This window comes from Thermobia domestica, chromosome 5 (genome assembly GCF_964235325.1).
Source record: "Thermobia domestica chromosome 5, izTheDome1.hap1.1, whole genome shotgun sequence".
Classification (NCBI taxonomy): domain Eukaryota; kingdom Metazoa; phylum Arthropoda; class Insecta; order Zygentoma; family Lepismatidae; genus Thermobia; species Thermobia domestica.
The window spans coordinates 175,034,626-175,520,376 of NC_137458.1; the positions used below are offsets into that span (position 1 = coordinate 175,034,626).

Consider the following 485,751-nt stretch of genomic DNA (forward strand, 5'->3'; position numbering starts at 1 on the left):
ACATTTTTTGCACAACTACTGTAGTAACCATAATATATCTAGTTACATCAATAAACAGTGCCGTTTTTAAGATTTTGTTTCTGGGAGGTGCCATGCACAACACGTGAATTAGCACTTACGTTTTTCTTTTGGGTACCGACAAATTTTAATGAAATTGTGTATATACGCAATTATTTCGAGGGACCTGAGCCGGATAACCACCCCGTAATAACACCACCGTCAATATATTTACTGATACAACTGATTTGAACATTTTTATTGTTGTATGCATTATAAACATATGCTGAATAAATATTTTACTTGTAGTTACAAATGGCTACTTTATTATTTACAACAAGAAAAATGACTAGAGCGAGACGTTTTGCGCGTAAGTTATAGACATTCCTCACTCTGCCTCTTGCTAACTCAACGCGTTCTATCATTTATGCGGAGAGTCAGAAACTTTAAGACGGTTTTTTGGCTATTGCAGTTTGTAATATTGACACTTTAAATGTGCACCCTACCTCACGAAACGTTGCGCGGAAGTTCATTTAGCAAAGTCTGCTTTTCCCTTGTCAAAAACTTTTGTTCCTACTCGGTTATACACGTCCTACAGTTATTTCCAGTAACCTTGAACAACAGGTGATACTATTTTATCTGATCATAAAACATAAATCTGTCGGTGAAATAATATGAGGTAATATGTGGTATTCTATTTTTATACCGAGTTTCTTCGTGGCTAAGTGGTTAGCGTACACACCTTTGACGTAAGAGAATCGGTTCGATTTCCGTTGTGAGCTCATGTGATTCGGATTCCACGCTAATCAGTAGGTAAAGGTTTCATATAGCCTCGCTCCTGAAAAGAACGTTAAACTGAACGTTAGTTTTACACCATCAATAGAAGCAAGGGGTAGACGATACTATCCTGCTAAAACCATGCATTTATTTCTTTTGCACGTATTACAAAGCATCGGACTATTTGCGATATTAATTATAAAAGTTTTAAGAAAAATAAGTTTTATGAACATTAAGTCGCTTCAAGCGTTCAAATCGCTTTATAAAAATCCAGATTATGAATTACAAAAACTTTTTATATTGTAAGTAAAAATACAAACATATATTGTTCTTATTTCTCTCACATACTCAATCTCTCTCTCTTCCCCCTGTCTCTCAAACATACAGAGTATCTCTCTTTCTCTACATATACACTTGTATATTGCAGTAGGTATAAGGAACATAAATAATTTTCATTTTGTACGTATGGTTTAAGGTTGGTATTTAAATCAGAAATCTGTACCCATTAAAACAATTTTTACGTTCCTCATTTTAGCGTCTTCGTATATAAATGATGGACATTGTGAATAAATGTGACTGAGGTTTGAAATGTGATGAAACGAGTTGATTTTATTATTTCGAGTACTTCAAAACAGAACTTTATATTTAAGGAAATGTTTCCATATATTGAAAAAAAAACCTTCCCGCACCGCCGTGGTCGAGCGCCTTGACCACTGAACCCCGATTACTATGCGTTAATTGATTCGTTTTTAGTCTGTTTACGTGTATAATATACGCGCAGTATTTGATTCAAAATAAAGGAATTTTGTATTTTGTTTTTTTAAAAATCTGCAATGTTGATAATTTAGTGAATACAATGATATAATGCCCTGGTAGTTCTCAATTACATATTCCTGTGTTTTACCAATCTATTTGAGTATAAACAAGCTACTCTTTTGAGCGACAAGAAAGGGCTCTTGATTTAGGAGAGCCAGAGTAAGTAACGCTTTAGGTGGATGGTTAGAGTGGAGATTTCCTAATTTTCCATTCGGGGTTCGATTCGCGCCCTCTTCCTTTACACTTTTTCCTATGTTTCATTTACAAGGCTGAGCTTCAGTTGGATGCTACTAAACGAAGATAATGTCCAGTGGAGAAATTCAGTGATGATGTAATTCTGAAAACAAAGGAAATAATGAATGGAGAAAACGAGGTACAGAGTTAATTCTGTTAATGGTTCTATATTTGATTTCATCCGTTAATTTCGTGCATTTTTAAATTGTTGTTAATTGACACTATATTCTCCCCTTTTCTCCTTGTTTCTCAATGTGTAAATTTTCACAAATACTATACAAACCAGGAATCATCAGTTATATTTGCAACCTAATCGGAAATACGGTTAGTACGGATAAGTTCTCTAAATCATTTGAGTGTTATCGAATTTTGCATTTTTAATATTTACAAATAAATTACTGCATACGAATATTGAGCATTCTCAAAAGTCATTTAACGAATAATGATATCGGATAAGTTCTTCTTTCGAAGTAGTATTACGTATCAATCAGTGGTGCCGGAACAGAGGAACTTAGGCCCTGTTAGACCCTCGAAATTTTCATTGGAGGCTGGGCTCGTCTCCCGATTGATCATTTCATATTTTAATTGATTTGCAGGTAGGACTACTGTTAATAGTTTCAAAACTCAGCGCAAGGCGCTTATTAAAAAAAAATGACCTACTACATATATCGCATAATCTATCCGTATATTATTTGATACGCATATATGTATAGCCATTTGAAGTAAGTTAACTTGTTTATAATCCCTCATTTGAGTTTATTAAATCCTCTGACTGGTATCTTCTCATCGGCGCTCCTGGTGCCTGTATATTTTTTTCTGATATTGGGCTGTTTACTGTGAGTACAAGTATCCAAAGACTCCCTTTTGTCATTTCGTCAGCCAGTGTTTCTCCTCACTCCTGCACAAAAACACTCTTTACGCTTTGTTCTTTTAACAGGTGGGGCATACTTTATGTTGCTGTTCTAGCTACTCTACTAGGCATAATAATCTTGGAGCGTGCGCCAGTTGGGTTGCCTAACTCACGGACTTTTACATCAAGAATTTCTGAGGCCCACTGTACTTGCTAGAGCTTAAATTACAAGATACCTACATAATTACTGCATTACAATAGAATCATTAATCACTGTGATGGATAGAGAAGAGTATCTTCAAGTTCACAATATTTTCGCTTCATTTTATTCCTGTAACGTATATTTACGAAACTCAAAACAGTGGCTGGAAGTTTAGTTTTACATCTATAACATGTCACGTATATGAATGACGATAACGTGTGATTAGTTTCGCTCTGTAATTTATCGTTTCTATTATTTCTTTCGCATGTCAACGAAGAGCTAGTCGTACTCTAGGATTTAGTAAAGCTTCAGTATATGGAATTTTGACAGAAAGACGCTGGAAGCTTCGCTGAACCAATAGCTCTATGATAATGATTTTGGAAGAAAACTTGCTTTCTGCAGAAGAGTTATACATATTCGAGACGAGAATTTTTACTTCATCCAATAATATTCTGTGGATTAATGAGAGTTATTTTGGTAATGATTCCAACTTTAACACCCACAAAATGAATTATTGGGAAAATACACAGCACCAACGGGGTGTAAATGTTTGGTGTGGTATACTTGGAGACGAGCTCATTGGGATTGTTTTTCTCAAACCTAGACTTACAGGACAATTATATGTAAATTTGATTCAAAACGAGTTGAACCTGTAGAATCTGTTCCCGTCATCAGTCATTGGTTTCAACACGATGGCACAGTTTCTTATCAAATTCTCGCAATGCGACAATATCTTGAAGCAGTGTATCTTGAATAATAGATTGATTGTGGGGGCCCTATCGCGTGGATCTTTTTCTTGTCTGGCTACATTAAGGAGAAAGGGTTTAAAGCAGAACCTGAAAACTGTGACGTTTTACAACAAAGAATTATTCACGCATGTGTTTCTGACACCAGTGATGCTTCCGCGATGCTTAGCGAATGAGCCACAACGAATAAAACATCTGCTTTCCGTTGAGGTGTGTGTCTGGGTTAATGTCTAGGCATACAATTTTGGTGCGTGTATGTATAATTCTATAATACCAAATTATGTGCATTTTTATGTAATTTAGCTTAACTCATTGTCTTCCTACGTTGTGTTGAAACAATTCGTTTAAGCTCCTATATCGTGTGCACATACAAGTATAATTAATATTCGCAAATGGGATGAACATAAATGTTCAACATAGTATACTATAGGTTATTTAAAATTCGACCTATGAAACAACGTACAATTTTAGACTCTTATGTGTTATATTTCGACAGCTGTCTATCACAACACTGATTAAAATCAAGTTGTTGTTCGTGGTATAAACTACACACGGAATTTGCAGTAAGGAATGGAAATGAACATCAACGAATACTTTCCAAATGTTCTATGCTAGTATTCTCTATAATTTGCTTCGATGTGCATGCTACTTTATTACATTCAGCAAATTACGATCGTGTAATCGTATTTTTAAATAGATAAGTTGGTTTCTATATGACTTAATTGTATTCCTAATGTTCATACTGATATGTTTGATGCTATTATCTGTCATATGTGTATTAAGTCAGTTAAATGAATCAAGGGTTTTCATGATTAAGTTGGAATCGAAAATTTAGGTATGTAGAAAGAGGTTATTTATTTTAGATGGAAGATATCTTATTAAATGATGATTTTGATGGTAACTCGCTGTCGTTTGCTAATTGGAAATTATAGGTGTAGTTTATATTGTCTAAAATAATATTTTTGTGTAATTAATAAAGAAATTAGATAAGTGCGTTGATTTCTAATTGTCCGGCTAGACTTGCTTATGAACAATAACGCATGATTGATACAACAGATCTTTCGTCATGGAGTAATTGTTGAAATACGTAATCCGTCTTATAGCAATTTTCTTGACTCGGACGTTTGGGTTATTATCCTTTTTTTCTTTCTTTCTTTCATTTACTTCATTTACCGTAAATTTAGAATGTTGTTAAATGTATGTTTCTTGGAGCAGTAATAATTTCTAAACCTCCACGTCTCATATGCTATATGAATATAGTCTTTTACCTTTAGTATCGCCGAAAGGGGCTCGCATTATATTTCCAATATAATTCTTAAATGTGTAGCGTTCAGTTTTTTTCCCTACAATTTTTTGAATATTCTGTTTATGTTTTTGTCTGTTTTCACTTGTTTATGTAAATTTGATTATGGTTCACTCTTTTGGTTTAGTGTTTGTAATTGTTTAACTAGTGTGTTTTAAAATTATCAAAGTTAGTCTTTATAATTTGTATGCTGTGCTTTTGGAAAGAATTTCCGTAGAGAAAGAGAGTAAGTTGAATTGTTCACCGTCCGGAATTGCGCGGCATAAAAAGTAGAGAATATTGGAGTGTCGTTGCTTATATCACAAGAATTATAGAAATTAACAAATTAATGAGCAGGATAAGTATATCTTTCAAAGAAATGGAATATTTACAGTACAACATTCCTTTGTATATTTTATTCTTCAAAATTATGAACGAAAACTAAGTGCAAATGCAAAGTGGAAAAATAGTAAAAATGTCATGGTTGTACTTTGAAAGCACACGGATATTGATATAATTATAGTGCTAGAATGTTGTATTTGTAGTTATAAGTAATAGTATTATGCAAAAAATCGGAAAATACTAAAGTGACTTACCTACATTTTAAAGTATTATAGCACAGCTGCAAAGTATTACGTGTATTGCTAACTACGGTAAGATTTTCGGCATACAGTTTTACCTGTACAGTAAGTGTTAAATAAATTGAATATTTTATTGTCCTTCAGGAATGACTGTTATATATGTATTTTCTTTTTACAATGACTATGGTTCAAATTTAATATAAGGTGTCATGTGGCAATAAAATTGTAATAGCACAAATCTTGAAACAACGAACCTGAACACATGAATGATTGTAGGAAGATTAGTTCTTTGGATAGTTTTTCTTTTTATAAGAAGTGGCGACCCATGCTAAAAGTATGTTATGTTTTACGTCTTGGCTAGTACGTTTATAAATAATAAGAGAAGGCAACGCAAAAGAGAATATTCCCAAGTGTTTCCCAAAATACAATTTCCTTTGCATTACATAATAAATTGCGACCCAGCCTTAAAATATTTGTTTCTAGACGTTGACTGCTGGGTTTTGTTGCAAAGAAGCCAAGATAGAAAGTAGTTTTAATAGTATGGTTATGAACAATTTGTATTTACTGAATTTTTAAGTGAGCTTCTGACGAAAATTTAATAGTAAATATCAAAATGTCGAGCGATAGCAGTAGTGGAGAAAACTCTTACGACGAAAGTGTTGGACATAGTTGTAATCGGAAATATAGGTACAGTGTAGCTTGTAGTACCTGTAAACGCTGGTGTCATTTAAGGTGTCAAGGGATACCAAATACGGAATATGAAATAGTAAAAATGAAAAGTGTAAAATGGAGCTGCTCAGAGTGTATGTTAAAGAACGGTAGTGATAGAGAAAAGGATTTAGATCGCCATAGGGCCGAAATCACAGATAATGATAACGTTGTAGGGAACAGTGTGGAGGAAATTCAAGTTACCGGTAAGGAAATTAAGATAGATGGTGCTTTAAACGTTACCTCACAATATGTAGACAGTGACGTAGTAAATGAAACGGAAGATCTTGTTAATGCTAGTCATCAAACCAATTCAAACGTCGAGTTTATAATGCTATTAGAGAAATTAAACGAAATGTCGATAAAACAGAATAATCAGTCAAAACTGTTAACTGAAAGATTAGACTGTCAGGCAAGGGAATTTATTGAAAGCTTAGAAAACCAGGTCAAAGCAATAAGTGATAATTTTGATAGAAAGATAATTGAGTTATAGGGTGAATTAAAGGCTTTTCAATTAGAAACTTGCGTTGAAATTTGTAGGGACTTAGAACTTGTACAGGACGATGTTGAAACTTTGAACAACAAGTGTGAAGAAGTAGGTTCACAAGTAGAAGAACTGAATGACCGTTTAGTGACTTTAGAAAATGGTACGAAGAGACATGAATCTAGTATTTGTCAGTTAAATGCACGTGTAAATTCATTTGAAGAAGATAGTGTTAACAATAACGAAATAGAGCAAGGCATTGAAAGAAATATCCATTTGTGTAGTCAAAGAAGTCAACATCTAGACCAACGTTTGATCGAATTAGAAAAGAAAGTGGAAAGCTTTAGTTTAGGTGAAAATAAAGATACTTTAGAAAGTAATTGCATTGATAATCGAAAACCACGCCAATATAGTGTAGGTTCTAGAAATTCTGAAGTTGAGGTACGAGAAATTCCAATCCCAAGTAGTTACAGGGATTGTACTACTACAAGTATTGTTACTACAATAGCTAGTACTACTCCGTGCAATGAACGAATTAATATTACATAGCCTTTTAGTTTGCCTCTTAAACCACTTAGAGTAAATACAGTATATAGTCCTGAAGCGACTAACATTCATAGTAATGCTAATAGTTTTTATCCTTTTAACACTACTAAGAGCCAGCTAGGTTGTTCAACTGCTGTTGCATGGTCTGGTTTAAGGTCTTTTCAACCAAATACAAATACTTTTAGTGGTAATAGTGTTAACAATCCTTTCTACATTCGACCAATGAATCAAAGCGATACTGGTTTGAGTCGAAGTATGTTCCCACATTCAACTCAAGAGTAGTAAACGAGAAAATAGTAACAACACAAGCTTTTCCTTAAGAGATTTAAACGCGTTTACAAAATATGATGGTAATCCTACGCAAGGTGCCGCTCGAAACATTTTAAGAGAATTAGTTCAGTGCATGGAATTGTATAATATGTCAGAAAGGGAGAAATTGTTAGTAATTCAGAGATTGTTGACACTTCGTCGTCAGCGTGGCTAAAGTCAGTTTCAGGAGAAATAAAATCATTCAATGATTTTGTCTATCTGTTTAGAAAGCAGTATTTTCCGCGTACCTGGAACGTGGACAGAAAGACAATTGCAAGCTCTTTGTTACGATAAAGTGAAGTTCCTACGAATGGTAGATTTTGTATGGTATATTGTAAATCAGCATTACAATATTTGCGATACGGTAAATGAAACAGAGGTAGTTGATCTAATACTTGAGTGTTTGCCAGAAGGAGAGTCAAAATTGTTAAGACTGGTAGGTTGTCAGGACACGGAATCCCTAATTGCTCATTTGATGGAATTAGAAGCACAGACGGACGTTGCAGTGTCAATCCTCTAGTGTAAAGCAAACAAAAAGAGCTTTTGTTAGAAATGTTAATGTTCAAGAGAGTAAAAAGACGAAAATAGATTCTTCGGTGCAAACAGAGCAGTTTTTTGGTAATAGAAACAGTGAAACTTCTGATCGTGAAGGTTGTCATTATTCTTACAAGCCCTACCGTTACCAACGGAATAATAAGTTCAGGAGAAATGGCTGTGGTAGGAAAAGGATGTATAATAATGATAATAATAGGAATTATAACTTAAATTGGAGACGAAACGACACCGAGTTAAATTCGTATCCTAATGAGTCGCCAAGAGTACATTATTCATCCGAGAATGACGAAGGCGAAAGGAATATAAATTATCGTATGGGAGCTGATTCCACTCAGAGAAATCCTAACAGAAATACCGTAATGACAGATGCTGTTGTTCATCACTCGTGCGAGGAAAACTTCCCGTTCAGTCGACATTAGAAGGGGCGATTTCGACTGCAATTTCGGTCCCCTACAGTACTCAAATTTCGAAAATACTTCTGGTAACGGATGTTTCAATTTAACGAGCAATTTGCATGGTGATAAATATAATTTTAGTGTTAACAATATTCAAGAAGAGGGTGAAGAACAAGTTCGAGTTAATGAGATTTCAGTGGATAGCTATTGTGCGTCAAGTAAAACCAGAATCATCCTCAGAATTAGCTTTCAATCCTTGGCAGGATGATGATCTACTAGTACCGCGAACTCAAAGCGTGCCATTGAAAATACGTTTTGTTATCGATGAAGAGAGTGAAGTAAGTAATTCTAGGATGGATATTACGAAGTGTCATCCTCCTACTGTGGATTGCGAAGTAGCTGGACTTCCTATAAAGTGCATAATCGAGTGTGGCTCAGAATTAAATTTACTGAATTTATCTGTTTGGAATAAAATAAAGAATAAATATCCTTCTGCCAAATTACGCCCAGATCCTAATAGTGTTCTGGTGCTTTCGCTGTAAACGAGAAATACTTAGCGAAAGGTTATCAACTTTTAAATCTAGATATCCAGGGTAAGATATTCGAGACACCAGAGTATGTGGTGAAAAACCTGAAGACTGATATGATATTAAGTGTTCCATTCATTAAAAGGTATAATGCTGTGCTAGATTGGAAGAACAAAATCGTCCTTCGAGGATTCTAATGAAACAAAAGTTAGTGTAAACTTAGGTGAATATAATATCTTTTTGGCAAAGTTAGAAGTGCATGATCCGATCCAAAAAGAAGAGGGTGTAATATCCCAAGAAGAAATCGAGAATTATGTTCGTGAAAGAAATAACTTGGATAACGAGAGATGAAGTCAAAATTATTATTATTGTTGCTGAAATATCGTACGTTGTTTTGTGAGTATCCGAGAGAAATTATATATAATTCCAGTTATTCAGTTATCCAGTTATATTGCAGTATAAAATTCAGTTAAAGGGTAATGAGCCAGTGGTAGGTAAATCTTACCCAATTTCTCAACACATGCAGGGAGAATTTGAAAAAAACCTTGAGTAAATGGATACGTATTGGTGCAGTGAAAGAATGTGTTAGTCCTTATAAAAATCCAATACATCGCGTACGCATGTCCTCAGGAAGTGTGAGACCTGTATTAGATTTGAGACAATTGAATACTAGTCATATCACCAAGGGTACAGGTGGAACCAATAACAGACATTTTAAATCGTATGTCAGGGTCTACCATTTTTCTTTATGGGATTCTACGGATTCATATTATGGTATTGCTCTTCATCCAGTCATCTCTGTGTACTAGTTTTCTTTATTTAAGAAGACAGTTCATCTTTTAACGAATGCCAATGGGACTAAAATATTCAGGATCAGTTTTTCAAAGTGTTAGGATCATTATTTTGATATTAGTACTAAGGATTTTGTCGTATATTATTTAGATGATGTGATGTGCTTCTCACCTTCGTACGAAAATAATTGTTTTCACTTGGAAAGAGTATCACAAATTTTTCGAAGAGGAAACTTTTCATTAAACTTTAAGAAATTCAATTTTTGAAATCCGAAATTTTGTTCTTAGGCCAAGTGATAAGTGGAAGTTCCATACAGGTGAATCCTAAACATAACGAGGCAATTCGAAATTTTCCAATTCCCCAAAACAAGAAGCACTTGAAGGAATTTTTAGGGCTTGTTGGATAGAGAAGTTTTGTCAGTAACTTATCTGAGTTAACATCACCTTTGTCCGACCTATTAAAGAAAGTGAATAAATTTGAATGGGCACCTGAAGCTTTAGAATTTTTCGACAAATTGAGAGTAATCTTGAGTTCATCTCCTGCGTTATCTCAGCCAGATTTTAATCTAATATTCCATATCTATTTTTCCTGATGCCACTGCCCAAAATCTCGCTGGTTATATAGCACAACATCCTGAAGAACAAGAAGAAATGAATGTAATTGGTTACGCTAGCAGACGTGTTAAAGCCCATGAAATGTCATTATCAATATTTCAGTTAGAACTACTGGCGGTGTTATTTTTGTGCGAGCAGTTTTCATTTTATCTATTAGGAAGAAAAGCTATCATACATTGTGAGAACGCCGGAGTAAAACATGCGTTGACTCCAAAGAACTGGGATCCGCGCACGACCCGCATGATTCTAAAACTGCAGAGGTTTGACTTGGAGTTCGTACATTTGCCAGGAGTAGAAAACATTCGCGGACATTTTGAGCAGGTGTCCATCTGATGTCAAAGAAAAGGGATCTCAAATATACCGAGTAAATTTCCTGTCTCAAGAAGACGACTTATTTATAAGATTTGATGAAATAAAAGAAAGTAAAGCTTCAAATGATTATTGCGTAAAGCTAAGATCTCTGGCAGCAGATTTACAGTTTCAGGATAAAGTTAAAATTTTGAATGGCGTAATTTATCAAAGAAATCTGAAAACTCAAAATTGATTGTTAGTGATCCCCAGTAAGATGATTTCGGATTTGGCCCAAAAATACATGTTAATGGATATTTGGGATTAAGAAAATGCATAGCTTTTGCTAAATCAGTGTTTTATTGTAAAGGTATGAGGTCTGCATTCGCGAAATGCATAGAGGACTGCCTTGATTGTGCTATGTCTAAGGACGTTTGGGTTATTTTCCTTTTTCTTTCTTTCATTCATTTACTTCATTTACCGTAAATGTAGATTGTTGTTAAATGTATATGTTTCTTGGAGCAGTAATATTTTCTAAACAATTTCCACGTCTCGTATCCTATACGAATATAGCTTGTTAGCTTTAGTATGGGCGAAAGCGACTCGCATGATACCTCCCATATAATTCTTAAATGTGTAGCGTTCAGTTTTTTCCCTACAATTTTTTGAATATTCTGTTTATAATGTTTTTGTCTGTTTTCATTTGTTTATGTAAATTTGATTATGGTTCACTCTTTTGGTTTAGTGTTTGTGATTGTTTAACTAGTGTGTTTTACAAGGGATCAGAATAGCAAGTAAAAAAAATGAGACTTCTTAACAAGGCTAAAACACAAGGAAATCTATCACCATATACAGAGACATATTACAAAAGATACAAGAACATATATAAAGGAGTTCTGAAAGCAGCAAAACAGTTACACAATGACAAAATCATTAAAAAATCCAATAATAAGTCGAAGGCGTTGTGGAAACTAGTGCAAAGCGAATTAAGTGTAAACACTCGTAATGATGACGGTAATTTAGAGGTAATTAAAAATGGCAACATAATTAAAGATCCTCGTACAATAGCTGACCTATTTAATAATTATTACAGCAACTTATCAAAAACGTACAATAGTGAGCCAGCATTGCCCATGATAATATTCTCAAAAACTTGCAACAATACAATGTATCTGCATCCAGCTACTAATGCAAAAATAATAAAGGTGGTAAAGAAAATGAAAAGTAAATGGTCAGCTGGCGTAGATGTTATACCGCCAAGTATTGTAAAGAAAAGCATTAAATATATTGTTGATTCCCTGTGTTTCCTCATAAATATGACGTTCTTAAGTGGAGAATTCCCTAGTATATTAAAAATTGCAAAAGTAAAACCAATATATAAAAAGGCGACAAATCAGAGCATGAAAATTATAGGCCTATTTCACTTCTCTCAACTTTCTGAAAAATTTTAGAAACAACAATGAGTATCCGGTTATCATCCTTTTTACTTAAACATGATCTAATAACACACCAGCAACATGGCTTCCTAAAAGGGAAATCAACGGAAACAGCAATATATAATTTTGTAGAAATTGTACATAAAAGTTTCGATAGTAAGGAAAAATGTATAGGTATTTTCCTTGATCTTTCCAAAACATTTGACTTAGTGTCGCATAGAAATCTTCTTTCAAAGATCCAAGATTATGGAATATGAGGCATTGCGTCCAAATGGTTTAAATCGTATCTGGAAAATCGGCAGCAAGTAGTAGAAATTACATACAGTAACAAAGATACAAACCAAACTGCATACTACACATCGGGAAAACAAGAAATATCATGTGGAGTGCCACAGGGATCCGTATTAGGGCCATTATTATTTTTGATATACATTAACGATCTACCATGTAATATTGCTCCAGCAGAACTATCCCTTTATGCAGATGACGCTAATATCATAGTAAAAGGGAACACAAATGAAATCCTTCATAATCTATCTCAGTGGATTAAAGAAAATAAGCTTAAATTAAACATTGAAAAGACACAAGCAATCAATTTTCATCATATGCGCAACAAACATACGCAGCCTGTTAGTATTTTAATTGAAAATAACGGAATAGACTATGTGAACTCAACTAAGTTCTTAGTAATCAGGATAGATAAAAATCTCTCCTGGGATGTACAAATAACTAAGCTTGGTAAAAAATTAAATCAAATTTATTTCGCAATTAAAGTACTTAAAAATGTTTTAAAAGAGTCTACTTTAAAAACGATTTACTTTGAATTGTTCCAGTCAAATTTAACATATGGCATTATATTTTGGGGAAATACACACAAAGCCAAGGTAATTTTTACAATACAGAAACGAATAATAAGAATGATGGCGGCCGCTAAACCAAAAGATCACTGCAAACCAATATTTAAAAAAAAATCATATACTCCCAGTACCTTGTTTGTACTTTTTAAATTTACTGATATTTGTAAAGAGACACCTAGAGGGTGTCCTTACGCGGGTAGAAGAAAAACATGATCATGATACAAGAAACAAACAAAACTTTTCTATTGTAGAACACAGAACCGTATTTTATGAAAAAGGGTGTAAATACGCGGGTATCATGCTATACAATAAACTTCCCAAAGATATATAGACTCAGGAATCTGTTGCTAAATTTAGAAAAGAACTACAGAAATATTTATTAAAACACTGCTTTTACTCGATAGAGGAATACATGAATTGCTAACAGAAACAACAACAACAACAAAAACTACATTATCTACAGTAACCAGTGTCGTTGCTTGTTTTTAACATTTGATATATGTTCAAGGATTTCTACATACACTGCAAGTAATAATTACTCTTACTTTATTTTTAATAATATCATGCAAAATGTAATGGATAAGATGTAAGGTGTAATGTTTAATTATTAACCTGGTGTGTAATATTTTCATTATTATTGTTCTTTTTACTTTTGTGTTTATATATATAAATGACGTGTCCACTCCATATGCATTGCAACACAGTGCTAAATGTATGAAAAAAGGACGAAATAAATACAATATAATACAATACAATTATCAAAGTTAGTCTTTATAATTTGTATGCTGTGCTTTTGAAAAGAATTTCCGTTAGAGAAAGAGAGTAAGTTGAACTGTTCACCGTCCGGAATTGCGCGGCAGAAAAAGTAGAGAATATTGGAGTGTCGTTGCTTATATCACAAGAATTATAGAAATTAACAAATTAATGAGCAGGATAAGTATATCTTTCAAAGAAATGGAATATTTACAGTACAACATTCCTTTGTATATTTTATTCTTCAAAATTATGAACGAAAACTAAGTGCAAATGCAAAGTGGAAAAATAGTAAAAATGTCATGGTTGTACTTTGAAAGCACACGGATATTGATATAATTATAGTGCTAGAATGTTGTATTTGTAGTTATAAGTAATAGTATTATGCAAAAAATCGGAAAATACTAAAGTGACTTACCTACATTTTAAAGTATTATAGCACAGCTGCAAAGTATTACGTGTATTGCTAACTACGGTAAGATTTTCGGCATACAGTTTTACCTGTACAGTAAGTGTTAAATAAATTGAATATTTTATTATTCTTCAGGAATTACTGCTATATATGTATTTTCTTTATACAATGACTATGGTTCAAATTTAATATAAGGTGTCATGTGGCAACGAAATTATAATAGCACTCTTGAAGCAACGAACCTGAACACGTGAATGATTGAAGGAAGATTAGTTCTTTGGATAGTTTTTCTTTTTATAAGAAGTGGCGACCCATGCTAAAGGTATGTTATGTTTTACGTCTTGGCTAGTACGTTTATAAATAATAAGAGAAGGCAACGCAAAAGAGAATATTCCCAAGTGTTTCCCAAAATACAATTTCCGTTGCATTACAAATGTATGATATATATATTTTATACGAAAACAAAGTACTTCTGTAAGCAGGTTACCCTCGGATTTAGGCAACCCAGCTTACTTCATTGTATGGTTGTTTGTCCAATTTCACTATTGTACGGTGCAAATGGACCACCTGATATATATATATATATATATATATATGACATTTTGCTTTGTACTATTTTGTACATTTTGCTTTGCACTATTGTTAATTTGGGATAACAACAAATAATTGCGTACAGATTGGTAATATGTTCGCAAACTGAAGTACTTTGGAAATGATTACATGGTATTCATGGTATTCTATTATAATATATGTAATTATCATAAAATTCTCAAGTAGTATTTCAGGAGTTATTTCTTATGGTAGGAGTTGTTTTCATGCGTGCAGATTAAATTTTATAAGAGCTTTCCTTTAAGGTATAAGTGCGCATCCAGTCCTATGTCACATATACGAAAGAAAAGAAACTAAAATCGAGAATGCTATTTAACAGTGTTAGAGCAGGAGCATAGAAGGGGGCCTACGCGAGAGTACGTCCGTAGGGAGAAGGCGCGTCATTGATGGAGGCTATGGTGCATTAAACACGAATAAGAATAATGCATAAATAAGAATAGTGCAACGAACCCTAGACATCGTATTCACTCATTTGAACTCAACTATAGCCTATCTAATGATTTGATACTGGTAACATTAAATTTCTAAACATAAAATAGTGTTTCCTATATTATACGGGCATGTTCCGACAGTTTAAATTATCATCCCAGACAATCCTCTTTCTTACGCACTCACATATCTTAACAGTAAAATTAGTATTTGTTTAACGGGTTATTCTTAACCAGTACCAAATGTGGGATAGGTTTGTGAAGAAAGTCTGATGCAAAAATGGACTGTAAGTCCAGTAGCTGAAAAAAAATATTGTCATTGCTTCGTTTGATTTCTTGTGTTTGCAGCCTTTTCTTTAATCATTCTTCGATGCCATAGCATAAATAACATCAAAAGGCAGTTATTGCCTCGTAATACACACAACTTTGGGAAACAGTTCGATTTTGTTTCTTTTTGAATGCGATTCTGTCATTAGAATGCCATTTGAAGAATAACTTTTTTTAAAGCTTAGTACAGGGAACGATTTTATACCCAAGCAGCACTTTACTTTTTATCATAAGCTAACCTAATCCTCATTTAATGTAGCAGGGATAACATACATAGTGAAAATTCGAAAGCGTTGCTACAAAATCAATTGACCTGTTTTCTAAATGATTTAATATAATCTAATAAATTCCAAATGCCTGCAGAAAGTTGGGAAATATATGCTAATGTTATAGCTGTTCATGCGCAGGTATAAACTAAATCAGTACACAGTTTCGCTTTCATTTGTTTTCATAGTTTTAGTCACTTGTTTTGAACTGCCACCTATCAAGAAGTATATAAAACATGATTCAATACCTCTATTATCGTGTAAAAGATGTTTAAAGTTCATTCGAGACTCTTGTTCAAGTGTCTTGAACAATACTCCTTTGATCGTGTAAATTTGAGGTATTGAGTGTTCTTTGTTCAAGTTTTCTTTGACGGTGTACAAACAACATTACAGAAGGTAATATCGGTATACGGTTCTCCTCCAAACTTTCCATTATTTTGTGCAAGAAAGATATAAATCTTCGGTGACTGATGGTCTATCTTATCGAAATATATAAAGATATAATAGATATATTGATATAGATATCTTCTTTGTTTATAACACAAAGGTGAAATGAAGGTATCATAAAAGGACTGCGTCACATAAATGCACAGACAATGGCCTCTACCGTATTTGACTGTATCTCGTGGACACCTTACTCTGTGGGCTTCCTTCCGTATCACCCTTCGCAAAATTTGCTGTGCGCAACGCAACGCAACGCAAAAATGCAAACAATCAATTGTATCTGCTACACTAATGAGACTAATTATTACACACTAAAACACAAACGTTGCGTTATGTTGACACAGACGTTTGACAATGAAACTGCGTGTTCGAATCTCTTTCTGATAACGACACTAAGAGATGTTTATCTCTATTGATGGATGCAACAGTTCATTAGTCCCATTTACTGTTATAACATGTAGACACAAAGCCATGTAAACTTTAATCAGTATGTGAATTGAGAATTTCCCGCTGATAAAAATAAAACTAAAGAAGTATTTTTATTTGGATTAAAACAATTTGTGAAACATTTCGCTCCTCAGTCTTTTCGTAATCGTTAGAATCACATTCTTTCGATTTTTTTTAAAAAAATATTAACTTATTCTTGCAAAAAATACATTATTTTGCCAGGAGCAAGCGAAAGAGAAAGGAAGGAGGGGAAAAGGTCACCATGTGTTAGGTATGGGATTCCAGGAGAAACAGCCTTGCATTCTGTACATGTGTGTTACTAAATTTTTTTAAAAAAATGCTCTTAATAAGGACAGAAATTTGTAAGTAGTTTCTTTTATTTAAAATCAATAACTACATACTTGCCTGTTTATTACAGAAAGGATGAAACAGCTTTGAAACATACATTATATTATATATTAAAACATTTCAAACTTAAGCGAATTAAACATAAAGGAAAGAAGATATAACTGCGCTAACATCTTCACAAACGTTCATGGTAATGTAGTTGCCTGGAAAAATGATAGATTACTATTAGTAGCCAATAAAATATACAAAAAATTATAATTTATTTTTCAATGTTATTAGTGGAAATAAATATTATCAACAGTGCCACATGTCAAAGGACTAGATGTCTGGTAAGAGTGCATTTTTCGCTATTGTTTTGAGCTTTTGCTCCTTGGAAATCCAATACTGAAATCTCCTTTTAGAACTGTAGTGTTCAATATACATATAGAGTAGAGGGGGCAAGAGTACGTGAGGGGCAAGGATACGATTCCCTAAAATCAGGTGAATATATTCGTGTATGGCAATAATGCGTCACGTGGAGTTTGATGTTACTGGCGTCTAGAACCTAAACAAGTTTGTGTGCGCTGCGGAAAACTGCTATCTAGGTAAGTATGTTTTTCTAATAGTTTGACACAATATTGGGACATAAGTAGTTAATGAATAACTTACACATTTTTTAACGATTTGAAAGTACTATAAAGTGTTAATTTCTAACATATCCATTGTTTGACAGGATGGAATAAATTGACTTTCTTCCAACAGTTGCCTGTACAACATAACGGGAAAGTCAATTGTGTAGCGAGGGGGCAAGGGTACGCAGGTACCGACGGGGCAAGGGTGCCCGTGCGTACTTTTGTCCCTTCTGTTCTATGAAAAAAAGAATACATTTGATTTAGATATATCAATCAAAAAAGAATGTAGATTCCTTTGGAATAGATAGTGACGGCAAACTTGACGAATACTGGTTCCCATATGTGCTTCTAACGTTAAGAAGTCTGAAGAATCCTGATATTTTCTTACGTACGAGAGGTAAATTATTATTCTAAATAACACTCCTTACATAACAGTATCTAAGGTGTTGTTTGAGTTTTCGAAAAGATAAACGTGTGAGGTAGTTAAACCTGCAGTTATTGAATAACATTACGCTTGCTTATTTTATTCAGGTTTCAGAAATGCTAAACTTTGTCCTCTTTTATCTTAAATGTCAGTAGTCTTCACTAATAAATTTCAATGGGTCTTATGCAGAATCGTTCTGACGCGTGATTAGTGCCATACTAAGAAGTTCGACTACCATATCTTTCCTGTAGTACTCAGTCCTTTAGTGTGGCGCTAATCATACGTCAAAACGACTCTGCATAAGGCGGTATCAGTTCAATTATTGGTATGGAATCCTATAAAGATATATGAAGCTAACCTAACATTTGACAATATGTAGCTTTATCAAGCATAGGTCGAGAAGATTTCAAGTTACCCTCGTAGGTGACAAATATTCTGTAACTGATGGAATAAGCTAAAATTGGAAATATATTTTTATAAAGGGTCTAAACATTATCTGATTTTTTTTTGTATCCTATGCATTCCCATTACTGATATGAGGAGAATTAAGGATTTTTCTTTTCTTTTTTGAATGAGAATCTGCAACGTCTTAAGGCACAATAAAGCCAGTAGGCCTGTTTACCGAAGAAATGGAGAACGAATTAGTGGAATATATCACATTACTTGATCAATTCTTCTATGGCTTAACTTTAAAAGATCTAATAAGAATGACATACAATTTTGCTGAACGTAACTAGTTGCCCCATATCCTTTAGCCATGTGAATCGAATGGCAGGAAGAGATTGGACAGAGTCTTTTCGTCGTAGACATATAACTATTCCTTTGCGGCAGCCTTCAAAGACTGGCCTGGCGAGAGCTCGTGGTTTTAATAAGACACAAGTTGAAAGCTTTTTTAATTGTCTAAAAGATCTTGTAAGAGACGTCGGCTTTCCTCCACGGGATATCTACAACATGTACGAAACTGGCATAAATACTGTTCCTCATAAAGTTCCAAAAGTCGATTAAAAATCAGTTGTGAATAAAACTGTATCTAGTGATTTTGGAGTTAACACAACAGCTGCTCCCTGGTGAGTGCATCTGGTTCCTTTATTTCCTAGAAAACGAATGAAACAAGAATTACTCTATGGCTCACCGCCGAGTTCTGTGGGAATGATATCTGATTCTAGTTCATCAACTCACAACTTCCCGTAGAATGGTTTTATTATTTACACCAACATGTGGGATGAAATTTGGTTACGAAAAAGGTATTGTTACTTGTTGACAATCAGACCTCTCACATTTCAGTCGAGGTTATTGATTTTTGGAGGCAAAATGGGATAGTGATGTTGAGTTTACCACCCATACCAGCCATAATTTGAAACCATTAGATCACTCCTTTTTTGACCCGCTGAAATTCAACAGTGTGATAAATGGATGAGGAATAATGCATCCCGCCCAATTCCAAGTTGCGAGTTTGTTTACTGAGGCTTACTACAAAGCTGCAACCATTGGTATCCAGCCTTCAAGAATCTGGGGTTGTCCCACTAAACCCAGATGTGTTCAGTGAAGATTTTCTTCCTTCTACTATGGATGTGCTAGACTTAAATGTAGAAACCAGCTTTGAAGATGAAAGAATTCCTGAAGCAACAAATCAAGCAACAGACCTGAATAGAGCCCAAAATCGTTCATCGGATGATTCACTGCAAGTAAAAAGGAACCCATACGGCGCATCCAGATCAAACACTCCTTTGCCAGTTGTTCGTCCTCCTCCATCTGTTACCAAACCTTCAAACAGTAACGCTAGATCTTCACTAGAAGCAAGCAAGTGCTCATGCGGACTGTCCACTTCAAACACTCTTCTGCCGGTTGCTCGTTCTCATTCATCTGTTACCAAATCTTCAACCAGTAACGCTACATCCTCACTAGAAGCAAGCAAGAGCTCATGCGTACTGTCCACTTCAAACACTCTTCTGCCGTTTGCTCGTTCTCATCCACCTGTTACCAAACCTTCAACTTGTAACGCTAGATCCTCACTAGAAGCATGCAAGAGCTCATGCGGATTGGCACATCAAACACTCCTCTGCCGGCTGCTCTTTCATCGGTTACCAAACCTTCAACCAGTAAAGCTGGGTCTTCACTGGAGATAAGCATGTGGACCGTCCACATCATGCACTCCTTTGGTGGTTGTCAGTCCTCCTCCGACTGCCACCAAGTCCTCAACCAAAAAATCTTGATCTTCTCGAGGTCAATCAGAGATTCTGACATCTTCTCCTTTCAAGCAGAACTTACTTCTCAAACGGCGCTCTCCAAAGAACAAAGGCAAACATCAACTTTCACCAAGAATGCTACAACCAAAGGCAACTCCTCAGGTCAGTGAGGAAGTAGTGTACGAGTGTCCATTATGCAATATCATCTACAGTGATCCACCAATAGAAGACTGGATCAAGTGCGCAAGAGTCCATGAGTGGTGGCATGAACAATACACATATTAAGGAGTAGGCACCTGCATCTGCGATAATTGTTAATGCTCTTTTGGGTGCGTACTCTTGCTCCTTTGATTTCGTACTCTTGCTCCTTTGATATCGTATTCTTGCCCCAAATATAGGGGCAAGAGTACGAATTTGAATGTTTTTATTTTACGAATTATAGTTCCTCCAAGGACAGAGGTATATAAAAGTTGAGTTCACATTTCGTAAAGGAGAGTTCAAGTTTTGTGTTCCATGTAAAAGTTTTCCGTTGTAACTATTTTTTTAGCAAAATATATAAGTTTAATTGAAATTTGCGTACTCTTGCCCCCTTTCCTCTCTCTCTCTCTCTCTCTCTCTCTCTCTCTCTCTCTATATATATATATATATATATATATATATATATATATATATATATATATATACAAGGGCAAGGTGGGGCGCTCGCTCCCCTTTAGAAGAAATCGTACTTCGGAAGATCGAAAACCCAACAGATTTTTTAGAATAGTTACCGCAAAATTTGAGACTAAATTTGAAATGTCGTTTATACTTGCCCCCCTTCGAAACCACATAGGCGCCCTTGAATATATATACACCACTTTAAGGAATAAGACAAGAGATGAAAGCGATTCTTGGGATGTTAAATCGTTTGAAAGAAGGAAATAAATTATATAGTTTTAATTATGGTTTTGCTCTGTGGGGATCAATATTGAAACCAGAAGTAAAAACAGAGTTCTATAATTTCCAGTTTTTAACAGATATTAGAAAGGAGGTGGTAACTTATTGGTATGCTATTGAAAGAAATCTCTCTCATTCTAGAACTTGAGTATCTCATTCATTAAGTACGAATATCTTATAAGTATTTTGAAAACTTTCTTCAAATAGATAGAGAATAGATTTAACTATTGTTACATATTTATTTTTACAAGACTGCAGTTGTTAAAGTAAGGCGATAAATTCCGAAATATTTATAGTACTATATTCCCATTTACAAGAAGCTCCTCTAGAATAAACTTACATACTAACCGTATTTTTTCTCCTTTGTTCAAGCTAAAAACATAAAAAATATTTTATACATATGAGCGTAGCCCACTTGACCTGTAGAGGCAGTTGTTTGAAAAACACCATTATGCTCGAAAGTAAAGCTTAAGTTTGAAGACGCTACGTTGTTTAGGATTTGTTTGGCAGGCACCAATAGTGAATGCTGTCAGTGAATTTGTAAACATGGAAAACATTGGTCATGGTTATGTGATACAATACTTTTATCAAAAGGTCTCAGTCCAACTAATATCAAAGCCGAGCTAGATTCTACTCTGAGAGAGTCTGTTCCTTCGTTTGCAACACTAAAATATTGGGTGTCCATACGAGCTGTAAAGACGAACATCGTAGTGGTCGATCAAATGAGGCGTCCACGGCAAACAGTGGCGCCCGGTGGATTGTGGTTTCTGGTGTTGCAGTACGAACGATAAGAGACAGAAGACATAAAGTTGACTCATTGACTAATCAGCATAACTTTAGGTGCAAATGCTATGTGACATGTTAAATTAAATAAAATTCTGGTTTTAAAAAGTAAAAAAATGCAGAACATTTTATCCGATTAATCATCTTAATTAATTAGTAAGTTCATTCTCCTCTCTTTGATTGGAGCAAATCTGTCTAATACATGCTGGTTGAACTCTGGTATTCTTATTGTCAGGTCTTTTTCGATGGAAAGCATAACCAATGGTGATAACCTTTCTTGGGACATTCAATTCCTTGAAAGTGTCAATTCTTCCTCGTGGAAAAAAAAACTTTTCGTCTTTTGCTGACGCCATAGGTACAGTTAATATTAATTTCAGAAGCTTTGTAGATTCACTAAATATTTTTTCTAGATTATTGCGAACGATACATTCTAGCAAACTCAGTCCCTGACAGTGATCCGAATTCCTCCTCAGCGTTGACTGAAGAGAGTTCGTAGCAGAGATTAGTGTTATAAAAAATGTACATTGAACACACTTTATTCACAGTTTATCCAGGAAAATTTAAAATAAATTGAGGAAATGTATCTGGTGCAAACAACACTACTGCCATAAGATATCCTGTAAATTTAAACTGGATTTTTTTTTCGAACACTCTCCTGAATTGCCCTTTGCTTGTTTTGTCTAAGCCTTAATTGCAAATTTTTCCTCAGTTCAAAGCTGGTCAATGTTTTTTGTAAGTTATTTACAGAAGTCATGGTATACAATTCATTCAGAATTTGTAGGTTATTTACAGAATTAAAGCACACACAATAAAATTAAACCTAATAATTAAAAACCAAAAAAGCTGATACAATGATATGTGAATTCTGAATGTCAGATATTCATACATCAACACACACAAACATGTGCGTAAAAGAAAAAACTACATTCCAAATCATCCGTCTTGGTTGTTACGCAATGCACGATGAACACAATATACTTCCACATGAGGCGAAACAATGCTTACCAATGTGATATGTTCTAGAAAGGAAACCTCGAAACCCGCCAGATGAAGGATCAGCATGTAACAGAAGCCAAAAATCAAAGAACATCAAAACAAACAGCACTGCCAGTTCTACACCCAGAAATGTTAACTGGGAGGGGTCCAAAGTATTTGAGGGAGGTCCAATACGTCTACATAATGTGGAACCTGTCTTATAGTGCACCCGAAAAGACGATAAGTAATTCTTACTTACTGTCATCTATATTTTTAGAAAAAATAATAGAACGATTATTTTTATAAGAAAAGAAGAGTACATGATGAGGCATAAAATAAATTATAAATAAAATAAAATAAAATATAAATAAAATAAAATATATAAGCTAAGAATTGACTTGTAAATGCGGGTCTACTTTCATTTGTTTTCTCCTCTACTAGATATTCTCTTTCTTATTTTGTAATTCTGCAATCACTTTTTTTAAATTGTCATTATATTGATTTGCTTCAGTATGGTCCCGTAATTTAAAAATATGAATGCATAAAAACAAATTCCATTTGTTAATTGCTAGTGAAATAAAATTCAGAAATCTTATTTAGCGCGAAAAACCTTCTCGTTCACTGGAAACCGCGCTGTGTTGCAGAAGCACTGCAACGACCAGTCCCTTTAACTTCTGAGATAGAGGAAAGGAGACTTAACATTTGCTCCAATTGCCGCGTTGAAGGAATCTGGTCGTTGTATGCTCGCTGCAACACAATATAAATTAGAGACTCTGTGACGGATTATTTTTCGCTTTTTAAAACGGTTTAACGAAACGGACAGTTACATGAGTAAAAAATATGTTATTTAAAGTGTATATATGCAAGTATTAAAAGTATTTTTTCTGTTCTTTACTACTATTGATAATAATATTTTTTTCTTGAAACACTTTGGTCATTACGCAACGCTGCAACACTAACATTAGCCGCCACTGACGGCAAATATGGTGAAGAAAATTCACAAAACGGTATTGCTACGCGAACTTGCAGACATGGTAGGCTGTACATCGCATATTGACTGAAAATTTTAACACGACAAAGCTGTGAGTGAGGTATGTGCAGAGTTTGCTCACAATGGAACAAATGCAGCATCGTGAGGATGTTTCAATCGAGTGTGTTTGTTGATGTCCACAGCAATAAAGCCGAGTTTTTTGGTCGATTTATAACCTTGGATAAAATATGGGTCTATTACTTCAGATCTCAGACGTAGGAAGTCAAAACAATGGACTGAAAGGTGAGAACCGGCTACAAAGAAGGTATATACATATTAGATCTTTGTTGCACCTGCTGGCAAGCTCATGGTGTCAGTTCTTTGGGATGCGCGTGGAATAATTTTCATTGATAATCTTCGAAAAGGTGGAATTAACGGCTAGTATTATGTAAACTTATTGCAGTGTTTGAGTGATGAAATCAAGAAAAAGGCAGTACTTGTCGAAAACGAAAGTGTTGTTTCATAAAGACAATGCAGCAGTTCTCACATTCGTTATCGCAATGGCCAAAACCAATGGTTTAGTGTTAAAATTACTTTCCTATGCACCCTATTTGTCAGATTTAACACCCTCAGAATATTTTCTTTTGCAAATTAAAAAAAAAAGTCTTGGTGGTAAAATATTTGCCAACAATGAAGACGTGCAGTCTGTGATTAATGACTATTTTGAGAAGCTTGACGGTTCACACTATAAACAGGGTATCAAAGCTATTGAACATCGCTGGGAAACTATGTCCATCTAAAAGGAGACTATGTTAAGAAATAAAGATACTTTTCCCCCAAATCTTCTGTGTTTTCTTTGTTAGGTCGGGTACCTTTGGGCTACCCTTATAACTGGTCTCTCGTTTGGTTCTTAACTATTTTGTGGAATTGTCTGGGCCTGTGATTTCGACGACAAATAGCTTTAGGAAATTTAAAAGTATAACTCTGATTTTAATAATAACATAGCTATCTCTGCATTCAAATACTACAAAAGAATTGAGGAGTTTTATGTAATAAGGGCCCATAACGGGAAACCATGTTTTGAGAAAATTATGTTTAAGCATTTCAAACATAGACATATCTTTTATTTAACGTTTGTACATATGCACCCTACAACAGAAACAGATTTATTCTTTTCTTCTACAATATACAAAGAAACTAACAGTTCGTTTCAATATAACATAAATATGAATGTTTTTGAAAAGGCTTTTATAGGCCCTTATTAGGAAGAACGAAAATGAAAAAATGAAATCTTTGAGTTTTACGTCCCACAGTTATGCTGGTTAGGCTAAAGGAGACGGTGATGATGAGTAATGAATGAAACGGTGGAATGAAGAAAGTGGGAGGAGACGGGAGAATCCCGAGAAGATCCACGCACACGGTGTTTGTCCACCACAAAGTTTACTTGGGGGAGACTGGCATCGAACCCGGGACCCCAAACACCAGAGGTGAACGTTCTACCACTGAGCCACCGTGGCTCTGAGGGAGAACGACTTTATATGATTCTCGTGTATATGCATCGCAGCAGTCGTATGATACACTTTGTGAAAATGAATAAAGAAACGTAATTACAAAGTAAGGAACACAGATAAAGTATACATAACAATATGCGAGTAACAATAACACATTAAAGTATTATGTTGAAACTGGTCATGTAACAATCCTGGGCACCGGAAACAGTCTATGCATTATGTACAGCTGGTAAAATCTACTCATGAAGATCATCCTCTGCATCCCCGATGTTTGGCTTGACGGAAGACCTTCTCGTATCAAGCAACAACATCTGGATCCAGAAAAGGACAAACTCCGTGCGTCTCGTTCTTTAGCTGGGTTCGGCTGCAGTAGTTGACTTCCAAACATTGTATCTACAAAATTTACGTCACAATCCGATCGAGTAAAGTACTTAATCGGCATTTACGCAGCATTATATGCATCACCAGCTAGAATACCGCCTGATGGTTTGAAACAAAGTCGTACACAGGACTAAATCTTGAAAGGATGTCAAGTTGCTGATGGTTTACTTTTCATTATAGTTGTGAATCCACCCTTCCACTATTTGATAACGGGTGCCTCATGTTTTTCCCATGAAAGGATAGAGGTGTTTTCGAATTGCTTTCAGCACTTTTATGTACTTGTCAAGAGTAAGCATATTTTCATCCTTGGCCACTTTCAGGCGGTACAAAGCAACATTCCTATCACACTAGTTGAAAGAATGATCTCTGACAAGAAATATATGTTTCACTGTAACACTAAATTTTATGGTAATCCAGGAGCAAAATGTTACCAAGAGCATATTTGACTTCTCTTCTGCTTCTTGGAATCATACTCGAATTAGTGCTAGTACACAAGCCCTACATGTACAACGCTGTTCAAACAACTACCTCATCAACATAACTGAAGCAGATACTCACTTTCGTCTTACGACGATCTATATTCCTTCACTATAGCAACATCAAGACACGATATCGGAATGAAATTTTGCAGGTTTATAGAATAAGTACCAAAGAATTTAAAAATGAAATCTCCCTAAAACGGGCCTATGCCGGTACGGGCCCCTATTACATAGAACTTCTCAATTAGGGATAACAACATGTACGTACCACACAAGTATTATCTCAGTCTAATTTTCACAGGAATATCGTAAAAAGATTCTCTTTCTGCATGTGAACAAATTGCAATCCAAATAGCAATCTGAATGTGAATACGAACAAAACTTATAGTTGAATGTATATTCTTCTTGGCTGGCGTATCAGAAATAACGACTGATTACAGTAAGTAATCCACAATATGCATCCATGTTTTATTGCTCTCTCCACATACATAAAAGAATAATCTTCGGAATATCGCTCAGTGATTCAGTAGATCAGTTAGTTTGAAGTTAAACTTCCTATTTATCACAGATTTACAAGGGAATCAATTATACATTCAAGAGATTTGAACTATATGAGCTCACATTTAAAACAGAAGGGTTTCTGGTACAGAAAAGCTAAGAGTAATTCGTCAGAATTATTAATATTATCTGATCTACAGAGGAAAGCTTAGATAAGAGAAATCTTGTGAAAGAATTCCCTTAAGTTAGCATTGTACCAACATTATTTCAATATGATCTCGTAAATTTATTGATATCGAATACACACCTGTTATAAAGGCAATACATCATTTGGAAACTCTTCTGAAACTGGATCATACACATTCACAGCTACTTCGACGTTAAATCTAATACCAACATGAGAAATTTGTTTTCGTGGCAGTTTATAGGCCCCTTGCAATTCCCGCTTACTTTGTGATTTAACTTCATTGTCTTGTCTGGATAGAACCCACGGTACAAATTCAATCATGGAATCGCTGTTTCTGTAATTCTAAGCAAAATTAAATAACATAAAACAATATGAGTCATTACAGATATTTTAAGTTAAAAATTAATAATACTTGTAGAAATGATTATATCGAATTGCCAATACTTATCATAAAATTCCATGTATATAATTTATTACTGTTGGATTACTGAATCTTATTAATTAAGAAATTACTAAAGTAGATATAGTAAAATAACAGAAAATTCCTTAATACATATTTCAAAACAACTCATTCAATCTAACTACAGGTTTTAGATTATGATTTTATAGATGAAATCTTACTAAAGCAAGATAATTCATGTAGATAATCTTCACAGAAATTGATTTTTAATCGGCGGGCTATCCTAGGTAAATAGCTATCAATGCACCCAATTGGAGACATCTTCTAAACTTGTACCGCGACGTTAGAATGTAAAATAGGTGGTGAAGTTAGGTTAACTTGCAGTGGAAAGTAAGATGTTACTTTCAAACTTTATAAATCATTTGAATATGTATATTTATTGATGTGCCTGATTTATTTATTTAACAAACTTCCAGACACAGTAAAAGGTCAAATTTGTACTGAAATTTAGCAATAAAGAAGAAGAACAAGAACGAAAGTGAGAGAGGGTCTCAATTTAAAAGTATCATCCTGGTATTCGCATGATGACACTGACGAAAACATGAAAGATCCTGGGTACGAAGCTAGGAGCTTTTAATTGCGAAGGAACAAGGTAATCGTTAACTTATGCTCACAAATATATATATATATATATATATATATATATATATATATATATATATATATATATATATATATATATATATATATATATATATATATATATATATATGTGTGTGTGTGTGTGTGTGTGTGTGTGTTAGTTTTAGATATTTTATATAAATTCTCAATGCTGATTGATTGGTTCATTGGTGTAGTGAGCATGTTCCACTTAGAGATTGTTTATGTCCGTCACAATAAAAGCCAATTGCTTAGATTTTCTAACAAAAGTCTGAAATAGAAATATAGAAATAGATAAAATATAACGAAAGATAAATTAAACCATTATGTCATGGGGAAGAAAAAGTTAAATAATCATAGGTAATACTAAATAGAAAAATAATGATAAGAAAAAAGTTACAAACTAAAAAAGACTTAAAGAAGGTCGAGGAAGACTATGGTACAAGTAAAAGCTTGAGTAAAGTCAATAAAAGTAGGGCAACAGCAAAACATCGCCAGGCAATCCAAAAAATTCTTGTAAGTCTCAGTATTTAAGATATTTTAGGAGAATGTGTCTAATACTTAGGGAGAACATAATCTTCAAAATACAGATACTCAACGCCACACACGAAAGAGGGATGGATCGAATGAAAGTGTGTGATACGCAAATGCGGCCGTACTACAACTTCATTTTTGCGACCTGCGCCCAGGAAGCCTAGTGCAGGAAACATCGGCAGCCGGCCGAATGCCCAGATAATTGAATAACAAATTATGCGATATCCGTTTTTAATGAACTTGGCATTATCCAGATAACGGATAATATGATATAAGGATAACATATATCTAGATGACAAATAATATCCAAATACCAAATGTCCGGATGACGAATAATGAGAAATATCTGGATAAACGGCAACCGGATCACGGATAATCGAGTAACGGATAATATCCGGATAACTGATGATATCCATACGGCGGATTGCAATCTAATACTTCCAACTAATGTAAAAGGTCGTATTAGAAGAATTAAACTACTGTGAGAAGTGTTATAAATATTCTGAATAGAGAAAGATTATATAATCAATATAATCAATCCGAAATTAGAACGGCCAAGTGCTCTGTGAAAATCTCAGCTTACTTGAAATTTGGTAGGTAAGATCACAGCTGTATTATGGTTTACTGTTACATTGCCTAGATGCATGGCAAGAATGGGAAGAAAGACTTACTATCCAAACATAATTCTGAGCCAGTTACTTAAATATTTTATATGCATACTTTTGTGTGATATTCGTAAAATTAATTTCAATAATCGAACCGACTTAGCATAATTTTAAATACAGCAACTACAACAACAATAATAAGCCGCGGGAGACCCGGGTTCGATTCTCGGCGGGAACTTAAGTGGTACGGAGTCCACGTTAATCAGTAGGTCCACGTCTCATATAGCCTCACTGCTGAACGGAACCTTAAACTCAAAATCAACTCAACTCAACAACAACAACAGCTACTACTACTACTACTACATTATTACTTCTAGTAGTAGTAGCATATTATACTAGTATTACAATATTATTTAAAGAAGGAAAATAAAGTAGTATAACTTCTAAAATACAGACTTAATATATATACGAGGTCGGATCGAGGATTTTCTGAGGGGGGTTCACCAATACCTACCAAAATAACCAATCACACTGAAACTCTACAAAGTGGCACGCAACAATATTCTTTACCCCTGACAACGCTGATACATAGGACGGGGGTAGTATTTTAAAGAGAGTCGCAAGTGATATGCAGGACAACTGTTCTCTCCTCCTGGCTTACGTTTTCTTCCTTATTTGAAAAATGTATTGTTTCGCTTGGTGAATCCTTTTGCTTCAACCTTCAAAAAATCGACTTAAACTACTGCTTTTGCAAAGCTCTGCTTGCTCTTAAGCCCCACACGAAAAACATAATAGCAGAAACTTCCGGGAAGTGTTGCTATTTTTACTGCCAGTTTCTCATTTTAGGTAGTGTATATTTACAACGAAGGGGGTGCACGCGCACCGGTTTACCCTCTAAATCCGGCACTGAATATATACACAGGGTGTTCCAGAGCTACCCAGATACTACCTTTTTCTCGAGAACGGTACATGCTATCAAGTTGAAATAAAAAATTGCATAACAAACGTGGGTCCAAAGAATCTGTAGCAATTATTCACAAAATCCCGAAAGCCTCCCTTCGTGGTGTAATGGGGGGCACATATCCAGTTCTTGCAATTTTCAAATGGGAACGATATGTTTCGAATGCACATTCGAAAAGATGGGGGAAAATTAAGATTGCCCTAAGAAATATTTGTCCGTACTACCCACTGTTTTCCGTGTACCAATTGTTTTTTCAAAAAATGAAGGTACGCGAAATAGAGTATACGGAGTTTACTAATTAAGATAATGTAAGCACCGTCACAGTTTCGGGAAGTGCAAGACACATGCTTTCCAATGATATGCTACATGGTCTAAAAAAAAGAAGAAATTGCGTGACCCAAAAAAGAGGGTCCAAAGTAAGATCAGAACTCGAAAATTTCAAATGGAAAGGGGGGTCGAGTAATACCTCGTTGCAAAGGTCTGTGCAAATGTTAAAAGAATTCGAACACGATTTTGGAATCAACTAACCACTTTCAACATGGCGACCATAACAAAATAGAAACCCTGTATTTCAGGCAAGTTGCTCGCTATTCTGGAGTCAGTGCAACTACGGTGTCAAGGATTTTGAAGGCTAACACATTTCATCCATACCATATTTCCTTGCATCAAGAGCTACATGGCACTGATTTTCAAACAGACTCGACATTTGCATGTGGTCTCAAGCTCAAATGCATGCAAATGCTCTATTCTTTGATGAAATAGTATTGTGGTCTGATGAGGCTACATTTAAAGGTGACAGTCAGGTAAATCGTCACAACATGCATTATTGGACCCCCGTAAACCCACACTGGATAAAAGAGGTTGATCATCAACGGAGATGGTCTATGAATGTGTGGTGTGGAATCATCGGTGGAAGAATAATTGGACCTCATTTTTTGAAGCGAGTCTTACGGGTGATGTTTACCGAATACTTCTGCAAGAATAATTGCCCATTCTTGTTGAAGACGTCCCCTTACACATCAGGACACACATGTGGCTACAACAAGATAGTTGCCCAGCACATTTTGAACTGACAGCGAGGAATCAGGTGAATGCAGTGTTTCGTGGTCGCTGGGTAGGTAGGGGTGGACCTGTGCCCTGGCCCCCTAGATCACAAGACTTAAACATGTTTAGATTATTATCTATGGGGACGACTTAAATAAATCGATTATCAAGATCGCCACAACAAGGGACAACATGATGGAGCGCATAGTAGCTGCATGCAGGCAGATTAGTGAGGAGGGAATTGTTGCGGCACAGAATCATTTCAGTTACCGTGTGCAGAAATGCATTGAGGCACAGGGCAGGCATTTTGAACATCAACTGTAAGTTGGTAAATCTGCATCGAAGTCAGTGCTTTACCTATTCTTTTCGTTTTCGTTCATCATTTGTTTCTCATTGTGTTTCGTTTTTCTTTTTATTTCACTTAAGATTAATGTACTATCTTTTGTCAAGCAACGTTGTGGCAATCATTTTCTGTACAATGAAGGATTTTTTCAGTTGACAAAGCAACCGTTAAACACGAACGAATTCCTTATTGTGAGTGGAAATCGTTGCCAGTCCTAAGCCTGGAAAAGTGTGAAGGGCGGTCCAAGTTACATTATTTCTTCATGACGAACCAGAAATTCAGGGTTTCGATATTATTATGGTCGCCATGTTGAAAGTGGTTAGTTGATTCCAAAATTGTGTTCGAATTCTTTTAACATTTGCACAGACCTTTGCAACGAGGTATTACTCGACTCTCCTTTCCATTTGAAATTTTCGAGTTCTGATCTTACTTTGGACCCTCTTTTTTTGGGTCACCTAATTTCTTCTTTTTTTAGACCCTGAGTCACCATGTGGCATATCATTGGAAAGCGTGTGTCTTGCACTTCCCGAAACTGTGACGGTGCTTACATTATCTTAATTAGTAAACTCCGTATACTCTATTTCGCGCACTTTCATTTTTTTGAAAAAACAATTGGTACACGGAAAACAGTGGGTAGTACGGACAAATATTTCGTAGGGCAATTTTATTTTTTCCCCATCTTTCCGAATGTGCATTCGAAACATATCATTCCCTTTGAAATTTGCAAGAACGGGATATGTGCCCCCCATTGCACCACGAAGGGAGGCTTCCGGGATTTTGTGAATAATTTCTACGGATCCTTTGGACCCAAACTTGTGATGCAATTTTTTATTTCAACTTGATAGCATGTACTGTTCTCGAGAAAAAGATAGTGTCTGGGTCACTCTGGAACACCCTGCATATATATATATATATATATATATATATATATATATATATATATATATATATATATATATTAGGGATGGCCAAAATTTTCCGGAATCCGAAAAATTTGTTTTCCGGAATAGAAAATTTTACTTTTCGGATTTCTGAAAAATCCGGAATTCGGAAAAATTCCGGATTTTTTCGAATTCTGGATATTTTCCCAATTCCAGAATTTTTCGATTTAACTTTCCGGATTCCGGAAAGTGAAAATTTTGGAAATTGAGATCCTTAGAGTAGCTGTTTAAAAAAACAATATATACTGCAACTTGTATTAGTTTTTTGTAGTTAGATCTGTCTTATCACTTAAGCAGAGAAGTGCTATTGCAGTTATTTGCTTCTTTATGAGGGGTGGGGTGCTGATTGCCACGGGTGCTGACTGCCACAGCAAATTATTGGTGCTGATTGCCACGACTAGCGCTGATTGCCAATATCAAGGTGCTGATTGCCACGATGATGTGCTGACTGCCACGAGTCTGGGAAAAAGTTGCTAGACATAACATTACCGGACGCCAAGAAGCATGAAGAAAACGTGATGAACCTTAGTATCGTGTTGTTCAGACGAATTCCTACCAAGCGCAAACAGGTCTTTATATGTACTTTCAGTTTTGTCAGGGAGTGGTGGCATCCAGCCGGTTTGGAAGTCCGGATGTGTCGAACGAGTGTGCACGGAAATAGGTGGTGGGAAATCGCGTAAACTTCAAAACAATACAAAAATAGCATATATATACATACATATATATATATATATATATATATATATATATATATATATATATATATATATATATATATATATATATATATATATATATATATATATCATATATACATAACATACACTAAAGATCCTATGCACAACGAAAAATAGAAAAGCCAATAACTCGGTAAATGTTATACAGCGTCCACCTCGAAACTTGTTCACGTAGATACAGGAGAAACTGAGATACAGAAGATCTACATACAGGAGAAACTGACTCAATGAAGATAATGATCATAAAAAAACTAGGTGGAAAATCTATCATACAGGTGAAACCTAGACCCAATGAAGAAGATGATAAACATACAAGAAAGGCTAAGTATGATAAAAGCAACGAGGATGAAATAACTGAAGACTAGAGTAAGCTAAATTTAAGTCGAGAATAAAATAGAATAGGAAAGTTAGAAGATGAATTAATATTAGGCAGTTAGGAGTTTATAAAATAACTTTTTTCTTTCTTTTCTTTTTGTTGATTTTGTGTTAAATGTTATCTTTTGTTTCTCAGTGTTGTGGTTTCGTCCAATTTTCCTATCCCTCGTCCCTGTCCATCTTTGTCCAAATGGAGAAACAAATAAATGCTAAAAAATAATAAAGCAAAGAAGATTGCAATGATGATAGCCCTGTTTCGGTTAAACTTTCAGGTGCCGAAACTGAAAAACGCAATCTGGGCAAAAAGAAAAAATAAAAAAAAAACTAGGATTTAATATCTATTTTTGCCTTTGTAGGTAGTGAATAGTATAAAGCAGTGATGAGTAATTTATAACGGACTACTTTTCAGAACAAAGTAAGAAACATATTGATGCCATATTCCATTTTTCTTATCCTTGATTCAACGTTCCTAATTTTACGTTCCATACAGTGGATGTGTGCCATATATTTTCTAGTTTGTTGTTCGATTCTGTGTAATTTGCATTTTGTGTGATGTATTTTGTCAAATTAGAGCGTGTGTTACGGACATTCGTAAAAAGTAAATGGAATCTGCATTGGCCCGGTACCAAGTTTTACCGTGCATTCGCTTTAGGCTATAAAATATATTTATGAACATCAGGCAAATACTTGAAATACTTCTTTTATGTATATTCCACGTACTTAGTGTACCAAAATCGTTAATTTTACATCTGAAACACTATATGCTACATAATTTGAAATATAATTTGAAATAATAGCTCGAAATATATAATGAATTGCTATCGTAATTGGCGTATTTTTATCAACATGAGTAAAATCGTACCAGCTATAGAGAAAAGCTAAACCTGTGGCGGTATTTTTGTTACTACACACTCATGCATTCCGCTACTTTACTATTAAACTGTAGGCGGGTGGATGAGTGATAATACAGTGCTTTTATTCCGGTACTTGTTTTGACTTTAGTGGTTAGGAACATTACCGTCATAACAGCCTTGCACTATTGTTTACCTTGCCTGTCCCCCCAGCGACACCCCGTCCGGATCAACCATGCAATAGTACCGTCTTTATTGCATACCGGACCCGCGCAGAGATACACTTAGTGGCACCCACAAAGTTAACCTGTCACAACCATCACTTCCAACCTACTAAACCCAGAATTCGGAGACCAGAATGTGCTTGTGTAACCCAGTGTAAGGGCACAATATTAAGCTGTATTTACAACGTTAACACTACGTATTTAATTACACGTATGAATGGAACTTGGAGTTACTTGCTTACTTAAAACCAGTGATGTGCCGTAAACTATAATTTTACGTCTACGCGATTGTCTACTGTAATCTATACGTAATCTACATTACACATCTTTTCCCGTGTAGACAATGTAGACAACCACTATCAAATGTAAGGAAGAATTTCGTTTTCTCGTTTGTTTATATTTCCTCATTCAGTTGTTTTGCTTCGGTGCAGCGAAAGATTAGGGAAACGACTAACATATAAAAAGTAGAGGGAATTATCTAATCTGTATGTTTACTCTGCTCTGCATATACAACTTCCTTAGATTGTCCACTTCGAGCACTGCTTTTATAATGAAACGTACAAAACTAATTCTCACCTGTGGGCTTTCAGTCTTGAAGCTGCTGTATTTGCCAATTTTTTCTTGTATATTTTACAAAATGCATAATATTTTTCATTTTCCTTCATGAAGATGAAACTAAGTATTCGAAAGTTACTATTCGCTGGTCTAGGCATTTTATTTTGTACGCAATTTCGTAAGGTAACGACATAAGAAAGCTCCTTTATTGTCCACGACGCCATATTAAATTACGTGTTGTTGACATATTCTACATAGTCTACGTTGTTTACATTGTCTACGCATAGTTGACACGTAAACGTAAACTATCGTTGTTTACGCGTAGATGCACATCTCTGCTTAAAACGCTTCGTTTTCATGCATACAGGAAATCAAAGAAACACAAAGATATCATGCATAACTAGAAATGTATATATATGTTTCAATTAGACATCACTAAACATTTATGGCAATTACTTGTATTTTAATCGTACGATTTTATATTTAATTGAGGCCCTTCAGAACGACTCGCGATTCGCGTAAATTTCTTCTTAGAGGGAAAAACCCTTTCAACATTGACTTATCTGTATGAGAAAGTTTATTCCATCCTCTTCTCACCAAGTTGCATTGTTCCAATGTTTTCCTCTTCTTTAAGACATTTGTCTTTTGTTAGGATTTACTTACTTAAATTTATCAATACTTTTCTTACAAGTTATATAAATCGAAGCACTTCTCTCTGTAACTTATGTCTTTGGCGTCTTCTTGTCGAATGAATGCACTGTTGCCAGTGCCTTCTCACAAAGGTACTCCCAGCCACCAACACAACACAATGCATAACGTAATCGTTAAAAATAGCCATGAAGCACTGTGGTTAAGAATGCAGAGGGAGTAAATTTTATAACCATATTTGTAGAAGCGAAAGGATTTTCTGCGTCGCAAAGAGGCACACATACATATACACTTTTGTCTGTCTGCGAAGAGAAATTTCTGAGAGCTGCCTTTGTACGAGGTTTACTTAGAAAGTTAAATTTTTTTTAAACTAATAATAAATGAGTTATCCTTTAATGCTATAAACCTACATCAATGTATCTTTTCGCTGACTCTAAGATTGATTAGATTGTGTTAAGTGTAGCTTATCTGTCGTTTTAAGTTATGAATCTGTAAGAACTGAATTATCTACGCAATTAATAGTAGTGCCAGTATAATAGGGATTATAGGTAGGTATGTCGCATGTAACGTAGCAAAATGTTTAAAATGTAACACACTTTGAGCCAATTTTTAATTTTTCAATTCCATATTTAAATCAGAGTTGCAAGTCAAAATGATAAATTAAGCTGGATTGTAAAACAAAATTAAAGCAATGTCTACATTTTCATTTTCAATATTAGGGGAGACTAGGGTACTATTTCCAATGTAAGCAACTCTTGTGTTTGCAGAGATAAAATGAAGTATTTCGTCTATAGAAAAAAAGGAATTGCTTTAAACCAAAACTATCAATATTCAAAAAATATATCTTTGTTTGACATTGCCCCGATAGTCAGGGTAATCCCGAGCATATTGTTAAGTCCAGCCCCTGTTTTCAAAAGACAAGAAATTACATGAAAATACAGCATGGTAAGGAACATGAATGAAGTTATCTTTTGACCTATTTGAATGGATAACTGTTCATAGACTAAACGAGAGCTACTCTGGAGAAGCAGATAAAGAAATATGGATTTAACAACATTGTAATAAAAATAACACGCAGAAATCACAAATGTATGTATTAGTCTTTCGTTTCTAATAGCTTTCCAACTCTTACATTCAGCATTCGACTCCGGAGTAATGAGGAACTTCGTTAAGTTCCTTACTACTTGTTAGTTCATTACAGTTAGTGCTATTACACATAATTAATGCTGAAATAAAGCATAAATTACGTAGTGTGATAGGTAACGATCTAGAAATAATAGAAATAAGCATGCCGTAGCAAGAATGTACACCCAAAGTTATAAAACAATCAGGAAAAAGAACAAAATATGTGATTGTCACCAATTCGCTCAACGAATGTCACGGAACTGTGAACCACAGATTACCAAATCTCTCTAATTAGAACCATCAGCTGATTTTAAAAGAACATCCTTCGACCGACACTGGACTATTCGGTATTACCCCGGTATTTGGCAATACTCCTGTCTCTTTTAATATTTTTTTCACTTTAATTATAAAAATACTATGATTTTGACACAAAAATTAAAAAAAAAGATTCCTATTGTATTCAGAAGACAATAAAATATTATCAACAAAAGAAGGTACTGAATTCTGTGTTAGTATTGATAACAAACAAAAATAGCATTCTCATGATTGTGTATTAACGATCGTGTTAGGTTAAGTATCAACGCATAAAGTCATTGATTCATATCAAGACAGAAAACCATTGATACTCCAATCACCTTATTAATAATTTATTGATCTAAGGTGGCTACACTAATGTACTAATTCCTCTTAACCTTCTGTATTTTCAAAAAAAAAAAAAAGTTTGTTTTTCCTAATATCAAATGAATCGATTTCCCAATCCTGGTGAGGAAATTTGTACTTAATTTCATATGAATTTTCATTAAGCTTATACAAAATTTCTACTGCATGCTGAATTTATGTCCAAAACAAACGATAATTCCTGGTTTCAGATTCACTAGTTGGATTAAAACTTTTGTTCAAGTTGATATTGACTGTTCGTGAATTTTTTTCGTTAAAAATGTTCTTGTGTTCGAAATCTTCTATAGGTTGAGTTGAGATATGCTAATTGTCGTGCATTCAGAACACTTTTAATATGACCCTCATTGCTAATGTAATAACACTATATGTCTAATTTATGACCAAGTGGTGTTCTAGCATTCTAGTCAAAAAGTAAGTAGTGGAGTGTATATTTTGTTCCTTAATATATGTAAATAATCATTGAAAATATCATATTTTGTAGTTCTATGGCACATGATATAATTTTACAATCAACATAGTGTCCTAGACAATTCTTTTTATTTATAATTTTACAACCAACATAGTATCCTAGACAATTCCTTTTATTTCCATTAGTTTCTTATACTAATCCAATTGTGTAATTACTAGCTGTATGAGCAAAGTTTAAATTAATGTCTAATGTATTCGCAAATCTAAAATAATTTTTCGTGGTACTATTGAAGTGCTATTTACACTGTACTTGCACTATTGATCATTAACGCATTCGGAATGCTGTATGCTATGACGTATCTTGCTCATGAATTAATAGCTGCTTGTGTCAATATATAGATGACAAAGACACTGAACCGAATTTGTGTAAGAACATCGTCTTTATTGGTGCGTATGAAAGAAATGTTTGTGCAATGGAGTCTGCTCGTTCACTTGACTAGATACACTGCTAACATTTTTGCTGAATAAACTGCTTAAGGGCTAGGCTCACAAACGTTGCAAACTGCAGCTTAGTATTTTAAGAACAATATAAATCTCCTAAATTAGTATTAAACTAGTCTAAAACATAGTTTCTCAAAGAGAATAGTATGAACAAAAGATACCTACAACTAGGGTTGCCATTCGTCCCGAAAAATCCGGAACCGTCACAGAATCGAGATCTGCGTCCCGGCGTCCCGAAAATATTTGTCGGGACGCTTAAATGTCCTGAATATTATAGTTTGTTTTTTCACAGGATTAGGTATATAATTCTGTCTTTGCTGCGTAAAAGGTGTTACCGTAAGTCCAAAATGTTCTAAACGTTTGAACTTGAAAGCCTTTTTATAATACTTTCTGGGGAACAATTTATGCTGAGATTTAAAGCACGCTACACTTCGGCAGCAGTGTAAAGCGCTCAATAAACTTTTTTTTTTTTTTTTTAAAGAGTTTACACAAGCAGAAATTTTTAATCCCAGTCTTTGTCAAATGACTACGATTTACGATTTTTGGACTTAAGAGGCCTCATCCCGGCGAAAATAAAATACCGCTAATTTTACAGTAATTATGTGATATCTTCAAATAGATAAAAGATAATCGAAATGTGAAACAAGAGCGCCCTAGACAATATCATTTTACATGAGCTACCGTTATCACGATTCACTTATCTGCTTTCGATTTCGAGTCATTTTGAAAATCGACATTTATTTTCGCGTTTCTAAACAGCAGAAAACGGAAAGCCACTACGTAACTTGTGATAACGGTACCTTACGCAAAATAATATTGTCTAGGGCGCTTTTGTTCCACATTTCAATTATCTTTTATCTATTTGAAGATATCACATGATTACTGTAAAATTAGCGGTATTTTAATTTCGCCGGGATAAGGCCTCTTAACACCTTTTTACGCAGCAAACACAGAATTATTCTCTTAGTAGAAATAAAGTAAAAATTCAACGAAAGAAGTTCTTTGAAGATAATAAACGCAACGCTACTAGAACATATTTCCAATGCATTAACCGTTCTAAAAAAAAAAAAAAAAAAAAAAAAAAAAAAAATGTGTGAAAGGGAACATCATACCTTGAATGAGCTAAAACAGACTCTGAAAGAAACGAAACATAAGATAATTAAAATTCCTGAGAAATTAAAAGAAATTGCTTATCCGGGGGAGGGTTTAATCATCTGCTTAAGTTTGCTTAACTACGGAGAAGAAGTACGTAATACTTGAACAACTCTATCTAATAGAAGAAAGTAAATTAGTATATAACATTTCATTTTAAGCATTTCAAAGATTCTCGTAATTTAGAAATGTCCCGGATTTTCATTTTTGAAATATGGCAACCCTACCTGTAACCTCCCTGATAATCTTCTTTTCGAAATAATTTCCCATTTCTAATTTCGTTATAAAATGACTGAGCATATAAAGTGCGGGACAAGAATAAACGACCAAAAATACCATTAAAACTAATGGTGTTTTTGGTTGTTTATTCTTGTCCCGTACTTTAATCTGGTAGTTTTCCTTCGAATGTGACTATAATGGGACCAAAAGACCTGTCTTTTTTCTTTAAAAAAATTGAAATGATTATTCTATCTTTAAATGTAGTGAACATACCGAGTCATCAATTCCAACATCGTCTGAAGTTAATGTATTATTAGTGTAACTCTATAAACAATCTGGCATATTCTTTTCACTTTTTACGTGGATTGGAATATACGAAAATTATTCTATCTGTAACGATCAACGTGCTAATTTTGATGTAAATTGGGTGTATTCTTAAAATGAGATCCCTTTATTGTCTGTGAAGAGAAATAACTCTGTACCAATCAGAAATACTTTGATCACTTTCAAAACTTTTAAGGAATAAATATCCAAATTTTTCTCTGAACAGTAATTTTACTATAATAACTAATTGGATCATTTAATCATCCCTTCTCACATTGCACCAAAATCGTTGAGAGCAATCAACACGATGCATTCTATAGAAAGAACTAGTAGTTTCTTCGCAAGATAATAATTAAGTTTAGCTCTTTCGTGACTTCTTCCAGTTTTTGAAACCTAGCCTCCTGTTGCTCTGTTCACTCATAGTTGTCATTTTTACGCATTAATCGCTGTAAAGATTTCGCAATTTCTAAATAGTCCTTTACATATTCCTTAGTATGATTCAATAAACCTAAAGAAAAAAAAACCTTTAGTTTCTAGTAGTATTGGATCACTCATAAGTTTTGATCTTGTCTTCTTCAGTTCTGTCTGACCTTGTCTCAGTTCAGAATCTTGTCAAAAATCTTATGTCCAAATCGGACAAATTGTTGCCTAGTGCAATAATTTCTTTGCAAAGAAATATTCAGTTCTCAACATATAACTAAAGTCTAATGATTCTTCACCTTCTATTTTTTCCAGAATTTCTAACACCTCTTCTGTAGTATTCGAACTACAGAGGTCGTCATCTATAAAATGCATGACATTTTCTGGGAAATCATTCGCAAGTGTCATTGTCGTAATTTCCTTGTACACTAAGGCACTACTAAAATAGTAGGGTCTACAGAAGACAATGGGATTGTGAAGATGTGGCAATCAATATTATTGAAATTTGGTAGTAATTAGATGGGACAAAAAATAATTGATTTTAATATTGTTACGTTTGTTTGGTTTTATAAGTTGAGAATACCTAGGTAGTTCCAAGTATCGTTATTGTTATTAGTTTATATTTAGTTATTAATGTTTTTTGAATTACATTAATTGATTATAGAATTACATTGCATTAAGTATTTTATTAGTAGCCTTGGATTTTGATTGTGAGCACAGTAAGAATAAAATGGTCACCTCATAATGATCCTATTGAAGTTAGAAATAATACATGGTTAGTCATAAGTTATTTAGTACGCGAAATCATTAACTTCAATAATTTGCTATATGGTGTAGGTTCAATTTCAACGTTCCTCCCACTTCTAAATAATATGTGATTAGTACACGAGATAACAAGTATCAGTGAGATATTGAATGAAGCGGCAATCCAAAATTTCTCTGCAATGAACATGGCGTGGAACGCTTTTTCACGTCTAAAATTGAGCAATAAAATATGTTCCCAATTATAGACAAAATATAATCTGAAATAATGACACGCTGTTAAGCATTACATGTTTGTTTAAAAGTCTTGACTCCAAACAAATACATCTTTATTCTTTTCTTTAAGAAATAAAACCGAATAATGATATAGAGATTCTGTGGATTCTGTTATACCTTGCTTCAACACATTAATTTGTTCTCGTACTTTAAGTTGTAACGCAGCTGGAACAGGATATGTACTTCATTAAAAGGCGCACGTGTGTCGTTAAGTCTATGTGATGTTTTCAGGTTATTAACTACTTTCTTTAAACAATTTTCAGTTCAATCAAAAGCATCAGAGTAGTGGTAACACAAATCTAAAAGCTTTCTTCAATTTTTGGCATTAAAGTTATCCTTATATCGATTTTGAATTATCAAATAGTTTTTGTTGTCTGTGACTAATGTACTTTTACAAATCCACTGCAAAACCTACATTATTTTTCTGAAATGTAATATTATACACAACTGAGTTAATAAGAAGAACAAAACATATTCTTTCGGTAAAATCTCTAGGAATCCAAATTCCTGATTTCTTTTCGAATTACCCATTTGGTACTAAGAAATATTCGTTACGAGTTCTAGAATTTATTTATTTATTTATTTATTTTTAGCTTAACTTCAAGTACGATTTGATTCTGATGGGAATGAAGAGACTGTGCGTTAACACAAACATGAAATATAAGCATTGTCCTTACAGAGAACTTTCTTTTGAAGATACCTCATGAACTTCATTTACTTTCCATGTCATTCTAGATGGTCTACTAAATATACGCAAAGTTAAAATATTCTTGTGTGAAGTAGCTGTGTATTAGATGTAAAGTGATCATGTGATAATTGTGTAAACTCTTAACTTAATTCGCTAAATTCAATTATTTTATTACATTACATTTATCAACGACAGAACTATGAACTCTTTAAAATCTATCGGAACAAAACTTTTATTAATGTTGTAGATTGCCAGATAGTTTGAATAAGCATGTATTTGTTAATTGTCAGTTTTGAAATTGTCAATAAACAGGACTAGGTTTTTTCTTCATTTTCCGCATACCTTACGCACAGCCTGATACTTCCCCATTCATTGAACTCCAGACTCATCATTTTACAGCCAGACAAAACCACGGAGGACACATGGACAAGGGGTATTCGACACACGGTTAGGATAGGTGCAGGATCGACGAGAGAAGCGGATCACACTATTGGAGCACAACCAGCTCCATAACTCAAGAATACCATTCTGTTGGTTTATCACCGCAGATACATCGAGCTTAAGTTGAAACTAGTGAAATGAAGGTGTAGGAGAACATCATCGTAAAGACGCATTGTCAAGAGAGAACTCGACGCCCCTTGCAGATCAACAGGATAGGGATCCAGATGTTGACTGACTCCAGTTTATCCAGGCTCCTCCAGAGAAGGACATACATCGTTCCAGATGACCAGGACGACGCCAGCCTCGTTGGAACTATCAGGCTAGTGCTCATTCCTTTATCTTAGTCAAAACCTTTCTCTCTCTCACACACACACACACACACACCTATTTCCCCAACTAGACATTTTTCCAAATTAAAACATTTGAATTTCATTTAAATTCAACCATAATTTTACAGTTAAGTACCGTGTTGTGCATCAGTTTCACCCTCATTTTGTTGCGTTCATTTAATAAGTATTCTGAGCTACAACTGATGCCACAGCACCGGCACATTTGATATCAATTTGAGACTTACGTGGCAATCAAAGATTATTTCCAATCAGTAATTATAGTGGGATATTCTGTATTATTTTTAACATATGAGGAAAATTTTTGTTTCTGGAATGATGTGTGGTCAGAACATCGACTCCTCTCGCAGTTAATACTGGGTTTCTACACCGAATTCACTATCCCTTTCTTACAAATAGTTTCTAATTATCATTATGACGCAGGGTAGATGCCGGAAGGCCAGCACCATCTAGTGAGTATCAAAAGTCACTCATTCTCTAATCAGACCCAACACTGCTTTACTTCGCTGATCTTACAAGAAGCGGCAAAACGTTGGCCTTCTATCCCTTATCCGCATCTTAATTAATGCTAATTTATTAATAACAAAATAATTTTGCGATATGCCGCTAGTCTTTGTATCTGTGTTAGTTGTTTCCTGGAATTTTAGGAACCATACCTTCTCAAACTACTTTAATCTGATAAGCAGAGACCGATATAGCTTTAAGTAGTTTGTTTTGTATTGATACTTGGCAATAGAACAAAATCTTGGTCATTAAGTATAATGAAGATTTTACTATTATTCTTTTGACACACTCTTTGTGTCTGTGAAGATATCTTTATATTTTGCAGGTTTTACATGTTTCAATAATGTTCGTTTAATGAAGAAATGTCCTCAGAATAATAGAAGTGACCAGACAAGAGTTGCTTTACTCTGAGATGCATAACTTTGTGACATGGTATTCTAGAGTTGAAGATAAAAATTACAATTTCCTAAGGTCGAATTCTTGTGTGAAGAATTGTAGGATTATAGTTGTTTCCTTGACAGCTCTTTTCTTTTTCTTCTTCTTCTTCTTCTTCTTCTTCTTCTTCTTATTATTATTATTATTATTATTATTATTATTATTATTATTATTATTATTATTATTATTATTATTATTATTATTATTATTACCATAATGCTTTCTATTGTATTTTGAGCACTTAAATTTCCTTACTTCTGGCGAGCTTGTTAGTGTTTACAAAAGCTTTACTCCGTTATTACTTGTTTTCTTAACCCCTAAGCAGACGCGTCAATTTGCATAACATTAGCAGGCGCGTGGGGTATATCATACCCCAAGTGTTTATTTTCGTCTATTTTAGAACCATTTGCACAAAATTACATATAAACTACTAATACAGTCATAGTTTATCATACACGGACAACGGTAATGAAAATTATTCCCAGGGTTGCCAACTACATATAATTGTTCTACCTTTCTATATCATTTGGAATTTTCTTGCAACAGTTGTATTTTAATATTGTTACGATGCAAATTAGTATTATAGTAGAAATCACATTAATTAAATCTTACTATCTAATGTTATTAACAACCTCAGGGTTGCCAACTACATTGAATTTATTGTAACCTTTAAAATACCAAATTTTTTAGCGATAGCAATATATTTACATCAATATTTATTGGTCACTTTTGATACTAATTTCACAATACTTTTTATTTATATTCAAATCATTAGTGATGTTTACATGTTCTTTTAGTAAAGAGTACTATGAAAGTAATGAATTGAAACGGAGCATTTGTGTTTTCCACTAATTCGTTAATCATATCAGAATCAACAGTACAATGGCAGGCTGATGTTTTATCTGACATATTTTTGAAAATGTTTTGTACCATGGAATATTTTTACAATTTTTTTTTGCTTTGTTTTTCCTGTTGTACTAAAACAAGTTTTCTTCCATTTACGTACATTACTTCTTTCAATAACATAGTCATTAGAGCCAGGCCCGTAACCAGCCCCAAAATGTAGGGGGGCCCAATCCAACATATTATAGTTTATCACCATATTATAGTTCATTTGCAAGCCTACCGTGAAAATTTTAGTGGGGCAGCAAAAATTTAGAGGGCCGGCCCCCTAGCCCCAGTGGATACGGGCCTGATTAGAACCAGAACTTACACACCTTCCCTCTTTATCTGAAACACAATCTTGACCAGAGTCAGTATCATGATTACATTCTTCTATCTTATCATTTTTCTTATCGGATTCTCCACTGTCCACGACTTCTTCCAATACTTCATCTAGCAATTTTATATTTCTTTAGTTTATATTTTCATAAATAAACAACACAACGTAATGAAAAACACTCCATGTCGACAAAATGCAATTCTGTTCTTCGGAACCAAAAAGATTTTTTTTTTTACGTTAGCAGGCGCGCGGGGTACAATGTTTTCCATTCGCATTCACTTGCAATTAACCAATAACTGTAGCCAATCCAACTCTTTTGAAACAAACTGAACTGCATCAGCTCAACTGTCAGACAATAATGGACAAATACCTCGAACAGTTCAAAACCTACACAAACAGTGTTGCCGCATTGTAAAAACCGAAAGTGGGGTATTTTATACCCCAACGCGCCTGCTTATGGGTTAACTTGTACTACATTTAACGACAACATTTCTACTTATTTACCCTACCAATCAAACTTATTTGTGTGATCAGTGTTTTCAATGTACTGACTAATTTTTTTGTGTCGGTCGCTAGTTTATTTTTGATGACATGTTTTTTCTTGCTGATGCATGATTTTCCTGTGTCCACAATCAGTTAGAAATCTGAAATATCAAAGTTTGCTTCTTTCTCAACCTTGAAATTACTTACTTTGAAGATTGTAAATTATTTGGTCCTCTTTGATCGCACCTACACTTAGTTTCTTTTTAAATTTTTACCAAGCAGAAAGTACGTAGTTTATCAACTGTGTTAAACGTGGCTTCTCGTTCAAGAAAATACGATTGTAAGGCAGAAACTATGAGAGCAGTACCCTTCTGCTAAAGTATTATCAAGACGTTAAATTAATAATAGCATGTCATACACAAAGCCAGTTAGACTCATCCGGCCTTTAAATTTGTTCTCTTAAATGTTCTTCTATATCTAAATGAAGAGTAGATATTCCAAATTCTTTAATGATACAAGCTCTTAATGATACAAGTCTTTACGCTCAAAAATCATTTTCAAACTTTTTCCCAAACTTTCCCTAAAAGCTAAAAGTAACATCTTTATTCTTATTACCATCCCAACAACTAATATCATATTACAAATATCATCATATCCATTCATAAAATTTATAATGTCATTCCCTGTTTTCACATCATAGCGAGAAAGTGCATACGTATCTTTATTAGGTCTTTATATATGAATGTTTCTGGCCATGTCAGAACTTTTTTGTTCATTAATTATCTGACTAAATGCACACCAGGCACGTACCCAAGGGGGGGGGGGTCCGGAGCACCCGCTTCGAGACCAGAAATGAAAAAAATAAGGAAGGATGAAACAAAATGAAATGAGAAAAAGAAGGATCAGCGTTAAAAATAAAAAAAAAACTACATGAAGCTTTTGGTTACTCTTTCTTATGAGGAGATTTGTATTACTTGCAATACATGGTGGCGAGGTGAGCAAGATATACTGGAAGAGTCAGGGAATTTGAAATTTCTAGAAAAGTTACATAATTTTCAGAATTTCTGCTACTAGTCAGGGAGATTTTAAGCTTCCGAATGCATAGTGCTGTTGAGTAACAGCGTGGACATCTTTTAATCATAATTTTTCCTCATCGCATCCTTGCAGTATCAAACATGTTATTTCAAAAACAATTTTCTACTGCTCCTTTAACCTGTCATTTCGAACCGACATACGGAATAATAAAGACAAAAAATTATGTGGGAAGAAAGTTCTATTAGCATTTGATTCGACAGAGAAAGAAACGCACATGTAAAATATTTTACAAGACATTATTGAAATACTATTTACATTATTGAAGTATTTTTTATAATAGTGAATATGTACTTTTTATAATAGTTGTGGTCATAATGAAAGGAAAATTGTTATATTTGAATACACAGAGGGAGGACGTAAATACTGTAAAATCTTTTTCAATGCGTTTTATTTTATTATTTTACAAGAGATTTCTTCATAGTTTGTTATTAAAATACTTACCAAGATATTCTAATTTTATTGTCCTAGAAGCCAATATATGTTGATAGTAAAGTAGTTTAGATTGATTAACCTCCTGGGCCTTCAGAATTTCATGTCACGCCTCGGCCCCCCTCCCCCCATTACGAAATCCTGGCTAAACGAACCAATATATGTTCCAGTAAAATAGTTTAGAGTGATCGAGCTCCTGGTGTGATGACCATAGTATTTCATGTCACGGACCCCCCTTCACGAAATCCTGGCTACGTGCCTGTAAAGACGCAGAGTTTGATTGTGTCATGATTGTGTTCCGACGAGTGTCGTACTGATGTGAAATATGAGTTTGTGTAAGAGCGTGTTTCTTCTTACGTTCCTTTGGCTTTAAAAATTCTTCTTTAATGTCAACTAATAGTCACCTAATTCATTTACATAGAGCAAAATTATTTCAAGAAATTTTTAAATATTAACCTTAGAAAAGAATCGCATTATATATTTTCTTATCTTCTTTACATAACTTAATGCAATGATTATCAAGCATTCAATGACAAGAAAAATTAAAAAAAAACTCATAAGAGAAAACATAAAATTAAAGAAAATGAAGTGTAGCTAATTATCCATTAATGATATAGAATATATAGATTCCCGTCCGTAACATGTCTTTTAAATATTTTTCAGTGATACTTCTGTTCTTCCATTTTTTATATATCGTGTGAATATAGAAGTCATCTTACCTGTTCATTTAGTCCTATAAAATATTTTGGCATTAATTTTAGTGGGTTATCAATATAGTGTATCTGTGTAATACTGACATCCTGAGATATTGTAAGATGTGCCACTGACTCAAATGGAACTCTGTGCTTAAAATTTCCAAAATATTTTCCATTAATGAATATCTAAACAGGAAAAAGAAAGAGAGAAAAAGGAAAATGAGAAAGAAATTCAAATATAAATACTAACAATAGAATGAACTAGTAATATATTTGTCCTTCACAGATGGAGGAAAAAGATAATTGAATAATGTATATATCATGATCCGTTCTTAATAAATGTGCTTCACTATACGATACGTACATACTTCATTATACGGTAGGTTAATGATGATACTTGAAAATGAGAACTGATTCAAAATTAATCTTTAACAACAATACTATTTATTAGATATTTCAGAAAATGTTGATTTAAGTAACGTAGCAAACATATAGATCTTATAGCTGGAACGCGTACAATCACGAAAGAAAGTTTCTTCAGTTGACAAAATTTCTTTCTCTAATAGCTCAATAATAAATTAACCTATTGGAGTATCGATTTTGGCAAGTTATCAAATTATAACTATTCTAAAGATAACAATAAAAAGATCCATATTAATTAATTTTTCCCGAGTTATTGGCAAAATAAAATATGTCAACTGTCAAATACTTTCTTTTCGGTGTGTACCTTTGGTACACAGAGTTCCTGGTTTGATTTATGCAGGAAAACCACTAAAACTACTCCAGTAGTTCGGATTCACATTAAATTGTAAGAGGGATCCGAATCACTGGAATGCGTTCAAATTTTTCACGGACTTCCGAAAGAAAATCGAACCTGCGATCTCGTATATCAAAGGCGCACACACTAGCTACTAAAGCAGCAGGCAATATAGCTTACTGCTTATGCTATATGGTCAAGTGTATCGTTTCCATGACAATCCTACTACAGTAATATATCCTCCTCTAACGAGACATAATACGAGTATGCGGAAAATAATATTTCCAAACTGTGAAAGGTTATTCCTTACACGGTGTATATTAAACGAAGGAAAAACATATTGGTCGAGAAGTGTCTCCTTTCAGAGTTATAATCCGCTGAAAATCGAAAAATCAGGTTCTCTTACCCTTCTAGCGTGAAACTATGAGACCTATCGCGAGCGGTTCAAGAAATTACACAGGAACTAATATGCACTTTTTCTAAATATCCAAGTGCCGGAATCCTTTGGTATCACCGCTGATAATTATATAGAGGAAATTGGGTTACGGATATACTCTTTTAAGTACTGATTAAGCTTTAATGACAATATTCAGGCAGATTATATTTAAAAAATATTTCATTTTTCAGTTACTAATTGAAAATGACTGATATTACCTTTCTCCTTCACGTAACACTAAGTATTTTTTTTTTCGGGAATGGGAGTTGTAGACGAGTTAACCTATGACGAGCCGCAATTCTTGGTCTTAGAATCCGAACATTACTCACGTTCATTAAGGGTCTTAACTACATGTAATAATGACAAGATTGACATTGTTAGCAAAAAGCATCCGTACGTTGGATTGCTCATTCAGTCGATTCAGTCGATTTACGTTACATTTGTGCCGAATTTCTTTTCAAGCCGTCTGGTCGCCCATCACCTGAATATCATGTAACCGAAGGAAGACAACAACGCACGAAGAGAGACATCGTTGGAAAATCGCCAAAAGCATCAGGAAAGCACTCTGTAGATCTTTACCCATCTTAAATTCATCCTTTGCTCTTCAACCCCTTTTTCACCCTCTCACATCATAATCTGTTTCCAATTGAAAGGTATTTGATTTCATTTATAAAGCAACCCTGGTGCCGAACACAATACATTCTGCTCTACAAATTTTTGTTTACAAAACCCTGGGATAGTTTGTCGGTTCTAAGTCCCCAATCTTAATTTTACCTTCGTTTATTTGAGCTACAAGAACTGGTGAGACTAAATTGCACAATATACATATACCTCATAAAAGTCTGTTTCGCATAAAATGCTAAGCTCAAAAGCATCGCCTGCTGTTAAGGGAAATCCTCCTTCTCGTTCTTCACTTCCCCAATTTCCATCATTGGTTCTTGAGTTTCTCACAATTTCGTCTTCATCGAAACGTGGATTGATATGAAGCATTATATTCGTCTCACCTTTCACAGTATCTGCTACAGTTCCGGAACGGAGGTCAACAGCGAACCTGTCACAATTGCAGAAGACAGTAAATGAGCAATTGTAATAAGTGCTGTATATATTAATTCCTTAATAATATCAAAATAAAGGAACAAGTTTATAAATATTTTATTAATGACTTGATACTATCTATTGTATCACATAACATTATAAATAGCATAATAGCCATGCCTAGAATGTGGGACTACTTTTTGTTGTAGTGAAGTTGATAATGTCTAAGGTATCAATATAATAAATGTCACATTACGTTAAGTAAAAGGATAAAGAATAATACATTTCCTAATCAGTCACGTATATGAATAATATGCTCCTCTGAATACATAAATAATTATGAACTTTTTTTTTACATTTTACAGTTACGCTATTATCTAATTTCTTTGGCTTTAATTACAAATCGAGTATGGGTGATGTTAGAAGTGCTTTGAGTCTATCTAGAACCACAAGCATTCTAATTTATAACAGTGTCTCACATCTATGAAAACTGAAGAGACTGTCAAGTCACAAATTTAGGTGATTGGAGAGATTGGATGCTTTAGATTTTTCTCACTATACATATAACTATCCGCCCCCACCCTCGCCAGAAATTTTTGTTGGCCGCTCCAATATTACCTGTCACCAGTAGCGGTCTTACCTTGACGCGATTGACTGCGACTCACTACAATTTTGAAAAGTAAAATAGCTATTCTGTGCTCATCAAATACTCGTTACATAAAATCAATCATTCCCGTGTTAAAATCTTAACCGCTAACGTCACTGATTCTCCTACACTGTGATTCCCAATACTGATTAGGATGTCTTACCCCCTAACACAACGTTTCCCTTTACCCGTAGACATTGCGTAGATTTGGGGATTGAAAAGCTCGAGCGTCACTAGCATGATGCTACGTAGAAGTGCTTCTCAAGTTTTTAGCTCTTGGCATTCTACAGTTTTAATAGTGTCACAAAAGCTTCTATACACGCTGTAACCAGTGCATTCTAGCCATTACCGGATAACAGTTGCTGGTGAGATTGTTTAAGTCATGAACCATAAATTTAGCTATTTTTTTGTTTTGTGAATGAATACAAGTATACATCGGATTATCTTAAATATAGATCATATCGAATTTAAAACTCTTCGCACATATATATAGGTTAACACTCCTGGAAGAATGTTAAAAAATGTTGTTGAATTAGTTACGTACGTATCATAAGTGAAATTGTATATGAGTGGACAGACAAGTCTGTGTAATTTTAAAGTTGATTTACAATTTCTTAATAGACCCATATTACTTTACTGAGAGAATTTTTGGTGGGTAAAGAAATATTTGTATAAGACTAAAGTGGTAAACTAAGGTTAACAATTTCTGATGGGTAAAGAACGATTTTTTAAAAATATCGGATGAAGCTTTGAGTAAGTCATGTCACTCTTCACTATGCAACTGGTTTTAGATCCAATTGAAAGTAGCATACTTTTAGTATTAAGACACGATAATTAAGTAGGCAAAGACATTCGGCGAAACGGAAATAGGCGAAACAGGAAAATACAAATGTTGCAAAAAATGTAATTTCCAATTAGTGGTCGCAAATTCTATAGTATCTGGCTGTGGAACAGAAAACCACTACACAAAATAAACTTAAAGTAGCGTACACAATAGTCCAAAAGTTTGATGAATAATTTGTTAATCGTGTGTTCAAGACATGGAGAAAGTCATATTTGATTTTTTAATTTTCTTTCTAACTTACCCGGAGACTGAGAGCATTTTTTAAAAGTAATTCTTTATTCAAGTGTTTTCGTTTCAAATTTGATTAGGAAACCATATTATAAGAACTGTAAATGTAAAATGCCATAGCTGAAAACAGGATAGTAAATATCTTCATTGTTTCAATGGTATTACTGTAATTTCTTACGCGAGGCACCAGATTTCGATTATAGGTAGAAGCATATGCGGTGCGGGTCCCACGTTGAGTTGTGTTTCCATATCTCAAGTAGGCCCGCTGCTGAAAGGGACGCTAAACTCTAATTGAGTTGACTTTGAGTTTAACACCCCTTTCAGCAGCGAGGCTATATGAGACATGGACCTACTGATTAGCGTGGAGTAATAACCCTGGCTAAACTCTAATTAATCAACTATTGCTTTCTGATTTGTAACATAAAATCATTCCTCAATGCTTTCTTGATAAATAGAATAATTCACTGGTTTCTTGCTATACATCTCGAAATGGCAGAATTATAACTTTTGTAGATAGAACAAAGAAATATTTAGATTATTCTATTACAATTGCCATGTATAATATCGATTTCAGCGGAAGGAAGGTGCTTAACTCGCTCATGTAAAAATAGTATCGAAAAGAAACGTTAAATCTCAATTAATTTATTAATCACAGTATGAAATGAATTTATTAATTTATTCGAACACAGTATGAAATATGTCGCAATGGGGTGGGGTGGAATCCACTCCATCGTTCTTGATTGATTTTAAATCTAACAAAGGACACCACTCAATTGTCCGGCTCTGATTTCAATGATTTTTTTCTGTTAAAGGATATGTATGCACTATTTGTGATGATAGAAATATTTGCCGTGGTGCATGTTTCTATTTTTTATATTTTTTAAGAGTTGTGATGTGGTTATTAGAGATTACTGCAGAATTTCCTTACTACCCTTTGTAAATGGAGCATTAATGAAAAAACAATAATGTGTATATATATATATATATATATATATATATATATATATATATATATATATATATATATATATATATATATATATATATATATATATAGCTTAGGGGGAAGTCGTATGGTAGGTATGACTTTGACGGCATCCATCTTCAAATCCGCCATTTTGAATTAAGGCCAAGTTTTTAAAATAGGAATAGGTAATACGATACATAATTTCGGGCTATAATTTAATTAGGAAGACAAGGGTGAAGTTAGTTTTAAGATATGCCAATTTGGGTAAAAGTTACAGGCATATTAATTGTTTACTAGATGAACCTCCGCTCTCTACACAGCGCATCATTCCATATGAGCATAAATCTCCTTCTCATTCCTCACAACATCTGTACATGTCCCTTTACAGACACAAGTGAAAGACGTATTGATTAAAAAAAAGCCAAGGGGTATCATAAATGGGAAACTATTTTCGACTATTTTTTCTCAATATCTCTCACCGTTTCAAGATTTGAGCCTACTTCCGGTTGGAGTTTCTAATTCATGTATGACCAGTGCTTTCTTTCTTCTTGCATGCAGTATGTAATAAGACAATACATTACATACACAATTAATTATAATGTCAGTTATAAATGGTGTTCATTGAGCCAAACACCCCAAAAATAAAGGTTCATCTTAAACTGGAGAAATGGTTATCCTTGCCTTTCTATTATTATTTGGTCATTAAACAAACCCCTGAGACATATACAACCCCTATATACAACTATGTGGTGTTGGAATGTATAATGCGTAGGATGTGATGCCTTAGTTTTTTTTAAATTTCAACCCTTCCAATGTACCCGTAAAAATGTAATAAAGAAATAGTGTCCATGTTTTTTAAATATTCAATTAGAACTGGACAATCTACATGAAATTTCCAATCGATCAGTGAAAACGTCATCTTTCTAGAGCCTGCAGTTTCCGAGATCTCATTGTCGAAAGGATTGACCACAAACAGATAACCGTCCACAACATCTATCTATTAAAATGCTACAATAGCAATTAAAAGCGTTTTTTTTTGAAGTGCTCGCCATAGGCTAGCTCCCTTTTTGAGGGCTACACCCTCTCTTAGGTGGAAGAAGTGAAGGTATTATGGTAAAGAAGTAAGGAATGGGTGGGCTAAGAGTAATTTATTTATTTATTTATTTATTTATTACTAGAACTAGGACAGTATGATCTTTTCGATCATAATCATACTTGAATGGTGGGTGTAGTTTTAATAACATAAGAGCAGTAACATAATAACGAGTATAATTGAATACAACATAAATATAAATATGGTAATTATAGAAATATATATATATATATATATATATATATATATATATATAAGTGAGGAAACAAAGCAAAACATGAGAACAATAGAAGTGCGAAACGTAAGATGAGATAGATTATATAAATAGATGAAAAGAAACGTTACTTTACATATATATGATTGTTATTAATAAGAAAATAAATAAGAAAATAATCAGACAGTATATTATAAGCAAAGAACATTAATGATCATAACGAAGGATTAGGTATAGTATGCACGATACGTATGATATAGTAATGGGCGTGAATGATATGGCGAGGTGCATACATAGGACAACACATGGGTGATATTAGTTAGACAAATGAGTTTATCTTCAGCTCCTCCATTCAATGATGAAAACGGATGAGGCCCATGTTAGTAAATAATGGTAATCACTGTGCTGGAAATGATGGGTGAATGAAAGGAAGATGTTCATGAATGACGTAATCGGCGATGATAAGTAAAGCGGTATCTAACGGTGGTAGAGTATAGTGATATAAGGTGAAGAGAAGCGAAAGTGGAGAATGATAGTAACGGTGAGGTGTTGGGTGAAGTGCTAAATAACGCATTGTATCCTGAAGTAAAGGATGTCGGGTTTCGAAACGTCTGGTGATATATGTTAGCCGCAGCTTTTCAAGAAAGTATTGTAAGGTCGGAAAGGTAATTTGGCGGAGTGTGCAATTAAAACAGTTATCGTGGGATATGAAAAGAACACGAGAAGCTGACTTCCAATACGAGGCCGAAACGTGTAAGTAGCCAGTAATGAAATTTAATGCATAAATGATAGATTTACTCTTAAAACAGTTCTATGCGATATAACCCAAGGCTTATCCTATGCCTGGCGTATTATTTCAAATCATTTTGCTAATATTATAATCTTTGTAAGTCAAACAAAATATATATTATTTTAAACTCTGTTAAACTAACTTTTGTGACACACAGAGTTTGACCCTGGTTTAGCAGATACGCAGTAGTGACCAACAGATTCCCTTTTGTTGTATGTATACCTTATGTAAATAAACAATCATCATCATTATATATTTTCTCTCTTATTCCATTTTGCAATTGTTAAATAAGATTAACAAAAGGTTGTAAGAACTAATAGCGTTATATTAACAAAGATTCACCAAGTAGTTTATAAAATAATTTCGTCCTTATTTGTAATGGAATTGCAGGGGCTTATCGCCTAGCCTTGTTAGGAAGAAGAAGAAGCATATACAGTTTATTGCATTGCAAATAGCATACCCTACAGGGAAATTAAATCATAGGTCACATTCTATCACTGTACTACCAAACCAAACAAGTAATATTCCAAGACAAGAACCATTGTCTTGTTCTACAAATAACACTAGACTAGTAAGTGATAACACAATACGTGTACAGAAACCAATACATAGTCATTCAGGGTGTAGCCAGCAAGTTATTCTAGAGGGCCTTGATTTTTACAAACTAAAAACAAATCAAAAGTTTCTTTCAAGATTATGAAAGAATTAATAACACATAGATACATAGTATTTCAGAAGTGCATATTATTATTATTATTACTATTATTATTATTATTATTATTATTATTATTATTATTATTATTATTATTATTATTATTATTAGTAGTAGTAGTAGTAGTAGTAGTAGTAGTAGTATAGTAGTAGAAGTAGTAGTAGTATATTTCATATATGCTACATTTCTGAGACTTGAGTCTTGATAGTACGTGAAGTTAAAATCAAAGGTTATGTTACGGACGGCAAATGATGGCTTAACACCAAAAACACATTCCTGGCCGGGACCGGGGGTTAGTCTGTTTTATGTTTATTAAACTTGTTAACTTATTAAACTTATTAAACTGCTTAATAATTACAGCAAATGAAAGATGTTTGTAATAGAATGTGAAAGAATACAGTTTTAAAAGAATTAAACTACGTCAACATGTTAAAATAATTAAAAGAACCTAATTAATCAGCCACTTTGTACTCTCGTTTGCTTAACTGGATGAACCGAGGCCTAAAGGAAAAGAGTTTTCTGCCCAAATCTCATAAGCAGCGGGATATTTTAATATTATAGAAATTGACCCTCCTTTCCCTTAGAAGTGTAATTTTCAAGACGCTGAAACATATAGTATTTTATTACTTTTAGTTAAAAGTTCAAATACCGAGTTTCACGCATCTAGCTTAAACAAATCCTTCCTTAATTTATTTACATATTTTCTGAGTAAGTAATGGGGAATTCGAACATAAAAAAGTGCTTTCTTTGCTCTTTCCCTTTTATGTGTTCAATTTTCAGTTTTTCTTTTTTAACAGGAAAGTTTATATGCCAAGTTTCATTTTACTAGCTTTAGAAACTTGCGAGATACACTACCCTTTTAAAAAATCTTGCCCCACCTTGTTTGCGATACTTATTTCCAAAAATTCTTTCTTATGTCCTGCTTTCATAAGAAAATTATATTTTATAATTAAAATTTAACGACTCTACTTGTAGTAGTATGCCCAAAAATCACTCATCTTTACTCTTTTATATAAGAGTACAGAAGATAAATACAGTCAAACAAATGGACTTCCATGAACAGTTTCCGATTTCTTATAACTAACTTATTCGTACATTTCCCACAAGCTGTGGTTTTAAATTTACGCTCTGTCAAGGTCCAGGTTTCAAAAAGGAACTAACTGGAAATATAATAATATTATGTATTTGTGTACATGTGTAATATGAATAAATTTATTGTCTTATTGAAGTTTTCGTAATCTGGAAATAAACTTTTGATTAGTTTTAATATATAAAAATCATGCTCCCCTAGAAAAATTTGCAGGCTACACCCCTAAATGACTATGTAGTAATTTCTGCAGAAATGGCACAGGACCTAAAATTTAGGTTTAGTGCCTATATTTTTAGGACTTGTGCCGTTTAAGACTTATGAATGTCACCCACTGTATTGCATAATAAATGTTCTTTGTTCAGTTTTAAATTTACTGCGTTCTTTATGTATACAGTTGGTATTTAATGTTCACTCGTAAAATGTCTAGAGATCTTTTGTCTTAATTAAGTAAACTTCGGTGGATTTTTGTCCTACTCTTCATAAAATACCCTCCGCACAGTATATATTGCAATTCTGAATGTTTACTTGGTTTCAGAAGTCTGGTAAAATATGCTTTTTAAACATTTTTTTATTATTTATTTATTTAATTTTGTTTTAGGAATTTGTCTTGGGATTCTCGTATCTCCATTCGAAAGAAACGAATTTCTTAACTAATTATGTAATTAATTCTTAGAATTAATTCTCTTATGTTGTATTATGTAATTCGTGTATAAGTGCAGAACAGATAGTGATAACAATAATCTTAGTAGTACAAATATAGCTGTTATTGTTGGAATTAGCTACGTTCGTAACATTATTGCCAACTAGTTGCTGCATCGTCGCAATTTCGTGTCGTGGTGGCAAATTTCAGAACTAAAGCAAGTGAATGAAAAAGGCACAAGACCTAAACGGCACAAGTCCTAAAAGGCAGAAGTCCTAAACGCCAGAAGTCCATAAAATCATATCGCGGCACAAGTCCTAAATGACAGAAGTTCAAACGGCAGAAGTCCTAAAATTTAAGTCTAGTGCCTATATTTTTAGAAGTTCTACCGTTTAGGACTTCTGGATGACACCCGGCACATCATGCTGCCTCAGTGATGGTTTGGTGGGGAGTGAGCTACTCAAGCACAACCCAGCTGTATTTTTGCGAACAAGGTGTTAAAACATCTGCCAAGGTATACCAGGACACAGTGCTAACACTTGTAGTGTAACCACTGTCTGCTACCATGTTCCCTGGAGAAAGGTGGACCTTCCAACAGGATTCCGCTCCAGGCCACACAGCGAAAAAAAAACTTAGGACTGGCTGGCACGGAACGTCCCTCTCTTCATTTCTACCACTGATTGGCCTTCTAGCAGCCCGGACCTTAACCCGTTGGATTACAAACTTTGGGCAGTCGTTCAGGCAAAGGTCTGCCATAAACGGCATCCATCTGTCGACAGTCAGAAACAATCCTTGGCCCGAGCAGTGAACAATTTTCCCATGGACAGCGTTGGGTAAGTTACATGTAAAAATGTAACGCGTTACTTGCCCCCAAAAAGTAACTGTTACTTTACTTAGAAAGTAACGCGTTACTTTTAGGTCCGAAACCTAGAATATGTGAAAAAATGTTATCACTTCAATTTTCCGTACTACTATTACTATCGCTTTTATTATTATTATTATTATTATTATTATTATTATTATTATTATTATTATTATTATTATTATTATTATTATTATTATTATTATTATTATTATTATTATTATTATTATTATTGCACGTTCTGAATCGCTTTATGTAAATGCAAGGACAAATTTTTACTTGACAGCTATAAGTTATGAATATTTTCATATAATGTAACATTGGCTAAAATGCCATACTGCGTTTCTCGTAGGGATGGGCTAGGGTAACCAGACGTACTGATTTTCGCAGTACAGTACTGTTTTTCAAAGAGCTGTCCTGCGTGTTGCGAAGATGCCTAGGAAATCGAGAAATATCCTTCTTCTTTAAAATGTCCTGCGAAATGTCCAGAGTTAATTTATTTGCAATATCTTAATGTTTCATTCTTTATTCACAATATTTTGAATCAAACACACACTTTTACTGAATGATGAACCGCTGTGTTTTTTAACACTCCTCAAAGGACTAGGGATGGAGAACAATCAACAAACATGTTTTACAATACATCGCTTTTACTGAGAAGGGCTTGTTGAGATATCGGTAAAGTAGGAAAGGTTTCTTTTTGAACTTATGACAGTGATGCTAACCAAGTTAAATAGAAGTTCCCTTGTGCCGGTCTATATTTTCTCTCATTTCTTAAAATAATACCACGCTTCGAAATTTATTATTTTTTTTTTAGCTAACACGAACTTTGACTGTACGTTCATAAAATAAACCAATATGTTATTCATCAAAGCATCTGGAGTTGTGTTTAATTCCTTTAATACTTTTGTTCAGTGCTTCTTTTTAACAAAAATGTTTATTAACTGAAGGTTAACATTATATGAAATAATGATATGCGTATTGCCGACGCAGTAAGATATCATATACTATTATACTTGTGTCCTACTTTTCGATTGTTAGAATGTGGTCATCCTACGATGGGCACGAGCGAATATTCTTTGAAACTCGATTCGACTAAAAACAGACATCTTTGAACTCGATTCAAAAAATTTCCTCCAACTCGACTCGAATTCGGGTCGAGTCGAGCCAAATCTGGTATGTAGTTTCGAGTATTCTCTTCAAGTATCTTGCATAGACAATATAGGTTATCAATGATACTAGTACTATTGCTAGTACAACTTTTATTATTATTAATAATAATAATAATAATAATAAATAATAATAATTATTATAATTATAACAAAACTGTGTTTAAACATGAAAGATACTCGGTCTGTATTTGAATACTAAAAAACTAGTTGATTGCCAACCTCGATAGTCGTGAAGTCTAGGAGTCAAGGATATTGTTCACGAGCTTCTGAATTTGGGTTGAGGGTTTAGGTTGAGTATTCGGGCTCGAGCCAAACATTGTTAAAAGTTATAGGGCACTGGCCAAATATCTTCAAAACTGTTCGGCCCGGGTTTACAATTGTCAACAACTTGAGTAGCTCGGCTCACAGCTCACTTACTATCGACCCGAACCGAGAAATAAGCTGAGCCAACAGCTCATCGAACAGAGTCAGCTAGAGCCTTCGGCCCAGATGAGCCGAACCGAGCAGATGGCTCATCCCAACCAAGCCAGCTCGAGCCGATGGTTCACCCCAAGCGAGCCGGCTCGAGCCATCGGCTCAGTTATTACTTCCCAACTGAGCTTCTTATTAAAAAATCTCTTGTGGTCTCGATATCGAGACGAGAAGACATGCGAGCAGGGTTTCCTCTCGTGAGCAACATTAAAAGTATTCCATATTACTACTTAGCTTACATTTCTCATGGCTTTCGTTTCGTTTTCCAGTGTAATCAGGCCATGATTTCAAAACGAGTTAAAACGTAATAATAATAATAATAATAATAATAATAATAATAATAATAATAATAATAATAATAATAATAATAATAATAATAATAATAATAATAATAATAGTAATAATAATAAATATAAGTATTCCATACATATAGAAATGCTTTTGACCAAGCACACAAGAAATTACATTTTGTCCATTTAGCACTATCATTCTTTTGTCACTCACAATTATTAATATTCATATAGTAAATATCTTATAATTCTTATATTTTAAAATCAATTGACAGGGCTCTGATTGCTTTTATAAGAAATAATCTTTGGTTTTATAGATCCTACGCAGTGGCGATGATCGTGTGTCGTTTCGGTCCTATGCCGTTTCGGTCCTGCGCCGTGTCGATCCTGTGCCGTTTCGGTCCTATGCCGTGTCGATCCTGTGCCGTTTCGGTCCTATGCCGTGTCGGCTCTATGCAGTTTCGATCGTACGTATTCTATGCATATAACTTGCATAGGCATAGAATCGACAGGAGTTTATAATTTGTAAGAGCAAAGATTAAACAGATAATAAAAATATTTTGTTTTTGCACATGATTAAAAGTTAAATTATTTCAGAGCAGCGGCGAGTAGTTAGGGGTGGTTACTTCTGGCGCATTTTCCTCCTCTCAATATTTTTAACTAGCGCAGAAGGACCCAAGAAACCGCCACTGTGCACTTTAACACAGAGGGATACCCCAAAGTGAGATTGAATATGCTTTTATGACATATAAAATCATAAAAACTTACATCTAAAAACTTACAATCTAAAATCTTACATCTAAAACTACAACTCTTCTAACTTATAATGACCCCATGGTAGGGTATTGATTCCATCCTTTAAAACACATCTCTTATCATCTACACAACTTAAAGCTAACTTATTTACTTCTATACTGTACAAATCGTGCTTATAACTTCTAATCAAGTTCATCTTCTTATAATATTCTTTTTGGCTAATCAAACAGTCCTTATATTCGTTAAATGAAAGTTCTTAATACACAACACTCTTCTTAACACCTTTAGCCTTCTTACAACACTTTTCTTTATCGAACTTACCTTTAAAGTCATTATCTGTTAAATCTATTTGAGGTGCTTTTATACTGTACATCTTACTTCTTAAACCTACAAACTCTTCTATGATTGTACCTTTTATCTCATTATTCATCTTACCAAGTATTTTCTTATTGATTTGTGGTATCTTATATTTGTTATCTTTAGGGTAATCACTCGTATCGAAGTAATCAATGTAGTTTTTCATGTCCTCGTACACATCTTCTGTTTGAATATGGTATATATAGCTATCAGTATCTGTATAACATACTTCTATTTTGTCTTGGTATTTTGGCTTCATCACATTATAATGGAAGTCGTACATTAAATATTTTGACAAATCTAGAATTGACATACCAACATAAATCGGTTTGTTAAATTGCACTTTAACCTTGTTCATGTGAACTGCTACTAAATTTTCCGTAAAAACTGTGGTACTCTTATAATTCGGTTTTGCTACAAGCTTCTCGTATTTTTTCTCATCACTTACAAGTTTGATATTAACTCTCTTTCTAATATTTTCCATAGTCTTTCCAAAAACTGAATTGTTCATGAGCTTATAGAAGTCTTTCTCAAAGTCATTTGTTGCTCTAGTTCTCATCTGTGTGTTTAAATCAATATATTTCTTTAACCAATCTGATTGTTCGAACTCTATTACTCGATGTATCGTGTTAAGTTTTAATCCAAGTGAAAGACATTGTTTTAGGTTTCGATAGTGAATTACATATTTTTCTTTGTCATATAGGGTTGTTAAGAGTTTTGATTGTTTTGAACCAGGTGGATATATGTTTTGAGGTGCTAATGGGTAGTCTTTGTGATAGTCATGCAATTCTTTAGGATATCCAAGATCAACTTCTAATATGTAACCAGTATCAGAATCATCAGGTATATTTGCGAAATCTATTTCTTCAATCTCATCTTCACTTAACCATCTAAATCCCTTATACGGTAGATATTGACTCATTGCCCACCCATACAAGTTATTGGCATCTAGATACATTAAGTAAGAATCTTCTTTATCCTTATCGTAATCTTCCATATACTTATTGTTTGCTTTCACATATCTTTTTGAACATTGACTAATCCCACCTCTTATACCTTTCTCTACCATTAATACCATATCATAATCCCATAACAGCTCTAATTTTATATTTGTCATCTTTAACATAGCATCCCAAGCTAAACCTGGTGCTGTCATATACCAAGCTGGATCAAGATCATAAGCTTTAAGACATGTTTCTCTAAAGTTCTCAAACACATCTGCTAACAATAATACATCTGTTTTCAAATATAAATCATGGTATTGTCCGAGATTTTTAATGTCAAATGTTTCCCACACTTTCTTTGCATGCTTATAATCCTCATCGCTTATATGTGTGTTGTTAAGCTTGTTGTAGAATGCTTCCTTTGGTGGTAATTTTCTTTCTCTAAACCTATCCCAATTGTTAACATAATCATATGGGTAAACACCTTTTATTATCACAAGTTGAAACTGTTCTTGATTAGGATAAAAGTGTTGGGTATGTATCATTTGCTCAGGTTTCAAGTTCGATGACAATTTGTCTAAACTGCAAGCCATAAATCTAAATGAATCTACAAATTTCAATTTAATAGCTCCAACCTTTTTACTGAATGATATGTATCTTTCCTCGTTATTGGGTATTAGATCTATTTCTTCTTTATTACATCCAAGCTCTTTTATAAACAGGTGAGAGTCATATCCTGTCAAGTTATGTATGATCACTGGTACAAACTTTGGTACTTTAACTTTTAAATTGCAGTTATTACATAGAGGTGCTACAAACTCTCCTGTTATATGATCGTGATGTGTAACTTTGTGGTTTTCTGGTGTATATTTTACTTTACAGTAAGAACAGGATTCGGATTGGTTGAACTCTTTTCTCTGACTTTTTGTTAATGGTAATTCGTTATTTTGTTTGTATATGTTCGATATGTGTTTGGCTTCTTTTGTTAACAGTCTTATGAACTTCTTAGCTGCATCTTTACCTCTATACACAACAGGATTGGTTTTACTTCCATCACTCTTTACTACATAATAACAAAATCCAGATGGTTTGTGTCGTTGATATTTTTTGGTATATGGCTCGTTATCTGGATAACATTCTTCACAACCCATAACTTTATGTAACAAACATTCAAAATCAGCATAAATCACAAATGGCATTTTCATTATGTATTGGTAGTTTTTAAATTCAACGCATTTACCTTCTTCAGGCATTATTATTTTTACTGGCTCATTTAACGAACAATCTTGCTCATGTTTATTTAAAGCGTTTTGAGAGTAAAAGTATAACAAACATCTGTCACATAAATATTTTCGAGCTCTCTTTTTAGTTAATTGTGTACATACTAGTCTGCTTAAATCCTTAATCCAACAATAGTGTGTTTTAACTTGGTCTTCATTTTGTTCTTTTACATATAATAAATTGACATGATTTTCTTCCTTGTTTTGTGTGTGATGTAGTATATAGATTGAATAGTCTTTATCATATGCATAAACATTTATAGAAATATTAAGTAATTTTTCAGCTCTTGGAATGTCGCATAGTTTTACAAGAAAATGAATATTTTTTATTTTTTCTTGTAAGTATTTGACAGCTTGCTTGTACTTGGAAGGTCGTTGTGGATCTTTATTAACTGGGTATAGTGCAGAACAAATTGAATATAAGAAACATTTTTCATCTTCATTCTTTACATTAATTACTGCCTTTTTGTTTTGAATTTGTTTAGGTAATTCTATGTATGTTGATCCTCTATATGGTGTATATTTGACGATTGCTAGTTGTAAAAAGTTAATGTTTATAAGAGCCCAGCCAGAACCTCTAGCTTGGAGCTCATCCATTCTTGTTCTTAACCTTTGTTTCATCTTAGTTATTTCTTCTTTCAAATTACTTGATCGATATATTTCTTGGTTTTCAGTGTTAAAATAGAAGTTTTGAGTTTCTTCACCTTTCTTATATGTACAACTTATATAAAGATTAGCTTTCAATGAACTATGTTTACTTAAGCTAATTTGTAATCTGTTTGATATAGCTTTAGATGTTGCAGTAATATATTGTTCAAGTGGATCTTGTGGTTTGTAATCTGTTGTAAATCTCCATGTTTCTAATCTTGATTTTAATGCAATGTTCTGCCGTTTTACATCGATTGGTTGTGATTCAACTTTGATTCTTGGTTCTTCAATTACTTCTTGTTTAAAGGGGAATATATCTCTAATCTGCCTTCTGCTTTGTTCATCGTCATGTTGTTTAAGAAGGTCTATCAGTTCTGCTTTTCTTAATCGGGAATATCTTCTGATTCCCCGCTCTTTACATTGTCGCCTTAACTCTACTACAGTAAATTTATTATAATTATTCATCCTATTTATTATATAGAAAATCTTCGTTAGTACTCTTCACCGGGTTATTTCAGTTCATTTTCATTTGTCCTAGTACAACGCTTAACATTGTACACCCCTGCTATTGTCTACATATTAAGCGTTGTATTAGAACACGGCTTTTATGGGATTAACCCATCAAAGTCACATATACACATTTAAAACTGAATCATTTTTGTAAACTTACTCATCATCATCATCATAATCATCACTACCATATTTGTATTCATCATCACTACTCAAATCAGATGTTTTTTGTTGCATTACTAATAACTCTTTTTCCTTTAACAGTATTTGCTTCTCTAGTAGTGTTGCTAAGAGTTTAAGATCATGATGAATTAGTTCAAGTCTATCATGTAATAAATCAAAATTTTTCTCCATATTTGTTATATAGAAAACCAACAAAAAATGAAATACATTTAAAAATCTAAGAATAAAAACAAACATGACTAGTGCTAAGGAAATATTATCTTACAAACCTGTATTTGATTGTGTATGTAAATATTTAGATATTGGTGGTTATAATGATAAAGACAAAATAAATTTTAGCGTGTCCATAGGTATGTTAGATCATTTGTTCAAGAAGGCCACTAAAGAAAACAACTCATTTCTTACGCAAAACATTCTCTATGCGAACGTTATGAACTTGTCTGATGAGATATTAGATTCACTGACTGATGAACAATGGCTATCTATAGGCTATGATGATTATGAGGGGGAATACAACTATGATCACATTACAGAAGACTTCATACGTAAATATCTGCAGAAAGTTAATTTGATTGAAATATGTTTATGGAAAAATTTATCGTAAGAGTTTATAAGAGAATTAGCTGATAAAGTTGATTGGGAGATTATTTCAGGAAGCCAAGACTTATCAGAAGACTTTATAAGAGAATTTGCAGATAAAGTTGATTGGAAAGAAGTATCGTATCACCAAAAGCTATCTGAAGAATTTATTAATGAGTTTATAGATAAAGTTGATTTTGATGCTATATCTTACAAAAACGAACTCTCTGAAGCCTTTATACGAGAACATGCAGATAGAGTTAATTGGTGGTACATATCTGGAACTAAACAATTATCAGAAAACCTTATAAGAGATTACGCTGACAAAGTAGATTGGGAAATGATTTCAATGTCTCAAAATTTAACAGAAGAATTTATTGCAGAGTTTGAAGGTAGAGTTCATTGGCGTAACATTTCAACTTATCAAGACCTATCTATAGACTTTATATATTCGTTTAGACATTACGTAGATTGGAGAGCTATAATAAGAAAATATCATAATAATCCCAATTTAGGTGATATGTTGAATGTAGCATTCGCTGTTGCAGCAGAGGGTTAATGCATAACACTTAAATTGTACTTTGATGGGTTAACCCATAAAAGCAATGGTATATTTAGTTTCTCGTACTTAAATGTCTCTTAACTGAATAAACCTGTCAACAAGATCTATATCACTTAAATCTGTGTTCATATGCGAACCGTGCCAAGTTATTCTATCATCATATCTTTCTTTAGCTCTGTTGTATAAGTTGACAGAGTTTGGATCGTCGACGTTAAGCAGAATACTCATACTTGGATACTTAAGTTTGAGTTGTTTAATCCTACTTTCGTAATTGCATGTTTGTACTCTTCCGACCCAATACTTGTATCGTTCTATTCTTTCTTTTTGATCTCGTTCTTCTTCGTCATAGTAAAAGAGTATATTCTCAAGTTGTTCTTTAGTAAGGTTTTTCTTGATAATGAATAGCTTATGTATCTTTCCTGGATCTTCTGTATATGGTGCTGCAACTGTTTTAAGATAATCAACCTCATTTTCTAGTTCTTGATTATGCAAACGTAATTCATCCATTTGTTGTTGTATTTTTTGCATTTCTGTTTGGAGTAATTCGTTGTTGTCACGATATTGTTGAAAGTCTTGAAGGAAGTAACTTTCGATAATGTCATAGCACTTGTCGTAAAAATCATCTGATAACCAATTGGCGATGTCTAGTATTATCTTTTTGTAAACGTATGTGCCTGATATGGTGTTATTGATCTTGTTACCTGCTAATTTGACTTCATATGATGCTTGTTTGAAACCCTCGGAATTCCGATGATTAATTTTCTGCTCATAGTACCTCATTCGTCTTTTGGAACGTATATTTTCAAGCCAATGTTCGAGTTTTTTGCCTCCAGTCTTACACAACTTAGTAGCATTGAAATATCCTGTACTCTTATCTATAATCAACTTGAAATCACCAAAGATACCATACCAATAGTTATCTTTGATCTGTTCATAGCAAATATCGTTTAAACTAGGAGAATTATCCATAGTACCCATATTTATTATATAGAAAATCTTTATTTTTAACTTCATTTTCGTTACCAGCTAGTTTTTACTGTCTAAGATGAGTTTCTGAAGTTCCCAGCTTCGGGGGAATTTTGAAGTGGTCTATATCTAGGCCGCTTATCTTCTGATGTTTTGTTTTGTGTCATGATGGTGTATTTTGCAACCGGAAAATCTTCCGTTCGGGGGTTTGTACCTTTAGATATGAGAAAAATACTTAACAGATAGGGAGCTCTGATCGGTGCTACCAAAAATAACTAATTATCTTTTATGGCTATTATACCATAAAAGTTGTATGTTTGAAAGGGGTCCAGTGCTGGTGGACCTCCAGTTGTAACCAAATCTTCTTCTTATAAAAACGTCCGAAACTCATTACCTTTTACCTTTTTTACACCTATTCATCTTTTAACTCCAATCCTTTTAATTTTTCGATTACTTCATCATCTTGAATTTCTTCTATAACTTCTTTGATTGTGTTGAGTTCACACTTGAAAAATTCACCTATATATTTAAATTCATCTAATTGTTTATGCACAAGTGACTCTAACCTTTTGGCATCATTTGCCTTATACGTTTCTTCGTAATGAAATAGCTCGAAGTCAAGTCTAAACTCATTAAACTGACCTAGGCGTTGTTCAAGGTTTCTTGTATAACCCACTTTATATATATTCTTCTCTTGGTGCTGTTTGGTAGTTGCTATATAAACAAAACCTGACTTATCATTATCTTTTTTCAATTGAGACCATCTTTTTATTTCTTGGAACAAGTCTGGATGAAAATATGTACCCCTGATTATAGTTATTCTTCCTCCACTAACTGCGTAATATATTTTTTGAGATTGATGCTCTTCTTCTAATCTTTTTATTATGGTTGTAGATTCTTTGTTTTCTAGCCAATGTTTAAATCTTCTACCTCCGCTCTGACACAACTTAGTAGCATTGAAATATCCTGTACTCTTATCTATAATCAACTTGAAGTCAACATACAGACCATACCAATACTGATCCTTGATCTGCTCGTAACAAATATCATTTAAACTAAGAGAACTATTCATAGTACCCATATTTATTATATAGAAAATCATTATTTTTAACTTCATTTTCGTTACCAGCTAGTTTTACTGTGTAAGATGGGTTTCTGAAGTCCCTAGAATGCTAGGAAATTCGAAGTTTGTATAGCTGTATAAATATTGGCATTGTCAGAAAGTCGACCGAGGAAAAATTTACCAAATACCTTAATCATTCTCTTACTTCGTTTAATTTCTCACCATATCTGCTCCACTTAATTTTATGTAGAGCAACAGAGCAAAAGTGCTCCATTGCTCCCCTGAATTAGTTTTGCTAGCTTTGATGTAGGCTAGCTAATTGTTATCATAATATTCAAGTATTTTCTTACTTCTTACTAATCTTAAAGTCATCCCCACGAATTCGTTGTGATGACTTTATATTCGTTTGTATGTAACTTTGTTTTGGAGCAATCCCTCATATATGAGGAGTCGCTTTTTTCTGATAATTTCCACAGCTGGAATTAATTCGAGCGCTGGAAATATATGTTATGGGGGTATCGTTTCGTTACCCCCTTATCTCGTTCAAACTATCCTTTTATGGCATAATAACCATAAAAGACAAACATTTATATTTACACTACAACATTACTCTTATCTATCCAACTATTGTGCGAATCATCAAACCCTAGCCATTTAACATATACTTTGTCACCTTTCTTTCTCAACACCTTTTCCACCAAGTATTCATCTTTATGCCTCGTCTTTAATAGTTCTGGTTCGTAAAATCTACCTTGCACATCCTCTTCTTCTAAATCTTTAATTCTATATGTAGGCGGATTAGATGGAATAACTTCACTAATAACAAATACTTCTGTTGACCAATTAGGTGTATATCCTTTCTCAAATAACCCTTTCGACTTACTTATACGAACATGATCACCTAACTTGTATTTGGGCTTAACACGCTTATATTCTTTTTGATACACTTTCTCCAATATTGTTTGCTCATTCTTATTATTAACCTCTATAGGTTTTAAGCCAATTGTTCTATGAATTTGATGATTATACTCTTTAACTAGTGTTGGTAATATCTCTATCCATTTGTAGTTCCCTTGTGTCGTGAACCTTTTCCACATGTTCTGTTTAAGTGTTCGATTAAATCTCTCAACTACAGAAGCTTTCTTACCACTATAGGTTGAGTAGTGATTAATCTTATTTTCATCCATCAACTTTTTAAACTCTTTATTGTAAAACTCTTTACCTTGATCTGTTTGTAAGTTACTAGGTTTTCTCGTTCTTAATATGGATTCGAATGCTTCTGTAACATTCTTCCCACTCTTATCTTTAACAGGAACAGCAAACGCATATTTTGAGAACACATCTATAATCGTTAGCAAATACTTATAACCTTTATTGATTTTGGAAACGCCTTTTAATACCCCACTATCCATTTCTACAAGATCAGCCTGCCAAAGATCATCGATACCTTTTATAACTACACTTAATCTGTCAAAGTTTTTTCTAGATGGTTTGTGGATTTCTTCTATAATGTCTTCTCTAACACCTTTACCTTCTTCTAGTCAATCAGGCTTCTTAACGAATTGAGTTTTAGTAACGCCACATACAGAACAAATACCTTTCTTTAGATATCTTCCATTCTTTGTTTGTTCAATTCTAATGGTATCTTTCTTCGTATCTGTCGATTTCTTGCACTTAACACAATACATCCTGTTTATTATATAGAAAATCAATAACTACCGTTGTTTAATATTATGCTATCAACATTCTCACCATCATCACTATCTTCGTCTTCTCTTTCTACATGCATAAGAAGCAATAGTAATTTACCATGTTTCAGACCAGAATCTTTAGATGGTCTAATTGCCAAATTATCATTTGTATTAAAGTGCAATGGAAAAGTTTCAACTAGAGAATCATTTAAATATAGATCTATATAATACGTATTGTAAGATGACTCTATATGCATTAACCTACCTTTATAAAGAAATTTGTATGTGATAGAGAGATTATGTATTAAAAAGAACGGAGTTTCAACATTTTCTGATATCAATCGACTATGAAGCTCTAAAACATAACTCCGTTTGATGAAGTTAAGCTCTTCTTTCAACATAGCAATATCTTTTCTCACAACTGTATTATCTAACTCTGATGTCATTTTAACATTACCAAAGATATCCATATTTATTATATAGCAAACGTCTTTAGGAAAGCTCTCTCTCTATGTACATTAAAACAAACAGTAATTGTCCTTCTTCCATAGCAGAATTTTTATTTGGTTTAATCGTAATTATATCGTTCTTCTTAAAGTCAAAAGGTATATTTTTAATCAAAGTATCACCCAAATATATATCTAGAAAGTATTTATCCAAACTTAAGTCCATGTGCATTATTTTCCCATTATAGAGAAATTTGTAACCATTAGAGAGATTAAATATTCTAAAGATTGGCTCCTTAACGTATTTAACTTTTAATCGATATAGTAGAGGCATGGTTTCTTTCTGCATAACCAGTTTAGTAGTATCCATCCTAATCTTTTGAAAATCTTCTTTCTTTATGTATGTGTCTTGTAACGTTTCTAATGCATCTTCAAATCGTTTTCTATCGTTCTCTAATTGGGCTTCTATTGATCTAAGTTGACTTATGCTAACAACATCATTTAAATTCTCCAACAATTTTAATTTTTCTTCACTAATATCAACATCACCTTTTCTATCTTTAACATTACCAAATATATCCATACTCATTTATTATACAGAAAATGCCCATCCTAGTTTTTCAAAACATTTCTTTAACATCTCTATTTGTCTAGGTGAGCGTTTAAAATCAATATCAACATGAACATCATGCTTTCTCAACAGATAGTGAAATACACATTTCAAGTTAATAAACAATGCTCTTTCCGGATACAGCTCCCTAAAGACCTCGTGTAAGTTTTCGAAGTCGTTTATAAGTGTTTCCTCCATATGTTGTAATTTTAATGGTTTTTGATCGGTAAGGTGATAGTGTATTAAATAGACATCATCATAATATTTTGTGTATTTGTTTTTCTTTAGTACTTCTAGAACATCTTTTGTTGATATTAAATCTCTTGGTATATCTCCAAGTTCGTCATTTAACACCTTGAGCACCTCTTCCGGAATAATTCTATCCTGTAAAGCTTGCAAACGAGATAACTGTAACTTAAATCTTTTTATAGTATCATACCATGGTTTTCGTACGCAAGCAGCTTTCGTTTCTTCACAAGTACTGTAAACCCAACCACTCTCTACAGAACAATCATCACAAATGTAACTACTCATACCTTTTGTTAATGACTTACTACCACAATAACTGCATTGTAATGGTCTAGAGCTATAATTCGACAACAAGTCTTTTAAGGTAATTATTGGACGTAACTTTACCAAATCTTCTTCCGTGTACAAAAATTTCGGTATTAACCTTTTCCATAGATCAATAGCATTGTATACGTTGTTTTTATCTTTTAAGTCTATCTCGCTAACATCCTGAAAATACTGATAAAAATTATATCTATCTAGTGCATCTAGTTCATCCTCATGCTTCTCAAAATAATCTAAAAATCTATTGTGTATAGCTTCCATATTTATCTTAAAGCAAAACTTTTATGGATACAAACCATAAAAGCACTTAATCATTTTTAATCATATACATAACGTCGCTAAAAGAATGTCCTTGATTTAGAAGATTTAAAACCTTAACACAAAGATGACCACATATAACTGAGTTAAAGTCTTGTATTCGTTCGTCATTGTAAAGTAAGTTTTCGGTACCAAGATATTGTACCAGTTGTTTAGGAGGAACACCACCATAAGAATCGAACACGTACTTTATGTTGTTATCTTTCCAATAGCATATCCAATGAGTACCAATGTTTTCTGATTTATCAAGGTTAACTACACCACACTCATTTACATAAGGTTTTTGTGGAAGTTCATCACTCATAAATACACCTCTAAATCGTTTTATCTTTAATTCTTTAGCCAACCTCTCTATATCGAAGTTGGTCAATGGTTTTAGTTTTTTGACTTCTTTGGTTTACCTGCTCCCTGCTTTTCTTCCATAGCCATATTGTGTCTTTTTTGTTCTTGAAGTTCTTGTTTATTCTTCTTAGCATCCAGTACAGTTTTAGTAATCGCTGCTGCACCACCTGCTAATGAGCCAACTGCTCCTAAAGCTGCTAGAATGGCTGGAATTGTAAAGATAAAACCGCCAATATGCTCTTTCTTAATCTTTTTCATTTGTGCAGTAGTTAAAGTTAAATCCATTCCTTCACCTTCTTTAATTTTCTTGGCTTTATCGTTAAGTTGTTTCTTTGTTAATACATGATCGATATTTAAATCCTTTAGTTCACTGTAAGGAACACTAAACATACAACCTTTAATAGAACACATCTTCCTACTTATCTAAGAGAAAATCTTGGTTTGCAAAAGTACAGTTGTTGTTGCTCCACCAAAATTAATTAAGGAATCATTCTCATCTGTTATCCTTATCTCAAAATTGTCAACCTTGTCTTTGGATATAGGGAAAAATAATGGATGAGTAGGCTCGTAAATAATACTATGTTTGAACTCAGCATCCGTTTTGAATGATGCTATAATTCCTGTTTCTCTATGTGTGTATTCTGTATCTTTAACAAACATGCCATCTGCTATATTACAGTGAACATTTATAGTATCAAACGGATGAAACTTTGGCAACTTACTTCCAATATGTGTTTTGTTCTTTTCTAAAACTTCAAAAGCATTAAACCCGAGGACAGTGCCTATACTTCCAATTGTAACATCATTACTATCAGTTTCAATTTTAACTCTATTTCTTAAATGATCTTCTGATAATGTTATGTTGATGGATTGAGATTTTAAATATTCATTAAGACTGTTTAAGCTGTATTGTCCTTCTGGTATAAAAACTTGTCTATCACCATATGAGAAACTGTTTTTTTGTGTTGTTATGTTTGGTGTCAGATATGTACTGTAAAACCCAACTAGTCCTATACTTAAATAGTTGCTCTTGTTGTCTAATTCGTAATGGAGCTTCTTCTTTAAAACAGAAGTATCACTCGTTAGCTTAAATACCTTAGCCATTTATTATATAATAAATGAATGAGTTTGATTTACCGAGAGATATTCCAAGAGAGAAAGTAATCAAGTTAATAGAAGATGTCATTCGAAAGTTAGAATGCAGTTTAAAGAAGAAAAAGAGAAAACTACGAATTGTTAAATATGCATACTACACTTTGATCACGTTGTCGGTTATTCTTTCTGCAACAACTGGGTTTATTAATATTTTTATACCTGTAACAATTTACTCAATATTAACAACATCTCTTGCAACTGGAAGTGCTATAATAACAGGTTTGTCTTCGAAGTTAAACATAAGCAAAAGAAAAGACGAATATAAAACCATTGTCACTTGTATTAACTCATTTAAAGAACAGTTAGAGATGATAATAACATTGAATGGTGAAATGGATGGTGAATATATAAAAGATACGTTGCTTAAGATTAGAGAACAACTTAAAGATATAAGATCATAAGATTTGCCCCGCTGTATTCGGATGTCCAAAATGTTCTTAAAGGGTGAGCAAAACGCTCACCCTACAGTTCATCCTGAAACTGTTTGAAAGGGGGCCAGTGCTGGTGGCCCCCTGATTTTCTCTATAATAAATGAGTAAGAAAACTATTAATTGGGATGTAAAAGAGATGATAAAAGAAACAACAGCTAAGAAAAGAAATGGAGAGCTTATACCTGATGATGTTCGTTGTCTTATCGTAGGTTCGTCGGGGTCTGGTAAAACGTTTTTGCTCTTTAACTTCTTATTACAGCCAGGTTGGTTAAACAATAATTACTTCTACATATATTCTAAAAGCATGAATCAGCCAAAGTATGAGCAGTTAAAAGATCGATTTGAAAAGGCAGAACTAAAGTTTAAGAAGCAAATAGCAACGTTCTTAAGCGGTAATGACTCTATTGTACCTATTGATGAATGTGAAGAATACTCTGTTGTTGTGTTCGATTATTACATTTTGGAGAATCAAGATACTGTTAGAAATTACTTTACAAGAGGTAGGCATAGACATTTAGACTGTTTCTATCTTGCACAAACATATTCAAAAGTACCTAAACAGCTTATAAGAGATAACGTCAACTTCCTATGCATATTCAGACAAGATGATACTAATCTTAAACATGTGTATAATGAGTTTGTTGGGGGAGATATGTCTTATGATAAGTTTAAAGAGATGTGTTCAAAATGTTGGCAAGAAGATTATGGTTTCATAGTAATTGATATGACAAGGAAGGTAAACAGTGGTAAGTATAGGAACAAGATAAAACACTTCTTGAACGTTTGATGTTTATTGACGTTTTACGTTTTAACGTTTGACGTCCTTTGACGTTCTTTAACGTTTATTGACGCTCTTTGACATTCATTGACGTTCTTTGACGTTCGTTCGTTTGCTATACAATAAATGGATGAGAAAGAAATTGATAAGAATATTAAATTGAAGGAGTTCTTGATAAAGGGCTTCAAATCTTGGAAGAAAGAAAGAGCAGGTATATACGATAAATTTAAGACACAAGAGCAACCTGTAATTGATGCTATTCAAAACTTGGGAAGTGAGATCAAAGAAGTAGCAGAACAAAATAAAAATCTAATAACTGAACTTGTTCCAGTTGCACATAAGACGGCTTCAATAGATCCCAGTCTACTAGAAACACCTAAAAAGATACCTTATGATAGTTCTCCAAGTAGTAGTGATACGCCTATAACGGGAGAAATAAAACAAATGAGAAAACAAATTAAAGACAAAGTGGAAGGAGTAGAACCTTTAACAACAGCACAGTCATTTGGTAAGATTGCAACGAAATATTATAGTAAAAGAAATGATACTGTGTTTGGAATAAGAACTGTAGAAGAAGATGGAAAAATAATAAACAAGATAGAAAATTTGGAAGTTAAAGTGAATGGTGATGATTTGATAATTAATGGTAAAACTTATAAAGGAACAGAAGGTCTATGGGAATTGTTAACGACGAATACTAGTAAAACCATTGAAGATTATGATGATGATGATTTTGAACAGTACAAGGAAATAATAATAGACTCAGATGCTGCCTTCCAAAAATATAATCGAGATAAAAAGGTAGCGTCTAGTAGAGGATCAAAGTACATTAATATTATCAAGCCTATTTGGGATAATTATATTAAACCAACTTTACCCCCAACTCCTAAAAAGAACACGACACCTAAAAGGACTGGTGAGGGAATTAAACAATATACAGAGATACCTAAAGAATATATATGGATGGATGATGTGAGAAAGTTAATTGATCGGTTAATAGTTATAGATGGAGAAGAAAGGGCTGGTAATCATAACTTTTACAATGAAAAAGTAGGTATAATGAGTATGATTAACAATAAGCTTTCGCAATTTATTCCTAATGATCCAAAAGGCATAGGTTATTTGATTAAGATCTTAAATACGTTACCACCACGATTCTGGAATGATGAGAAGCTTGGAAAAGGATTAGTAAATGATTTGATTAATAAACTCCCATTTGAATTACATATTCCAGGTTTTAGATTTTGCGGGCCTGGGACTAAGCTTCAAGAAAGGTTAGAGAGAGGTGATGAAGGTATTAACCCATTAGATGAGGCTTGTAAAGAACACGATATATACTACAGAGACAATAAAGATACAGAGTCGAGACATATTGCAGATAAGGAACTGGAAACTAAAGCATGGAAAAGAGCATTTAGTAGTGATGCGCCAATTGGTGAACGATTAGCTGCTTTTGGGGTTGGTACTGCTATGAATGCTAAGGTTAAGTTGGGATGGGGATTATAAGTTTTTGATTGTTATTAGGCCCTTCACATGTGAAGGACCAATGAGCCTTTTATGGACATATCCCATAAAAGCATTGTTTCAAGATTTTCTTTATAATAAATGGATAGTGTTGAAAGTTATGAGTTACAGAGTTTTAAAGCTAACACAAGAACATTTAATAATTTGAATGAAGCTAACAAAGATATTGAGTTCGATTTCGACGTGGGTGATGGGTTCGTACATCCACACAAAGCAGATTGTCATATGACTTTTGAAGTTGTTGGTGCATCAGTTGGAGGAACATTTGGTGCAAACGATACTATAAAACTTGTAGATAACTTCTTCCCATTCTTCTTTTCTCAAATTGAGGTTAGAAAACATGGAGTTGTTGTAGATAATATTGAGCTACCTGGAATTACATCTACAGCTGTCGGAACATTAAAGATTTCCAAGCCAGAAGTTGAATATTTAAAACAAGCAGGATTTGAAACAGATGATAAACTTGGTCTAAGAAAGGACTTTAGCATTTTGTATCCATTAAGATTAATTCCAGGCTTCTTAAGTGATTATAAAGAGGTTATGTGGAAAGGTGGATTAAGAATAACATTTACAAAAGCTAACAGCAATAACGATGTTTTGTACAAATGGACTGGATCGGGAGCAGCTCCTCATGATGGAAAAATAACAATAAAAAGTATGGAGATAAGAATGCCTATTGTTGAATACGAGTCTAATTACGAAAACAAGTTAAAGTTGAATATTCTTAAAGAACCAAAAATCATGTTTTCATTCCATACTTATCAATGTGTTCAGAAGGCTGTTGTAGGTTCTTTCTTGGAGTTTGATGTTACTACTCAATTTAATTCTAGACAATTTGATATGCCTGATTTCGTAGTTGTAATGTTCCAAACTGATAGAAGTGGCAAACAAACTGTAGATACAAGTAAGTTTGATCATTGTAAGGTAAAGAATATCTATCTTAAGAATGGGAGGAATGAGGTATTTCCAAAAGAATCAAGAAACTTAGATATTGCTAACAAGGATTATTTCAAGATGTATGAAGATTATACTGCGTTTAAGAGAATAACATGTGGCAACACCGAAATGTACTATGACCCTAAAGAGTTTATAGATAACAGACCAATGTATGTGATTAATTGCAGTAAGAGGAAGAATGTATCGGTAAATGAAAGAACAAACATAAAGATCGTGGTAGACTTTGCAGAAGTTGTGGCTGCTGATACTATATGTTATGCGATTTTAATTGGGCGAAAGAACTTTACATATGATCCCAAGAATGAAAAAGTAGTAGAAGAGTTTTAGTTAGTTAGCAAAATATCAACGGACATATAGAGATTTTAAGAGTGAGCGTTTTGCTCACCCCTTACGGTTCAAGAATCTAAGAGTCAGTATCACTGGCCCTTTATCAGTTAACCATAAGCGACTTTAAAGGGTATCGAGAAGATACCCTCAAACTGTTTTCATTAACGATTGTTTTATGGAAGTTTTTCCATCAAACGAAATTGACGAAAATGATTAAATATTTTTTGGTGAAGATAAAAATTGAAAAGTGTTCATTGATTTTCTATATAATAAACACGATGGCAAAACACGTTGATTTTTTAAACAACCTTGGAAGTCTTGAACAAAAAAAGGTTATTGGATTAAGAGAATTAGAATTAAATACGGAATATAAGATTGTGAAAATGGAAAAGATTAAAACTAAGTTTGGGAAGAGAATTTTAGTTGAATGTGAAGAGTTTAAGATATTTCTTCCACCTAGATTTACAAAACACTTAACAGATAAAATGATTGATGAGATCGTTAAAGATGGAATAAAAATCAAATACACTGGTCTAAAAGAAAACTATCCAACTGTTGAGTTCTGTATGTAAATCCAAAAGTGAATGAAAATGAACAAAAATAAGTTGTCAGAACCAAAAAATGTAGTGTTTAGAAATGGACCCTCAAAAGAAGTTCATCCTTACTAATAACTTCAATGTAATTGTGAAAAATGTGCAAACCGAAATTCAAGTAGTTTTTGATATTAACGGTTGTCTATTCAGCTTGAATTACGATCAGTGGACAGAGTTTAAGAAGTCATTGTTTCCTATAGAGAACGAGGTTAACAGAAGATTCCATTATCAGTATCCGAACTTGTAATTTTAAGTATGTTCTAAGTGTTTTATGGTGATAAAGCCATAAAACTGAGATCTTTGGATATACACAATGCATAAGGAGAAGCAGTACTTTTGAATGTCATTCGAATTTTAAAGATACATGTATAAATAAGAGATTTATTTGAGTTTTTGTAATTATATCCTTAGAGTTATGCAATTTATAAGACATTCGATAGATAGGAAATTTATTTGTCTATTGATTGCCGTTTGAATTTTGAAAATCGGTTAATAAACAACGAAGATATAACAAATTTGGAATAGTATCCTTAGAGGTATGCAACCCACAATACATTCAAAAGATGACAAATTTATTTCTCTGTCGAACGTCGTTTGAATTTTTGAAATCGGTTAATATTCGGTGAAGTTACAGAGAATTTTAGAAAAAAATCAAAATTTCGGGAATTTTTTACGGGTTTAGTTTTGAGTTTTCGGAAAAATGTTATTCTTTAAAAAGTCTTAGAATTTTGTGAAGATTATGCTAGTATTTTTTATTTTTCAAATTTATGAATTTTATTTTTTGCAGTGTATACCAACTCATAATTTTTTTTCAGAAATTTGCCAACTTTTTTATTTGATGAGTTAGCACATTATAACTATGGGGACGTAAGACTACCCTATCAAAAATATTTTGGGTAAACACTATAATATTGGGCAAGTGAGTTGGCAACACTGCCATTTTTTCTTTTTTTTGAACATTGATGTTTTAGCTATATTTGCTAGCTAGGTGGACATTCTAAGAAGTTACCCAGTTACTCAATAGATAGTGCTGTATATCATGTAGTTTATCACTTTGCTAATAGATGGCGTTGCTTGTAGAAGTATTTGTTCATATATAAGGACCGATTTTCACTCATATATACAGCGTTAATCCGTAGCTCAGTTGGTTAGCGCGCAGTTCCATAAAGCTTGTGGTTCAAAGCTGATAACGTAAGTTCGAACCCTCTGTTACTTGGGACAGCAAAAGGGGGGAAGGAAGGGGAACCTGGCGCCAGGGATGGGATTGGATGGATGCAATAAGATTGTGAGCTGTGTGTGTGAATGTTGTGACTCGTATTCAGATAGGTAGCTATACTGAGGCTGGGTGGAAAGCCACAAGTTCACTTACAGACCTCAAAGGAAGGAAGGAAAGAAAGAAGAAAGGCACATAGAAATTGAACAAAAAATCCTAGGATCTATCTGGGAGGAAAACAACAACAACAACATCAGCGCTGACCTCTCAGATGGATCCTAGGATTTCTGCGACGGCAGTTTTGCTCAAATAAACTCTGATTTTTTTAAACATATTTATTTAACCTACTTCTTATGATCTCGTGTTGTGATGTTCCAATGTTAGTACTGGAATCGTTCAAAATGAATCAGTGACAGATCACCTGTTCCGAAGCTATATGTATTCCTTCTTATTGAGTTTTTAAAGCTAATTATTAACGGATTTTCATGATTCAAGTGTCAAATGAAAGCTTATAAACTGGAGATTAAGATGCAATAAATATATTTTGTGTAGGATTCCATTGTAATATTTTAGATGTCATAAAAGCATATTCAATCTCACTTTGGGGTATCCCTCTGTGTTAAAGTGCACAGTGGCGGTTTCATAGTTTTTGTTAGTTAGGGGTAGAGGGGGAAATGCGCCAGAAGTAACCATCCTTAACTACTGCGGCGTAAGAGCAAAACGGCACAGGACCGAAACGGCATAGGATCGACACGGCATAGGACCGAAACGGCACAGGATCGACACGGCACAGGACCAAAACAGGTTTCTGAGCTGAATTGTCGGTCGTATGCCGTGTCGATCCCGTGAAGTGTCGGTCCTGTGCCGCATCCCCATTGAATTTAGGTAAATATTGTGGAGATTGTATATTTTTTTTCAATTGAGATATTCCTCCCTTACCTCTTGCCGCACCTCAACGATGGCCGATAAAGTTATAAACTTACATAGCTTATGAGACCCACTTGGTATAGCAGGGATGCAAATACTCGTAAGCAACACAATTTTACTCTCCCAAGAAAAAAGGTAGTAGCCCATATCCCACAATAGAAATGATTTACTTACCTTCGGTATGATATCAAATACTCGCCCGCACCGATGAACCACTCGCCCCGGGCGAGTGCTTACTTGCATTCGAGTTTCCGAAAATTTCTTTGTTGTGCAATAAAAAAAGTGGAAAATAATGGAGCAAAAGTATTTGTTTTGACACAGTGGACTTGACAACACTGTAAATGTCGATCAAGATCAGACCTGTTTTAGCAGAAAGACATTCGTGTTTTAGCAGAAAGACCGTGTAGTGAGCCTCGCATGTTTTCTTTCTGTGTAAGGAGTGTTGCCACAGTCCTAGCTCTGGAGTGGACTGAAAAATAGTACCAAATTGAAACAAAAGGGACTGAATTCATTATTTTATACCAATGTAATACATGGCTCTATAACACGAAACTAAAAGAGGTAAAGTTCTAGAACACTCCCCAGTGCCGTGCCGTTGCCGGGCGGATCGAGCGGGGCTTCAGGCCCGGGCGCCAAAGTAAGGGGGCGAAAAATTCGGAAGGAAAAATGACAAGAAAAAAGGAAAGAAAAAGAGCGAAGAAAAAATAAAGGGAGCGCCGTCGTATACTCTCACCACGGGCGCTGATTTTCCACGGCACGTCACTGACACTTCCTCCTCTTCCAACAGTGCTCAAGAAAGTGCTCTTTTTAAAAATTATTCTTTAACAACATCCAAATAGGATATCCGGCGAAAAATTAATCATCTTTGGTATGTATTGTAAGGAAACCAAACGCGCTTCTATTTCAAAGTGATCAATAAGCGAAAACAGTTTTATGGCCAAATTATGAAAAATATATAAAACGAGGAACAAATTAATCATCTTCGAGTTCGTGTGTATACAGTACGCTATAATAAAATATTAAAATATAAATTATTGCGCCTTATTCTTGCTTATTTCACAACCGAAGGCGAATAATAGACTGTAAGAAGAATATAAGGTAAATAAACTGACATGCGGAGCAACGTCACAAAATGAATGTTTAACAGCATTTTTTACGAGTTCAACACACAGTATGAATAACATGAGATGCAGGAAAAGTCTTACCGACACTTTTGAAAATGTGACAAGTATTTGTCAAATGGTGCTGAATTGGGTAGAATTGTACCAAATTTTTCACAAAAGGGGCTGAAAATGCCAGCGTGGTACCAACGGGACGATGAGTAACAAAATGGGCTGAATTTGGTACAATTGTACCAAGTGTGGCAACGCTGTGTGTAAGTGAAGTGTTCTTTGTTTCATTTCTTGTGTTGCTAAAAAGAACTTGCATAATGCCAAGAAAGTGTTTGAATCATCCGGACAATTTCTGCCACATTTGTGGTGAATTCACGTTTAAATCTCAGAGGCGAAATTTTACGCCAATTGTAAAGAAATGTTACGAGCTTTACTTTGGCTGCAAAGCGGGTGATTTTGATAAACCATGGGTTCCGAATATATGTTGTGTGACATGTCTGTGGCTTCTCACAGGATGGAAAAAGGTACACATCATATGTCTTTTGCAATTCCCATGATCTGGAGGGAACAAAAAGACCATTCCAGTGACTGCTACTTTTGTTTAACAAACACAAAAGGAATTACAAAAATTAAAACTAAACATACCGTTACATATCCAAATTTGCCATCTGCCATGAGGCCTGTATTACATAGTGACGAGTATCCGGTGCCGAAGTGTCCATATTTTGTGACCTAAGTGAAGACTGACTCCGAGGCAGTGCATACTGAGGAAGAAACTCTTTATAGAGGTGATCCTACATTCGAGGCTTCTACATCAGCCACCTACTAACTCAAGCAGACCTCAACGATCTCATTCGGCATTTACAGTTCTCGAAATAACAAGCCGAATTTCTAGCGTCGATGCTCGAAGGTTGGAATCTATTACACAAAGGAACAAGGATATGCGTGTATGTTAGTGCAGTTATGGAGGCTCTTGGACATGAACAACAGCTACATGAATGGCGATTGTTCATAGACTCCCCGAAAACTAGCTTGAAGGCGGTGCTTCTGCATAATAGAAATGAATTACCATCAATACTTGTGGCCCATGCAGTTGACATGAAAGAGACATATCAGAATATGAAATTGTTGTTAGATAAACTCCAATACACAAAATATAACTGGAATATCTCTAATGATTTAAAGGTCATAGCTTTACTTCTTGGCTTGCAAGTGGGATACTAAAAATTTTGATGTTTCTTGTGTGGATGGGACAAGGGACAGCAGAGATAAGAAGTCGCACTACATTAAGAAGCAATGGTCTAAACGTGACACTCTTACTCATGGGAGCAAAATGTGTCTCACACCCAATTGGTGAATCCCAAACGAGTGTACTTACTAACATTACATATCAAATTGGGCCTTATGAAGAATTTTGTAAAAGCACTTGACAAAAATTCCCCTGCATTCATGTATTTGCAATCTAAATTTCCGGAAGTCAGAAACGCAAAACTGAAAGAAGGAATATTTGTTGGGCAGCAAATCACATCATTACTGGATGACAAGTTTGCAGAGCTGTTGAATTCCCTAGAAGACAAAGCTTGGAAAGCCTTCGTAGATATGTGTCGTGGTTTCCTTGGAAAACAAAGCAGAAAACTTTCGTGAAATAGTGAATGATCTTGTGTATTCGTATCAAGCTATGGGATGCAATATGTCTTTAAAGATTCACTTCTTAGACTCTCCTATAGATTTTTCCCGCAAAATATTGGTTCAATAAGTGTTGAACATGGCGAGCGATTCCACCAGTAAATTTCTACAATAGAGAAGAGGTATTAGGGCAAATGGAGTCCCAGAATGCTAGCTGCTGGACTGCTGGACATTGAAAAGAGACATCCCGGAAGCTAAATACAGCCGAAAATCATCATTCAGGCCTAGAACTTCTTGGTAAGTACAAGTGATATTAATACTGTAGTCTTCTGTGTTTTCTTTAATGTACAAGGACGAAAACGGTGAAATAAGATGTTCCCTTTGCTTTGCCAACCCATTGCTATAATGAGCAATGGATATGTACAATTTCCACATTTTACAGAATTTAATGACACCCTTCCCCCTTGGTATGGAATCGATGATAAACTCCATATATGATATGACCTTTGTCCTTCCATATGTTAATAAATAGCTGACCTATGCCACTTCAAACACAAGGATGTTTTAAGAAAATATGGTCCATTTCGCGTGCAAACGCGAAAAGAAAGAAAAACAAATGACTGTCACAAGAAAACAGTGCTGATGGGGAAACTTTGATTTCATTTTTAAATTTAAGAGGACAACTACATTTAGACTTAGTAACACTTGTTCTTGTGAAAGAAAAAAATGAAGACCAGTGTAATTAACAAAGAAAAATATCCTGTAATAATTGATACAGGGAGCTCGTTGAGTCTGTAGCCGAACTCGATGATTCCTCCAAATACACAATTAATTCCTTTTAACACCAACCTTCGAGGAATTGAGAATTCCATCGTAAATTTGCGTTACATAGCTCTAATCAAATTCAAAATGGGCTCAACAACATTTTCTCATTACTTCCGAATTTTAGAACACGGAGAATTCTTGCCTTTATTCGGAGAAGATATTCTAAATCGTTTGAAAGCCAAAATTGACTTACAAAGTAATACATTGTCTGTATACAGGAAGCCACGGCCACCGCCGTATCCAATTGAAGTTAATGCTGAGGAAGAATTATCAGCAAGTGCGATTCATTCAATAAAACAACATAAGTTGGCTGATGTATTCACCACTTGCGAAGTTACCATCCCAGCTAGTACACATTTCTTTTTACGCATTAATATCAAGAATCGGAAAATGAATATGGAGTATTTCATTGTATCTCCATTAGAGAATTTATTGGATAAATATGGATTGCAGACTTTACCTACTAAAGTACCTAGAAATAATATCACGCTCCTAATATCTAATCCGACTAACAGGCCAGTAACGTTAGTGAAAAATACACCGATCGCATATGTTGAGGAGTACTTGCAAGAAGTCGATACACAGGGAGATAAGCAATTAGACGAACAAAAGACGAAACATTTTATAGATCTGAACAGGTAATTCAGAATTGACTGGACAAAAGTAAATCACTTTTTGATATTAAACTATTTGACGTAATCCCAGACCTATCAGATGACCAGAAAAAGGTTGTACATAACTTGCTTTTTAAATACAGGGATGTTTTTTCATATTCACCAACAGACATAGGATACTTTCGTGGATATGTTCATAAAATAAGGATAGATAAAGGAGCTTCTTTTCATCAGATGTCACCTCCTATTTCTTTGGCGGTGAGAACGCAAATTGATCTACAAATTAAACAGCTATTAGAAGCTAATATCATTAAAGAGACCAGTGACAGTTCGTTTTCGTCGCTACTTCTCATAGTGCGTAAACCAAACACCTTAGAATTTCGCTTAGTTTTGAATTTACAGACATGCAATAAATTTACGAAATAACTTAACATACCATTCCAGTCCACAGAAGACATTTTACATGTACTTAGAGGCAAATCTTGCATTTCAACCATTGACATAAAATCAGCTATTTTCAGCTATTATTACACCCTAAAAGCTAAAAATACGTTACTTTTGAACTTAATCATACGAGAAAATCGTATCAATTTAACGCTGTTTATGGGACACTCCATTTCAGCAGGAGGGCTGACTATAGCACTACGCATGCTTTTAGAGCAGCGTTTCCCAACCGGTGTGCCGTGAATGGGTCGCCGGTGTGCCGCGATGAAATCGAAACAAATTAAGAAACCAACTTCTAAGTGAGCTTTAAAGGGTTTTCTTGGACTCTGCTCTTATTTGAGAGCCCGCATCAAAAAATTTTACGGAGAAAGTGGAACCGTTTCAAGTTATTTTGGAAAAGAATTCAAAATTTAAATGGACAACTCAACATGACGAGTTATTTGAGAAACTTAAAACTGATATCATTCACGCCCCAACCTTGTTTCACTTCAATCCATCTTAAGAAATTCGTGTGTACTCTGATGCATCATCAGTTTCAGCAGGTGGAATTTTGGCATGTTATAACACTAAAACTAACCAGGAACGTGTTGTTTCCTATTGTAGTCGTCGCTTTACCAAGAGCGAGAGAAGATCCTCAACATGGCAAAAAGAAGTATATGCCTTAACATAGGTAGGTCCTTAGGAAATTTCAATATTTTCTACTAAATAGAAAATTCAAATTATTCATTGATGCTAATGCCTGGCTTCATTGAACACAGCCCGATAAAGTAGAAAAATTCACTCGTTACAAGATATTCTTAGCAGACTATAATTTTGAAATTCACCATATTAAAAGTCTACAGCATCTTGAATATATTTTTAGCCGTTTAGAAGAAAAACAAGACATACAACGGGACGAAGAACACGAAACTGATAACTTCTCGGACACGGAGGACGCTAAAGATTTTGCTTTTCACTCATTGGAACAGACTTTTCAAATTGACCAACCCGTAACACTAGCCAATTTGGCTGAAAAGCAAAGGAGGGACCCTTCATTTTCCGATATCATCACTGTTTTAGAAAATAAGGAAACTAGTAAATTGTCAACATTCCGTGCCGCGAAATATTTTGGTCTTAAAAATGGACCGCTATATAGGACACACAAACATCCTCAATTAGGACTGCTATATTTACTCTGTATACCAAAATCTTTACTAAACTAATGCTAATCATAACAACTCATTGGAACCACACTATGGATGTACTATGACTACCAATCGGCACTGGAAAAGTATTATTTTTCTAATATAAAAGCATATATAGCAAACAAGATAAGGACATGCACTCTGTCAAAAACTCAAGAAGGTACCAACTAAGCTATCTGGCCAATTACTCCATAAACTCAAGAAGGTACCAACTAAGCTATCTGGCCAATTACTCCATCATCCTCCTTCACCTATTACTACTGTGTGGCAATACGACTCAATTGGGAAGGTGCCGGTCAGACAAGGAAATTTCGAACACATGCTGGTAGCAATTGAGATGTCCACCCGTTTCTGTGTGGCAAAGGTTGCAGACAATATTACAGCCGAAGAAATGGAACAATTTCTTATATATGAAATAATTCTTAAATATGGAGCTTTTTCGTACCTGTATTTGGATAGACGCCCTGTACATAACGCAAAGAGACTGCAGAACCTAGCAAAGTTCTACAACTTTGAATTTAAATTTTGTCCACCATATGATCACAAAACTTTAGGTGTAGTGGAAACATTCCACAGAATTATACAGAATGCTCTTAATTTTTTGTGCAGGAAAATCGAAACCAATGACCGAAGCTTATTCCATATATAACCTTTGCGATTAACACATTCATCCAGGCTGGAACAAATTATTCAAGTTTTTTCTTAATGCACGACTACGAACCTAATACCATTTACGATATAGCACTTGCATCAACTCCAACATTATACAGTAGGTCGACAGGGAACACTTGAATAGAATACGGGGAATTGTGAAGGACTATTTAGCTGCAAGTTCTAAGAAGCAGAAGAAATATTATGACTCAAAGCATAAGCAAATTAGCTTTGACAAGGGTCAGAAAGTATTTATATTCCATCCGAACAGCCAGATTGGAGTACCAGAAGTTTTCTCTTCTAAATTTGTAGGTCCAGTCACGATACTCGGAAGAATCAATCCTAACCTTTATAGGATCAAGTTTCCTGATTCATATCGTCATCCCATACAGGAAATTTCTGTAGACAGAATTAAGCCGTATTATAAAGACAAACACGATAATCAGCAAGAGCATAATTAGCTGCTTCTTTCTATACGAGCGAAGACATTTAACGATGCCAGAACGCAAAACGCAAGATAGGATCTGACATTTACAGCTCATCTTTTAAATATTTCTCTTCTGTCAACTGGCAGCACGAAAAGAAAAGAACAGGATAGAAAATAAACTCATATAAATTATTTAACAATTGGCTAGGAACATTGTATAGCATAAAACATTTTAATCATTATCACTATTTAATTTTAGAAAGACAGTACTCACCATTCGCAAGAAGAAACACGAAGACAAGCATTCAATTGGATAAACAACTTTTCCTAGTGATACAAACGCTTCCTATTCTCTGTTTCTACAAAAAGCTGATTCATTATTCTTCGCTGAATGAAAAAATGCTGAGATTGCGCTTCCGTAATTAAAAGGGAAATGATCTATACAAAGACGAATAACCTATAATTCTTCATTTCCTCGATTATTATTTGTTTTACACTGTGGAGTACATATTGTCACCGACATTATGCAACATAAATATTATACAAGATGCTCCAAAAATCATGATCAGGAATTCAAGTTCATCATTATTTTCATTATTGAAATTTAAAAATTGGATATTTTAATTTAAATACATATGTTTAGTGCAAATATTTTACAAACTTTTCACCTTATACAGGGTGACCAAGAAATCACGACGTTCGCATCACGAACTTTCCAATATAAATAATCTTTATGTTCCTGTTATAATTACAACCTTTTTAGTAGTCACAACTCTTATTATCTTATACATACTATATCGCCGTCTTCGCTCGGTACCAAAAACATCCAAAAGACCTCGTCTAGATATATCTCCACCAAATCCAATGGACACGTTTACTAACATTCATGCAACTAATGAACAAACGATTTCACAAACTTCAACACTCCTCACCATTAGTGAGCTAATATATGTATATTAACTATCTAACGCAAAAGCTTAAAACAGCTCTTCCTCGAGGGAAATGAAGTGACATGTAATATGCACCGATCCTGCCTGTGTTTAGGGAATAACTGTATAGTGCTTTCTTCCACTTCCTTAATAGTGTTTCGAAAAGTGATTTTTTTCAATGTTATCAATGCTTTTATTGATAACTTTTATTTTTTAAACAAGCCAGGGAGTGTAATGTCCCACTGGTGTTGTATACAAACAACTTCACGCTTATGTTTGCAAACACCACCACATGGTTTTACAAGAGTATTCTACACACCAGATGGATCCATTATCACCTGCGGACGACGGACTTCTGCCTCCACCCACGAAGCAGACAACGACAATGGAGGAGCAGTGCCACCGCCGTCCGAAGACCCCTATAAATTTGATGGCCGATAGCGGACCTGTATCAGTTCTCTGGTGTCCCTCCTACTGTTTGCAGTGGAACATTAGGAGTAACCTAACCCCAGGCCTCTAGTCTGCAACGGGAATCTTGGCTTTTCCTCTCTACTGGCCTGGCCTGCTACGGGGTTCTGTCGGGAATCCAAACTTCAGCCGTATAACCTGCTACGGGGCTCTGTGGTCATCTAACCAACCCTCTGCTTGCCACGGAGCATTGGGATCCCTAACACCACTCTGCTTAGCCTCCTACGAGGCTCTGTGGAGATCCTGTCTGCGACCTTGCAGTGAAAGACTACTTATATCTAACCTTGCAAACTTAAAGAAATATCTTTATAGTATTTTTGTAAAATACTGTTTATAGTGGAATTTTATAATAAAAGCCGGTAGTGGGAGTCGATTCCGGACACTCTTTTTATTAACGCTCTACCTAGAATCTATATGGGACAGAGTTTTACAATATATATATAAAGTCTTATTGCTAAAAGTACACCACTTTCCATTGGATCTAAAACTATTTCTATCATAAGCCTGTCAGTCATTTACTGTATTTTCTGGCATAAACATATTTTATCATTTTGGTCTATATTCTAAAGAGTATTCTTATACTTCTGAAGTTCCGGCCGAGTTTAGGCTGGACGAGATTAGGAAATCGTGATAGATGTTGAATTGTGAGTTGTTGTAGAATCGGTGCAGGATTTTATTTCAATCGCAAGCTCAAACTTACATAATTTGCCTAAAGCTGAACTGAATTAATCGAAATAGATGCACCCATTTATCACTACATTTCGATCTATTGCTTCAATGTACATTTCAATTCAATCAACAACTTAGACGAATGTGTTGATCCAATCCCTCTACTAAGTGAGGGAAAATAAATGTTACCACTATGTTCCACCAGCCTCTGATTAAGGTACATCACATCAAGACATTTAAGTTTTGATATCCTCGACTGAATGAAATGGCATATACAAACCCTATTGACATTCGAAATTCAGACAACCAACACTTCCTTGTGTATACTCTAGTAACTTCACACCCAGTGCCTTGGGGATTATTATCCTGTTTTTTCATCAAATTATGCATTATAGCATGATGAAATGTACTCTACGTTTTAAGGAATTTCGCTCAACGTATCAGCTTCCAGATTGAAATAAATTCAGGATGCAATTCTTGAAAATTCGTGTTAACAAGTCAGATGCTAAGAATATGTTGTGAGTATGTAGACGTTGCCAATTCTTCCAAAAAGTTAAAACTTTCTTACGACAGATTTGCACTCAACACTCCCCATGCTCTCTATTCAGTGTTGTTTTTATTCATAAAGAGTCAATGTTTTCTCTTTCTATGAAATAAATCACAAGGAATTAAATGTGAAAAATTTCCATATAGAAAACAACTCTTCTAAAAATTGTACACGCAAAAAAATCATAATTTTTTTAATAAGATACAAATGTAATATTCATTTTTTTAAAATATAATCACGCAACTTCGTCAGAAAGAGACCGAAAGAATAATAACTTGACAGCCATCTCTAATAGCAGTCTCCCTACTCCAGACGAGGATGTTTGGCACTTTGGGATGTAAGTACTTCTTCATTAGAATCTTCTTGTTTCTGTGCATTAAATTTCCACCCACATCCTCTTCATCTTCCACGTCCCTCTTGTTGCAGCCATACCTTACGCAAGACGCTCGTAGGCTTGAGCATTTTAAAGTGATTTCCGACACCTACAACGTCTTGGACAGTTATCTGTTCAACAACGAGGGACAAGATCCACAGGTCTACTGGGTCAATGATCTTCGAAGATAGTATAGAGCGCCTTTCACTATTGCCGCAGATAACCGTTCACTATCTTTCAGTCCCAGAATAGGATATCAATTTTAATGCTACACTATTGGTGATCTGGGCCCATTGCTTTTTCCCCGCATACTCTCGAAAGGGCTTTACTCTTCCCCGGAGCTAGAAAAATTAAATTGCAATTACATGTCAATCTTGTGCAGAGCACGTCCTTTAGGAAATAGTATTTGTTTAGAGCAAAATCTAAACAAACCTTTACGTTTAGATTTTGCTCTCCCGCAATATATTTCTTTGTGAGATTTATAGTCTGCTATTTTGCATAAAATGTTTGTTTTCTTCATCTTTCGGTTTTAGAAAATAACAAGTGTTTTACTTTGTATAGACTCATAAATTTCTTTCTCGCTTTATGACTTTGATGAGCTTGCTGCTTGCGCGTCTGCTTATTTTGGGAGAAAGTTACCATATCTGCCTCAGTAGTGCTGAACGATTCTCTTCTTTGTGCTTCAAGTCTTTCTTTTGTTATAGGATGATTTTCTTTCAGTTCGTCATTTTCTTTCATTAGTTGCATGTTCTCTTCCTCATGTTCGAGTACACGCTAATTTCGTTTGATGTATTATATTATATTAGCCACCGAATGACATTGGTCGTAATTGCTTCTATTTTTGTTGGTGCAGTTTCCGTTTGTTTCAAAATATTTTCAAAAAATTTTAGAACTTCTTCAAACATCTGTGAAATTTCTTGATTTTCCACTTCTCTGGAAAACGTATTATCCTTATCTATTTTTCTATTTCGTCTTGTTAGTTCGTCGTAGGAGAAATGGGTTAAGTTCATTTTAACTTGTGGTTACCAGGGAAAAGTGAATCAGGCCCGTATCCACGGGGGATGGACCACTAAATTTCTACTGGCCCCCTAAAATTTTCATGGTAGGCTTGCAAATGAATTATAATATGGTTGGATCGTTCCCCCTTAACTTCTACCGGCCTCCCTACAATTTTTTTTTTTTTTTTTTTTTTTTTTTTTTTTTTTTTTTGGCTGGCTACAAGCCTGAAGTGATTCGAAAACCATGTTTGGTTATTAAGGGACATTTCCTCTTCAATTGTTCTCGTACCCGCTATTCTTCTAATTAGTATCCGAAATGCTGTGCATATCGTGGTTTGAACCTCCCATTACTGACTCTTCTGTCCGTTTAAATCACTACTAGATTTCCTAAGATGAAGACAACCAGCAAGATACTGTAGCTGCACAGATAGCCTAGTTAGCGAGTCTTAGTACGACCTATTCTACATAGCACAGAAAAACAACAGAACAGATATTTCTAATGATTATATATATATTTCAAATGTCTATTAAATATGTTCAGTGAGCAGTTCAGGGTTTTTCTACTTTGTCATCTCATCGAAACGGGTTTGTGCAATGTGTAGTCCACTGACAAAAAAGAACTAGTATTTCAATTACTGATTTAAATGAACACTAAAATACATTTTTATTAATAAAACTTACTGATACATTTCCGTTTTTTTTTTTTTTTTTTTTTTTTTTGCAAAATATAAATTACAAGAATAGTAGGCCTAAATATCGGGGAGTAACCCGAATTGCATTTAAAAAATCAGTGCAGCTATGTCGAAATAATGCCAGTGGGAACTGTTCGAATCCCGGTGGGAGATCCTTGAAATTTGAAAGCATTACATTGGTTCTGATTATCCTCTGTGCTGAAAACGGTCTATAAATTCTAACGAATGAGTCGAATTGAGAACCTTATCCTATTCCATGAAGTCGGTTAAAGAACAATATACTGTGTCCTCTTTCCTTTTATAATTCCCCATTCAATAATTTTAGTTTATGAGTGTAAAGTACTTATGATGCGCAACTCAACTAAATTATTAGATGATGAAATATGATTTTGAATACTGATTTTTCTCAATTTTAGAGATGATTTATAATTTCTCTATCTTCCTGAAGATTATACAGTGTGATACTTTAATTATGATAAGCGAGCTGTAAAACTCAATGATTTGGAGGGAATTCTTATCGAACACATTTTTGAATTACGTCTAATGTATTAAAGAGTGTGAATAATGCTAAATCGTAAGACTACGTCTCATTGTACCATATGGGTAACAACAAAGGCTGGTAAAAATAAATTTAATGGATACTACAACAACAATACTGAAAAAAATCAAAACACACACAACCATTCATCTGAACAAAGGAAATTGCTCCCGAGTACCCACGAACCCAAGATAACAAGATGTCGCCTAGCCTACGATCTTCACTAAATACCAATTAAATAATAACAGCAAAGAAATATTAACAAATATTAGCAAATATCAATATTATATGTTGAGTGTGAAACACAATGAGTTGATATCTCTGAATATGCAATGAGTACTAAAAGTATAAAGTAAAATGAAAATGAAAATATTCTTTGACGAGTAACATTTTCTCTCTTTCTTTTGTATTTATGAAGTACTAGTATTCTGACATATACTGACATGTTTCATAGTTACAGTAAAAGTGAATTATAATGTTAGAATTCTTTGGCGTGTGGTCAAGGAGATTTAAATAAATAAATAAATAAAGTTTCCCCACGAGAGCCAGAGAAACTTCAACCTATGTCGTGATAGTCTTAGTACCGACTAAACGTTATAAATTATGACTTAAGACACACTCAACATTGAATCTGGACATAAATCCATAATACCACACGGAACCCATAATACCACCTTGTCAATAATGTATAACAAGCTAAAAGTGGCCAAAAAAGTGACTTGAGCCCTTTTGACCATATACCAAAGAATTATATTATAAAATATATCTTTATAATATATAGGGTACTAGTACAAATATGGCTGGTAAACGGCAGAATTTTGTGGGAAATCATACACAGGTGCGTGTTGAATCATTTATCACAATTATGAAAGCTGGTAATGCACGAGGTGTGGCAATTAAATAACGAGACTGCCCACCTCCTTTCACGCAGGATCGTGGGGGGGGGGGGAGGTAGCTAATGATGTGTTGTTGATTTTGAACCTTCATGAGCAGCCACTGTTTGTTTCATGATTCCGAAAGTTTTTCTTTTCTTTGCAGGCTTGCATGAAGAGGACAGTATTCTGAAGTCGTGCCAGAATCATGGTGAACAGTAAAGTTGAGCAGCGCATTAACATCAAATTTCTGGTGAAATAAAAAAAAACACCGACGGAATGCTGTGCAATGTTAAAAGAGGTGTATGGTGATAATACTATGTCACGTGCGGGAGTTTTCGAATGATACAAACAATTTTCAGAAGGTAGGGAGGAGGTTGAAGATTATGAACGACCCGGCCGTCCTTTGAGTTCAAGAACGGACGAAAATGTTCAAAAAAATTAATGAACTTGTGCGAAAGACAGATTCGTCTGGACATTCGGATGATCGCAGACTTGACGAACATAAACAAAGAGACAGTAAGACAAATTTTGCATGACACTTTAAACATGACAAAAGATTGTACAAAAATTGTCCCGAAAAACCTCTCTCAGGAACAAAAAGACTTTCGAAAGACCATTTTCTGTGACATCATGGAACGACTCAAATCAGAACCACATTTGCTAACACGTGTCATCACATGTGATGAAACATGGATTTTCCAGTATGACCCCAGGACTAAGCGTCAATCCAGCACTGGAAGACTCCCACATCGCCAAGAATGAAAAAAGCACGAATGAGCAAGTCGAAAGTGAAGGCAATGCTCATAGTTTTTTCCAGGTATCATCATGACTGAATGGGTGCCTCAGGATCAAACGGGGAATCAGACCTACTACAAAGAAGTCCTAATCAAGCTGAGGAAAAGAATAAGGAAAATTGGCTGGATTTGTGGAAGAACGATGCATGGATCCTCCATGAAGACAATGCGCTTGCCCATAATGCCCTTTCTGTGAAGCAGTTTTTAGCAGACAAGCACATTTATGTGCTCGACTATCCTCCGTATTTCCCAGACCTGGCTCCCTATGACTTTAATCTATTCCCAAAAGTGAAAAGTGCATTGAAGGGAACACATTTTCAGTCTGTGAAAGGGATGAAACGAAAAACGGCAGAGTTGTTGAACAGGGTGACATCTGATGACCTACAGCATTGCTTTGAACAATGGAAGGCACGTATGCAGCGGTGTATAGATAGGGGAGGGGAGTATATTGAAGGGGATAACAGTCAATTGTAACTTTCTTTGCAATACATCACATTTATGAGACCAGTCTCGTTATTTAATTGCCACACCTCGTATTTCCAAAATACTGTATTAAAGTCAACCAATGACTTTATGCATTCAAGAATATTGGAATTATGGCTACAGAATTTATTAAGAATAATTATTTAAATTGAAGGTAACTTCTGTATAATAGACCTAGAAAGGAATAAGTAAGAATATAAATATTTAGATACCCTTTAGCAGTTGGTGGAGTCGCGCCCTGGATTCTTATCATTCTTCCCGAATACATTTTATTTACAACAGCTGCAACTAATGGAACATTTTTGGCCTGGAAACAGAACAAGATTCAAAATACAATATGTACGTTCAAGATAATAATAAGCTGTTTAATTTTTAATAAATTGTGGCGTTGACTTACAAAACGGACAGTCAGGGCATAAACGACTGAAGAATGAATTGGATGCAATTTATTTGTTGGTCTTGTACTGTAGCACTTTTTTTGGTATGTATAGAAACTCAATAATGAAACAGTTGCTGTGTAGAGACACTGTTTTGTATTACCTTTTCTTTTTTCTCCTAATTTCTTTAAAATAACTTAGTAGTCCTGGGCCCAGCCTATACCCCCGTAAAAATTTTTAGGTCCGGAGAGTTTGATTGCTGGAATGAGTTATACAGTGACCAAATATAATTAAAATTTTAGGTAGACATTTGGTATCCTGTTCATTCTCTCTGGGTAGCCATTTTCCAAAATGGCCGCCACTCATATGTAAATGTCTATATATCTCGTGAACCAAGGTACTTAGAAAGGTGATTTTGGTGTCAAAGTATATGTTTTCGAGGTCGCTGAATCCAAATATGGCATCATCGGTAATGTCACTTAGAAACCTTACTAGCTGGCAACATTGTTGTCTTTAACGGCCAACTGTAAAAAGCTAGTAATGCATATTGCACAAGGATGTAGCGTGTCCGTTCCAGGACTACAGAATACCAATTTTTGCTGGTAGTTGACATCACAGAAAACAGATTTTAGAAATTAATATAAAAAAGTGGCTTTAAATTCAACATGGCGGTCAATATGGCAGCTGGTGACCAGGCCGCCAAGTAATGGAGTTATTCAAATGCCAATAATTCACTTATTGGCCTAAAGAGTTCAAACAAGAAGCAGGATGTACAGGAAAGGACAGACGTTCCAAGCGTTTACGGTTTAGGTCCAGGGAACAAAGCGTATTCTCAGGGGGGCGACAGAATTAAAAAATGCACACATTTTCAATGAAAAACAAAGCTTTGACCCATTGTTTCCAGACAACTATACCTACAAGGATGTAGCTACAAAATGTCCTTCAAAATGTACGTTGGAAATGTCCCGTAAGATTCCATTTGTAGTATGTCCGTACTGTGCATAACGACGTGAGGACAAGGGAGCAAACCCCTGTTTCTTGTTAATTCTTTCGTTTCCGGCGCTATAACCCCGTATGGGCCAGATAAAATTAAAATTTACTATAACTATAAAATTGTTTTGGCGCGGAGAGTTTGATTGCTGGAATGAGTTATTCAGTGACCAAATAAAATAAAATCCTAGGTAGACATCTAATATCCCGTTGATTCTATCTTGGCAACCATTTTCAATATGGCGGTTGGTATAACACCCACCAGATTATCATTGGAGCCACTTACACTTGATAAATGATTTTTAAAACAATCCTGTGTTTTTGGATTTGTTCAATCATATGAAATTATTTTCAAACTAATTTTAAATGTAGTACACTGTTTTTTGGAAATTAATATTACCAAGACATTATACCGTAAGGGCGAATACGAATCAAATATTTTAGTTTATGTAGGTAAAGAGCGAATGATAATACTGGATGTAAAATTTTATAATTTATAAGAAATAGTAAAAATCGTATGTACAAAATATTTCGCTGGATACAAATATATTTCTAACATATAATTATGATAGTTTTATTCATTATCAATCTTCTTTGTATAACGTAGTTTTTATGTTATCTCTGTCATGAAGCAGTTTGTTTGCTTATCAAAATTTTCTTGCTTATCAAAATTTTCACTTTGGACTTATTATTTGTTATTACATTGTGCACTATTACGCTTGCAGTAAGTCGTACACTTGTAAAATACACTTCTACAAGGACATCGATAATTATTACACAACTTGCATCCACATTTTCCAATCACATCATTTGGCAACGGGTTCATGAATTTTATTGGTCGCAAAACACCATTCAATTCAGTCCATCCAAAAGTATAGGGATCCAGTTCCGGAAACGATGTTTCTAATATGGTAAGGTCTTTTCTAATTGAATAATAGGCACGGAGAATGTGACCTTAGATTGACTTTGAAGTTGGGGTTAATTTTGCAAGCGGAGCATTTCTTATATATTCTTCATATCTTAGTTCGTTAAAAGTTGAACAGTTTGTGCTAGGTTTCCAAACGCGCAGTAGGTATTTCTCACCAACAGAGACTCCGATTGTGTTGTCCTCTGTCTCTACAAACTTCTGTAAATGCATTGTAGGTTCCGCACGCATAGCACCTTTCTTGGTTCCAATTTTGCTAACTTGGACCATCATTGCCTGTGAGTATACGAGCTTTTATAAGATTGTTGCAGAAAAGTGAACCAAATTTGGAGAATAGCGTGCGAAGAGGTAAAAAACGTAGTTTTTCGCCACTTCCATAGCTTACCCAAAGTTCTTGCAAACCTAAGAGCAAAAATTTCTCGACAAAGCGAAGAAGGAATGCAACAACATCGGCGTCATTTGAAAGAACAACAACTCTCTTCTTTCCTTGAAGTATTGCCGAGTATGTGTGAAGTACAATACGCAGGTCCGCTTCTTCCACGTTACTGTTAAGATCTTGTACAATTGAGGTTTCGGGATTAGAGGTTTGGGTTGCTTGTAGCTCATCACCATCATTAAGTATTTTACCAATAATTACAATAGGACCCTTAACCATCAGTGATGAGTCTTGTAACATGAAATCTCGCACACAAACATTTGCAGTTTTATCTTATTTTCTGTTGACGCCCAGAATTTATCTAATTAAATAGGAATGAGGGTTGAAGAGTCGATATATACTATTTCGATTGTTGAACAATCCGATGATCTCTTTATCCGCTCCGATTGTTTCACTGATAAGGGAAAATAGTTGTCGAAAACAATATGCAACTCTTGGGCATCACAAGTAGACATCACTGTCTGCAGAAAGCGGTGCATCACCTCACCGGAGTATTTCAGTGATGACATTTTAATGGTTCGCAACTGAGCCATGAAGTCGGCGATCAAAATTGTTGGAAGATGGGATGTTTTGGTAATTGTTTTTCTGGGTCGATTGCAATTGGCTTTCTAGCTCCGACACCAAAACGTATTTTTGTGGTTTCGTTGGTGCGTCTCCTTTGAAAAGTGCGTTTCTCTCCTCTTCAGTTGGTTCTCCTTCTGCCAAAACATTTAACAAGCGACGTGCAATTTCTTCGTCCACGCACTGTCTAGTTAGAAGGTTATGCAGCTTTACTGGATGCTCCTGGTAATCAATGGATTGCCTTGCTGAATCACAAAATCTAGCAAACGCTTAACTTGCACACCAAACTTTTCGCCTCTTATCCCGATCAGGTCACGATGAAGTACAGTTTCTTGGTGATTCATTAAACGAGAATTTGTCAGTTCTCTAAATATGTTGGTTATTTTCAGAATGTTATTATACACCAACTGCCATTTAGCAACGTATTCCACTTTTCTTGTTTGCCTAACAATCCCTTTCGAGCTTTTTTGGGATCTTTGGATACTCTGCTCAAGTTTCATATCCGGAGGGACTGCATTGAAGGAACCGTTCTTGTCTTTCACAAAGAAGTGTCCATCTTTAAACTTGCTGTAAAGATATGGCAATTTCATTTCTAGGTTTCTGGCCATTTCCAGGTACCACGAAGCATATCGCAGATAATTCGTGCAATCGAACTCGTGAAACACTGGCATCAGTTGTTTAACAGTGATGGGCCTGAGTATGATCTCTTTCTCATAAGGCATCTTGACACGATTTTGCTAGCTCTATCTGAGTTTGGAAAACTTTTTTGTCGTGCTTTGCCCAGAAGGCTTGCCATTGAAAAGTTCGTATAACTTGTGAAACAATATGGATACCTTGAAGAGAATGAACATAATGTGTTCCATGAAGCACAGTCTGTATTGTTTTATTTCCAAAAATTTCACATTCAATCATAGCCTCTTCCATTCCACTTCCAATAAATTACCGGCAAATTTAATGCGATTTTTTCCATATGGAAAGTGCCCATCATGGGATATAAATCCTGAAACTTCAGAAAACAAATGAGTATTATGTCCACCACAGTCCGAAAAACTGTTTCATCACAAGATACCGGAAGAACAGATTGATCTTGAAGCTGTCCACGAATATGTTGCCTACAGGTCGGCTGCAAACATTTTTTCCTCACTTTCCAGGTCAGCAACTCGACAATATACTTCGTCTTGGAAATGACTAGCTGCAGCTAGAAAGGAGTTTGCACGTGCTGACTCACAAATTCTAAAATATACAATAGAATACAATAAAGATGAGTTTCTTCCTTATCTCAGACAACTATAGACAGTTTGGACAAAATAGGAATTGAATCTTATGACATTTTTCAGGGAGCATTTAGTGCTTTACTGTGCGTTATATGCATAATTTTCTAGAGCAAATCAATATTTTTCATAAAAATGCCTGCCCCCCCCCCCGCAGCCCAGCTTTCCCCCTGAGAATACGCTTCGTTCTCTGGACCTAAACCGTAAACGCTTGGAACGTCTGTCGTTTCCTGTACATCCTGCTTCTTGTTTGAACTCTTTAGGCCAATAAGTGAATTATTGGCATTTGAATAACTCCATTACTTGGCGGCCTGGTCACTAGCTGCCATATTGGCCGCCATGTTGAATTTAAAGCCACTTTTTGCTTATATTAATTTCTAAAATCTGTTTTTCTGTGATGTCAACTACCAGCAAAAATTGGTATTCTGTAGTCCTGGAACGGACACGCTACATCCTTGTGCAATATGCATTACTAGCTTTTTATAGTTGGCCGTTAAAGACAACAATGTTGCCAGCTAGTAAGGTTTCTAAGTGACATTACCGATGATGCCATATTTGGATTCAGCGACCTCGAAAACATATACTTTGACACCAAAATCACCTTTCTAAGTACCTTGGTTCACGAGATATATAGACATTTACATATGAGTGGCGGCCATTTTGGAAAATGGCTGCCGAGAGAGAATGAACAGGATACCAGATGTCTACCTAAAATTTTAATTATATTTGGTCACTGTATAATTCATTCCAGCAATCAAATTCTCCGGACCTAAAAATTTTTACGGGGGTATAGGCTGGGCCCTGGACTATAGGTCTTTCTCTTGTTCAACGCCTCAGTTTCGTGCAACAAGAAATGGAAAATAACCTAGATAGAAACAGAACTTATTGGTTTTTATAGGAATTGCTGGTATAATTTTACTTCTTCCGATACTTTCAAATAAAACCATTACTTTATAAATAAATGTTGTCATTTGCTCTGTTTTCTGTGACACATTACAAATTATACAAATATTAATTCATGATTCTACCATAAGAGATAAGGATATAGAACCAGAAGTAACTGATGTCACAACACAGAATAAAAGGAATTAACGAAATTGGTCGAGATGTGTGTTGCAAAAACAGGATTCAAAAATTCTCTAACATCTGTGGGATATGAGCTATAGATAGCCACCGGTAAAATCGTTGTCATCCGTTAATACTCTAACGAATTTGCTCCATTAACGAGCTCAGCCAAGATAATTACTCTGGTAGCAGAATTCAAAAATTAGCTTATATGCATGGAATAACCTGCTGTGGATTCAAATGAGACACATGTTTGAATTGCCGTATTTTGTTTACTTGCACATGAGAAGTCACAGTTTTTGTATTGATGACACAATAGACATTCTAAAATCATATGAAATCAGTTAATGACAGAAAGAACACCCTGATTAGCAGCTGTTCTGACGTTTGGACCCACATTCCCCATCAGCTGTTCGAAGTAGTTTGCAATGAATTGACGTATTAATTTTCGAGCTCGTTTTCCCAAACATGACGTATTTTTCGTTTATATGGTGGCTGGAATATTTTTGCTTTTAAATGAGCCCAAAATTTCTCAATGGGACGGATTTGTGCCACATTTAGTAGGTTGCGCTCTTTGCGCAAAAACTTCACTTCCTCCCGGTCCAGCAGCTGCTGCGTCCGTATTGTATAGTAAGAAACTAAATCACGCAAAGAGGTGTAATCATTATCAGGATAGCTTTCTTTGATAGATAGTTTCTTTAGAATGCATTCATTTTGATATATATTTTGATTAATTGCACCCATTAATTGCTTATGAAAATATGGCCGAGAATGACCTTTTCTACTTATTGCCATCGAGATGAGTAGTTTCTGTGGAAATTTAGTTTTGAATTTAAATTTTACGGATTCAGGAACATGAATGTGACCAGATTCAAAGTACGACATATCTCCACTAAAATCATGCCCATTCATATCAATAAATGTTTCACCATTCATTATTACGTCACTACCATCATTAGAGGCACGAAACTCATCCCTGGCAATTTTGTTCACAACGACTTTTTGTTTCACACCTGCATATGGAGCATCCTTTTTTGTCTTCCTTTTGATCTCCAGTTCCAGTAGACACTTCCTCACAACATCACAACTCACTTTTAATTCAAGTGCAGGACTTAAAATGGTATATTCGTCACTAGCGTCCATCAGTGACTCAGTGTTCTCTTTGATTTGTTTTCGTCATAGTCATTTTTTCCTTCCTTCCCCTTCTCTTTTTTCATTGAAATCTTATCTTTGATCCTTTTTAATGTTCTGTACACAGCTGCACGAGTCAATCTTTCTTTTTGAAAGTGCTTCACAACTTCAACGTCAGAGAGTCCCGCATTCCTCAGCACGAAATCTCGAACATGAATCCGATTGACTTCCGCTTTCGATGGTTGCATATTTCCCGCTGACTGTCTCCTCAGCTGACACTGCCTATAATCGCATGACAGAGGGCGTAATGTATGAAACAGTGCAAACAGCAGTCTGCTCGGATGTGTGTGTCGTGAATAATACGTGTTCAAAATAGTGTCTCATTTGAATCCACAGCAGGTTATAGGCTATAGATAGGATAGCCATCATTAAAGTCCCCGTTATCCGCTAATATGTTAACGGATTCATTCAATTAACGAACTCGGCTGAGATAATCACTCTGGCTATCTGTTAAAAAAAAACTTGAATTAAAATATTTACTTACAGGTATGAAACAATGGCTATAGATAACTATCTTAACGTCTCCGTTACCAATTATGATGTTAACAGGTTAAGTATATTAAGGAACTCAGTAGAAATAATTACAACAGTAATCAAAGATTCGCTTGCAATAATGCAGTTATCTGTTAATCCGTTAACGGATTTGTTCCATTAACGAACTCGGTCGAGATAATTGCTCTGCTTATCTATTTCAAAAAGAAAATTTGAAAATTCAAATCCGTTCAAGAGTTATCGTTCAGAGTAAAGGGCAGATGGGTGACGTACTAACAATACAACATTTTAAGTCTCATACCATGATCCTATAAAGGTAACCAAGAAAGTTCTGCATCTTCCATCGCATCTTCGAAGATCGATATGTCACCTAAGACGTACCTGGAAGATCATCCAGCTTCGACGACCTTTTGCCAACGTTCTGGAAGGCCATGGATTACGTCGCAGTAGAACTTGGTGGGCCGTGAAGCGAAGAAGGTATCAAGTGCATTTTGCACCTCTACACTGAGAAAAAAAAAATGTAGGTGGCGTACTTAAAAAGATAGGTTACATGTGTAATTCCTGTAGTTTTTGGACTTAACGTACAGCAGACGTATAACTGAAAACGCATGTTTTATAATACTTGCTGTATAAGTGTTCCATCTATAAGTACTTTCCGTATAAAAAAATACAGGCGGTCAGGATCTCTCTCATAACGTATGCTCCGTACTGATTTCTATAGTAAGCAAGAGGATACCGTATATTTGTACAATATACCGATGTCCGGATAACGGATTTTTCTCTGTGAAGTAAGGATTTGAACTAGCGTCCTCTAAGATGATTTTCCAAGGAATGGAACAGGTGATAGGACGGAGCAATGTCCGGGAGTATGGCGGGTGCAATAGTGTTTCCCATCCAAGACATAGAATGGTGTCCCGGATCATCCTAGTCACTTGGGGCTTAGCGTTGTTCTATAACAAGAGGGCCCCTTAGTGATTCAGAAGTGCTGGCTCCAGAGGTTTGCGTTTTTCCTGAACACGGCTCACTGCTGACACCAGCTGGTAGCAGTTCCCGATGCACGATGCCGCGGGCAGTCCACCAAATAAATAGGAGGGCCGTCTTCTGGTTCAGTGCTGGTTTCGGCTATTTTGGAACCGGTTCATGGGATGCTAACCAATGATGACGGAGCCGTGGAGCTTCGTATAGGACCCACTTCTCATCACATGTCAACATCCTGTCCAGAAATGGCTCCTTACTCAGACGAGAAGCAAAGAAACACAGGTGTCTGCTCCCATTGCCTTGTCTCCCTGAGTCAAATCAGGTAGGAACCATCGGCCCAAATTGTAGTTTCCCAAGTTGATGAAAGTGCTGCCGAATGGTTTCTTCACTCACACTGAATTGTAGTCCCAATTCCTCACATATCTGGCCACTGTTCGCCTGAATTGCTGTCTGAAGATCTTCATTTTGTAGATGTGTTAATCTTCCGGCACGTGGTGCGTCTTCGAGTGTTTCGTCACCGTCCTTAAACTTATTAAACCACCGCTACACAGTCCACGTAGTCACGACACCCTCACTAAAGACATAGCATATGTTCCGCCCCGTTGCAGTGGCGTTTGACCCCAGTTTGAACTCGTATAGCATACATGCCCTTATGATGCTCTGTGGAGCTCCCATGTTCACTCTGTCCTTACTCAAGTTCACGGTGTAACTGAAATGCCACAGCCAGATAGTATGTTGGATATACCCACACCAACAACTGACCTTCGCCTTATCTCCATTCGCATTCAACTCATGGTGTGAGGGCCAATTGAGCACAGACCTCCACAAAAAGCGACAGAACTTTCTTGATTATCTTTATAAAAATAAAATAAAAAAACAATCAAATTGAACTTGCGTTTAGTTTCGATCGATTATATGTATTATACTAACCTGTTCAGATGACATTGATGATATTTCTACATTTTCTATGCTATCATAGAATAAACTATCATATTGCATTGAATTGCTTTCAACTGTGTTTCCGGATTCATCTTCACCATTATTTTCTCGCTGCAAATTAATTTTAGAGATAATAAATTTCTCATTCTCTTGAATATATATTACATCTATTCATATGTATACATTTTTCTAATTTTTATGGATATGTGTACTTTAGTAAATTTATATTGAACACTCCATACTTATTAATCATTAGTGTACTGAAGCGAGTTCTATTTCAACTAAGATTCTCGTACATCAAGAATTCAGAACAATAAATAGAGTTTATACTATCTTACGCTAAGAAACGACTTTTCCAGTTACAGTTTAGAATTACTCACGTTCTGATTTATCTTTCTTCTTCATCTATTTAATTTCTTCGAAGTACCATTTTGTTTAAATCTTAATATAGGTAGATGGTAAGGGAAAACTAGATGTAGGCATAAAGATATGATGTTAAACAGAAGAAATCGAAATGCACTTTTCTTTGTGAGGTCTCATATTCTTGTATTCTCTTTTGCTAGCAGTTAACATCACAATAGCCTATTACTCAAGAGTAAAATTGGATCTGTAAAGGTAGGGGGACGCATGACGTCACGCCGTCCCTCGTACCTATTGTAAATTTTTAGAAAGTGGGGGAACGCCAGAAATATTTTCAGGAAGTGGGGTAACGACGTACCCCGAGTTCCTCCTCACTTTTACCCCTGGTACTACTACTGACAAATTGTGTGAGGAAATACTCTGAAATTAAAGAAAAGGAGAAACTTAAATGAACCAAAAATAAGGGGTTTATTTTTTAGAATTAGGAAAAAACAAGTTTGGTTTCTTTCATAGTGTGACACTGCCACAAACTATCAAATTTTGCGAATTCAATACTAAAACTTGAATTAGTGCATCTATGACTACAGGTTGCAATAAAGGAAGGAATAAGACATGTTCTTCGGGTACTCAATCCATATCAAAGTGCCATTACTCTCTCTCTCTCTCTCTTTCTTTTAGTGTCTTTACTCTATGGAAACTAACATTAAAATTGAAAGTGTTAATTAGTAATTAGTCTCTCTCACTTTCGGTTGCAATAAAAATAATAAAATTAAGGTGAAACATTCTTGGCACAGCCATATCAAAAAACTGCTTGTTGCTAACTATTTTTTTTAAATTCACTATGCGACCAATGTTGTTACCAAAAAATAATAGATAGATTTTCATTACTTCCAGTTTCAAAAGATAGATAAAAATTGAGACAAAATTCATTTTGAGACGCTGAATCTGTATCAAAAGTAGTTTCTTATGGGCCCATCACCGTTCTTGCTCTATGGAAATCAATATTGAAACTAAAGTACTAATAAATTCCAATCATTTCCAGTTTTATTCGAATGTTGTGGGTGGTGACGATATATTCTCTTGAAACACTGAATCGAAAGGTGAAAGCCGCTTGTCGCTATTTATTACAGTTCTTGTTCCATAGCGATCATTTTTAAAACCGGAAACAGTTTATTTCTACCAGTTTTGTCTTGAATAGAAGGCTAAGGGAGGATATAGTACTTATTCTTGATACGCTCAATTTATTACAAAATACCATTACCGGTTTTGCTCTATGGAAATCGATATTAAAGTAGGAGATACTAATAAATTTCAACCACTTCCGGTTTTGATAGAATGTTGCAGGTGGTGATGGTATGTTCTCTTAAAATGCGGAACCGATTGCAAAAAAAGAAAAAAAATCTGCTTGTCGCAATCTTAAAATTTTTGTTCAATGGTGATAAAGTAGAAATCGGAAATGGTTGATTTCTACGTTGATATCGGAAATGACTATGATCAACTGCATAAGATGAAATCAACCACATAGGTTTAAATAACCTATTCATGGGACTCTGAGTCGATTGCAAAAGGACTCACTCGGAGAAGGGGAAGTAATGCTCCAGGAAGTTTGGCGTTATCTATTTCTTGGCACGTAACTTGGGTTGAACGATGTGCTCGACGAGAAACAGATATGAAAGGTAAATAGTGCGGAGGCAATTTTGGTTTATGTAATTGTATTTCTGTTGTTGGAATGGAACGGTATGCTGCATCTTGAATAGATTCAGTAAGCGCAGCTATTGTGTTATCAAGATCATATTGTGTAGTAGGCATAAGTAGGGTTTTAGTAGCATTGTCCAAATCGGTGCGATATTGTTCCCAATTAGCTCGCTTGTAACAGAATACTTTCTGAGGAGGTAGCTTAGGTTGAGAGTGAGGAGAGCAGTAAAGTTCAAGTTTGATAGGTACGTGATCGCTACCAATGGAATCAAGCACAAGCATTTGTATACTCTGAGAGAGAGATGTTGATGTGATTACAACATCAGGAGTTGTATTGCTGACGGGGCGTGTAGGCTTCGGTAACACATGGAACTCGGCAACTGTTTCAGTGTGAAGAAAGTTTAGAAAGTTAGTTTTGTCCCGCTGTGACCGACTATGAATGTTTAGATCCGCCAAGATAATGTAGTGCCGAAAGTTAGAATCGATGTATCGAAAGAAGTCGTAGTTGATTGTTTTGCCTGGACGAAAATATATGGTGACGAATGTGACAGTGCGGCCTCGAAAATAAATAGTCGTGACATTATGCTCAGGAAGGTGGAGTGTGAGCGGAAGTGGAACCGTGACTGCTCTATAAGGAAGGCGTTGACTAACACCTATAGCTGTACCTCCGTAGACTCTTGGACCGGATGGAGCATCATGTCGGAGTAAGTGATATTTCGGAAAGTAACAGTTCAGATGTGGTGCGAGGTACGTTTTGTTAAGTGCAAAGACTGCAATTTGTTTTTCTTGAAGAAGTTGTGTAAAGAGCACCTGATGTGTTAAGACTGATCGAATGTTAAGAAAAACTAAGCTATAAGCAATAATGATACGTATTATACTAGCGTATGTAGAAGTACCCATATTAAACGCAGACTTCGAGTGGTTGAATTTGAAAGTGAACTGTAGATCCGGAATATGTAGCATGAAGTTGTAAGTTAAACAGTAATTTGGCTGCATACATGATCTGATTTAGAATATAATTGCGATCAAAAGGATGGATATTTTGTAGAGAAATAGTGAGGAAGCGTAATAGGTCTTCAACCGTTATTGGATGGCGCAGTGAATTTGATGGCGGTGTTGAGTGTCAACAGAGGGTATGGGTACAACAAGTTCTGGCTTAGCTGGATCGGGTTTAGGTTTAGCTTTACACTTGTAGCTATAGGTAATGTGTCCCTCAGAACATCGAACGCAATGTGGTGGTTCCTTAATATTAGGGCAGCTTTTTGTAGGATGTTCAAGTGAACAGTAGCCACATTTGATGGTGTTCGGACACTCAGATGTCGGATGGGAATTGTATTGTTGGCATTTCTCGCATCTAACAGGCAGAGGTGCTGGTGTGCGAGATGGTTCCACCTTGTAACGACGCCGGTATATATATGCACCGTGGAGAAGAAGTTGGTCGATTAGTTTTGTTGATAAGTAAGAACGCGGACTAAGTATGTTGGACCCTGGTTATTCTTTATACGTATACAACGCTTGACAGGTAGTCCTTCTTGATGCAATTCGGAGTAAATTTCCTCGTCAGTGAATTCAGGTTCCACGCCACGTATGAGACTGATAACACTGGAGTACGCCGTGGTGAATGTGGAGTTTTTCGTCTGCTTGAACTTAAAGTTGATATTTTTGCTTTCAACCCAAAAATTTCAAAAGTAGCATTGTTGCGGACATGTGTGGGGAAGTTCGGATTTGTCGATTTCAGGATGATACCCCGGCGCGTCTTGATGATTTCTCGTATTTCTGGACGAGGAACATACTTTACTAGTTGTTGAAAGACAGCGCGCACTGTGTCGTATTTTGGATCGTAATCAGTTAATAGGAAGTTATAAAATGCTTCTTGGTGTAATATTGATTGATTTCCAGTGGAAGTGGATGCCCAATCCATATTGGTGCTGACATTAGCAGTAGTAGGATCTGCTGTTGGTGCAAGTCGTTGTTTCTTCGGATCTAATGTTTGTTCGCCGTCAGAAAGATATCTGGATCGAATTCGTTGTCCGGTAGTTACACAGTTTGCATAAGTGGTAGGAACAGTGGTGGTAGTTTGTACTAGCCGTGTAGTGCCGGTAACAATACGCGGTTGCGTTTTTTGGCGACCAGGTGGGCCAATGTTCAATGGAGTCGCTTGAACAAGATTCGATGGTCCGGAAGCATTGCCAGAGTCCGCCATAGTGATGAGAAGTCCTAGGGCCAAAGCCCAAACGAATATGAGAGAAAATGAAAAGATGATGAGTTTAATGAAATTGAAGCCCAGATGTAGATGAAGAAAATAAAAAAGATGTTAGATGAAGTTCAAAAAACAAGACACCCTCCGAAAGTGAAAACTTTCGTCAGACCCCTGAGCGTTCTATTTGTGCTATGCTCGCAAGTACGTATGCTATACTTGGTCCTCGCTGGCACAGTAACTGACACAAGAGAGGTTAGATTTCTTGGTAAGGTATGACCAAAGATATCGCCTTCCGAGCGTATCAGAAATAACTACTTACTGGCTGTGAATATTTGCATTGCTCACAGCCAATAAGTAGTTATTTCAAAGCTTTTCGCAGTATATTTGTCATTTATACCAAGTAACAATTAACGTTCTGTGTTTTCTGTAATTGGCCACAATAATAGTTTTTTATACTTGTGAATAGTCTGACTACTGTTACACGAGTAACAGTTGCGCCACCTGTTGTTCTTATGTGTTAGGACTAAAGAATAACATAAGAAAGAAAGATTACAGCAATGCTACTCATGCATTGTGGCTTCTATGCGATGTTTCTTTTTCGGCGCTATTTTTTTTCGTCTGTATCCCTCCGCTTGGGCCGGAGCTAACGTTGCTATAGTAATCGTGCTCTATCAAGATGTAACTGTATATTTTCGACTAAATAGACAGTAAATAACAAACATGTGTTTTAATTTTTGTAGTACTAAATTGTCCACGTAAATAAGCTTCCTTTAGACTAAGTTTCACGCATCATGACACTTTTCGTTAATGAGGTATGACCCAAGTGTAGGTTCAAAATATTCTACAGTAACATATAGTCATCTTGTTGATCCAACGGTTAATGCAGTTGGGTTGCAAGTGTCCACCCATCGTTCCCAAACAACCCAATTTGGTTTCAAAATTGTTAACCACACCGCGTGGTCACATTTCTACCCAATCATTTTCCTTAGTGTATGTTCCTTAAAAAAAAAAAAACATAGTGCAGGAATTCAGTAAATTACATTCCTGCAACCTATTACCAACCACTCAGCATCATGCTGAGTGAGATTCAGGTCTCTCACTAGAAAAATTGATTAGGAAACAACTCTTTTCAGATTCTGAGCTACAGTTTGGGTTAAACGGCTTGGATGTTTCGAGTGATTAATTTACTTACTGCGCTAGAGATAATTGTAACTTTAAAATTGGACTAAAGATAGGGTTCAGATCCACAATATGGGTTTTATAGCGTATAGAACATTAGAGTTCTCAACATTAGATTTTTTCTTTTCAAATAGCCCTTCAACATCCGCTAAATAGAAAAAAAAATCATCTTTATTGCGAAGAAACCTAAGTTCGATTTTCAGGCACCTGAAACTACTTGTCGGAAAGAAAATCAACTCCTTCATAAAATGCTCTCTTGGCTAATTCCCTTAGGCTAAGTACATAAAACAATAAACTGATAAAATTCGCTAATGTAGTACTCCTTAGTATGTTTTATACAGGGTGCTTCAAAACGACATCGACCACTTTTGGGAGGTGATTCCTTACACCAAGATAATACAGAAAGTGTAGGCCAACCTGGGTGCACAAATGCTTCCTTTCGTAGTTATAGGCTGCCGAAAACATGAAAAAATGTAACTTTATATGTCCATAGCTGCAATACTATAGGACCTATTGTAGTCGGATCAGGGCTTCACTGAGGAACTAGTATGTGGCCTATCCAAATATTCAAGTTTCAGAATTCTGTGGTACCTCCGCAACAATTTTTTTGGAGGTAGTTGGTGAGTACTTCAGATTATATGCCTGTAGCTAAACTCCCTCTAGAAAAAATTGTTCCGCGAGTACCTTAGGATTCTGAAACATGTATTTTTGAATAACGCACATATTAGTTACTCAGTGAAGTCTTGACCCGACTACGGTAGGTCCCATAGTTTTGGAGTTATGAACTTTAAAGTTCATATTTTCATGTTTTCGGCAGCCTATAACTCCGAAAGGAAGCATTTGTGCATCCAGGTTGGTCTATACTTTTTGTCTTATATTGGTGTCGAGAACCACGTTCCAAACATTGTCGATGTTGTTTTGAAACACTCTGTATATAGCTATACATTAACAGAACACATTTTTACTTAATTTTCTACAATCAACTGTTATGAGGAAGAGAATAAAGAAAATGTCACTATTGCTCTTTTCGAAATAGCTTCTTGAGGTAGGGGCTGATGTATTTGCTGAGACTGTGTGCTTAGTTATAAATGAAGATATGTTACAAACAATCCAAGAGGAGTAACAAATTCGGTGCGTTTCTGTAAGGCATTTATGTCTTTAAAATACTTAGCCATTCACCTTTGTCACATTCATATGGATCAGAAAGCAGTTTTTACACCCGGGATATTGTATTTCAATACGGAAATTGTTACCTTTCTTTTTGAGTGTAGATATATTTTCTTCTGAAACTACTAAATTTGATTTTAGGAAACTTCCCAGAGTGTTTGGTGATAGAGTATTTTTGGAAGAAAATATAAAACCCATGGATACTTCTCTTTTGTAGCGTCAGGAATCAAAATTATAAAGAAGGAAATTTTTGCTGGGAAATTTCATTTTTTTTTCTCAGTTTCAGCTAAACTTGCCGTCTTAATTAACAGCACTCTTTATAGGGGCGGATTTCCCAATAGGCCCGGTAGGCCCGGGCCTATGGGCGCAAGCTCCCAGGGGGCACACAAACGAGAGAAAAAAATTTAAAAAATATCTAGAAATAAAAATAAATAGCCATAACTTAACATATTTTTTGAATTCATTAAAAATATCAGGCTAATAAAGCATTCTGATTTTGAAGTTCATTGGAACAAATAATTGTTGGTAAAGTTAAACTATTTTTCAACATTAAGCATCAACTTCGTTCCAGCATTGATCTCAAAAACGGGAGAACTGGCTGTAGGAATGTCGTTGAGCGGTACGCATCGTATTGCCACAGTGGAGTAGTGTTTAAGTAATTAACATATAGGCCTGATATAATTTTTTAAGAAAGGTTTTTAGGAAAGTAACTTTAAAAAGACTAGGGGACGGAAAAAATTATTGGGCCTAGGGGCGCCAAAATGCTAAATCCGGCCCTGACTCTTTAACCAATTAAAATGAATAAAGTAAGTTATAATCTATTACAGTCGTTAATTATAGCAACAGGAACTGGCAATTTTGTTAATATATCTGCTTTTTATAAGAATAATATCCCACTATGAGTTGAATTTTGATGATTTTTGTAAAATGAAGACTGATGGAACATTTCAATGGCCATATTTGACAATAGCACATAAAATTAATATATTTCCGCCTACAGTATATTCAACCATATGACAAAAACCTTGTTCACTATTGCTATTATCTATCAAGTTTCAAGTCTTAAATTTAGAAGTTTTACTTTAAAGACATAAAATAGATATGTGAATATAGTGTCAAAACATATGAACAAGATTACAACTTACAGCCTAGCTGCTGAAGTCCCCATTCAATGTTACTCCATCCATGAATCAGATTACTAAATGTAGAAAAACCTTGTTTCATAGTTCAAGTAATATGCGAATGTAAAGTACCTTTCTGTTAAGCAATGATTCAATATGTGCTTACGTATTACCAAGTATATATGCAACACAAGAAAAATCTTATAAGACTTCATCTAAGATCAGGAAAAGTACATCGTGATTTCATGTTTACTAAGTATGGTTCATAAGTTTAAAGAAATACCTTGAAATATCTATACGCTTACGCATTTTTAAAGCAATTTTTTAATCCATAAAAGGGTAGAGATGAATCAACCACATTTACAAAGGTATATTTTTTAAACACCGAAGGACGCAACTGCTGCGTCAGGGCTTTAAACTTTAATACCTCAGCCGCTAATTAAGCTAAGAAGATAAATTTTGGTACCAATGTGTTCCGAAGGATGAAGCTTGCCACCGATATGCATTTTATGTATGTGGAGAGTACCACGATGAAGAGGAGGAAGGGTAAAGTAATTCTTTTTCATCAGGTTTTCTTTTGGGGAGCAATTGGTGGTACAGTAATAAAAATGGGTATAGAAGCAATAAAGTAGTGCACTACACGCTAATACTCTGTAAAAGTATTTGTTGCATTTATCGGGGAGTAGGGGAGGGACAAAGTTGGCCAATTTTTTGAGTCTGAGTTTCTTGACGTAAATTGTACATTTATTTTCTGGATGGTTTCACAGAAGACTAGATATCTTTTTACTGAATTGGTCTCCTCAAATGTTGCCTCGTTGAAATCTCTTGTCCTAAACAATATAATCACATATCATGATAACGCATGATCAAAGAGGATAAAATAGGCCAAAACCTCTGAAATTTGAATTTTGATAATTTTTTAGGCATAAAAGGGAACGACTTGAACAATCAAAGCTACAGAGTTGCATACATCGGTCCTATACTACCATAGCAAATTTTTAATTTTACAAATTTCCAACGACGTATGAATCATAACTCTGTGATAATTATGAAAGTCACCAGGGCTGACAACTTGAAGGTCTGCAACAGCCCTTCGAAAATGATATATAGGGCGTTTCTATAGGAATTTTGTTCTGGATTTTTATCTCGTTTTATATTGTACCAATGGCTACCATTTTTTAGTTTTCTCACAATTATATTGCCTATACAATAGCTTCATTTTGTCAGCGTAGGATAACTGTAAGGGTTGCCAGAGCCCCCCAAATTCTATTTTTTCATATTTTTAAAAGGATTTTTGTTTCTTCTTCTACGAATAAAGTGGAAATTGTACAAGTGTTACCTCATTGAGATCAGTGTTCTTTAAGCTTCCCAACGAGGTATCAATCATTACCCTATGATGATTAGGGCGTCACCAGGGTTCTCAACGTAAGAGTCTACGATTTCGTTTAAATCCCTGTTCGGTGTATAAAGGATATATTTGTGTCCTAGAGAACAATTACCAATTTTATTAACAATTCCCTAATTTAATGAGTGTTCCTATGTACTCTTCCATATATTAAAATATTTACACCATGATACCAGGGTCCTATTCAAGGGAATGAAACCTTGCTCATGCATATAGCCATATTACGCAATAAAGCCTCATCGAAAATGATAAATAACCTAACGTTTGATAATACACATTGATTGCATATACTTTTGGCATTATTTTTACCCTTAGAAAGAGACAAGCAGGACCAACTAAATTTAAAATATATTCAAGATCTAGAGAACATTCATTAATATTTATTTTGTGGAAGTTTCATGTGCCCTTCCCAAACTTTTTAAGAGATAGCATCAATGTACCCGTGTCTTATAAAAGAAATTAAACACCTTGTTCTAAACAATATAACCACATAGCATGATAACGCATGATCAAAGGGGATAAAATAGGTCAAAACTTCTGAATTTGAGTTTGATAATTTTTAGTCATGAAAGGGAGCGACGTGAACAATCAAAGTTACAAAGTTTCATACCTCGGTCCTATACTACGATACCAAATTTTTAATTTTACCAATTTTCAAATTTAAGGAGTAGGACACTAAAATTTAAAGAGTGTATCATGGTACCCATGCACTATTCAAGCAAAGAAACCAATATATTCATACATATGGTCATATGATGCAATAATGCCTTATCTTAGTGGACTTTGGGCCAATACATTTAAAATTCCGCCTCATGGTAATTCAAATTTTCCATTAACATTCAAATTCTCGCCAAATTATTAAACGTTGCTCTCATATATTTTAAACAATGCTTGTCTGTAGAAAGATACTAGATGAACCATATATTTGCGTCCTAGACAACAGCCACCAAATATAGGAGTATATCTATGTACCTCTCCAAAATTGCAAAGGGGTATCTTTCACATGGTACCTTTTTCATGTGAAAGATAATGGATTGTTGTACTCGATTATATAACCATGAAGACGATAAAAACACAAAAAAGAGGGTAAAAGAGGTAAAGAAAAGTTCAAAATTTGATTTTTTGACATTTTTTACCTATAAAAAAGAACAAGATAGACCACCAACCAAACTTAGCATTCATACAAAAGTTTTATACTACCATACCAAACTTTTAAATTTGGCAAATTAGTGTCACCAAACAACTATTTTCTTTCTTCCAGAATTTTTGTTGACAAATTTCCTTGTGTCTTCTCTCCCTCCCTGCTCTCAGCTTCAGTTGCTTACTGATGACTGGCGATCATTGTTGTAAATTTATTTATTTCCTATATTATAAGGAGTACTTCTCCTTCAGAAAGATTGTTTATTATTTCTTATTTTGTCTTTTTAGTTCTCAGTACTCGTGTCAATACCAATCAACTCTACATCTAACACTTCCTTTATTTCGATTTACAATAACTGAGGTCCCTAGCATTACATACGAGATAAAAATTGAGGTTGTAACATCTCGGAAAATACCAAGAAAGTGACGTCTCGTCTCGGAAAGTGTATATCTTTCTGTTGGAAGAGCTCTCTCTCGTTTCGTATTTCGTGAAGAAAATTTTGTGTCGTCTCCTTTCTAGATTTCCCCCTCCCCTCTCAACGTTTTTTTCACATTGGTGCTTGTGTCTGTGGGGTGATATCAAGGTTAAAGTTTATGCAGCACATGTAGACTACTCGATCTGGACACATGGATGAAAAGAATGACGGATGTTATTTCTAGTACAACCCAAAACATTTTCTAGAAAATATATTGCAAAATGTTACTTAGATATACTGCAGGCGGCAAAAGAGGCACGTGTGGAATGTTGACATCGCAGGATTGCATTGTAAGATTTTCTTCTTGCTAGGAACTTTTGTAAATGTAACAGAATTTTCATACTAAGATTTTGTATTCTTGGAAAAACTTATGGACATCTTATAGTTTTAAAGTGACAATTTCAGTTTTTAAATTACTTATAACTTATATATAGAAGTTATCTACTCACCTGTTCATTTAGTCCTGATGAGTATTTTGGCATCAATTTCAGTAGCTCATCATCATACTGTATCTGTGTAATACTGACATCTTGAGCTGCTGTAATATGTGTAACTGAGTCGAATGGAAGTCTGTGCTTATAATCAGCAAAATGTTTTCCGTTGATGGAAATCTAAAAAGGAAATAAAACAATTGTGTTATGAGCAAATAATACATGTCACTTATTACGAGCCATATATTATATCACACATGGAAGCAAAAAACAATTCAACAATTTATGTCATGAGTTTTTCTTCATATAAATGCCTCGTTTAAAGAAAGTTTCATTATGTTGGTAGATAGATGTGATCCAATGCATTGAAAATGCAAATTAATGCAAGGTTGATACTTAACAAATGATCCACATATATGTTCATCAGTTGTATGTTTAAGTAAATGTTCAACTTGGGAGACGCAAGAAATCTATAAGGTATATCGAAATCTACCTGATTTATGTGTCCTACTTTAACGCTCATCGAATGTATACTATGGCCTCTATGAAAGTTTAGTATGCAGGATAACCATTAAAAAGAATATAATAGGAAATAAACTTTTGACTTTGGATAGGAAGCAAGCAAAAATGAACCAAAAGATTGGGATTTAAAACTAATTTTGTGGTGAAAACAGAGTCGTGCACTGTAATATAGACTTCTGTCGTATATTCAGTAAGGCGCCTATCTCAATTTGAGACTAAAGGCATCAATGTAATCAATACAAAATAACGTGATCATAGGATTACTTCATATAAAATAATAATGGAGATGGTATAATGAAGAGCAGTGAATCCTAACCTTTTTAAATTAATAACACATTTTACAGAACTCTCAAGATAAACCCCTGAAATAGAGTGTTACCCTTGCATTCTTGACAAATGGTGCAAAGGTGATGCTACAGAGGTGCGAGACTTTTCAACTTTATCTCCATGATCAGTGCTGGAGTTACGTATAAGCTAAATATGCTATAGCTTAGGGCACCCTGTCTTGGGGGTAGAGATGCAAAAAAGCCGGCTTTTTTGAATCGATGGTTTTTTTCACATAAAAAGCCGGCTTTTTTGGGGAAAAAAACGAGAATTTTGGAAATTTTGGCTTTTTTCATTTTCATGATTTTTCTATCTAAATAGCTTTCTTATAGTATATTCTATACTTAGATAAGAATTCCATGACCTAAATGCCATATTTCGATCTAAAATTCACCATCAAGATGGATGGAGCACATGTTTTACGAATTAAAGCTAACATGAAGAATGTAGTATTTGAGGGCAATTTTAGAGGCTATTTAACTTTATTTTAACTTTTGAGCTATCGATTTTTTTCTTCTCGATATCATTTCAGTTTGTCGTCTGTTTCATTTCTAAGAGCTTAGTACTCTAGCTTCTAACGCAGAAGTTAAACTTAAGTTTTTCTATATATCCGTCAAAGCGTACGTTTTTCAATATATCCGTTTAACCGTACTTCCACATTTCTGTTATACTGTAGCTGTGCAACGATTTAGCAATAATTTTCCGGATACAACCTTGAATACTAATTTATACAAATAATCAGTAGCGGATTTAGAAACGTACTTTGGGACGGGTTTCTCTGATTGTTTCATTTTCTAAAATCTCCTAATTTTATTTGGGAGGAGCTTGAAGTTTATGAGTACAGGCATAACTAATACTGTATTTCGTTTCGTTTATATCTTTAGCGATAATCTTCCGGATACAACCTTGAAGATCATTTTATACTGAGAATCAGTGGCGGATTTAGAAAAGTATTTTGGGAGGGTTTATTTCTTACTAATGTTTAGTTTTTCTAAACATTCGTAATTTTTATTTGACGGCAGCTTAAAGTTTATGAGTAAAGGCATAACTAATAGATATTTCGTTTGTTTTAGACATTCCGTAATTTTGGGGAACAGGCTTCAGTCCGAAAGACCGCCCCCCCTAACCCTCGCAAAACCGTCACTGCTGGTAATTAGCAATAATAACGATTTAAAAACAATAAGAAATGAAGTCAGCCAACTCACAGTACACGCACTAATTCTACTTCATAGATGGAATGAAGAAAAGTTTTGTCAGAATGGTCGAATGCTGAGTTGAATTCCGGACTTCTCGATAGAAGCGCAAAAGCTCCAGTCAATCATGTTTGTTGTGCAGTTGTATTTATCTTAACTTAAATATATTCCGTAGTCCTTTTTTTGTGTGTGTGTTGGTGGGGTGGGGAGAGTTCCATAATGATATGAAGGGTGTGAGCCAAGAACATGGTAACTAACAAATTTTCAATTGCTGAGTTACGCAGCATCAGATAGGCAGCAACGCATACCGCTTAGTTTAATCCCTCATGTATAGACTTATGTGAAAAATCAGCTTTCCGACTTTCAAAATGGATTGTGCAGCAGAAAATTTCTAATTTCTTAAAATAGTAAAATTATGGGTTACCATGTTCTTATCTCACACCCTTCATGTTCAATCCCTCTTGTTAAAAATACAAAAAACTTGAGGACTGAATAAACCGTGATGGTGCTTAGATAAAACTGTAGAATTTCAAAAATATACAAAACCAAAAGCTCTAGGTGTGCAGCCTTTAAGTGTATCATATAAATCTAAGTATTTTTCTTATGTTTTATTTTAATTTTATTTTGTTTCAAAAAGAGGGTATGGAATATTTTGAAGTAAAAATACTACATAGAATTTTGCTACTTATTTCAGTATTTTTTTAAAAGAAGTATTTACTTTTAGGGTTGGCTGGTTTACACCAGCTGTTTTTCTTCATTTCTTTAAATAAACAACTGGTTTAAACCGGAAAAAAAAATAAAAGGTACGAAAAATGCGAATCGTGTGAACTTCATGGTGACGTTTCCATACATCAAACCATCTGCATTAGTTTTATTTCCTTTTCACCTTTTAATCAAGGTGTCCCATGTTCAATTCTCGGTCGAACCACAACCCTTCTTTCATGCGTAAACAAAGTAGCGGTTCGGATGTCACTTTAAGCGAAAGTCTTCTCCTTGATAACCTCGGTATTACGTAAGGATGTTAAGCCTGAACATGCGAAACGAAACTAAATTGTATATTTCTGCATGCCTGAATGCCTGTTGTTTTATAAAGAAGCCAAGGTTGCTTAAATATACTGATATAAATTGACAAAATTTATCGATTGCTTACGTAGCTTCCAACATTAGCTTGGATTGTACTTTCAATGATATGTACGCACTAAATTTGTAATTTAATACCTCAGTTTTAGCGTACTGATTATGATACGTTGACCTTTAAATTTTACATGCAAAGCAATAACAGGATTTTTTCCGTTATTGTTTTACATTTAGAGTAATGACGGGATTTTCCCGATGGCTAGGGCGGGAGTTTCTCAATTTAAGAAATTTACTGACCGGACTTCTTTAAGCTTATGTGACCTCTTCCAGCATAACCCCGTTGTTGCATAATAACACCAAGGCGAAACAAACTTATTTCTGTCAATATGTAATATAAATACATAAAGCAAAATATCTAAACCCCAAAAAATCTGGTTTAAACCAAAAAAGCCTAGTTTAAACTCCCCCCAAAAAACGGGTTTTTGGCATTTTCAAAAACAACCATGGCTCTTGCCAACCCTGCTTACTTTTGTATGTAGGAGGTTAAAAAAAATCTTATTATATACATTGGTTAATCCTTTGGAATTCATAATGTAAATATGTTGAGAAGTAAAACTGTTTGAAATATCTTTTCGAAATTCATGGTTTATTTTCGAGGTTTTATATTATTATTGGCATCAACCACTAATTAAATGACTTTTTGTGTTGTAGAGAAGCGAAACAAAATCTGGTTTATCAATTTAAAGCAGAATTTTCAAAAAAGCCCAAAATTTCCCAAGCAAAAAAGCGAAGCAGAAAAAACCGAGTTTTTTTCCAAAAAAGCCGTTTTTTTTCGAGCCCTTGCATCTCTACTTGGGGGCACTAAAAACTTAAAGGAAAAGAGAACTTAATGTACAAATTCCAAAATGTATTGTAAGATAAAAAAATATAAAAATAAAATAAAACTTACATGTAACAACAGTAGTTTGTGTTGTGTAAGCTTCTATGATGTAAATAATGCTAACATGCTCCCTAAAATATCAATAGTTTACTCATTTCTGTGTAGAGCAGGGGTTTTCAAATTTTTCGCAGTTGAAGCTCCCCTCAACCACCAAAATCTGAACACGCCTCCCCTGCCACCAACATAAATACATGTGTCCATAAGAAAAAGACTATTACTATGATGAACTATGTTTCATTTATTAATCACTTTTCATTTTCTTTTCTGTGAAAAACTAATTTTTATAAGGTTGGAATTTACCACTAAAGTTCATCATCCAGTCGTTTACTTAAAACAAGGGGACAATTTACAAAACGGATGCAAAGTCTAACAATATCTAAAACTTGGATTGTTTGAAGACAATGTGAACATGCTTTAAATTAATGAGTTGTTTTATTTGAAATATACGTAGCATAAAATTACTAGAACATTTCGCAATCGTAGGATTGAAACAACTCTGAAAAAAATATGTTCGTGTGTAATAATGTGAAACTAAGATGATTATCTCCATACATATAAATAATTGTTTGCGTATATCACTTCTAACATTAATATCATCGGTTAGCATTTTAGAATTCATGTATCATACGCTGGCGTTATATGTTTACCTGATAAAAATCCGTTTCGCACAAAATGATAAGCTCAAAAGGGTCGCCTGCTGTTAAGGGAAATCCTCCTTCTCTTTCTTCAGGTCCCCAACGTCCATTAGTTTTTGTATTTCTCACAATTACCCCTTCATCGAAACGTGGATTGATATGAAGAACTTTATTCGTGTTATCTTTCACACCATCTGCTACAGATCCAGAACGGAGGTCGACAGCTAACCTGTTATAATTATACAAATGGTATTAAGGAAGCAATTGTGGTGTATGAATTATTTAATATCACAAAATAAAATAACATAATTTTAAAACTATCTTGCTACACTAGCATTATAACATGATAAGTACAGAATATAAATACAAATACACGATAAATGCATACAAATACTAACATAACAATTTCTATACTAATTACTGTTGAAACTGTAAGCTAAATGTACAGTAGTGTAACTATCACTATAGCATTTAATCATTAAACATAGTAATCACATTTGTTTCCATTAGAACTACATTGTACTGCTATTTTTTGGTAGTAACAACTAGATTATTAGTAAAATTTTTAATATGTGTGCACTGAGACTAGCATTTATTTTTTGCGTTAATGACGTCTGCCAGTTTCGTGAAGAACTAGTCATAATTCAGACACATCGTCCACAGATAAAATACAGTTAATTATCACCTCTCACACATCTTTCATGAAACCAGGTCTTACACACAGTAGGGCCTACAGGACACCCATGAACGGTATTTGCTTGATGATGGTGCATAATAATTCTTCCCACAAAATCCACAATTGTTTCCATTCATACCTTCGATTGTGTTTGAGGAGACAGTTTGAAACAAACTGCAATTCGTGACACTTAATCTTTTAGCAACACCTGACCTTTGGGATGTGGATTTGGAAAAACCAACAGCAGGAAAAGATATGAACTTTTAACTGAGGACTCTAAAGGCAATTGAGACGTGTTTGAGGATGAGTCTGTTGACACAGAAGAGGAATTGTTTCCAGCTACTGGCGAATCATATTCTTGCATATTCCCTTTTGTGGGTTAAAAAAAAAAAAGCTAAATATTAGTATTGCCACGTGGTGGGTCATTGACCTACTTTATCTCTTTCCTTAAAGATTTATTATAACATATTGCTGTTGTTGACTACAGGAGTGTATTCTCTTGCTTAGGACATTGATACATTGATGCTCTCCTCTTAATTTTGGGAGGAGTAAATTGACTCATTGAATTTGGAAATTGCGAGAAGAACAAATTTAACAAATATTCTCTAGGATTCACATATATGGAGGTTCTACCACTTCTGAATCCTTTCAAAACTTCGTAACCTTTTAAATTATACTTGTGCTTTATCTGTATCAGAGGTAGTGTTGTGAAAGCCTGAAAAAATCGGTAAAATTTGGGTAAAACAACAAAACTTTACTACATTATGCGTTTAAAATTAAAACTATTTTATATTTACTAGTTTACAGTTAAGTTCACTCAGTACTTATATTTCTTGTATTAGAATAGAGAAAATTTGTGGCAACAAATATATGTGCACCACTCCTTTAAAGTTAGTACCATCATAGAATGGAGTTATGGCTACAAGATACTAAAATAAAATTAATTAAGATAGACGCATTTAAATTATCTTAAGCAATCTTATGAAGTTCCTTCTTTATAGCAGGGAAGTGTTAAAATAACGAGGCCAGAAACATGTTAGTTAATATCGGTATGTTAAAATCATATATATATATATATTAGTGCTCTCAACGGGTCGGGTTCAAGACCGACCCGACCCGTGACCCGAATTGACTGACCCGACCCGACCCGACTACCCCGAACCGTGATCCGACCTGATTGACCTGACCCGACAACCCGACCCAAGCTGACCCGGTTGACCCGACCCGACCCGGTTGAGGTTTGGTTATTTCTTTTTATAACTGATACCAATGTCCGACGTGGGAGAAATTTATTTTTTTTCTTGCTTTAGTTCTATGTGACGAAATTTTTATTCAAGATCAGTGTTCTCACCTGCTTGGACGGCAGGGGGTCTTCTCGGAAGGCAGTAGCAAGAGTCTCTTGGTGGAGACAAAAGGAAATCGTTTAACTACAATGATAAGGGTTGAGGAAACAGGAGAACACCTGTGATTTTTTCCAACCCTTCAACTTTCATTCCAAAATAGGTTCTTATGATTCCGGGACCCGTGCCACTTTGATTTTTCTTTCTCGGTAATTAAAACGTATTTTATAGTATATATAGTTGCACGTAAGAAGATACATAATATGAATTTTGCAATTTAAAATTTAAAAATACAGTATGATATTTAATAATAAAGTACTAATTTTATTTCATCACTTTCAGCCCAACAAATGAAATTCAAACAATTCGCTCCTTGGGACTTGGTCATCAATACTGCGTCTTATTCTTTGTCTTGCAGTCAAGTCTTGGTCCTGCATTTCGTAGTCGTTGTGGTCTTTCATGCTATACAAGAGCCAAGAATGCTCGTCTCATCGGTACAAATGAAGACCAAGTGTGATTTTGATTATGGTCTTTCATACTATACGGAAAGCAAGAAAATATGCTCATCGCTACTTGGTGATCACCAAAACAAGCCCAAGAGCAATATTACTATGCAATTCGTCTTGCATATCCAATCTTTATCTTGTTCTTGTATCAATGTCATGGGGCTTGGTTAAATAAAATGAAATATTCAGTTTAAGGTCCCTCGATTCTGCACCGAGGCTAAGGGATACGGTGACCATGAGAAATGAATGAAATGGTGGAATGAAGAAAGTGGGAGGAAACAGGAGAACCCCGAGAAAACCCACTACACGGCGTTTCTCCACCACAAAGCCTACTTAGCACAAGCTGGGATCGAACTATGGACACCATGCACCAGAGATGAATTCTCTACCACTGAGCCACCGCAGCCCTGCTTGGTCTTGGTCGTCCATATCCAATCTTTCTTTTGGCCTTGCTTAAACAACTTCTAGTTTTGTTCTAAATCCAGACTCCATATTGGCGTAGATATTAATATTACAGTCGATTGGTAAAAACAAATACAAATACAAATACAAATACATTTACAAATTAAAGTACACACAAGTACAAAAATAAGCATTTACCATAAAAACACTAGATGCAAATGTTCAAAATAGATTTATGGCTTCTATAAAATCAATTGAAAATTGTTATTTTTAATTAGGCAGCTAGTGAAAAACAGCAGCTTTCGACTCTAGCCGAGTATAAGCTCAACCTAAACTCAGTTGACCAAAGTGAACTGACCCGACTGACCCGACCCGATAACCCGACCCGACAACCCGACCCGAGCTGACCCGATTGAGCCGACCCGACAACCCGACCGAGCTGACCCGATTGACCCGACCCGACAACCCGACCCGAGCTGACCCGACTGACCCGACCCGACAACCCGACCCGAGCTGACCCGACTGACCCGACCCGACAACCCGACCCGTTTGAGAGCACTAATATATATACATATATACATACATACATAATATATATATATATATATATATATATATATATATATATATATATATATATATATATATATATATATACTAGCAGCGTTCACCCCGCTTCGCTGCGGTCACCCCGGAACGCAATAAACTTTGTTACTTAGATAATTTTTACTTTTTCGCTTTCAAATTGCATTAAATGTTAACATTATAGCGCCTGTCATTTATGTTAACCCGCCGAGTGATAGCAGCGTTCACCCCGCTTCGCTGCGGTCACCCCGGAACGCAATAAACTTTGTTACTTAGATAATTTTTACTTTTTCGCTTTCAAATTGCAGTAAATGTTAACATTATAGCGCCTGTCATTTATGTTAACCCGCCGAGTGACACGGTCATGCGGGTTGCATATAAATACGTTTATTTTTACCTATGATGAACTAATAACAAAGGATTTGTACGTATGGACACTTGAATGGTCAATTATCTCAAGACACTGGTAATTAAAAATTAAAGTGATATGATAAAAACCATCTAGGGTCCAAATCCTAATAACCCCCCAAAAATAAAAGAAATTGGTTCAGCCGTATTAGCGTGATGAGCTAACAAAGGATTTGTGCGTTCTCTTTTATAATATACTAGCAGCGTTCACCCCGCTTCGCTGCGGTCACCCCGGAACGCAATAAACTTTGTTACTTAGATAATTTTTACTTTTTCGCTTTCAAGTGATATGATAAAAACCATAGAAGATTGCAGTAAATGTTAACATTATATCGCCTGTCATTTATGTTAACCCGCCGAGTTACACGGTCATGCGGGTTGCATATAAATACGTTTATTTTTACCTATGATGAATAACTAACAAAGGATTTGTACGTTATGGACACTTGAATGGTCAATTATCTCAAGACACTGGTAATTGAAAATTAAAGTGATATGATAAAAACCATCTAGGGTCCAAATCCTAATAACCCCCCAAAAATGAAATAAATTGGTTCAGCCGTATTAGAGTGATGAGGTAACAAAGGATTTGTGCGTTCTCTTTTATATATATATATATATATATATATATATATATATATATATATATATATATATATATATATATATATATATATATATATATATATATTCAACTCGTTATCCTTGCAGAACCCTTATGTTTGAAATTACATTTAATGCGGCATTCACCCTTTTATGACGACCGTATACGGTCGTCGTATCATTTTCCATGCTTTTTCTATTCTGCATACTTCAGACTGCAGCCATCGCTTGTCTACAGTAAACTTATACGGTCGTCAATTTAAATTCTGTTCCTCATGCTCCTCATGTGCTAAATTGTCAAAAAAAAACTTGAAAAAATAACTGGTAACCATAAAACATACGAAATATGAAAAACGTATAAATTTTTAGTTCGCGTACATTCCGCGTGTAGCGTTTCGATCGGAAAATGTATACGTATATTGCAGATAGCGATCCATAGTAGCGGCATTGTTGCAACCGACGCGACTGTTGCTACTCTTGCCTGTCTGCTTGAAATTGCTTTTAATTATTTCATAGGAGGGAATAGTGAGAGCCAATTAAAAGCCTGCCCAGGCACACGCAATCTATGATTCTCTCTCTCACACTGTCTCATCTGCCTTAGCCCGTGTGTGTGATTTGATTCCACAGCAAGTAGTTGGTTGATAAGTGTTAAACATGACGTCATGCCATGAAGAATAGGGGCTGACGGAAGACACACGCCTCCGTGCCTCCTCGATCCCGTCAACAAGTCACAAGATCAAGTTACAAGATCAAGTTACGTTAGTGCTAAAATTCTACAAACTGTGAACTCGAGTGTTTAATTTTTATATCACGAGTTCTCGGCATCTACTCGGCCGGTCCTAAAAACTTTTTCACTACTAGGAAGATCATTTAATGTAGATTACGATATATTATTGTTTATCGCGAAAAATAGACCCTTAGGCGTTGGGGCATCACTTTTCCATAGTAGTAAGGGGTGACCTGATCTCACTTTGGACTTTGACCCCGACGTTTGTGACGTCATAGGTCAAACGTCAATGACCTTGGCCCGGGGTCAATGACCTAGGGTACGTAGGACCACCCCCTCTAAATTTTGGCAGGGGCAACTTGGCCCATCCCCTAAATTACGGCAGGGGTACATACGACCACAACCCTTATATTAAGGAAATTGCCAAATCTAAAAATTTAGTGTGGTAGCCTAGGACCATAGTATGTACCTCTAGTAGTATTGGGGGTCTATTTCCTTCCCTTCCATGGGTAAAAAATTGCCAAAAATTTAAATTTCGGAGGATTTTGATCTAATTTATCATCTTTAATGAGGTTATTACCTTATATAGTTATATGGGCGTATACAGGGGTCCATTAGCTTTTATAAGACATCGATATATCAATGCACCCCTTGAAAACTTTGGGAGGGGTACCTTGGCCAACCACTTAAATTTTGGAAATTGCCCAATTTAAACATTTGGTATAATAGTACAGAATCATAGCATGTATCACTATAAATATGGGCGGTCCACCTCGTTCCCTTTCATGGGTACAAAATTGCGAAATTTTAGTACTACCACGTGTTTGGTTTTTGGATCATTTTATCCCCTTGGATGAGGTCCTATTACCTTATATAGTTATATGGGTGTATACAGGTGTCCATTTCCTATCGTAAGACATAGGTACATTTGTGCACCCCTTTAAAAAATTGGGAGGGGTACCTTGGCCCACCCCTTAAATTTTGGAAATCGCCAATTTTATACATTTGGTATAATAGTATAGGACCCTAATATAGATCACTATAAATTTGGGTGGTCTACCTCGTTCCCTTTTAGGAGTACAAAATTGGAAAAATATAAATTTAAGCAATACGTTGTACCACGTGTTTGGTTTTTGACCTAATTTATTCCCTTGGATGAGGTCCTATTACCTTATATGTTTATATAGTCATGTACAGGGGTCCATTCTCTATCATAGGACATGGGTATATTGATGCACCCCTTTAAATTTTTGGGAGGGGTACCTTGGACCACAGCTTTAATTGTGGAAATTGCCCAATTTAAAGATTTGGTATTATAGTATAGAACCCTAATATAGATCACTATAAATTTCGGTGGTCCACCTCGTTCCCTTCAGGGATACAAAATTGCCAAATTTTAGTACAACTACGTGTTTGGTTTTGCCCCAATTTATCCCCTTAGATGAGGTCCTATTACCTTATATGGTTATATCATCATGTATAGGAGTCCATTCCATACCATAAACGATAGGTACATTGATGCACCCCTTTAAATTTTTGGGAGGAGTACCATAACCAATCCATTAAAGTTTGGAAATTTTCCAATTTAAGCATTCCGTATTATAGTATCATGACCTCAACAATAATCATGATAAATTTGGGTGGTCCACCTTGTTCCCTTTCATGGGTAAAAAATTGCCAAAATATAAACATAAGTAATATGTTGTACCATGTGTTTGGTTTTTGGCCCAATTTATACCGTTTGATGGGGTCTTATTACCTTATATGGTTATATGGTCATGTATATAGGTTCATTTCCTATCATAAGACATGGGTACATTGGTGCACCCTTTAAAAATTTGGGAGGGGTATCTTGGCTTATCCACTCAGTTTTAGAAATGGTTTAATATAAGCATTTGGTATCATATTGCAGGTTTTCAATATGTACCACTATAAATTTGGATGGTCCACATCGTTCCCTTTCATGGGTAAAGAACTACCAAAAATCAAATTTCGGAGGTTATTGACCCCTTTGATAAGAATTTAGCACGTTATGTGAGTATGTACAGAGGTTTATTACCTTTATATGTTTATGTTCCCTTTTAAATTTGGGAATTATCAAATAACAAAATTCGGTAAACATTTTCTAGGACCCATTGTAAATGTTGGTATTCCTCTTATGGCCAAATATTCAAATTTTAAAGTTTATTGACCTATTTTATTTTTTGATACGGTTATATAATTGAATGAGTACAGGATTTATTACTTATCCATAAGACACAGGTGTATTTATGTACCAATCTTAAATTTTGGGAGGGGTACATTTCTTATTGTTAAATTAATAATTGGTAAGTGTTCTTAGAATTGGGTGGTATCTTTTTCTTTGGGTAAATCATTGTCAAATATGAGTATGGTCACATGATCTGTTATTGACCTATGATGCTATTAGGTGTCCAGGACATTGGTACATTTAAACTTTGTAGGATAATTTGAGAATTGTCAAAATGAAATTACGTCATTGGTTTTGATTATTACCGGCTAAGGGCCAAATATAAACCTAAGCAACACGATGTACCATGTGATTGACCTTGATGAGGTAGTGTAGAGGGATTCATTTCCTTTTCAAAATTCGTGGAAGTTATCAAATAACACGTTTCTAGACAACAGTTGCTTCTGCTAAGATAAACAATTGACCTAATTGAGATCTAACTACAACATGTAATTATATGATTAATTCTAAGACTTAGGTATATCGAGAGAAGTATTCTTTAAATTTTGGGAATTGTGATAAACAAAATTTTAGTATGAGGCGCGAAATTTGAAACAATACTTTGAACTTTAGTTAAGCTCATAGTCTAAGATCATTGGTGGTGGTTGAATTAACCTTGAGTTTTCAGAAATCTGATAGGTAGCTTATTGAATCTTATGACTTATAGACGAAAGGCAATACATGCTAACACTTTGAAATTTAATCACAAGGTGATGTAATCTGACACTGGCAAAGTTATTGTTGATGCAATTTGATTGGCTGATCACTACTTTTCATGCAATCTGATTGGTTGATCACAATCTGTCATGCAATATGATTGGCTGATGATTTTCAAATCTTTGCTGCATTCAGTTTTAAGTTTTGTTTATAATTTAAAAATCTTGGTTTGAACAATTTTTTTCAACATTTTGTACTCACTGATAAATATGATCAAAACCGTTTATTTGTTAATCGAATAGTTAAAACCGGATAATGTATGGCGCTTAACCGTCAAACGTGAAATTATTTTAGTTGAAATTTTTGGTTTGAAAATCCTTTCGTTTGAAAGTTTTTGTTGGAAAATTTTTGTTTCAAACTTTTGTTTGAATGTTTTGTTTCAGAATTTTGTTTGAAATTTTTTTCAAAATTTTGTTTGAAATTTTTTTGTAAATTTTTGTTTAAAAATTTTTGTTTGAAATTTTTGCTTGTAAATTTTCTTGTTCCAAAATTTTTGATTGACATTTTTCTCAAAATTTTGTTTGGAATTTTTTTCTGAAATTAATAAATTTTTTTTTCGTTTCAAAACAAAATTTTTGTTTCAAATATTAGTTAAAAATTTTTGAATGTTTTTGTTTAAAAATTTTTGTTTGAACATTCTTGTTTCGAAATTTTTGTTTGGAAAATTTTGGTTTCACATTTTTAACTTTGTACACTCATTAGTAAAGAACCAGAACTGTTTAGAACAAAAACCTCTGGCAACATTGTTTATCATGGTGCAATAATATACGTCAGAACATGGTAATGCAACGTGATCAGTTTTGCATCATCATTCGAGATAGTATTCATGATAACGTCGTCATGGCTACTTGTCTACAGTTTCTAAACACACGTGATGTGATGAAATCATTTACCGATTTACAACAAAATGTACCTTATAGAATCTTAGCTAGCCAAATGATCCCTACAAAGTTTGGATTAAGAATCGTAGTGAAGCTTGAAAATTATAAGAATATAATTTACCAGCAAAATATTTACCCATGAAGCATCAAAACAAGAAGAACGGTTTCTTAAATACTGTATCTGTATCTTTATGTTACAAAGGATTCTTGTGTCGAAATCATCAATTTGAATTTAGTACACACGCGGATCAGTGAATTTGGTTTCGTCAGCAATTGTGATGAAATCATAAATTCAAACGTCAGCACATTCCTTTCCAATGACGTCGGCAATAGCTTTATGAAATCAGCAAAAACCCTGTCAGCCCATGAAATCATTGGAGCAAGTGCGTTTCAGGAGGAACGATAAAGAAATCCTCTTCGCAAGCTATTATCCAATAAATATATTCCAAACAAAACATGTGATGATTGGTATCGGTGCTATAACATTTGAAGCTGTGATTTGATTCGGCAAAGCAGAACAATTTGGTGTACAACTGACCTGTGAGAAATGGAAAATATTGTGTTCACGAATCGACCAAATGAATGATTATTTTCATGATGAGCTAAATGTGACCATAGTCAAATCATTAGGCTCAAATCATGAGGTGGTGCTACGTACAGTCCTCGAGAAGAATATGGTGCTGTTACATAAAAAGAGTACATTGCATGTCCCTCGCAACATGGTGTAACTAACGCAAACGGAATGGAACAAATTCATCAACGTATTCCAGTGTGTTAAACATGCAGTGAAAGTGTGCAACAAAACAAGTATATTCCTGAAAAAGTACTATTTTGAGAAATGTCTCATGCATATTGTACAACATGTATCTAGATGTTGTGATGGTTGTCAACATCGTTCGTGGGTGCATACCTGTATTGATGAACAGTTTATTTGTGATCAAATGGACATTGAGTTTCCACCTATTGACATCTTAGTTCATTTGGAAAATATATTTGCGTAAATATCTCAGCAGGCAATTCTGAACAAATGAAAAACGCATTCTGTACTGTCCCAGCTCGTCCGACACTGGACAATATAGGGCGATATTCATCCCCACCTGCGTCTGTCGCCCTATTTGGGTCCCATGTGGAGTTCCCATTTTCTTTTCACCTGTTCCTCGACTTTATACACAACAAAATGAACATGAAATTTTGTATCTAGTTATATCGCTAGTTTGGCGTCTTTTTTTTAAAAAAAAAACTTGCACTATATTTTCGTTGATATGTCGGAATTCTATCTTGGACCCATAACTAACCAATGGGAGTTTAAATGGACGCAGCTTCATGCCACATTTCCCACATGAGGCGTTGTGCTACCCAAGCTTGGGGATCATTGTAATTTATTTTACATTTTAAAAGGTTACTGAAATATCTCAATGTCACGTATCCACTTAACATCAATTCGTTTTATGCAATCAAGAAAAGAAAGAATGAATGCTTTCTTCAATTTCTACCTTTAAGGCTACTTTCATGGCTAAACGGAAAAATTGGGATATTACTTTTTCTACTTTATTTTGATATATAAATAACTAACAAAATCCTTGTTAATATCAGGTGTCGACTCCAGACTATCTAATTGTGTGTAATAAAAGTTTTGTAGTTTCACTAATTGTCAGAAATATTTGTATATAACTAAAGTCCAGAAATTCCGCTTTCTTTGAAAAGAGTGTCAGTCTGGGGCAGTTATCTTCCCTTGTGTCGAAACTGCTTTCCTTGAACTGACGTCCTTTTGAAACGAAAACAATTAATTAAACGATTTGGAGTAGATATTGCATATAAACAAACATACCACTAATTAATTATATATTAAAAGCATTAGGAATGCAATTTCTCCATATTTCCTCTTAAGACTTTGAAATTAAAGTTAGGTAAGGATAAGGTTTGGGTTGAGTGCCTCAACTACAAAATTATTTCTTTATCTTCAACACAAGATTAAGGGGTAAAATTGCAGCTGGTATCCGCATTTCTTTTTCTGTTTGAATACGGTTACTTGGTTTCGAGTGGATATATGACATTAAGAATGTCAGTATCTATTTAACTATTTCAGTATCTATTTATATATTAACATTAATTAAAATTGTAATCCCGGTTATTCCAAGTTTAACTTTGAAAATAACCTTAAGGGTCGAAATTGAATTGGTGTTCATCCTTACTTTTATTGTTTGTATACAATTAGCTGATCACGGATACTCACCCGATATTAACAAAATTTCAATAATTTCCTCAGTAGCCCACCGATTTGCCATGCTTCTGTCCCACAAGGCTCCACGTGGGAAATGTGGGATGGAGCTCTGCGTATTGAATTGATGAATTTGTTCCATTCCGTTTGCGTTAGTTACACCATGTTGCGAGGGACATGCAATGTACTCTTTTTATGTAACAGCACCATCTTCTTCTCGAGGACTGTACGTAGCACCACCTCATGATTTGAGCCTAATGATTTGACTATGGTCACATTTAGCTCATCATGAAAATAATCATTCATTTGGTCGATTCGTGAACACAATATTTTCCATTTCTCACAGGTCAGTTGTACACCAAATTGTTCTGCTTTGCCGAATCAAATCACAGCTTCAAATGTTATAGCACCGATACCAATCATCACATGTTTTGTTTGGAATATATTTATTGGATAATAGCTTGCGAAGAGGATTTCTTTATCGTTCCTCCTGAAACGCACTTGCTCCAATGATTTCATGGGCTGACAGGGTTTTTGCTGATTTCATAAAGCTATTGCCGACGTCATTGGAAAGGAATGTGCTGACGTTTGAATTTATGATTTCATCACAATTGCTGACGAAACCAAATTCACTGATCCGCGTGTGTACTAAATTCAAATTGATGATTTCGACACAAGAATCCTTTGTAACATAAAGATACAGATACAGTATTTAAGAAACCGTTCTTCTTGTTTTGATGCTTCATGGGTAAATATTTTGCTGGTAAATTATATTCTTATAATTTTCAAGCTTCACTACGATTCTTAATCCAAACTTTGTAGGGATCATTTGGCTAGCTAAGATTCTATAAGGTACATTTTGTTGTAAATCGGTAAATGATTTCATCACATCACGTGTGTTTAGAAACTGTAGACAAGTAGCCATGATGACGTTATCATGAATACTATCTCGAATGATGATGCAAAACTGATCACGTTGCATTACCATGTTCTGACGTATATTATTGCACCATGATAAACAATGTTGCCAGAGGTTTTTGTTCTAAACAGTTCTGGTTCTTTACTAATGAGTGTACAAAGTTAAAAATGTGAAACCAAAATTTTCCAAACAAAAATTTCGAAACAAGAATGTTCAAACAAAAATTTTTACACAAAAACATTCAAAAATTTTTAACTAAAATTTGAAACAAAAAATTTTGTTTTGAAACGAAAAAAATTTTTAAATTTCAGAAAAAAATTCCAAACAAAATTTTGAGAAAAATGTCAATCAAAAATTTTGGAACAAGAAAATTTACAAGCAAAAATTTCAAACAAAAATTTTTAAACAAAAATTTACAAAAAAATTTCAAACAAAATTTTGAAAAAAATTTCAAACAAAATTCTGAAACAAAACATTCAAACAAAAATTTGAAACAAAAATTTTCCAACAAAAACTTTCAAACGAAAGGATTTTCAAACCAAAAATTTCAACTAAAATAATTTCACGTTTGACGGTTAAGCGCCATACATTATCCGGTTTTAACTATTCGATTAACAAATAAACGGTTTTGATCATATTTATCAGTGAGTACAAAATGTTGAAAAAAATTGTTCAAACCAAGATTTTTAAATTATAAACAAAACTTAAAACTGAATGCAGCAAAGATTTGAAAATCATCAGCCAATCATATTGCATGACAGATTGTGATCAACCAATCAGATTGCATGAAAAATAGTGATCAGCCAATCAAATTGCATCAACAATAACTTTGCCAGTGTCAGATTACATCACCTTGTGATTAAATTTCAAAGTGTTAGCATGTATTGCCTTTCGTCTATAAGTCATAAGATTCAATAAGCTACCTATCAGATTTCTGAAAACTCAAGGTTAATTCAACCACCACCAATGATCTTAGACTATGAGCTTAACTAAAGTTCAAAGTATTGTTTCAAATTTCGCGCCTCATACTAAAATTTTGTTTATCACAATTCCCAAAATTTAAAGAATACTTCTCTCGATATACCTAAGTCTTAGAATTAATCATATAATTACATGTTGTAGTTAGATCTCAATTAGGTCAATTGTTTATCTTAGCAGAAGCAACTGTTGTCTAGAAACGTGTTATTTGATAACTTCCACGAATTTTGAAAAGGAAATGAATCCCTCTACACTACCTCATCAAGGTCAATCACATGGTACATCGTGTTGCTTAGGTTTATATTTGGCCCTTAGCCGGTAATAATCAAAACCAATGACGTAATTTCATTTTGACAATTCTCAAATTATCCTACAAAGTTTAAATGTACCAATGTCCTGGACACCTAATAGCATCATAGGTCAATAACAGATCATGTGACCATACTCATATTTGACAATGATTTACCCAAAGAAAAAGATACCACCCAATTCTAAGAACACTTACCAATTATTAATTTAACAATAAGAAATGTACCCCTCCCAAAATTTAAGATTGGTACATAAATACACCTGTGTCTTATGGATAAGTAATAAATCCTGTACTCATTCAATTATATAACCGTATCAAAAATAAAATAGGTCAATAAACTTTAAAATTTGAATATTTGGCCATAAGAGGAATACCAACATTTACAATGGGTCCTAGAAAATGTTTACCGAATTTTGTTATTTGATAATTCCCAAATTTAAAAGGGAACATAAACATATAAAGGTAATAAACCTCTGTACATACTCACATAACGTGCTAAATTCTTATCAAAGGGGTCAATAACCTCCGAAATTTGATTTTTGGTAGTTCTTTACCCATGAAAGGGAACGATGTGGACCATCCAAATTTATAGTGGTACATATTGAAAACCTGCAATATGATACCAAATGCTTATATTAAACCATTTCTAAAACTGAGTGGATAAGCCAAGATACCCCTCCCAAATTTTTAAAGGGTGCACCAATGTACCCATGTCTTATGATAGGAAATGAACCTATATACATGACCATATAACCATATAAGGTAATAAGACCCCATCAAACGGTATAAATTGGGCCAAAAACCAAACACATGGTACAACATATTACTTATGTTTATATTTTGGCAATTTTTTACCCATGAAAGGGAACAAGGTGGACCACCCAAATTTATCATGATTATTGTTGAGGTCATGATACTATAATACGGAATGCTTAAATTGAAAAATTTCCAAACTTTAATGGATTGGTTATGGTACCCCTCCCAAAAATTTAAAGGGGTGCATCAATGTACCTATCGTTTATGGTATGGAATGGACTCCTATACATGATGATATAACCATATAAGGTAATAGGACCTCATCTAAGGGGATAAATTGGGGCAAAACCAAACACGTAGTTGTACTAAAATTTGGCAATTTTGTATCCCTGAAGGGAACGAGGTGGACCACCGAAATTTATAGTGATCTATATTAGGGTTCTATACTATAATACCAAATCTTTAAATTGGGCAATTTCCACAATTAAAGCTGTGGTCCAAGGTACCCCTCCCAAAAATTTAAAGGGGTGCATCAATATACCCATGTCCTATGATAGAGAATGGACCCCTGTACATGACTATATAAACATATAAGGTAATAGGACCTCATCCAAGGGAATAAATTAGGTCAAAAACCAAACACGTGGTACAACGTATTGCTTAAATTTATATTTTTCCAATTTTGTACTCCTAAAAGGGAACGAGGTAGACCACCCAAATTTATAGTGATCTATATTAGGGTCCTATACTATTATACCAAATGTATAAAATTGGCGATTTCCAAAATTTAAGGGGTGGGCCAAGGTACCCCTCCCAATTTTTTAAAGGGGTGCACAAATGTACCTATGTCTTACGATAGGAAATGGACACCTGTATACACCCATATAACTATATAAGGTAATAGGACCTCATCCAAGGGGATAAAATGATCCAAAAACCAAACACGTGGTAGTACTAAAATTTCGCAATTTTGTACCCATGAAAGGGAACGAGGTGGACCGCCCATATTTATAGTGATACATGCTATGATTCTCTGCTATTATACCAACTTTTACTATTATACCAACTATATACTTTTAATTTTCATTTCTCTATATACTTTTGACCTTGTCTATCAACCGACCAGATTTTTAGGTTTCCTCAATTTTTTATCATTTCATTTTCTGTCTCAAATAATTAAACCCAAGGAAAGAAGTTTCTTTCATAGCTAACTACGGAATTGGAAGCTTCTCACTATTTTTACCTGTTCTATAAGCATACAGTTTCCAGTTTTCACTTTTATTTTTCACAAATAATGCTTTTTGAGAAGTTTGTCCGAAGTCAATCTTGAGTTATATAACAAGCGCTTCAAATTCTTAATCAATTTATACGATAAAGAAAAATTCTCTATGTGGACAGAATTGATTTTAACACAAAAATAAGCTATAACGAATAAGCACAAACGTCAGGAATAAGCTGGCAATTTTCATTTACGTTGCATTTTCATTTTTTTAAAAAATAAATAACTCTCAAAGAACACTGTTAGAAATTATGTTTGAAGAAACTTGTAGGCATTGCCTTTCATATATATATATATATATATATATATATATATATATATATATATATATATATATATGTTTTTTTTTGCCTGAGGTTATACGCTAAGTATACTAAACTGTTTTCTCCTCTCGTTTGACATGAGTTATGAAAGTGGATATTTCAATTAGATCCTGAAACTGCACTGTTTTCAATAGACTGTTGATAGATTCTGAAACAGAAAATGCAAAGCTACAAATCCCTTAGTACAGATGGTTTATTCCATATTGAACTATCTATATATACTAGGTAATTTGTAGCTTTGCATTAGTTGAGGTTTAATTCTTCAGAGACTCGGCTTTTATTGATGTGAAGCAACGCGTCCTCAGGCACCAGGAGCTCGTCTCTTTGTGTACTACGTAATTGTTTTGTTGCCAGTGGCCAAAGGCGGCGGTAACTCAGGGCGTAGGCCTATCGTTAATTTACCGTGATAGTGGGAGCTGGTGATGCACTTGTGACACACTGTAGTAAAATGATCGATTGAGATTATCTTTTATCTATTCAGGAATATTGAAATTGTGGACGCAGAATCTATTAAAACCAATCGTCCCAATAAAGAAGACAATTTGCATAATACATTTACGAAGTTGCAAATAAAGGTGTGGAAATTTGAATACCTTTCAGCCGTTGCTGGAATTGTTCCCTTGATTCTTATCATTCTTCCTGGATAAACCTTATTGACAACAGTCGCAACTATGGCTAATGGCTGATTCTTGTCCTGGAAACAAAACATGATTCAATACACAAGATAGCAGTACCAACAAGCTATTTAGTAGTTAATAAAGTGAGACCTTGAACAACAGTTGGAACAAAATCATTAAAGAATGAATTATGCTACTTTTCATTTAGAGCATTTTCTGGTATGTATAAGTATCGCTAAATTGATATGAAAACTCAGCATTGAAAGAGTTATCCTGTACAGATATTGTTTTGCATTAGTTCTGTTTAATGTTTTATGTTAATTTCTTGGAAATGGCCCGGTCTTTTCTCTAATTCAATGCCTCAGCGCTATGTAAGAATGAAATTTTGAATGACTGTATCTTATAAGATTTAGGAAATAACTATCACTACACTTTTTCAGCAATTTAATTTAAAATCATTATTATAAATATGTCAATCGAAGTTAAACTATTGTTATTTGTTTTGTTTTCTGTCCTATTAGAAATTATAGGAAAAATATTAATTAATGTTACCATAACAGATGGAGATATAAAATCAGATATAAATAATATTCCACCACACAATAAAAGGGATACAGTTTATACAAATAGTGCCCTTTCGATAGTTACTTGTTATTCAGCTTACACTAATAGATTAAAATAGAAAGAAAACATATATATAATATCAAAATAATATAATACTAATAGTACTGTAACAATAAACATAGTACTGTAACAGAGAATATCTTATGATTTACGAATTTCGGGAAATAGCTACGTGAGCAAAGATAATGAGTGAGCTTTTTTCTAGACATTTTTGAATAACGTTATATACTTAGAGATGCAAAAAAGCCGGCTTTTTTGAATCGATGGTTTTTTGCACATAAAAAGCCGGCTTTTTTGGGAAAAAAAACGAGAATTTTGGAAATTTTGGCTTTTTTCATTTTCATGATTTTTCTATCTAAATAGCTTTTGTTATAGTATATTCTATAGTTAGATAAGATTCCATGACCTGAATGCCATATTTCGCTCTGGAATTCACCATCATGATGGATGGAGCACATGGTTTATGAATTAAACATAAAGTACGAAGTATTTGAGGGCAATTTTAGAAGCTATTTAACTTGATTTTAACTTCTGAATTATCGACATTTTTTTCTTCTCTAGATCATTTCTTTTTAGTCATCCGTGTTTCACTCCTTAAAGCTTAGTACTCTAGCTTCTAGCACATAATTAAACTTGTGTTTTTCAGTATATCTGTAGAGCGTACTTCCACATTTCCGTTATACTGTAGCTGTGCAATAATTTAACAATAATCTTCCGGACACAACCTTGAATATCATTTGATCGAAATAATCAGTATCTGATTTAGAAAAATATTTGGGAGGGCTTTTTTTTTCTGAATAATGTTTGCTTTTTCTAAAAATTTCTAACTTTTATTTAAGAGGAGCTTAAGTTTATGAGTACAGGCATAACAAATATTTCGTTTCGTTTGTGCATTCAGATATAATCTTCCAGATACAACCTTGAAGACCATTTTATACTGTGGCGGATTTAGAAAAGTATTGTGGGAGGGGCTTTTCTTATTAATGCTTAGTTTTTCTAAAAATTCCTAATTTTTTACTTGAGGACAGCTTGAAGTTTATGAGTAAAGGCAAAACAAATATTTATTTTGTTTTAGAAATTCCGTAATTTCGGGGTAGAGGCTTCAATCCGAAAGACATCCCCACCCTAACCCTTTTCGCAAGTCCATCACTGCTGGTAATTAATAATAACAAAGATTTAAGATTTTAAGATTAGAAAGTAAGTCGGCCAGGACTCACAGTACACGCACTATCTCTACATTCGCAGATGGAATTAAGAAAATCTTTTGTCAAAATGGTCGAATGCGGGGTTGAATCCCGGACTTCACGATAGAAGCGCGAAAGCTAACCACTCACTCATGTTTGTTGTGTAGTTGTGCTTAACTTAAATGTATTCTCTCTCTCTCTTTCTCTATGGACACAAAAGCTCTCCATTGACTTCTGTCCTTATCGAATTCAATCCAGTTTCTACTCTGTATTCCTATTTCTGCTAGATCCATCTTAATATTGTTCTCCTAGATTTTCCTAATGGATGTTTTCCGATTGGGTTTCCAGTTAAAACTTTGAAAGCGTTCCTACTTTCTTCAATTCTGGCTATATGACCTGCTCACCTGGGCCTCCTAGACTTGATGACTCTAACGATGTTTGGTAAACCGTATAAATTATGTAGTTCCTCCTTATGAAGTTTCCGCCATTCCCCATTCCCGTTCCTCTTGGGTCCAAATATTCGTCTCAGAATTTTATTCTCAAATAATTTCAGTCTGCGTTCTTCCCTCAGCGTAAGCGACCATGTTTCACAACCATAAAGCATAACAGGCATGATTATCATTTTATATATTTTAAGCTTTAAATTCCTTGACAGAATTCGCGACGACAAAATATTTTGAACTGAATAATAACAAGAATTTCCTGATTTTAGTCGACATTTAATTTCTCTGTGGGTGTGATTTTGGTCTGGTAATACTGAACCAAGATATTTGAAAGTATCCACTGTGTCGAAAGTATTAATTGACATTTTAACGCATTCATAATTTGCCGTATTACGATCCTTGTGAACTTCCTTGTATCTAGATTTCTCTGCATTTTTGTCTCATGTCCCTGCAAGCGTTTAATAAGGCCTCTGCATTTCTTTCGATTGTTCTCCTATCAGAATTACATCATCAGCGTACACCATAACCTGGTGAATACCATTCAACTCTAGGCCCTGGTTCCTATCTTTGATTTTTCTTATAGCGTACTCCGGAAAAAAGTTGAATAACAACGGCGATAACGCATATCCTTGTTTCAGGCCAATCTCGACGTGGAAGCTCGCATTTTTCTACTCGGACTTTACTCTGGAATTCATTTAAACCTGAATAAATCTAGCTCTTTCGGTATTCCAAATTCTGTTAGAATGTTGCACAATGTTTCCCTCCTTACCGAGTTGTAAGCCTTTCTAATATCAATAAACAGTTGATGTACTTGGTAATATATGCCCATTTCTTTTCGAGTATTTGTCGAATGGTAAATATTTGGTCGATTTCGACTAAATTCACACTGATAATCTCCAATAATTTAATCTGCGTACGGGGTCAATCTTATTAATAGAATGTTATGAGAAATGCCTCGATAATTATTACAATCAATTTTGTCGTCTTTCTTGTGAATTGGAACAGTGATTGGTTCTTCCACTCTTTTTAAATGTATTCCATAGTTTTTCCTTTTAGAAAAAAAGTTTCGTAACTATATGTTAAATTTTCTTGTTAAAAATTTAGAAACCTTCAGCATTGGGTAAACCGTGATGGTGGTTATACATTCTACAGCCTAGGAAACCATACACTCAGATGAACCGTCTATTACGTATATGATCCATGAACAGAAAATTCGATACTTTCCTGATTCTGAATAACTTAAGGAACAGTCAGTGCATTACAGAATTTGGAGCTTTACCGATTTTGCAGATCCGAAGCACTTGATAGGTGGTAACAGATTATTACGTATGTAATCAGTCAGTGAAAAATTTGTTCGAAATATTCATACAATGTATATGAAAGTTAAAACTCAACTGAAAACTTTCAAGAATGTACAGAACCACCCGAAACGAAGCTCTTGATGTGCAGATCTCTTTCATGTTTTCTTTCTTTTGCTTCAAAAAGAGGGTGTGTGATATTTTGAAGTAAAAATACTACATACAATTTTCCTAGTTATTTGTGTATCATTTTTAAAGTACTTATTATATATAAGAGGTTAAAATATTATTACATATATTAGTTAATCCCTTGGAATTCATAATGTAAATATGTTAAGAGTTTTAAAAAATCTTTTTGAAATTCATGGTTTATTTTCGAGGTTTCATATTATTATCTGCATCAGCCACTATTTAAATGAGTTTTTTGATGTAGAGAAGCGAAACAAATCCTGTTTTATCAGTTTAAAGCAAAATTTTCAAAAAAGCCCAAAATTTCCCAAGCAAAAAAGCGAAGCAGAAAAAACCGAGTTTTTTCCCAAAAAAGCCGTTTTTTTTTCGAGCCCTTGCATCTCTATATATACTGTTAAAAATGTATATTTCAATAAAACAAATAACTCATTAAACTTATGGCGATGGAATTTGTGGAAAAATTGACGTGTTTTGAATAACCTATATTCTCAGATAAGCTATAGTTAGGGTTTAACCTACTTTTACCATGCATGGACTAATAACAAAAGATATCCAATCGTCATAATGTAAGGCTGGACTGGAAGTGGAGTGAGGACTTACATAAGCGCAATGTGCAGTGTTTTCTGTCAAACTCTCAAAGGGGAACTGGGAAATTACAAACTGCTTGGACTGAAAAATGGGAATTTTCTTTGATGGGATAGGTATTTGGCCGAAACTTGCCATTCAACTAAAGAAACACCTGTGCAAACGATTTTTAAAATCAGACTGTATCTTCATGATCCGCCTTTGAAGTTTCGCAATTTTGGTGATTTTTAAAAATAAAACTTCGTGTGTCTTTGCATCGATCGTATTTCCGAATAACTAGCAACGCCGAAAGGAATTGTTCTAATGACGACCGACAACAGCACTGCTGAGCTAGCTTTGCATGCTGGCTGCCATCATTCAGGCATGTCTTGTATACCCCCACCCCCACCCCCACTTCACTCCAGGCATTGCCTTAGGCATTTATGCATTAGGAACTGTAGGGACAAAGGGGAAAACTTTCGAAAGTCCAGGACGATTGACCATGTCAGTTTTTTATGAGCGAAAAATTTGAGCGATTTTGGATACGGAGGACACACATTTTTCGCCCATAAAGCAAAATTGACACGGTCAGTCGTCCTGGGGTTTCCAAATTTGATTCTGCGTAACAAAATATATCGAATCCACACACCCTGGGGGGGGGGGGGAAAGTTGCTCCAGAACTTTTATTTGTGTGTGTGTGGCTGTGTAATCGATTAATTTTTCCAACATCTGTAATTTTATCCTTTAAATTATACGTTAACTTTCATAAATTATGACAATTCACATTGCATAATAGTGAAAATTATCATTTTTAATTTTAATTTTAATCGATTAATTTTGAAACTAATTTTAATTTTACTCTACTTTTTCTTATTATAATTTTTAATTTATTTTTCAGTCTGATTTTTAATTTTCAATTTTAATTAATTAAATTTTCCTACTATGTTCTTATCATTATTACATTGGAAAAATATAGAATTTCCTCCGGAATCTGAAAACCTCAGAATTTGAACAACCTGGAACGAAAAATTCAGAACATTTTCCCCCGAAGCCGAATACTGTTTTGGAACCCTAGTGCGTTGTTCACGTGTATTTGGGCGTACGTTGTTCACGTGTATTTGGGCGTGCGTTTCTCCAGTGCTCGTACCAAATTTCACAGAAGTAAATCCCCACGCTAAGCGGGTCTCCATATCCAGGCTCCTAACTATGAAAATATTTACGATCACTCCAACTCCAATCATTTTACAAATTCAACCTGTTGTATATAAGTTATTAGGACGTAAAATTGAATGTAATTTATACGAAAAACTCTTTTATGCATTGCAAGACCTGTAACGTCCAAATATTCACCACAAACTTATAGTCGTATCGACATAAAAAAAAAAAAAAAAAAAAGTGTGGGGCAGGAAACCACTTGACACAAAAGTCAAAAGAGGGCCATTGAAGACATACGAACTGGTCGAGCGGTTTGGGTCACTAGTCTATCAATCAGAAGTTTATGTCTTCAAACCATGGGCGTCATTTAGGGGGGGAAGGAGGGGGCAATTGCCCCCAAGAGTTTGAGGAACACATATACTTTAATCAATTGTATACTAATATACTAGTACAAAACATGAAAGTTTTGTGTCGGTGGTGCTCTTGCCCCCCCCCCCCCAAGCGAAGTCTGAAATGACGCCCCTAGTGGCGTTTGACCCCAGTTTCAATTCGTACAGCGTACACGCCCTTATGAGGTTCTGTGGAGGTCCCATGTTCACTCCGTTTTTATGCAAGTTCACGGTGTAACTGAACTGGTACAACAAGGTAGTATGTTGGATATACCCACACCAACAACTGGTCTTCGCCTTCTCTGCATTCGCACTCAACTCACGGTGTGAGGGCCAATTGAACACAGACCTCCATAAAAACGACAGAACTTTCTTGATTACCTTTATATCTCAAAAAAGATAAACAAATTTGTGGTGTCTTTAATACATCATTCAGTCTTCGTCATCACTTTGTTCATTGACTGAATTTTATACTCGCTCGGATAACTACACATTGGAGTGCACAAGAAACCGTGATTCTTACATTTTCATTTCGAACTTTCAAAACTGGTCTCAGAATTTGGTCCTCCAAGTACCATCCGGAGTCTTCTGTCTTGGTAGATAGATCTCACACTTATCAGTTTCCCCCCAAATTGCTGTTTGGTAATGGAATATCTTTACATGTTTTTTCAGAGCTTCACTAGTTGGAGGTAATCTCTCCGGGTTGCATTTTCCTAAAAGTAGGAGCCTAGCTTTCACATTAACCTTGAAGAGTTTTTTGAGGAACAATTCTACAGATTCAAGAGCGCTTGCCGATAAAGAAATCTGTCCTAAGAAAAATAAAAGGTCACAGTTTTCTGACATGAGTAAGTAGATAGTTTTTGATCTTCGATGATACAACTGGATATGTCGTTATGTCACATCCAAGTGGAGCGTGATAAGCCATTACCTCTTTCCTCATTCTCAGATAACTGGTGGCAAAGGTGGTAAACTGAAATAAACCTTCTTGTCTTTGAAATCCCGCCATCATGTACAATTCTTTACAAGAAATTCCGTCATAATGGTGTATCAACAGCAGGAATACATCGGTGTCTCTACTCATCACAACCAGGGCCGGCCTTAGGTTCAATGCTGGCTTAGTGGTTATACCCAGTTCGTATATAACATTTTTACGTATATACGTTATTTCGTATATAACGTTTATAACATTTTTCCATCTGCAAAATGTTTTGGTGAGAACGCTCATCCTATTCATTGCTTATAGCAGCTAATTTTTCATAGAAATAACTCAAATGGAAATGCAGGCAGTGAATGAATTTTAAAATACATATTTCACCTTGTGTCTCGCAATTTTTCAAGAAGGTTCTGTACCAGTATTTCATAGTTTTATTCTCTTACAAGTAACCTATCAATGTCGAAATCTAGTTTCTTTAGCAAACTTGACAGAGAAGTATGGAATATCAAGAAACAAGCGTAAGCAAAATTTAAAGTGCTTCCGTCAGTAAAGACAGCCATAGTGGCCAAAAACCTGATTGATCAGAATAAGCCAGTGGTTCTCAAACTTTCCGATAACGTGGACCCCCTGTTCAATCAGAAAATGATCTGCGGACCCCTTTGCAATGCTATCCGAAATTTCACAAGGTATTAAAAATTATACTAATTAAAATTACCATTGACAAGAAAAAGATCAAGAAAAATAATGTAATAAGTAATTTATTCCAAAGGTACATGATTGTTTCCTAATGAACGAAACTTCAGTTGAAAATACAGTAACTTTCAAGACTGAAAATCTTTCTTCCTTTCTTTCTTTTTCTTTTCTTTTCTTTTTCTTTCTTTCTTTTCTTTTTCTTTTTTTTTTTGTTAAAGGAAATCAAATCCACTTAATAAACTATGTTCTCAAATGTGGGGACACTAATGTGAGGAATGAAATTCTTTGTGTCTTTCCATAATTTCATTGAAATCTGGAGTAAATTCTGTCACTATCAATCTTAGGTCCGATTCCACATTAAGACGATTTCGCTTTAAGGTTTTAATACTGCAAAATGCAGAAAAGGTCTGCTCACAGAAGTGGTAGGGGAAAGGTATCAAATGTTGCAATGGCTTTTTAGACAACTCTTCATACTCACAAAACACATGCAACCAAAAGCTACAAAGTTAATTTTCTTTGAAAACTTTTTCCCATGAAGTATCGCAGATAGTTCCAATAGCTGTTTTTGTTCTGTGTTAGAGAGATTCATACCTTGTATGTAATTGATTTCTATATTAGTGAAAGAATTTTTAATCCTACCATTACCAGGTTGTGGGACACGGAAATATTCTCGAAAGTTTGTAGGTAACGCTCTCAAAGTGCCCTATAAGTCTTTTGTGTCTTTCAGCAGAGAGTTTTTCGCCTGAAGAATCAATGCAATCCTTGGAAATGATGAATAGTTATTGTTTTGTACTCGTACTGCGCACAGTTAAAGTTTCTTAATCTTAAAAATACTTCTTGCATAACAGCTGTGAATTCCATTTTATTACAACACATATTAATTTTTAGGAGTCGCGGACCCCTTGGCTAGGTCCTGAGGACCCCACTTTGAGAATCACTGGCCATAACAATGTGTTTCAAGTTTGAATAATTTTATTTGCAAAACGAGTAAAGGGATGAAAAACAAAAACACATTAACCGACACTGGGAGAAAGTAGATATCTATTAGAGGGTATTCTTATCGTGGCAGCCATTTTGTGTCTCGCTCGATTCTTTTAAATAGTAAGGGGGTCATGTGATACATCAAAATGAGATAGAATTTTACGAGAAATACAGTGGTGAAGTCTATGTTTCCATAAGTTTATATTTGTAAGACAATGAAATGCGCATTGATATGAATTCATTGGTTCAAAGATTTCTTAACACTGTATCGTTTTGAAAGAATTCAAATCAGGAAAACCTAATGTACACTAGTGAGAACTTTGAAAGGTATAATCAGCTTGAAATCGTTATCGACTGCAGACAAAATGAAATGGTGATGAGACGATCACAATCCTTAAGGAACTGATGAAAAATAGATAACATATTTTCCATTATTATTCTAGTTAGAAGACAAACCTTCGTAAGCATCCACCCATTCAGTACGCACTAGTACATATTCGGTTTTCCTGACTTGATTTTTAAAAATACATCCACGGTATTTTTCGCAGGAGAGGGCAAAGTTTGTCTTATGGTTTTGTATTTTTAATATAGCTATAAAACAGAAAAGATGTGCAAAGAAGTCACAGTGAGGCCGATTAATTTTGTACCATTTCGATATTCACGGTAGTATCACATGACAGAATCAGTAAGAACGCCAGGCTATATGAGACGGGACTTACTAATTAACGTGGAATTCGACCCACATTAGCTCCACCGGGAATCGAACCCGAGTCTCCCACGCCAAAGGCGCGTACCCAGCCAAAAAGGAGCTCGTTTACTTAGTGGGGTGTTCAAAATAAAAGTGGGTATGCATCCAGAATAATGACACACATTTTTACGCAAAGTCAAAGAAAACAATATTTTTACGCCTAGGGGTGTGTGTAAGGAAAATTTGGGGGAGTGTTAGGAGTTGGGAGTGTGCAGAATACTCCCTGAACATATCTATTTTTACAACGTAAGTTGTAAACGTAAAAAAAAATAAAGAAATAAACTACTGCAGCATTTAATTCAGAAAAAAAATTATGTCTGGAAATTTAATACAAACTATTCATATATTTGCTAGGGAAAGGCCACACCCTCCGTTGTGGAGTCAATGGATGTACCTGTATTGCAACATGTTGTGTGTGCTTGAGAACCGAGAGTAGCAGAACCATCTTAATGGTACCATAGCCACTTGGCCGGGGACCCAGTAGGCATTGGGGACCCCGCGAGCAGAATGGTATGTATTAATTACATGTATTAGGAGTAAAATTCAGTCATAAGTACCACAACACACTTATTTGTTCTTGGTCTTAATATGCTTTTAAAACGGCACTGGAGAGTAGATTAGACTGGACAGTAGAGTAGACGGCACTAGCGCAGGGCCCCCTTAGGTGCGGGGCCCGATTGGGAGCAATCGGTTCAATCGGCTTAAGGCCGGCCCTGATCACAACAATTCTTTCTGCATTGTGATTCACAGCATGAAGTATCATTCTAGAATCTGCTTCTTCATGCTTCCCTTCAAGATTTTGAACATCGATCTCGAAGTTTGACTTAACAGTTTTCTGATCTTTAAAACTACCGGAAACAGCAACAAAAAGTTCTGAAGGTGATAATTCCAGCAATGCATTATCTATTTATGGTCTTCTTACTCAGAAAACTGTGACATTTTCTTTTCCCTACGACAGATTCCTCTTATCAGCAAGCGCTCCTGAATCTGCAGAACTGTTTTTAACAAAACTCCCCAAGGTTAATGTGAAGATATGTGATAGAGCTAGGCTCCTACTTTTAGGAAAATGCAACTGGAGAGATTACCTCCAACTAGTGATGCTCTGAATAAACATATAAAGATATTCCATTACAAAACAGCAATTTGGGAAAAACTGATAAGTGTGAGATATATCTACCAAGGCCAGAAGACTCCGGATGGTACTTGGAGGACCAAATTCTGAGATCAGTTTTGAAAACATTCGAAGATATTTCCAAGGCTTCTTTAGAGATTACCGTGTGTAGCTGTCAGAAACTTGAGTGTGTAAGTTTGAAATGCAAATGTAAGAATCACGGTTTCTTGTGCACTCCAATGTATAGTTGTCCGAGCGAGTATAAAAATTCAGTCAATGAACAGTGATGAAGAAGACTGAATGATGCATTAAAGACATCACAAATTTCTTTAACTTTTTAGGATATAGGAGTGGCGTAACATCATTGAGAACTAATTCTAGAAATCAAATAATTTGTTCCCTTGTGTAGTGATATCTTAAGCATGTGGTTTCCTTCTAATACGTTTCTTATTATAGATTTATTGTATTATAGCATCTGTACACAATCTTAATAATAGACAAGTTCTTCTTCTGTAAATAAGATTTAACAGTTTAAATGTTAAAAAACGTGTATGCAAATTCTTGATGATTCTCTCTTGAAAGCAATATTGAAATCTGGTTTCTGCTCTATTTCGCTCAGTACCATTGTAGTACATAAATCGAAAGACTTGTAGCAAAAACAGCCCTTCTCGAAACAAGATTTTCTTTCTTTCAGAAGAATGAATAGAAAGCTGCATGCTTGTGCATGTTTTAGAAGGTATCAGAGACACATATAAAGAAATAGATATGCAGAGTTTCTCATATTGTGTACTAGAGAATGTTCTCTTTTAATTCTTCAGAGAAATTTTGTGTTTTGGCAAGGTTATTTTCCGAAAAGCCCCTCAACTGATATTAAAATGGATATTTTTAATTAGATTATAGAGAGACTTAATCATTAGGATTATATACTTGCAGACAGATGTATTAATCATCATAAGCTGCTAATATCTACCATTTGTGGGAAAGTACGGTAACTTTTGGGCCGCGCCATGAAAGTAAAGTCGCTTATAACTCAGGCACTATTAGTCCTACACTAATACAAGTACACATTTTTTGAAAGAGCATAAAATGGCGAAAAACATTTAGGGGAAAGATTTTTCCGAATTTCATCTTGTAAAGAATCTTTGGCAAGAAAACTGGCGTCACACGCAACCAAAACTGAGTAAAAATGAAAATAACAAGAAAACCTTTATATTTAGCTCAAAAATGCACTAGAATTAAATTATGGAAGACAATTAGACAAACGAAATGAAAAAAGTTTGGATGCTCTAGCTTGTTATGAGCAAGCTTAACAGAGATATTTTATTTATTTGTTTTTATTATTCATAAAATTTGCATATGCAATCTAAATTTTATATTCAGATTTTATATATATATATATATTTAATTACTTTAGTTATTTTATATACATTAGATTTCAAGCTAATCATTCTGATATTACTTTATTTTATTTTAAATTTCATTAAGTTAAGTGGCATAACAGAAAACTGTTTTTTTAATATATATTTGTGGAAAGTTCTGTATGAATTTTTGAAACTTCAGGGAGATAGAGGTTAGTGACCTTTAGAGTATCAAAGATTGCCAACCTATAGTAACTAGAAAATACTATAAACAAGATTCTTTCAATGTGTTATAACTATTATAGAAATATATTGTAAGAAAAGGAAAGAAATTCTAAGGATGGAAAAAACAAAATTAGCGACTGAAAGTCGATGAGAAATCTTTTGTTAAACTATACACACCTAGATACGAAATTTCGAATACAATACGTGAGAAATTGTTTCACTGACCGCGATTTTCACACTTTTAATGGAACCGCTACCTCTCCGGTGGGGGTGGTTCAACGGATCTGGGTGCCTAGTCAGCGAACCTTCATCAATTCAATTTTCATATTGTTCCAAGGTTACCAGAAGGTACTGAAATATATTTTTGAATATAAATTCCAACCTATAACAATTCTTGGACAGATCCGATATAGTTATATTAGTATATAGAATCGCGATCCTTACCGTATTTTCTTTATAGAATAGCTATTTTGGCAGTTTGCTATTCTTTGCTTAATTTTTAACTCAGTATGTTGATTCTGGCACTCCCGGCATGCCTTGGAGTGTGATGGAGGGTAGCAGAAGACAATTGTCAACCACCAACAAGTTATTTTGTAATTTTTTCTGCTTTTTAACAATGACAACTCCATCCAAGTGTATAAATGTAAAATAGGATATTTAAATATTGGTTTTCAACTTTTGTTACATGCCAATTGTAATTCGTTAATCGGTAATATCATTAATTATAAATGTAAACAGAAAAGGATATCGGTCACTGAGAGAGGTTGTTTACATTCGAAAAAGACACAGTAACCGCTAGAGGGATACACGCGTCAGGCCTCTCGCAAGCAACCCTTTGTGAAAGAAAGTCCCGCTATCCTCTGACAATGAAGAAAGAAAATAAAAACTTTTGAAAGCCGCGAAGGAGGCGAGTTTTGGTAAAAGATAGCGTTTGTGTGTATAACAAAAGGAAATGAGAAAAAAACATTGGGTTAGTTGAATATCCACTGTCGCCAAATTCAGATTTTTTTTTTTTTTTTTTTTTTAGAAACTGAGAGTTGAAGTCATATCTTCATACATGCATAACTTCAGCAGTAATAATAAAGCTAATTGTTATTTGGATATCTGTTATATAAAGATAATTATTCTGAAGAACTAAATTTTATTTGGTGCTAAAGTGAATAATCTTTATTGACATAAATTTACAGCTGAACATGTCTGACAAGTAAACGAATATCAGTTTAGCATACCAAAAGTGAAACACTATGTTTGCATTGTTGAACTTCATTTTGACATCAGTGAATTGTTATTTTATTAAACACAAGGTATAAGACTGAGTTAAAGATGCCAGTGTGTTTTATCAGCAGTTTCTCTGAAACTAAAACTTTATTCTCAATAGAAGACAAGATCTAAAGACAGTGACTCCCAAGGAAGAAGGATAATAGGACCTCTCCAGGATAATCATCTGTAGTGAAGTGTGATTACAGTGACGAGAAATGATATATCTTATTAAAACGGTTTAGTGACAGTGAACATTTGAATTTGAGAGAGATCTCTATTAGTATTTTTTTTATAAAAAAGAAACTCATTTAAGCAGTTATCAAGTTGATAAAAAAATATATCTATTGAATATCTAGTGTGTATATATCTATATATTGCGTGTGGTGTTATTGTGTGTTCATTAGTGAAATTAAAAATAAATATGTGTGCATTTTCTAGAAAGTGTGTGGAGTTTTTAATTGAATATTTAGCCGCAGGGTGAGTACAAAATAACTTGTAATTTTTTTGAAAATTTTATTTACTTTTCAGGCATTCCAGGATTTGTTGTGTCTGCCAGAGTTAGCTAATGCAATTTGATGATAAATTCACATTATCTTAATAGTAAGATAATATCTGACCTAAAGTCAGAACTTCAAGCAGCATTACTGTCCCTAACGGGGCAATGGGACGTTAAAATAGAACTCATGTTTACAGGAATGTAGATTCTAAATTTTATTATATTTTGGCTCTACCGACACTAAATTATATTTTTATTCTTTTAATATTTATTTTGGCTAATCTAAATTTTTATTAATTATTTACAACATTTACATATCATTTGCATATGTCGTACATTCCTGTGGTGAGAGGGTGAGATGGGTATTGAAAGCACCTCCCACCTATCTCATGCTCTTCACAACAATTTGGCGCCCAGCATGGGGCTTGATCACGTTGGTCATTGTGTTACATAAAACCTCTCCAGCGTGTTGCTAGACTAAATGTTGCATCTGTCATTTATTGCAAATGAGAATTTATCATCACAAGTCAAAATTAACTGTTCGCGAATATATTTTCCCATATCTGGTCCAAGAATTGTTACATAATTAAGTATGAAGCTCATTAATACAAAAGTTATGTCTTAGATGTAAACAATAAAGGGGGAGATAATTTTTTTTAGGATTTTAAAAATCGAATTTTAGAGATAATTTTGAGATTTTTTTAGAGAAAGTTAATGGTATTGACTCGGTCACAAAAGAGAAAGATGGATGAAAATCTGGTATTCTTAGATTATGCACAAAGGTTGAGTTCTTCAGAGGAAGACATAATAAATGTCCAAGAAATAGGTGAAGTATCAACAGGTGATAGGAGAGAAACATTAGAAGTTAGGCAATCAGAAGGTGATAAAGTAGAACGTAGTCAAGAAGAGACAGGAGATAAAGAGAAAGCTAGGCCAAGTAATCCTGTAGTACCACCATTAGGAGTAAATAGTAAGGAAATGAGAAATCTAATGGAATTTATAAAATTAACGATAGTTGCTTCACAGAAGGAAATAGAATAGAAAATTGATAGTACAAATCATGTTAGATCAAACGAACGCTTGCCAAAAAGAAATAGAAAGTAAACTTTTGCAGGTTGAAGAAAAATTAGAGAATACAAATACAGAAATTAGAAATGCGCGTAGGGATTTTGAAAATGCTCACAAGGATTTAGAAGAAAGACTATCTAAAGCTCTCGAAAATACAAAGCAACAGTTACATAATGATCTTGAGAAAACAGTAAATCAAGTAGATGGTGCATTAGGAAAGGTAAACGATAGGATTGAGGCCACTGAAAATTCAATTGTAAGTGTTAGGACAGAAATAAGTTCAAAACTAGGTCATTAGAAGAAAAAGAAAATTGTGTCACTTGTGCAAAGATAATAGAAAAGAAATACTTTGATCAAAGTAGTGACATAGAAAATAACTCAGTTAAGTTACCGTAATATTAAAAGATGGTAAAAGTGTGTTAATTAGTAAACCCGTATTTGAACAACCAAACGGAATATTTGATGATTTGCTTGATATTCGAGACGAGCCTGTGACTCGAAACAATATTATACATTTACCGGAAATTAATGTAATGATTTATGCGCAGTCAATCAATGCATTGCTGGACAGTGGATCATCTATCTCAGCATTGAGTGAAAATCTTTGGAATACAGTTAAGGACAGTAATCCCGCACCACCTTTTTTGAAAAGTAATAATATGAAAGTTACTTCTGCGTTTGGTAGAAAGGTAGCTGTCATATTGGGGCAAACTCTATTAGCATTGTACATTAATGGGAAACTATTTCACACAGTAGGGATCATAGTGAAAAACCTTAATCGTGATTTAATCCTTGGATCTCAGTTCTTTGTAGAAGCATATGCTGTGTTAGATTATTCTAGAGGATTATTAGTATTACATAAGCCACACACTGTAGAAATAAATTTTCGAGACGTGGAAGTAGATAACCAAGATTTAGTATTGAGGTATGTAGAGGAGACAATTAACTGTGATGCTGATAATGCAATTACGGTAGAGAATTTTAGTGAATTAGAGAGACATGATGAATTGCAGCAAATGGTTTATGCCAATTCAAGGGAGCAGCTAAATGAGACTGACCCCAAGCCACAGTTGAAGCTTAGAAAGTTTCCAACAATCAAGGAACTACAAGAAAGAGTATTGTCACCCTCAGAATGGTTACAGGTGGATACGAAAACCACTGTAGAAGAAATCCACGAACATGTAAACGCTTATGTAGAACTTAATAATGATCAAAAGGCCATGTTAGCTTCTTTGTTAATTAAACATCGTGATATTTTTGACGAGAGACCTGGCACAATCAAAGGATATGAACATTGTATTGAAATAACTGATCCCACACCCACTAGGTCAAAAATGTACAATTTTCCCATGAAATTTCAGAATCCAATTCGAAATGAAATTCACAGATGGCTCGCATGGAAAATTATAAAAAAATCACCTAGTAGCTATAGTCATCCACTTGTTGTTATAGAGAAACCAAATGGGCAGATTCGTCTATGTGTGGATGGGAGGAGGCTTTCGCAAGTTATAAAAGGACAGACCGACAAACCATTAGTCCCTCTTGACATCTTACAATCACTTAGTAATAAGAATTATTTCAGTAAACTCGATATAGTTGAATTCTTTGTAAACGTAAAAGTCAGGGAAAAAGACCAACAATTTTTAGGTTTCGTATATGAAGGTATATCATAGTGTTTCATGAAACTACCATTTGGAACAAAAACCAGCCTGTCATCGTGCATCAGAGCACTTGATCAAATTCTTGGAAATGATGTCAAATCATTCTGTAATACTTATGTTGATGATACGATTATAGCATCTACTAGCTTCGAAGAGCACCTGTCTCATTTGGACCAGGTGTTGACCTTATTGAAGGAAGGAGGAGTTACACTCCGGCTAAAAAAATGTGATTCCGCGCAACCAAAAATTAAGATACTCGGTTTTGAATTGTCTCAAGAAGGAATTGGCAAGGATGAGAATAAAATTAAGAAAGTAATTGATTTTAGACCACCTAAGAATGTAAAGGAGTTACGTAAGCTGTTAGGTTATTTAGGATTTTACAGATGTTTCAGTGCGAAATATTCGGATGTCTTGTATCCTCTGTATGAGTTGCTAAAGAAAAATGTTAAGTTTAAATGGAGTTCACAGCATCAGGAAGCTCTAAATAAAATTAAAGAAGTATTTCAAGAGAAAGTAGTGCTTAAAAAGCCACTACCTAACAAAGAATTTATTTTAGAAGTAGATGCCTCCGATCGAGCGAGTTCCAATTTGTTGTATCAAATAGACGATGATGGAGAGAAAAGAGTGATAGGAATGTCCTCGAGAATATTTTCTGGCCCTCAAAAACACTACACGACGACGGAGAAGGATCTTTTGGCACTGGTTGATGGGGTAGCAAAATTTAAACACTATTTGATAGGAAATAAATTCATAATACGTTCAGACCACGAGGCCTTAAGGTTTATTTTACTATGTAGACTCACCAATCAGAGAATTTTAAGATGGGCACTCTCATTAGCGAATTTAGACTTCAGTTTTCAGCATGTAAGGTCCCAAGATAATATGGCTGATTATCATTCAAGATATCCACCACATAGTAATGTTTAATTTGACATTGAAGCCAAACCAGTTTTGAAAGAATCATTAATGGGTATCTTAGAAGAGATTCCATGTGAAATGAGAAGTTTAATTAGCATGTTACCTGAACTACAAACTTCAGATTCATTTCAAGGTCCCATTAAAAGACAAGTAGAAAATGGAGAAAAGAATGGTAAAGTTTGTGGGAAAAGCCACCGATATGAAATATTGAATGGCAGGCTATGTAAGAGAGATAACATGGGCATACGCATATGTATCCCGGAAGTCTTAGTCAAACCTTTATTAAATTATTATCACGAACAAAGTGGACATCTTTCAGCTAGCAAACTTGTGCCTCAGTTGACAGGGAGTTTCTTTTGGCCAAAGATGCACACTGTAATTAGGAAATATTGTGGCTCATGCTCCATATGCCAGAAGGCAAACCCTCTTACTTGTTATTATAGAGGTCCTATTCATTCAGTTATAGCAGAGAAGCCAGGCGTCTTTCTGAGTGCTGATTTCTGCGGTCCAATCACTAAAGGATATGGTGGTTATCAATACATATTAGTATTTTTAGATGTGTTTTCAAAATTAGTAGGTCTTTATGCTTGTAAGAGAGCAACTACATCCATTGCATTACAAAAATTGAGAGATTTTCTCAAACTATGCCCAAATGCAGAAATGCTAATCACGGATAAAGGGACCCAGTTCCAGTCCACACAGTGGAAAAATGCAATGAAAGAATTAGGAATTACGCATGTTATGAGTAGTGCGTACTTTCCTCAGGGAGAAATTGCGGAAACAGCTGTAAAGTCTACATTCCGTATATTACGTAAATATTGCTCTCATAACCAAAAAGAGTGGCCACGATTACTTACTAAAGTGGAAAGGTGCTTAAATACAGCAAAACATTTAAGTACGGGATTTTCTCCCTAGGAGCTACATCTAAACATCTCACAAACAAGTGATATAGCTCGTCTGTTTGAGGTACCGGAAGTGGACAGATCTGCTGATACCAAGTATTACGTAGAAATTGCGCAGAAAAACTTGAAGAAAAAGGCGGAAGCAAGAAAAGCATACTTTGACAAGCATCATCGGCTTGTAGAGTATAATATTGGAGACCTTGTACTCGTTCGTCTCTTTCCAAAATCAGATGCCTTGGCAGGGGTGTCCAAAAAGTTAATGGTTTTATATAGTGGCCCCTGGAAAGTAGTCCACAAGACAGACACCAATATCTATACACTTGCAGACCTCAACACTGGCAAGGGGATAATTAAGAGAAATGCTTTTCTATTAAAAAAATATAACATGCAAGAAAATACACCTGGAAAGGAGAATGTAGAAACATAAAATTCTCAAGATGGAACTCCAACAAATCATTGGATACTTAGATATAAATTAATTAGTATTTATATTATTATATTCACACTTATAATCACATTAGGGTAAAGCATATTTCTATATATATATAGTATTGTTAGTATTATAGTTTTTCATAGAAGTCTGTAGATAGATAGGTAGACAAATATGCATAAATTTTCTAGAATAGTTGTATTTTATTAATTTTAATCAAAGTGTCATATATAGTATTCACTCTAGGTAACTATTCATGTTTAATTAGCATAAGTGAGAACGTTGTGATATCTTTTCACAAGTATATCATAACCTTCTCAAAAGGGGGATTTGTTATGAGCAAGCTTATCAGAGATATTTTATTTATTTGTTTTTATTATTCATAAAATTTGCATATGCAATCTAAATTTTATATTCAGATTTTATATATATATATATTTAATTACTTTAGTTATTTTATATACATTAGATTTCAAGCAAATCATTCTGATATTATTTTATTTTATTTTAAATTTCAGTAAGTTAAGTGGCATAACAGAAAACTGTTTTTTTAATATATATTTGTGGAAAGTTCTGTATGAATTTTTGAAACTTCAGGGAGATAGAGGTTAGTGACCTTTAGAGTATCAAAGATTGCCAACCTATAGTAACTAGAAAATACTATAAACAAGATTCTTTCAATGTGTTATAACTATTATAGAAATATATTGTAAGAAAAGGAAAGAAATTCTAAGGATGGAAAAAACAAAATTAGCGACTGAAAGTCGATGAGAAATCTTTTGTTAAACTATACACACCTAGATACGAAATTTCGAATACAATACGTGAGAAATTGTTTCACTGACCGCGATTTTCACACTTTTAATGGAACCGCTACCTCTCCGGTGGGGGTGGTTCAACGGATCTGGGTGCCTAGTCAGCGAACCTTCATCAATTCAATTTTCATATTGTTCCAAGGTTACCAGAAGGTACTGAAATATATTTTTGAATATAAATTCCAACCTATAACAATTCTTGGACAGATCCGATATAGTTATATTAGTATATAGAATCGCGATCCTTACCGTATTTTCTTTATAGAATAGCTATTTTGGCAGTTTGCTATTCTTTGCTTAATTTTTAACTCAGTATGTTGATTCTGGCACTCCCGGCATGCCTTGGAGTGTGATGGAGGGTAGCAGAAGACAATTGTCAACCACCAACAAGTTATTTTGTAATTTTTTCTGCTTTTTAACAATGACAACTCCATCCAAGTGTATAAATGTAAAATAGGATATTTAAATATTGGTTTTCAACTTTTGTTACATGCCAATTGTAATTCGTTAATCGGTAATATCATTAATTATAAATGTAAACAGAAAAGGATATCGGTCACTGAGAGAGGTTGTTTACATTCGAAAAAGACACAGTAACCGCTAGAGGGATACACGCGTCAGGCCTCTCGCAAGCAACCCTTTGTGAAAGAAAGTCCCGCTATCCTCTGACAATGAAGAAAGAAAATAAAAACTTTTGAAAGCCGCGAAGGAGGCGAGTTTTGGTAAAAGATAGCGTTTGTGTGTATAACAAAAGGAAATGAGAAAAAAACATTGGGTTAGTTGAATATCCACTGTCGCCAAATTCAGATTTTTTTTTTTAGAAACTGAGAGTTGAAGTCATATCTTCATACATGCATAACTTCAGCAGTAATAATAAAGCTAATTGTTATTTGGATATCTGTTATATAAAGATAATTATTCTGAAGAACTAAATTTTATTTGGTGCTAAAGTGAATAATCTTTATTGACATAAATTTACAGCTGAACATGTCTGACAAGTAAACGAATATCAGTTTAGCATACCAAAAGTGAAACACTATGTTTGCATTGTTGAACTTCATTTTGACATCAGTGAATTGTTATTTTATTAAACACAAGGTATAAGACTGAGTTAAAAATGCCAGTGTGTTTTATCAGCAGTTTCTCTAAAACTAAAACTTTATTCTCAATAGAAGACAAGATCTAAAGACAGTGACTCCCAAGGAAGAAGGATAATAGGATCTCTCCAGGATAATCATCTGTAGTGAAGTGTGATTACAGTGACGAGAAATGATATATCTTATTAAAACGGTTTAGTGACAGTGAAAATTTGAATTTGAGAGAGATCTCTATTAGTATTTTTTTTATAAAAAAGAAACTCATTTAAGCAGTTATCAAGTTGATAAAAAATATATCTATTGAATATCTAGTGTGTATATATCTATATATTGCGTGTGGTGTTATTGTGTGTTCATTAGTGAAATTAAAAATAAATATGTGTGCATTTTCTAGAAAGTGTGTGGAGTTTTTAATTGAATATTTAGCCGCAGGGTGAGTACAAAATAACTTGTAATTTTTTTGAAAATTTTATTTACCTTTCAGGCATTCCAGGATTTGTTGTGTCTGCCAGAGTTAACTAATGCAATTTGATGATAAATTCACATTATCTTAATAGTAAGATAATATCTGACCTAAAGTCAGAACTTCAAGCAGCATTACTGTCCCTAACGGGGCAATGGGACGTTAAAATAAAACTCATGTTTACAGGAATGTAGATTCTAAATTTTATTATATTTTGGCTCTATCGACACTAAATTATATTTTTATTTTTTTAATATTTATTTTGGCTAATCTAAATTTTTATTAATTATTTACAACATTTACATATCATTTGCATATGTCGTACATTCCTGTGGTGAGAGGGTGAGATGGGTATTGAAAGCACCTCCCACCTATCTCATGCTCTTCACAAGCTCCAATGGTTACGGAATTATAGTGAATAATATAAACGGCTTAAATTTCGGTTTTCTCCCCCTCCCTTCCCCTCCCCTCCCGTGAGGTATTTTTTCTGGCATCCGGCATTTTTGTGATCCGTGATGGTTATATATTCAAAAAATATCGGATGCCAAATGGTTACATGATTTGCTTTTAAACTCGAAAAGGAGAGCACTTTTGTCAAGTTGATGCCTAGATTATATTTTTGAGGCTGGAAGGTGAGGTATGTTTCAACATTTTACTTATTTCTTTTGTTTCAGTATCAAATATATTCACCTATCATTCACTCAAAAGCACTAATATGCTTACAAAAACATCCTTGCCTTTGTGATAGGGTCCAAAATGCTTTGTACACGTTGTACATATTGCTTTTTTTTCTTTCTTTAAGTGTCAACAATCGAGCAACTCATCCTACTGTCGATTGCCTCATACACAGAATGCTATATACGGATACATTACTAATGTTCACCTTGAAGTACTAGCTGCTAAACCTTTGTCACTACGATCATCCATGGTCTTACTATGCCAGAAGATGGAGAGTCTTCACGATAGACAGTTGCCATCTCTTCATGAATCATTTATGACAATATACCTTGAAGATGAGGATCCTACAAATAATCACAACTCTTATTCGATATCGGGGGTGTGCGTGGGTTTTCTCGGGGCTCTCCCGTTTCCTCTCATCTTCTTCATTCCACCATTTCATTCATTTCTCATCATCACCGTCTCCTTTAGCGTACATGGCATAACCGTGGGACGTAAAACTCAAATATACAATTTCATTTTGTATTGTTCAATATTCTTAGCCGAGACTTAGTTTTCTCAATTCAATGAACCATCTAAAGTTAGTTTGTACATCATTGATTTAGCACTGGGAGATAACCTGGGTTCGACACCCAGCTATCATCCTGATTGAGAATTTTCCATGTTTTTCAGATAAAAGTAACAGTGTCCCACTATATATAGTCAATTTTTTTCTTGAAATGTGAAATCTGAAACGATTGTTGCCGTACTTCATTCAAACAAAGTGAAAACAGTTTCCAATAGAAAAGAAAAATGAAATGAAATCTTTAAGTTTAACGTCCCACGGTTATGGCGGTTAGGCTAAAGGAGACGGTGATAATGAGAAATGAGTGAAATGAAGAAAGTGGGAGGAAACGGGAGAACCCCGAGAAAACCCACGAGCACGATGTTTGTCCACCACAAAGTCCACACGGCGCGAGCTGGGATCGAACCAGGGACCCCAAGCACCGGAGGTGAACGCTCTACCACTGAGCCACCGCTGTCAGATATTATCAAACAAGACATCAATGAGAATTCTAATATAAATACATAGGCTCAAACAAATTTCAGGCAGAGGCCGACCGCTCAACCCCCAGTTCTACAAGTAGTCCAGCCTTCGACTGCGATACTTTATCGCAAGTTAACTGAGAAGCATTTAAAGAATACAGCAAATGTTAAAAACAAGGGGGAAAACAAGAGATAAAGTAAATTGTAGATCACCATATTGACCTGATGTAGCGACGAGAAATCAAAACATTCACATGGGAAGAAAATAGTCTTCTGAATGGGGAGCACTTTTGACAATTTTCTTTCTCTGACAGATTTTTTTTTTACAAAAATAAAATAAAATAAAAATAAACGTATGTTTAAAACAAGTCTTAAAAATACACGTGTTTAAAACAAAATGTTTAAAACGTATACAAAATTTGTTTTGAACAAGTTTTAATCATTTGTTTTAAACATTTTGTTTTGAAGAAAACAACCCTGACTAGGGGTAAACTCTCTGCCACTAAACTACCCTGCCCCTGGGTGCTAATATTGATCTCGTTACTATGTTATTTGAGGATACAAGATTCTGAAATTTTGTAGTTATGAGATTAAGGAATTCTACAATTGCAAACTCCAAAATACCTTAATTCCGCATTTTCGATGGCCAAGATTCCGCAATATCAACGCTTCGAGATTCCTATATGCCAGACTAATATACTGTCTTTGGGCATTTGGAAATTCCAAGATTCGGAAATGTCGGATGGAAGTCTCCATATTCCGAAATTCCGAAATTTTGAACTGCAATTCCAAGATTCCGAATTTCAGGCTGATCCAGACCGGAATTCCGATCTTTCTAAATTCCGAGGTTCTTAAGAGCCTCGTGATTCCGAAGTTCCGTAATTCCAGAATGAGTAAATTTTAAATTAATATTGACGATTATTTTTATTTCGAAGTATTCCGGAATTCTGGAATCCGGAACACCCCTAATGTATATAGAAAATTCATGGATTTGAAATCACGGATCAATCTGTGAAAGAATATGAGATAGTGTACTTGTACATCACTGGTTAGGGTAAAAGCTAAGAGCCCTCGAGAGCTCCAACTAGTGCTGTAAAAAAACGTTTTTTTTTTCAATAAAAAACATCGTTCTTTTTCATGTTTTTTTCAAATGTCTGTTTTTTTTCTGGCTACAATTATTTATTGATTTATGTTGCAGATTATTGTAATAATCAACAGAACTTGAGTCGAAGCCCTCGTAACTTACAAATCGTTTGTTTCTTTGTAACTATACGAGCAAAATTGTGTGATTATTCCATTCGGACCCAGGTCATTTTTGGCGTTTTCCTACATTCTCAGTTAGTGACTTATTGCTCAAAAACCATTCATTCGATTGATATAGTTAAGGCCTTACTTTTTAGAAAATAGATGTGGCTATTTTTTGGTGTAAGTTGCATTGCAGTATTGCCAATGGGTGGGAAATTATTGAGGGAAATGTAGGGGTGAAAATTTATAAAAAGATCCCTAACCGAATTTCAAAATTTTTTGTATCTAGCACCACTGCTACTATATGGGTTCAAGTCACCTAAAAACATTCTTTGGTGTGTTGACAATGTACGGTGAAATACTGAAGTCGCTGGCTTAAATACAGAGAGAAAGAAAAAATCTCTGTCATCATACAGATGAAATTTTGATACTTTTAAGCCTCAGAAGCAAAAATCAACAGATAGGCCGGGGCTACAGCTTCCCTAATTATCCTATTGAAACTCTTTATGGTGTATTATGTAGGCCAAAGAGGAGTTCTCAGATAGAGGAAAAGGGTTAAATATGGGCTAGGGTTTAAAAATGGGCTACCAGCAATATCTGCGCTCCACAGTGCTACACTCAGGCGGAAACTGTAAGAGCTCCATACTTGTATACACAAAAGACGAGGCACCAGTTGGTGGCGAGATCGGAGCATGTGTACTTGTGTTTGTTGATTGTTCAGCAGGGCGGGGCGAACTTCAAGAAATGTAAACAGAAGCTTTTGTCTCTAGTTCTAAAAGTTGATACAGGTAAAGAAAATTTCGTATGTAAAATTTCAGGTTTTTATCTTTTGATTTAAGGGTCTCAACTTTGAGTTAACAATGAAGCTATTATTAGCATATGATAAAAAGTAGTTTTTTTTTCTGTTCAGTAGGTTTATTGTTCTAAAACATGCATTAATTTTTTAAAAGAAGTATTACTTAATTATCTGCTTTCAGAAACGCATGCTTAGTATCCAAATTTCCAAATTTCCTTTTTGATTCCTCGGATGAAGCAATCATTCCATGTCTGGCTTTATGACCAAAAACTTTTGTGGAAACTTCTTTTACGACTCGTTCAACTGCTTGTGAATGACATTGAATTCCTGTAAATTCCAGTGGCCCTATTTCAATCTTTGCCAGCAATTCTTCATCTGACATTGAGTTTACAAGTGGGGGTGGCGTTGTGACGGAAGCATCCCAATCAATCATCTTGTAGTAGTTTTCTACTTCGAGATGAATCATAATACTTGATTTACAAAATTTTCCCACTCCAGCTTGATTGGTCGTTCTTGCAACAACAATCTTGTTTACTGCATCTTTCCTTACTTCAATGTCTGGATCTGCAAGAGGAATATTTTCACTGTGGGCAAAATAACAATTTAACTTTAGAGATCTTATTGCAGCTTCCTTCATCTCACTATCGGGTAAATTTCTAACTTTCTCTAAAATAAAATAGAAGTTACGTGATCCATCAGTGCAGTTGGAATGTTTTTTTTTTTTTTTTTTTATCTCGAACCAACTTGGAGCATACACTCTAACGATGTAAGTTACAAGCTGCAATAGGTTTTTGGATGGATTGCTTGTGCTCATGAACAAACGAAGGATTCGATTGGCGAGCATCAACCACCTGGCGTGATTAAGGGCACCTGGAGAAGCAGTTTGTAAAAATTTTATAACAGCAGCATCAGCGTTGTCCTTTCCCTTTTGTACTGCGATGCAAGCCTTCAGCAAATACTTTTGATCAGCGCTAAAATCTTTTGTGATATTCACATAAAATTGCTTGACATTTCCAGTGACGGGCTGGAAATCAACTATTGGAACATCCCGTGGATCAAAACTTAGCATCTTTCCGATATGCCCCGAAAATCCCTGTGGACCGGTTGTTTTGCCATCAATATTTTTAAAAAATTCTTAGTGGAAGCTCATTCAGATGCAATATACAAATGAGCCACTGTAAAGGTCGATTTAAAACTGTTTCCAGTCGACGTATAATTCCAGAATGTTCGCCGGTGTTTTTATTTGTTCCATCACATACTACAGCACGCAAAGTAGCTGTCGAATCCGTGTCACGTATAACAGAGAGTATTTCATTTGAAATATCTTCTGCTTTGCCACTTTGTGGAGCAATATGATCCACGTATTGCTCACTAGGATATATAATAATAACGTAGTGATCCTCCTTCTTTGTTAGTTGTCCTCCATCTGGTCCAAATAGTCTGGTTTCATCTATGCTCCCATGAAAACCAACACAAATTAGCCTGCGCAAGTCAAACGAACGAGATTCTGCTCCCTTGTCTCTCCAATAAATTCGCTGTCTCCGCAACTTTGTTGGTTCTAGTATATTTTCCGGTTTATCCAGTTTCAGGTTTTTCAGGCATGCATTAATTAATTTGCAAGCATCTTGGTTACTAACGCCAGTTCTTTCCATCATTTGGCTTAAGTTTGGGTACTGATGCCTATTTTGCGCTGGCCGTTTTTCGGAATCTGTTTCTTCAGAGTCGGATGTTTGCTTCATAAGGTGATTCATCTTCTAAGGCCATACCACTTGCTTCATTTTCTTCTATAAAGTTCAACTGACAGGCAGTAGTTTTAGTCGTAGTTAGGCTTTGCAAATGCTTTTTCCTAAACCGCTCTTCCTGGTTCTTCCTCTCTGCTTTTTCCTGAAGTGAACTCGAAACAATCTTGTAAATCGAACCCATTACCACTTTCCCACACGAAGTCTGATCTACCCAGAAATTCCACTCAAATTGTGGTACTTTTATGGCGCATTTACACAACTGTCTGTCCATTATTTTGTTTCTAACACACTTGCAAGTACAGATATCAAATGCTTGTTTGAAATTACTGAAGTCCGCTTTGAATATAAGTGATATGCGCTTTGCTGGTGGATACTTTTGGAGCTGCTGGGCAAGTCGTATGAGCTTTGAAAGTTTGCCCAAAACGCTGGAATATCCCATGACTGGAATGCTAGCTTTGTTCCAGATACTGACAAGATCATTCGCCACATATTTTAAAATATCTCTCGTAGAAGGTGTTTCTTTCCCCTCTTCAGGTAGCATTTTTCTGCAGAACAGGTAGCATTTAACTACTTCCTTCGTCTTGAGTTGTCTTCCAGAAAATACTTCAGGCTGACCAAATAAAGAATGGTGAGACTCTGATCGAGTCAGTGGTCCTCTCGAAGATGAAGCCATACTCACTGTTAGTTTGCTATATTGAAATACATACAATTTCACAAAATCGTCGTACTCGGTATGGAAAATTTAAAACTAAATATGAATGTAATAGATGCATGTGTCCTCAAGTCGAATGTATAAAGCTAGCTATGACTCCCCTGTGCTCTCAATAAGAGAAAAGCACGGTGATGTCGATCTTACGATACTTCATAGTGTAAGCTCCTTCAAAAATATAGATTTCCTTGTGGCTCCCCTGTGGTCTCAGACGAGAAACACCGTGATGTCGACCAGAGACTGATCCTCCACAACGTGAAATTTTCTTCTCATATTTTATTTTAGTGCTGGCCAAAGGCTAGCTTCCTTTTAGAGGGCTACACCCTCTCTTAGGTGACAGAAGTGAAGGAATGGTTATCTATATAGGAGTAAGGCATAGGTGGGCTAAGTGTTTTTTATTAATTCATTTATTTTATTGTTATTTCAGAACAAGGACATTATGAACTTTTCGATCATAATCATATGTGAATGGTAGGGATATTTGAAAAACATAAGAACATAACAACAGTAACATAATATAAATATAAGTGTACACAAAATAAAATAAGGAAATGATAAATCAAAATATAAGCACAAGATTTACAAGGAGATTGATGGTATAAATAGATAAAGAATGAAGTTACAATGCATATATATGGTTATTGACTAAGTGATCTTGGAATGGTAGACTGCCAACGAGATTCAATTTACAATGAGAGTGAGAGATGGGGCGATGTGCGATACACGAGACAGCACAGGGTACATTAATAAAACAAATGCGTGTTATCTTCTGCCTAGGGGCTGCTCTAGGCTGATGAAGACATGGGGAGCCCTGTTAGAAACAAAAGGTGTTACTGTGCAGTGAAGGATGGAAAGATGTGAGGTAGATGAGCATGAAGTTGGTAGTCTTCGAGCAGAAACAAATCCGGATGGTCAGGTGGCAGAGTATAGCAGTATAAGGTGAAAAGCAGACATAGTGGGGAATAAGCGTAGCGAGGGCGGACAGGATGGAGTTCATGATAGCGCATAGTATCCATGAGTAAAGGATGTTGAGTACTATATCGCGCTGTGATGAATTTCTGCCTAAGAGATTCGATATGGTGGGTAATGCTTGGAAAGGTGATAAGGTCATTGAGTGCTCGGGTCGGACTGGGGAGTTGTATGCGGTGAGCGATTCGGAATGCATGTCGTTCTAGTATGCGAAGTTTTTCATAAAAAGTGGGCGGAGCGGAAAGCCAGGCAGGGAAACCGTACGTAAGGACGGGGCGCATAAATGCCTTGTACGTATTAAGAACTGTAGCTGGTTTGAGGCCCCAGGTAGTGCCAGTAAGACGCTTGAGAAGGTTTAAGCGTTGGTAAGCTTTGCCAGCGACTTTCTGGAGATATGGTTTCCATGTGAGATGCTGGTCATAGATGATGCCAAGATAAGTAACGGTGCGAGTAGGAACTATGGGAGTATCGTGGATGTGAAGGGAGAGCAACGATGGGTTTCGGTGGACTTTGGAGCGTTTGCGTGGCTGAATGAAAGTGATGGCTTATGTTTTGGTTGGATTTATAGAGAGACTCCACTTAGTGCACCAGCGAGTAAAACGATTTATAGCTTCTTGCAGGTCCTGATTAATCTGGCGAATAGTCTTTCCTAAGGCCAGCAAAGCAGTATCATCAGCGTATTGAAAAGATATATGTCAGGAGGAAGCGGAGGAAAATCTGCTACAAAAAGGATGTACAAAAGCAGTGAGAGAGCTGAACCCTGAGGTACTCCCGACAAAAGGAAAATGGGATGAGACAACTGACCGTTAATGTAGACGTAAGAGAGGCGACCAACCAGAAAGTGATAGATGAAACGGATATAGGCAACGGGAAATTTGAGCTGAATGAGCTTGTGGAGAAGTGCCAGGTCCCAAACTTTGTCAAAAGCTTTTTCGAGGTCAAATAACAAAAGGCAAGAGGGTTTGACTGAATTATAATGTGAGGTGATGAGACTGGTGAGGCGAAGAAGCTGATCGTTAATTGAATATGAAGGGCGGAATCCTGCTTGGCGAATGGGAAGAAGATGTTTAGTTTCGAGATATGGATGTAATCTTTTAACGAGGATCCGCTCCAGGATTTTACTAAAAGTGGATGTCAACTGAATAGGGCGGTAGGATGAGGTAGCAGTAGGAGGCTTGTTAGGCTTCAGAAACATGAGTGTTTTGGAAGTTTTCCAATCTGTCGGAAAAAAGCCGGTTCGAAGGATGAATGTGTAGATGAGTGCAAGCAGATTGAAAAACAACAATGGACCTTCTTTAATGTGGCGATATGTAATATTATCAAAGCCTGGGGCGGAATTTCGTTTGCGATTTACAACAGTCATGATTTCATCGGTAGTAACAGATATGGTAAGAGGATGATGAGGAAGTGAATGAGTGACGTCGGGCTGTAAGTGAGGAGATGCGAGATTCAGGCGATCTGTTGGATGTGGAGTGGAGGGTGCTGCAGGTGTAAAGATATCTTGCAAGTAGTCTGCAAAGGCGTTAGCTTTCTCCAGATCTGTTTGGAGTGGTACATTATTATGAAGAAGAGGGTAAGAAGGCTTAGAGTATTTGCCACAGAGAGCATGGAATCGTTTCCAGTATTTGGTTGGGTGGCTGGTTTCGTTGAGGTCATTGCAGGCTTAACCCAATTCCGCAGTTTGTACGCTTTGATGTAATTGCGAACAGTGCGCTGTAGTTGAGTGTGATGATGGAGGGTTTCAGGGTTCCTAGTACGGAGGTAATCACGGTATAGCTGACGGGAGCGACGGATCATGGATAAATATTGAGGTGGAAGATGTGGTTTATAGAGAGTAGAGTAGGTAGTTGGAATATACAGTTCAGAGGCATAGCTAAGAGTCGAGTTTATGGTAGAGAGGCTGTCGTATAATTGCTCTTCGGTAGCAGGTGGTGTGTGATGATGTTAAGACTGAGAAATGTAGTCACGGTATTTTTGCCAATCAGCTTTATCGCATCGAAGTGTTGGCCGTGGAGGTGGTAGATTAGCAGATTTAGTGGCCTGGGTATGACGATACGTCAGCTTAATAGATGCGTGATCGCTGCTAAGTAGTGCTAGAACGTCAACAGTGCAATTGGAAGCAAGAGTATTGGAAGTGATGACTATATCGGGAGTTGTCTGAGAAATAGGACGAGATGGGTATGGTAAAGCGTGGATGATGCCTGTTGTATTTGAAGCAACAAATTGCGTGAACATGGTACGTTCGTTGTCTGTACGACTATGAAGATTGATATCTGCCATGATGATGTAATGCTTGTATGTATTGGATATATCTTGTAGAAAATGAAGTGGAATCGGATGACCCGGTCTGACGTAAATGGTAATGAGTGTGATGGCTATATTCGGGAAATATAATGTAGTTATTACATACTCAGGGAGATTAAGAATTGCGCTAGAATGACATCTACATGAAAGGTTGTGGTAAAAGCCAATTGCTGCCCCACCGTTTCCTCGCTGAGCTGGAAGAGTGTTGTCACAACGGAGGATGTTATAGCGTGCTATATGGCTAGTATCAGATCGTTTGAAAAAGGTCTCATTGAGTAGAAATGCATTTACTTTTTCCTCGAGTAGAAGCGCTTCGAAGAGAAGTTTGTTTTTAAAAAAAGGATCGGATATTAAGAAATAGAAACACTAAAGCCATGACGATATGCTGTAAGAGTTGGCTGTTAAGAATAAGACGGAAGGTGTGACGTATGAAAATGAGCATCGGTATTAGAGTATGTTGCGTTGAAAGAGACGTGAAAAATGATACGGGCTGCGTGAATGATTTGTTGAAGGATGTGAGGACGGATAAAGGGGTGGATGTTTTGCAAGGCAAGTGTATTAAAAGCGAGAGGTTTATCTATAGTAACAGGAAAAAAATGAAATCTGTGAGTTTTACGTCCCACGGTTATGCCGGTTAGGCTAAAGGAGACGGTGATGATGAGTAATGAATGAAATGGTGGAATGAAGAAAGTGGGAGGAAACGGGAGAACCCCGAGAAAACCCACGCACACGGTGTTTGTCCACCACAAAGTTCACGTGGCGGGGGCTGGGATCGAACCCGGGACCCCAAGCACCAGACTATAGTAACAGGAGTGGAGTCAATGGGGAAATCAGTGTTGGTAGAAGAATCATGAGTGCGAAGTGGGGCAACTAATTCAGGTCGAGTACTTTCAGGTTGAGGCTTTCCTTTGCACTTGTAACTGTATGTGGGATGTTGTTCGTTACAGGTAGCACAACGGGGTGGAAGTTCTAAATTCGGACAAGTACGGGTAGGGTGGGTGCCTGTGCAGTAGCCACAGATGGCAGTGTTGCGACAGTTGGCAGTGGTGTGCTGATTGTATGCTTGGCACCTTTCGCAACGAATTGGAAGTGGCGGGGATGATCGGGAGGGTTCTACACGATGAAGTTTTATATAGATCATGGCGCCATGTGCGAGCATGGTGTCAGTTGTTTCTTGCGATGTTGTTAAGACTCGCATCATGTAAGTGGGTCCCTGATCGTTCCGGATGAGGACTACTTTGGTGATGGTGAAGCCTTCCAGTTTCAGCTCTTCAACTTCCTCATCCGTGTATGTGGGATCAACGCCCCTGATAACAACGGAGAGAAGAGGAGGCTTTTTTTGGAGGTGGTGGTTGTTTTCGGCGAGAGGAACTGAGGGTGTCAATTTTGGCTGTGTTCCCAAAGATTTCGAAAGAAGCCTTGTTTCGTACAGTAGTAGCGAAATGTGGGTCCGTAGATTTCAAGATTATCCCATTGCGGGATTTGACAACTTGAGTGAGATTGATACTTGGGAGATATTTACGAACTTGAAGAACTACGTATTTGACGTTATCGAATTTTGGATCAAAATTTTGAAGGAGAAAGCAATGAAGCTCTGGTTTTGATACTGATGGAATGACTTGCTTTTGACGTGGAGATGAAGAGTGAGCGATTTCGGCGTCCGTGTCTACGGAAGTTGATGTTCGACTTAAATGTTGTTTCTTTGCTGGCGGTGAGTTGACTAAACGCTCAGCATAGCTCTCTGAATGAATTGGCGATCGCGATCGACTGGAGGCATTCGAGACGGTGGTGGCAGTGGAGCGTTCAGAAGCTCTGCGATGTCGGGTGCCATCCTTTCGCTTTTCCACCTTTGTGGCATGAGCCGGTGGGGCGAGGAATACTGGAGATAGTCCGCCAGCCGACCATCCATTGAAGCCCCAGTGATCTGATGTGGATCCGCTATGAAGAGCAGGAATCGGGCCGAAGCCCCTAGAGTAAATAACGAACGAGATGCAGTGTGTGATGATTATAAAGTAAATGTAGGTAAAGTGACCCGTTTGGATAGCCACCAAGGTTGGAACAGTTCTCTGGACAAACCCGTAACACTACACACCCTTGGCTTGATTAGTCTGGAGAGTAGCGTTCAAAGGGATGACACAGAAAAAAGCCCGGGATGAACAAAAGGAAGGATTTCTCAAAAATAGCTATAGCCAAGCTATTGCGGTTATCGCTAACAAAACCGCTAGCGACCAAAAGTATGATCATAAAAAATATTTTTTTGCTAGCCGCGCACGACTAGCCCCGCCCAAAGGGTCATGCCCTTTATTAGGGGATGAGGAATAAAGGAAATCTCGGGAGAGGAGAAAGATAGATGGGACAAGTGAGGTTTAATTTATTTATTAAATCTTTATTTTATTTCAAAATCATAACAACATTAGGGGGAAGCATCAATTTTCGGCTCTGGTATTGACTGGAGGAGCTGCAGGACATCATGGCCGTTAACCATGATCATACTGTTAGATGATGATGAGATGAGGATGAAGTGCAGAAGACGTCACAACACAAGGGATTTGGTTAGTTCGACAAATGCTGATTATCTTCCGATCCAGGGCTACTCTGGATCGTGATGAAGACAGTGGGAGGCCTGGGAGACAGTAGGACTACTGTGCAGTAGATGGGAAAATGTAAGGTGAATCGAGAGGAGTGATGAAATCGGCAACGAGAGGAAGATCAATGCTGTCAGGTGGCAATGAGTAATGATACAGTGAGAAAAGCAGAGACAACGGTGTATGACGAAGGAGTTCTCGTTTCGGAAAAGTGGCGTCGGCGTGCATGGTGTCAAAAAGTAAGGGGTGGCGGTTCTGGAAGCGTTGAGAAATAAAGCGTAGGCGGAGTGTTTCAAGGTGGTATAGAATATGTGGAAACGGAGTACGGTCATACAGATCTCGAGTAGGGCTGGGAAGACGGATACGAAAGGCAAGTCGGAGTGCGTGGCGTTCTAGAATTTGAAGGCGTTTATGGAAAGAAGAGGGAGCATCGATCCAAGCTGTAAAGCCGTATGTAAAGACTGGTCGGAGGAAGGATTTGTACGTATTAAGAAGAGTGACAGCAGAAAGACCCCAAGTAGTGCCTGTAAGGCGGCGAAGAAGGTTAAGGCGTGAGTAAGCCTTGGTACAGATGACTTGAGGTATGGAGTCCATTTAAGATGTTGGTCGAAAGTAATGCCTAAATAAGTGACTGTTTTGCTGATGGTGACAGGAGTATGGGATATACGGGGATGGAGATTGGTAGGATTGCGATGGACACGGGAGCGCTTTCCAGGTGGTAAGAAGATAATCGCTTGCGTTTTAGCGGCGTTGATGGTAAGACGCCACTTCTGACACCAAGAAAGAAAGGAATCTATGGCAGGTTGGAGAGAAGAATTAATGCTTTGATTCGTATTTCCTGTGGCTAAAAAGGCTGTGTCGTCGGCATATTGAAAGAGGGTAACGTTCGGGGGAAGTGTGGGAAAGTCTGCGACATATAGAAGGTAGAGCAGAGGGGATAGGGCTGATCCTTGGGGGACTCCGGAATGAAGGAAGATAGGATAGGAAAGGTGATTATTAATTGATATATAACTAAGTCTGCAGGAGAGAAATTGATAGATGAGGCGAATGTAACGGTGGGGCAGGTGAAAGGAGAAAAGTTTGTAGAGGAGGCCAAGATGCCAGACTTTATCAAAAGCTTTCTCGAGGTCAAATAAGATGAGGCAGGAAGGTTTGGATGTGTTAAACTGATTAGTGATGAAAGTAGTAAGGCGGAGGAGTTGATCGGAGATGCTAAAGGAAGGACGAAAACCTGCTTGATGGAGAGGGAGTAAATTATATGCTGAAAGATGGGTGTGCAGGCGAGTGACGAGCATACGTTCCAGAATCTTGTTAAACACAAGGGTGAGTTGGATAGGACGGTATGAAGAGACAGATTGTGGGGGTTTGCCAGGTTTTAGAAACATTAAGGTAGTAGAAGTTTTCCAAGGTAGAGGATAGAAGCCAGTGCGAAGAATGAAAGTAAAAATGGTAGAGAGAAGGTAAGCAAGACATAGGAACCTTCCTTGATGTGGCGGTAGGTGATTTTGTCTATGCCAGGAGCAGTGTTTTTCTTTCGGGAGATAGTATGCTGATATCAGAAACAGTGAAAGGAGCTGTAAGTGGATTGTGGAGAGATAATGGATGATCGGGGTGAGGTTGAAGGTCGGGTGACGAAAGATCTAAAGTGTCAGTGGGATGTCGGCGAAATACTGGTGCAGAAGGAGTGAATATATCCTGGAGGTAGGTGGGAAAAGCATTGGCTTTAGCAGTATCGTCGGGAAGTGGTAGTGCATCATCTAGAAGTGGATAGGTAGTACGTGTGGATTTGCCGGTAAGTTGATGAAAACGCTTCCAGAATTTGGTGGGGTGAGAGTTATCAGAGAGAGAATTGCAAGTTTTGATCCAATTTCGGCGTTTGTAAGCTACTAGGTAATTATGGACAGTACGTTGGTATTGACGATGGAGCCTAAGGGATTCAGGATTGCCGGTACGGGTGAAATCACGATAGAGTTGTCTAGAACGCCTGATTAAAGGAAGGTATTGAGGCGGGAAGGGCGGTTTGTATGGATGAATGGTAGACTGAGGTATGTATTTCGTAGATGCAAGATGAATGGTGTTGGTGATAGTGTCAAGAGTTTTATAAAGTTCAGTTTCGGTTGTCGGGGGCGGAACAGGTTCAAGAGCTGTATCAATGTGGGAGCGGTAACTAACCCAATCGGCCTTGTCGAAACGAGGGGTGGTGCGAGCGGGAAGAGATTGATAATTGACAGGAGAGAGTTGCAGGAGCAGTGACAGTTTAATGGGAACATGATCGCTTCCAAGGGGATCTAAGACCGAGATCGTGCAACGGTGAGAGAGATTGGATGATGTGATCACCACGTCAGGTGTGGTATTACTGACAGGGCGAGTTGGTTTCGGAAGAGTATGAATAAACCCAGTAGTATGAGTGGTAATATAAGTTCGAAAATCCTGCTGTTGTTGGGCTGAGCGGCTATGAAAGTTGATATCGGCCATAATGATGAAAGAGCGGAAATTTACAGAGATGAAGTGAAAAAAGTCGTGCGGAATGGGATGGCCAGGGCGAACATAGAGAGTAGCGACAGTGACAGATATATGTCTAAAATAGAGAGTGAGAATGAGATGCTCAGGGAGATTGGGAACAGCAGGGATATGTTGTCGGAAAGGAATGCTGGGATGAAAGCCAATGGCAACCCCACCATTTGCACGGCGTGCCGGGAGTGCATTATCATGGCGAACTATCTGATAGCCAGAGATGCGAGGATGGAGACGTGGAGTCAGATAAGTTTCGTTGAGGAGAAACGTAGTAACATGTTCTTCTCTGAGCAGTTGTTCAAAGAGAGGTTGGTGTTGGCACAAGGAACGAATATTCAAAAATAGAAAGTTCAATTCCATGATGAAGGCAATGAAAGATTTGAGTTTCTGGTGGGGATACCTTAAATGGTTACACTGCTGTCTGGAGCACATCAGAGTGAAAATATACAGTTGGGCCGGAATAGGTTGCTTGGAAGTCGACGTTAAGGATGGCTTTAGCTGTTTGTTGAACCTGTTGTAAGATGTGATGTCGAAGGAAGGGGTGGATATTCTGAAGAGTAACAGTAATGAAAGACAGGAATTGATTGATAGTGATCGGTTGGTATACAGATGATGGCGGAGGAACAGTAGTATCTTGAGTCCCGTGAGGACGCAGAGGGACAACGAGTTCTGGCTTGAAAGGTTCGGCTGTGGGTCTGGCTTTGCATTTGTAGCTGTATGTGGGATGTTCGTGAGAACCACAGGTAGTACAGAGCGGAGGTTGCTGAAGATTCGTGCAGGTTTTGGTAGTATGAGGTCCGGAGCAGAAACCGCACTTGGGTGTGTTCGGGCATTGAGAAGTATGGTGCGAGTTGTACGTTTGACAGGTTTCGCATCTGACAGGGAGTGGTGCCGGAGATTTAGATGGTTCAACCCTGTGTCGTTTTCGATAAATATAGGCTCCGTGCGAAAGAAGATTGTCGATAGTTGTTGAGGAGTTAGTAAGCACACGGACCATGTAGGTGTTTCCAGAAACGTTTTTGATGCGGATGCATTTAAGAATAGAGTGCCCGTCGAGTTTGAGTTCCTCTGCAATCTCGTCATCTGTGTAGTCAGGTGGAACTCCTCTAATAAAAACAGAGAGTGCTGGTAAACGTCGAGGTGGTGGTGGTGGTTTGGTGCGAGAGGGAGCCAACTTAGAAAGATTTGCGTTTCTGCCGAAGACCTCATATGAGTGGGTGTTAAGAAGTGAAGAAACCAGATTGGAATCAGGAGACTCGCTCACCAAGTATGTGATGATACCCTTACGGGTCGAGACGATTTGGGTGATCTGTGAGCGAGGAACATACTTGGTGAGACGAAGGTAAAGCTGCTTGAGATCTTGATATTTTGGATCGTAATTTGTGAGTAAGAATGAAGTAGTTGCTGGAGCCTGTAAATTAGTGACTGGAGGTCGATTTTGCGAAATAGGTAGTGATGGAAAGTCTGTATCCATGTTGAAGTGACCAGAAGTAGTTGATGAAGATGATTCACTGAGTGTGTGATAACGTTTAGCTCGTGGTGAATGCGACTGGGGGTCCTCTTTAGAATGAGGCGATAGTAAACGATCAGGACTTGGTTTAGAACGACGTTCCTTTCTTTTATCCACCTTAGTGGATACAACAGAAATGTCTGCATCAACAGAGGTTCGTCCTGTAGTAGACATAGCGAGTGCTAGTGCAAACACAAAGATGATACAACGAATATTGGTATCAGGTTGTAGGTTGAAGACCACCCATTCGGATAGAGGTCTAGGTAAGGAAATGCCCCAGTCTATACGTGTCGCAACAAGCTACCCTTGGCTGAGATAAGTCTGATAGCTGTTGCTCAGCGAATATCTGACGAGCGTACAGATATAAATGCAAGATTTGGTAAAAACTTGTTGCAAGTTTAAGGATAAAAGAGCGTTAATTGCATCGAACAAACATTTATTTTAAGCAAAACAAGAGAAAAATGAAAATATGTATAAACTATAATTAAAATATATGGTGAGCTCCTTCGTGGCTAAGCGGTTAGCGTACGCGCCTTTGGCGTGGGAGACCCGGGTTCAATTCCCGGCGAGAGCTCATGTGGTTCGGATTCCACGTTAATCAGTAGGTCCACGTCTCATATAGCCTCGCTGCTGAAAGGGACGCTAAACTAAAATCAACTCAACTCAAAATATATGGTAAGGAAATTCTGCAACTACACGCAAAACCTTTTGTTTACAAAAATACACTGACATTTGTGGTGCCATCTAGCGAGAAATTGGAAAATTACAAAATAACAAAATTACTGAATCAAATTCCAGTTGCGACCAGTAGAAGTGTGATTTTTTTAGAAATCATACTGAAAGTGTGCTTAGCACATGCAAGAGCAGCGATCTTCATTAAATTTGCATCAATTAATTTTTTTGCCCCGCCCTACTGTTCAGTGCGCAGAAGACAATTTTGTCGTGCTAAAAGTTTTGTAGGTATGTATATACTTTACGTTTCTTGTTTTCACACTTGCTTTAAACCAATTGCCTCATATGAATTGTATTCCTACTACATAGCGTTTATAATTTGCATGTTTAAATCGTAAGTATTTATAAGGATACATCATAAAAACATTTCAAAACAAATTGGCTTCATTCTTTAAATATGGGTTACAATGACTGGTCTAAATATGGGCTAGTAGTCCATTTTTAAACAACATATTTCCATCTCTGGTACTGGGGGCTAATATAAGTTTATGTACATTTTCAGGATGCCACGATCGAGACCAAGCTATCAAGCATCAGGAAGACGCAAGAACTGGAACAGAGAAAGGAATAACAGGAGTTAGAGCAAAGAAAATGGGAACCAAGAAAGCATCAATGATATTCAATGTTTCTCAAACAACGATTCAGAGGCTTTCTAAGCAAGATTCAAGAACACCTTTGCAAGCAGAAACTAAATTAGGACGCAAAACTATTCTGGGAGACGAACTTGAGAAGATGCTAATTCCTTACTTACTTTTTACTGAGGAAAGACTTTTTGGTTTCACAATTGCTGATTTAAGAAGAATGGCCTATCAGTTGGCTGTAAAGAATAACTTACCACACCCATTTGTAACCACTGAAGCGGGCAGAACTTGGGCAAACCTCTTTCTCCACCGTCATAAGGATGTATTATCCTTACGCGAGCCGTGCGGCACGTCATTTTCTCGTGCACAAGGGTTCAACAAAGAAAGTGTCGGAAGACTTTTCCAACTCTTTGAAGAAGCGTTTGAGAGGAACAATTACCCACCCGACAGGATATTCAACGTAGATGAAATGGGACTCACCATTGTGCAAAGTAAAATTCCGTACGTCTTAGCAAGAAAAGGGAAAAGACAAATTGCCGCTTTGACGTCGCGAAAAGGGGATCTACAATGAACATTATTGCATGCATGAGTGCCAGCGGATATTTCGTGCCACCAGCTGTGATATTTCCAAGAAAGAATATGTCTGAACAGCTAATGCGAAGTTGTCCTCCAGGATCTATTGGTTTTGCTTCTCCATCTGGATGGGTTCAAGCAAACATCTTCACAAAATGGCTCCTCCATTTCGTAGAGAAGGTTGTCCCAACAGGAAGCTCATCAGTTTTACTTATTTTGGATGGACATTACAGCCATGTTCGGAACATGGAGGTCATTGATATAGCAAGAGATAATCACGTGACCACAATTTCGCTACCTCCTTACTCCATTCATAAGCTTCAACCCCTGGACAAAACTTTCATGAGACCTCTGAAGGCCTACTATAGTGAGGAGCTTAGAATGTGGATCCGTCAGCATCAAAGGCCAATCACTCCGTATGACATGATGGAATCTTTTGGTAGAGCGTATTTGAAGGTACAATCAGGTGAGATAACAGTGAACAGCTTCAAGATAACTGGGATTTATCCTCTAAACAAAAATATCTTTACAGACGTTGACTTCATTGCAGCCAAAGAATGTCAAGGAATGCCACAGACTGAGGCAATTGCAGAAATCTCAACTGGAATAGAATCTGTTGAATTACCTAGGCCAAGTAACCAGCAAGTTGAACCATCATCTTCGAATTCTTTCTCTGGATTGAAGAAACCTACCTTTGGATCGAAGACACAGCTACCTTCTGTCACTTCGCACCGTAAGTGACAAAACATGCTCTGGCACGTCGTCCGTAGGTCTTGTGACAACTTTCGACATTTCAACACTTCCTGCAATTAAGAAGAAGGTTAGTAATCGAGGTCCGAAGGCTGCAGACGCCTCCTGTATAACAGGTTCTCCATATAAAGGTGCTTTGTCCGCCTCGATAGCAAAATCAACAACGAAAGGAAAACAAGTAAAAAGGCATTTGGATTTTGAAAACTCTAAGGAAAACATAGAAAAGGGCAGTGAAAATTTGAGAAAGCAAAGTTGTTCCAGGAAAGCAGACGGGGGAAACGAAGAAGAGTAGAAAAAATTCAGAAGTGCGAAAGAAGAAAGATAAAAACCAGGAGTGTAGTGATTCAGAAGATGAAGATTGTTTTGCTGTCAAATTAATTGCCAGCGGGAAAAGTGATATTGAACTCCCGATAGGACAGAATTCCAGAAGAGAACGATGCAAACTGCATGTTTTGTGATACAAAATTTTCAGAGAACCGTCCTAACGAATTGTGGGTTATGTGCCAAATGTGTTTGATATGGGCACACACTGAATGTGTGGGTGCCAATGCTGACATATACATATGTGATTTTTGCAAGTAGGATGTTCATTTGCATTTGGATTAATCTTACTGTTTGATTTGTATTCTTTTAAGGTCTATGTATTTATTTTCGATTTTTTAAAACTGGGGCCCATATTTAGACCAGTTTTTAAAAACAAATTTTGGAGCTCCTAAAAAAAAATTCAGTTTTTTGCAAAGAAATATGTACTTTTTATTTACTTTATAATATTTGTAGAAAAGAGTAATCTTTGAAATATATTATTGAACATTGAAACTTTCAGTTATATAAATTGTTTGAAAATGAGAACGAAAATAAAAGTGGTAGCCCATATTTAAACCTTTTCCTCTAGTGGTGCGTTTGTTCCAATGTAGCCAGCAAGAGGGAAATAATAGAGGGGAAAAGGGTAATTTTCTTAATTTTTCACCTAAAATCGGGAATTAATTTTTTGGCTGGAAATGCTGCCACCAAACACTCAAACTATCTGAAAATAAACCTTGGTACCACACTACTATATCCTACAAGTATCATGGTGATATCTAACGAAGTAAGCATGAACTAAAAAAATACCTCCACCTCAGAAATTCACCATTTTCTTACCATTTACAGAACATGGTTTATTAAATCTCAATTGTACTTCTCCTAATTATTATTCTACTGAAACTTTTTATAGTGTGCTGTGTGGGCTAAGGACGAGGCTTTCAGACAATGGTACGTTTGTTCGAATGTAACCAACAAGAGGGAAATAATAGATACAAAAAGGGAATTTTTCAAAAAATTTCCCCTAAAGTCGGGAATTAAAAATTTCTGTAGCTGGCAACACTGCTACCAGACACAAAAGCTATCTTAAAATAAACTTTGGTACCCTCCTAATATATCCTACAAGTATCGTGACGATATTTAATAAAGTAAGCATGTCATTAAAAATGTCTCATTCTTTCTTTTGAAAAAAGTCACAGTTATCTTCCCACTTAGAGAACAAGATCTACTGTAAACCCAACTGTACTTCCCTCAATTATCCTATTGAAACTTCCTATAGTGTGTTGTGTAGGGCAAAGACGAAACCTTCAGACACTTGTATGTTTGCCCCGATGTAGACAACAGGAGGGAAATAATGGAGACAAAACGGATTTTTTCCAAAATTTCTTCTAAAATCGGGAATTAAAATTTTCTGCAGCTGGCAACACTGCTACCAGACACAAAAGCTATCTTAAAATAAACATTGGTACACCACTAATATATTCTACAAGTATCACGGCGATATTTAAGAAACAAAGCTTCTAATTACAAAAAATAGATTACGGTAAACAGAAAAGTAGGGAAAAACTAGAAAATCAAGGGTTAGAACCTAAATACGAATTTTTTGTGCACCCCCTAATTATTGTCCGTTCACTGTAGCTTGGCGCTGTGTTTTGACACAAAACCTGGCCAGCGAATCTTAGCAGTCCTTCCCCTACTTTCCCCTTATAGCAGTTGTAACAGTGGAACTAACTCATCAATTTTAGCACTAGTATGGTTTGGTATTTGCAAGTTGCGTAAATTTCGAAAGAGTTTACTTCTTCTCTAATCAGGACCGTAACTTGTGTGGGACAGGGGAGGGGCAACTTCCCCCCAGGGAGGTTCCCCGCCGTTCGAAGGGGCCCATTTGGAGACGAAATTTTCTTAATCCATATACAATACGAACATGAAATTATGAATGAAGCATTAAACAGTTTCACTACATTACTTAAAGCAGCGCACAAAAGGTAAATAAAACAAAAGTGAGCCTTGTGCCCACTTCAGTAAAAAACGTCTATTATTAGTGGCCCTAGAAATAACATTTATTCGTATGGCTTTGAGATTTGTCAATGTTGTCCCCTTAATTAATTTGTCATGTATGGAATGGGCCCAAGGGCGTAAGTAACGGCCCCGCAGACCTTGCCGTGAGGGAGGGCCGACAGGCTCCGGGTGGCATAAATAGTAAGAAAAAGTTAGAAAGAGGGGGGGGGGCCAAGAATGAGAAAAACAACTTTTTCTAGGAGGCCCAGATACACATATTAATGCTTGCCCCCCAGAAAAAAAAAATATAAGTTACGGCGCTGTCTCTAATGTGAATTTATTGGTACATTTCTGCTAATAGTTAACTATATCAGGTTGGTCTCTTTAAACCTTGGGCCGTGGAGAGAAACAATATTACAGAAGGATAGTATTCATATTTTAAGAAGGTGGGGAAAGGAGAGCAAGGATGAGAAAGATGAGAAGAAAGAAAGAAAGAGAATGAAAGAAACACTTCTACATTTACTTCATAATGAATTTAAACACACATAAACGAAAAAGGGATGTCGGAACCCACCACCATAATATTTGTGGAAGTATTGACAACATAATATTCTGAAGGAATATATTTCCCGCCAATTCTGGGGCCTCGGTGTTTGGCCCAATTCTGGCCTTGCAGCAGTGGCGGATCCAGGGGGGCGATCATGGCGATTGCCCCCAGGAAAGGAACCTTTCTCATTTTATATATTTAAATAAAACCCAATCCCAGAGTTTGGAGCTCTTAAAAATAGCTCTAAGTAGCAGTATTAAAACCCACCGCCCTCAAGAAGTCCGTCCTGGATCCGCCCCTGCCTTACAGAAGCTACTATCTAGTCATTCACCTCGTGGGACTGAGGAAAACCTTAATAAGGAATACCGGCCAGAGCCGCGTTCATGCCCACGCTCGATCTACCTATTTTAATGCCTTTTTTCGTGTTGCACAGTGTCTGGTAAGGGCACCCAAACAGGGCAAATGTGTACAGCTTTAAAATGTTTAAATGTTAAAATTCGCTTTATACTGTACTTTGAACACTTAATTCAATGTGTATTATATTCTTCTTACAGCAGCATGGTTTATTTCCTAATACTTTAAGTCTATGGTTGTTAGTATTTATAATTATTGCATCATACTAATCCTTCTCAAAGCTCGTTCAATTAGTATGAAATTCTACACTTAGCAGTTTGCAACATTGCAAACCTTCACCAACAGGCAATATGTGGGGAGAATATTTCCACCTATACTCGCATCGAAATTCCCAGCCCTTGTTTACAATCAGTACATGTTTCTGTCGCCTTATCATGAAAACAACGCTGTCCAGCGAACCTAACGGTCTTCGCTACCTCTGTTTATTGTTTACAACACAAACTGCCATCTTCCAATATTGCCAGGCGTACAAGGTTTTCGCACACTTTCGAACAAGAACACTTGTACAAAATTGAGTGTGCATTATATGTAAGATTGTATTACATAATAACTAACTCAATTTTTCATAACGTTAATATCTCAGTCATCTCAAAAGCAGCAATTTATGTAGTAATAGCACTTGGTCCATGACTGTGCAGAAGTAGGTACATTCGGTTCGGAGATTCATGTGCCTGGCAACCATGAATTAACCATGTAGGGGTGAGAAGCAAGGTTTTGACGCTCGCACTACAATTGTTGTTTGTAAACAATCTTCCATCCTAGAGTGAACAGACAATACCCCATAGTGATGATCGGTACCCACTATTGTTCAGTAAGGACCAATGTTCGACTGGCTTAAGTTGACTTGTGCTCGGACGTATAAGTACGGATTTATAAACAAAAATTTCAAATTTTTTGCCCAAATTTAGGGAAACTTTAATTTCCTCCAGTTGTTATCACTGCCCGCAGGCCCGCCCAATTGATGTCAACAATTAGGAATTCATCCGAAGTATCTACCTGACAAATCTTAAGGAGATCTCTGTACAATTAAGGAAGCTACAGGGAAAATATTAAAAAAAGACAATTCGAAATTCAATTGAGGACAATACTTTCACGAAAAAACAAGTTTTTATTTATACTTCTATTTCTTGGTTGATATTGGTGAAATACTGCTGAAACCCGGATTATTAGTAGGTATGCTACTCATATATATAGTGAAATATTTGTACCGTATCAGTATTTAGCGTTTAATTTATGTTGCCTTTTACGCTGATTACACCCACATAAAAATACTTCAAACTTAAATAGACGTTAGATACATTACAAATGACTATTTGAAAAAAAAAATTAGAAAAAAAACGAGAGGCAAAGTTTTTTCTAAAAAACGTACATTTCTGGTAAAAAAAAAATACGAACGTTTTTATTGTATTTACAACAGTAAGTCAAACAAGCTGCTTACCAGCAGATCATGACTGAGGTCAGATAGCATCCCTACATCCAGAGAAAGAGGATCGAGGTCCATAAAGCATGGAAACTTTCAAATTTATACGTAATAACCTATCAGTGATGGCAGAAAATTATGATGATGAATTATACAGGTATGGTTGAGATAGAACTCAAGTAGTTCTCAAACATCCGACTATTTTTGAAGTGTATTTATTTAGGTTTTCAAGCATTTTATATTCTTGTTGTCCCCATTAATTTCAATGCCCAAGACACCCATACTAATATCTCATCTCAAAAACATTTAAAAAGCGAGTAATTTTCGCTACAATTTATATATTTAACTCTTAGGAAAATATTTCTACTGGGTAACTGGAAATTTGATCCACTGAGGCAGGCTTTCTTTTATACGAGTCAGCACTAAAACTATATATAATTTTTCGGATGTCTCAAAAACCTATTTCAGTAGCGATTATTCATTCGTATTAGGTATTCTTCTGTCAGTGAATTTGTCTGTATGTTTGTTGAAATTTATCTTTGCTCTCAGCACCAAGATAGGATATATGAGACGAGGACCTATAGTTTAAGGTGGAATTCGAACCACCGTAATGCTTCAATGCTCCCTCACCGGGAAAAATATCCGGTACACCGTACACGAGAGACACCGCGCTAGCCACTAAACCAGCAAGGAGGGATCACGAAGGGATTTGTTTCCTAACGCACCAGAAAATAATAGTCCGAGGGAACAAAGGTATGAAATTGCACAGAAGGTTAGGGAGCCGATAGCATGAAGTCAAAAATGCAGTATATTAGATACTACAACTAACAGAATTCTTTTATTCTTCATTCTGAAGTAAATCACATATTTCTAAATAACATGCTTTATGTACGTATTATTGCAACTTAGAATAAGCATTACTCTTGTGTAAACTATATTGAGCTTAAAGGAAATATTGCTGCCTAGAAAATACTGATTATGACTATGACTATGACTATCTATTTCATTGTAGTAAAGCATTCGTTCTGTAAATAATATTAATAAAAACACTCACAAAATAACAAAGTTCCAGCATTACAGTATAATCAGGTTGAGGACAAATTTTTAGAAGAAATAAAAAATAGACCAATACCTACATTTGCACTATATGTAGCAAACAACAAAAACAAACAGAATCCTGTTTCAATGATAAAATTCATAGTTGCCTTTCTGCTAACGCTTTCGTCTACCAAACTCTAATAATATTCAACCTAAGATTTTAAAAGCCTTATCGTAAATCTTTTTATTTTTTTTTTGGTTCTAAGTGATATTTAAATTTTCCTCTTGTTTTTCTAGGAAAAGAGGAATTATGATTATTGTTAAAGTTAATTTCATAGATTAAAGAAAAGTTTAACACAGATAACTTGGAGGTCTTGACATTAGATGATAATATGTGTGTATATGAACTTGATATTTTTGATTGGCATACTCATAGAACGAACTTTAATTATACTGTAATACTTTATTTAATTAAATAAAAACAATTTACAAAATATACTTCTCAGAAGTTGCTATATTAATTTTGATACAAGTTCTACAGAATGACTACGATTTACAATATATTGAATTAGTGTTCTGCGTAATATTCAACATTTTAAGAGCCATAACATCACAACCTAGATATATATACTATTTTCTATAAATAACATTTTAATTTTTATCCATATCTTTCCGAGAATTTGTATCCACAGAGCACAATGAAGTTACTGACGATCTTGTACTCTTATCAATGTCTTGTAGTCAGTGCCGGATTTACGTATAAACTAAACAAACTATAACTTATGGCCCCACTCACTTGAAAAGATTAAAGAAAAAACTGGCGTAAAGTAATTTCAAAATAATTTTAAAAAAGCAAATACGATAAAACGTACATACAATGGTGTTTTGTATTATGTACTAGTTTGTTATGAATGGAGCCCCTGTTTTCAGTTTGCCTTGTAATTGAAGGCTGTTCCTCAGCCCTGCTTGTGATGTAATGGGACCCTGGTAAAACAGCCCCGCGTGTAATCGAGTCGTTTCCCAGCTCCACTTGTAATGGGGCACTGTTAAACCAACTCCGCATGTAATGGAGCACTGTTATACCAACCCCTCTTGTATTAGGGGCCCTGTTATCCAGCCCTGCTTATAATGGGACTCTCCACTTTACAAGGAGGGTTGTATTGTATTTATTTTCACCCTTTTTCATACAAATTGTTCACAACGTGAACGTATGTGTTGGACACGTCATAAGAACACTGAATATGTACATATGTATACATTTAAATCTACATGCAATATTAAAATAGTGTGAATTTATGTAAAAAAAAAAAAAAAAAAAAAAAGTACAATTTTTCATTATTCTAATTTACATACAACGATATAAAACAACATAACAGTTAATAAAACCTTATATTATAGATATACAAAATATATATACTTTAAACCTTATTTACTACAGACCAGATATTCTTCTACAGAATAGAAGCAGTGCTCGAGTAGGTAGTACTTGACTGCTTTATTGAAACCGGATGTTTTGTTTTTTAAAGTGGAAGGAAGCTTGTTATAAATATTCACTGCCATAGGAAATGACGTGCCTGAGGTTGCCCCCCCCAGGCCGGTAGCCAGCCCATAAATGTAGGGGGGCCCGGCTGAAGTTAGGGGGGGGCCGATCCAACCATACTATAGTTCATTTGCAAACCTACCGTGAAAATTTTAGGATGGGCCAGCGAAAATTTAGGAGGGGCCCGGCCCCTCTATACCACCCTGGATACGGGCCTGCCCCCCACCTCTCCCAAATTACACCAAACGTTGCACATCGTTAGTGCACGTTAGTGTACTCAAAACTAACGTTAGTGCTATCAGCGTTTACGAGATATTGAAGATTTTTGGTGGGGGGAAAACTTCATATGAAGTTAGTCCCCACCCATCTTTATGCAGACAGATTTTAACAAAACTTAGTGCATCGTTAGTGCACTTAAACGCACTAAGCACTACCGTTAGTGCTACCATATTTTGGGATTTATTCAAGATTTTCGGTGGGGGGCCAACTTCAGAAATATCAAATTCTATACAAATAGAGGTAGAAACATAGTGTTAACGGCAATCGTTAGTGCATCGTTAGTGCACTTAAACGCACTAAGGACTAATGTCAGTTCTACAATATTTTGGTATTTATTCAAGATTTTTGGTTAGGAGTCAACGTCAGAAATATCAAATTTCATACAAAGTGTTAGTATTTTCAGAAGCACTAACAATGCACTAACGAAATGCGCTAAGTTTTTAGTTAGTGCCTAAAGCATTCACTTCTCATAATAACAGTCTGTTTTAGCCTAACCGGCATAAGCGTGGGACGTAAAATTCAAAGAGTTCATTTTATATTTTTTCTTTTACATATTTTTCAGAACTATTCGAATATATAGAGGATGCTTTAAACATTCGTTATGTCCCTTTCATAATGCATAGCATACTCAATTTCAAGTAGAACTGTAGATCTCCGAGACACATCTAGGATAATGTCAAAAGTTTAACACACATGCTTTGTTTCCGCGTGGTTCGATTGCAAATTCGGTAATGTTCCTTGGATGTACTGTTCCAAAATACATTCTAATAAACCCAGTAGATAGCGTTGATCATATCCTCCATTTCAGACTACTAATGCAAACTGAACAAAAAAGCAAGAAAAAACGAAAAGAAGAGAAAAGAGAAAGAAAGAAAGAGAAAATAGAAGAGTTCTATTTTACTGCTAAATTTCTATCAGAAATACCCTATATTAAAAGTCAAAAGTGTATCGTAATGAAAAGTTACAAATGTTGGAAAGGAAAAGTTTATGTTCCCCATAGATGTAGCATGTTTCAAATTTCAACGTGAAAAAAAAAAAAACATTGAGCTATAGGATGGGAACAAATTTTGTGTCCAACTAGTATAAATAAAATTTTGTTTTCAAATAATCAAAGGGATTACCATTTTCTAGCCTTTTCCGAAGATTTATCTATTCCGAACATCCAGCATTGATTTCATCTCTACCGGATATAACGTAATTTGCACAGATAAAATGAACACGGTAAGAGCTCATACGGACCATCGTATCAGTCGGATGATATTGGTTAGGTTATAGACCACCACTGGGTCGAGGATTCAAATCCGTAGTGACCCGGTAATTCGACTGAGACTCGGTAACGCAGAGGATAAAAATATATTTTACTTATTTCCTTACGTTTAAACAGTATTTCTGTCAGAGATGACCAGGACTGGAGATGTTATCCCCGGAGCACGAAAAACACGACGCCGAAGTTAACAGTTAATTAGATTCTCCAGAACAGGTATATCGGGCTCTTGTTCCATTTCAATTTTCGAACATGAAGTGCGTGTGTGTGAGAGAGGGAGAGAGGGGGAGATGTAAAAGATGCAAAGACAGGATAGGGAAACGTCAATAGAGAGAGAAAGGGGGACGAATATCAATATGAAATATACTTATCATTACAGTGTATGGTGTATAACGCACACACTGTTTACTCGAACTATCGCCAGTGATGACTTGTAAGTTCTCCATCAGAAGAAAAATCTCTGCAGCCATTATTTTATACGAAAAAATCATACTACTTGATGGAGAATCGAAACAGATTTTCCATTTGTAAGTCTGACACATTACCACTACACCACCGTTTGCTTTAGCCAAACTTTGTTTAACTAAACAACTTTGGTGTAGTGTTTCTTTCTAAGAACGATAACACGAAAAGTGTATACTGCAGATCAATGATGTCTTTGGAGTGCTCTGGTAATTCCCCTGCCCTTTCCCAACCAACATTCGTAAATCTTCTCTATCATGATACAGGTGTTTGCTTCCAGATTCTTAAGTACTGCTTGTCCAGTATTAGTCGATTCTTTAAATCCTTTTGTAATAAAATTGACTTTGGCGTGAACAGGATTTGAACCTACGTTCGATAGCTGTATTATTCATAAGGCCTTTACGTTACCCCTACACTATCATGCCACCTGAAATTGCAAGCCAAATATTACTTACTTTAGCTCTGCTCTTTGGAACGAACCAAAATACACAACGAAATTTACTTATTCGATGGCCTAGAGATAAATTAGTGCCCACTAATAAAGGAAAAACATAAGGTCCAGGAAAAATTACAGAAATAAAACTTATTTTACAGTAATTTCGTCGTGCAGGTTCAAAAGTACGTGAACAATAATAATAATAATAATAATAATAATAATAATAATAATAATAATAATATGTTCCCGTTCACAGTACAGTAGTCTATTATTATTATTATTATTATTATTATTATTATTATTATTATTATTATTATTATTATTTACATCAATTACCCATTTCGTTGGGTTAAATTGAAAAAAAATAGTAATATGTTCCGTTACTCAGTTACTGTTCAGAATTACTAAAGCACTCCTTGATATCGGTCATTTTCGATGTGTTTTATATATCCCTCCTCACCCTATGTTGTGTGGCACGGCACCTGCAGTGTCATTGTTGATCTCAGCGAGCCGGTAAACTATAAATTCGACACTGATATTGGTTATTTCGATCATTTTTATGTCTTCTCTCTTCCAACTTGAGGGGCTGAATTTGGATTTAAACAACATCAGATGTGTCACTGTTAATCTAACCGACTCCAAAAATTATAAATTTGTCACTTACACCAGTATTTTTTTTAATGTCGCTCCCCCTCCCCATCTCTTAAGTTACACGGTCAAAGTGATATGACAGAAACCATCTCAGGTTCGAACTTCATTCTAGATTGAAAATTTGATCAAGATTATTTTGGTGGTTCAAGAGTCATTAAGTTTTATTTAGTTTTATATATATATATATATATCCGGACCGTAATACGGCAAATTGTGGAGGCGTCAAAATATTAAATAATACTTTTGATAAAGTGGATACTTTCAAATATTTAGGATCAATATTAACAGACGAAAATCATATTCACGAAGAAATTAAATGTCGACTAAAAGCAGGGAATTCGTGTTACTATTCGGTTCAAAATCTCTTGTCGTCGCGAATTCTGTCGAGGAATTTGAAGCTTAAAATATATAAAACGATAATCATGCCTGTTGTTCTGTATGGTTGCGAAACATGGTCGCTTACTCTGAGGGAAGAACATAGACTGAAAGTATTTGAGAACAGGATCCTGAGAAGAATATTCGGACCCAAGAGGAACGAGAATGGGGAATGGCGAAAGCTTCATAACGAGGAACTACATAGTTTATACGGTTTACCCAACATTGTTAGGGTCGTCAAGTCTAGGAGGCTTAGGTGGGCAGGTCATGTAGCTAGAACGGAAGAAAGTAGAAACGCTTTCAAACTCTTGACTGGTAGACCCATCGGAAAACGACCATTAGGAAGACCTAGGCGCAGATGGGAGGATAATATTAAGATGGATCTCGCAGAGATAGGAATACAAAGTAGAAACTGGATCCAATTAGCTAAGGATAGAAGTCAGTGGAGAGCTTTTGGGAACGCAGCACTGAACCTCCGGGTTCCATAGGCCATAGAGTTAGTTAGTTAGTTTATATATATCTCCCTCTTCCATTCCCCTCCCCAAGTTCTCCCGTGAAAGTGAAAGGATAAAAAATCATCTCGGGCCCGAACCTCACCTATGTTAAAAATTTGATCGTGACTGATCTTTTGTTTCACGAGTTAAGTTTTATTTATTGTTAATAACCGCTCCCTCCCCTCAACCCTAAGTTATATCGTCAAAATAGATAAATACCATCTTAGGCCCGAAATTCATCCATGTTGAGAATTTAATCGAGGTCGGTCAGGTGGTTCAAGAGTGATGAAGTTAGAAAGACAGTAACTTCTAATTTTTTTTACATATATCTTCCTCTCTCCGGCCCCTACGTTGCACCGTCAAATTGAAATGATAAAAGTCGTCCCAGATCCGAACCTTATCTATGTTGAAAGTTTGATAGATATCGGTCTTAAGAGTTATTACGTTTTATACATTTTTATATATCAACCCTCCTCCCCTCCTTTTCCCCTAGGTTTTACCGTTAAAATGAAATGATAAAAAGCTTCCCAGACCCGAATCTTATCAATGTTGAAAATTTGATTGAGATCGGTCGGCTGGTTCAAGAGATTAGGAGTCATACACATAGTTACTTTCAATATTATAATATAGATTATTATTATTATTTGTGTACTTTTGAACTTGCATGGCGAAATTACTGTAAAATATATTTTATTTCTCTATCTTTTCCTCAATTGTATGTTTTTCCTTTATCAGCGGACGCTAATTCATCTCTAGGCCGTCGAATAAATCAATTTCGTTGTGCACTTTGGTGCAAATAACGTTACAGGAAGAAGCCGGTTCGTTCCAAAGATCAGGGCTAGAGTAAGTAATATTTGGCTCGTAATTTTAGATGGCATGATAGTGTAGAGGTAACGTAAAGGCCTTATGAATAATACAGCTATCGAACGTAGGTTCAAATCCTGTTCACGCCAAAGTCAATTTTATTACAAAAGGATTGTAAAGAATCGACTAATACTGGACAAGCAGTACTTAAGAATCTGGAAGCAAATACCTGTATCATGATAGAGACGATTTACGAATGCTGGTTGGGAAAGAGCAAGGGAATTACCAGAACATTCCAAAGACATCATTGATCTGCAGTATACACTTTTCGTGTTACCGTTCTTAGAAAGAAACACTACACCAAAGTTGTTTAGTTAAACAAAGTTTGGCTAAAGCAAACGGTGGTGTAGTGGTAACGTGTCAGACTTACAAATGGAAAATCTGTTTCGATTCCCCATCAAGTAGTATGATTTTTTTCGTATAAAATAATGGCTGCAGAGATTTATCTTCTGATGGAGAACTTACAAGTCATCACTGGCGATAGTTCGAGTAAACAGTGTGTGCGTTATACACCATACACTGTAATGATAAGTATATTTCATATTGATATTCGTCCCCCTTTCTCTCTTTCTTGACGTTTCCCTATCTTTGCATCTTTCACTCCTCTCCCTCTCTCTTCCTCTCTCACACACGCACTTCATGTTCTAAGTTTAAACGGAACAAGAGCCCGATATAACTGGTCTGAAGAATCTAATTAACTGTTAACTTCGGCGTCGTGTTTTTCGTGCTCTGCGGATAACATCTCCAGTCCTGGTCATCTCTGACAGAAATACTGTTTAAACGTAAGGAAATAAGTAAAATATATTTTTATCCTCTGGGTTACCGAGTCTCAGTCGAATTACCGGGTCACTACGGATTTGAATCCTCGACCCAGTGGTGGTCTATAACCTAACCAATATCATCCGACTGACACGATGATCCGTTTGAGCTCTTAGCGTGTTAATTTCATCTGTGCAAATTATCCGGAACAGATAAAATCAATACTGGAGGTTCGGAACAGATAAATCTTCGGAAAAGACTAGAAAATGGTAACCTCTTTGGTTATTTGAGAACAAAATTTTATTTATACTAGTTGGACACAAAATTTGTTCTCATCCTATAATTCTATGTTTTTTACGTTGAAATTTGAAACATGCTACATCTATGGGGAACATAAACTTTTTCTTTCCAACATTTGTAACTTTTCATTACGATACACTTTTGACTTTTAATATAGGGTATTTCTGATAGAAATTTAGCAGTAAAATAGAACTCTTCTATTTTCTCTTTCTTTCTTTCTCTTTTCTCTTCTTTTCGTTTTTTCTTGCTTTTTTGTTCAGTTTGCATTAGTAATCTGAAATGGAGGATATGATCAACGCTATCTATTGGGTTTATTAGAATGTATTTTGGAATAGCACATATAATGAACACTACCAAATTTGCAATCGAACCACGCGGAAACAAAGCATGTGTGTTAAACTTTTGACATTATCGTAGATATATCTCGGAGATCTACAGTTCTACTTGAAATTGAGTATACTATCCATTATGAAAGGGACATAATGAATGTTTAAAGCATCTCCCATATATTCGAATAGTTCTGAAAAAATATGTAAAAACAAACGTTATTTCTATATTACTATTGGATTTCTGAAAACGGAACTTTATAATGTTACGTTCTTTTCTTACTACGTTTAAATTCCACAGTTTTATCTGTTCTCCCTTACAAGTCGTCGACTTCAAAGCCACACATATATTTTAATATGCTGAAAGAGGTGGCCTACTAAATGCGTGGCCTAATAGGCCTCTCCAAGTGCAACAGCAAGTCTGTGTCCAGGATAGGATTTTCACAAAGTCAATAGTTTTATGAAATTCCTACCACCCACTGTGTTCGGCCAAGCCCTTGGTGATCCCGAGTATACCCGAAGACTGGTGTGGTTTCTTAATTTAGAAATTTCTATTACAATAAAAAATATCCGACCCGTCAGAAACTGAGGAGAGTTGGATTAAGTATGGAGAAAATAGCGTAGAAGTCAATAAGAAAAAATCCTAAACGGGGGTAGCCAAATATACAAGAAAAGTAAATAAAAATAATTTTGTACTGGCAAGTTAATATAAGCCAAATTTCGCCAGTCGCTCAAAGTCAGCAAGACTCGCGAGGTCTTGAGGCGCCAATTAATTTCAAATATTATATCTTTAGAAGTAGGGGAAATGAAGATTCATGCACATAGGACTGCGTGGCGCTTTGGTACGGATAAAATAAACATTTACTGTAGTAAACCTACTATACTATTCGTTCTTATTTATCCCGCCACCTCTATGAACGGTGACGAACTCAATTTAGTAAAGTAATATTGAAGAGGAAAGAAAAAAACTCAAACAACAACCAGGTACTATCGCGAGTCGGAGGTTGAGGACGAGTATACATAAACTGCACCATAATTCGCGAATCAGTTATACCATTCTGTAGTTGCTTTTAAACTGCACGAAAATATTTACTGCACAAATACCACTCACGTCGTCAGACTAAATATATCGTTAATGTACATAAACATTCACAAATCCGGTTTACTTGAGTGATTAATATATGTAGACAGGGAAGATTTTCTATAAAGATTACGAAATATTAATCGTTTCTAACATTACGATTCCTTTAAAACACTTCTTCGACTCAATCTAAATAATTGCGGTTAACCAATAGGTTACACAGTTCAAACGTAGTCCGTCAATTTCACACAACATTATTTCATACAAATTTTGATGTGGAGGCTACTGCTCAAACATTCATAATCATACATAAACAGCAGTGGCGGCTCGTGCTTTGAATTTTAGGTGGTGCACAATACATGACCTCTCCTTTGTCATCATTATTATTATAAATAATAATAGTTTAATAATAATATTATTATTATTATTATTATTATTATTATTATTATTATTAATAATAGCAGTGGTGTATTCACGATTTTGTTTCGGGGGGCTTTGCTAACTCTCGGGGGACTTTGCCTGAAAATGTGAAAATTCTGCAAGTTATTTCATATACTTTACTCTAGAAAGTAAGATTCCGGGGGGGCTTAAGCCCGGAAGCCCCCTAAATACGCCCCTGATAGTTATAAATAATAATAGCGATTTCTTCATGGCATGCTAAAAGCATGCAACGGAGAAGCTCATTTTGTATGATTTTTGACGTACTCTTGAAAATTATTGCGCTTTCTAAATGACTCTTGAGAGCGCTGTCAAGTTCTGCACTGAAATTAATTAATCTACGAAAAACGCCTCGATTTGAAGACGAGTTATGTTTTTCATCATGTCCTCTTAAAGTCAATTCGAAGATGCCACGAAACCAAATGCAATTGGTTATATTGAGCATGTACCTGTTTTGCGTCACTTTTTGATTGTGATTCTCAATGGACGGTCTATAACCAGCATTTAGTTGAGCAGCAATATTCACGTTTCCCAACACAGTGAGATCAGAACGTCTCTTATATGACCGGATGATTTTTTTGTCGTGCAGATGCTGGATATCCGCACCTTTTTTACCATGCATCTTCCTCCGCCCCGAACAACAAACAGGGAAAACAAAACAAAGCATTTTTAATTTCACATTCACATAACCACTTATGCTGTTCGTACAAGTTCAGATTAACCTGATAGAGCCTGAATTTTTTTGTGTGCAGTTTTTTGTTAATTTATACCTGAATATGTTAATTGGGCTTCATACATCACAAAAATTCCATTCCATCTGAGAAAATAATTTTTGGTGTTCATATATATGGTGTGTCCATATGGTCACGCTAGGCCTTCGTGATATATAAATGCAATGAATAACACTACAGTAGGGTTCAAAAACTATATTTTCCTTAACTTTCTTTCATACAAACTCATTCCCATTGTCTTGAGAAAATGACAACAATAGTGTGTTTAATACTTCTTAGTATGGAAATTGAAAAAAAAAAAGAAACACGAAGGCCAACATCACATTTTACACATGCTGTACGCCCCACTGTTAAACAATTTTCTCCAGCACATCTTCTTCGTTTGTTGCCAGGAACAGGAATAACTAAATGGCCAATATCATGAAATCTCACTGAATCGGATATTCTGTTTCCAGAGAAACTCAGTCTGGATACAACTGGACGTCCAGCACCTCTTGGAGACGAACCAAATGCAAGTAAATAGTATTGAGCAATTTCTCTTCTAAATTCTAGTTGACTAAAAGTTGAACCAGTATTGAGTGATATCTGCCATACTTTGTGATGATACATCCAACAGCCAAGTGAAGATTGACCATCGCCATTTCTTTCCCCTAATATTTAAATACTAATTCTGTAGTCTTTTATGTTCCTATCCATTCGATCTGTGCCCCCCACATAAACGTATTGTATTCTCCGATCAAACGTGGCCGAGTTACTGTGATCTCTTTCTTGGCTGACCTGGAATATCTTTTTACGTTTCCTAGTGGGAAAACACCATGAACAGTGGATGCGCCTGTGACTACTGAATTGTCATGCCATCTTGAAATGACTACATAATCTTCACTGCCTCTATGTTTATAGTAACCTCATTTCTGCTTCTTGAATTTAGATGACATTGGGAAATTGCATTCTTTGGGAACCGTGTTTTCACGTATAGTACCATTACAGCAAATTCATTAAGGACTTTAGGTGTAACAGAAGTGGTATGCTTGTGAAAATATTGTTGAAATAGAAACTGAGTGGTAATTTTTAACGTCACTTGGAAATTCATCTATTATATATAACAGAGAAGCGTCTGCTTTTCCAAATTTTTGTTCATATTCTGCTATGCATTGCAGATTTTTGGCTTGGTACACATCAAAGTTGATTAGGTATCCATTTGGGCTATTGAGACACCAAACCTTGTACCCGAAACGCACAGGTTTTACTTTTATAAATATTTTACAACTATGTCTGCCATAGTATGCTATCATTGCTTCGTCAAAATTTATTGCCTGCGCCTGAACAAAATGTTTGATGCAATTACTTTTCAATTTATTCATTAGTGAGCGTAGTTTCCAAAGTTTATCTGATTCACTCACCTTGTTGTTTTCCGCAAAATGCAAAAACCTCATTATCTGAATAAACCTACCTCTTCTAATTGTATTGTGTACCATTAAATTTCTAATATCAGTTCCAGAATTTCAATAGTATCTCTTGCCTGGAAGTGTATTATACCGTGACACAAACAAAACACCCAAACATAATTTCAAATCTTCTTGAGAGGCATAATCGAATATATCTTCATCAAAGAAAAATTCAAAGAGTTCAACAGATTTGAAATCAGTATATTTTGAATAATCTCACTCGGGGAATACAGGCAGCGAATTGCTGATATCGTTTTGTGTCCACTTTCCCCTGCTATCACACTGATTCCGCTTCCGTTTCTTTGAAATATTACTTTCCTCCTTCTCTATGTTTTCACTCCCTTGTTCCAGATTCTCTCCCTCCTTCTCCCCATAAATCCCTCCCAAACGCATGCCATTGGAAAATACTATTTCTGCCAAAGCGTTGAGTTGTCTCCTACTTAGGTTGTCTATCAAACCGCCAACATCTTCATCTGCCGAATCCTCATCAGATAAAACATTTGATTCTGGAGGCTCAATAAATATACACTCAATTTCTCCATGGCCTATTCCATCCGGTTTCTGAAATTCTTCCAATACTTCATACACTGTTAAGTACCTGGAAATGCGAAGGAACAGTTTTTCTTAGGACGGAAAAATTATGATTTGCCAAGCCTTATTGCTACTACGAAAGCCTAGCGTGACCATGTGGTAACATGAACGGTACATAGCTCTGCACGACGTTCATGTATGTTTCTTAACACAATACATTATTTACCTCAACGCCGGATTTCTTTCTGAATCAAAACACACAATAATTGGAAATATGTTAACAACAATGCAATGATAAAATGAATTCTCACCTTTTATTCTGTGCCATTGTTGCAACTCTAGAAGTAGCAAGATTTTCAGATGCACGTAACTTCACACTAAACAAGGGAATCTCAAGATTGATACTGAAATCGTGTCAAACACATCATTAGCTGAGAGTTGACAGCGATACATGTGAGTATATGTGAAACTAACCAGAGGAAAACAATTTGAAGGTCATTGTGCGCAATGTGACCGTATGGTAACGCAAGGTCATACCAGGTTAAACTTCCTTGTAAATGTTCGTTTCTGACTTCTAATTACTTGCGTTATATTAAGAGTCAGAATCGGTCTTCCGATGTCTTTCACAAGTAGGTTTGCTTCTGAAGTTCTTTTCGAAAACGGCTAATTCAACAGAGACGTTACAGAATTCTAAAACCGTATTTTCGCGGAAAATAAAACAACGTATTCCTTATTTTTTTGCGTATTGTCCATACAAAAAGTTTCGTTACAATGGCTCATGTCCTTTACATACATCTTACATACTATAGCATTTTTGATATTTCGTGATCAAAGTTTTGGAAGGGTCCGTGCCCCCTAACCGTTCTTCTCAGGAAAATATGAAACCCTGCTACTGCATTGCTAGTTCACGTATATCAGGGACAGACACGTAATTATGCAATTACAGCAACAATATTCCAAAGAACAACAAAGACCGACACACACACACACAAACATACAACACAACAAAGTCCGCTACCCGCTTTAAAATCTCACCCCTTCCCCAATTAACGCCCTTTTTCTAAAAACTGCCCTCCAATTTTCTCATTCACCCATGCACACATGAAAAGGAAAACAATGTATCTATGCTGCCAAATTTCTACTTATTCAGATACGAGTCTATTAAATATCGACACCCTCAATTTGTCTTCACTCTTCACGGGGTCATCTTTACTGTCTTCATAGCTGTCTTGACATTACTTGGTTGACAGAACCAATATTTATGACCACTTGGCAATCTCGCTTTTAGGCAAGGCGCAAGGTTTTTTTCCGTAGCGACTTGGTTACAGTACGCAACATAGTCACAAAGGAACAGACTATTCCCCTTCAGGCGAGAACCGTGTCAACCAATACTACAGGGGGAGAGAAGGTGGAGAAGTTCCAGTTCCAAAGCGTTATGTTTTGGAAAAGCTGTTTTTGTTTGGTAGATTTGTTTGCAAAAGATCTGCCACTATTGAAAATTGCGCTTCACTTTTGGTCCACTATTGAAAATTGCGCTTCTTTAGATGTCCAAGTTCAACACACCTTTCTCAAATGGATCAACTTTTTTGCTATGTTATTCGATTGAGGGAAGGTGTATGGCAACGTTTGACATCACGGCGCCTTAGATCGATTACATAATTGGGGCCTCCATTGTTATAGAGCTAAATTCCTAGTGCATTTTCTGAATGAGCGTTATTTTAGAGTGCGTGTGGATTCTCGTCTTAGGGACGCTCTCCCCAAGAAAATAGTGATCTAGAAGGCAGAATTCTTGATGTCTCGCTGTTTGCTGTTACCATCAACAATGTTCTGTCTCAGATCCAGGTTTACTTGTGTGGTCTGTTTTACGTTGACAAACGTATATACTATAACACATCACTGTTATAGGAAAAGAAAATAAAACTGCATGTGCAGTGATTTCAGTAAACTGTACTCTTTTACGATTCCAATGTGATAATGATGAAACTTTCTGATTTCAGTCATGATAAAATAGTAGTGTTATGCAGAAAGAATAGTCCAGAGAATTCCACTTTAAATTGGAAAAACAAAAAGACATACAAAGGCAAGCAAACTCTTCTCCCCAGAAAGAAAAAAGATGTTGGAAAGAGAACAATTGGAGAAGTTCTGTCAATGGAGGCAATGATTTATCAACTTATTTCCAGCAATTATTTTAGATTCGATATTTTCATCTACTTTCAAGCATTTTCTGATTCATGCGTGACCCATGTTTTTATTTTCTGGCTCGTGACACTTTCACGGCATTCCAGGACAACTTCAACTGACTCGCAACTCTCTTGTTTGCTGGTTGAACGATACTAGGTTTTGATTTTCAGCCCAGAAATCTAAATGTAGACATTTCTGCATTGTTAACCTTGACTTGTATCTCGATGACACTAATCTCTCTTTCGTTGATACGATTTGCTTTCTGATTCAGACCTTTGACGGTCAGTTGACATGGGCACCGCATATGCATAATCTTAAGTACTTTTGATCTCATCCTTTGGATTTAATTCGTCCGCACTTGGAGTGCTGATCGTATTGTTCTATTACGTTTATATTGTAGTCTAATAGGTCCAAGTTATACTAAGATTGTATTTGTTATTTGTCTTTTCGCTTAAGCTTTCCAAAGCAACTCGACAGTCTATCAACTGGGTATTTGACTGCATTACTAGTCCCGTTATTAGCTTTCTATCTATGCACATGAACCACAGTTAACCTATCGTAATGCGAGGCTTCTCAATCGTACTATCCATGTGCATCATATTCTTGAACCCGTGCAGTATTTATCTCCGTGTTGGGAATCTTTACAAGCACTATGCTGAACATCCTTGCACTGCACGCTTGTGGTACATTTGTGCGTGTCAGATTTTTTTCCACGACAACTTTGTTAGGTTCTCTCTTTCTCGTTGCTTTACACTTGTGCTGTTCCACCCTGGCTGTTAACTACACATTATTCGATATTTGGTTGGTTTCACACGCTAAACAGCACACCAGTCTCTAGGCACCAAAAAGTGCTCAGAGTGTTGCTAGACCAGTACTCGATTTTAATGTTTACGGATGAGAATTCTATTAAGTGTGCATATGTCGCAGACGAGGACAGCTCAAAATTTAGTCGGCATCGCCTTGTCCAGTCTTCACTGCTGAATTTACTTCAATTATGCTTGTCCTCGACTATGCGCTCAAGATTTAGTTACGCTATTGTTTGGTTTGCACATGCCCTGAGCTTCAGATTGTTTGCAATAAGCACACTTTTGTTAAAACATCCTTGTGAGATGCCATCAGCTACAGTAGCAGGGTTTGTATCGTTGTCTGTTGTGTGCCGGACCATGTCGGTATTCGGGAAAGCGAACATGATGATGTAGCTGACAAACACACCTAATTGGCCAGCGTTGCGTTGGAACATTCTCTTCATGGCTCCGACGTTTGTAGCTATTTTAAGATTGATGTACTCTCAGTGGTAAGTAGATCGTAATCAGACGCATGATAATAAATTTCCACTCTAAACACCATCTTGAAATTTGGCTGACACTGTATATTAGCCGTCAAGATGAATGTTCCTGGCGCATTTAAGCACCGACTAATCTAGTGGTATCCATTTGTGTTAATTGCGAGTTGGAGGCTGTCCATATTGCGAGGAGTATATTGTCCGTCTAAATATTCGGAATGTTCTGAATACTCAAATTTCAGAAAATGGCAGAGACTGCCTCCTAGACTGGACTATGCAGTAGGAGATAATCTTTCACGTGTCTCGAGTTCTTTACATCCTTCGATCTTCAGGCGTCCATTTAAACCGGCCACGTATCTACTCAGAAAACACGACGATTTCTAAGAGAAATATGCCCCTCCCACTACCTTCAAATCATAATTGAATATTATATCCATACTATTAAAATAAGATTTTTACATGGCATTAGAAGGAAAAATACCGATATTTGGTAAAGAATTGTAAAAACACATTTCACACAATATCTATGCAATATTTGATTCACATCGGATCATCTCTTCTTACCTTTCGGGCGTCAAACTTTCAAAAGTTTGTTGTGGGTTCTTTTGCCCCCTAAAACTGTTTCTAAGCAGAAAATTAAAACAAATCGTATTCCTTTATTTTTTGCGTATTGTTCACACAAAAAGTTTCGTTGGAATTCTTCATGTCCTTTACACACATCTGACATACTGTTACTAGCACTTCTGATATTTCGTGATCAAAGGTTTGGAGGGGTCCGTGCCCCCTAACCGTTTTCCCCCGGAAAATTCTAAACCCGTATTCCCTCATTTTAAACCTACAATATATGTGCAATATTTGATTCACTTCGGTTAATCTCTTCTTACCTTTCGGGCGTGAACTTTCAAAAGTTTATGGTGGGTTCTTTTGCCCCCTAAAACTTTCTCCGCGAAAAATTAAAAAAAAAAAACGTATTCCTTTATCTTTTGCGTATTGTCCATACAAAAAGTTTCGTTGGAATTCTTCGTGGCCTTTACACACACCTGACATACTGTTGCTAGCACTTTTGATTTTTCGTGATGAAATGTTTGGAGGGGTCCGTGACCCACCCAACCGTCTTTTCCAGGAAAATACGAAGCCTGTATTCCCTCATTTTACGTTTGCAATATCTGTGCACAATTTTATTCACTTCGGTTTACTTGTTTTTGCCTTTCGGGTGTCAACTTTCAAAATTTTGGGTGGGGCTTTTATATATTAAATCTTTATGTAACTTTTTCGTTTTTATGAAATTCTTTTTCTTGGAGGGGGGGGGGGAAGGAGAGAAATGCTTTTTTCTGGTATTTGTCTCTTGTCATTCATCTTTTTTGAACTGCTTAAGTAAGATCATTTTGTAGCTTTTGATGTCATCCAACTCCGTCACGATAATAAAATTGTCATTCTTAACAATTTGTTTTATTTTCTTATTTGCAGTTTGCCACACTGATATATTTGTTACAAAATTGAGGTTTCGTCCAACGCCTTTCGAATTCGCAACCAACCCAATCGCCGAGCTTTTTGGGTTGCCTGCTCTTGCAGGAAAACGAGAATTGTAGGTGGTAATGCACTTTTGGAGTCGTGTATATATTGTCATAGAACAAAAACGGTAACGAATAGTAATAGGTGCTGTGATCGAATCAGTGTATCAAAAGAACATATCATCACCACACGCAGCACTCTACCAAAACCGCAAGTGGTTGAAGTTTACTAATGCTTTGGTTTCAGTACTCATTTCTATGGAGCAAAGACGGTAAGATATCGAAAACGTTTTTCCTCAATCGATTCAGGTCCGAAGAATAGGTTCCATCTCCCCACACTGAACCGGATGTGGTAGAAATCAACCATTTTCGGTTTCAACGTTGATCGTCATATAAGAGAAAGAGTAATAGTGACAAATAATAAGCTTTTGCAATCGACTCAGCTTCCCAACGAAGTTGCCATTACTACCCACAAGATTCTAAGGAAACCAGAAGTAGCTGAAATTTACTGGTATTTCCGAATTGAATACTTATTTCAGTAGAGTTAAAAAAAAAAAAAAAAAACATAACGAATATCGAAAAGCGGTTTCTTCAAACAGATTCGGCGTTCCAAGAATGAGTTTCATCTTCACTTTTAACTCTCTCTTCAATTTGGAAGGGGAGAAAATCTAAAACCTTTCTGTTACGTCACTGATGGCATACTGGATAAGTCCCAATGATGTTTGAGCGTTCTTAAAAACCGTGTCCTAGGGGGAAGAGAGGGGGTTTTAACGCACACACCAGAAATTTAGTATCTGACAATCCCTCGTGTTATGAACACTCGGTATATAAACTTTTCATGATAAATACAGGGGCAAATGCTCCAGCATTTGAACTTTTCCACTTTTAGGACTATTTCTTATAATTTCTGCCTCATTGAAAGCGATGTTGTCTGTTGCTTCTGATTGAATCATGCCGAAAGACTGAAAATAAATGAATTTTGGAAAATAATTAGTACTTACCTACAACTATGTTACTATCACATTACTTTGATTAAAGGGCGTATCCTAAGGGGTTCAGAATTAATGAGGAAAATATATTATCTCATGAGCTCATTAAGTTAGGAAAATGAAACTCCATATATAATTTTTTCATTGAAAAAAAAAGTACATGTGATTCCGCATTTTACAAAATTCCATTGTAAAAACGATTACTATATTTTTCATTACATTGGAATCGACGATGTCTCTTCTTTGTGATCGCATTACGCAAAACGGCTTACCCGTTTGATATGAGTTTTGGAACTGTAATTTTCTCAAAGGTTTTCATCACGTCACGTTGATTAACATGCGTATCCTAAGCGAGTATGGCAGTCCAAAACGGTATTTCATAGTAAGATGCTGAAATCGGCCCTTGATCCAAATTAGGTTGTTATTGACCCAAAATGTTACTTTTGATCAAAAACCACTCAAAAAAAAAAAAAAAAAAAAAAACCTTACCAAATTATCATATTATACATGCTCAAAATTAAATATTTTTAAATTTCAGTACGTTTGGTCGAAATATTTTGGAAGTTTCACAGATTGTAAATACTATGTAGGTGGAAATATGAATTTTTTTCAAAAACATCGATGCGTTAAAAAAAAAAAAAAAAAAAAAAAAACAGAATAGCACAAGATTACGAATCGCTGTCCTATGGACCCAGATATGTAGTGCTATAGACTTTAATATATAATGTAGCCTACTAACTGAAATGTCCGTTCTTCGCAGGAGGAGAATACAGTTGTTAAAAAAAAATGTTTGAACCTCCATATCTACCGTTCTGAGCATATGCATTTCAATAAAAAGAGCTCCTCGGTGGCTAAGCGGTTAGCGTACGCGCCTTTGGCGCGGGGGACCCGGGTTCGATTCCCGGCGGGAGTTCATGTGGTTCGAATTCCACGTTAATCAGTAGGTCCACGTCTCATATACCCTCGCTGCTGAACGGGACGTAAAACTCAAAATCAATCAATCAAATCAATTTCAATAAAAGTGTAATTAAAAATCCATCAGATGTTTTGTACTTACATGTTAGCATAAATTTCAACCCTACCCCATCCCACTTCCTTCCTGTAATACTCTGCAATCAAAATGACATCATAAAAATCCTTTTTGAAGTAGGTGAAAGCTATATTCCAAAATTGATATCGACCGATTCAGCTAGTTTCTGGTTTTCAGTGATTTGATCACTAATTTTCACCAAGATTAGTAGAAGACACGGTGTCTCTTATCCATGCTGCATGGTCTTGGGCTGTTCCGGTATAACAGCACCCATAGACCCGTGGAGAGAGCAGAAAACTTTATCGTCTGGTCTTTCCTACTTAAAAGATAAGAACAGGTCCTTTAGCCGAGATTTTACAGCGAATTAGGATTACAAAGTAAAATACAATTTTGTTACTTGTATGCAGAATCAAGCCGTACTAAATATATCGTTCTGTATCTTGCAATAGGTCGTATGTTGAAAATCACAACTTTACGGGAGAGCGAAAAAACTTTCAGTTTTGAATTCGGATGAGAGATACATTTTTTTTTTTTTTTTTTTTGTACTCTTTTAAATAACTCTGCTATTATTAGCCGGATACATACGATACTTTGCCAGGTGATGAAACAAGTGCCACCAGATCCAATACTGGTGTTAACTGAAAATACCCAAATTTTAACATACGACGTATTGCAAGATACAGAATATGTAACTTCTACATAAAATAATGATCTATACAGTAGTGTTGTTGTAACTTTTCCATTCTCTCTGATTTCTTTTCTTTTCCATGTAGTCTTCAGATGGATTTTGTTTTTTATGAATCTTTAACGAACTCCAATTATCTGAAAGTGCGGCATTTCTTTTTAGCTTCATAATGAGAGGAAGTTCTAACAATTCGTTTTTAGATCTCTTTTGAAGTCTCTGAAAATAAAAAACCTTCAAACTTACTTTACACGAATCTGCACCCCATCACCCCTAGCGCTGAATAGACTGTCTTCGTAGTTCCGCACCCTCGGGGAATTTGAAGAACTTCAAATATATATATTTAAGATCATCTTTTTCCGTTTTCACCAAATTATTGTTGCATATTGCATCGTACAACGTGTGACCGGCAAATTCACATTTAAAATTTATTTCAAGTTCTGCAGAATCAAACTAAATCTAAAACAAGTACGTTTCACATTCGATACTCGAGATTCCATATGTGAACATAAAAGATGCATTCCGGGAAAAACAATAATATTAATAAGTAAAATATTACACACAACAGACAAAATCACTACACTACACTACACCAGGGGCGTCATTTCAGACTTTGCTTGGGGCGGGGCAAGAGCACTGCCGAGATAAGGCGTTCACGTTTTGTACTACTATATTAATAAACAATCGACTAAACTATATGTATTCCTCAAACTCTTGGGGGGGGGGGGATTGCCCCCTCCTGCCCTCCCTAAATGACACACCTGCACTACACTACACAAAATCACTACATTACCGTAGTTTTGTTTCACAGTACGAAACTACGGTAGACATCCAATCTATGTGTATATTAAAACCGGAAGTGAATTTATAATTTCCGTGGTCACTTTATGATCGAGTATTTCGAGTTCCGAAATTCGGAGTGTCAAAATTCCTTCAGATTCGTGTTCCTCGTGGTCTAGTTTACAAAATATATAAAAACCAGGTGGGGTCCAGTTTGCTTCCGTGGTTACTTTATGTTCGAATATCTCGAGTTTCGAAATTCGGAATGTCAAAATTCCTTCAGATTCGTGTTCCTCGTGGTCTAATTTACAAAATATATAAAAATAAGGTGGGGTCCAGTTTGCTTCCTTGGTCACTTTATGTTCGAATATCTCGAGTTCCGAAATTCGGAATGTCAAAATTCCTTCAGATTTGTGTTCCTCGTGGAACACAGACCTCCGAATTCTGAAGATACCTTTCTGTCATGATCTGTACATTTTCACTTCCCTTTTCGTCACTTTCTGTCTTACTGGCAGCGCAATAATCAACACCTTCCCCCCGATTTCACCACTTTTCTGTTTTGAGCGCTGTTGGAAACAATAACTGCGAGTGGTACCGTGGATCCAATAAACCACTTAGTTCGTGGTATATTCTCTCGTATACATTGCTCCCCGAAGCTGCAGTGGGAAATTTCCATTTGCACATTCCAATCGACCATTCAGAGGGTACGCTAAACGTAACCAGGTCATTTTATGTTTGTACGTATTATTCATTTTCACGTTCGCTAGTGCATCTCATTTGGAGAATCCATTTCTCCCTTTAAGGAGTCTCCTTATGCAGTTCGTTTTGCTCCTTACCGTTTGCGCCATAATTTTGGTGAGGACTTTCTTTACATTCTTTTTGATCTGACGTCAATATCTCTATTTATTCGGCAGATATTTCACTTAGAAGAAGAGGACGACGAAACGTCGCAGGGCTGCTGCTTGAAAACGCCGCCGCGTTGGATCTATGTTTATTGGAACTTTTTTTCTTGTTTTTAGTTGTAGAATCAACTTCCGAAGTTTTTCGGTCTTGTTCACTTCCACCCTATACATATATATGTGTGTGTTGTGTCTGTGTGTGTAAATAAATGTAGTTAAGGAGGTGTGATTGGATGCACGTACTTAGGTTTTCCTATTGCACATTCTTATTTATTTATTTATTTTTCCAGCCTGCAGAAATAGTCAGTGATGAGAGAGGAAGTGCAAGTGAGCAGCGTTGGAATTTCGTTTTTGGGAGGAAAAAAATTGCAAGAATTGAACAACGCTACAGTAAGATTATTAAATTTTGTGTCAGACTTGGAGAATTTCAACTCAAAACGATACGCAAGATCCGACAGGCCTTCAGGGAGAAAGCAATTGGCACTAAAGGAGTGGTACAACCATTCATTATTTACATCTATTGCTCAAACATAGCACATCTGTGCTTTATCAGGCTTGCTACTCTCCGGATATAGCTCCATGTAATTTCTGGCTTCTCCCAAAACTGAAAATGCCCCTAAAAGGAGTCAGATTTCAGTCCAGATATCATGGAAAACGCGACCAACCACCTGTGCGCAATCTTCAGAGGCGTTCCACCGCTGCTTCCAACAGTGGAAGAAGGTTGGAAGAAGTGTGTGGCAGCCCGACTACTTCGAAGCATATTAATGTAAGATTATGGTATCTGAATTTTTTTTTTTTTTTTTTTTTCATGAACAATAGTAGGATACTTTTTGAACAGATCTCACATGTTCCTGTATTTGCTTCATGAAAGGGATTGAGAGACCAACGAAAACTTTCTGTTACAATAACTGGTACCGAAAAAAAGCAGATTTCGAAGATTTATTTTTTCTTATAATTCCCTGTATAATTTCCTGCATTGTTTAGTAGTTTGTATGGCTCTTTTTGTAGTACGTTGTATGTAGCTCTATGACTTTTTTTGATTAACGCAAACTAGGCAAATTGTTTCTTGTTTATAAAAGTGAAAATAATCCTTCTCTGTTTTAATTTTTATACTCGATTCTGATTTACTGCTATAACGTTCACTGTATCGACTTCAATATTTTTTCTAGTTGTATGTTGTTCTAAGTATACATAAAGTTTAAAACAGTATGATGTACTGACCTATACATGGCTTATTCATTTATGTGATGTGCTGATGGAAAGTTCACATTGACTATTTCGATTACCAAAACTTAATGCATATCCATACGTCAAAATCTTAGCAAATATAGTTTTGACAAGACATTTGAAGCTGAAGAAACAAAAGAACACAAATAACCGATAGCAAAAAATGGAAATGACAATTTAATATTATAATATTGATCATTTCCATTCTTTGCTTTTCCAGCTCCAAAAATCATTCCCCAAAATTATCTTCTCGGATTTATCCTTTCTCCTTTGATCTTTGATCCTTTGATATTTTAAAAACAAGTTTCACAGTTCTTAATGCTTAGTTTTATATACATTTCAGTTAGTTTTCGTACATATAAATTTACCTTCTAGTCATTATATAACATCACATAAGAAGGAATATGAAAGTTCTAAAACACATTATTTCTCAATAGTGTCACTCTTTTATTCGACAAAATTACCCCTCTTCCCCATTCATTGTATATATAAAAGAAACAAATAACATTAACTAATTTAAAATCTTAACAGTAGTAACAATTAACAGTAGTACATACTCGCAAGAACCCTGAAATATCGTTACCTATTCCATGAATTTTCACGTAATGATTTATGTTGCAGGTTTATTACAGTTATTTTCCTTTACCTTTTCATTTTCCAATAAATCCGAAAATGTACACGTATCTGCAGATGAAAGCTTGATAGTGTAAAGCATTACAGGAACTTTCATACACAATAAAGTATATCTTCACAGGTAAGTCACTTACAACGAATCGTGCTTTAACAACAACAGCACTCCTGTAATATGTACTTATACTATTACGCTGATAGCACTAACTTCTTCATATATTTAACCAGTTCTATATCACAACCTTGCACACCTAGCTCGCGTAACAGATCAGTTTGCTGTTTCGAAATATCTTTCTCCGAGAGAGATTGACTACCGAAAGTTTCATATTTCTCACATTCAATGAAGAGAAATGTTTTTTGTTCAATTTCCATTAAAATATTCTGAAGAAAAATAAGAATACATTCACCACTTGAAAAATGCTCCTGACATCCTTTCTCGAATGGGAGGAGAAACTGACCGGCGTATGCAGGTCCAAATAGTTGTTTGCTGTTAACATCCAAGATTGTCACGTTGTTCTGGAAGAAAACAGATATAATTGACAGTTCAATAAATTTAATACCTCCAGTAGATAGCATTAAAGGAATGACAGAAGATAAATATTACAGCAAAATAAACACAACGGTGAATTCATGTATTAAAGTTGTATTAACACATACTTGTTTAAAAAATATCCACTGAATTATCTCAATTGTGACAACAAAATGATTGAGGGGGGAAAATAAGACTATATTACTAAGAACACAAAGTTTTCGCGGCAACGACTACAGCAAACAAAACTGTTTTTGTTTTTTTATTTGGGAAACCGAATATGTATTTACATGAGAATCAAGTGATTTCTGATCTCTAGAAACAATTCTGGAACATAAAATAAGTAGGCACATGTGTCTGCGTTTGTACCATTACAACTTTTAGTAACTATTTTTCAACTTTATTTAAAACTAAAGCGTATTCTCTTTGGAGTTCCACAATCATTTCATTGCCTGGAGGTGAAATCTGTCGAGGATAAAGTGAATTCAACTTCTATTGAAAGTTCGAGCACAGAAGTTGGGTCATTTCAAAACTTAGCTGATTCTTGGAAACCCCAATATCTATTAAGCACTAGTGCCATAACAGACATACATACATGGGCAGTAAGTACGTTTTTCGTGTAGAGGGGTGTATGGTTCGTGTAGATGAAAATTGCGACAATATGAATGGTAGTTTGAAAATTGCGAGTAATGTATCGAGTGACAAACATATAAGCCATTGTATGCTCTATGTATTCCGTAAAGGAAAATGGCAAAGATTGCACCAGACATTAACGAACTGCACCTGTCAGCGGTAAGTGTAATGACATTTTTAAAACAGGAATAGTTCTAAAATAAATTCGAAGTGGTGGATTTCTCTATTTACAGAAGGTTCTAAAAGTCTAGACGACCTTTCCATTTTGATCATCACTATAGTTTTCCGCATTTGTGTACAACAGAAAAGGCAAATAGGTCTAGGAAATGGGTGTTGCATACTTTGACAGAGGACTAGAAAATACAACGCATTAAGATTTATGCGTCTCTTTGGCCCCGGCACTAAAAGAACCCTTAGGATCATTACAAGTGATGAAAAGTGGGTCGTTGACATATCGAACACAGACGCAAAGTTTGATCTACATAGGAACAAATTGTTACTGTGCATTTGGTGGGATGACAGGCTATAACTGTATATGGGATTCTTAACTTCGAGAGATAGTAACTTCTGAAGTCTATTGTGCTAAACTTACGTATTTAAGAGAAAATATCTATTAGGTAACTTGCAGTCACCAACAGAAAAAGGGCCGTATTGCTGTACGATAAGGCATGCTTGCATGCCTCACAATGCACATAATAAAAAACATGAACTTAGATTGAACTTAGAAACGCTCAACCCACCCACTTTATAGCCTAGACACAGCACCTCTGATTACGTTTTTTCTTTAGCTCTATAACAATTCTTATCTGCGAAACACTTACAAACACACGAGGCTTTTATACAAGATATAAATCAGTATTTAGCCTACAAATAGTCCTCCTTTTTTTTTCTTTTCTTTTTTTATTCCCACAAGATCAACAACCTGATTTTCATATGGGAAAAGATAACAGACAAGATCTGGAAGATTGAGCAACTATCAGTGTTCTACGTGTGATATGACTTCGGTGCGCTTCTGAAAACGGAAGAACTTTTACAATTACATAAAAGTAATTTAAAACATAAATTACATAAAAGTAATGTAAACTCGTTCATGTTTTGTGAGCTTTATCATGACCTAACTCACTTTGAAAAAAAGTGAGCGTGAATTGAGTTTTAACTCGAAATATAGGTGAGGTTGAAGGTAAAACCACGCTGAAATCCGATTATAGCTACTTTTATATCAAATAATGATTTTAAAGTTCGTTAATTTTGGATCTCTGGCAAGAAGCAGATAAACATATTTTAACAGTAACAATAACAAGTGAAGTGTAATTATGGTGGTTAAAGCTTCATGCGACAGGGAATTTCACGTTTGATCTCGGTGAGGCTACTCGTCCACTTTTTGACTGTCGTGTTTGCTGGACATGGTTCGAAACGCTAAGGTATAGGACAGATCTTAAATTGTTCACGTTTATACCTATACTTAAACCAAAATAGATTCAAGTTTAGGAAAAAATAAAAAATTTACGTAAACAGTTTTTCGAAGAGGGCAGAGCAGCATCTCTCTTTTTAAGAAGAAACAAATCCAAATACAGGAAATGCTATACGCAAGAAATGCAGTCCAAAACTGTCTAAAAACATTATTCCTGTTCTCAATTAACTGCAAAATTCGACCTATCGCTATTTCCTATCATTTTCTATGTTTCTTTTTCACTAGAAGTACAGTAATATTTTTACTTAACACATCTACATCATATGTATGCTGCCACTAGTGGCAGGTGCTTGTCGTAATTGAGACGCTTCTATGCCCTACGGTCTTCAGTTATACTCTTCGTCTTGATATAGGAATTTTCTGTTTTAATACCTCCATCACCTGCAGCCTCTCGCTCTTCCCTCTTTTTCCTTCCACCGCCTTCTAGCACGTTTCTCAGGATACAATTCTTTCTCGGTCAACGTTCCAACCACTTTTTCTTCCTCTTTCTAATTACATCTAAAATTGTTCTTTCCCTCCCTCTAATTCTAACACCTTCTAATTGGTTTTTCGCAGGATCCAGCTAATTTTTTTCCATTCTTTTCCACACCCACAATTCGTAACGTGCAGTCTCCTTTTATCGCTTTGTGTAATGTCTATATTTCTGCTTTACATAGCACAGTATTCCACACGAAACATTTTATGAGTCTTTTACTTAACATTTTGTTCAAGGACTCACAAGACTTGTCTTTCTCTTGAATGCTTCTTTCGCAATTTCTATTACTGATTTCATTTTACATTTGCACTTAATACCCTCATTAATAATATTACCCAGTTATCGAAAACTAATCACCTGCTTTTTTTTGTGTGTTTTTTTTTCTCTGTCTTTTATACTTGGCACCGACCGCTTCATTCCAATCACCGTATCTTGTCTTTTTAACGTTTATTTTTATTCCATATTCTTCGCATCCTTTCCTCAAGTTTTCCATCTTATTAATTTTCTTTTCAGATATTTCAATAAGTGTCACATAATCTGCAAACCGGTTATAGCTAAATCGTGATATGAATATACACCTTTCCATTCTACTTCCCACGTTCATGATGGAAGTCCTCCTTCACAATCTCTTCTACAAAGACATTAAATAATGTCAGCGGGAGACAATATCCATGTCAAACTTCCCTTTCAATTGCACTCTCTTCTGTCATTTCTTCTCCTATTCTAAATTTTACTTGTTGGTTCATGGATTATAAATGCATAGATGCACATGGCAAATTATTAAGAAATAATTAGTGTAATGTAGACCATAGAAATAAAGAGAGAAACCCAGAGAAAACTCACGTACAGGTTGTCGCCAATCAATACAGAAGATCCAGATTCGATTTCTGATGAGAAACATATGTAAGTCGAATCTTACATTGGACTGAGATCGAACCAGGAGTAATTTGTACTGAACCACTGTATCTTTCTTCTTACAATCAAGTCATGTAGCACAAACTGAAGTAGAATTAATGAACGATGATTACACAATGATGAAATGATAAAGTGAGAGAAAATGGCAGTACCTCATCACAAATAAAATAAAGCACTAGGATCAATCACAATACCCTGAAAACAGGAGGAAAATATTCTATTAATGAGCCGCAGTGCGTGGTGATTTGTCAACATTACTTCAATCATACCATACACATTCAATTACGATTTTTCCCCCCAGGAAATTATGATAATTTCAATGAGCATGTGCAATTTGGAAAGAAAAAGAGAAGAAAGAAAAAATGCATGAGACAATGTGCAAAAAATGGCTAGGTATATAAATAAATGTGGTGCTTGGTTGCATATCACCCGAAAAGAATATTCCTCATAAACTAAGAGCGCTGCTGTATCTCAAACCCAAATCAAAACTTCTGAGCATTATTTGCTATATAAACGTCAATTGTATTGTTTTGATCAAATTCTTTCCCTTGCACACATATCAAATATTTCTAAAACTGGATACTAAGTAAAGTCCATATAGTATGTTCTGTATAATTTTTTGAACTGCCTTTTCAAGGTAGTTTTCCACAGTGAACGCTTCAAAAACTTTCTCAGACTTTTGCCAGCTTATAGGTTTATACAGGGAAGATCTTTCGATGTTTATTCGACATAGCCAAGGAAAATTAAAAGAAAAAAATAAATAAATATTCGAAAAAAATCCCAACAAGCAGAATTTTTCTGGAGATCTTCATTTGGATGTTCTTAGTATATTCTAAAAAGTACATTTGATTTCAGTCCTTTTTAAAGGAGGAATTTTAGTTTCTGTAATTATCTCGAAAATTACCAATTTTTAGAAGAAAATAGTTATGAGGAAAACTAGTTTATAACATTCTACAGAAAGAAGGTTCTTACTTAAAAAGCCAACCGTTTCCAAGATATAGACTGAATTATGTCTAAAGAGAAAGAGGCTAAGATGTTTAGCCTGAGACTGAAACATATCTGGAAAGACAATCATCGGACGAAAAAAAAAAAAATGTTCGAAATAAAAAGAATATACTGAAGGAAAAATTCGCCTGCTTCCTTCCTCCCCCCTGGGAGTACACATGGGGAACTTCGAAAGCTCAAATGGTGACCGACATTGTTTTATTGCAGATTCGGATTCTTATGAGAAAAATAAAAACTATTATTCAAAACATTTTTCTCGATTCGAGATAATGATCCTGCAATCAGTGAAAATATTTCTAATACAATCCAAGGTTCCCACAAAAAAGTGAAGATCGATTTCCCTGACATTCCCTGACACAAATCTTTGTTTTCCCTGACATAAATTCTTGAATATAAATGGGAAAATATGGAGTCAGTTCTGTCACACACTTTTTTAGCAGCCTCTTTCATCCCAATAGCTGTTCAACACACACCTTTAATTACTACTTACGTATTTGTTATGTTCAATATGAGTAATTGTTATTTACACAAAAATTAATATGTAAGTATATAATAATATACGTATGATACAGTAACATATAGGCCTACCCTGACATCACAAATTAAGTGGTTTTTTGCTTGGAAAAAAAAAAAAAAAAAAAAAAAGCAGTCAAGAATATATTGCTAATTCTCCCTAAGCCTAATACTATCAGTTCTAGTATTACCAACTCTGAGACATGTTAATACTTACATTTACATTTTTAAAACAGAATTTTGTTTTGCTTTCAGTTCTTTAATTTGTTCTACAAGAGCGTCTTCTTGTTTGTATCATAATACAGGGTGATTCTTTATAGGGTTTACAACTTCAATCAGTTATAATTCTTTATTGGAATCACATACAGACTTGGTTTATATGTATGTCATTATACTGCAAAACACTTGAAGTTTTTGTGACAAATTTATTATGGCTCAATGTGTGCACCTGTGGTAATCCTGGACATATCCCAACGAAAGTCGATTTCCTGCCAAACAGTAGCCAGCATTTCAGGGATAACGTCCGCGATGGCTGTTGTGATGCCATGTTTCAGTTCATTAACATTATCAGGCAGGGAAGAGAGGTACACCTTACCTTCTACAAATCCCCACAGAAAGAAGTCAAGTGGCGTGTAATCTGGAGACCGTGGCGGCCAGGCAATTGGTCCACCAAGACCTATCTACTTATCTGGGAAACGCTAATCAAGAAATTCCCTTACATCTATGAGGTAGTGCGGCGGGGCGCCATCTTGTTGCCATCATAAGCGGCCATCATGGTCATTTTCATCTAACTGTGGAACAAGGAAGTTCTGGAGCATATCAAGATAGGCGATGCCCGTGATGGTACTCTAAGTAAAGAAGAATGGTCCATACCTTTTCTATGGAAACAGCGCACAACATGTTCACTTTGGAGCTGTCACGAACCAGCTCCACTTGCGCATGTGGATTTTCCGTGCTCCAAATACGACAATTGTGTGTGTTGACTCGGTGACTCGGCCGGAAAGATGAAAAGTTGATTCGTCACTGAATACTACATTGTTCAAGAATGACTCATTACCACTAATGCGATCCAACACGATAACTCAGAATTCATGTCGGATATGTTTATCCGTTTCACTCAGTGCTTGAACCAAGGACAGTCTGTGTGGCTTCATGGACAAACGTCTATGCAATACACGCCAAATAGTGGTCTAAGGGATACCGTTTCTTGTGATCCATGTGGAGCTGTTCGTGGCTGTAGATTTTCGAGGATTGCAGACAAAACTCTCCCTAACTGCTTCCACCACATCGTCAGTCACGGGTGAGCGCTCTGGAGCTTTTGTGTGTTGCACAGAACAACCTGTTTCAATAAATGTTTGGCGCCATTTGTGAACTGTTGGTCTGCTGGGTGGTTCCTTGCCGTATTGTGTGCGAAACTTACGCTGTACACTCGTTGCTGAACGCACTTAGCTCTTTCTGCACCAGTGAAAATCTCCATATTCAACGACTGACCGGTGGCACCGCGTTTGGTCAACTCCGCAACTACTCACTACGTGAGTCAAACTTGAAGTGTTTTGCAGTATAATGACATATAAACCAAGTCTGAATGTGGTTCCAATAAAGAATTATGACTGATTGAAGGTGTAAACCCTATAAAGAATTACCCTGTATAATTCCATTTTTCTCCCTTCATCCAATTTCTTAACTTCCGCACTTAGTTTTCTTACTTCACCTTTGATTTTACTTTCCTCTGCACTTTGGATTGGTTTCTGTTTAAGGTAGCGTCTCTGAGCTAAACGAACTGAGAGAAGCATTCCTCGATCAACATGAATAGATTCTACAATTCCATTGCACATAACTGCATCATGCACCCGCCTCTGTGCTACCAAAGAATCTTCAATTTGGTTTACTACCATAACTGTCTTATTGACTCCGCCCTCCACTGAGACATTGCCGTGGGGTAAAATTAAACATATTTTCACATGTTACAAATCGGAATATTCTTGTTTCATGGACATTACCTTTGCAAAGAAATCATCTAACTTGACGCTGCCTATTTTCTATTCGTATTTTCTGAAGTCAACTGCAAGTAACCAGTACAGAAAGACATAAATTGACATTTTGCTTTCTCAGGTACAGAATCAGATATTCTGTTATGCTCATGCAGAGTTTGTACGATGCGTTTCATCCTAGTCTGAGCAAGTTCTGGATTGTTCTTTTGTAACCTGGGGTCCAAAGCTGACAGAGCACATACTAGTTTGTACTTTATAGGGCTCCTTTCTACAATCTTCTTGATTGTGCCCAGCAAAAAAATTTGACAGTCATGCCTGAAAGCTAGTTTATCTTTATCTGATGGTTTCAGTTTTTTCAGTAGTTCTTCTGTCTTAAACCCAATTACTACCTTTCTTATTTCTAGTAAATTTTCATTTGCAGTCAAATCCAAAGCAAGAAGCTTCACTGCACTGTCAGCAAGTTTCACAATGCTTTGTTTGACACAACTCATTAGATTCCTTAAGAGAGAAGAAGGTCTGAGTACAGGAAACAAACAAATGTCTCAAGACTCTGGAATTTCCTTTGAAATGGTTCACACATGACAGTTTTGAAGAAACAAAATTTACACTTCATGAATTATCTTGCACATCGTTCCCTGACTTTCTATGACATATTACGCAAAATGCATGATTTCCCTGACATGTTTTCATCTCCCTGATATTCCCTGACTTTCTCTGATTTTCCAGAATGTGGGAACCCTGCAATCTTTATAAACTTAAAAATCATATATAATAAATACTAGCGGAAGCACCCAACTTGGCACGGGAAGAATAATGTTTTAGCAAAATATTTCCCAGGCAAGCTGATACACATATTCTTTGCTAAATTCGGGCTTAAATAATACCGGAACTGCCCCTACTCAGCTTAGCTATACCCAATACTATGATTTGATTTAATCTCGATCATTTTGCTCATTTAATTTTTTTAACCCATTTTCCTGCCCTATGCAAATGGGGGTTGAACTCGGACTTACACGGCATTGGGAATGCCACTGTTCACCTCAGTGACCCTGAAAAGTATGGACTCGACATTATTGTCGATTCTTGTCAATTATTTTTATGTTATGCCCTTCCCACTCCCTTCGGTGCTAGAGGTGTCTTATCGATCATTTTTGTTTTTGAAGATTGTAAGTCTGATCAATATAAAAGTGATTTTACAAACAAAGTTTAATCTTCTTAACATGAGGAACTCATGATATATTCTATTTTCTGCATAAATCTCTTCTCCTCCCCCTTCATAAAAAATGTTACGTGGCCTGCAGTCTCTCTTCGAAGCAGTTACTTAGAAATATATCAAGCAAAGGTGTGGAATTGTCCCGAACAAACAAACATTAATGTTTATATATAAGGCAAGAAACCATCTCTTTCTCTTTGAATTCCTTCATTCCTTTTAGGACACACTTCAACAAATTTTAAATAGTTTACAGTCTCTTCCGGGCTATGACAGTCTCTTTGTTAAAGTTACTTAGAAATATACAAAGCAAACGGCTTGGATTTCTATATTGGATGAACATTCATTTTTATATGTAAGGTTATAGTGGTGTGCGCTGTTTTTGTTCAGGCATAATTGAGTCTATATCTTGGAAACAATTCATTCTACGAAAACAAAAGTTTAAGAACCTTTTCTGCGTAGAATTTTATAAATTACGATTTTTCTCATAGCTATTTTTCTGAAAACGTTGATAATTTTCGAGATAATTGCAAAAAATTAGAATTCCCCCCAAAACAAGAAACCCACAGCTCAAATTAAGGTACTTTAAGGATACGCTAGGACATCAAAATAGAAGTCTCCATAAAAATCCAGCTTGTTTGGAATTTTTATGAAGTTAGTGTAATTTTACTAGACTAACACTTATCTTTTGATACAAAGTGTTATATTCCGAAGTTTAATGGTACTTTTTATCCATAGAAGAATTAGTCCGATAAGCGGGAAAATGCTCAGTGCAGTACGATCCGAAGATGTAATTGTATTGGTAACAGAAAAGGAAGCAGATTTAGATTATACCCTAATTTGTAATATGAAAATAAATGGGAGAGACAAATATCCTCAGCTGCATAATGAACGAACAAAAGGAAGCAAAAATATTTCTCTTGAACAAATGAAGATACTGAACTATTTATTACAGCACGATGACTTCAGATAAAAGGGAAAAAAGTGGGAACAAAGATTTTAAAAAATCAAAAAATGCGGACATTAAACAAAGAAAGGACTAGTGATATCGAAGATGTATCGACAGACGTATGAAGTATGTAAAAAAAGTATTAGAATATAGCTCCTTATGGATCAGAAACTTGGAAACGTCTAAACGTAGAAAATTTGAGGCATTCGAGATCTTTTTGCAGACGAATGATGCTCGTACAAATGAACAGGAAAAAAGCAATCACAGAATCGTTTTAAAAGAAGTAAACGAAATAACTTTTGCTTTGTTATAATTAAATATAAACTAATTATTTGCTTATACAGTTATCCTGTATCACATAGTGTCTGATGAAGCCAAAGAGTTAGCTGGCGAAACTGTAACACGTGTTGAATTTTAATGAAAAAATATGTAATTAGTTTATATTTAGAAATAACCTTGCATTTTGACAACAAAAAATAGAAGAGAAGACAGCATATTTATTTAATTTGTCATTTAGAATATACTAAGATACTCACAGACTCGAATGAAAATTTAAAGGAGAGCCTACTACGGTAATTAATTCGATATTGAGCGTCAAGCAGAGCGTAGCTCAAGAGAAAAGCAAGATGGAGGTGAGCGTGTTCATGTTAAAATTCTAGAAGTTTGAAAGTAAGCTTAGCTCGTTTTCTTTCTCTCTCTCTCTCTCTCTCTCTCTCTCTCTCTTTTTTTTTTTTTTTTTTTTTTTATTATTACTTGAACTAAACTCAGTTTAATTTAAGTTAAACTTGTTTCTAAAGTGAGCTTTTCCTTAGTTTCCCATAACTTTCGTAAAGTTTACCAGATTTTGATGAAACATAGAATGGCCTGTTACTTGGAGATGAAATCTGTCGCAAGAAAATGGAGGAAAAAAATTCTCTTGCTTCTCTGCTGCAAAGCGCTACTAATTACAACCGAAAACTTAAAAAAAAAGAGGACAACATATAATTAATTACCTTGTCAGTTGGACTAAGCATATCATGAACTGATAATCTTTCCGGAACACACAGACCAATTATTTTAAAACTGTTAATATGTGTAGAGATTAGGATGCCTTTGTGCCACCTGAAAGAAGTAAGGAAGATAGTTTTTAAGCTTGCATACAACATACACATCAGAAAATTATTTTAAACAATTAATACCCATCCTGTAATAATGATTAAGTAACACTAAAAATATTCAAAATACGCGTACTATACAATTATTTATTTATTTAAAAAAAAAAAAAAAAAAAAAAAAAAACCTGCAGAATTTTAGAAGTATAATATTAAACAGAGCTTAGTTTTACATAATTAATTGTCTTTACACACATTTAAACATATATACAAAGTTTACTTTGATTACATGCGAAAGACATTAATTCATTAATTACATAGAAACGATTAAATATATTTACAACTATCTATCTACTGCATCTATATAGTGTATATGTATACTGGTGTATGAACCTTAAGGACGAGATAGATAAAAATAACAAAATATCGCATAGTCAATGGGAATAAATGAATGCCCGGCAGCATATTACCAGAGGACTCCCACACGTGCACAGGGAGCAAGATGTTGCATAGAATGAAGTCAGCGTGCCGATAATGACGAATGGGTCTGCTTTCCCCACACGAAGCAGTAGAATGAGAGACGAAACAGTGTACGTTAGTCAGAGAGCTAGCTGTTAAGTTGTATTGTGGTAGCACTCCCGGAGACGTTTGAGTGACTTCACACCAGGGTTTGCCCAAGTGGGCCCAGCTCGGGTTGGACCCGCCTGAAAAGACCCACTTTAAAACCCACCTGGGTTTTTAACCTTTTTGTTAGTATATGATTGGTACAACTAAGGTGATTACATTTGAAGTTATTTTTTATCAGAATTTGAACTTTCTTTGGGCAAATTATATGCTTTCACGTTAAGGTAGACAACATTCAACATAAGACCTTTATAAAGTTCTGAATGCACTGAATGAATGAATAAAAAAAATTCACCTTAGCTTGAGATAATTTTAAAACAAATTAATGTGTGGATTATGCGCCTATTTGAAGTAAAATAAGCAATTTTATATTTTAGAAAATACTTTCCCTGAATAGTGTGCTTCCTGACTCGGCGCCACCGAAGGACGTTATCCCTCATACGTTGATGGGTTTAAGGTCATAGGTACCGGTACTAACAGTAAATATGTACATTCATTAGTAAAACTATTAGTATTATTTCTTACCTTTGATGGTAACAAAAGTATTCAGTAAACTTTGGTTTTCTAACAACAGTTCAGTTCAGTCATTTGTTGCTACCCTTCAAATAAGCATTCTGTAGAATCAACACCAGCAATTAAGAAGCTTTATGCTCGGAGCTTCCAAGACTAAGTAACGCTTACTATTTTAAGTGTTAAATTCAAACTTCAGTATTAATGGAAGTTTTGATGTACAGTAAAGCAAGTTGCATTTTCAGGGAAAATCCGTCGTGAAAGAAGTGTTCGGGAAATTCTCGCAACTGAACCCACAAGGCATCGGAGTGAATACTTCAACAATAGAACTATTTATTTCACGCTGGAAGATATTTAATTTCATTTATGACATTTTGAAACATTTACTTTATAAAATATGAATTATAGGCCTATCTTTGTTAATTGTTTTAAATTAATTTTCAGAAAAGAACAGTCTTGCAACAAGTGCTCGGGAAATCCCCGTAATTGAACGCACACGCATCGAAAGTGAACTTCAACAATAAAACCATTTATTTTACGTTGATAAATATTTATTTCATATACGACATTTTAATGAATTATGTCTTTGTTTTAAATTAATATAGTTATTTGGTATTCATATTTGGCGAACGTCACTAAGGCTCCTGGGATGACTCGATCTACATTTGTTCGCCTGTACTACACATCGTTTGTCCGCCTGTACTACACAGTGTTTAACTTTCGGTCTTAAGTTTTCAGGATACAAGCTGGAGACACACTAAATTTTCTGTATAGATTTTAGCGGCATACCAACGTAAAATTACATTTTTTTTAAAAAAAATAGCGGATATCCACGCTACAAAGGGCAGTTTTCGGTCTTTCAAGTTGAAATTTTCAGAGTAGAAGCACGAGAGACTAAATTAGCTGTATATATTTTGGAGGCATAAAATTTCAAAATGGCGGCCATTATTCAAAATAGCGGGTATCCATGCTACAGGGTGCAATTTTCGGACTTTTTAGGTTGAAATTTTGAGGGTAGAAGCACAAGACATTTTAAATTTGCTGTATAGATTTTTTCGGCTATCCAATATAAAGTTTCAAAATGGCGGCCATTTTTTTAAAACAGCAGTGAATAGAAAATTGTTGCAAGTTGTGACAATGATAATCTTGAAATGTAAATCACATTTTAACATTTTTACCCCAAAGACATTAAAATATTTCGAAAAAAGCCAATTAAACCCGAAAAACCCAATTAAACCCGAAAATACCCCCCAAAAAAATCCCACATGGGCCCAGGTGGGTTGGTTTTTTTAAAAATACCCGAGTCTTTTCAAACCCTGCTTCACACGGGGAAGATTCGTCGTGAAACTGGAAGAAGAACGAAATGCGACGAGCATGGCCAGTGTAACTACCCCAAATTAACTACTTCTAGTTTCTTCATTTCGATCGGTTACTTGACTTTGGTCTCATATAGCCCAGTAAGTCTTTGGCACTACTGTTATTACTATCGGCTGTCACAGTAATCATATTTACTATCACTACTGCTACTATTTATACTCGAGCTTGATGATAACAAGGACGACAATAATGATGCTCTCTTTCTCCATCTCCCTTTGTTACTTTATACTCGATTTGGATCAATGGTATGAATGTAATGTGGTCATTATTACTTATCCATACACTGAGCTAAGCCGGTATTCAATATCTTCAGTGGATTTGAAGAACGAGCTCAAAAGATGTGGCTTCGAAACTTGATCAAATCTCTTTTAACTCTGTCAGAGAGAGCTCACCGCTTGGGTGCGTAGACATTACATCTACTTCTCGTTTAACCGAGGGGCAGGATCAGGATTCACGAACCGAAGAGGAGGACACCTCTCCTTAAGTTAAGCGTCTGCTTCGGAAAAAAACATTTTTGCCAATCTTTTCTGAAGCCAAAAGTTGAAAAAAAAAAGTATTTAATATTATACGTTCTTAATTTCAAAGTCAAATTAGAAACTAATCAGAAGAATGTTCCAGAGACCGTGATTACTCATGAGCGAACGCGACACCGCAGAATAACTCATTTTCTGTTTTCATTCTAGCTCTATACTTATAGACTACTACTAACTGTAATATAAGAACAGTTGCTTATATTACGGTCAAGTAAACTCAAAATTTTGCTGACTATTTATTGAAAAATCGATATATTTGTAATACATTTACGTACAACGCATCAGTAATACTTTTTAATAACTCACTGTTTTACACTACTTTTGACTGGTGAGAATCATGTTACGTTCGTATAATTTCGTGTATCTTATGCTACAATAATTTGCAATACCTTCTTAAAACTCTACAGATGCACAAAACATCGAAACAGGGGCTTCACTAATCGGCAATACATCATATTTCCGGTGTGGAATTCAATATTCAATACACGTCTTACTTACTTATACAGCACTGCATATCGCACGTTTCAAGTTTTACTAAACTACACCACTCATTACATAATTTTATTTAATAAGATCACACTATTCGAATCTCGTCCACATCACTTTCATAACAATATGAAAGTATATACGCAACAGAGGAGAAAAACAAAAACTAATTTACTCACTAGAACTCTTTTTCAATCACTGATATCATGTGCTTACTTACAATTAAATCTGATTAATTATAATTTCTTGGAATTACAAATATTTAAACAAATAAGACCAGCAAGATATCTATATTTAAACCAGATATGCAACCTTATAAGTAACATTGGTAATTCGGAATTCACTTAGCTTTAATAGCAGGAATTTTATCTTTAGATTATAATGCCTATATAAAATAATTAATTTAAAACAAAACACGATTGATGCTTGAAGGAGCGGAACTTGTGATTTACCGAGCAAGATTTTACTTCGATCGATTGTGTTTACATTTTAAAAGTGCAATTACGACTTAAGGCGTCAAGATATGAAATGAAAGTATTCCTTCCTCTTTCATCCTCTCAAGGTTCATATCGGAACTATTATCGTAAAATTATTTGGAATATGGTAACTTGAAGGGAATTTCCTTTTATAGAAACACATTGAAAATAAAAATTACATCACACAATAAAATTTTGAATGCATCACTCTTGGTTGCGATCGAAATGTAAATTAAAACTGATACTTTCGATGTTTGAAATAGCCGAATGTTCTACAAACTACTTTATTCTTATTAATTTAAGTCTTACTTGTAGACCCTAAAGCAATGGAAGGATCTCACCAGAAACTCCTATCCTAATAAAGGAAATAGGATTCCATTCCCGACTTCAAATTGTAACACCAGCAACCCACTAATGAAAACGAATATTCCTCTTCTTAACATACGGAATAATAGTCCAGCATAATTTTTTTTTTTTTTTTGTATTAATATACTCAGTTTTGTTCTATTAATTTAACCAGGCTGTTAACAGAGCCTTCGGTTGCGGTGGTAATAATAATAATAATAATACGACGAAGCCTTAAAATTTAAGGTAACATGAGTGCCTAACATTATTCTACAGACAACGACCAAAACAACTGCTATCCAAAATGGCTTAACTGTCATCTGCTTTGGCTTTCCTTGACGCGACAATACTGTAAATACGTCGGAATTATTTCTACAAATTCAGGCTTTCCTTTTCTGCACTACAAAGATAATAATTTGGATACTTTACTGTTTTGTCTTGAGATGAAAATAACAGCTTCCTCCTTTATAGAGACACACCGCCAACACTATTAAAGCAACTATTATACACTCTTATTGTATATAATTTATTATGTATAATTATATATAATATTAAATCGCTCTTTGTTTTTATTATTGTTAATAGTAATCTCTGATAGACACGTATCCAATATATTTACCGAGACAAACATATTTGATACAACCGAACTAGAATGTATCGCACTTCTGGTACGTAACACCAGGAGTTTGGTATTGCCCACAGCATTGCTTCATGTGCATAAGGAGCATTCCGAACCAGACAATCCTGTGCGAAGAAGAGGTGGTGATCACCCACAGTTAACTACAGCAGAGGACGACTGTTACATTCTAAAACAGGCAACAAGAACCGACGTCAAACACCGGATGCAATTGCTAACACATCTACGAGGAATGCAAGGCACCCAATCTCAATCTACAGTGGCAAGACGACTGCATAGGAGTGATCTCTTTGCTGGAGTAGCATTCTCTTCTTCGAGGTTTTAATATATCCACCTTATAACCTGGATGTAGCAGCGTTCGGCTATAATTTATTTCAGTCTCTGCAGAAATCCCTGATCGATGTGAAGCTAGTTTCAAAAAAGGACTGTGGAAACCACGTGTCACAATTTTTTGAACAGAAACCACGGAAGTTCTGCACGGACTTATGGAATTGCTGGAAAAATGTCAGAATTTATCGAACAAAATGGTGCATACGTGGTTTCATAATGTTATTTTTAGATCATAATTAATATATTCTCAATGTTAACCTCTAAAAGCTCAATACCTTTTAGACACCTGATATAGTTCTCTTCACAGCACTTCCTTATTCTGTTAGCCACGTATGCTGTCATTATTTGATATATGATGTTTAGACACGTTATTGGTCCATAGTTGTGGGGTAAGATGTCAATTTGTTTCTTATGAGCTAGTTGCGCTTTTGTACAAATAATTACAGATTTTATCATTTCCTGGTGCTGTTCGGTTGTGTCTTTTTCTAGTTACTTCTTTAACTTCTTGATCTGTTATTTCGTAGTTTTCCTTTGGTTTCTTTGTTCTCAGTTTTCTACTCTTTTTTATCTATTTTGCTTCAGTTTGTGTATGTTCTGCTTCCCATAGCTCTTGTCATTCTCTTACTTTTTTATGGTTATTTTGCATTACTATTAATTTCTTTTCTCCTGTATGAATTGTTTATTTATTTATTTATTTATTTTTTGTTAAGCTTTTCTCATACATTTTCCGTCTACTGTTGTAAATTTTAGTTTTGTTCAATGTATCCTTGTATACCATTATATGTTTGTTGTTTCTTCGTGTCCGGTATGTATTTTCGATTTGCTGAAAATATTCTTTTTCGATTTGCTGAAAATATTCTGTATATGTTTCATTGTTTCTTCTATATTGTCTTCCTTTTATATTCATTTATTCCACTTAGGTATCTTCTTATTTCCTCTATTTTTCTGTCAAGCTTTTCCTCCAATGGCTACTTGCTTTAGGTTGTGTTTATTTCTTCCTTCGGTTCTTTGTTCTTGTTTCTCCTTTCCGTTTTACATCTGTTACTGTTAAGGCTGCGCAGTACACTGTCATGTGGATTTCGTTCAAAATCACTCTGCTCACTTCTTCTGACAGTATTTTATTCATTTAATCTATTACTTGCCTTAGTTTTTCCAATAGTCTCGGTTTCGGTATTGTTAGTCCCTTGTTTGAATCTGTGAATCAAATTTCTACTATTGCTTATTGCTTTCTCAAATTCTATTTAAGTTCGTTTTACTCTTGTTATTATCTATTCCTTTCTCATTAGTTATGTTTCTAATTTTCTTTGGTTTTAGGTTGTGCTGTTATTTAAGTCTTCTGTGCTTCTCAACTTCTTACCTTTATCTTATTTTATAATTTTGTTATATACTACAAGCGCATTAGTTCTTGATTCATTTCATTTGAGCATCTCCTGCACCTTCTATTCTTCGTCTTTATTATTATTATTATTATTATTATTATTATTATTATTATTATTATTATTATTATTATTATTATTATTAAGAAGAAGAAGAAGAAGAAGAAGAAGAAGTCTTCAAAGACGATGAACGAAATTCAGACGAATATTATAACTTAAGTTCTACTGCGTAGGTAATAGTATCTTTCAGATTAGTTTCAATAGAATTTGGGGGCGTTCAATATCTCCTTGAATTTAACGTATTCAAATGATATCCGGTATAAAATACGAAACTAGGACACAACACCTCGTTGCTATGATGTGCTTTACATCCCTGTGAACATCACGATTATGAAGAATGGGACCCACTGAACTATTAGTCAAGTGGTATCCATAAGGTTGTAATTTTAGCAGTACATTGACGCTACATGATGGATAAAACTGAACAGTACAAACTTGCTTGACTATGGAAGAACTATTGTAACTGATTAAACAAATATAAGACATAATAAATTAGTTCTTTTAAGCATGCTGTTTTTAATTCTTAATTTGATGTTATTTATAAGCATTAAGTTTTGTATCTTTCCTTATCTATATTTTTAGTTTTTATTATGTACAATATTCGAAAAAAAAAAAAAGTTTTCATAACGAAACTCAGTATGTGTTTAAAGATTTGATTGCGTCCATAGATAAATGTTTGCCTACATTAACTCAGAACCATTTGTTTATATACATTTAAACTAAATGATAAAAATTTATTTCATTAAATCATTATTATAGTATATTCATGTTTAAGGAAATAAAGAAATAAGTAAAGTAATATAAGGGTACTTTTTCATCTCCTGTTTGAAGTTACAACTCACCAGAGTAGTTTCAAAGATTCCTCTTGATCTATTGGAATGACTGGAATAAGCGCTGAAATGATCCTGGACACTTTACGTTGGGAAGTTTCTGGTCCGCATAATACCACTGTTCTGCCCGTTAACAATGAATAAATAATATGCTGTGCGGCACTCGAGAAAGTCTTCAAAAACCATAATAACTTATTTCCTATTGGAAAAAATAATTTCATATATATTAAGTATTATTCATAAGTTCTATTCACTACATCCTATATTTCCATGTATTGTTGAACATTGCTTACAACTCTTCTGAATAGTTAATATAATAATTGAACATTGCTTCTGAATAGTTAATAATAGAGAGAGAGAGAAAATTTAAGAATAAAAAATACACTCATACGATGCTGAAAATTGAAATTAATAAAGTTACTGGTGTGCTTTCTTTAATACCTTTCTTTGCAAAAAAAAATCCGATTGGAGATGAACAAACTAATCACTATTTATTGTAAAATTATCCTTGCACTGATCACAACAAACTACGTTTTGAACCTGCATGAGGTTCGTATTCAGGTTTTCGAATGAATAAAAGACGGAAAATGAATATTAAAATTAAAATTTGCATGAATTCATCCAACGTGTAGGTAATTTCATAAAAGTAAATTCTCATGAAGACTTCGTCTTCCTATTTCCACTATTATACTGCCACGATACCTAGCTTCAGATTTGCCAGACTAGCAATCATACCCAGAATTATCGTCTAGCCATGGTCGTGCTGTTCCTCGTTTAGATTAAATCCTGAGTATTCTTTTGAATAAAACGTGAATATATAGATAATCTCGGTATTATTGGAATTTCACTTTCCTCTTCTCTGATAATATTTTGACACGTGATAGCCAAAGTCGTCATTCTAGGCACTAAATAAAATTTTTGTTTCATTAGTAACACATGACATAGTATTTCAAAAGTAATAATACTCTAGAATTGGATGTTCTTCTGTTTTGGGGTTCCACATGTTCATTTCTTTTTGTGGTCCTCATGTATGTTTCCTTACAAAGGCACGGAACCTGTAAGTCCAACTAGTTTGTAAACTGTGCATCAAATAACTTTTACATTCCTTTAACGGTTTCCTTAAACTTTTGATTGTTTTTATAGCTGTATTTACACCAAATCTACCGAATATTATACTTAACTTACTGTTTACACACTGAAAGTTGGGCAAACCGACAAATTTTTCTTTTCTTTTTTTTTTTTTTTTTTTTTGATCATTATTTTTTTGGGATTTGCTGCCCGATGTTTTCCCTAACAATTTCTTGGTTGGCTGGTTGGTTTGGAATTTAACGCCCCCTTCAGCACTGAGGCTACCCAGACGTGGACCTACAACTTAATGTGGGATCCGAACCATATTAGCTCGCACTGGCAATCGCATCCGGGTTTCCCGTACCATAGGCGCATACGTTAATTACGAAGACACGAGGAAGTTCACTACATTTCTTGTACAGGTTCTTCGAAAGAATTTTTTTCTAAATATTTGCTCATTTGCAAGGGGTGTGCCAACTGAAATTTATAACCATACACTATCAGTGAAATATAGTTTTGCATGAATTTTGGTGTGGAATGATTATCTTTCTGTTTATTAGTAGATCTCAGAAGCTATACGTGTTCTTTTCTACTTTCTATATTGTAATCTTAACTTTATGATGAATGCTATTAAGAAGTTCCTCGGAAGATGAGTCCAGTTTCATTTTTGCAAATAAAGAGAACAAGAGTGATAATCCTATAATACCCAATAAATCTCAAAATGCTATTCTCCAAAAATCCCGATTCAAACTGATAAAGGAAATACTGGATTCAAACTGATAAAGGAATACAAAACGCGGACAGAGGATTACCCACGGCCAAACTACTCTGCTGGAAGTGTATATATATATATATAGCGTTTTGTTTCTAAAAATAAAGGTAACGGTACGCAGGACCTCACATTTATAATGGTTAAAAAAAAATTCCATATCTTTTAGGGTATAATAATAATAATAATAATAATAATAATAATAATAATAATAATAATGATGATGATGATGATGATGATGATGATGATGATGATGATGATGATGATGATGATGATGATGATGATGATGATGATGATGATGATGATGATGATGATGATGATGATGATGATGATGATGATGATGATGATGATGATGATGATGATGATGATGATGATGATGATGATGATGATGATGATGATGATGATGATGATGATGATGATGATGATGATGATGATGATGATGATGATGATGATGATGATGATGATGATGATGATGATGATGATGATGATGATGATGATGATGATGATGATGATGATGATGATGATGATGATGATGATGATGATGTTGTTGTTGTTGTTGTTGTTGTTGTTGTTGTTGTTGTTGTTGTTGTTGTTGTTGTTGTTGTTGTTGTTGTTGTTGTTGTTGTTGTTGTTGTTGTTGTCGTCGTCGTCGTCGTCGTCCAGTGGCATATCACTGGTGTCTTGTAACTAAAAACTCTTACGTACATATGTATAAAGATGATTTTAAAATGTCTGATTCTTAGATCTTAATTTTATAATACAATAAACGTAATGATAATCAATATTTCTTACTGATTTGTTTTTTCTCTTTCTGTAAAGGGCGAAAAGAAGCTGCTATTGTTTGTTTTCAAAAGGCATCAAGAATTCCACAAATACTGAATTTCAATAACAACACACAAACAATACACTGTTCACATATGTTCTTCAGAGTACTAGTCATGTTACCAAAATGTTCTACAAACCTCTACTAAATTAATGGAAAATTCTAGGGGATGTTTTCAGTTAATCCTCTTCCTAATAATAATAATAATAATAATAATAAACTACTAGACATATTAAAATGGGAACTAAGTAAAGGCTTTTCTGCGGAGCAAGTTCCTATGAATGTTCTGCACAATGTGCATTCTTACCTCGGTTACATACAATTCTTTCTTTTAGGGGACACCTAGCACAGGTTGGTTTGCTTTATGGTAGTCATTAAAATAGTCCTTCTAAAGTGAATCTGTACCCCGGAATGTATCTCCTCTCATACGAAATGTTTTAGGGTACTTAGAGTACATTTTCTGAAGAAAGAATATATTACAGAGGTGGAGTTCCAACAGAATTTTTGTACATACTTTCGGTTTAGTCGATTAGAAACTGTAGAACCAGTGTTCGTATTTTCATATTAATATTAAGCTTAAAATGTCCTCAAAGATAAGTGCAATTGAGAGAGCTTGATTCAAAATTAAATGAATTTTCGATTCCTATTGCAATCAGAAATAATTGGAGGGTCCGGATTAACTTTGAAAATTTTAATTTCTACGCAAATTTGTGCATAATATTTGACGTATTTTTCCAATTTTATATATTGTATTTTTCATACTGAATTTGGAACCTCTTGGAGAGAAGTATCTGGAGACGTGTCTGCTTGCAACGATTTAATGTATACATCTTGACAAGAAGGGAAAGTGTTTGGAGTATTAATATAGTAGAAGACAAATGTAAATGAGAATAAACTATTTTCTCTTCTAAACTTAAAACACTTTCAAATTATAAGAAAATTCTATAATTCGCAGTACAGTTTTGCTACTAATTAGATTTTGACAGAGAAAGAGAGATGATTGAGACGTTCTCATTAAAAAGATGTCGGTGCGTCGTACCGTTGTGTACCGCCTGAATATAAAATAGTTACATCTTATAGAAACCTCTAGAAGTATAATAATTCCCTCTATTTCAAATACAGACAATTTTGTGAAACAATGACCTGACAAATTTAAGGAAACAGGAGAGTATATGTCCACAATGTCTAGTTCCGCAATTTATTGATTACAATTCCTAAAGGACATGACTGATTACATCCATCTAGCTTAAAATTATCACCATCATAATCGTTATCATCGTACAAAACTGGGTCATTCTACATCAAGCACTCCTGGAATACACGAAGTGAACGGAAAGTTTTTTTTTTTTTTTTTTTTTTTTGGTTGGTTGGAAATTATGAGGAGAACAAGGCCTCAGACCCTTGATACATTGAACACAATTAGGAAACCCCCCACTGCAGAGAAGTTTGGCCATTCGACATGGAATTTCGAGTTTGCAGCATAATTTAGAAGAACCTCGCATTAAAAGTGCGTAATAAATCATGCACACACCACCTTACAGAGCGCTACATCCAGGATATTTTCACAAACGGTAGAAAACTGTATGAAACATACCTCGTAGGGGACAAATGGAAATGGGTATGTATTCTGGAAGAGGAGTGACTACACATAGATAAGATCACCAGAGTTCGATCTTTTTTCTAATATCAAACAGACCACAAGAGCCATTCTGTCTTTCTGCTGCAGTGTAAGGAAAAGTTTCTGATTTTTTTCTGGTGATGGCGACATATTGCAGTTGGAGAAGGCTGCCACTCGTCGAAGTGCCTTTCACCACCAAAGTAAACGCACTTATTTCCGAGAGAACGTTAAGGATCCTCTGTATGACACACACATCTCCTACCTATATGGTGACGAGATTACAAATTGATCCATATGAACAAGACCTACACCCATACCGCTCGTTGATCATCCCAGATGTTCTACGCAAGGATGGCATAAGAAAGAAGAAATTGGGTGATTTCGTTTAAGTCCATCCCTGTGAAATTTCCGGACGTCTCATTAATAGGTCTGGACTCCCCAAACAGGCACTTGCACGACGCCATCCCCGTACCTTTCAGGCTCTTCGCCAAAGCTGTATTGCAAGCATTCCCCTTCCCATTCTACGCAGTAGTTTGCTAGAGTAGAAACTACGTTACCAAGCGATTGTTCGTGCCCGTGACCATCACACTGAACACAATTGTTTGTGGAGAAAGGGGATTAAATAGCCAGGTAAGTGGTTCAAAGATGACTAGTTCAATGGAGAAACCTTCTGTATACAGAATGAATGTAGAAGAAACTTTTGAAACAAGTAAATAAATAAATAAATAAATACATCTTAATTTAAAGTAACACGAGAAATATATATAGGTTAAGTCAAATTCTTACCTACATGTTTTCGTTTCTCAGGAACTTTCCACAAACATGTTTTCCATGAATTGAATTTATATTCATTTGTTTCCAGGTCTTTCACTGAAATGTCATCCCCTTCAAAGCTTGAACTGTCTCCGAAAGAGGTATCATCCTCCTCGGGAGCTTGAATTTCCAAGTAACTGTCACTAGAGCTTGTAGAAAGGAAAGAGTTTTTTCGATAGTTTCCAACATCATCCACTTCCAAATTGTCCAATGTAACTTGAGATGTATTTTCTGTCATAAGATCACTAGTATTTCCCTGAGCTGAATACCAACTATCTCCTTCAGTTTCGCTAAAAGTCTATTACAAAAAGTGTATAGTTCAATTAAAAAACAACATAAAAGTATTAGTATAAGCAAAGTTTTAAATGGCTTAAGGTTAGAATTAAAAACATTTGAGACTAATGCTATTTTACATCGAGACGTCTAAGATGGGTGACGTGTCACTCAAATAGAAAACATGTTCCATAGATGCACAAAATTATATTTCGCAAATTGGAGGAGGAGGAGGAGGAGTAGGGGTAGTAGTAGTAGTAGTAGTAGTAGTAGTAGTAGTAGTAGTAGTAGTAGTAGTAGTAGTAGTAGTAGTACTAGTACTAGTAGTAGTAGTAGTAGTAGTAGTAGTAGTAGTAGTAGTAGTAGTCGTCGTCGTCGTCGTCGTCGTCGTTGTTGTTGTCATCGTCGTCGTCGTCAAGGTTCGTAGACCCTACTGTTCCTTCCCTCTTTTAAGGTCGCGTCATAACTACCCTTCTTTGGAAACCGAAGATGTAGTAAAATCGTGACGTTACCGCGGGAGCAGAAACAGCTTTCACCCAAGGTCCTTCTCATTCACCCATGCTTGTTAGTTTGATTTTTGCAGGAAAGCGAATGATTCTTGTTTTCCTGTATTGAGAAAAATTGATTAATGTAGTGTTCGTGTTAGCTTATAAGCATGTCGAATTGTACGATAAGTACTTGTCGCAATCATAGTACAAATATTAAGGGTTCCGAAGTTATTTATCAGGTGTTTCCCTCGGATTCTCTGTGGAAAGTTTGGCAAGAGTAATGCTGTCGGAAAGACACCTTTATAGTTAAAAACGCCAGCGTCTATTCGGATCATTTTGTTCCCGAAGCTTATAAACGTGATTTAAAACGTGAATTTCTACTCAAGAATAAGTTTAAACCGATGTTGTGCTTTCACTGAACTTATCAGTGTCATACGGAACCGTGTTCCTGTAAACAATGAAAGAAATAAGTGTACGAAAGCTAGGTGTTTAGAGTAAAAACAAATCAGGCATTTGGGTATAGTCAGATGAAATAACTATTATGACCGGAACAAAAAATAACTCTTTATGTTCCGTTTGTTCTGTAGAGAGTGAGGGGCATGAACTAAAGGAAGAGCGTGAAGAGAACGAGAAACCAAAATTAAATCTTTAAGTTTTACGTCGCATGGTTATGCCGGCTGGTCTAAAGGATACGGTGATGATGAGAAATGAATGAAATAGTGGAATAAAGTGGGAGGAAACAGGAGAACCTCGAGAAAACCCACGCACACAGTGTTTGTCCACCACAAAGTTCACTTGGCGCGCAGGGATCGAACCAAGGACGCATGCACCAGAGGTGAACGCTCTACCATTAAGCCACCGTGGCCCAACGAAAAACTAAACTCTGTCAGTATGTACAAAGCCAAAATAATAGTCTATATTTACAAACAAAGTTAAAAGAAATGGAAAGCAAATATAATAAATAATTAATTTCAAAGACAGGTTCTAAAATATAATATTGTGATCGTTTCAATAGAGTGGTTAATAACCGGTGGTGGATATATTACGAAAAAGTTTTATACAGAGTCAAGTAAATATGCTAATAAATGGCAAGAAAAAACTAAGATGAACTGATTAAGATATTATTCGTGCATTAACACAACGCGCCACAGTGATAAATTATACAATCATCTGCGGTTACATGTTCTAATCCGCGTACCCAATGTGTCAACACTTCGACATTGCATGCAAAAATAACCATTTTCTCGTGGTGTTCTTACACCAGTTTTGAAAATTTTGACGGAGCAAGGGCGCTACTTAAGGAGTGTGAAGAAATTTTCAGTGCTTACATTTGATGAAATGAATGTTAATAGGCGCGTGTCCTATGACGAACAGGCTTACTTAATTTTGGAATGACACAGAAATGTCCAGGTGGCAATGATTCGAGGCTTGATAGATGTGTGGAAACAGTCCATGTATGAAGATTCCGATAAGACTATGAGTAAAAACTTAAACTTCGAAATCATATTGAAAGTTGAAGTCTTAGGATTAAGCATAGTTGCAATTCTTTCCAAGTTAGATGGTGGCAATGTGAGGCTATGTTGTGGTCTCATTTTACCTTCTTCCCGGTGGATGGAAGCAACAAAAAATAAGATGTATTTTGAAAAAAACACCGAAAACAAAAGGAATGTGATTGGCCGACCATTTGATGTCCTAAGAAAGACACTTCTATGTTGAAACTATTCGACAAGGCTAGGACATTCTTCAGAGTTCGGTTTTTGAATAGAAAAACACGGGAACTTCGGAAGAAGGATGCTTTTAAGATAGTGGATGCAAAGCTATTTATCAAGTGTTGCACAATCCTAAAGTAAGTACGTATTGTATCTGTATGTAGTCTATTTTTATCGCATTTTAAAATTTGTTTTCCTTTGCAAATCGCTATGGCGGAACATTGGCTTAGCCTACGATATTTGTCCCTGCTTCACCGCGGTGACGTCACACTACAGCTGGAGAAAGTGGCTACGCAGAAACAGCTAGTTATGAAGGGACCTGTAAAAGCGCGGAACAGTAGGGTCGACGGACCTTGAGTAGTAGTAGTAGTAAAAGAAGAATTGTATAGCAAAATATCACACAACAATACAACACAAAATATACATATTAACAAAAAACGAACGCCAATTACATGAAACACCTGTTCGTTCTCTGCTTCCCGCTCAAGTAACGCTGGCTAGTGAAGACGCTCACGTGATAGCTGTGCTACAGCGCATCGAGCCATCACATATTATAATCGTGGCGGATATTATAATCTCCTAGCTTAATAAGCCAAGGTAAGTTTTATTTTAAAATAAGTGCAGTAATCTATATATAGAAAATCACTATGTTTGTGACTCTAAATCTCCAGAACCGCCTGTCCCATCTCGATCAAATTTGAAACATGGATGAGGTTCGAGACTGGGCTGGTTTTAGGCTATTCACTTTGATGGTAGGACTGAGGGGCAGGGGAGGGGGAGGGGATATAGAAAAATAAATAAAACTTAATAAGTCGTGAACCACTCGACCGATCTTGATCAAATTTTCAACACAGATGAGGTTCAGGCCTGGGATTGTTTTTGTGATTTAAGTTTGACGGAGCAACGTAGAGGAGGAGAAGAAGGGGGAGATATATAAAAATCAATTTATATAAGACTGAAAGTGACTATTTTTGTAACTTAATAACTCTTGAACTACACCACCGATTTCAATCAAATTTTCAAGATACATGAGGTTCGGATTTGGAAACATTCTTGTAATTTCATTTTAACGGTAGATCCTAGGGGAGGGGGACGTATAAATAAAAACTAATAAAACCTAATAACTTTTGAACCACAAAAACAATTTTGATCAAATTTTCAGCATATATGAGGGTTGGGCCTTGGGTGTTTTTTATAGTTTCAGTTTGACGAGCCACCCTAAAGGAGGGGGAAGGGAGAGATATATGTAAAAAAATTAAAATTAAAATGACTGCCTTTGTGACTTCATCACTCTTGAACCATCCGACTGATCTCAATCAAATTTTCAACATACATGAGTTTAGAGGCAGGGATTACTTTAGGCTATTCACTTTGACGAAGCAACGTAGGGGAGGAGGAGGAGGAGAGAGAGAAATTTAAAAATGATCAAAAATGGCCAATATTAGTGTTGAATCCATAGTTTTCGGAGTCGATGAGAGAAACAGTGACACCTCTGATGCTGTTTCAATCCAAGTTCAGTCTGATAGTTGGTGAGGGGGAGAGTATAACGTAGGGAAGGGGGATAAACATCTAAAAATGATCGAAAATGACTAATTTTAGGGTCGAATCCATAGTTTTAGGAGTAGCTGAGATTATCAGTGACAATTCTGATGCCGTGTGCCGCAGCTCGGAGGAAAGGGAGGGGGAGCTATATATAATAATAATCAAAAATGACCAATATTAGTGTCTAATCCAAAGTTTTCCGGATCATTCAGATGAACAGTGACATTTCCGATCCGGTTTAAATCCAAAATCAGCTCCGCCTATTGGGGGAGGGAAGAAAGAGATATATATAAAAATGATCGAAAATGGCCACTATCAGTGTCGAATTTATAGTTTTCTGGGTCGCTTAGATGAACAGTGATACTTTTGATCCCGTTTAAATTCAAATTCAACCCTGCAACTTGGAGGAGAGGGAAATATATATATATATATATATATATATATATATATATATATATATATATATATATATATATATATATATAATGATCGAAAATGACCAATATTAGTGTCGAATCCATGGTTTTCAGGGTCGCCGAGATGATCAATGATCTTTCCGATACTGGTTAAATCGATGCCACACATGAGATACGGAGTTGTGCATTTAAATTTTCATTTCAACCCAGCGAAGCGGGTAATATATGCTAGTTAGTAATAAGTAAGAATATAAAGCAACTAAAACATGAAAATAAACTGATTTCCATGTTAATTACGATACATGCTGCTAGTTATGTTTCAGTAGATTAATTGGGAGCAAAGCTCCTCTTTACTCGAGTTAGGAGTTAGCTTATCCCGGTACTCTTCCGAGACGTGTGAACCGACATGGCGATTTGAAGGCGCGCGCTGAATGAAGGGTGGCATGTCCCGATCGGACATACGATTGAGGAACAATCAGCGAAAAACTGGATCACCGAGATGCCTGAACCGTTCTTCACCAAATTTGAGATTGTGGCCGTGTCCAAAAGATACAAGTGCGCATTCGAAGTACGCTTATTTCCGGAACTGACGTCACCTAGTGTGCGTCAAAAGGTCCAAGTTCACAAGTTTGAGAGTGTGTAGTGTGCGAGGATGTATACTACGTTAGTACACTTGTGTGCTTAAGATGGCGATTCGTCGTAGTAGGAACAAAGATATTGTCAAAAACCTAATACAATTTTGACATATTTTTTATTTTATTTTTTTAAGGTGAATATTTTTGTGAGCTGATCTTGTAATAATTTACTTGATGAATATACAATTTAGTGATTTTATAAGTGGAATATAAAAATGTTACACAAATAACAAATGTATTTGTTATGTTTTCTGAGTATGCAATGGAACTTAAAATAGTGTAGGGAATCCAACTAAATAATTTCTTTAATAATGGTATAAAGATATTTTTGCTTAAAATATTTCATGGTATATGTAGCTTAATTGTGACAATTAGACTATCGGTAATGCTGCTATTTGCATGTAAATTACGAACTTTAATGGCACATGAATTAAAAACTTAAGCTTTAGCATACCTAAATTATTCATTTCTCTATTCCTACAGGCTACAGCTACAAGTGTTAATTCGTAGGTAAATAGACATTTTTTCTAGTTTTGATTCAACACAAAACAAATATCTTTCAAAGTCATTATATTTCCTTGCCCTTGGTCTGTGTGAGGAACCGTAATACGCCAATTACCAACATTTTACATTTTTGACAGCTAACCAAAAGTGAAATACAGGTAGAAAAACTTTCACTCTCCTTTTAATTCATATAATCCTACTACTGTACTTACTATGAAATGATTATGAACAAGTAATTCCTTCCGTGCAGTTGAACAAGGAGAGCCACTACATATCATACATACTGTTTTTTTTCCTCCTTTTTTCTTAATTTCCACAAAATTTTTATTATATTTGTTTTTTTTTGGGGGGGGGGGGGGGGTTATACTTGGACGAGGAAATTTGTTTCGTAACTGAGTAGCCATTTTCGCAGTGGAAAGCATGGAAGAAAGAGTGAGTGTATAACAAGCGAAATGTAGGGCTCGAAAGCATAGTGAAGTGCATGCAAGTGTTAGAGTGTATACAACGTATAGTACTGCATTTAAGCGAGCTTATAAGACAAAAAATCTTAATTTTTCTTTTTTTATTTTTACCATATTACTTTAATTAGGACTATCCACCTTGAGTATATGTGATCCTTATGCACTGGTATTTCATACTGACATAATAGCTTTTTCCCGTAAATTTTGGTCCCCATGTTATTCTACTGCACCACTTCTTTTAATGTCATCTTGTAAATAAAACTTTTCGTGCAGATTAAGAATGTGAAGACACAATTTCGTAGATTTAGGGGTAAAATTTATAGATTCACAAAGAAAGAGTAACATCCAAGGAACTTAATAATTAGTGCCATATAGTAGAAATAGTCCAGTCAGTCAGTCAGTATGCCTGTAACTGAACCAATACGGTAGAACTACCACAACTAGTGTCATTGTTGTGTAAAATGAAATGAAATTTTTGAGTTTTACGTCCCAAGGTTATGTCGTGTGGGCTAAATGAGACGGTAATGATAACAAATTAATTAAATGGTGGAGTGAAGAAGTGCGAGAAAACAGGACCCCGAACAAGGTCCTGGATATGGTCCTTGATGATGAACACACCGTTCGGATAAAAAGGTACATTAAACTTGAAACAAATAAAGAAAAAGGTAAGATTAAAGAAATACAAAAGTTCAAGGATTCCGAATTTGTAAAATACAATCTATATATTAATAGCGGTGTCTGTGAACAAAAAACTTCAAATCCAAAATGAAAGTGACTATATTTGTGACTCTTAATTTTTTGAACCATCCGACCGATCTCGATCAAATTTTCAACATATATGACGTTCGAGCCTGGAAAGTTTTTTTTTTTTCAATATTTTCACGTTGACGGTAGAACCCAGGGGAGGGGAGGGGAGATTAATATATAAAAATAAATATAACTTAACTCTTGAACCACCCAACCAATCTCGATTAAATTTTCAACATACATGACATTCGGGCCTAGATAATTTTTATCATGCTGTGTTTCGCAACATGGAGAGGGGAGAGGAATATATAAAAATAACCGAAAATGACCAATATCAAAGAGCGCTTTAGTAATAGTAAAAAGGAACATATTACTATTTTTCCTTAATTTAACCCAGCGAAATCGGGGTGCGTCTTAGATTCGAGTAATTATAGAGAAATTTTTAATTAAAGATACTATTAACGTGTTGTTAAAACTACTTTGCTAGCCATAAATATTTTTAATTTTGTATCATATTCAATAAATCAGACAATATTGTCCTGCGCTTGCGCAGGTCGTGCGGGTTTGCTAATACTTCATTAAAACATAACCATTACAATTGATATATATTGATAGTTGAAGAGAAATTTAACACAAGTGAAAAGAAATTAAATAATAACCTACTGTAATATTGGGGATATTATTAAGATTGTATTTAAAGATGTACTTACCAGATTCAAGTCAATATTTTGCAATTTGCTTGGCAATAAATCGATCTCTTCTTTCACTTTTTCATCTTCGAAACAGACACGATTAATATCTTCTAGAATCTGGAGATAAATTGGACAAGAAATAGCCCAGTTTGCTTCCTCCACATCTTCTAGCGAGTCTTCTTTCGCATCTCTTACATACGTGTCATATACTTGATCAGTTTCCCATATCGAAGTATTGTAAATACCACAACATAAACTGTTTTCGTATTTTCCCAAACACATATTACCCATTCGAATTTCAAGCCTACAAACATTTCGATTTCTATGCAACCTACACAAATACCACACTCCAATCATAATCCCCCAGGCACTCAGCAAGAATATGGGCCGCAAGCATGATGGTTCTCTCTTTAAAGTACTAGCATTTGTGCACACTAAGCTTGTTACATCATTACAAGCATTTAGTACACGCATAACACAAGTCACAATGGCGTCATCTTTAGAACTGCTTAAAATGTTTTTCCATACATCAATAGTCCGTTCATAAACAGTATTATTCTGAAAAGCAAATAAATTATGCTCAAATGTGTGAAATTTGGATATAGGTATAATTGTACTGCATTAATAAGTAACCAACGAACGAAAAACACACAAACATAAATATATTACATGTGAAAACATATATATATAGTCCATGAACCATTATCAAATCTCAGCATAGTGCATTCGACTTTGCTGCCTTTGCGATGTCGGAGCGCGCACTAGTAATGCATAGCTAAAGGCGTCAGGAATTAGTTATTATAAAAGTTCCGTGTGACAGATATATGTCAATATTTATCCGTTTTCGGCGGAGATCAGATCATGGTGTCCCTCTAGTACCTGATGGTTACATTAATGGAGTGGTTGAGATCGGCCGTAGTGAAAGTGTATCAATATTGGTGCCAAAAGGAGCACATGACGAACAGACAAGAAAACTGCAAAAATATGCAAAAGATTGTTGGGGCAAGAGTTGCATTCAGCAATTCGTACGAGCTCATGGTGGAAGAACCGACTATCTAATACAAAAGAGTGATCATAGATCTCGGCACTGAAAACCAGTGGGGATAGCTGCTGTACGAATAGCAAAAAGATGACCATGGTTGTAATTCAATAGTCTGTCGGTATAACAATTACCAGAAAATAATTAAAACAATACAACATTTAAAGAAAGAAAAAAAAAACACACTATAAATACTTTCGCTCAATGCTTATCATATCGGCAGAGAAAGGACTAGGAAATAAAGAAAAATTAAAGAACAAAATAGTATCTGATGCACACCATCTTGCTAAACAGTCCTTGAAAGTTTAAATTTATAAGTAGAGGAGAAGGAAGTGATACAAGAATTTTCATTAGAGATTCGATTTCGCTGAAATGGAGCTAAGTATAAGTTATGTGGATTTGTAGAGTAAAGATTTCAAGCTAAACGGCATTGAGTCACCACAAAAAATAGCAGGACTAGCAGTCGGAGAAAAACAGAAAAATCAAATCGTAGAATTTAGATCTTTGCAAGTCAGTCCCACACTTAAAGAGTAATGTAAAGTAAATAAGAACGAGATCGCGATTAAATTTAACAATGCTTGAATGGAAATGAAAAAAAACACAATTCTACTGCAGTGTGCAAAGGTGTTTACAAGGGTAGGGTGAATTAGTAGTAAAGTACAATTTCTAAATCATTTATGAATATCTCAAATAGATTAAGAGTTCTTGTACTCTCTCACTAAACAAAAAAACAAACAAATAATGCACAATAAGTAGTTTCGCATTTATTCGATGGACAGAAGGAAGAGGAAGAAAATGATGGAAAATTAATTAACAAAGAAGTGGATGCAAAGCACCCGACTGTATTTTAAGATTGTAAATCTGGATGTTTTGTAACTACTTTTTCTGTTCGTTTACACGTAATAAAATGAAAAATACTCGGCAGAAAGGCTTACTTTCTTACCCTTAAAATAATAAATGATGTAATACGAAAAATGTCAGGTACATTATTATTATTATTATTATTAACTTAAGAGTAAAACTAGCTTTTATTATGCCTGTATATTTATACAGTTGAATTATTTGACGAACTCTTTTGTTCCCATCACCGTGACCGAAGAAGGAAACACATTGAGCTCTTCGATAGATATATAATTTCACTGCATACGTGAAAAAGAAAGAAAGAAAAAAAATGAAGCCTGGTATGATGACAATCTATTGCAAGAACTCACACACCCAATTAGTCAATATTAAAAGTACATAAATTATAACATCTTTACAAGAAAATAGAGAATAATTCCTGTCCAGAAAGCACTCTCGTAACTGATTTGACCAAAGAAAAGAAACACAAAAAATTATAACATAACTGAAAAACAAACAACGATGCGCTCACAGAACACAAATGTTCATCAATCTTCATTCCTTCAGTTATAATATTGTAATTTATTCTGCTGATGATATTACAATGAAAATATTCTTTGTCTCTTTTCTTCTGAAAATATTATAATTTCTGTGTATTTAATAGAATGTGGATTTTTGGCGTTAGTTTTTCCATCATACATCTTGACCGGTGAAGAAAAGAGGAGATTTTGTGAAATAATATCACGGATAAGTATACAGATATAATATGATCAGTTTTCCTATTAACTTACTTACAAGAAGACTGTTTTTTCGGAATTTAACATCCGTTTTCAGAACCGAAGCTATCGGAAGTGAATCTACAGTTTAACGTGACATCCGACCACGAACTTCACTTACTACTTAGCGGAAATCGAAATACTTTCTCCCGTGCTGAAGATACGTATTCTAATCAGACAGCCACGGGAGGGCTCTATCTGAAGTAATCGAATCCTTACCAAATGTTTGTCTGTCATGTGATACATATTTTCAAATTCAGCATACTGATGAACCAGTTGATTCATATCCATTTCAGAAAGCTTCTGAACACCACTCCCTGAGGCATCTGTAGCGTTTTCGTCATCCTGCTAAAATACAAAACAAACATAATGAGATCTTTTGAACAGATTACTTGGAGGACAAATTCAAGCCATATACATATACACATACACAAGACGTTCTAAGAAAACCAACCTCAGTATTTAAAAAAATAATAAAAAATACAAAACTGTCCTGTCTTAATTTTTTTTTTTAAGTGGCAAACTACTTTCATAATGTCGTCACTTACAATTTCTAAATCATTTACAAATATCTCAAATGCATGAAGGGCTCTTGTACTTTCCCATATGTTCCCTAACTCCAGTGTGTGTGCACTGCGTTTAAATATGCCTCATACACAGCAATCTAGGAACTAACATACACTAGCCAATAGATCAGCGAAGAAACCTTCATACAATGAAACATTTTTCTCCAATAGGAAATGGGTAGACTGCTATTTATTATACACCTTTATCAGTTTATTTGCATACATAATTAAAAGTGTTTCGATTCAAAATATTGTTAAAAGTTTTCCAAAGTGACGTAGCCTTCGCTTCTCTTTGGAAGACTTCTAGCAATATAGTGAAACAAAATTCTGTTAACTACAGGTGCAAGAAAACTTCACATAGAGAAAAGGAGGATGAGTGTAGGAGGGAATTTTAAAGAATTTTTTAACATGACTGTACATTGTCCAGATTAAAAAAAAAGAAAGAAAAAAAGGTGAAGGTACAAGCACCACTGCAAAGTCAGGGTCCGTTCATAAATAAAGTTACCCTAAGTAGCCCTTTCGCCCGCGTTTCTTCCAGAAGATCGTCTTGGATCCGCCCTGCTAGAAAGTCCTTATCTGCTATAACTCTTTTTCAATGTCCTAATGGCATGACCATTAGTTTATTACAAATATTCCACTTTTCCTTTAAGTTGACTTTATTGGAAATAACACAGGAGTCCACAAAAAGAAAATTTTCCAAACAATAAATTGGTCGTCTGTAAATGCGTAGACAAAATGAAAGTCTATAACAAAAGTAGCTACCATCCTTCAAAATTTTATATATTTATTTATTATTTTTTGTCAGTAATTTAACATGGATCCAGCTACTTAAGTCATATTTCACTATTTTAAAAATAACAAAGCACCCAGTATTTATATCGGTCTCTCACTCCGATGCGTTTGAGAACAAATATATAGGAGTATCCAATTTTTCTACCCACTGTACTCATAGTAGTTTATTTCTCGCAACAGTGGACCTCAAGTATTAAAGTGGTGGTTGTTTCCTGTTTTTCTCATTATATTACGATAAATTGAATTAAACTGATGGTATAAAAATAACAACTCCAGTTCACTATTTCTTTTACATGGAACCAAGTACATCAGAAACAGGCGTATTTCACTTCAGTGTCTTTTCATATATTGAGGAGAATGCCCTGCTCTATTGAACAGTACAGTTTAGTGAAAATTTTCTTTACATATATATCTCTCCATTATCAGTTTTTGATGATGTAACTTTTCGAGGCATATTTTTTCTCTTCTGCCATTGTTGATGAGAACTGCTATTTGCTCGACATATACTAGTTTGATCACGAGGTATTTGGAAAGATAGAAAAGTAGGACTTTTTAATTTATTTTGTTTTCAGTTTACTCCCCTATCCTGAAATCCTTTATTATACACACGAGAAAGCTTTTCTTATCAGCTTTTGACAATATAATAATTTGTTGATGATAATTTGATGCCAGATTTTGATTATCGTCATTACATGTAAATTTTATATTTGCTTTCGTAATTATTATAATCACTGATTATTACCTATTTTTCCTAGTTATTTTATTATAAGTTTTATTATAAGTTTTATATTTTCAATAGTTATATTTAGTATTGTACCTATATTACGTCTAATATAGATAATAGAAGCAGTAATCGTAATTCGTTTGTTTTAAAAGATTCGTTCTTTTAATTTATAACAGAACTTAAATTATTTTATTTTCGTTCGGACACTTCATTCCTCTGTATATAGTCTATTTATAAAGTTTCCATGGGACTTTTCTTCTTCTTCGTAGTATTAGTTGTAATTACTATTATTATTATTATTATTATTATTATTATTATTATTATTATTATTATTATTATTATTATTATTATTATTATTATTATTATTATTTGCGAACCTTAAAATATATAAAACAATAATTACGTCTGTTGTGCTGTATGGTTGCGGAATATGATCGCTTACTTTGAGAGAGGAATGTAGACTGAAAGTATTGACGTGAATATTCGGGTTCAAGACGGACGAGAATGGGAATGGCAGAAACTTCAAAACGAGGAATTGGGTGATTTACAGGGTTGTAAGTGCTCACTTTTGAAACCAGCTTAGCTCACCTAAAACTCAGAGTACAACGTGAGTTAAATCACGCTCAAATTCAGGCTTTTAAAATGAAGAGCGCTCAACTCACGCTCAATTCAACATAAGGAAAACACGCTCTGATGATTTAATAACTAAAATATTTACAATGATGCAGACTGAGAATGGTCCGGACTACAATTGGAAATATTGGGGTGAAATACATTACTTTACAACGAAAGAATAATGTCCAAGGAACTCATTTATACAACTGACAAATCTGTAATAAGGTAGAACGCAACCTCTCCATATGTGCCTCCATAAGAGAAACATTCCATATATTTTATATACCCTACATACCATAAGCACTTTTTTGAAGTATTCTAAATCTGTGTGACTTTCAATAGTGCCCGCCCCTGTTCATTCGGTGCTTTTACATTATGCCACTCGCATGCCTTTGCTACCTCAAACCCTACCTCTCTCTGTGTTATGATGAAACAAACATCCTTGCTCTGCATGTTTAGCGAATTGATATTTAAAGCATCAAGGGATTGTTTGGCCAAAAATAAACACTATTTTGCAACTCTACTTTGCGTGCTGGGCAATTATTAATCTGTACGACAAGATGAAATCCGTCTACATTATGCAAGGTTTCAAGTATCAGAATAAATTATTAAAAATGGGTCAATCCATATTGAAGTTGCTTGGCATCAATGAGGGTTGCTTCACTATTTTTAATTTTTACAGACTTTATATCTATCATCATTTATACTGGCAGCACAAAAATGCTCTTCTTTCAGAAAAATTAATTCCAGCCAGTTGTGAATGACGGTAATTTTCGTTGAGCACTCCGTGCCAATAAGTTGACTTGGCACAAGTTAGCGTAGACTTCCATATCTTAGGACTGAGTTATTCAGAAACATTACAACAAATATTTTCTTTATCATTTTCTCTTCTTTAATTTTGTCTCTTAGCATGAGAAGTTCTAATTGAGGCCTAATAGCTGAAAATTTTTTATTATAATTTCATATACTATAGTTACCATGGCTAGAGTAACAACAGTAACACAATTTTTCCTAAACTTTTCATGATATATTAAAATTAGAATGATGTATAATATCTCAGGTAGAATATGGAATAACAGATAATAAGAGAAAACTACAGCAGAAATTTCAACTTTGATATTTAACTGTGACCGAAGTTGTGAATTTTGAAAAATTGCACGCAAAATGCATGTTTATGCTCCTCTCAACCATTTGTTCCTGAACTAAATACTCAACCAAGTTGAAGCATCACAAAACACATTGTTTTAATTTATAATTTATTTAATGTTGAATGATTTACACATTAGAATAAGCTTACACTTTTCAAATAAAAAGTTAAATTTGAAAATTAAATAAAATTGATTACCAGAACCAATAAAAATAAAACAAAGCATTAAAAGAAGTAAGAAAGTAAGAAATTAATAGAGTATTAGAAAACACGAAACTGATTATTATAATTGAATTAGGAATAAGTACAATAAGTAGGACGAAGTCTCAGAATGCTCATTATTTCCTGTTCGTATGGAAGTGGCAGACAATATAAGAACTTAAAAAAAATAAATAAAAAAAATAAAATTAAATTAAATTAAAAAATAAATAAATTCGAGGCTCCAAAACAGATTTTGGACTAGAAACTTTTTTTTTCTTCTTGGCATGGGAAGATGGTCTGTGATGGGGTAGGAGACACAACAAAGCGTGAAGTAAGTAAAACCAGCTTACAAAGAATAACAGAAGATCAAATCCTCAGTGTAGAAAAAATGCTCAATATCCGCAGATAAAACATTAAACGTATTACATATTTTCTCATCCCACAAGAATAAATTGTAACTTACATCATATTGCTCCTAAGATCATAAAGTAAGGATATAATTACCCAATGAGTGTTGATTTACACAAATTAAAGTTTAGAATTTAAGGAATCTTATCATTTAAGGAAATGAACACTTTAATAATCTATAAGCGTCGTCTTGTAGAACGACCAGTAAGCAAATATACGAAAAAGCAGAAAAAGCTTCAATAGTAAAAGGCAGAGTGCTAGAAAATTTTCTCGCTCAATTTTTTAAGCGAAACCAGCTAAATTATGCTGCAGTTATTACTGAGACCTTTATTTATGAACACGAACAAAATTATACGACGTTCTCGGAAAGTTTCGTCCGAAGAAAATTCACTCCAAAAGTAATCTACTTACCCGTTCCAATTTTTCAAGATATTATTTATGCCATTTATTACGGATATTAATGAAATATTTGTTTATAGATTATTGTTATCACTTATTCCTTATAGATTTTTCAGAAAAAAATTAGTTATGCCATATTGTTAGGTTATTAGTGAAACATTTACAAGTAATATGTGCGTAAAGAGTATGTGTATCATTGTTAGGAAAAGACAATAATATGCTAATTAACACTGTATTTTGCTATATACACACAGCACGCAAATACTTCTATATAACTATTTCTTTTAGTAAAATAAAAGCTTTTAATTATCACTAGAAACGAATGATATCCTTTAGTACTACAAAATTTATTTTTACTCTTTTTTTGTTCTGAAAGCTATACATTAAAATTTATATTGATTGATATATTTGGACATTTCCTTTTCCTTAAACTCTAACACTATTGTAGAATTCATGAAATATGAACAAAATCATTTCTTATTTATTTTTGAGAAAATTGTGCCAGAAAAACTCACCTCCCAACAATAAACTGCACGTTCTGGATTTTTAAAGGCCAAACGAGTTAGTTCCTTCTGTTAGTTCCCCATGTTCCTAGTTAAATATTTATTTATGAAATATGAAAAAATCGCCTGAGTCGTTTTTGAAAAAGTCGTCTGGAAAAACTCATCCTAAGTTTAAGCTATTCCTTATGGATCATTTTCAGAACAAACGAGTTGTCATATTGTCAAAATATTACTTTATATTTATACTAAATATTTATTAATGAAATTAGTCGTGTTTGACAAAATAATCTGAAAATAACACACCCCTAAGAGTAACTACTACTTCTGGGTCTTTCCCAGTAAAATAGCTTATACCATTGTATAGGGTTGTTAATGAAGTATTCATGTATACAATATAAATAGAATCATTAGAGCAGTTTTTCAGAAAATAACAAATCTTTGTTTATATGTTCAGTAAACTACCATTATTTTTGGAGGTAGGAAGAAAATTCGAAAAACCCTACTGGGATATCTTGTAAAGAGCTTACGTTTCAAATTTGGTGCAGATATGTTGAACAAAATGGCATCTAGGCAAATATACATACATCGGAAAGAGCGAACTGATAGATATACATTCTAAAAGCAATTTTTCGGAATATAGGGACTATAAAACGTGTAAATCTGTTAAAATTTTTGAATTTGATTTTTCCACGATCGCTATACTTTTTTCTCTCCTATCATTGCTGGAAAGTAGACAACGAAATCAGATTGTATAATTTATTTCTCTCTCTCTCTCTCTATAAAAAAAAATAAAATAAAATAAAAAATAAAAAAAAAATAAATAAATAAAAGGAAAAAACAGAAGACGCCAAAAGCTTCAAGTTTACAACGAAGGAAAAAATGTCAGACTTCCAGGTTACAACAACCTCTTGTTCTGTGATTTCTTTAAAATAAAATAACCTACCTATCATACGTACGGCAAGACATTTTTTTCTGTTTTTGGTTCGTCTGTAACTACCATGTTACAATTTTTTACCAACTTTAAAAAAAATATGATAAATCTCGCCAATTAAATAAATATCACGTGAAACAGACGTACTTCCAGTCGCCTCGAGCTATTTCTAACGCTAGCCTCCCTAATCTGCACCATTCGTTTAATGACAAATTATTATTTAAATTCTTTTCTTAGAGACCGGACAACAACAAACTTACAAATGAACAAATACATTATTTTGTGAAAATAATAATATCCAGTGTTGAGCGTCAAATTGAGCATGTTTCTATTCTAAAACTCACCTATTATTTCAAGTGAATCTCAACTCACGCTTTCAAAATGATTTAGCTATGATAAAACTCACGAAAAAGGAGCGCGCTCAAGTGAGCTAGCTCAAATGAGTGCACTCACTTACAACCCTAGTAAGTTATACCATTCACTTAACATTGCCAGTGCTATTACGTGTAGCAGACTCAAGTGGACAGAGCATGCAGCCATAATGGAAGAAAGTTTGAATACTTTCGAAATTTTAACTGGAAACCCAATCGAAAAAAAAAAAAAAAAAAAACATTAGAAAGACCTAGGCATAAATAGGAGAAAAATATTAAGAAAGATCTCACAGACATACGAATACAAAGTAGAAGCTGGGTCTAGTTGGCTACGGATAGAAGTCAGTGAAGGTTTTTTGTAAATGCGGCATTGAATCTTCGGAATTCCACAAACCACAGAGTTAGTTTTTGTTTGCTTGCTTTGAGGTTTCCTAAACGAAAGAAAAATTAATTTGACGATTGTCTATCCTGAAAAGTGTGGAATTTATCGAAAGCAGGTCAAGAAATTACACAGAACTAACATAAGGTCTGTCTACATATCATTGTTTCAGAGTAATATGGTTCCTACATAATGAATCTTACAAGCAAGTTAGGATATTAGAATTCAGGTTCACGAATATACTAATCATTACAGAGAAATGGCTGAATCGTTTGAAGTGAATTTTTGAACATAGTTGGTACCTATCTTTAACTGGATTTTTATCGTTTCTTTAATTAAAATGCGCATCGTAAAGAGGGAAAGGGGTTCAAAATTTATGCCAAAATAGATTATTTCAGAAGCTTATCAAACTAGGGGTAGTGAAACTCAGTATACAGACTCCTTACTAAAGTAAGTGGACACGTGCCCCTGAGTTTTCGAGAATTCAGCATCTAGGAGCAGGACGGGAGGAGGATAAGTTTTATTATGTTTTTCTCAACATATAAAAATGGCATCAATGTTGTCTGCTTCATCATAGGAAAACGGTTGAACCGTTTAAAATGTATTTTAGAACAAAGTTCGCATTTGGCTCAGTCAGGCATGTGTTATGCTATTTTCATTATAATGTATATCCTATTTTCATCACAATGTATATCCTGAGGAGGAAGGGGGTTCAACATTTATTCCGGAAACATAGTACTTACGAGTTCCTCGTGTTACGGAGATGTAACTTGGTATATAAAGTCCTCATTAGAAATAATTACGAAAGTATAAAAACAATGCGACACATGTCACAGTGTTTTCAAAAATTCTGCTTCTAAGTGGAAAAGGAAGGTGAAACAATTTCTACAGTATTTTAAATTCACATGGCGAAAGTGAGGAAACTGTTAAATCGTTTAAAATGAATTTTGGAACATAGTAACAGCTGCGTTGGGCTGGATTTTAATCATTACATTTTGACTGAAATATGTATCCTAAAAGGGGAAGAGAATTTAAATTTTTCACAAAGAATAACGGCTGCAGTGTTTGAAATGAAGTACTGAATATAGCACTTGAGTCGAGCTAGGCTTTTACAAATTCATTTTTAGTCAAATATGCATCTTACGAGGAGAAAGCGGTAGGGGGACGGTTCAAATATTTTCTATAAACCTATTCTTCCCGTGTGAAAAACGGGCATTTTAGCTAGTTGTTCCACCAGTATTTTTAAAAAGCATGGTTATAACCCTGAAATTGTAAGTTTTTAGTGTAGTATTATTTGGGAATTATACAAAACTTTCCACTTTCTTCTCAAGAGTATTGAAAGTATCTGGGTTTTAGGAAATATCGCTTAACAAAATGAAGCAAACAAGATAGAACTGAAGTCAAGACGAACAAAAAAGAATTTGGAATGAAAGAAAGAAAAATATAAAGGTAACTATATAAATATGATTAACGCACCGCATGGTATGCCGGAAACTCAGGTTCGATACGGTCTAGTTATGCAACTTTTCAGTCTTTGTATACAACTGAATTCGCACTCATAGACGATAAGATATAAATTCGGTTATTACCTCCACTTATATATAAATATATTGATAGCACTTATTGCTTTATCGTAACTAATGGTTCCCCCAAGCTTTCGGCTCGCTGTACGCTATACGTTAAAATATAGCTTAACTCAAAGGTCGTTAAGCAATATGTTACATTTAACTTTCTCTGTTATTGTTCCTGTGTTTGCTTGTCCATCAATTAACTTACGGTTACACAAATATTGCATTACACAGGTAAACAGTAATAACTGTCTGTAGTTTATATACTTTGTTCATGTTCCTGAATTACTACATTACATTTTGCTTGAAATATCTGTGCACTATATACAAGTTAATGCAACCTTATTTCGTTTAATACGGCTGTTTTAATAAACATTTTCAAAAGATTAAACTGCAACAATATAATATCAGTTGCAACTAAATTGTTATAATATATTATTGTACAAATACACAAATATGAGTACTTAAATCTAAAACGTGGCTATGACCCTTGTTCTATTTTGAATTAATTAACGCTAAGGCTCTCTTCTTCAGTGCGAGCGGTCTCGGGTATGATTCCGGTGGGGGCACTCGGTCGAAAAAGGGTAAACAGGTTTTTCAGACCAGCCATCCTGAATGAGGGTTTCCTGGGTTTTCCTCATTCACACCAGGCAAAAGCTGGGGTGGTACCTAACTTATAGGTCTCAGGCTGCTTCCTTCCTTCCCTCTCCCTGGATACTGTGCTTGCCGAGGGACGTCATCCCTCATACGTGACGGGCTAAATGGCCCTAAATGCCAGAAGCCCACAAAATCTAAATCCTACCTTCTAACTCACTTGAAGTAATTAAATTGGAACAATGCAGGTCTTAAGTTGTAATTGAATCGTTACCATAGTTTTAAATCTGCAAACTGCACGTTAGTATCATCTATTGGTGTCACGCAGACAGGCAACGCAAGCAGTGGAGCGGCGTCTGTTAACTATTAGAAATTAGTCACAGATCGAGACATTTCCCTTTTATTTATTTATTTATTTATTGAACAATTTCCCAGATACAGCATAACTTTGCCATTTTACACAGGGACATGCTAACAAAAGAAAGAAAAAAAAACAAGACAACAATAACAACAACATAGAAAAAAAAGAGTGTAAAAGTAAGACTATTCCGTCAAAGCTCGTTTAATTGCTCTTTCAAACACTGGGTAGCTCGAAAAAAATGTCCACATCAGTTGTTACTTGATTATAACTGTTTGGTATTCTATAAAAAAGAGACCTCTGTATAACAGCCAACCTAGGACGGGCAAGATGGAATAGGTGGGTATTCCGAGTGATGCGGGAAAGGACACGTAAGGATAGTTCCTGAAGTAATATTTCCGATCTTAAGGTTCCATTAACTATTTTATGTAGATATTTCAGGTCAGAGATATTTCTGCGTACTTCAGGAGTCTGAATATTAAGATGTCGCAAGAGCTCCTTCTTAGATAATATTCGAAGTGCAGGAACACGAAATCGGACTATAGCAATGAAGAAATTGAGAACAGAATCAAGTCTGGAGAGATATGTAGGTGCTGCCATGGCCCATATGGAAGAGCAGTATTCGATCTTGGGCGCTATTAAAGTCTTATAAAAAGTTGCTAATGAAGAAACAGTGCATAGTTCGGTGAATCGATAAAGAAGTCCCAACATGCGCATCGAATTCTTTAGTATTGAGGAGATGTGGTCAGAGAAGGTGAGTTTTGAATCAAAGATGACACCAAGATCGTTATGACTAGCAGAATGTGTGATAGGGGAATCGTTGATATGGTATGTGGAGGGAACAGGAGACTTTTTCAAAGTAATAGTAATACTGTCACATTTCTTACTGTTGAGTTTCAAGTGCCACATTTCACACCAGCCTGTAAGGTAATTTATGTCTTCCTGTAGAGCAATTGTGTCATGGAGACACGATATTTCTCTGCATAACTTACAATCGTCAGCAAAAAGCAGAAGGCCACTAGGTTGAGCTGATAAGTGCGTGTAGAGATCATCCATATACAGGACAAACAGTAGAGGCCCAAGTACACTCCCCTGAGGCACCCCTGAGATCACGGGTTGGGGGTTAGAAGTCGCCCCTGAAAGAACAACTCTCTGTTTACGGTCCTTCAAGTAGCTTGTGATTAGAGAGAGAAATTTGCCATGTACATTAAATCTATTGGAAAGTTTATGAAGAAGATGAATGTGACTGACAGAATCAAAGGCCTTCGAGAGATCAAAGTAGATAACATCTAATTGAGTATTGTTATTCATACATTTGACTGCACAGGAAATTAGAGTACTTAAGTTTGAGAGACTTGAGCTTTTCGGTAGAAAGCCGTGCTGAGAACTATGGATGTAAGGTGAGGTGAATTTAAGTAGCCTGTCTTTAATTATTTTTTCGCAGATAATTGATATTACAGAAAGAAGAGATATTGGCCTATAGGAGGATACATGATCTTTAAGTCCTGATTTATATATTGGGGTCACGTGAGCCAGTTTCCAACTGGTGGGATAATACCCTTCCTTGAAGCATCTATTGAATAAGATAGATAGAGGAACCGCAATAACTGAAGCAGTTTTGTTGAGAAAGAGAGGACTAATTTTATCAGGTCCAAGTGATCTATGTGGAGATAACGATAGCAAGAGAGCCAGAACTTCGCCCGGGGTGGTAGAGAGAATGGATAAGGTGTCCGAACAGATGGGGTGGAGAGGGGGGAGATGGGTAAAAAGGATCTGTTATATCACAATTTCTTGCACGCAAAAATCTGAATGTCAATACGAAAGAAATCACTTAACAAATTAGAAAAGAGGAAAGATTGAACTGATCGAACTTGAAAGAAACCGTTTTCACGCTTAACCTCAAACTAATAGCACTTGCACAACTTTATCAACACTTATGTATACTGTCGAATTATTACGTTGCTTATTAAGTTATACATGCACAGTACTTTTTATATTAACTTTCCCTCTAACATTGTCGTCACTAATTTAGTTATTACATAAGAAAAGATAACTATGACAGTATTTAAATATACTTACCATTTTATGGAAATATTTCGACTGTACTTCTTTTACAGCTGTAAGAATTTCATGTATCTCTTTGCAAAATAACTGCCTGTTGTTGTATTTCATTATTTTAGTGACCTGGTGGCGAAAGTACATAAAGAATTTAATTTTTAGTTAACTTCTACTATTTTCAATGATTCTACATTTTCACTCTTTTTCTTTTATTTTAGTATAACAATTTCTCAACACATTTTCTTTCGGTTAATTTTTCTTAAATAAGCTTCCTTTTAAGAAAATTTCTCTATTTTTCTGATAGTATGTACGTAGGATCGAAGAAGGCGTAGAAAAGACACTTAAACTGTAAAAATGCACAGAATTTGTAAATAGTCACATAATAAAATAACAGTCAGATATACTTGGAGTATGACGCTTTGTTCATGGTTTTATTAGACGTTACCACACACATCAAAACTGTAAGCCGTATACATTTCTCAGAATCTCACATTGATATCTTCCTCTCAGTCTGGTCAGGATTCAAGTGTAGAGTTATCTTTGCAGTTAACAATCATGTCTTTCTGCAAGCAACTTCTACGCTACGAACTACACAGTGTTAATCTTCTGGTTTTTGAAAGTATAAAGGGGAACAAGGAACTAAAATTAGTATTAACACTAAAAGGAAATCCTACATGAATCAGTTCCATGTCTATTCAATTTCAAACAACTAATTTCAGATTAATCGATCTACACCATTTCCCCAGTCGTTCAATATCCTAGATTTTTAAAAATACAATATAACCTTATTTTCTTATTGAAAATACTTGTTATGGGTCAAACTTCTGGTATTCGAAACCCAGTGAATCACTAGTAGCAAACAATAATTATATGCTAACGATATCTTTAATATCTCATCATTTTGAAGACACTCACAAACATAAATAAGTATACAAATATCATAATTTGGCCTATTTCTTTGGTTATTTACAACCAACAAACTTTTTCCTTCTTTTCTAACATTTCAGTTTTGATGTAATTTGTTCTTATTTCAAAGTTTAAGTTTTAACACTCTCCGGCGCTCGTCATGATTCTTTATTTCTAAAGATAATTTTCTTACTTCAGCCTTTTTATTTATTTATTTTTTAATTCGCCTTGATAGCTTAAGGTGTTTCTCGTACTTTTTATGGACAGCTCTAATGTTTGTTAACATTTCTTGAATAGGTACTTCTGAATACTTTCGCGAAATCTGATTGCATTTTCTACTGTCCTCAGAAACATTTGTCGACTATGTAAATACATTTCCGGAGAATGTTGAACACAACAATTATTACCAACTATGTGGAACACATTGCCAAAGGACGGAAGTTTTGCATTGCGTTCAGTGTTTGAAGAATTGTTACCACTTTTAGACGTGTACCACTTTGACGAAAAATGAAATGAAATCTTTGAGTTTTACGTCCCACGGTTATGCCGGTTAGGCTAAAGGAGACGGTGATTATGAGAAATGAATGAAATGGTGGAATGAAGAAAGTGGGAGGAAACGGGAGAACCCCGAGAAAACCCACGCACACGGTGTTTGTCCACCACAAAGTTCACTTGGCGGGAGCAGGGTTTGAACCCGGAACCCCATGCACCAGAGGTGAACGCTCTACCACTGAGCCACCGCGGCCCCCCCACTTTGACGAGAATGTTCTTTGGCACCTTAGATGTGCACCACTTTGACGATGGTTTTTCATTGCCGAAATGAGACGACTTGGGTTAAGGGACATTCTGCAGGTCTAAGAGAATGCAGCAGGATGGTGACACCAGTCATACAGCTGTAATTCAATGACAACCCTTTAACGACACTTCCCAGTACGCCTATCTCCAGATTCGGTAATATCCATTGGCCACCCATATCCCCCGATCTAATTCCACCGACTATTTCCTATGGGTTATCTAAAGAAGCAAGTGTACACCACAAAGTCCATTATCATCAATGAACTGAAGGACAGCATCCGAAGGAAGATAGCAACCATCCCTGCCGAAACCTGCGCCAAACTATGCTGAACATGATTGTTACGGGCAAACAATGTTCTCGTCAAGGTGGTGCACATCTAAGGGATGTAATCTTTAAACACTGAACACAGTGCAAAACTCCCATTTTTTGGCAATGTGTTCCACGTGTTCAACATGCTCCGTAAACGTATTTTAAATGTGCTTCACAAATACGCCTTTTACAAAAAAACTCTTCTGTAAAATATAGATTTCTTTTAAGCATTCCCCTAATTTATTTTCATTTCCCTGGCTTTTCAGCTTAAGATGAACGATAAGAAACGATTGAGGTAAGTTTGTTTTCATATTTCATTAATAACTCTATGATGATGCATAAATTAATTTTTACTAAATATTTATCAGAAGTAGTTTACTCTTCGGAATGAGTATCTTTCCAGACTATTTTCTTGAAAACGACTCGAGAGATTTTGTCTATATTTCATACATTAACATTTCATTAATAACTCTGTACTGCCGCAAAAATCTCTTCTATGAAAATATTCACACACGGGAGTTTACTCTTGAGGATTTCTCAAATATGATTCGAAAACGCTTGATAATTTTATTCGTATTTCACAAGGAAATGTTTCACTAATAACTGCAGCATACCATTATTTAGTTTAGGGAATTGACGCAAGAAAGTTTAGTGCAGTGGCCGGCATCTTTTATTACCACCAAAAATCCGAAGATAAACTGTGTGTAGTCTTGAAACGTGGCTGTTGCTTGCAGAAACACACGAACAGTAAGTGCAAAGATGATCTACATTTGATCAGCACCACCATTCATAATACTGTAATAAACTGCCAGGATTCCTTAGGTTGCTGAGTACCTGGAATATCTTTGTTTCTTAACTCATTGGTTTATATGGAGAAACACTATTCTTTCAAACGATTCAAACAGATTCGAAGAAGAAATCAGTAATATTAATATTCCACCCATTTCGAAGACAACAAAACTTCCCCATATATATATATATATATATATATATATATAAATGAAATGAAACCTTTCAGTTTATCGCCCACGATTATACCCTTTAGGCGAAGGGAGATAATGATTAAAGCAAGTGAATGACGATGGAAGAATTGGTGGAATCAGAAAGTGGGAGAACCCCGAGAAAACCTACGGACATGACGTTGTTCACCACAAATTAACTTGGCCGGGGCCCATATAAATATTCTTCTCTTCTTCTTGTTCACCTCAACCATAAGTTGGTGGGCAACATGGAAATTTTAAAACTTTTCTATCGCGTGGGAGATCTGTTGAGCTATTAAATGAGGATGGTGCAGATTTTAAAATTCTTATTTATAAAATCTTTAGTGTTATAATTATCTTCCAACTGAAATACAGAAACCGTAATTAAATGATACGACTAATCTTACAGTGCCAATATATTTATCCCAGCGAAGTCATTTCAAGAGCCGCGCTACTCTCATTCTCGGTCGCTTCAAGTACCAAAATCGATTAATTCACTGAATTTACATATTTATTAGACCATAATTGTATCAATAAACCGAAAACATATCACAAAACTACATAAACGAAACATACACGTGAAATGAAATTAAAACGTTGTAAGTTTTACGTCCCATGCTTATCCCGGTTAGGCCAAAGGAGACGGTGATGATGAGAAATGAATGAAATGGTAGAATAAAGAAAGTGGGAGGAAACGGGAGAACCCTGAGAAAACCCACGCTCACGGTGTTTGTCCACCACAAAGCTCACTTGGCTAGAGCTGGGATTGAACCAAGGAGCCTCTTTTCCTCCGTAAGATAACACAAGTCTGCAACCAAAAAGCTGTTTGCATACGTTTAGCTGATTTTCACGCTTTTGGGTGCACCGAAGTTGAAAATGACCCCCGTTTCTTCCTGGGATGTCAGGGTTTTGCACAATCGAAATGTAACGTGGTCAAACAGGTAGCTGAAATCGCTAAATTGCAAATGCATCACACGAATATAAAAATGAACATGGAAGATTAAATGTATTTGTGCTCCCCGAAACATGAAAATACGTGTATATTGGTCCGGATGGAGATCACTGACACATATCACATTCATGTGTCATGAATGAGAGTACGAGATTACAAAGAAAAACCAAAAACAATAAATCTGTTCATAGAACGAATTTAGTAAGATTACACCTTAGATTTGTAAAACGTTGGTAAGTAGTTCTGGCTACACTGTTTGTTGCTCAAATACTACGAGTACGCGAGTACGCGGGCTTTTGTTGGCCCTGATATTAGAAAAATCATATCTGACAAAGACTTCATCAGTTCAATGACTCCAACTCAAAAAGAGGCTTGGGTTGCCTTTACTGTGGTCATCAAAACGTTTTTGGGAAACCGAAAGGACCTACAGTACAAGGAAATGGTAGAAAAAATGTTGCAGGCGTTCCGAAAGCTTGGTTGCTCCATGACCTTAAAAATCCATTTTCTCAACTCCCACCATGACTACTTTCTTGACAATGTGGGAGCAGTGAGTGAAGAGGAGGGGGGGAGCGTTTCCATCAAAGAAATTAACGACAGTATCAGGGGAACTGGTGTTACGATGATGGCACACTACTGCTGGATGTTGTTTAGGGATCTTCCGGCAGCCATTTACAAAAGAACAAGCTCCAAACGAAGTTTGACCTTTAAAACAAGACGATTTCACAAGCAATCTGATTGATGGTGGTATTACTTTTTCTGTCTTCAAGTGTGTGCGTGTTTCTGTACATTTATTGGTGCTACGCTGTTAATGGTGTTTCTGTGAATCGCATATTTGTGTTCATATTTTTGTTCAACAATGACCACCCGTTTGTTCGAAACCCAGATGTCCCAGGACAAAACGGCTGTCATTCCTGGATTCAGCGCACCCCAACACATACAAATCAGTTAACTAAACCGAAACAGCTTAGCATTGTTTTATTTTTGCAGACCTGTGTAATTCTTGAACGAAAGCAATTTTTAATATTTTTTAATAGATAGCTAGAGCGATTATTTCGGCCGAGTTCGTTAATGGAGTCAATCCGTTAACATCTTCACGGTGACTATAAATATCTCATCTCCCACAATTGGATAATGTAAGTTTCACGTCATTCACTTTACTTTTTTTTTTTTTTTTTTTTTTTTTTTTTTTTTTTACCGTCACTTTACACAATAAAACTCATAGGTTTTACTATCTATAGCTCTACGACTAATTGCTCTCCATCACCCTTCTGTGCTTACAGTAAGGTGAATTAGAAAGTAAGTTTAAACTTGGTGAGATTTACATTTTTGAATGAAATCATTGATAATGCAATCCCACTTCTTGTTAAAATTACCTTCATCCAAATGTTCAAGTTCACTAAATCAATCGATTTTCGTATTTGGAGCGACCAAAGATGAGATAAGGAGCGGTTTTTGCAAGGATTTTTTTCTCGGATAAACACATTGGCATTGTAAGATTATTCATATCGTTTAGTTACGTTACAACTGCTTTCGAATTCTTTGTTCTGATTATCCGTCTCACATAAAAATATAATCTTGCTTTAAAAATTATGGAATTTACCTTTGTAAATTTCTTACATAGAACGTTAAATAATTTTTCCATCTTTATTTTATCCTTGGTGACATACGACAAACACAAGGGCCTCACAAATCCACGAGCGTGCACATCATTCAAAGTAAAATAATGGACATAAGCATGGATTCCTTTAATAATATCCGTCTGCAGAAGTTGGGCATCATCACAGATCGTAAACTGGCCACTGAAAGATAGAGCACAGAACAAAAATATCTCGTGTTTTCATCTGATTTTATCTTGAAATTCACTGAAAGTGGTATCTGATAAATTTAACTAGTCTTTTATCACTTATTATATGGATTTTATTGTTTAAATACGTACACTCAGAAATAAAAGAAACAAACTTAAACAACGTTAATTGAAAAGCACACTACTCAATATATCCGCTTCTTCTGTTTTTTTTTTTGAACCTACATCATAATCTATTCTTCCGGGTAGGTTACTAGAGTACGTTACCCTACTGAACAGTAACTCAACCAAAAACAACAGATGTTAACTTTAATTAACAGTTTGGTTACTTCAACACTCTCCCATGTTAATTAAGAGTTTTAATTAAAGACACACACATATATATAAAGACATTCAGACAGAAGAAATCTAGCAGTTTTTTTTTTTTTTTTTTATACTAATCCCATTTTACTAATCAAAATTTGCAACCGAATCTTTGTTAGTGGTTTCGTCATAATGTCCGCTACCTGTTCCTGTGTACCAATTTGCTGTACTGCTAGTTTCCCTTCAACAACCTTTTCTCTAATGAAAAAGTTCTTAACATCTATATGCTTCGTTCTTCGATGGAATTCCGGGTTTTCTGCCAATTTTACAGCTGCACTATTGTCCACCTGAACAATTGGAATATGTTGTAATTTAGTAATTCCTCGAATGAGCCTGCTTAACCAAATAGCCTCCTTAGCTGCTTCACTAGCCGCTATAATTTCTGCCTCTGTGGTGGAAGTAGCAACCACTCCTTGCCTCTGACTAAGCCATGAAATGGCACCTCCTGCATGAGTCACCACCACACCTGAAGTTGACCTTCCCGTTTTGCTGCATCCACCAAAATCTGCGTCGCTGAAGCATTCCAAAACTCCTTTGTTCGCATTTGGAGAGTAAAGAATACCGAGCGTAATGGTTCCAGCCAAATAACGGAAAACCCTTTTCACTTTCAAAACATCATCTTGAGATGGATTTTCTAATGATCTCGACAGCACTCCTACACTGAACGCCAAATCTGGTCTTGTACCAACCATTAGGTACATCAGAGCTCCTACTGCTTGTCGATAAGGAAATTTATTTTCTTGAACATCTTGTGCCTCTTGTTTTGGCAAATCAGATGTCTTGAGCATTGGTGTTGAGACTGCTTTACACTCTTCGAACCTAAATCTTTTAAGGATTTTCCTTGCAAACGCCTGCTGACATACTTTGATAGAACCATCACTCCAGCGTTCTATTTCAAGTCCAAGGAAGTAAGATGCTGATTTCACAGAAACTTTGAATTCAGATTTTAGTTTCTCAATAAAACTATCTGAATCGCTCTTGTCTGTTGCCACGACAAGTCCATCATCAACATAGAGTGCAACTATAAGCTTCTTACCATTACTGTTTCTAATATATAAGCACGGATCTGCTTCACTCACTACAAACCCTAGACTTAACAAAAACCCACCGAATCTTTTATTCCAAGACCTTGGAGCTTGTTTCAGTCCGTATAGGCTCCGCTTGAGCTTGCACACACGATTGCTACCATCATTATAACCTTTCGGCTGTTGCATGTACACTTCTTCCTCAAGTTTTCCGTAAAGAAAAGCAGTCGACACATCGAACTGTGTCAAAAACATGTTTTCGCTTGCAGCAACACTTAACAATGTTCGTATTGTAGCTAACCTTGCAACCGGACTAAAGGTTTGATTGTAATCAACACCCTGACGTTGGTTAAAACCTTTTGCTACTAGCCTTGCCTTGTATTTTTCAATAGTACCGTCCGAATTTGTTTTTATCCGATACACCCACTTACAAGGGATAGCCTTAGTATTTTCAGGCAATTCAGTTAATTTCCACGTCTCGTTCTCTTTTAACGAAGCGATTTCACTTTGCATTGCCTTTTTCCATTCTGCACTCTGTTTGCTACTTACTGCTTCCTCATATGTTTCTGGCGTATTTATTTCACTGACAAAATCTTCTGCTTGCATGACAAAATCATCAAAGCGTTCTGGTCGTTTTAGCTTGGAACGGTCTCTAAGGCGTGGGCCATTAACAAATTCTCCTTCTTGTTCTGCATCTGTCTCTTCTTCATCCTGGAAGTCTTCATTGCGCTCTGTATTATACTCCTGATTCTCTCCCTCTTCCTTTGATCCTTCGGAATTCTTTCCCTGGTTGTTGTGATGACTTGTTTTCTCAGACTTTTCATCTAGAAGCGGGACTTGCACGTATTCTTCACATCCACTTGGTTTCTCTTGAAATGTTACATCTCTGGATATAATCAGTCTGTTTTCTTCCTTGACCCAAATTCTATAACTTTCATCACCATTGAATCCGACGAGATACCCTTTGATTGCTTTTCTGTCCATTTTCCTTCGCTTTTCCTTTGGAACATGGGCATAACATACTGAACCTACAATGCGTAAGTGCTTTATTCTTGGCTTTTTACCCATCCATACTTCATAAGGACTTACACCTTCTACCGAAGATTTCCCGGTTCGATTCAGGACATGAATAGCTGTACTAACTAATTCCGCCCAAATTGCTGCAGGAAAATTTGCTTCTGGGTTTGAATACTTAAATGTTCTGCCCATTTCCACTACTGTACGCATTTCCCTTTCGCTTTCACCATTTTGTTCAGGCGTATAAGGGGCTGTCAATCTTTGAACAATTCCACTTGCTCTAAGAATTGCTCGAACTTCTTCGTTGTCAAATTCACCACCATTATCACTCAGTAATTCCTGAACAGTGTGCCCTAGTGTTTTTACATGTGCTAACATGTCTTTCAAAACATTCTTTACCTCCGACTTCTGCTTAACAACATAACCATAACGAAACTTCGTGTAGCTATCCTTAAACAACACTAAGTACCGTTTCTTTTGAAATGATTCATCAAATGGTCCACAAACATCGGCTGAAATTAACTCACCAGGTTTTGATGCTGGCTTTCTATTACCAAACGGCAACCGATGAGCTTTACCGTAAATACAAGGCTCACAGAGTTCTTTACCTGACTGAACAGTAATACCTAACCTATCTTTCATCATTACTTTGATATGACGTTTGTCCTGATGACCCCACCTTTCATGATAGAGCTGAAGCAATGAACTGTCTGCGACAGCAATGTTTGTATCACTTGTTGGTTTAACTGGTTTAATACATGCTTTGTATAATGTACCTCTAACTTCACGAAAGCCTTGAATCACCATTTCATTATTAATTACAAGAGAGCACTCTGTAGCGGATGACCTAAATTCGCTTTTGGTATTTCTGTCCTGAGCAGCTAACACTGAGAACAAGTTTGTTCGTATATTGGGAACGTACCACACATCTTTTAATGTTATTTCCTTACTCTTCCCATTTACAGTTGACAAAACTTGAATAGACCCTTTTCCCACTGCCATCAATGTTTCCTTACCTGCTGCCTTAATACTACACTGATTACCGGTATCAAACATTTCAAAGTCGGTAAAGAAACAGGGACTATTTGTAACATGCCTAGTAGCGCCGTTGTCTACCCACCACGATGTTGAATCCGTTTGAGTTACGTAGGCCTCTTCATACACTGACATTAGTGCTGTATTCACTTCACTAGAACTTCCTTGCACTTCACTTCCAGTCATACTCTTGTTTTTGGCCGGTCTTCCATTTGCGATCCACTTTTTGCATGATTTTACCCAATGGCCTTTTTGTTTACAAAAATTACACACATCACTTTTCTTCGGTTTTCTTGGTTCTTTCTTACCACTCTGTTCATTTGATTTAAATAATAGCGCCTGTTGAGTTCCCTTTGCACTGTCTAAATTCTTTGTAAAATTTCTCTCGAACATACACAACTGCACTGTTAATTCATCAAATGTTTTTTGAACATCTTTAGTGAGAAGCATCCAACTGGACTGAAATGTTTCAAATGTACCGGGTAGTATATGCAAAGTTTTACATACCAATAAAAGTTCCGGTAACGTATGTTCACCTTTCAACTTAAGTCCACTGTTCAATTCATTCCACAAACTTTTCAATTTCGCTACATGTGTAGACACATCTTCACCGTGAGTCCAATGGAACGCAAAAAAGTCTGTGCAGATCTTGAATAACTGGTCCTTTGAAGTTGCTTCAAACTGTTGCTTTAATGCTTCCCATGCATCATGGGCCGTCTCCTTGTCCATGATTTTCTGATACACCGAATCAGTAATCGTGCTTGTAATAACTGTTTTCGCGTAACTATTTGCTTTACGGTATAACTCATATTGTTCCTTGTACTTCTTTATCTCAGACTCTAAGGCACTTTCTCCGAGAGGTTCTGGTTTCACTAACTTTCCATCAATGGCATCCAGCGTTCCTTCGTGGTAGTCTAGAAGATCTCGAATTTTTCTCTTCCACGTGGGCCAGTCTTCTACACCAGACAGGGGTTTGATGTTTCTAGTTAAGTCCATCTTGCGTACTGTTTGCAGCCTTTGCTATGTTAGCCACCAAACAGATACCTCTATGCACTTACTAATCTAACGTGTGCTTTTCAGACTTCGTTTAACTTCTAGTTCTTAATAAACTACTGAAGTATTACGCTTCTGAGTTGCTCTTTGTACGTACAAACAAAACTGCTACCACATGCGCTTTTTAACACGTGGCTGGGTTCCATAACCTGATAAATTTAACTAGTCTTTTATCACTTATTATATGGATTTTATTGTTTAAATACGTACACTCAGAAATAAAAGAAACAAACTTAAACAACGTTAATTGAAAAGCACACTACTCAATATATCCGCTTCTTCTGTTTTTTTTTTGAACCTACATCATAATCTATTCTTCCGGGTAGGTTACTAGAGTACGTTACCCTACTGAACAGTAACTCAACCAAAAACAACAGATGTTAACTTTAATTAACAGTTTGGTTACTTCAACAGTATCAAATCGTCTTTTATAAAATAACACAAAACAAAAATACAAACACCATATACAAACAAGTCTTACCTTCATGGTTTTCCTAACTAGAGTTCTCGCCTTTGGTGCAGGCGACGGGTTGAATTAAATTCCAAATCAAAATATGCAGATGTTTTTTTTTAAAAAATACTCCAAACACAGAAAATGTCGTTTACTCAACAAAAATGGAATGGAAATATCCTTAGCCTTCAGAACAGTTTTAGGGGCCGCGGTGGCTCAGTGGTAGAGCGTTCACCTCTGGTGCTAGGGGTCTCGGGTTCAAACCCTGCTCCCGCCAAGTGAACTTTGTGGTGGACAAACACCGTGTGCGTGGGTTTTCTCAGGGTTCTCCCGTTTCCTCCCACTTTCTTCATTCCACCATTTCATTTATTACTCATTATCACCGTCTCCTTTAGCCTCATCGGCATAACCGTGGGACGTAAAACTCAAAATTTCATTTCATTTTCTTTCATTCAGAACAGTTTGGATTCTTCGCGGAATGAAGACATATAAGTGACGAATGATTTCCAGCGAAGTATTTTACCGTTCCTACTACTATGTAGGAATCAGCTCCCTCAGTAAGGATGGAGACCATCTACTCCGAATCTCAGCTCCAGAATGACCACAATGTTCAATAATGTTGAGGTGTGGGGATTGGGCGAGCCAGGAGAGGCGGTGTAGTTAATCTCAGTGTTCATAAAGTCATGTCTCAACAGATCTAGTAGAGTTAACTGGCGCACTGTCATCTTAAAGTATAGCATCACTAGCCGAAAATAACATCTAGATCATAGAATGCAACTGTCAACAAAAGTCCACAATGCAGCTGACAGAATCAGAGCCGTCGTCATATTTCACGGAAGGGAAGAGACAGTTCAGAGCACTGTTTCTTTCAGAAAAATCTTTCTGGAGGAAGATTTTTCTTTCTTTCTTTTCTTTTTTTCGGATACGTGAGGGAGTGATCAGTATAGAGATTGAGATTTTCCTCACCAGAAGAAAAAAGTTACACTTCTTGCATTTTATATCTTGTATATAAGTTATACTAAAGCCAGGTTTTTGCTAACTTGACTTTAGCTCCATCTCGGAAACAAAATCCTAAATACGCCACTAATGTTATTCATTTAAAATAATGAAGCTGACAGGGAAGTTTTGTTCTAGGCTGTAGTGTAAGCAAAATTTCGCTCTTAATTTTTATTCCCCTCCATCTCTCTTGTGACATTTAAGCATAGCTACTGAAAGTTACTTGTCAACTTCAATACTAATTACGAACTATATAACAGGATAAGACAAAACAAGTACGTTAGTATAGCATCATTAAACATGGAGTAATAATATTTTTGTTCTTTTATTAATCTTCTAACTTTGCATTTTTACAAGCATCAGGGAAATAGAAACAGAATTTTGTTTCTCTTCATGAAACCATCCTCTGGCACCCCTTGACTTCACTCTCTCACCTCCCGTTAACCGCAAATTTGCCCACATAAACAATAGCTTGACGTTTTAAAAAAGAACTATGAAAGAAATAATCTCTCTTTTCCCTTTACCAAAGAAGAAACAAATAGTACCATCAATATTCTTAAGAATATAAAGAGGTTATAGTTCAACTTAATTATTAAATTTTCATAATAGTGGTATAATTTGTCAGAGTATTCCTCTGTAATTCATTAAAGCAGTGCTATTGGATAAAATTTATTATTTTATTTCTTACATACAGAGTATGATCGGTCTTTATAGAGTATGATCGGTCGATCTGACATTTATTGTATTGTATTATTTCAGGCCACCCTCTCAACCGTTACACTGTGTCTAAATCCTTTTTTTTTTTTTTTTTTTTTTTAATATATAAAATTTTATAAACTAAGGCGTAGTCACAAGAACCATCCAAACATTACTAAGCCTTGCGCACAAGGTTATTTTTGGTTCGGACGTAATCAACGTTACTTCATAATTACTTTAAGCAATGCCTATTACACACACGTTTTAGTAGTTCCGTGTGTAAAAGGTAAGGTCCCGTTAAAACCCCACGGATTTGTTTGTAGCTTGGGGAAACATTTCTTATAAACGTGACGCTGACTCCACGTCGCTTCGCAGCTCCAACCCAACACTCTCCAGTGCTCTTCAACGCTTATTCAGTGCTTGGAAAACATTACTCCTCCTTATGCGACGATAAGTTCAAATCTGTCGACTTAGTGATACTCCATATCCTCTTTGGGAAGATGTTGGACTCTGATATTATTTTAATTCTCACGTTGTGACTTACACTCAGTCGGGTAGACAGTATTTGTCAAGTTACGCTAGCACTAACGTGTGTCGCATTGTTATTGTAGACTAGGTAAAATGTCCATTGTTTGCACGGGGAGAATAGGTTTATGAGGAATATTTGAATTCCCTTCCTCCTTACAATATTTATTTCAAAGAAAGTGTAATGACAAAAATACATAAGATATTCTACTTTTGGCATAAATATTGGAACACCTTACTCCCCATAGAATTGATATGAATAAAAGAAATAAGTTTGAAGTGAGTACCATCTTCCAAAAGTCATTTCAAACGGGTCAGACGTTTTCCCCCACCCTGAAAACTATGAATTCGACACAAATCTCAGTCATTTTTGACATTTTAATATTTTTGATCTACCACAGCCCACCCTCTGCAGATGAGAATGAACGTGGACTTAAACAGCATTGACAGCATCGCTATCCATTTAAGCGAACTAATGATTTGACACTAATATCGGTCGATTCTTATCATTTTTATGTTTACTCCTCCCACTCTCCCTAGGGGTGCTACGGAGGTCTTGCCCCCAGTGGAAGCTGCACTTCGACCTAAATGGCATCAGGATTGCCACCGATTACCTTAGCGACACTGAAAACTAATGATTTGACACCAATATCGGTCGTTTTCGATATTTTTACATGTCCTCACTTCAACCCCACTACCCCCGGGTGTTAATGAGGTCTTAAATCGGAATTAAACGTCATCGAAAGTTTCACTATTTATCTAAGCGACTCTGAAAACTATGGATTCGACATTAATATCGGTCGATTTCGACCATTTTTATGTCTTCCCTTTTCCTCCCCCTAGGAGTGTTATGGGGGTCTTGCCCCAACTGGGAGATGACCTTGGACTTAAAGACACCAAAACTGTTACCAATTAATTCAGAAATCCCGCAAACTACGGATTCGCCACTAATATCGGTCATTTTCAATTACTTTTACATGCTACAGTTCCACGTGCCTAAGAAAGACAGAAAATTCAGAGGAAAGTAAACCGAACTTTTCAACGAGAATCGTATTTAGAATTACCAAATTATGAAGCTCGAAAGCATTCATTTCTTTAATAATACAAGAAAAGACCAGCTTTATTATTTTATATCATTTGTTAGCTAGATATATTTTCTCGTATTAGCATACTTTATAACCATTTGATGATGAATAATATAATGTGGTAAATCCAACACAATCATGAAAAACAAACAACATTTTCGCCAATACAGCCAGGAGCAGAGAGGAAGGAATACAAGGGCAAGACACAGCTTATTTTATAGCTTACAAGGCAAATGCATAAAGCCATAACCAAAGCAATACGCAACACCTATTTCGCAGTATCTTGTAAAGCTCTTACATTTGAACGAGTGCAATGTTGCCAAATGTACTCTCTGATGGAAAATATCTCTTTCTTCGCCTGTACATATTGAAATCTATGTGCGAATCTTAAAAGTAATAGTGAAATTTGTAACATTAAAAAAAAAATTATGTCGAAAGTGCTATAATACGAGGACTACTTTTTTTTTCAACTTCCGTAAAAGCCACTAGAGGAGAACTACGTGAGATGATGAAACGGGTAAAGACATTCATGTCTTATCCCCGTTTTGCAATTTCACGTGATTCTCCTCTGGTGGGTTAACAAAAGTTGAATATATAGATATCCCTAGTTTTAAAATGAAATCCGAATTATTGTAACTCAGGTTTGCTTCTGATTCGTATTCCATGTTCGGTTTGAAACAAGGTTGACAAAAATCAGTTTTTAAAAAAAGTTTTCAGGTTTTGTGGTTTAAATAAATTTGCTTTATTTACTCGTATTTACATTATATATGGACAGAAGTAAGCTTGTTTGAACTTAACATTCTTGTGCACCAGCGGGAATGTGAAAGACAGGATCTCACTTTAAAGTAGGATCCGAAACTCGATTCGGTTTCCACCCAAGATAAACTGTCCTCTACCTGGACTCGAATCCAGAATCCCTTGATTACAAAGGCGATGAGTCTACCGACTCACCCACGGAGGATACCTGATAGAAATACGTTGTACTGATCTTCCATACTTATGAATATTTTAAGAATCACTTTAGAAAGGCAAAATGAAACACAACTGCACAAGCGAAATCAGTGTACAGAGTTATTAAAATAAATGAACAATTTCAGAACTACAGAGTACAGAAGCCCTAGCTTAGTTCTCTGAGTCAGAAATACAGTGATTTAATTTAAATTGTATATCAACAAAAGAAGTGAATAAAGAAATGAATCATTTGACTTCACTTTGGCTCTAAGCCATTTCTACATTGCATATGCAGGTACTACTGAATTCAATAAATCACTTAAATTCACGTTCCCGGTATTTGTAATGAATGAGAAAGGTCTTAATTTGAACTAATTTAAAAATTTAGTATGTAAATGTCACTCAAGGAAATTAAAACTAGAAATATATTAAGGCTTTCATTTTGATTTACGCAATGTATATCATATAAAAAATATATTTTTTACATACCTTGCGATTACTTATTTAATTTCCCCGTATGTTTCGTTTCTTATGCTGAAAACATCTTCTGAGGGAGAATTCATTGAAGAAAATTGAGTTATTGAATCACATATTTGCCCATTTTATCATCATTTATATATATGATGCATAATCTTTTTCGTATGTGCTGCAAAATCCTTACACACTTAATTACAAACTGTTATAAAATATAACACAAAGGGTGAGAGAGTGAATGACGACAGACTCAAATCCGGAATAACCGGCATCCCATGCCGATATGTTACCCACTACGTCACCCAGTCCACTTCCCAGAACAGCCTTACACTTTCTTGCTCATGAAGTCGGTGCTTTCCACTCAGACCAACATGTGGACACTCGAGTCCCGATTCAGTCGTTCACTTTTTTACTCTTTGTGTTATTGAATTCGCATTAACAGAGGATCTGGTGTGTAAACATAAGTTTAAATCCACAAATTAAATACAACTTTCTTACAAGGCTGTCTATAATCTTTATTATAAATTAACTAGAAATAAAAGGAGAAAGATATAGAAAAAGAGAGGATCAGAATGATAAATATGAAGGAAGATAAAAGGAGAAAAATATAGAAAGACTATGGGAACAGCTGAAAGAGAATAGTTATAGTGAAATGGGCAAGAAAAAGAGCAGGAAGAGAAGGAAGAAAAGTGAGAAAGAAGAAGACAAGAAAAAAAGATGGCATGGTATTGAAAGTGCAGGGGTAATATCAGAGAACATAGAAGAATTTTAAGAGAGAAGGTATTAAGATGTACAGGAAAGGAGGAATGAAGATAATAGATATCATAAAGAAAAAGAAGATGAGAACGTCAGCGGAATTATGTAGAAAAGGAGTGATAAATGAAGTACCGTGTGGGAGGTGTGATAAGGTATATGTAAGGAAAACCAAGAAGAGAATGCAAGAACGTTTAAAACAACATAAAGATGATGTAAGATTGAAGAGAGACACTAATGCCATTTACAAGCACGTCGATGAAACAGGCCACGAAGTAAACTGGGAAGGAGCGAAAATATTGGAATATGAAGGGAGACAACTGGTTAGAAAGTGGAAAGAAGCAAAGAGGATAAAAGAAGTTTACGATAAAGCTATGAACTAGAATAGTGGTTTGAATATTAATGAAGAGTGGGAGTACATTTTGAAAAGAGAAGAAAGGTAGAAAATAAGGACAATATAGGGTTAAATTTATTTATGTCTTTTCAATATCCAGGTAGTTAATTAGTATTCAATATTCAGGTAGACAATTTCAATATTTAGGTAGTTAATTAGTATTTATTTTAGTTAATGTATGTTAAAAGAAATATAAAGATTTGTTAACAATGTATTATGTCTGTTAAGAATTTAAAATTGTCACAACAATGGACATATATATTGAATTTTAATGAAAAGTGATTCCTGATTGGTAGAGATAACAAATGATGTAATGTTATTTATGATTTCAGTTGGAATAGTAGTCTGAAGAAGGAAGTGATATACTTCCGAAACTGCAACATTTCTAGTTAATTTATAATAAAGATTATAGACAGCCTTGTAAGAAAGTTGTATTTAGTTTGTGTTTAAGATGGACACAAGGCCTTTTTATCATAATATCCAAGTTTAAATCTGCTGTTTCCTCATTTCATTAATATATATGTTATAAAATATATTTACTTATTTACAAGCCTATACACAAAAATATAGTAATTGTCACTAACTGAAATATAGTGATTCTTCCTTTACGCCACTATGAGTCGTAGTAGCCATTCAGTTAGTGACAAGGCCTAAAAATAATAAGTAAATATATTTTATAACAATTTGTAATAAATGTGTAAGAATATTGCTACGCATACGTAGAAGAAGATCCATTACATATACGGATGAAGATAAATCAGGCAAGCATGTGATTCAATTACTCGATTTTCTTCAATAGATTCTTCCTCAAAAGATATTACAGAATACAAAACGAAATATATATACGGCGAAATTAAAAAGTAAACGCAAGTATGAACAAACAATCAAATAAACTGACAAACAAAAAACCCTTTTATTTTCTATGACAAAACTAAAAAGTCCAACTGATATGATATGGAGGCATTCGATACATTTTGTCAACTTTTATCACAAGGTATATTTTATCAATATATTTTTGGCTTCTCTATGAAACAACAGGCATCCGGGTAAGCATAGACGAGATACAATTTGGTTTCTTTACGCTCAACGCTCTTATGTAACATCGAAGTTATAAAAGATGGGACTTACAGCCTAAAGTGGCATCCAAACCTCTACTAGGTTTGCACTTGAAATTTTGTGACCCCATCAAAAATCGAACCTGGAACCCCTTGATTACAAGGAGAAAATTAGATACAAGATACAATTAACGCTGATGGTTTAAGATACGGAAAACGTCACCTTGAAGTTCACACGATTTGCTTTTAAATTTAGTTTCTTGGTTTAAACTAGCCAACCCTGGTTTGAAACACAAACGTGTGCATCGAAAGCGTGAGCACTGTGATCGTAAGAGTATTTTATACGACGAATTAAACACTGGCACAAAGTGATAATTAATAACCTGAACTTAGAAAACTAGAAAAAGTTGCAAAGTAGTTACCATACATTTTATTTTCACTACTCAATGTAAGAAACTGTAAAATGTTTGAAACTACTTACCTTGGATTTGCCTGATAATCAACAGACATAATTTTCATAATAAATGCATTGATATCTGTGTCTCCCACAGTTCGTGCGTTTGGAGGTATTGTAAAAATAGGCACTGGGCCTTTCACTTCCGAAAACTCGGCAAAAATTATGTAATCACTTTCTTCACATGGGCAAGGTTCCTATAAAAAAATAACAGAAAGTGAGTAATTTGTTGTATTTCTAATAATATTGAAGCAAGCTCTATCTTTTTCAAAAACTATGATTAAATTTGAAAGCAGGGGCGGCTCTATAATGTAATCACAAAGTAAGGTGCTTTCCTAATTAAAACTAATAAAAATATAAGACCCATTTATGGATATTTAATCCTGTACACAAATGAGGAACGACCGATAGGTCGTACCTGATTTATCACCATGGATTTTCTTCTTCATGGAGCTATTTAAAGGATATGGTCTGTCACAATATAAAAGAATCGCGATTATTTTTTTAAGATCATTTGCAACAATCCACTTCGTTTCTTTATTATATGCATTTCAATCGAAGTGAAATGATATAAACCCAGGTTGATTCAAGTGTTCAAAAATTAATATTAAACGATTCAACTCTAGCCTCAGGTTGTGTAGCGCTCTTTACAGCCGTTAGTCAAACAGTCGGAATTTAACTTCCAAAAAATGCAGAAGGAAAACAAAATCCCGTCGTTGAAAATCCGGTATTGCAGGGCGCAATTAGTAAAAATGCCTTGAAGATCATACAATTAAACTGAGCAAATAGTCTTATTCTAATCCACTAATTCTAAATTCCAGAAAACGATTTTCAGTATTTTAAAATTAAAAAAAAGCTAATAATTTCTATTAGAATACAATTTATTTAACAATTTTATAGCAATGAATATTTCTCAAATACAATATTGATACTATGACGTTAACAACAACAATAATTAATGCAAACACGAATGGTAAAATTACTTGAAAAGTTCTAATAACCAAGGTTAAATAAATCCAACATTCAGCTTACTTCAAAGTTTCATCAAATTTATCATACACCAATCGTCTTTATCAAAGTAAATCAAGATTTTACTCAAGACTTAATTTAATTTAATACTTTTAAATAGAGTACTGATCTTTCTGCTCTCAGTACGCAACCAATATTCTTTCCGATCAAATATACCGTAAATTACACAATTAACAATTCTCCCGAGCAAAGTTTCATTATTCTAATAATTAATTAGTTGGTCGGATCCGTTACCCACAGAATCTAATGGTCCTACTCGAGATGGCTTCGATTTTGAAGATTTAAGTTTGCCAAAATATATTTTAATAGCAAAGCGAGAATTAACCAGCAAAATTCTGAAGAAAAAATGATTAATAAAACCAACTAAAAAATTCTCGACAACCTACGTCAAATCCTATGGACAAATTCACTAACAAATTGAATTAGAAATCAAATCCAAACGAAACCAACAAACCAAAAAGAAAAAACAGGTACTCACCAAAGAAATTCACAGCTGGGCTAAATTAACAGCAACCCCTGCTCCACTCATCCAACCTCGGCTTAAACGGCATCAACCCAGATTTCAACCACAAATGTAAATTTCCAGGAAAAATCCTTCAAAAGGCAGAGTAATTTCAATCCAACTCCTATAATCGCCTTGAAATACTCCTGACTCGGTGGAAAAATGAACGAGTGAAAATAATATTTGAAAATAATACGCTTAAACCGGCCGTTGACAACGAAATTTCAGTACTCCATTACCCATTTCTTCAATTAGATCTTTACTGTATCAATCCAATGCTTCAACTCGAGGAAGCAACCGCTAGCCGACAGCCACGAAAACAACAGGCACTACATAATACGTCACGCGGCCCGTGGCTGCGAACTCAGAGCAGAAGACCTTGACTTTTTCGCTCGTTGCTTTTAGAACGCAAAAGTAGAAAAAAAAAAAAAAACAGGTATCCAATACAATACAACAGGTATTTTTTAAAATACAGGTATCCAATACAATACAATAAGCCAAACATTTTTCATTCTTTTCTTTTCTTGTTACTTTTCTTTCTTTTTAATAATGTCCCTTTTTTTTCTCAACACGCTTTTTCATAAATTTTCTTTTTATTAGTTTCTTTTCAAATTTTTGTTGTTCTTCACAAACCACTTGTCCTCTGGAAAATAACAGCATACACTGCTGGAAGAGAATTTCAGTGGCGATTCGGAAATTAATGTCACCTTCGCCACAGTTGGCCATATTATGAATACAAAATCGGAATTTGAAATATTATTAAAAACATACCCACTTCCCCTTTTAGGTGCGGATTTTTTCGAAACCGCTGCGACATGTGTCGACTTATTTTTAATAAAGAATTTATGAACAGAGTTACAACTTCCAAACCTGAGGGGCTACAGAGACATTCTATTTTTTCCGTACATTTCGAAGACAAATTCTCCTTCAGAATATTGTTTAATAAATGTGATATGATAAAAAAAAAAAAGTCGGCTCAAGAACTGTGCTAAGTTCAAAAATTAATTTAAAGTAGTTTAGCCGTTTGTCCGTGATAATGATAAAGATAGTCTGGATCTGAATGTGAAGGAAAAAGTTACACAAATTACCCCTTCACTTCTTAAATGCAAAATTTTCAGAAGGACTGGAATAAGGCTTCGCTTGTTTTTAATGGTAAACTTACACATCGATTTACATTTACCTGATTTCAGGGGCTTCCATGATTCTATTAATGTAACACCCCCATCCACAAGACTAACGAAACCGGAGTGGTTTAAATTTACTAGTACTGAAGGTTTCAATACTGATTTCCATATAGCAAAAACAGTAAACGATATTGAAAAGTGGTTATTTGCAATATATTCAGGTGTCCCAATAACAGGTTCCATATCCTCCACTAACCCTCTATTCAGAACGCAAATGGCAGAAATCAACTATGTCCGGTTTCAACATTCATCGTTATAAAACAAATACGCCAATAGCGAAAAGCGTTTTCTTAGCAATCTATTTTAGCGTCTTAAAAAAAAATATCATCAACACGCAAACACTATGGATACAGAAAATTAAAATTTACTAGTACTTTTGGTTAAAATAGTGATTTCCAGAAAGCAAAAACAGAAAATAATATTGAGAAGCTATTTTTTATTGGGGAATATATTCAGCGCCCAATAAATACGTTCATATCCTCCATTAACCTTCTATTCAAACCAGAGGTGGTAGAAATCAACCATTTCGGGTTTCAACGTTCACTGCGATAGAACAGAAACGGTAATAGCGAAAAGCTTTTCTTTTGTAATCGATTTAGCGTCTTAAGGTAACATACTATCACCATGCGAATACTACGAAAACCGAAAGCGGTTGAAATTTATTAGTACTTTCGGTTCCAATATTTATTTCCATAGAGCAAAAACGGCATATATTTAGAAAATATTTTAAACGTTGATCACTATAGAACAAGTGAGCTGCGTTTCACAGTGTAAAACTAAGACTTCCAAACTATGAAAATTCAATACTCAAACTTGAAGTTGTACATCATTACATCATTACCATACTTGTTCTATTGCAATAAGTGTTGAAATCGGAAATGGCTAATCTGAATCACTTTCGGTTTGAATAGAGGGTTAATGAGGAAAATGGAACCTATTTTTGGGACAATGAACCGATTGCAAAAAAGGCATCTATATATCTCTTACCGATTTTGCTCTGATAGATGTCGACAGACGGATGTACGGACAAAGTCGTTGTATACACGCATGCATAGCATAGTTTCGAAGTCTAAAAGTGGTAATAGATAGCGACAAGTGTTTTTTAGCAATTGATTCAGCTTCTCAAAAAGCATACCACCGCTACATGCAAAACTCTATCAAAACTGGAACTGGTTGGCATTTATTAATACTTTCGAGTTTCATATTTATTTACATAGACCACGGCAAGAGATACCTAAATGCAGTATTTTTGACAGTTTCAGCGTTTTAAAAATGAGGTTTGTCTCTACTTTTATCTGTCTGTTGAAACCACAAGTGTTGAAAATCCATTATTTTTTGGTTACAGCATTGATCACATAATGAATAAAACGGTAACAATTAGCGACAAGAAGTTCTTGATATGTACTTAATACCAAAAATATTTCATCTCTGATTTATTCCTTTACTGCAACTAGAAATAACATCCATTACTATCACTTCCGGTTTTAATGTTAATCGCCATAGAATATTGAGTATTGAATTTCCGTTGCTTGAAAGTCTATCGCAGTTTCACACTGTGAAATGAAACACGCTTGAAAATTGCACCCTAGAACATATTTCAGTAATTATTTATAGGACTATTTATACTGCTCAAATTCTTGTGAACGAAATAGTTACGTACAATCTGTTCCTTCCCTGAAACATCTGGTACCTCAGATATCGGTATCGATTGTGTAACTTTTTGTACGTCTGTATCATATGCATCGTAGGAGCATCCAAGAGCAACTGTATCCACATAAGCCGCAGACATCCTGATCAACACCTAGAATATGAAATAAAAATGTATATTAAAAATAAACAAATAATAATAATAATAATAATAATAATAATAATAATAATAATAATAATAATAATAATAATAATAATAATAATATTTAATTGCATATTTAAAGTGCTAAGAAAAGCCTTACCCAAGTATAGCAGTATATGGTAGTAACTAAATATATGTGGTAAATGAATGCATTTGTATCAAATATCAGTATGAAGTATAAAATTAAGTATTGCATATCGTACTAAGTACAATATCGTAGCATAAAAGCAGTCAAATACAGTAAAAAAAAAAAAAAAGCATTAAAATAGCTCTAACTGTCAGGTTTAGACGCATCTAATGCTAAAATATACGAGTAAATATAAATTATGTATAAAACAGAAGTGTGTACAAACTATTTGTTTAAGACGCTAGAACATAATACATAATTCATCACAGTGCTTATCTCTTTGATTGTTTTCATCTACTATTAAAAGTACTAAGTAAATTACTTATAAGTGAGTGCTTTGCACTATTTGTACACAACAGATTTGTTTTACTTATTCCGTAAATTGATACTCTGAATGAGATGTTCTTAGCTATGTACTGATTGTATAATTTGTTTTCAAGCACTGAGTCTGCAAATTATGTTCAAATATAAATAAATAAATTAATGATAATAGTAATAAAAATAATCTTTCCATACAATTATAATTCATGTAAATGCTAAATTCATACTTTGTTTTGTTCACTAGGTAGGCCACAATAAACACAGAAAACATGAAAGAAAACAAAATGTCATCGGTAATAGTTTATTTATGTGCCTTATTATTTGAGAGGTTATTGAAATTTCCATCTTGATTTTTCTTTTCTTACTTAATCTGACAGTAATTGCATGGTAATTATAAATGGTCAACTTCCATTCGCACGTAAAAGTCAACTTCCACAGACTGTTTACAATTTTTATAGATATCTTTAGGAAAGATGAGTCAGGAACAATTACAGCGGAAGTCAACAAAGTTAAGCAGAAGTCAGTTTGACAACCCAAATGTCTTTACACTGTTTCAGGTTGCATAATTGACAGGCACTTTCCTAGTTAGATATACGTAAGGGCATAAACCGCGCAAGGACAAAAATAGCTCATGCAAATACAACGTGAATAAAAATCATAGATGAACATTTTGCACTAAGCTCGCTTGCGCTGCAGCACACTTCTTTCAACTGGGCTCGAGATCACTTACCTCAATTGGGCTCCCACTCACTCGAGCTTGCACACACTTCCCTCAACCGGGCTCGAGCTTGCGATACTTCTGTGAACTGGGCTCGCGATAACTTCCCAAAACTGGACTCGCTCACATACGGGCTCGCACTCAATACTCTCGAGTGGGCTTGCGGCCACTAATCCTAAGTGAGCTCGCGTTCACTCTCGGACTCACGCTCACTAATCCTAAGTGGGCTCGCGTTCACTCGAACTCGCGCTCACTTCTCTCAACTGAGCTCGTACTCTCTTGGGCTCGCGCTCACTTCTGTCAGCCGGGCTCGAGGTCGCGATCATTTCCCCAAAGTGGGTATGCGATCACACGGGCTCGCACTCAATTCCCTCGAATGGGTCGCGTTCACTCGAACTCGCTTTCACTTCTCTCGACTGAGCTCGCGCTAGTGATCACTTCTCCTAACTGGACTCGCGCTCGCAATCACTTTCCCAAACTGGGCTCGCGATCGCACTTACTTCTCTTGATTGGCCTCACTCTCACTCGGACTCGCGCTCACTTATATAAATGAGGCTCGGGCTGTCGCTCAATTATTGAGCCCGAGCCCAGCTGAGCACGAGTGGGCTCACGAGCCCGAGCTCGTGAGTTTGGACACCTATGACAAAAATAGCGCATGTATGGCGCGCAATGCACATCCTTTCCCAAAGCAGACGTTGTACAATTCTCGATATCTCAATAAATAGTATTGCGTTTATACTTTTTTAAATTGTGTTCTCTTTATAGATCAAGTCATCGGTTCGGTTTTGTATATACATAGGGTATTGGTATACAACCTTTCGCTTCATATCTATTCCGTCCATCAAAACGAAACTTGGTACACTCATTTTTAACATGCGCTGTTTTTGTCCTTATATCTAGTTAACTAGGAAGATTGCCTGTCAGTTACGCAACCTGAAACACAGTAAAGACATTTGAGTTGTCTTACTTAAGGGACTTTTTTTGTAATTGTTTCTCGCTCATCTTTAGATGTCTATAAATATTTTAAACAGTCTGTGGCAATGGTTTTCAACCTAATTCATATCTTGACCCGTTCGTGTTAGTGCAAGCCCGAGTGACTACGAGCACAGTTAGGAGAGGTGAGTGCGCGCCCAAGTGACCGCGAGCGCGAGTGATTGTGAGAAATAGTCGGAAACGCGAGCCCAATTGAAAGAAGTAAGCTCGAGCGCTAGCGGGCCTAGTGCAAAATGTTCATCTATGGTTTTTGTCCATGCGCTGTTTTTGTCCACGCGGTATTTACATGCGCTATTTTTGTCCTTGCGCGGTTTTTGTTCATGCGTTATTTTTGTCCACGCGGTATTTGCATGCGCTGTTTTTGTCCTTGCGCGGTTTTTGTCCACGCGATATTTCTATGCGCTGTTTTTGTTCTTGCACGGATTTTTTATGCGCTGTTTTTGTCCACGCGGTATTTGCATGTGTAGTTTTTGTCCTTGCGCAGTTTTTGTCCATGCGCTGTTTCTGTACACGCTGTATTTGCATGCGCTGTTTTTGTTCATGCTCTCTTATTGTTCACGTGGTATTTGCATGCGCTGGTTTTGTCCTTGCGCGATTTTTTCCATGTGCTGTTTTTGTCCACGTTTTATTTACAAACGCGGTTTTCGCCCATGGCTGTTATTGTTTGCGCTGTTTTGACCTAGAACCCTTAGAACACCAGATCTATGTTTAGATGTGTAGCTTTATCGCTGTCAAACCACTGCAAGTACTACAGGAACTCGTATCACTGTAAAACCCACATAAGGTACTTGTAAACTCAATATATGAGCATTTATCTAATCTTAGGAAGCCTCTCACTCCTGTTTCCTCCTGTTTATTCATTTAGCCTTCTCATTCATTCAAGTTATCACCATCTTTTTAGCTTACACGACATATTCTTGCGACGTAAAACTGAAGAAAACATTTTAACCTAAAATAACCTCATCTACCTTATACCATATTACTCTACTTTATTTTCTACCTTATCGTAGAAGACGTTCGAACCTATTTTACTAATCTAATCTTGTCTAACCTAACCCTACTCTACTCTACTCTAGCCTAGCAGACGTTGGTGCGTTCATTGCATGAGAAATAGTATTCATGGTACATTAGTTAGCACGCATATTATCAATTTATATGCAATTATTTGAGCATGTGCGAGGAAAATAACAATGGCCTATGTTTAACAGAAGGGGTCCAGCTCTTTTCTGTAAAAAATGTTACAATTTTGGTAATTTCTGTTCACATTCGGTTGGTTTAGTTTATGCTATATTAGTGTAGGGGTCCTGCATAATTTTTCAAAAATGATACAATTTCACAAGTTTCTATTAATATTAGGTTAGTGCAGGTTAACTTGGGTTAGTTTATGTTAGATTTGGTTACGTTATGTTACGTCTAAGTACTTGAATAATTCATTTCTCCTGTAATTTTTTGGGGGGGATTAATTTAGTTTCCGGGGATGGGGGTCCGTTTTTTACGTGCTTCTGAACCCCTTGTACTAAACATACTCCGTGCAAAATGTCTTAAAAGTACGAAAAATGAAGCAAACTTTTTTCTCTATTTTCATGACACATTGTAAATTCAATTTTTATCTTTTATTTTCGCGTCACCTGTGGAGCCTTAGCCTAATAAACCACATCTTTCTTTGCGAAATTACATATTTTAAACGTAAATTACCAAAATGAATCCGTATTCTTAATCTGCACATTTGTATATTCACTTAATTTACCTTGCACTTAAATCTGCTCTCAACAATTCCGGCTAATCATGGAGTGTACTTTCAAATAAATGCGATAAGCAACGCATTTCAATAAGGTAAGCGAAATATCAAATAACTGCTTTATCTAAATTTAAAACCGCCAATTTCTTAATTTACGCTAAAATTTTATTTATGAAAACCAGTAAGGAAGTTCACGAAGTAAGTTTTCCTTTTGTTTACATCTTTGTTGTTATGATTCCGAACTTAACTTCTACGCAGTTCTCATTTAATAATCCAAAAGAAGGATGAACAATTCACAAAACTAAATTTATCCAGTCATTTTACAATTACGAGCATCAGAATTATGATACGCTAATACAAAAACAAATATCAGCTGTTCTTTCTTATCTTGTCTTGTCGTAGACCATTACCGGTGACATAGGTAGGGGTACCAGCTCGCTAGGCGTGTGTGCTACGAATGCAAAATATTCAAATGTGTACCTCTTACGGAGGATTTAGGATTCAGGAACAAAATTGAATAAAATACAGGACACAATTGGGAAGAAAGGACACAATCGGGAAAGAAGTTCAGACAGTGAAAGAGAGCTGCAAGCCAAGTTCAACAGGACAAAACGTTAGAGGAAAGTAGGAAGTATAAAATGAAAAAGAAAGAGTATAAAAAGGACGGGGATGTATGTACGTGTAAGTGTAATAGAAAGTGTAATGTGTAAGGTAGTGTAGGTATTTAGGAATTCCCACTTAACTCTCTTTCTCACACAGTATCGCCACACAGGAAGTACTCGCCGTAACGGCCACTGTCGTACTCCAAAATTCAGCTTTTGATCAAACTACATGCGTAATTCGCTTCGTAATTGCTTACCATGAGAAATATTGCTAGTTACTTTACAAAATATTGTTATTATGCATCATAATCTACAAAATTGATCTTTTTCTTAGAAATATAGGGCCTTATGCAAAGTCGTTCTGACGAGTCATTAGTGACATACTAAAGAGTTCGACTAACACGTTTCCTGTATAATCAGGCACTTAGGCCGCGCCTCCATTGCATCCGAATGCGATTGCGAATGCGAATGCGAATTTCCCAGCACGTGTAAATGAATTGGAGTGCCTCAACTAGTTCCGACCTGCGAATTGCGAAAATCGACGAAAAGATGCGAATGCGAACGATCCCAACATGCTGGGATTGTTCGTCCGAATTGATGCGAATGGAGCGTCGTCTGCAGAGAAATTGAGCGCTACGTGAGAGAAGAAAGTTCTTTTTGCGTGAAAGTAGTCGACGGTGCGAGGTGCGGAGATAAAAATGAAAATAATAATGGAAATAGATGTTGATGTTTTAATAAATTTTGTTTTTTATAAAGTTCCATTGTGGATCCAAAGTCATCCAGATTACCACAAACGACACGTCGTGAACAAATTATGGGCAGATGTAAGTAAAGAACTTGGAGTGGAAGATATTTATAATTTTATTTGTTTTCTCTTTAAAATATGAAGATCTAATTAATACACAAAGCGCAACTTTTTATTCAATTTATATTTCCTCTTTGTTCCTCAAATAATGATTTTACGAATACATATAATTATTGACTAATACGTTTGAAATAGCAAAAACGGGTTTTTTACTCATGGAGAAAATTTTCTTAGAAAGTTGGTTGATTTTGCAATCTCTAATTTTATTTAGTTTATTTATTTTAAAGTGAACATAGCGGTTACCACAGAAGCATAATAATAACAGGAGCGACATTTGCGACATTCACTCTATTTTGCACACAAAGGAAATTAACACAGTATTATTATTATTATTATTATTATTATTATTATTATTATTATTATTATTATTATTATTATTATTATTATTATTATTATTATTATTATTATTATTATTATTGCTCTGAAAACTTTAAGATATGAATTTTCAATCAAAAATATTTCACATTGAAGGTTTGAAAGAGATATTACAACTTGATTCGCATTCACAAAACTTCGGATGTAGTAGAGGCACATGAATTCGCAGTTCGCATTCGCATTCGCGTTCGCAGTCGCATTCGGATGCAATGGAGGCGCGGCCTTAATATGACGCAAATAGTATGTCAAAATGACTCTGCATTAGGAGGATAATATAATCAGGCTTACCAACTACACGATAATTTATCCTAATACAGTGAAACCTCTCAATAGCGGACACCAATGGGACATGAAGTTTTGTCCGTTACTGAGAGGTGTCCGTTATAGAGAGGTCACAGAAATTTGATTTCTCATAAGGGGAATTGTATGCAGTAATTACAGTAAATACATTATGTATGGGTACAGTATATACATTACAGTAAATATATTATGTATGCAGTAATTACAGTAAATACATTATGTAAATACGTACAATTCAATATGAAAATAGTCTTATTTAGTACACATTTGACTTACTGGGAGGGATGAAGGAGACATTCATTTCTATTAAATCATAGCCTATTATTGCTGTTCAATGTTTAACGAAAAAAGCATGCTTTTTCCTCTTCAACGGTAATAAAACTCATTAGCAAGTGTCCTCTAAAAATCCTCAGTACGATTGCAGAAGAAACATGTGTGTGTGTTTGTGTACTGGCGCGGCATCTTCGTTGACAGAATGGATGAAAAGGCAAGCTATTGGGGATGCATATGTTTATTGACCCAGGCCCAATCACAAAGAATATCCTTTTAGAGAAAATGAAAAAGGAAGACGGGAAAACTCCAACTCCGACGTGTTCCAGTATCATGAGTAAAAGAAAAATGTTTCTTTTCCAAAAAAGTAAGAGAGGTAACATTGCTCGTTGAAAATGTTATTGTAAAACAAACAATGTTTGTTTTGTTATCTATGAAATCATCCGTAAAGATGCAAGGTCCAGACGAAAAGGATTAAATTTGTTAGGGAAGGGAAGATCTTTCGCATAGAATTCCTGACCTTACGACTAACCCTGCATGAGTGTTATTGCTTGTTGAAAATTTTCTAGGATTTCCGCCAGAAAGCAGTTTACTGCGGAAAAAATTTCAAGTTCAGCTGTTCTGTTTAATGGTTCACCAGGTCTGGACTCATAAGAGATACACTTATGGGGAAAAAATTTTTCTGTATACTGTAATATATCGCAGAACCGAGAACAATTCCTGTCCGTTATGAAGAGCTTTTTCAAACGTTTGGGGGAGAAAGGACTGTCCGCGTCCATAACTGAGAGTGTCCGTAAAAGGGAGGGTTTTTTTCCGTAAGAGAACATATATTTTTGCCGGGCCAAAAAAATCTGTCCGTATTATAGAGGTGTCCGTTAAGGGAGGTTTCACTGTATACGATAATTTAAGCCTTAATGCTATATAGAATAATGCCCTTACGATAAAAGGCGAGTATATGATAATTCTGGAACGCAGCTATTTTGCAAATAAATTATAAATTTGTATTAAATAATTATATGGTACAGATTAATTGTTGGGATCCAGGGACGTAGCTAGAGTTCTGAGTTTGGGGGAGCCATATTTGCAAATATATATATATATATATATATATATATATATATATATATATATATATATATATATATATATATATATATATATATTTGGTCTAGGAATTAATTCGTGCGGTTGGTACGCACACATTGAAGCTGTAGTACAAACACAAAATACATAAATACCTTAAGAAAAATATTGTCCATCGCTAGCCACCACTTTCGCCCATCTGTCAGGCAATGTACGGATTCCGTGGCGAAAGAAGTCCTCATCCTTGGAAGTGATCCAGTCAGAGACCCATGTTTCGATATCTTCTGAAGAAGTAAACCGCTGTCCAATCAAATCGTTGTTCATGCAATCGAACAACTAGTAGTCCGAAGGAGCAACGTCTGGTGAATACGGCGGGTGGGGTAAAACTTCCCATCCGACACTTTCTAAATAGGTTTTGACCGGTTTTGCGACATGTGGGCGAGCGTTATCATGTTGAACAATAAGTTTATCATGTCTGTTCTCCCATTCTGGTCGTGTTCTGGCCAGAGCTTGCTTCAAACGCATTAATTGTCGTCGATAACGTTCTCCATTCATAGTTTCACCCGGTTGCAGCAGCTCATAATACACCACACCTTTCATATCCCACCATATTCACAGCATAACCTTTGCACAGTGAATATCTCGTTTTGGTTGTGATGGACCTGGTTCACCTGGTTTCACCCAGGCCTTTTTTCGTTTAGGGTTCTCGTAATGGATCCACTTCTCATCACCCGTAATAATTCGATGCAGAAACCCCTTTCTGCTCTGTCATTGAAGCAGCAATTCGCAAATGGTTTTTCGTCTTTCAACGTCTCTGTCTTTCAATTCATGTGGAACCCAATGTGACATCTTTTGAATCATTCCCATGGCTTTCAAGCGTTTGGAGACTGTTGTTTGATCAACGCCTAATGCTGCTGCAAGTTGTTCCTGCGTTTGACACGAATCCTGCTCGAGCAATGCTGTCAATTCTTCGTCTTGAAATTTTTTTGGCTGTCCAGCTCGCTCTTGGTCTGCCAAGCCGAAATCACCACTTCTAAACCGTGCAAACCACTTCTGACACGTTCGCTCAGCTAGAGCATGGTCACCATACACTTCTACCAAAATACGATGACTTTCAGTCGCACTTTTCTGCATGTTAAAGTAATGCAGCAGGACACCCCGCAAAAACACTTTATCAGGCACAAATTGCGCCATGTTCACTTAACTACAAACTGGTGTTGTTGACGCTTTAATCCACTGCCCTATACTACGAACGATACGCGATGACAGGGGTTTGCAACACATGTGTGGATACACGGAACTGTGGGACGCTCCGTTCGTTGCGCCATCTCTTGTCCACCCGCACGAATTAATTCCTAGACCAAATATATATATATATATATATAGATAGATAGATAGATAGATAGATAGATAGATAGATAGATAGATACATAGATAGATAGATATGTATATATAGATAGGTAGATAGTGTGTTTCAAAGCAACACCGACAACGTTTGGGAGGTAATTCCTGACGCCAAGATAGGACAAAAAGTATAGACCAACCTGGGTGCGCAAATGCTTCCTTTATAGGCACCCGAAAACAATATTAAAAAAAAAAAAAAACTGTAAAGGTCCATAGCTTCGAAACTATGAGACCTACCATAGTCGGGTCAAGACTTCACTTAGAAACTAATATGTGCCCTATCCAAGTTTCACAATCCTCCGGTACTTCCACAACAATTTTTGATGAGGTAGTTGGTGAGTACTTCAAGTTATATGTAAGTTGCCAAACTCCCTCTATGTAAGTTGTTACGTGAGTATCTGAGGATTCTGAAACATGTACTTTTGGATAGTGAAATACTACCCGATGGTGTATCTCTTCGGAATACTAACGGAAACCAAAAAACCTTTCATAATACTATTATCTCGCTTTTCTCTGCTCTTTGGTTGATTAAAACATTCTACATCATTTTGTGTGTCATACTCCAATGCTTCAGTGTAGAGACCCAATGAATTTTCTTCTCTTCTAAGTTCTTTTATGGCTCCAACAACCGAACAAATAGGTAGCTGGGCTTCTGCTAGGATAATATCTTCTCCTTGTAGAAAATTATTCAGGCCACTAATAATTCCCATAATCTTGCTAAAAACAATCAAGCATGAAACAGTTGCGAATGATTTTAGTTTGTTCGCAATACAATCAGCTTCAGTAGTCTTCTTAGCATCCTTACCCTCTAATGCAGAGATTATAGCTCCATAATTCTTTTTCACAGCGTTCAGTGAACAAATACCAGTATGTGAAGACCAACGAATGTCTGAAGTAGTAATCGCATGACTTGGCCGAACTTTTTGGCCCCTGGGTCCCTGCCCCAGGACCCATGGTCCCTGGCCGGGGTCAATGACCTAGGGGTACCTAGGACCACCCCCTCTAAATTTTGGCAGGGGTACCTTGGCCCACCCCCTAAATTTTGGCAGGGGTACATAGGACCACCCCCCTTAAATTTTGGAAATTGCCAAATCTAAAAATTTGGTATAGTAGCCTAGGACCACAGTATGTACCTCTATCAGTATTGGGTGTCTATGTCGTTCCCTTTCATGAGTAAAAAATTGCCAAAAATTCAAATTTCGGAGGTTTTTGACCTAATTTATCCCCTTGGATGAGGTATTATTACCCTATATAGTTATATGGGCGTATACAGGGGTTCATTACCTTTCATAAGACATGCGTATATTAATGCACCCCTTGAAAAATTTGGGAGGGGTACCTTGGCCCACCCCTTCAATTTTGGAAATTGCCCAATTTCAACATTGGGTATTATAGTATAGGACCCTAATATGTACTATGATAAATTTGGGTGGTCCACCTCATTCCCTTTTAGGGGTACATAGGACCACCCCCCTTAAATTTTGGAAATTGCCCAATTTCAACATTGGGTATAATAGTATAGGACCCTAATATGTATTATGATAAATTTGGGTGGTCCACCTCATTCCCTTTTAGGGGTAAAAAATTGCCAAAAATTCAAATTTCAGGGGTTTTTGACCTAATTTATCCCCTTGGATGAGGTGTTATTACCCTATATAGTTATATGGGCGTATACAGGGGTCCATTACCTTTCATAAGACATGGGTATATTAATGCACCCCTTGAAAAATTTGGGAGGGGTACCATGGCCCACCCCTTAAATTTTGGAAATTGACCAATTTAAACATTTGGTATTATAGCACAGGACCCTAACATGTATCGTGATAAATTTGGGCGGTCCACCTCGTTTCCTTCTAGGGGTACAAAATTGCCAAAATATAAACGTAAGCAATACGTTGTACCACGTGTTTGGTCTTTTGGCCCAATTTAACCTCTTGGATGAGGTTCTATTACCTTATATGGTTATATGGTTATGTATAGGGGTCTATTCCCTATCATAAGACATAGGTACATTTGTGCACTCCTTTAAAAATTTGGGAGGGGTACTTTGGCCCACCCCTTAAATTTTGGAAATTGCTCATTTTATATATTTGGTATTATAGTACCGGACCTTAACATGTATTATTATGATAAATTTGGGTGTTCCACCTCGTTCCCTTTTAGGGGTACGAAATTGCCAAATTTTAGTACAACCACGTGTTTGGTCTTTTGGCCCAATTTGTCCTCTTGGATGAGGTCCTATTACCTTATATGGTTATATGGTCATGTATAGGGGTCCATTACCTATTATAAGACATAGGTACATTTGTGCACTCTTTAAATTTTTTTGGGAGGGGTACTTTGGCCCACCCCTTAAATTTTGGAAATTGCTCATTTTATATATTTGGTATTATAGTACTGGACCCTAACATGTATTATGATAAATTTGGGTAGTTCACCTTGTTCCCTTTCATGCGTAAAAAAATTGCCAAATTTTACTACAACCACGTGTTTGGTATTTTGGTTCACCCCTTGGATGAGGTCCTATTACCTTATATGATTATATGGTTATGTATATTGGTCCATTCCCTATTATAAGACATGGGTATATTGATGCACCCTTTAAAAAATTTGGGAGGGGTATCTTGACTCATCCACTCAGTTTTAGAAATTGATTAATATAAGCATTTGGTATCTTCGTACAGGTCTTCAATATGTACCACTATAAATTTGGATGGTCCACATCGTTCCCTTTCATGGGTAAAGAACTACCAAAAATCAAATTTCGGATGTTATTGACCCCTATTTAATACGTTATATGGTTTATTACCTCTATATGTTTATGTTCTCTTTTAAATTTGGGAATTATCAAATAACAAAATTCGGTAAACGTTTTCTAGGACCCATTGGTATTCCTCTTATGGCCAAATATTCAAAATTTAAAGGTTATTGACCGGCTTTATTATTGAATAAGTACAGGATTTATTACTTTTTTCATAAGACACAGGTGTATTTGTGTACCAATCTTAAATTTTGGGAGGGGTACATTTCTTATTGTCATATCAATAATTGGTAATTGTTCTTTGGGTAAATCATTGTCAAATATGAGTATGATCACGTGATCAGTTATTAACCTATGATGGGACATTGGTACATTTAAACTTTGTAGGATAATTTGAGAATGCGTCATTGATATTGATTATTACAGCCAAATATAAACGTAATCAATACGATGTACCACGTGATTGACCTTGATGAGGTAGTGTACAGGGATTCATTTCCTTTGTTGTGGTACTTCTTAAGTTTGAGTACACACACTTCTAGAAAACAGTTGGTTCTACTCAGGTAAACAATTGACGGACATTATTGACCTTATTGAACATATAATAATATGATTAACTCTAAGACTTAGGTATATCAGGAGAAGTATTCTTTAAATTTGGGAATGGTGATAAACAGAATTTTAACATAAGGCGCGAAATTAGAAACAATACATTGAACTTTAGTCACAGCTCATAGTCTAAGATCATTGGTGGTGATTGATTTGAAATCTGATAGCTATCCTTATTGAATCTTATGACTCATAGACGAAAGGCAATACATGCTACAACACTGGCAAAGTTATTGTTAATGCAATTTGATTGGTTGATCACTATCTTTCCTGCAATCTGATTGGTTGATCACTATCTTTCGTGCAATCTGATTGGCTGATGATTTTCAAATCTTTGCTGTATTCAGTTTTAAGTTTTTGTTTAACATTTAAAAAATCTTGGTTTCGTTCAACATTTTGCACTCACTGATAAATATGATCAAAACCAAATTTTTTGTTTCAAAATTTTGTTTGAGATTTTTTCGTTTGAAATTTTTGTTTGAAAATTTTTTCGTTTGAAATTTTTTGTTTGAAAATTTTTGTTCGAAATTTTTGTTTAAAATTTTTCGTTTCCAAATTTTTTGTTTGAAATTTTTTGTTTCAAAATTTTGTTTGAAATTTTTTTCGCTTCAAATTTTTGTTTGAATTTTTTTTGGTTTGAAATTTTTTGTTTGAATTTTTTTTTTCGTTTCAAAATTTTGTTTCAAAGATTTTTGTTTGAAATTTTTGTTTCAAAGTTTGAGTTGACATTTTTAAAAGTTTGTGCACCTATTAGTAAAGAACCGGAACTGTTTAGAACAAAAACCTTTGACAACATTGTGGTGCAATAGTACACGTCAGAACCTGGGGTTGTACTTGAAATGAAAAAACACAATTCATTGAAATGGATCATTTTATTACACTCCACATACATCCATACCAGATAGTGGTTCTGGATATTGTCGATACAATGTATTTTGAACTTCTTGCACTAGTTTGTCTTTAGCATATAATTTTAATTCCAGTTGAAGTCTTTTAAGGTCTAATGCAATATCAATTGGTGGAAACTCAATGTCCATTTGATCACAAATAAACTGTTTATCAATACAGGTATGCACCCACGATCGATGTTGACAACCATCACAATATCTAGATACATGTTGTACAATATGCATAACACATTTTTCAAAATAGTACTTTTTCAGGAATATACTAGTTTTGTTGCACACTTCCACTGCATGTTTCACACACTGAAATACGCTGATGAATTTGTTCCATTCAGTTTGTGTTAGATACACCATGTTACGAGGGACATGGAATGTACTCTTTTTACGTAACAGCACCATCTTCTCTTCGAGGACTGTACGCAGCACCACTTCATGATTTGAGCCTAATGATTTGACTATGGTCACATTTAGCTCATCATGAAAATAATCGTTCATTTGGTCGATTCGTGAACATAATATTTGCCATTCTTCACAGGTCAGTTGTACACCAAATTGTTCTGCTTTGCCCAATCGAATCACAGGTTCAAATGTTCTAGCACTGATACCAATCATCACATGTTTTGTTTGAAATATATTTATTGGATAATAGCTTGCGAAGATGAACTCTTTATCGTTAGAAGTACACATCTTTCCTCCTGAAAAGCACTTGCTCAAATGATTTCATGAGCTGACACTGTATTGGTTGATTTATAGAACTACGGCTGACGTCATTGGAAAGGAATGTGCTGACGTTTGAATTTATAATTTCATCACAGTTGCTGACGTCATGCCGACCAACCACATTCATACAACTACAGCTGACGTCATTGGAAAGAAATGTGCTGATTCATGATTTCATCACAATGGCTGACGAATCTGGCTGTGTACTAAATTCAAGTTGATAACTTCGACCCAAGAATCCTTTGTAACATAAAGATACAGATCCAGTATTTAAGAAACGCAGCAGTTCTTCTTGTTTTGATGGTTCCATGGGTAAATATCTTGCTGGTAAAATTATATTCTTATCATTTTCAAGCTTCACTACGATTCTTAATCCAAACTTTGTAGGGATCATTTGGCTAGCTAAGATTCTATAAGGTACATTCTGTTGTAAATCAGTAATCTTGGTAAATGATTTCATCACATCACGCGTGTTTAGAAACTGCAGACAAGTAGCCATGATGACGTTATCATGAATACTAACGCGAACGATACTTATATATGATGCAAAACTGATGACGTTGCATTATCATGTTCTGACGTGTACTATTGCACCACAATGTTGCCAGAGGTTTTTGCTCTAAACAGTTCCGGCTAGTGCATACCTGTATTGATAAACAGTTTATTTGTGATCAAATGGACATTGAGTTTCCACCAATTGATATTGCATTAGACCTTAAAAGACTTCAACTGGAATTAAAATTATATGCTAAAGACAAACTAGTGCAAGAAGTTCAAAATACATTGTATCGACAATATCCAGAACCACTATCTGGTATGGATGTATGTGGAGTGTAATAAAATGATCCATTTCAATGAATTGTGTTTTTTCATTTCAAGTACAACCCCAGGTTCTGACGTGTACTATTGCACCACAATGTTGTCAAAGGTTTTTGTTCTAAACAGTTCCGGTTCTTTACTAATAGGTGCACAAACTTTTAAAAATGTCAACTCAAACTTTGAAACAAAAATTTCAAACAAAAATCTTTGAAACAAAATTTTGAAACGAAAAAAAAAATTCAAACAAAAAATTTCAAACCAAAAAAAATTCAAACAAAAATTTGAAGCGAAAAAAATTTCAAACAAAATTTTGAAACAAAAAATTTCAAACAAAAAATTTGGAAACGAAAAATTTTAAACAAAAATTTCGAACAAAAATTTTCAAACAAAAAATTTCAAACGAAAAAATTTTCAAACAAAAATTTCAAACGAAAAAATCTCAAACAAAATTTTGAAACAAAAAATTTGGTTTTGATCATATTTATCAGTGAGTGCAAAATGTTGAACGAAACCAAGATTTTTTAAATGTTAAACAAAAACTTAAAACTGAATACAGCAAAGATTTGAAAATCATCAGCCAATCAGATTGCAGGAAAGATAGTGATCAACCAATCAAATTGCATTAACAATAACTTTGCCAGTGTTGTAGCATGTATTGCCTTTCGTCTATGAGTCATAAGATTCAATAAGGATAGCTATCAGATTTCAAATCAATCACCACCAATGATCTTAGACTATGAGCTGTGACTAAAGTTCAATGTATTGTTTCTAATTTCGCGCCTTATGTTAAAATTCTGTTTATCACCATTCCCAAATTTAAAGAATACTTCTCCTGATATACCTAAGTCTTAGAGTTAATCATATTATTATATGTTCAATAAGGTCAATAATGTCCGTCAATTGTTTACCTGAGTAGAACCAACTGTTTTCTAGAAGTGTGTGTACTCAAACTTAAGAAGTACCACAACAAAGGAAATGAATCCCTGTACACTACCTCATCAAGGTCAATCACGTGGTACATCGTATTGATTACGTTTATATTTGGCTGTAATAATCAATATCAATGACGCATTCTCAAATTATCCTACAAAGTTTAAATGTACCAATGTCCCATCATAGGTTAATAACTGATCACGTGATCATACTCATATTTGACAATGATTTACCCAAAGAACAATTACCAATTATTGATATGACAATAAGAAATGTACCCCTCCCAAAATTTAAGATTGGTACACAAATACACCTGTGTCTTATGAAAAAAGTAATAAATCCTGTACTTATTCAATAATAAAGCCGGTCAATAACCTTTAAATTTTGAATATTTGGCCATAAGAGGAATACCAATGGGTCCTAGAAAACGTTTACCGAATTTTGTTATTTGATAATTCCCAAATTTAAAAGAGAACATAAACATATAGAGGTAATAAACCATATAACGTATTAAATAGGGGTCAATAACATCCGAAATTTGATTTTTGGTAGTTCTTTACCCATGAAAGGGAACGATGTGGACCATCCAAATTTATAGTGGTACATATTGAAGACCTGTACGAAGATACCAAATGCTTATATTAATCAATTTCTAAAACTGAGTGGATGAGTCAAGATACCCCTCCCAAATTTTTTAAAGGGTGCATCAATATACCCATGTCTTATAATAGGGAATGGACCAATATACATAACCATATAATCATATAAGGTAATAGGACCTCATCCAAGGGGTGAACCAAAATACCAAACACGTGGTTGTAGTAAAATTTGGCAATTTTTTTACGCATGAAAGGGAACAAGGTGAACTACCCAAATTTATCATAATACATGTTAGGGTCCAGTACTATAATACCAAATATATAAAATGAGCAATTTCCAAAATTTAAGGGGTGGGCCAAAGTACCCCTCCCAAAAAAATTTAAAGAGTGCACAAATGTACCTATGTCTTATAATAGGTAATGGACCCCTATACATGACCATATAACCATATAAGGTAATAGGACCTCATCCAAGAGGACAAATTGGGCCAAAAGACCAAACACGTGGTTGTACTAAAATTTGGCAATTTCGTACCCCTAAAAGGGAACGAGGTGGAACACCCAAATTTATCATAATAATACATGTTAAGGTCCGGTACTATAATACCAAATATATAAAATGAGCAATTTCCAAAATTTAAGGGGTGGGCCAAAGTACCCCTCCCAAATTTTTAAAGGAGTGCACAAATGTACCTATGTCTTATGATAGGGAATAGACCCCTATACATAACCATATAACCATATAAGGTAATAGAACCTCATCCAAGAGGTTAAATTGGGCCAAAAGACCAAACACGTGGTACAACGTATTGCTTACGTTTATATTTTGGCAATTTTGTACCCCTAGAAGGAAACGAGGTGGACCGCCCAAATTTATCACGATACATGTTAGGGTCCTGTGCTATAATACCAAATGTTTAAATTGGTCAATTTCCAAAATTTAAGGGGTGGGCCATGGTACCCCTCCCAAATTTTTCAAGGGGTGCATTAATATACCCATGTCTTATGAAAGGTAATGGACCCCTGTATACGCCCATATAACTATATAGGGTAATAACACCTCATCCAAGGGGATAAATTAGGTCAAAAACCCCTGAAATTTGAATTTTTGGCAATTTTTTACCCCTAAAAGGGAATGAGGTGGACCACCCAAATTTATCATAATACATATTAGGGTCCTATACTATTATACCCAATGTTGAAATTGGGCAATTTCCAAAATTTAAGGGGGGTGGTCCTATGTACCCCTAAAAGGGAATGAGGTGGACCACCCAAATTTATCATAGTACATATTAGGGTCCTATACTATAATACCCAATGTTGAAATTGGGCAATTTCCAAAATTGAAGGGGTGGGCCAAGGTACCCCTCCCAAATTTTTCAAGGGGTGCATTAATATACGCATGTCTTATGAAAGGTAATGAACCCCTGTATACGCCCATATAACTATATAGGGTAATAATACCTCATCCAAGGGGATAAATTAGGTCAAAAACCTCCGAAATTTAAATTTTTGGCAATTTTTTACTCATGAAAGGGAACGACATAGACACCCAATACTGATAGAGGTACATACTGTGGTCCTAGGCTACTATACCAAATTTTTAGATTTGGCAATTTCCAAAATTTAAGGGGGGTGGTCCTATGTACCCCTGCCAAAATTTAGGGGGTGGGCCAAGGTACCCCTGCCAAAATTTAGAGGGGGTGGTCCTAGGTACCCCTAGGTCATTGACCCCGGCCAGGGACCATGGGTCCTGGGGCAGGGACCCAGGGGCCAAAAAGTTCGGCCAAGTCATGCGATTACTACTTCTGAAAGGCCAGGTATACTGGATTGATCCAAACCTAACACTGTCTGATCTTGCTTTATCGTCTATAAGCTTTTACACAGAGAAATAATTATGTAAAGTCTGCGATAAATAAAAGAAAGGTAGTTGCTTGTTCAAACGAACACACTTTTACAATTATTAAATATTATTAAATTTAACTGGTGCACAAAGCAATGGATATACAGTGCGAGGGGATGAGACTTCCGAAATAACTTTTGCACACCACCTATGTGGCCTCTCATAACGCTCGCCTCATCGTAAGCTTGCCCAATGCATTTTGAGTCCTTATTAACACATACATAAGCCAAAGTTTCGATAATTGTTTTCGATATGTATTCAGCATTTATCTCAAATTTCAAAAAGTGCTCTACCGTTTTAGAATTTTTCACATATCTCACGCAAACACTAAGTTGTTCAGAAACACTAATATATCGTGTTTCATTAGCTATAACACTGAACTTCCCAGCGGCATTCAGTTCACTTAAAATGACACTGATGATTTCCTCACCGCAGCATAAGATATCTTCATTTTGAATTTCTGGGGACAAATAAGTGGTATTCCCTGGTGCTGCATATTCTTTAAAAACAAAAGGGTCAAAACGTCGTAACAACTCGAATATTTGCTAGAAATTCTCTTTATTTAAACTGTTGTCATCTTCATCTTTGCCTCGTAAAGCCAATCCCTGTCGAACTAAATGGATCACAATCGCCACTATACGTTTTAAGCACTCACGACGGGCAGTTTTTACTTTTCTAGATGCGTGATTTTGTAGATCAAAAATCTCTCCAGTTTCTTTGGACCTCTGAAAACAAGTTATTCACATGAATGTTTTGTTGTGAGGTGCTAGCAACTTCCTTAGCTTCTTCCTTATCAACAGTGTCAGAATGAATATTTTCCTCAGCAACAACGTGCACCTTATCAGGTTCGCTGCAGGTACTCCTCAAGTGTTTCTCAGTTTTTCCATGTGAAATAAATTATCCCGATTTTATAAACCTCTCCATATTTAACTTAATATCAAGAACACATACATAGCAAACTTAACACTGTGCACTCCGCATTCAGTAAGAAAATAGACTCTTTCCCGCTCAGCCTGTTGCCAGCGCCAATACATACTGTATAGGGGCCTAAATAGTTTCTCATCTGTTTAGCTAGAATCGTTGTTAAACATAATAAATATACGAAAGTAAATCTACACTCAATACCTTCTAGTAAAACAATTAAAATATAAAATACTATATTGGAAAACTCAGCAATGGGGGAGAGGGGTCCTCGTAGCCTTTGAGTCGAATCGACCTTTCAGTTTTGTTTTAGTTGGTTATAGAAAGTGCATTCGTTCAGATTTTTAGCCCTTAGCATCTCAAGGTGACTATAAGGCTGGAATCACTCTAAGGGCTAGAAGAACCCCCAAATGTTAACGAAAATGACGCCCAGGCCCCAAAGTTACTGATCTTATACTCTTATTACCATCCACTTAACGTTTAAGAAATAGCCTATAAATTGATTTTTTTAAAAAAATAACCTTTTCTTAGAAGTACGAATCATTTCAGTTTACTATGGATATTTTTTTCATTTATTGTCGGATTTTTAAAAAAGTAACCTAATTTTAAATAAATATTTGGGGGGGCCAAGCCAAGATTTGGGGATGCCGGTGCCCCCTCGTGCCCCCCCTTAGCTACGTCCCTGTTGGGATTCATAATACGGAATGTATGTTGTGTACATGTAAATTATTTTGAAATTCCCCTACCCATGCTAAATGAAATATTCAAGTTGTGCAGACTACGTAGAAGACTTTTCTGTAGGTTTTCATGTCTGTAAATCTGGCAGCTCTGGTGTAAACAGAAACAACTGAAGTACTATTTTTGGTTTGGTCGTCCCTCGTCCGTCGCACTGGTAAATGTGATTTTGGTGATAAATTTGCGGTTGCCCAAAGCTAGAAATACTGTGTCGTGCATATATAAATATTTGGATGTAAGTGTTCGAACGAATGAAGCTTAATAGTGGTAAGCATTCATACTTTTGATTGTCAATTATTAGGGCTTGAAAAACCTTCTTGCTAGTACTAATGCAAGTACTAACATTTTGCAGTCACAGTATTTATACAAATAAACAAAACTCACTTTGCAAGAAAGTAAACATGTCAAAACCCTTTTAGGATTGAGTATAGCCCGCTCCTCCTACTGATTTTTAACGAATCAGTAATTCTAACGTGTCATATTAGTTCATAATGAATCGTAATCGCATATTATAAAGATTTAAGTTGTAAATTTTATGGTAAGGAAGCTTTAGTTTAAGTAGTAATAGTAGTAGTAGTAGCAGTAATAGTAATAGTACTAATAGCAGCAGTAGTAAAAGGAATGGGTTAGAAAACTCCGCAGGGGTTGGTTGGGTTCTGTGCTCGATATTAGTAGTAGTAGTGACTCTTGCATTTCCGGTGACAAAGAACTGGGGGAAGCGGGCTATACACAAATCCATTTTTGGATATAGTATACGTAAGACCGTCTGAGTTCCAGAAGAAGCTGGACGCTCATACTTTTAGGGATTATTCATTGAGTATCTACGAACTTAGAAAGGGGGTAACAAACCCACTTTCATTTACTTATCCACTGATACGAAAATAAAAAAGAACGTACCTATTTGCCCTTGTACTTTATATGCTATAGCGCATTACATTATATGCAACAAGGATTTTGGTCTGCATCATGATATAAATTTAAAAATATTTAACATTTTTCGAATCGAAATCAAAATTTATTCTAGAAAGTAAAAATAGAATGTTAAGCACATATAATGAAGACAACGCAGTGATTTAATTTGGTAACGTATAAATATATAATATGAAGTATCCTCGCGCACGGAAGACAGGGGGTTCTCATGTATACTATTACCCCATTTTTATTTTGTTTATTGGCATGTCTCTCACAAGTAAAAAAAAAAAAAAAAAAAAAAGAATGAAGTTGCTTTTGATTGATCGGACTTTACTCGACAAATGTAAAAAATGAAATGAAATGAAATGAAATCTTTGAGTTTTACGTCCCACGGTTATGCCGGTTAGGCTAAAGGAGACGGTGATGATGAGTAATGAATGAAATGGTGGAATGAAGAAAGTGGGAGGAAACGGGAGAAAACCCACGCACACGGTGTTTGTCCACCACAAAGTTCACTTGGCGGGGGCTGGGATTGAACCCGGGACCCCAAATGTAAAAAAGTACTTGCCAGTGGGGAGTGGAGTTTTCAAGCCCTGTCAATTATGATACAATAAAAGCGAAACTTGTTATGATGATATAAAGAGTGGGGCGCAGATGTACAATATTGGTCCTCGTTTGAAATTACTGCGTAAGGGCAAGTCTTTACTTCGGCCATTTCATTTAATTGAATCGTTCAGCGAATCGATTCATAAAGAACCGGTTCCTCCTCGGAACAGTTCGTTAAATATCAGTAAGAACCAGTTCCTTACAAATCGAATCGGTTACAAATCATGGTGGTTCGGACTATAATGATTCTGCTATTATTTACAATATTTCATATTTCAAATATTAATACATATAAAACGAGCAGAAACACCGCACACCAATCTAATTTTTAAAAAGAAATGTTTGTTTCTTTGTATAGTATTCAAATTCATGCGGTTTGTTTGGCATACTTAAGTAACTTTAACGAAGAGTTCATAGTCTGTAAGATATCATATGGTATTTAAAATTTTTTGATCTTATCCTAAAGGGATGGAGAGGAATGCAGAGTGGAAAAGATAGTTATTTTATATAAAGATGAATGTTCGTTCGCCTGTTTTTCCGGTATGTACAGGGTTTGTATGATAAGTAATGAGACCAGGTCTGGAAACATTGTTTTATTGATCTGATCTGTACAGGGACTTAAAAGCTTTCGAAGTACTCTCCTCTTGCGTCGATGCACTTCTGCAATCGATGTTTCCACGCTGCAAACGCCCCCTGGAAGTCAGCAGCCGGCATGTCCTTTAGAAATGTGGTCACGGCTGCTTGGATGGCTGTGACGTCTGCAAAACGGGTTCCTTTCAAGCGTGGCTTCAGCTTCGGGAAGAGGAAGAAGTCGGCCGGGCTCACATCTGGGCTGTAGGGTGGTTGTGGAAGGACTTCCACCCCAATCCGGGTCAAAAAGGAGGTCACTAAGAAGGCGGTGTGGGCAGGGGCATTGTCGTGATGCAACTTCCACCGGCTAGCGATCGCCGGTCTTTTCCGCTTGACGCTCCTGTGCAGTCTCTCAAGGACTTGTTTGTAGAAGGCGGCGTTGACGGCTTGTCCTTGGGGTACAAACTCCTTGTGGACCACCCCCACATTGTCAAAAAAAAACAATCAACATTGTTTTCACCTTTGACTTCGACATTCTGGCCTTCTTGGGGCGCGGGGACGCAGGAGTGTGCCACTCCGCGCTTTGACGTTTGGTTTCAGGGTCGTACTGGAACACCCACGACTCGTCACCTGTTATGACGTCATCTTCAAAGTTAGGGTCACTGTTCATGAGGTTCAACAGTTCCTGACAACAATCAACACGTCGTTGCTTTTGTTCGTCAGTCAACACTCGCGGCACCAGTTTCGCACAGATTTTTCTCATTCCCAATTGTTCCGTCACAATCTTGTGCACTGTTGTGTGGTTCATATCGAGTTCATCAGCAATCAATCTCAACGATAATCGACGGTCTGAGTTCAGGAGATCCCTCACTTTTGCCACAGTTTCGTCCGTAGTCACTGTTGTCGGGCGTCCAGCCCTCTCCAGATCCTCAACGCTTTCCCGGCCGTTCCGGAACGCACTGTGCCAACGAAACACCTGGGCTTTGGATAGGGCTTCCTCTTTGTAGGCCTCCGTGATGAGAGAAAGCGTCTGAGTAGCCGTTTTCCCCAGGCGAACGCAAAATTTGATCGCATAACGCTGTTCGATGGAACCCTCCATGTTTGTTGATTTTCCGCCGTGACAAGAATGTTCACAAGGGCTTTGTCCAAGGCTTGTCCGCGCTCCACTAAGGCTCGGAGCCAACTGACGCGCGGTGCGTTGCTTTGCTCGGACCCCCCCCCCCCTACATCCTCCATCACCGACAAACCCGCTCCAGCGACACGCGCGCCGCGGCGCGGCGAGTCTCATTACTTATCATACAGACCTTGTAAGTCCACACCGTTTGCTTGACATACCTTTAAGTAACTGCATCGAAGAGAGTCTGGAAGACGCTGCAAGCGTTTTACATTTTTTTATACCCATCACAATGTAGGGGAAGTTAGGCGCAAAGGAAGAAGGTGGTTTATTTTATATTTAAAATGAGTATTTGTTTGTTTATATGTCCGATATAAGAGTTCATATTAATTTCTTGACGTACTTCTGATTAATTTTATCGAATATACCATAGTCTGAAGAGACCGTAAGCTATTTAATTTTGTGATGTGTATCTTAATGAATTGGAGGGGTTATGAAAGAAGAAGTGGCATATAAAGATAAATATATGTTTGTTTGTCCGGTATACGAATCCACGTTGTTTGCATGGAATATTTCTAAGTAACTGTATTGAAGACATTGAAGTATGGAAGAGACCATAGGCTATTTAAAGTTTTTTCTTTTTCTTTTTTTCTTTTTTTTTTCTTTTTTTTTTTAAATATATGCTTACCCTAAGAAAGGAAGAGGTTCAATGGGGAAGAGGTGGTTTAAAGATTTATGTGAAAAACAGAGTCTCACGAGCTCCTCATGTTAGAAAGATGAAACTAAGTTTGTAAATAAGTGACCATGACTTACAATGGGGAAAAAAATACTGTGTGTGTAAGACACAGCTAGCACCGAGGAAAGTGGAAAGAATGTGAAGTAAAATAATTTAGAACAATCAATATTAGTGTTGAATCATAGTTTTCGGGGTCGCTGAGGTGAATAGTGACACTCCAGGTGAAGTAAAATAATTAGAACAATCAATATTAGTGTTGAATCATAGTTTTCGGGGTCGCTGAGGTGAATAGTGACACTCCAGATGCCATTTAAGTTCAAATTCAGCCCATCTGTATGAAGATAAGAAGAGATGGAAAATAAAATGTCCAAAATAACCTACATTGGTGCTGAAGCCGTATTTTTCGAGCTCTTTAAAGCTGATTTGTTACAGTCTATATGACGTTTGAGTCTTTAAGTTTAGCAAAGCGTGTGCATGTCAGCTGGCCGGGCATTGACAGGGGTAACGCCTCGCCGTTACTTATTCTCTCATGTCTTTATGTTGTGATAGGGATTTTTTTCTCGATACTTTGCCCGTTTTTGTAATTTTTCAAACAAAGAGGCGTCTGTCCCAGTCGAAGAAATCTTAGTTAAAATTTATTTCATTGATCACAGTGCTATCTGTCACAAATCCAGAGGAATGTTTTGAATAAAGTTTAACTATTTTTCCTCGTAGAATCCGGATGTGCAATAAAAAATGGGGATCCCCGTTTGAATTTTCAAAGTTGGCCCCCATCCCACAACGGGCTAATTTTATCACAAGTGAATTTCCCCATCAAAAATATTAACCTTTTATTTCTAATATTTTTTCCGTCCGCTGCTAAGTTTTCCAGATATTTTGCAGTCTCAAGTTAAAAAGCCTCGCCCTTTTCTCTTCGTATGTTATTCAAACTGGATCTTTGCAACGATTGAGTCTAGGAAAATAAGTCTAAGGGTCTTTTTTTTCTGTAGAAATCTTTAAACAACAATTTCCCTCATAATTGTTATCTTTGAAAAATTGATAATTTCGAGACAAGTGCACAAAACTGGAATTCCTCCCCCCCCCCCCCCCCACACACACACAAAAATGACCTGTGCTCAACTCAAGTGTACTTTCCAGGATATGCTGAGAAATCAAAATATAGGTCTGCACAAAAATCTAACTTGTTTGGAATTTTTTCGAAGTTTTACCCTTCTTGTTTTGTCTAATTTTCGTGCACTATTTGTTTCTTCACCTGAACTTAAGTTATTTCCTATTTCTGTGGCTAATTTTGAGTTTCTAGTGCATGGGTAATTTTTCATTGGGTGTTTGATAATTTATTTATAATAAAATTTTCTCATCCTTTCCATGATTTCATATCTATATGTCGTTTTCTAGATGAATGGTGAAGAATGGAGAACGGTTCCGTAGAAAGTTATTCACAGAAGAGAGATCAACTGCCAGTTAAGACAAAAACAATTGGAGTTAAAATTGATGGTGTTCATACGGATATTGTAATTTCTAATTACAGGTATGTCAGAAAAGAAGTGTAATTCGTTAGATTTAGATCTCACTCGTGGCTAAATGGTTAGCGTTTGCGCCTTCGAGACAGGAGCCTCAAGTTGATTATCGGTGGGTGCTAATAGGTTATGAAGCTATAGGTCCATGTTTCACATGGCCTAAGTGCTGAGAACTCTTTATACTTCCTTGTACTCTTCGAGAGGTTGATGTTTTCATTGTAGTCAGACAATTGGACACATTTTCTGTACATCCTTGTTTTTTTTTTTTTTTTTTTTTTTAATCCTACTTCTTTGAATTGTAAACTCAAAAAATAAATAAATAAAATAAAAATAAAAAAATAAAATAACACGTGGCTCTTCAGCTTGAAATAAAGATGCCACTTTTTTAAAACTTTCGATTTTACAAGACTGTACATTATAAAGTATAATTTGGTAGCTTTTTTTTTTTTTTTTTTTTTTTTTTTTTTTTTTTTTTTTTTTTTTTGAGAGAGAGAGACAGAGTGTGTGTCTGTAGACTTAGTTATGTAAAGTCATGCACACATGCGTCCCCAGATTTGAATTCGGGAGAGAGAAGCAAACTCCCTACAGCTGGGTATTCTAGAAGAAATAGAGAAAAATTGAAATAGGGGATTAACCTTTCCTAAAGTTTTGATGCGGATAGCTGTTTTCGGTATATTGAACAAGTGAGTTGTACATTGTATGTCGTTTCGAGAACCATTGTTCTCACCCTCAGGGTAAGTATGGAGTGACCAGGCAAAGAGACTGTGTATATACGATCTGAGGTAGACATGATGAGTTATGATTGGTTGGTGGATTATCAAATTACTTACCGGCCTGGATGCTGGCTGTGATTTTTTGGTCCATATTAACACATCTAGAACAGGGTGTCTGCTGATACTGGAAATACTGGAAACACTTGAATTATACTGAAATTTAATTTTGATACTGGAAATAAACTGGAATTTTGATCCACATACTGGAAAAATCATGAAACTGGTAATTTGTCAACAATACTTTTTTGTAATTGTTTTAATAGTCTTGAAAAACAATTTTATATCCATTGAGATTGTAAATTTTTCCAAAGCAACGATTGTATACATTTTGTAATTAGACATTTAAAGCAATAGGTGGAGTGGAAGGCTGTGAGGAGAGTTAGGATATCCTTTAAAAATGTTTAAAAAATCATTGCATTTAAAAAAAAATTAAGGTTAACTAAATTTATTAAAACTAAAATATTCTTTTGATGGTAAAACAATTACAAACCTGAAATCATCAAGAGTGTGATTATTCCTAAAGAACTTTAAAAAATCATTGTATTAGGTACAGGAATTTTGCTGATAGTTATACGGAATATACTGGAATTTTGAAAATGAAACTCAGTAGACACCCTGTAGAACCTTTGATATCTCCGAGGACAGCTATAAGCCTTATTTCAATATCTGTAGACTATCGCAGTTATCAATATTGCGTATAGGGAAAGCCCGAATGCATATAAACGTACTGAAAATGGACTATACTTCTTTTCTGCACAAGTGACTTAGGTTTCGGTAAACATGCAGAAAATTAGCTTGTGTAATATATATATATATATATTTAAAAAAACATTAATAATTGAAATTCAACTACTCTCTCACATTCTATTTTACCTTTGTTCTCAAGAGAGTGATTGGAAGTAAATGAAATGTCAGAAATCGGGTCCCAAAATTAAATAATGAAGCCAATTAGTTTCTTATTTTAATTTTGATGAATGTAGCTTCAATTCATTCCCCAAACTACAATAATTTAAAATATACAATGAGACCTGACCCCAAGATGGCAATTATTTATTGAAATTCCACAATTGTATAACTATTGGACAGCAAATAATCTTCTACAATATCCAGATAAGTACTTAAGGACGGAATTTGTTGTTTGAATTTATAAAATATAAATGGCGAATGGAGTGCTTGCTAAGGGCATTAGAGTAAGGCCGCGCTAAGAAGAGCTCTGACAACTCTCACGTGCGATCAAGCGCGTTTGCCACATTTATCTTCTGTAACAATACAATATAACAAGGGGTACATTTTATGGGAAAAGAATCAACTATGTATTACAACAAAAATATTATTTAACATTATGCCTGACGAAAGTGTTAGTCAAAAGAAACAAACAAATTAGTATTGCGTTAAGATCGTAAAGAATCTTAAAGAAAACAACCGTTACTTCTAAACACATAGGGCCTTATGCAGAGTCGTTTTAACGTATGATTAGCGTCATACTAAATGCCTGACTACTGCATGGAAACATATGTTAGTCGAACTCTTTAGTATGACGTCGAGCTTCTTCGTGGCTAAGCGGTTAGCGTACGCCTTTGGCATGGGAGACCCCGGTTCGATTCCCGGCGGGAGCTCATGTGGTTCGGATTCCACGTTAAACAGTAGGTCCACGTCTCATATAGCCTCGCTGCTGAAAGAGACATTAAACTCAATATCAACTCAACTCTTTAGTATGACACTAATCACGCGTCAGAACGACTCTGCGTAAGACCCATAATGTTATATCTTTTTCTAAAATTGAAAACTACATACGTTAGAGAATGGCTTTCAATTGTAGACAATCTAATTCCGTTTACTGTAGAAATCCTACGTTTTTCTCCTAGGGTAGATCAAGTTTCCGTCGGTTCAGCGAGGTCTTTCGGACACTTCTCTTTTGTGATTCTTTTCACAGTTGTAGGGCTAATGTATAAAGCTGAATCTATTCTTCCAATCACTTTATTCAATGGCAGTAAAGGACCGTTGTTATGTTCTTTTTCGAAATATTCCCTAAGATTAAACACAAATTCCCGTGCCTGACTTGTCAAGGGCACCCCCTTTCCGCACTTCAGGCATTGTGTTCATAAACACACACACACACATACTAAATTTATATTTTAAGTCTATGTGAATAATACAAATACAAACTATGTTCCACTGATGAATGAAAATAACAACGATTACACCACAATATTCACACCAATGCACTGAGATGATAGCACAAAAAATCAAAACAACCTAACAACACAAAAACTTTCACAGTAATGAGTAGGTATAAATGCGACAACACTGTTCTGTTACCATGGAAACTACCTAGTGTTTCCAAATTTTTTTGTGGGTCTAAACCTATCCTCCCCTTCACATATTAGTGAAAAAAAAGTCATACGAAAAGACAAACATAGCTGGATCATGTTCGTTACTTTCCAACTACTCAATTTCTAAATCAGTCCTTATGAAAAGCTCATTATAACGGTCTCTGTAATATATAGACTATGTACATTTTTTTTTCGATGTCAACAAATTTCCTACAAAGACCATTAGAAATTCTACTAATTTCAGCCTGACATTCAAACTTGTCAAAAGGACAGAGTTGTGTCAATAAGTGAAAAAAGAAAAAAAAAATATTCATTATTGTGGCAATAACGTTAGGTCTAGTGGAACTACGTTGTGCTAGAACGTTGAGGAGTAAAGTGAAGTACGATTACTTTTTAAATATCTAGTTTGTAAATATTTCAACTTATAATCTGATTCAATCAGTGATAAAGTTATTCGATTCCTTCAACATTCTGTCAAATGGTCGCTTTGATTCTTCTTATGACAGTTCGCAACACTGTCGTCAACTTACACGATGTTAGATCTGTCAGAGCTCAGGTTATGATGGCCTTAGAATAATTCTCCTTTCTATACTACCAAAATTCTAGCTTTTTACTGGCTAGTTTTCCACAATAAGAAAGGCGGACAGACAGATTGTATATTTACCATTTGCACTATGGCGTCTAACTTCAAGCAGCGTTCACTCTGACCATTTCCGACTACTACAGTGTGCTTTATGCACAATGAGTCTGATATTTAGAGATTGCTTTTACATTTATTTCAAATTAAGCTTAGCTTTATTGAAATTTAAGCAGTTTATTTAAAAGCTACTTCCATATTATTAAACTGCTATTAATTAATTATTAAATATTTATTCTGTTACAATTTATAGAAAGGAACAATGAAAAGTAGTTATATTCAGACGTACAAACCGCACTATAACTAACCTTTCAGTTTATTTAGTCAAAATGGGTGCTTCTGTAGAAATCATCGTTTGTTACTTGTTTTATTGCCCAATTTATTTCTTGTCCCAAGTTCACTTTTATTCTAAGATTTTTAAATTAGGTTTTGCACTTTAAATTTTACTGTTTGTTTTACTTTGATCACAGAGTACTGAACACTGCAATTATTTGCCTCGAAGTACTGCAATTATTTGTCTCGAAAATGTTTGTTTTCGGCAATAACTACATCTTGAGCAAGTAACCCGTATTTTAGTTTTAAGGCACTTTTATCAATAGTATCATTTATAGAAACCGACACTTCTTTATTTAGTAAATTTTGCACTGCAGATGATTTAATTTCACTATTTTTAGCTTCAAGAAATTACCTGTGTTTAACACTACACAACCCTTAAATTTCTTCCGCCATACAACGCAGCACTTTTGCAACAACAAAATTATTTAAATAATGAAATTTTTTTAACTTCTCGGTTTAACTGCGTAGTCACTTTACGTTCTCTACAAAAACTGTTTTAGTTAAATTCACTTATTTAAGAACAAAACTTCACTTTCATAACGTTCCCACTTTTGTACCATTTAAACGTGCCAAACTCTGGAGGTCTCGAGTTCACCCCAATGCATGCCACTATCAGCTTTTTTCCACATACTTCTTATTTACTTACCACAAATACGAAAAAAACAATTGTAGTTGAAGACATGTAACGTCGTGGAGGAAGCCATGCTCCTTCATCAATTACAGCAGGCACGCGTGAAATACGTCATAGCCTGAAACCTGATATCAAACAAGTTGCCCTTAGAGATCCAGTTTATAGTTTAGAGATCCAAAGCGTGTATATATATATATATATATATATATATATATCAAAGTAGAAACTGGCTCCAATTGACTAAGGATAGAAGTCAGTGGAGAGCTTTTGTGAACGCGGCATTGAACCTCCGGGTTCCATAGGCCATACAGTTATATATATATGCGCTATATCTTTCATAGCCCTTATGGCGTGTATATGTATATCTTTTATTTCGTTTGACTTGAAAACAAAAACAATGATCTTACTTTATTATTATATTTTTCTTTTTTCCCTATTAATAGTCCATATTTTTTATTTCATTATTTTTTCTTTTTCGTTTTTTTCAAATTTCTGAATAAAATTTTCTCAAGATGACATCTGTCGAGATGCGGTATTCTTCTTGGTAACATCTGCACGTTACAGGATGACTTTATTACTACAAAATGGCTATAACGTGAAAGATATACAGAGGATCCTAAGCTTCGCTTGTAATTAAAACCACAAGATGCGTACTGCGAAAAAACAAGAAATTTACTCGTATTCCGGTAAATTATGACGAAAATTGAACAAGATTTTCCAAACATGAAAAAAAAAAAGAAAAAAAAAAAACATTCCATCCAAAATTAGATTTTTTACAAGAGGCTAAAACTCAGGCTTATGACACTAAAGGTTTAACGCATTCCTTCTGAATGTGATAAAGCTTACATTGGAAAACCTGAATACACTATTGAAGTTCGCTGCAAGAAATATGACAACTACATAAAATATTTCCACGCAAGACAAATTGAGACTAGCTGAGTACAGTTCTTTCGCGACCAATTAAGTTTGTGGTGAACAACCTTATATACCTTATATACCTTAGGGTACCCGAGCTACAGGTACAAAAATGGTTTAAGAAAAGGGAAATTTGAGGGGAAATTTCCCGAAAATCCCTCTGTCACGGGGAAACTGAGGGTGATGGAGAAAAACTGATTGCAGATTCGAATTCTACGTGAAAAGTTCTATTAGAATCAGGTATTTTTATTTCTGTGCCAAAATCTTGTTCACTAGTGGTATTAATGAAACGTAACAAAGAAATCCAACTAGCTTAGCGATCGTCTGTCATAATAGTTTATTTTTTTTTAATCTTATTTAAAAACAATTCTCATATTCTGTATACATATTTTCTTCTTTTTCAATTGATGCTACGTATGCTAATATGCTAATATCTAGGGCTGCCAGACGTCCCGGTTTTCAATGAAAGAATTAACTGTTCCGAAAAAGGCTTTCGGGACACCTGTTTGTCTCGGTTTTCGTACTTCAGATTGAAGAAAATTCAAGCTCTAAAACGGAAAGTTTTCGAAAGATTTGTGCAGCCAATTAATTTTATTAAACAAACAACAAGGGGTTTGAAAATGACGTCCATTCTTTCGTCCTATGGGTTGTTTAGTTTCTAGAGGGGAAGAAAAGGATTTAGAAAATATTCATTTTTTTTTTTTATCCTTCTGAATTTAGCGTAAATGTATCTTTTCTTGCTAAATGCTAAATTTGTATTTCTTTTAGGATAATGACTCAGATGATGACACAGCAAAGAAAAAGAAATCATAAATGGGAGGGTGTGTCGTAATTGGCGCAATATTTAGGACCTGTTAAACACAAGAAATCGGAATTCGGAATAAAACACGCCAGGCAACTCTTCTTATGTTATCTTTTCTTATTCTTTATACATCACTTGTGGGTCTTCTTTTGTGTTAACTATGTATAGAACGAGCTGGAAAATTGAAAATAGTAACCTGGAAAAAACAGAAGTAATTGATCAAATGTGTAGGGATGTGAAGTTTTCGTTTTATTTTATCCCTAAAATTGGTGTTATTTTTTGCTCAAAATCGGTGTTATTTTTTGTGATTTAATGGAAGCAAATAGGGATTATTTGCTTTATTCTCTAATGATTTTGAAAAGCTAGTATATTGTAAACATAGAGAAAGTGGTCTGTGAAGGCTAATTAAAATAAAATTTTAAAATTAAACGAATAGTTTTAAATTTTGACATCTTAAATTTAAAAGAAGAAATTATATTTTCGGACTTAACCATCTGAGAAAAAATGTTTCGATATTCCTCCTAAACTTGGATTTATTTAATGTATGATTTGAATACATATATCGACTAAAAACCATACTGCCATACTGCAGTGTTTCTTCACAAGAAAAAAAAAATCACAATAATTTTATCTAAAACGAAAAAAACGAGATTTATAGCATAGTGTTTATTAACATTTTCTTCACTTCAAAAAAATCAATCTTCACAATATACATATTTAAAACGCAATTCATATCATTATCAACACACATTTTCACGTAATGTCGAATTTGTAGTTTCTTCAATTTTTCTTATTTTTCAAAGGACAAAATTGTCAATATTTCCACATTTTCTTCTTTAAGGTTTTGCCTTCTTACCGTAACTACGGAGTTGTATTCTGAAAAATATCTTTCAGAATCAACGTTGGAAGCTGGTAAAGATATTGCTTCAAGAGTATAGGCAGCAAAATCTCAGGGGGGAACTTTAACTGACCAACCGGTCTAAAAATAACAGGACTGATGGTCTTCTCTGAATCACATTTTGTTGCAAAGGAAACTTGTGTTATTTTATTAGTATTACCGGCAAACATGGCGATTTCGTGAATCTATCGCTTTATGTAATGCATTTCGGAGTTCTGTTGAAAAGGTACCAAATTCGCGTTATTTCGCGATTTAAAAACACCAAAAACGGCCTTCTGTCATATATTTAGGTATATCTATATACTTTACTTTGCCTTTTTCAAGTTTTCGACGTTATCAAAAACTTCACGTCCCTACAAATGAGTAAGAATCTGGACCTTATACAGGGTATTTTCAAAACAACACCGAAACGTTTGAAAGGTTATTCCTGACACCAGGACAAAAAGTATAGACCCATCCTGGGTGCACAAATGCTTCCTTTCGGAGTTATAGGCTACCGAAAACATTATAAAAAAAAAAAAAAAAGTTCCATAACTTCAAAACTATGGGACTTACCGTACTCGGGTCAAGACTTCACTTAGGAACTAATATGTGAGCTTTCCAAAAAATACGTGTTTCAAAATCCTAAGGCACTCACGAAGCAATTTTTATAGAGGGAGTTTGGCTACGGGCATATAATTTGAAGTACTTACCAACTACCTCTATAAAAATTGTTGCGGAAATGTCCTAGGATTCTGAAACTTGGATATTTGGATAGGGCACATACTAGTTCCTCAGTGAAGTCTTGACCTGACTACGGTAGGTCCCATAGTTTTGAAGCTATGGACCTCTAAAGTTCTTGTTCCTTTTTTTTTCTTTCTTCATGTTTTCGGCAGCTTATAACTCCCAAAGGAAGCATTTGTGCACCCAGGATAGTCTATACTTTTTTTGTCTTATCTTGGTGTCAAGAATCATCTCCGAAGAAACACCCTGTATATAGCCTAAGATTGGTGTCCCGGTTTTTCGTTTACAAAATCTGGCAACCCTACTAATATCAGGAAGTTGTCTTTGAATGAACTGTATATAGAAAATTATTGGTAGGTTTTGATCACTTTATTATTATTATTATTATTATTATTATTATTATTATTATTATTATTATTATTATTATTATTATTATTATTATTATTATTATTATTATTATTATTATTAGTGAATCTTGGAAAACAAATGATTTTTTCCCCTTTCCGTCTACTGTGCTATAATTTCGACATTATTTAATCATTATTTCCTTGTATTTATTATCGTTTCGTTTGGTTAGAAGTAAAATCTGTTCTTTATGATTTTCTCATAGAGAACTTAAAACAGAGAAAGAAGAGAAATGAGTCTACAAGAGCGTACATCAGTTTTAATACTAGATTTATAGATCGGATTAGTATTAGCCTGTTTCCAAAGCTAAGGAAAACCCCTTCCACAAAACGTCTATTAAACAAAAGATAAGGAACTAAACTTTGGTTTAATTGTCACCAAGAGTACGACCACGAAAACTATGGATTCGACGTTACTTCTGGTTTTTCACATTGTAGTCTTGGAGAATCAGAATCCTTCTCATGTAGAGTTTGTCTTGCCTAAAGAAGTACACATCAAGAGGTTGGTAATATTTTGTTGTTTTCGATGATAATATCTGGAGCATAACATCCTTGTTCGGAAAACGTACATCTAACAGAATATGATCTTCGTTGTCGTTTTCGATCATTTTTATATGCCACCCTCTCCCCTTGTGTGCCGCTGTTCCACAACATTGTTTTCCAGATTGTAAGTAATGAGTACCAGATTTGACTAAAATTGCTCCAGGCGCTTCAGAGTTATGCTGGAATATACACATACATACGTTTTATGTATATAAGGAAGAGATATCTTATCTTTAGGTAGTATTATTCTCTAATAATATTGTAGAATTTATTTACTATTTTATGTATTATTTTGTAGTGATTATTTATTTCCATTTTATTTTATTTTATAGCGATAAATTGTTCATTGTGTTAACACAATTCAGGAAATTTGGAACCATTGTGGCGGTGTGTGAAGATATTGTTCAGGGCAATCGTATTGGTGATCCGTCAGTGAAAGGCTACAATATAAGGTAAGAAGATATATAATATCGTTTCATTGCTCAAGAATATAATGTCATTTGATTGCTCAAGAAAATCATTGGTTGGTGTCAGTTTGAACCAGAGATGACCGTTTTGCAATTGGAGCGCATTCGGGAACGGGCAAGCTCAGGCTCACTATTCTCAATGAAGCACGCGTTTACTACAAATAATATCTATCAGACTCATGATAACTTCAGGCTTGCTATCCTTAATATGGCTCGCGCTCACCAAAGAATCAGCTTTGCTATCCTCGATTAGGCTTACATTCACTTGTAGTTGAGCTCACTGACATTGGGGCTCGAGCTCGCTTTACTCAATTATTGGGCTCGAACTCAGTTGAACCCGAGAGTAAGACTTCTAAGTTCGGACATTTCTGGTTTGAGTCAGTAGTTATATATTACTCGTTTGTACGGTTTATGTACTTGTATTTTTTCTTGTTTTCATTTAAATATAAATATTTTTCATTTTTTTTTTTTTTTTTTTTTTTTGGTAAGAAATGGGACTACGTGGGAAGGAGAGGGGAAGACGAAACAATACTTCGATCATTAGAAATAAAAGATCGTTCATTTACCGTATTTTACAGACCATAAGACGCACTTTTTCTTCGAAAAATTGCTCCAAAATTCAAGTGCGTCTTATGCTCGAAATTAATATAAAAATGTCCAGTGTTTGATTTAAAATTCCCGCCAGTCTTAAAAATGGTCATATATTCGATGCCACGGGAAACCTATCTCTATCTGGCAGCATTGGATTTAACTGGCAGCAGCAGTGCACCGCTGCAATGAACATGAGTTGCGGAAACTAGAATATACAGGCCATAAACTCTGCGAAAAACTGGAAAAATGTTTCGGTATTTTTTTAAATGCTTAAAAATTAAGGTGCGTCTTACAGTCCGTAACATACGGTTCTTTTTCCATACATCGGTATGTGATAGTAAAATAGTAATACTACTAGTTCACATAGTATTAACAAAGGCATTGAACTTCATGGATATTCTTCAGATCAGTTATTCTTAACCACATGAATCCAAATTTTCCATAGTTCAATACTTATACGCGTTTAGTGGTTTTCCTATGGGTATAAACAAACACAATAACGTAAAGAACCTGAAAATTAATCGCCGCGGAATCACAAATTTATTATGGATGAATCCAGTGAATATGATTATTCACAGTGCTCGAAATCTTGCTTTTATGCTCTTTCATTTCGGTTTACCTAAAAACTTTCCAACTAGAACTCTACGTCTCGAGCATATTTCTCATGTAAATGACATGGTCATTCATTCTTAGGCGTCTCAGCCTTCTGTTTTAATGTTCAGTGATCTGTAGCTATTATGAAACTTCGTATTCAGTACCTTTTCTATTCACCCATTTGTTCATCTCCTTTTATTTTGAATATTCTCGTCAAAACTTTGCTTTTGAAAACTCTCAACCGTTATCTTTCTGTACAATTTACCGATTAACTTCCACATCCAGACAGCAAGATCTTGAAGTCTCTTGATAGATTAAGTCATGTAAAATAAAATCTTTAGTGTTCAATGGTAGTGTTCTTTGAGTTTCAGGTAATTTTAGTAAATGATAGGTGATAAAATATCTATATGAAAGAAGCCTATTTTAGTTGAGAAAAGCAGTATGATCGAGTTCTTGATTGTTTCAACATAGGAATGCTGTACGATCAACACGAGACTATTTTCTGTAAAGGGCGAGAAAGATTTGATCTGAAGATCTCAATCTCAATCGAGATCTTAATCGAGAAACTCTTTACAGTATGATAGTTTTTCTTTCAATCAACGGATTTCGTAATAGCTGAGTTATTAGGCATACTCAGATTTTCTAACAGGTCTGGATCTATTGGGATATTTGCTATGTTACCTGCCCGAATATTTTCAAATAAATTTTATAAAACTAAATTCGCCACCACCGTATCCAATCGCCGTATCTGCTCATTCAAACTTTAGAGGTTTTTTTTTTTTTTTTTTAAATGAACTCTAAAACTCATAAAAAATGTAATTTACAAGTAATGTAGTTTTATTCTTGTTATATAACACCGCTTTTATTGCTCTTTAGTCATAATAAAAAGCTATTTTATCTGTGTAGAAAAAGAAAAGAAACGGGCCACATACACAATTTAAAGAAAGAAGAAACCTACTTACAATTTGAATTTTATACTTAATTGTATGGGAATTAACAGCTAATGTCTTCCGATGCGATTGGGAATAGTTTACAAGGAGAAAATAAAGGCAAGGTTTTTAATAATTGTAATTTTAAATAACCACAAATTTAGTTTACTAATTCTCATTTAATATTAATTCATTTACTTATAGGTATTACTTGAGATGTTTGAAGTGCAATTTACATCAAAGTCAGTGACGGAAAAATGTGCGTTTTTGAACGACACCGCATCCGTATTTTAGCGTTACAATTTTAATAAAAATAGTGCAGAAATTATTTGAACGTATACGGCAACGTAAATCATTTTCAGTGTCGTGCAGTTTGGATAAATCTTCCAGATTTTGTAGACTTTATTTTATTTAACTTTCAATATGTCATAGTAATGATAGCGTTTGCTATTCCCACATGTCAGCTGTAAAGAAGAAAACATTTTGGCAGTTAATACAATTTTTAACTATAATGTTGGAGAGGCTTAGGTTCATCAGAAAGCTATTTCCGGACCTTGGTGGCTGGTTGGTGGAATTTAGCGTTCTTTTCATCATTTATGCTATATGAGATGTGGACTTACAGCTTAACGTGGAATCCGAACCACGTGAGTTTTCGTCTGGAATCTAACTTGTATCTCCCGCAACAAAGACGTGTAGACTAACCATTGTCGTATAAATTACTTTCGTCTAAAAACGCAATACATACATCGGTTCGTTTCTTTTTTCTGTTTGTCAGAAAGGATGAGAATCAACTTAATAAATTTTAGTGCACAATTTATTGTATAGTTCAGGACACAAATTAGTTTGCAATACAACAGTTTAAATTTCAAATACACTAAATTGATAATTACGTTCTACCAGATGTAAAGATATTATCATATCAAGGTTATGGACTATTATAAAAGTGAAGCATTACGCAAAATAATATTATCTAATCTTAAAATTTCGCTTAGTTAATAAAAATAAACTTTTGTAATGGTAAATCCCGCAGGTATGAGTCATTTGTGGAAGTTTTAACCAAATTCAACACTTTGAAATTAGAACGTACTCTAATTATCACCATTTTTTGTTAGCTGCTGGTGATAGGTTTTAATTTATTCACGCTAATTCACTGAAACTGTATTATCGGTTTTCAACAAAATAACACTCACGGAAAGATTGTTTCTCTTATTTTGTATTGATGCTTAACACATTCCGACGGGCGAGCTATACTTATTGTGAAACTAATGTCTAGTAAGACAGGTAATGAACATTGCTTTCCCTTTTCTTTACTTACATGAGTAATTTTCAAAAATGTCTTAAAAATATAAAAGCCACTTAAATGAATCTTTTCTGCGAATTTTAGACAAACACCAAAGAAACCTTCAGCTGCTGAGAATAACAGTTCGTCCACATAGTGTTAGTAATGTCTGTCACAAGAAACTTGAGTTCTTCTTCAGTGAGGTGGTGTCTACTGTTTGGTAATAAGAAGGTTAATCTTCCTTGATCTTTGGTGTAGAATTCAGTTAACATTTCGCAGAATCGCAGCACTAACAGTTAAAGATGGTGTTGTTCTTAGTAGCTGCTACTATCATCTTGATGCCAAACGTACCCGAGGCAAGGTTAAATATTTGCATTCAAATATGTATATTAACTGCCATATTCAGTGCGCAACTCAACGACTTACTCCGACTTGGCTTTATGATATGGGTTCAGCGTTTCAAGAGTAACTTCTTTCTCTGTCCTTATTTCTATATTACAACTGCAAGTTATAGATCTTATACGACTAGCTTCAGCATTGAGTTCACATATTATTTGTCCCGCGAAAGATTGGGGCCCAGGTAAACAAAAATACGTGGCTGTGAGTGAACTGTTTTTCTTCGACCTCTTTAGAGTTGGTTCCTTCATGCGTTACGGCAAGTAGTCCCTGTTAAAGCTGCTAAAAATAAAGTATATGAGACTACCAACAATAAATAGCTCTTTTGAATTGTATAGTGTATCTGCACAAGTAAAGTTACCTTCATTTGATATAACACTACTTGTGAAAAATAAATAAACCTAAGTAGATTTAAAATACTTTCCTTTATAGCACAGAATGGCTGCATAAAAGTCAGAGTAGCCAACGTATTTATTTTAAGCTAGATTTTGGTCATGTCTGGGGTGGAAAATATATAGTGACTTGGAATGCAGCTAATATGACTGTTTGAAATACCGTATGATTTGAATATACGGAATTTGCAGTTACGTGCAAGCAGATCACTATGATTAATTCTTCTGTTTCGCGTTACATGTCTTATCTATGATACAATCATTGCCCTGAATGTAGTAAAGTGGAAACCTGCAAGTAAGTTGCCAAAAACACAAATTGTTAACCCTTCTTTATTACCATTAACTCCCAGCTTACCGTTATGTTCGTTGTTACTTGACGAGGATAGCAGTGCTGATTTTGGCTGCTGGCGCGAGTGTTGTGTTTACTTCAGTTGTTGGGCGAACGCGGTGGGACATCGCAGCGAAGAGTGCCACTGCTGTAGTGTATTCAGCGGTTTTTCAAAATGGCAGTTCAGATATTATAAGTAACCTAATCTGATTGTGCTTATTAAGAAACGGGAACACCATAAATTACACAGTATAGTTTTAATGAATGCGAGAATGAGTCACCATTCCTGCAGTAATGAAGACGTATTGCGAATAGTAATATATGCATGGAAATTACTAGTGCAAAAATAATAGAGCACAGTTGACAATTCAGTGAGCTTCTGCCGTGCATTAAGCAGATTGTAAAAAAATTAGGTACTTTTTATTTGATTTCATTATGAAACAGGAACAACCTGTAAAAGGCAGGAATGACAATGTCAATGACTGAAGATTAATTTAGGGTTAATAGGCGCCTTTCGGGATTGATTTGCGCTATATCTTGATGTCTAAGTTTAAATCAAGTCAAGGCTTAACAAGCTCAACAAACTTTGTGTTTGTGTTTTATGAGTAAATGTATGTAGTCCCGGGTTCTATTCGCGGAGAGAAAGCAGAAAAATTTAATTTTACAATTCTCCATTTTCATTAATCTTTTGTCTCCTTGAGCCTAAAGGGCATAATCATGGGACGTTATGATTTAAAAGTTTCATTTTATTTTTTCGATGAATGTAAACTCTTTGAGAGAAATGGAGGTAAAGAAGAAGCTTAGCTTGCACGTTTGAAATAATTATGGGATTGGATGACTTGCCTTTCAGGAATGATTGTAAAATTGGATTACAATACATCTTTTTTGAGGATCATTATCTAAATCAAAGTCTTTTAATAGAGTTAGAATAAAAGTATTTGATAAAGCGCGTATGAGTGGTGTAAGCGTAAGTATCATTGCTTTAGCATATAATAAATTCACAACTTTTATTTATGAGGACAGAAATGCCTCCTTGATTTCCTCTGAATTTCTTTCTGGTTCTAGCATTCAGGTGACAAAGAATTAATTCTACTAACTATTTTCACACACAGTATAACTTTGAAACTTGGGAGCCTAGTGTTATCTTAGTTTATGTGGGACATAACGTCAAGACGTTATTCTATTCATCTTTTTTATGATATTTGTCGATTGACACATAAACTATGTATTCTTTTTGTAGGTACCTTCTTGGCAGAGAGAATGAAGAAATTCATGTTGCAGCCCGATACCTTGCGGAGAATTTGCAGTTGGAGAAGCCAGTAATTTTTTCATTATCACTGAAAGATTATCGTTTGCCTGTGATTAAGGCTCTTAAGGACGTTCTTCTTGAAAATAAAATTTGGCAGCAATCAGTAACTAATATTGTATGGTATGCAGTTTTCATTTCTAGAAAAGAAAGTTGTAAATCATTGACATTCGTAAATTATAACATACTATTATAATTAACGTGCGTTGTTTTGTAAGACAAATAAATGCAGTCCTTATGAAGTAAATAGAAGTTAACTAAGAAACCATGTTTGCTAGTTAGGATTTTACTTGGTAAATATTTATAGGCAAGTTAAAATTTTTCAGAAAATCCTAGAGTTGAAACGCCAACATAATTTTAAAAAATCTCTAAATACAGCAAAATATTAAATTTAAAATGAAATAAATAAATAAAATAAAATATGGGGATTTTAATTGTAATGCATTCAGTGCGTTTAATTTTGCAGCAGTTTGTTTGTTGGGAAACCAGTTTTGAGTGAGCTGTTAATTCACAGTATCATAAATTAAATTGATGAAATTGCTGCATTTTGATAAATGATGTTAAAAATAGATAAATTTTACTAGCAGATACTGCAGTATGATATGCACACTGTTAGTCCGTTATACAAACATGTAAGTTTTACTTCTAGTTTACCGTAATGGCTTTAAATTCTTCAGGAAAGGTAGTCAAGTAAGAAACAAACAAACAGAAAGAAAAGGATTATCGTATCATATGTATGACAAACGAAGATAGGAGAGAAGACAGTATGGTGATCGTGAAAATATGCAAGTAAATAAACTCGAAATTTTAAGGGATTTACACGTTTCGATTGTTCGTTTGTCCCGATGTATGTACACTCGCGTAGAGAGCATACCGCTCAACATATCCGCAACAAATTTTAAACTTAAGCTTTTTAGAAGATTCTCTAGAGGGGTTTTCGAATTTCTTTCCGTTCCGTTGTTGACGGGTGAAACTTAAAATTTGCTGTTTTGTCGAAAATATGTCTAACCAATTTGTTTGTATTTCATACATACAAATATTTCATTAACATCTCTATACCGTGATATAAATAATTTCTCTAGGGAAAATTTAGTCTACTCTTGGGGGGCAAGTTCTGTTGGGAATATTTTCTCAAAAACGGCACAGGTGCTTTTGTTTATATTTCATAATAACACTACAATACAGAATAAGCCATTTCTTACGAAAACATCAGCAAGGGATAGTTTACTCTTGGGGTTAGTTTTTCCAGCGTGGCGACAAACCTGAAAAAAAAAAAGAGAGAGAGAGAATTTAAGAAAACGAAGAAGTCAGGGAATTTTCAAGAAAGGTTTTAAATCATTTAAAAATGAAAATTTTAGATTACTTCAGATGTGATTGGGAGGATGTTGTTTAATTGGCAGCTTCAAACTTAGAAACTTAAGTGAGTTTTCCACTAACAGTATGTAACGAATTTGTGTTCTGCAGCTGTGCGCATTGTATTTTGCTTTCCGCTTGTGTAGTGGAATATCATATTCGTGAATCATCCAGAAAATGCAGTTGGATCAACGATGCAATTGTAAACTAATTTTCGACCCACTCATTGAGACACCCTGCTAGCATTCTTCTCCAAAAATACGTAATAAAGACTGGATTTTTTTTTTTTTTTTCCATTTAGCAATTCGCAGTTAAATGAAAGAAAAGAAAATGGAACGGTTAGAATGTTTGGTTCTAATTATCGTAAAATAATATTCAATTGTTTGCCGTGTACTGTGGATGTAACGAAGTTTCATGATGTGCAATTCCTGTTTTAATGTTGACATGTTGATATCCTTACTGTATGGACAATGAGTCGTAAATGAGATCTCCATCATGTTCATATGTTTCTGTTATGTATCTTGTTTTTCGTGAAAATGGGATCGAGTTTGTTTCATACGGTATGCAGGTTTGAAACATTTTGCATGTTGAACCTAGAATACAAATTCGGTGGCGTAGTCGGTAGAGCATTTACTTCTGGTGCCAAAGATCTGGGTTCAAACCATGGGTACGCGATATCGGTTTTGTGGTAAATAAACATCAAGTGGAAGGGTTTTCTCGAGGTTTTTCAATTTCCTGCCGTATTCGCATTCCTTTCGTTCATAAATCATTGTCTGTCATTAACTAACTGTAAGGCGCCTTCGAGAATTGTGAAACTACGAATTTGCAGTGATGACATCTTTTACCCGTGTAAATAATGATCCGGGACAAGATTTTATTGTTCTCAAGAATAAACTGTTTTTAGCTCCTTTTCTACTCTTTCTGGCATGAAAATTTAGTTTTACTTTCACAATAGTATTCATTGCTGAAAAATGGAAGTTTGTAAACACTCAAGTGAATAGTAGCAACCTGAGAATGAATGTATACTCAGTGCATTCAGTAAGTTCCGGGACTACCTCGAAGTAAAATACTTAACGGTGCCGGAAAAAAAATATTACCACGTTAGTTTTTACATACATCTCTTCTCGCTCCACACACTCGTGGGACCAGTCATACAGATTCGGGAACGCCATAGGAAAGTTATCCACTAGAATGCTGTTCAGCACTGCCGTCACATTCGCTTGAATCGATGCAAGTCATCAAGTCGCATGAAGTGTAAAAAGTATATACAGAGAGCTGTGTCCATCTCAATATCAGAAACAGTTAATGCCTTTATAAAGCAAGAAAATAAGTCAGTACCATGTGCTACCTACTGACGTGGAGTGTCATTCTATTTGTACCTCATCTATAAAGGTAACCAAGAAAGTTCCGTTGCTTTTTCACCAACCACCTTCGAACATCGATATGGCACCTAAGACGTACCTGAAAAATCAAAAATAGCCCCATTAGCATCGACGACCTTCTGCCAATGTTCTGGAAGGCCATGGATTCCATCGTGGTAGAACTTGGTGGGCCGTGAAGGGAAGAAGTTATCAAGTGCATTTTGCAATGCAATAGTGTTTCCCATCCAATGCGTAGAATGGTGTTCCGGGTCATCCTAGCCACATGGGGCTTAGCGTTGTCCTGTAACAGGAGGACTTCTTTGCGATTCAGAAGTTCTGGTTCCAGAGTTTTGAGTTTTTCTTGAACACGGCTCAACTGCTGATAGTACATACAGCTGGTAGCACTTCCCGATGCACGATGCCGCGAGCAGTACACCAAACATACAGGAGGACCTTCTTCTAGTGCAGTGCTGGTTTCGGCTGTTTTGAAACCGGTTCATGGGATGCTAACCAATGATGACGGTGCCGTAGAGCTTCGTACAGGACCCACTTCTCATCACATGTGAACATCCTCTCCAGAAATGGCTTCTCCCTCAGACGAGACAGCAAAGAAACACAGGTGTGTGCTCGCGTTGCCTTCTGGCCCGGAGTCAAATTATGTGGGACCCATCGACCAAATTTGTAATGCTTCCCAAGTTGATAGAGGTACTGCCGAACGATTTCTCTACTCACACTGAATTGTAGTTCCAGTTCCTCACATGCTCTGTTACTCCCTGAAATTCTTTATTTTGTACTATAACGCTATCGTTATATATACTTTTTAATCAACCCTCGTATACGGAAGAGGAGTTTTAGGAATCAGTGCGCAGCCAGACAAAATTCTTAGAATTGATATGTGGCGAACTTTTTTGCACACAAGTTTCTATGTGTGTATGTTCACTTGTCCATTGTTTTCTTTGTATGCCTTAATTTGGAAGAAAAATGCGGCTCAGCTTGCCTTTTTCCCCTACCTTCGGAAGCTGAAGTTCAAGCCTAAAAGGCAGCGGCGAACTATATGCAAAAATGTGCATATTTTGTGTTATTTAAATGTGGTTAATGTGCTTTTACTAATGTAATAATTACTCACTTACTTTTTTTAAGTGAAGCAACTACCTAAAGACTAAGTGTTTTATAGGAACTAACTTTTGCCCTATCAATATATTCATACGCCTTCATTGTGATAGACAACTGGCTCTAACAAAGAGGCGGAGAGTGAGATGCTAGCCACGAACGAAGATAGACAATTTTGTATGGCTTCCCACTTGACTTTAATTTATTTTACAATTATAGTGAAGTGAACTTACTATAAGTAGTGAAATTCCTATAACAAATAGAGTAAAATCTTGGCAACGGAAGAGATGAGAGGATATAATTAACCACTTCAATATTTTACATAGTTATAAATGCAAGCACAAAAGTTTCAATGCAATTCTTTGTGTTAATTTCATTAGTATTGTTACAACTAGAAAATTAATTTAAAAAGATGATTTCAACATGAAAATGCATCAAAGTTTTAATTATCTACAAAATCTACAAAATGATGCAGCGGAGTAGCCTGTACTAGCCAGAATGGAACAAGCACGCGGAAGGAATGAACATTACAGTTAATAGTGCATTAAAACGTTAACTCCAGTGAACAGTGTTTACGCCTATATTTTCGGTTATTCGGCTTTCGTTACCGAGAATACGTGCGCGATAATATCGGTATTCGGTCGTCGCGTAATACGGGCCACATTATTACAATTTAAAAACTATTTTAGTGCTTGTAAAATATAGTGCCACAAGATTTGAAAAGCTTAACATATACGTATCAAATATATGTTTTGTGTGAGTTAATTAATATGCAAGTGACGTAAAAGTGTGCACGCTATATAATAATATTTTGTGTTAAAGGATAAGTATTGTGCATGTATTTGTCTCATTATGTTAGCAGTTTCAGCAGCACAAGAGGTTGGTATTCTTTTTCGCAGAATACATGAAAAGAAATACATATCTCACCAAAGTTCCCCGAATACTGACCGTACGCTGGGTAACCACGAATGGAACAATCAGCTGATTCAACTGAGGTGGAAACAGGAAATAATCACGAACACGGTATATATCAAAAGTCCATGGTTCAAATCCAGAGTTTCACCAGTTTTGTTCTCAGTTGGCTAATGTTTACTTGCGGGTTGGTATCACTTAATCTGTTTTCTTTTATAAATTAGTACAAGGATACTCAGGGATTAAACCCAATACCCTCATAACTTGTCGTTCCCCCACAGGGACTTGAACCCTCATATCACAAATGGTAAAAATATATTATGTATGTATCATCGCTATGCTTACTTGGTCTTGTTTACTGGAAAAGCCTGTTTGGCTTATTATCAGGGCAAGTTTCGAAAACGTTCTGGAAAGCCAGGGAAATCGTGTGAGTAATTGTTCTGTGATTTAATATGAACATATTGTATTTTTTTCTATATTACCCTAGTTGATTAGGGTAAAAATATATTATGTATGTATCATGGTCTTGTTTACTGGAAAAGCCTGTTTGGCTTATTATCAGGGCAAGTTTCAAAAATGTTCTGGAAAACCAGGGATAGCCAGAAAAATCGTGTGAGTAATTTTTGTAGCGTCTTGTTTCCAGGCGATATTCTCACAAACGACTCCGGAGATTTTGTTATATTTCACAAGCAAATATTTCACTAATAACCTCACAATATGACAAATTCATTTGTCTTGAAAAAAATCCTCAAGGGCAGTTTACTCTTTGGGAGTGAATTTTTTCAATTTTTTTCTGAAAAACCACTCAGGCGATTTTGTTCATATTTCATAAATAAATATTTCATTATTAATCCCACAATGTTACGTGTATCACTTCGCGTAAAAAGAAATCCGTAAGGGGTAGTTTACTTTTGAGGTGAGTTTTCTTCGGACGAAGTTTTCCAAAAACTTATAATCATGTTTATATTTTACAAATAAATCCTTCAGTACTAACTGCAGTATAATATTTTGTAAAAAGTTGTTACTTTACCAATATATCATCCTATGGGAAAACTAAGTATTTTCCCGTACGAAAAGAAGCACTTAAAAAAGAAAAAGTTGAAAAATAAAATAAGGCAGTATATGGCCTAAATATCTTAGATGGAAAAAAAAGTGTACTAATGGTTGAGAAAAATGAAGTCATTGAAACTATTGAGTCAGAGATTGAAGAAAAACTTTTAAAAAAGTGTTGTTAAGCTTTATGTATATGTCAAGTTTTGTGTGGCCATTCCCCATTCAGGATGAAGTATGAAGCACTAGTTTTTATATACATTAATAGACAATACAGATCTACCTCTATTGTTAAAGGATAGTTTTATTTTTCATCGTATCCGACCTTCTGATAGGGATTTTGTATAAAAAATATTGTTTTCTTAATTTCTAATTTTCAGCCTTTCTTAATAGAAGTTGATTTTTTAAAAAAGGGAACAAGATCTTTAATTTTGTTGTCAAGAAAAAGTCACGATTTTTTATTTTGCTATTTTGGTAGACAACCTAATGTATTGTTCTTGCTGTTTCGTGGAAGTGGAAAATTTTTAAAATACAGCATTTTTCATGAAAAAAAGGCTCGATATTAGTATTGACCTTGAGAATGGACAGAAGTGAATTTTATTGTAGATACGTAAATTTGCTATGGGGGCATATCAACACTGCGTTAATATTCCTAGTGGTTTTTGTTTCGTCCAAGTTCATTATTTCATCTATTATTGTTCATTCCACCCCATCTTTTGGTATCTTGTATCGTCATATTCATCCTATAATGACGTACGGTATCTTGCAAACTAAGCTAGCTAATAAATTAACGAACTTTACAGACAACCAGTTCATTGACTTCACCCATAGATCGCAGTTTCTTTAAGTATCAATATTTTGAAATGCCTAAAAAGATCAATTGTTTTAAGTGCGAAAATTGTATTGTATACGTAAGAAATAGCCAGAAGAATCGGTGGCTGCGACTGAGCTGGATATCAAACTAGAATCTCCGAGTTACAATAACGATGTGCCAACCACTAAACTAAACCGCTTATTCCCAAACCAACCACATGTTTCACTCTGTGATTGGTATTTGGCTCTTCTTAATTGCTTGTTCTGTACCGCAACTAATATTGTTTGGACAACCAGTTTTATTTACTTATTTTAGGCATATTTCTGAGCATTACCGGCTTGTATAGCCTTAAGCTTTTCAAGTATGAGGAATGGCGTCCCTCATCAAGTACACTATTCGGGAAAGGAGGAATGAAGAAAGGAATGGCGAAGGAAGGTAACGGCCTGGAACCTGTATCCTAGGTATCATCCCGTCATTTGCTTGGTATGAATGAGGAAAACCAGGAAATACTTCACAAAGGTTGACTGGACTGAAAAAGCTGTTAAACCTTTTCAACCAAGTGTTTCCACTGGAAATCGAACCTGATACGGACAGCCAGGGTAATGACCATATCTATGTAGTAATTCAACCATCGTAATTGTTAATAGATGTATAAAAATTGAGTTGTTGAATCACAACAGAAGTTATATAAAACTTGTTTTCTGAATGGCTGAACATACAGGGGTTGGACCAAAAAAAAAATCTAAAAACACTTCATACAGGACACGTAAGTTTGGCCCTCCACTGTACAACACGTGTTGTGGTTGCCGATCGTTTTTTGTTTCAATGTGTCATGTGGACTTTCCTCTTCCGTCAGCAGTAACAGTTCACCTGTAAGTGTAGTGGTGTGAAAGTGGTGCGGTAAAATGGGCGACCTGACAGACTTCCAAAGAGGCATGATCGTTGGTGCCTGTCTGGTTGGAGCTTCAGTGGCAACAGTTTCGAACATTGTGGGGGTATCAAAAGGCACTGTGTCCAATGTCACGAGGACATACACAATTCATGAGCAAACGACGTCTGCAAAGCACAACAGTGGTCGAAAGACAGTCCTGTCAGATAGGGACTGGAGGGCATTAAAACAGATTGTAGCAGCTAAAAAGAAGACCACTGCAATGAAAATTACGTCTGAACTCAATTCCGGCCTACAGAAGCCGGTTTCATCGAAAACAGTGCGACGAGAGCTTCATAAAATGAAAATTCATGGCAGAGCCGCTATCGCCAAACCCCTGATCACAACAGTAAATGCGAAGAGGCGTATCCAGTGGTGCAAGGACCACAAGGCGTGGACTCATGAGCAGTGGAAACACGTAATGTGGTCCGGTGAATCGAGCTTCACCTTGTTTCCAACAACCGGTCGTATTTACGTATGGAGAACACCGTCGCAAGCCTATGATACGGTCTGTCTGCCCCCAACTGTAAAGCATGGGGGTGGTTCTGTTACAGTATGGGCAGTGATATCGTGGTTTTCTGCAAGTCCCATCATAGCTCTGCATGGAATGATCAACGCTAAGGCGTATGAGGCCATTTTGGAGGACCAGGTTCTACCCATGTCCCAAATATTGTCCCCTGATGGTGATGGCATCTACCAAGATGACTTGGCACCCTGTCACGCTGCAAAAACGGTGAAATCATGGTTTGAGGAGCATGACCAGGAGCTATCACACCTCTCCTGGGTCCCACAATCACCAGATCTGAACATCATTGAGCCATTGTGGTCTGAGTTAGAAAGGCGTGTTCGGTCTCATTACCCTCCACCAGCATTCCTTAAGAAACTGGAGCATGTTTTCTAGAAACAATGGTACAAAATTCCACACACCACGATTTAGGAGCTGTATACGTCCATTTCACGTAGGATCCAAGCTGTTTTGGATGCAAAAGGAGGCCTCACACTATACTAGGTATGATTTTCACACTTTTGCAAATGTTTTAGATCTTTTTGTCCAACCCCTGTAATCACAGAAGTGAAAATGTATGACTTTTCTGACTGGGGAATGACAATTTGCTTACCAGCATGATAACCTGGAGGCAATTTCAGTCCAGACCTGAGTTTTTCACTCATTGAATTGTATTTTATACTATATTTTTCAGAGATCAATGATGAGCGCAATTTACGGTCAACTAGTGATTGGTCCACCAGGTAGTGGAAAAACGACTTACTGTAATGGAATGAGTCAGTTCTTAGAGAGCATTGGTAGAAAAGTAGCTGTTGTCAATATTGGTAAGTACGCAAATCAGTGTTGTACTAGTTTCGGAAAGCTTTATCCAAACAACAAACATTTGTCGATACATGTAATAATAAATTTTATTTTACCGTACATTTGTGCGTTTTTTCTTTTTCTTTTTTTACTGCTAGAAAGAGTGGTCGTATACATTTGTGTAAAAGAGAGAAAATAAATACTTACAAATGTATAACAATTTATTAGGATCTTGTTTTACCATATTCCAATAAATTTAGGACCCGTCGAGAAGAAAAAGTAATATTTTCAGTTTCTTTTTACACATTAAGGATAATACCAAATCTATAGAAGATAATTGAGGTGTGTGTGATCTTTAAGAAAAATAGTTCGACTTTTCTTTTAACCCATTAACCCTGAAGAAAAGTTCAAAAAGTTTAGAAGTGAAAATTATGGGTGAAAGAAAAAATAAACGTCGAAAAGTAAAGTTAAATAAAACTTATTATTATTATTATTATTATTATTATTATTATTATTATTATTATTATTATTATTATTATTATTATTATTATTATTATTATAGTATTTAGATATGAGTGAATACAGTTTGCGATATGAAAGCACTTTAAACATTTATGAAACGAATTAGTGTTAAACGTGTTGGAATTACTGGATGATGGTAGTTTTTTTTTTTTTTAACGATCACTAGTTAAATGTAAGTTTCTATTTGTGGACAATGAATATGAGAGCAATGTGGCGGCTAGAGGTTGTATACAAAAAACAGCAGTGGAAGCAAATTTAAGTAAAGGTTTTAAGTTGTGTAATTGTGGGGCAAAAAACAATGCCAATAGTATTATAGAATATTGTGATGAGTGTGAAAATAAAATGAGAATCAGGGACACATTCATAAGTAAATCAAAGCCGAAAACTCTTCAGGTCCCCAATCATGCTTTGGAAACAAAAGACGGTAATGCATCAAAAAAAGTCAACTGTGATTGTAATATCGAAAGTGTAGAAGCATGTTTAAAACTTCTAACAGAAGATATACAGGAACTGAAATCTGAGTTGAATGCACTAAAAAATGAAAACATAGAACTTACTACAAAATTGCTGCAAATCACTAACGTCAGCCTAGTGCAAGGTAAAGAAAGTGAAAACAATCCACAATATATACAAGAATTGTATAGTGATGCTGTGAAAAATAACAGTAAAACAACAGGGGCGGGATAAAACTAGAAATTGGATAACGGTAAAGAAAAAAGACGGCATAAATCGTGCAAAAAAGCAGCAATCATTAGCTACAAATATTGAGGTAACAAATAAGTTTCAGATATTGAGTATTACTACTGAGTTAACATCAGGTCAAAATTTTATGGTGCGCGAGTCAAGAAATGTCATAAACGGTATACCAGTGGAAAATAAATTAAAACCAGTGTTGACGGTAAAGCAAGTTGAAGACTGTGATTCAAAAGTGAAGACCCCAAATTTTCATGTGCAAGGGAATATTTATTTATTTTATTTATTTATTTATTTATTTATTTATTGAACAAATTCCCAGATACAGCATAATTGTGGCATTTTACACGGAAATGTCAACAAGCGGAAAAAAAGAAAAAGAAAAAGAATTAAAAAATAAACAGCAACAGTAACATCAATAGTATTAACAAAGAGTGCACAAGTAATATTATTTAGCCAACACGCGTTTTATTGCTCTTTCAAACACCGGGTAGCTCGAAAAAATGTCCACCTCACTTGTTAGATTATTATAATAGTTGGGTACTTGGTGAAAAAGAGACCTCTGTATAATTGTCAACCTAGGGCGTGCAAGATGGAATAGGTGGGTATTCCGGGTTTTGCGGGAAGGGGCATGTAAGGATAGTTGTTGAATTAGGGTTTCTGATCTTAGGTTCCCATTTACAATCTTACGAAGAAACTTCAAATCAGTTATTTCTGCGTACTTCCGGCGTCTGGATATTAAGATATCGCAAAATTTCCTCCTTAGGTAATATTCGAAGTGCGGGAACACGAAAACGTACTATTGCAATAAAGAAATTGAGAATAGACTCAAGTCCAGAGAGCTGTGCAGGTGCGGCCATGGCCCATATGGGAGAGCAGTATTCGATCTTGGGTGCTATTAGAGTTTTATGGAATGTTAATGATGCCACAGTATGTAGTTCAGTGAATCGGTAAAGAAACCCCAGCATATGCATTGATTTCTTAACTATTGAGATGTGGTTAGAGAACGAGAGTTTCGAATCAAGATAGTCATGGAAGAGGTATAGCTGAAAGAATGAAACGTAGTAGTGCAAATGTGTAAATTGTAGGGATTGTGAAACCAGGCGCAGGACTTAGTGAAATAATTAAACCAGTAACCAATGATAAAGTTATGACAAGAAATATGATACTGTCATTGTGATAGGTGGCGCAAATGTTGCAAAAAATGACTGTGGCGCAAATGTTGCAAAAAATGACTATCGAAGCGTTGTTGAAGTATTAAGAAAAACTTTACCCAACCTAACGCATACAAATGTCATAGTAAGCACTATACCGCACAGACACGACCTTATTGAAGCATCAATTGTGAATAAAGAAGTGCAGAAGACTAATAAAGAAACAATAAAAGTGTGTAAACATTTCAAAAATGTTAAAGTGTTAGATATTAGCAACAGTCCACGGGAGTATCATACCAAACATGGGTTGCATTTCAACGGGACAGGTAAAACAATTTTGGCAGAAAAACCATGCAATCTAGTCAAACAGCAGCCTAAAAGGGATCCTATACCACTAGCATGGCAAGTCTCAGTGGAAAATACGAAAGGTGTAGCTCCTGTAGTACTTGACAGTAGAAATATCACAAACAAGAGCCTTGATGTTCAATTCAACGAAAATGCATGCTCTATTGGTGTAGGGTTAGATTATGTGGATAGAATTAGTTTAGTACAGAGGTCAAATGGTTTAAACCAGAAAGCAGAAGATAGTAGCAAGGTGACAGCAGATTATGATGGCGTTATAGGGTCAGGCTAAATTAGCAGTAACGTTAGTAAAGTTAGTAGTGTTAGTAATCTAAATTATGAAAACAAGTTATTGTATCCACGCACAGAAAACAGTCGAGTAAACGATGTAACTACAGAAAATGGCCAAAAGGTAGAACGACGGAAGAGAACGCGAAAAGTGTTATCCAGTGATTTTTATGGTAGGGGATACCGATACTAATAAATGTTCAAACATTCGTGAAACGATAACAAATTCATAACCAATATTTACGCATCACAGAAAAAACTTAAGCAAGAAACAAAATACTCCACATGTATCGATAGGTAGTATTAATATTTTGCATCAAAATGGTTAAGGTCTCAATAAGGTAAAAATTAACATGCTAGAAGTACTACTTTCCACTGAATTGGATAATATACATGTAATCTGTATAACGGAACATTGGCTAAAATTAGATGAAATAGAATATTATAAAATCCATAACTATACATTAGTAGAGTGGTACTGTAGAACAAATACCCAAAGAGGGGGAGTTGCGATCTACATCAAAACAGGATTAAAGACAAATATATGTAAAAATTTTACTTACCTCAACACCAAAAAAGTCCTGTATAATAGAGTTACCAAAACAAAAACTATTTATCATTTGTATTTACAGAACCCCAAATAGCAATATTAAGGTACTAGTACACAATTTAGATGAGATACTGAAAAAAATAACTACTCCAGGTAATAAAGTAGTAGTTATAGGTGACCAATATTAATTTTTTGTCAAGCGAAATCGATAAAAACGTACAGGTTCTTATTGATTCATACAACTTAACGCCAGTAGTTAGGAAACCCACCAGAATAACACCGACAACAAAAAGCGCAATAGACCAAATGCTTCTAAACAAAGATGTTTTAGAATATTACGTGAAAGTTTTCAATACCGGATACCATGAAGCTCAAATTTTTACCATTCTAAATGTAACCAGTACCAATACTAACAGAATATCGAAAACTATCACTAAAAGAAATTTTAGCGAAGACAATGTGGTTTACTTCAACTATCTCTTAAGCGGCGAAACATGGGAGGATATCTACAAGCAAACTACAGTAGATAAAGCCTGGGAATATTTCCTTAATATATATAGTAATTACTTTAATGCAGTATTCCCGACTACCACTTATAAAATTTACACACATAAGACAAAGTTGTGGATAACTTCAGGAATAAAGAAATCCAGAAAACAACTAGAGAGTTGACACAAAGAGTCAAACAAGAGTTATCGAACCGGGAAATTAATAGCTATTACGCGAATTACAAGCGCATATATAGACGTGTAATAAAAATGGCTAAAAGAATGGAATATGACAAACAAATTGAGCGTTCATAAAATAAATCAAAAAAACTTTGGAAAATAGTAAAAAGTGAAACAAATAGCAAAACATCTTCCAAGAAGATAGGAAACATTGAATTGAATCATGGCGACACTAAAATAACTGACCCAATATTAGTTGCTAATATTATGAACATCTATTTTACTGAAATCGGAAATAAAAGTATAACGGGTACTAAATTCGAAATAAAATCTACGGAAAATAGGATACAAAAAACGATGTTCCTTCAGCCAGTAATACCTAACGAAGTTGCTCAAATAATTTCAAAGCATAAAGTCAAATGGTCTGTTGGTTTTGATAACATCCCAATGGCAATACTGAAGAAAAGTACCGCTTATATAGAGGAACCTTTGACATATCTTATAAATCTTTCCTTTTCATCAGGACAGTTCCCTCAAAAATTAAAGTTAGCACGAATTAAGCCAATTCATTAAAAAGATGATAGGTATAAGGTAGAAAACTATAGACCCACTGCCTTACTTTCGCCCTTCTCAAAAATCATCGAATCAACTATGCAAAAACGTATAGTAAGCTTCTTGGAAAAATATAATACAATAGACATTGCTCAGAATAGTTTCCAACGCAAAAAGTCAACTGAGACAGCAATATTTAATTATCTCGATTATATTCGGGATGCATTAGATGACAGAAAAAAATGTACTGGCATTTTTCTAGACTTAACTAAGGCATTCGACCTTGTTTCGCATCAAATATTCCTCGAAAAACTAAACAATATCGGTGTAAGAGGAGTTGTAAATAAATGGTTCCAAAGCTATTTAGAAGATAGAAATCAAACCGTAGTAATTGATTACACGGATCAGCGGGGTACAGGTTCCAAATATACCTCTGACATCAAACCAATAAAATGCGGGGTGCCACAAGGCTCGATTTTAGGTCCTACTCTCTTTATAATTTTCATCAATGATCTTCCAGCTTACTTAAAAACAGCCAAACCAACCATGTTTGCTGACGATGCAAGTCTAGCTATTACTGAATACACTGACAGTAAAATGAAAGTTAGTATCGAACAAACAATAGAAGAATTAAACTCATGGCTTGAAAATAATAAATTAAAATTAAATACCGATAAAACTACAGTAATAAACTTTCATCACTCTCGAAATACAAATGTAAATAATCCAATCATATCTATTAAAAATAAATTTGTAGATAACGATAGAGCAACGAAATTTCTAGGACTCGGGTAAGTGATACACTAACGTGGGATAAGCACGTATCTGTACTCCAAAAAAAACTTTGTAAAGTGCACTATGCCTTAAAAAGTGTGAAAACATCATTCAACATATCAGCATTAAAAGTAATTTATCATAGTCAGTTTGAGAGTCTACTTACGTATGGAATAGTACACTGGGGAAACGCAGCAGAAAGTAAGACAATTTTTAAGATTCAAAAAAGGGTATTGAGAACAATGAAAGGTACAAAATCAAGAGTATCATTCAAAAGAATATTCTGTGAGCTTAAAATTTTCCCACTGCCTTGCCTTTATATATTACGAAGGCAATCTTTATAAGAAAATACTTGAAACCGTCTCTTAAATGCAACAGTGACATTCATACATAGAATACCAGAAACAAAAGCGATCTTGCAATTTCCATTCATAATACAGCACTTTACCAAAAGGTCCAAAATATACAGGAATACAAATTTATAATAGCTTACCCATCAACATAAGAAACTCAAAATCTGATCAGACAATTCCATTTCAAATCGTCCAGGCAAACCACAATTGGGCCCCATCATAGTCTCAGATTTCATTTATTTTTTTTATATGGGATCTACATGCAATATTATTAGACCCATATTTTTTCTTTTTGCTGAAAAAAAATTTTTCCTTCCAAAATGGCCGCCCTCCTCTCGGATTGCTCGAAAAACTGAAAAACATGTCAAATTAAAAGTTTTGTTGTAGAGAAACGAGTGTACTTAGTAACGTAATCGCAATAGCAGGAAGAGTATAAAGTTGTATGTTTCGGTGGAGGGCCAAAATTCGTCTATTGGTCCAATAGGAATCGCGCAATTTACTCGCAATGTTGCTAACTTTGGTGAATTTTTTGCTAACTTCAAACATTTGTTTTTCTATCCTCACGAGCAATATCAACCATCTGCTTCTAGCATCGAAATCTACTCCATAAGGTCTCTTGAAAATGTAAAGGACTTAGGTTTCTGATTATTACATCCCACGTTATAGCATGATGAAAAGCTGAAAATTTCATTAAGACGCCATGTTTGGACGCCATTTTCTCAAAAAACCCACCTTTTAAAAATCTGAATTTTTTACATGTATTGGAGAAGTACCTAAGTATTTAATATCCGTTAACCGTTCATGCGGCTGCAGCCCCTAACATTCGCAATTAATTATTGAAATTTCGATTTTTGTACTTGCAATGTAAATATTTCCTATGGGCATTTAGGTCCTATACACAAGGCGAATTGAAAGGGAGTAGGAAAATTTTGAGACGTGAATCCTGACATCAAATCCAGTAGAAAAGTTCCTATAAACATGGGTCGAATTCCGCTTCGTTTTCGAGTTACAGGGTTTCAAACTCGGGACCCAAAATCAGTTCGGGACAATAGAAAATGAAATATATATTTCGCGTTAAATCAGAAACTATGTGTTAAAGCTTTGATAAAGTTCAGAAAGTTGATTTGTATCAATATGATAATTTTTACGCGTGTTGCAATTCGGTTGGCAGTGTTGCCAACTTGCTAGAACTTTTATTTGTTTCCAAATGACACTACGTGGATTTTATTTGATATTTGGTATTCATTAATGATTGCAAACATCACATGAAGCACAATGGCGAATAAAAAGTACGTCTGTGTAAGTTGTAATAATAATATTATTAATAATAATAATAAGAAGAAGAAGAAGAAGAAAATATTTTTATTATTGCAAAACCTCTTGTAACTCCACGCATCAAGTTTGAACTTAATCAAGAAGTTCTGCTGCAACCACGAAAAAGTTTATTACGAGATTCGGTGTCGTGAACATCGTCCTAGTTTTCTCTGGAACCATGAAAATTGTTTTCACTGGTAACATGACATTGTAATGCATTAGTTATAGTGTTTGTGTGAGTAACAATGGGGAAGTCCTACAAAGATAAAAGTCCGTTTTCCGGACAGCGGTATATCAGGGTGTCTACTGGTCATGAAAGTCATGAAAGTCATGAAAAAGTAATATATTTTGCATGGTGGTCATGGAAGCCATGAAAATGTCCTTTATTTACCCAACTGGTCATGAAAATCTGAAATCTCAGAGTATATTTTTATACTTCATACTTTTATACCTCATACTGCATGTACTGAAACAGTTGTATCAGGTCAGTAATTGTGAGAATTTCCACCACCAGTTAGTGCTTGCTAACTGGTACTTTACTGTCTTCCTAGCTGCTCCCCATTTCATCTTCTAGTCTCTGTAATATAGTAACAACTTTTTACTGTCCAACTTTCTGATCTGCTATTTCTTTACTTCTAAGAAATGTAAATTGTGTATTTTTTGGGCCTTTAGACTTATGCAAATAATATTATTCGTTTGAGTTTGCAGATTTTAAATTTGATGATCTATTTTTTTTAAAACGAATTTCTTTTATAATTTGTTTTGTCTTTGGGCAGTTCTCTGAGTGCTTAATTTCAGACAAATTTCTGCTAGATGGATAATTATACTCAGAATTAAAACTTCAAATACAGTATAGAGTGATTCACTGGTTAAGAGCAGGCCCGTATTTAGGTAAGTGCTATTCTGTGCTCGAGCACAAGGCGGCAGAATTTTAGATTCTTTCTTTAAGATTCACAATAAGTTATATTTAAGACTAGCAACCCGCATAGTTCCGATGCACCACTGATGGTAGGGGTTTATTATTACTAATGGTAAATTTTTATCGCTATGGTCATGAAAATTTGAACAAAAAGGTCATGAAAAGTCATGAAAAAGTCATGAATTTATTTTCTGGTATTCCAGTAGACACCCTGTGTATTGTACAAATATACGGTATCCTCTTGCTTACTATAGATATCAGTACGGAGCATACGTTATCCGTATGCTACATAGGCACTGCCCTTAGGTGTTACATCATGCCGTTGCAGGATGTCTGACATCTAACAGTTTTCCGTATATCACATGCATATACTTATGTTATTTTCGTCAGCTATATGTTATATACGTCCATTTGTATGTGAGATCCTGACCGCCTACATTGTTTTATACAGAAAGTACATATAGATGGAACACTTATACAGAAAGTATTATAAAACATGCGTTTTCAGTTATACGTCTGCTGTACGTTGTTCAAAAATTACAGGAATTGTGCATGTAACCTATCTCTTTAAGTGCGCCACCTACAATTTTTTTCTCACTGTATTACAGTAAGGGCCGTATTAAATGTGTTGATGATTCTAAAAGGCATAAGATAATTGTGTACAGAAAGAATTTTTGACAAACATTTTATCTTGCGGTAAAATATATGTATTGCGTACAGCGCGTCTGCCAAAACGTAGTATTAGGAGAGAATGATTATTCGTGTAAAGGGTGCTTTGAATATTTACCGTGAACAACGTGAATGTGTGTGACATATTGGTGTGAATGGTGATCACGAAAGATGTAAATATGAAATTATGCGCCAGCAGGATAAAGAATTTGTTCCTCTAAATGTAAATTTGGAAACCATTAACCAGACAGTTAACATGCTAAACATGAATGTCCTCCCATTAAAACGGCCGTTATCGGTGAAACCGAGACTACGGTGAAGGATTAACATCTCAAAATTTTTCATACTGCCTTTCGCCTTGTGTACAGGACACTAATAATCATCCTCCCCTAATAGTACGTTTGGGCTGACACGCTGTACGCAATCCATATATTTTACCGCAAGGTAATTTTTTTTTGTCTAGAATTCTTTCTGTGCATAATCATCTTACGGCTTTTAGCATAATCAACACGTTTAATAGGTCCTTACTCTAATAGGACTTCCCCATTGTTATTCACACAAACGCTTAACTAGTGCACTACAATGTCATGCTACCGTTGTAAACAATTTTAATGGTTCCAAAGAACACTAGGACGATGTTCACGACACCGAATCACACAAACTATTAATAACGCACAAGATAAAACCTTTTAATGAAATACATGTAAGTTTTCGAAAACAGTAGTGATGTGAGGGAAAATTGTGCTTCGTGTGATGTTTGCAATCATTAATGAATACCAAATATCAAATAAAATCCACGTAGTGTCATTTGGAAACAAATAAAAGTCCTCAAGTTGGCAACACTGCCAACCGAATTGCAACACACGTAAAAATTATCATATTGATATAAATCAACTTTCTGAACTTTATCAAAGCTTTAACACATAATTTCTGATTTAACGCGAAATATATATTTTATTTTCTATTGTCCCGAACTGATTTTGGGTCCCGAGTTTGAAACCCTGTAACTCGAAAACGAAGCGGAATTCGACCCATGTTTATAGGAACTTTTCTACTGGATTTGATGTCAGGATTCACGTCTCAAAATTTTCCTACTCCCTTTCAATTCGCCTTGTGTATAGGACCTAAATGCCCATAGGAAATATTTACATTGCAAGTACAAAAATCGAAATTTCAATAATTAATTGCGAATGTTAGGGGCTGCAGCCGCATGAACGGTTAACGGATATTAAATACTTAGGTACTTCTCCAATGCATGTAAAAAATTCAGATTTTTAAAAGGTGGGTTTTTTGAGAAAATGGCGTCCAAACATGGCGTCTTAATGAAATTTTCAGCTTTTCATCATGCTATAACGTGGGATGTAATAATCAGAAACCTAAGTCCTTTACATTTTCAAGAGACCTTATGGAGTAGATTTCGATGCTAGAAGCAGATGGTTGATATTGCTCGTGAGGACAGAAAAACAAATGTTTGAAGTTAGCAAAAAATTCACCAAAGTTAGCAACATTGCGAGTAAATTGCGCGATTCCTATTGGACCAATAGACGAATTTTGGCCCTCCACCGAAACATACAACTTTATACTCTTCCTGCTATTGCGATTATGGTACTAAATATACTCGTTTGTCTACAATAAAAGTTTTAATTTGACATGTTTTTCAGTTTTTCGAGCAATCCGAGAGGAGGGCGGCCATTTTGGAAGGCTGTATATCGAAGGAAAAAATTTTTTCAGCAAAAAGAAAAAATATGGGTCTAATAATTTTGTATGTAGTTTCTTATTTTAAAAAATAAGCTAAATCTGAGACAGTCGTGTGGACCACCCTGGACGATTTGAAATGGAATCACTCATCACCTTTTTAAACAAAGACTAACAAAGTACCTACAAGAACACTGCTTTTATACTGTCACGGAATTTTATGAACATGCTGAAGGTAGAAACTTGTAGTTGTATGAATCAATAGGAAGGTATTTATGTTATTATTACATAAGTAGTCATACTTATTTATATATTATTATAATCAAATATCTTCAATACGTGTTTCCTAAATACTAAATGAAGATAGCATAATGTAAAGAAAAACCTACAGATTCTCGCACTATGAATAAAACCAGGTACATGAATAGATAAGGTGTGGTATTTCTATGTACATATATGTATCATGTTGTAAGACTAATGTGATGTATAAGGAACTATAGTAGTAGCTTATTATATAGACAATAATAGGATTTGACATGTTCTATACCGCTTGTACAAATGAAGGGTAAGGGGAAAAAAGAAGAAATGTCCATGTATGTGCTTTTTCGGGTGCTTTGTCCTATTTGTTGGTGACTCTTTGTACTATTTGACTGTATATGCCACGCATACATAGATGTAAAAATGTCCATGTAAAAAGGGGCAAAAAATGTAACTAACCCTATTCTTCTTACGCGGTTTTCAATATTAAATCGAAGTTTTCTCGAAAATGTAGTTTTGTGATATTCCTTCTTTTTTCCCCTTACCATTCAAATGTACAATACTGTGGTCTCCTGAACGCAAAATAAATAAATAAGTAAATAAATATATAACTTCTTACATTGAAACAGATAAGATGTTATTCTGTATGTACATTGCGAAAGGAGTTGGAATGTGTGAGCAAGAAAAATTAATCGAAACGTGTGGAACTGATAAGAATAGTCAAATAAGAAATTCTGTATTTTTAAAGAGGAAATTAAAGATCTCATTCTCAGAAATTCATCAGGGATTGATAGTGTCTGTGGGAAATTTGTAATGGTGATTTATAGTGTTCATGATCAGTAGCCTGATTTAGAAAACCTTCACATATGCAGTACGACAGCGTTGGCAGTTGAAATTTACAATTCGACATGGAGTTGGATTTTGTACTTTTCCTGATTATGGTATTAGTGAACATCAAGTTTTTGTTTTTGTTGTTGTTGTTGTTGTTGTTGAAAAAGCCAATTCAGTTCGCACTTCGGTAGTGAGTTTGAAATTATTTTTCAGTCTTAAAGTTGCATTTGAATGTAATTAAATAATTGGGAGAATTAAAATTACGAAACTATACGAAATATGTATTTTTTTTTTTCTGTTTCAACATTCAGCACTCAAAAATGTATCAGTCATTTCGTAGGGAGTTCCATTTCAATATTGGATAACACAAGCCAAGGAGCAAAAATGTAAGAAAAACTATTTTGAAATATTGCATTAATTATATAGCATTTAAGCTTGCTGAATTCAAACATGATCAAGATTTCTTTCATCACCCACTGTTACATCCTAAAATGCATAGTTGTTTATATAAATATATAAGTATTTATAATTTTATATATAACTATGTGGTACTAGTACAAATATATAAAATACGTACTGAATAAAATGAGGTCTATTGTAAGGCTACAGTTCGTAGGTTTAGTGATAAAACCATTAATTTTCTTATTTTACCGTGTCTCTTGTATGTGATGACGCGAATGTTGCTGGTTCTCTTTTTTACATTTCTACAGAAAGTTGTTCGCTGTATATCCGACCATTTTCGATTCGGTGCTTTTATCTGGAGTATCATGCTCGAACTATGAGTTTGCTGGCTGGAGCAGTGTTGTGTCTGACCTTGTAGGTGCATGAGAGTTATGGCGCCGAAAATTAACCGGTATTGGGAGAGTTATGTAATGACCCTTTTCCGTGTAAAGTTTTTGTTCGTACGCGTTGTTAAACAGTGTCAGACGAATGGGTTAACACTCGGGGTGACTACTGCGAAAGCTGTTCTTGAAATGTTACAATTGCAGAAAACTGCATTTCAGAAGCATTTACAGTTTTTGTTCTATGAAAATCAGTATTGAAACCGGAAGCAATAGTAAATTTCAACCACTTCCGTTTTTGGGAGTGTGTTGTGCATACTTATGATATATGTTGTCTTGAGACGCTGGGGTCCCTGGTTCGATCCCAGCTCGCGCCACGTGGACAAACACCGTGTTCGTGGGTTTTCTCGGGATTCTCCCGTTTCTTCCCACTTTCTTCATTCCACTATTTCATTCCTCATAATCACCGTCTCCTTTAGCCTAACCGGCGTAATCATGGGACGTAAAACTTAAAGATTTCATTTCATTTTTTTTTTAAACGGCTTCTCAGTATCTGTTACCGTTTTTGTACTATAGAGATAAACGTTGAAATCGGAAATGGCTAGTTTGAACCACTTCCAGTTTGAATAGAGAATTAACAGAGGAGCTGGAACCTATTTTTAGAACGCTGAGTCGCAAAAAGAAAAACCAAAAAACGCTTCTCGATATCTCGTACCGTTTTTGCTTTGATACTTATCGACATATGGATGGACGGATGAACAAAGCCATCCTATAAAACTTCCGACACGTATGCATAGCATAATTTAGAAGTAATAATAATGATTATCATCATTATAATCTAATAAAGCCTAATAAAGATCTGTAAATGGTTCATTTAGCAAAAAAAAAAAAAAAAAAGGCTGAAAATGAGATTATTAATATGTGTAATTAATATGCAAATAATAAAATACAATTGATGACTTTGTACCTCCGAGGGGCATGTTACAGAAAGGACAGCGTTATAAAGGTAATTTTGAAGATGAAATGTTAGTACCTAGTTATATCATAAATACTATCACAAGTTTGAATGTGAATAACACAGAGAGTATTAACACCAAAGCAATTTATTTTGGTCATGTTTTACATTGATATATTTTACACCTGACGCACGAATCATTTTTCGAAATGTTCCCCCTTGGCCTTGATGCAGGCACGAAGTCTGTCCGGCCACTGGCCAATGGCATTACGCACCACGCCCATGGGAAAATTCTTCACTGGTCGGGTCCAGGATTGTTTCAGACTGTCAATAGATGTTTGCCGTTTATGGTAGACCTTTGCCTAAGGACTGCCCAAAGTTTGTAGTCTAACGGGTTAAGGTCCGGGCTGCTAGAAGGTCAATCAGCGGTAGAAATGAAGTCGGGGACGTTCCGTGCCAGCCAGTCCTGGGTTGTTTTCGCTTTGTGGCCTGGAGCGGAATCCTGCTGGAAGGTCCACCTTTCTCGAGGGAACATGGTAGCAGACAATGGTTTCACTACAGGTGTTAGCACTGTGTCCTGGTACACCTTGGCAGATGTTTTAACACCTTGTTCGCAAAAATGCAGCTGGGTTGTGCCTGAGTAGCTCATTCCCCACCAAACCATCACTGAGGCAGGATGATGTGCCCTCTAAACCCCTGGAGCTGCCTCAGCAGCTGCAGTAGATGACGTGGCATACACACGGTCATTTTGGGCGTTGTAGGCCTGCTCAATTGTGAACACCTTTTCGTTAGTGAATAGAATCTTTCTGTGCAGATTGTTGGCGTAATGCCGCAACAGTCTCTTTGATTTAAGGACCCTCTGCGACATTAATGTTTGGGTCAGAAAGTGACCAGTCTGTCTCTTATACGCCCGTAGATGTAGGTCACTCCTGAGCACACAAGACATGGAATTTCTCCTGATGTTCATCTCAGCAGCCATCACACTTTGTGTTCGAACAGGATTTCTTCGAATTCTTGCTGCGACTGCTTTCCGGACCTGCTGGGTTCGTACTGTACGTGGTCTGCCACTCCTTGCGCGGTCAGCTGCCGTTCCAGTCTAGGTGTATGCTGTATGGCGCGATACGCGAATCTCTTGCTGATTTGTAGGGGTTTCAGGAGGTTGAAAATCTCACCTTCCCGACCTTGTGCAGTGCAATTACTGCTAGACGATTTTCGTAATTGCGCCACTCCATCAGAACTCAGTATAATATCAGCGTATGTCATGAACAGTCAAACACACACTACATGCATCTTCCGCTTTATACACAGATGGCAGCACTGTGCTACTCCGGATGCCTACAGCGCCACTCCAAACGCTGTGACAGTATTAATGATATAACTAGGTATTATAAACAAGGCGCAACAGTCTCTTCCTTACTTTACTTCGATGTTCTTTTTCCTTACACCCTATAGATCCGCGTTCACGAGATGAATGATACTGCATTGTAACACAAAATATAGGAATAATGTGTAGTTGTTTTAATACATTCGAGAACTCCAGTGCATCATGATACTGCATTGTAACATAAAATATAGGAATAATGTATAGTTGTTTTAGTACATTCGAGAACTCCAGTGCATCGCATAAAATAAGGTAAATTTTAAGCTATAAAACAATGCATTTTTGTCTCTGATCATTAATCTAAGTAATATACCTTTTACAGAAGATTGAAAACTGTGTGCGGTGGCGGCCATTTCAATGTTTCCGTATGAACACTCCCATTTAATGCTTCTCCTCAAGTGGCGAACCCTGACAGTGGTAGATAAAATTTTTCACGAGAGAAAACAGTAACAGCAACCGTTTTAGTGAAAACAACTACGGTGGCTCCGTGTGAACGCTCCAATTTAAAACAATGCTTCCCAAGCAGTGGCACCACTGATTCGGTGTGTGTGAAAGAACATTAATTTTCATATTTGTCAATAAAATTATTGTAACATCATCTCACAAAAATAAATATTCACCTCAACAAAGAATATTAACAATACGGTTTCTAAAATTTTATTAGATGTAATTCTGACAGTATCATTGTTCCTAGTACCAAGAGCCGCCATACTAAATACACTAATGTCGTAGTATACATCTTCGCGCACTACGCACTATGCACTCTCATATTTATGAATTTGAACCTTTCGATTCACACTAGGTGACGTCAGTTCTGGAAATAAGTACACTTCGAATGGACAGGGCATATATTGTGACTAAATCTCGACTTCCGTTTATGGTCTGTCTGTGACAACTTCGTAAAGCAATTGCCAGTGATTGCAAATTATATGATTAGAGATTTGGCTTACACCAGATTGTAATGTCAGTCCATTGTAGTGATGAGCTTGCAGGAGTCTTCATTTCACCCCAGAACCGTCAAGGAAATATTTTCGTACTTTGTGTGAAGCTTTTTTTTTTTTTTTTTTTTTTTTTTTTAAGTAGCTATTTGATGAACATAAACATGTCATTTTGATTATGCTGTAGTAGGTGCCAATGTCTAGCCAGATAAGGATAGAAACATTACGGACAACAAAGATACCGTCGATAAAGTAATAGGCAAGGTTACTCTAGACAATGTTTATAAACCAATTGAGTATGCATGTTCTTGTTTGAGATTCAACAATCAGCTAGAAAGCTATGAACACAAGATACTCAGGCTTTCAAACCAAGAAGCAAAAATTTTATGTGAAATATTGCTTGTGTTGACACAAAGTGTTCTGAAACAAATTTACATAACCTAAATGGATTTGCGAAGTAAGCAGTCTTTAAACACTCACTGAATTTATCCGAGTTATTTCTATCTCTTGAATTTGCAATACACTAGCTGAATTTATCCATGTATTTAATTTTGAAGTTAATTTCTATGAATTTAAATTATTTAACAGTTATGACATCAGGTTACGCAGTATATATATTCTGCATGAACTTGCATTGGATATCCAAGGCATAAGCTTAAATATTCTTCTGAACGTGGCTACCAGAATGTAAACTTAAATGCTCCAATGTCCCCATTTGATAACACTTTGCAAATTGTATTTCCATATTGGAATTTCTTTCTTTAGTTCATAACTAGCAGCGTTCACCCCGCTTCGCTGGGGTCACCCCGGAACGCAATAAACTTTGTTACTTAGATAATTTTTACTTTTTCGCTTTCAAGTGATATGATAAAAACCATAGAAGATTGCAGTAAATGTTAACATTATATCGCCTGTCATTTATGTTAACCCGCCGAGTGACACGGTCATGTGGGTTGCATATAAATACGGTTAGATTTAGCTATGATGAGCTAACAAAGGATTTCTACGTTATGGACACTTGAATGGTCAATTATCTCAAGACACTGGTAATTGAAAATTAAAGTGATATGATAAAAACCATCTAGGGTCCAAATCTTAATAACCCCCCAAAAATGAAAGAAATTGGTTCAGCCGTATTAGCGTGATGAGCTAACAAAGGATTTGTACGTTCTCTTTTATATATATAGATTGTGTAAAATAAATTTAAAGGATAAGGTATAAATAATGCAGTTTCCGTAGTTTTCTATTCTACTTCTCAATTCGACATGTGGGGGCGCGGTGGCTCAGTGTAGAGCGTTCACCTCCGGTGCTTGGGGTCCGTGGTTCATCCCAGCTCGCGCCGTGTGGACTTTGTGGTGGACAAACACCGTGCTCGTGGGTTTTCTCGGGGTTCTCCCGTTTCCTCCCACTTTCTTCATTCCACCATTTCATTTATTTCTCATCATCACCGTCTCGTTTAGCCTAACCGGCATAACCATGGGACGTAAAACTGAAAGATTTCATTTCATTTCAATTCGACATGTATATTTTCATCTTTGACCGGTCAACGCTGCTGTGACATAAGAAAATGAACTATCCTACCCTTCGGACATGTCTCCGGAACATTTATCCTAAGTCACTCCGAAGCAAGTCTTCATTCGCCACACATGCCGTACACTATCTTGACTTTGTCAGCTACCTCACAAATTTCTGTTCTGCAATCTATTAATATGGTAGCCCTCATATTAATATATCATATTAGGAGTGTATATATCAATTGTTGACTTGTCAACTGGGAGTAGAAAACGTTTCGGTTGACCTCTGCTAACATTTAATTCGACGATGCGAATGTTTATCAATATCATAAGATTTGATACCTGGTCCACACACCATCATCATCTCCCGGAGTATTTTTTTGTGCTGATAGCCGCTTTCTACACCACTCGCTCCATTCTTACACCTTCCTACATCCTCATATCTGTAAAACAATTACAACTTGCACAGTGTCATATGTAAACGTTCGTCTCCCTATTTGCGTACAATTTCATTCTATAACCACTAAAGGTAACATGTGCAGTAGCAATCATCGCCAACATAAGCTTTAAATATTCCTTTTAAATGCAATTCTCCCTACTAAGTGGGTCCCAATGTTTCTGTGTGAAGATGATGTCTATTGGGAAGGAAGCTATAATATCAGCGGTAATGTGAAATGATCCGTACAAAAGATCCAAATCACCATTTGCAACGTAAGAATTTTGAGTCTTTAAAAGAGAAAGATGCCATTTTCATAATGCTTGTATACAAAATAACGATATAGATAGAGATGCAAAAAACCGGCTTTTTTGAATCAATGTTGTTTTTTTTTCATTTTCATGATTTTTCTATCTAAATAGCTTTCTTATAGTACATTCTATAGTTAGATAAGAATTCCATGACCTAAATGCCATATTTCGCTCTGAAATCCACCATCAAGATGGATGAGGCACATGCTTTACGAATTAAAGCTAACATGAAGAATATAGTATTTGAGGGCAATTTTAGAGGCTATTTAACTTTATTTTGAGTTATCGACATTTTTTCTTCTCTAGATCATTTTAGTTTGTCATCGTGTTTCATTTGTAAGAGCTTAGTGCTCTAGCTTCTAGCGCAAAAGTTAAACTTACGTTTTTCTATATATCCGTCAAAGCGTATGTTTTTCAATATATCCGTCAAATCGTACTTCCACATTTCTGTTATACTGTAACTGTGCAACGATTTAGCAATAATTTTCCGAATACAACCTTTAATACTAATTTATACAAATAATCAGTAGCGGATTTAGAAAAGTACTTTAGGGGAGGTTTCTCTGATTGTTTCGTTTTGTAAAATGTCTTAATTTTATTTGGGAGGAGCTTGAAGTTTATGAGTACAGGCATAACTAATATTTCGTTTCGTTTATATATTTATCGATAATCTTCCGGATACAACCTTGAAGATCATTTTATACTGAGAATCAGTGACGGATTTAGAAAAGTATTTTGGGAGGAGTTTTTCTTACTAATGTTTAGTTTTTCTAAACATTCATAATTTTTATTTGACGGGAGCTTAAAGTTTATGAGTAAAGGCATAACTAATAGATATTTCGTTGGTTTTAGACATTCCGTAATTTTTGGGAACAGGCTTCAGTCTGAAAGACCGCCCTCCTAACCTTCGCGAAACCGTCACTTCTGATAATTAGTAATAATAACGATTTAAAAACAATAAGAAAGGAAGTCGGCCAACTCTCAGTACACGCACTATTTCTACTTCACAGATGGAATGAAGAAATGCTTTGTCAGAATGGTCGAATGCTAGATTGAATCCCGGACTTCCCGATAGAAGCGCAAAAGCTCCACTCAGTCATGTTTGCTGTGCAGTTGTATTTATCTTAACTTAAATATATTCTTTTTTTTTTTTTTTTTTTGTGTGTGTGTGTGTGGAGGGAGGAGGAGAGTTCCGTAATGATGTGAAGGGTATGAGCCAAAAACATGGTAACCAACAAATTTTCAATTGTTGAGTTATGCAGCACCAGATAGATAGCAACTCATACCGCTTCGTTTAATCCTTCATGTATAGTCTTATGTGAAAATCAGCTTTCCGACTTTCAAAATGGATTGTGCAGCAGAAAATCTCTAATTTCTTAAAATAGTAAAATTGTGGGTTACCATGTTCTTGCCTCACACCCTTCATATGTTGAATCCCTCTTGTTAAAAGTTCAGAAAACTTCAGGACTGAGTAAACCGTGATGGTGGTTATTTAAAACTGTAGAATTTCAAGAGTATACAGAACCAAAAGCTCTAGATGTGCAGCCTTTAAGTGTATCATATAAATCTAAGTATTTCTCTTATGTTTTATTTTAATTTTATTTTGTTCCAAAAAGAGGGTATGGGATATTTTGAAGTAAAAATACTACATAGAATTTTGCTAGTTATTTGTGTATTTTTTAAAAGAAGTATTTACTTTTAGGGTTGGCTGGTTTACACCAGCTGTTTTTTTTAATAAACAACTGGTTTACCCCCCCCCCCCAAAAAAAACGAAAAATGCGAATCGTGTGAACTTCATGGTGACGTTTCTACACATCAAACCATCTGCATTAGTTTTATTTCCTTTTCACCTTTTAATCAAGGTGTCCGATGTTCAATTCTCGGTCGAACCACAACCTTTCTTTCATGCGTAAACAAAGTAGCGTTTCGGATGTAACTTTAAGCGAAAGTCTTCTCCTTGATAACCTCGGTATAATGTAAGGATGTTAAACCTGAACATACGAAACAAAACCAAATTGTATATTTCTGCATGCCTGAATGCCTGTTTTATAAAGAAGCCAAGGTTGCTTAAATATATTGATAGAAATTGGCAAAATTTATCGATTGCCTACGTAGCTTCCAACATTAGCTTGGATTGGACTTTCAATGATATGTACGTACTAAATTTGTAATTTAATACCTCAGTTTTAGCGTACTGATTATGATATATTGACCCTTAAATTTTACATGCAAAGCAATAAGAGGATTTTCCTTATTGTTTTACATTTAGAGTAATGACGGGATTTTCACGATGGCTAGGGCGGGAGTTTCCCAATTTAAGAAATTTACTGACCGGTCTTGTTTAAGCTTATGTGACCTCTTCCGCGTAACCCCGTTGTTGCATAACAATACTAAGGCGAAACAAACTTATTTGTCAATATGTAATATAAATAAACCTGATTTAAACCCAAAAAACCTAGTTTAAACTCCCCCAAAAAACGGGTTTTTGGCATTTTCAAAAACAACCATGGTTCTTGCCAACCGTGCTTACTTTTGTATATAGGAGGTTAAAAAAATCTTATTATATGCATTGGTTAATCCTTTGTAATTCATAATGTAAATATGTTGAGAAGTAAAATTGTTTGAAATATCTTTTCGAAATTCATGGTTTGTTTTCGAGGTTTTATATTATTATCGACATCAACCACTAATTAAATGACTTTTTGTGTTATAGAGACGCGAAACAAAATCTACTTTGTCAATTTAAAGCAGAATTTTGAAAAAAAGTCCAAAATTTCCCAAGCAAAAAAGCGAAGCAGAAAAAACCGAGTTTTTTCCAAAAAAAGCCGGGTTTTTTTTCGAGCCCTTGCATCTCTAGATATAGATATATATAGCTTGTGTTGCTTCATAATTTCAAAGAGCTTCTCTTTAAAAGGACGTAGGAATCTCTTAGATATTTCCATTTAGTGATCTGCAGTTCCGATTCTACTAGGCAACAATGAAAATATAAATTGAACAAAATCACTTTCTTTTCAACTTTAGTTTATGGTGCTCAAAACGAATTTGAGAACGGAAATCAAAATTAGCTGCTTTTTTAAAAAAACAACCGTGTCTAATACTAACGTTACAGTAGTGAACACATTCGCTACGTTTCGGGTATGAGGTAACATATTCACATTGACGTGGCAATACTGGAAGAGCTGTATCAACACTTAGTTTCTTTCCGTTCCTTATTTCACTTGTATTCTACTAGTATGCGAAACAACAATTTAATAACTTGTCACAGAGTTCTCTATGTTTTTTGTGAAGTGCTGCACATTACACGCGTTTGCATGTATATTTGTGAGCAGTTCCTCAGAATGTATCAGAAAGTGTTTAAATAGACAAAAATGCCGCGATACAGTTTAAACAGTAGGGATAATTTCTGCTATGTGGGGAAGTGACATTTTCTTCACCAAAACAGTATATGACACCATTAATCAAAAAAGTCTATTATTGTTATTTTGAATATTAAATTGGAGATCAATATAACGTTTGGACACCCCATATTGTTTGCAATATTGTACCAGGAATCTAAGAAATTGGATAAATGGAAAGAGACGTTCAATGCCTTTTGCAGTGTCTGTGATTTGGAGGGAGCCAACTGGCCACATCAGTGAGTGCTACTTTCGTATGGTTCCTCCCGTCCAGAAGGGAATTTCTAGGAAGAAGCGGACATTGATCTGTCCTAATATTCCGTCTGCAATGCCCCTAATTTCACATAGAGAGGATACGTTTCCTTCACTCACCCAGAGAGTACAACATTTCGTCTGATGATGATCAAGAAATTGTCTCCTGAACCAAGTACATCGAAGGACCTTGAATTTGTTGTAAACATACCCTTAAGTGAATCACAAGTGATTTCATTAGGGAATTGGATCTTCCAAAAAGCAAGCTGAAATTTTAGCGTTTTGGCTAACAATGAAGTTAGAAAAAAGTACCATAAATAGTTCAGTGTATCGGAATAGGAAGAATTATATTTTATTGTTTACTATACAAGACACATTTGTGGCATTGTAAACACAAATGGTTTTCTGAAGGCCCTCAAAATTAGTTTCGATCCTATGGAGTGAAGGCTTTTCATAGAATCTTCAAAGGCGAGTTTAAAATCCGTGCTTTTATATATTGGAAACGATCTCCCTTCGATTCATCTTGCAATTCATATGAAGGAATCTTACGAAAAAGTTTACTGCGCGCCATTGGGTATTATGACTTAGAGTGGCTCATTTGTAGTGACCTTAAAGTAATAGCGCTATTGCTAGATATGCAGTTAGATTATACAAAATATTGTTGCTTTATTTGTGAACGGGATTGTAGAGATCGTGCCGTTGGTGTACTAGAAAAATCTTTAGCCAGGCGTAGAAAACGTGCAGCATGCACCTTTGTGGTTCCTAAACGAATTTTGCTTCCCCATTACATATTAAATTAGGTCGTAATGAAATGTTTTGTTAAGAGTATGAACCACGAAAGAGAAGGCCTATAAATACTTACGAGGTAAATTCCCTCTATTAAATAATGCCAAAGTTAGGGAGTGCATCGTCATAGGTCCACAGATTTGACAGCTATTTAGAGATCAATAGTTGGATGAAATGCTAGAAGGTGATGAGAAAGTTACATGGGAAAGCTTTAAGAGTGTTCTTTGAAAGACACCAAGCAACAAAGAACTTGTGACTAAGCCGTTTCATGCTACGAAAAACCTGGTTGCAATATGCTTCTAAAACTCCACTTTCTTCATTCACACCTAGATTTCTTTCATGATGATTGTGGAGCAGCGTTTCCATCAAGATATTGCAACCATGGAGAAAATATATGAAAGAAAGTGGAATCTTAACATGCTACCCGACTGCTGTTGTACTGTTGTTAGGGATGCTCCATGTAAAAGGCAAGTTAAGAGAAAACGCTCAAAATAAACCCAATATGAATCTGTTATGTACAAGAGATTTCAATATTGCCTACATTGAAAAACAGTTGCTGATGTTAACTTTTAAATTGTATTGTACTTTTCTCCTTGTCAAACTTTCGGGTTTTATTTGTATCACGTGTGAGACCATATTTCGCTGCACCAGTATGATTTCATGGTCATCGTACTTGTATAGCCTATAGAAAAGAAGGGGTATATATATGTATTTTTTTAAATTCTAAGGTTAAAACTGAATTTGGCATTACTGTATTGATAATGTTTGTCTTGTACATTATTGTTTAATTTTGTATACTGGAACACTTCACATGTTTGTTTTACTGCCATCATTCGACGTGTGTTACGTGATTTTAACTTGCTAATTTTAATATTAATGTATAAGGCTATAGGAATCTGTAGGTTAGTATATTACTTAATTCTAACCCAACTTGTCACGTTAATGTCAAAAATCTTTTCCATAACTTCTTACAGTGATTTTGTTCAGTGTTTTCACAACATTTTTATTCTAATTTCATTGGGAAACGTACTGATTTTTCTTTTTTTTTTTTTCTTTCTTTTTTTTTTTTTCAAAATTAGAGGTAAGTATACTCTCTAGAGGTATTATACATACAAGGGAAATTTTGCAAAAGTAGAACCATGTATATACTTTTATTATCCAATCTGGTCATACCATGCGTAAATGAATGTAAAAATTGTAAAATTAAAGAATTTTGTTGAACGTGTTAGTTCAGTTTCACTGTAGTCATACAAATATTGCATGTCTTTTTTTTTTTTTTTTTTTTTTTTTTTTTTTATCTCCAAATACATTTCTAAAGGACTATTCTTCATATTTTGATATATCAATGTATATAAATTAATTCGGTGCGGGAATTTGTTCGCAAGGGACATACTTTTCCGTACAGTATAATTTTTTATTCACAAATGTAGTTAATCCTGGAAAATGTATCTTCATTCTGAAGTTAAGTAACTTTTATCAAGCTGTAAATTAACTGATAACACTTACGTATGCGTGAATACTCGTAAAAACAATTTTATTCCGTACTTGTACTATATATAATTTTTTCGTAAAACTTTCTCTAGCTTATTTAAGTGGACAGTATTATTACTACGGGGAGGAAAAGTTTGGAACATCTTGCATTTGTAAAAAGCATCTTTGTACCAAAATTGCATAAGCAAGTGTGTGTTCTGTGTGTGTGTGTGTACTTCCTTTAAAAAAGAAAAAAGCACCACTTGTATCTTGCTCGGCAATGTTATTCTCTATTAAGAAGTTGTTAATAGTTAAATTAAATCAATAACCATTACTCTTAAATTATTATTTTACTGTACAACCATGTTCTTAGTTGTATTAGAAAACATGTAAGTCTAGCATGATTCATATCGTTCCACTTGTACTTAATTCTTGATTCTTCTTCATTTTTCTTGATTTTTTTAAAAAGTAAATAGGAGTGTTTATGAAGGAAATATGGTAACCTACATTTGTTTGGAAGGAAAAAATATAACACTTAAGTGGAATAATTTTATGAATATTCTTGCAATAATGATTTTAAAAAAAAGTAAAAGAAGCGAATGTAGAAGAATAGTTTAAATTCTTGGTCAATAATCGAGAGTTCTTGAGTTTGAATTCTGCGTCGGGTAATCTTGACTGCAGTGGCGGGAACATAGCTTTAATGCATGGGTTCTTAGCAACTTCTAAGTATTTCTTCTCATCTGCGTTTACGTTTATAAATACTTAAGTGTAACATAGCTGTGTCTGATATTTCTTTAAGTAAGAAAGTGTGTTTATGTGAAAATTCCACCTATGAATGCGATTTTAAAAATTTGATGGTACAAGTTTCTAGAACAGAGCTATATAAGTAGATTTTTTAAAGCATATTCTTACGAATTCGATGTGATTCTTTTGTAGGACGCGCTTCTCATTAAAATAATAATTTACTGTAACTTTTATATACTAAATATGTATCTTAGTATAGTTACATTACACACGTCTGCAAAATTAAACTTGTTTCCTGATGTCCTGGATATGTTTGCTGATTCTTATTGATTTCGACATGCTGAAACCGAAAATGACCTCCTTTGCCCTGCATCACGTCAAGTTTTCAGGCAAATGAATAATTCCCTTAAAAATGCGTCATTTTTTTCGTGTTTTGTGTAAGTTTTTACTTAGGGACGTATCGTAGAGAAATGAGAAATGAGAAATGAGTCATACCTGTTTTTAATCGTCCGTGACCACATATTTAGAAAATGTACGAATACTTTTAGTCAAATGCACCAGTGGGAAATTATGGACTGAAAACTGGGAGAAAGTGTCCTTTTCTTTTAAAAAGATAATTTTTGTGGGTTAGCAACCCTGCGTGGTAAAAGTATAATTTATATTCGAAAAATAACTTTTAAACACTGGTAACATAATCTGAAAATTCGGTCAGGATTGGATAAAACTGAATTGGGAAAAATATATTTTGTACCTATTTCCTCCTAAAATTTTCCCCATTTCATCCTAATTAATTTAGAAATTTCCTATGCCCTCCGTAATTGGAGCAGAGAAATAAATTCTATATCAACTTACTCTTTTAACTCCATGATTCCATACAATATCATAATCATTCCGGTACCCAATACCAGGAGGGAAATTAAGTACCGAAAATGTACGGAAAAAATTCCTTTCTTGAAAAGAAAACATTTCTTGACTTTTGGTTGGCAAACCTGCCGTATACTTGTATGTGAACAAAATATCACCAAAAGCATTCTACGCATCATGAAATGTTATACTCAAAATCATTTCAATACCTATCGTAGATCCAGCGAAGAGACTACATGGCATTTATGAAATTGGAATAAAGCTTACCTGTCATTGATGCTTATGGAAACACTTCTTTTTGCTTTGTAGACTTCTGGTGCATTTCTGCTTTTAGAATGTTACTGGAATGTCCTTGACAATCATCCAACAAAAGTCCACCATCATGTTAACAATCCATTTGCTTTGATATCTTCTTTCCATTAGCCTTAAGTCCTGATGGAACCGCTCCCCTTGTTCTGGGCTTACCAAGTTTTCGGGGAAGTAGTCATCATGAGAATGTAAGAAATGGATCTTTAAGCTCATGGAACAACCAAGAGCTTTGAACGCTGCCAATATATTTTGAATAATTTCCCTGTAATTTGGCACTTTCAGATTGCCCAAGAACTTTTCCATTTCTACGAAAGCAATCCAAACTTGTTTTTCCGTGTCATTCATAATTCCAAGGAAACGAGGGTCGGCGACGAGTTTCCTTGTATCAGGTCCAACCAAAATGCCTTCTTTCAGTTTTCCATCTGATAAATCTGGAAACTTGGAGCACAGTTACTTGAGACATTCACCATCTTTAAGGAGAACTTTGATGAATTGCTTTACAAGACCTAACTTCATGTAGAGCGGTGGTAGCAGAACTTTATTAGCAGGAATTAGGCCCTCCCTCACAGCATTTGCCACTTCATGTTTGAGAGCATCTCTATGTAGCCACTGTTTGTCGGTACAATGACTTTCTTTGTCACGGCTGTCCCATAAGCAAAGGAAACATGAAAATTTAGTATAACCCGCTTGTTGTCCCAATAACATAGAGAGCACTTTAAAGTGACCACATACTAACCACCCGTGTTCTTCATACTTAATTTTCTCCAGTACTAATTTCAGACTCTCATAACGTTTCTTTTACGTGAGTGGAGTGGCCAATTGCAAGGGATGCCATTATATATTGCATTATATATGTCAAGTATTGCCATTATACAGGAGGACAGCTTTTAGACTGTTTTTAGATGAATCGATGAACAACCTCCAATCAGATGCATTGTATGGTATTTGATACTGTCCCATGAAACCACAAATATCATTACAATCAAGGATCTTATAAAATAGAGGATCTGTCCCATATATATCTTCATCCTATTAAATAATGAAGCAAAAAACAACCGAGCATCAGCACGTCTGATTGGCTACTCTCGTTTCCGACATCGTCTGATTGGCTACTTTCGTTTCCGCCATGTTTGTTGGCTCAAAACATTGCGATCCTATTGGGCGGAGTGGGCAGAGTAGGGGTGGCGAAACTGTGACGTATGGCTTCAAGATTATATTGTAAGGGCAGATCCTCTATTTATAAGATCCTTGATTACAATATACAAGAGTTTGCTCTTTAGCGAAATATAGAACAAACATTTTTTTTTTTTTTTTTTTTTTTACGAGACCGGTACCAAGAAAACGCGCAAGAACTTCTTCTTTAAAATTTCAATTGAGATCCTAATGAGTCAGCAGAATCCTTAGGCAGTGCAAGATTTTTTTTTCAAAACTTGTGTTTTTTTAGCTTTGGCAACACTGTTACGATTTTCTTCTTTTTCTAAGGGTATGGGACGGCGGGGCATGAGTGATACTTCGTTGCAATTTGTGTTCCATAAGCTTTCCAAAGAGGTATCATTCATGTAACTATGACAATTTGGCGTCGCCAGGGCAGCCAAACGGGGGGAAATGGTGGTGGTGGGGAAATACAAGGTGACCATTGAAGGTCGTGGTTCCGAATTTTTTCTCCCTTGCCATTGGATCTACGCCCCTCAATTTTATGTGTGTGGACCTAATGCCTGGTCTACATGTGAGATTGTTTTTTTTTTTTTTTTTTTTTTTTTTGCGTGCGTACGCCAACGATCAGGGTTGCCAGAGCCCCAAAAGTAAAAGAAAATAAGGAAAACAATTTTCTTCATCATCTTCTTCTAAGAGTATGAAACGTAGAAGCATGAGTGATACTTCGTTAAAATCTGTGTTCCATAAGCTTTCCAACGAGGTATTATTCATGTCTCTGACAACTCGAGACGTCGCCAGGGCTACTAATCTTTTGAGGCGTCTTTAGGATAATAATGATGATGAAGTTTTGGGAAAATGTGACGTGATGGGCAAATTCTGACTTCATTTTCGGACTCAACACCCCCAAAATCTATAAGAAACGACTAAAATATCCCGGGCATCATTTTGGTCGCAGAACTGTGTTATTTTTATGTGAAAAGTAAGTAATGTCAATTTTTTGTATTCATTCACAGATCCTGCTAACGAAGGTATGGATTATAAGCCAGCCATTGATATATCTAATTTAATTGCGTTGGAGGACGTAATGGAGAACCTGCACCTAGGCCCGAATGGAGGGTTAATGTATTGCATGGAATATATTGAAAAAAACATAGATTGGCTATTCGAGAAAATAAATCATTTTAAAGATCATTATTTTATATTCGACTGCCCTGGACAGGTTTGTATTTATATATAAAAAATATACAAAATTATACAAATATTTATAATTTGTAATTGTTTCTTCTTAAGAGTACCTCACAGTGTTTTATTAACTATTTGAAATTACTTAAAATCGGTTATGTTTCTTGTAGGCAAAATGTGAAATTCGGTATTTTAAACCATGCTTCGTAGACCAATGAGAGTAATGATATTAATGTTTCATAGTATGTCGAATCGAAACAGCGTATTTAAATTTTTATATTTCACATTATTTTGACAAAATTTTCGTGTTTAGTAAACATATTCATATTTCTTCTTATTCTGTATGTGTCGTATGGCTAACTTGAACCTCTAAACTTGTTAAACCCAATGATCTTGCTTTACCTTCCCCTTCCTTGTTCTCGCTGCGCGTCTAGTGGTTAGCGCTCTCGTCTTTAGTGCATGGGTTTGATTCGCACTGGAAGAGGATTGAAATTTTAATGCATTATAGTAGTTCGGATTCCAGCTTAAACTAGGGCCACGTCTCACATAACTTTGATGTTAAAAAAGAACGCTAAATAACAAGACACTTCCCCATGTAGGAGGGGAGACTCCTTTCTTATCAGATCAGCACCAATAAACCGAAGCCCATCTCCCATTTACACTTACTAGTGGAAGGAACTTCTCTAGCGAGTGGGAGTCTTCTAATATTTCCACTGTTAGCGACGGTGCGTTTTAAGACGAGCTCATATAATTTGGTTTGTAACAGAATGCATTCCGACATCGTAAGGTGTCAAATCTCACGATAGGATCACAACTCGACAGAGTGCAACTCATCGCCTAACAATATTTTGGAAACCACGGAGGGGTTACAGTCCCTGCCCTGCATACTTCACACTAGGTCTACTTGCACACTAGGCAGAGGTCTACTTGCACTACAGGAACAATGATTCGAGTAATCATCCCATATAGGTGTGAGATAGAATTACTTCCAGTCTGGTAAGATTTATCTTCATATTTAACTCACCTTACTATATGATAAAGGAAGACATTGCAAGTGTAGTATTTATTTGTACCTCCCGTATATTTAATTGAAAAAAAAATATTCTATTATATCCTACGACAAAGGGAGCTATGCGATGCTAACGCAAAATTGAGGGAAACCGAGAGGTGGCAATTGAAAATTTTCAGACTTGTGTCCTTTATTTCATTTTTATTGATGTTACGGTGTCGTTTAATGTAGGCCTATAATATACATTAACAGCATCAATTCTTAAACGGACGTTTTTATTATTGAAATAATGGTTTAAATTTACGTCCGATAGGCTTTTAAAAATCTTATTGATGCGCGATATAAATGTAAGGTGATCTGTACATATATAGTTCATCTTTTAAAAGTATATAATTAAAATTTTATATTTTTTCATATTTTGGATTTTCATGTTTTCTTATTTATTTCTTCACGCTTTTCTCTGTTTACTCATTTGTATATTTTGTGGTAATATACTTCACAAATTCAGTTTTAAAACTATCAGTTATACATGCACTCATTATACGTATTTCATTTTTGACAGGTGTTAATACGTTAGAACTTTGTAAGAAGTCCCTGTAATATTTTACTAAAGTATACGAACTGAAGAATTTTTTTAAACCATTCTAAAGCTCGGTAAATAATTTTAGTTATCAGCATAAATTAAATTGATATTTTAGAGAAATTTGACTATTTCTCAAGCTTCTCAGTTTGCTATATACAAAATTTTAGTTCACAGCCAGTATATAACGACCAGTATACATATTGTAACTATTCTGTTTTAAATCAATGGTCAGGAAATGCTTTTGCAGCCTACTAGAGATTTCTACGCATGGGTCATTCCTTGTCAAAGAGACCAATTCGTCCAAAGACCGTCCCCGATCGACCATTTCCAAAGTTAATGTTATTTGGTGGGAAGGTTCTATATAATATGTGAATTTTCATTTGAATATCTTTGGTTGCTGTAATATTCGCAACGGTGATAAGTTTCGCTCCGCGTGCAACGGTGATAAGTTTCCTCAGCGTTTTTAAAGTTGCAGTAAACATTAAGATCTATTCTTGTGCACATTTGGACAACTTTTGACGTTGATTCATAATATGTTAGTAATTAGCCGCTGAAGCATATCTCAGTATAGATACAACTCGTGAAAGCTGGCAAAAAAATCTTTACGCAATTCAGGAATCTTTACGAATTCCCACATTAAACACATCATAACTAATGCACCAATGGAATCAAAACTTGGAGACATGAGTCCCGCCTATGATATCGATTTGTGGATTAATTCAGTGTCCACTGTGCAGCTAGATCCAAAGATACTTGCAGTGTAGGTCAGAATCTCGTAGATGCAAATTTTTTGGTATCTTTAGATCAGGGCGCAAAATTTCAAAGTCAGACGCACTCGCCAATCCAAAAATGATGGTCGCTAGTATAAGCAAAAGTTAAAAAGCACAGAGCAGCATTACTCAAGTGATTGCAGCAACTGCTGGTATGAGTAAAACTATTATTGTTAAAACACAAATGGAAACGGAGTGCCAAAAAATGTAAGGACAGGGACATATTAATTGAAGGAGTTAAAATTAAACTCCAGAGTGTAGATCGGTCCCAGAAAGCAGATTCTGACCCTGACTCCAGTTAGCTGGACTATAGCAAAAATAGCTGAAGAATTTGCTGTTTCAATTAGAATGATGAACTTAAAATATGGAAACTTGCGTTTTGGCAGCACCTGTAAATAGAAAAGGGAAACGGCTCACTGATAAACTAAATGTCCTTAGCTTGTTTGAGGATGATGAGTTTTCTCGTCTGTGCCCAGGCAAAAAGGTTTATATTGCAGTAAGAAATCCATGGTAGAAAAATTCATAAGCGAAAATGTGTGCTTCTTTATAACTTGAAAGAAATGTTCGTAGGTTATTGTAACCACTATAAGAATCAGCTTATTTTCTCGAAATTTTGTGAGGTACGACCAAAGTGGTTCATTACAGTTAGTGCTTCTGGAAAACATTCAGTATGTGTGTGTGTTTGTGTGTGCTTGTATGCAAGTCACCAAAATGTGAAACTGATGTTGGCTGCAGCAACACCAAAGACTACAAGGAACACAGCAAGAAAACTTTATGTAGTTTTAAAGCAAAAGGCTGTATCCTGCAACACTGTGAGCAATGCCCAAGAAAGCTCAACTTGGGTCTTATTTGGGACTGATAGGGACACATTGTAGAGAATGCTATGCAATTGTTAAAGATTTCACAGAAGAACTGATTTTAAAAATTGCCAATTTGACAAGCCGTCACTTTGTGTCAAATACCAAAGGTCCTTAACAGCTTAAGGAAAATCTTGCGGATAATGAAGTGATCATGTTGATTTTTGCGGAGAACTAATTATTTGTTGTGCACAATGCTGTCCCATGGATGTCATTGGTAGAATGGCAGGCCACATTGAATCCCTTTGTCACCTATGTTGGTGAAACGAAGTTCAAGACATTAACACATGTGTGATCAGTTACTACCACCACTATGATACCATTATTATTCATGCTTTTCTAACGCGTTTAATTGAGTATCTGAAGACAAAGATAGAAATAATCAAGAACGGTTGTTGGTTTAGTGATGGATCAGCTGCTCAGTATAAGAATTTCATTAAGTTATGTTTGCATGAAGAGCACTTCGGCATAGTTACTGAATGTAATTTCTTCGGAACAAACCATAGAAAGTCGCTTGTGACGGCATTGGAAGAACACCGAGAAGGCTAGCAGCTCTAGCTAATTTACAGAGGCTCTTAGATAACCAAATATTGACTCTACATGATTTATTCAAACTCTACCATTCAGGCTGATCATGGAAGAAGATTTGCTAGGAGGCACATCATTGATAAAAGAGAAAATCACCAATTTCAACCTATTAGTTTCAATAAGATCAGAGTAAACAGAGTATTCAGTGATGCTGCAGCATTCATAGTTATGCCTTTGAAGTAAATGACGAAATTTCAGCCATTTCAATTGCAAGTTTACAACCTGGGCAGTATGTTGCATGTATGTATGACAGTGTTTAGTAAGTGAGAAATATATGTTATGTTTCCTACCCAAATAAGGATGAAAGTAACCTGAAAAATTAACACACGCAAATATTGCCATCGTGGTAAAATTGTGCGCTAAATCAAACTCGGGCTGATTTACCTAACATAAATCTATTTACTACAACTGTCTTAATAAATAGGCATACTTACAGGATGGCAGGCAGAAGAAAGGAAGAAAATAACCACAAATATCAAAATTATACTTAACGAGATTTGTTATATAGTATATGCCATTGACTACATGAGTGGACAATTGCTTCAATCCGTGTTCTTATGTCAAGATCGAGCTGCGTAGTACATACGGAAGTTTGTGCGCTGCTACCGGGGTACTGCACTGAATCTTGAATCCAGAATGTTTTCACTGAAAATCGTACTATCCACTCCATCAAATCTTAGTTTTTATTCTTGTGTCGTCTGGAAGCGGGCTCTTATTAGCTATTACGGTTCGATGACTCTTAGTAAGCTACTTGAGAACATCAGCACTGGAAATAGCCCACGATGTTAGAGATAACTCAGAACAATGCATTGTTGTATTAACTGAATAAAGAAATGAGAAAAGCTTTCCCCTGCACAGCAAATTGTCCCCATAAATCCATTTCACTAAAATAAAAATAATGTTCAAAATAACGTAAAATAGAACCCTTATAATCTTCATGCATCCCGAAGTCCTGCTCGCTTCTTCCATTGTCCAGCTGTTCCAAGATATCTGTCGGATTCCAGAACAACATATAATCATGACTAGACGCACCATCAACAACATTCAGGAAGACAATATATTCATCCAGAACTGTGTAAGACGGGATTGCAGTCCAATGTAGCTAAGAATGAAACTGATTGTTCAGTATATTGCACGTTTCCAAATTACCACACGTGTTTCTATTCAGTTTAATGTTATGTTTATACTTTAAATCGATATGCATTTTTGTCATTACGCATGTTCAGTACAATAAAAATCATTTTCGATGTCCTTGCCTCACCCTATATTCAGTGAACACATAAACATCAGTTGCACAAATTTTCACCAAGGATTACAAATACTATTTTTTGAAATTTTTTAAAATTATTTTTTTAAAATTATTATTCATTAATATGTAGGACTGTCGCTTCTAGTGCTTGAAGCATGCTCTTTCCAGCCGTAGGAATTAAAATGAGTTTAGAGAGGGTATAGTTAAGATATTGGCCCATATTATGCCCAAAGTTTGCATCTACGAGATTTTGACTAACTTTGCAAGTGCATACTTTTGGATTTTGCTGGACAGTGGCAACTGAATTTAATCTACATATCGACATCATAAGTGGGAATCGTGGCTGAACTTTCGATTGCATTGGTGCATTCACAATGTAGTTATGATGTGTTCAATGAGGGCTCCCTGATGTGCGCAAAGACTTCTTTTTGCCAACTTTCAAGAGTTATATCTCAACTGAGGTATACTTAAACGACAATTTAGTAACATTTTTTGAATCAGTGCCAAAAGTTGTCTAAATGTGCGAAAGAACAGGTCTTAACGTTTACTACAACTTTTATAAACGCTGGGCCAACTTCGCACGCAGAGCGAAAGTGAGTGGTTTCACTTTGAAACGCCATGTACATGCAACTAAAGCAGATATTCAACCGAAAATTGGCACATAACCATCAAAGACAATATAGAACATTTACACCAGATATCATTAACATCAGAAATGCTCGAGGTGGAACTCCTGTTTTCTTGACGTGGAATGGGCCGTATGTTTGATTAAAATGTTACCGTAAAATTTATTCGTAGACGGAATTTGTCTACTTGTATAAATTGTCTCTGTGTATTATCATGTTCAAAAATCCTGATCTGCCCCTTCAAAAAATAAAATTAATAATAATAATAAAAACAGTATCTCGTGCATAGACGAAGGTGTATCATTTGTGTCTCCACCTTTGCAATTGCATCCAATTGCATCTCTTTTTATCTTTACCTCTTCTGAACCCGAACTGTTCCTTCTCAACATTTTCATTTGATCTTTCATACAACCTTCTATTCAGAATTGAAAGCGAAAGTTTTGCTGCCTGAGAAATGAAACTAATAATCCGATAATTCTCACATCTCTTTGGGTTCGATTTCTTAGTCATTGTGTCATGATCGTCTTCAGGAAGTCTTAGAATAGGATATTTCAATTTCGTCTTCTACCTTGCATACCTGACAACACTACTAACCTTAACAGAGATGTTTAAGTCATTCGTGTTTAATTTTTTAAGACTGTACAGCTGTATAAGAGTTACTGACCTCATAACTAGATATTTCATTATCGGGAAAGTAGATATCAGTTTTGTATTCTTGATTAAACCGTTCGTTATAGAACACCTAATCGTACAGTGACCAATCAGTTATTAATATCACGGTATTTTTTCTGCTTTGCGTAATTTTCCCCAGTCGCGTAAATGCATATCGGAATTTTAAAACTTATATAGCTCATATTTTCTTATTTAGTTGATTGAATATATAGAACACTATGCACATTAAGTTTTTGTGAACCATCGTAGTATGATGTATCGACATGTTAACATAAGGAAATCTTGTAGAAATACTTACGTGGATTTTTACAGGGAACTTTACATTGCAGGTTGAACTGTACACTCATCACAAAGCAACTAAAAATATTGTATCCAAATTAGTTCAGTTTGGTATGCATTTATGCACAGTTCATTTGGTGGACTCTCATTACTGCAGTGAGCCAGGTACGATTAATTAATTATTGATTCATTACAAATGTATGTATTACTACAGAAGGATGTTCTATTTATATCGGAACAAATTATGGACGCTACTGCCATCTTGTGAGTGACGCTAGAACAACCCGTTTGCTGTCGTGAGTAGTAGTGTCTGACGTAGATAAGTGAATGTCGTCAAATGGTGCTTGAATTAAACCGTTACTGAAAACGGCATGTCATGGCCTCTTTCTGTGAATGTTTTTCGTAAGTGCATAGTGAAACAGTGTTGGGATAATGGTTTCAAACTCGGGGTTCGCGAAAGCTATTGTGGTTCGTTAAACAAACTAATTCTGGCGAAACAGTCACCCACGAAAGGTGCCTTTAAGAGGGCTCCAGGAGCAGCGACACCCGCAGTTCCGTAGGGGATCCGTTGTAATCGACGTGCTAGGGAAATCAACCACCCCAACGTGCGATGGACCAGCGATTCAATTTGGCATCTTCTACTGTGAACATAGCCACTCGTAAGCAGCTCCGCTGAGGTGCATCCGTAAGGCCCGCGTACACCAGTTGCTGTTGATTCAATTTGCAGAACAAGAAACTAATTCCAGGAGCTACATATTGATCGTATGGAACATATTGTAATAATTAGTAGAATATTCACCCAGATAATGTTTCTTTCAATTGTGTTTCTTGGTTGGACAGAAGCCCTTTGCATGTGCTTCTCCGGAGTTGCTCCAGTGGTAACTTAGATGTCAGACGATAGTCTTCAGTTGTTGGGGTCCAATAGAACAGCATCAGTAGAGGCTGCAAGATTTCTCATGAGGTGAAAATCTTTCAAAATCGATCCGATATAAATCGAACAACCATTATCATTAATTTATGAATAAAAAGTTCTGAAGTTCGTTTTTACTATGTATTTATTTTCATGTCTATCGCGTGCTAGGTAGCTCACTCTCTTCGAGTCCTCGAATTCAACTAAGTCCATCACCTTCCGTCATCGAACTTTAAAGCCGATGACAGTTGATGATGTCCTGTGATTGGTCGAGGACTGTCAGAGAATCGAGCTCCTGCTTGCGATAGCCCACCTGCTTTATTGTTTTCAGACTGAACATGTACAATTGTATAATTACAATGTTTGTAAATTCATACAAAATAGGCTTCATATATAGCATAGAGCATAGGAACTCTACAAATTCTGCTCAACATACAGTATACACGGCAAGATTGTCACAGTAGACTAGGGCATCTTTGAACATGAAGATAGCCAAAGCGAAAGCAATAAAGATAAGAAATTTATGGTCCCATTCGAACATAAAAGTAGGGCTACCATCCTCATGGTGACCGCAATTGTAAACGGAGTAGCATCAACGTACATGGTTATGTGCGAGGTCGGTCTGGACCATATGAGTACAGGGCGGGATGCTGCGTTTATGATTGCGTACAAATACAGAAATGTTGTAATACAGCATGGGCTAAGGGATAGGATAGTGTGGACACCGGGATGACTCACCCTATGTATACTACTAAAACGTGACAAGCCCAAGTAAATATATAAAGCATATCCCAGAGACAAGATTTAACAATATCAAGGTGAGGTAATAACAATGTAGGTATATTGGACTGACATAGTAACTAACTCTATTGCCTATGGTACCCGGAGGTTCAATGCCGCGTTCACAAAAGCTCTCCACTGACTTCTATCCTTAGCTAACTGCATCCAGTGTTAATCTCAAAATTCAGATTGAGACCTATAAAGTTTAAAGCTTTAACGGATGTTAAAATTGACTTTGACACATTACTGCGAATAGGTACCGGTAAATCCTGCAAAATATGAATAGCTTGTAAAAGCAAGGATTTTGGACGTAATAAAAAAAATATCGCAATATAACAAGAAAGAAATACCTTCAGGCATATGATTCCTTAGCTCCATTTGTATGGCTAATTGCAAGTCGAGGAGGCTTAAGTACCATCCATTGGTAGTATAGTGAAACGAAAGAAACATCCAGCAAGCTAGGCGAATTCCAAATATCTTTCGGTGGTACGTTTTAGAGACACATAATAGAATCCTTGTCTCAAATCAATCTTGACCATGGGATAACGTTTGAAGCTACATCGTAACCTTAGGCAAGGTAACATGCGATGAATATTTGTACAATGAAGTCCATTCAAAGCAATCGTATATGACTCAAAAATATTTCTCTCCTTTTGGCACGCAAAATATTGGGAAAAAATTTAACACTTTTGTTCTGGAAACTTCTCCCACTAGCTGCAGTTTGTTGCAGGGCGAAAACTACTGGAGCATAAGCCAGTTGGGTGTGACGAAGTATTCATTGTGCATATTGGGAAGTGTATGGGTGACGCTAAAAGCACAACACAGATCTTCCGGAGATTTAAAGGATATACTATAAGGCATAACACAGGGCGTACGAAAGTACGCTATCTTAGATTCATTAGGCACTTCTTGTTTTTCAGATTCGTCAGAAAAACCACGTTCACTGACTTCACTTTCGCTATCCTCTTGAGGAGGCACTTTACTTAAATCCTGAATCAATTGTCTCCAGAAGTGCCAATCCGGAGGTAACAGTTCAAGAGGTTCATGTATATCTAGATGTTGACAACATCAATATATAGTTGATGGGCAAAGTATAAAAATAACACTCGTGGGTTCCGTGAGGGGCCACTGCACATCGGGTTGTAGGTCCCAGTGAAGGATGAGATCTGCCAATGGGTTATGGTGTTCCATTGGCAGCAGTTGCTGGGATTCGATGTCATCCTGAACTGGATCAGGAGGATCGACTGGTATAAGTATCGGTGCCCAGATATCATTTTGCTGCGATTGAGGTTGTAGCCGCACCACCGTTGGTCTTTTTCGTCGTGGTCGTCGTCTTCTTAGTGCCCTGGGAGGCGCCCGAGCGAAAAAGAGGAGAGAGTGATGGGCGCCACGGCCTGGAATGGGCACATAATTGCCATTAGCCGAAGTTGTGCACCAATCAAACTGTATCGCAATTGTAAGGAAACGACGCGTTTAGAGTAGAAATTTTTGTCCTCTGGAGTGAGGTCATCCACAAAAGGATGAAGCATGATGAGTTCTTGAGTTTCTGGTTAGTCTCGTTTTCCTAAAGTGTTGACGTTGAGACGCTACTGTAAAAGAAAGCAATCACTGCATTAATGTCAAATATTTGATTAGGCTGAGTTGTGGCGGTTTGTTGTCCTTGACGCTCCAGGCGGGCAACGTGGTTATTATTATTATTATTATTATATTATTATTACTTCGTTCATCATCATATTACACAAGTTGAAATAGTGACTTCATGCGCTTCAGCTACAGTTTTTATTAAATGTTGATAAATAGTAATTGTGTGTGCTTGAATGTTCCCTTGAATGAGGTTTTTATACGATTCTCTAGTGCTTTACTTTTTCATCTGTTTTAAGTTTCTTCCTAATTCCCCTCTCCAAAATAAAGTAGCTTAATGGAGAGTGAAAATTAAAAAACAATAAAAATGTTTTCTCAGAAACGGCTCTAACGAATTTTCTTAATATTTCATAAATCAGTATTTCATATTTAATTGTATAATGGTGTAAGTCATTTTCCTGGGAACAGTCCAGAAGGATAGTTTACTCTTAGAGAGTTTTTATGGACTATTAAAAAGAACAGGACTCGGGCGATTTTGTTTATTTTCCGTTAATAGATATGTCATTAACAACCTTACAATATGAAATGTCATTTTGCTTGGAAAAAAGAATCACATGGCTAATTTATTTATGGAGTGAATTTTTCTGGATAATTTAGTCAGTAACGACCCAGACAAATTTGTTCGTATTTCATCAAAGACTGGATAATATCGCCCTACGTCATTTCCCTTGAAAAAAAATCCATAAGAGAGTTTAATCTTAGAATAGCTTTTTTATGGTAAAATTTACTCAACGGCGTAGGTAATTTTGTTTGTATTTCAGAAATAAATATCCCTTTAACAATCGTACAATATCAAATATAAGTCATTTTTGATTAAATGATACACGAAAAATGTTTGAGTTGAGTTTTTCCCAGATAATTTTCTCAATAAAGGCGTAGAGGATTTTGTTCATATTTCGTAAATAAATGCTTTATTAGCAACTTTACAGTATGGTATAAGTAATGTCTTTTCAAAAAATGTCATGCAGTAGTTTACTGATGTCGATGAGATTTTCGGACCATTTTTTCAAAAATGATATTGGAATGAGTTGTCTTTGGACTAATTTAGTTTATATTTCGTAAATGTATGTTTCAGTGATAACTTTACGATGACATGATTGAATTTAAGTTCACTATAACATGTTTATTTATATTTTTTGTTTTCCTTCCAGGAAAATTTATTTCTGTCCTATTGATGTCGTTGTCCACTATGCTACAGATAGAACTACCTCATATAAATGTTCTCTCGAAAGTCGATTTGATAGAAAAATACGGTAGACTGAACTTTGGTATTGATTTCTACACGGAAGTTTTGGATTTGAGATATCTTCTGGAGCAGTTGGATGATGACCCGTTTACCCACAAGTACAATAAACTCAACGAGTGCATAGTAAATTTAGTGGAAGACTACAGTTTAGTTTCTTTTATTCCCCTTAATATAAGTGACAAGAATAGTGTTTTAAGAGTCAAGAATGCAGTTGATAAGGCTAATGGTTATATTTATGGAAGTGGTGAACAACGAAATATTCAGGCTCTCTTAGCGTGTGCTGTTGGCGCCGAATTTGAATATGAAAAAATTGGTGATGTTAGAGAACGGTATATGGCAAATGAAGACGATGATGAATGCTAGTAATTTAGAAATTTCACGAATTGCCTGAAATGTAGGAAACAGTTGGATAGATGAAAACGAAGACGTTGTATTCAGTTATTTGTAATCTTAAATATGATTAATCGAAATAAAATCTTACGTTAACCGAATTTTAATTTCCTTTCCAGAATGTACTCATAATATTATTGTTTATTTATTTATTTATTTATTTGGTAACGATCCCAATTCACATAAGCCAGGAAATATGTGCAAAGGATTACTTAATATTTTTTTAGTTGGTATGAAGTTTATGCATTTTTTACACAATAATAAGCATTGTATAATGCAACTTGAACATCAATTTCTCAACTACGTCACATGGTAAAATAATTGTGAATAAAGTAAAACTTGACATACACAACTCTAAAATAAAATATAACGAAGAAAAGTCATATTTTTCTTTCTCATTAAGGAGTTTGATATATTTTAAATAACGCAAAATTAAAACTTCCAATGCAAAATGGAAATAAAACGAAAATTCAAGCCTAAATTCTGTAATTTTACTTGAAGATTTTAACTTTCTTATGAAACTTTTCTTGAAAGAAAGGACATTTATATCCAAGTATATGCTATACACAAGTATGATAAATTTGAAAGAAAACAAACGTAAAATCAAATATTTTTGCATGTGAAGGAGTTGAAAGATTGGAGTATTCGATGTCATTTACATGTATGCTTCAGGTTTTCATTAATTACAACATGTACCACACACAGATAAAACACGTCCACTAATAATTTAAAATTAATACACATTTCTTCAATTAATGTATCTAAATTGCTGAACACACTCAAAAGAAAAAGAAACCAACTTGATTTACTAAGATTATTCTCTTCAAAGATTTATTTAGTTATATCGTGCACAAGCACACATACACAGATACAAATAGCTTAAATAATTGATTTCACTTTCTTCACTTAAAATGTGAGGTTTTGTTTTGAACACATTCGAAGATAAATCGAATTGAATTCGCCAAGTTACCTCCTTCATTTCAAAGAATTCGGAATATAATCTGTTGCTGATTTTCCACTACCTTGTGAACTTACTAGCATCTGGGAATCAGTTGAGTCGATTCCTTAACCCTTAACGGTTCACTGCCTTTTCTGTCTGCTTCCGGCACTGCTTCAAAACATTATATCCGCAGACTTCTTCCAGTTTAAAATTCACCAGAATTGTCACCAGGGGGGCAATAGCTGCTCTACCATTGCGGAAAGTATGAACACAAATAACCACAACGAACAATACCTGAAAATAATACTCTTCAAACGCAATAGGCAAGATAAAAAAATGTGTAACCAAATGGTGACGAAAACTCGTTAAGGGTTAATTATATCGACAATGGTTCTCACCTTATACCAGATTTTTTCAGATTGCATTTTAGCCATGTATCTCATGGTGGATGCATCAGTTGTATCTCAACCAGAGTCGTCATCGTAAACAGTGATAATTTCCACATTAAGTTATTTCTCATGTTTCACAAGCCATTATTGTCATATGATTTTATTTATTTATTTATTTAGTTTTAAGCGAGATCATGAATGATGAATCGGTTGTCTCGATCTGTATTAAAATAATGGAAACCAGGATCCCAGTAGTTGGCACTTTGGGTCGAGTATTCAAAGTAGTTGAAGTTGCAACATTTCATCTTGTCTTAATTTTCAAATCGGAGCTGGAGAACTTGGTTGGTTTTAGAATGTTCACACATTTTCAACAGATTATCTATATCTTTTATATCTTCATTTCCCATAAAATAGTTTGATAGCTGTCCGATTTCTTGAATATTCGGAGAATGCCTTTGTATCGACAATGTCTGCTCCTTTTGCTACCACGTCACCAGCTGCTTTTTTGAGAAGTGCTCTGTCACTATCTGCCTCACATTTGCCGTGTTCTGCCTCGAAGAAGTTCCATGAAGAATCAGTAAATTTCATTTTGGCAAGTACGGTTGAAAAGAAAAAGAAGTTATTCTTGTTCCGATATTGGATTTAGGACCATCGCTGAAGAAGTGTGTGCTTTTCACGCTTGGCATTCCATTTTTGGTGTGAAGTAATATTGGTTTTAGATGTCCAAATTGCAGCTGTATCATGTCTGCGAGAGTGTGTCACTTGAAAATTTTGAGCGTAAATTTTCTCAATCACGTTCACTTGAAATCCTTCCAAATAGAACAGATTTGAAGGCCGACTAACTGCCTGGACCCACGAAGTGTAATTTTTCCCAAAATCTGTGTAGGATCACTTCAATAGGCATATTTTTTTTCTTTTTTTTTATCTCAAACAACTCTCGGTATTGCGTGTACTGATATATTATAAATATGCGGGGAAAATTCTTCACGAATCTTTTTCTGAAACAGATCGTATAATTCCTCAATTGTTCGTTCTCATTTGATCTCTTCGATCGTTCATCCCATCTTGTCAGTTGTGCTTTTGCACTTCCACCACCTGATCCTCATGGTTGAATATACAAGAACCAACTTGAATTTCTTAATTCTGCAGACGTTGCATTCAGAATAAAAACATTCTTAGCATTTGGAATTTGGCATACGATGTTTGGTGTATTGCGGGTGAAACTCAACGTTGTCGTTTTACCGAAAAGGTCGTGTTTCCGAAGGAGATATTGTCTCTTATACACCATCGCTTTGAAATACGAAGTTCAATACTCTAATTTCACAATACTTGCTTTTCTTTAGGGTATGCGTACTTCGAATGGGCCTCAAATGGTGTCTTCAATTGGAAATTTCACTTTTTTCAGATAATCGTCTGTCAGATTTCACACAAACGATGCAATTACTCTATATGGCCAGACCAAATTCAGAGCAAAACATTCGGGTAGGAATAAAGCACCAAGAATTGCTATTGAATAGGAAAATATTTTGAACTTTTGATTGTTATTTGAGAAAAGACATGTGTGGGAACAAACATATGTAACAATACGTGCGGAAATCAATCATGAAATTTTGCTGATTTTCAAAATTACATGCCTTTACGGGAATGAACATAAGTTATAAAATATTTTACTGTTTAAAATGGACAATTTGATATATTGATTATTAGTCAATTAATATATTGATTAATCTAAGTGACATTGTATTGTTAACAACTCCATCATGTCACTTCAACTTTGTCATAATTACTCATGTCACAGAGTTGAGGATCTCATAAAACTGCTTTTAATGTGAAAAATTAAATCGCGATTTCAGTGCGTCGGGACAAACAAGGTTATTTTAAAATACGTATAGCAAGCTATTAACTTAGTATAAATTACAAGCTTTATTTCTATATAGGGGACAGAGTTGGGAACCAATTAAAGTACATCAAATTGTATATTAACCGTGCCAAAAAAGAAAATATATAATCTTTGTCTATCTCTACAGGTATCAGCAGACAGAATAGCAGGTGATTTGCTCTAAATTAGACGAAAGCCCCTTATGCAGAATTGTTTTGACGTATGATTAACGTCATACTAAAGGCCTGACCTCAGGTAACATGTTAGTCGAACTCTTTAGTATGGCACTAATCACGCGTCAAAACGGCTCTACATAAGGCCCAAAGTGTTTTTAATTCAAAAACAGAAAATTAAAAAGAAGAATGCCTTGGCGGAGTTGAGAATAAATCTGGGGACATCAAAAATCCAGTTAAGAATGACTAAATTTTATACCCTTTTGACTCTTAAGCGCTATACGCAGAAATAAACAAAACAACAGTTAGGAATAATACTGTAAATTTTAATCACAGATGAGGATTTATACTAATAAGTAGACTTCGGATTTTTGCATGTTTTTTTCCTGATGTGATTTTGATATGCTCTTGAAACAGAAATTCGTTTCAGGTGTTTTGGGGTAAATGAGCAGAGTTTTATAGTGCATATTTTTGCATATTTCGGAGGTTAGTGCATGTTTATAACGTTACTGCATATAAATGCATATTTAAAGAAACGACCAAAATGATAATTTTTAACGTTCAACTTTCCTCATAAATCGAATTTCAAGTTACTAATATAAATAGACTCAAGATTTTTAAATGGTTCATTGTTGTCGGTTTAGAATATCTTCCAAGGTCATGTGAAAGGATAATAAGAAAAGGAGGAGTGATTGATCTTCCCGGCAATGATGCATGACTGTCACCTGTTTGGAAGAAGATATAAAGAACGATGTTAAATCATCTACAACACAATTTCCACGTCACCTATCTCGGAAGTTAAAGTTCCTACTATTGCGTGTGTAGATTTGAAATTGTGTGGTCCCGTTGCGGTATAAGAGTACCAAAAGAAAAATCTGGGTCCATTTAGTTGTAGTGCGACATCTTCAAGTTTCAATTTTAACTAGCTCAGAATTTTGTCCAATGTTTGCCCACTTTGTCCACCCAAGAAAAAATTGTACTATTCAAATTAACGAAGGAGGGCCACTCCAAAATTTCGAACACTTCGATCATCTGTAGGACAATATCTTCAAATTTGAATTTTAACTTTCTCAGAATTGTGTCCAATTTTTGTCCACCCAAGAACAAATTTTGTACCATTCAAATAAACGACAGATTGCCATTTCAAAATTTCGGCCACTTCACCTGTAGATCAACATCATCAAATTTGAATTTTAACTAGCTCAGAATTTTTGCCACCCAATGTAGCATGCTATGCTACATTGAGTTGGAGCTGCCTATACCTTGGATCACCCTGTATATACTGGTTTCTGGATGTGAAAACAAATATGGACTAACGACAAAAATAATGAAAGAAAAGAATGAAAAATGTCTAAACTCTTGTATAAAAATTATTACTATTTCTGTTGTTCCTTGATTGAGAGAATCTATTGTGTTTGCTTTTTTTTTTTTTTTTGAAAGTAAAATCTTTTGGTAAAGAGAGGAAGAGCGAATGCTCTAGAAGCGAGTTTGTTATGTAACTATTTCAAGGTTATATCGTATGACGTTGTGTCTGGTTGTTTGCGCGTGGGCAGCTGCCTCGTTTGGTAGCGGAAGCCGAGAGCGAGGTAGTTGCTGCGTCGAATACCTATCTGGTAATACCCTTCTGGTTGTGCTCTTCTGTTGTATCATCTAATGTTAACGAAGTATGGAGGAATAGAAAGTTTCGAGTTTGGATTTTTTTCTCTTCGTTTGTAATGTATTGGATTGGAAGAATACGAAGAAATTAAAAGCTATCGTTTGTATTATTTTTGAATTCGGTTTAACGCTCTCTAGAAACATCGGATTTTCTACCAAGTTTTCTACTATTAACCGCACTAATTGGGAACGGTTGAGTCAAGTAGAGGCAATATAGGACAGACTATATCAATGGCGGAATGGAGCAGTTTATAAATTGGTGAGTATAAACCTAGTTGTAGATACTAGAACCTCAACTCCTGGTAACCCTGGTTTATTAATTTAACTAATAATTTTTTCCTGCTAACCCAGGTAGTAAGAGTTATTAGATTAATAGACTTCTAGATTTAGTACTTGGTAAGAAAACTTCGGAACTTTACTCGGAACAGAAAAGTTGCATTTAGCGTCCCATTATAGTCATTACTTTTTCTATTTTTGAGATTTCTTTTGAGAGATTAGCATTTTTCGGCGTCGAATTATATTTCTTGTTCTTGCTTTTGCGTATTTAATAGTTTTGGATTTTTCGCGTTAAATTGAATTTAGAATTGTAGGTCAAGTTGTGGTCGCATTTGAATAAGTATTGATGCTTTCTATTCCATTTGCCTTTTAATAACCTTTGAAAGCACTTAAGCACGTTTTCAATTTTTCATATTAATCAACTCATTCACAGAATTTAAATTGTTGTTGTTAGTTTATTTTTTTTAAAGATTTAATTGATTGTAATGAAAATCAAATTGAATATTTTCTTTTATTTCAAATGATATCTTGTAGCTGAAACATTTACGATTTGTTCTAAATTAGATAAATTTGCGAGTTATATATTGGGAGATTTGAAACCTGCATTATTTGGGGGATTTCTTTACGCAATTATTTTTGCCAGAAGCTAGAGCCGTGTCACATGATAGTTTGGCTAATCTTAATCAGTATTTATTTGTCTTGATTAGTATTAAGAAAGGTGTCAAACAATCCTCGGCACAAGGTTCGTTACAAGTTCGACGCAGCAACTCTCCCCTTGTTTGATGGGGCATCTCTCCCTGAAATTTGTAAGGCATTTAATTTTTTCATTTTTGGAATTGTTTGTTAGAAATAAGGTTAACTACTATTGTTTGGTATATTAATGATATATATATTCAAAAGAGAGGAAAGTTCCAGAGAGCAAGGAAAAAAATGTGATTGAATTGTGTATATTTAGAACCCTGGGGATAGTTTCTGTAGTATCTCGTAGTTTGCTTAGATTTAGTGGTAGTTTGTTTTGTTAATAGTATATGTATAATCTTTTTGCAATATTTTGTATTTTGCTTGTTATAGTTGATAAGTTGTATGCTATTAAAATGTCGGAGGAGTACGTAAGCATAAACATGCCTGATGTTGACTCGAGTTTCGATTGGAATACCATTGATCAAACCGGATTTGACGAAAGCGATTTTGGTAGATTGACAATGAGTTTAACGCCACCGCTTAGAGATTCACTGTTATATGATAGTTCAAGAGAAAATAGGGAATGTATTTTGAATAGCCCGAGTGATAATAGATCAGAAGGAGATAGAAGTCAACCTAATTTGTTTTGTATGTCAAATAGCTCAAGTTTAGAGAATCCTATTAGTAGAGACTTTAGTTGTTTAGCTCAACCTCCTTCAACTGTTCATAGGTCCGTTGAAAGAAATAGGTTTAATTCTGGAAGGAATTTGTTTTTGAATGAGCAAGATTTTGGACAGGCCCCCTCAAATAAGCATTTTGATAGTAATGCCCCGTTAGAGTTTGTTCAAACTTAACAATATAGCTAATAGGCAGGTAGAATTTAACTTACCACCTGAGAGTTTCCAACCTGTGGGTCAGAGTAAGGGTTTTGACAAATATCAACGATTAGGTCAGTATTATAGGAGAGTATCAGCAATAAAAAATTCCACTCCAGTTAATTTGTATAGTAGAGGAAATCGTATTTTAACCCTTTGGGGATTTTATGGTACAATTTGTACCATACGCGTTTTTTCATGGTATATTGCGTTATTTCTCTTCTATTAGAGCTTTTTCGTCCAGTTTTTTTTGTTTTTCAAGTCCAGAGGCATTGTAGAAGACATTGCGTATGGTTTTAGTCCTTCCTGCGTCCAGACATAGGAGGTGATGACGTCATAAGTCTAAAATTTATTTTTTCATTTATTAAGCCTATGTTCAATATTTTTTGGCGGGCTTATTTTTGCACGTAGAAGATTGAAATTTTGCACAAACATTCAGTCCGAGTAGTATTTACCAGATTTTTTTCAGATTTGTGAGTTAAAACAGAGGGAACCAGAGGGGCAAAGAGTTGAAAAAAGGGATATTTTTACCCAAAAATCCCTTTTTTCAGGATTTTCCCGCCTCACATACATGATGGGGACACGTGAGTCATACCGGCTGAAAGGCAGTTCCATTATGAAGAGAATGACGGTCGAATAATTACCCTAGGGTAATTAGAGATGTCTCAGGGAATTTTTAAAAAATATACTTCTATATAGGGAAAAATGGGACATGGTCGGTATATTTTTTTGGCGGGCTTACTTTTGCACCTAGAAGATTGAAATTGTGCATAAACATTCAGCTCACCTAGTAGTATTTATTAGATTTTTTCAGATCTCTGCATTAAAACAGGGGGGATCCAGAGGGGAAAAGTTGAAAAAAGGGATTTTTAGACCAAAGAAATCCCGTTTTTCAGGATTTTCCCGCCTCACATACATAATGAAGACACGTGAGTTATACCGTCTGAAAGGCAGTTCCATTCTGAAGAGAATGACGGTCGAATTATTATTCTAGGGCAATTAGGGACGTCTCAGTGAATTTTTATCAAAATATACTTCTGTATAGGGTAATATGGGGCATTGTCGGTATATATATATATTTTATGGCGGGCTTATTTTTGCACCTAGAAGATTGAAATTGTGCACAAACATTCAGTCCACCGAGTAGTATTTACGAGATTTTTTTCAAATCTCTGCGTTAAAACAGGGGGGTCCAGAGGGGCTAAAAGTTGAAAAAAGGGAAATTTGGACAAAAATCCATTTTTTCGGGAATTTCCCGCCTTAGATACATGATGGGGACATGTGAATGGTACCGCCTGAAAGGCAGTTCCATTCTAAAGAGAATGATGGGCGAAAGATGACCCTAGGGTAATTAGGGATGTCTCAGGAAATTTTTCCCTTAGATCATTGTGTTTTGTGGTAATTTGGGGCATTGTGGGAGTTCTTGATAAAGTTTCTCCCGCCCTTAGTATTCAAGATAGAAACTTGAAATTCGGCACACATTCAGTATACCAAGTACTATTTATCAGATCTTTTTAGATGTCAACAAGAATAAGTCAACAAGTAATTCTATTGCATTGGTAAATAAAAATGATAGAGAGTACCGTTCAAAAGAATTGAATGTTAATAGAGGAAAAGTTGAATCTGGTAAAAGTCGAACAAAAAATTTTCGACGATCAATGAATTCAAATGCGGGTTCGGAAAAACAGAATGTAGTACCTTCTCAATTAGACGGAACAGTAGCTACCTTTGTTAATGTTCGCATTAATAATGAATTAATTCGCGCTTATTTAGATAGCGGGTCGTCTTATAATTTACTTACATTATCGGTTGTTGAACGTTGTGGGGTTGCGCATTATCTTGAGAAAACCATTCCAATTGTATTTCGTGTACCTTTGGGATCATTTTACGAATCCAGTAAGGAGATCAAACTTACTCTAAATTTTTCTTGTTGGTTCGAGCGAGTTAGTTTTTTGGTTGTTAATGACTTGCCGTGTGATTGCCTTCTGGGAACTCCATTTCTAAAAAATACTTCTTCAAGTGTGGACTTTGTTAGTGGAAGTGTGAATTTGCCTAATAATCGCAAATCAGTTATCCTGTATTTTAGAGATGATACATTATCCTTTCGGAATCCGACTTCGGGATTTAAATCAGTTGATCGTGTTGACCAACATGGAGGAAATGTAGGTAGGAATGAAATTCAACCTAAGAAGTCGACTTCGTTGTTTTTTCGTGATAATTCGTCACTGAGAAATGATATTAGATCGGGATACTCAGTTGGCCAATCAAGGTGCTATAGGAATTTGGAAAGGAGTCCGCCAGTTCATCATGGTAGAATATCATTGGATGTTGGGGTCCAATGTGATATTGAATTGTCAACTATTAAGCGGCAACTGTTAAAAATACCTACTTCGAAACAACTTCAGGAAATTCATCATGTTTTTGGACTGAATCAACCCGAACAAAAAAAAAAAGACTAATTGGACACTCTGTGGATTCCAATTGTGTGAATTTAACTGGATCTGTTCAGAACATTGGTACTTCACAGAATATGAGAGATAGTCAACTTAGATCCGATTATCTTCAGTTTTTGGTAAAAGGATCTGATGGAGATGCGAATTCGAGATCGTTTCCTTCCACATCTTTGCATCCGGGAAATATGGATAAGAAGATTGGACTTGAGTTCAAGAATGGAAAGGGAGATAGATCTGAGATTGATGTGAAGAAGAAAAAGAAGAGAAGGAATTGAAAAATGAAGCGTCGTCGAGTTGTGATTAACAATTCTACCTCTTCTGAACTTGGACAGAAATCAGTGGAACGATGTGTGGGAGGAAATGAAAAAGAAAAAGACTGTGTTGCGGCAGTTCATAAGAACTTCTGTGATAGTGATTCAGCTGCTTCGGATATGGATTTAGAGCAATCCAATAAGTTTTATGATTTAGTGAAAAAAATAAAACAATTCGTGGATCCTGATGATAAATTGCAATCGGAGTTGTTTTCGAGAGATAAGAATAAGGATGATTTTAGAGATTCGGGTCCGGATTTTCAATATAAAGATAAAGATATTTTGGAATTCATTGATGGTCTTCGTAGTTAATTTTCAGATGTTATAACTGAAAAAATAGGATGCTGTCAAGGATTTGAAGCTAACCTTTATTTAAAGAACAAAAACCATTGAAGGAGCATCCATTTCCGATACCTAAAAATAAAGAAAAAATTTTTATGATTGTATCGATGACCTTGTGTCTCGGGGTATTTTGACAGAGGTAGACCATTCGGAATATGGAAGTAGTTGTTTCTTGGTACGTAATAAAAATGGTTCGCATCGAATTGTGGGTAACTTCTGTAAGGCGAACTCCTTGATTAAGGATGACGTTTATCCTGCGCCTTATTTAGAAGAATGTTTAACGAGTTTAGCGGGTAAGAAATTCTTTACGAGCCTGGATCTTACCAAAGCTTATTTCCAGTTGCAATTGGAAAAGGGATCACGCGAAATAACCACTATTGTTACCCCGCGTGGCAGCTTCCAGTATACGAGGGTGCCTGTAGGTATAAAGACTGGAAGTTGTATTTTAGCAAGGGTAATTGATAAAATTCTTGGTGATATGAAGGATCTAGTTGTAAAAACGTATTTTGATGACATTCTAATATGTACTTCTGATTTAGAATCACATAAGGAAGTTTCAAAAATGGTTCTCGAAAGATTGAGAAAATATGGTATTACGGTTTCTCCGGATAAGAGTGCTTTCTTTTATAAGAAGATTAAGTACTTAGGATTTGTAACTGATGGGGATACTATCGAAATTGATCCATCAAGGGTTGAGGCTATAAAGAAAATCCCACCACCTAGGAATAGGCGCGCATTTTTCGGCGTCGAATTATATTTCTTGTTCTTGCTTTTGCGTATTTAATAGTTTTGGATTTTTAGCGTTAAATTGTTAATAGCGTTCAGATTGTTTTTGACTGGAATTATTTATAAAGACTGATAATTAGTGTATTAACTATTATTTTCAAGCAGCATTCACTTCTTGTTCAATTGCATTTAAGCACGTTTTCAATTTTCCATATTAATAAACTCATTCACAGAATTTAAATTGTTGTTGCTAGTTTATTTTTTTAAAGATTTAATTGATTGTAATAAAAATCAAATTGAATATTTTCTTTTATTTCAAATGATATCTTGTAGCTGAAACATTTACGATTTGTTCTAAAGTAGATAAATTTCCGAGTTATAAATTTGGAGATTTGAAGCCTGCATTATTTGGGGGATTTTTTTAATATAATTATTTTTGCCAGAAACTAGAGCCGTGTCACATGATAGTTTGGCTAATCTTAATCAGTATTTATTTGTCTTGATTAGTATTAAGAAAGGTGTCAAACAATCCTCGGCACAAGGTTCGTTACACCAAGAAAAGAATTTGTTCCATTCAAATAAGAGAGGGAGAGCCATTTCAAAATTTGGCCACTTCGAACACCTGTAGCGACATCTTCAAGATCAAATTTTAACCAGCTCAGAATTTTGTCCAATTTTTGTTCATTTTATCCACCCACGAAAAAATTTGTGCCATTCAAATAAACGAGGGAGAGCCATTTAAAATTTCGGCCACTTTGATCACCTGTAGGCTGACATCGTCAAATTCGAATTTTAATTAGCTCAGAATTGTGTCGAATTTTTGAACATTTTTGTTCCACCAAGAAGAAATTATGTATCACTGAAATAAACCAGGACGGCCATTTAAAAATTTTGCCACTTCGATCACCTGTGATGAGACAATTTCAAATTCGAATTTCAACTATTTTGGTGGTACAGAAGTCTACAAAAACTGGGGGAAATTTTAAGCTAGTTAGAATTCGAATTTAGAGATGTCACACTACTGGTGATCGAAGCGGCCAAAATTTTGAAATCGCCCTCCTTTGTTAATTTGAATGGTACAAAAATGTACGGAAATTAGACACAACTCTGAGCTAATTACAATTCGAATTTGAAGATGCACTACAGGCAATCAAAGTGGCCAATTTTTGAAATGGCCCTCCCTCGTTTATTTTAATGGTACAGAATGTTTTGTTTGCGATACATAAATGCACTCATTTTAACAAAATTTTAAGCTTGTTAAAATTCGAATTTGAAGATGTCTCACTACAGGTGATAGAAGTGGCCAAAATTTTAAATGGCTCTCACTCGTGTATTTGAATGGTACATTTTTCTCGTCGAAGTACAAAAATGAAGAAAATTCTGAGCTGGTTAAAATTCGAATTTGAAGATGTCGCACTATGAGTGATCGAAGTGGCCGAAATTTTGAAATGGCCCACCTTCGTTTATTTGAATGGTACAATTTTTTCTTGGGTGGACAAAAATGGACAAAAATTGGACTAAGATGTCGCACTACAACTAAATGGATCCGAAAAATCTTCTGAAACAATGGATTGAAGTTTTGGCTTTTTTTTTTTTTTGCATACTCGACTGAGTTCATCCAAAAGAAACCATTGAAAAATGTATTTCGGGAAGAAATGAACAACCCTTTTGGAAATGAGCTCTACAATTAATTAAAATATTTGCTTTAGAAAATCTAAAACTTGTCGCAGCAGTTATTTTCTAAGATAAGGAGATAAGTTCCCGAGTTTTCGTTTAAGGAGTTTATGAGAGTATTTAAAAATATATATATAAATTTGTGTTGCTTTGATACGCACCTCGGTCTTTCGAAACGTAACTTTCTTACTAATTCTTCTGTTATGTTTTCGATAATTTTACCTTCTTCCCATTCATGCTCCATGTCTCGCTCAAATCACTTTATTCCATTTAAAGTAGCAATATTATACATTGTAAATTACTGCTGTTTGAAACGGACAATGTTACACTAGCAGAAAATATTCTAGGATTTACACATAATTGAATACAAAAAGGAATCTCAAGTGGATATACTTTCTTTTAAACAAGAATACAAAGGTTTTTGAATACAGGCTTTTAATAAAATAAAAAGTAAATTCAACAGGCTGCTTATTAAACGGAAATATTTCACGGTCCCATGAATTTAAAGGTAAAAAAAATGTGTTAAATTCTCTTGGTTAGGTGGAACCTGTGTTGAGAACAACGAATGTTAAAATATAATTTTCAATGGAAATTTTCAAATTCCGGAATCCAGCGTTTAGAAAAATTTTAGACATTCTGTGAGAGGTTAGGTTTATGAACTGTGTTGTCTGTAAAGGTCTTTCTTAGCTTGTTACCTTACACATTTAACCTTCAGTCCACCCCATATAGGGCTCTAGATACCGTGAGAGTTTTGAACGAAGTGCAATTTACATAGTTATTTCCAAATACCAATAACTCGTTCTCTAGTTGGTCAAGAGACATGGAACAAGGAGCATAATAGACACAATAGATCAAAAGGGATCCAAAAGTAGAGAGAGAAGCGCTGGAAAGGGCATAGCATCTACTTTTTAGGGATGCGCACGAGACGAGTCGAGACAGGATTTTCCTGACAAAATTCGAGTCGAGACACGGCTCTTCCAATAGAGAAATATACATTTTTCGAGTCGAGACATCACTTTTACGGCACATTTTCGAGACAGCCAAAAATCTTGTCTCGTGCGCCCTATACTTTTTGTCTTGGCGTTTGAAACCGTATGTAGGCTTCTTTTTGTTCACTGTAAGTTTTATGTGTATTCATGCGTAGCATAAATAAATACTGTAATTGAATACGGTAGGGCTATGTACAACATTTTATTTTACCTTTAGATAGATGGATATAGATATATATAGATATATACAGGGGAATGCGGCGTAGGATCGAAACTGCGTAGCATCGAAACTGCGTACGATCGAAAAATTCAGCTCAAAACCTGTTTCGATCGTACGCAGTTTCGATCGTACGCAGTTTCGACGCTACGCAGTTTCGACCGTACGCAGTTTCGATCCTACGCAGTTGCCCTGAAATAATTTAAGTTTTAATCATGCGCTCAAAAAATATATTTTTTTTCTCTCTCTTTAATTTGTTTAACCTGTGCAGCTATAAATTAGGGTTATATTCATGGACTCCACACGACCTAAACTGCGTAGGATCGAAACTGCGTACGGTCGAAACTGCGTAGAGTCGAAACTGCGTAGGATCGAAACTGCGTACGGTCGAAACTGCGTAGCGTCGAAACTGCGTACGATCGAAACTGCGTACGGTCGAAACTGCGTAGCGTCGAAACTGCGTAGGATCGAAACTGCGTAGGATCCACACTGCAGGTAGGATGGACAAGTTACAGGCGTATGGATTGAGAATCAATTATGATTTGTAATGATGACTATGTCAGAAGTGTAATACTAACTTTGAAACAGCTTCGACGGAATATAATGTAAAATAGTTATGTAATATGAAGAATTTAAAGTAATGAAGAATATGATGTATAATGAATATTGAAGGATAATAATAATAATAATGTTTAACGAATATTTCGATTGTAAAGATATTATTTCTAAAGGCTATCAGAAAGTTAGAGAAACAAAAGTCAGATAAAGATTCATATGCTGTTCTGTGTGTACTTGTCTGCGTAATATGAATGAAAATTTATATGATTTTATGTACAGCTTAACGACCTAATCACCAGTTATTCATATGTATGTCAACAACGTTACAATATTGTACTTCGCTTTGGGAGTTTCTCATTTGTACGCTGAACCTCAAATCGATTTATAATTGGAACACGTACCCGTGGGGGTAGGAGCATTTCAATGTATTCCGTTACATTTCACAAAAATATTTTTAACCGTAAAAGATTCGAAATTAAACTACTATTCAAATAGAGAATAAAATTACGAAAGTTTACAACTATTACTGGAAATCAATGCTGTCATCCATTTTGAACATTTTAAAAGAACATAGTTTCTAATGTATTGAAATTTCATTTCTTATGAATAGTTTGAAACGTTGTAAATAGTTGTAAAGAACCTGCAGAAAATTCGTCAAAATCCTCCTACAATGGGGAAGCCGTGTTAGACATGGAGTTAGTGGATGCAGATGGTGGTATTGGAAAAGTCCGGGTCTCCCGAGCACAGTGGTGATATCAGAAACCGGGCCCCAGCCATGAGGCTCCAGAAAAATGGGGTCCCGAAGTTTTGGGCGCGGGTTCTTTCTATACGCCTATTAAACATGGAATTGTATGTGGGTGGGTGGTGAAGTTTTTAAATGTTCGGGTCGTCTGAGCACAGTGTTAACGTCAGAAATTGGGCCCTTGTCTCAAAGGTCCAAAAATGGTGTCCCGAAATTTTGAGCTTGGCTTCATTATATTTTCCTTTTAAGCATGGAGTTATTGGATACATATTGTGGTGTTGGAAAGCTCCGGGACCTGAGACTCCAGAAATGAGATCCCAAAAGTTTGGGTTCAGGTCTCTTTTATTTGCCTATTTAACATGGTGTTGTACTATAGTGTTAGCGTTTGAAAGGTCGGGGTCGATTAACGAAAGCGGTAATGTCAGAAATTGGGCCCTGGCCTCGAAGCTCCAGAAAATGTGGTTCCGAAATGTTGGGCTTGAGTCCACTCTATTTCTCGTTTCAGCATGGAGTTGTTGCATACAGATGGTGACGTTGGAAAGATCCGATTCCCCTCAGCACAGTGGTGGTCAGGAACCGGGCCCCCAACATGGGGCCCCAGAAATGGAGTCCCAATGTTTTGGGCATGAGCCCCTTCTATACGCCTATTAAACATGAATTGTTGTACGAAGGTGAAAAACTTGTATCTTCGTAAAAAAAAAAAAAAAAAAAAAAAAACACTTGTATCTTCCTTATAATTATTAGATAATAATCTCAGCTCCTAAACACGTATAAAAGATACCGAAGTTATATTTAAGCAAAAAACAATTACCATAAAACATCTCTTTGCATGTGTAATGACTGAAATGTATTATACTTTGCTTCCCTCCCAAATAAATAAATAAATAAATAAACGATTACAGTCGATAAGCGTAAATCTGGCAGAACCTATTTTCCGAAATCTAAAACAAATCACGCAGATTGTTTATTGCTTGTTCGCGATTGTCCACATCACATTTTCGGTTTTTCATTGTATGTAATTAACTATACCATAACAGAAATTCCCGCTACGAACAAATTACACGTTAGGTATACGCCTATGTGTCTCGTCTCGAGGACTTCCGGGCCGCAGTGGCTTAGTGGCAGAGGGTTCACACATGCTGCGGGGCCCTGGTTCTATACCAACTTGCGCAAAGTGGGGTTTGTGGTGAACAAACACCGTGTGTGAGGGTTTTCTTGGAGTTTCCCTTTCCCACAACTCTTTCATTTCACCATTCCATTTATTCTCATCATCTGCGTCTCCTTTAGTCTACCCAGGATGACAGTCGGACATAAAACTTAAAGATTGCATTTTCATTTTCACATTTGGAGACCCTGTATCTGTGTTCCTTGAGTGCCCCAAATGCTAAATAATAATGGGTTGGAAGGCCCATGAAGTTTAGTACCTGGTACACTCATTATCTCAACTTGCCCAAAAAGTTAAGGGCTCACGTTAAGTTAACGCCCCAAAACTTTGATTTTCACACCTTATTAACTATATTGGCCCAAAAGATGAAATTTGTTAGCCCATCGATCTTTATCTCGACTAGCCCAGAAAGTTGGGAGGCTCTGGTGAAGTTAGCCCCCAAATTTTCGGCGCCTATATCACATTAACTATGGGAGAACGAAAGCTGAAATTTGGTAGCCTATCCAGCCCGTAGACAGTACTATGTAGGCCATTCATTCTCTGGACCAGCCCAGAAACTTGGGGGGGGGGGGGCTCACGTTAAATTAGAGCCCGAAATCTTTGGCGCGCATATCTCATTAACCCTTTCGGGACAAAATCGATTTTGGGGTTTTTGGTAGACTTTCAGTTAATGATTTATTGCCCAAACACTGTTATCCCGATTGATATCGTTTACGTCTTGTATTTTAGAAGAGGGACATGGCTATTTTTTGGTGTAAGTTAGATTGCAGTGTTGCTAACGGGAGGGATTATTGAAAAAATGTAGGAGTGAAATTTAAAAAAAAAATCCCTAGCCGAATTTCATGATTTTTTCTAGCTGGGAACACCGAAGCCACAGGGATTCAAGTCACCTAAAAAGAATTTTCTGGTATGTTGACAAGGTACAGTAAAAACCTGAAGTCGCTGTCTGCCATACAAAGAGAGAAAGAAAAAAACTCTCTCATAATACACATCAAATTTTGGCACTTCTTACGCGTCAGAAGCAAAAATCAGCATACATGGTGGTTCACCGTCTTCCCTAATTATTCAATCGTGCTCCTCTATGGTGCGTTTTGTAGGCCAAGAATGATTCCAGACAGTTGTACGTTGGTTTGAATATAGCCAAGGACACTGAAATAATAGGGGGGAAAGGATAAACTTCCCAAATTTTTTACAAACAATTACAATTAACATTTTCTGTAGCTGGCAACATTGCTACCACTCAGAAGCAAACAATTTTAAAGTAATCTTTGGCCCACCAATAATATATTCAGCTAGTATCATGATGATATCTCTCAAATTAAGCATGTAATTTTAAAAAGTATATCATTTTTCCTAGAAAGTCACTATTATCCTTAAAATTATGTAATATGGTATACTGTAAGACCGGAATTGTAGTGTCCCCAATTATCCAAGTGAAACTTTTTATAGTGCGTTGTGTAAGTCAAGGATGAGGCTTCCAGAATCTGGTATGTTCGTTCCAATGTAGCCAATAGAAGAGAAGGAAATAAGAGGCAAATTTTAGAAGGGAAAAAAGGAAATTTTTACCAAAAAAAGTCTGGAAATAAATAGTTCTATGGCTGGAAATACTGCTAAGAGACAGATGCAACTATCTTCAAATAAACCTTAGCCCACCACTAATATATCCTGAAAGTATCATGTCGATATTGAATAAACGAAGCTAGTAATTAAAAATTAATAGATTATGGTAAATATAAAAGTGAGAAAAATCAAGGATTAGAACCTTAATACGAAAATGAAATGAAATGAAATCTTTTAGTTTCACGTCCTACGGTTATGCCGGTTAGGCTAAAGTAGACGCTGATGATGAGAAATGAATGAAATGGTGGAATGAAAAAAGTGGAAGGAAACGGGAGAACCCCGATAAAACCCACACACACGATGTTTAGAACCTAAATACGAATTTATGGTGCGCCTCCTAATTACGCAATTGCAACGATCTGTGCCCAAGTTTGTTCAGTAAGGACCGATGTTTGACTGACGTAGTTCACTTGCGCTCGGACGTATAGGTACGGAATTATAAACATAAACTTCGAAAATTGACAAATCTGAAAATACTTTATCTTCGCATTGAATTTGGACCCCTCCTCCAAAGTAAGTTCATGCGTATGGTACGTACCACCATACTACGATTTTTAATTTCAGTAAAAATCCCTTTGTTTTCTTGCCCCCAGGATAACTATATACTGTGCCAGTTAATATGTTTAAAACATTTGGAGTGATGTATCGTCATGTGTATAGATTAACCTCTTGCACACAGAGAATGTTTCTTTTCCAAGATTTAAATAAAACTGAAATGTTTTCCATTTCCATACAGAATTCAATTCACCTAAGATGTCCAAAGTTCACCTAAGATGTCCAAAATTCAATTCACCTAAGATGTCCACAACAATTTTTATGGAGGTAGTTGGAGAATACTTTATATCATAGGCCCGTAGTTAAACTCCCTCTATAAAAATTGTTGTGGAAGCACCTCAGGATTCTGACATACGCATTTTTGGATAGGGCACATACTAGTTCCTAAGTTAAGTCTTGACCCGACTGCGGTAGGTCCCATAGTTTTGGAGCTATGGACCTTTAAAATTCCTTTTTTCATGTTTTTGGCAGCCTATAACACGTAAACCGTCGCTTGTAGAGGGATAAATTCTTAAGGTCTTTTGAATTTGGCTAATCAGAGTGCTCCTTTAACCCGCGTATATTCGACGATAACCGTTCGGGATAAAATCTGCTCGCCATGTAGACCTAATTTTATTACAAAATGACGACTGTCTATTTACTTTATTTTGTAGTTCTTCCATATTCACTTTCAAATGATCGGCGCCAGTTGCCATCTAATAAAGTTGATGCGTTTGTTGCTTCTAGTACACAACCGCTTTGAAAAAGAAGCAATAAATGCATCAAATGTGGGAGATGAATTTAGAACACCAAAATGGTACATGCCTAGCACATCTTGTGCTGTTAGGGTTTCTTCAGAAACATTTTGTAAAACAATTGAAAACACATCGCGCGGTTTGTATTTTGAAATTTTGCGTATACTTGGATTTGTTTAAGTATTTCTTTCTACTGTGTTTGCCTGTAGCTTCAGTTCATAAGCCTTTATAATTAGATACCCAACATATATGGCAATCACGCAGAAAACAACACCGAAGATTCTACACTTGTGTTAACACACAGGCTGTGTGTCATTTCAACTAGCGGCATTTGACACACAACTCCAAACGGAGAGTGAGTTGTTCTAACCACTTGTTTGTGTTATATTTTAACACAATCGTGCTAACACATAGGCATGTCGTTGAAATAATACAACGATTTTTTACAGTATAGGCACTTCCAGTAGAACTACAAGGATTAAATTTGGCAAAGTTTTTAGCCTCCTGGGACTATATAGAAAATTTCCAAAAGTGAATATTTTCCATTTTTAGCAGCTTTAAAGAGACAAAAAACTGTGTAATTTAAATAGACTTTTTGGATGTACAAAATCTCATATTTTAGGTACCGTAATTGAAATCGGAATAAAAACTAGGAATTTTGGTATGTTAGTAGGTTTATGAGGCGCGAGGCCGTAGGATGAGAAATTTTGTATCTGGCGACAAATTCCCACCTACTTAAAACTAAACTGATTATATAAACATTCAATTTTGCCAATTGCCAAGATCATAAAGAAATTGAAAATCACAGCAACTGGGTAAGTAAGAAAATGCTAATCCAAATGTCAATTGAAAGAAACGGAAGTCTTTTAAGTAAATATTGGCAGCAACGCATTCTAATTTTCCAACTTGGTCAAAAGTTAGCAGGGTTGGAAAAAGTACAGTTTTTTTTTTTAAAAAAAAAAAGAACAAAACGCGTGTTTAAAACATGAAAAAAGTGTTTAAAATGTTTTAAAGATGTTTTAAAAAACACACAAAAAAGTAAAAGTACATGTTTTAAACATTTTGAACAGTTTAAAATATTATTTTAAACATATTTCAAAATCGTGTAATCACGTATTTATTAAGACTTTGCTCTTTCAACCGATCTTTTCATTTATTTTATTCTCTTTAAGACTACACAGTGTTGGGTACAGAACATTTCCGTATAGATTAGTAATTTTCAACTTATTTCATATAACGACCCCTTTTATTACACCCTCTTGCCAGTGACTCTCATACAGTAAGTATTTTCTTGGATATAGTAAGCTTTTAAGGTAGATTTTAAAATTTACCAACTATAGAGGTTTCACACAATCTATCAATATACATGGCAAAACAAAAGTCCTCACAATCCTTGTGCGTTGACAACGGGTTGAGGGAGAATGATGAATCTTGGAAGTGGTCTGACACATCAGATGGTGCTATCAAGCATCATGGCGAACATCTGTGCTTAGTATTCGAAATTTCAAATGCAAATGGTGTCATGTTACATGAGGGCTAGAATTTTACCAGAAATGCTGTTGTGAGGTTATTTTAACCATAAAGAAAATCATTTCGAGTTACCGCTTCTAAAAGTTTTGTAGTTATGCCTTTAGGGGCTAAGCTAGCGTTTCGTGGAGGCGGGTGAGATTTTTGTTGCAAAATTTGATTACTACTTCATAACACTGGTGCTAATAAAATTATTTTATAATAATAGGGCTACGTTTTCGAAAAGTAATGTTTGAAGCACACTTCATATTGTGCTAACTTTATATTTTCTGCAAGTCTATGTAATTGGTTGTTTTTTGAGTCAAAAATTTATTGACGAAAGGTAATATTTGGGGCGTTCAGAGTACAATAGATCCAAATCCATTTTCAATAAACTTCAGTTTTCCTCAGCAAATGAATTCTATTTCAAAAAATAATACTTCGCAGTCAAGAATCCAAAACAAATGTAACTAAAACCATGCGAAAAGGCGTGGGATAGTTTCATATGACAGCCGCTAGTAAGGGCGTCAGTGGAACAGGAGGGCAACCACCCTCATCCGCACCCTGCATTTCAGATTTTGGGGACGGTAAGACAGTTTTAGAAATCTTTTGATAAGCAAAGTCCAACAGAATAAGCCTGAGGTAATTACACCGAATAAATACGAAGAACATACAGATGATTAAAACTGGGAAGTTGCTTAGGTCCAATTTCCTGAATTTTAAGCAGGCCCGAAACTCGAAAGTAGAGCCACCTTTGAAATCCTTGGGTAAAAAAATTATACAAGAAAGCAATATAGGCCTATAGCTCCTTACGGCCAATGATCAAAATCCGTATTTATTCGGTGCAAGGACTTCAATTTTTAAATGTTGGACTTTGCTAAGCAAAATGTTTCTAAATCTGCATTACTGCCCCAAAAATCTGAAATTCAGGGTAGAAGGCGGATGATTTCTAAACGAACGCCCCTATCTAGCGGCAATCATACAAAATTCTAGATTCCTTTTTTTCAGGTAGTTTTTCTTTCTTTCATCTCGGATTCGTGGTTGTGAAAATATGACATTTTACGTCGATGTATTCTTTTGGACACATTCTGCATTTATGTAACGTAGTTATGCATCATTGACTATGACATTCGGAGCTTGACTTGTTAATCATTCCAACGCTGCAACATACACAATACAAGTATAATGTTAATATCTTAAATGTATGAGCAAGGAGGGGGAAGGGAAAATTAGCTCTCCTCCCCATTCCGTCAACGCCCTTGTCTAGCGGTTGTCCTATGAAACTCTAGTCCACACGCTTTCCCGTGGTTTTTGTTTCATTTATTTCATACCCTATGCTACGAAGATATTACGTTTGCTGAGCAAAAGTGAACCTTTCTGAAAATGAACTTGGATCCCTTGTGCTCTAAATGTTGAGTTGAAGCCAAATTTATCCTGCAACCCAAGTTTGTTCGAAACATATAAAATTAGTTTGTTTAGTTTGATTGATTACATCTTGCATCAGTAGCAAGGCTATATTAGACAGGGCTTTTTGTTTAAAGTGGGATCTGACCCACTAATTTTGAAATTTTACGTGGGATCGCAGTCAAAATCTATACAGCAAATTCCGACGCCTCGTGTCTCTATCCTCAAAAATTAATGTTAAAAGACTGAATATTGCACCCTGTAGCGTGGTACATACATACAAACAAACAAATTGAGATCAAATTGTCCCAGACCTTGACGTTCAGCACTAACGTTATAATAAGTATCACACTTGGTTAGTTACGTGATCGACTGCCATACCTTGCGTTTCTCACCTGGTCTCTTCATACAAGCTATGCCAAGTTGTAAAGTTTCAAAGAAAATTTAGAACTGTGGTGGGGAAGAGGTACGAAATAAAATTTTCATAATATAATGAAAAAGATATTGTTGATACAAAATTAGTTGTTACCTGAAGTTTCCAGTTGCATCTCAGCCACACCACTGACGTTAGATTCATCAGAAGCAATTTTCGGATCAACATTTTTACCATTTGTTTGGGTTTCCATTTTTACCAAGCATTGCATTTTTTATAATGATTTTCGTTCTTGGAACTAAACCACCCATTTCTTTCTTACACGTTTTGTGACAAACTCGTTTGATCGTTTACTTACCTGATTGAGTTTGAGTTACTCTAATAAATTTGTATCAAATCATGTCCTTCTTTTCTTCACGCATAATCCATGTTAAACGATTCCATGTTGTACGGAGACAGAACTAACATGTACTGTACAAACGAATGCTTGCGATATTTTAATTTCAGAACCTCAACGTCGCAATGAATACAACACAACAGTTTGTTTCCGTGATAATTATTTTATTTATTTTTTAATATCAGTTCTATAAGTAGTCCAACCTTCGACTACGACACTTTCTCGCAAGTTAACTGAGAAGCATTTAAACAATACAATATACGTTAAAAATAAGGGGGAAAAGAGACAAAATAAATTGTAGATCACCACATTGACCTGCTGTAGCCACGAGAAATCAAACCATTCACATGGGAAGAAAATAGTCTTCTGATTGGGGAGCACTTTTGGACAGTTCTCTTGCTCTGGAAGATTTCTTTTTTTTACGAACATAAAATAAAATGCAAATAAACATATGTTTAAGACAAGTCTTCAAAATAAACGTGTTTAAAACAAAATGTTTAAAACATAAACAAAGTTTGTTTTAAACAAAATCAATTGTTAAAAAAAGTTTTAATCATTTGTTTTAAATATTTTGTTTTAAACAAAACAACCCTGGAAGTTAGTAAATTTGGGACGAAGCCCAAACTAGCAAAAACTTGAACTAATTACATGAACCTTCGATTGTGCCACCTGCAAAGTCTATAAAAGAAGTGACAATTCACAGCAACTAGGTAACTAAGAAAATGTTAAGCTAAGTCAATTGAACTTAACGGCAATCTTCTGAACAAGGAATTTGCCAACTTGATCAGAAGTAGTGGCTTTTGGGGGGAGGATTCTCCTTTCTCCCTGCTGAGACAAGACTTAGCTTTTTTGGTCCTCCTGAATAAGTCATAGTCCCCCAAGAAAAACTTCCTGGGTACACCCCTGTATGATTATTTAATTATATTTGTCACTATTTTATTTCTCAGTTTCGTATCTATGCACTTTCGATCGTACGCAGTTTCGACCGTACGCAGTTTCGATCGTACGCAGTTTCGACGCTACGCAGTTTCGATCGTACGCAGTTTCGATCGTACGCAGTTTCGACGCTACGCAGTTTCGATCCTACGCAGTTTCGACGCTACGCAGTTTCGGTCGTATACAGTTTTGATCCTACTCCGATTTTTCCCTATATAACTTCAAAAAAATACTATTACTTAATATTCTGTGATTATAAAATAATTGTTTTTTTATTGTTCGATCATAAGACCTTATCTGTTTTCGATCCTACGCCGGTTTTAGTTTCGATCGTACGCAGTTTCGATCGTACGCAGTTTCGATCGTACGCAGTTTCGGTCGTACGCAGTTTCGGTCGTACGCAGTTTCGATCGTACGCAGTTTCGATGCTACGCAGTTTCGATCCTACGCATGTAACCCATATACAGTCCGCAGCAAAAAAAAAAAAAAAAAAAAAAAAAAAAAAAAAACCTGCAAACTACGCCTAACAGAACAAGGAATCACTATAGCGTCTAAGTGGCACGAATCACGCCAGGAGAAACCTCGGAGTCCTCCCCTGCACACTTATTTTGGAGCAAAATACATCGTCGTTTCACAATAAACTTACATGCTCATGTTGCAGGTTTTCTGTTGCGGACTGTACAATTTTTTAAGCATACATCTATCTGGATTAACTTTAAATCCTTAACGGAAATTTTTAGGAGTTCTGTTCAATTTCGCTAAGCAGGTTTTATTATATGCTTATGTCAGAAATGTTTATTTACTTCTCTGAGTATATTTATTCTTTACTTACAGATACTTGGCGCATTCTTTTTTATTTGTATATATATAGCTAAAAACATTAAAAACGATCTTGCGTTTATCAATACTCATTTCAGCTCTTCAAAAATAATGAGATTAGAAGAGCGATGATTAGGATTTTGTATTGCATTTGAGCTGTTTGATTCAATAACGAAACAGACGCCACCAAGATCAATCGGAGAATCATTTCTTCGAAACACACAGTCAATACACGCGAGAAACCTGGCATAAAATTCTTGGCTTATGTAAATAAAGTGTTCCTGGAAACAACGACGCACGAATTTCAGATTTGTCGGCAAGTAACATTGCTTTATGCTACTGTCCCTTAAACGACCCGTGACACAGAAGGAACATTCTCCATGTGCACTAAAGTTTTGACTGATAAATGCAGTTTTTTTTTTTTTTTTTGTCAGGAAACACCGAAAACTACATAGCTGTGTATTATAGCATGAATGCATCATAGTTATACACAAAGTATATGTAGTTCAAGTAATACTTTTTTTTCTAAAGATAATAAAATTCCTCATTTAACTCTAGGTTTTGATTCGTGCATATTTACAATTTTTAGTGCATATTTGCATATTTTCAGTGCATATTTTCGTGATTTTTAGCGCATATTTGCATGCATATTTTGCCGTTTTTCAGTGCATATCGATCCGAAGTCTACTAATAAGACATTGGACAAAGTAAGCTGGGGACATGTTTATTTTTCATGCTCTGAAGTAAAAGAGTAATATTCGTGAATGTTCGTGTAAGTTAATAGTAGAAACATTTATATATCATTGAAAGTGGTACCTTTTTTATTGCTTGCGGTTGTGATCTTCGAAGTTCTGTTTTTGAAAAAATAACGCACCTATAAACCCTGAGTACAAACAGTTTTAGCAATCATTGCCATTGGCAAAAATTTACCTATTTACTTATTTATTCATGTAGGGGAACACCACCTTTCACTATTTATGTACTGTAATACACAAAAAATTGCAAAATATGATTTTGTATTGTACAGAAACAACTTGATACTCCCATTTTCTTTTCGTATTTTAAAAAGTAATGTGGAATTAAGCAGGCGTCACAAGTTCAGCAGTATAGCTGTGAAAAGTACGTCGATTCTAAAACAGAAAAAATGTTTCGAGACAAATATTCTCTAAAAATTCCCTCAATTGAACGTTGGGCAATGATGTGACACGCTTTATGACGTATCACGCTTTAATGGTTAGTTACGCGGATGACTGACATACCTTGCGCTTGCTCGCCTAGTCCCTTCATACAAGCTGTGCCACGGTGTAAAGTTTAAAAAAAAAATCAGAACGGAGGTGGGAGAGAGGGATGAAATAAAATTGTCATAATATAATGAAGAGATGATGCTACAAAATTAATTCCTACCTGGAGTTCCCACTTTCATCTCAACCACATCATTGACGTTAGAATCATCAGAAGCAATTTAGGGATCAATACTTCTACCATTTGTATGGGTTTCCAGTCTTTTCACAGCATTGCATTTTTCATAATGATGCTTCATTCTTTGAACTAAACCAACCATGTTTTACAACGAGCTCGTATGGTCGTTTTCTTACCTGATGAACTTTGAATTACTTTAATACATTTGCTCCAAATGATGTCGTTTTTTCTTCCCGCAAAACATGTTAAACGATTCAAGTTGTACGGAGACTGATAACCAACTGTACTGCATCAACGAATGCCTGCGATATTTTAATTTCAGAACCGCAATTTAGCAAAGAACCCTTTGTTTGTTTTCTGAATACAACACAAAAACTTGTTTCCATGATAATTATTTTATTTTATTCTTTAATATCAGTTCTGCAAGTAGTCAACTTTCGACTACGAAACTTTCTCGTAAGTTAACTGATAAGCATTTAAACAATACAATAAACGTGAAAAACAAGGGTAAGAAGAGACAAAATAAGTTGTAGATCACATTGCCTACTGAAGCCACGAGAAATCAAAACATTCACACGGCAAGAAAATAGACTTCTAAATGGGGAGCACTTTTTAACATTTTTTTCCTCTGGAAGATTTTTTACAAGAAATAAAATAAAAATAAACACACGTTTAAAACAAGTCTTAAAAAAAATACACGCGTTTAAGACGTATATAAAATTTGTTTTAAACAAAACAATCATGTATATAAGTCAAACATGGTTTCCATATGAATATTGTATCTTTCCTCATGCAGTGCAGCAGTGTTTCGTCAGCAGGGTTGGAAGAGAATCTCTGCACGGAGTCGAAGCTCAGAAATTGAATTAATGTTGAGGTCTGGGAATTATGTGAAGAAGGGAAGGTCTTGCAGTCTATCCCCATGTGCCTCAAGAGCTCAATTGGCTCAGTGCCATCTTAGAAAATTACAGCATTGGCCGATAAGGACATCTGGAACATAGGCTGCAGTGATCGCTTAAAAGTGTCCACGTAATCACTTACAGTGATGCATCCTGCGAGTATAATCAGAGGATCTACGGAATACCAGGAAATTCACGGTGTACACAAAACCAATCATATTTCGAAGTACAGGAGAGACACCTCTAAGCACAAGCTTCTTTGAGCGTCTGCTGTACATAAACACAATCTGATGTTGGGAATTAGATGCAGCAAATCTCATCGTACCATACTGTACATTTCCAATAATTGGCGGTCCACTTTGCCTCTTCTTGACATTATTTTCTTCATACTAAAGCATTGTTGGCTGGGATCAGGGGTTTGAAAATTACAACCTGACAACGGAGCTTTAAGTTATGCAACTCACATCGGATTGTAATTGTCGTAATAGGCTATTCCAGTTGCTGATTAAGTTTCGCGTTCGCTCTACGGTCCCTGATGACAATCGTCTTCGATCCATGTGGATCCCTGTTAAAGAGGCTTCTTTTCCATCTATTATTACTTTCTCCCTTGTTCTTTTGCCATGAGTTGTGTAGCCTATCATCACTGTTCATTGCGACACACGTAACACGCTGGTCATCTTAGATACGTCAACTTAACGCACACCCGCCATTTGGCCTCTATAGTCACAGAAGTCAGAGTTTTGAACATCATCGAAGAGTTCTCAGTATACTCCTCCGTTCAATCCCGGGTAACGTACACATTATCACTAAACAACCTAGCACACGACTAACAATAGGCAGGCGCTGCATGCACATTCTTAGTATTTCCACTTTATACGTCTTGTTGCAAACTACAGACATTTCATAAGAAGAATAAAATAAATTACTAAACTCCGCCAATGTACTGCTTATTTATTTATTTAATTTTATTTTACACCTACAGGTTACTTCCATATTTACAAGAACACAAACTTCCAATTTTTACTTTGAACCACATTAGATTAAACGAAACAAGTCAAAGGGAAGTGAAATATAGTATTAGACTACAGTTAATACAACTCTTCGAAAAGTAGTTTATTTTATTATTCTAATATAGAAGACATTCTTTAACGTTTTATTGCAGATATTTTAATTATTCTGATATATCCTTGTATCTGTACGGTATCTAAGTAGCTCAAATGCCCTTTCTTTGCACGGGAAGAATAGATTTGTGGAAAGTATTTCAACTCTCTTTCTCCTTTTTTTGGTTACGCATTTCAATGAAAGTACAATGATAAAAATCTATAATATCATCTTTTTCCACCTCCGCCCTCACCCTTTCTCAGCCTCCATGCTAATAGGGACTCAACCTGAACTTAAACGGCATCGAGAGTGTCAGTATTCATCTCAGCAACCCAGAAAACGGTGAGTTGGATTGGACACTCATATCGCTTGTTTTCGATTATTTTTACGTGTCATTTACTTTTCAACTACCCTTCAGCCCCATGCCGATAGGGATGAATTAAAAGTTAAACGCCATCGGAAGTGTCATTATTAATCTCAGAAAATCCGAAAACTATCGATTTCACACGAACATCAGTGGTTTGCGATTATTAATACATGTAATAATAGAGGGTGTCATACTGCCAAAGTATGGCACAAGGAATATTTATTCATCTCAGGGACCCCGAAAACTATGGATTCGACACTAATATCGATCATTTTTATTTTTATTTTTTTTACGTTACCCCTTCCAAACTCCTAGGGGTGGTAGCGGTGCCTTTCCCCCACAGTATTTTCTCCAAATTATAAGTCATATGTAAATCAAATTTGGGAAATTGCTCCTGGTGTTCGAGAGTTATACTGGAACATATTGTACAAGCATATGTACACCCATTCGTGCATCATATAAAATGTCCCTTTCAAACAAAAATTTCTAAAAGCGCTTGGACGTTTGTCTGTTTATTTTTAATGAATTTATATACCGATTTTCGCGTTCCAAGCTTCAGGGATTCGTGAGATATTCAATTTTTCATATCACCCTGCGCTTCTCTTATGATATATACTTTAATCAAAGTAACATGATAAAAGCCTGTTCAAGATAGATGATCATCGTGATAGATATTCTGCCATTATTGCTGCAACTGAGAAGCTTTCATGCTCCACGGTCTTCCGCTAACCTCTTCGTCTTCACGTAGGGGAGGTGGGGGCATAATGGACACCTTAAGGTTGAAATTGAAATAGCAACGTTGCTATGAATTGAAAGTCGATGATTTTGCACTATAATGTTCTTTATTCTTTCTCCTACAAATGTAATGAGGTGTAAGACATGAAGGTTTTACCAAACAAGTTGTATGTACAAATTAATTGACCTATTGTGAATGACCGTTTTACCTCACTTCCCTGGATAAAATGGCCCCATCCTTGGAACATATACATACTAACCAAAATTATGTTGTTTCGACAAAGAAATGCTAGTTTCCTTATTGGTTGAAAATGTTAATGACACAATTTATTTGTACAGCCACGAACTTTAGAATCTGGAGGTTGGATATGTAAGAAATGATAGCTTTTACTAGTAGCAGAATAGTTTCACTGTATGTCTGATAGTTGAACAACCAACATGACAGCAAATACATGCCCGAAAGCATAGTATGCCAGGATATTCCTCCACTTGGAGGGAAAAGTATTACTATCTGAGAGCATCACTTAGAGAAACAACCACGAGATAAATCTGCAGAAATTCCATTCACGTTAAGTTCAAAGAGATAGGAATTAATGCAAAGAAAACGAAAATAATAATATGCATCATGCAGAGACCGAAAAAGTATGGAAAGTTAAACAAAATGAGAAAAGAAGGAAAGAGGGGAAAAAAGAACAAAAGACATGGGAATAAATTAAATTTTAACACTTAAGGATAAACAGTCTGCGCCTTTCCCCCTGCATGTGTCGTGGTTTTTCTCACTTCACACGACAAATTTCTTTCAGTATCAAACGCGAACATCATTTATAATGTTTAATTCCTTGAAAAGAATGTAACTCAGTCTAGGGTGAGACTCGAACACATAATCCTTAGAACACAGTCACAGAACAACAGCTACCCACTTATGTATACAGGCTATATCAACTGCGTTTATAAATCAGCCATTACACGCGCTGTTATCAAACGTGTTAAATCAGCCATTGTCGGTGAGTTACCCCAGTTACACTTGAAGTATGAACTTTATTTATGGGCTCTAGCCATGTACGGCAACAGGCCCCTTGTTTTCATTAAAAGCATTTGTTCTCTAGATTAAAATCAAGAATGAATTAATCTATACTCTTAGGAGCTTACTGGTGCATCAACACACACACACACACACACACACACACACATATATATATATATATATATATATATATATATATATATATATATATATATATATATATATATATATCGGAGTAATTGAGGATTAAAAGAGTTATTTCGTAAATTTACGGAACGGGTGTTGAAGGAGGTCGTCGCAACAGTAATGACATCTCGTAGCGTTGTTAAGTAACACACGCAATATAAATAAAGCTTCAAAACAAAAAGCTACAAGTTCTGCCGCAGGTAAGTCGGTAAGATGTCTGCCTGTTGAGTGGAGCAACCCAGGTTCAAATTTTCTTCTGGTTCACTTCGATTTTTCTGTTTTTCAAAATACATTTCTTTATGTTTGTAATAGTAATTAATAATTGCTTTATTGCATTTTTTGTAGATTAACCTAAATTAGTGGAGGTTAAGTAAAGTCAGGAAGGTTAAGATAAATATATGGCTGCTTTATCCGTATGTGCAGTCCAGAGATGGAGTGAGTCAGTGGATCAATTGGATTAAGATTTTTAAGTGGGTCGTGGGTCAACAGGATGTGACTCACTGCGACACACAACCCACCATGACCCACTCTGACCCACCGATCCTCTCTGACTCACCCACCCATTCTGCTCTGCATTGTAGATAGCTTCTTCTGAGCACTGGTGAATTTGTCTACGTTTTACTTTCAAGGCCTTCCTTTTTCTTCTTTTTTCATTTGTTTCTATTGAAGAAAGAACTTCAGGCACTCTTGCAGAACTTCACACAATTGAGCATATTTGATATTGTAATAATAGCAATAGGACTTACTTCTTGACTTTTCAGACACAACCTGTGAGTTTTTAGAGGAGCTAACTACTGTAAAAAAAATTGAATCACCTATAATGTATGAATTATTATATAAAAAACTGAATATAACTATGTATGTGTGATCACAATAATCAAATTGCAAAGTCAACTGAAATGACATTTGGCATATACATAGTTAGGCCCTAATCTCAATATCATTTTTAAAACTCTTTTGTTGGGAGGGGGCATTTTCTATATATAGGATTGATTTCTAAAAGTAATCGAAAACGATCGATAATAGTTGACTGCAGGGGTGTAGCCAAGGGGGGGCCCATCGGGGCCAGGCCCCTCAAATGAGTTCTTGGCCCTCCAAATGACCAGCTTATAAAACATCATCGTAAGATTACCTCGCTTCAGTCATTTAAAAATAAAATTTACATATAATTAATAATTTACGGTAAAATAATATGGAAAATACTATTTTACCATACCGATCGAAAAATAGTGTGGTATCCAGGGGCGTCGTTCAGGGGTAAGGGTGCAGCTTCCCCGCCCCCAGAGTTTTCAATTTCTTAACAAGTTGGCAAATTAAAATACCTAGTTGGCAATTTGAAGAATGCCGCTTTGTTCGTGCTGCAAATCATTGTCAGTTCTTTTATAGAATTGGCATAAATTTTGTGTAGTTTCCTATCTTGAAATAAATTGATACATTCGTTGAAAGCTCCTTTACTTGTTGCAAGTGACCAGTGCCGGATTTACGTATAAGCTAAATCCGGTGAGGCTGGTAAGCTAAATCCTATAGCTTAAGGCCCCACTGTCTTGGGGGCCCCGAAAACCTGAAGAAAATTGGATATCCATTTCCAATGTATAAGAAAACCAATCAATAAAATAAAATTTAAATATACGTAGGACATAGCAACAGTGCTTCCTGTTGTGTAGGCTACTATGATGTAAGTAATGGTACCCCTTTTGCTAGCCTGCTTCCTAAAATATCATTAGTTTATCCATTTCTGTATATAGGGTGCCTACATTCACCTGGACACGTAAAGGGCCCCATTACCTTCAACAGCTTAGGGTCCCACTAAACCTAAATTCGACTCTGCAAGTGATCACACTTCACATTTGTTCATTTGATATTCCTAAACATTTTGAAGAATCTTTAATGAAAAATCGGGAAATTGTACCATTGACAAAAGCTGAATAGAGCTAACTAGGCCTAACTAACTAACTAACTCTATGGCCTATGGAACCCGGAGGTTCAATGCCGCGTTCACAAAAGCTCTCCACTGACTTCTATCCTTAGCTAACTGCATCCAGTTTCTACTTTGTATTACAATCTCTGCGAGATCCATCTTAATATTGTCCTCCCATCTGCGCCTAGGTCTTCCTAATGGTCGTTTTCCGATTGGTCTTCCTGTCAAGACTTTGAAAGCGTTTCTACTTTCTTCCATTCTAGCTACATGACCCGCCCACCTAAGCCTCCTAGACTTCACGACCCTAACAATGTTGGGTAAATCATATAAATTATGTAGTTCCTCGTTATGGAATTTCCGCCATTCCCCATTCCCGTTCCTCTTGGGTCCGAATATTCGTCTCAGGATCTTGTTCTCATACTTTCAGTCTATGTTCTTCCCTCAGAGTAAGTGACCATGTTTCGCAGCCATACAAAACAACAGCCATGATTACCGTTTTATATATTTTAAGCTTCAAATTTCTCGACAGAATTTGTGACGACAAGAGATTTTGAACCGAATAGTAACACGAATTTCCTGCTTTTAGTCGACATTTAATTTCTCCGTGAATATGATTTTCCTCTGTTAATATTGATCCTAGGTATTTGAAACTATCCACTTTATCAAAAGTATTATTTAATATTTTAACGCATCCATAATTTGCTGTATTCCGGTCCCGAAGCACTTCCATGTATTTAGTTTTATCTGCATTTACTTCTAAACTCATGTCCCTGCATGCGTTTAATAAGATCTCTGCATTTCTTTCTATTGTTCTCCTATCATCACCTATTAAATTTACGTCATCAGCATATGCCATAACCTGGTGAATACCGTTCAACTCTAGGCCCTGGTTGCTATCTTTGATTTTCCTTATAGCGTATTCCAGGACAAAGTTAAATAATAATGGCGACAACGCATCTCCTTGTTTCAGGCCATTTTCGACGTGAAAGCTCGTGGACAAAAATTTTCCTACCCGGACTTTACTTTGGGATTCATTTAAACGTATCTTAATTAATCTAATTAGCTTTCTCGGTATTCCAAGTTCTCTAAGAACGTTGTATAATGTTTCTCTCCTAACCGAGTCGTACGCCTTTCTAAAATCAATAAATAGTTGATGTACCGGGGTATTGTATTCCCACTTTTTTTCGAGTATTTGGCGAATGGTAAATATTTGGTCGATAGTTGATCGATTCCGTCTAAATCCGCATTGATAATCTCCAATAATTTCATCTGCGTATGGGGTCAGTCTTGCTAATAGAACATTTGAAAGGATTTTATAGGATGTTGACAGAAGCGAGATGCCTCGATAATTATTACAGTAGAAGGTGAGTGGAGAAGATGAGTAGAAGATGAGTGGATCGATTCCAGCCCGCACCAAGCGAACTTTGTTGTGAAGAAACAACATGTGCGTGGATTTTCTAGGGATTCTCCCGTTTTCTCCCACTTCCTTCATTTCACCATTTTCATTCATTTCTCATCATCACCGTGTTCTGTAGCCTAGCCGGCATAATCGTGAAACTTGACGAATTCATTCTTTTCCTTCTTAAATCCTTTCCATTGTTTTTATTGTTGTTAGATATCCAGTATAAAATGGCATCTGAGCGGTATGTGGTGATTGTTAAATGAAATAAAATACAATAAAACAAATACGCACCCTGGAAAAAGGGGAAAGTAGCTAAAGATAACAAATGCTGTCCTCTTAAAAGTCTTTCCTAAAAGAATAAAAGTTGTAAACTAAAAAATGGGAGCTTTTGTAATTTATAAAATTAAATTTGAATATTCAAGTTAGTTCTTTTTATTAAAACCGAGGAAGCAAATAAGAAAACCCGCAAGCCTAACTCCTCTAGGTAAATTACAACTTCCGTGATCAGACATTTTCTTAGATATTGAAAGGTGTTTCATGACTGCTTATTAAATTATTAAATCTTGAGCACACTGTCAGACAAAAGGATTTAAAAAGGACGCTGCCTGGAGTTACAAGTTATTATTAACTCCCTGTGTTATTCCCAAAGATGTTATAAAATAGAGGATCTGCCCATATGTATCTTCATCATATGAACTCATTGAAGCCGAAAAACAATCGAGCACAGTATGAGCCGGCACGTCTGATTGGCTTCTCTCGTTTCCGCCATGATTGTTGGCTCGAAACGTTGTGATCTTAGTGGCGCGGAGTGGGGAGAGTAGGTGTGGCGAAGCTGTGACGTAGGGCTTCACGATTTTGTTGTATGGGCAGATCCTCTATTTTATAACATCCTTGGTTATTCCAGCATTCACTTAACCTCTACGGTCCCGAATTTTTTTTACTGCACCAAAAAATTATTTCTGAATATTTTCTAGTTAGTTATATGTATTTCAGTGTATTAAAAGCAATTTCATATTAAAATGCGCCATAAGGGCAGAGGGAGGGCATGTGCTCATTTGAGTACTTTAGGGGCGTACTACATATATTTATTGTAAATATAAAAATAAATAAAGGATGTTTTTGCTAGAAACGAAGCAAGTATTAGAAGCCAGCTATCAATAAAGATTTAGTTGTTTTGTTTTGAAGCAAAATTATTTATTTTAACATCATTCGTGATGCATTCAGTGTGATATAATTACTTATGAGAATTTAGTTGAATTCACTGCATACCATAAACGACTTTTTGCAATTGTTTAGTGAAAAATCAAAAGTTAATGGCAAAAATATTGTTGCAGTGTTTACAACAAATTATGCTATAATTTTGTGATGTATCTTAACAAAATGAGAAATAAAGAAAATGTACTAGTTGTATATTTTTACCTTCAGTACCTTATAAGATAAGCTGCTAACATAATCATGTATATTCAATGTTTCATTAGAACAATAATGCATTTCACATCTCGAGAATAACTTTACATTTGCCATGTGTAATACTATCTAGCATGCACTGTTGTTTTCATAACTTATAACCTTGCAAGCCCGGTGAATGGATTTACTTTGTGTGGAACGCAAGAAAACAACTTCTATTTTGCAAGCAAAGGAAAGCTTCGCAGTTTATGCATTTAATCCTTGTTCTTTCTCTGCATTTTTAAACCTACATCGATATTGTGATTTACCAGGGACATGATCTGGCCAGTGATTTACTGAATCATACCTTACATGATATTGAGGCATAGGCATAACATTTTGTTCTTTTTTCACAGAAATCAGCTTACTGTTATTGTTACTTGACTTGTCAACTTTGGGACAGTCATGTTTTCTGGGTCAGACGCTAATAGAGAATTAACAATGTCTGATCTAAATTCTTAACAGATCAAAATCGTCTTTTTTGGTGTACCTGCAAGCTTACAATCTATTTTATTCAAAATACAACAGCAAAATCCAAGAAATAAGTGTATACTCTTACAGTCCATTTCTTAGTCTTAGTGGAGATTCTGTAGTACGAAATCAATCTATCTTGCAAATCTACACACCCATTTTCTCATTATAATGTTTTACTACAGAAGGCCTCGGAACACAAACATGATACTTATCTTCTTTGCTGCATCTTAGGACTTGATCTTGTGGTAAACTACCAAAAGCCGTAGATAACAAGAGAAGATTCTTATTGTTCTTCCATTTAACTAGAACTATTTTACCATCACTTCTACATACGACATCACTTCGCCTCTTACCATTTCCTTATCACTCTTCAGATTTTTAAATGCTCTTCCTGTTCTATTTCGCATTACTGTACCAGTACAATATGCATTTGCCTCCAACACTTTTTCAGCAGTGGACACACTAGTAAAGAACTTGTCAGTATAAACAAATTTTACAGAATCCATTGGTTCAACTAATTTTTTACAACAGCTCCTCCTACTCCATACACTTTCACTAACTCTTCAGGAAATGTATTTTTACCTTGATATTTCAAAAAATTTAAAACCAAACCATCACACGCTGCTAGAGCAATTTTTTAATCTTCAAGGATTGGGCTTAGAAGGAACATATTGCTTCAAACCTTGAGTTATTTTCTGTCCTGAAAAAAGTATATTTTGTTCGTCAATAGCAACGGACTTTTGTTTGTGGCAGCAGGTTACAACCGTGTTGTATCTCATCAACTATTGGCTTCACTTTCCAAATTTTGTCTGGTGATTCGGAATCATGAGATAAGTAATCTACAAAATGGAGCATATTTATTTCTAAACGCAATTAAAAGAAAACAAAACTTAAAATAGCTTTTGAAAGATAAAAATATCTAGCAATATGCAAAGTACTCAAATGAGTACAGGGGAATAATATGTATACATAAGTCCCGAAGTACTCATCTGAGTACATGATAATTTTTACTAAGTTCTGAAATGTACAGAACGTCCAAATCACGAGTAATGTTTTTATATCAAGAAGTATCTATTAAACTACAAGAAAATAATTTTTTATACTATACCGAAGGTAAATCAAATAATATACTCACGTTTTTTTGTCAGAACTTTCAATCCCTTCCTCTCCTGGTGCAGTCATACTTTTGAATCTAACAATGTATGCTCAATGCTGCTATCTGATGGACCCAGAGTGCATTAAATTTGTTCTCGAATGAGTACTTGAGAAGCAACACGTGTAAGGGTGCGTTAATCCGTCAAAGAAAAGCTTGGAAAGAATAGTGAGGATGGATGGCTATCGATTGTTTAACAATAGAATTACCCGAACAGCTGTTTTAAGCGAAATTTAAACCCAGAGCCGTTCACACCGATGTAAATTCCAATAATAATAATAATAATAATAATAATAATAATAATAATAATAATAATAAAAAAATCGAAAAGATATCTCAAACAATTTTACTTCTCAACATATTTACATTATGAATTCCGAAGGATTAACCAATGTATATAATAAGTTTTTTTTTACCTCCTACATACAAAAGTAAGCAGGGTTGGCAAGAACCATGGTTGTTTTTGAAAATGCCAAAAACCTGTTTTTTTGGGGGGAATTTAAACTAGGTTTTTTCGGTTTAAATCAGGTTTTTTGGGTTTAGATATTTTGCTTTTTGTATTTATGTTACATATTGACAGAAATAAGTTTGTTTCGCCTTGGTGTTATTATGCAACAACGGGGTTATGCTGGAAGAGGTCACATAAGCTTAAAGAAGTCCGGTCAGTAAATTTCTTAAATTGAGAAACTCCCGCCCTAGCCATCGGGAAAATCCCGTCATTACTCTAAATGTAAAACAATAACGGAAAAATCCTGTTATTGCTTCGCATGTAAAATTTAAAGGTCAACGTATCATAATCAGTACGCTAAAACTGAGGTATTAAATTACAAATTTAGTACGTACATATCATTAAAAGTACAATCCAAGCTAATGTTGGAAGCTACGTAGGCAATCGATAAATTTTACCAATTTATATCAATATATTTAAGCAACCTTGGCTTCTTTATAAAACAGGCATTCCGGCATGCTGAAATATACAATTTAGTTTCGTTTCGTATGTTCAGGCTTAACATCCTTACGTAATACCGAGGTTATCAAGGAGAAGACTTTCGCTTAAAGTTACATCCGAACCGCTACTTTGTTTACGCATGAAAGAAGGGTTGTAGTTCGACCGAGAATTGAACATGGGGCACTTTGATTAAAAGGTGAAAAGGAAATAAAACTAATGCAGATGGTTTGGTGTGTGGAAACGTCACCATGAAGTTCACACGATTTGCATTTTTCGTTCTTTTTATTTTATTTGGTTTAAACCAGTCAACCCTAAAAGTAAATACTTCTTGAAAAAAATACTTAAATAAGTAGCAAAATTCTATGTAGTATTTTTACCTCAAAATATTCCATACCCTCTTTTTGGAACAAAATAAAATTAAAATAAAACATAAGAAACATACTTAGATTTATATGATACACTTAAAGGCTGCACATCTAGAGCTTTTGGTTTTGTATATTCTTGAAATTCTACAGTTCTATATAAGTACCATCACGTTTTACTCAGTCCTCAAGTTTTCTGTATTTTTAACAAGAGGGATTCAACATATGAATGGTGTGAGGTAAGAACATGGTAACCCACAATTTTACTATTTTAAGAAATTAGAAATTTTCTGCTGCACAATCCATTTTGAAAGTCGGAAAGCTTATTTTTTACATAAGACTATACATGAAGGATTAAACGAAACGGTATGCGTTGCTGTCTATCTCGTGCTGCATAACTCAGCAATTGAAAATTTGTTAGTTACCATGTTCTTGGCTCACACCCTTCATATCATTATGGAACTCTCCCCACCCCACCACCAGAAAAAAAAAGGACTACGGAATATATTTAAGTTAAGATAAATACAACTGCACAACAAACATGACTGAGTGGAGCTTTTGCACTTCTATCGAGAAGTCCGGGATTCAACTCAGCATTCGACCATTCTGACAAAACTTTTCTTCATTCTATCTATAAAGTAGAAATTGTGCGTGTACTGTGAATTGGCCGACTTCATTTCATATTGTTTTTAAATCGTTATTATTACTAATTATCAGCAGTGACGGTTTTGCAAAGGTTAGGGGGAGAGTATTTCGGACTGAAGCCTGTTCCCCAAAATTACGGAATGTCTAAAACAAACGAAATAGGGGAAGGCGTTGTACCTGTGAACACTTTTTAGAGTCTTCGAAATTTTGGTGCTAATTTTCAGCATTTTTTCCCCAATTTTTGTCGTATATTTGAAGTGTCATCTCTGCTATCAGATAGGATAATTTTTAAACGTGTTACATAATTACAGTAGCTTTTATAGAATATAATAAGAACACATCCATTTTGTTCACAGGTACGTTATGGTCATGTACCATTGAACAGACCCTCTTGTACATTTGAACAAAGTGATAATTACATTTCTGAGGCAATAATATATAAAAAAAAAAACACAAATATTAATAGTTATAAATTGCAATAAAAGTTTAGCTATAAAAAGTTCCCCAGAATTGCAATTTTATTAATTAAGTTAAAAATTGAAGAGAAGTTCTAACCAAAACTTGTGAACAATAAAGTTAAGCATATACAACTCTTAACATAACCTTATATGTTATACAATAAGCGAATATTTAGAAACTACTTAAAATTATAATTAATAACTTTATATCTTAACCTAACCTATATAAAATATATCAATTGTTTTAACCACTTACATTGTGTAGCTTTAAACAGTATTATTTATCATTCAAAGGTACACGATGCATTAATGTTCATAGGTACAAGAGGGTCACCATTACGAAAAAAAAGTTCTCCACTAGCTTAAATATCGAACAGAAGTTAAAACTAAAAATATTACTGTATTCACCAATGATTCTACCCCAAGTTTGGACAAATAAATATCACAAGTTGCGAAAACCGAAAAGCACAAAATTCAAAAGGTAACTACAAAAAATCTTCGCTTTGGGGGTGAAAAAATTAAAAGGAACATTACTCGGCACAACACTCAGTAAACAACAGCCAAACGCGTTTGTAGAGCTTTATTTCATTTACTCTTTCAAACGAATTTTAATCACTGCACCTATATAGCTCTGAATTCGAGAAAAGCACAGGGGTTCAAAGGTACATTGTTTCAAAGGTCTATTAGTCATGCCTTTACTCATAAACTTTAAGCTCCCGTCAAATAAAAATTACGAATGTTTAGAAAAACTAAACATTAGTAAGAAAAAAAACTCCCAAAATACTTTTCTAAATCCGCCACTGATTCTCAGTATAAAATGATCTTCAAGGTTGTATCCGGAAAATTATTGATAATATATAAACGAAACGAAATATTAGTTACGCTTGTACTCATAAACTTCAAGCTCCTCCCAAATAAAATTAGGACATTTTAGAAAACGAAACAATCAGAGAAACCCGTCCCAAAGTACGTTTCTAAATCCGCTACTGATTATTTGTATAAATTAGTATTCAAGGTTGTATCCGGAAAGTTATTGCTAAATCGTTGCACAGCTACAGTATAACAGAAATGTGGAAGTACGGTTAGACGGATATATTGAAAAACGTACGCTTTGACGGATATATAGAAAAACGTAAGTTTAACTTTTGCGCTAGAAACTAGAGTACTAAGCTCTTAGAAATGAAACACAGATGAGAACTGAAATGATCTCGAGAAGAAAAAAACGTCGATAACTCAAAAGTTAAAATAAAGTTAAATAGCCTCTAAAATTGACCTCAAATACTACATTCTTCATGTTCGCTTTAATTCGTAAAAACATGTGCTCCATCCATCTTGATGGTGAATTTTAGAGCGAAATATGGGATCTAGGTCATGGAATTCTTATCTAACTATAGAATATACTATAAGAAAGCTATTTATATAGAAAAATCATGAAAATGAAAAAAGCCAAAATTTCCAAAATTCTCGTTTTTTTCCCAAAAAAGCCGGGTTTTTATGTGAAAAAACCATCGATTCAAAAAAGCCGGCTTTTTTGCATCTCTATCATTAAGTAGTTATATTCATTGTTAATTATTGCGTTGCTTTAACGTAATACAACGGGTTCTTTGGAAGCACGGTTGCAATGATATACAAAGTAAAAATAACGTTTTTAAAGATAATTATTTTCTTACTTTGTTTTATTTGAGGCGAAGTTCGACCTTATCTGATTCATCTTCATAGACAACTACTTTACTTGGACATAACTCATAACACTGTCCACAGATTTTGGAGCATGGTAGTCCAGCCGCTCTGCATTTGTAGTTTCTTCTTTCGGTGCAGCCTCCCTTGCAGTTGCAGGATATGATGTATAGTAGCTCCTCGGGTGCAGGCTGTACTATGGTGGGCTGAAGAATATATTTGCCATTTAAAAGTCTCCATCCCCATTGTGAAGCGTCTAGACCAGTTCCTAACCACTGTTGTTTTGGTGGTACACTCGGAGGAAATGTTGACATGCAGCAGCTGACGTTGGAGGCAGATTTGCTAAATTGATTGAGGTAGTTATTGCGGTCTTAGCTTCAAGTCTGTTGCACTTGGAAACTCTCAGTTGATCTAATGATTTAAAATCACGTCCGTTATAAAGTTCAATGAGGAACTTCTCTACCGCTTCTGATACACTGTCAAATCTGCGTCAGCCGTATTAAATATATTCACCGTTTCCAGTAGTTGTTGGTTGTTTTCGAGTATACTCCAAGCCCTTTTTTCCCCTTTCATGTAAATAGCAGAAGTGGTATCACTTCCACTCATGACATGCACAAAAAGTATATGTTTTTTCATACCACCAATCTTGTTTCGGATATATGAAATATTGCATAGTTGGGCAGCATGTGACCCAACGCTAGGCATGGGGAGATTGGTGGTTGCTCCATTAGGGATCATAGCCACAAGCATTACCAGAATGTCACTATCTGAGGCTCCTACAGTCACTTTGCAATTACATTCGACTTTTTCTGTAGCAGTAGTAACTATTAAGGCATCAGCATCTCCCTTGGCTTCATTCACGTGGATTCTTTCCTTCTCAAGAGGAATTTTCAATTGTTTTATTAGTTGTATTTTGTTTGAGCTATTTGACACAAAAACCCCTTGACTACATGTAATAATTTTTGCACCTTCAACTAAAATATTTGACCAGCTATGTTTCCTGGTCACAGAAACGGACCATCCAGACCCTTCGGGTTTGTTCTTGTCTTTTGTGGTAGCAACACCATAACCATCGAAAACTACAGTGGACAATTTGATGCAGTGACTTTTCACATAGCAAATATAGGATTCAAAAACTTGTTCGTACGTAGCTGAACTTGGCTAAACAACTTATCGAAGCTGCATATCTCCGTCCACTATAATTCCATATTCATGGAACAACATTTCTTTGATATCATTATCACTAGGAGTGCTCGACTGGAAGAGATCACAGATTGAAGACTTGTTAGACTTTCTTAATTTCGTGTTTCGGAATAGCGCCGGCGGATAAGGGGCTAACTCGTACTTTAGATACTTGATTAGAACTTACTCTATTTTCATCACACATGCTATCCGCATAAACATTTGATTCGTATCTACCGGACCGCGACATTTTCATGCACCTTAATACATATACCTGTGTACGAAATAGGTTTTACTCGATCAGACCTCTTCAATTTTAAATTTCCAAAATCCTTACCAGCCAGTTTCTCTACAAAGGTTTTCCCCAAAGTTTCAGCGGAATCGCAGTTATCTGAAGCATCAGAAATAACTCCAGTCGCGATAGAGATTAAATTGTTATTTGAGTTGAGTTGAGTTGATTTTGAGTTTAACGCCCCTTTCAGCAGCGAGGCCATATGAGACGTGGACTTACTGATTAAAGTGGAATCCGAACCACATGAGCTCCCTCCGGGAATCGAACCCGGGTCTCCCATGCCAAAATTAAATTGTTAGTGTCCACGTCAAATGGATTATAATCATTGAGCCATAGAACAAACTTCTCAAGATCCTTGTAGTCGCATTGTTGCCGGGATTCTCGGAGATTGACATGTTGTTCAGACGACGATGAAGAGATGCCGCTTAAGTTTTCGATGGCTTCACACATTCGCAAAGTTCCAGATAGTGAAAGCACCCACTGAGTCAGGGTACTGTCCGTTATACCTCGGCTTCTCGTAAGTCCTGCAGAGGTTTTAATTGTTCGCATTAATTGCTTTTCCACAACCATATTACTCCATACTCCACTCCAGAATTTGTCATTTCTTATCGTGAAATAACCTTGAACGGCGAACTTCTCATATTCTTAGGCAGGGATTTCGGACTCCAAATTTTGCATCTCCTGCATATACAAATGCGCAAATTTAGCATAATTTAGTTAACCTGCAGCATGTAGATGAGACGACAACATATTTTTTTACGCTGTGAAGGTGTAGTTCCCAATCTCCAGTTCTTTCAGCTCTAATAAACAGACGAATCAAATTCACCTACTTAACATACTGTATCCAAAGTACTGAAGTGCGGCTGTTAGATGATAAGTCGTTACATGCGTTTTCCACCATAGATAAAGTATTGCGAAATCGTTGGATTTGCAGATGTCATCATAAGAAACGTAATTTTTTATGAATTCTGCGTGCATAGTTTGTACCTCTTACATATCGACTGGGTAAACGACGGAAGCATTATCATGTGAAGCTGGACAAAGATCAGTGCAGGTGCAGTGCGTCGCTTAAACTTATGTAGTTCAACAGCTAGTGGTCTTATGTAAACAATGTGGATGTCATTAGGAAGCTAAATGTAGCTTCAAAAGATTTATGTCAAGTTTTTGCAATACTAAGGCTTCCGGAGTAAAAAAGAATATAAAGGAAAACAAAAGGATTATTTTAATTGTTTCTATGAGTTTTATTGCTCTGTGCGATAGTACACCTCACAATTGTGAAATGAACTCTTCACAATAAAAGCCATTCCTTTATCTTTCATTCGAGCCCTATCTGAATTCCGTGGGCCTATTCGTTTGGATTTAAGAGCGATTCTTTGCGTTTCTCCAGCATTCCAGCAGTTCAGGTACCTGGAATTTTATGAAGATACCACGGAATATTAGGGGAGTTTTGATATGTTATTCCGGATATCAAATAGAGCAAATGTACCAATTTGCAGCTTCATAAATTATTAGTAATATTATTACGTAAAGTATCTAGCCTAAGGTGTTCACATAACGGTCGTATGAATGGCGGGCAATAGTGCAGCGCGCGTCACTTAAACGCATGTAGCTCGGTAACTGTTACTCGTACATGCACTATAAAGATACCGATGGAAATATGGAAGTTTGGTGAAACTTTTTTAATCGGGGTAGTTTTACGATATCTGCGATAGCAAAACGTCCATAGCCAAGCAAAGAAAAAGTGAGTTCGTTTCATTTCAACTTTTGAGAGGTTCAGTCGTTTCGTGCGGCCCTGGATGGTGTTCAATTAAAACAATATAGCTATAGCTTGAACTGAAGCCCTATTATTATATCTTTCATTTGAGACCTATTTTAGCTTTGTGGGTTTAACCACTTGTAAGTAACAGCCATTCCAGTGATATCTTCTGCTTTTCCAACACTCCAGACTTTAACCGCCTGGAATTCCAGGAAACGACCATGGGAGATTAGGGGACTTTTGATATATTGTTCAGGACATCGAATAGAATAAATCTGCCAATTTTCAGCTTTAGACTATTTTTCGCACAATTTGACAAATTTTGTCTAAAATGACAGGGCTACTAGGACAAATTGGAAATACCTTGAATGATACGTATGAACTCCCTTTCTCCTTCCGTTAGGATACTATTTCAATCGAAAGTTTATGTCGACCCAATACATCATTCGTTGTATAACAGCTTGTGTGTGATTTATTGTTCTTCTGCTATTCTAAGTCGTTCAACATAACATGCCCAGTTTGCTCACTGGCGCTGTGTATTTTATGTTGAAATTCTACACTCATTTTTCTTTTCGACCTCTTTTACAGGTGACACTATTTAACACAGATGATATTCTTGTTGCCTTTATCCCCCTTTTTAATTGCTCTCTACATTATTCTGATTACACGTTAAGCTTCCACATCCCATACAGTCATCATATTCTACCACCAAAAATGTATCGATCGTATCTTATGACAACAATTCAACTAAAGACCTACGGTTGCCACCCGTCCGGGTTTGACCCGGACATTCCGGGAATTAAACAATTCGTCCGGAGTCCGGAGCAACCTTTACTTCGGACGCCAAATGTCCGGGAATATGAAAATTTATAAGTCTACATTTCATATCTATATTATAATACGTAAGCGTAGTAGTTCAAACAAGCACTACCGAATATTTTCATTATTCTTGTTTATTAATTTCCTGCTTCTGAAATTTTAAATACCGCTTGCCTTTTAAAATAATAATAATAATAATAATAATAATAATAATAATAATAATAATAATAATAATAATAATAATAATAATAATAATAATAATAATAATGAACTGTTTTGTAGTTTATTCGGACAATCGTGCAAACGCAAAGTGCAAGGCATGTTTAAATACATTTCTAATCAAATGGGATGATCTGAAAGCAGTAAAAGAGCATGAATTTTCCGAGAAACATAAAATAAAGGCACGGAGTGCGACAGAAAGTGTTATCTAATTTCTTTGTCCAGTACAACACCACTGAAGAAAATAAGGTGACTGCAGCTGAAGTTGCCAAAGAATGTCATCATACTCAACACCATCACTCTTATCTCCCAATGGACTATAACCTTAAACTTGCTCGGAAATGCTTCCCAGATTTAAAAATAGCTAGCAAATTGTTCTGTGGTGGAACAAAATATAAGAGTATACTTTGCAATATTTTAGCGCTTTATTCGGTGGAAATGAAAACTTGGACAACTCCTATTTTTTAATTTCAAGTGATGTATCTACCAGAAAGAATCAAAAGCTTTTCCCTCTTTGAATACAATTTTATTCTAAGCATGAAATTTGTACCCGAGTTCTAGATTTTTACGAATCCGATGCAACTGCAGATCGCCTAAGAACTATTTTAAAAAGCAACAATTGAATATCAGAAATGTAACTGCATACACGGCCGATAATGCAACTGTTAATTATGGGAAACACCGAACGGTTTACCAAAACTTAAAGGGAGATGATCCTAACTTGATCGCCACAAATTGCAACTGCCATGTTATACACAATGTAGCAGTAGCCGACCAAGTTGGCAAACCTCTTGATGTCATGGACGTTCAAACACTTATTAAAATATATAATGAATCCTCAATTTGAACAAAAAATGTCGCTAAGTTAAAAGAATTCTATTAGTTCGAGTTACAATGGGAAAATATTTTGCGTTATGTACCAATCCGGTGTCTTTTTCTTTATCCTGCTCTGATTCGTATGTTGGAAAATGGCCCGTCATTAAATATTATTATTATTATTATTATTATTATTATTATTATTATTATTATTATTATTATTATTATTATTATTATTATAGTTTGGGCGAAGAAGAATATGATCCGCTAATTTGGAAATTTGTTTCCAGTGGCTTCGAAAGTGATAATTCAGTAACTCCAGAAGAAGCATACCTGTATTTCTACCACAATGTTTTGGGTATTTTCCATAGCAGATTCCTGTTGCTTCAAGAAAGCATCTCTTCTTCCCCTGAGTTGTTTGAAATCATGGAAGGTTCGTTAAATAAATTTAATCAAAGAGTTTCAGGGAGCTTCTACCTAAAGAAAATAATAGCTTGAAGAGTAAATTTAATGGGTTCTATCAACACGCTATGGACTACTTACAGCAGTGGTTTGATTTTAGTGATATAAATATTTTCTATTGATTTAGCAGATTTAAATTAACTTTGCTGACGTGGCCACATCTTGAGGAAGCAGTGACTAAATTAAATGTAACCGGACAGTTGAATGTGGATGCGCTGTACTCAGAATTCGTTTCGGTTACAAAAGGTCTCGCTGATATCATCCACAGGGAGAAAGACAGTCAATGTGAAACGAAGTGGAATCTCTTGTTTCAGAAATGTGGAAATGAAAATCTGCCAAACTTGTACAAGTTGGTTCAATTTGTATTATGTATTCCCGTAAGTAATGCTTTTACCTAACGTGCCTTTTCTATTATGGGAAATATTTTGTTCGATAGTCGCAATCGCCTAGATGTTAGTGTTATGAAAACAAAGATAGTGTAAAGTTAATTTTTCTCAGAACTCAGACCATTGATGACTATTTCATGTTAAAGGGTTAAGAAAAGCCCTTGCTTCCTGAAGCTGCGGAAAGTAACAGAAAGCATTCATTCAAGAATAAGCAAATTTATATGGCAGTTAACTTTATAAGTTCTAATATGAGCTTTGAGATCATATTTGAAGTTCCTTGGTAAGTATTTTCGTAGCCTAATGTTTCATACAATTTGTTTGTCTAAGATACTGAACTTCATACCATATATATGTTTAATTTGGATAAACTGGAGTCACAAAGTAAATGAGAATATGTAAAAGATGTTACTTTTAAAGAAAGAAAATCTGAGGTCGTATGCTAAAAGGGAAAACTTTTCAAGAAAGAAATAGTTGCTCTCTTGACAAGAAGCATTTTTGACTTTTCCCTTTTGCAATGCAACCCCAGGATCGCTTTCTTTAAAAGCACAATTTCTCACTTATTCTCCTTTACATTGTTACTCTAATAAACTATATTCACGGCCACATACGCAGATTTCCGCTTTTCTGAATTCTTTCATGAGGAAAAAGAAGTACATGAAAAGGAAGAAATATTACTAAAAAAAATAAGTCTCTTGGACAATTGATAAGGGCTGAATGTATGGGTTCGAGCCTCTGGCGTAAGAGTGAATCTCTCGTAAACTCGCATGAGTGTATCTCCGTCCTAAGCCTCTAGCTCACACAATTAGTTTTGCACCAAGCGTTGGGCAAAAAACTATATATCTAAAATCGAGGAAAGATCTCTAGCATAGCTGTAAAGCCCTGCCAAGCCTCTTTCATATTTCCTTGATCAGAAAGATACACTTAAATAAAACAATGTTCGGAGTCCAAGTCTAGCAAGGTACATTCGCGAAGTGTGCCCTCGGGATTCGTCTAAAATTTATTTAAATGTAAAGTTCTCCGCGGCCTAAAGTGTATTGTACTAATTTTAGCGGCCCATAGGGTAAGTTGCATATTTATGGGCCTTCATATATCCGAAATTCATACACTACTATAACGTTTCGTCACTAAATTGCTTTTAGTTTCTTTATATGTAACTGAATATGAATGTGGGCATATGCAAAACAAATTGGATCAAGTACTGCTTCTCTGACACGTATTATCCACACCAGCCGCCATCTTGGATCCGCCATATTGGATTCAACTTTCGATTTTTCAAATGGGAATAGGTACATGTGATACATCACATTCACACAAAATTTTCTCGGAAATTCATTGGTGTAGTGAGTTTTACGGTAGCTTGTACAGCGGGGGACACTTCTAAATGGTACACCTTAGCCGTAAATCTCCATATGGCTGTACCATTTAGAAGTGTCCCCCGCTGTACCAAAGGCAAGATATTGCGTGTTAAATGTGAGGCACTTCACAAATTCAACCATTAAAAAGTTGTGCAGGGCCCCGTATGTATCCTCGTCGCCATAAGTGCCTTTACATCGCAGTGACGGGTATGTGACCGCGCAGTACTCCAAGGAAGGGATGGTTGTATAAGAATTTGTGATTAATTTTGAAGAGTTTTTATTTTGACTAGGGAATTAACATAGGTGAAGGGAGTAAAGACACAGATTTGAAGCATCAGTGCACTGTTATTGAAGCATCAGTGCACGAAAAGATTCGTATTCTCAGTTTTTCTATTTATTGTTTTATATGTTAAGTTAAACACCACAATATGTATTACTGATATCGCAGATCGTATTATTTTTTAAAATCGTGTTTGTAACCTATTGTCAAAACATTCATCTCCAGACATGATGTAGAGAGAAGAGAAAGAGATACGTCATCTGTAAAATATGTATATGTGATTCACTAAGTAACTGTAGAAATTAGTTAAAGGACACATAAGAGAGCGAAAAGGTGGTCTAGAAGTCTGAACTTTTCAGAGACGTCCTAGATAGGTGAAAATATAGTTAAAAATTGCAAAGGGTATCATGTAATTTACCTTTCTTTTCTTATATTCTAGGATACTTTTTCTTTCACATCCAAACATCTCTATTCAGAATTATGAGATAAAGGTTAAGAGAGAAACATTTCAATTTCAAGAATTATTTCAGGAAAAAAATCTTTTGACGTAGACTAGATTCGAACTCGCCACCCTTGAATCCATGGCTCAGCGCTCTACCGATTTTTTTTTTTTTTTTTTTTTTTATTGCAACTTAATGTCAGTACAAGTCAATAAACAAACTAAGGAAGGTGATACAAATGGGCAGATACAAGAAAAGGTACATTATGCAGATAGAACACTAAAAAAATTTGCAAACAACCTATTGCGCATAGCAAAAGGAATTTGGTGTAGCTGAGCATATAAAAACATAATATAGGTAGTATGAACAAGTTTCTGAGATTCTACGAACAAGTATAAAACAGTGTTGCCAATCAACCAATTAACAGCTTGATATTTTGTTCTCGGAAAAAAAGTAAAGTCGGGAAAAAGTATAAAGTCTATTGAAATAGCCGTGGGAGTAGTGCGGCACATGTGGGCCATATAGCGACAGAACTGAGGCCACACCACTGTTGCTTCACCACATTCGGTAAGACGATGTGCAATAGTGTCCTTTACATTGCAAGAAGCACAAAGGTCAGAGTCACTAAATCCAAGTGAATGTCGTCGGGATACAGTATCAACAATTTGATGCACCACAATAAACCAGACGGATCTTGCACGATAAGTTAAATAAGGAGCATGTAGAACACGCCAGATACGTTGCCAATTATGATGGGGATGCTTAGTAACAATGGTAGGAACAAGAGTACAAGGTTGTCGAAGTACCGAATACAGTCTTTTAACAGTGGGCACTTCGTCTAAATCATGATTTAACAATCGATAACAAATCTCATACAAAACCGGTTTCAGATATGTATATTGAGGCGGGAGGTGTCCAAGATAGAAAGGTGCTTCTAATGGAACACGGTGTAATAAGTACATGAGAAGCTGAGTGGTAGGATGATCAGGATGCTCGTGGAGTAAACGTAAACATCGTTGGAGAAATAGGGCTTGGGTCTGCAATTCGACATCTTTCAAATTAAATCCACCTTGTTGGAAATCGTTGCACAAGATTTGGTAGGAAACACGAAAAATCATAGGTCTCCACAAAAAATTACCCACAATTTTCTTAATTTTTGCAAGATGACAGTTAGAAAAAGGCAGGACTTGGGCAATGTAATATAATTGAGATAATCCATACAAACGCACAAATTCTAAGCGAGATAAAAGGCTAAGGTTCCGAAATCGATGTTGGTCAAGAACATAAGTTAGCCGATTCACTGCAAGGCCAACATTATTAGTAATAATGTCCACCACACTGGAACTGAAAGTCACTCCCAAGATTTTAACTGACTGTTGTAACTGACCAATGGAAGTAGTAGTAATAGTGGTTGACTTACCCAGAGGCATAACGTACGTTTTATTAGGGTTAAGCGTGGCTCCGGATACTGATTCGTAGAGCCGTATGTGCTGTAGTAAAACGGCGAAGTCAGAGTGACCAGTCGTGAAACATGTTACATCGTCCATAAATGAGTAAACTCGCACAGAAGTATTACATATAGTGACACCATGAAGGGCATGTTGGACATTATATAGAAATGGCCCTAAACTAAGAATAAAAAGTTGACTGCTCAAGGGACCGCCCTGTTGGATACCATTACTAATGCGGAAGGCAGAACTGAGATATCCATTAATTTTGAGTTTGATTGTCCAATTACAATATAACAGCTTAATCCAATTACAGAAATCATCGCCAAATCCATAGGCTTGAAGACAAGAAAATAAGTATGTATGGTTCACTCGATCAAAAGCATTGGAATAGTCCAAGGCAACTAAGGCCGCAGCACATTGGTCAATATCTTGATGGTAGGTGATGACGTCACGTATAGCAGCAAGAATATCTTGAGCACGTTTATGTGGTAGACCACCATGTTGAAGAGGCCCAACAAGTTGGGCAAGAACAGTTTGTAATCGGGCACTAATACATCGACTAATTATTTTATAATCGCAGGTGAGTAAAGATATAGGTCTATAGTCCGCCACTGTGCGAGGATGAGTCTTCTTCGGAATTAACACAATGACAGCAGTCCGAGAGGATTCTCCCAAAATGCCTACTTGCAGTACATAATTCACCCATTCAGTAAGCATGGGTCCCATTAAATGAAAAAATGTCTTGTATAACTCTATACCTAGTCCATCTACGCCAGGCGTTTTAGAATTCTGGGCTGTGAGGACGGCTTGCTTCACTTCCTCCTGAGAAAATGGTTGAGTGAGCGCTTGTCGTTGTTCCACTGTTAATCTATGCGGCAGATGGGCAAAGTAGTCAATGGGAGGTGCTGTGACGACATCCTGCATATTGAATAATTGTTGGTAGTGTCGAAGGATGATAGCTTGTATATCAGAAAACTTAGTGACGGATTCTCCATGTACATCAGTGAGATTTTCAATAAGTTGAGACCTAGAGCGCTGACGCTCGCGCAATACTTGATATACAGACACACACTCATCGGAATCCATGGATAGAGTTTTACTCCGAATATGAATTCCCGCTCGTTGACGACGATGGATTTGTAATAGTTTTGCCTTCACCTCTTTAATGGATGCTAGTCGTTTGTCCCCTTGAAGAGCCAGAGTATATAAATTGTGGAGGACACCATAATAAAAATTGTACATTTGATTAAAACCCTGCACCTTGTCTTTGCAATAGGAAATAGACATATAACGAATCGTGCGTTTAACATTGTATTCCCAATAGTCAACAATAGTTTTACGAGGAGAACGCCGCTGAACGAGGCGATGCCAGGTATCGGTAAACTCTTGCACATATAGTTGATCCACTAGGATAGATGTATTGAGATACCAGAGACCTCTGCCTCTCGGTATTTTATTAACATTTAACATAATACTTAAATGTGGGACAAAATGATCAGAAGCACATGTGGGCGAAATTTGCATATCAAGTAGCCCGCGAAGCAAAGGTTGAGAAACAAAAAAACAATCTATTCTGGACGAGCTTGTGTGCGTAAAAAAAGTAAAACCTGGAGAATCCGGATGTAACGTAAGCCAACAGTCTTTTAACCCAAGGCCTGTTACCAACCTATGTAGAGTAGCACAATAATTGTAGCCCGGAAGTTGCTGTGATTGATGTATGACACAGTTAAAATCACCCCCAATGATAAGACCAGCATAATTTCCGGCACATTCCGGAGCAACCACTGTGTCGAAAAATTCGTTGCGGGCAGCCCTTTGATTATTCCCCGAAGGTGAATACAAGTTCAAAATTTTGACATCTCCTATCATACCACTAATTAAGCGACCAGATGGATGATAAAAAATGTTGTCAAACTTTATACCCTGACGAACAAGAATAGCTGTACCGGTAGCGTTGTAAGTGAAATTATTATAAACATTGTAACCTTGAATATTCACAAAGGATGCAGTACCAACTTCCTGTAAGAAGCAAACATCAATGGAATGACAACATAAAAAGTCCTGTAAAGCAGTAAATTTAAGAACGCTGGTAGATTTGTTAAAATTAAGTGTTGCAAAATGGAAGGGAAACATAAGATACTGAGTAAAAAAAACTATAAGAATGCACAAACTCCAATATGTAAACAACATCTTGGGGAACGAGAGACAGGTAAGTCGCTCCTATCAATACGAAAACAAAGCACCAAAAACGTAAACACTATGGTTGAGTGGGAACTGCAGAAGTAACCTTGGGAGGTAACTGACCTTCACTTGGTGCTTCTGAAGTATGCTTAACACTGTCTGAAGTAAGTACACGTGGATCACGTGACGGTTGTTTGGGTGTTGACACTTTGCGTTTTTTGTTCCGACCACCTGTGTCTTCAACGTTAGGCAACAATAGCTTATCAGCACACTTTTCACTTGTAGAGTTTTCGGGTTGTAAAGCGCTTGAGTTAGCAGACACATCACCACTATTGAGGGGTAGACTTGATGAAGTAACAGAGAGGGGAGGCACAGAATTATGCTGGGAACTCTCCGGAACTTCTGGAGGAGAGGCACTTGTATGAATATCGGAACATGAGGTTATACCACTAGTAATAACTGGGGATAATGCTTGTGAATCCGATGTTCGTAAAGAGGGGAAAAGTTGCACATCTTGTATGTTAGGAACACCTGGTTCAAGATCGGTCATCTCCACAGCTTCTGATGCGCCAGGGAAGGGACGGGACGCAGTAGAGCTTGAATACTGAGGAGTTTGGGGTAGAGGTCCTACGAACAACTCAGTCATCTGTAAAGTACCAGACGAATGTCGGGCAGGTAAATTACGAGGTTGGCGTTTATTACAATTACTATATACGTGGGAACTGTTGCCACAGTAGAAGCAAGTAGGGGGCTGACCAGGATACATGACTGTAGCACGATGACCTTGAAATGTCACTTTAGACGGAATATGCTTTTTTAGAGTCATATACACAACACGCACTCCATTAGACACTGGAAATTGTAATTTATCAGACCATTGTTCATTTATTACTTTAGAAATAGTTCCATAAGGACTTAATGTTGCTTGAATCACTTCGAGACTAAGTTCAATGGGCAACTCTAAAACCCGCACTCGTGTGACATCTTCACTTGCACTGGAAATATGGACGAAACTTTCTGCTCCAGTGGAGTGAGTAAAAATCAACTTCTCAGGTGTTGTACGCAAAAAATTATCATAAGTACTAGGGGCACTGAACTTAACATATAGACAATAATGTTCGTTGTGCAATTGAATGGCTTCAACTTGGTCCAAGGTGAGCTTTACTTTCTCGGCAAGCCAAGTATGAACCTCAAGTGGCGTCGGTCGTAAATGGCGTAAACTCTTATCAAACTCAAATTTGACGGTATTTTTACGTATTGTATTCATGTTGCACTAATAAACCAAAACACCAACAGAAACTAAACGTTTAGCAAATAGCTAGCTAAACAAACAAAACACTATAGTAATATACTCGCAGAGCACTTTCCACACGTCCGCGCAGTAAGACGGCTAGCACTCGAATCCCTCCGATTGAGCTAACAACTTCTGTTAGATAAGCCTGATTTCTACAACTACCGATTGCTGAATGGTGTGTATTAACCAAGTTTGCCGAGATAATTGCTTCATATAGCTATTGCAATAATAATAATAATAATAATAATAATAATAATAATAATAATAATAATAAAGCAGAAGAAGAAGAACAGAATTTAAAAAGTCGCATATGTTAAAAGTTTGACGTGCAGAGTAAGTCCTACTATGAGATTTTATTATTTATATATAATAAATGTAAGCGTGGTTTATTCGTGCGTGCTACTCAAACTGCGCAACTCACTACCTAGTCCCATAAGGGTTGTACGCGTATGGTACACCTTGTCTCAAAAAGGTTGAGCGCATTCTTTATTGCTGTTTCGAGGCAAAAAATTTCTAAGTCCAAATTCGGGTATCTTCGGGAAAAAATAAAACAGGTTCGAACCTCGAAGCCAACCTTTGCAATCGGGAAAAATCTTGCAGATGTGTTTTTCTTCTTTTAAATATAATAAGACTTGTTACCAATTATATATAAAAAAGCAACATTGATTGAAATACTTAATGATACAATATTTCGAAACTGTATTAATGCCAGCACATGCTTGTTTGTCATTTTTAGATACGTAAACGAATCTTTCCATATGTAAAAGAATGGTGAAAGTTAAGACATAGAACATTATTCTCTCCTGAGTACTAAAATAAAAGTCAAAGTAGAACAAAAAGAGCGTTTGCAGTGGATATGAATGTAATTATTATCTTAAATACCGCTATATATCGCTAGAAGTATGAGACGAGGAGTGCTTGTGTTAGCTCAGTGGTACGCCGTTGGATTTCAAATTGTACGGTCGAGGGTTCGATTCCCATCTAAGTCAATGTTTTTTTATGAAATTCTATTTTCCGCAATTCATGAAAAATTATATAAAATAATTACATTAAAACACGTCAGTTGTATATATATATAACATATAATCATTGCAGAACATAGTGATTATTATGTTTAAAATATAACAGGTGTTCACAGTACGTTGGTATTCTATGATATATGTGAATGTTAAATACAAATTAAGAAAATAATATCATCGCAATGAATAAATTATGTAGTGTATTTATTTGCAGCTATTTGTCATATAGCGGTTACTTCTGAACATTCGTATTACAGCATGTCATTGATATTCTTGAAAAATTATCCGAGGCATAAAAAGAGGGTATAAACAGAGAATCCAAAGTCGGAACGCTCGCAAGAAATTCATGAACCCCAAAGGTCACGTGAGCAGACTGCAATTGTCCTTATGAAGCATGCCACAGCAGAAGGTCTTCACATAGATTTTCAATTCAATACCTGATATATGCTTTTGCAATGTGGAAGTGGTGATGCCTTTGGTCGCTCTCTCTCACTTTCTCGCTCGCTCACTCTGTATTTATATATATGAAAGTGGATGTATGTGTGTGTTTCGACATAATTCTGATATGTCTAGAGCAATTTTTACCATATTTCTTACAATCTGGAAAAGAGTACTGTCGGGATATATATCAAAAATGCTAGAAAAGGATCGATATTAGTATCGAATCCATAGTTTCGTGGTCGCTTAGGTAAACAGTTCTACTTTCAATTCAAGTCCAATTAAGCTCCCATTAGCACCCAGGGTGGTTACGTAGCGACAAAAAAATATCGAAATCAACCAATATTAGAGTCGAAGCGTAAGTTTTCAGTGCCGCATTTCCCATTTGTCCAACTAGGCCCGTGCCTAGAGGGCAACATATTTGAAGAGCGCAAAGTTTAAAATTTTAATTTTTTTCGTATGAAAAAGTTAAAAAAATCGAGAGCAAATATACTATTTCATGAGCAGTCCTCTTTTACTATTCTAATATATTTAATGATAGCGTAAGAAATCTGAAAATAATTCAGAACATGTTCCCATTTATTTTTTGTTACGTAATTGTAGCCGTAGCATCTAGTGAGTGGTATTTAACTGCAATAAATTCACTAATTAAGCATATTCGAATTAAGTTTTATTTGTAAGTTAGGGATCAAGGGACGGAGAAATGTGTAGTTATTGGGGGCGCCTAGACCAAAAGTGCGTAGGGACGCCGAGCTTCTAAATGCAGCACTGTTCGCTAAATTAATTGGTAGAAATTTTAATGCCATTTAAGACCAAATTTAGTCCTAGCAGTGGCAGTATCCGTTTGCTGTCCTAGGAGGAATGAAAGGGACTGACATCAAAATTATAAAAAAAGACCTACATTAGTGTCGAATCTATAATTTTGGGGGTCTCTTAGGTAAAGATTGGAACTTCAGATGCCATGTAAGTTAAGCCCTCATTAACACAATGAAGGAGTTTGTGAAATTTGTGACATGTAGAAATAATTGAAAATAACCAATGTTAGTATACAACCCATATCTTTCGTGGTCGCCAAGTTCATTGGGAGCAGTTCTGATGACCTTTAAGTTTAAGTTCAACTTCCAGTAAGAGTAAGATCCCCCAGCACATCTAATAAGGAGAGCGTAGTTCTGGAATGTTTGGGACAACCTTTACCAAACTTGGGGGACATATTACTTTCAATCTAAGAAGAAAATATTGTAGTAGTATCAAGTTAGGGAAGTTGGGAGGTGTGACATGTAAAAATAATGTAAAACGACTGATCTTAGTGTTTTATCCATAATTTTCTCGGTCGTTGAGATGGTTAGTGATGCTCCCAATGGAGGTTACATCCAAATTCATCCCCATCTTCACAGGATGATGGCCTGGGAGAGCTAAAATAAAATCTCAAAAATTACTTAAATATTTTTCGAATTCATAGTTTTCGGGGTGAAAAAGCGTTTCTAATAACTTTTGAAGGTAATTTGTACCCACGTCAAGATGGGCTTTTTAATCATATCAATTTCTCACCTTAAGAAGAAATTACCATTACAATTATGATATTAAGCCAACCTTCGCAATCGATGAAAAAATTATGTGGATGTATGTTTCGTCTTTTAAATGAAACAAGACATGTTAAAATCAAAGATGGAGTGGGTCAGTGGGTCGGTTCGTAAGTGGGTGAAATGGGTCAAGATTTGTGAGTGGATCAGTGGATCGTGGGTCAAAAGGACGTGACCTACTGCGAAACACCACTCACCATGACTCACATCGGCCCACCCGGTGGCCACCCTTTTAGTCCAAAGATATTTCGTCCAAAGAACATTTCGTCCAGAGACATTTAATCCAAAGGACAATTCGTCCAAATGACATTTCGTCCAAAATACAATTGGTCCAAAGGACATTTCGTCCAAAGGAGAATTGGTCCAAAGGACATTTCGTCCAGGGATGTTTAGTTCAAAGCACATTTCGTCCAAAGAACATTTGGTCCGGTAACGCTTGGGGGTCAAGGGTTTGTTTCTATTAGAAGAGTAAAAGTGATTCATATAACATTATGACTCAGTAGCTTCTTATTTCTAAAGGAAATTTGAAATAGAGATTTATTCCGCAATTTTCATTTTGATAGAACAAATAATGCTGAGATATTCAGAAAAACGTAAACGCCTGAAAACAACATGGCCGAACAACAGGAGTGAGGGAAGGGTTGTAGTGTGAAGTATGTTGCTGAAATAGCTGCTAACATGACATCTAAAATTTTCATGTTGTGAATGAAATAGTTCTAAAATAAGTACCGGTAACTAAAATTAATGGAGTTTAAATTTGAGTAAGTTAAATATTAGGTATTCAAACCCTTGTGTTAGAAAAGTGAAAAATTATGTGTCAAGTATCTTTGAAGAAATACTGAGAATAGAAAAATACACATGTGTAAAATATATTCTTAGTGTCCAAAGATAATACTCTTAAACAGTCGCATTCTTGGCTGCAACATTATGAAAAGTGATTGACAAATATAAGATGAAAGTTGGAACATTTCGTGTAGAATATACGTATCTTTTCAGGTTAACCGCAAGTCTGGTTTCTATTTGTAGACTATTGATAGTGTGTAACTTCGGCAGACGTTTCTACATAATTAGTGAGTTGTATGACAAACCAGAATTGTTAACCTGTCTTGTATTTTTATTTCAGTGTTACTCCTTATGCAAATATAGTATATACTTTTGCTTTCATATTAATTTTCTCGATACAGCACAGTACATTTAAGATATCCATTGCAAAGTCTCAAACCAAATACAATATTCACATGACCATGCGGAGGCAATGTCCGCAAATGAAGAGGGAGTATGCTCTTCAAAGGGTTGTTTATCATTTTGGGAGGTGAATTCCTTAACCAACGAAGCTACAACTGTATTTCTGCGAAGCTAAAACTGTATTTTTGTAAAATTATTAATGAAAGCAAAGAAAGGTGGCCATTTAGTTTTCAGGCGTTTAAATTATTTCTGAATATCTCAACATATATTTGTTTTATCGAAAAGAAAATTGCGGAATAAATCTCTATTTCAAAATTTCCTTTAGAAATAAGAAGCTACACAAGTAACACTTCCCAAGTGTAACATTCCAATTTTGATTTAAAAAATTGGCAGGCAGATACTACACATAAAATAAGTAAATACGTGTTTTTTTATTTTCTGCGGAAAAACGGTTTTAGGGGGCAAAAGCCCCCGCCCAAAATTTTGAAAGTTGTCGCCCGAAAGGCAAGAAGAAGTGGACCGAAATGAATGAAATCGTGCACAAATACTGTAGACGAAAAATGAGGGAATATGGGTTTCGTGTTTTTCTAGAAAGAATGGTTGGGTGGGGCGCGGACCCCTCCAAACCTTTGCTCATGAAATATCAAAAGTGCTAGTAACAGTATGTCAGAAGTGCCTAAATTTACATGAAGAATTGCAACGAAACTTTGTGTATGGACAATATGCAAAAAATAAATGAACACGGGTTTTTTATTTTCTGCGAAAAAAGGGTTATAGGGTGCAAAAACTCCCACCCAAAGTTTTGAAAGTTGAAGCCCGAAAGCCAAAAAGAAGTGGACCGAAGTGAATGAAATTGTATGTAGATATTGAATACGTAAAATAAGGCCTTTCGTGTTTCACAAGTGTCTCCATCTGATTTCTTTAAATTTGGCAGATCAACAACAAGCACAAACAGTATAGTGTATTTTATAGTATTTCAGGAGGCACCTTTAACCCTTACAATGCTTTTCCGCATAAACAAAAAGACGTGTCGATTAATTTCCTGTTTGCTGTTGATGTGCCAAATTTGAAGCAAAACGGATAGGGATACTTCAGAAACACGAAAGACCTTATTTTACATAGAGTCTCTAAAATGTCAACCCACATTTGCTTTGGTCTACTACTTCCTGCGCTATTACGGTAATATTTACTTTTTTTCGGAGAAGGCCTAGGCCCCAACACTGTTTTCCGCACAAATTAAAACACGTTTCGTTTATTGTTTTGCGAATTATCCCTATACGAGGTTTCGTTGCAATTCTCCATACTCTTTAAGAACCTTTGACGTATAATTATTTGCACTTTTGACATTTCGTAATCAACAGTTTAAAAGGTCCGTGATATACGCAACCGTTTTTTTTAAAGGAAAATACGAAACCCAATTACCTCAATTTACGTCTACAATATCTGTGCACAGTTTCATTCAATTCTGTACACTTCTTGCCTTTTAGGCCTCAAATTTTAAAATTTTTGGTGGAGGATTTTGTCCCTTAAAACCGTTTTTCCTCAGAAAATAAACTCGCATTCGTTTATTTTTTGCGTATTGTCCCTACACAATATGTCGTTCCAATTCTTCATGTCCTTTAAGCACTTCTGACATACTGTTATTCGCACTTTTGATGTTTCACGATCAAAGTTTTGTGGGGGTCTGTGTCCCACCCAAACCTTTTTCTTTTTTTCAGGAAAATACGAAACCAGTATTCCCTCATTTTATATCTACAATATCTCTGCACAATTTCATTCACTTTGGTTCATTTCTTGTGACCTTTCGGGCCTCAAGTTTCAAACTTTTGGATGGGGGCTTTTGCCCCCTAAAACCGTTCTTTCGCAGAAAATAAAAAAAACGTATTTATTTATTTTTTGCGTATTGTCCCTACTCAAAGTTTCGTTGCAATTCTTCATGTTCTTTACACACATCTGACATACTGTTATTAGTACTTTTTATATTTCGTGATCAAAGGTTTGGAGGGGTCTGTGCCCCACGTAACCATTTTTTCCAGGAAAATACGAAACACGTATTCCCTCATTTTACGTCTGCAATATCTGTGCACAATTTCGTTCACTTCGGTCCACCTCTTCTTGCCTTTCGGGCGTCAACTTTCAAAATTTTGAGTAGGAGCTTTTGCCCCCCCCTAAAACCACTTTTCCGCAGAAAAACACGTATTCGTTTATTTTGTGTGTAGTATCTACCTGCCTATTTTTTTCAAAATCGGAGTGTTACACTTGGGAGGTATTACTTGTGAGTCATAATGTTATATGCATCACTTTTACTCTTCTAATAGAAGCAAACACTTGACCCCCAAGCGTTACCGGACCAAATGTTCTTTGGACGAAATGTGCTTTGAACTAAACATCCCTGGACGAAATGTCCCTTGGACCAATTGTCTTTTGGACGAAATGCCCTTTGGACCAAATATCTTTTGGACCAATTGTGTTTTGGACGAAATGTCCTTTGGACCAATTGTCTTTTGCACCAATTGTGTTTTGGACGAAATGTCCCTGGACCAAATGTGTTTGGACTAAATGTCGCTGGACGAAAATCCTTTGGATGAAATGTTCTTTGGACCAATTGGCTTTTGGACGAAATGTCCTTTGGACCAATTGGCTTTTGGACGAAATGTCCTTTGGACGAAATGTTTTTTTAACCAATTGTGTTTTGGACGAAATGTCCTTTGGACCAAATGTCTTTTGGACGAAATGTCCTTTGGACCAATTGTCTTTTGGACAAAATGTTCTTTGGAGAAATTGCCCTTTGGACCAAATGTCCCTGGACCAAATGTGTTTGGGCTAAATGTCTCTGGACGAAAATCCTTTGGACGAAATATCTTTGGACGAAACGACCCCCAACTACCCACCGTCCCATTCTGTTCTGCGCATTGTAGACAGCATCTTCTGAACACTGGTGAGCTTGTCTACGTTTTACTTTCAATATCTCCATTTTTCTTCTTCTGAATCTCCATTTGTAATGAAAAAAGCTCAGGCATTTTTGGATTTTGATATTTGCAATTGTAAGAGTGGCAATAGCAATAGGAGTTCAATTTTGAGATACAGCTTGTGAGCTTTTAGAGGAGTTGGAAAAAAATTTTGAATCACTTGTAATATATGAATTATTATACCTAGTATAAAAAACTGAAAGTAACTATGTCTGCGTGATTATCACGGTCAAATTGCAAAGTCAAATGAAATGACATTTGGTATATAATCAGGCCCCAATCCCAACTGGGAAGTTATCATACGCATATCACTTTCATTATAACACATATCCTTAGTGGGGAGTAGGTGTCCGAATTTTTGCGAAAAACTGAGTATTTTACAAGCCGTTCAACTTAGAGAGCTTAAATTCAGTATATAACTCTTTACTAAAAATAAACAGAACGTGTCCTGGCATTTTTAAAAATGTGTTTTATGAGCGGGGGGGGGGGGGGGATTTTCTATATATTGGAAATTGGTAGTGGGTTGATTTGTAAAAATTATCGAAAACGATTGATATTAGTTGAGAAACTAATTGAGGAATGAAAACTACAGTCCTTTGCATTTTATACCCACTGCTTTCTAATATAATAATTGCTGAAGCTGGTGTTTAATATATGGATCGTTCAGAGCATAAGGCAATCAAACCATAAAGTTGTGAGAAAAATAGACATAACATTTGTATTCCAAGCTTAATTTCATGAGCATTTTAAATTAGTACGACATGCTTAATTATATGGACAACTAGTTTTTCTTTCTTTTCTTCTTACGTTGGTCTACTTTATCTTGATTCGATACTTTCAAATATCATCCTGTTTTCTACTGAAATGTATATGTAAGCCAAGAAAGAAATAATTATATATGATAAATTTAAATTCATCTTAATTTGGAAGATGAGAAACATTTTACCATTGTATATCGTAAAGGTCAGATCCACCGGTATTGTAACAGAGCGGTGCTTGGGCGATTGACGGTAGGAATTCAAACTGCGATAAGTGAAAATTTCACAGTCTTGTTTTATTTCAAGTGTAACCTCTTTAGTCAATGGAGAGAAGGACGTGGATCATGGGTCAGAGTTGATTACGTTGGTGGGTCGGAGTTTGTCACAATGGTTCAGAGTGGTTCATAGTTGGTTGTGGGTCAATTCTGTATTCTACCATTAATTTCATGATTCGCAATCACCCTGTCCTTTAGCTTAAAGACACAATCGTGGAACGTAGAATTTAATATTAGTGATGTAATAAACCCATAATGGGTCGCTTCTTGTTTTACCTTGGTGCATTATACTTTTGCAATGGTAAGACAAGTGTTTACCTCTTCTGGGTAGTTTCACAGTTTCACATTTGTAGAGGTGGTCAAGGAGTTTTCAATGAAGGATTTATTACCATCTTGAACACTCGCTATTTTGCACAAGTTAGCATAAAGACTCGGGACTCTTACCATTTTTTTAAATTTTAGTAATACTTTTAAATGACATACTACTTGATTCCCCTTACCATTTTCAAATTTTGAGTTGCACCCCTCCTGAGACCCACCGGGGAACCTTGGGGCAAATCTTTTTCCTCGACACGGAGTACCTTTGAAATTATAAAATACATGTTTTCCGGTGTTGACATCTGTTTCATCGTTTCAGACTTTTATTAGTGTCAACGGGCTTCATGGATACCATGCTTCTTTATTCTCTTAGTTTTCAGATACAAGCCCCCATGTCGTAAGCGACAGTGGACCACCGATGCGCAACTGGCGACATTTCGCCAAAAGTTGGTGATCCCGCAGCTACGATCCGTGGTGGCCCCACTTCGGTTTTGAAAATTATACCACCAGCGACAGAGACTCAACGAAACGCCAACGAACCACAAAATTTCTCCCCCAAAATATGTTAAATCGCCCATATGCTTGATTTGTTTATATTCAGGTGAGTGTAAAAAACACTAGGGGAAAAAAGCAAGTATCCCAAGGTGGGCGCGAACCTTCAACCTTAAGTTTACTTGCCGCATATTCTTCTGACTTCGCCACGGAAATGATGAAGAAAATCTCGCTTGTAGAAGGATAAATTATTGAGGTCTTAATTTAGCCAATCAAACAAATCCCTCTATCTCGAGTTCTGTGAGATGGTACTGTTAACCGTTTCGAGATTTATTGCTTTCTAGTGGGGTACTATCTATGTGCAAAATTTGAGAAAATCGCCGACGCGCATTTTCGGAAACTCTCCTCTTTAGTGCAATGTTGACAAGAGATGGTGTGGGTCAATGAAACCTTGATCCATAAAATACTGACCCACTACACATCGTGACCCACAATGACTCAACACCCAACGTGACCCATTCACCCACCATGACCCACTCTGACCCACCACCAACTATAAACAACTCTGAACCATTGTGACCAACTCCGACCCACTAAAATACATCGTTATTAAGTTTGATCCATTATCCACGCCATCCTCTCTACTGACTTAAGAGCCGGCGGGAGTCAAGTGACCTTGACAAATCGAAGATATCGCAATGCAAAGTGTTTCCTTATTTTGGCAACAGATGGGGTTGTCGCTGAAATGCCGTCAAAGCAAATGCACTCGTCCTTTTCCTTCGTTTTCCCCTGCATGTGGTCAAAGTTGGACAGCGTAGGAGGGGGATGGTTACGGCTGTAAATGGGACAGAAGAGTGAAATTCTTTTCTTTTGGCTAAAAGAGAAACAGAACTGAAGAAACAAATAAATAAGAGGGACCAACATGATATCAGCCGTCAGCTCCCTGTCAGAGAGCCACTCAAATATCTACAACGGTCACAAACATACCATAGAGAACTAAAGCACTTGTCGCCTGTCTCTTTCTCAAAGGATTCTACCTATGGTAAATAACAGAATAGTGCGGGAAGAATCTGATAAAAATAAAGAACCATGCCAATATTTAAAAAAAAAAAAAAAAAAAAAACACACACACACGGGAGAGTCGATATTCTAATTTATTTAGGGCCTTCGTGGTTAAAAAAAAAAAAAAAACAACTTGGAATTGAAAGGCAGAAAACCCAGACAAAGATTTGAAATGTATTGACAATGTGAATCATTTTTTTAGTGGAATCCATTTCCTTATTTTCTTTTCAAAATATGACCACCAGATTTACCCTCTCTCTCGCCTTCACATTCGAATGGTCCTGGGTTCGATACCAGTTGCTGACCATCCTGAGTTTTTCCTATTATAACAGGAAAAAGCCGCAATGTTACATTCAGCCTTGGGGGCCGGCTTAGAAGGACAGGAGGGAGCTCATGCCCTGCTTGATGTTGGTTTTTATTGGGGGAAATAGACCACTTCATTAACAATAGAATTAAAAGATGTGTCACTCATGTCCAAAATTATTGTCGCATGTCTATAAATATGTTATTGTAGGAATATAATTTGATAACGAATTCACCCGGTATTTCTTATAATGTTAGTATGCGTACAATCGGCAAAGACATGTATGTGGCAAATTTCATGTCAAAAGAGCAGTAAATAAGAACAATAAAACGAAAACAAAACTTTCGTGTCCATTTAGCAACATTTTATTTTACTCATTCTAATCTTCGTATTTATAATTACTGTATTTTCCTATGAAATTTACCACATATATTTCCCGATTGTACACATAGTATCAGTATTAAAAGTCTCCTGCAAAATCATTATTACATGATATTTTTACAAGAAGACAGTTATAGAAATGCGACAATCATTTTGGACATGAGTGTACAAGGATGTAACAGGTATTTGTTTCAAACATTAAATAAGTGTTCGTATAAATTGAACTTATTTCCTGACGTCATAGAACTAAGAACTGTTGCAGAGCGATGTAAGTCCGGTGACAATACAATATTCCATTCTTACTTTCATACTTTGCAATATATCTATTTATTTTAAAAGCAAATTTTAATATGTTTTTATTTTCAACTTCCTTATCCTAAAATAAATACTAGCCTTTAACCAGCCCTGGTATCCCTGGTTGCATATCACTTTAGGATTTGGAAAAGGTGTCCAACGAATTAAAAAAAATGATAAGACATCTTTTAAAGACATTCTTTTGTTAATAAATTCCCACTAAAAAGTTAAAAATAATTTTGTTTATGCAAGACTAAATAAAAAGAATGGAGTGCGTCATTTTAAGAATTTATAAAGTAACTGTAAGCCTATATGAGAGCGCATCCCTTTTTTTTAGTCACGCATAAACATTTTTTTTAAACTTTTAAGTGCGACTTGATTAATGAAAGAATATCTTTAAAATGTTTATTATTATCTTTTTTTATTATTGTTAATGTTTGCGTCCTTGGCATAGAGTGTTTATTTTGGTAAGGTACCGTATGGTACGTTTCTATACTACTAGGGTATATTAAAATTTAGTTTCCTATGCGTTACTACATACATTAAAAAACATTTTTTTAAAAGAATTACTACCGAATATTACTACCGCTCCGCTAATAAGAGGGAGACAGATTGAGGATACCAAACACCCCTACCGTTGATTGAGAAATATTTAGGTGTCGACACTGATGAGCAACATCTACATATGAATTTGAATGTTTTATGGGCTTTAGACAATTGATTCAGACCGGGAAACATAATGGACAGAATGTTGGAAGCAAGTAGTCCAGTCCCTAGTTTGAATGCCTGGAATGAGTAAGGACTCTTCCCCCCTTGGTAAAACCTGCCGAAATTGGAAGCAATATCAAAGAAGCACTGCTTCGAAAAAAGAGGGAGCAAACATGCATAAATAGTCAGAGTCGGATTTAGGTTTAGTGGGGCCCCAAGCTGTTGAAGGTAATGGGGTCCTTTATGTGTCCAGATGAACATACGCACCCTACATACAGCAATGAAGAAACTAGAGATAATTTAGGAAGCAGACTGGTAGAAGGAGCCCTATTAATTACACGAACGTAGGCTACACAGCAGGAAGCACTGTTGCTACGTATATATAAATTTTACTTTATTTTTTTAAATTTTCTTATATTTTAGAAATCCAATTTTTCTTTAGATTTTGAGGCCCCCAAGAGAGCGGGGCCCTAAGCTATACCTCGTTTCACTTACACGTAACTCCGGCACTGTAAATAGTATACATATACAGGCGCGGATCCAAGGGTGGCTATAGAGGCTATTGCCCCCCCCCCCTTGACGCTCAGGTATACACTGGATAAAATGGGCTTCAATCCTGTTTACTCTGGATAAAGAGGCAAACTATGGTTTACCTCCTCCCTTGATCATATCCTGGATCCGCCATTATATATATATATATATATATATATATATATATATATATATATATATATATATATATATATATATATATATATGTACATGTATGTATGTATATAAATGTGTGTGTCTAGTATGTTGTACGATGGAAGCTGATGAAAGAGCTTTATACCATATTATTCTTGATTTTTTGACAGGTAAACAAAGAATATTTCGGGAATTAATCTATCCTAAAGATTATAATAATGTATCTTATTTTTTCTCTTGCATGTATATTCTTAGCCTGCAGGAAGTTTTCATTTCTTTCTTGGAATAGATAAACAAAGACTTTGGTTCGGCTTCTCCTTCACAATTTTTTGTCGAAAGGTTGACTTTATCGCTACAAACACAAATTACTTCTTCTCACAGAAACCATCTACAAACACACTGTACTGCTGAAACAGAAACCATCAACCAAAGAGGTCATAAATTTTGCCATTCCTCGTGTTTGAAGTTCCCGTTCTTCACAATGATTTCCTTCCTCCCGCCCCTGTTAAGAAGTTCAAAGTAGATTTTCAAAAGGACTGGCTCCCGCTGAGAAGGAAAGGGGGATGAGGAATGACTATAGTGCCATCTAGCAGTTATACGGCCAAGTACGTGAACACGAAAAAATCTGATTTCTGATTTCTGTAGATTCAATTATGAAGGATATAATTTCTCATCGATCGTGAAATGGATGTCTTTGGAAACAGCGAAAAAATAGTACAGTAGCGCACAAATACAAAGATTGTACTCCATTCTCAAAAAAGTCCGGAGTTTTTAGCTCTTTTCCTTACTGTAAAAAAACAGAAGACTTTTCAGTCTGATTTTGATCATTTTCTTATGGGAATTTGGATTATAATTATCTGTATTTATAAGAAGAAAATATCACGCACAGCGTTCAAATTGCACCTTTAAAATGAGATGCATCATATTTAGTGCGCTACTGAGACGTTTTTGCGAAAGAACGAAATGAAATCGTGATTTGCCTAAAAAATGGTTGAGATCCCATGTTAAATTGAACACCAATATTCCGGCCGCTGTGACGCACTCCTTCTCCCTCTTAAGAGGTTATATTTGTAATAAACCAATTTTTTCCAGTAGTTAGCTCCTCTAAAAACTCATAGCCTGCATCTCAAAAGCCAAGCAGTAAGTCCTATTGCCATTGTTACAACTGGAAATATCAAAATCCAAAAGAGCCTGAACTTCTTTCTTCATTACAACCAAATGAAAAAAAGAAGAAAAATGGAGGTCTTGAAAGTAAAACGTAGACAAAGTTGCCAGTGTTCAGAAAATGCTATCTAGAAGGTACTGAGCAGAATGGGTTGGTGGGTCAATGGGTCAGTGTGAGTCACAGTGATGGTGTTTCGCAGTGGGTCACGCCTTGCTGACCTACGATCCACTGGCCCACTCATAAATCTTGACCCATTTGACCCACCGACCAACTCAATCTCTGACTTTACATTTAGTATATCATTTAAAAGACGAAACATACATCTACACAATTTTTTCTCGATTGCGAAGGCTAGCTTGATACATATACTAGTTGAGATGGTAATTTCTTCTTAAGGTGAGAAATTGATATGATTAAAGAGCCCATCTTGAAGTGGTTACAAACTACATTCCAAAGTTATTAGAAACGCTTTCGCGACCCCAGAAAACTATTACTTCGACAAATATTTAAGTAAGTTGTTACATTTTATTAATCATATCTCCAAGCCCCTCATCCTATAAAGATGGGGATGAATTTGGATATAACGCCATTGAGTGCCTCACTACTCATTTCAACGACCGAGAAAACAATGGATAACACTCTACAATCAGTCATTTTACACTATTTTTGCATGCCACTCTTCCCAACTTCAATCCCTTGAGGTATCTGAATTCCACAATATTTTTTTCCTTAGATTGAAAGTAATATGTCTCCCATGTTAGGTAAAAGTTGCTCCAGACATTCCGGAGTTTCGCTGGAATATACGCGTATACATACATCAAAACATTTAGAGCTGTGTGAGCAATGCTTTTGATGTTGCTCCTGTAAATTCAAAATCCAGGAGGCTTAGTCGCTCATACCAAAACGTGGCATTAAATGACATTGTGTTTGTAACAGTGTCACGAACTCAAACTATGGATTTGACACTAATCTCAGTCACTTGAGACATTTTATTTTTCATTATTTATCGCCCGCCATAATAATGGGTTTTGAATCAATTGAATTGATTTTGAGTTTAACGTCCCGTCAGCAGTGAGGCTATATGAGACGTAGACCTACTAATTAACGCGAACTACATGAGCTCTCGCTGGGGGCCGAATCTGGGTCTCCCACACCGAAAGCGTGTACGCTATACGCTTAACCACAAAGGAGCTTTACGATGAGAGTTAAATTTGGACTTTAACGCTTTCGGAGTTGTAATTATTAATTTCTGCAACAACGAGAACTATGGATTCGACACTAATATCGATCGCTTTTACTTTATATATATTGGCGGAGAGAAAGGGACCACATCCATATACAAAAGCCTTGCAGATTATTGAACTGAAATCCTTTGGAAAGAAATCCTATTCTGCCTTCTTTCTCGAGTATAAATAAGTCTCTTAGACATGACTTCGTGTTCGTAAATTTCCTGTTTACATAGTTTTGGGGATCGGGAGTTTTGTGTCTGTAACGAAGATTGGAGTTTGTATAATAATTTCTGTTTATACCCGAATAGTCTCTTTACCTTTCAGAAAGCGTAAATCACTTGCTGTAATGAGAAAATTCAGAAGTAACTTCCGATGACAAATAGCTCTAAATAAATACACTACATAATTTATTCATTGCGATGATATTATTTTCTTAATTTGTATTTAACATTCACCTATATCATAGAATACCAACGTACTGTGAACACCTGTTATATTTTAAACATAATAATCACTTTGTTCTGCAATGATTGTATGTTATATACATACAACTGACGTATTTTAATGTAATTATTTTATATAATTTTTCATGCATTGTGGAAAATAGAATTTCATAAAAAAAACATTAACTCAGATGGGAATCGTACCCTCGACCTTACGATTTGAAATCCAACGGCGTACCACTGAGCTAACACAAGCACTCCTCGTCTCATACTTCTAGCGATATATAGCGGTATTTAAGATAATAATTACATTCATATCCACTGCAAACGCTCTTTTTGTTCTACTTTGACTTTTATTTTAGTACTCAGGAGAGAATAATGTTCTATGTCTTAACTTTCACCATTCTTTTACATATGGAAAGATTCGTTTACGTATCTAAATATTCCATTAAGTATGGAGAGCAAAATGACAAACAAGCATGTACTGGCATTAACACAGTTTCGAAATATTGTATCATTAAGTATTTCAATCAATGTTGCTTTTTTATATATAATTGGTAACAAGTCTTATTATATTTAAAAGAAGAAAAACACATCTGCAAGATTTTTCCCGATTGCAAAGGTTGGCTTCGAGGCTCGAACCTGTTTTACTTTTTCCCGAAGATACCCAAATTTGGACTTAGAAATTTCTTGCCTCGAAACAGCAATAAAGAATGCGCTCAACCTTTTTGAGACAAGGTGTACAGTAGTAGCCTTGCGTCCTCCAACCGTGAAGAATGTTTCGGTTTGAACCTATGCGTGTCCTAAGAGGAAGGAAGAGATTGAAAGAAAGAAAAGTGGTTTAGAAATTATGCAAACGTAGAATATCTTACAAGGTGAGGTGATATAGAGTTCAGCGTGTCTTTCAGCTACTACTCTATACAAGACGTGCATCTACGACTTAACGTGGAACCCGAACCACACGACTCCTGACGGGAATCGAAACCCGTATCACCTCTAGTTCTATCACAGGAGACACAGGAACATGTAAAAATAATCGAAAATGAACGATATTAATGTTAAATCCAAAGCTTTCGACGCCTTAAAAATTCCTAATTGAAAGATATGAGTGTCTATTCAATAGTTTTCGGGGTCGCTGAAGGGAATAATGACACTTCCGATACCATAAAAGCCCAAGGCTTTATTCTTTGTTAGCGGCAAGTTTATTCAGTTGCTCCTGCTGGAAATGGATTCGTACTATTTCATTCCGATTCAAATACGTATTCTACTGGGGAAACTAATCTCAAATATATTTTTGAAATATAAACCTATTCTTTCCGTGCAACGCTGGGTATTTTAATTAGTAAATAAATAATTTAAGAAACAATGAGTATATTTAATGTAAATAGACATATGCAGTTTTGAATATTGTATATGAATTGCTAATTCATACTTTATCTAGTAGAAAATGGTGCATCCAGGATATATTCTGAAGTAATAGGGAGAACTATTGGAGGTATATTTTATTTATCTACTGTCGAATTTAGTGTGGAATAATTTCACACAATTTATTTCGGAACTATCGAGACGAGACTGAGACCGCTATTTGTCGATTGAAAGGAGACTAATACTGTAAGTAGTCTCGTATTGTCTCGTTTTGATACCAGTCCTACTTCGGGGCTTGTTCTCTAGTAACTGGTTGCGTAGTGCACCTACATAAGACGTCGTATATTTAAATGTTTGAGAACTTACCTCACCTCCAGTTGACGGATCGTTTTACCTAAAACTACCAGACCGTTTATGCAGTTTTGCGTTTAAGTACAGGTCCTATCCTTATGTCAATTATTTTCTTGCAACAGAGAATGAAAAATGTAACAGTTATAATGTTGATCGCGCATAATCCTGTATAGATAAAAGGCACTTTATAGAGTGTCGGACTCCGTGGAGTAAATACAGTAGTTACTGCCTTGGTAAGTTCATCACTGAACGCGTTTCTGTCCTACTCGTGCAATGACGTCACCTTTGACACACGCTCGGGACAGAACTACAGGAGAAGTAACGCTGTTGTCTGCTTACTCGCTTGCTGCTGTGTATTATCTTTGGAACCTGCTGTGAAATTACTGTTTTCTCCTTACTTTCAGCTGGCTTTGCTATTTCTAATTTAGATGTCTATTATATTAGTGGAATTTTATTCCGTCATGGAAATATATTTTATTTCTTTTTAAATGTAAATAAAAAGGAAAGTCTATTTGGACAAGTTTCCCCACAACTCTAGAGGTACTGTCTGTGGTGCGCTTTTCTTTCCTTTTCCTTAAGGGCCGCGGTGGCTCAGTGGCACCTCTGGTGCTTGGGGTCCCGGGTTCGATCCCAGCCCCCTTCAAGTGAACTTTGTGGTCCACAAACACCGTGTGCGTGGGTTTCCTCGGGGTTCTCCCACTTCCTTCATTTCATTCATTACTCATCATAACCGTCCTCTTTAGCATAACCGTCGGACGTAAAACTCAAAGATTTCATTTTTCTTCTTTTTTTCCTGAAGTTGTATCCCCAGTTGGCCTAATCCAGTTGCGTTTGTCAATCAGAACTTTTAATTTTCTCACTTCACCACTTTCTTCATTTGCTTGTAAAATGTTCTTTCGAAGGAAGAACTTTTTAGTTGCTTGTTTAGTTAATTTATTCTTATGTATGTTCTAAATGGGATAAAATATTAAAACCTCCGGTTCACACTTGCTAACAAATTCATTTTTTATGATGCCTGTTAATTTTCTAATGATGTTCTTTCCTTTGCGAATAAATTCTCCATTACATTCTTCAAGAAAATATTCGTTAGCTATTTTGATTGTGTCTAAAAGTTCCTTTGATGAAAATGCTAGTCCTCCTTGTGAGATAAATATTGTCCAGTTGCACTGTAGTCCCTGAAGAGGTTCTTTGACATAGAGCTGTGGATATTTGATTTTAAATTAGAAAGCTAGCTTCTCAGCTATAAATTCAAGATTTTGTTCTTCAAGATCGTGCGTATTAAATGAATACATTTGATCTTCAATTTCATTTTTATCTTCTGGTAAAATATGCGTCTACAGCTGTATTGTTTAGTGATGTCAGCCGGCTCGGTTACGATGAGCCATTGGCTCGGTTCGTCTCGGCTCAGGTGAGCTATCGGCTCGGTTCGGCTTGACTTAGGTGAGCCATCGGCTTGGCTCTGTTCGGCCTCCGATCCGACCTTCAAACTCCGATTGCTCCTTGACCTTCATTCGGTTCGATTTCAATCTCCGAACTGCAAGTACCGAACCTCCAAACCCGAACAATAAATCATTCTCCGTCGACCTCAACCTCCGAACTCCAATTACCAATGGAACTGATGGAGTGCTAACTTGGGTGAAAACTGTCTGATTCGAAGACCAAGACCGAGTATTCATATGCAAGACCGAGACCAAAATCAAGTGTGCAAAAACAAGTCCAAGTCCGCAAGATTCGGACAAGAATGAGACCCACTTGCGAGAGTCTTGCAGTCTTCCAAATTAAATACCTTTATAAATAAACGAAGAATACAGAGGTTTTATGTCTCAAATTCATCATTTTTTAAATTATGTTGTCTGTTGAAGCTATGGGGATAGACAGGGGGTTAGGAGAATGTAAGTTCTTCTTAAACAAGAAAAAGTTAAAATCGTAATCTTTTGAAATACCCAACTGAGGAAAGAACGATGGGTTTCGTATTGCATTCCGTATGTATAATGTGATAGAGTTTATCGAGTTTATTATATGTTTTTGTTTTACGTGCGATGTTTCAACTTTGATATTAGAACTTAGACCTTAATGTAACTCATTTTCCTAAGTCATATCATGATGTATGTTTTCACAATAACGATAGTCGGGCGGTAATACAGAATTCCATTGTTACTGCAGGGCCGGATCTTGAATCCTGCGAACTACGCGTTCGCAGGAGGCGCCAGGTGAACAGGGCGCCAAATTAGAAAAATGAATTTTGTTTTAAATGTAAATATTTATTTAAAAAATGTTATGATGAAAACTTTTTCTCATATAGCTTCAAATAAATATTGTGCAGACTGAGATACAGATAAAATACATCAAAAGGACAATAAAGTCGAATCTTCGCTTGGTTGGCTGTAAAACACCTTTTTACAAATAAAATGGACTCGTATATCAATTGATGCCAATGCCATACTCACAAGAGATGCTAGTTTGAGGAAAATTTCCATGGCACAGGATAGATCTTTTAAAGAGGGAAAGGGATATTTTACGAATATGAGATAAAATGAATGTAAATTTAGCTTTCCAATAGATGTTGTATTAAGCATTATGACCGTAGAGCTAAAGACAGTGGTATTCTTTCCACAATCCCACCATATGCACAAAATACAAATATAACAGACTCTTCATTCCTTTCTCAACAGTTAAGGGTTGAGAAAGATCACCGTAAATGAAATGCACATTATCAAAGTTGAAGCAAGCATGGGCACCCAAAAGGGCACGAAAGGGCCAGGCCCCACCTGGCTTACGACAAGTATAATGTATATGTATAATTTCTTAAGATTTTCTTAATACAAATAAAAATACCAAACGTAATATAGCAACGAGGGAGATGACCACCCTAAAAACATTCTTCGGACCCCCATGCAAGCAAGTAGGCTTTCTTGTCCATTCGTCCAGGGAGTGGAGCGAATACTAAGAAAAGACGGACGGTACAAATGGATTTTTTTAAAATCATTTCTGAGGGAAATTTTAACTTAAGTTCCTAATGACTCACAATCGCTGTCCAGTGCTTAATGCTCACTTTGTTAATATCTATTAGTCCATTTGTCATTCAACATTTTCATTTCTATCCTAAGTCGTTTCGCTTTTGTTTATATTTTTAATTTATAATGATGTGGGATTTCACTTTTTAATAGTACTTTGTTTTTCATGTAATAATAATGACCAACGATATAAAACCAAGTGAGCATTTTATCGGAAAAGAAAGCTACAAAACGTGAAAGAAGATAAGAGGCAACCGAAGGCTCTAAAAAGTTTCTTTCGAGTACTGGATAAAATCATACAAATATTGAGGTGGGGAGTTGTCAATATCAGCCACTGTTAACGAAGCATTTGCAGGTCGACATTCTTTTGAAGCTGTAAATTTATTTTACCTGATTGCAGTAATTTAATTGTTGAATTAAAATGGAACGATACGGTCATTTCGGTTACGGGTCTGAATTAAATTTCATGTATTTCAAAATTTGTTTGAATACAATTAGTTTTCACGTGACATATAAGTATATAACTTGATAGGATATAATCGAAAGAGACGAAAGGTCATTTGGATGACAAGTATTTTTTTCAGTACTCTCACTTTCAATCACAGCAGCGTATACAGATGCTCGTTTTATTATGACAGATAACAATAATTATTAATCCATTCTCTGTTATTAGATTTAGATGGAGCGATATTTTAAATTAGTAATAATTCTAATGCAAAGTAAAGTTTTGATTATTAGTTACTTGTGTTCAGGGATGTACCGACATAGGTGCTACGGATACGCACGAGACGAGTCGATACAGGATTTTCCAGACAAAATTCGAGTCGAGACACGGCTCTTTCAATAGAGAAATATACATTTTTCGAGTCGAGCTATCACTTTTGCAGCACATTTTCGAGACGAGACAGCCATAAATATTGTATTGTGCGCATCCCTAATAGGTGCAGTTTTCCATTCAGAAAAAATCTTCCGGGGGGCATACTTAGTATTCAGAGGGCCACTGCTGGTACTCTTTTATTTATTATTATATTATAGACGTATTATTTTGATCTCCTCCCGGGGAAGAGTGGCCCCCTAAAATATGTGTGGACGAAACACTGAACAGGTAGTCTGAGAGTCTGGATCCCCCAATTAGCACAATTTCAGGGGGCAAATACACAAAATTATTTGCATTTTGTAGGCTATTCCGAAAAAATCTTCGGACCCCAAAGAAAAATCTTGGGTGTATCATTGCTTGTGTTTACATTGTGTTACTGCCTGATTTCGAACGTCTATGTTGGAAAGAAACATGAAAGAATTGAATTGTTCTCTAGGCATAAGGGGCCCTGAAAAGAATTTTTGAATTGAAAACCTGATTTTAAAGTTCTGCCACTGATCGGGGACAAATTGCATATAAATTAAGACACACACTTTTGTCATTTGTTGTGTATTGAACTAGTTTAACTAAAATTAATAAAGAATTATTTGAAATCAAGTAGATCTCAAGAACGATTAAATGGACTAGCTTTGATGGCCATTGAAAATGACATTCTGAATGAAATTGATATGGATGCAATAATAAGAGATTTTGCCAAATTGAAAGCCAGAAAAGTGTCTTTATAACATGAACTTTACAGTAACAAAGAGAACGAGAAATTAAGCTAATTACCATATTTGTATCACTGGAAAACACTATTTAAATATGCTTTTAATGAAGTGTAAGAGCATATCTCTTTGTCAAAATCAAACCTGTGATAATGTTAGACTTGAAGCTCATTAGTTTTATTCTATTTCGACTTTTATGTTTCAACTGTATTTGTCAAAATACATCTTAGGTATACATTTTAGTTGTTTCCTGTGCTTATTTAATAAAAACATATATAAATTATTAAAACTGGAACTTTGGTCATGGTTCATCCATAGTTAATTAGGTTTAATTTCGCCGTTTTCCTTTAATACTCACAGGAAGGCGGAATTATTATATATTGAAGAAATTTGTAATTGTAACAATTATCTGAAGAAATTTTGTCCATTACAGCATTCTATTCTTTTATTATCATATAGGCGGGGCGCCTAAATATTGTTTGCTTACAGTTACGAAATGTCTACAACCGACCTTGTTACTGTTATATATATATATATATATATATATATATATATATATATATATATATATACAGAGGGATTTCAAATGAATTTAGTATACGTATATATTACCATCTGGACAATCTATATATATAAAAGAGAACGCACAAAATCCTTTGTCCGCTCATCACGCTAATACGGCTGAACCGATTTCTTTCATTTTTGGGGGGTTGTTAGGATTTGGACCCTAGATGGTTTTTATCATATCACTTTAATTTTCAATTAACAGTGTCTTGAGATAATTGACCAATCAGGTGTCCATACGTACAAAAAATCCTTTGTCCGCTCATCACGCTAATACGGCTGAACCGATTTCTTTCATTTTTGGGGGGTTGTTAGGATGTGGACCCTAGATGGTTTTTATCATATCACTTTAATTTTCAATTACCAGTGTCTTGAGATAATTGACCATTCAGGTGTCCATACGTACAAATCCTTTGTTATTAGTTCATCATAGGTATAAAAATAAACGTATTTATATGCAACCCGCATGACCCTGTGACTCGGCGGGTTAACATAACTGACAGGCGCTATAAATCACTTGAAAGCGAAAAAGTAAAAATTATCTAAGTAACAAAGTTTATTGCGTTCCGGGATGACCGCAGCGAAGCGGGGCGGGTTGGGGTGACCGCAGCGAAGCGGGGCGGGTTAACATAAATGACAGGCGATATAATGTTAACATTAGTGCAATCTTCTATGGTTTTTATCATATCACTTGAAAGCGAAAAAGTAAAAATTATCTAAGTAACAAAGTTTATTGCGTTCCGGGGTGACCGCAGCGAAGCGGGGTGAACGCTGCTAGTTTACCCCTAAAAATGCTTTCGATCACTGAAATAAATTTCTATCTGCGACCACGAAAACTATGATTTCGATACTAATATTGTTCATATTTGACTACTTTTACATGTCCCTTCCCCCCTTATTACGAATGACTTCAGTCTCGCCTACTTTTACATGTCCCTTCCTCCCTTATTACGAATGACTTCAGTCTCGCCCCACTGCAGCAATTTCAACAAACTTAAGTATAGCTATAAACCACCACATGTAAAATAAATGTTCGGGTGAGATTTTTCGGAGAGGAATTCATTAGCTACTTTTCCAATGTGGTGGCTTTATTCTCTTCCCATGCTAAAGATTGCCAAGAGCTCAACTTTATTTGCACCACTGTGCTATGAATATAGATTTTAATGGCATTTACTTTACTGAATGCTCGCTTAGGTGTTGCTCCCGTCACAGGAAAAGTGAGATACCGTACTGTTATAAATGAGTAGGGATATAAACAAATACGGAAAACTATTACCAATGACACCACTTGAAATGAGTTTTCCCAATATCATGGGGCAGTATTTTATTGGAATGTGAAGGAAATCATAGCGTAAATTGTCCCTTCCCCTCCTTAGAAGTCTAAGCTACAATACGTATCTAATAATTTTGAATTAGAAACATATGCATCGAGTTTCATATCCTTAACTTTAAGGTGTCCTGATTAATTAAATGAATAAACTTCCTGCTAAGGAAAGAGTAAAGCTTTGGGCTTTAATAGTATCGGGAGTGTAATTATTCATTTCAGCGACCCCGAAAGCTATTGAATAGACACTCATATCTTTCAATTAGGAATTTTTAATTTTCACCCCTCCCATTAAACCTCCATGCCGATAATGCTAAACTTTGATATGAACGATATAGAGGGTATCATACATAATTCATGTACTCAAAAGCTATGGATTTAACATTAATATCGTTCATTTTCGATTATTTTTACATGTTCCTGTGTCTCCTGTGATAGAACTAGAGGTGATACGGGTTTCGATTCCCGTCAGGAGTCGTGTGGTTCGGGTTCCACGTTAAGTCGTAGATGCACGTCTTGTATAGAGTAGTAGCTGAAAGACACGCTGAACTCTATATCACCTCACCTCGTGATATATTCTACGTTTGCATAATTTCTAAACCACTTTTCTTTTTTTCAATCTCTTCCTTCCTCTTAGGACACGCATAGGTTCAAACCGAAACATTCTTCACGGTTGGAGGACGCAAGGCTACTGTACCATACGCGTACAACCCTTATGGGACTAGGTAGTGAGTTGCGCAGTTTGAGTAGCACGCACGAATAAACCACGCTTACATTTATTATATATAAATAATAAAATCTCATATTAGGACTTACACTGCACGTCAAACTTTTAACATATGCGACTTTTTAAATTATGTTCTTCTTCTTCTGCTTTATTATTATTATTATTATTATTATTATTATTATTGTTATTATTATTATTATTATTATTATTATTATTATTATTATTATTATTATTATTATTATTATTATTATTATTATTATTATTATTGCAATAGCTATATGAAGCAATTATCTCGGCAAACTTGGTTAATACACACCATTCAGCAATCGGTAGTTGTAGAAATCAGGCTTATCTAACAGAAGTTGTTAGCTCAATCGGTAGAGCGCTGAGCCATGGATTCAAGGGTGGCGAGTTCGAATCTAGTCTACGTCAAAAGATTTTTTTCCTGAAATAATTCTTGAAATTGAAATGTTTCTCTCTTAACCTTTATCTCATAATTCTGAATAGAGATGTTTGGATGTGAAAGAAAAAGTATCCTAGAATATAAGAAAAGAAAGGTAAATTACATGATACCCTTTGCAATTTTTAACTATATTTTCACCTATCTAGGACGTCTCTAAAAAGTTCAGACTTCTAGACCACCTTTTCGCTCTCTTATGTGTCCTTTAACTAATTTCTACAGTTACTTAGTGAATAACATATACATATATTACAGATGACGTATCTCTTTCTCTTCTCTCTACATCATGTCTGGAGATGAATGTTTTGACAATAGGTTACAAACACGATTTTAAAAAATAATACGATCTGCGATATCAGTGATACATATTGTGGTGTTTAACTTAACATATAAAACAATAAATAGAAAAAGTGAGAATACGAATCTTTTCGTGCACTGATGCTTCAAATCTGTGTCTTTACTCCCTTCACCTATGTTAAGTCCCTAGTCAAAATAAAAACTCTTCAAAATTAATCACAAATTCTTATACAACCATCCCTTCCTTGGAGTACTGCGGTGTCACATACCCGTCACGGTGATGTAAAGGCACTTCTGGCGACGAGGATACATGTGATCTTTTACGTGATTTACTGTTGACAAAATGTTTTCTGAACGTACATACACACAGACGTAAATAGGATGTGGTAGATCTTTACCAAAATCTGGTCGCATCTAGATTAACGTTAGGCATTTTGTTCGTAATACAATACCTCCTTGTTCGTACTATAACATGGAAGTAATTACAATCACTCACAGAAATTTTGTAAGATTATGACACCAATGTTGTACAGAGTTTGTTTATACCTACAGTACTTTTCCAGTTAAAAATTGTTTTGATTTGTCTACATCAAAAACATAAGCGTAACTGATATTACTCTGCAGTGTCTATTCGCGAAAAGTGCCTAGAGGGATTTAACATGTAATATCTCGCAAATGGTACAAGCTACAGTAAAACTCACTACATCAATGAATTTCCGAGAAAATTTTATATGAATTTGATGTATCACATGCACCTATTCCCATTTGAAAAAAAACGAAAGTTGAATTCATTATGGTGGATTCAAGATGGCGGCCGGTGTGGATAACATGTGTCAGAGAAGCAGTACTTGATCCAATTTGTTTTCCATATGCCCACATTCATGATCAGTTACATCTAAAGAAATTAAAAGCAATTTTGTGACCGAGCGTTATAGTAGTGTATGATTGAATTCCGGGTATATGAAGGCTCATAAATATGCAACTTACCCATATGGGCCGCTAAAATTAGTACAATATACATTGAGCCATGGAGAACTTTGCATTGAAATCAGTTTTACATGAATCCCGAGGGGACACTTCGCGAATGTACTTTGTAAGACAATAGAATAAATAAACAGACTGTGATGTTGGTAACAATAACAACCTTATGACAGAATTACATTAATTAATTAATTAATTAATTACGATGAACCTGGGTCAGGATACAAACTTTTACCAGATCGTTAGAATCAGTGGTATTGAACTACAGTTTGAACAGTAGAATCAGGCATCTCAGGTTATTGGTTTGGTCAAAACGGAGCGATAAATATTGCTCCATTTCTAAATGTTTTGATGCTCCTGTCTATTGCTTTAGATTGCATCAAGGTCTTTTCACGAGACAAAATTTGTCTTGAGAGTTTGCGTGTCACCACTTATCTCTAATCATTTTTTCTTCAATAGGTGTACGCTTCTCGAACAGGGGACTCTCCGTTGTGGTTATGAAACCGGAAACCGAAATATATAAAACGAGGTACCTCTGCCTCCGCGAGTGAGTGTGCTTCAAGATTTGGGACGCGCTATCTATCTCTTCCCTGCAACACAAGTACGAATTTAGTACTATGTGAATTAGTTGAACTCTGGAGCGATGCGGTTGTTCATACTTGGAATTCGGAGATACAATTTTCAGGTTTCATGTCATCTTTTGTTTGGAAGTTGAACTTAGTTTCTAGTGCGAGCAATTTCTGCCAGCAATTTTTAACGGAATTAATTTAATTTTTCTCCTTGCGAAATGATAGTTTCTGCTGGTCATCAGTATAGCTTCATTGGGCTCTGTAGAATTTTCTTTCTCGGCCAAACTGGCATTTATTTCCAATTAAGGGCAAAATACTTTCAGCATAAAGTATTTTTCTTCATTTTACTAAATATTACTTTAACTTCAAATTTACTCTTGATTTCATCCAATTTCCCGGACGTATCATTTGTGATTTTCTTCTAGTTTTCATGATTTTAGTCGTACTTGACAGAGTTTTCCTAGTTCGTATTTAATATATTATGATGCCCCTCTCAAGAAATTATTTCAATTTAACATTTTTTTAAGAAGTGATAGAAATGACACAATGATCAAATTAAGCATTAGCGGGGAGATACCTTGATTTGTAGGGAACTATAATAGTAAATATAATCCGATATTTATTCTCATTGACATTTTCGACAATTTACTTCCTGTTTGATTTCTTATTCTCTCTCTATACGAGTATTGACGAAGTAATATGCATTTTAGATGGACGGTCCTTGTACACACAACCACAAAAGTATGTCCCCTCTAAGTGCTCCAATTACATTACTTGGGGTCCGGGTCATTTGCGGTTGAGAGAACGCCTATACAGATGCAACCCAACTTACATGTAGCTTTTCTCGTCACTGACAGCTGTTGGTAGCACTGAGTCAAGTCTGTATACTAGTAAAATTGTGAGTAGATGACGCACGAAACCTTTCTCCATTCAGAGATCAATCTCTCTGGTTCAGAGTGTGTTGTCCAATGAACATCATATGTTAATCCCAATATTGTTGTGTATGCAATGTATTATTTCATTATATACTGTAACACTGTTCAACAAATTTTGATCGAAAGTATGTAAATTCTTTGAAATTGCGATTTGTACATTCATTTAAGCATAATATGAAAGGAAATGATAATAGAATAATTTTCTTAGCTCAGGTTGTGAAAAAACCCCTTGTACAACAGTACCTGTATGTATACAAATGTATTAATATTTATAGAACATTTAAGCAAAATCCTTGTAAAAACCTACATTTCACTTTTTTTAAATCTATTTCACTGTGATGTGATAAGCTGGGGAGTTAAGAAGTACCCTAACCTATAGCTTTCTATACCCTTGTACTTCCTTTTTCTAAATTGCGCAAATACCAGTTTCACAGCGATACAGAAAATAAAGTAACCGTGGTCAAGTTAAACATTAACAATTCCGTAATAAAAATCAGTATTAACATCAAAACATGAAAAATATGTACAAATACCTTTTTGTGCAAGAACTACACTGCAATGTAGACAAAAGTTTCAAGTGCTACCTTGTACAGGATTATGTTTATTTTATTTTGAGCGTCTTCGCTTGGCTTGCCTTTTGTAGGTTACATCTGGAGCATCCCTTGCAATAGTCCAACAGTAGTCGGCCAATATGTTAGAACTCCACATTCCCTCATATCTCTTCTCCATGGCTGCAATATCTTGATGGAAACGCTCACCATGTTCGTCACTTACTGCTCCACAATCTTCGGGAAAGAAGTCTAGATGTGAATGAAGAAAGTGGAGTTTCAGAGACATATTGCAACCAAGATTTTCGTAGCACAATAACAACTTTGCTACCAGTTGTTTGTAATTTGTTGCTCGGTGTCTTCCCAAGAACTGTGAACAAACACTCTTCAAGCTTTCCCACGCAGCTTTCTCCTCACCTTGGAGAATTTCGTTGAACTTGTGATCTTTGAATAGTTGCCTAATCTGTGGCCCTATGAAAACACCCTTTTTAACTTTGGCATCGCTTAGTCGAGGGAATTGTCCTCTTAGGTATTTATAGGCCTCATCCTCTTGGTTCATGCTCTTAACAAAACTTTTCATAAGACCTAATTTAAAGTAATAGCCCTGTTGCTAGGTATGCAGTTAGGGTATACAAAGTATTGTTGCTTTATATGTGAATGGGACAGTAGAGATCGTGGATCTCATTACCGCAAAAGTGATTGGAGTACCAGAGAAACTCTTCAGCCGGGAGTGAAAAATGTGAAGCATGAACCACTGGTAGATCGTAACCGAATTTTGCTTCCCCCTCTACATATTAAGGTCACCACAAATGAGCCACTGAAAATCGTAATATTTAATGGCTTGAAGTAAACGTTTCAAGTTTTCATAAGATTCCTTCATATGAACTGCGTAACCTACAGGAACTGAAGGAAGTTCATTTCCAATATGTAAAAGCACTGCCTTTAAACTCACCTTGGACGAATCTATAAAGAGCCTCCACTCCGTAGGTTCGTAATTAATTTTAAGTGCCCTCATGAGACCATTTACATCTGTACATGCCACAAGTGTGTCTTCCATAGTAAAAAATAAAGTGAACATCTTCTACCTATTCCGATACACTGAAATATTTACTTTTTCCTGCAATAAATTCCATTGCTTTAAGCGTGACGCTAAAATTTCGGCTTTGCTTTTCGAGAGGTCCAAGTCTCTGATTAGATCACTTAGTTCCTCTTGAGTAAGTCTATGTGGTTCACATGGAGGTTCTTCTACAACAAACGTAGGGTCCTTCGAAGTACTTGATTCAGGAGCTTCAACTTCTTGATCATCATCAGAAAGAAAGATCGTATTCTTTAGGTGGGTCAGGAACAGGTAGTCCTTCTCCATGTGGAGCAGGGCGCATTGCAGAAGGAATGTTAGGATAGATCAAGGCCCGCTTCTTCTTCGTGGAAATTCCCTTCTTGACGGAAGGAACCATACAAAAATAAGTCTCTGATGTGGTCGCTTGGCTCCCTCTAAATCATGGGCACTGCAAAAGGCATTGAGCGCCCCTTCCATTAATCCAATTTCTTAGTTTGCTGGCACAAGTGTTTCACACAATGTGGAATGCCCAAGATTTATCTTGGTCTCCAATTTTACAATCAAAGTAATATTGATAGGCTTTTCTTATTAGTGGTGTTATAGTCTGCTTTTGTGAGGAAAATGTCACTTCCCCACACACGTAGCAGAAGCTATCCGCGCTGTTTACACAATTTCGCGGGCATTTTTGTTTATTGAAATCCTCAAAATGTCACTTGAAATAGTTCCGACAACTATTTAAAAATATACATTCGAAATACCAGTATTTTTGCGTACTTGTAGTTGTATTTTTATGTCCTGCACTACACAAACGTTACACTCAAAACGCTGGTAACTGCACTAAACCTGTCTTTTCTAACAATAGCAGAATACTACTGAGATAAGGAACACAATGAAACCAAGCGTTCATATAGTTTCTCCAGTGTTGCCGGATCAGTGTAACATTTTACCCCAAACGAAGCGAATATATTTATTTTTAAAGCGTTATTGTTAGACATGCCTGTAAAACGAAAACTAGAGCTAATATTCGAAAATAACTTTCAAATTCGTGATCAGCACCACAAAATCAATATGAATTAGCTGATTTTGTTCAATTTACATTTTCGTTGTTGAACAGTGTAATTGAAACACTGATCACACATGAATCAGGAAATGCTTGAAAGTAGACAAAAATATCAAATTTAGAACAACTACTGGAAATAAGTTTGTAGATCACTGTCTCCATTGACAGACCTTCTGCAATTCTGCTTATCCCAACATCTTTTTCTTTCTACTGAAGAGATCTTGCTTGTTACACTGAATATGCATTGAAATTGAAACAGGAACATTTGAAAAAGTTCAACCTGGCCGGGATTCGAACCCGGTTCTACCGAATAGAAGTTGAATGCGCTAACCACTCACCTACCAAAACTAATACCTAGTTAAAATCATTTCAAGGAAAAATATAAACAAGATACTCAAATATAACAATAACAAACAAATATAAACAAAATATAAATAAGAAAATATAATCAACTTCTGTGAGTGTCTTAATGACTTACTCGAGATTTCCTTGTTTAACTCAAAAACAAGTTATATAGACGTTCCTGAATGAGGAAAATATCACGAAACGTTCTTCAAGTTGAGATTCGTCATCGGCAGAACCATAACTTGCGGAGGGGAAACTGCCTCCCCAGAGAGGCTTCCCGCCGTTCGAGGGGGTCTATTTTGAGACAAAATTTTCTTACTCCATATACGATATGAACATGAAATTAGAAATGAAGCATCAAATAGGGTCGCTACATTACATAAACAAACAAGCGCACGAAAGGTAAATAGAACAAAAATTAGTCCTGGACCCATTTCAGTAATATTTATTCCTATGGCTTTGAGATTTATCAATATTGTCTCCTTAATAATTTTGTCATGTATGGAATGGGCCCAGGGAGTAACTAACGGAACCGCAGACCTTGCGTGCGGGAGGGCCTACTGGCTCAGGGGGGCACATAAAGATTAAGAGAAAGTTGGATAGAATGAGCCCAATAACTAGAAAAAAACAACTTTTTCTAGGGGGCCCAAATAAGCTAATTAATGCTTGCCCCCCTAGAAAAGAATCTAAGTTACGGCGCTGGTCATCGGTTGCAGGGATGGTCCCGATTTACGTTACATTTCGTCTTTACCATAACTTCTAATTTCCAAAGAAGAAAAGACGACAAAAATTATTTTCACGTTCTTTGATTTGTATCAACACGTGTAGAAATAGACAGTTCTATGTTTATGCTCCATAACTACTAGTTTATTTTTTTATATTCATATGAGAAATTTGTGGCAAATTGAGCCGATGGCACTAGCCGAGTGATCTCGAGCGTTCGGCTTCTGATCATGAGGAGCGATCCACTAGGGGTTCGAATTTCTCTGAAGAGCAAGGTCGTAATTTTAACTGTCCTCAGTATTTCTGTGTTCGTGTTCCTGTAGTGTTTGGAATACGTGGAAATGTCATGAGGTGCCAGTGGCGAACAATACTCCGGTTGGGGCGATGTGTTTAAAAAAATTGTGAAAGCAGGAAACTCCCATTGCAGCTACTTGGGTTCAAATCCCGTCGTGGTAATTAGTAATTTTTCTAAATGGGAAGATAATGCTTGCGAAATTGGTATTGTAATTATGTTATTCTTATTATTATTATTATTATTATTATTATTATTATTATTATTATTATTATTATTATTATTATTATTATTATTATTATTATTATTATTATTATTACCACAATGGAAAGAAAAAGTAACATAGTGGAAGGTATTCATAGGAACAGAAAAGATATAGAATATGTCAGATGTTTCTTAGGTTTACACATGAAAGCAAAAATATTATTACGTTTATGGATTTACTGATAGAATTATCATTTTATAACAACAAGAAATGGAATATAAATATTTATGAGCTGATAACAGTAATGCATTTTATTTCGCCCTTTTTCTAGGTAGAAAGTTGAGGTGATATCTTAAATAAGATCATTCTCGTGACTAGCGTTCCCTATTGTAAGTTCGATCACTATTTGCAATTGGTGCACAGCTAGGAACAATTCCTTGGAACTCATTTTTAGCCCATACTACAGCAGTAAGGACGTGTTTAGCCTTTATGTGTACCAAATTTCACAAAATTAAATCCCCACGTTAAGCGGGTTTGCATATCCAGGCTCCTAACTATGAAAACATTTACGCTCACTCCAACCTCAATCATTTCACGAATTCAACCTGTTTTACGTATGTTATTAGGACATAATATCGATTGTGATTTATTCTAAAAACACTTTTATACATTGCAAGAGCTGTAACGTCCAAATATTTACTGAGAACTCATAGTCGTATCGGAATAAACAAAAGCGAGTATGGAACAGTAAACTGCTTTCACAAAAGGCAAAAGAACATGTGCAAAGGCATACAAAACGGTCGAGTGGTTTGGGTCGATACACTATCAATCACATGTTTGTGTGTTCAAACCCGGTAGCAAGTTGTTTCTTTTTTAAGTGTCTTCCTATTTTCATCCGGAGGCTGAAAATATTTCTTTGAGTAACTCATTGAAAACTTTTGTTTCAAATTCGATTAGAACGGAACATTATATGAATTGCGAATCTTAAATCCATAGCTAAAAAAAAGAAAAAAAAATAAGTATACTCACTACTCCATTATCCTATGATTTGTAACGAAAAACTATTTATAAACAGTGGTGACTTCAGAAAATTATCCTCGGGGGGAATTTCAATATGCGGGTGGAGGGCAAACATTGGTAGTCCACATTGAGCACGGTCGAATATATGGTCCTGAAGGCGGAAATTTCTTAGCTCGAAAGGGGTCTCAAATTCTCCGTCAAATCACGTCCTGAAAGTATCATTGCTTAAAAGCTTTTCGTAGCAAATATAATATTACACTTGTTTCTCGTTCTACATTTAGAATTGGTAAAATCATAACTTACAGAGGATTATAATAAAAGCATAAAAATTACAATACCAATCATGTATAAATTATCCTGTAAGTTACCAACTTTGGGTCAGATTAAAACTCAAATATTTGTTTTCGGATTGCACTTAGAAGTAAGTCCTCTCTATATAATCCTGATTGGAAAGCCATGTATAACTCTAATTAATTAATGGGGCCGCGGTGGCTCAGTGGTAGAGCGTTCACCTCTAGTGCTTGGGGTTCCGGATTCAATCCCAGCCCCCGCCAAATGAACTTTGTGGTGGACAAACACCGTGTGCGTGGGTTTTCTCGGGGTTCTCCCGTTTCCTCCCACTTTCTTCATTCCACCATTTCATTCATTTTTCATAATCACCGTCTCCTTTAGCCTAACCGGCATAACCGTGGGACGTAAAACTCAAAGATTTCATTTTCTAATTAATTAATCAATATTTATACAAATATTTTTTTATTTTACTATTTTTACTATTCAATATTATATACACTTCATTTCCAAAATCAAAATCTCGAAAATGTATATTGTACGAGTGCAGATTCGGAAATAAATGATTATTTATCATATATATTGGTCTCTATTCGAAATTCTATTTAATCGAATCCGACAAGAACACAGACAGAAACATTGAGAACAGATGAAAAAAAGAGAGAAAAAGGTGCTGTACCCGGCGGAGACTCGAAGTTAGTTCGAATGGTGCTTTATAAGCCGAACGCCTTAGACCACTCGGCTATGGTAACAACTAGTGATTGTAGCAAAGGCTTCGAGTAGTAGTTGTTATTACAGAATAACGTTTTCTATTGCCTAAAATTTAAACCTAATTTACTTTGATATAATATATCTATTAATTTGTTTCATGAACACGTTTCGTTACTTTGATGAATGATGTATGTTGTTGATATAGATTCTATTACACGTTCTTTCGTAAATATTATAGAAAGTATCAGGGTTATTTATGATCTTTCATGGAAATTGACTGGCGCATGCGCAGTACACAGACAGTTCAATTGGAAGGCGAGGAAGGAAACGCTAACACACTGTTAGAGTGTTTCCCTCACAAGCAGTAGTTCCCAACCGAGGGACGGCGGGACGCACTTCCTTCTCCTGGGGTGGCGTGAAGGATTTACGAAGTCCCTTCGTTGTGTTATATTTCTTGAGTGATTATGCACAATATACAATCACATCTTCTACACATTTGGAAGTGATAAATCGTAGTATAAATAAATCGTCCTCCACACACAGTGATTGTTGCTTTTCCAAGATTATAAACTGGAACACTTTTTATTTCAATAGAATATAAAAGTTTCCATGGGAGGGGTTACAACCCCCTGGGTCTTTGATATGTCACCGCCTAAACTGTAACTTTCAAGTTAGAATCGAAAAATGGAGACATGTGACCTACTAAATATATTTTTAGTTCATTATACATTTTAATAAATAAAATATCCACAATTACAATGACAGTAAATGCTAAGTAATTATTGTAAATGTTTGTACTTTCATTTTCCCTCTTTCTTCACAACTGAGCTTGAAAAATGTAAAAATGGGAGGTTAAGAATTTCAAATATTACGTATATTTTAGCGTATTACGAAATTATAATTAATAAAATCCGGCAGGATCACAAACAGAAACGTCAAGAAGAGGTAAAACCAAATTGTACTGTGGTGGGATTCGAACTACTCTTGAATGGTGCCTCAGAATCTCTAGCCGAATGCCTTAGTCCACTCAGCTAATGTCACAAGTTGATAATATAGTAAGCGTGTTTCGTGTTCAATCTTTTGTTACAGTATGATATTTATTTTGTATTCTCTGAAGTTTAAGCCTATCTTAGCCTGATGTAATAGTCTGTTAAAATTGTTTTATGCTTATGGTATTCTTTACTTTGACGAATGATGTTGTTAATATAGGTTCTATTACGTATTCGTTCATAAATATTACAACAATTGTCAGGATTATTTGTGATCTGTCATGAAAACTGACTGGTGCATGCGCAGTAGAAACAGAAAGATGCACTTTACCGACATTTGTCATACACGCCAGGACGCAAATTTCTAACAGGTTCTGAAAATGCCTCGCTCTAAAGGTTGTGGAGAACTGTCTGTTGCTCTGAGAGGAGAAATCATAGGCCGAGCAAAAATGGGACAAACTGTGCCTCAGATTGCTAGAGATCTGGGATGTGACAAGAAAACGGTCAAGAAATGGGTTCAGCGACATGAAGAAGGTGGTGAATGGTTCAGGTCTCGGTCAAGAAGTGGAAGGCCAAAAGTGACAACTGCAGCTCAAGATCAAGCTTTAGTTACAGAAATAATCAACAGACTTTTACGCCATACGTCAATCCTCTTGGACAAAGCCAGAGAATATAATTGTTCTCACGAAACAATAAGAAGAAGATTATTGGGGGCTGGTCTACACTGTTCAAGACGCGCTAGGAAGACTCCCCTGACTGAAACTCACAAGGCCAGACGAATGGAATGGGCACAGAATAACATAACCCAACCTCAGTCATATTGGGACTTAGTCATCTGGACCGACGAGAAGGTTTTCAAGCCTAACCAGCAAGGTAGAGTTATATTGTATAGACCGCGCGGAACCAGGTATGCTGAACAAAATATTATCAGAACTTCTTGTTCAGGACGAATATCAGCACAATTTTGGGGATACATGACGGCTGCTGGTTCTGGAGATTTGGTTGCGGTGCTTGAGAAAATGAACAGCAGTGTTTACATTAATATCCTCGAAAATACGTTGTTACCGTCCTTAGAAAGAAACTTCCCCGAACAGGAAGAATATATATTTATGCATGACAACAGTGCTGTTCACACTTCCCGGCAAACACGAGAGTGGCTAAATGAACATCCAGAGTTAATTTGTATTGAGTGGCCCCCTCTATCCCCAGATTTGAACCTAATTGAACATCTCTGGGCCTACATGGTGCAAGAATGGGAAGAGAGACGTGAAGACAGAGACCAAACGTTTCTTCAAAATCATGTTATGGAACTGTGGCAACATTTTCATGACACACCGTCGTATTGCTCGAGACTTGTATCTAGTATCCCCTCCAGACTTCAAGAAGTTATTGACTCTGGAGGTGATTACACGAAGTACTAGTGTGTTATTTTTTGTGTAAACATTTATTTAAGTTTCATTTATTTATTATATTTTTTCAAGAGCAATACTTTCGTTCTTCATTCTTTTCCTTTGTTTGTTTACTTATTAGTTCGTTAAAACGTAAAGGAAGAGTAGTATATCTTCAAAAAGTATTCTTGAATTTACTTTGAACGTTTCTAAGAATACATTTACTTTTTTTTCTTACTCTATATCATGCCCAATATTACTTTCATTTCAGTTAATTAATAACTTTATTTCACATCTCGGATAAAAGTATTATTGTCTTTTTAACGATGTTATTCCTTTTGATTGTGTAATTTCTAGTTTCATTGAATTATCTAAATTCGAATGAATAAATCACATTTTCTTTATTGTCCCTTCCTTAGCTAGGTTCGAATTCGAGAACAATGTGGTGTAATTTACGTTCTTTATTCTTCATATTGTGCAGTAATGACAATATTAATTATTTTTCATGAGTCCAGTTGATCAGTGAGAACTTGGACAAACATTAACCTGGTGATTCTTTACGCAATGAGAAGCGTAAAATTTATTTTAGCTGTTCTTTATACTTCACAGCGATGAAACATTCTAACAGTGTGTTAGCGTTTCCTTCCTCGCCTTCCAATTGAACTGTCTGTGTACTGCGCATGCGCCAGTCAATTTCCATGAAAGATCATAAATAACCCTGATACTTTCTATAATATTTACGAAAGAACGTGTAATAGAATCTATATCAACAACATACATCATTCATCAAAGTAACGAAAACGTGTTCATGAAACAAATTAATAGATATATTATATCAAAGTAAATTAGGTTTAAATTTTAGGCAATAGAAAACGTTATTCTGTAATAACAACTACTACTTGAAGCCTTTGCTACAATCACTAGTTGTTACCATAGCCGAGTGGTCTAAGGCGTTCGGCTTATAAAGCACCATTCGAACTAACTTCGAGTCTCCGCCGGGTACAGCACCTTTTTCTCTCTTTTTTTCATCTGTTCTCAATGTTTCTGTCTGTGTTCTTGTCGGATTCGATTAAATAGAATTTCGAATAGAGACCAATATATATGATAAATAATCATTTATTTCCGAATCTGCACTCGTACAATATACATTTTCGAGATTTTGATTTTGGAAATGAAGTGTATATAATATTGAATAGTAAAAATAGTAAAATAAAAAATATTTGTATAAATATTGATTAATTAATTAGAAAATGAAATCTTTGAGTTTTACGTCCCACGGTTATGCCGGTTAGGCTAAAGGAGACGGTGATTATGAAAAATGAATGAAATGGTGGAATGAAGAAAGTGGGAGGAAACGGGAGAACCCCGAGAAAACCCACGCACACGGTGTTTGTCCACCACAAAGTTCACTTGGCGGGGGCTGGGATCTAACCCGGAACCCCAAGCACCAGAGGTGAACGTTCTACCACTTTTTCTTTCTTTTTTTTTATTTGCCATTTGCACCACTGAGCCACCGCGGCCCCATTAATTAATTAAAGTTATACATGGCTTTCCAATCAGGATTATATAGAGAGGACTTACTTCTAAGTGCAATCCGAAAACAAATATTTGAGTTTTAATCTGACCCAAAGTTGGTAACTTACAGGATAATTTATACATGATTGGTATTGTAATTTTTATGCTTTTATTATAATCCTCTGTAAGTTATGATTTTACCAATTCTAAATGTAGAACGAGAAACAAGTGTAATATTATATTTGCTACGAAAAGCTTTTAAGCAATGATACTTTCAGGACGTGATTTGACGGAGAATTTGAGACCCCTTTCGAGCTAAGAAATTTCCGCCTTCAGGACCATATATTCGACCGTGCTCAATGTGGACTACCAATGTTTGCCCTCCACCCGCATATTGAAATTCCCCCCGAGGATAATTTTCTGAAGTCACCACTGTTTATAAATAGTTTTTCGTTACAAATCATAGGATAATGGAGTAGTGAGTATACTTATTTTTTTTCTTTTTTTTAGCTATGGATTTAAGATTCGCAATTCATATAATGTTCCGTTCTAATCGAATTTGAAACAAAAGTTTTCAATGAGTTACTCAAAGAAATATTTTCAGCCTCCGGATGAAAATAGGAAGACACTTAAAAAAGAAACAACTTGCTACCGGGTTTGAACACACAAACATGTGATTGATAGTGTATCGACCCAAACCACTCGACCGTTTTGTATGCCTTTGCACATGTTCTTTTGCCTTTTGTGAAAGCAGTTTACTGTTCCATACTCGCTTTTGTTTATTCCGATACGACTATGAGTTCTCAGTAAATATTTGGACGTTACAGCTCTTGCAATGTATAAAAGTGTTTTTAGAATAAATCACAATCGATATTATGTCCTAATAACATACGTAAAACAGGTTGAATTCGTGAAATGATTGAGGTTGGAGTGAGCGTAAATGCTTTCATAGTTAGGAGCCTGGATATGCAAACCTGCTTAACGTGGGGATTTAATTTTGTGAAATTTGGTACATCAATTCTTGTCTAAACACGTTACTTGCCAGACAGTTACGAACGAAGGTTGATACGGATGACGTAATTTTGTGTTGTTGGCATTTCACCTGTAAAGGAAGTCGACTCAACTCTTAGACCAGAGAAATTGAATATCTTTCATGTTAGTATACATCAGAAGTATCAATTTTGTAGATTATATAAATTTCCTGAATTTTACAGCCGGAATCGAACTCGCGTCCCCAACATGATAAAACTAACGCTTAAGCAACTTCTCTAAGACATCACTGTTCTGGGAGAAGGAAAAAATGGAGCTGTAGTGAATTCAGTAATTATACACTTTTACGATTCCAGTGTAATAATGGTGAAAGTTTCTGATTTCAGTCATGATAAAATAGTAAAGTTTTATACAGAAAGAATAGTCCAGAGAAGTCAACTTTAAATTGACAACTCATATGTACGGAGCAGTGCAGTATGCTATCGCCTCGGGCCCTGATTTTTCACGGCACGGCATTGGAGAGATACTTATATTGATTGGAATCTGGTGTTTCAGGGCACCGGATTATTTTTTTAAGAAAATTAACTAATTGAACGAACCTTCCTCAGGAATGATAATGAATGTCGATCTAATTGACGTTTCTTGACCTTTTTTCAGTAAAGATGTTCCTCAGTACCTTGTTTTCTATTTTGATGCGTTTTACTCACCTTTACAGTTTTCCCACTAACTCTTTAAGAAGAGGTACAAAAACACAGAAACAAGGAGGAGTGTAAAAATGACAAACACTATTCGCGCGTTGTTCCCTTGCCTGAAGTAAAACAATAAAATATGGTGAACATGGAATTTTTGGTCTTACATTTTTTATGTGGGGTCAAATTAAGAGATGGAGTGGGTCAGTGGGTCAAATGGATCGAGTTTTCTGAGTTGGTCAGTGGGTCGTGGGTTAACAGCATGTGATCACTGCGATCCATCATCCACCGTGACCCACTGCGACACACCACCCACCGTGACCCACCACTCACTATGACGCTCTCTGACCCACAAACCCTCTCTGCTTACTGCATTGTAGACAGCATCTTCTGACGCGACAAAACGCCAATGAACCACAAAATTACTCCCCCAAATGATGTTAAATCGACTATATGTGTGATTTGTTTACATTAAGGTGAGTTTTAGACACTTAAAAAGTACAAAAAAGCACCCCGGAGGGGGCTCGAACCACCAGCCTTATGATTATTGAGCAGGTGTTTTTCCGACTTTGCTACGGAGGCAATGAGGGAAACGTCGCTTGTAAAGAAATAAATCGTTGAGATCTTTTTAATTTTGGAAATCAGAGTGTTCCTTTATGCCTGTATATGAGACGATAACTGTTTGGGATAAGATAAAATGCGTTCGCCATGTAATTTTATAACAAAGAGACTCGTGTCTATTTACTTTATTTCATAGTTCTCCCATACTCACTTTGTAATGATCGACGACAATTGCCATCTAAATTCATACAATTATCGCAACTCAATAATTTTCACTTCATGATGTTGAGACAAAGGTTATTCTTGACCTCCGGAGCTCACTTTAGGAACAATTCGTCAGGAAAAAATAATATATAATAATAACCGCATGCACATGACTGGCGATAGTTCGTGTTGGTCCCTTCGCAATTCTCCGCGACGAATCGAAGGAGCGCGGATCATAACGAAGTGCTCGCTGCTACGCGGTGGTAACTTCAACACCCTGACGCGAGATATCTGTTCCGACTCAACGAAACCATGCCGCCAGCGAGACACTAGCAGCAATCCTTCGACTCTTCGCTATATTGACGATCGACGTTTACCGACAAGTGGGCCACTAGGTGTTGGCGACGTTTACGGCATGGGGTAGGTCCATGTCTCATATAGCCTCACTGCTGAAAGGGACGTTAAACTCAAAATCAACTCAACTCAACTCACCAAAAAATACAGTGCTTCTCATCATATATCCGTATATGCTTACCATGCGTTTTATAATAATTGCTTAAGCTTGTTTATTATATGGAGCGCTTAGAGGACAGGGCAACCAAACTTAAAGTTGTGAAAAAAGTAGACATAAAATTTGTAATGTAAGCTTCTGTATGTTGGTCTATGTACTTAGATTTGGGACTTTCAAATTTCGTCCGTTTTTCCACTGAAAAGTACCGATAATTCAACAAGGAAATAATTAGACCATGATAATCTAATTCAAATTCATCGTAATTTTGCCCACGACAAACACTTTACCATTTTATATCGTAAACGTGAAATGCATCATTATTGTAACAGAGCGGTGCTTGAACGATTGACCGTAGAAATTCAAACTGCGATTAGTTAGAATTTGAAAACCTGGTTTTATTGCAAATATAAACTCTTTAGTCGGTAGAAAAGAGGACCTGGATCATGTGTCAGAGTTGATGACGATGTGTTTTGTTGGGTCTGTGATTCATGGTGGGTGGTGGGTCGGAGTAGTTCATGGTGGGTAGTGGGTCAGAATGGGCCAAGGTGGGTAGTGGATCATGGGATACAGTGGGTTACGGTGGGTGGTGGGTCAGTGGGTCAGAGTGGGCCACGGTGGGTGGTGGATCAGTGCGTCGTGGGTCAAGTTTTCATTAACCCACCCCATTTCTGATCAAATCTGTGAAACCAAACCAAACAAAGAGCAGTATTAATAAACAAAACGCTCAACATCTTAGCTATTCATGACATAACTATTGCATGATCCGAATAACTCTAATATATTCACAAACCATCATTTGTCATAATTTACCGAAATATGTCATAACTTTTCTGACTACCTGATACTTTAAATGTTGTTAATACGCAAAGTTCATTGATCTAATCACTTATTTACTCATTCCCTTATAATCATCACAACATTTAGTGTACTTCCCGTAGATATAGAAAGGTGAAATGTAGTATCCAGGCTTGGTGTAGCGTGTAAGTAAACAAATTAAAAGCAACAGGATAATATTTCCCTCCCCCAAACCCAATAAAGTGGAGTGTGTTGATTATTCAACAAAAAGACTTGAAACCCAATCAGAAAATTCATAAAATATAAAATATGTAGCCAAGTCTCGACTTTGCAATAATAATAATAATAATAAAGGAATAACAGAATTACAAAATCAATTACGTAAGCAATGCCTTCCATTTAAGAAAAAATGATTGCCATGCCGCAGGACTGAAACTTGTGGGGGGGCACTGTCCCCCACCTCCAGGGGCTCCCCGCCGCTCGAGGGGTTTCCATTTTAAGACAAAATTGTCTTACTCCATAAACGATACGAAAATGAAATTATAAGTGAAGCATCAAAGAGGTTTACTACATTACATAAACAGAACAGCACACAAAAGCAGCGGCGTAGCGTAAGAGAACGCCGGTATGCCCGGCATCCCCTGTTAATAAGAAAAAGTACGTATTTCATTATATATAAATTGTTTGCTTGTAATTATCACAATTATTTCTATTGCAATCTTCTGGCGCGCTCTCTCGACTTACTTTGACAAGAGGAACCTACGCATGCGCGTCGCTCAGATGCACATTTTCTGTCTTTCCTCCTGTCGTATGCTATTTTCCTCGGGCTTCCAGGCCTACTGAAAGCATCGGGGTTTTCGTCTGCTTTCTGTTGAATGCGCATGCGCAATACTTCCCTTCTCACTCCTCCTCATCCCTTGCAACCCTACATTTGCTTTAGATATACGCTGGCATATTCAAGTATTTCCAACTGTATATATTTTGAACTAAGCTATAGTTTCTGAACAGAACGTACGAGCCCTAATAAAAAGGAAATAGAACAAAACGGAAATGGTTAGTTCAACGCATTTTTGAAGCATGCCGGTTATGTAAATAATAGTTTTAAAATAGTTATGCCTTAATCGCAACTAAATGCATCGTAATTGTAATCTTCATCGTAAAGGAGCTCAAAGACACAGGCATAAATATAAAGCATTCTGTAGAATTACGGTGACCGATCTGGTAGGACAAGAGAGCCACAACTCCCCGTCACTCGCAAAGATTGTGCCAGGGCCCTTCAGTCACTGGCACAAATCTCGGGGACATAAGGGGAACATGTTCCCTACAATCTTGTCCACCCCCCCCCAATAATCCGATTTGAGATTGTGATGATGATTTCTATCCGACTGCCACAAACGAAACTGATGTCCTTTGACTTGTTTCATTTTTAAAAAAGAATCGTATTCTTTAATATTTCATTGTCATTAATTATTAGTAGTCTATTTTCAACTATTTGTTTAATTCCTGTAACAATTCCTATAATGCTATTGTGGTAATCATAATTTTGCTCAGATAAGAGTATTGTTGCACCAAATATAGGCCTGATTGATTTTCTTTCATAGTTTTGGGGAAGTCATTATTTGTATTGTTATAAAACAACGTCCTAAAATTTTAATGTGGATCATTGTGGATGCGTAAGTAGAAACATGTCAATTTTTATTATGCATATATTCAAATTTCAGAATGTGCTCACGGCACTGAGTTGTAATAGTGATATGTACCACTATTTAATCTACATCATTTGGTATATAATATACGAGTACAACAGGTTTACCTCAGAAATTTGATTCATCTACTGTAATATGAGTCTCTTCTCCCCTCCCCCCACAATAAGCCTTAAAATGTACCCTCCTGCCGATGTTATAGACAACTCTGCTTCCCTAATCCTCCACAGCATTTTTTTCAACTTCATAAATATTTTGAACATCGTTAAAAAGGAAAGGATTATGGGAACAGTCTTACCCATCCCACGAACGTTGAAGACAGATTTGCGTCCTTGACTTCAGTATCTGGATACAGAAACAGGCCCCCAGAGTTGGTTTAAGTGCTTTGTATTTACTTCTTCAAGTGATATATACAATCAGGCCCATATTCACGAACGGGCGTCTGAGTTCCGGACCCAAGATGACAAATTTCTAGGGGCGATTTTTTTTTTAAAGAACGAGATTGACGTGTGGTATGTGGAGAAAAAAGCCGCCCACGAGAAAGAAATGAAGGGAACGATACTGGAAACAATGTACATACAAAAGTGGGGCCTAGTTTTCTCGTCACAACGGTAGTAGCAAGAAGGAGCTGAGACAATTGGTTTTTACATTCTAACGTAATCCACGCATTCGCTTCTCTATGCCCCACTAGACCTCCAATTAGGGGGACTTCCTCCTAAATTTTGTATAACCCTATATTTCTATTCGGAATAGCTACCGGTATGTATTGCTGCTTGCAGTAGTACTATATCGCACAAATAACTAACTTTGGCATCCTCCTTTCGGAATATCACGCTACACTACTACACAAAAGGTAAATAAAGCAATAATGAGTCGTGTGTCGATTTCAGTAAAAAAATGTCTACTATTAGGAGTACTAGAAATAATATATATTTGTATGTTATTGTCAGATTTGTCAATATTGTCCTCTTGATTAATTTGTCGTGTTTGAAACGGGCCGAGAGGCGTAACTAACGACCCCGCAGACCTTGTTGTGCGGCATGCAAATCTACCACAGATTCCTCATACAAAGATAAAACAATAAACTAGTATTTATGGAAAATAAAGATATAACTTTCTTTTTCTACACGTGTTGATGGAATTTAAAGAATGCAAACATAATGTCTGCCGCAGGCACGTAGCCAAAGGGTGGGCCCGGGGGGTTTCTACCCCCCATTCGAGACCAGAAATGAAAAAAATAAGGAAACATGAAACAAAAAGAAACTAGAAAAAGAAGAATCAGCGTTAAAATTAGAAAGCTACAGCAAGCGTTTGGTTACTCTTTGGGAGGAGCTTTGTGTGGGGGAAACAGGGGCGGAGACAAGTTAAAAATGGATATTATTGTAACGAAGCATTCTGAATTCCATCTAGCTCCATACTAATATTATGAACTACAAATGACGATCAGATAGACTCTTAGGTAGAACTTATGAAATACAAATAATTCCCAATAATATGAGCCTGGCAACATAGATTCCAGTGACACTTGTTAAAGAAATTTTCAATTTCGCGGCAACACTAATCCATTTCGCGGCAGGATGTTTTCACTACCGAAAGAGATCTCGTTGGTATCCTTGACGGCATTAAACGAAGACAAGAAAAAGAAGGAAAGACAAGAAGAACCGAGTTCGAAAGAAATCTTGGCTACGTGCCTGCTATTACGAAATCCTGGCTACGTGCCTGTCTGCCGGCTTGCAGTTTCGCGGATTCCAAGAATTTCAGATATCCTTTGATCTTATTGGCCGATACAGATAGGACATCAAGAGTCATGATTACATATAGCGGATATTAAGGTTAACTACTGTCGGCCCTCGTGGCCGAGCGTTCTAGAGCAACATTCTAGTAATGAAAATAGTTTTAGGCGTGGGTTCAAACCCTGCCCAAGGATTTTTCATAACATTTTTTTCATTAAAATAAGCTTGCAGCTTTACTATACGGATCCATAGTAAAAGTAATAATAATAATAATAATAATAATAATAATAATAATAATAATAATAATAATAATAATAATAATAGGAACGTGTTAGAACCCCCCAGGGGTTAGTTAGGTTCTGTTCTGTTTGCTCAAATTTTTCTGTACATTTTACATGACCAACTTCAAACAGCTGCCTAGGGTAACGCGTGAATACTGAAACTCTTGGGATCGGCGTAAATGCTGCAGGCTATTCTTCTTTGGAAATTAGAAGTTACGATGAGGAAGAATAGTAATAATGTAAATCGGGAGCAGTTAAAAACGATGAGGTAGCCTCAACTTGAAGAACGTTATCTGATATTTTCCTCATTGACGAAAATCTATATAACTTGTTTTTGAGTTAAAGAAGGAAATCTCGAGTAAAGGAATGTCTTCTCATACGGGCATTAGTATTTTGTATAGTCTTACATTCAACGATTTTAACTACTAAAAGTTTAGATAAAAGGTTAAGTGAGGTAGGTAAGTGGTTAGCGTATTGAATTTCTGTTCGGCGATCCCGGGTTCGAATCCCGGCCAAGTTGAAGCTTTTTCAAATATTTCAATTTCAATACATACTCAGTGTGACAAGAAAGATCTTCTGTCCTCCATAAAGAAAATGATCTTGGAATGAGGAGAATTGGAGAAGGTCTCTCAATGGAGGCAATCATTTACAAACTTATTTTCAGCAGTTGTTCTAGATTTGATATTTTCAGCTACTTTCAAGCATTTCCTGATAAACGCGAGGTTAGTATTTTTTCCTGTAAACATACAGTATATAAAGAAATAATTCATTACATATACAGCAGTATTGAAATTAATATATTGTTATAGGATGTTATGGTACTTGGGTTTAGTTCTTAGTAACGATACGATACATTATATTTTAAAAGTAATTTATCTCTATTTTATTTACATAATCACTTGTGTTTATTAAATTTTACTACTCGACAAAGTTTAGAAAAAGAATAGCGTCATGAGAATTATTTACATTGTTCACGAATTACAGTCTTTCTTAGGAAACCATATACTGCAAGCTAGTAATATTACGTTAACAGAATTTACATAATGTACCATTATATAACTGTTAGATAACTACTATCTAAACATACAGTATATAAAGAAATAATTCATTACATATACAGCAGTATTGAAATTAATATATTGTTATAGGATGTTATGGTACTTGGGTTTAGTTCTTAGTAACGATACGATACATTATATTTTAAAAGTAATTTATCTCTATTTTATTTACATAATCACTTGTGTTTATTAAATTTTACTACTCGACAAAGTTTAGAAAAAGAATAGCGTCATGAGAATTATTTACATTGTTCACGAATTACAGTCTTTCTTAGGAAACCATATACTGCAAGCTAGTAATATTACGTTAACAGAATTTACATAATGTACCATTATATAACTGTTAGATAACTACTATTAAATCAGCATTTTAATTCCAGAATTGTATCAGTAAATGTTGTAATGTAAGAATCTTTGTACTCATCTTTTTCAGAAATTTCTTAGATTGACAAAATTTAAATTATCCGGAAAATTGTGTCTTGAGATTTTAAGGATTTTTGATCAGCAGAATGTTCTTTCTCAACTGAGTTTTCTCAAGAGTTTCCACATGCTGGCTGGAGCCATTGTTATTTCGAAGTATCTCTGAAATCTGCAATCTCATGTTTCCGGCTACATAAAATTGTTTCCTTGGAAATGTGAGTGGTAGTAGAAATCGAGAGTCGGTTGGGTGCAGACGAGAGCCGCGACGAATTAGTAAACGTAGAGCCGTGAATCGTAAACAGACAAACATGTCATGTTTTCGATACGATACTACCTACGAAGTGAAGAGACGGAATAACTCACTTAAATCTAAAAGTGTTCGGAAATTTCGTAAAGAATTCTTGCTATTACGTGTTTCGGTTGCCAAGTTTGATACTTCCAAGGACATTTTACAACATCCGAAACGGAGCTGCAGAGAGGGACTCTTGGCAACATGGATCCAACAGTACTCAAGGTATGACATTCTCTTTGGCCAGATTTCCTTTCTTTTATCCTGCACAATCTTTCAAACATTTAAACACGTCCAATCTAAGAACACCTAACTTTATGTCCAATAAATTGAACTGAAATGAACATAAAGCTTCTTACCAAAATTAAACATCAACCTCATTGATCACTACTTGAATTAGTTTTAGTTTCATTGTACATAATTTTGCCTAACTTTTAGGGGCATGTTCATAAGAGAAATTTCAGATATTTCTCTAAGTTTGGTCTGGTCTTATCTATTTAGCTACAATCCCCATACTCGTTTTGAACTAGAGTAGACCGGGCTAACAATATGGTGTTCTTTGGAAAACACGATCCGAACCATAGATATTCATCTTAGAATGGAGAAGTGTTTCGTTAGTCACCTACTTTACAATTTTACCTGCATAAACTCCTGGATCAGGTCTACCAACTGCTGTCAGTGCTGAGAAAACTTACGTGTAAGTTGGGTTGCATCTGTCTAGTCGTTATCATAACTGCAAATGACCTGAACCCCAAGTAATGGAATTAGAGTTGTAATGTACCATTACAGTTGAAAGTAATGGCAACTTTTTTTTACGCACCCTGTACCTAGTAATTTTTTTTTATTCAATTTCGGTTTAGTTACACAATTTATTTACTCTCTTTACTTCGAATTAAATATAATGAATCGAAAGGTTTCATTAGTAACCATATTCCCACTGTATAATATATTTATTTATATTTTGATTAAGTGTAAATCCCATTTTCGGATATATAAGTTGAAAAGTTACAAGGTTTACCATTCTGACGTCATACCGAAACATAGTTCCGTCATTGGATATAAATTTTCTTAATTTCAGACCAATGTAGATTTTGGCCAGGTACCTAATCTTTTCCCTCACCCCCTCTCACTAGTCCATAGTCACTTTCAGATCCGGTTATATCTGGATTTGCCAAATTTCTATTTGCTTTGTAATTTCCGCGGCTAAAGTTTTCGTTCTGATTGGAGGAATTCTCCTACCTCTGGCGTTTTCGGCGCAATGTTATCAGAATAATCGAAGACACGTCACGAAGCACTATCTGTGGAAGTGATCACCATATTTTGGCTTTATTAGGACTGAAATTCAAACGAACTTAAGGTAATATCCAGTTAATTTCATTGATAAACGTCGTGTGATCATTTAGGAGCCAGAAACACATATTTTTGTTCAAAGAACTGAAAACCAGGGGAAAATATCTGACTTCCGGATTTCTGTTTTCTAGGAAGCCATGTTTGCTGCCTATCTAGAATTGACAAAGTGAAATAGTGACTTTACTTTCTTTTTCTTTCAAACCATAGATTCAGTTAGGGATTAGGGAAATTACGACCTGTTTAGTGCATGTTGTTCGTGTATACAGTAAATGTGATTTTTTATTATTTATTTAGTAATTGCATGTACGTAGTAGGTTTGATAGTTGTAATGTAAATAATCATAATGGCAGCTTAAGCTAGCGTAAAAGGGCTCCTATCCCCTTTTCCAACTTGAACCAGTTCTAGCGGGGGAATGGGTTAGTTATTGTTCGTTTTAGGGCCTTTTCCCCTTTCAGGGGAAGGGTCCCTCAATAAACCTCGTTAAGGTGCCCCCAGGGCATCAATCTCTAGTAATAATTATGTAAACAATTGGTCAGGTCAATTGGACCTAGGGTTACCTTTCTCATTTTGCCCCCCTTTAAGTTTAATAGAGCCGACTGTATATACCAACAAAGGAGTATTTTTCGTCAACATGCATGTAATTAAATGGTGCATGTTTGGTTTAGTTAGTTGTCTTTATGTATAGTACTAACAGTGGTGTATGTAGTTAGTAGTTTTGTGTGAGTGTGTGAATTTTCGGTTAGGACAGTGTATAAATATGCGTTAATTTAGTACCATTTGTCTAATTCGAAGTATACTAAACCGGAGTAAATATTAAATTTCTGATTAATGAGTACAAGTATATATTTCAGTACACGGTAAATTATGCCTCCACTACAGCGCCATAGTGTCTGTTTTCGGTAGTCAATTGTTTGTTGACATTACGACATCGCATGACTTAGTGATCTAGATTGTTTGATTTTGGACATTTACTCTCAAATTACTTCCCGTGGACATGGTTTTCGGTTCAGATGAGTATACCTTCATATAAGATAGCATGAGATCTTACTGTACTGAAAATTTCAGCTTGCTAGGTCCAGTAGTAATTGAAATATCCGCTGAAATAAAGAATACCTATTTTCTTAATAGAAGTAAAGCCCATATGCTGTTACTGTTTGTTTCAAAATGTAGTATTAAATTCTCTTTTCCCGTGGCTGTAGAAAAATTCCATTGTTGCTTTAGTTTTATCAGCAAATTGGAAATAGATTAATCGTTGACAATTTAACTTTCAGTGAATACACGTATGATTTTTTTAAAACTGCGAAGTAAATACAATTTGGGTGCTTCGAAACAAAGAGTACGTGGTTCGATGAATGTTATCGTGTGGTGGTTTGAGCGTGATAGATTGTGATAATTATATATATTTATTACTGTGTAATGTAAATATGTGTATGGCCTGCGTGTAAAATGTATGAAATAGGGTGTCTGTAAAATATTACTTCGCGCGAAAATTAGTAGATAATGAATGAATGTAATGATATATTAATAATATGATATAAAATATGAATGAGATGATGACCCCTATATTTAAATGGATAGGCCTAGTGTATGTTATGTAGTGAAAATATGAATATGTTTACTAAAAAAAAAAAATCTCTCGCGTTTTGACTTCTACACCAGTACATTCATCCAACCGAGTTTGCTACTTGGATAGTAAATTGTAGTTGGGAATTGTGTGTTACTTCGCATTTAAGTACCTCATAATAACAGCCCCGGATCTTAAGCCTTTCAATAGATAGGGTAGCATCATGTGGGAATTACTTCTAAAGGTTGACAGAAATGATAATTAAGAAAACCAACTGCTATATCCTGTGATCATCGAAAAGTACAGGTTTCGGTCATTTGTACCTTTAACATTCATTGCCTCTCCGAGATTTTTTTTTCTCGTTGCTTACCTTATTTATTTATTGTGCAGTGTTCATATAACTCAGTTCGGACTATCCGATTAAATCAACTGCTACTAAATTAATATTCACGTCATTAGCGTACCCGGACGTCGACCCCTAGTCCCCTTAAGTATTTTCATGTCTTTTCTTAGTTTAATTAGATGAGGGAAATTAACGACGTCCCAGACTGTGGCATGTCTGCGCGGGGTAGCCATCGGTGATGTTTGGTTATTGAAATCACCGATCCAAAATTCAGTTTATTTAATTTTTTTTTTATTTTGGCAAACTCTAATTAGGGATATCTTAGCTATTACTCTAATTTCATTACTATTCTGGAATCTTCTAGTTTCCAAGAGGTCGGATGATTTTTTTTTCTTTTGAAATTCTAAATTAACGCCGTCTCTAACCTTCCGGAGGATTTTCGGGACCCTGCTGGTATGGGCCGGATACGGGGATCGGATTTCAATCTTACAACCAAACTCTTGTGGGATTGGGATCTGATGGACACAGAACTTGCATCCTTGGCAGCAGGGCGCTCCTTGAGTCTACGTATTTGAGTAGACCACCCTTTTGGCATGTTAAGAATATTTTGGCTATGGATTTTGTTGAGAGCGAAATTCGACTTTTATCTTTGTAGCGTTAGTTATTTCCCACTTAAGTCTTTGGCGCCCCTATTCTTCGTCTTCCTTCTTCTCTATCTCTCTCTCTGTCTTCATTACTTCGAGATTTTTTTTTCAAAATTTTTCAACCTCCCCCCCCCGGTTTCTGAAACTCATGAAAACATACAATATTCATATCACTTATTTCGATCGTATGTACTAACTGAGACATCGAGGGATGCAATTCGTGGAGGTATTGCAGCACAACTCAGGACCATTTTCGCGATATTTAATCCACCACGGGAGAAACTGACGAGAAGGTACACTATGCTTTCAGATTCCTAGAAACATTTGTTATTCATTGATCGTACAAATTATACCCATTGACGACTGATTTCTGGTTTTCTTTCTATTGATTGGTCATATAGTGTGTATGTATTAATAGTTTGGGCCCACTAGTTTCGAATAACATTGATTTTTTTTCTGTATATACATCTATATATGTACTTACATAGTTTTAAAAGTTACGTGCCTGCTCTATTTGTTGTATTTCCACCTCTTATGTCAACTTACTAAATAACACCAACTATTTCTTTATACGCGGATCTTTAGTGAATTGGGAATGATTATTGATTATCGGGTTTACATATAAAGTACAATGTTGCAACCTTATGAGGGAAAAAAGTGAATTTTGATAGTCAGGGTTTTTGTTTTGTTTTTGAGCCAATAAAATATGAATACTTATCGAATATAAAAAGGTTATGTAGATATTAAATGTCGACGAAATACTACGATGGATATTAAAGTGAAATTTATTATATTGAGTAATATGAATATATATATATATATGCGAGTATGTATGTGAAGGGCTCGGTATTTACCCTGATTGTTTTAGGTTGCCATAGATTTTTGACACCCGACATTTACCAACTATTTGTGATATATAGTATTACCGCGTAAATTGTAATAAATGACATTTTGTTGAGTTGTGATTGATGTTTGTAACTATTAAAGTTGAATATCATGTTAAATACTGCATGTAAATAAAACAAGTAGCAGTTCGTAAGATAAGTAAAAATAACCCTAATCCTTATCCAAATTTAATTTGCGAGATCATAGTGAAATCAGTAAGCTACGAAACAGTGTGCCCCTCCAACGAATCCTTCTATCAGTAAACTATGAAACAAATCCTTCCCCTACGATCGGAAACCTAACTATTCAGTGACTAGAATCTTTTGACTACACGATCTATACTAGAAAAAAAAATAGTGATCTTAAATTCAACGAACTGAAATTAGGTTAATAATTTAGTAGTGTGAATACAGGAATATGGAAATATGTTCCCAATGTTTGGGACTGGATTCGATAATTTTTCTTTAATCTTGATAAACTTTGAAATTTTATATCAAGTGCGTCAAGTGACGAAATGAGAAATTTAAATATATATGTGATATGAAGCAACTATTTGTCTATAGTTAAAACAAAAACAATTAAATACTCTCATGGACACAAATCATAGTGAATAAAGAGAGTTGAAAAAGGAGTTATTATCGACGTGAGAACAAAGACTCATAAAATTGTCGAAATGTCTCCTCTTGGGACAGAGACTCAATAAAATGCTACTAAAGTGTTTTTTTTTTAAGAATGATTAACCAATTATATTTTTTTTCTTTCTTTTTCCGCAATGATATGTATTCATTGCACTGAATCTTAAATATATTGACCTTTGAATTTTTTTTCTTTTCTTTATTTTTGTCTTTCGTCTTTTGTCGAATTTTTTTTCATGTAATCCAACTTTTAATATATCTAGAAAGAGAAATGTGTTATTTGATCTTGTTGAAAGTAGCGGATTTCTGTGCATGCTTATGAAACATTCTTTTCATGTATTAAATTTTTCCTGTTATGTCAAACTAAGTTTTCTTTTATTGAAATGTAATAAATGTCTATAGAAATGTAGTTAGGTTAGTTTAATTCAACTAAATACAACCTGAAGTATACATTGTCCTGTATGAATGTGTGTGTGAGTGAAATGTAGGTTTAGTATTAAGTGCACAAATTATTTTGACATATATGTGTGACTTATTATAATTAATGGTAGCTAGCAATTAAAGTCATTGAATGTTAATACTAACTTAATTTAAGTTGGCTCTATGAAGGAAGTAAAAAGGACCGAAGTAGCCTGAACGAATGATCATCATGGGAGAACTGTGAAAGTCAAAATCTTCGACAAATATGTGATACTCTGATTTTTTTTCCCTCTGTGGTCGATTCTAACATGCCATCAACTTCGTCGTTCATTTTTCAAATATTGGATATTAGTCTAGAACTTCTGGAAATATTGAAGAAACGGTAAAATTAAACTTTCTCATCTATCTCAGAGTTAGATTGGGATAATTCGGTAGTTGGGGTCAAATGGATCTAGATCGGGGATGTATGGGTTAACATGTGTCTACCTTTGATCACCTTAATACCAAACATTCACCCAATAGCTATTGGAAATGATCCCAATTCGATAATTATTCACTTTCCTTTACCATATTTCTCAAAATATCCAGTAACAGTTTCCTCTTTATCACCTTCTTACTTTACCTCTTTCCTCTTCTATCTTCCTTTTCCTTTCTTCATCTTCTTCTTCTAATTTTTAAATAAAACTGAAAAGGGGGTCGTGACTGGGAATTCTATATGTAATAAACACGGTCATGTATTTATTTATTTTATTTTATTTTCTTCAGAAGTCCGATAAAAAGTTTTCTCATTTCGATCGAACCTAGTATGTTCGAAATTAAGAAATGGGTAATATATGCCAATATAATTAGACATAAGCTGATAGCTTCATGAATATCCCCACCAGGGGTGAAGGGTTCCCACTCACGACTTATTCCGTGCATCACATTTGTTGCAGATTCTTTTTTCCCTCAATCAGTTTTAAATTGACGAGCCGTGACGGGATTCGTTGTTATGGAAACGGTGGTTCCTATGGCAACGGCCCTTCCTTTTTCAGTTTTAGAGTGGCGACACGTGACAAGACTGTTGCCATGGTAACGCATGTTTGCTGTGGTAACGGATCTGAAAATGCTTATTGAATAATACCAGTTATCATGCCAATCAGTTTTAGATTGGTGAACCGCGACAAGAATGGTTGTCATGGCAACGTTTGTTTCCATGGCAACGGATCTCAGTTTAAATGGCGACCGATAGATCTGAATTTTTTTTAAGAATGTCAAAGAGTGAGGTTGAAGGCATGTTGAATTGATTACAACATTGAAATTAATAAGAGAAATTTTATAGTCAAGTGGGACAAGTAGAGTCGTTGGCTACTTTGTCATTTTTGTTTCCTTTTCTAAGGGGGAAAAAGAGAAGGAGTGTCAAAATTTTTTCTAAATTAGAACTAAACGCTAGAAGGGTTTCAAGGAAGGAAAGAGAATGGGAGTCCTTTAATTCATGAATAATACTTGTCTGGATAGCGAATAAGTATTTTATAGTATATGTGTATTTTTGATATATATCTTGTCTTTTGTAAAGTGTCTCAAAGCTATGGCAACAAAAAAGGTTGTTGTGTCACAGGGCGAATGTGAAGTCACGTGCACTCAATGCACATTAGATGAAAAAGAGAAAAGATCTCGCGCCCCGCGGAGATTAATAAGATGCACCGGTTGTGGACTAAAATGGATCCATTTTGCTTGCTCCAATTTGGATGATACTGCTGAAAATGCAGAAAAGGTTCAAACCGGCGAAATAATAAAATACTGTGAGGATTGTGAAAAGGACCGAGGCCAAATATCTCCAGCGGAGATATCTGACCTCGACGATGAGGAAAAGAATGGAAATCACAGTGATTCTCGGGATCAGACGGCAAACCCGAAGGAAGGAATGTCATCTGGAGGGTCTGACACGTCTGCATTAATTCGCCAGATGATGGAAATGATGCATGAAAAATTTTCTAATATGAACGAAAAATTCACTAACATGGAAGTTAAAATAGATCAGAATAGTGTAGATCTGAGGCGTGAGAATGCAGAAATGAGACGTGAAATAAATGAAAAGTTTGATACCTCGAAACGAGAGACCGATGCTCGATTCGAGGTATTAAACAATAAATTTGACCAGATCTGTTTAGACTTTGCTTCTTCGATTAGCAAATTGAAAGAGCAATCGTTTACTGAACTAGAGCAGGTTAGATACCAGGCCCAACAGTCTACCGAGCAGCTCAGAGACGAAACAAATAAAAAATTAAATGAAATAGATGTAAGGTTTGAGAGTACAAACAAAAGATTTGGTGACATCGAACAAAAGGTTGAACAGCAGCAGGCTGAAATAAGTAAATTAAATGTTGTAATATCTAACCTATCAATAGAAACCAAACTAGAGTCGGTTGATCAAAGGATTGGTCAAATTCAAACCGAAGTAGACAGTCTTAAGGGGAATATTACTAAATTGGAAATCGTCAAGTCTGATATGTCCTATCCTTTTCCTGATGGCGATTCTCCAGGGAAAATTTTCCCAGAAACAAGTAACGTCCAACCGGGAAAGAGTCAAGTGTTGCCTGATGCACGGGACACAGCAATGTATTGCCCCCCGCATCAGCCAACCTCGAAATCATGGTTGAGTAATTTCGATGTACCGATGCAGTCGAGTGTTGTGACTACAACAGTCACTAGCGTAAATGCTCACTCTACCTTTGGAATGGTACAATCTTACAGCGTGCTGCCAGGAGGGGAAAGGAGATGTGCCGGACCGTCGGTTACTGCCGTGGTGGGTCCTAAGTTCGAACCTTACATGGTCAACACTAATTATAAAACCTCTCTTGGTCATATGGGAGCGTTCAGTTCAGTGACCACTCCGTCGGTGGCAAATCCGGTGACAACCCCAACCGCTCAGGATAACGCGTTGATTCCAATAGATTCTTTTCCTGCCCCGTATAGTATGAGCTCTAAAGTTTCCCTCCGGGATATTGAACGTTTTCCCACTTTCGATGGGAACATTACTAACGGGTTACCTCGAGTTTTCCTGCGGAGACTGCAGCAATATCTAGACATGTACAAACTTACTGATGGGGAACGCCTACAGATAGTTGAAAAATGTTTGATCGCCGCTTCGGGCGCATGGTTTGCCTCTGTTAAATACCAAATCCGGACGTTCAGTGATTTTTTGATTCTTTTCAAAGAAGAGTATTGTAATGAGCACATCGAGCGGCTCCAAAAGAGAAACTTACAATCACTCCGGTATGATCGCTCCAAGTATGGGTCCCTCTTGGACTATGCTTGGAAAATCATTGAACTATATTATCAGATAGCTGAACATCCCTCTCAGGCCGAACTGGTAGATATTATAGTTAACGCTCTTCCACCCGATGAGTCCCGGGCCATAGCGTCCCACTTGTGCCAAACGGTGCGAGAAGTCACCTCACGTTTAGCTGCCTTGTGCGGCAAGGAAGTTGGTGGTCCACCAAAACGATACTTCGCCCGACAGGCAAAGATTCTAAAACCGACGAAGACGAAGGTAACGGCAAGTTGCCAGACAGATTTCCTGAGTTATACCCAAGCTGGATCTCGTTATCCTAGTGGGTACGGCTCAGAAAACAACAATAATGGCCGGCGACTATTTAGGAATCGGCCCATGTTCAACAATCGCCGGAGTTATCGTCCCTATGACCGTACCAACATGGCATCGAACCCGGACAGGGGCGATAACACCAGGAGGAATTTTAACAGGACGTACGGAAGAAGGGAGAACGGTAATAGTCAGGGCAATAATAATAACAATAATAGTAACAATAATGTAAATCGACCCCAGAATTCAGTCCCTTCGCAAGTGCGTGGTAACGGTGAGCCTAGAACAATATTAAATGGGAGTGATAGTCGCGAAACTGCGGTAAAGTCGACAAACTAACGCCGCAGTTACCTGATGAAATGGGGGAGGATAACTGCGGGTACATACACCCCATTAACTACAAAATGCAATATTCTAATGATAGTAAATCCGAGTTTCAGATACAAAAATACCCCTCGCCGAATTCCTTAGAATTTATAATAAAATTCGTAATCGATGAAGAGCCATTTGCGGTGGGGGAAGAACGCTATTTCTCGGCATCTCCCAGCCTAAAGGGAAGTATCGGTGGCGTTGAACTTGTTGCTACCATAGATAGTGGTTCGGAGCTCTGCCTAATGGACTGGGAGGTGTGGAGAAGATTGAAACAGCGCTTCCCTTCTGCAAAATTAAGGCCGTACACGGGTCTTACACTGGGTGCATTTGCTGGGAAGGAAAGTTTTTCAGTTCAAGGGGTTCAAAATTTCAATCTTAATATTCAAAACCATATTTTTGAAATAGCTATTTTTGTTATTAAATACTTGCGAACGGATTTAATCTTGGGTTGCCCATTCTTAGATAAGTTCCATTGTATCATCGACCGTGAAAAGAAAGAAATTCGTATGAAAGATAGTCTCGGGAATGCAGTTACTGTTTCAACTAATAAACCAAATGTAATGTTAGTGGGAATACCGGAAAGAGAGATTGCAATCGGTGAGTCAGGGCGGCCAGTGATGGATCAGCCCATGCTTGACCCCAGGTTTATCTGTCAAGCTGCCTGTGCAGTGACACCTCTCAATGGGGGAGAGGTTAACAGGGACGATCAGCTGGATCCATTCCTGAATGCCGAATGCAATGTCTCTCCACAAGATATCGATACTTACATTACTACTCGGGATGACTTACTACCACCAATTAGATCAGGTCTCCGTAAACTATTATTACAGTACAGATCTCTCTTCTCCGAGTACCCACGTCGTGTTAATGCGCCTCCATACAAAATTCAACTAAAAGATAACGAACCAGTTGTGGGACCTTGCTATTCTGTCCCACAAGCAATGCAACCCGAGTTTGAGGCCGAATTAAATAAATGGTTACGGTTAGGAATTGCTATAGAACAGATGTCCCCATACAGAAATCCTATTCATGTTGTCAGAAAGGCCTCTGGGGGCGTACGTCCCGTTTTGGACCTCAGGGCTACCAACTCTAAAATTATTTCTCCACAAGCACAGGTTGAACCAATAGACGATTTATTACATCGTGTTTCACAAGCCACTTGGTTCTCATCTTTTGATGCATCTAGTGCCTATTATGGGATCAGTTTACACAAAGAATCATATCAATGTACTAGCTTTGTGTATAAAGGAAGGCAATATTGCCTTACCGTTTTGCCACAGGGATTGAAGAGCAGTCCTGCTGTTTTTCAATCCGTTATGACTAATTTTTTCAACGACTCAACTCGTTCTTTTGTAGTTTTATACCTTGATGATGTTATGGTAAAATCGGCCACGGAAGAAGAACACTTATCTCATTTAGAAAGAACCTTTGAAATTTTCAAGCAGGCAAATTTTTCCTTAAATTTTCAAAAATGTAAGTTCTTCGCACGGGAGATAAAATTTTTAGGTCATATCATTAGTGGCAAAACGATAAGGGTCGACCCTAAATTAAACGAACCCATTCGTTGTTTTCCGGTTCCGAAATCAAAGAAGGCATTACAAAAGTTCCTAGGCCTCATAGGGTGGAGGAGAAAGTTCGTACCAAACTTTTCTGGACTTACCGCTAAATTATATCAACTACTAAAAAAGGATCAAAAATTCACATGGAACGATGAAACATTGGAAACTTTCCATAAGTTAAAAGAGCTTATTAGCAATCCGCCTGCTCTAAGTCAGCCAGATTTCTCCCTGCCATTTCACATACACAGTGATGCGTGTATGGAAAATCTGGCTGGCTATCTTGCACAATATCCAGCAGGTCAAGAAGATCCTAATGTCATCGGATATGCTAGTCGACGGGTAAAGCCTTACGAGTTGTCTCTGTCGATCTCTCAGTTAGAACTACTGTCCGTTCTGTTCCTATGTGAGCACTTTGAACAACATATTATGGGTCGTATCACGTATGTTCATACCGACAATGCAGCAGTTACTCATGCTTTCACTCAGAAGAACCTTGAACCAAGAACCACCAGGATCCTACTTAAATTACAGAAATTTGACTTAACATTTCAGCACTGTCCAGGCCGCGAGAACCTTATCGCCGATACACTTAGTAGGTATCCGCCTGAGGTATTGCTTGAACCCGAAACCCATTATGTGCATTTCCTAACGAAAACACAATATGCTGACATTGATTTAAATCATATCAAGAAAAATCAAGAAACTGATGAATTATGTCAAACGTTCTTAAGGCAATATGAAAATAGTGGTAATCAGAGTAGAATCGCAATGCATTGTGGGTTAATGTACATAAAACCGTTGCGAGTTCAAAAATGGCTTTTAGTAATACCTCAGGCTTGTATTCACCAAATTATCAGTATTGTTCACTCCACAGGTCATTTTGGAGTTCAAAAATGTTATCGCTTTTGTCGCGCAATCTTTTATTGGAAAAATCAAAAAGCTACCATAAAAAATTTCATCCGAAACTGTATCCAATGTGCGGAAACAAAGTTCACAAACCGAACCATAGCTCAGCAAGAATATCACATAAGAGCAAATGTACCCCATGAGACTCTGGGGGTGGACCTTATTGGGAAATTACCACCTAGCCAGGGATACTATTATATTTTATCACTAATAGATATTTACTCTCGTTTTGTTACTTTTCTTCCGCTCAGAAAAGCTCATACCAAAGAAATAATAACGGTACTAGAGAGAAGATACTTTCACCTTTTACCATATCCTCAAGAATTCTTAAGTGACAGGGGACCACAGTTTCAGTCCAAACTGTGGCAGGATTTCTGTGCTAAGTATAAAATTAAACACAAGAAAACAGCTAGCTATTCTCCTCAGGGTAACAGCATAACAGAGCGCAGCCATAAAGAGCTCAATAGGTTAGTTCGGTTATGGTGTAATGAAGATCAAACCACCTGGTATAGATATCTTGTAAAAATACAGGACCTTCTTAATAATTCTTATTGCTCAAGTATTGGTTGCACGCCGGCGGAACGCTTTCTGAGTTACTCTGCTGTTGACAACTACCGGAAGGTGTTCCCATGGCCAAAACAATTAGATTCCGTTGAAAATAGGTTTAAATTTACGGAGATAGATATAAATTCACGAAATTCTAGTAAACGGTCAACACATTCTGTTACTCTGGAAGAAGGTCAACTAGTAATGCTGAAATTACACAACTTATCGTCAATAATAAAGCAGGAATCCGCCAAATGGATGAAAATTTTCACTGGCCCGTTTGTCGTGAAAAAATTGCTAAAAAACTGCGCTGTTTTGCATAATCTCAAAGGTGAAAGTATCGGAACTCACAATTTTCGAAATTTAAAGATTTTCAATTGTACAGAAGATAAACGTAGTGAATTACTCGCGCAATACCCCAAGTAGATATAATATACTGTCCTAGTGAGACTGGTAACGTTTGAATGGGATGAATGAGTGTGTTAATTTAACAAGCATCAGTAGTTAGTATTCCCAATTAGCAAAATTTTGTTATTCTAACAAAATTTTGTTAATGGGCCGGGGAAAACTGTAATGTACCATTACAGTTGAAAGTAATGGCAACTTTTTTTTTTACGCACCCTGTACCTAGTAATTTTTTTTTATTCAATTTCGGTTTAGTTACACAATTTATTTACTCTCTTTACTTCGAATTAAATATAATGAATCGAAAGGTTTCATTAGTAACCATATTCCCACTGTATAATATATTTATTTATATTTTGATTAAGTGTAAATCCCATTTTCGGATATATAAGTTGAAAAGTTACAAGGTTTACCATTCTGACGTCATACCGAAACATAGTTCCGTCATTGGATATAAATTTTCTTAATTTCAGACCAATGTAGATTTTGGCCAGGTACCTAATCTTTTCCCTCACCCCCTCTCACTAGTCCATAGTCACTTTCAGATCCGGTTATATCTGGATTTGCCAAATTTCTATTTGCTTTGTAATTTCCGCGGCTAAAGTTTTCGTTCTGATTGGAGGAATTCTCCTACCTCTGGCGTTTTCGGCGCAATGTTATCAGAATAATCGAAGACACGTCACGAAGCACTATCTGTGGAAGTGATCACCATATTTTGGCTTTATTAGGACTGAAATTCAAACGAACTTAAGGTAATATCCAGTTAATTTCATTGATAAACGTCGTGTGATCATTTAGGAGCCAGAAACACATATTTTTGTTCAAAGAACTGAAAACCAGGGGAAAATATCTGACTTCCGGATTTCTGTTTTCTAGGAAGCCATGTTTGCTGCCTATCTAGAATAGACAAAGTGAAATAGTGACTTTACTTTCTTTTTCTTTCAAACCATAGATTCAGTTAGGGATTAGGGAAATTACGACCTGTTTAGTGCATGTTGTTCGTGTATACAGTAAATGTGATTTTTTATTATTTATTTAGTAATTGCATGTACGTAGTAGGTTTGATAGTTGTAATGTAAATAATCATAATGGCAGCTTAAGCTAGCGTAAAAGGGCTCCTATCCCCTTTTCCAACTTGAACCAGTTCTAGCGGGGGAATGGGTTAGTTATTGTTCGTTTTAGGGCCTTTTCCCCTTTCAGGGGAAGGGTCCCTCAATAAACCTCGTTAAGGTGCCCCCAGGGCATCAATCTCTAGTAATAATTATGTAAACAATTGGTCAGGTCAATTGGACCTAGGGTTACCTTTCTCATTTTGCCCCCCTTTAAGTTTAATAGAGCCGACTGTATATACCAACAAAGGAGTATTTTTCGTCAACATGCATGTAATTAAATGGTGCATGTTTGGTTTAGTTAGTTGTCTTTATGTATAGTACTAACAGTGGTGTATGTAGTTAGTAGTTTTGTGTGAGTGTGTGAATTTTCGGTTAGGACAGTGTATAAATATGCGTTAATTTAGTACCATTTGTCTAATTCGAAGTATACTAAACCGGAGTAAATATTAAATTTCTGATTAATGAGTACAAGTATATATTTCAGTACACGGTAAATTATGCCTCCACTACAGCGCCATAGTGTCTGTTTTCGGTAGTCAATTGTTTGTTGACATTACGACATCGCATGACTTAGTGATCTAGATTGTTTGATTTTGGACATTTACTCTCAAATTACTTCCCGTGGACATGGTTTTCGGTTCAGATGAGTATACCTTCATATAAGATAGCATGAGATCTTACTGTACTGAAAATTTCAGCTTGCTAGGTCCAGTAGTAATTGAAATATCCGCTGAAATAAAGAATACCTATTTTCTTAATAGAAGTAAAGCCCATATGCTGTTACTGTTTGTTTCAAAATGTAGTATTAAATTCTCTTTTCCCGTGGCTGTAGAAAAATTCCATTGTTGCTTTAGTTTTATCAGCAAATTGGAAATAGATTAATCGTTGACAATTTAACTTTCAGTGAATACACGTATGATTTTTTTAAAACTGCGAAGTAAATACAATTTGGGTGCTTCGAAACAAAGAGTACGTGGTTCGATGAATGTTATCGTGTGGTGGTTTGAGCGTGATAGATTGTGATAATTATATATATTTATTACTGTGTAATGTAAATATGTGTATGGCCTGCGTGTAAAATGTATGAAATAGGGTGTCTGTAAAATATTACTTCGCGCGAAAATTAGTAGATAATGAATGAATGTAATGATATATTAATAATATGATATAAAATATGAATGAGATGATGACCCCTATATTTAAATGGATAGGCCTAGTGTATGTTATGTAGTGAAAATATGAATATGTTTACTAAAAAAAAAAAAATCTCTCGCGTTTTGACTTCTACACCAGTACATTCATCCAACCGAGTTTGCTACTTGGATAGTAAATTGTAGTTGGGAATTGTGTGTTACTTCGCATTTAAGTACCTCATAATAACAGCCCCGGATCTTAAGCCTTTCAATAGATAGGGTAGCATCATGTGGGAATTACTTCTAAAGGTTGACAGAAATGATAATTAAGAAAACCAACTGCTATATCCTGTGATCATCGAAAAGTACAGGTTTCGGTCATTTGTACCTTTAACATTCATTGCCTCTCCGAGATTTTTTTTTCTCGTTGCTTACCTTATTTATTTATTGTGCAGTGTTCATATAACTCAGTTCGGACTATCCGATTAAATCAACTGCTACTAAATTAATATTCACGTCATTAGCGTACCCGGACGTCGACCCCTAGTCCCCTTAAGTATTTTCATGTCTTTTCTTAGTTTAATTAGATGAGGGAAATTAACGACGTCCCAGACTGTGGCATGTCTGCGCGGGGTAGCCATCGGTGATGTTTGGTTATTGAAATCACCGATCCAAAATTCAGTTTATTTAATTTTTTTTTATTTTGGCAAACTCTAATTAGGGATATCTTAGCTATTACTCTAATTTCATTACTATTCTGGAATCTTCTAGTTTCCAAGAGGTCGGATGATTTTTTTTCTTTTGAAATTCTAAATTAACGCCGTCTCTAACCTTCCGGAGGATTTTCGGGACCCTGCTGGTTTGGGCCGGATACGGGGATCGGATTTCAATCTTACAACCAAACTCTTGTGGGATTGGGATCTGATGGACACAGAACTTGCATCCTTGGCAGCAGGGCGCTCCTTGAGTCTACGTATTTGAGTAGACCACCCTTTTGGCATGTTAAGAATATTTTGGCTATGGATTTTGTTGAGAGCGAAATTCGACTTTTATCTTTGTAGCGTTAGTTATTTCCCACTTAAGTCTTTGGCGCCCCTATTCTTCGTCTTCCTTCTTCTCTATCTCTCTCTCTGTCTTCATTACTTCGAGATTTTTTTTTTCAAAATTTTTCAACCTCCCCCCCCCCGGTTTCTGAAACTCATGAAAACATACAATATTCATATCACTTATTTCGATCGTATGTACTAACTGAGACATCGAGGGATGCAATTCGTGGAGGTATTGCAGCACAACTCAGGACCATTTTCGCGATATTTAATCCACCACGGGAGAAACTGACGAGAAGGTACACTATGCTTTCAGATTCCTAGAAACATTTGTTATTCATTGATCGTACAAATTATACCCATTGACGACTGATTTCTGGTTTTCTTTCTATTGATTGGTCATATAGTGTGTATGTATTAATAGTTTGGGCCCACTAGTTTCGAATAACATTGATTTTTTTTTCTGTATATACATCTATATATGTACTTACATAGTTTAAAAAGTTACGTGCCTGCTCTATTTGTTGTATTTCCACCTCTTATGTCAACTTACTAAATAACACCAACTATTTCTTTATACGCGGATCTTTAGTGAATTGGGAATGATTATTGATTATCGGGTTTACATATAAAGTACAATGTTGCAACCTTATGAGGGAAAAAAGTGAATTTTGATAGTCAGGGTTTTTGTTTTGTTTTTGAGCCAATAAAATATGAATACTTATCGAATATAAAAAGGTTATGTAGATATTAAATGTCGACGAAATACTACGATGGATATTAAAGTGAAATTTATTATATTGAGTAATATGAATATATATATATATGCGAGTATGTATGTGAAGGGCTCGGTATTTACCCTGATTGTTTTAGGTTGCCATAGATTTTTGACACCCGACATTTACCAACTATTTGTGATATATAGTATTACCGCGTAAATTGTAATAAATGACATTTTGTTGAGTTGTGATTGATGTTTGTAACTATTAAAGTTGAATATCATGTTAAATACTGCATGTAAATAAAACAAGTAGCAGTTCGTAAGATAAGTAAAAATAACCCTAATCCTTATCCAAATTTAATTTGCGAGATCATAGTGAAATCAGTAAGCTACGAAACAGTGTGCCCCTCCAACGAATCCTTCTATCAGTAAACTATGAAACAAATCCTTCCCCTACGATCGGAAACCTAACTATTCAGTGACTAGAATCTTTTGACTACACGATCTATACTAGAAAAAAAAAAAGTGATCTTAAATTCAACGAACTGAAATTAGGTTAATAATTTAGTAGTGTGAATACAGGAATATGGAAATATGTTCCCAATGTTTGGGACTGGATTCGATAATTTTTCTTTAATCTTGATAAACTTTGAAATTTTATATCAAGTGCGTCAAGTGACGAAATGAGAAATTTAAATATATATGTGATATGAAGCAACTATTTGTCTATAGTTAAAACAAAAACAATTAAATACTCTCATGGACACAAATCATAGTGAATAAAGAGAGTTGAAAAAGGAGTTATTATCGACGTGAGAACAAAGACTCATAAAATTGTCGAAATGTCTCCTCTTGGGACAGAGACTCAATAAAATGCTACTAAAGTGTTTTTTTTTTAAGAATGATTAACCAATTATATTTTTTTTCTTTCTTTTTCCGCAATGATATGTATTCATTGCACTGAATCTTAAATATATTGACCTTTGAATTTTTTTTCTTTTCTTTATTTTTGTCTTTCGTCTTTTGTCGAATTTTTTTTCATGTAATCCAACTTTTAATATATCTAGAAAGAGAAATGTGTTATTTGATCTTGTTGAAAGTAGCGGATTTCTGTGCATGCTTATGAAACATTCTTTTCATGTATTAAATTTTTCCTGTTATGTCAAACTAAGTTTTCTTTTATTGAAATGTAATAAATGTCTATAGAAATGTAGTTAGGTTAGTTTAATTCAACTAAATACAACCTGAAGTATACATTGTCCTGTATGAATGTGTGTGTGAGTGAAATGTAGGTTTAGTATTAAGTGCACAAATTATTTTGACATATATGTGTGACTTATTATAATTAATGGTAGCTAGCAATTAAAGTCATTGAATGTTAATACTAACTTAATTTAAGTTGGCTCTATGAAGGAAGTAAAAAGGACCGAAGTAGCCTGAACGAATGATCATCATGGGAGAACTGTGAAAGTCAAAATCTTCGACAAATATGTGATACTCTGATTTTTTTTTCCCTCTGTGGTCGATTCTAACATGCCATCAACTTCGTCGTTCATTTTTCAAATATTGGATATTAGTCTAGAACTTCTGGAAATATTGAAGAAACGGTAAAATTAAACTTTCTCATCTATCTCAGAGTTAGATTGGGATAATTCGGTAGTTGGGGTCAAATGGATCTAGATCGGGGATGTATGGGTTAACATGTGTCTACCTTTGATCACCTTAATACCAAACATTCACCCAATAGCTATTGGAAATGATCCCAATTCGATAATTATTCACTTTCCTTTACCATATTTCTCAAAATATCCAGTAACAGTTTCCTCTTTATCACCTTCTTACTTTACCTCTTTCCTCTTCTATCTTCCTTTTCCTTTCTTCATCTTCTTCTTCTAATTTTTAAATAAAACTGAAAAGGGGGTCGTGACTGGGAATTCTATATGTAATAAACACGGTCATGTATTTATTTATTTTATTTTATTTTCTTCAGAAGTCCGATAAAAAGTTTTCTCATTTCGATCGAACCTAGTATGTTCGAAATTAAGAAATGGGTAATATATGCCAATATAATTAGACATAAGCTGATAGCTTCATGAATATCCCCACCAGGGGTGAAGGGTTCCCACTCACGACTTATTCCGTGCATCACATTTGTTGCAGATTCTTTTTTCCCTCAATCAGTTTTAAATTGACGAGCCGTGACGGGATTCGTTGTTATGGAAACGGTGGTTCCTATGGCAACGGCCCTTCCTTTTTCAGTTTTAGAGTGCTTAATGGGGGGGGGGAGATCCTTTTGTGGTTTCATTTCAGAGTTATGAACCGCCGAAAATTCGAAAAATCATGTTTCGAAACGCCCTGCCTTAGAACATGGAACATGGTAGAACATGGATATTTAGATAGTTCGCATACTAGTTCCTTTGTAATTCCTTAAACCGCTTGGGATCGGTCCTGTAGTTTCTAAGGCAGAGCGTTTCGAAACGTGAATTTTCGATTTTTTGGCGGTTCATAACTCTGAAACGAGACATTTTTCGTCCCATGTTTATTAGAACTTTATTCTTTCATTTCATATAAGGAATCACCTCCCTAAGTTTGTCGGATATAACTGGATAGATATAACCCTTTTAGGAAAGAAGCCATAAAAGGTAGACAAAAGCAAAATTTTTATTGGATACCACAAGTGACAAGCAGAGACCTACCCATCTTAATACAAGGAAGTGTTATGAAATTAGATAGCACTGCGAATATCTTGGAAACGAACTATCCAAGACAGATAGTTGTCAGAAAGTATTGGGAAGATCTTACTCCAGCAATGGATTTACAATATTAATGATAATGGTATGTATGCGTTTCAAATATAAATAACTCTCACCACTGCACTCATGTGATTCAGTTCTCATTCTTGAGATAAAGAAATAAAATATTAAATGATCTGAGCATTCGAGATTAAGAAATAAAAGCTTATAACTTGTTCTGAGAGATCATGTGTTTAACTCTGTAGCTGTAAGAAATTTTAAAAACAAAATTAGTTAAACTAAAATTTACTGTTCCTGGGTATAACTCCCATAATTTAGTTTTGATGAAGAGCGAACTCTGACTAAAGAAGAAAAGATTAGGATTAGGATTTAGATTTCTGGGCTAAAGAAGAAAGGAGTGGTTGCGCCAAACAAAACATGCAACACAATCAAGTTAAGTAGAGATAAAAACACGAAAAAGGAATTTGCAACTCAGACAGGTTAAGAGACGTCTAAGGTAGCTTTAACGGGTGATGATATCAACTCGAAATGGGAAGTCATGACAGCAGGAATTATAAAAGAAGCCGACGAGCACATAGGAAGAAAATCGAGTTCCAAATATAAACCTTGGATAACAGTAGAAATATTGGAAATGATGGAGAAAAGAAGACAGTTCAAGATAACAAACATAGAAGAGGAATACAGAAGGTGCAGAAATCAAATTAACAGAGAAGTAAAGAAGGCTAGAGAAAACTTGATAAACTATTTGTACAAGGGAATTGAGAAAAATATAGTCCAAAGCAATGCAGAAACGGCATATAGAAAGGTTAAAAAACTGTTCAGTGAGAAAAAAAGAAACGCACAGACATTATCATAGATAGGGACGGGACAACGCTAATAGAAAAGGAGCAGATAACAAGAATATGGAAGGAATACATTGAAAAACACTACAAAGGAGACAGAGTGAACGAGGAAGAGGTAGAGAAGGAAGAAGACGTCAATGAAAATGAATTAGGACCATAAATTTTACAGTGCGAATTTGACAATGCTTTGGAGAAAATGCAACATGGTAATGACCCAGAAATAGACCAAATACCAGCGGAAGTGATTAAGAATCTCGGAATAGCAACAAAGAAGAAACTATTTAGTCTTATTAATGAAATGTCGGGAAAAATACAAAGATACTTTGAGAAAAGCATATTGGTTCCTATCCTGAAGAGAAAAGGAGCAAGCAAATGCGAAGAACACAGAATGTTAAGTTTACTTTCCCATGCATCAAAAACACTGTGCAAAATTATCGCACAACGAATAGAAGGGAAAATCGAAGAACGGCTATAGGAGGACCAGTTTGGATTTAGGAGGGAAAGGGGAATAAGGGAAGCAATACTGAATATACGGTTGATCATGGAACAGCACATCAGAATAAACAAACCAATTGTGGTAGCATTTGTAGATATAGAAAAGGCTTTTGACAACCTAGATTGGAATATCATGTTCAGAGCGTTGAAGAATCTGAAGGTGGATTAAAAAGACAGAAGAATAATATACCAACATAACAGGAACCAGACAGTTGTTATAAGAAGAGATCAGAAGGAAGCAAGCATAAGTAAATGAGTAATTCAAGGATGTGGACTTTCACCTCTCCTGTTCAACGTCTATATTGAAGAAGATATGAAAGAATCCTTTGATAAACACAAGAATGACGTAAAAGTAAATGGGGAGGTTTTCAGCACAATAGGATTTGCTGATGACATAGCACTGATAGCGGAGAACGAAAAGGACTAGCAGGAAGCACTTTCAATCTTGAACGACCAACTGGAGAAAACATGCGAAATAAAGATAAATAAGACGAAAACAAACTGATAAAGTGCACAAGAGCAAGACGGGAAGGGGAAAACGTATGGCTTGATGGAGAGAAAATCAAAGACATTAAGATGTTCCCCTATTTAAGAAGTTTAATATCCTTGGACGAAAGAAGTGAAAAAGACGTAAGTTCCAGAATAGCGGAGGCTAACCAAGCATTCAGTAGGAAAAGAGGACTGCTAAGATCAAGAAATATCTCGTTGGACTTTCGTAAACGATTTATTAAGACTCTACTACGGAGCGTGGCGCTTTACGAATCGGAGACGTGGACACTGAGAAAAGCTTAAATATCCAAGCTGGAAGCATTTGAAATGTGGTGTTCGCGAGAATGATGCGCATATCATGAACCGACAGGAAAGGGAATGAAGACGTACTAAAGGAAGCGAATAAAAGACAACAGATCATGAAGATAATAGGAAAAACAAGAAAACCCATGCTTGTCCATCTTATTCGGCACTCCGATTGGATCACCATACTGATAGAGAAAAAGGAAGAAGGAAAACCAGGAAAAGGAAGACCAAGGATAGAATATGTAGATGCAGTTAAGAAGAAGAGACTTTATCAAAGTATAAAACAGCTATCCCAAGGGAGAGAAATTTCTATATTGCCCATTAACCTATGATAGAGGTGAGAAGGAAGATGGGTAGCTGGGTAAAATTTACTGTTATGTCTGGATATAACAAACGGTTCTGCGAACTCAAAATATTTTAACAACCGGTTCTAGCGAACCGATGCGAACCGGCTGAATAGCACCACTGCTTATAACTAGACATTACCTAATGTATTTTCATTTGTTTTGTTAATTAGTAAATTGTTATGGAAATTTAAGAAAGATATTAGCAACTGGCCACGTATGGTTGAAATTACTGAATCTCTGGTAATATTAAGGACAATTTCAGATTCTAATTTCCGAACTGAGATACGCTGTAGGGTTTGGAACACCAAGGATGCAAAGATCTCGTCGCTATTACCACCTGTACGTGCTATTATAATTATTAAGAAAATATCAATCTCGCTCTACCATTGTAGTTCTGATATTTCAGATTCCTTTCTCTTTGCCATGAAATCTTGAACATTTACATTAGTTATCTAACGGCTAGTACCTTAGAATCTGTCAGAGTAGAGAGATGACCCTAGAATATCTTGCCTTTCTGCTTTCCATTAGAAAGGTAGTGGAGTTGTGCGTCTTATCTTCCTTGCAATTATATCTTTCACTACCAGTGTTTCTTTCAAAAACTATGTTTCGGGGGGCACACTCCGTATTCTGGGGAGCACTGCTGGTACATATTATTTTGGTCTCCTCTGGAGGCACTCTCAGAGCTCCGGGGATGCAGTGCCCCCTAAAAGCATGTCTAGAATAAACACTGTTCACCACTAGAGGATATAGGCTTTTAAAATGATATGTTTCAGTACGGAAACGCTATTTCGGCATGCCCCTCGTATAAATAGGCCATGCAGCACTCAGGCTTTTTGATCCGTCATGCTACCTGTATTTACACAGGCATATGCAGGCTCGCGTGCACACACAATGGAATTTGGAAAAATCTGCGCCGGTGGCACATACTACATACCGGGCATAGAGATTACTAGAAAATTCAACTTCATCAATAGAGACTCTCTTACACCAACATCTTTAAATAAGAAGTTAGTTGAATATTTGTATGGAATATTTGGTAGCGGAATATTTGTATGGTCAGTTCTGTTACTATTTATTATATGATCCTAAGCTTTGCAACATGCCATCTTACAACCTACGACATGCTTCCTCCTAGGTAGCGTGAGTTGAATCTAGATACTAAATATCGATGTTGAGTTTGGATTTTTCCAGATAATGAAATCCCGACTTGTAAAGTGTCACTGCAGAGCCGTGGTGGCTCAGCAGTAGAAAGCTTACCTCTGTCTCATGGAGTCTTCGGATTGATTCCAACTCTCGACATCTGGACTTATGGTGGACAAATTCCGTGTGCGTGGGTTTTCTCAGGGTTGATCTGTTTCTTTCCACACTAAGAATTTCACCAATATCATCTTTCATCTCATCTTCACCGTCTCCCTTAGCCTAGGAGCATAATCATGGAAAGTTAAACTAAAACAAAAGCGTCCCCGCAGCATCGAACAACGAATTATGGACAGCGAGACCATTTATAGAGGAAGAGGAATGTGACCAACGTTGTGTTCGGAATGCATGAATAGAGTTACGGACAATTTGTATTACGATGTGTATTTCAAGCACAACAAACGTTGAAAGAAAATCTGAGAAACACTTGTCTACAGGCCTTTCTTGGTTAAAGCAACACTTCTGCA

At 35.6% G+C, this 485,751-nt stretch overlaps 3 protein-coding genes and 2 long non-coding RNA genes across 7 annotated transcripts; 3 read left to right on the forward strand and 2 right to left on the reverse strand.

Annotated features, from left to right (window-relative positions):
* Nucleotides 1-17,041: 17,041 nt before the first annotated feature.
* On the reverse strand, nt 17,042-181,556 carry LOC145686291 (32 kDa beta-galactoside-binding lectin-like). Its single transcript, XM_081759429.1, has 10 exons — nt 181,401-181,556; nt 135,842-135,942; nt 119,385-119,601; nt 114,700-114,861; nt 103,499-103,618; nt 94,495-94,589; nt 50,078-50,297; nt 48,078-48,239; nt 27,092-27,313; nt 17,042-17,233 (listed from the first exon to the last, which is right to left on the reverse strand). The coding sequence occupies exons 1-9, from the start codon at nt 181,461-181,463 to the stop codon at nt 27,095-27,097; spliced, it is 1,359 nt and encodes a 452-aa protein (XP_081615555.1). The 5' UTR covers nt 181,464-181,556; the 3' UTR covers nt 17,042-17,233; nt 27,092-27,094.
* Nucleotides 180,284-203,856, forward strand: LOC145686292 (uncharacterized). 2 transcript variants are annotated; one of them, XR_014131577.1, is made up of 2 exons: nt 180,284-180,421; nt 202,923-203,856. It is a non-coding gene; the product is annotated as an uncharacterized LOC145686292 (long non-coding RNA). The 2 variants fall into 2 exon arrangements; XR_014131578.1 differs by lacking the exon at nt 180,284-180,421 and adding an exon at nt 180,926-181,017.
* A 294-nt stretch (nt 203,857-204,150) lies between these two features.
* On the reverse strand, nt 204,151-276,648 carry LOC145686290 (uncharacterized). Of its 2 annotated transcripts, XM_081759428.1 has the most exons (11): nt 276,227-276,648; nt 272,132-272,272; nt 267,784-267,953; nt 255,226-255,424; nt 249,704-249,808; nt 238,288-238,416; nt 235,432-235,971; nt 227,920-228,244; nt 222,868-223,054; nt 215,173-215,281; nt 204,174-205,005 (listed from the first exon to the last, which is right to left on the reverse strand). In XM_081759428.1, the coding sequence occupies exons 2-11, from the start codon at nt 272,258-272,260 to the stop codon at nt 204,679-204,681; spliced, it is 2,220 nt and encodes a 739-aa protein (XP_081615554.1). In that variant the 5' UTR covers nt 272,261-272,272; nt 276,227-276,648; the 3' UTR covers nt 204,174-204,678. The 2 variants fall into 2 exon arrangements, with proteins under 2 accessions (XP_081615553.1, XP_081615554.1); XM_081759427.1 differs by lacking the exons at nt 267,784-267,953; nt 272,132-272,272; nt 276,227-276,648 and adding an exon at nt 258,955-260,223 and having other exon boundaries at nt 204,151-205,005.
* A 15,329-nt stretch (nt 276,649-291,977) lies between these two features.
* LOC145686295 (uncharacterized) lies at nt 291,978-312,706 on the forward strand. Its single transcript, XR_014131579.1, has 3 exons — nt 291,978-292,288; nt 306,804-306,923; nt 312,688-312,706. It is a non-coding gene; the product is annotated as an uncharacterized LOC145686295 (long non-coding RNA).
* An 8,774-nt stretch (nt 312,707-321,480) lies between these two features.
* LOC145686294 (GPN-loop GTPase 2) lies at nt 321,481-361,344 on the forward strand. Its single transcript, XM_081759430.1, has 4 exons — nt 321,481-321,610; nt 349,475-349,680; nt 356,327-356,441; nt 360,759-361,344. The coding sequence occupies exons 1-4, from the start codon at nt 321,487-321,489 to the stop codon at nt 361,214-361,216; spliced, it is 903 nt and encodes a 300-aa protein (XP_081615556.1). The 5' UTR covers nt 321,481-321,486; the 3' UTR covers nt 361,217-361,344.
* Nucleotides 361,345-485,751: the final 124,407 nt, after the last annotated feature.

Bases quoted from the DNA above. Each gene is read 5' to 3' on its own strand.
- LOC145686291 (XM_081759429.1), bottom strand. From the start codon at position 181,463: ATGAATTTTATCATTGAAACAGGATTCTGTTTGTTTTTGTTGTTTGCT. The intron at 119,602-135,841 runs GTATTCAAATTT...TAATTATAACAG, and splicing joins ATTCCAGCAACGGCTGAAAG to GTTAGCTGTCGACCTCCGTT. The intron at 27,314-48,077 runs GTAAGATGACTT...AATTTTGCTTAG, and splicing joins TTATAGGACTAAATGAACAG to AATTACAGAAACAGCGATTC.
- LOC145686290 (XM_081759427.1), bottom strand. From the start codon at position 259,865: ATGGACTTAACTAGAAACATCAAACCCCTGTCTGGTGTAGAAGACTGG. The intron at 235,972-238,287 runs GTAAGGATTCGA...TTTGCTTTTCAG, and splicing joins ACATGACAGACAAACATTTG to AATAATACTGTTTATGAACG. The intron at 223,055-227,919 runs GTAAGAATTTGA...TTTTTCCAATAG, and splicing joins TGAGAAACGAAAACATGTAG to GAAATAAGTTATTATGGTTT.
- LOC145686294 (XM_081759430.1), top strand. From the start codon at position 321,487: ATGATGAGCGCAATTTACGGTCAACTAGTGATTGGTCCACCAGGTAGT. The intron at 321,611-349,474 runs GTAAGTACGCAA...ATTCATTCACAG, and splicing joins AGTAGCTGTTGTCAATATTG to ATCCTGCTAACGAAGGTATG. The intron at 356,442-360,758 runs GTACGATTAATT...TTTTCCTTCCAG, and splicing joins TCATTACTGCAGTGAGCCAG to GAAAATTTATTTCTGTCCTA.